This window comes from Colletotrichum scovillei (assembly GCF_011075155.1).
Source record: "Colletotrichum scovillei strain TJNH1 chromosome Unknown Contig00002, whole genome shotgun sequence".
NCBI lineage: Eukaryota > Fungi > Ascomycota > Sordariomycetes > Glomerellales > Glomerellaceae > Colletotrichum > Colletotrichum scovillei.
The window spans coordinates 1,434,791-1,951,245 of NW_023336260.1; the positions used below are offsets into that span (position 1 = coordinate 1,434,791).

General features: G+C 53.7%; 133 protein-coding genes across 133 annotated transcripts in view; 64 read left to right on the forward strand and 69 right to left on the reverse strand.

The window, feature by feature from the left end:
- Nucleotides 1–8,496: 8,496 nt before the first annotated feature.
- Nucleotides 8,497–11,787, reverse strand: HER10_EVM0004732 (U3 small nucleolar RNA-associated protein). The gene is made up of 2 exons (XM_035474366.1): nucleotides 10,443–11,787; nucleotides 8,497–10,388 (listed from the first exon to the last, which is right to left on the reverse strand). The coding sequence occupies exons 1-2, from the start codon at nucleotides 11,734–11,736 to the stop codon at nucleotides 8,683–8,685; spliced, it is 3,000 nt and encodes a 999-aa protein (XP_035337150.1). The 5' UTR covers nucleotides 11,737–11,787; the 3' UTR covers nucleotides 8,497–8,682.
- A 666-nt stretch (nucleotides 11,788–12,453) lies between these two features.
- HER10_EVM0004048 (nicotinate phosphoribosyltransferase) lies at nucleotides 12,454–14,694 on the forward strand. The gene is made up of 3 exons (XM_035473706.1): nucleotides 12,454–13,113; nucleotides 13,218–14,277; nucleotides 14,346–14,694. The coding sequence occupies exons 1-3, from the start codon at nucleotides 12,918–12,920 to the stop codon at nucleotides 14,476–14,478; spliced, it is 1,389 nt and encodes a 462-aa protein (XP_035337097.1). The 5' UTR covers nucleotides 12,454–12,917; the 3' UTR covers nucleotides 14,479–14,694.
- Nucleotides 14,695–15,840: 1,146 nt separating this feature from the next.
- Nucleotides 15,841–19,476, forward strand: HER10_EVM0011171 (WSC domain-containing protein; the record flags this gene model as incomplete). Its single annotated transcript, XM_035480609.1, has 2 exons — nucleotides 15,841–17,149; nucleotides 17,201–19,476. The coding sequence occupies 2 exons, from the start codon at nucleotides 15,841–15,843 to the stop codon at nucleotides 19,474–19,476; spliced, it is 3,585 nt and encodes a 1,194-aa protein (XP_035337690.1).
- A 541-nt stretch (nucleotides 19,477–20,017) lies between these two features.
- Nucleotides 20,018–21,963, reverse strand: HER10_EVM0000311 (cholinesterase; the record flags this gene model as incomplete). Its single annotated transcript, XM_035470098.1, has 3 exons — nucleotides 20,018–20,846; nucleotides 20,930–21,709; nucleotides 21,809–21,963. 3 exons carry the CDS (start codon nucleotides 21,961–21,963, stop codon nucleotides 20,018–20,020), a joined length of 1,764 nt encoding a protein of 587 aa, XP_035336794.1.
- A 2,047-nt stretch (nucleotides 21,964–24,010) lies between these two features.
- Nucleotides 24,011–25,043, reverse strand: HER10_EVM0006656 (uncharacterized protein). The gene has a single exon (XM_035476236.1). It carries the CDS (start codon nucleotides 24,826–24,828, stop codon nucleotides 24,283–24,285), a length of 546 nt encoding a protein of 181 aa, XP_035337301.1. The 5' UTR covers nucleotides 24,829–25,043; the 3' UTR covers nucleotides 24,011–24,282.
- A 4,018-nt stretch (nucleotides 25,044–29,061) lies between these two features.
- On the reverse strand, nucleotides 29,062–31,685 carry HER10_EVM0003248 (uncharacterized protein). Its single transcript, XM_035472932.1, has 4 exons — nucleotides 31,122–31,685; nucleotides 31,038–31,060; nucleotides 30,580–30,985; nucleotides 29,062–30,486 (listed from the first exon to the last, which is right to left on the reverse strand). Exons 1-4 carry the CDS (start codon nucleotides 31,385–31,387, stop codon nucleotides 29,796–29,798), a joined length of 1,386 nt encoding a protein of 461 aa, XP_035337036.1. The 5' UTR covers nucleotides 31,388–31,685; the 3' UTR covers nucleotides 29,062–29,795.
- A 3,356-nt stretch (nucleotides 31,686–35,041) lies between these two features.
- On the reverse strand, nucleotides 35,042–35,991 carry HER10_EVM0008456 (chitin recognition protein; the record flags this gene model as incomplete). Its single annotated transcript, XM_035477976.1, has 3 exons — nucleotides 35,042–35,515; nucleotides 35,566–35,812; nucleotides 35,858–35,991. 3 exons carry the CDS (start codon nucleotides 35,989–35,991, stop codon nucleotides 35,042–35,044), a joined length of 855 nt encoding a protein of 284 aa, XP_035337447.1.
- A 1,704-nt stretch (nucleotides 35,992–37,695) lies between these two features.
- On the forward strand, nucleotides 37,696–38,867 carry HER10_EVM0010938 (alcohol dehydrogenase; the record flags this gene model as incomplete). Its single annotated transcript, XM_035480382.1, has 2 exons — nucleotides 37,696–37,892; nucleotides 37,958–38,867. 2 exons carry the CDS (start codon nucleotides 37,696–37,698, stop codon nucleotides 38,865–38,867), a joined length of 1,107 nt encoding a protein of 368 aa, XP_035337667.1.
- A 301-nt stretch (nucleotides 38,868–39,168) lies between these two features.
- On the forward strand, nucleotides 39,169–40,150 carry HER10_EVM0001248 (alcohol dehydrogenase; the record flags this gene model as incomplete). Its single annotated transcript, XM_035471003.1, has 1 exon — nucleotides 39,169–40,150. The coding sequence occupies exon 1, from the start codon at nucleotides 39,233–39,235 to the stop codon at nucleotides 40,148–40,150; it is 918 nt and encodes a 305-aa protein (XP_035336879.1). The 5' UTR covers nucleotides 39,169–39,232.
- Nucleotides 40,151–40,678: 528 nt separating this feature from the next.
- On the forward strand, nucleotides 40,679–42,342 carry HER10_EVM0009147 (methyltransferase domain-containing protein; the record flags this gene model as incomplete). Its single annotated transcript, XM_035478646.1, has 10 exons — nucleotides 40,679–40,842; nucleotides 40,902–40,936; nucleotides 40,995–41,080; nucleotides 41,139–41,161; nucleotides 41,228–41,357; nucleotides 41,413–41,450; nucleotides 41,518–41,555; nucleotides 41,622–41,759; nucleotides 41,815–42,234; nucleotides 42,297–42,342. The coding sequence occupies exons 1-10, from the start codon at nucleotides 40,696–40,698 to the stop codon at nucleotides 42,340–42,342; spliced, it is 1,101 nt and encodes a 366-aa protein (XP_035337515.1). The 5' UTR covers nucleotides 40,679–40,695.
- A 471-nt stretch (nucleotides 42,343–42,813) lies between these two features.
- On the forward strand, nucleotides 42,814–45,102 carry HER10_EVM0010116 (CFEM domain-containing protein). Its single transcript, XM_035479585.1, has 8 exons — nucleotides 42,814–43,252; nucleotides 43,314–43,449; nucleotides 43,503–43,687; nucleotides 43,745–43,781; nucleotides 43,835–43,902; nucleotides 43,992–44,380; nucleotides 44,440–44,510; nucleotides 44,578–45,102. The coding sequence occupies exons 1-8, from the start codon at nucleotides 43,142–43,144 to the stop codon at nucleotides 44,820–44,822; spliced, it is 1,242 nt and encodes a 413-aa protein (XP_035337602.1). The 5' UTR covers nucleotides 42,814–43,141; the 3' UTR covers nucleotides 44,823–45,102.
- Nucleotides 45,103–45,791: 689 nt separating this feature from the next.
- HER10_EVM0004723 (uncharacterized protein) lies at nucleotides 45,792–46,730 on the forward strand (the record flags this gene model as incomplete). The annotated part of the gene is made up of 2 exons (XM_035474357.1): nucleotides 45,792–46,325; nucleotides 46,401–46,730. The coding sequence occupies 2 exons, from the start codon at nucleotides 45,792–45,794 to the stop codon at nucleotides 46,728–46,730; spliced, it is 864 nt and encodes a 287-aa protein (XP_035337147.1).
- A 471-nt stretch (nucleotides 46,731–47,201) lies between these two features.
- On the forward strand, nucleotides 47,202–48,286 carry HER10_EVM0013395 (uncharacterized protein). Its single transcript, XM_035482756.1, has 2 exons — nucleotides 47,202–47,625; nucleotides 47,684–48,286. The coding sequence occupies exons 1-2, from the start codon at nucleotides 47,421–47,423 to the stop codon at nucleotides 48,133–48,135; spliced, it is 657 nt and encodes a 218-aa protein (XP_035337868.1). The 5' UTR covers nucleotides 47,202–47,420; the 3' UTR covers nucleotides 48,136–48,286.
- A 578-nt stretch (nucleotides 48,287–48,864) lies between these two features.
- On the forward strand, nucleotides 48,865–50,478 carry HER10_EVM0008007 (uncharacterized protein; the record flags this gene model as incomplete). Its single annotated transcript, XM_035477544.1, has 3 exons — nucleotides 48,865–49,307; nucleotides 49,368–49,821; nucleotides 49,882–50,478. The coding sequence occupies 3 exons, from the start codon at nucleotides 48,865–48,867 to the stop codon at nucleotides 49,960–49,962; spliced, it is 978 nt and encodes a 325-aa protein (XP_035337409.1). The 3' UTR covers nucleotides 49,963–50,478.
- Nucleotides 50,479–54,692: 4,214 nt separating this feature from the next.
- HER10_EVM0013153 (sym-1) lies at nucleotides 54,693–56,139 on the forward strand. The gene is made up of 3 exons (XM_035482518.1): nucleotides 54,693–55,140; nucleotides 55,205–55,365; nucleotides 55,478–56,139. The coding sequence occupies exons 1-3, from the start codon at nucleotides 55,130–55,132 to the stop codon at nucleotides 55,819–55,821; spliced, it is 516 nt and encodes a 171-aa protein (XP_035337844.1). The 5' UTR covers nucleotides 54,693–55,129; the 3' UTR covers nucleotides 55,822–56,139.
- A 230-nt stretch (nucleotides 56,140–56,369) lies between these two features.
- HER10_EVM0006745 (phytanoyl-CoA dioxygenase) lies at nucleotides 56,370–57,571 on the forward strand (the record flags this gene model as incomplete). The annotated part of the gene is made up of 1 exon (XM_035476322.1): nucleotides 56,370–57,571. Exon 1 carries the CDS (start codon nucleotides 56,690–56,692, stop codon nucleotides 57,569–57,571), a length of 882 nt encoding a protein of 293 aa, XP_035337305.1. The 5' UTR covers nucleotides 56,370–56,689.
- Nucleotides 57,572–57,868: 297 nt separating this feature from the next.
- HER10_EVM0004539 (phytanoyl-CoA dioxygenase) lies at nucleotides 57,869–59,737 on the forward strand. The gene is made up of 2 exons (XM_035474181.1): nucleotides 57,869–58,537; nucleotides 58,597–59,737. Exons 1-2 carry the CDS (start codon nucleotides 58,183–58,185, stop codon nucleotides 59,313–59,315), a joined length of 1,074 nt encoding a protein of 357 aa, XP_035337134.1. The 5' UTR covers nucleotides 57,869–58,182; the 3' UTR covers nucleotides 59,316–59,737.
- Nucleotides 59,738–60,317: 580 nt separating this feature from the next.
- Nucleotides 60,318–63,807, forward strand: HER10_EVM0012249 (uncharacterized protein). The gene is made up of 4 exons (XM_035481647.1): nucleotides 60,318–60,400; nucleotides 60,464–60,646; nucleotides 60,727–63,516; nucleotides 63,577–63,807. The coding sequence occupies exons 1-4, from the start codon at nucleotides 60,384–60,386 to the stop codon at nucleotides 63,770–63,772; spliced, it is 3,186 nt and encodes a 1,061-aa protein (XP_035337779.1). The 5' UTR covers nucleotides 60,318–60,383; the 3' UTR covers nucleotides 63,773–63,807.
- A 642-nt stretch (nucleotides 63,808–64,449) lies between these two features.
- On the forward strand, nucleotides 64,450–65,046 carry HER10_EVM0012362 (uncharacterized protein; the record flags this gene model as incomplete). The annotated part of the gene is made up of 1 exon (XM_035481758.1): nucleotides 64,450–65,046. The coding sequence occupies one exon, from the start codon at nucleotides 64,450–64,452 to the stop codon at nucleotides 65,044–65,046; it is 597 nt and encodes a 198-aa protein (XP_035337790.1).
- A 587-nt stretch (nucleotides 65,047–65,633) lies between these two features.
- HER10_EVM0003378 (uncharacterized protein) lies at nucleotides 65,634–67,448 on the forward strand. The gene is made up of 2 exons (XM_035473056.1): nucleotides 65,634–66,418; nucleotides 66,507–67,448. The coding sequence occupies exons 1-2, from the start codon at nucleotides 65,968–65,970 to the stop codon at nucleotides 67,295–67,297; spliced, it is 1,242 nt and encodes a 413-aa protein (XP_035337053.1). The 5' UTR covers nucleotides 65,634–65,967; the 3' UTR covers nucleotides 67,298–67,448.
- Nucleotides 67,449–69,375: 1,927 nt separating this feature from the next.
- Nucleotides 69,376–72,447, reverse strand: HER10_EVM0000419 (uncharacterized protein; the record flags this gene model as incomplete). Its single annotated transcript, XM_035470202.1, has 8 exons — nucleotides 69,376–69,520; nucleotides 69,678–69,748; nucleotides 69,832–69,943; nucleotides 71,089–71,205; nucleotides 71,338–71,420; nucleotides 71,497–71,547; nucleotides 72,094–72,265; nucleotides 72,428–72,447. The coding sequence occupies 8 exons, from the start codon at nucleotides 72,445–72,447 to the stop codon at nucleotides 69,376–69,378; spliced, it is 771 nt and encodes a 256-aa protein (XP_035336801.1).
- A 327-nt stretch (nucleotides 72,448–72,774) lies between these two features.
- Nucleotides 72,775–74,575, reverse strand: HER10_EVM0005397 (thioredoxin reductase). The gene is made up of 3 exons (XM_035475017.1): nucleotides 74,073–74,575; nucleotides 73,880–73,942; nucleotides 72,775–73,819 (listed from the first exon to the last, which is right to left on the reverse strand). The coding sequence occupies exons 1-3, from the start codon at nucleotides 74,089–74,091 to the stop codon at nucleotides 72,918–72,920; spliced, it is 984 nt and encodes a 327-aa protein (XP_035337204.1). The 5' UTR covers nucleotides 74,092–74,575; the 3' UTR covers nucleotides 72,775–72,917.
- Nucleotides 74,576–75,852: 1,277 nt separating this feature from the next.
- HER10_EVM0005258 (uncharacterized protein) lies at nucleotides 75,853–77,487 on the reverse strand. The gene is made up of 2 exons (XM_035474880.1): nucleotides 76,567–77,487; nucleotides 75,853–76,492 (listed from the first exon to the last, which is right to left on the reverse strand). The coding sequence occupies exons 1-2, from the start codon at nucleotides 76,938–76,940 to the stop codon at nucleotides 75,931–75,933; spliced, it is 936 nt and encodes a 311-aa protein (XP_035337197.1). The 5' UTR covers nucleotides 76,941–77,487; the 3' UTR covers nucleotides 75,853–75,930.
- Nucleotides 77,488–78,208: 721 nt separating this feature from the next.
- Nucleotides 78,209–79,347, reverse strand: HER10_EVM0004219 (uncharacterized protein). Its single transcript, XM_035473871.1, has 2 exons — nucleotides 78,969–79,347; nucleotides 78,209–78,867 (listed from the first exon to the last, which is right to left on the reverse strand). The coding sequence occupies exons 1-2, from the start codon at nucleotides 79,261–79,263 to the stop codon at nucleotides 78,356–78,358; spliced, it is 807 nt and encodes a 268-aa protein (XP_035337108.1). The 5' UTR covers nucleotides 79,264–79,347; the 3' UTR covers nucleotides 78,209–78,355.
- A 635-nt stretch (nucleotides 79,348–79,982) lies between these two features.
- On the reverse strand, nucleotides 79,983–82,619 carry HER10_EVM0008740 (major facilitator superfamily transporter; the record flags this gene model as incomplete). Its single annotated transcript, XM_035478250.1, has 5 exons — nucleotides 79,983–81,011; nucleotides 81,069–81,126; nucleotides 81,188–81,516; nucleotides 81,564–82,253; nucleotides 82,308–82,619. 5 exons carry the CDS (start codon nucleotides 82,617–82,619, stop codon nucleotides 79,983–79,985), a joined length of 2,418 nt encoding a protein of 805 aa, XP_035337473.1.
- A 2,207-nt stretch (nucleotides 82,620–84,826) lies between these two features.
- On the reverse strand, nucleotides 84,827–86,121 carry HER10_EVM0010791 (GNS1/SUR4 family protein; the record flags this gene model as incomplete). The annotated part of the gene is made up of 3 exons (XM_035480240.1): nucleotides 84,827–85,269; nucleotides 85,353–85,635; nucleotides 85,696–86,121. The coding sequence occupies 3 exons, from the start codon at nucleotides 86,119–86,121 to the stop codon at nucleotides 84,968–84,970; spliced, it is 1,011 nt and encodes a 336-aa protein (XP_035337658.1). The 3' UTR covers nucleotides 84,827–84,967.
- A 4,185-nt stretch (nucleotides 86,122–90,306) lies between these two features.
- HER10_EVM0013238 (uncharacterized protein) lies at nucleotides 90,307–91,014 on the forward strand. Its single transcript, XM_035482602.1, has one exon. The coding sequence runs from the start codon at nucleotides 90,479–90,481 to the stop codon at nucleotides 90,857–90,859; it is 381 nt and encodes a 126-aa protein (XP_035337856.1). The 5' UTR covers nucleotides 90,307–90,478; the 3' UTR covers nucleotides 90,860–91,014.
- A 27-nt stretch (nucleotides 91,015–91,041) lies between these two features.
- Nucleotides 91,042–93,736, reverse strand: HER10_EVM0012318 (tRNA synthetase class II). The gene is made up of 5 exons (XM_035481715.1): nucleotides 93,349–93,736; nucleotides 92,627–93,285; nucleotides 92,428–92,577; nucleotides 92,208–92,366; nucleotides 91,042–92,154 (listed from the first exon to the last, which is right to left on the reverse strand). Exons 1-5 carry the CDS (start codon nucleotides 93,566–93,568, stop codon nucleotides 91,198–91,200), a joined length of 2,145 nt encoding a protein of 714 aa, XP_035337787.1. The 5' UTR covers nucleotides 93,569–93,736; the 3' UTR covers nucleotides 91,042–91,197.
- A 2,221-nt stretch (nucleotides 93,737–95,957) lies between these two features.
- On the forward strand, nucleotides 95,958–99,208 carry HER10_EVM0012266 (ANTH domain-containing protein). Its single transcript, XM_035481664.1, has 5 exons — nucleotides 95,958–96,766; nucleotides 96,847–97,084; nucleotides 97,155–97,345; nucleotides 97,408–97,519; nucleotides 97,569–99,208. The coding sequence occupies exons 1-5, from the start codon at nucleotides 96,719–96,721 to the stop codon at nucleotides 98,909–98,911; spliced, it is 1,932 nt and encodes a 643-aa protein (XP_035337784.1). The 5' UTR covers nucleotides 95,958–96,718; the 3' UTR covers nucleotides 98,912–99,208.
- A 33-nt stretch (nucleotides 99,209–99,241) lies between these two features.
- On the reverse strand, nucleotides 99,242–100,769 carry HER10_EVM0003844 (CDK-activating kinase assembly factor MAT1). The gene has a single exon (XM_035473507.1). The coding sequence runs from the start codon at nucleotides 100,527–100,529 to the stop codon at nucleotides 99,432–99,434; it is 1,098 nt and encodes a 365-aa protein (XP_035337088.1). The 5' UTR covers nucleotides 100,530–100,769; the 3' UTR covers nucleotides 99,242–99,431.
- A 160-nt stretch (nucleotides 100,770–100,929) lies between these two features.
- HER10_EVM0007249 (CS domain-containing protein) lies at nucleotides 100,930–101,855 on the forward strand. Its single transcript, XM_035476809.1, has 3 exons — nucleotides 100,930–101,018; nucleotides 101,120–101,322; nucleotides 101,437–101,855. Exons 1-3 carry the CDS (start codon nucleotides 100,997–100,999, stop codon nucleotides 101,785–101,787), a joined length of 576 nt encoding a protein of 191 aa, XP_035337345.1. The 5' UTR covers nucleotides 100,930–100,996; the 3' UTR covers nucleotides 101,788–101,855.
- Nucleotides 101,856–102,176: 321 nt separating this feature from the next.
- On the reverse strand, nucleotides 102,177–104,750 carry HER10_EVM0006405 (uncharacterized protein). The gene has a single exon (XM_035475989.1). It carries the CDS (start codon nucleotides 104,714–104,716, stop codon nucleotides 102,896–102,898), a length of 1,821 nt encoding a protein of 606 aa, XP_035337286.1. The 5' UTR covers nucleotides 104,717–104,750; the 3' UTR covers nucleotides 102,177–102,895.
- Nucleotides 104,751–105,294: 544 nt separating this feature from the next.
- HER10_EVM0013185 (cytochrome P450) lies at nucleotides 105,295–109,262 on the reverse strand (the record flags this gene model as incomplete). Its single annotated transcript, XM_035482549.1, has 10 exons — nucleotides 105,295–105,448; nucleotides 105,501–105,670; nucleotides 105,740–105,798; nucleotides 105,856–106,282; nucleotides 106,340–106,764; nucleotides 106,824–107,106; nucleotides 107,673–108,185; nucleotides 108,237–108,636; nucleotides 108,685–108,874; nucleotides 108,977–109,262. The coding sequence occupies 10 exons, from the start codon at nucleotides 109,260–109,262 to the stop codon at nucleotides 105,295–105,297; spliced, it is 2,907 nt and encodes a 968-aa protein (XP_035337849.1).
- A 2,996-nt stretch (nucleotides 109,263–112,258) lies between these two features.
- Nucleotides 112,259–116,208, forward strand: HER10_EVM0011433 (glycosyl hydrolase family 31). The gene is made up of 4 exons (XM_035480866.1): nucleotides 112,259–113,525; nucleotides 113,576–114,025; nucleotides 114,078–115,729; nucleotides 115,801–116,208. The coding sequence occupies exons 1-4, from the start codon at nucleotides 112,622–112,624 to the stop codon at nucleotides 116,044–116,046; spliced, it is 3,252 nt and encodes a 1,083-aa protein (XP_035337710.1). The 5' UTR covers nucleotides 112,259–112,621; the 3' UTR covers nucleotides 116,047–116,208.
- A 1,842-nt stretch (nucleotides 116,209–118,050) lies between these two features.
- HER10_EVM0009987 (methyltransferase domain-containing protein) lies at nucleotides 118,051–120,737 on the reverse strand. Its single transcript, XM_035479457.1, has 5 exons — nucleotides 119,204–120,737; nucleotides 119,075–119,144; nucleotides 119,004–119,021; nucleotides 118,743–118,944; nucleotides 118,051–118,690 (listed from the first exon to the last, which is right to left on the reverse strand). The coding sequence occupies exons 1-5, from the start codon at nucleotides 119,468–119,470 to the stop codon at nucleotides 118,192–118,194; spliced, it is 1,056 nt and encodes a 351-aa protein (XP_035337590.1). The 5' UTR covers nucleotides 119,471–120,737; the 3' UTR covers nucleotides 118,051–118,191.
- A 2,443-nt stretch (nucleotides 120,738–123,180) lies between these two features.
- Nucleotides 123,181–126,794, forward strand: HER10_EVM0004057 (glycosyl hydrolase family 18). Its single transcript, XM_035473714.1, has 4 exons — nucleotides 123,181–125,049; nucleotides 125,106–125,337; nucleotides 125,401–125,969; nucleotides 126,025–126,794. Exons 1-4 carry the CDS (start codon nucleotides 124,843–124,845, stop codon nucleotides 126,112–126,114), a joined length of 1,098 nt encoding a protein of 365 aa, XP_035337098.1. The 5' UTR covers nucleotides 123,181–124,842; the 3' UTR covers nucleotides 126,115–126,794.
- A 5,654-nt stretch (nucleotides 126,795–132,448) lies between these two features.
- On the forward strand, nucleotides 132,449–135,306 carry HER10_EVM0013393 (uncharacterized protein). Its single transcript, XM_035482754.1, has 3 exons — nucleotides 132,449–132,670; nucleotides 132,727–134,519; nucleotides 134,571–135,306. The coding sequence occupies exons 1-3, from the start codon at nucleotides 132,628–132,630 to the stop codon at nucleotides 135,231–135,233; spliced, it is 2,499 nt and encodes an 832-aa protein (XP_035337867.1). The 5' UTR covers nucleotides 132,449–132,627; the 3' UTR covers nucleotides 135,234–135,306.
- Nucleotides 135,307–137,389: 2,083 nt separating this feature from the next.
- Nucleotides 137,390–139,542, reverse strand: HER10_EVM0011872 (uncharacterized protein). Its single transcript, XM_035481286.1, has 3 exons — nucleotides 139,334–139,542; nucleotides 138,736–139,248; nucleotides 137,390–138,686 (listed from the first exon to the last, which is right to left on the reverse strand). Exons 1-3 carry the CDS (start codon nucleotides 139,364–139,366, stop codon nucleotides 137,766–137,768), a joined length of 1,467 nt encoding a protein of 488 aa, XP_035337747.1. The 5' UTR covers nucleotides 139,367–139,542; the 3' UTR covers nucleotides 137,390–137,765.
- Nucleotides 139,543–140,167: 625 nt separating this feature from the next.
- HER10_EVM0008056 (MFS siderochrome iron transporter MirB) lies at nucleotides 140,168–142,300 on the reverse strand (the record flags this gene model as incomplete). Its single annotated transcript, XM_035477592.1, has 4 exons — nucleotides 141,989–142,300; nucleotides 141,619–141,889; nucleotides 141,185–141,527; nucleotides 140,168–141,099 (listed from the first exon to the last, which is right to left on the reverse strand). Exons 1-4 carry the CDS (start codon nucleotides 142,240–142,242, stop codon nucleotides 140,168–140,170), a joined length of 1,800 nt encoding a protein of 599 aa, XP_035337417.1. The 5' UTR covers nucleotides 142,243–142,300.
- Nucleotides 142,301–168,431: 26,131 nt separating this feature from the next.
- HER10_EVM0001143 (cyclin domain-containing protein) lies at nucleotides 168,432–173,087 on the forward strand. The gene is made up of 2 exons (XM_035470899.1): nucleotides 168,432–170,931; nucleotides 170,999–173,087. The coding sequence occupies exons 1-2, from the start codon at nucleotides 170,725–170,727 to the stop codon at nucleotides 172,010–172,012; spliced, it is 1,221 nt and encodes a 406-aa protein (XP_035336863.1). The 5' UTR covers nucleotides 168,432–170,724; the 3' UTR covers nucleotides 172,013–173,087.
- A 2,571-nt stretch (nucleotides 173,088–175,658) lies between these two features.
- HER10_EVM0002610 (uncharacterized protein) lies at nucleotides 175,659–178,080 on the reverse strand (the record flags this gene model as incomplete). The annotated part of the gene is made up of 1 exon (XM_035472316.1): nucleotides 175,659–178,080. The coding sequence occupies exon 1, from the start codon at nucleotides 177,819–177,821 to the stop codon at nucleotides 175,659–175,661; it is 2,163 nt and encodes a 720-aa protein (XP_035336987.1). The 5' UTR covers nucleotides 177,822–178,080.
- A 699-nt stretch (nucleotides 178,081–178,779) lies between these two features.
- HER10_EVM0006878 (uncharacterized protein) lies at nucleotides 178,780–183,605 on the forward strand (the record flags this gene model as incomplete). Its single annotated transcript, XM_035476451.1, has 4 exons — nucleotides 178,780–179,823; nucleotides 179,883–182,077; nucleotides 182,146–183,140; nucleotides 183,219–183,605. The coding sequence occupies 4 exons, from the start codon at nucleotides 178,780–178,782 to the stop codon at nucleotides 183,527–183,529; spliced, it is 4,545 nt and encodes a 1,514-aa protein (XP_035337314.1). The 3' UTR covers nucleotides 183,530–183,605.
- Nucleotides 183,606–183,793: 188 nt separating this feature from the next.
- On the reverse strand, nucleotides 183,794–185,505 carry HER10_EVM0009996 (40S ribosomal protein S2). The gene is made up of 3 exons (XM_035479466.1): nucleotides 185,105–185,505; nucleotides 184,667–184,924; nucleotides 183,794–184,597 (listed from the first exon to the last, which is right to left on the reverse strand). The coding sequence occupies exons 1-3, from the start codon at nucleotides 185,372–185,374 to the stop codon at nucleotides 184,340–184,342; spliced, it is 786 nt and encodes a 261-aa protein (XP_035337592.1). The 5' UTR covers nucleotides 185,375–185,505; the 3' UTR covers nucleotides 183,794–184,339.
- Nucleotides 185,506–185,805: 300 nt separating this feature from the next.
- Nucleotides 185,806–187,659, reverse strand: HER10_EVM0007285 (rhodanese-like domain-containing protein). Its single transcript, XM_035476844.1, has 2 exons — nucleotides 186,213–187,659; nucleotides 185,806–186,153 (listed from the first exon to the last, which is right to left on the reverse strand). Exons 1-2 carry the CDS (start codon nucleotides 187,175–187,177, stop codon nucleotides 186,099–186,101), a joined length of 1,020 nt encoding a protein of 339 aa, XP_035337349.1. The 5' UTR covers nucleotides 187,178–187,659; the 3' UTR covers nucleotides 185,806–186,098.
- Nucleotides 187,660–188,028: 369 nt separating this feature from the next.
- HER10_EVM0006854 (uncharacterized protein) lies at nucleotides 188,029–190,609 on the forward strand. The gene is made up of 5 exons (XM_035476427.1): nucleotides 188,029–188,341; nucleotides 188,394–188,425; nucleotides 188,477–188,540; nucleotides 188,735–188,759; nucleotides 189,116–190,609. Exons 1-5 carry the CDS (start codon nucleotides 188,200–188,202, stop codon nucleotides 190,224–190,226), a joined length of 1,374 nt encoding a protein of 457 aa, XP_035337312.1. The 5' UTR covers nucleotides 188,029–188,199; the 3' UTR covers nucleotides 190,227–190,609.
- A 953-nt stretch (nucleotides 190,610–191,562) lies between these two features.
- On the reverse strand, nucleotides 191,563–193,161 carry HER10_EVM0003337 (uncharacterized protein; the record flags this gene model as incomplete). The annotated part of the gene is made up of 2 exons (XM_035473017.1): nucleotides 191,563–191,931; nucleotides 191,995–193,161. 2 exons carry the CDS (start codon nucleotides 193,159–193,161, stop codon nucleotides 191,563–191,565), a joined length of 1,536 nt encoding a protein of 511 aa, XP_035337049.1.
- A 914-nt stretch (nucleotides 193,162–194,075) lies between these two features.
- HER10_EVM0004459 (uncharacterized protein) lies at nucleotides 194,076–194,582 on the reverse strand (the record flags this gene model as incomplete). Its single annotated transcript, XM_035474103.1, has 1 exon — nucleotides 194,076–194,582. One exon carries the CDS (start codon nucleotides 194,580–194,582, stop codon nucleotides 194,076–194,078), a length of 507 nt encoding a protein of 168 aa, XP_035337128.1.
- Nucleotides 194,583–196,492: 1,910 nt separating this feature from the next.
- HER10_EVM0009375 (SNARE domain-containing protein) lies at nucleotides 196,493–201,756 on the reverse strand. Its single transcript, XM_035478864.1, has 3 exons — nucleotides 198,515–201,756; nucleotides 197,657–198,439; nucleotides 196,493–197,603 (listed from the first exon to the last, which is right to left on the reverse strand). The coding sequence occupies exons 1-3, from the start codon at nucleotides 198,777–198,779 to the stop codon at nucleotides 197,290–197,292; spliced, it is 1,362 nt and encodes a 453-aa protein (XP_035337529.1). The 5' UTR covers nucleotides 198,780–201,756; the 3' UTR covers nucleotides 196,493–197,289.
- Nucleotides 201,757–203,650: 1,894 nt separating this feature from the next.
- HER10_EVM0011691 (uncharacterized protein) lies at nucleotides 203,651–204,694 on the reverse strand (the record flags this gene model as incomplete). The annotated part of the gene is made up of 2 exons (XM_035481115.1): nucleotides 203,651–204,449; nucleotides 204,534–204,694. The coding sequence occupies 2 exons, from the start codon at nucleotides 204,692–204,694 to the stop codon at nucleotides 203,651–203,653; spliced, it is 960 nt and encodes a 319-aa protein (XP_035337731.1).
- Nucleotides 204,695–205,103: 409 nt separating this feature from the next.
- HER10_EVM0006386 (uncharacterized protein) lies at nucleotides 205,104–207,334 on the reverse strand (the record flags this gene model as incomplete). The annotated part of the gene is made up of 4 exons (XM_035475972.1): nucleotides 205,104–206,133; nucleotides 206,206–206,294; nucleotides 206,363–206,849; nucleotides 206,907–207,334. 4 exons carry the CDS (start codon nucleotides 207,332–207,334, stop codon nucleotides 205,104–205,106), a joined length of 2,034 nt encoding a protein of 677 aa, XP_035337284.1.
- Nucleotides 207,335–208,033: 699 nt separating this feature from the next.
- Nucleotides 208,034–210,563, reverse strand: HER10_EVM0008812 (uncharacterized protein). Its single transcript, XM_035478321.1, has 3 exons — nucleotides 209,848–210,563; nucleotides 209,323–209,791; nucleotides 208,034–209,256 (listed from the first exon to the last, which is right to left on the reverse strand). The coding sequence occupies exons 1-3, from the start codon at nucleotides 210,288–210,290 to the stop codon at nucleotides 209,155–209,157; spliced, it is 1,014 nt and encodes a 337-aa protein (XP_035337479.1). The 5' UTR covers nucleotides 210,291–210,563; the 3' UTR covers nucleotides 208,034–209,154.
- A 160-nt stretch (nucleotides 210,564–210,723) lies between these two features.
- HER10_EVM0003278 (uncharacterized protein) lies at nucleotides 210,724–212,839 on the forward strand. Its single transcript, XM_035472960.1, has 2 exons — nucleotides 210,724–211,243; nucleotides 211,352–212,839. The coding sequence occupies exons 1-2, from the start codon at nucleotides 210,992–210,994 to the stop codon at nucleotides 212,045–212,047; spliced, it is 948 nt and encodes a 315-aa protein (XP_035337041.1). The 5' UTR covers nucleotides 210,724–210,991; the 3' UTR covers nucleotides 212,048–212,839.
- Nucleotides 212,840–213,113: 274 nt separating this feature from the next.
- Nucleotides 213,114–219,422, reverse strand: HER10_EVM0010376 (hsp90-like protein). The gene is made up of 3 exons (XM_035483117.1): nucleotides 215,221–219,422; nucleotides 214,237–215,168; nucleotides 213,114–214,187 (listed from the first exon to the last, which is right to left on the reverse strand). Exons 1-3 carry the CDS (start codon nucleotides 217,642–217,644, stop codon nucleotides 213,347–213,349), a joined length of 4,197 nt encoding a protein of 1,398 aa, XP_035337624.1. The 5' UTR covers nucleotides 217,645–219,422; the 3' UTR covers nucleotides 213,114–213,346.
- Nucleotides 219,423–223,646: 4,224 nt separating this feature from the next.
- On the reverse strand, nucleotides 223,647–225,393 carry HER10_EVM0007675 (WLM domain-containing protein). Its single transcript, XM_035477224.1, has 2 exons — nucleotides 224,911–225,393; nucleotides 223,647–224,858 (listed from the first exon to the last, which is right to left on the reverse strand). The coding sequence occupies exons 1-2, from the start codon at nucleotides 225,086–225,088 to the stop codon at nucleotides 223,705–223,707; spliced, it is 1,332 nt and encodes a 443-aa protein (XP_035337382.1). The 5' UTR covers nucleotides 225,089–225,393; the 3' UTR covers nucleotides 223,647–223,704.
- Nucleotides 225,394–227,018: 1,625 nt separating this feature from the next.
- Nucleotides 227,019–228,564, forward strand: HER10_EVM0010905 (endothiapepsin; the record flags this gene model as incomplete). Its single annotated transcript, XM_035480350.1, has 3 exons — nucleotides 227,019–227,451; nucleotides 227,499–227,984; nucleotides 228,047–228,564. 3 exons carry the CDS (start codon nucleotides 227,019–227,021, stop codon nucleotides 228,562–228,564), a joined length of 1,437 nt encoding a protein of 478 aa, XP_035337666.1.
- A 6,702-nt stretch (nucleotides 228,565–235,266) lies between these two features.
- On the forward strand, nucleotides 235,267–239,524 carry HER10_EVM0007043 (uncharacterized protein). The gene is made up of 3 exons (XM_035476610.1): nucleotides 235,267–238,001; nucleotides 238,079–238,719; nucleotides 238,775–239,524. Exons 1-3 carry the CDS (start codon nucleotides 237,486–237,488, stop codon nucleotides 239,367–239,369), a joined length of 1,752 nt encoding a protein of 583 aa, XP_035337330.1. The 5' UTR covers nucleotides 235,267–237,485; the 3' UTR covers nucleotides 239,370–239,524.
- Nucleotide 239,525: 1 nt separating this feature from the next.
- On the reverse strand, nucleotides 239,526–243,703 carry HER10_EVM0013094 (lysophospholipase). Its single transcript, XM_035482462.1, has one exon. It carries the CDS (start codon nucleotides 242,336–242,338, stop codon nucleotides 240,392–240,394), a length of 1,947 nt encoding a protein of 648 aa, XP_035337839.1. The 5' UTR covers nucleotides 242,339–243,703; the 3' UTR covers nucleotides 239,526–240,391.
- A 2,046-nt stretch (nucleotides 243,704–245,749) lies between these two features.
- HER10_EVM0002164 (uncharacterized protein) lies at nucleotides 245,750–249,285 on the forward strand (the record flags this gene model as incomplete). The annotated part of the gene is made up of 2 exons (XM_035471889.1): nucleotides 245,750–248,694; nucleotides 248,748–249,285. 2 exons carry the CDS (start codon nucleotides 245,750–245,752, stop codon nucleotides 249,283–249,285), a joined length of 3,483 nt encoding a protein of 1,160 aa, XP_035336953.1.
- A 624-nt stretch (nucleotides 249,286–249,909) lies between these two features.
- Nucleotides 249,910–252,318, forward strand: HER10_EVM0013420 (uncharacterized protein; the record flags this gene model as incomplete). Its single annotated transcript, XM_035482779.1, has 4 exons — nucleotides 249,910–250,310; nucleotides 250,530–250,835; nucleotides 250,893–251,252; nucleotides 251,358–252,318. 4 exons carry the CDS (start codon nucleotides 249,910–249,912, stop codon nucleotides 252,316–252,318), a joined length of 2,028 nt encoding a protein of 675 aa, XP_035337873.1.
- A 406-nt stretch (nucleotides 252,319–252,724) lies between these two features.
- On the reverse strand, nucleotides 252,725–253,216 carry HER10_EVM0009592 (uncharacterized protein; the record flags this gene model as incomplete). Its single annotated transcript, XM_035479077.1, has 2 exons — nucleotides 252,725–252,823; nucleotides 252,956–253,216. The coding sequence occupies 2 exons, from the start codon at nucleotides 253,214–253,216 to the stop codon at nucleotides 252,725–252,727; spliced, it is 360 nt and encodes a 119-aa protein (XP_035337549.1).
- Nucleotides 252,840–255,667, forward strand: HER10_EVM0004559 (phospho-2-dehydro-3-deoxyheptonate aldolase). The gene is made up of 2 exons (XM_035482960.1): nucleotides 252,840–254,586; nucleotides 254,644–255,667. Exons 1-2 carry the CDS (start codon nucleotides 254,120–254,122, stop codon nucleotides 255,605–255,607), a joined length of 1,431 nt encoding a protein of 476 aa, XP_035337135.1. The 5' UTR covers nucleotides 252,840–254,119; the 3' UTR covers nucleotides 255,608–255,667.
- Nucleotides 255,668–256,242: 575 nt separating this feature from the next.
- Nucleotides 256,243–258,256, forward strand: HER10_EVM0008359 (amidase). Its single transcript, XM_035477884.1, has 3 exons — nucleotides 256,243–256,441; nucleotides 256,499–257,885; nucleotides 257,952–258,256. Exons 1-3 carry the CDS (start codon nucleotides 256,401–256,403, stop codon nucleotides 258,210–258,212), a joined length of 1,689 nt encoding a protein of 562 aa, XP_035337440.1. The 5' UTR covers nucleotides 256,243–256,400; the 3' UTR covers nucleotides 258,213–258,256.
- A 311-nt stretch (nucleotides 258,257–258,567) lies between these two features.
- HER10_EVM0012301 (methyltransferase) lies at nucleotides 258,568–259,937 on the forward strand. The gene is made up of 4 exons (XM_035481698.1): nucleotides 258,568–258,721; nucleotides 258,784–258,886; nucleotides 258,974–259,114; nucleotides 259,211–259,937. The coding sequence occupies exons 1-4, from the start codon at nucleotides 258,686–258,688 to the stop codon at nucleotides 259,774–259,776; spliced, it is 846 nt and encodes a 281-aa protein (XP_035337785.1). The 5' UTR covers nucleotides 258,568–258,685; the 3' UTR covers nucleotides 259,777–259,937.
- A 2,463-nt stretch (nucleotides 259,938–262,400) lies between these two features.
- HER10_EVM0004248 (ferric reductase like transmembrane component) lies at nucleotides 262,401–268,154 on the reverse strand. Its single transcript, XM_035473900.1, has 5 exons — nucleotides 266,368–268,154; nucleotides 266,057–266,311; nucleotides 265,596–266,005; nucleotides 264,725–265,543; nucleotides 262,401–264,672 (listed from the first exon to the last, which is right to left on the reverse strand). The coding sequence occupies exons 1-5, from the start codon at nucleotides 266,478–266,480 to the stop codon at nucleotides 264,596–264,598; spliced, it is 1,674 nt and encodes a 557-aa protein (XP_035337109.1). The 5' UTR covers nucleotides 266,481–268,154; the 3' UTR covers nucleotides 262,401–264,595.
- Nucleotides 268,155–274,443: 6,289 nt separating this feature from the next.
- HER10_EVM0011022 (uncharacterized protein) lies at nucleotides 274,444–274,862 on the reverse strand (the record flags this gene model as incomplete). Its single annotated transcript, XM_035480464.1, has 2 exons — nucleotides 274,444–274,734; nucleotides 274,794–274,862. 2 exons carry the CDS (start codon nucleotides 274,860–274,862, stop codon nucleotides 274,444–274,446), a joined length of 360 nt encoding a protein of 119 aa, XP_035337673.1.
- Nucleotides 274,863–276,321: 1,459 nt separating this feature from the next.
- HER10_EVM0007813 (myosin I myo5) lies at nucleotides 276,322–283,315 on the forward strand (the record flags this gene model as incomplete). The annotated part of the gene is made up of 4 exons (XM_035477357.1): nucleotides 276,322–276,391; nucleotides 276,469–278,267; nucleotides 279,577–282,901; nucleotides 282,960–283,315. 4 exons carry the CDS (start codon nucleotides 276,322–276,324, stop codon nucleotides 283,313–283,315), a joined length of 5,550 nt encoding a protein of 1,849 aa, XP_035337392.1.
- Nucleotides 283,316–283,738: 423 nt separating this feature from the next.
- Nucleotides 283,739–285,163, reverse strand: HER10_EVM0011522 (DHHC zinc finger domain-containing protein; the record flags this gene model as incomplete). Its single annotated transcript, XM_035480952.1, has 2 exons — nucleotides 283,739–284,718; nucleotides 284,803–285,163. 2 exons carry the CDS (start codon nucleotides 285,161–285,163, stop codon nucleotides 283,739–283,741), a joined length of 1,341 nt encoding a protein of 446 aa, XP_035337715.1.
- A 356-nt stretch (nucleotides 285,164–285,519) lies between these two features.
- On the forward strand, nucleotides 285,520–288,902 carry HER10_EVM0004673 (capsular associated protein; the record flags this gene model as incomplete). The annotated part of the gene is made up of 5 exons (XM_035474309.1): nucleotides 285,520–285,762; nucleotides 285,822–285,877; nucleotides 285,971–286,075; nucleotides 286,139–286,293; nucleotides 286,353–288,902. The coding sequence occupies exons 1-5, from the start codon at nucleotides 285,725–285,727 to the stop codon at nucleotides 288,900–288,902; spliced, it is 2,904 nt and encodes a 967-aa protein (XP_035337141.1). The 5' UTR covers nucleotides 285,520–285,724.
- A 1,236-nt stretch (nucleotides 288,903–290,138) lies between these two features.
- On the forward strand, nucleotides 290,139–292,057 carry HER10_EVM0001242 (aldose 1-epimerase). Its single transcript, XM_035470997.1, has 2 exons — nucleotides 290,139–291,303; nucleotides 291,389–292,057. The coding sequence occupies exons 1-2, from the start codon at nucleotides 290,725–290,727 to the stop codon at nucleotides 291,770–291,772; spliced, it is 963 nt and encodes a 320-aa protein (XP_035336878.1). The 5' UTR covers nucleotides 290,139–290,724; the 3' UTR covers nucleotides 291,773–292,057.
- A 276-nt stretch (nucleotides 292,058–292,333) lies between these two features.
- On the reverse strand, nucleotides 292,334–298,449 carry HER10_EVM0002081 (uncharacterized protein). Its single transcript, XM_035471807.1, has 3 exons — nucleotides 294,979–298,449; nucleotides 293,504–294,930; nucleotides 292,334–293,440 (listed from the first exon to the last, which is right to left on the reverse strand). Exons 1-3 carry the CDS (start codon nucleotides 298,033–298,035, stop codon nucleotides 292,678–292,680), a joined length of 5,247 nt encoding a protein of 1,748 aa, XP_035336946.1. The 5' UTR covers nucleotides 298,036–298,449; the 3' UTR covers nucleotides 292,334–292,677.
- A 486-nt stretch (nucleotides 298,450–298,935) lies between these two features.
- On the forward strand, nucleotides 298,936–301,197 carry HER10_EVM0000067 (guanine nucleotide exchange factor synembryn). Its single transcript, XM_035469862.1, has 5 exons — nucleotides 298,936–299,510; nucleotides 299,566–299,640; nucleotides 299,700–299,776; nucleotides 299,826–300,940; nucleotides 300,991–301,197. The coding sequence occupies exons 1-5, from the start codon at nucleotides 299,321–299,323 to the stop codon at nucleotides 301,097–301,099; spliced, it is 1,566 nt and encodes a 521-aa protein (XP_035336771.1). The 5' UTR covers nucleotides 298,936–299,320; the 3' UTR covers nucleotides 301,100–301,197.
- Nucleotides 301,198–302,259: 1,062 nt separating this feature from the next.
- On the forward strand, nucleotides 302,260–303,345 carry HER10_EVM0002839 (chromo domain-containing protein; the record flags this gene model as incomplete). The annotated part of the gene is made up of 3 exons (XM_035472533.1): nucleotides 302,260–302,336; nucleotides 302,390–302,873; nucleotides 303,058–303,345. 3 exons carry the CDS (start codon nucleotides 302,260–302,262, stop codon nucleotides 303,343–303,345), a joined length of 849 nt encoding a protein of 282 aa, XP_035337001.1.
- A 377-nt stretch (nucleotides 303,346–303,722) lies between these two features.
- HER10_EVM0008833 (uncharacterized protein) lies at nucleotides 303,723–305,935 on the forward strand. The gene is made up of 2 exons (XM_035478342.1): nucleotides 303,723–304,553; nucleotides 304,629–305,935. Exons 1-2 carry the CDS (start codon nucleotides 303,957–303,959, stop codon nucleotides 304,890–304,892), a joined length of 861 nt encoding a protein of 286 aa, XP_035337482.1. The 5' UTR covers nucleotides 303,723–303,956; the 3' UTR covers nucleotides 304,893–305,935.
- HER10_EVM0002023 (uncharacterized protein) lies at nucleotides 305,890–308,966 on the reverse strand (the record flags this gene model as incomplete). The annotated part of the gene is made up of 3 exons (XM_035471752.1): nucleotides 305,890–306,252; nucleotides 306,812–308,872; nucleotides 308,940–308,966. 3 exons carry the CDS (start codon nucleotides 308,964–308,966, stop codon nucleotides 305,890–305,892), a joined length of 2,451 nt encoding a protein of 816 aa, XP_035336941.1.
- A 4,399-nt stretch (nucleotides 308,967–313,365) lies between these two features.
- HER10_EVM0012237 (uncharacterized protein) lies at nucleotides 313,366–314,814 on the forward strand (the record flags this gene model as incomplete). Its single annotated transcript, XM_035481635.1, has 1 exon — nucleotides 313,366–314,814. One exon carries the CDS (start codon nucleotides 313,366–313,368, stop codon nucleotides 314,812–314,814), a length of 1,449 nt encoding a protein of 482 aa, XP_035337776.1.
- Nucleotides 314,815–315,450: 636 nt separating this feature from the next.
- HER10_EVM0009118 (uncharacterized protein) lies at nucleotides 315,451–316,383 on the forward strand (the record flags this gene model as incomplete). Its single annotated transcript, XM_035478617.1, has 1 exon — nucleotides 315,451–316,383. The coding sequence occupies one exon, from the start codon at nucleotides 315,451–315,453 to the stop codon at nucleotides 316,276–316,278; it is 828 nt and encodes a 275-aa protein (XP_035337512.1). The 3' UTR covers nucleotides 316,279–316,383.
- Nucleotides 316,384–317,433: 1,050 nt separating this feature from the next.
- HER10_EVM0010665 (uncharacterized protein) lies at nucleotides 317,434–319,726 on the forward strand. Its single transcript, XM_035480118.1, has 2 exons — nucleotides 317,434–317,869; nucleotides 317,934–319,726. Exons 1-2 carry the CDS (start codon nucleotides 317,495–317,497, stop codon nucleotides 319,710–319,712), a joined length of 2,154 nt encoding a protein of 717 aa, XP_035337642.1. The 5' UTR covers nucleotides 317,434–317,494; the 3' UTR covers nucleotides 319,713–319,726.
- Nucleotides 319,727–322,276: 2,550 nt separating this feature from the next.
- On the reverse strand, nucleotides 322,277–324,344 carry HER10_EVM0004408 (uncharacterized protein). The gene is made up of 5 exons (XM_035474056.1): nucleotides 323,599–324,344; nucleotides 323,484–323,520; nucleotides 323,362–323,429; nucleotides 322,929–323,302; nucleotides 322,277–322,860 (listed from the first exon to the last, which is right to left on the reverse strand). The coding sequence occupies exons 1-5, from the start codon at nucleotides 323,776–323,778 to the stop codon at nucleotides 322,476–322,478; spliced, it is 1,044 nt and encodes a 347-aa protein (XP_035337121.1). The 5' UTR covers nucleotides 323,779–324,344; the 3' UTR covers nucleotides 322,277–322,475.
- Nucleotides 324,345–327,611: 3,267 nt separating this feature from the next.
- On the reverse strand, nucleotides 327,612–330,507 carry HER10_EVM0005928 (heterokaryon incompatibility protein). The gene is made up of 2 exons (XM_035475530.1): nucleotides 328,501–330,507; nucleotides 327,612–328,348 (listed from the first exon to the last, which is right to left on the reverse strand). The coding sequence occupies exons 1-2, from the start codon at nucleotides 329,383–329,385 to the stop codon at nucleotides 328,193–328,195; spliced, it is 1,041 nt and encodes a 346-aa protein (XP_035337243.1). The 5' UTR covers nucleotides 329,386–330,507; the 3' UTR covers nucleotides 327,612–328,192.
- Nucleotides 330,508–331,910: 1,403 nt separating this feature from the next.
- HER10_EVM0002984 (longiborneol synthase) lies at nucleotides 331,911–334,917 on the forward strand. Its single transcript, XM_035472675.1, has 3 exons — nucleotides 331,911–333,458; nucleotides 333,603–334,078; nucleotides 334,189–334,917. The coding sequence occupies exons 1-3, from the start codon at nucleotides 333,093–333,095 to the stop codon at nucleotides 334,505–334,507; spliced, it is 1,161 nt and encodes a 386-aa protein (XP_035337014.1). The 5' UTR covers nucleotides 331,911–333,092; the 3' UTR covers nucleotides 334,508–334,917.
- A 1,991-nt stretch (nucleotides 334,918–336,908) lies between these two features.
- HER10_EVM0006849 (uncharacterized protein) lies at nucleotides 336,909–338,084 on the forward strand (the record flags this gene model as incomplete). Its single annotated transcript, XM_035476422.1, has 1 exon — nucleotides 336,909–338,084. One exon carries the CDS (start codon nucleotides 336,909–336,911, stop codon nucleotides 338,082–338,084), a length of 1,176 nt encoding a protein of 391 aa, XP_035337311.1.
- Nucleotides 338,085–338,432: 348 nt separating this feature from the next.
- Nucleotides 338,433–340,527, reverse strand: HER10_EVM0009464 (uncharacterized protein). The gene is made up of 2 exons (XM_035478950.1): nucleotides 340,135–340,527; nucleotides 338,433–340,072 (listed from the first exon to the last, which is right to left on the reverse strand). Exons 1-2 carry the CDS (start codon nucleotides 340,218–340,220, stop codon nucleotides 338,536–338,538), a joined length of 1,623 nt encoding a protein of 540 aa, XP_035337538.1. The 5' UTR covers nucleotides 340,221–340,527; the 3' UTR covers nucleotides 338,433–338,535.
- A 629-nt stretch (nucleotides 340,528–341,156) lies between these two features.
- On the reverse strand, nucleotides 341,157–341,808 carry HER10_EVM0012772 (uncharacterized protein; the record flags this gene model as incomplete). Its single annotated transcript, XM_035482158.1, has 2 exons — nucleotides 341,157–341,529; nucleotides 341,591–341,808. The coding sequence occupies 2 exons, from the start codon at nucleotides 341,806–341,808 to the stop codon at nucleotides 341,157–341,159; spliced, it is 591 nt and encodes a 196-aa protein (XP_035337818.1).
- A 1,402-nt stretch (nucleotides 341,809–343,210) lies between these two features.
- Nucleotides 343,211–343,875, forward strand: HER10_EVM0001186 (ubiquitin-conjugating enzyme; the record flags this gene model as incomplete). Its single annotated transcript, XM_035470941.1, has 3 exons — nucleotides 343,211–343,317; nucleotides 343,387–343,719; nucleotides 343,773–343,875. The coding sequence occupies 3 exons, from the start codon at nucleotides 343,211–343,213 to the stop codon at nucleotides 343,873–343,875; spliced, it is 543 nt and encodes a 180-aa protein (XP_035336866.1).
- A 513-nt stretch (nucleotides 343,876–344,388) lies between these two features.
- HER10_EVM0010726 (50S ribosomal protein L31e) lies at nucleotides 344,389–345,005 on the reverse strand (the record flags this gene model as incomplete). The annotated part of the gene is made up of 3 exons (XM_035480177.1): nucleotides 344,389–344,592; nucleotides 344,726–344,800; nucleotides 344,913–345,005. 3 exons carry the CDS (start codon nucleotides 345,003–345,005, stop codon nucleotides 344,389–344,391), a joined length of 372 nt encoding a protein of 123 aa, XP_035337651.1.
- Nucleotides 345,006–345,441: 436 nt separating this feature from the next.
- On the forward strand, nucleotides 345,442–347,560 carry HER10_EVM0000247 (uncharacterized protein). The gene is made up of 3 exons (XM_035470038.1): nucleotides 345,442–346,012; nucleotides 346,066–346,750; nucleotides 346,802–347,560. Exons 1-3 carry the CDS (start codon nucleotides 345,834–345,836, stop codon nucleotides 347,036–347,038), a joined length of 1,101 nt encoding a protein of 366 aa, XP_035336790.1. The 5' UTR covers nucleotides 345,442–345,833; the 3' UTR covers nucleotides 347,039–347,560.
- A 65-nt stretch (nucleotides 347,561–347,625) lies between these two features.
- HER10_EVM0000443 (PCI domain-containing protein) lies at nucleotides 347,626–349,103 on the reverse strand. The gene is made up of 2 exons (XM_035470226.1): nucleotides 348,795–349,103; nucleotides 347,626–348,721 (listed from the first exon to the last, which is right to left on the reverse strand). The coding sequence occupies exons 1-2, from the start codon at nucleotides 348,825–348,827 to the stop codon at nucleotides 347,828–347,830; spliced, it is 927 nt and encodes a 308-aa protein (XP_035336807.1). The 5' UTR covers nucleotides 348,828–349,103; the 3' UTR covers nucleotides 347,626–347,827.
- Nucleotides 349,104–352,053: 2,950 nt separating this feature from the next.
- Nucleotides 352,054–356,430, forward strand: HER10_EVM0001491 (heavy metal translocating P-type ATPase). Its single transcript, XM_035471236.1, has 2 exons — nucleotides 352,054–352,776; nucleotides 352,836–356,430. The coding sequence occupies exons 1-2, from the start codon at nucleotides 352,661–352,663 to the stop codon at nucleotides 356,218–356,220; spliced, it is 3,501 nt and encodes a 1,166-aa protein (XP_035336901.1). The 5' UTR covers nucleotides 352,054–352,660; the 3' UTR covers nucleotides 356,221–356,430.
- Nucleotides 356,431–356,495: 65 nt separating this feature from the next.
- Nucleotides 356,496–358,986, reverse strand: HER10_EVM0001073 (uncharacterized protein). Its single transcript, XM_035470834.1, has 3 exons — nucleotides 358,813–358,986; nucleotides 357,363–358,749; nucleotides 356,496–357,270 (listed from the first exon to the last, which is right to left on the reverse strand). The coding sequence occupies exons 1-3, from the start codon at nucleotides 358,843–358,845 to the stop codon at nucleotides 356,762–356,764; spliced, it is 1,929 nt and encodes a 642-aa protein (XP_035336855.1). The 5' UTR covers nucleotides 358,846–358,986; the 3' UTR covers nucleotides 356,496–356,761.
- A 799-nt stretch (nucleotides 358,987–359,785) lies between these two features.
- On the reverse strand, nucleotides 359,786–360,803 carry HER10_EVM0007356 (uncharacterized protein; the record flags this gene model as incomplete). The annotated part of the gene is made up of 3 exons (XM_035476915.1): nucleotides 359,786–360,031; nucleotides 360,124–360,536; nucleotides 360,695–360,803. 3 exons carry the CDS (start codon nucleotides 360,801–360,803, stop codon nucleotides 359,786–359,788), a joined length of 768 nt encoding a protein of 255 aa, XP_035337358.1.
- A 957-nt stretch (nucleotides 360,804–361,760) lies between these two features.
- HER10_EVM0004428 (uncharacterized protein) lies at nucleotides 361,761–362,247 on the reverse strand (the record flags this gene model as incomplete). The annotated part of the gene is made up of 2 exons (XM_035474075.1): nucleotides 361,761–361,943; nucleotides 362,104–362,247. 2 exons carry the CDS (start codon nucleotides 362,245–362,247, stop codon nucleotides 361,761–361,763), a joined length of 327 nt encoding a protein of 108 aa, XP_035337124.1.
- A 1,532-nt stretch (nucleotides 362,248–363,779) lies between these two features.
- HER10_EVM0011538 (RNase P subunit p30) lies at nucleotides 363,780–365,226 on the forward strand (the record flags this gene model as incomplete). Its single annotated transcript, XM_035480967.1, has 1 exon — nucleotides 363,780–365,226. The coding sequence occupies exon 1, from the start codon at nucleotides 364,174–364,176 to the stop codon at nucleotides 365,224–365,226; it is 1,053 nt and encodes a 350-aa protein (XP_035337718.1). The 5' UTR covers nucleotides 363,780–364,173.
- Nucleotides 365,227–365,545: 319 nt separating this feature from the next.
- On the reverse strand, nucleotides 365,546–368,678 carry HER10_EVM0013209 (uncharacterized protein). The gene is made up of 3 exons (XM_035482573.1): nucleotides 366,808–368,678; nucleotides 366,444–366,733; nucleotides 365,546–366,376 (listed from the first exon to the last, which is right to left on the reverse strand). Exons 1-3 carry the CDS (start codon nucleotides 367,275–367,277, stop codon nucleotides 366,096–366,098), a joined length of 1,041 nt encoding a protein of 346 aa, XP_035337852.1. The 5' UTR covers nucleotides 367,278–368,678; the 3' UTR covers nucleotides 365,546–366,095.
- A 1,944-nt stretch (nucleotides 368,679–370,622) lies between these two features.
- Nucleotides 370,623–372,446, forward strand: HER10_EVM0012384 (uncharacterized protein). Its single transcript, XM_035481780.1, has 3 exons — nucleotides 370,623–371,112; nucleotides 371,213–371,698; nucleotides 371,842–372,446. The coding sequence occupies exons 1-3, from the start codon at nucleotides 370,995–370,997 to the stop codon at nucleotides 372,282–372,284; spliced, it is 1,047 nt and encodes a 348-aa protein (XP_035337791.1). The 5' UTR covers nucleotides 370,623–370,994; the 3' UTR covers nucleotides 372,285–372,446.
- HER10_EVM0009868 (glutathione-dependent formaldehyde-activating enzyme) lies at nucleotides 371,816–373,758 on the reverse strand. The gene is made up of 5 exons (XM_035479340.1): nucleotides 373,359–373,758; nucleotides 373,192–373,278; nucleotides 373,007–373,039; nucleotides 372,894–372,939; nucleotides 371,816–372,820 (listed from the first exon to the last, which is right to left on the reverse strand). Exons 1-5 carry the CDS (start codon nucleotides 373,445–373,447, stop codon nucleotides 372,551–372,553), a joined length of 525 nt encoding a protein of 174 aa, XP_035337579.1. The 5' UTR covers nucleotides 373,448–373,758; the 3' UTR covers nucleotides 371,816–372,550.
- Nucleotides 373,759–375,187: 1,429 nt separating this feature from the next.
- HER10_EVM0000278 (uncharacterized protein) lies at nucleotides 375,188–375,685 on the reverse strand (the record flags this gene model as incomplete). Its single annotated transcript, XM_035470066.1, has 1 exon — nucleotides 375,188–375,685. The coding sequence occupies one exon, from the start codon at nucleotides 375,683–375,685 to the stop codon at nucleotides 375,188–375,190; it is 498 nt and encodes a 165-aa protein (XP_035336791.1).
- A 654-nt stretch (nucleotides 375,686–376,339) lies between these two features.
- HER10_EVM0004918 (uncharacterized protein) lies at nucleotides 376,340–377,799 on the reverse strand. The gene is made up of 2 exons (XM_035482972.1): nucleotides 376,626–377,799; nucleotides 376,340–376,570 (listed from the first exon to the last, which is right to left on the reverse strand). Exons 1-2 carry the CDS (start codon nucleotides 377,525–377,527, stop codon nucleotides 376,540–376,542), a joined length of 933 nt encoding a protein of 310 aa, XP_035337166.1. The 5' UTR covers nucleotides 377,528–377,799; the 3' UTR covers nucleotides 376,340–376,539.
- Nucleotides 377,800–379,463: 1,664 nt separating this feature from the next.
- On the reverse strand, nucleotides 379,464–383,324 carry HER10_EVM0001297 (uncharacterized protein). The gene is made up of 2 exons (XM_035471052.1): nucleotides 381,431–383,324; nucleotides 379,464–381,374 (listed from the first exon to the last, which is right to left on the reverse strand). The coding sequence occupies exons 1-2, from the start codon at nucleotides 382,439–382,441 to the stop codon at nucleotides 379,587–379,589; spliced, it is 2,799 nt and encodes a 932-aa protein (XP_035336884.1). The 5' UTR covers nucleotides 382,442–383,324; the 3' UTR covers nucleotides 379,464–379,586.
- Nucleotides 383,325–387,198: 3,874 nt separating this feature from the next.
- Nucleotides 387,199–390,548, reverse strand: HER10_EVM0009127 (RNA polymerase II subunit A domain phosphatase SSU72). The gene is made up of 2 exons (XM_035478626.1): nucleotides 389,616–390,548; nucleotides 387,199–389,466 (listed from the first exon to the last, which is right to left on the reverse strand). The coding sequence occupies exons 1-2, from the start codon at nucleotides 389,765–389,767 to the stop codon at nucleotides 388,809–388,811; spliced, it is 810 nt and encodes a 269-aa protein (XP_035337513.1). The 5' UTR covers nucleotides 389,768–390,548; the 3' UTR covers nucleotides 387,199–388,808.
- A 4,301-nt stretch (nucleotides 390,549–394,849) lies between these two features.
- HER10_EVM0004292 (SH3 domain-containing protein) lies at nucleotides 394,850–398,062 on the forward strand. The gene has a single exon (XM_035473942.1). It carries the CDS (start codon nucleotides 395,962–395,964, stop codon nucleotides 397,561–397,563), a length of 1,602 nt encoding a protein of 533 aa, XP_035337113.1. The 5' UTR covers nucleotides 394,850–395,961; the 3' UTR covers nucleotides 397,564–398,062.
- A 342-nt stretch (nucleotides 398,063–398,404) lies between these two features.
- On the forward strand, nucleotides 398,405–400,015 carry HER10_EVM0011091 (oxidoreductase NAD-binding domain-containing protein). Its single transcript, XM_035480531.1, has 3 exons — nucleotides 398,405–398,562; nucleotides 398,809–399,199; nucleotides 399,277–400,015. The coding sequence occupies exons 1-3, from the start codon at nucleotides 398,518–398,520 to the stop codon at nucleotides 399,843–399,845; spliced, it is 1,005 nt and encodes a 334-aa protein (XP_035337680.1). The 5' UTR covers nucleotides 398,405–398,517; the 3' UTR covers nucleotides 399,846–400,015.
- A 115-nt stretch (nucleotides 400,016–400,130) lies between these two features.
- Nucleotides 400,131–403,522, reverse strand: HER10_EVM0013308 (PA domain-containing protein). Its single transcript, XM_035482670.1, has 4 exons — nucleotides 403,423–403,522; nucleotides 402,797–403,157; nucleotides 400,805–402,743; nucleotides 400,131–400,716 (listed from the first exon to the last, which is right to left on the reverse strand). Exons 1-4 carry the CDS (start codon nucleotides 403,431–403,433, stop codon nucleotides 400,607–400,609), a joined length of 2,421 nt encoding a protein of 806 aa, XP_035337862.1. The 5' UTR covers nucleotides 403,434–403,522; the 3' UTR covers nucleotides 400,131–400,606.
- Nucleotides 403,523–405,760: 2,238 nt separating this feature from the next.
- Nucleotides 405,761–408,786, forward strand: HER10_EVM0011165 (major facilitator superfamily transporter). The gene is made up of 4 exons (XM_035480603.1): nucleotides 405,761–406,150; nucleotides 406,649–406,957; nucleotides 407,012–407,785; nucleotides 407,839–408,786. Exons 1-4 carry the CDS (start codon nucleotides 406,099–406,101, stop codon nucleotides 408,378–408,380), a joined length of 1,677 nt encoding a protein of 558 aa, XP_035337687.1. The 5' UTR covers nucleotides 405,761–406,098; the 3' UTR covers nucleotides 408,381–408,786.
- A 260-nt stretch (nucleotides 408,787–409,046) lies between these two features.
- HER10_EVM0013206 (inosine-5'-monophosphate dehydrogenase IMD4) lies at nucleotides 409,047–411,437 on the reverse strand. Its single transcript, XM_035482570.1, has 2 exons — nucleotides 410,795–411,437; nucleotides 409,047–410,538 (listed from the first exon to the last, which is right to left on the reverse strand). Exons 1-2 carry the CDS (start codon nucleotides 411,273–411,275, stop codon nucleotides 409,400–409,402), a joined length of 1,620 nt encoding a protein of 539 aa, XP_035337851.1. The 5' UTR covers nucleotides 411,276–411,437; the 3' UTR covers nucleotides 409,047–409,399.
- A 2,149-nt stretch (nucleotides 411,438–413,586) lies between these two features.
- On the forward strand, nucleotides 413,587–419,927 carry HER10_EVM0010250 (GTPase-activator protein for Ras-like GTPase). Its single transcript, XM_035479716.1, has 2 exons — nucleotides 413,587–418,926; nucleotides 419,115–419,927. The coding sequence occupies exons 1-2, from the start codon at nucleotides 414,116–414,118 to the stop codon at nucleotides 419,497–419,499; spliced, it is 5,196 nt and encodes a 1,731-aa protein (XP_035337616.1). The 5' UTR covers nucleotides 413,587–414,115; the 3' UTR covers nucleotides 419,500–419,927.
- Nucleotides 419,928–424,074: 4,147 nt separating this feature from the next.
- On the forward strand, nucleotides 424,075–426,361 carry HER10_EVM0005245 (choline-sulfatase). The gene is made up of 2 exons (XM_035474867.1): nucleotides 424,075–426,082; nucleotides 426,138–426,361. The coding sequence occupies exons 1-2, from the start codon at nucleotides 424,518–424,520 to the stop codon at nucleotides 426,277–426,279; spliced, it is 1,707 nt and encodes a 568-aa protein (XP_035337194.1). The 5' UTR covers nucleotides 424,075–424,517; the 3' UTR covers nucleotides 426,280–426,361.
- Nucleotides 426,362–427,096: 735 nt separating this feature from the next.
- Nucleotides 427,097–428,482, forward strand: HER10_EVM0007497 (RNA polymerase II mediator complex component Med8). The gene is made up of 2 exons (XM_035477052.1): nucleotides 427,097–427,539; nucleotides 427,680–428,482. The coding sequence occupies exons 1-2, from the start codon at nucleotides 427,400–427,402 to the stop codon at nucleotides 428,407–428,409; spliced, it is 870 nt and encodes a 289-aa protein (XP_035337371.1). The 5' UTR covers nucleotides 427,097–427,399; the 3' UTR covers nucleotides 428,410–428,482.
- A 610-nt stretch (nucleotides 428,483–429,092) lies between these two features.
- HER10_EVM0012355 (uncharacterized protein) lies at nucleotides 429,093–430,911 on the reverse strand. Its single transcript, XM_035481751.1, has one exon. The coding sequence runs from the start codon at nucleotides 430,767–430,769 to the stop codon at nucleotides 429,201–429,203; it is 1,569 nt and encodes a 522-aa protein (XP_035337789.1). The 5' UTR covers nucleotides 430,770–430,911; the 3' UTR covers nucleotides 429,093–429,200.
- A 1,517-nt stretch (nucleotides 430,912–432,428) lies between these two features.
- Nucleotides 432,429–433,387, reverse strand: HER10_EVM0010824 (uncharacterized protein; the record flags this gene model as incomplete). Its single annotated transcript, XM_035480272.1, has 4 exons — nucleotides 432,429–432,644; nucleotides 432,991–433,088; nucleotides 433,132–433,271; nucleotides 433,323–433,387. 4 exons carry the CDS (start codon nucleotides 433,385–433,387, stop codon nucleotides 432,429–432,431), a joined length of 519 nt encoding a protein of 172 aa, XP_035337661.1.
- Nucleotides 433,388–434,344: 957 nt separating this feature from the next.
- On the reverse strand, nucleotides 434,345–437,453 carry HER10_EVM0003787 (zinc knuckle; the record flags this gene model as incomplete). Its single annotated transcript, XM_035473451.1, has 3 exons — nucleotides 435,689–437,453; nucleotides 434,783–435,610; nucleotides 434,345–434,578 (listed from the first exon to the last, which is right to left on the reverse strand). The coding sequence occupies exons 1-3, from the start codon at nucleotides 437,429–437,431 to the stop codon at nucleotides 434,345–434,347; spliced, it is 2,805 nt and encodes a 934-aa protein (XP_035337081.1). The 5' UTR covers nucleotides 437,432–437,453.
- A 2,911-nt stretch (nucleotides 437,454–440,364) lies between these two features.
- On the forward strand, nucleotides 440,365–441,491 carry HER10_EVM0001648 (uncharacterized protein; the record flags this gene model as incomplete). Its single annotated transcript, XM_035471390.1, has 2 exons — nucleotides 440,365–440,485; nucleotides 440,602–441,491. 2 exons carry the CDS (start codon nucleotides 440,365–440,367, stop codon nucleotides 441,489–441,491), a joined length of 1,011 nt encoding a protein of 336 aa, XP_035336919.1.
- A 4,105-nt stretch (nucleotides 441,492–445,596) lies between these two features.
- HER10_EVM0009863 (uncharacterized protein) lies at nucleotides 445,597–447,087 on the reverse strand. The gene is made up of 3 exons (XM_035479335.1): nucleotides 446,765–447,087; nucleotides 446,550–446,679; nucleotides 445,597–446,492 (listed from the first exon to the last, which is right to left on the reverse strand). Exons 1-3 carry the CDS (start codon nucleotides 447,033–447,035, stop codon nucleotides 445,715–445,717), a joined length of 1,179 nt encoding a protein of 392 aa, XP_035337578.1. The 5' UTR covers nucleotides 447,036–447,087; the 3' UTR covers nucleotides 445,597–445,714.
- Nucleotides 447,088–448,395: 1,308 nt separating this feature from the next.
- On the forward strand, nucleotides 448,396–451,330 carry HER10_EVM0008567 (fungal specific transcription factor). Its single transcript, XM_035478084.1, has 3 exons — nucleotides 448,396–448,826; nucleotides 448,965–450,285; nucleotides 450,351–451,330. Exons 1-3 carry the CDS (start codon nucleotides 448,600–448,602, stop codon nucleotides 451,119–451,121), a joined length of 2,319 nt encoding a protein of 772 aa, XP_035337455.1. The 5' UTR covers nucleotides 448,396–448,599; the 3' UTR covers nucleotides 451,122–451,330.
- Nucleotides 451,331–451,715: 385 nt separating this feature from the next.
- HER10_EVM0011166 (pectate lyase) lies at nucleotides 451,716–453,077 on the forward strand (the record flags this gene model as incomplete). Its single annotated transcript, XM_035480604.1, has 3 exons — nucleotides 451,716–452,035; nucleotides 452,126–452,218; nucleotides 452,282–453,077. The coding sequence occupies 3 exons, from the start codon at nucleotides 451,716–451,718 to the stop codon at nucleotides 453,075–453,077; spliced, it is 1,209 nt and encodes a 402-aa protein (XP_035337688.1).
- A 498-nt stretch (nucleotides 453,078–453,575) lies between these two features.
- HER10_EVM0002004 (uncharacterized protein) lies at nucleotides 453,576–454,108 on the reverse strand (the record flags this gene model as incomplete). Its single annotated transcript, XM_035471734.1, has 3 exons — nucleotides 453,576–453,687; nucleotides 453,818–453,910; nucleotides 454,011–454,108. The coding sequence occupies 3 exons, from the start codon at nucleotides 454,106–454,108 to the stop codon at nucleotides 453,576–453,578; spliced, it is 303 nt and encodes a 100-aa protein (XP_035336939.1).
- Nucleotides 454,109–455,644: 1,536 nt separating this feature from the next.
- Nucleotides 455,645–458,432, reverse strand: HER10_EVM0005621 (DnaJ domain-containing protein; the record flags this gene model as incomplete). Its single annotated transcript, XM_035475229.1, has 1 exon — nucleotides 455,645–458,432. The coding sequence occupies exon 1, from the start codon at nucleotides 458,135–458,137 to the stop codon at nucleotides 455,645–455,647; it is 2,493 nt and encodes an 830-aa protein (XP_035337220.1). The 5' UTR covers nucleotides 458,138–458,432.
- A 604-nt stretch (nucleotides 458,433–459,036) lies between these two features.
- On the forward strand, nucleotides 459,037–461,534 carry HER10_EVM0001567 (fungal specific transcription factor domain-containing protein). Its single transcript, XM_035471311.1, has 4 exons — nucleotides 459,037–459,759; nucleotides 459,899–460,333; nucleotides 460,398–460,544; nucleotides 460,612–461,534. The coding sequence occupies exons 1-4, from the start codon at nucleotides 459,226–459,228 to the stop codon at nucleotides 461,404–461,406; spliced, it is 1,911 nt and encodes a 636-aa protein (XP_035336910.1). The 5' UTR covers nucleotides 459,037–459,225; the 3' UTR covers nucleotides 461,407–461,534.
- A 3,252-nt stretch (nucleotides 461,535–464,786) lies between these two features.
- Nucleotides 464,787–470,632, reverse strand: HER10_EVM0011904 (ABC transporter). Its single transcript, XM_035481316.1, has 3 exons — nucleotides 469,556–470,632; nucleotides 466,944–469,497; nucleotides 464,787–466,890 (listed from the first exon to the last, which is right to left on the reverse strand). The coding sequence occupies exons 1-3, from the start codon at nucleotides 469,877–469,879 to the stop codon at nucleotides 465,086–465,088; spliced, it is 4,683 nt and encodes a 1,560-aa protein (XP_035337750.1). The 5' UTR covers nucleotides 469,880–470,632; the 3' UTR covers nucleotides 464,787–465,085.
- Nucleotides 470,633–476,528: 5,896 nt separating this feature from the next.
- Nucleotides 476,529–479,770, forward strand: HER10_EVM0005076 (WD repeat domain-containing protein). The gene is made up of 5 exons (XM_035474701.1): nucleotides 476,529–477,209; nucleotides 477,291–477,393; nucleotides 477,457–477,690; nucleotides 477,746–478,832; nucleotides 478,886–479,770. Exons 1-5 carry the CDS (start codon nucleotides 477,090–477,092, stop codon nucleotides 479,496–479,498), a joined length of 2,157 nt encoding a protein of 718 aa, XP_035337179.1. The 5' UTR covers nucleotides 476,529–477,089; the 3' UTR covers nucleotides 479,499–479,770.
- A 101-nt stretch (nucleotides 479,771–479,871) lies between these two features.
- Nucleotides 479,872–481,691, forward strand: HER10_EVM0003035 (uncharacterized protein; the record flags this gene model as incomplete). Its single annotated transcript, XM_035472723.1, has 1 exon — nucleotides 479,872–481,691. Exon 1 carries the CDS (start codon nucleotides 480,150–480,152, stop codon nucleotides 481,689–481,691), a length of 1,542 nt encoding a protein of 513 aa, XP_035337019.1. The 5' UTR covers nucleotides 479,872–480,149.
- Nucleotides 481,692–481,812: 121 nt separating this feature from the next.
- Nucleotides 481,813–484,700, reverse strand: HER10_EVM0011885 (ATPase). Its single transcript, XM_035481298.1, has 4 exons — nucleotides 484,541–484,700; nucleotides 484,310–484,478; nucleotides 483,297–484,255; nucleotides 481,813–483,241 (listed from the first exon to the last, which is right to left on the reverse strand). The coding sequence occupies exons 1-4, from the start codon at nucleotides 484,559–484,561 to the stop codon at nucleotides 481,985–481,987; spliced, it is 2,406 nt and encodes an 801-aa protein (XP_035337749.1). The 5' UTR covers nucleotides 484,562–484,700; the 3' UTR covers nucleotides 481,813–481,984.
- Nucleotides 484,701–485,361: 661 nt separating this feature from the next.
- On the reverse strand, nucleotides 485,362–486,994 carry HER10_EVM0006608 (autophagy protein Apg6). The gene is made up of 2 exons (XM_035476189.1): nucleotides 486,876–486,994; nucleotides 485,362–486,817 (listed from the first exon to the last, which is right to left on the reverse strand). The coding sequence occupies exons 1-2, from the start codon at nucleotides 486,958–486,960 to the stop codon at nucleotides 485,418–485,420; spliced, it is 1,485 nt and encodes a 494-aa protein (XP_035337296.1). The 5' UTR covers nucleotides 486,961–486,994; the 3' UTR covers nucleotides 485,362–485,417.
- A 767-nt stretch (nucleotides 486,995–487,761) lies between these two features.
- On the forward strand, nucleotides 487,762–491,184 carry HER10_EVM0007334 (uncharacterized protein; the record flags this gene model as incomplete). The annotated part of the gene is made up of 1 exon (XM_035476893.1): nucleotides 487,762–491,184. The coding sequence occupies one exon, from the start codon at nucleotides 487,762–487,764 to the stop codon at nucleotides 491,182–491,184; it is 3,423 nt and encodes a 1,140-aa protein (XP_035337353.1).
- Nucleotides 491,185–491,220: 36 nt separating this feature from the next.
- On the reverse strand, nucleotides 491,221–493,540 carry HER10_EVM0007655 (casein kinase II subunit alpha). The gene is made up of 6 exons (XM_035477205.1): nucleotides 493,310–493,540; nucleotides 493,126–493,167; nucleotides 492,819–492,997; nucleotides 492,560–492,754; nucleotides 492,085–492,504; nucleotides 491,221–492,025 (listed from the first exon to the last, which is right to left on the reverse strand). Exons 1-6 carry the CDS (start codon nucleotides 493,380–493,382, stop codon nucleotides 491,909–491,911), a joined length of 1,026 nt encoding a protein of 341 aa, XP_035337380.1. The 5' UTR covers nucleotides 493,383–493,540; the 3' UTR covers nucleotides 491,221–491,908.
- Nucleotides 493,541–495,083: 1,543 nt separating this feature from the next.
- Nucleotides 495,084–495,628, reverse strand: HER10_EVM0012196 (uncharacterized protein; the record flags this gene model as incomplete). The annotated part of the gene is made up of 2 exons (XM_035481596.1): nucleotides 495,084–495,542; nucleotides 495,593–495,628. 2 exons carry the CDS (start codon nucleotides 495,626–495,628, stop codon nucleotides 495,084–495,086), a joined length of 495 nt encoding a protein of 164 aa, XP_035337771.1.
- A 421-nt stretch (nucleotides 495,629–496,049) lies between these two features.
- Nucleotides 496,050–496,745, reverse strand: HER10_EVM0010043 (uncharacterized protein; the record flags this gene model as incomplete). The annotated part of the gene is made up of 3 exons (XM_035479513.1): nucleotides 496,350–496,745; nucleotides 496,167–496,290; nucleotides 496,050–496,105 (listed from the first exon to the last, which is right to left on the reverse strand). Exons 1-3 carry the CDS (start codon nucleotides 496,590–496,592, stop codon nucleotides 496,050–496,052), a joined length of 423 nt encoding a protein of 140 aa, XP_035337597.1. The 5' UTR covers nucleotides 496,593–496,745.
- Nucleotides 496,746–497,044: 299 nt separating this feature from the next.
- On the forward strand, nucleotides 497,045–498,877 carry HER10_EVM0000120 (uncharacterized protein). The gene is made up of 2 exons (XM_035469915.1): nucleotides 497,045–497,944; nucleotides 497,997–498,877. The coding sequence occupies exons 1-2, from the start codon at nucleotides 497,356–497,358 to the stop codon at nucleotides 498,812–498,814; spliced, it is 1,407 nt and encodes a 468-aa protein (XP_035336776.1). The 5' UTR covers nucleotides 497,045–497,355; the 3' UTR covers nucleotides 498,815–498,877.
- A 213-nt stretch (nucleotides 498,878–499,090) lies between these two features.
- HER10_EVM0002224 (uncharacterized protein) lies at nucleotides 499,091–503,698 on the reverse strand. The gene is made up of 2 exons (XM_035471945.1): nucleotides 503,057–503,698; nucleotides 499,091–502,953 (listed from the first exon to the last, which is right to left on the reverse strand). Exons 1-2 carry the CDS (start codon nucleotides 503,503–503,505, stop codon nucleotides 499,188–499,190), a joined length of 4,215 nt encoding a protein of 1,404 aa, XP_035336959.1. The 5' UTR covers nucleotides 503,506–503,698; the 3' UTR covers nucleotides 499,091–499,187.
- A 655-nt stretch (nucleotides 503,699–504,353) lies between these two features.
- Nucleotides 504,354–509,273, reverse strand: HER10_EVM0006251 (Spc7 kinetochore protein). Its single transcript, XM_035475842.1, has 3 exons — nucleotides 508,930–509,273; nucleotides 505,249–508,873; nucleotides 504,354–505,188 (listed from the first exon to the last, which is right to left on the reverse strand). Exons 1-3 carry the CDS (start codon nucleotides 509,140–509,142, stop codon nucleotides 504,524–504,526), a joined length of 4,503 nt encoding a protein of 1,500 aa, XP_035337274.1. The 5' UTR covers nucleotides 509,143–509,273; the 3' UTR covers nucleotides 504,354–504,523.
- Nucleotides 509,274–509,622: 349 nt separating this feature from the next.
- HER10_EVM0003552 (ribosomal protein S17) lies at nucleotides 509,623–511,066 on the forward strand. Its single transcript, XM_035473225.1, has 3 exons — nucleotides 509,623–509,921; nucleotides 510,169–510,407; nucleotides 510,501–511,066. The coding sequence occupies exons 1-3, from the start codon at nucleotides 509,744–509,746 to the stop codon at nucleotides 510,567–510,569; spliced, it is 486 nt and encodes a 161-aa protein (XP_035337068.1). The 5' UTR covers nucleotides 509,623–509,743; the 3' UTR covers nucleotides 510,570–511,066.
- A 193-nt stretch (nucleotides 511,067–511,259) lies between these two features.
- Nucleotides 511,260–512,669, forward strand: HER10_EVM0010269 (uncharacterized protein). The gene is made up of 2 exons (XM_035479734.1): nucleotides 511,260–511,901; nucleotides 511,979–512,669. The coding sequence occupies exons 1-2, from the start codon at nucleotides 511,356–511,358 to the stop codon at nucleotides 512,414–512,416; spliced, it is 984 nt and encodes a 327-aa protein (XP_035337618.1). The 5' UTR covers nucleotides 511,260–511,355; the 3' UTR covers nucleotides 512,417–512,669.
- Nucleotides 512,670–513,779: 1,110 nt separating this feature from the next.
- On the reverse strand, nucleotides 513,780–514,503 carry HER10_EVM0001057 (uncharacterized protein). Its single transcript, XM_035470818.1, has 2 exons — nucleotides 514,157–514,503; nucleotides 513,780–514,095 (listed from the first exon to the last, which is right to left on the reverse strand). The coding sequence occupies exons 1-2, from the start codon at nucleotides 514,232–514,234 to the stop codon at nucleotides 513,997–513,999; spliced, it is 177 nt and encodes a 58-aa protein (XP_035336854.1). The 5' UTR covers nucleotides 514,235–514,503; the 3' UTR covers nucleotides 513,780–513,996.
- Nucleotides 514,504–515,911: 1,408 nt separating this feature from the next.
- HER10_EVM0012928 (AT hook domain-containing protein) overlaps nucleotides 515,912–516,455 on the reverse strand; it is a 2,518-nt gene continuing 1,974 nt past the window's right edge. The window contains exon 4 of the mRNA XM_035482305.1: nucleotides 515,912–516,455. This exon is cut by the window's right edge and continues 157 nt beyond it. Coding sequence (XP_035337832.1) covers nucleotides 516,100–516,455 — 356 coding nt within the window. The 3' untranslated portion in view covers nucleotides 515,912–516,099.

A 516,455-nucleotide genomic window follows, 5' to 3' on the forward strand; every position in this document is an offset into this window, starting at 1 on the left:
TTACGTAACTGCCCTGTCGCCGTCGCGAGCTTACCTACCTATCCAACGTCCTCCCGTCCTCCTCCCACATACCTTTCTCGCGCCAAGCCCTTCTCGGGCTGTTCAGAGGGGCACAATTTCGAGCTGCGACTCTTTTGCGGTCCTTTCACATCCTTTGCTCTCGTTTGTGCCAAGGCTTGCGTTGCTCTAGCCTCGACGGAGTAGCCTCGGCGGGCAATAATCTCGAGAAAAAGCCAGGCAACGGCGACGCAATCCTCCCCGGTGACGACGGCCGAACGGTCCCTGGGGGCGGAGAAGCCCCCCTTCCGTATCCTACCTACGCAATATACTGACTTGAACTCTGGAGACGCTGAAATTACACTCATGTTTTGCCGGTGACGATTCACGATAGTTTTACCTGCTCGTAACTCAATTGCGAATCCGAGCGAGGCTGACGACCTGCGACGACGATGGCAATATTGTTTCTTCTTCTTGGCACCCGTTCTACGGGTTGTGGGCGAGAGAGGTTCATCAGATGGACATGATGAAGCGGAAACAAGCAAAGAAACAAACACCAACCTGAGGACGTCCACGGTCTGCTGTCCACAGCAGCTCCATGAATGCAAACCCAACGTTAAAAGATTACTAGTAGGGTACGAATACACACGGCAACCACGATGTAAGTACGGAGCAGGTTTTCACCGAATTCCCATCCCCATCCGCGAATACCATCACTTACATTCGGATACAGTACTCCTAGCTAGTCCGTTCACCTCGAGAATGCAGACCACACCACACGGCAACGAGGACGGACATTCAAAGGGGACAAGCCTCACTGTCGCATCCGATGTACCGGTACCTCTCGCTTGTACCTAATTAAAGGTTCTGTCACTGGCCAGCGCCAGATCCCACCTCTCAACCTTAGTCGAGTGGGCACCGCATCCCTCCCCTCCGTGCCCTCCACTCCTCCAATTCCTCGCTCTTACGGTTCACCCTGGCACTCAGAGGGACGACAGAGGCGTGAGGTCTAAGGAGTACCTCTCACACACACCCGCGCCCACACACTTTTCTCACTGTGACGGGTCTCTGGCAGCCCCGAACTGTGATGACGAGGCGTGGCTGAGGTCTATTTCCAGCATCTGCCCCAGACCAATCTGGGCTGCCCGCCAAGACTTTTACGCAAGTGTCGGCGGAAACAAGACCCCAGATTGGTCCCCCTCGTCCCAGATCTGTGGCTCAGCCGGCTCCCCAAAGCCTCAAAGCCTCACTCTCAGCACCGCTTTCTTGTTGATTGCCCGCCGCAGCACAAATCACCTGTGGCAGTGGTAGTGTGCAGCCAGCGGCAACCAGCAGCAGAAGCCGCAAACCACAGTCTACACAGTACACTATAGGCACTCACTACACGCACGGCGCCGCTCTGTTCCCCCCTCCCAGGCACCTCTTTAGGCACTCTGAGACAGCAAGACTCGACGCTCTCTTCCGTCTGTAACTGGACCAGAACCTTGGGGAGGGAAGAGGCCCACGGAAGGCGGCAGCTCCGGCGCCAGGCGGCTGCCGGCCGTGGATGATTACGACGACGATGAGCTCTTGCTACCATCCGTGCCAGTTGTCGACACTTTCAGCATCTGCATCCGTACAGAGCATCCGTACTAGGTATTGATTTCTCGCCAGCATACGCGGAGGAGCCGGGGATGCGTCGATGAAGCAGGACTTACATGCTACGACTCTAACTGTACAACCTATCCGAGTCTCGAGCACTCGAGGACCCATAATGTCATGAGAGATCGATCATGTCACAAAGGAACGACACCACACGGTAGAGAGAGGATGGCGATGACAGTGGCCGACTTCCACTCCAATTTTCCACTTTGCGCTCTGCGCCCGGCAACTATGTCCAGATCCAGCATCCTTCGTCGCCAATCCCTCGCCAGTCCACCTCATCTTCTTCGCCGCTGCACATCATTACCCTCATTGCGCACTAACCAATCTCCCATATGCACCTCAGAGGCCAAAAAGTTCTTTGATGGGGTCAATCAAATCAACCACGCAGCCACGACCCTCACGCTCACGGTCTTTTTTGCAAAGACATGCTAAATTGCACGACAGGTAGCACGACATTTGCATCCGTCCACGAGGATTCGCCATGTGAGACCAGCTCCGACTATCAAACCAACGGTCACTTCAGACTGGCGCCAAACGCCAAACCAGTACTTAGTATCCCGTGATAAGGGGAGTTTGCTCCAGTATCGCCTACTTGCATCGTAATGCCAATTTCTTACTGGATGACTGGTTCGTCGCCGGCTGCGGCACACCATCTCGCCTCGCTCCTTTCGCGTCTCTCTCGGCCTTCTGGACCCCTAAAACTTTGTCTCGAGAACCTGGGCAGCTAGGTTGTCCATTTGGGTTAATCGACCTGGTCCCGTCTCGTCGTCGTCCTTGACCTCGAATTCTCGCCTGTGGCTAGTGCCATCTAGAAACCCCCCAGGCCCCCCCACCCCATGGCGACGACGACTCAATTCCAGCAAAACCAGAAAGAAAAGCTTCAATAGAGTGCGGCACCTTTAATTCGTACTCTTTTTTCTTCCACCCAAGCTCCTTATTGGTCTTTGGCTCCCATCGGCAAAGGCGCCGCAGGGGCTTGACGACTATCCGCACTCTATTTCAGTCAGGTACGCGCTCGAGAAGTCGGATGTATTTGGGTCCTCCCAGTTGTCAGAAACACCCCGGCCTCAAGGTTCTGCCCGATTCGCCTCCCACTCAGCCTCGTTTTCCCCTCCTGGTCCCGGTCTCTACGAAGGGCACTTCGCCTATCCAATTTAGCTGGCCACGTTTCCCCCGATCCCCGCATGTGGTTCCTGTTCTCACGGGCTCGACTCGTACGAATGGTGCACGTCGGAGGCAAGATGGTTGACCTGATGAACGACTGTAGCCTCGTCTGTAGGCCGCAAGCCGTATTACCTTATCGATGCCCATCTTTCGGACAAACTTCGTAGACGACAACCTCTTGGAGCTTCTTCGGCGGGCCAGGTCTTCCCGAAATCTTCTAGCGGCCGCCCTGAACCATGATTGATAGACTCTCCAATCCTAAGAGATCCTCGCCCGATCCAGGTCTGATCCCACGTCAAATCCTCCTGTCTGTTACGTGTGCTTGCGTAAACAGGTGGGCTCGTCAATCGTTCTCGCAAACTCAAATGGTCACAGGCCTACAGCGGTACAGACTGCTGCTATTGTCTGCGGCGTGCCAACGTCTCGCCCCATTAACTTCACTCGCACAGGCTGGAAGAATTGATTGACTTTGATGAGACGAACCAAGCGAGTTGGTATTCCTCAGACGGCATCTTGATGAAGACAATCATCCTCAGGCAGATGGATGACGAGTCAACGGGCGACGTGCTAGAGCAGAAGCCCAAATGGCGTCCGTGACTCCGTACGCCGCAAATTGTATCCGCTCGGCGCCATCAAGCCCGATTCTTGCCATTCTGGCCATGCTCGAACCTTGGCACTTCCCCGGCTGGGCATATTGATACTATCACCAACAGCAGCAAGGATATCGATATCTGTTGCGGTTTGCGTCCCGACGATTCCAAATCTCACGGTCGCCCTTCTTGGGGACCCGTTCTCCAGGTTAAACTCCCCAGAGCCTGGAACAGAGGACCTGATCGACATCCACGATGGCTTTCTTTGGCACACAACTTCTGGGTGCGTGCCCGATGCGTCGACACCCCCATGACCCTGGGGGCGTGGGCCTTAGCGGCTCAGTGACGCGTCATCCACCTTGTCTCACATCGGCGCTCCAATGGTGGCTTGCGTGTTGTTCCCAAACCCGTTGCCACCCCACATCAGACTGCACTCCTTTCGTCTCGAACTGCCACAACTTCCCACAAGGTCGCAGACAAGCGACTCTGCAATTCTCCATAATGCCTTATTCACAAATTAGAGAGCAAAACACCAGAGCTTCCAGCGAGGGGTGGGCACGGAAACACCTTATTACTGGACTGCCAGTTTACCTACAGGTACCAAAGCTTCCTGGGGCTCAAGAAACCTCTCATTCCATCAGTCCACGTCGGCTTTCGGCAGAGTTGCCAAGGGGGCTTGCATCGTGACCGGCCAATTACACTTCTCCCACCTCCCGTCTGCAGAGGTCGGACCTTTCATATTTTCGTTCGGGCTGGTTGGTGTTTTGAGGAATTGAATGTGTGCGGAATGCTTTCAGTTGCTCAGATGGGCGACCTTCTTTCAAGACATGGAAACGAAACGTCTCAGTCGAAACACCCAGTTGAATAGGCTGTTGTAATGTGCCGCCAGCGGGAAGGTTGCACGACGAAGGCACTTCATTCCATAATGGGACGAACGAGTGCTAACGACATCGAAAGTCTCTTATGGCCCTCCCGACCCTGTGAAGACACAGGCATCGAGTTGTACCTGGTCTAGAGTCGGCATAGCCCGATGGAACCGGGGACCTGATTGGATCGTCCTCATCCCGACTGAGAGAGCCGGACTCCGATTTACGCGAACTTCAAAATGAGAAGGGCTACGAATCCCTCTTCCCAGCATCCTGCCCATCAACCCGGCCTTGTCACGAGTGTGCAAGATCGCGACTCATGCTCTCACAAGACGTGTCGTTTGCTTCCAGCACTCTGAGTTCCAGCACATTCAAATCATATTGGACTCCGCCCCGGGCTGCGTATTCGATCGTCCTCTTGGCCCCCATTTTGCCCCTTCCCTCGACCTGTGAAACCGGGTTGGCCATGATCCCAAATGTCGAGATGACGAACCATTGATTCGTCCAAGGTTTCGTGCCTCTGAATCTTCGTTGCCTTTTCGTCTCCCTTCACCGCTGCCCGCAGGCGCCCCGCCCCCAAGTTTCCGGGTGCCCTTTTGCAGTCGCAATTACACGTTAGCCGCGCTTCAGATCCTTTCCGGATAAACCAGCCTCGGGATAGTCAAGCCACATCACTTATCGGCCAGTCACTCTCTGTGACTCGACGAGAGGAATAGGCGGCGAGACAAAGCTCTGTCTGCAGATGCCGTTGTCGTCGAACTGCTCTGTGTTTCTCTCGGCCCTGCTACCCAGGCTCCCGGGGCTACTTGCGTGGTCTGACCCGGTCCATCGCCGTTTGTACACAAGGGAGGGGGGGCGGCCAAAAGAAACCTCGAGCGGGACGCGCGTACCCTGGACCCCCTTCCGTCCCTCGCCGTCCCCCCCATGGATGCAGATCAGACTCGAGAAGGACGACGACCGTCTAGACAATTTGGGCTAGTGTCATTCGATGCCCGCCCTCTAAACCTCTCTCAATCGCCTTGCTCGCTCTTGTCCGCAGGTGAGATATTAAGGTATTGGTCTCTTTGGACAAAGAAGGGTGCCCTGGGCCGAGCAATACAACGAATCCCGGTGGGATATCTGGGCCAACTTCTATCCAGAGCCCCGGTTCTTTTTCATCCGGTCTTTTGTTTTTGATCTTGCCGAATATGCTAATTGAAGCTGGTTGATAGGTTAGTTACCCGTGGCCTCGTCCGGGGGTTGGGCGTATATTACATCTGGTCCTTTACCGAGAGACTTTGAGAGTATGTCTCTGTATTCGTACGGGACGGCGGTGCCGTTCGGGGCTCGGGGGGACTTTGTTGGAGGAAGAATGAGAACCCACTCAGGCCACGACGCCAAGCGGATATTGGACCCTCCATCCCCCTCGCCCCCGTGTTAGAGGGCCGACGACAGCAACGTCAAATTGAGTGAGGCTCTTTCTTTGCGCCTGACTCTTGCTTCTTGTCAATGTCAGCACTGCAGCAGCGTGGTCCGGTCCAGCGCGGCTTTCGCGTGTAAGTCGTACACAAGCCTCGTGTCACGGGCAGAGTGATGTGGTGTTTTGAGATTTGAGGATGACGCACACTCTTGGGCAACGGGTCGTGGGGGAACGTGGAGGAAGACCGAAGTCTGTCTTCCTTTCTCGGTGCCTTGTCCTGACTCCTACGGCCCTCTTGCCCTTGCCTGTCGGACTGTCGCCGCTATGATCTATCCTGTCCATCGTCATATCCCCTTCAGGCTTCGTGGAGTTCATGATCCGAGGACGCTGGACGCAGGAGTAGACTCCGGCTGGCGGGGGTTAGAGAGACACGGCAAGAAGCGAGGCTATCAAGGCGTCAAGGTTGGTCGAGTGGCCGACGTATGACAGCGATGGCGTGAACGGATGGAGACAGAGGGAGGGAGAGACTTTCACACTCCCCAACAGGGTTGGCCTCGACGGCGAGGTTCAAGCTTAAACTACGTAAGCCTGGTTTGGTTTCTGGTTTCTAGCTTTGACTTGGTGCCGGGCTACGCGGCTTTGGCTCCATCTGGTGTGTCCTCGATCCCGATACCCGTGGCGTTGATAACGTAAGTTTTGGCTTTCAATACCGGATGGCATGTAGGATGTGGGAGAGCAAGGGAAATTGGGTTTGTCGTTTGCTTTTGGGACAGACCAAGGACTCTGGGTGACGCTTTGCTGGCGAGTATCGAGCAGCTAGTAGCTGAGATCGAAGTCCAAGGCGTGCCGGCGATCAACCCATATGCTGGCTTCTCTAGGTGTTCTCGATGGCCTCGCTTGTGAGCTTCTTGATGGCTCTAGGTGGCCAAGTCAGCAGGCTTGGTCGAGTAACTGATGGACCCGAACAGCCTTACCGTTTATCCGTCTTACAAGCCGGCCGGTGTGTTTACCTAGCAGGCGGGTACGCGAGCACTTACTCCGGTGTAAGCTCTGCTTCTCTAGAGACTTAGACGCGCGGTACGGGAGGAAGATGAGCCGAGAGTGAAGCCATCACGTACCTTCTCGCTACTCTACCCTGGCACATACTCGGGCCCTCTTGGCCTAGCGTCTACGGATACGGATACCTACATCATATGGGCTACGGAGTATGGAGTAGGAAGTACGGATACTTCCACCTCGCTCTCGTGTTGGGCTGGCCTAATGCTAGGGGCACTCGTTTCTCGTCTCGCTACTACACCCCACGTCACGAAGGGTGGAGAGAGTAGAGGCAGGCAGGCAGGCTAGGAGGTGGAGGGACGAATATCCGTAAGGTCGCACGGTTATGTAGGCGACGCCGAGATGGGAACGGGCAAAACGGGGGTCCTTGTCCTGGTCCTGGTCCTAAGCGTGGTTGGGTAGGTAGCCTTGCTAGGTTGACAGCAAAAAGATATTAGATGGTAGACGACACCGGCTGTACGGCATGGGTAATGTAAAGGTTTCCTCGTTTGTCGTTAGGCGAAGCAGGCGATGTGGGCGATTTACGGATGTGCGAGACAAGCTTTTCTCTCGGTTGGTGTTTTGGGAAGTAGGTGGTGGTGCCCATTTTCCGATGATGGGTGATGTGGATTGGCTTCCCGGCGCGAAGGGGAAGGTGAGGGAGGTTTCGGATATCTATGTCTGATGGGGCAGGTATTCGTGGAGACTAGCATAGAGGTTTCTGTGGGCGTGGTGTGGTGACTTGATGTGTTGATTTATCTACGTTGGTGTTGTGACGTGCATCTATGTTTACGCGGACACGCCATCTCGATATTGTGATGTTTGATGCGTGTGGGTGTGGTGTTTAGTATTTGGTGTTTTGGCACGTAATTACTAGAAATTCAATTCCTTGATTTCCCCGCGCTCTTTGTCTGTCAAAAGACTTGTGAATCCAACATTAGAGATCATGCAAACTAAAGTTGGCTTGTGTGTCTGTGTTCCATCTCTATGAACAGATACATGAAGGAGGGCAACCTGAGTAGAAGCGAAGAGAAGATAAGTGTATACAACAGCTCAACCAATAGAGCAACTAGTTCACCAAAAAAAAAAAAAATATGTGTATTCGTGTAGTTGTCTGACGAGTCTTTGGCTTGGCAGTCTATGTTAGATCCATGCTAAGCTCGTAAGCTTATACCGTACAGTACTGTCCAATCTGGTCACTGCCTCGCTGCCAAGACATGTTGACAACGAAGGCATTGCGCGGCCGATTTGACTTCCTGCTTACCTACTTCACGCACCCACTAGTCGGACAACCTCGTACGTCCTTCGCGTTCGTCTTACATACGCTCTTTTCTTCTCTCCGTTTCCGCAGAGTTGAAGTATCCGTGTATACGTACATACCCTTGACCTGTCGACCAAAGTCATGCAGATGTGAAAGCCCAAACAGATCCAACGAAACATGTTGGAATATCCTGTCTGGTCAGACTCACGTGAATACGAATATGAGTACCGGAAAAGCAGGAAGTAGGCAGCAGCAATGACCAAAATAACCCACGAGGACTAGTCGAAGTGAGTGACGTAGGCAATATATGGAAAAATGTACAGTAAATAAAAAGTTCCATCTATATCCATTCGATGCTATACTTTTAAGTCTACCTCGAGTACCCCTTACACAAGAAAGATTTTTCAGATCCTAGGAACAAGTAGCGCCGAAAGAGAACCGAGATAGGTACCTAATGCGACATGTGCAGACCAAACTTGGAATCTTGGGCGGGAGTCTCGTCGAGGAGGTCGGGAGATGGTTGTAGGGCAACGAACAACTGCCTGACTGAGTATCTTCAGACCAAAAGTAGTAACTCCAAGTCACCTCGTAGCTCACACGCCCTATTCTAACCTCCCCTTCGTCCACGGAACCTAGTCCGCCCCTCCAAGCCTAATTCCATCTCTTCACCGTTTTTTTCAACGTCCACTAGACACAAAGTACCTCAATCAGAGACTAAAGTCCCATTCACCTCTCCCACTCATTGGCACCAAAGTATCTCGCAGGGAGATCCACCTCCCAAATAGGCCTCTCAACAAGAACAGCCTCGAGCGAGGGAGTCTCAACCTTCTCCCCATCGGCTCTGGCTCCCGCAGCATCAGCGCCAGCGAGGGGCGCTATACCCAAGATGGGACGGTACTTGTACGTATACCACCACCTCGTCTTCCCCTCGGCGCCCGCCTCCGTCTGCGTCTCGCGGTTCCGGTTCCGCAGGGCCGCGAGCTCGCCGCCCTCGCTATCGCTAGCGTTCTCCCGCTCGTTCTCGTCGTCGGAGTCGCTGGACTCGGCGCCGTCAACATCCATGGCGTCCTCGTCCTTGGCGGCGGGATTCTTCTCAATGTCGTCCTGCCATTCCTTGCCGCCGGCCTTGGAGCCGACGAAGCGGTCGACTTGCTGCGGGACGATGGCGCCGACTTCCATCCGGGCGCCGGCGCCGCTTTCGGGGCCGCCTCTGCGCTTGCGCTTTGTGCCGGCCGCGTGCGGTACGAGGGCGTTGGTGGGATCTTGGTCCGTTGAGCCTGAGGGGATGCCGAGGTCCTGGGAGAGGTCGAGCATGAAGAGGAAGGAGACGCCGTAGATCCAGATGCGGGGGCCTTGCCAGAGGAGGCCCTTTGCGAGGTCGCGGGTGTCGCGGATGGTGGCGGGGAGTCTGGAGATGGGGTTGCGGCGGGACCACGAGGTGAGGGAGCCGGCGACGGGGTGGAAGGCGAGGATGTGCCACGCCGTCGTGACGGCCACGAGTGTGTAGTCTGTCGTCGGGGCGCCGTCGGTGGCGGCGACGGTCTCTTCTGAGAAGGAGAGCACAACGGGCGGCGCGGGGAGTCTGGGGATGAGTGCTGCGCGGGGGTTACGAATCCAGCTCTCGGTTGAGGAGGAGGTGTCGTCCTCGTTTGACGAGTCCTCGCTGTCAGAGTCCGATGACGCGGCTTCGTCGTCGTCTTCGTCTGAGGTGGTGTCCTGCGGGGTTCCGAGGACCCAGGTGTCGATGTAGCCGGTCAGATCCGCCGCCGCGAGCATGCGGCTGTCGGGCGAGAAGGCGAGCTGGGTGATGGTCCTCTCGTAGTTACCGAGGCCGGCCTGGGGCTGCTGCTTGGAGGTCTTGCGGTCCAGGCGGCGGACGACGCGAGGCTTCTGGATGGTGATGGTGTTGTCGTCGTCGCCACGGATGACCTTGGCGACGAGGACCTTGGATCCCTTTTGGATGGCGGCGATGTAGCTGCCGTTCGGCGACAGGATAATCTTGCTGGCACCGTTTGAGAAGGTCTTGGGCACGGCGACGGAGGCGAGCTTGACGTCCGAGGGCTTTGTGGGGTTCTGGTGCTGCAGGTGGAAGGCCTTGACGTCGGTGCCGGTGGCGGCCACGAGGAATGAACCGTCCGCGGTGATTGCGGCCGAAGTGATGTTGGACTCGCCCTTGACGAGGATGGTCTTGAGGAGCTTGCGGTTGTTCTCGAGGTTCGCGTCCGCGTTGACCTCGGCGCCGTCCTCGCCGTAGAGGCCGTCAAAGGATTTTTGCAGCTTCCAGATGTGAATTTCTCTGTCCCACCAACCGACGACCAATCTCGCTGCCGGGGCGCTGGTGAGAGGCGGTGACTGGGGGAGACTAGAGAGGGTTCTGTGGTTCTCGCGGCCGAGCTCCTTGAAAGGAAGGACAACGGGGGAAGCGTCAGGGCCTGAGGAAGCTAGTTAGCAAGTGCGTAACGCATTTTGGGAATGGCAGATCATACCTCCTGAAATAACAACGCTCATCTTGTTGCTCTCGAAAGAAGCCATGGCCTTGACGTCGTGCTCGTGGTACTTTCTGCTCCAAACCTTGCCCCATCGGGCGCCAGAAGCACCAGAAGTCTTCTTGTACAGAACGGTACGACGGTCCATGCCACCGCTCATGATGGCGCTGCCATCAGCACTGGTAGCAAGGCTGAGAACGTCCTGCTTGTGGCTCTGGATGCGCTGCATCTGCGTGTACGTCTTGCCGTCCCAGATACAGACCTGGCCGGTCGAGTCGGCCGAGACAATATCCCCGGAAGGCAGAACCTTGACGCTCCAGACAATGATATCCTTGGCGCCTCCCGCCAGGTCGGCGCCGAGGGTCATGGTTCGCACCTTGTTACCGTTGCGCGTATCGTAGGCGCAGATGGTGGAGTTGGAGCAGCCCACAACAACGATGTGGCGCGACTGGAAGGCAACGCTGACCATCTGGACCTTCTTGCTAGGAGACTTGACAAGCATACGCTGGAAGCGCAGGTCGTTGTCTTCGATGGAGTATATGGCCAGCATGCCGTCAATGGTACCAGCGACGAGGCGCTTGACGGGATCGGAAGGAGAGGCGGGAGGCTGGGCAGCGAGGCACCAGATGTCGCCGTGCTGGCCGCTGGCGTGGCGCATGGGGCGGCCGGTCTCGAGGTCCCATTCCGTAACGGCGGAAGTGTATCCGATGCTGAAGAGACGCGAGGTCGAGTTGGCGTCGGGATCGTTGGCCCAGACGAGGCCGTCAACGGAGCGGTCTGAGCCGGAGCGGAGGACGGTCTCCTGGAGCCAGGAGCCGCTTAGCGGGTTCCAGATCTCAATGTCGCCATTTGCGCGACCGACTGCGAGGCGGGAGGCGGTCGCTTGGGCCTTTGAGCGGGTGGAGGGGTGGGAGAAGGCGAGGGCGTTGATGGCGGAGGGCGGGTAGGGGACGAAGCGGCAGCGATGGAGGTCCATTGCGAAAAGAACCGTGGACGGCCTCGAGGCCTTGCGATCGTGGGATTCGATGGTCAATTGGTAGCAGTATCGATCGGCCCTATCGATCTCGCGAGGAGCAGCTGTTGAAGGCAAGCTCGCGGGGTTCGGCGTGGTGGTGATGAGGCTGGCGAGGTTTGGCGGGTGGTGCAGCTTGTCTCTTTTTTTCCTGCGACCTCTGCTCGTCCTGCTTTGGCAAAAAAAATAAAAAAAATCCGGCTGCCAAAAAGTTTTGTCGGCGGTCGGAGGATGCAAAAAAATAATTAAGGTGTGGTCTGTGCTTGATGCGCCAAGTCGCATCTCTTGAGTCTTGATTCCTGAAGGAGTTGGTTGCAAAGTACCTAATGATGCTAATAATACTCTGTACGCTGCTTCAGCGTCTTCCCAGAACATCTCCTGTCCTATGAAAAGAGGCGAATGCGCTCCATGGATTGTAGGTACATAAGGAACCTTGTGCAAGGTAAGGTACCTCACTCTGCAAAGACTGCGCGACTGTTGCTGCTTATGTCATACTCTCGCTTACATAAGTCCATCGAGGTCTACTTGAGCCACGGCGTTTGCCGCAACGGCAGCTCAGAAACTTCCCCAAAGCGTCAAAGAGCATCCATCATTGGCTGCAAACATGGCTGGACCCTTTTCATCTGCAAAGGCTAAGGTGATGACTGCGCGCCAGTAAAATGGAACTATGGCTGCTGCTTGTTCTATGTAGTCGTGGGAAGCGCGGGACCCGGTCGAAACTGATGCGTCGGCCAACTCCGATGGTTGTCGTACTTGCGCTCTTTGCTTTGAACTCGACTTGGATATGTTTCGTGTCGTACCTATTATTTGGTACTTGGTCAATATGGTAATGAAAGATTACCCAATATGTTCAATATGGTAAACACAGCAGATGTGCCAAATAGTTAGGTAGTCAACTACCTTACCTTGATGGTTCAACTTTCAGGGATCCCTTGGCCCTTTTTCTCAGCCCCTCATTCCTTGTCTCCGAGTCGAAGCTGCGACAACTAAAAGTCGCATGGGAACTTTGGCAACCCCTGCTCTCTTGCTCATCCGCTCGCCCATCTGACAGTGTGAATGCAAACATACTGCGTAAGTCCATGAGTGTGCCTTATCAATCGGCTTCCGTCCCGTCACATTCCTGGGCATGAAAGCTTGCTGGTTTTAGGAGTGTCGTGCAGCAGCTGCCAAAAGTCCCACAGATTCGTCATCCTCCTCTTTCACAAGTACACAACCCCTCCCCCTCCCCCTCCTCCTCCTTGCTCCGAGCTTTGTCACGATCGCGCCGTTGTGACACGCGCATTCCGACCTCGCCTACTCTTTTTTTTTTTTCTCTGCCAATCTTGCGTTGCAACCAACTCAGCCCTTTTTTCTTCTTGAATTGCATCGCATTGCAACCGCAACGACTATATTGCAGCGATTGCGCGAAATCCAACTACCAACCCCCACCACCGACGCACCACACACCACTGCAATCCGCGACCATGGATTTCAACAGCTCGTCGCCTTTCCCCGAGGGCGTCATATCCTTCTTGGATACTGATCTCTACAAGCTGACGATGCAATGCGCCGTCTTCAAGTACTTCAAAGACGTCCCAGTATCCTACGCATTCACAAACCGCACACCCGAGAAGAAGCTCTCGAGAGCTGCCTTTAACTGGCTCCAAGAGCAAATTCGAAGTGAGTCGAAAGAGAGAGACAGAGAAGCCCCTCCAAACCCCCACCTACGACTATCGAGACGCGAAACACCTGTGACTGACTCACCCCGTGCGGCACCTGAACAGAGCTCGGCAACATCTCCCTCTCCGACGAAGAATACCGCTTCCTCAAGACCCACTGCACCTACCTGACCGACGAATACGTCCAGTTCCTCAAGGAATTCCGCCTGCGGCCGAGAGAGCAGGCCGTCGCGACCTTCCACCCCGTCGGCGACGACACGGGCGCCGACTCGGACATTGGCGACCTCCACGTCGAGATCAAGGGCGCCTGGCTCGACACCATCCTCTACGAGATCCCTCTCCTCGCCCTCACCTCCGAGGCCTACTTCCGCTTCATGGACACGGACTGGAGCTACGAGGGCCAAGAGGACCAGGCTTTCGCCAAGGGCATGCGCCTGCTCGAGGCCGGCTGCACCTTTTCCGAGTTTGGCACCCGCCGCCGGCGCGACTACCACACCCAGGCCCTCGTGTTCCGCGGCCTCGTCAAGGCGAGCAAGGAAGGGGAGAAGAAGGGCCTCAAGGGCAAGCTGACGGGGACGAGCAACGTGCACCTCGCCATGCGCTTCGGGATCCCGCCCGTCGGCACCGTCGCGCACGAGTGGTTCATGGGCATCGCTGCCATTCACAACGATTACAAGGCCGCGACGGAGCTGGCGCTGCGGTACTGGGTCGGCTGCTTCGGCGGTAAGCTCGGCATCGCGCTGACGGATACCTTTGGCACGCAGGAGTTTTTGCGGTCGTTTAGTCAGCCGGTGCACGCTCTCGATGGCGACGAGAGCAAGTTCAAGACGGCGGATGGGAGCAGGCTGTTGACGTACGCTGAGCTGTTCCAGGGCGTGCGTCAGGATAGTGGCGACCCGGCGGATTATGTCAAGATGCTGCGGACGTACTACGACAGCCAGGGGATCAAGGACAAGAAGACGATGGTGTTTTCCGATTCGCTTGATATTGAAAAGTGTTTGGAGTACCAGGCCATTTCGGAGGCGGCGGGCTTCACGCCGACGTTTGGTGTTGGCACGTTTTTGACGAACGATTTCAAGCATTTGAAGACGGGTGCCAAGTCGGTGCCTCTGAATATTGTTATCAAGCTGAGCTCCGCCAACGGAAACCCGGCTATCAAGATCAGGTCAGTTCCATTCCTTGTTGCTTCTTTTACTGCAAATTCGGTGTCAGGTGCTAACGAAGCTTCTACAGTGACAACATTGGCAAGAACACCGGTGACAAGGCGACGGTGAACAAGGTCAAGGGCGAGCTTGGGTACATCGAGAAGGAATGGAAGGGCGGCGACGAGACCCAGCGTTGGGGCAAGGACGAAAGCAAGGCATAGATAGGTATGGGGTGAGTGCCACTTAGAGCTCGTCTGGCGACAGAGTATGCAAGAGCCAAGGAGGGAGGAATTTATTGCAAGAAAGCACCTCAATGAGCATTACGAGACACAGGTGGGAAGGCATGGTGGAATTAGGAACGCATTGATAATGATGGTAGCAGGTGTAGACCTCGCGAGATACCTATTGGATAGATGAAGCAGTGGCATATGGCCAGCAGCATTGACAGATATCTCTTCCTTCCCCGTCAGATGTGTGCCTACCTATCACTGACATGCACAGGATGTACTATCCAAAGCGAGAAGTTGAGGTGAGAGGAAAGAGCATCTTGAGCTTCAGCGCGGGAAGGGATGGCACTGGTGCCTCCCGCTCTAGGTTTCCGGATCTAAGGTAGGATCGATCTCTCTGGCGAGATACCTTTTTACAAGGAGCGAGTGTTCAAGGCCAGGAAGGTCCCTTGGCAGGATACCTGAGGCAGGTGAACATCATCCGGGAGCAGCCCCACCAGCACCTGCCCAACTCAACGTGCCTCCTTCCTCCCAAAGAGGGTGGGAGGGTACTCCTTATACCCATTCAACGTCGAATCTGTCACCAGCACTCCATCCGGCCATTTGGCCGGGTGGTTAGACTCTGACGCAGAGTCGATAGTAAATGAAATACTCCAATGACTTCCGTGCTGGAAACGAGGGGCGCGCTGTTCGAATCCGAATACGGGCGTGAATCATAAGGTCAGTATCCCCCCTCCCTCCCTTGTTTCTTTTTTGTCCTTTTTTGGTTGTTCATTCGAGTGTTCTTGCGGCCGGACGTGACTGCTTCTAATATCCCAACATTTCAACAGAAAAGGTACATAAACTTATGGGCTGGTTCTTGACTCAAATGGAAGTGGTGAGCGTACTTGAGAAGATGTAGGCAAGACCACCTTAGGTACGATGCTCAATATTAATGCCTCCCGGCATACTCTTCTTTCCTATACATGATTGTAGAGAAGAGGAGAAGTCCAACCCCTCCTGCTCTGTTGAGTTTTGACTGGAAATCTGGAAGGCCCGTTCTCACTCTTCCCCTACCACTTGCTTCCTGTTTCCGCCTCTTCGTGAAGGAGCAGCAGTGGCATGCCCAACATGACGAACCGCATAAAACCCCATCATTCCCATCCTTTCCCAACTTCAACCTGTTCTTCTCTTCCATCCACCTCGTACACATCTCATTCTCTCCAATACATCACACTCTCGCTTCAAATTGGCTCGCTTTCTTGGAACCCAAGTTTTGGAACCCCCATTTCCTCGGGCAGTGCTCTACACACAACACAGTGTCGTCATTCCACTCATTCTATTCTCGTACGTTTTCAGCAACAAAACACCATCATCATGCGGCTCCCTGGGCCCTCGATGCCCTCACAACGCCAAAGTCAGACAGCAGCCGGCATTGCCCTCGTCATCTTGGCCCTCTTCACAGCCTTTGCTGTGACCCAGGCTGTCCGACCATCCCAGGACGAGTCAACCCTCTCCCAGAAGGACAATATCGTCCAGGCCAGGCAATTCCTTCCATGGATCATTGGCGGTGGTCAAACTACCACCATTGCGAATCCTGCTCAACCCGCCATCGCTACTCCTCTCCCTGCGGTTGCACCACCCACTCCCAATAACCAACAACAGCAAGGTCCTCTTGGCGGCGTCATTCCTCAAGTTGGTCATGTTATTCCCAGTCTGCTAGCTTCTTTGACTTCAGCACTTGCGGCGGTGGTAACTCCGGTTCCATCCATCATCAACCCTGGAAATGTCGTACCGGTTGTCACCAATGTTGTACCCGCGCCGGTTGAGTCCATACTCCAGCCTGGCGGCGGCCCCGTTATCCCAACCGCCATCCCCAACGTTGAAGGATCCAATGGTGGACTCCTGCCTCCGATTCAGAGTGCAGTCAACAGCATCGTCGGTGCTGGTGGCTCCGCTGTACCTCTGCCTACCGGGGCTGGACTGCCTGTGCCTCTTCCGACACAAGTCGTTGGCGGCATCCCGGTCTCTGAAGTCACTGCGGCTATTGGAAACGGCGCCTCCATCATCACCAACATCCCAGAAGTGCTTGTCAGCGTTGTATCCTCCATCGTCGGCCATATTCCTTCGGCTGTTAACAATCTTCCCTCGGCAATTCCCGTATCTGACGTCGTCGGTGCTACCGAAGTCGTCCCAGGTCTATCGTCTTTAGTAGAAAGTGTTCTGCAGTCAGCTTCAGTCATTATGCCGCTTCCGACAACAGCTCCTCAACTCCCTGAAGACTTGCCTACCGACGGAAATCTTTGCACTGGAGTCCTGTATCAGAGCTGGATTCCTACTTTCATTGCTGTTCCTTGCCCGGGAAAGTCTTCTTCTCCCGCCACGTCGGCGGCACCTTTGTCTAACGCCCCAGCTTCGAATTCTGCAGTCGTCCCAGCAAACCCTCCTGTATCTTCTCAAGTCGGACTTTTCACTCCTGCAGCAACTCCGACAGCTGGACCTTCGCAGACGCCCTCAACAGCATCGTCTCCGGCTGGTGGCGCAACTGCTATACCTCCTGCCAGCAATCCTTCGACGCAAGGTGGAGCCGGAGGCCCTGGCAACAATGGCCGACCACAGAATACTGCTCCAGCAGGTCAGCCTCAATCACCTGTGCAATCTTTGAATCCGGTAGATCCTAAGCCAGGTAAGAGACAGTCTATCTTGGCTTACACTGTGTACTGACTTACCCCTCTAGCCAACCCTTCAACTGCTGCCACTCAAGCCCCCAACCAGGGAAGTGGTGGTGCAGGAGGTCCGTCACCGGCACCAGCTCCCGCAGCCAGCCCCCTAACGACGTTGACTGTCGCTGCCGGATCACCTGTCTCCAGTCCAAACGGCGTGCCAGCCAACGACGGAAACGGCCAGAACCCTTCTCCGACCTCTCAGACAGGCGGCTCGGTCTTCGGAGTTGACGAGGGACAAGATCCTTCCTCTGGAAACAGCATACCACCAGGCACACCAGTCATCCCCATTTCCGATTGCCCTGCCGTTGTCCAATGCCCTGCATGCCCGGCTTCCCCAGCAAAGCCTCCTTCCGGCTCATGTCCTTGCCCTGGTCGAGGCTACTCTTGTTCAGAGTGTCTCAATGGATGGTTTTGTCCCCCAGAGAAAACCCCAATGCTGCCAGCGCCTTGCGGAATGGGGTGGCCTTGCTACCATTGCAAAGGTGGCTGGTACTGCGCTCCCGACAACAACAACATGGCACCCGCTGCTGCAAACGATCCTCCTGTCGTTGTGATCAAGACTGTAACAGCTTTTGTCGCTCCCCAACCCACTGGAGTTGGCAATGGTGGCACCGGAGACGGTAGCAACAACAACGGTTCTGGCAACGGTGGTAATGGCAACGGGGGCAACGGTAACGGAGCGCCTGGCAATGGTGACCCTGGCGCTGGCAATGGTGGCTCTCCGGCTACATCTACGCCTTGCACGACGGCAAGCAATGGTCAGTTCACCGGCCCTCCGGGAAATGGTGCCGGCTCGGCCCCCAAACCCAGCCCGGACAACTCTGGCAGCGGCAATGGCAATGGCAATGGCAATGGTAACGGCAACGGGAACGGCAACAACGATCATGGCAGCGGCAACGCAGGCAACGGTAATCCTGGCAACCCCGCATCAACGCCTTGCACAACCACCGGCGGCCAACCCACGGGTTCATCTGGGTCTGATGGTGGCTCTGGAGATGGTTCTGGAACTAGTGGCCCTGCAAACGTCCCCGAACCACCGGCTACATCTCCTGCTCCCCCTCCCTCCAATCCAAACCCTCCAGCCAGCCCTGGCCAACCTCCCAGTCCTGTCTCCCCGGCACCTAACGGAAATCCTCCAGCTGGTTACGGCAATTCCCCTGCGAACCCTGCCAACGGCAACCCAGATAATAGATCTGGTAACGGCTCAGGCTCAGGTGCACCAAGCGGCAACGGAGCACCTGGCAACACCGGCACTTCAATTCCAGGACCCGGCAGCAACGCAGGCGCAGGATCTGGCAATGGATTTCCGGATAGCAGTGAATCTCAACCCGCTCCTGAGGTTACTGGCTGGGAGTATCTTGGATGTTTCAAGGACTCTGCCGTTCGAACGCTCGATGGCGACCCATCCATCTATTTCACAGGGAGCATGTCAAATGAGAAGTGCATCGCACACTGTGGCTCGATGGGGTTCCAGCTCGCCGGCACGGAGTACGGCAAGGAGTGTTGGTGTGGGACTGCGTTCCAGCTGGCCGTACGCATCCCGGAAGAGCAGTGCAACGAAGTTTGCGATGGCAAGTCAAACGACATCTGTGGAGGTGATTGGGCTGTCACCGTTTACAGTAAAACCGGCCGGGCGTTGAGCTTGCCGTCCGATGACGATGTTGCCAATGGCGCCGGTGGTGGCAACGGTAACGGCAATGGCAACGGCAACAGTGGATCCGGCACCGGAAACAATGGAGGTGCCGGCAACCCACCATCTGCCCCCCAGAATCCTGCCCCGGGACCTCCTGCAGGACCTCCTGCCGCACCGCCGGCATCACCCCCTCAGACACCAGGTCAAGCTCAGCCTCCACCACCTCCGGCAGGAAATCCTCAAGACAGCAGCACTCCTCCCGTATCTCCAAACCCTGCACCACAGCCTCAGATCGACATTGCTTCTCTCATCCAGAGCATCATCAATGCGCTGCCCAAGAGCAGCCCTGATGGTGCGTACGGCAGCAGTCTGGGAGCAAGGGACTCTGGGGCGTCTGGCAGCAATGGACCCGCGCTTCCTGTCAACTCTGCTGTTCCCGATAACAATGCAGGAGGTTCGCCGATGATGGGTCCGGGTCCAATCAACCCTATGGAAGGACTCAGCCGCTATGGTGACGAAAAGAAGGTGATGCCAAGCCGGAACATGAAGCGCAGCAGTATCATAGGGCGGCGAGCGGCCGCGAGGTTTGACGGTATTGTCTGCGTTGGAGAAGATGAGAATGATGGTGATTGCTTGGCGAAGGCTGAAGTTTAGAAGGAGTTTATGTTATCGCGAAGTTATGATGATGTATGACTTATGATCATGGATGCTGGGTGCGATTACCGGAAGGTTTTGGGAAGAGACGGGCTATTACGTATGAATATTGCCTGAGCTCAGATAATGTAATGAAACATGACTTTGAACGTTCCATCTTGAAGATTCCTGTGTGATTGATTTTCAAACTCGTCCACTTTGTAATAAATCAGATGAGACCGCGAGGTCTAGAACTTGAGTTATACCTACCCCCGGTCCGCGTCTTCAATGCCCCAAAGAGCTATCGTTCCCGTGGTGTGCAATTGGCTTGCCGACTTGAACCATCCTGAAATTTCCATTGTTGAACACAGCACAAAAGAAGAGAAACTGGAATAGCAAGTACTAGTCATTCAACATTAACTATATGTAGACATTTGGCTCGTGATAGAAGGCTGTGACGCTTCACACCTTGGGACTGAGGGAATTATTTCTTTTCCAACACATTGGATGGAAATAGGCAGAGAGGATTTGAGTACGCTGTACTAGGTACTTCACTCCTTCTTCACACGCGAGTCGCATCCAAGATGGTATCCGTCAACCACCAATCCACCCTCTCGAGCTGAGCCTTCTGCGACACCTCGAGCTGCGTGCTTGTGGGCAGGCTCGCGTTCGCGTTACTCTGGTACGCGAACTGCGGGACCAATCTCACGGGGGAATCGACAGACTGCCCTGCTCCCAGGGCGCCGTAGCTGTGCCACGCGGGCGAGGTGGCGAGCTTCTCCTTGTTCGGGTCGCCGCGGCGGATGAAGCTCCCGATGTAGGCGCGCCACTCGAGCGCGAGGCTCTTTTCGAAGGGCGTCATGACGGCCGTGGCGTTTTGGAGGTAGCTGTTGTCGGCGGAGTGGGCGACGTAGTTGAGCGGGTACGGGTTGGTGCTGGAGTAGTTTGTGCCGACGCCGGGGGCGTTGAAGCGGAATGCCCAGACCTTGTTCTCGCCGACGGCTTTGGACATGTACCGTCCCACGAGGCGCTCGGAGCCGGTGATGCCTTGCTCCCCGAACGGGCTGAGGGCCATGATGTAGGACTTGAAGAGGGTCAGGAAGAAGTTGTCTGGGCTGGCGTAGCCGAAGGTGGCGTTGGCGGGGTAGTAGCTTGCGGCCTGCTTGACCTGGCTGTCGGTGAGGTTCCAGATTCCGTTTGTGGATGAGTCGAGGGCGCTCGTGTTGCGGGGTGCCGTGTTGGCGCCCTCGTCGTTGACAAAGCCTACGATTGTCTTGACCTTTGCGACTTTGCCCTTTTTGAAGAGCCGTGAGATCGAGTCCGTTAGGGTGACGCCGTCGATCATGGGGAGGAAGGCGCCTGAGCTGCCGAAGGTGAGGTTGTTGAATTCGCTGGCAGGTCCGAGAATTAAGTTAGCAGAGGGACTTGTACTCTTTTGCCAGCACATGGGACTTTCAAGGTGGTGGTTCCATACCCTGAAGAAGCCTTGTATTTGAGCAAGGCGTTGTAGGCATTCACAAGTGCAGGAACAGAGGCACCTTGAAAGCAGTCCAACTGAGCCTGTCCGCTCGTGCAGTTGAGCAGCTTAAAATACTCGGCGTTGCGGTCCGCGAGCTCGTCGACGCGGAAGCTGGGCGATCTCTGCACGGAACGGGGCACAGCCTTGGAGAACAGACCCTGGTTGTCGCCGTCGTAGAGCACCATCTGCGAGACGACGGCGTAGCCACCGCCGGACTGGCCCATGACGGTCACGTCGCCCGGGTCGCCGCCAAAGGCCGCGATGTTCTGCTTGACCCACCGGAGGGCCTGGCGCTGGTCGAGCAGGCCCGCGTTGGCGGAGGGCAGGGACGGGTGGGCCATGAAGCCGAGGGCTCCCAGGCGGTAGCCGACGTTGACGGCGATGAAGTCCTGGCTCTGGCCGACCCAGTCGCTGAAGTCGTTGTTGGGCGCCGCGCTGTACTGCAGGCCGCCGCCGTGGATGTAGAACATGACGGGGAGCTTGTCGCCGGCCTTGGCCTTGGCGGGCTTCCAGATCCACAGCTTGAGGCAGTCTTCTTGGCCCGGGCCGGAGCGCGGGCCGACGATGTTGCTGTTGATGACGCCGTAGGGGGCGCCGGCGAATTGGACGCAGCGCAGGGCGTTTTGTGTCACGTCGATTACGTCTGAGCCCCGGGTCCCGAGGGCCTTGGGAGGCATGAAGCGGAGGGAGCCGACGGGGGGCTCGGCGTATGGGATTCCCTTCCAGGAGGCGACACTTTTCGCGAACCCAAGAAATTTCAGAGTCAGCTTACTTTTGTCTCGGGAGGATCAAAGACAAGGGGTGCGAGGTTTAGAGTTAGAGTTCCGAACATACGTTCCGTTATTCTGGATCACGCCTAGGTAAGAACCGGCCGAGCCAAGGTTGACGACGGGGTTGGTTGCGTTACCGCTCGGCGGAAGGCCGGCACCAAACGCGGGCGAGGCCGCGAGCAGCAGCGCGGCCGCGCTGGCAGTCGAGACGAACTGCATGACGGAAGTTTGATTGAGCTTGGTGTTTCGCTTTCCTCTCGAGGTGCAATGCCGTGCCCGAGGTCTCAGCTGTAGATCACATCGGTTTCTTGGCGGGAGAAGACGACGAGGATTTTATAGCCAGAGGCCCGGCAGAGGCCCGGCTGCCCGGCTGCCCGGCTGGAGCCAAGCTGAGGATCGCGGGGGGGGAAACATGGGCATGGCAAGGATGGCAGGAAGAATGTTCAGCAGAAGTCGAGATCAGATGAACTGCCGACATGGGGTAGAGATGAAAGAAGCTCCAAGAGAGATGCGTAGATGCTGTCCAAAATGCGGAGAATGTGGGGATTCTCTGGGGTGCACTTGCGATTTCCCCAGATTGTTTCCCCGCAAGGGGGGTCATTGCTTTTCCCCCGAGACCCTCGCATAATGAGCTACCAGAGTACTGGGCCCCGTGGACCATCGTCAACCGTAACATTTAGCATTCTCCCGCAATGGAGAGTGCCAGCTGCTCTTTTAGGGCTCGTGTGGGCCTGGCTTTCATGTCCTAGCCGAGGGTATATTGTTGCCGAGGGTAATGCACCTTTGACGCAACAACTCTGTCTGGGGATTGTCTGAATCCGAGTTTGTGGTTAGTCGTGCATGACGATTCTGTTAAGCTTCAGGATCATCTCAGGCCATGCCCAGTCCAGCAGGGGTTTTCGTTCTCTGGTACTGGGTAGAGTCTGTGTACGGTTTTGCTACTTACATAATCGATAGTCTCACTATTCACAATCTAGCCTCGCGACTTCTCATACTTGCTTCCAAGGTATCCATCGTGTACGCTACGACGAAATACATTCCCGGATATTTATGTTTACAAAACGTCAAGCAGGATGGTTCATACCATAAACCAAGGCTCCCTCTGTCTCCTAGAGGTCCTTGTACTGTGGTATCTACCTGGTTGACTGGTTCCACTAGTCATGGGGTTCTTTTGTGTGACAAGTGTGTCTATCTTATCAATTGATGAAGTACAATCACTGGGAACGATGAGTTATGTCCTCCAAGAAGAGTCAATGTATGTGTGAAACGGATAACGTGAGCAGCGAGCCAATCAGTCTCGGGGGTGTGAGGGGACGGCCCGGGGCCCACTTTCTACCGGCAGCCGGCTCCGGTCGGGGTGGCCCGGAACCACCGAGCGGGAGGCATTCGCTGGCTCGTCGGGGCAAAACACCTTGGACCCATTTGTAGCCAGCAAGTGCAGCGCTTCATTCTTAAACGCCACGAAGACGAATATCTCCTCGTCATGAGCGAAAGAAGGCGTTTTCGTGGCCCGCCCGTCTGGAGTGAAACTCACCCGGCAAAGCCAAGTCACCTGCCTCACCGCTCCCAGGCTCTCCGCCGTATTTATCAATGCAGTGAATTCGTTTAATCCCATAGTGTTGCTTACACTGCAGGATATAAAGGCTATGCGACATAAATGCTGGAAGAGCGGAGATGTGAGCCGGCGTCCAAGTTGACGGTGCAGCAGTGCTGGCTTGCGATAGTGAGGTTCAATCACAAAAGATCAGCCCATGAGGCGACATATTCGCAGTCGAATCTGCTTCTTCCGATCATTGCCCGTGCAACATCTTCCCGTGCCAAACGTCCCTCCGCTTCCTTCTAGCAAGCTGGAAGCAATCGCCACTCTCGCCGCCGCCGCCGCTGACTCTTGCTCCCTGCCTCCCATCTCAGGTGCACATATCGCAGACACTCTGAGTGAGTTTAAAACGCAGTGAAGTCCTTGCATCGTACCTTGCTTTGACTAGACTGGAATGGAGGACCGGCCAATAGGCCTAATCACTATCCAATCCCAGTATGAAGACGGGGCGTTGGCGGGCTCGCGGGTTGTGAGATGGTTGCATTTTCAAAGGTACTATGTACAAAGGTAGGTGCCGTTTATGCGACTACAGGTCGCTTGAAGCGCCTTTCGGGGGCCGCGAGCCTCGGGTGAGAATTTCGCGAGGAATACTCGTCAGCTTACATGATTTCAAGTGCTTCACGGAACGGTGAACGCCGCAGGCGGTTTTGTTTTCCATCAGTCTTGGTAGTAACTTGATTGAACAATATGCTAAATACATTTTCCTCCTGTGAACGCAGATAGGATATCGCGCGCTTTTCTCCGTACTCTGCTGCTATTATGCTGGACTGGGTGGCTGCCTTCGGCCGTATTCAGCGCGTAATATCGTACTGTTGTGATGTGATCTCATTATGTTGATCGGCCGTTTGTCACTTCATATCCGGGACCTCCATAGCGCAGCTATGTTCATTTCCATCGCCCTATCTTACTAGCTTTGTTTTTTTCTCGAATAGTTGATCTTCTTAGATCTGAAGAGCGCCGAACGTCGCAGCAGAGAGAAGCAGAGCGCCAATTGTAAGTCCAAGCGTGTTCACCCCAGCAGGGACATGCACCCCCGCCGCCGCATTGGCCGACGAAGTAGAACTCGAGCTGCTCCCGCTCCCGCTCGCCGAAGACGAAGCCCCGGACCCGGAACCGCCCGACGCAACGACGCTCGCCTGCGCCGAAACGGGCGGGTCGACGTTGCCCGTCGCCGTGGCGGAGGCGTTCACGTTGCCGTTGTCGCGGCAGAAGACCTCGGTGTAGCCCGCGCCCTGCTCGAAGAGGCAGTCCTGGAGGTCCTTGACGGATTGGTCTAGGGCGAGGCAGTAGAGGCCGCAGTTGTCGTAGTAGGCGACCACGTCTGCGTCGTTGCAGCAGGCGGACATGATGTCTGTGTGGTTTCCGCCGTAGGGCATCGCGCAGACGCGGTCGTGTTCGGGGGTGTCGTAGAGGCTTGCGGTGCAGGTTGAGGTTGTGGTTGCCGAGGGGGCGGAGGCGGTGCCTGTTGATACTGCTGTTGAAGACATGGTTGCGGTTTTGTTTGGGGGTTTGGGAGGTGTTGTGAGGTTGTGGTTGTGGTTGGTATTTGGAGTTGGGTATCGTGATGTTCGTTTTTTTATGCTTCAGTCACTGGTGATGGCGGTTGCGGAGTGAGAAATAGAGAAGTGAAGTAGAATCACTAGAGCGGAGCGAAAGGGGGACGGGAGGTAAGTAAATATGGGTTTTGCTCTTTCTACCAAGTCCTTTAGCGAGTCCAAGAAAATCTCATCCCTTTTTCTTTCTTCTCCGTTTCCCTGCTTTTTTGTCGTGTATTGTTTCCCTGCTCTGGATCCTGATGGGCGCGGTGGCTCCAGTCTGACGTGTGACAACAAACGAAAAAGCTGAAAGCCTTTCTGCGCATCCCGGCAGTGCCCCAGCCGCAAACCTGCAAAGCCTGCAATGCAGGTTTAGTTGTGCATCCACCATGCTCTCTCTCTCTCCCTCTTCCCCGCGGTCGATCCTATTAATATTTGGACCGTTGATTGGGAGACTGGCCCCGTTGTCTAGTGGGAGTCGACCCTCCCCGTAATGGCCCATAATGGCGTGGTTTGAGTCCTGGGAGGAGCCTCCTTCGTGTGGAGAATGGGTAAAAAACGTCGAGGGAAAAAGGGAGAAGGAAACATCGCCTTGGGCCGTTGGTTGGAGGCTCCCCAAGCTACCAAGCCCAAGCTTGCCAGCCCGTGTCGTTACATCCGTCCGACGTGCAGTAGTTTACTAACTGGTAGATTGATGTGCTGGGCTTCCCATTGGCGCCGGATCGGCCGCAGCCACGGGGACTGGCCGCTGCCCGGCAACCGGCAATCGGGGAGAGGTAAGGGAGGCACTAACAATTAGATGGTTGCATCCAATGGACTCGGAACCCGGGAGCCCTGTTGGGTGCTGGTGGTGCTGTGCCACCATCTGTGCCACCATCGGGAATTCTCTTGGTTCGATAACTATCCCACCGGTCCTCAGCGGAGCCCGGGAGGGAGCCGGTGCGGTACCCCGCGTGCACCGAGGTCGCCCGGGCTTTGCGACGGGATGTGTCGAGTTTATTGGGCGACCAATTAGAGGGGTTTGCGATACGAGGGAGGAGTCGTCATCTGAGACCTTGTTTGGGAGCAGACGCGCAGAGATGGGAGAAAGTGAGCCTTGAGAGTTCAGCTGGCTGCGAGGCAAAAGCCGGCGGTGCAGATTGTGGCTTGATGACGAGGGGATGACTGGTGAAGTGTCCCGGCCGAGAGGCGCTGTTGCCTCTTTTCACGTAGACCTTAAGTGCCTTACCTTACCTGTCGTTCTTGGTTGTCGGAGGACTCTTATTTTTTCACTGCGATTCTAATTCACTCGAAGGGTCTTCCACATGCTTGGACGAGGGAGAGCAAGAGTCAGCAGCGATGGTGAGAGTACTCGTAGTGATGGCCTCCCTTGAAACGATGATTTGAGGGCTTTTCAGCACGAGAAGATGCTGCACTGTGGTGAACTAGAGAGGATTCGCCTGTGGATGTTATTCATTCGAAGGGCTTATTTTGGCGATTGAACTTCATCACCGCGAGTCAGACTTCACCACCCACCCGGGCATTGGCAGAGTGATTTTCATTTCCAGAACTTATTCTCAGCTCCTCTTGGCCCCCTGCACTGCATTTTTAACTCACGCAAAGAGCGCGTGACGGGCCAGCCACTACATCCTCTTCATTGCACTGCATTTATAGCGCGTGAGAAGGAGATTATTGTTTCCGTGTCGTCGGAGAAAGGAGGCGAATCGGTGACTGCCGAGGGGAAGCAGGTATTCTGCCCCCGAGTTGCCAGCGGAGGCCTCCCGCTCCGTTACACGATGATCGGAGCCGGCTGCCGGTGGATGTGGGTCTTTGGCACCGCCTGACATCTACTAGGCTCATTGCTATAATAGAAATTGTAGGGGTTGAGTACACGTCAAAGAGCCCTGCAAACCCGAATGACATCTAACAGTACCTCAGAACCGAACAGCGAGCTCCATGCCACAATAATGGAAGGAGGGTAGAGAGCTCTAGAACCTAGCTGCGTTACGATGCGAGTAAAGCAAAGACTGGCGGCTACAGAGCCCGGCATGATGTCAAACTGGTGACCTATTCGGGTACCGGGCCTAAGAAACTGACAAAGTGAACCAAAATTTTGCACGAACATATCTTCAGCCTCGGCGCAACCGCTCCTGAGCGACTGAACATGTCCGCCAAAGTCATCCGCGTACCACAGCCCCTCCGTCATTACCGAAAAAAGGCGTCCAAGGCAATCGTAATGGTGTTGCCAACTCAGCGCAGCTGCATCACACCCGCACTTCACTGCATCTTTAACCCGCCCGAAGGGTTCTCAGAGGGGGTGCTTACTTGGCTCCCTTCTGGGTGCGAATAGGCGGTGTAGTTCACTGCATTCTTAACTCACGCGGAGGGTCTTCAACACCCTTTTCAAATAGGCTGAAGACAAGACGTTAGCGTCGGATCCTGTCCAAAGTTGACCATCTTCTCGAGGCTTTACATATTATGATCACATTTTTTTTTTGTCCAATAAGACGAGTTACTCTACCTATGTGCATGTCGCTGCGGAGACTTGAGTTGCTGCGGCTTGGACCTCATCACCGATGAACAGTCGTGACGGCTTGGCCGCTGATGCTTGCTGATAGATCTTGCATTTGGCTTGCATGCCCCTCCTCAGAAGTGAATAAGAAAACTCCGCCTCAATTAAAAATTATCGTCTACACTGCATTCTTAACTCACGCGAAGGGTCTCGGAACCCTGGGGCATGTAGCCCGTTTGCCCGTTTGCCTGCTTGTCTGCTTGCCTGTTTCGTTCACTTGCCTTGCCAAGAAGAGGGGGACGCGCATGAAGGGGGGAGTTGGGCGGCGACACTTCACTGCATTTTTAACTGCTCCAGAGACTGCGTATTTCCGCCCAAACTCCGACTTCCCGCAGCAGCAGGGAAAAAACGGAAGTGCAGATGCGGGTGTTTCTGCCCGGCTTGCCTGCGGGATGTTTCTCCGCTCGGAGCCGGTGATTGTATCAAGTCCGGATCCGAGGGTCGGTAAAAAGTGGATCGTCCGGCTGCCGGTTCGGCTCTTCAAGTGGCGGTCTTCCTGCTCTCTCTCACCTGAGCATGGCTGTTCCCGCTGACAACATCCTTTTTGAGAAGCAAGAAAACATGGATGCAACTTCAAGATAGCGCAGTAAAACTTCGTTCCTGAAAATTGCTTCTGCTGTGGACTGGAAGTCTCAGACCAATTCAGGCCACCTAAGTAAGGGAGGCCCTCGACTTAACTCGAGGCATTATACGTACCGGAAGAAAATAGCGTAACCGATGAGGTTGGACCAAAAGTATTCAAGGCTAGATATGAGGCGCCTCGATTAATTAGAAGCTTACCTTTTACTCAGGTAGGATTACCAAAGAGGTTAAGGTAGGATGATATAACCAAGGTAACATATCCCACGTCTGGACCCTACTTGGAATCGAGGATCTGAAGGGTCTGAACTATCCGCGCTCTAATTACTGCCTAGATCCGGCCTTACTTAACCAGGTATTCTTGTAAGGTAAGCATACCACCCAAAGCTGCACTTTCAAGTTCCACAACCTTATACACATCAGCGCATATCTCCTACCATGTTACACAAGTCTCCCACGCCAAGTAGCACCATATCACAACCTCAATAACCTAAACCTACAACCAAGACCAAATCACCAACAAACGACGAAACTACCACCCATTACAAAGCCTTCTTTTCACAAACCCATGATGAGGCGGGAACGGGAGACGCGGGTGCTACCGTCCCGTATGGGAGCTGGACCTGGACCAAGCCGCCGCGCCCAGCTTCCGAAGCACCATAAAATCCAACATAGTCGAAACGTTCACCAAGGGGAAAACACTGGTGCAACAAACGGCCAGGATACCCGTGCCATCCCACTGACTCCGAATATCCCCCCGCGGACGTGTCAATAGTCTCCGACTCGGCCAGCAAGAGCCTCAGCAGGTCTCCACCACATTCCCCACAAGAAGTCTACATCACACTAAAGGCGAGGGCACGTTAACGAGGTCTTTTTTGAGCGATGAAGCCGTTGCAATGAATGGCTCATCAATACCAAAATTTCACATTTTTTTCCTAGCTCGGGGGTATTCCTGAAAGATAACAATAGGAGCTCGCGCTCCTGTGCCCATGTATCATTAAATGAAAATCACAAAAAAAGAATATCCCGCAAAAGTTTGACCCGGCCGTAGAACGCCTTGCTCGGTGACCGTGGCTTTTTTTGTCAGTGTATGCAGCCCAAATCAAAGATCAAAGTAATTACTCCGTCGCTCGTAACCGGTGAAAGCAGTACTTCAGAGGCAACTGGTTATACCAAGCTCGAGGTCTTGCCTGCCATGCTCGCCTTCGTCTAATTTTGATTTCGTAACATGTTGATAATTATATTCGTGGAGAAGTCGGAGTGGAATGGGGTCGACTGGGTTGAGCACAGATTCGGCAGTGCGCCGATAGGTGTCCCCGAATAAACCGTTCATCCCACAAAGTTCAGCCCGTCGAGTCGACGATGATGACTCTCTAGATCGGATCTACGGATCTAGTTCTCTGCAGCAGCGTTTATGAAACCGCAGTGCTGAAACTGAACGCCATCGAGCCCTACGAGGAACGGGGAGTCTCAGGCGTATCGAATCCTCCATCCCCTCCCTCCGCCACAGCGTCGAGACTCAAAGGGTTGAGACAGCCGCACGAGAGAATGTGGCGTACAAAGGGGGGAGGAGAGGTGGCGTTCAACGGATTTCTTTTTAGGGTTTCCCACTCAGCGACAGATCTAGCGATTGGGTGATGTGTGGCGTCCCTTAGTCGTCATCCAAGCTTCGCCCGCCGCATCACCCGCTCGGTTCGGTCTGAGCGTGGTCGGGGTCCACCTTGGCCAGACGATGTGCCTCGGCTGTATGGTTTCGATAGGGTAGTGCGCTTGATTTGTAACCCCTCTTTCAGGTGTCCTTTGGCCATGATCCAATCTTGGCGATTGTTGTCGGCAGGGTGGGATCCTCGTCGCAATTCGTGCCGTCCCATATCTTTGTGCTAAATTCTTGCGTAGCCCAAGGGGCTTGAATGTTTGGCAATGCCAGTGATTTCTGAGCCGCCGAGAGACCCTTGATGGATGAATCGTCCTCAAAGTTGGTGATATCGAAAGAGTCGTCGAGGGTAAGCTGGCTCGCCTGGCTCGTACTCGGTTGGTGGCCTTGATTAGGAGGGACCCTTTCGATTTCGACGACTACCTCCCGCGTTCTGTAAATCGCCATCTTGGGCTGTCCGTCTGCATCGGTAGCGTTCGCGGCACCTATCGAAGGTCTCCTACTGCTTGGCCCGGAGCTGACGGCAGCGACGTTGACACCTCGCAGTGCGGGTACCTTTGGCTTCGTAACGTTGTTGAGTTCGATGGGATTCGGAGGCTGGCTGCTGATCGTAGCATCGATTCCGCCAACGGGGCGGCCTCTCGCGTAAGTAGGTAACTGCAAGCTGTATTCGGATGGCTGGTACGAGTCTCGGTTGTTGCCATTGAAGTCGGCAGCAGATAGAATGCCGAGATCGCGTTTCCGAGCAACCTTTCCAATCAGCTCGGCCATCGACATCTCGATCTTGAGCTTGACCATGTATGCCAAGGGGTGAAATTGCATATAACTAAAGAGCAACGTTAGCATGCTGTGCACACTTACCCGAAACCCCATCGCCATGTCCACAACGAGAGTTCGGATTGAATGCAAGACCACCTACACAAATGTGTTGTTGAGGCTCATCATCGCAATGATAAGCACGTCCATGCTCAAAGAAAACCCGATGATGAACATGTTGAACTGCGTCAGTCGCTTGTACTTAGTCAGGCCGTGGGTAACCAAGTTCTTCTGTACGATGCGGACGAAATAAATGTTGAGCGCGCCATCGACGATCAGGTAAATGACCTTTTCGCAGCGATCCCACCACTCGTTGATTTCGATATATCTCTCTGATATCTGTAACCGAGCCGGCACCCAAATGTTGTAGACGGAAATGTTGATGGCGGTAATCAGTACGGCGACGCCCACTTTGAGTCGCCATGCCCGCTTCTGGTTGGTAAGAAGAATGGCGCATCGATTAATGATGATTTGGAGGAGAAATTGAACCTGGAGAGCCCAAGTGGTCACTGTGGTGGTCAGTGGATGGCCCAGCAAACCAGATCGTACAAAGTGACTTACAGATGCAAAAGTAGAACGCGAAGCTGATCATGTCGGCAGTAAGTATCAAATCGACAACATCTTGAAGTAGTACTGGTGACTTACCTTGGCGGTATGATGCCTTTGAGATGCAGCCAACATATAATGCTGAAGATGGTACACACGAGGATCTCCAGCCAGATCATCCAGATGTAAGAGTTCCGGTAGATACGATCGCCTTGCCGCCTGTACATGGCGGTGGTCTGCTTGATCGCCGTCCATACTGTGAGCCACCCGAAGCCGAGAGTGAAGCCCCAGGCCAGAGATGCAATGACCATGTCATCTTCGGAGACCTCTTCGAGCTTGAAGTGCGGGGAGAGGAGGGTCATCATGATTGACCAGCCTGAACATCATAGCAGCGAGGCTGAGACATTAACAGATATTATTCCGTATTTTGCTTCATGGTCGGAAGAGATGGGTGTTAGTGGAGAGTTGAGATGAGAAGGGAAAGGAACTGACAAAAGGGATTAAACAACAGAACTTACCGAAAGCATGGTCAACAAAGAGTGGTTCCACGACGTCATGCACAATTGGAAGTGAAAAATCGGAAAATGTCTAGCAGGGTCCCGATCTGGCTTTTCAAAAAGTTGGGCTCGTTCGTGGCCGGTTCAAGAACGGAGAGCGGACGAGCACAGGAGGGGGGCTGAGAGTTAGAATGCGCAGAGGGCTGGTGTTTTTGAGGCGAGCCCTTTAGGCTAGCAGCAAACACTCAGAGTAGCGTTGCGATCGGACCCAAGACGTCGTGTTTCATGGGCGAGTCAGGGAACGGTACACACACAACGGTACGGATGGCGTCGCCTTCAACGAGCCAACACACACTAGCACTAGAACGTTTTTTCACTGCAGCATGGAAGAAAACCAGCCTTCTGCCGCAGGTAACCCACGCTGGAAGCAAACGGCGGCTTCATCCTTCCAAGGCGAAGCCCAGTCGGGGTAAGCGTTAACGCGAGAGAAGAAACCATGCAGCCCCGGCCATTCCGATGGGAGATGAGGATCAGAAGTAACGTTCGCTAGTGGGTGCTATTTTCCCCCCTAATCGCGAAAACGCAAAGCATGTGAGCAAAATGGTCATCCTTCCAAGGGCAATTCCAGTCTCCTGCTGAAAGAAGATGGTCCTTGCTGGCTGACAACGTGGAGGGAGTAGCCAAAACTCTGCTGATGGTGCCAGTGGATAGCAAAGCCAAATATTGAACGACATGGAATGCGAGAGCGGCAGAAGATCGGCCATGGAAGCGGTGAGGGACATGTCTGCAGCTGTTTAAGGCGCTGATCCCTGGCGAGGTGTCATTGGGACATGACTTGGTCGTCGGCATTAGGGCGGGCGACTAAACCCCAAAAGAGACTTTCGTGGCTGCGAAGCTGAGGGATGAGAGGCCCAACGAAGGGAGGGAGTGGGCAGAAAGAAGAAAGCTTGGCATCTGATCTTCGCTGCGAATTCTGCGCTTGGGGACTGTCTTCTCGTCAGCGTAGAAACGTACATGGACGAATCGAACACGAGATGCTGCTGTTGGCTCCGGGATTACCCAAGCCGGTCTTTTTCTCTATTTCAAAAGTCCGTACGGATAGTTAAAAAAGAAGTATGGTGAGCACGTGGCTCGTGCATCTGGAGTCAAGAAGCTGCTCGGATTAGCCCTGGGCTGGCGGAGGTGGCCGACAACCTCCTGTATCTTGAGGACAAAGCAGAGTTTCTTGATGCTTCGCGTGAAACTCCCACCCAAGATTGGCAACGTATGCTTCTCAGGAGTTAATCTGGTTCTGCAAGAAGACGGCGGGAATGCCGCGGACGCCGTGTAACCATCTCGAGGTTTCCTCATCAAACCCCGTAAAACCTCCTGGACGAGCCGTAGTAGCGGTGCCGGATGTTGCACTCCGGGCATTGGAAATTGTCCAAGTAAGGGCCATTTCATATTAACAAGACTTCGTATTCCCTCAGGCTTCGGGATACATGGATGTGCTTGTCGGAAGTGACTGTGAAGGTTTCGACCCAAATCTAGCCCATGGAACGTGCGCCGACTATCGTCTTGGTAATTGGAAGATGGAATCCGCGGCTGCTTGGGGTTTGAAGAGATGGAAAGCTTCCAGTGCATTTGCCGTCCTCCTGGCTCCGGTTACGCATAACAGCTATCGGATATTGGAGGTTTCGGGCAGTTATCTTGGAGCACGTCGCCCCCATCCTTGACGTGAGGTCATATTGGTGTGGCAGGTCGGCTTTTCGTTGGAAGGATTTAAACGCGCGTTCTGGGAACGTTCCATCAAAAAGACGGGATGCATGGATTAGCGAGCCGGCGCGGATCTCATCTCCTTCCTTCTTTTTCTTTTGAGCGTGGAGATTCGGTGGAGTTCGGTATCTCGCAGCGTTGCAGTAAGGCGCAAATACGGTGTTGGCGAAAGACACATGTCTCTGCATACAATCGCATGCTGCAGTCATACCGAAAGCTGTCGGCATAATTAGCCCCCCTGCCAAAAGTCCATGTCCGTAGAGTACTCGAGTCATCGTTTTGCGGGGCATCCGAAGGTTAGTGGCATGCAAAAGACAGGCAGCACACCGGAGCCTGAACATCACGTAATGGTTTGTGATGTCGTTGTGAGTTTAGGTTGCACCGAGGCTATGGTTCCTTTCCCGCAATATGTTCGGCTAGAGGCTGATTGACAAGAAAGAAAGCTGCGGCATTGAGCCCCTGAGGAGCGGGCCGTCCGCAAATCTTCTCGAAGCCGGGTTTCACGATGGGGCTAGTTCTCCCATCTTGGCTCCAATGGCTCCAAGATTAGCTCGAGGTCCCAACGCATGGAGATGACATCTTTCTCGGCCGTTGGCCGCATCAGCCTAGCGGAGAGACCGGCAGCGATGTCGGCAGCAATAGCGGTAGGGGTTGTCGTGCATACGCGGGGGAACCACCACTTCATGAATCAAGTCGTGATGATTTCTTTTTGACGGACAGCACATGTGCGACACATGTGCAAAAGGGCGGGTATCGATTTGAGATAGGCCCAATCACCTGGCCGGTAATAGAAAACATCTTTTCCCGCCGTCTTCGGGGCCGATTAATCGAACGCCAATCCGTCAACCCGGCAGCCGGTTAGCTTTTCGGCGAATTACAAGAAGCTTCTTGTTGACGTTCCGGTGGCATAGTCCTGGACGCGTGGGAATAAGAAGGAGTAAGCAGATGTTGGCGAGTCATTGGGCTCAGTCTAGCCGCCTGCGAGCCTTCAAGTGGTATGGCGAGATGGGACGGACAGAACGACAACACAGAAGGTTTTCCAAGCGTCCCCACCATTATCGAATGGTGCACCGAGAGCCGAGAGGTTTGGTCGTAAGACGCGAATGAGGTAACCTTCGGGGAAAACTCCGGCGTCTGTCAACTGCCGTATGGCGAGGAGCCCGGATCTGTCATCTACGTTTCGAGTATGCATGTCGGCAGCATCTACCACAATTAGTTAGTAATCTTCGGGCCGCGGGCAACTAGACAGTTTCAGTAACGGGCTTTGAATCTGAAGGTTCGACGACGTCCCATCCGAGGCCTTCGCTCGCCGTCTCCAGGAAATCGGTTGTCATCCAATGTAGTGGTCCAAGTCATCTAACAAGAGATAGTGGCAATTCGAGAGCAAGTGTATACGTGCGCAGCAAAGCAGTGAAGTTGGAATATCGGATCTGCGATGTGATGTGCAGTGGGATGGATGGAGTGGAACGGTGGGAGGCTGTGGAGTCGTGGAGGAAGATCCCAGCAGGTGGAGAATGGCATCTGTGCCCACTGCCCGCTGCCCGGGGAAGAGCTTGATGCCCACAACAACAACATCATCCTCCCATTTCACGTGACAACCTCTCAGAGGTGTGGTAGGTCCATACCATGGGCATTATTCACAGTCAATTACAAGCTCCAGCTTTATCGACTAACATTAAGCTCTTGTATTACTATGGTGTCATTCCGTTTACATGTACAAGCACGCCAAAGATATCTATGTACCGGACCCCAGTTTCGCTCTCGAAATCAACTGCAAATGCCATAACCGGGTTGGCATCCAGCACCACAGTAGAGATCCGAATTACCACACCATCCATTCTTGCTGCAGCATTGGTAGTCACCGTTGCCTCGGCAAGTAGCTATTCCTGCACCACACGCACCGTCTCTTGCGACCGGCAGCCCTGAGCTCCCACCGCTGCCTGAGCTACCGCCAGAACTACCGCCGGAGCTGCCACCAGAGCTACCTCCTGAACTACCTCCTGAACTACCTCCCGAGCTGCCTCCGGAACTGCTTCCCGCGCTGCATGTACCGAAGCCCGGCTGGCAACCCGTTCCGCAGTAAGCACTTGTTGTCCCGCAGTATCCATATGCACTGCAGCAGTATCCGGCACCGCAAGATCCAATACCGGAACCGCAAGAACCAGGCTCGCCGGGATTGGGTTGTGTCGGTGTTGTCGATGTCGTCGGTTGGCTAGAAGATGCTGTTGTTGTTGATGGTGCCTACTTGTTTGTCAGCGGGGTGATACTCTGTCTGTAATTCGTTCACCTACTTGGCAGCTCGCGAGTCGCGTGTCTGCTGCAGCTCCCTGCAGCCAGATCTTCATGGTAGCCTGGAAAGATTTGCCGTTATAGGGATTGCTGTCACCGCGAGTTGCCTCCCAAACAGCCACGCCTCCGAACGATGGCCGGCAGTAGTACGCGCTAATGAGATTATTTGCTTGCTGATGGGTGATATAGTTCCCAGCATTGGCAGCATCTGAGGAACCAGGTAGGGTGATGAACACCTTGGCGTCTCTGCTTGGGGTGTTCGACAGCCATTGAACCCAGGCATCGAACGTGAACCCGGCTTGCTGATATGTTGAACCAGGGGTGTAGGATGGGTTGCTAGCCGCCCAAGTCGCAGCTGAGCAACTAGGGGTGTTGTAAAATTGGACAAAGATCATGTCGAACTTAGCGGCGGAGATCATGGCAGCCATATTGGCATCTGGAACGACGCATTGAGGAGCACCAGTCAGGTAATATTGCTTCGAAGCTGTTGCGTAGAATGTACGCAGAAGGGTCACCAGGGCAATGTAGCCTTCCGAGTTGTCTACAGGTAGCTAAGCATCAGCTGCCACTCATGTGATGCATCGACCAGGGAACAGCAAAGATGTTGACAAACCTGTGGATGGATGCTCTATATCCATATCGAATCCGTCAACCTCAACCGCTTGTCCGTTGTAATCGAATGGACGAGGCCCTGTCCAGTTGGGATCTTTCGGTCCGAACATGTACCACAAGTAAGTTGCCAGGAGTTCACCCTCGTTTCTGCCTGTGAGCTGGTATGATACCACGCCACCTCCGAGCGACAGCAAGATCTTCTTGCCATACTGCTGCTGGCACACTGGAATCTGAGCATTGAGACTAGGGCAGTTTGACTGCAACTGATCTTTTGAAGGGTCGAGGACGCCGTTGAAGCCAGGGCCCGGGTAAACTTGGCCGCCGCATCGATTACCAAAATTGGTTCCAGGGTAACCGTTTGCCTGGGCTGGGAAAAGATGCACGAACGAGAGGACAATTACATCGATCTCGGGCTGCTGGCATTGGTTGATCAGGTCGCCCTGATTCGGACCTTGCCCCTGCCACATTGTCAGTCCCAGAGTCGCGAAGATGATTTGAAAACGAGTCTTCTTACGTAGTAGACAACAACATTGTTTTTCGACGTTGGGTCGAAAGCTGCAGAACACCATGAGACTACTATGCTCAACAAGACGAACAAACTGAACAGCGCCATTATAGCAAAGTGGTCTATGGGCAATCAAGAACAGACAAGTGAAAGAAAGAGACAGAAGAGGACGAGAAAATTCCGACGGCCAATACTGGCTTGAACGCAGGCGTCGTCGTGATACTGGAGGCAATGCGGACTTCAGTAACGATGACGTCGGCGCTCAGGTTTAGGAAACTGGGAAGGCGAGTGCACTTGCTGGCTGCTTCTCCATGATGAACGCATTTGAAGGATAGTTCTTTCTCTAAATAACATCTGGAAAGTAGAGGGACAATCGCACCTCCCGCAATCTACATCTTCCATCTTCCAAGAGCCAGGAGCGAACCCCTCCATCACGGCTCCTCCTTCTCTCCTGCGGTCCTGCCGTGGGCGGAAAGTGTCCAGAAAAGAAATGCGGCGGAAATAGTCCTCCCTCCCCGCTGGGCGTTATTGCGATGCAGAATTCCGCGACAGAGTCCGATGGCGTCGCCAATCCAACTTTCCCCGTCACGTTCCCTTTTTTCTGCAAGGGCGACCGTTACCCCTTGACTCATCCTGCCACTCAAGCCGATAAAGGGCAAGATCGCGTGAAGAGGGGGTTGGGGCCATCCTCTACGCGACGCGTCAGAAATGTGCGGAATCTACTGAATTGACTATTGAGGTTGATTTCAGCGTCATTTTGAATGGTTCGAGGACGAGCAATCCTTTGCTTCGTGTAACCCCGCGATTGAGCCTTTCCGGACGGCCGAAGCGTTCGGTGCTTTCGGTGGGGCCGTGCCGCCGAGACCGCCGAATGCCCCACCGAAACCGCCGACCGAGACCAGCAGACTCCGTTCGCACACTTGTTGCTGCCTGCCTTTGTCACAACTCAAAAGAACCTCGAATCATGATAGTTTCAGCTTAGACACCATCGACTTAAGAACGACAAATATTGAATATGGACCTCCCTCAGACAATGCGCTCTCTCGTCGCGCCGAAGCACTGCAGCCCCGTCGGCTGGGAAGTAGCTGAAGTGCCGGTGCCAATCATTACCAACCCCACGGACGTGATAATTCGAGTAAAGGCTGGAGCTGTTATGAAGGGCGACTGCCAGAGATCTCGGGGTTCTCCGATCGTTGCGCTACACAAAGAAAGGTACGTTGAGCACTGGGCCCATGGGCCAAACTTCATCCGTAGGGCTAACAACTCGTTGTCTTCAGTTTTCCCATCAAGATTGGCTGCGAAGGCTCCGGGATCGTCGCAGCTGTCGGCGCGGACGTCAAAACTCTCAAAGTAGGCGACGCAGTCTACGGGCTGTGCTTCACGCGGCCAGCCTTCAGCATCCCCGACCCAGGCTTCTGCTCCGAGTACGCCGTTGGGCCGGAGAGACTTTTCCTGCCCAAGCCGCCACATATGAGCTTCGAAGAGGCCGCCTCACTTCTGGGCTATACCGTCACGGCGTACCAGACCATTAGACGCGGGCTCGCCATCGCAGGACAGGAAACGCTGGAAGGCAAGACCGTCTTCATTCCCGGAGCCCTGAGCGGTGGGGGTTTCAGCGCGATCCAAGTTGCCAAGAATGTCTTTGGCGCCAGGAAGATTATTTCCACGGTTTCGACTCCTAAGATGAGCCTCGTTGAGCAGTATCTTCCGGGCATGGTTGATGAACTGATTGATTACACCATTACAGACGTCGGCTCTGTGGTACCCAAAGGAAGCGTGGACTTCATGTTCAACACGCAGTGGAATACTATGGGTCCCGGAATACCTCTTCTCAACCCCAACACAGGCATACTCATGTCTATCGCATCTATTCCCCCGCCAGCCTTGACGAAAGAGCTCCTGGGGCCCACAATGGTTCCCTTCTGGGTTGTCTGGGTGTTGAACTTGGCCCAGCTTTGGTACTCATTCTTGTTACGCGGCACGAACATCAAGCATGAATTCGTGTCTGGCAATCCCGAGATCAGGGAGGACTTGGAGAAGGCCGGGGAGCTTATCGCTACTGGCAAGGTCAAGGGCGTCTTTCGAGTAGTGGACCTGGCGGACTTGAAGTCGGTGAGGGAAGAGTGTGAGAAGGTGAACAGTGGCAAGGGAGGGATCGGGAGATGCATAATAAGGGTCGAGTCTTGAAGCACCCTCCAATGTGAAGCTTACGACAAACTTTCCCACTATTATCATGCACATAATTTAATGCAGATGTACAAAGAAATCGACGTCTCATGGCACTATGTTTCTCAGCACTGCTGGTTAACACGATTTATTTGATTGCGCCTCAATAGACCCATATCTCATACTCGGAATCAAAGGCCGTCGACAGAATGAGAAACTTTCATTGGCTTGGTATCGAAGGATTCGCGTACGTAATCGTGTCGCATCCCTCGATTTGGCCCAGGTGGCGCCCATCAGCAGTCAGACTGATCCAACGTCCATTCAACTTACATGACGGCGGTGAATAGTTTGAGAGATTCACAACACGACCCTTCGCCGTTGCAGTCATGTCAAAAGACCAATCCCTCCAACTCCCAGATGGCCGCACCCTCAGCTACACCACATTCGGCACCACCCCACAACCGAACCAACCAACAATCTTCCACTTCCATGGCCTCCCAGGCTCGCACCACGAAGGCCAACCCGTCCATGAAGAAGCCACCAAACGCAACATCTGCGTCGTCGCCGTAACGCGCCCGGGCTACGGCGGCTCAACCTTTCAACCCAACCGCACAATCCTCTCATTCCCGCAAGATGTCCTTCACCTAGCAGACCACCTCAAAGTCCAGCGCTTCGCCGTACTTGGAGTCTCTGGCGGTGCTCCGTACGCTCTGGCGTGCCTCCACTCGATTCCATCACCACGGCTCTCCGGTGTGGCTATCGTCTCCGGGATGTTTCCATCGGAGCTGGGCCTGAGCGGCATGATGCTCATGAACCGCCTGCTCTTCAACATTGCGCCGTGGTCCCCAGGTCTGATTGAGGCCATCGCCGACTGGCAAGTCAGGAGTCTTGCTCGGAATTCTGAGCACCCGGAGAGGCTCGCCCAAGCGACGGCTGATGCCTTCAAGAGTCGTCCGGTTGAGGATCGGGAGGCACTGTACGCCGATGATGGCAAGGTCTTGCGGGTGTTAGAGCAGAGCACGCGCGAGGCATTTCGTGAGAGTAGTCGTGGGTTTGCGTGGGAAGCGAAACTATTTGGGAGTCCTTGGGGGTTCGAGCTGAAGGATTTGGCTGTACAGGAAGGGAAGTTGGTTATCTGGCATGCGGGCAAGGATGTCAACGTCCCATTAAGGATGGCTCAGGATGCGGCGGGACTGATTCCAGGTGCGGAACTCAGAGTCGTTCAAGAAGAGGCGCACATCAGTTTAATTTCACGTCGGATTGGGGAGGTAGTCGACAAACTTGCAGAGATGTTAACGTCCTAACTATTTGATGTAGGTAGATTCAACAAGGCATCACGCCAATAGTCCAAGAGTGTAGCTTGTCAAAAGCCTTTCGGGGCGACATGAAGAATATTCGTTGCCCCATGGACGCACTGTGTTCTCTATTTTCGATTTGAGAACGCCGACTTGCAGAATGATACGATGCGTGCATGCAATGCCTGCAATCCATGCCAAATGAGTCGACCATCCGGTTGGTTTGCTTCCTAGAAAACGACAACGCCGGGTACGAGACCCGCTGCTGCGGCGTTGACGAACATCTGGTTCGTTCTCTAACTCCGGATAAAAGCGAGGCAGTGGGTCTTGGAAAGCGAGAACTGATTTCGGACGTGATATTTCATGCATAGACCGGCGACTTGCACCAACACCGGATAGTTCCCCGGACCTTACCGCTGGCAACATGGACCCCTCTTTGCTCAGATTGACGACTTAAGATACCTTGACCTCTCACCTGTATCCAAAGGGCCCGACTCACAGCCTCACTGTTCCTATTCGTTGCTAGTTTCGGAAGAAGACACTAAACTCCTAGAATGACAGCTTCAACTCCCACTTCTCCTTCGCCAGTTTTGGCTCCCAGGTCGAACTCATCTTCGCCAAGAAGGAACGAAGTTTCCGGAAATGACCATGTCGCTGCGCAAACCGAAAACAACCAGATCGAAGTTGACGATACGGCTAGTGTTCGTGAAGCCTCTCAGTAACGATGGATGAGTGAAGATGTTGCTCACATGCACGACAGCTCAACGAGACAGTATCATCCATTGACGATCGGATGCAAGTTTCTGCCTTTCACGATTCATTTCTATGCATGTATGCTGACTGCCATTTCCAGTTCGACTTACACAGCGTCTCTATCATCTAGTGTGGTGGACTATCCTACCGAGAACGGTCGGCGTTACCACGCGTTTCGAGCGGGCAGTACGTGACAGTCACTCGTTTCGTTTAGAATTTATCCCAGTAGCTGACAGCAAAACAGCGTACCTTGGACCTAACGACGAAGTAAGAAGAAATCTGTAATTGTTCAAGAAGTGCCGCGAACCGACTAACACGATCCCAACCGTATAGAGCGAGATGGACAGACTAGACTTGAATCACATGTTGATCATGAAGACAATTGGTCGAAAACTCTTTCTGGCCCCGATTCCGCCTCAGAGTATCCATAGAATACTTGACATCGGCACCGGCACGGGAATCTGTATGTCTTGATGATCAGCAGCGCGCTACCCGTATTATGCTGATTCGATTTCTAGGGGCTATCGAAGCAGCAGATGTGTTTCAAAACGCAGAGGTATTCAAGCGAGAAACACAATGCCGAACGGTTGTCACTTATCGCCTGTTTCTGACCATGCTTATAGATTCTGGGAATCGATCTGAGTGCAATCCAACCTTCATGGTATGAGCGATAATTGAAGGCGATACTCTAGGCAGAGACGTGTTTCACTAACAACTTGAGAACCAGGGTGCCGCCCAATGTGAAATTTGAGATTGACGACGTTGAGAGTCCTTGGGTCAACGAACACAAATTCGACTTCATCTTCTGTCGTTACATGGCGGGCTCCATCGCAGACTGGGAAAAGCTTATTAAGAACACCTTTGAGTACGTTTCTTCGCGACATAACATCTCCTGCCGCTAATCAGATGCACACATGCAGCAACTTGGCGCCCGGAGGCTGGGTCGAATTCCAGGACTACGACATTTCCATCGTCTCGGATGACGGCACGTTGACCGAAAAGCACCACACTTCGAAGTGGATGAGTCTGCTCATCGAAGCATGTGTCAGTGTTGGGCGTGATCCTCGCCCTGGACCCAATATTGAAGGTTGGGTCAAAGACGTTGGGTTTGTCGATGTGGTCCATCAGAGATTCAAGATGCCTATCGGGCCTTGGCCAAAGGACCCGCACCACAAGGATGTCGGTATGACGAACTTGATCCAGCTTCTGGATGGACTGGAAGGCTTCAGTCTGCGGGCCTTCTGCGGCATACTTGGCTGGACGAAGGAGGAAGTCTTGGTGCTTCTTGCTCAAGTGCGCACTGAGCTGAAGTCTGGGAGTTTTCATGCTCGTAGTGCAATGTGAGTCAAATCCATCACTCACGAGGTGAACACGCAAAGTGCATTCACTAACTTCTTTCCAGTCATGTGGTCTACGCACAAAAGCCGGAGGATAAAACGGAGGACTAATGCGAGAGGGGAAGTCGTGTTAGAGATGGGTGATCTTGTCAATTTGATCTGGCGACGTGAATCGAGAACCCTTTTAAATTTGACCATCTCGCACCAAGCCACTCTACATCTTGTGGAAAGGTCTCCCGTACTGCAAATCACATGCACTCTTCCCATGTGCCACGATGTGGCTCAAGTGCGGGTAGAGAAATGGGGCCATCTAGCAATCGCGCGATCGAACTCAGAATGCGGGTGAACTAGCGTCTGCCCAGGGCGATTCCGGGTGAGACATCACATCTGCTAGCGGGAGCTCGAGGTATGGTGCTCATTTATAGGTACCGGAAGGAACCGATGAAGATCCCGCTCCGGCAAACTAGGCCCGATGCGTCTTCAAGCCCGCTCCCGTTCGATCCATCCGGGCTGATTCTCCAAGCCATCGACGCCCTGGTTGCTATTTGACGAGAGTCTCGCCCCAGACACCTCACCGAAACCGAACGATGGTGGCCGGAATCAAGCGAGACTGTCAGCCTGGGAGAGGAGGCTCTTTGAACAGCCACGCCGCCGAGATGAACCCTCTTGCAGCCATGTCTCGTGGGCATTCTTGTCTGGAATGCGTGGTTCTCGTTGCTAGAGTGCAACGGGTAGATGGTTTTAATGGAAGACCCCCTCTCGAACCTGTCTGTTGGTGCTACTCTTTCCTTGAAAGTGTTTTTTCAGGTGTCACAAAAACCGTCAGGGACGCGCCATATTTGATTTCTTGGCGTCCACCAGAGATCAACTTCGAAATTGCTTATCAGAGCCGCGGCCGTTGATTGACATCATGCGGACAACCTTGGTGGCTCTTCTTGTCAGGGTGACAACGATCTTCGCCCAACAGCTAACTTTACCCGATGTTCCGGGCCTTTCACTCGACGATAACCCTCCATGCGCTGTAAGAAGACTGGAAGCACCTCATCGATGACTAGGTACGGCGGTGTTAACATGAAGTCAAGCTGCCTTGCCTCTTGACAGGCCTCAACCAAACGAACTGCCCCACGAATGACCAAACATGTCTGTGTCAGGACGACGACTTCATCAAATTTGTGGAAGGATGTGTTGTTATGAGCTGTCCGCTCAAGTACGCCATCAGTAGGTTGTGGTCTATCCTCACTTGGAAGTTATTTGTCTGATGTCTACTTCAGTCACGCAAAACATCACATGGACCGCATGCGACTTCCCTCTGCACAACGAGGTACCAGCGACGAAAGTAGTTCGGATCGTTCTGTTTGCGATGCTTCCAACACTCGCCATAATCCTTCGGCTAATAACGAAGTTTGCTCGGTTATCACCATGGGGTTGGGATGACTACACTATTATTGTGGCATACGTAGGTCGCTGATCAGTTCGGAAAGGCCTGAACAAGACACTAATATGATCTTTGAAGATTATACTTGTGGCGTATGTGTCATTGCACGTCTTTCGTAAGCCACCGAGGTATTCTTGTCTTCGAAAATGCGCTGACATTATTGAACAGTCGAGGATAACGGTGCCGGGAGAGATCTATGGACTCTCAGTGACACAGAAATCACCCATTTCTTCAAGGTATTCAACGCCTGCCGCTTCTCCGCGGACGTCATATCGTCTGTACGACTTGCATCTGGGGCTATTGTTGCTAACATCAAATCTTACAGGGCTTCTATGCACTACAAACATTATATCATTCCTGCATCGACATCATCAAGGCATCGATTCTCTTCATGTACCTTCGAATTTTTCATCTGCCTGGTGAAAAGATCACCATTGCGTTGTGGGTCACGCAGGTCCTCAACCTCATGAACGGCATCATCTTCATCTTCGTTGGCCTGTTCCAGTGCAATCCCGTGAGTCTTGCATGGACGTTCTGGACAGGGGATGCGACTGGAAAGTGTTTAAACATTGTGTATCTCGCGCTGGCACACGCAGGGATCAACATTGCGCTGGACGTTTGGATGCTCATTCTACCCCTGACACAAGTTTGGGGCATGAATCTGGCTCGCCGCAAGAAGTTTGCGATCATGTTCATGTTCAGTCTCGGTCTGTTGTGAGTATCTTTATATCCATCTCATGAAGCACCGCAGGTTACTGACGCATTCGGTTCAGTCTCACAGTTGTAAGCTGCATCCGAATCAAGGCAATCTTGGATTTTAGAAAAGATCCGCTCAACCCTACCGGTAAGCTCCTGACTGTTTCGCTCCACACGATGAAGCTTGAGTACTGATGCATTTCACTCCATCGCAGTGGCCATGATGCCGAGCGTCATTTGGACGGACCTTGAGCTTTACGTTGGAATTTTCACAGCTTGCATACCGACTCTTCGTCAATTCTTTGTTCGGTTCATCCTTCGACAGTCAGAAAAGAAGAAGCGCTTGAGTTCGGCTGCGGCTGAGTATAGAGGCTCAATGCTCACGCCCAAGAAGGGCGGGTCACAGCAAATGAGCGAGCTCGACACCATAGATGAGAGCAGCCACCATAATTCTCCATAAAATCATAATAAGAGAGTGAGATTGTAGGACTTACCCCGTCCGTAGGTATAATAATAAAGTGCATGCTCAATGTTGGCATATGTAGATATCAAATATTCAAGGTTACTACTCACAGTTGAAGAAGCTGAGCCGCCTTTTCCTGTCTGGTGGCTATCTTAGTCCTGTGGAGTGTTCCTTCGTGGAATCTGATCACCTTGATTGACCATAACCTGAATCTTGTCTCTTATATATTGTCGCCGCATGAGTATTTTTCGAAGGATAGAAAAAGTGAAAGAAAAAGTGGCCACCTCTCGAAATTTATTCGTCACATCGTGAGCTCCTGCATCAGGGAGTAAGGTAGCTTCGTCAAACTACCTTGAGACAAATACTGAGCCTTATCGGTACTATACATGGAAGAATAATGACTGCTACTATTGTCAGCTCTTTAACTAACCGACCTTGACTTTCAAAATTGGGTCTTGCGTCATCCCGTTCATCTACTTGCTATTGTTTTCCTAAATCATGAAAGTGATGATGCCTTGCGTGAGGTAGTATCTCCTTGGTATCGATGGAGCCAAAGACTTATATTCAATCGTACAGGAGACATAAATAGTTTCAACACAGGCTTGCTCTCGATATGCGTGTTTGCCTTTGAAACTGTGCCTCTGCCAACCCTCCCGTTGTCCGGACAGCAGGATCCAACAGTAGTTTGCCCATTTGGCTCCAACATGTGCAACAAATTTGGCATAGGGAAATGACACCACAGAACCTACCAACAGCTCGAGAACCCCACATCCCCGGTCTCAGAGCGGAATTCTGAAATGAGGCTAAGCTCTCCCCCCCTTTTCCCCCTTCGTCAATGACCATCTACTTCAGGTATAGCTCCTTCGTTGCACCCTCCATGTAGCATTCTGAGCTGACGACCATCGTCTACTCTCATCTCATCATCTTTCATCTCAACCACCAGCTGAAACTCTTTCCTTCACAATCATGGCTCAATCTTCTTCCGACTCCTCTCAAGCAGAATACTCTCACGAGGCCACTGTGGCTGCCATCGCATCTTACTATGAACTTCTCGCCCGCGTACACCCTGACAGTGTCTCTTCTCTCGAGTACCCTCCCCCCGAAGGATGGCCTCAGATCACGCCCGAGTCCTTCTCCATCTTGGGCAGGAATGATACCGTCATTGAGTTGATGCGGCACATTCCGTATTTCACAAGCGATCGGATAAGCTTCATGAAATCAACTACACCGCGTAACTTCGCAGACGCATCTTTCTGCAGAAGGATCCATGAAGAAAGCCGCGTGTATAATGAGGAAGTGTGGCCTGTCCCTCAGGACAAGATTGGTGCCAATCCTGGCTACTCTCCCGAGGGCGGAGAAGTGCCGATCCCAACCAGCATGTTCACCTTGGCGGTGCTAGCCGAAGAGAAAGAAGAGGGCTATGACATCCTGCTCGATACGGAACACAATATCGTCATTGTGGTCAGAGTTGGAGAGGAATTTCCACACGGGTGGCCACCAGTCCCTCCCGGTGCCAACCATATCAACTGGGGCGAAGACGACAAATGTGAGGTGGAAGGAGAGAAAGAATAGGAGAATAACGGGGAGGATAGTGAAGACAGTGAGGAGGACGTCGACTTATATCTACTCGGTCATGATTGGAGATATTCGCCGACCTATCGCATCGATACATTCTTCAAAATGTGTCAAGAGCAGTGGAGGGTTGTGAACTGGATACCAAAAATGGAATGGGCTGGTCAGATTGAGGAGAGGTACCGGTCCGCAGAAACAAAGCTTGACGAGACATACGGTGATGGTCTCAGGCAGAAGATCATGCGGGAAGCTGGCTGGCCCGGTGCAGGGGAGGAAGTTGGCTTGGGATGGGACAAGGCAAAGGCCGAGAAACAGATGATTGAGCTCATGTAGATTTTCAATGGTGGCAGTTCCTACTCTTTGATCGGTAAGATATCTGTGTGATTCAGCATTATTTCGGCACTGGTTGTATTTGTTCTAGCTACCGTTTGAAACTGGCGGATCGGGACCGCTGACCAGGCTCCGGGCCGGACGTGGCGCGTGCACCCGCGAGACGGAGCGAGCATCCGCAACGGCAGGTGAACACAGCTTCCGTTGCGATGAAAGCATCCATACATCACAGGATTTGGTATTCTGCCCCCGTCAGGTATCTTACCTCATGAATACATTTGCTGCTCTGATATGGTGTGTGAAGCCTCTGGGGACTGAATTTACTGTCGTATTCGCTAAAAGTACTAGCATGAATGCATCGTTGCTGAGTCCACTGCCTTATCGCTGAAGTCCTTAGGTAAGCCCAGATCACTTAAAGTCCAGCGGGGCCATCACGTACATAACGCGCCTCAACCATCAAAAGACGCGTCGCGCCTGGCACTCAAAAGCATCATTCCATCTCCCATACTCAACTTGTCACAGGCAAATAAAGATCTTCCATTCAATCTGATCCCCGTCGGCCCGTACCAGCCTTTTCCGACTCTGATACAAATACAACATCATCAATTCGATCATTCTGCCCCGGTTATCTCACGCAGCACCCAAATTACCCCCCTATATTTCCAAGAATCCTACCTAGATCTCCAGACAAAGATGGCTCTCAAGCGCAAGCGCTCCGAATCCGAACTCGTCACCCTCTTCCCCTCGCCAGCTCGATCCGAATCCAGCATCGAGTCCTTCGAGTCACCAATCTCTCCAAGCCCCATCTATCCTCGCGCGCATGCGACGCCATCGCACCTCTCGAGTCGCACAATGAAGCGCTTCCGCGACAACAGGCCCTCGGAGGAGCAAATCCATCGTAAGTCTGATCCATGGCGTCAATCAAGAAGGACAACATAGCTGACAGCATACCTCAGAACGTACTCTGAACATGCTTTACTCCGCGCAGCAACACAACCAGTACCCGACCGACGCAGACCACGAGACGAATCAGTCCGAACCCACACCCGTTCCTGCCGCCCGCAACACCCAGAAGTCCCTTCACAGCTTCTGGAATATCAAATCAGCCGAGCCCAGGTGCCCCGCCTCGGCCCCGTCTGTGGACCAGAGCGCGCTGTCGCCGATGAGCTGCGACGACTGCGGCGCTGGTCTCGGTGCCTCGGATGGCGCTGCGGACGGGATGGATATCGACGAAGGCTACAGCTACGGCGTTGATCACTCTTGCGGTGCGTGCGGCAGGCACATTTGCTCGCATTGCTCCGTTACAAACCTCGGCGAGCAGCGGCGATGCTTGAGATGTGTTGGAGTTGCAGCTGGGGCAGCACGAAACAGCTCTGGATGGCCATCATCGTCGATGTCTATCTTCTAAGTATCCTAGCCGGGCCGCTTCTGGTCATCATTCTTTTCGGTGGCGCATTGGGTTATACACGTTAACGGCATGCCACGCCATGGCAGTCTGCCGTGTATGGTTATGGGAAAAGGCGTTTCTGGCTTGCTGTGACATGATTCTCTGGTATTGGAGTTGGGGTAATCGTTCAGGAGATACCATAGGATATCGTGCAGTACAATTCAATTTAAATTTGCGCCTTCTCTAAATAATCTGCCCATAATTAGCCGCGCGAGCAACTGGCGAAGCTACGTACTGCGTCTGGGACACCATGCATGTTTGGGACCGCGCCTCTGCAGGGGATACCAAATAGGAGTGGCACTTTGGCAGCGTGATCGAATTCGACCAGCACAAACTTTCTCGGGCATCCAATCATTGTACTATTCAGGTGGAAACGAGGTCGCTCAGTCCAATGATATCGCAGTGGAAGGCCAGAAAACTCGGCCAAGGCGTGCGGCTAGGTGCAGCCGCCTGCAGACGACGTTCAGAACCAACAGACATTGGCACCAGCCTATCGCAACAACTTTTGCCGCAGAGATCCGTTCTTTCCCCTCTTTCCTAGGAATCCCTAGAAAGCGGCCTAAGCTTGCAATGTTTCAACACGAGTGACGGACGTTTGCTACTCAACTTCGTGAAGAAGCCAAGAGACAGAGCCGTACTCTAGCGCCCAAGGCGCCTCCGTCACTCATTTTCAGTTTATACCAACACAAGATGGCCGAAGCAATCGGTCTCGCGACAAGCGTGATCGCCGTCGCCGAAGTCACTGGCAAGGCCATAGGCCTCACTCTCAAAATCAAATCGCTCTGGCGTGAAGTCAAGAACGTCCCAGCCGTTCTTCTCGAAAAGGCCGAAGAGCTCCAGGATCTCGACGACTATCTCAAAGATGCCGAAAGTCAGACTGCGAGCAGTCCTGTGTCCAAGTCGGTCATCGACGATGAGATTATGCAGAAGTCGCTCAGGAGAGCCCGCGCGGCATTGGCAGACATACAGAACACCATCGATGACCTCAGTCTCCAGATGTCTGATCCGCGGAAGCATCGACGCAAATTGACTGCTGCAAAATTTTTCTTACAGAAAGATACAATAGAAGACATGGAACGAAAGCTCGATCGAGCTTTGGAGCTTTTCAAGGTGGCTCAAGGAATCTATTGCACGTAAGTCAAATACTTGAGTACTAAACTCTTCCTAGAGCTTAGCTGATCTGAGATGAGCAGAAAACTAACTATGCTTTCCACGTCCATCATCATGCAACGGCTCCCGAATTGTTTGAGTCCTTCGGAAGTCACGGAGAAATCATCCCAAAGAGTCGAGGTGGCAGAATTCTTTGACCAACACAGACCAGTTGTTGCCAATATAGCTGGCAAGGACAACCTTGATATGTCTCAAGGCACAACCGCGATTGGAAGGTTTCGTCTTGGGTTTGGAGACGACGCCTTCCAGATTTCACTCAGATCACCCAGTTGGCTCGGCAGCAAGGTTTATTACGCCATGTGCCACAAGAGCATACTTGGGTGGCAAATCAATCTTAGAACTTATGTAGTGATCGAGGATTTCTTCAGCTTTGAAGACGCCGTGAAGTCCGATGATCCACAGGCTCTCATGAAACATTTACGATCAAGATCGCTAACACCATTTGTTCAAAACGAGTACGGGGAAAGCTTATTAAACGTACGTGAACCCATCTACCAGCTCGACGAGATAAGAGCAATTGGCACTGATCCGATGTAGGCTTTGCGCCCAAAACCGATGGGTCAACATTGCGAAATGGCTTCTCACCTTTGGGCTGTACGCTGGTTCCTACAGCGGTGACTTCAAGGAGCTCAGGTTCATCATCCTCAAAGTCCATGATTTTATTGGCACTTCAATGCTAATTCATTACAGAAACTCATATTCAAGACATCTCATTTTCAACGCTGCCAATCAATGGTCTCATCCTCCAACTGCCCGCTCAGATTCTCCATCCGACTTGGCTCTCCTTTTCGCCTCTCACGCGCAGAATGGAGACACTGGTATATCAGTTGACTTTATGGCCTTCATAGCAGGCCTTGCAAACTTTGAAAATTTCAGCAGATTGCTTCATTCCAAGACTCCAGTGTCAGATCCAAAATGGTTTTCTTTTGGCGCCAGAGTTTCATTTGCATATTCTGGAATCCTTGGCTCTATCTGGACCTTGGAACAAACATCTTCCGTGCTTCCGGAACTCGGAAGCCTCACTAGAGAGCTCCTAATGTCCTGGCGACTCGGAAGACAAGACCCAGTGGTGATAGCCTTGGCAGCAGTGGGAATCGGGACTTTGTCTGCTCGAGCACCCCGAGGCGATCCCGCCCAGTCGGAATCCGTCACTGAATATGCGCGACTAGCCGACCAAATCATTGCAATGGATCCTGAGAGTCTCATAAAAGCTACCAAAGACAAGAGGAGAAACAGTCCGATGCACATGTTCATGTGGTATATGCTTGCCAACATGCAGCCTTGCTCGGCAGATCAAGCAGACAAAATCATACAATCGGCTTTACTTGTCTGGGTGACGACACTATACCGCAACAAGGTGGATCTTATAGATCATGGCCGTCAGTCGCAAATGACCTATAGCGTGCGAAGGCGTTGTGTGCTTCCTGGATGGACGTTTCGGATGGTTCAGTATCGCACCGAGCCACGTAAGCGTCATCAGAAACGTGAACGATATTATCGGGCTGAATACGTCGGCATCACTTACGGTTCCTTGCCGGAACATTGGAAGATATGGTGGGCGGTTGAATACGAATGTTATGCGGGTGATTTTTGGAGAATGCTCGAGGATTCTGCCATCCAAATTCCAGGTAGCTGGGTGGATGATAGAGTTTTTGACGATGAGGAGTTGTTGCCATCGTGGGTACTCGAAGAAAATCGCCCGTTGATATGGTCTGAATATCGCAAGATCAGGCCACCGGTATAAGAGTATATTCTTCTTAGAAGCGGTCTTTGCCAACCCACCTCTATTTCGTAGGACATTCACTAGAGCTTACATTTCACGACCTCACGACATACAAGAGTTACGTTACCAAAGACACCGACCTTCTCGCAACAGAGTACCAATTCTCTGATCATGCAAGGGAACCAAAGCCACTATGCGTTGTAGACTATGATGTCTACTGATCAGTACTACGTGGATGTGTTAGCAGGGAGCAGATGGAGATACTCTGCTGAGGCGTTAGTTTCGCCTCAAGACTGTCTCTTGAGAACCCAGATGCAGTGCTTAGCACGACACTGGGGGCGAGAGATCCGAGCTCCTACACATTTCAAGCATGGACCACTCTTAAAACCAATAGTCTCTTCTTTCTTGATAGCTCTCATCATAGCCCCTTCTATCTTCTTATGCGCTCTATGAGTTGGAGTATAAGCATAAAGTCAAACGTGTCAAAGACAAAATCGACGCCAATTAGAGGCAGATTTGTAAAGAAGGGGAAATAGACTACAGTTAGCTTATCACAAATATCCTTATGAAAAGTCGTGAGGCTCAGCCACGGTAATGAGTTGCCTTGTGTCTACCCGTGCAAACGCCAGTCAGCTCCAGACAGGATGAGAGGGTGTTGAGGGCGAAGCGATCGAATCAAATGATGGAAAATCCAGACGCAACCACATGCATGGCGCACTATGCTGGACCAATGAGCCCAGCACCGCCTCATGACACTGAGGTTCATAAGGCTACGGACTCCGCCCTCCATCTCTCGTCTGACCTTACTCCTCTTTTCTCTTGAAATCTTACTGATCTTGGCAAAGACCCAAAGCAGTCATCTTCTTCTCTGTCCCTTGTCACCTGCGGTTTACCCTCTCGGCGCCCAACTCCTCGGTAACCTCTGGTTCTTGATCAGTAAAAGCGGAAATCAACACTTGACCAAATCGGCCCTTTTCTACCTTTTCAGGATGGCGGAAGCTCTAGGCTTGGCCGCCAGCGTCATTGCCGTGGTCGACGTAACCGCCAAAGTCGGGAGCGCCACGTTCAAGCTCATGAAACTGTGGAACGAGGTAAAGGAAGTGCCAACGATGCTCTTGCAGAAAGCAGAACGCATCAGAGACCTGGAAGACTTCTTGCTCGACGCCGAAGACCACATCCAAAATAGCCCGCTGCCGCAAGCCTTCTGGAAAACGAATCACCGCTTGCAGCAACACATCGAAAAGGTCCGCCGCGCACTTGATGAGGTTCAACAAGTGGTAGACGATCTACAAGCCAAGTCGACTGCCCGAAAAGACGGCTTCAGAAGCAAGCTGTTGTCAACCAGGGTAGTGTTCCGAAAAGATGAATTGAGGGCCTTGGACAGGAAGCTTGACACGGCTCTCAGTCTTTTTTCCATCGCACAGATGCAGTGGATTATGTGAGTTACTGCCTTACATACTTCTCTTTTAGGTTCGGCTTTGTAACTAGATATATTCTAGGGCGATGTCGGCATTTAGAACCTCAATGACCATCGAAGAGCGGTCTGTAAGACCAGCTGCTTCGAACGCGCCGACAGTAGAAAAGAAGACAAAGAGAGTGCTGGCATCAAACACGCCCGCTCTCTTCTACATCTCTACCCCGGCTTCGTTCTTGCCTACCTTTCGATTTGGGTTCGGAGACAACGACAACTTCCAACTTTCTATTCAGGCACCAAGCTGGCTCACTGGGTCTGTGTACTCATTCATGGCCCAGAAAAGCTATCAGGGCTGGCAACTCAACCTGAGAGCTTACGAAGTAGTAGGCCACTTCAGTGAAGAATTACTTGACTGCATCGGCAATGACGACTCCTCGGGAACTCTCCAAGTACTTTCCAAATACAACATGACTCCCTTCGTAAAAGATAAATTTGGAAAAAGCCTGCTACATGTGAGAAAGTTCGCTCTCGCAATGTTTTGAGATTATGTTACTGATAAGGCTGAGTCAACCGCAGATTGCAGTCGTAAATAAATCTCTGGGAGTAGTCAAAGCTTTTTTGGAAAGAGGACTTGCATGTTTCGTGCGAGACCCGTGGGATAATTCGTTTTACAATAGGTGATAGTTTCGTTTCTCCAGCTGTGAAACAGAGAAGACCTTGTTAACGTTTTTGACAATGTATAGTTGTCCCTTCTTGCTTCACGAGCTTACTTGGCTGAACCAGCCATCTCGACATCATGACTTAGAACCTACTCTGCTGAACTTGTTTCTAGATAACTTCTTTGACGATTACCTCGACGATCCGGAACAAGTTTCGATTCTCCTTGCATACGGCATCAGCTTATCTTCCCTTCAATTGCTTTTGAGACGTAATAACCTCATCAGCACTTCGTTTTCCTTTCTCACACGGCTGTCTCACTTCAGACTAGTTGCAGCCAACTGCATCTGGGAGGCGTGGGAAGTTTGTATCATACTTCCGGAAGCGCGATACCTCCACGTACACCCCGGACCGCTTGCATACTCCAGAAACATCGAGGGATCCGCCCTTTTCCATTCATTCGCCATAGGGATGGCTGGCAACTTTTCAAGAAAGACCCACCACCCAGTCCTTGACCAGTGGGCCATATCAAGACAGTGGTGGAACAGATTACTCCATGACTGTATTAGACTGGATCGTCCAAGTCTACATCACATCGATAGCACTTTGGGTTGGTCAGGATATAAGTCCAGGAGGAGCTCACCCTTGCTTGCAATCATCGGATCATTAATCGATTCAGACCGCTCGAATCTAAGGAAAGCGGAACAAGTTAGCAAATCACTGGTAGCAACACTTTCCGAGTGGGTTGCGATACTCTCCTCCAGCGATGTGGTCCTTCTGGATTACGGACGTCAGGAAGGGTATATGTACAAGCAAGGCCTAACGGCTGTGTTTCAACGATGGGCTCCTTGGGATTGGGAAAGTACTGGCACAACTCGATTCTCTCTCATAGGTATCACCTACGGTTCCTATCCGAAACACTGGATGCTTTGGTGGACATATGAGTACGAAGACTACGCAGGAGAGTTCTGGAACATGATCCAAGACAAGGCAAGCAGAGTGCCTGGTGCTTGGGTGGAGGATTCATGGGACCCAGACGACTACGAAGTTGAGGAGTTGATTAGGCGGGAAGAATGGGAAAACGAGCAGCCCACTCCGTTGATCTGGTCCGAGTATCGCAGAGTTCGGCCGCCAGCCTGAGTTGGTACCCGAATCAATGATAAGGTTGTCAGACACGCAGCTGGCCCCTTCTGCAGTCATCACTGTTCATGTAACTTTGAGGTTTCCCTTACAATGCGTTTTACCCATCATGATCCGGCCATCACGAAAGTCTCTCCAATTGCAGCGATGGGATCCAGTGCGCAAGCCAAGAGGTGGTGTACCTATGTTAGGTAGAAAATAAAGGGTCTCAGCGAGTGACCGTCGATTGAATCTCGCCCCGATACATGCATCACAAAGCTTGGACGCTAAGATCGGAGTGCTATGTTTGGAAAAACCGCGCGCGGTATGCAATTAGAAGGAAGATTTCTTTATCGAGAGCCCCTAAATCCCAAGCTTCCGAACGAGTTGAGGACAGTGTTTCTCAATTTGTTGACCAGGACCAGGTTGAGCTCTGTTGACTTTCCATTGCAGCTGTGATTGTTGCTTTTCCAGCCATTTCCAGATTTTCCCGAATCATTTCTGCGTCGAACCAGTCTAGTAAGGCCAAATTTGGAGACAATTTAGCGTCACGTGCAGCTTGTCGGCCTGACGATCGCACCTTCCTTGTTTAGTACCTCACCTCAGGTACCTTCCCTGAGCTAAGCTCACTGCCAAATCTTGGAATCGACTTTCTCGCTTCTCACATTGTCTCATAGAACAAACTCACAACACCATCCGCTCGCTCACGTCTCTTCCCTCCTTTCTCGATACCCACCGAACTGTACCGGCCATCCGTCATCCAATTCCGCTCATTTTTTTTCCTCTTTGCCCCTGGATTGAACTTGCAGATCCAGGCCACCAGACTCCTCTACCTCAGCTTCTCTCTATCCCTCTGACGGAATACATTCACAATGCTCGGCTGGTGAGCTTTGCCAACAAATTTCTTAATATCTCAAGAATTGCATCGCTAAACACTTCATCTCTAGGTATCAGGCAAGACTCGCGGCTCGTCCGCTGCTCACGCAGAGCATCACCACCGCCATCCTCTTCGCGACCGGTGACATCACCGCCCAGCAGCTCGTCGATAAGCGCGGCCTCGAGAAGCACGAATGGGCCCGCACAGGCCGCATGGCCCTCTACGGCGGTGGTAAGCTCCACCTCACCTCACCTGCACTCAGAGAACTCACACGCAACGACGCCTTCATGGCCGACCTGAGCTCTGACCGATGAGTTCAATCTCACTAACCAAATGCTTCTAGTCATCTTCGGCCCAGTCGCCACAACCTGGTTCAAGTTCCTGCAGAACAACATTGTCCTCAAGAACAAGAATGCCGAGATGCTCGCTCGCGTCGCCGTCGACCAGGGTGTTTTCGCCCCCGTCATGATCAGCGTCTTCCTCTCCTCCATGGCTACGCTTGAGGGTGGCTCGATCAAGGAAAAGCTCGACAAGAACTACAAGACGGCGCTCACGTCCAACTACATGCTCTGGCCGTTCGTCCAGGTGGTGAACTTCAAGTTCGTGCCGCTTCACCACCGCGTGCTCTTTGTCAACGTCATCAGCATCGGCTGGAACTCGTACCTCAGTTTCTTGAACAGCCAATAGATGGCTATTGGGGACTGGGTAGTAAGATGAGCTTGAGGTGATTACCGCCAATCGAGGGAAGCCGTCTCAAGGATGACTCGGGGGAACGAGGACTCGCTGTGATTCCAGCGTCGTTTAGCGATTTACGGCTTCAGATTTTGAGCATTAGAAGCAGGATAGACGTGATTGAAGTGAGCAAAAGATGGTCATGGGCATGGCCGGTGGGAATATACTACACCATTCTCCTTATTGTATCTGTGCCTAAAGAGTTGCTTCAAAGCAATGTGATGATAAGCCTGCCGGCCATTGAGGAATCTGAAGCATTTACCAGTTCAGGCTCATCAAAGTACTGCGCGTCCTAGCATGAGGAGAATACAAAGTCATATCAGTCTTACAGATACATGGAAAGCCAAAAGGAAGTCACAGTGGTTCAAAGGAGGCCCAGGATCACCAGGCTAGAACCCGCCAATGAGCGAAAGATGTGGGGAAGGTGAGAAGCCTCAAGTCTCCTACGCCGTACTTTATACTCTTTCATCCTTTTAAGTACTCATGTACACCGGCAATCAGATTTTTGACTGGATCTCTTTGCATGGCAACCAAGTGGAAACATTTAGCTCATAGTTCCGCGGTTGCTATCTCTCATGGCACCACTCGCAGCAATAGATAACTGAGCTACTGCCGTCCCCTCATTCTCCCCACCCTCAACCGGGATCCTTCGGCGACGGAGTCGGCCGCTGCAACGTTGCAAGTCGACCTGGTGCCGAACGGCTGAAAAGCACCTGAAAGGATTGCTAGGAAGCAACAAAACTGATCAACATCTTCTTGAGCCACGGGATTCGAGACAATTTCACCAGCTCGAAAAGACTCGCTCAGAGACACTCACGCAAAGATGACCGCCTCCAGCCTGCTCGATCGCCTCAACCGAGACGGCTTCGTCGTGATCCCGTCCATCCTCACCGAAGACCAACTCAAAGACCTCCGGAGCGCGACTCGAAACGCCACAGAGCTCGCCCGCGCCGGAAAATGGCCGAACGTGCGGACGCTGCCCAAGCAGTTCCCGCCGTGGCCGGTCGCCACCCCGGAAGCGCCCCCGGACGGCATCTGGGGCGTCCAGGGGATGATGCACCCCGACATGCCCAATAACGCCGCCTTCATCAAAACGTACTTTTCGGATGCTGTGATTGAGCCGACGAAACAGCTGCTGCAGTGCAGCGACGACGATCTGGTCATGGAGCTTTTCAATTTGCTCATACGGCCTGATGAGGACTTTGAACTACGCTGGCACAGAGATGATATTCCTGCGACTGCTACCGCGGAGGAGGAGCTCGATCGGCTCAATAAGCCGGCCTATTCGGCGCAGTGGAACCTGGCTCTCTACGATGATAACAGTCTCATCGTCGTCCCAGGCTCGCATACCAGAGCCAGGACAGACATTGAGCGCAACGCTGATCCTTATGAGAAGGAGATCCCTGAGCAACTATACGTGGAACTCAAGGCAGGCGATATTGTCTTTTACAACAACAATATCCTGCACCGCGGGGCATACGTCGCGAATAAGGAACGCATGACACTGCATGGGAGTGCGGGACATGTCAACGGGAGCACACTCCGAGCCCGCAATGTATTGCAACACGGGCTCAAGGGCTGGGTGGATAAGGTCGATCTGGGCGTGTTGGATGAGAAGGAGAGGGCGAGGGCTGAGAACATGCGGAGAATGCTGGTTAAGCTGGGCCAGGAAGCGGGGGAAGTGGGATATTCTCTCGAGGGGTAGTGAGATAAGGCCGTTATGGATCTTCTTACCAAAGATAATTAAATGCATGCGCGAGTTTACTTCCAAGGACAAGAAGTCTTGGGTGATTTTGTTCTGGACCAGTCGAGCGGTGTGTAACACCTGGGCGGTGAATTGGGTGAGCCTGCCCGGACTCTGCCCGGGTCATGTGTGGTGGGCGCTTAGCTGTGTGTACCCGTGACGGGGCGGAGTAAATCAAACAGGAATTCCATCTCGATGGTAATTAAAAGGCGCTACCGGCGTTATATCGCGCTGAGGCACTGATCAACGTCATTTCTCAAAAAGAATAACAATAAGCCAACTGACACTTCCTGTACTGAAAGGTTGTTTCATCTCAAGTTTCCGTCTTCCATCTCGAATCGAAAGGTCTGGGGAAGGAGTGCCAGTGGTCTGTGCACAATCGGATGCCTAAGTAACAAGGTGTCTGTGGAACCCGTGAGCTTTTCCCGTCCTGCGGCCAAATCCGGGTTTGCCAACCATCAACCGACTCTGTCGGCAACATCTGCGTCAGCCTCAACCACCTCCAAAACCACCCCTCCTCCTCCTCGAACCCGTCCAGATCAAAAACCCCTAAAGGTCTGCACCCGGCGACAATGTTGCCCTCATCGGTGCGGCGCGTGGTCGCTTCGGCGCCGCAGTCCCCCCTCGTCGCCTCCCTCACCACCTCCGCTCCGAGAGCGGCTACGGCCACCATCACCCTTCAGCAGAGACCCGTCGGTGGCCACCAGAGACGATGGTCCTCCTCGAGCCCCTCGAACCCGAATAACAACGGATCCAAGGACATTCCTGCCCAGGGCCAGTCCGTCCATGCCTCGACATCATCGAGCTCCAGCAGCAGCGGCAAGGCCAACGGCGAGAAGCGGAAACGAAAGAGCAAGGACAGCGCCGATAGGGAGGCTGCGCAGAAGCTGCCCAGCGTGCCCAGCACACAACATCTTTCCCAAGAAGGTGTGTAGCTATGAGAAGTCTGGACGATGTGGAAGAAGTGCTAACAAACTCATGCGCAGCTCTCGGCTTATCAACCTTTTTCTCGCTGCACCGGCCGATATCTGTGACCCACAGCATGCCCAAGTCCGTGACGGAAGAAGCCTTCGCCGCCATCTTCAAGCCCCGGAGCAGGGCGAACAAGGTCACCGATGTCATCTCAACACTATCGCGGACGACCGACGACCTCGAGGGCGCCATGGCCAAGATGACCATCGGCCACCAGGAGACGGATGCGTCAGGCGAGCCCGTCCAAAAGATCGACTTCAAGAACCCCGACGGCACCGAGTCGAGCGTCTACGTCCAGCTCAACAGCATGGCCGGCCAGTTCGTCCCCTTCCGCCCTCCCCCGGCCCCCGAGGCCATGGGCGAGACCGCCGCCGACGCCGCGACGTCCCACGCCGCCACCGCCGCCGAGTCCGCCGTCGAGGACCTCCTCGACGAGACCCCCCACCACCGCGTCTACAAGGCCATGTTCACCATCGAGGAGACGACCGACGCCGACGGCCAGGTCCAGGTCCTCGCCCACAGCCCCAAGATCATGCAGGACGGCGGCGACGCGCCCCGCTCGTTCCTCGAGCGCATGGCCCTGCGCCAGATGAAGTTTGACGAGGCGCAAGGCCACGATACCATGCACGCCCTCAGCGTCAAGCGCCAACGCAAGCTCAAGATGAAGAAGAAGAAGTACAAGAAGCTGATGAAGCGCACGCGCAACCTGCGCCGCAAGCTGGACAGAATCTAAGCTCGGATTTGGGGGGGTTCGGTTGTTTGGTTTTTGTATATAAAACAAGCAAAGCCCCGTCGGTCTCTTATTTTCTCACATCCTTGTGTTTTTCTCTCCTTTGGACTCGGCTTCCTCCCACTCGAGCATATCTGGGAAAGACGCGGGTGTTTTTTTTCTCCTCATAATTGGTGTTCTCGGCCGGGGCATTCATCGCTGATGGTATTTCATCTCCTTTTCGCGACTGTGCACACATTTCTCGGGCTTCATATAGAGAAGAGAGGGGACAGCTTTGCATCAGATAGCAATCATCCAACTGTTTGCGTCCAGAGCCATCACTCATGACCGTGCCGCAATACTGAGAGCGAGAGAGACGTAAGAACCAGGGACGCTAGAAATAGGAAGATGGAAAAAACGGAGACGGAGAGATATCATGTACAACAAAAAAGTGTATTACTAGTTCCATCAAACGGAAATATCTCAAGGCCTTGAGACTTCCCTTGAAAAATCGTCTTACCATACCTATTCTACAGTATTCGTACACCAACTCAATTCCTCTAAGTACCTTTTTATCGAAGAAAGTTAATTCTTTCTGAGTCACAAGTACAAGAATACAGTTTTAATAAAACAGTATAGTGCCCACCCAGCACTTGAATCGAGATGCTTTTTCAAGCTTGCCATGAGAGAAAGATGACTGTACTGCTGACTGCCTACCATCGAGGTTCGCAACTGGCGCTGTGGCTTCAACCGTGATGGCTTCGCCCGCGATGAGCGAAAAGTCTGATTATGATAACTCAATTCCTCGGTGACTGCCACCACATTGATTTTTAGAGATCGTCCGAGGGGGGTGTGGCGTTCTCAGCCAGGGGGCGTGACCATAACGAAAAAGTTGCGGCACCCCACCAAGACAGCACCCACCTCGAAAGCCCACCGCCCGGCAGAAAATGTTCTCTCCGCCAAATTTTTGGGAATTTCCTCGACGTCTAAGAGCTGGTTTGCGCCGACCCGACTTCTTAGCAAGCCCGCTTCCTAGCCAATTTTCCGCCTTTACTCCCCCTCGTCCCTCCTCCCCTGCGAGCTCTGTTCAAGATGTCGCGCAAGGCAGTGTGAGTCCTCGTTACGATATTAGTACTTATATATGTTCAATTGCTGACTTTTACCAAATACAGAGACCAGCGGATCCCGAGTCTCATCCACAATGGGTACCAAGAGAAGAAGCGCAGCTTCTTCGTGGTGGTCGGTGACCACTCCAAGGATGTCATTGTCAACCTCCACTACTTGATGGCTAGAAACATCAAGCAGAACAAGTCCGTCTTGTGGGCGTACAAGACCAAGCTCTTAGGCTTCACGAGGTATGTCGAATCGCGGGAGGAGGCAGGTCACTTACACAGCAGTATCATGAAGAAGCTCACATTTCTTTCCCGGAAACCAGTCACCGAAAGAAGCGCGAGAACAAGATCAAGAAGGAAATCAAGCGCGGCACCCGCGAAGCCAACGACTCCGACCCCTTCGAGCTCTTCGTGTCCCTCCACAACATCCGCTACGTCTACTACAAGGAGACGGAAAAGGTCCTCGGACAAACGTTCGGCATGTGCATCCTCCAAGACTTTGAGGCCATGACGCCAAACATCCTCGCGAGGACGATCGAGACGGTCGAGGGCGGCGGCCTGGTGGTCCTCCTGCTCAAGGGCATGTCCTCGCTGAAGCAGCTCTACACAATGTCCATGGACATCCACTCGCGCTACCGCACCGAGGCGCACGACGACGTCGTCGCCCGCTTCAACGAGCGCTTCATCCTATCTCTGGGCGGCTGCGACTCGTGCCTCGTCATCGATGATGAGATGAACGTCCTGCCCATCTCGGGCGGCAAGGGCGTCGTGAAGCTTCCGCCCACCGACAAGGACCTCAACAAGACCGAGGCCGAGCAGGAGCTCGAGGACATGAAGGAGTCGTTGCAAGATACCCAACCAGTCGGCTCCCTGGTTACCCTCGCCAAGACGACCGACCAGGCCAAGGCGCTGCTGACGTTTGTCGACGCCATTGCCGAGAAGACGCTGCGGAGCACCGTGACGTTGACGGCTGCCAGAGGTCGCGGAAAGTCGGCGGCCATGGGTGTCGCCGTTGCGGCTGCTGTCGCGCACGGGTACAGCAATATCTTCATCACATCTCCGTCCCCGGAGAACTTGAAGACGCTGTTCGAGTTCGTCTTCAAGGGTTTTGATGCGCTCGGATACGCCGATCACGCCGACTACTCCATCATTCAGTCCACGAACCCCGACTTCAACAAGGCTATTGTCAGAGTCAACATCCACCGGGCGCATCGCCAGACAATTCAGTACATCAGACCTCAGGATGCCCACGTTCTCGGACAGGCGGAGTTGGTCGTCATCGATGAGGCTGCCGCTATTCCCCTGCCTTTGGTGCGCAAGCTCATGGGCCCTTACCTGGTCTTCATGGCCTCCACGATCAACGGTTACGAGGGTACCGGTCGCTCGCTGTCGCTGAAGTTGATCAAGCAGCTCAGAGAGCAGTCAAGACCTGGAGCCAAGACCGGTGAGGACACAGAGGTTGCCGACAGGACGACGGGCAGAGCCTCCAAGGATCAGGGCTCGAGCCAATCCAGCCGGTCCCTCCGCGAGATCACCCTGTCTGAGCCCATCAGATACGCCCAAGGCGACTCGGTCGAGAAGTGGCTGAACAAGCTTCTCTGCCTGGATGCCACCCTCCCCAAGGCCAAGGCCAGTGCTCAGGGGTGCCCCGACCCTTCGCAGTGCGAGCTGCTCAAGGTCAACAGAGATACCCTCTTCTCCTTCCACCCCATCCCTGAGAAGTTCTTGCAGCAGATGGTCGCCCTCTACGTCGCCAGTCACTACAAGAACTCTCCCGATGATCTCCAGCTGATGAGTGACGCCCCTGCACACGAGCTCTACGTCCTCATCGCCCCGACATCAGACGGCAAGCTGCCCGAGCCCCTGTGTGTGATCCAGGTCGCACTGGAAGGAAAGATTAGCAGACAAAGCGTCATCAACCAGTTGAGCAGAGGACAGCGCCCCTCTGGTGATCTGATTCCCTGGCTCGTGAGCCAGCAGTACCAGGACGACGAGTTCGCCTCCCTCTCCGGCGCCCGCGTCGTGAGGATAGCGACGAACCCGGAGTACGTGTCCATGGGATACGGCACCAAGGCCCTGCAGCTCCTGACCGACTTTTACGAGCAAAAGTTCACCAACCTGTCCGAAGACGCCGACCTCGCTATGGAGGAGACCCTGCCTAGAGTTACGGACGCAGAGCTGTCAAATACCTCCTTGCTCGCGGACGACGTCCACATCAGAGATATCAAGAAGCTGCCGCCGCTGTTTGCGAGATTCTCCGAGATTAGGCCCGCCGCCCTGGACTATGTCGGTGTCAGCTACGGCTTGACGCAGCCACTCCACAAGTTCTGGAAGCGCGCCTCCTTTGCGCCCGTCTACCTGCGGCAGACGGCCAACGACCTGACGGGCGAGCACACTTGTGTCATGATCCGGCCTCTGGAGAACACCGGCGCCGACCGGTCATGGCTCGGTGCCTTCTCCCGAGACTTCCAGCGTCGCTTCCAATCTCTGCTGTCGTACCAGTTCAGGGAGTTCCAGTCGGTCGTTGCGCTGAGCATCGACGAGTCTGCCAGCATCGGCGCCAAGCTCGACGGCACTGAACCCACGGCCCTGACAAAGGTGGAGCTCGACAGATTCCTGACGCCATTCGACTTGAAGCGTCTCGAGTCGTACGCCAACAACATGCTGGACTACCACGTCATCCTCGATCTCGTGCCCACGCTCGCTGGCCTCTACTTCACCGGCAAGCTCAAGGGCGACATCAAGTTGACTGGTGTCCAGCAGGCCATCCTGCTCGCCATCGGTCTGCAAAGGAAGGATATGGACGTCATTTCAACTGAGCTGTCCCTGCCGTCGTCGCAGCTGCTGGCCATGTTTATCAAGATCCTCCGCAAGATCACAACGCACTTTGGATCCCTGGTCAACGCCGCCGTCGAGGCTGAGCTGCCTAGTAATAACACCATTGGTGTCAGCCGGGAGAACGCTTCTGGCGTACACGACGATGAGGTTGTCGACAAGAAGTTCGTTCCCCTCGAGACATCTCTCGAGGATGAGCTTGAGGAGGGAGGCGATGAGGCTCTTGCTAAGCTTCGCAGGAAGCAGCGCGAGCTCATCGACTCCCTGCCGCTTGACCAGTAAGGCCCCTTTTCTTCATTGCATAGCTTTGAGAGCACTATACTGACTATAATACCTAGGTATGAGGTTGACGGTGACGCCCCCGCCTGGGCCGAAGCAGAGCAGGCCGTCAAGGACGGCAAGACTGGCGTAGTCAGCGTGAAGTCGGCCAAGGCAAAGCGCAAGGCCGGCCCTACGGCAGCCGAGATTTACGACGAGGCTCTTGGGGAGAAGAAGCACAAGAAGGCGAAGAAGTCCAAGAAGGACAGGGACTAAGTTAAAAGACCTGGGGGAAAGAGTGACAGAGGGGGTTTAAACAAAAGTGTAAAAGCATCTTTACTTACAGGGTGAAACGGGTATTTGTCCTTACTTGGGCGGCCTCTATGCGGAGTTGGCTTGGCTTTGTTTTGTTAACAATTTAAGAAATTTTGAACTTCTTACTTCAAGGACAGATGGATGTTGGTATCCTCCTCCTTCCGGATGGAAGTGTCCGAAGACTGGACGACTTCTTGAATCAGGTGACTGGCCGGCTAATTATGGTGACTCGACCCTGATGTGATTTCTGTAATCTGAAAGAGGGAAGGAACGAAGATGATGGAAGAGGTAGGCACCCTCCCTTTCTCTGCCCTCCTTCCATCTTCAACCTCGGGGCCGTTCCTTCCTTCGTTGTATGCTGCCCTCCTCACCTCGGAGAAGGTACTATTCGCCTCGACAAACCCGTGGCAAGCACCTACTGTCATCTGACGACAACACCTCGACAGTTTTGATTCTCACCATTTCGAAGCTTCGTCTGGAGGTTGCTTCCTCCACTGCCACAACCTTGAGACCTCAAATCGCCCAATCGCATTTTCCTCCCCTCGTCGTACCATCAATCTCCATTACCAAAGCACCAACTCGCAGGTCGCCCACGCCATCTCTCGCCATCATAAACCCCAAATCCGAACCGAGAAAAAATGTGTACCGAAACCATCGCCCTCTGCGAAAGCTGCGGCCTCCACAGACACATGCACTACCACCGCTGCACAGCCTGGCTCTGGTCCTACCGCCAAATCAAATGGACCTTCACCACCCCTCTCTCCTCGACCCCGAAACCCAAGAATTGCCCCTTCCTCGACGGCGAAGTCAAGACCGAGATCCTCCCGGGCAGGTGTCCCAACGCGGCGTGCCCAGGCCACAAGCTGAATGACGCCCTCAACTTACAGGCGGCCGCGGACGGGACGTTGGACAGGAGAACGGACGAGCAGAAGATTGACGCGCAGAGGGTCAAGATGGGGCTTAAGAGGCGACCCGGGCCGGTACAGGCGTTTCGGGAGCCGTTGGAGGTCGGGAGGCCGCATCAGAATCGGGTGCCGGTTGTGATTATGGATGGGAGACCTGATGAGGGGTTGGGAGTTGTGAGGGGACGAGGGAAGCGGGTGGAGGGGATGGGGATGGCGGAGATGGAGACGGAGGGTGAGGGGGCTATGGGGGTTCCGTCGCCTGGTCCTGCTGCGAGAGTCCCTGTGAGGAGACATAGGACGTTTCATGGTCCGATGATGAGGCCTCATTGATCGTTGAAGATTGGGACTCATCGTGAACTCGTCGACTTGACGGCACGATACTACGAATTACGAGGGATGGGAAACGAATGATGACCAACCGGACTGGGGAGGGACTGATAAAGGGTACTAATAATGGGGGAAGCGTCCATACTGTAGCGCTGATCGGAAGAGTTTCTCTTCGCTTTAATCATGAGCGACCATTTCTAAAGATCATGAGATTCCCCCAAAGGCGTGAAAGGTGTTTATGGAGTCGCGATGTCGTGTAAGACGGTCGTCGGCGCATGCCCACCGAATTGTCCAATCACAGCCAAGGCCACAGCTAAGAATGTTTCTAACTACTCGATAAGTTGGTTCCTGCATCGCGGCAAACCGGCAAGTCAAGTCCGTAAGCCCAGGCCCCAAACAGCGCGAATCAAAGCCTGTTTTCATCGCCTGCTTGCCCCCCTGAACTTTGTATTTTGGAGAAGCCAATCTCGGTAGTGGGGTTCATTCCCCCTGTCGATGGTCGACCATCCACTGAGAAGCTCGAAGGATTCACGTCTGGCCTCCGCGCGACCTGGGGGATCAACCAACTTTTTTATGCTAAAATCCCGCCCCGTTCGTCCCATTTGTGATTGGTTCCTATGTAAACATTGGACCATTCCCCGTCCTGTCATCCCGTCTTGTCCTCCTTCTAGGTTGTCAACTCAACACCTCTCTCCCACACGCTGAGTCGTTGAATCCATTCATTTGGACGAGAGTTTGGGATTGTCAATTGACTCTCTGTCTCTCCCTTGACGACTAGACATCACCTTCGTTTCTGATTTCTGGGGAAACTCCACGCGCTCGATTGCTTGACCCTACCGGAATCGAACCACTCGCTCGTCTCTTCAAAGCTCGTGAAGCTCTCACCAACTCTCGATCCGCCAACCTCTCTCCCAAACCCTCAAAATGCACACATCCAACCTCGCTCCGGCAGCCTTCGCCGCCCTCTCCCTCCTCCTCAACCCCGTCGCCGCCATCCCCGCGCCCGTTCCCGTCCCCATCGCCGCCCCCGAGCCAACCCTCGTCGCCCGCGCCGATGTCATCGCTCCCACCGCCGCCTGGATCAGCGTCAACAACAAGGGCGTTCCCACGACCGTCACTCCCGTCCCGACCACAATCTCCGGCACCGCGACCTACGCCTCCGCCGCCCCCAACGCCTTGACGGGCAGCGTCTTCACCCTGACCGACTGGCACCTCGTCAAGGTCACCACCAGCACGGGCACCCCGCCCGTCGCCACGGCCGATAGCAAGAGCGGCGCGGGGGCGTTCGCGCCGTGCAGCAACACCAAGGGGGACTTTTCGCCCTTTTGCGATCCGAATAAGGGGAGCACGCTTTACACCGATGGGACCTACTATGGTAAGACCTACCATCTCGGGTTCACCTCTCCCTGTACAGGTGATGAACGTAATATATCGAACACCAAACTGACCATCCCATCTTCTAGTAACCTGGGACCCCACCGTCCTCATCAAAGGCAACAAGACCAACGTCAACGTCAAAATCCAAGGCAAATCCGTAAACGGCACAACGGTAGGTGACATCGTCCTCAACGCCGACACAGACACCACGAACCCGGCCTCCTACGGCTACTACGCCTGGACCGTCTCCTCCAGCCTCATCCCCGCAGGCCAAGACAACGCCACGATCGAGCTCCTCCTGTCCTACACCGTCGACGGCGCCGCGCAGGACGCCATTACCGGCCCGCAGGTCCTCGTCGCCAAGCGGCCGGAGTGGCACCCCGAGGCCGCGAAGATGCCCAAGGGCGCGGAGCTGTACATCGCCCTCCCCACCGTGTTCGGGTTCATTATCATTTGCGTCATTGGCGGGTGTATCTGGAACCGGCGGACGCGCAAGATCGGGCTGGGGAATATCATGAGCCGCTCGAGGCACGGGTACGGGGTCGGCAAGTCGCGGGCGCAGAGGCTGGGGGCCAAGGTGAGGCAGAGCGTGTTCCATGGCGGGCGCAAGGATCGCGGGATTCAGTTGAGGCAGAGGGAGATTAGCCCCGATGGGTATGTGTACCGCGACGAGCCGCTGCCTGATCAGCAGCAAAGGCAGCATACTGGTGGACTCAACACCAACAACGGTGGTGGTCTCGGCCATGCTCGGAGGGATAGCGATGCCCTGGGAAGTCTTGCCGGAAGCCCGGTTTCGGCTACGTTCCCGCACCATGAGCCCCAGGGCGGTAATGCTTTCAGGGAGGAGATGAGGAGGCAGGAGAGGGAGAGGTATTGAGAGGAGTTATGAACTTCTCAATGGCATGCCATTTCGTGTGCTGCCGAGAGGAAGCTGTGTTGTTTGGTGAGGCTACCACAGAGGGTAGTAGGCGATGATGGAAAACATGAGAATAAGTGTCACGATATAGACGACGCAAGATTCAGAGATGAGTTGATTTGGAGCTCATCTTCGACGTAATATGTAACAATAATGAAACTCATGAAGAACATAAAGGCCAATGACTTCATCTAGTGAGATTGTGACCGGTGTCGTGACGTGCTATATTGCTACTTGGGAAGTACAATCAGCTTATGTAGTCAACAGCCTGAGGAGGGGACCGGTGAAGGACATCATAGGGTAGCTCCTTCATCTCAATCGGTCTTGTAAACAAAGGTCTCTTTTATCCAAGGCATGAAGCGAATTTTCGTTCTAAGCAAAGTTAAAGCTCCCCTTTATTCCTGAGCCTACCGAACCTTCAAACAAAGGGCACGATAGGGTCGCACATTCACATCTAGCAGTCTTATAACATACATCTTTCTTCTTTCATCCAAGGCTGTAAAGCGGACGTTCAATTCTGGGCCAAGTTCGATTCTCTATCCTCTCCTTGTCCTTACACTCGGGCGCTATCGCTGGAGAGGGCGGCAATAACGAGGACTTCAAGAATGCCCACATCGTGCCTTTTTCCTTTATGTCATCACTGCCCATATCTCATATACGCCGTATGGAATATGTTGAAGATATTAAATATTGCTAGACCCTGTTAGTTTCACGCACATTGTCTTTGGTCTAGAGGTATGGGCATCTTGGATTGCAAAGGACCCGGGCTGTTGTTAAATCGTTAGTGACACATATGTCAGTCACGGGAATTGACCAGTACCTTGGCATCCAGGGATGTGGTCTGTTTTGCTGGAGTTCAGAGGTATGCCCTGGACATCTTAGTTTTTATAAGAGCCCGTCGTTATCAAGCACATCGTCAGTTACAAATACGTCAGTAACGGAAGATAATCAGTATCTCGGGATTCCATGCGCATGAACCACTTTCTTGTTGTCTCAATTGCTTGGTTCAAAAGCAATGAGCATCCTGATTATCTGAGGCAGGGAAACCATTCGCCGCACCCATGTGTGTCACGCGCACACGGGTTCAGTATGACCGCTGGTCCTGCTGCAGGTCATGCTCCCGAATCCGTATTTTATAGCTATTACATCGATATCTTGGTATCTAGGGGTTGGGGTTGGGTCCCTATCCAAATAGACCGCCGCCATATATCTTACTTGATGCAGTGGGTGACCCTTAATTTCTACACGACCGAACCCGTCGTCGTTAAGCATATTATCAGTGACAAATACGTCAGTCACGGGGAACGATCAGTTATGAGTGGCCCTCCTTCATGTTGTCTTGCTCGGTCTAGAACGCATAGACATGGTCAGTTCATAAGGCAGGATTACAGAACCACTGGCCTCAGCTCATGTGCATTCTGCGCACACGAGTCAGTGCTATTACTGACCCTGACAGCTTTGTTAAAAGCATGCACACACCCTGGGCATCTTAATACTTAGTAGAACCCGCCCTTTTCAAACACATCGTCTGTGACGAATACGTCAGCCACTGGAAACGATCAGGAGTACCTTGGCATTCAGGGATTTTGGCTGTGGTCTTTTGTCCGAAGGGGCCGCTCTAACCTTGGTTTAGAAGCATGGGCATCCTTTACAAGGCAGGATCACAGAACCATTACCCTCATCCGATGTGCATTACTCGCACATGTGTGGGTGCTACCGCTCACCTAGCTCCCTTCGCAATATTTTATAGCCGTTGCGGTGTTGTTCCTGAGACTGGTTAGGAAGACAAAGAGGCATTCTGCTGAAGACCCCGATAAAGCAGGCCCTAAGATCATGTCTCCCTCAACCTCTTGCATATCACTTCTCAAACGACTGGACAGGCGGATGAAGTAAAGGTCATATCAGCATGTCAATTCGTAAGGTTTATGACGCCGTCGCTACTGAACCGAGAGCCCTCCTAGTTTCTCTGCAACTCCGGCCGTTTGCTGGATATCACCTACTCCCTTGGCACCATCATAGGCCGCCCAGGTCGCAGCACTTCACTTCTTGCCAGAGCTACCGGAGCTTCCACTGCCATAGCCGGATGAGCTTCTCTCGCCATTGGGAGAGGTGTAGGTTGAGCCGCCGTTGCCATCGTTGTAGTAGGTGCTGCCGTTGGGGTTAGAGTAGTAGTAGGATCCGTCACTTGAGATGTGCTGGTCAGCCTCCTTTTCTTGATGTCTCGAATAGGACAGGGTAGGACGAGAGATACTGGATTGAGCACTGAGAATCGGGAATAACAGCCCCCTCAGACAAGCAATCGTCATCCGGGCAAGAGGGAAGAGCAGCAAGTTGGACTCACGTGTTAGAGTAGTGGTACGAGTTGGAGTTGGAAGCACTGCTACCGTAGTCACGGGCGCAGTAGTGGTTGCCCTAGACAGCGAGTCGATATGTCAGTCATGCTATCTCGAATTTGAAGCTTCTATCAGCTTTGGGACTGAGCGATCGATGATTACCTCACTGTTGGTGCCGGAGCTCTTGTACTCGTAACCTTGTCCGCTCATCTTGACTGTTTGCTTGTCGGTCTTGATACGAGGTAGCTGATTTGGATGGTTCTGTTGGCGTACTCTTGGGAGGTTGTTGCGTAGAGTTGGAGAAGAGAACACAAAGTTGTGAGCTCACCGGGAGTTGGTGGGAGATTAAATAGGTAGGTACCCAGGCAAAACACCTTGATTGATCACGCAAGGTCTATCGATACTTTCCTTCTCTTGTCCACCCCGCATCACGGATTGATCGTTAGCGGGGCAGGGACAATCGGGAAACTACTTACCTACTGTACATTGCCTTACCTTACTTTGTGTGTTGCCTGTGGCTTGGAAGAAGCTCTCATGTGCCTTCCCGCGGGGCCCGTGTCAAAGCTCCAAAGTCAAGTCAGGCAGGAACATGTGATTGCATCATTTGTCCTTCTTATTGCCCGTTACACGCCTACCTGATCACAATCAAGTTTTCAATGTCAAGAAGCAGCAAATAATCGCAGCATGATACCGGTATATTGCTTTTCCCCCGACAAGATAAGGCGTTTGTCCCCTTTCACCCCGCTGCCAAGCAAGCTGCCACTTCCATGACTGGATCTGGGATCATCCCGGTTGAAGCCCATATTTTGGTGGATCTCATACCAAAAAGGTAAACATCTCAGTTGACAGAAGAGCCTAGCATTCTTGTCCAGAGAGACAAAACCAGAGGTATTGAGATTGAGAGCTTGGGAATGGCCTCTAGCTCGCAGAGCATAATAAGCCGTAGACTACTCTCAAGCGCGTCGTTGGTAGGTTGATGTGACCGGCAGTCGAGTGGGATGAGAGCCAGAGAACCCCTCACTCGCACAGCTGTCCCCCACGTTTCAGGGATCAGCTTGCATGGAAAAAGCAAATGACATCCCTCAAGCACCAACTCACTTGTTGAACTCACGCGCCTCTCATTCCTACACCTCCGAACCAAAACCAGATTTCGTATGCTACCGCATCTCGCTACAGGTATCCCAATTGCGCGTAAAACCCCCAAACAACATAGTATCCATCCCATTAGAGGCAAATAAGAAAGAATACAGCACCACAATTTCAACAAATACAATCACATAATCGCTCCGTCGTCACGCATTACAAGCCCCCCTCCTCGTCGTTATTTCATTCCGACACTTAAACCAAGTCAGTCACAAGTCACTCAGGGTGCGGAGTAAACACCCAACGCAAGGTAAGGTTCCCTCAAAGCTTGCTTACTTTTTGCCGTACCCGGAGCATGTTCGGTATCCGCTAGCCGAGGTGTACGGTGAACCGCCGTTGCCATCGTTTTGATACCTCTCGCTCTTGGGGGTTGAGTAGTGAATTGAGCCGCTTCTATCCATCGGTTGTCAGATTCCGTCGGTCATGGCTGGGTCTCTCTCTCATGCCCCTCATGTAAGATTCACCCCGGCCAACAGTTGAGGACTAAATGAGGATGGATGAAAGTAAGAAATATTCGAGACTCACGCGCTGGGATACTGGTATGAGTTCGGGTTCGCGGAGCTGCTGCTGCTGCTGTTTCCGTAGTCGCGAGCGCAGGAGTAGTTACCCTAGTTGTTTCCCTCGCAGTGAGTACTTTGTTTGCTTTCACGAGAACCTCGCATTGAGTTTGGGTTCTCAAATTACCTGGCTGTTGCTCTTGTACGAGTACCCCTTGCTGCTTGGCATATCGCCGATCTTGAGGAAGTGTGAGCGGCAGGTTCTATTCCTTAGTTTCCAAATACTTCTGAGTTGGAGTTGGGCCGGGGAAGATGGATCAGCTCAATCAAAGGGTGAAGATGTCGTCGGGGGCTTGTTTTTTCTCTTTTCGCTTCTGACACAAAGTGGAGATGGGGAAAGAGAAGACGAAGAAGGCGAACTTAAGTATAAGAAGAAACTCTCACTTTCTCTCTCCAGTTCACGGCACATGGTACGAGATACAGATCAAGGTACATAATGGGCTGATCATAGGCGATGCGTGGTTTGAAACGCCTGCGCTACTTCACCTTACCCCGCCCCACGGGAGCTCATTGGAGAGAGAGCCCATAGTGAGACTTTTTTTGCTCCTCCCTTACTCTCTAATAATTTCCGTGCCTTTACGAGTCGGGTCCATTGACAAGTTTGGATGGGATGGATGGTGGCATGGGGGTGGGAACGGACGATGCGGCAAAAAAAAAAAAAAGGACCAACGAGTGGATGAAAAGGGATGCATTGGGCAAGGCGTCAAGCGTTCGAGCCGCATACCGCATGGCCCCCTCGTGGGTCGAGCGAGGCGAACACGCATGCGCTGGCAAACGGAACTGGTCTCTGCATCGTTTCTTTGGGCGCTGGGTTTTCTGGGGCATTAGGTATCGGTAGGACGGACCAGTCGTTAGGTATTTTAAGCTTCATGTGGGGGGTCCGGTGGGCTTGAGGCCTTGGGGAGGGAGTGGTGAGTTGGAGGAGTCTGCTCTCTGCATGAGCAGACTCTTTGGATGAGAAGGAGTCCGAGATGTGGAGGGGGGCGAAGGGATGACTTGGATTCTGCAGCGAAGATTCCTCGAGTTTAGTTACTAGGTAGGGACAAACACGGGGGTACCTGAGCTCAGGAAGCTTCATAGAAACTTGGGACGACACAGGACCTTGTTTGCATTCCTTCGATTTTTGATGAGGGAAACAGCGGCTCTTTGAATAATAACGTTGCCTCCACGCTGACGTCTTAGCTCGGGGTGGTAGTCTAACAAATATCAAGGAACAGGAAAGGCATTAAGAGAGAGCAGCTGTAACCGCAAGGACCGCAGATCCGGGAAAGCCCGGCCACAAGTAGGGGACCGGCGGACGCGGTCAGGGGCATATATCTCCGAGATCTGCTTCGGTCGACTCGGATCTGACTCCGAGGCGATGGGAGAATACCACCCTTTTTTGGTCTTCAGTGATTTTGATACGCTTGAATTCAAAAGTCTATTTTTTCGGTGCTTTTTGCCGGCATATCTAGTCTAGAGGCTCTTCTATATCATTATGCGGCTCACAAAATAGCCCATTCACGACTCTTCTTTTTTTTCTTTCTGAATTTAGAGGTGATGATCTAGTCAGTTGGAAGGGTCCTTGGGGTCGCCGTCCTCGAGCTCGGCGAGGTACTTCTCGGCGTCCATGGCAGCCATGCAGCCGGTACCGGCACTGGTGATGGCCTGTCTGTATCTCTTGTCCTGGACGTCACCGGCGGCGAAGACACCCTCGATGTTGGTCAGCGGCGTGCCGGGCTTGGTGACGACGTAGCCCTCCTCGTCGGTCTCGAGCTGTCCCTTGACGAGCGAGGTCGCGGGCTCGTGGCCGATGGCGTAGAAGAGGCCGTTGGCCTCGAGCGTCTCCTCCTCGCCCGTGACGGTGTCCTTGACGACGAGGTGGCTCATGAGGCCGTCGTCGCCGCCCCTGATCTCCTTGCCGGCCGAGTTCCAGCGGATCGTCACCTTCTCGTGGCCCTTGAGGCGGTTGCCCATGATCTGCGAGGCGCGGAGGACGTCGCGGCGGACGAGGACGGTGACGTGGGAGCCGTACTTTGTGAGGTAGAGGGCCTCCTCGGCGGCCGAGTCGCCGCCGCCGATGACGACGAGGTGCTTGCCACGGAAGATGGGGACGGCGCCGTCGCACACGGCGCAGGCGGAGACGCCGTTTTGCCAGTACTTGTCCTCGCCGGGAAGGTTGAGACGCTTGGCGGAGGCGCCGGTGGCGAGGATGACGGCGTCGGCGGTGTGGGTGGTCTCGGGCTCGAACTCGGTCGAGTACTTGAAGGGGCGGGAGGAGAGGTCGAGGTTGGCGACGGTCTCGGAGATGATTGTGGTGCCGAAGCGCTCGGACTGGGCCCTCATGTTGTCCATGAGCTCGCCGCCCATGATGCCCTTGGGGAAACCGGGGAAGTTCTCGACGTCGGTGGTGGTGGTGAGCTGACCGCCGGCGGCGATGCCGTTGGCCATGAAGCCCTCGTACAGGACGGCTGGAGGGGGAAAGTATCGTCAGTGAGATGGTCCTGGAGTTAGAGGTGGGGGGGACTTACGCTTCAGCTCAGCGCGCGCCAGGTAGACGGCGGCGGTGTGGGCAGCAGGCCCAGAGCCAATGACTGGTATGAGGTCAGCATGGCGCATTGCAAGATTTGAAGCCATCACGGCTCGACCATGTTTGAGAAGCATGTTTGTCTCTGCTGGTCTGCAGGAGGGGCAACAAGGCAGGAACAGAGAGTCGTGACATACTGACAACCTTGCTGTGCATTTTGCGGGCACTTGACTGTAAATCAACAGGGTTCGTAGAGTTCTTCTTGAGAGATGTGGTGGCTGCGGCAAAGGATAGACCAGTGGCGCTTGAGCGAAGAATTGTTCGTCTAAAGGTTGAAGAGAACAGTTTGGCGGTGATATGCGCGTTCAGGAACACGCACTATCCTCTCCAAAAATGGCGGGGTATCAGAAAAAGAGAGATATATGTACAGCAAGAGGGGAGGAGGGGGGTGCCACAGACTCACAGTACGCCAGGGGGCGTGTGAGAGAGAGGAGGGGTGGAGGGGCAAAACGAATGGGAAGGGGGCAGGACGGCCACGGCGACGGGGTTTGCTTCCAATCAAGGCTTGGAAACTCGTGGACCGCTATCGTGACGGCAGACCCGGGATGGCAGTGGTAGCACGGAGTACAGACAGTGGTTCTGCAGCAACAGCAGAACAGCTAAAGTGATTTCTAATGGTGGTGGCCGGGATCTGGGAGACTTGATGCGTTGCGCTGGTGGTGGTGGTGGATTCCAGAATTCCAGAAATTTTTAATCGGGGCCTGCCGCACGATTCAGGGTGCATTTGATAGCGTCTTGTCAGTCGGCCAAGCCAAACCGCATGTGGTCTGGATGCGTGATCGGAGTGCCGTTTCTCTGTCGTGACTGCGTGGATTACCTAAGCACCGAGTCGCCGACTCCCCGTCCCGTCGGTAGCCCCCACTTGCCGAGGCTCTTCCGAGTGACGCAACTCGGCTCCGAGCCACAAATCTGTTGCACGGTGTGCCGTGTACCTACCTTAGGGACCTCTCTCTTCGTCTTCTCGTGAATTGTGGACTGAGATGGTCACCGGTGTCGGGAAGTTTATAATCTACAAGGGTTCTCATGGTGCTAGGAATCTTATCAATCGCATCAGCATTAATTTGGAATTGTTGACGTCAATGAAGCTCCTGCCTCATAAGACTAATGTCTAGATTGGAGCCAAGAACGTCTTGATCGGCGACATATCAAGAATCCTTGCGTGCAAGTTTTCAAAATTATCGCGCACGCGATCAAGGGGATGAGTCAATATTGAACCATGAATCTTTCCTGCAGTCACATGCTTCTCCGTTTCTCCAAGGCAATGAGTGTCACGCTTCGCAAGTGCGCTTGCTTGGGGATACTTTTGACTTACTAATCACTCAAGCCGAGTGAAATAGAACTACCAAGATCCCTATATGCATGCTCAACCTCCCAACCTCCTTCGAGGACGTCTGCGATACCGTCTTTCGGCCAGTGAAGAGCCCTTTCTACGTTGACGAGCAAGATATATCTTGTTGCCATCTCAACATTCTAGAAACGGCTACTTCAATCTGGCTGAGGGTCTTATATCCCGGTAAAGTTAAGAAACCCGCCTACAGACGAACCCTCAGTCACAATCTCTGGCACGCCAGCGAGGCAACTTTGCTTGTCCGCAACTTATCTTCCCTGACTTGGTAGGCAATTATGTCCGTCACGCCTCTCTTCTTTTATGCAACCATGCCGAACCTCGCTTCTTCCCGCTCTCATCGCACACACCTCAGTCACACCTCCATCGTCCTCGAGTCACTCACTACGGCTGTGTGCTTGGTGGCGGCTCATGGTCGAAGTCTCAAAACAGAGCCTCAGCTACCGATGATTCAGCCTTGCAGTACATCTGTACCTTGAGCAAACACCAACAGGTCAACCTTGGATCGGCATTTTGATCATATGTCATAGGGTTCAAAGTATAAACATTAAGTGCCGGCAATCAATGATATAGCCGTTCGATAGATGTCATTACTCCAGCCTCTCCCCAAGCCCAAAGACTCCAGGCATCTCATTCCCACATACTCAGCCCTACGCATCCGGCAGCCCAGAAATAACAACACCACTAACAAAATCCCTGGCGTGCCCCTGCGTGTCCATCTTACCAGTCCCATTCTTCAGGTAACAATACTCCCCCGGCAACTTAATCATAGCAACAGACCGACAATACCCTCCCGCCTTGACATCCCCGCTGGCGAGATTACTCCCATACGCCTGGTTATGCGCCGCACACAGCGCCATACACTCCTCAAACGTCGAGACGTACACCTTGAGGATATCATACAGCGCCGGGTTGCCGTACGCCGCGCCCGACGGGTAATTCACCTCGCAGAGCTGGCGGAAGGTCTGCGTCGAGTACCCGGAGCCGATCTTCATCGCGTTGCCGCCGGCGTCGGTGGGCGTGTAGGTCGTCGTGTTGATGCTCGGGCAGCCGCCGTCCGTCGGGGCGGCGCGGATGCCCGTCGGGATCGAGCGGGTGGTGGATGAGGTTGCTGTCGAGCTAGAAGATTGGGCGCCTGTGCCTGAGCTTGCGCTTGAGGTTGTTGGCGCCGATTGCGAGCCTGCTGTTGCTGAGGTTGTTGAAGATGGATCTCTGTTTGCACGTTGGGATTCAGTCACCTATTCTCGCATCTTCCGGACATGGGTGAGTGGGACAGGTGAACTTACACTGACACGGCCGAACTGTTGGACTTCTGCGCCGCCAAACCCCCCGCCACACCGCCGGCGATACCCCCAGCAAGGATGACCACCAGCGCAATCACCAAGCCCCAGAAGACAGGCACCGTCAGACCGAGAACGCGTCGTCTCTCCGGCGGCGGCGGCGCGTCTGCCGCTGCGGCGGAAGTGAGCGCCGGATGATAGGCCTGCGTCATTGTCGTCCACGTCGACTTTTCCAACGGGCTCTGGAACTCGGAAGGGTCGTACGGGATCGGCGCGGTGGAGTACCGGCTCGGTGCCGCCTCGAGGCCGGGCTGGTCTGCTGGTACCGGCGCCGCAGCCGTTGCCTCCGTGTGAAGACGGTGCTGGATTGGATCGGCCATTCCGCCAAAAATCTGTGTCGAGTTTCCTCCTCCGTTACTCCAAATTGTACGAGGCCTTGAAGAGGAAGGAAATAAAACGCGTACGCGCGCGATTGATGATCACAATTTGAACAACAAGAAGGGCATCAAGACCAAAAAGGAAGACAAGAGCAAATGTGAAATTAGGCTGCCAGCCGAGTACTTGAATGAGAGCTCAACCCGCTAGGGTGAACACACCGTTGGACCCCCCGGCTACGATGGTACTGTAAGCGGCAACCGAGCTTACCATGCAGGCGCGCCACATGGGGGTTCATTTTCTTTTTGCACGATACCTCATTGAGTTGAGAACCCATGCGCCGAGAGCTTATTTTGGGATTGGGAACAGCCCGAGCATTAATACCTTCCCTTCTCCTGAGACAATCGTCTCTCTGCCTCGTGGTAAGCGCACACGCGACCGCCCGGCGACGCCACGCTCCGTCCCATGCAATTTAGCCTCAGCCCTAAAGCGCGAACAGTGAGAAGGGGGAAGAGAGGAAGGGGGGGCCAAGCGTATGATGAACACTTCAAGTGCAAGCCGTTGCGACCGCAGGATTTTGTCTACGGGATGCTAATGAACCCTTTTCGAAACGGCGCCCGATGGCGATGGTGGTGAGGGCGGGTGAGCGGCGGTTGGCTGGCTTTGGGGTCGTAGCCGCCGGGGCGCCTGCATGTGCTTCGCCTCGTTGGCGCGTCAACCGAAATAACTCGTGTCTAGTCTGCGTCTGAGCTGAATAGCAACTGCAGCTGTATAGAACTCTGTTTTGGTTGAGAGGGATTCTCGTGGCCGAGTTGTAGTTCACGGTAATTCGTGGTTTTCGAGGTTGAAATGACGGGCGACGATGGATAGATCTAACTTTCATATGAGAGTTACAATAACCCGAACAGCAGGTATCACGTCTTGAATGATCATCACCATAGATGGAAGCAAGACGACTGATTACAACGACCGCGCCGATTTGGCAACCAACGATGTCCTTGGATATGAGATTGAAGCTCACGATGAGATTCTTTCACAATAGTGTCTTTTGCATTTTCTCGGCGACCTTTAACGGCTTCAGACTCACTCAATAATGGTACAACTTGAGAGTCGCCATGTACCATGACTTCAAGAACATATCTTAGGTTCCATCCGCCGAACCCTACCAGATGTCAGATACGGCAGAACCGGATGACGTGACAGACTGAATCCTGTATCTTGAGCGTTGGTGATATGGGAATATAGAAGTTGGCCTATTGGCCAACAGAATCTAGTGCACGATATCAAAGAGAACTACAGATTCAGGGATTTCCATAGCTATGGCTACGTAGATAACTTTCCAGATTCAGAAGCTGCGGAACCCATTTCTCCTCGAATATTCACACAACCAACCCCTCCAGCCACCATCAAGCCTCAAACATCAAGAAAGCTCATGTCTCCTATCATGGTTACTAGACATCTCATTCGGCACAGGCTGTCCATGCATCTCAACCGGCACATACGCCGTCCGCTCCGACTTGGCCCACGGCGACGACGGCCCCGTCCCGGAGGAATCCACCTGGCTCGACAGCGCCGCCCTCGTCTTCCTCTTCTCGCGCAACAACATGACGGTCAGCGCCGCGATCGCCAACGCCAGCGGGGCACCGATGCCCACCCCGATCCCCGCCGCCGCGCCCGTCGAGATCCCGTTGCTGAAACTGGATTCTGCCGCCGTCGCGGAGCACGTTGCGGCGGCCCCGGTGCTTTGTCCTGCTACTGCCGCGGTCGCGGTCACCGTCGTTGTCGCGAGGTCGCCGAGGTCTGATTTAAGGTACTCGTTAAGCAGCATCTGACCCGCGGGAACGCCAAAGGTGTAGTTTGCGCAGTTGCCGGAGTTTTGACATGCGAACTTTTTGTCACCGCATAACGCGACACCGCAATGCCGGCCGGGGACTATCATAAAAGTCAGTCCATACTAACCCAAGGCACAGAACTCCCCCAAACAGAGAACATTCTCCTCCCCCCGTCTTCCCACCAAGAAGTAAGTTTCTTACCTCCGCCGGTAATCTCCTCCTTGTCGCAGTACTTCGGACACCCGCTCTTCGACCAATTCTGATCTGTACACGCGCCGCGGTAGAAGCTCAGCTCCGTCTGCGAGAAGCAGAGGCCGTTGCTCATGCAATAATGATTCTGGAAGCAGCACGCCGCGACCTCGGTGCCGCCGGCGACGGGACACGCAACCGCCTGCGTCGCCTCGACGCCGTTGGGCCAGTAACACGTCTGGCCTGCCACCGCCGTGACAAACAGCACCGCTGCGAGGAGCCGCCAGTGTAGTAGCGGTAGACGCATTGTTTACGATGGGTGCTGCCCCGAGCAATCTTGAAGAAAGGTGAGAGAGAGTTTCGGCACGACGGGAAGAGAACGCGAGAAAAGCCTTGGGTTGGTGCGGGACGGAACGCTGCGATTAATAACTCGCAACTCCATGCAGGCACAATGGCTATGCTTCAATTTCCTATGCCCCAAGCTGTGCATTCAAAGTCACCATGAAGCCAGGGTCCCAGAGACATACAGCGCTTGGCGACTGATTTTGGGGGTCGAGGGATTCGCATCCCTGACCAGCCTTAGACGCCTTGAACGAATCACGCCGCACACGGGCTTGACTAGACGGGTTTCGCGCCTCCTGGAAATGACCGCAATACAAGACTCTCTCAGCCCAGTTGTCATTGACTTCTAAAGTGTAAGGACTGCCCAAACTGTTTCGTAGGAGAGCGCCATAGGTGTGGTCTGCTGCAAACACCTGCAGGTCCCTCTCCACCAGCTGCATGGGTTACCAGGGGTTAATTCTGTTGCCTTGCGGCCCTTACCGGGATGGCTGCGATCGTCATCGATCCCCTCAGTAGGAAGAGACGGCTTTCACAGGGGGCCGTCTTTTACGAAATGCAAATTGGGAATAGCTCACAAAAAGCATAGAGATAAGCTTGTTGCAAATCGCGAATGACCATCTCGCTAGTACGCTAACGGACATGCTCACTATCATCATCAACCCCTCCTGCATCTCGCCGCCATGACTACCATGCACCTCTCGTTCTGTTTACAGATTTCCATTCCATAAAACAAGCCGCAATGGCCGAAACGGCAGCCAACGGAATCGCAGCAGTGAGCACCACGCGAAGAGCGTCATTGTACACGGAAACCATTATCGGAAGCGTCTCAGCCGGCACAACCGTCCGGAACGCCGTCACCCCGGCCCCGAGCACCGCTGGGATATCCACCCCGGGAGCCGAAGCCCGCAGCAAGTGATTCTGGAAAAGCGCATTCCCGATAGACACAAAAACGGCTCCGCCCAGCGCCTGCGACGCCACGACCGCCGCAGTCCCGACGGGTACCTCGTCCGGCGGCAGGACGGCCTGCACGGCGGTGAACCCCTGCTGTATAGCCATCCCGAAGCCCGCCGCGACGAGAATCTCGAAGCCGATCCAGTGAGGCGTCGGCGTGTCGGGCGAAAGCGTAAGGAGCTTGCCGCACCCAGCTGTCGCGATCATGCCTCCTATTATGGCCGGGGCCGGGGGGTGACCCACGATGGAGACGAATATGCCTGCTAGCAGGGAGAAGAGGGCTATCGCGGCGACGTACGGCAGCATGTCCACACCGGAGGATAGGGCGCTCTCACCGCGGACTGCCTGGAACCAGATTGGGAGAAAGTAGATGTGGATGAGAAGGGCGCCGTACGTTGCGAAGGCCGCGACGCAGGAGGCGGCTACGGTTCGTTGGGTGATGATAGCTGGTGTGAAGAGCGCGCCGTCCTGTTTCCACCACTGCCATGCCGCGAAGACGATAGCCGTTGCGCCGGCGCCTGAGAGGAGGCCGATGATTCTTGTGCTCGATAAGGGTTCGCCTTGGGTGATGTACTGGAGGGCTAGGAAGAGCATTACGCAGGCTCCGAGGAGGAGTACGTTGCCTATCAGGTCTAGATCAAAAATCTTGTTGAGGAAGGTCTTCTTGTGCTGTGGTTGCTGCCGAGGGTGGAAGAATAAGAGAAATACGATGAGGGTGAAGCCTGCGATGGGGAGGTTGATGTAGAAACACCATCGCCACGTCTGGAGACGGAGTCAGTCTTTGTCTTTTGCAAACTATCAGGCCACAGGATCACTCACGACAAGGCCAGTAAAGACACCTCCGAGCAGGGGACCGACCATGGCGCCAAGACCGAAACTGTCGTTGTGTTAGCGTCAATACGTCTGAATTTCCCTCTCTTTGGATGGAGGTTTCTTACATCAATCCGACGATGGCCGTACAAACCGGCCGCACCCTCACGGGAACCGCGGTTGCGATCACAACAAAACTCCCGGTGAGGACCCCAGCGCTTCCAAAGCCAGCCACGGCACGGCCACCGATGAGCGCAAGAGAGCCGGGGGCGAGGCCACAGGTGAGCGACCCAGCCAGGAACAGAAACGTGGCGAGGACGTATGCCCACTTCACGGAGAAGAGCATAAAGACTCTGCCAAATACAGGCTGGAAGGCACAGATCGTGAGAAGCTGAGCTGAGCCGTACCAGCCAATGTCTGCAGTGGACTGTAACTCCGATGTGATTTGCGGTATGGCCTGGTCCTGTTAGTCTGGGTAGTTCATCAAACGACATGGTCACTTACGGTTGTGAGAAGGGATCGATCTGCCGAGATGGAAAACACCGCGAGACAGATCCCAATCACCAGAACCGCGAGCCGCCATCCTTCTACCCCCTGCTCTCCTTCCACCTCGCTGCCCGAAGACGGCGACACCACGGAGCCATGCTTCTCCGCCCTCGCCATATCAAGATACGTTACTTGGCGCTGGTAGTCCCCGCCATCAACCTCGTCAATACCCGGCTCGAATTGTCTTGCGAAACGGCTGATCCGAGCATCGGTCTTGCCGGGATGTCTCTGTTCCGTGACAGGCGTGAGACCCTGCTGTCCCATCCCCCGCGGCTCACTACTCGATATGGACCCGTGGAGGGAAGGATGGCTCGCGAGGTGCCGTAGTTGCGGGGCGAAGATGGACGATAAAATTGACGCGGACTCGAGTTGCGGTGGTGAGGAGGCGTTCCATTCTACGTCGTCTGTTCTAGAGCGCGTACGTGAGTCTGAGACGGTGTGTGACGGGACTCTCTTTATGGCGAAGGGGGAAGCGCTTTGGGTTTGCGTGGGCGAGATCGAGTCTTCGCGGGGGATCATGCGTACGGCGCCGGATTGTCGTAGGGATGATACCCGTCGGGGGATCGGTGGCGGTCGTGACCCGTCGGTTAGGGTTGTTGAGGATCTCATGGAATCGTGGCGGCGGCATTGGTTTTCGTTGTAGAAGCTCTGATATGCCATCGAAAGTTCGCTGTTCCTCTTGCGTGTCTCTTCGTCTGTCACATCCGTCGCCCTCTTCGCCTCAGCTTCAGTGGCAGAGGGATGGTCCTGTGATAGGCGAGCCTGTTCTTCCCTTTCTTCCGTCACAGATCGTGGCAGAATGCCCTCCCCGTCGTTGCCATTCTCCTCTGAGTAGGATGAACGTAGGTTGTCGTCGAGGCCAGGTAGATGAGTAGTATGGGAGTGTATGACTGAGATTCGCGAGCGCTCCACACCGAGAAGGTCTGAGGATGGCCTAGATCCGAGTGAGGGCCTTTTTGTCTGGGGTGCACCGCTTCCAGCTACGGGCTCACGCTTTTCAGCATCCTCTCCCATATTCTTGTCATCTCGCATGCTGGAAGAGCTTTGGAAGCTAGTGTATTGGACGGCACAATGCTTTGTGTACTTGATGTTTGGGTAAAAGTTCAGAAAAGAGGTGTTGTTGGGCATTGCAGGTCTTCCACAAATCTTAAAGCTGCCGCCTTCTGCTTAAGAGGAGGAGGCAGAAACCACCCACAGTCTCGATTTAGCTTCATCACTAGTTCATAACCTGCGGTCAATCGACTGTCTAGATCATCGGCGGCGCCCGAAAAAACTGGTAGAACATCCTCAGCTGCGCGCGAATTGTCATTAGCTCGATTTAGGAATAGCCTCTCGTTGAACGTACTTACTACCGAGGCGTTCTACGGAGTAGCTGAACGTCAGACTCCAAAGTGATGGGCTGAGCTAGCAAGCAAGACTGCCCGATGTCGGTAGGTATGGGTCTGTAGAGCATATCGGTTGTGAGACAGGAGGCAGCATGCCATGTGGCTCACGGGCAAGACTGGCACCGCTTGCCAGATCAAGGACTAGATCGGCCAAGTTTGAGTGCCATTACTAGCACACCATTTCTGACAGCCATCATCTCTCGATGAACCGCGGGGGTCCCCCGTTAGAACCATGAGGCTGGTGAGCTGTTGTTGAGGATCGAACAAAGCACGAAGCAGCAGCCGAGGGGGCGCTAGCACTTGGTGAGGGGAAGTGTGGCGGAAGAGGGTGCCATCCACGGCGCCGGCGCCGTGGAATTTGAAACTAGACGGAATTCCGGGGCCGATGTCTTTGTTTGTCGGGACCGAAGACAATGAATTGGGATGGGAACGTGAAACATGGAGTCCAGAGGAGGCAGGTGGTGTCCTCGTCATCATCGGAGAGACAGGGAACTCTGCAAACTCATCGCTTGCTTGGCCTATCCGTGCAGCTGCATTGCTTTTCGTCCATGGAATGAAACATGGGAGTCTTGTGTATCTGTATATCGTTTCGGGTCAACAGCGGGGGTAGACTTCGATGCGGTCTTGGTGATGAATCAGAGGACAGAAGGATAACATCAAACTTGTCCCTGGTGGGTCATAGGAAGCAACTGCTCAACCTTGCGTCAGTTACAGAACAAAAGGGACTTCTGCACAGAAGCTTAAGATGGTTATACCCCTAATCCTGAAGCGCAACGCTACCGCTTTCTGTAACTTTTGCCTTCGAGTCCCCCTGCAGGCATCTCTTTTTTTTTCTTCTAAACTCTCTTCCTCTTATCACTCCATTGTTTCTTCATCATCGACCTTTCCCTTGATTCAGTCAGGTAGCCGACGGATTCTGCTACGCCGTCCATTCGCTAGTGGCCGGTATTGTTACATGTACGATTTCTCATGTCTCATAAGCCATGACGCCTGCTTGTTTCTGCCAGTTTACTGGATTATTGATCACGATATTGGTGTGGGAGGTTGGAAGAAGTTCAGAGTTGAAACAAGGAGAGGCTTGCCCGCGCTTCGTCACTTTGATGCCGTCCACCTGGAGGAAGCCGTCCTGCCACCGGCATTTAGGCCAAGCGCTTCATCGGTTGAACTCATCGCAAATACAGCATGTGCTTGGCAAAACTGAAGATACCTCCAGCTCTAATTGCATGTGATGTCCGCCAATTATCTTACTCTAAACAACTAAGGCGCACACACCTAACAACACCACTTTCATGGCTGTGGCATCATGGCAGTGTGTCCGGCGATTGATCATGCCAGTAATACAATTTCCATTCATCCTTAGCGCCATATATGAACCAAACTGATGGACAGAAATTCATCAACTCGAGTACTCGAGAACGCTTGTCGAGTGAGAGGAAAGCAAGAATGGCCTCGAGAGTCAGCATGTTGGATTCTGATCGTATTCGTACTAGCGCGATCTGCGGACCAGGATTCCCCAGACGATCCGACCACACTTTGAAGGCCCGTAATTCTAAATCCATCGACCCGCCTCACTCCGGCAGACCGCAGGCCGCACAACTTCAGATGTTTCCTCCTCATCTCACCCCATCCCACCATCTTTCACCATCAGACATGGCATTTCACTTTTGCATACAGTCAGACATGGGCACACTCTTGCAATAAACTCATGTCATTTGTTCCACAATCCGGAGTAAACTCCCGCCCTGCTTTCGAACCTCAACCAATACTTATGCCCACCAACGTCACCGTCACCGCCACCAATAGCACCAACCAGGTATCTCGTTACTCACCCCTCACGCTTTGAATACTCTGGCCCGAGCACCGGGCTCAGTTCCAAGGACCACCAGACCAACAATGCTACGTGTCTATGGTATTCTATGGGTTCATGCTTTGTCCAAAATAAAAACGCGAAAAAAACTGAGTTGAGGTGAAAGTTTATCAGGTTTGAAGCTCAACCGTGGCGTTCTTACCTCCCAAGGTCACTGCCGCCGCCAAAGTCTGCTTTTCGTTGAGGACGACGGCCGGGTTGGACTTTTTCGACGCAGATGCAGCCGCCTTGCCGCGACCGCCCTTCTTGTAAGTCGAAATGTAGAACATGATGAAGAGGATCAGGTACGACGTCAGGATGGCGCCGCCGGTCACAGCTGAATAGAACTCGCCGCCGCACCGGCCGACGTGAGGGAGGATCTCCTTGAAGTACGTGTCTGCGAAGACGTCGTAGAAGCCAAAGTAGACGAAACCTGTCGGCGCAGATTAGCATCAATCCAGATACCAAAAGTCTCACCATCATGTCAAGTGAGCTGAGGAGACCGGTTCGACTCACCAAGGTCCAGCACGAACTGGGTAATCTGCAAGACGGTGATCCACTGCTTCCACCACACCTTGACGCCCCGTGCGGTCTGGAAGTAATACCAATACATGACGACGTGCACCGTCAGGTTGAGCGTGATGGGCACCCAGGACAGCGGGGTGCCTCCGATCAACTGGCTGAAGCAGAGGAGCGCGGTGGCCGGGTGGTGGTAGCAGTGGAGGAAGGTGAGGGGTTTCTTCTTGAGCATCAGGAAGACGGTATCGATGAGCTCGTAGTACTTTGTGAGGTAGTTGATCTGCCGGGAATTGGTTCAGCTTGGGTTCTTAGTTATAAGTGATTTTTTCAGATTACTCACGTAGTAAAGAACGACTAGCTGTTGTGTCCAGCCTGTGGGTCCGCAGATGCATTCGTAGATGCCCTTCTGCCACAGGCTTGGTGCAACTTGTTCAACGAAGAGAACCAGTAGAGCTCCGCTGAGAAGAGACAGGAAAAAGTTGTGGATTTTGAAGAGCGTGTTCAGCTCCAGCGGTTTGCGGTTGCGCATCACCTCCCGGCCGCCAAAAACGACTACGAGATACAGCACCACCAGAGTCATGGCTTCAGTGAAAGTCGAGAGTGGTGTCTGTCCGTAAACGAACTCGAACTCGCTGGCAGGGTATCCCATCACCGATTTGTAGACCTTGTCGAATGTCGTCCATGGTGAGAGAAGCGCTGCGGATGCATCTTTCACCACCATAAACCCGGAGATGTTGCCGCTGGAGGTGAGATTATCGGGAAACATGATGACTGGGGGGAAAGAGAGTTTGAAGGATCTTGAAGAAAGAAAGAAAGATATCTCACGTAGAGAGAAGGAGAAGAATTACAATCGATTTATGCTAATGTGGATGAGTACCTCAATGCATGACCAAGACTTTACCATGGGAAAATGGGGCCGCCGCTCTACGCCCCAAGCTCGACCATCTCGATGCCTCCGTTTCAGACCACCAACTCAATTGCTTTAAGCACACCAGCCTATGACGGCATTTTTTTTTTTTTCTTTACGGTCCTCGCGGGTACCCAATGCATGATCAGCGCGAGCCGCAATTAGATTGTCCATTCCCCGTAGCTACCCAAGCTTTTGCCAGCTCGGTATCAATGCTCCGAAGGCTCGTACCCAGCTTTACGTACAGCTACGACGGACCTTGACGGACGCGTTTGATACCTGGGCTCGCGTACATCCCACACGGGTTATGCCTTAGCTTTGAGAGAGGCGTTACGTGGTTCTCTAGCGCGTACCCGGTTTTAACCCCTCATCAGAATCAGGCTTTTTCTATTGAAGTTAAAGATGGTATTTGCTTCTCGCATTCAGACACTCGTGGCAGTGCAAAATCACCAGTGGAAACGACCTTGTTGGTATAGCTAACACGCAAGATGAATACAGCGTTGAGAAGAAGGTTGAATTGGTACAGCCAGCTATTGGCCTATCTTGAGTCACCGGCCATCATTCAAGCCAACTTTGCTTTACTCAGAAGTCCACTCGATGGGATCTCAACAAAGATATCACTTCAAGATGAAAAGTTGTCTATCTTCAACCGCTGGCACGAAAATGTTGGCAAACTCCTAGCTCTGAGCTCTGGTCCTTTACGGTAATGGCTACAGTTGAGGTGGGAACTGCGAAAGTGTGTCGGAGAAACAGCGTCCAGATTAGCATACTTTCTGGTTCCTGCATGATTTTCTTTCATCCAAGTGGAGCTTGGTTCATCTGACTCCCTCTAGTTTCTCAAGAAACGCTTCGTGTGCACACCCCATCACAAGAAACAGCGTGCATCTCTCCTACGCTATCGTGAATTTCAAGCTCCAAGACAGAGATGATGATACCGTACTCCACCCAACTGACACTTCACTCTCTGAATATGCTTCCTACCTTGTATCCAGGGTCTCTTCAGCTTCGACCACTCAAATCGTTCATCATCGGCCCACCCCTCCAGGTGTTGAGGATGGTCTGTCCATCCACTCTCACTATGCGATTTCTACGTATAAATACTCAGTATCAAGCTTTCATCGTCTAGAATGGTCCTCATGCGGCAGTGTTGTCGAAGAGACTATAGTATCACGCTTCTTCGCAGCTCGTGTGCTCGTCCGCTATCTTTCAAGTCATGGGCTCAAGCCAGTTCAGCATCGCCCTCGCCTCCCTCGGTCTTTCGTGTCCGCGCTCGTCATCATCTTTTGTTGACTCATGTGTCGGAATTTCATGATGGTAACACCATCAGTGGCCTACTATGAGACAAGACTTCGAGACCGTACCATAGCCTACAGGCGCTGCGAAATCTGGTAATATTGGCACTGGTAGTACGGTTACGCACGAAGACGGGATCTCAGAGAAAAGCTGTAGATCTGTGACGACGCACCACCAGGCATTTGGGGCCTCCAAGATGCTCAATCTTGACATCATCGTAAGCTCTCGATGCGGCTGGCCGTGAATCAAGATGAGCTTCAGTGAGGATTCGACGCCGAATTGCCCAAGCGTGAGATCCGAGGTACTCAATCAGTTTGCTCGGTTGCTGGTTGGCACAATCTACGGCTGCCTAACCCTTCAGATCCCATCCGTCACGTCCTACTTCTTTACACGACATACCTCCCCTGTCATGCGGGGCTAAGGGTATATATGCCATCCCAACGTCGTTCCTGTCACCATCACAGCGACGTCTGTTAAGGTCGACGGGCCAGGTCAAACTGTACGCCTAGTGTAGTGACCAAAATAACAAATACTCCAATGAAGTCAAAGTTGGGCTTGACTGAGGGGCATGGTGTTCAAGTCCGGGCAAGGGCGTATATGATAAGGTCAATCTTCCCCATTCTTCTGTCTCAATTCCTTTTTCTTTGTTCTGGGGGAATTTCTATGTAGCTTTCCGGTATTCGGAGACTTCAATCTAATCAACGTCTTTGTGTATTCACTCTGGCAAACCCAGTACGTATTATGTATCATGGGTAGTAGTTTTCTTGATATAGTAGATGGTTCAGGAGCGGACGATTCTTAGATGCAGAAGTAGCGACTGGGTCATTGGCGGGCCGGTCAAGTCGAGTTAAGCGCTCGTCCAGAAGGCGGTACTCTTAAACGGAGAGAGAACGGGATATTTACCTGTCGAGACTGATCTCCTGGCCTCTTGGAGTGACTCTTGTTGGTCATCGTAGCTTCAGGGTCAAATTTCGCTTGGCAGATAGGGCAAGAGTGGGCAACATCGGAGTATAGATCATATCCAAGGCCCCATTGGTGGTACAAGTAGGCAACTCTTCTCACGGTGCCCTCACTGATATCGACGACACAATTGTTTATTGAACTCTTGGTACGGAGTATGTTGTTACCAATCTCGATGAAGCGTGGCATGACCAGACGAAACATGACATGACTAGTCTTCATCGCCGAACAAGTATGCATCCCGGAATACTACACAAGACGCTCTAAGCCGTGTAGGATGCCTCTAAAACTACGGTAAAATTCAGTAAAAGACGGTCCCTCTGCATATCTGATAAAGCTTATCAGAGACCCCTTATGGATACTTTAGATAGTGCAATTGCTATAATCAACAAGATGCCCTCATCTAATGCGAGACGCTTCACGATGTTGAAGGAGTTTAGACAATTCTTTGCGTTGATGGACGCTCTTTAATATTGTGGAAGTGTGTACCATGCCACTCGGCCAAGACGTTCCTGCTCATGGGATACATTAACCGCCCTAAAGTACGCAATTCAGTATCTTAGTATGACCCTTCGGCCGTTTTCTTCAACCAGCGCCCAAGAAGAATGTCAAAGACGAGAACATATTTGGCTTGAAGCTTTTGCCACTCTGCTTTCGGCATGCGAGAGAGCTAGCGGCTCTGTGTCTAAGACAACGCCAGCTGCGGAGCATCCAGCTAGCGCCTGAGAATGCGACGGGTCTCACAAGCTAGTCTGTGTGACAACTGGTCCTGTCTTCAACGGCGTCGATCTGGCAGATCGTGGCGCCACGGGTTCCGGTGTTAGCTTGGTGGGGACCATCAACTTTCCACGTGCGAAACGTTCTTCAAGACGAGCGGCGGACTGCAATCTTGGAGAAAAACGTCTACTCATCGAGAAGGATTTGGGTACATGAGGAGTTGACGATATGTCAATCACGCCACAGTCAAGGCATTGAAAGACTGGTTCAGGTGCATTCGTTCTGGCATGTTCGTCAAGAAGGCGAAGTTGTGAGGAAACCCACTGGGACAACAACATCTCAGCGAATCGACATCATGCCTAGATATCCCGAGTCCGCTTATCTCTGCTTCATTCTTGAGTCTCCTAGCGGTCGCTCCGAGGCCCAGGCGTGCTAGGCACGTCGTCTCTGATGAAGCTAAAGTAAGGGGAGAGGTCAACATTGAGGCCAAAGCTCCACGTTATCCCGCACTCACCAATCATGCAAATCACGCATCGATGCATGGCTCACTCGGAATATCATTGGGCGATGGGGATGGGATCAGATAAAAAGCACGGTAGAGAATATATTCACATGCGCATGGAGGGAGGCTGGCCCATCTGTTAGGACCAGGCCATATCAAATTCACTCAAGTCAAGCAACCCTCTGCGAATCCTTCAGCACTGCCACAGGAAAACACATCGCCAAAAGCCCTGCATAGCTGATCTCGAACTCAAAACTACCCTCCCCAATCACACGAACCCCATAAACCCATGTCTCCGTCACCAAGAATCATAGCTCCAAGAAAGCCGATCTTCAACTTCGGTATGTGTTCTCCAACAGGCTAGAACAATGTCGTCAGCCCGAATGGCCGCACACCTACGGGCACATCCCTGTCTGAGACGACACGGTGCCAGCAATGTGTGATGTCAAATCTGACGACGAAAATGTGGAAAGGTGGAAGCTTTGATAGGTGCGATTCACACCCCCGCCTGCCTGATCAGATACCGGTACCTAGGACAGGGGGGTGGTCCCTGAGCTTTCCATCCCGCACATGCACCTCTGACGTCACACTCTATCAGTCCAGACGGGAGCTCACATCACCTTCCTTAACCACAAAGCAATTCATCAAACAGTTCATAAGAAGGGGCCTCAACCACCTCAACCACGTTCCTCATCTTGTCTGAGACATCTTCTTACAACCAAAGGCAAACCTCAAAAAAGCCGCATGCCAACCTTCAACAAACAACACACCCAAACCAAAATAAAAGACGTCCCCCTCTTAAACAAACTTGCACCCGCCTCCCAACAACACAAACCAATCTTGCCCAAAATGCCCGTCGGAAACAGCGACCAGAACGCAGGCGTCACGGGCGGCGCAAAGTTCGTCACCTCGGCCCTCGGCAACACCGTCGGCGGCGTCACCCGCACCGTCGGCAACGTGACCGGCGCCGCGACCCAGGGCGTCGGCGACACCATCTCCAGCGCGACCGGGTCCGCTGGCCGCCCTGTCGGTGACGGGATTGCCAACCTTGGACAGGGATTGTCGGGCGCGCTGAACTCTGTTGGCAAGGGGGCTGAGGATGCTGGTCAGTGGAAGAGATCTTGAAGAACGAGATAGGATCTGAATGGGATATGATTATGGGAAGGAAAGGGAGAATGAAGCAGGATGATGATGACTTGGGAGGTTCTTTTACTTGTGTTATTAGGAGCGTTCACGTCATGGAATCACCGTGATTTATGTGGAATATAATGATATCCCTTGAATCAACTGTCTAAATCTTCGTACATCTGGTGCTAAGTTGTACTCTAATGCACCTCTCCACATTTGGCGCCCAAGGCCGTTGGTATTGTTACAGTAAGGTAATTTTACAAGATAATACAGTGTATGACAGTGAACATGATACAGTCGCATAAAGGGAGGGGAGTGACAGCACCTCAACCTACTCATTCCTTCTTGCGGAACTGCAGGTTATACGTCAGCAATTGCTCCTTCGTCATCTTGCCCGGCCCGCCAGCAAACTCGTCCACGCCATTGTTATTCTTCGGGAACGCAATCACGTCCCTAACGGAAGACGAGCCGCTCAACACGGCCACGAACCGGTCAAACCCGATGGCGAAGCCCGCGTGCGGCGGACACCCCGCCCTCAGCGCCTTGAGCAGGTGCGAAAACTCTTTAATCTTGTCCTGGCTCATCTTGAGGATGTCGCGGAAGATGAACTCCTGGATCTCGGCAATGTGGATACGCCGGCTGCCTCCGCCGAGCTCCACGCCGTTGAGCACAAGGTCGTAGTGGTCGGCCTTGGCCCGGAGCGGGTCCTTGAAGAGCAGCTCAAAGTCCTCCTCGGAGTGTGGGGACGTGAAGGGGTGGTGGGTGGCCGAGAAGCCCGAGGCGCCGCCCTGGCCGACGTCGCCTTCTTCTTCCGGGGTGAACATGGGGAAGTCGGTCACCCAGAGGAACTTGAAGCTGTCGTCCCTGTCTAGGAGGCCGGCTTCCACGGCGGCGTGGTACAGGGCGATTCTCGCCTCGCCGAGTTTTGTTGAGCCTCCTTGCTGGGGTTGGTTTTTGCGCGCCTGGAACAGGACAATGTCTCCGTTTTCGAGCGACGAAAAGCCGGCTTCTTCGGGGAGAGAGCCCAGGATGCTGTCTAGGCCTTCGGGTCCGAGGGCGGAGAAGCCGTTGAGCGGCTTGCTGCTGTCGAACATCAGGGCTGTGGGGGCGCCGTCCGGATTTTGTGAGAGGCTTTTGGGAAGGTTCTCCATGAACTCCGTCACAAACTTCCACACGTCCCGCCTGTCGGCGTCTTCGTGTGGGCTGATCTTCCAGATTTCGACGATGGGTGCGTCGAGATCGGTGATCATGCTGACAAAGTCCTTGTTGAGGCTTTCGTCAACGCGACATATCTGGGCGCTGTTAGTCTTCTGATGCTAAGGGGCGTCTTTGGGACGCAACTGACCCTGTTGGGAATGCGCAGATCCGGCTTGTCGGATCCGTACAGATCCATACAGTCGGTGTACTTCATTCTGAGGAACGCCTTAGAGATGGCAGGGTATTCTTGGTAGAAAGGTGCTTTGGCGTCGTCTTTCGTGCTGTCCTGCACACTTTGTTGCCAGTCCTATTTCCGGTCAGCTCTCCATTTCACTCCACTGCGTCTGAATTTGCGAGCGATCGCATACCTCGAGTGACGCTTTTCTAACCGGCGCGAATGAGTCTTCTCCCACTTCCATGACGTACTGCTCTCTCACAGCATCCCACGCACGGCCGACGACATATTCTACGTCCTCCATGATGGTCTTGCCCGTAGCAAAGGATTTTTCCATATCCAGCTGTCAATATGTTAGCGATCTGTACTCATTAGCTGCATAAACAGCGCACCTGTGTAAATTCGGGTTGACGGTCTGCACGATGATCTTCATCACGGAAGCACCGCGCAAACTGGTAGTAACCCCCCATGCCAGAAGCCATAAGGACCTGCTTGTACTGCTGCGGGCTTTGAGGTAGCGCATAGGCGTATCTTGGTCGCCTCGTCGGCACAATGAACTCTCTTGCGCCTTCCGAAGTAGACTTGAAGAGGATGGGCGTCTCGACGTCCATGAACTCCCTGTCCACCATCGCCTGCCCCATGGACGACTTGAGATGCGCACGGAAGCGCAGCCTCTCCTTCAACTCCTTGTGGAATCGCAACTGGAGATGGCGTTGCTCTGGCGGAAACACGGTGTCCGGGCCGACAATGATGTCCTTAGGGAACGGGTTGAGGTATTGTATCGAATCCATGTCAATCTCGAATCGTGTCGCGCCCGATGCGTCTGTCGTTACGCCCTTTGCCAAAACGGCGCTGAAGGGGCGAATCTTTGCTAGTGTAGCCGCATTGTCGCCCTTGGCGCAGATTTGACCAATTCGTTTTCCGTTGCGCTCCAGGTGGGCGAATGCCAGGTTCTTGCCGACCTTTCTCGTTCGGCCGATGTGTCCGCTCACGATGATCGAGGAGCCCGGTTTACTCCATGCCTCGGGCGAGGACATCTGGGGGAGTGCGACTGTTGGTTTCGAAAGTCAGCAAAAGCCTTAGGAGTTACACTGGTATTCTTGAACTTGCTCACAGCACTCCTTGAACTCTTCTGACAGCTGTGTATGTTTTGACTCGTCTTGCGCCCGCTGAGGTTTCGTCGTTGACAGGTGACGAGCCTGACGGCCCGGGGAACTCGTTTGGCTACATATTGAGTTTGGAAGAAGAGAGAGACTTCGGCTGAGGGGTTGCGATTGGGGTGTGCGCGGACGCAACGCAGCCAACGCTCTACTGCGACAGTATTGGCGAAGCATCTGGAAGGTCTGGCAGGCCTAATTAAAGATTGCAATGGTGCAGAAGCTTAGAGTCAAGTGCACAAGGTGCAGCAATCAAATTGGAGCTTCGGCAGGGCACAATGGCGTGGTTAGAAGGAATGATAGGTGGGCTGAGATCCGGTTTGATTTTGTGACATTTGAAGCTATCATAAGGTAGCTTAAAGTCCCTTAGCTCACTGTTCACTGCATCAAAACGGTGGAACGATGTCGGAGCCCACCCATCCAATGCGACACAGGTGGGCTGCTGCAGCCTGCAGCATGGCGCCTACCTCAGGCCCCCCAGCCGGCGCTTGCTGGCACCTCAGGCAGAAGGTCCCCACCAAAAAAGTGATTAGCGCGGGGCAGATCCTCGCGTCCATATAAAAATCTTTCAGAGAGCTCCTAAAAATTTCCTTCCTCTCCTCTTTATGATTTCTCCATTTCAAAAAAGTGTACGTTTGGTCTCCCCTCCCAAATCTTTCTCAGCGCAATTGCGCGCATCTCAACAAAACGACGAGAATACTAATTGGATATTTGTTGCAGGTGATGATAGCCACGTGGATAACATGATGCTGCTGCCTCCGTCTGAAGCATCCAAGCTCTCCCCTTCTGGTGGCTTCAGGGCAAAGGTGTCGAGGGCGGAGGGGGCCATGACATAGGCGTTCGACACGACCTTGTTACTAGTATCGGACGCGATGAAAGGCAAATCTGATTTTTCACGAAATGGAAGAATTCTGTGGGCTTGGCACTTCTTTGTTTGTTCGACGACAACCGGGAGCCTCGAGGCTTCGAGTGAGGTCGAAGGGGTTTTCTCTGCGTTGGCGCGAACAATATTCTCTCTCCTTTGATGGCGCAGCCTGCGGTCGGATACGTCGATACGTTCTTCCTGACACGGCTACAGCCAGAGATTTTGCGGTCGGCTGGGAGCGAGAAACATCGGATGAGTCTCCCGCGTCGGTGAAGCTTTCGGGGCTCTGCAGGCGCGGTATGATAATGGACGATGTCGAATCGCAACTGGCGTATGTCGGCGGTGGATGGGATACATCAAATCTTGGAGACTCTTTTGTATGGTAGACATTTTGACCTCGTCAGTGCATACACACTGACGGGGGTGGTGCCCTGAGCGGCTCGCCAGCCATCCCCAGACTCGAATGAATCAATCAAGACCCCGATGACGGGCGAAAGAAAAACACAAAGGGTCCGAGAGCTAACCACTGTGCCGCTGCGCTCTACTCCGTACATGTGAAGGAGATGGATGTCTCCGTTTGATGATTCAGCGAACCCCATGTTTCCCCAAAGTGTTTCAATAAGCCATGGTGCCGTTCAAAGTTTTGAAGTCGTGCCAAGCACGAGGGGTGAAGATTGAATCGAGAGCGTTCAGTATAAATCGTTGGATAGGACTGTGACAAGGTACACAGCTGAAGGTAGGCTTACTGATGAAGCTATCACCAAGATCGGATCAGTGAAGCCATCATCAGACCAGATCCATCATCAGCAATGGCAGAAAACAACCATGCTTGCTTCTCCAGGCTCGGTCTCTGCTCCCCACACACACCTACAGGTCGTTGGAAGATCCCGGCTCGTTGGGACTGTCAGTGTTCGTCCGTGTCACGAAGCATGGAGCATCGAGGGGGAAAGACGGGACAATGGCGGCATGCACCTCACAGGTCACACATTTCTATAAGTTACAGGCTCACAGGTGCATCGCCTCGACGCCGATGGAGGGTTTAAGGGTGAGATGGCTTGGCCCCTAGGTAAGGGCCAAGGCAGATGGTGTTCGGGATCCCGTTCTGCGGTCCACCTCACACACGCCAAAAGATGCGCTAAACTGAATCAACTCGGGTCTCTGCTGTCTGGCGTCTGCAAGAGTGATGGAATCGAGTGAGTGATATGCAGGAGACTGTCTAGGGAGAATGGAAATCTGCCCTTGGAGAATCTCTTTAGCGGTCATGTCGCAGTCGCAATCGCACCCGTCAACGCCAAGGCCACCTCACTTTAATACGTACAAGTTGTACATTTCATTGTCGCCAGTTGGAACTACCTAGAAGCTGCCACGGAGACGTTTGCCGAATTGCCAGCATCATCGCCATTCAGCTCGCACCTCAGTACAACGAATACAAGGTTCTAGGATTCCCAAAGTAAGGTATTAACCAAGAGGTACCACCGGCCTAACCGAGAATACGTGCCCTTCACCTAGGTACCGAGAGTTCAGGTGGCTTCCCGTTGGACCAGCAGAACTATCCGTAAGGTACCTGGTACCCAAGAACTCAAGGTGTCCCAGCACAACTTCACCAGCACCAGCATCTCGGGCTGTCAAACGGAACTCACTAGAGACAACGCCGGCCACTCACACCCGAACAAGCGCACGTTGAGCCAGCAGCACGGCCAGCACAGCCAGCGGCAGCACCTCCTCTCTCCCTCCGTCTCTCCGTCCTCCCACCCACCTCCGCTACTACGACACCAGTGACCACTGTCCAGCAACCTTACGTAGGCTCAGCCCAGCCCAAGCCCGACCAGCCGACCTCTCCAAATCAAGACCGTGGCCCGTCCTCCTTCACCACGGTCCACCCCATCCATCTATCCCACCACTTCCCGACCAACGTGGCCATCGTCAATACTGACGCTGCCCGTCCTTCATTTCCCGGCCTACCCAACGAAGCCAAATCAGGCCTACATTACGATAAACGATATCCAATCCTGTATCTAATCCGCTTTCCCCATTCGCAGGCAATCCGACACCCTGTCATGGCCATAGGTCCATACTCCGGATCCGAACTATCCCTCTCGCATTGAAGCTTGCCGGGACCCAATTTCGCCCAGTTGAGGGTTTCCCTGGGCTGCAACCAAACGTCGTCGCGCCCCCGTCACCACCGACGCACCCACACACTCCTCGCTATCGCCAGCGACCCAATATCACCCTTTGTCCAGCTTGTGGTATCTGCTTGTTGGAATACCCATTGAAGGGATCAGCTCTATCAAGGACATTTGATCGGGGCCCGTGACGGCCGGACTCTTCCATCGCCGCTTTCCACTTTCGTGCGACTTTCGTCCGATCCGCCAACCACGACTACCCTCTCTGTCGCCAACCTGGTCGACATTGATTATCACAGAATTTCGACTTGACTGAATTTTCTTCAACCGAGCTACAAGATGTCGAGCTCATTCGAAAAATCGGTCAAAGGCGCCACCAAGATAAAGGTAGGTCAAAGGGAGGCTGGAGCCCACGTCGGGCAGCTCAGCGCGTCTCTCCCAGTCATCGTGCTAATCCCATCTCCTAGGCTGCGCCGCCCAAGACGAAATACATCGAACACATTCTCGTTGCGACACATGCTGGTGAAGCGGGCGTGGGTGAGGTCTTTCGCGCCCTGCAGTTCCGTCTACGAGACTCAACATGGACCGTCGTCTTCAAGAGCTTGATCACCGTCCACCTGATGATCCGTGAAGGCTCGCCCGATGTCACACTTGCCTACCTGTCGAGGCACCCGAACACGCTTGCTATCAGCAGTTTCACCGACGGTTAGTCATTCCTGCAAAGATCAAGGACTGGCCGAGGTTTGTTGGACTTGTATTCTAAACTACTCTACAGCCCAGACACAAGGACGGAACATTCGGCATTACGCTGGCTACCTCGCCGCGAGATCCAAAGCCTACCGAGAAACCAAGTGCGATTGGGTGCGAACCAAGGAATCCAGGCTGGAGAAGCTCTCGGTCGACAAGGGCCTCCTGCGAGAGACGGAGATTCTTCAGAGCCAGATTTCGGCCCTTTTGAAATGCGATGTTAGTGTTCGACTGGGTTTTGCGAAGCATCTCCAAGCGCGACAGTTGCTGACGCCACACAGGTTCTCGAGGGCGAAATCGAAAACGAAATTACAGTCACCGTCTTCAGACTGTTGGTGCTCGATGTGCTAGCTCTCTTCCAGGCATTAAACCAGGGAATGATTAACATTCTCGGTAAGGCAACCCAAAAGCCTTGGCATGTCCTCGTAGCTAACGTGAACAGGCACCTTTTTCGAAATGTCCAAGGTCGATGCCGAAAGAGCCATGGCGATCTACCGCACCTTCACAAAGCAGACCGATTTTGTAGTGCAATACCTCAGCGTTGCACGACAGTACGAGCATCAAACAAGGGTCGAGGTTCCTAAGTTGAAGCATGCGCCGGTTAACTTGGGCCGCCAGCTGGAGGAGTACCTGAGCGATCCGGATTTCGAAGTCAACCGGAGACAATACATTGCTGAGCAGCAGGGCAAGAAGAACAAGGTGGGAGGAGTTTCAAAGCCGACGTCTAGCGCATTCGACTCCAAACCTGCGGCAAACAATCCTTTCCCGAGCAGCACGTTCCCGAGCACGAATGGCCTGTCGCAGCCCAAGACCGAGACCGCCAAGGGCCCTGCCCCCGATCTGATCGACTTCTTCGAGTCTATCGAGCAGAACCAGACGACGATGGCGCCGAATGCACAACAGCACCAGCAACAGCAGCAAATGCCAATGCAGACCGGTTTCGCCAACAACAGTCCCTTCCAACCGCAACCCACTGGGTTCCAGCAGAATGGCTTTGCGCCTCAGCCGACAGGATTCGTGCCGCAACAGACAGGCTTCGCTTCCAACCCGTACCAGCCGCAGAGCACAAATCCGTTCGGCCAGCCTCAGCAGCAACAGCAGCCGCCCCAGCAAACACAACAGCAACCAGCGGCTCAGCCACTGCAGCCCAGCTTCACCGGAGCTGGGTTCGGAGGCTTCTCGCCCCAGCCTTATCAGCCAGGTACACTTGGTTCAATACCGCAAGACTCTGTGGCGAGCTTCCCGACAGGCAACACAGGCATGCTGAGCCCTCAGGCCGGCCAGCAAATCACCAATCCTTTCCGGGCATCCATGTTGATGGCCCAGCAAACGGGCATGTCTACGAACACCGCATTTTCGAACCCAGCGAGCCCCAACATGCAGAGGCAGTCTACAAATCCCTTTGCCAGATCCTCACCTCAAGCCCAGCAGCCATTCTCACCGGCTCCTAGCAATTCACCATTCCAGACTCAACCTCAACCTCAGCAACAAACACAGCAACTTCCCACGATTGCTCCGTTGCAGCCAATGATGACTGGTACCAACCCGTTCGCCAAGAACTTCACCGGCTCTCAACTCCAGCAGCAACGGCCTGCAACTAGCTCTGGAGCCATCGTGCCTCAACCAACAGGCACCACAAACCCCTTCCGTCAGGGCTCCTTTGTCAACCATCAGACGGGCATGGGCTGGCAACATAATCAACAGCCAATGGGTGGTGGACTGGATAATCTCGAGACGACGCCCGTCTTCCCCCGACCCATCCAGCAGAGCCCCTGGCAGACATAATAGCAGTGCTCTTCCAAGAAGCTCTGACCAGCTGTTCTAAATACACCAGCCCAGTCTAACCGGGGTACACCATTTCTTCAAATTTCAGATCAAAGCGTGGCGTTCACAAGGGTCTTTTCTTTTCTGCTTTGTACAATCGAACGATGCGTAAGGTAGACGGGCAACAGGGTTATCACACGAAAACTAAAAGCTCCCAAGTTGGGATGGTGGGACCGGTGGAGGCCGGCGACCGTCGCAGTATGAGTCTGAAAAGATGTATTATTTAGTGAGTCATAACTTAGATGTAATTCTTGCATACAGGTACACAATTTCCCGTGGCCATACAACTTGCTTTGCTATCGAATTTGGGTATTTCATTCCCCTTTGACCCGTCTGTTCTAAGATAGTTATCCTATTTTTGCATGGATTGCCCCAATGAACCCCAAACGCCATCGCTATGCATCCCAAGCCATTCCAAAGCTAGTAAAATAACAGGTCAAAAGACAGAAGAAATGCGGCAGAGCCTTCATCTTCTTCTTCTTCAAAAGACGTCATCCACATCCATCTTCTGCGTCGTCTGGCCCGTACTCGCTACCAAGGCCGCCTCGGCGGTAGCCACCTTCTCGGGCCCCTTTTCATCCTCAATAAACACAGCCAACCCGGAAAAGGCTTCGAACATGGCCCGGCCGAGGTACTCGTCGGCGCTGTACCCGCCCACCACGATGTCGTCCTTTTTCCTCGCCTCGTCGACCCACTGGTTGCGGTACTCCTCCGACGGACCCATCTTGTACCTCTCCATGTCGAGCTTGAGCCCGCCAAAGGGGTCGTAGGGCTTGTTGTCCTCGACCACGCGCTTCTTTTGCTGTTTCAGGCCGCGGATCGACAGGCCGCTTGCGCCGGTGGAGGTGGCGTCGGAGAGGGATCCCACGGCGGACTGGAGGCGGTTCTGGCCGCGCTTCTTGAGGAGCACGCGGTTCAGCGTCTGTTTGGCCTCGCCGGCGTCGCTGCTCGCAAGGCCGTTGAGCATGTCCTCGCGCAGCCGCTGCTCCTTGCGCTTCTCGGCCGCGTCTTCCTGCATCGCCTCGGCGCGACGGAGGCGCGCCTCTTCCTTCTCGGCTTCGAAGCGCGCGACGCGGTCCGCCTCGGATTCTTTCGCCAGCCTGCGGTTCCGCTCGATCTCGGCGCGGTGGGCCTGCTCCCACTCCATCAACCTCGCCTCGGCCGCCTTCTTCTCCGCGTCGGTGCCCGAGATGAGGTCGAACGTGAGCGTCTCGACCCATTCCAGGTACTCGTTGTAGTCGGCCAGCGTCTCGAAGTCGTCTTCGACCTTGTTGAGGACGGCGGCGACGCGCCGGCGTATGTCGACCTCGCGCTCGACGGTGAGGTCGCCAAAGTAGGCCGACTTGAAGCCCTTTTTGCGGAGGGTCTTGTGGCAGCCTGCGTAGGGGCACTGGTTGGGGCCGTCGGAGAAGATGCGGGCGACGCAGTTTGCGCACATTGGGTGGTAGCATTCCGGGTTGATGAGGAATTCGAGGTCCTTGTTGAGGTAGCGCATTGTTTTGCAGACGGGGCAGATGTCGTTTGTCGAGGAGGGGGCTGGGGCCGCTGTTGCGGAGGTGGAGGCGCGGCGGGTGGCCATGTTGGAGGGCGGGTGGTGATGTGTCGTCTGGGAGGAGGGTTCTTCGTGAATGATGGTCGGGGAGATGTGGTCTCCCGGGGAGGAGAAGGAGGAAGAGAGTCCGGGTGATTGGGGCCTATCTCAAGGTGGCATCGGACATCAAATTCGATTAATCTGATGTTTTCAACGGCAGAAAGGAAGACGTGGCAGGTGTCGAGGAAGGAAGCCTCTTGCTCGGGCTATGACGATGATGCTTTGTCTGCAATTGCGATAAAGCTGAACGACAAGTCGACGTGCAAGGCTGACGGGGAAGGATTTATTAAGCCGAGGTGATTGGTTGGAGCTTCCAGGTAGACCACAGCAGGGGGGGGGGGAGGGGCAGGGGTCTCACAGCTAGCAGCTACCCCTCCAAATATTCCATCAGCCTTTCTTGCGCTTGCGTTCCACTGCCTTCGACCGTCAACACCACCTCAAAGAACTGCGACAAGATGGCCGACAACGACAAGCCAGGTAAGTCTCTGCTTCTCTGAGAACCTTTGCCAAGATTTTCAAATTCGAAACGGAAACAAGCCACGAGTATGAATTACGTGCTGACAAATGCTTCTCGACAGAGCTCACGCCCGCCGAGGAGGCCGCCGCCCGCGCCAAGGAGACGGAGGAGCAGAATGCGTTGCCGTACAAGTGGCAGCAGACCATCGCCGACGTCGACATCACCTTCAGCGTTCCCGGCAACTACAAGAGCAGAGACCTCGTCATCGACATCAAGAAGACCAAGCTCTCTGCCGGTGTGAAGGGCCAAGAGCCCATCGTCAGCGTACGTCACAGTTTCCTCTTCCTTTCTTCTCCCCATCTTCCCTTGTGCCTATATAGCTACGGCAAGTACGATGCATGAAAGACAAAGTTCGCTGACACAACGATGAAATCACAGGGCGACCTCTCCCACCCCATCCTCGTCGACGACTCAACCTGGACCTTATCCTCGGCGCCCGACGGCACAAAGACGGTCGAGATCCACCTCGACAAGGTCAACAAGATGGAGTGGTGGGCGCACGTCGTCACCACGGCGCCCAAGATCGACGTCTCCAAGATCACCCCCGACACGAGCAAGCTGTCCGACCTCGACGGCGAGACCCGCGGCATGGTGGAGAAGATGATGTTTGACCAGCGCCAGAAGGAGCAAGGCCTGCCCACGTCGGACGAGCAGAAGAAGTTTGACATCCTCAAGAAGTTCCAGGCCGAGCACCCGGAGATGGACTTTAGCAACGCCAAGATTAGCTAGACGTTGAGGCATTCTGTCTTTCACGAGAAATGAGTCTAAATCAATAAAAGTTTACAAATGTTCATGACAGATTGATATAGGGAAAGATTTATGCTTTGAACGATCACCATCTTGTATTGAATCATATCTTAATGCTTTTTCTGAGCTGAATAGCTATGTCAGGGGTGAAACGAAGAGCCAAAACCACCGAATGGCAAAAGCCAAAGGTTACGGCATCAGAGAGCCCATGCGTAGACCATTGCTCTTGGATCCGCTAGTAATGGTGAAGCAGATTAATTGCTGCGACCCATCAATTGTCAGATTGATAAGCGGTCCGTTTCGCCATTAGACCAATTTCCTCCCAGTGAATGTAATCGAGTTGGAGAGAAAACCCACGACATCACATGAAACCAACACTGTAAGAATTAGTGGACAGTAGCAAAGTATGAGAAGCAAGACACGACAGGATTCATGAACTACAGAATCGCTGACCGCGTGGGGAGGCCCAAAGTAAGGTCTCTATCAATCCAATATGCTATCCGTTCTATCCACCTCTCCGCGTCCGAATGGATGGCGTTGCAGGGTAAGATCTAGACGGGAACAATGGATTGGGGAACAATGAGTCAGTGCGATCACTGGATTCGGGAACTGCAACGTTTCGTTTGTTAGCCGTGACTCTTGACGATGGAGTGAAGTGCAAACAAGAAAGTAGCAATAGCATCGAAATCAGAAATTAGAACCATATCCACACATTGGTATTGAGATAGGGATAACTGTATAAAAAATTGTCTTGGTCATCAGGTCGATGGGGAGGAAGCAAAAGCAAGTAAATATTCGTCTTACCTAGCATAATGTGTCACGGCGAGCTCAGACGGGGGCATCCAAGTAGGTACGGATGGTGAAGCTGGCGTATTCTGTGGTAACTTTGCATGATGTTAGCCAGACTCCTAGGACAAGATTGTCAAACTTGAGTAGCAGAAAGAAGGAAATCAGAAATTAGAACCGTATCCACATAATGTTATTGAGATAGGGATAACTGTATAAAAATTGTCTTGGTCATCATTTTGGGGAGGGAGTTGAGGTTAAGAAAACAATCAGTCACATACCTATTCGTCTGGGTCCGACCAGATCACTGCTTGGAGAGACGTGCAGCTTTGAACTTGCTGATGCGCTGACCACCATCAGCTTCGTCAAGAGGCCGGACCACGGAGGTATCCTCTTGGAGGAAGCCACCCTGTTTCTGGATGAAGTTCCGCCGTTGTCGATGATACTCGTCGGCGAGATCCTGGTCGATGAAGTCCTCGTCAAAAGCGTTCTCGTCCTGAGGTTTGCTCTCCTTCTCGACGACCGCGTCTGCCAGTGTCTTCCCCTCAGGTCCCGTCGGAGCTGTGGGCCTGTCCTGGTCGATGAAGCGTGATGGCACATCGCGCGGGCCCATGGGAACGAAGCCATCATCAACGACCGTCGGCGCTGCCTTCTGCTTCTTGAACCGAGACGCCTTGCGGGTTGACTTGGCCTCCGCTTGTTTGGTGGGGCCGGTACGCTCCACAATATCGCTGAGAGGCTCGACAAAGGGCTCTGGAGGTGGTTGAGGAACAGTCGGCGGCACGGCAGCGGTGTCGGCAACGCTATCTGGGGCGACGTCCAGGCTCTGTGCGAAGCGGACGCTCTTCTTACTGTCGTCCGCGTCCGTCGGGGAAGAGGTCCTCAGGATGGACGTCGTAGGCACTGGCGACGGCTTGGCAGCTTCGACTGCCTTGCCCTTGTCACCTGAGTTAACGATGATGCGACCAATGCCCTGTTGGTCTTCGTCTGACTCCTGGTCATCTGCTTCTGACTTCTGAGTGAAGCGAGACTTGACCCCGAGTCGCTTCTCGAGCTCCAACATCCGCTGATGGTACCCGTCGTCCAAGACGCTGGAAGTGGACCGACCAAACTTGTCTTCTTCATCGTCGTCCTCAAGATCAGAGTATTCATACTCCCAGTCCTCGTCATCGTCGGCAGAGCCATCGCCATCCTCAAGGTTGAGTTCAGCCACGACTTGGCCCACCTCTTCCATGCCGTACTTCAGCATCTCTCGGCGAAGGAAGGCGTCTTCCTCAGACTCGTCTTCGGGAATGACGGGCGCTTCGCGGCTGATGTTTTCCTGGCTCCTGGCGGTCTGCATGATCTCTTCAACTCGTTGGGCGTTCCTCGAGACCTGCTGCTCTGCCGAGGGCTTGGTGTCTTCGGCGAATGAGACGGACTTCTTGACTGCCACAGAGTCGTCAACCTCTGCTTCGGGAAGTGACTCCTTCACAGACTGCGCGGGATCCTGGGCTGCTGATGTTGAGTCGGATGCCTTAGCCAGAGGCTCGTCGGTAACGTCTTCCACGATTGGTTCTGTCTTCTCCGTCTGCGAGGGTTGGCCGGTCGGGATGTCCTTGACGCCTGCCTTCTCCAGGATCTCCCTGATCTGAGCGCTCGAGTCGCCAGGCTGCTGCAGTCGGCTGGAGAGCACATTACCCTCTTCGTCGAGCTCCTCGATGATCTCCGTAATAGGCAAGCCATCCTCATCCCGCACATCAGGGTTGCTGAGAACGCTGGCGGCAGCGTGCTTCTCTTCCGCAGTCTCGAGCTGCTTCTCAAGAGTGGCGATGTTCTTGGAAACATAGTCGATGCGACGCGAAAGCAGGTTGACAATCTGGTCGGCAGGCTTCAGATCAATGCGCCCAAAAAGGTCGTTGATCTCTTTCTTGTCGACAACCTCGCCCTCGAAGTCTCTGCGAATGCGCGCAAGAGCCTCCCGACTGGCAGGCTGGGGAACCGACTCGATTTCCTCTCTCAAGGACTCGTATTCAGCGTCCCATTTTTGCCAGTGCTGCAAAGCCTTCTGCAGCTTAGCAACAGAGTCTTCAAGTTGCAGTCGATGCTTTTCCAGGTCCAGGAAACTGTCTCTAACTGCTGCCATGGTGAAGGAAAAAGAAGGGGAGAGAAGGGAAATTGGGAAGTTCTTGGAAGCAAGATGAGGAAAAGGAAAAAAATTCCCTGTCGGAAGGTAGGGGTTCGGAGCTCTAAGAAAATTAGGTAATCTTCTAAGGTGCAGGTTGTTACGTAAGGCCCACCTAGCTTTCCAGCAACACGTCCCTGTACGCATACCCGTAAGGTACTTTGGATGGGGGCCCTCACCTCCCCTGCAAAAGGCAGTACTGCAGCGTTCACTGATACCCGTTGAAACTCGGCGGCGAAGAACACCTCACGATTCACTAACGGATTCAATTCTTATGAGACAGACACGCTAAACGAAATAGACACTCTCAGCTATAGGAGAACCTCGCGTTATTTAAACTGTGAACGCGCCAAAAGCTCGGGATTGAAGCCAAAACGGTTCAGACTCTCATTCTCACCTGCTTGAGCCATTCATGATAAGTAGATGGATTCGCGCCTACTGATATCAGGAACTAAGATAAAGAAAATTGTTTACATCAAATGACTATCAAATCATCATTTCTATTCATCTCGGAGGCTTTGGTATTCCGACTCAGAATGCTAAGCTCTAGGTCTGATGCCAATCATGTACTTTCCCGCTTTCAGATGAAGGACCGTGAAATGAACAAGTTCATGAGACTGATTGGGGATTAGACACAGGTCATACCGCCGAAGTAAAGACACAAGCGTGAGCCGCAACTCCGTCCACGCGAATCTGCTCAGTTTGTCAGTGTGACATCCGAAGTGACAGTCATACGGTGACTTACTGTTTTCCAATACAGTTTCGTGATCCCGCAGAAAAGGGGTAATACGCTGTTTTATCGCTGGCGGCCATGCCCTTGTAGTCAGACAGCCACCTCTCGGGGACGAACTTTTCTGCGTCAGGCCACTGCTTCTCGTCCCAGTGCAGTACAGTGGTGTTTGCAGTCACTCTAGTCTGTTGGATGTCAGTGAGGTCCAGCAAAGATAACATTGACTTGAGTGTCTCGCAGGACAGGCGGCTTACCCCAGCCGGGATCAAGTGATCAGACAGAATCACATCTTCGTCAGTTTGCCTTTGTAGTCCTAGTAAAATGTCAGTGAATTACACATTCATACTCGATGTAAAATGCGAAACCCTACCGCCAGTTGCCGGAGGAGCAAGCCTCATCGTCTCTTTCAGAACAGCGTGCAAGAACGGCAAATCCGTTGTCTGATCATCCGAAACCGGCGAATTAGACAAGGGAAACCTACCGCGGATCTCGTTGACAAGTCTCTGGTAGGAAGGGGGGTCGTTTAGCAAGAACATCATCGCGAATGTGAGCGTGCTGGCTGTTGTCTCGCTACCAGCCAACCAGAAGACGAGCATCTCGGAAAACACCTCGATGCGCGACAGAGTCTCTGGGTTTCTCTCGTGCGTGTCTAGTAGCAACTGTAGCAGGTCAGGCTTGGCTAGCTTATCGGTCGACGCTTGTCTCTTTTCAATGATATCACTGATGAGTTGAGCCAGCTCGGGGTCCCGGAACTTGGGTAGGAAGGGGATATACTTCAAGAAAGGCAGGAGTTGATACTTTTTCCCGCCAATCGTTAGTCATTTCGTCTCGCCACCAACTGGGGTAACACTTACAATGGTGCCCCTCTTGAAGCTCTCAGAGAACTTCTTGCGGATAGGATGCTCCCCATTCTTCACCAACTCAAACGAGCCACCAAACGCGGTAGCGCTCATGATGTCGGATGCCAGGCGACCCATCAGGTTCCATGCATCAATGACGGTCTCGCCTCCATCCCGGGTGCATTGGTTGTCGATAAACTCCTCGAGCGCCCCGATGCAACTCATCTTCAGCGGCTCAAGGCCCTTGAGGTAACTGATGGCGAAGCCGTGGGAGAAGAGCCTTCGCCGGGTGCGGTACTGCGCCCGATCTCGCATCGTGAAGAGCGTCACGCCGTCTTCATTTTGGCTGAACTTTTCATACAGGACGCTCTTTCGGAGATCCATTCCGACTAGAATCTGGTTGACGGACTTTTCGTCGGAGACGAGAACCAGATCGGGGGCTTTTCATTAAGGTGTCAGCAAAGGTCATCCTGTTTAAGAGACGCGTATTACAACTCACCGACTCGAACAATGTCGCCATATTTGCGGTTGTAGTTGATCCCCTGCTCAAACGCCTTGCCTCTGACGACTGCCACCATCCAGGGCAAAGCCGTGAACCTATTGAGCCACGGCCCGGGTATTTTGGCCAATGGGCCTGTGAGGCCATTCCATGATGCCTTGAGGACCTTCGATGCTCCGTAGGCAAGTATGAAGACAAGGCATGCTGACAAGAGAGTCTTCACATCCGGGTTGCCCAGCCGCACGACAATCAGTTCGTTTGAAATCCCCATCGCAATGTCGGGCTGGCTTGTGAGGTAGCCGGCGTTGATGTGAAGGATTATCGACGACCTTCTCCTCTTGAATGACTTTTGGAAGCCAACGCTGACTTTGTGCAGTAATCATGAAAGTTTTATAAATGAGTCCCCGTAAAGTTTGCGGTTCTTCATCCCATATATTTATCATAGGGTTGGTATTAGAAGGCCGGATTTGCTCGTGGGTGTAGCTTTCCGCCGCCCCCGCTCCAGACCGGAGGTTCAACATGAGCTGGAATGTTTACATCCATGTAAGACAAGGCCCAAAGCAGAGCCGATTTATCGATCTGCAGGCATCCTTCGTGGCGTAGACTCGGTAAACACTTGACATTTCAACGATAAGCACTAGGACTTGGCCGAGCCTCTTTCCTTCTTTCTTTCTGCGTATGGAGCATATGAAGTCATCTCCGAAAAGCTCACGAATTGGACAAGTCTAACAGTCCCGATCGGTGGAATGTCAATACTTGTTCCTTTCACGCCCCGTCTTTCCCTAGCATCGCGTCGTCTTGCAGATCAAGCTGTCGAGCCAAGTCTCTAGTTCGATGCAGGTCGCACACGATACCCGAGACAAATCTAAAAATGCCTAAATCGAGTCGCCGAGCATACTTTGCGCCTATGAAGTAGGTTGTACACCCGACCGCCAATATAGAGACGGAGACGAGCCACAGGTCCCAGTTTCTTGCCTTCCACACCGGCATCCGCATGTCTGCCGTCTGAAGGTGCATCGGTCGCAGCGCTCTTCCGCCTACCGAGCGCAACTCGTGATCAAAGATCACTTCCTCGACTATGCCGGCAGCAACTTCTTTGCGCCGGGATGCTACGCGTGCTATCCTCTTCATACGCTCAACATTCCTGCCAAAGGATTCGTCAACGTCGGAGACGATTCGGCCGACTTTTTCTGAGATCTCGGCGGTGGTGAAGTCGAACTTGTCCAGGGCGAGGCCGACGCCTGCTTCGACGAGTCGGGCGCTGTTGGCGAGTTGGTCGAAGAAGAAGCCCAGAATCAGAGTCCGAGTTCCGTGGAATAGGGTCTCATTTGCGCTAGAACTGCCTCCTTGAGTGAGATAGAGCTTGGTGATGGGATGATCGAGAATAGCTCGCTACGGTGCGAAACAGGGGACTCGAATATCGGGGTGCTTCTCATTGAGAATCTCACCAACTAAGATCCTTCCACCATGAGTTCGCTCGACATGTGCTGATCTATCAAAATATAGCCTCGCTGACTTCCCGATAGACCAGATGACGCCGCTGATATACCCAGCATCTATAGCCATGACAAGAGCGTTGAGCAGCTTCATTAGATCTGCTTCCGGAAGTGCGATATGAGTGCCTAGAGCGACATACACCGTCTTATCATGAGACTTTAGAAACGCGGTAGCTTTCATCGAGTGGAGAGTACTCATCCCCCAAGATCGGTCCGACCACTTGCATAAGTGGAGGCAAGTCTTTGTCCGGTTCAAGTCCAAAGAACGAGTTGACAAACACAAGATGGTTCGGTTCAGGAGCCATCGGAACCGAATGCTTCACGCCGGGTCGTTTCCGCATCTCCCGTGTCCAGCGGGTCCATACAAAAATGTGCGGCAGCGCCCAGAACAAGACCATCTCGTTCCTGACACGCGACCAAATTGAAGCCTTCTCCGACGTGGGCGTGAAAAGCCCGGCTGGGCGGGGATATAGCTCACAGGCGCCAAGAGATACGGCATCTGCGGCCACATGACGGCAATGGGGACGCCAAACTCGATCATCGTATCCTTGGCCGCTGCCTCGGTCTACAACGACCATGTCAGGCTTGGTGTCTGAGTCGAGCATGAGTTCGCTCAGATGAACTCAAGTGTCCGGTCAGTAGGGGCCAAAGAGGTACTTGGATTCCATGACCCAACGCCGTGGCTGGGCCGCCACTGGATCATGCGCGCGTAGGGCGCTTCGGCGTCGACGTTTGGCATGGCTGGACCGAAGCTATGGAAGCGTGTGATGGATGGATAGTCTGACTCCCAGTGCTCCTGGCCGGAGTTGGTTCCGAAGTGGACTTCGTGGCCGCGGGCTGCGAGTACACCGCCGAGCTCGAGGATTGGGGCGGCGTGGGTGAAGCCGTTGACAGTCGAGCATAGGAGGATGCGCCGCTTGGGGGAAGAGCTTGGGTCTGGCATGACTTTGAGTGTTGCTGTCGATCATATTTCGAGATTCATGATGCCCATGGATGAACACAGCTTCTGGGAGACAAAGCACTTCTCTTTGCCGTCACGAGGGAGTTTCCCGGAAGTGGGCTGATTGTTGGTGAGATTGGGCTCATTATGCCGCAACCCTCTGACATCACTTTCCCCGACTTGTCATCGCTAGAGAGGCATGGAAGAAGAAAGCTACACAAGTAGTCGTCAAGGTCCTGTTAGATCTCAATCCAAGTAAAGTGCCATTAGCCGCATGCCAAAGTACAGGCTGATACAAGAGATAGCGAGCCATAATTTCATTGTAGATGAATCTCATTCCGGCTAATAAAAAGGAAATATGATTACGAGACGATTCTGCGGGTTGGTCCAGTTGATTTGACTTATAACCGGCTGTGGTTAAACGCTGTGCCTTAGCTGGCACCAGCGATGTCCTCTTTTGGCCAGAATGGAGATTCTTCTTGGTACATTCTACTGTCGTGCTTTGTTTTTCATCCTCTGTTGAGACTCTACCTAAACTCCAATAGTGTTTTTTCAGTGTTATCGGTCTGTTGACATTGCAGCCGTTGGGTGCCGGAAGCCGGACTGTGTAGCCTCCGCAGACGGACGGTACTCTCTCTAGGCAACAGTCACTGATACTAGTCGAGTCGACTTCGCTGCCGTCAATTACTCGATTCTCTTTTCGAAGAAAACGTACAGCTGACCCGTATATAACGAGAATCATCGTATTCTCACTGATGCAAATTTATGGGCTTGAAGTCGTTCATGGGGTTTAATTGACTACTAGGTACCTGGTGCACGGCGTCGGCTACCGCTGATCTTATCTAGTAACTTGATCCAACTTTGGCCATGAATGACTGTTAACAGCAGATAGTCGAGCAAGCCGACGACACGAGAACGGTATTCGAGAGATGCAGGCCAGTATTCCTCATCTAGACCTTCCCACAGGAACTAGGCCAAAACAACAACGAAACCGAATTAGCAAGAGGGGAATCACATCTCCCAAGTACCTTACGTATAAATACTCCTCCTCTGGCCGGTTTAAATTAGACTTTCCGTAAGTCGTTGATATCTTCGTGACCAGAGTACCCAGCCCAACACCTCTGCTACCCCGAACGAAACGGGACCTCTTCACATCTCACGGCGTTTGCGAGGAGAGCTCTGTGCTTCCTTGTGACCAGGCTTCGCCTTGACCCCCGCCATCATCTCGTCTCTCTCTCGCTTCAAGCCTCTTGGCTGATCGATGGCGATTTGCAGGCCAAGTGGACTCGCAGGGAAAATCTGCTGAAGTCCGGGTTGTATGATACCAAGATTTGAATGCATCTGTGTTTGGCCGCTTGCCCCGTAGATGTTGAGATTCAGTTCCCTCGGTAACATTGCCGAAGGGGAAGGAAGCCCATCTCTCAAGTCGGTCATGTCAGATTCTAAGTTCCCGGAGATGGCCTCGCCTTGAGCCTGAGGCGCAGCCGCAAGTTCCGTATTTGAGGCCGACTGATTGTGCTCCTGAAGCAACATCTGTGTTGGTTGGGTCTGTTGGGGACGCTCTTTTCCCCAGAACTGACAGCCCGATGGTGTCCAAGTTACGCCCATTTCCTGCGGGCATCCTAGGAAATTCCGTGGCCATTTGTACTGATCACCTCCAACTTCATACGAGAGTACGCCAAGACCTAAGTACAGGGCCCTGTTACCACCGGTTATACCATACTTAGCCTCCGCCATCTCCTGGAACTCTTTGACTAATCTTGGAGTGTACGCCTCGAATCCAGGTGCCTTGGAGACATTTTGCTGCTGACACCAACCCCCTAGTCGAGCGGTTTCCAGACGTGTGAGAAGCATTATCAGCTTTGGGCTGTCTTCCCATGGCGATGGGGTCTTCTCTCTCCACGCGAAGTGCTTGAGATACTCCTCATTCACCCAGTGACAGAGGAATGTGTCCGGCTTGGATGGCTGAATAATTTCAGCGAAACACTTCGCCACAGCGGCATCGCTAAGCATTGTTTTGCGTGGCCAGGCCAGGAAGACGTAGTGCTTGGGTTCTGCATATATATCCCGCGTCTCGATTTCGTTGAGAAATTCCAAGTAAGTTTTCGAAGAGCTCGGTTTTGTTTCCATTTTTTCTGGACTTTTTCGATAAAGAATAGAAAATGACTCAAGTAATGGCTCCCGTTGTTTTTCCCACAGATCTCACTGCTTTTCGATTGCTATTCTGGAGTATCTGGCACGAAGCATTGCGACAGCGGATGATCTTTAACCACTGCGCAATGCTTTCTCCGGTAGTTCTACGAATGTTCATACCCCAATGGCATTGGAGATACAGATTCCCAGATATTACTTCTCAAGGTAGCGAAGGTTCATGTCCGAACAATTAGCTAGCTATTTCGACCTCGCAACTGTGGTTTCAACATTGATGACTCTTTGCCACTGACTGGCGAACCCATAGTCACGATTTGCCGGCGCATTGTATAGCAAAGGAAAAAAGGCTTTCCAAGGCAGCCGCTAGGCTCCAGATTCATAGTCTTGAAAGAAGCTCACAACACCTTTTGCCGGACTCATATCTCATCTCGTGACCTGCAGTCAGTTCCCCGAGTCAACATCACTTCAACGGTTTGTCATTGTATTCAGGAAACTGTGAGTAGCTCGGGGAGTACCCCACAAGCCGGTGAACCCGGCAGCTTCTTCTCACGTCCAAGAAGAAGAATCCCTAGCCAGCTAGAAGCCCCAATGGTTTGCTGCAAGGCGATGGAGCTCACAAGGGGAATTTCAGCGACTATTTTATCCAACCAGTATCTGTAGAGGCAGCACATCCAGGTATAAACGTGAAGTCGCGACAAGCAATTTACTTACACGCGGCCGGGCGCTTCTTCGGCGATCGACAACCCCATGGGACGATGTGAGATGGGGAGAGCCGCGCCGTCTGCGTAAACTCCGCAAGACTCCGCACATTTCCCCAACTTCTGGCGCCATTCCGTCACCAGATACACCAACATTCCACCACCTTAGCTCCCTCTCCCATCCCACATCAACCGCTTCGCGATTAAGTTCGCACAAACTCAGGCCCTACGGCCAACGGTAGCTTCTTCTCTTTACCCCAGAGAACGATCTTTTCTCGGGGCTAACCGTCATTCCATCTCTCTCCCCCATCTTTGCCCCCCGGCATTCGTCTTGACCCTCCGCATTAGTCTGTGCGGGGAAGCTTAAGCTACACCGCAGTCTGGCCGACGACTTCCTTCTCACGATGATGGTTCGTTTTCTTTCTTCCTGTAAGACCAATTGAAGCAGGTATTCGTTTGGTAATCAATTGACCGCGACTACAACGCTACACTACTCTCACTACCTTCAGAAAAATGACGCTCAACAGCTGGATGGATTGGGGAGGATGGAGGGGTATAAGAACGGCGGCAAACGCCTTGGTCTCGACGACTACTCTCTGTTGGATCGCCGCCTTCCTCATCTTCTCTCAGTGTCTCTGGATGCTCTACACCCGCCGCTCAAAGCAATACCCGAGCAAGAAAGGAGAGAAAAGACACGACACACAGCGCAACAACGGCAACATGTTCACCCGCGTACCCTTCCTCCTGTCGGCAGTCGCCATCATGGCGCTCTGCGCGATGGCGAGGGTCGCGGAATTCGGCCAGCCGTTTGCACGACAGTACCTGGCCTCGACCACGATCAGCAGTGGTCACTCCCAGTTCACCGTCCCCGCGTCGGCAGACGAGGGAGCGCATCTCATTCCCAACATTGAGGACCCGGAGGCCAAGGACCCGCAAAGCGTATGCCCGGGTTACACTGCCTCCAACGTCCAGACGACATCGCACGGATTCACCGCCAACCTCGATCTCGCCGGCTCAGCTTGCAACTTGTACGGGAACGACGTTGAGGCTTTGACGCTAGTCGTTGACTACCTGGCGACGGACCGCCTTCACGTACAAGTGTTGCCGCGGTACCTGGGTGCTGAGAACAACACTTGGTTCATTCTTCCTGAAGAGTTCGTCCCGAAACCCGCTGCAGACGGGAAGGCGAGCTCTGATGGCTCAGACAGTGATTTGGAGTTTAAGTGGGCAAACGAGCCCACTTTCGGCTTCAACGTGTCCAGGAAGAGTACTGGAGATGTTTTGTTCACGACCACAGGGACTAAGCTTGTATTTGAAGATCAATTCTTCGAGTTTTCTTCGCCGCTTCCTGAGAATTACAACCTGTATGGACTTGGTGAAGTTATCCATGGCTTCAAGCTGAACAACAATCTGACTCGTAAGTAACCACTGTACCGGGCCAAGGCGTACCAAAACTCACAGGAATAGGCACACTCTACGCGGCTGATGTCGGTGACCCAATCGATGGAAATATCTATGGCTCTCACCCGGTCTATCTCGATACCCGCTACTACCAAGTCGATGCCGATACCAAGGAGGCCGTCTACGTCGCCAATGCCACGGACAAGAATGCCGACTACAGATCTTACACCCACGGAGTTTTCCTCCGCAACGCTCACGCCCAGGAGATCTTGCTCCGGGAGTCCAACATCACCTGGAGAGGCCTTGGAGGCACCATTGACCTCTACTTCTACGCTGGACCGACTGCTGACGCCGTTATGAAGTCCTACCAGAAGACCACTGTCGGTCTGCCCGCCATGCAACAATACTGGACCTTCGGCTTCCACCAGTGCAGATGGGGCTATACCAGCTGGGATAACCTCCAGGAGATCGCAGATGACTTTGCCAAGTTTGAGATTCCTCTGGAAACTCTCTGGGGTAAGTTGTTCCGTCCCAAAGTCGCCCACGATTCAGAACTGACAGCTCCCAGCCGACATCGACTACATGAACCAATACCGCGATTTCGAAGATGACCAAAACTCCTGGGGCTACGAAGACGCCGCCCGCGTCCTCGGCAATCTTCACAAGAACGGCCAACATTTTGTCCCCATCGTCGACTCGGCCATCTACGCCCCCAATCCGGAGAACGCCAGCGACGCCTACCCAACATACGACCGCGGCGTCGAAGCCGACGCCTTCATGCTCAACCCGGACGGATCCCTCTACGTCGGCGCCGTCTGGCCTGGCTACACCGTCTTCCCCGACTGGGTCGGCGCCGTCTTTGGCCGCAGCAAGACGTTCGAGTGGTGGACCACCGAAATGGTGACCTGGTTCCAAAAGGTCGCTTTTGACGGCATCTGGATCGACATGTCCGAAGTCTCCTCCTTCTGCGTAGGAAGCTGCGGCAGTGGGAACCTCACCCTCAACCCCGTCCACCCTCCCTTCTCGCTCCCCGGCGAACCGGGCAACGAAGTCCTCCAGTACCCCGAAGGCTTCAACAAGACCAACGGCACCGAGGCCGCCTCCGTCTCCGCTCTCTCTGCCTCACTGGCAGCCGCCCAGTCCACCTCCGCAACCGCAGCAACCTCGGCATCTGCCACTCCCACAACGACATCAACAACCTCGTACCTCCGCACCAAGCCCACACCAGGCGTCCGCAACGTGAACCACCCCCCCTACGTAATCGACAACATCCAAGGCGACCTCGCCGTCCACGCCGTCTCCCCCAACGCAACCCACCACGGCGGCACCCAAGAATACGACTTCCACAACCTCTTCGGCCACCAGATCCTCAACGCCACCTACAACGCCCTCCTCTCCGTCTTCCCCGGCAAGCGCCCCTTCATCATCGGCCGCTCCACCTTCGCCGGCTCCGGCAAATGGGCCGGCCACTGGGGCGGCGACAACGCCTCCCTCTGGGCCTACATGTTCTTCTCCATCCCGCAGGCCCTGTCCTTCAGCATCTTCGGCGTCCCCATGTTCGGCGTCGACACGTGCGGCTTCAACGGCAACACCGACATGGAGCTCTGCGCCCGCTGGATGCAGCTCAGCGCCTTCTTCCCCTTTTACCGCAACCACAACGTCCTCGCCGCCATCCCGCAGGAGCCCTACCGCTGGTCCGCCGTCGCCGAGGCCTCGCGCTCCGCCATGGCTATCCGCTACGCGCTGCTGCCGTACATGTACACGGCGTTCTACAAGGCGCACACCCTCGGCGACACCGTCATGCGCGCGCTGGCGTGGGAGTTCTCCGACGAGCCCTGGCTCGCGGGCGCGGATCGGCAGTTCCTCCTCGGCCCGGCGGTCATGGTCACCCCCTGTCTCGAACAAGGCGCCAGCACCGTCGGCGGTGTATTCCCCGGCGTTGGCAAGGGAACTGTCTGGTATGACTGGTACAACCAGACCGCCGTCACCGGCGTCTCACCCGGACAGAACGTGACGATCGATGCGCCGCTGGGTCACATCCCGGTCTACCTCCGCGGCGGATACGTTATCCCGACGCAGGAGCCCGCGCTGACGACGACTGAGAGCCGGGCGAACCCTTGGGGTCTACTGGTTGCGCTGGACGGCGAGGGTGCTGCTGCGGGCAGCCTCTATGTTGACGACGGCGAGAGCTTAGAGCAAGAGGCTACGCTCACTGTCGAGGTAATAATTTCCCCCTTTTCATCACAGTTCAAATTCAAAGCGGTGGAAGTAGACGCTAACATGATGAGCAGCTCTCCTCTTCCGACAAGTCGCTCAAGGCCACTCCATCTGGCGAGTTCAAGGACTCGAACCCGCTCGGAAACGTCACCGTTCTGGGAGTCCAGAGCGACGTTTCTTCGGTATCTCTTAACGGCAAAGCCCTGGACGGAGCGAACTGGTCCTTTGACTCGTCTTCTCGCGTTCTCCACGTCACTGATCTGCAGTCTTTCACATCTGCTGGTGCATGGTCATCTTCGTGGGAGCTTACTTGGTCCTAAAGGCCTTGGGGTAAAAAACAAACCACCTCAGGCTCGGATCTTTGGTGTGTTGAAGAGTATCTAGATAATGTTGCGGTGTGTAGGAGCGAATGAGCAGTGGATGTCACACCAAAAAGGGAGTTTAACTGTACCCGAAGAAGACTGTAAATAGCAAGAAGTAGCCGAAAAGAAGAAAAGAGATACTCGCTTCTTTAGCAAGATGCAACCATCTCAACGCTCAGAGGTCCTAAATTTACCTTATTGTTCAGTATCAAATGCAATCAAGTCATGTGCGCTCATAGTATTCAGAACCAGTGCAAATGCATCTGCTTCCCAGTGGCATTGACTACCCGATTCTCCAGATCCCCGAATCTAGGGCAGTACTATCAGTGTGAATATTGAAATTTGGTATCATTGAATACGTTATGGCCCAACATCCAAGCAATGCTGCCACGCTCAGCCAGCTATCCCCTGACGACCCCCAGGCCTTCGCAAACTTCACTCGACCTCGCAGTCCTAGTCGACGCAGCAAAGTCTCATGCCCAGACATGCCCCCATCACCTCTTCCGTCAAAGCCTCTCTCAGTGGCCGCCACGTCCACGGTATCTCTTATTCCCGCCGCCGCGCCACCGGCCTCCACGACCACCATGCCTCCGATCTCCACCGTGCCCCCGATCATCATGCATATCCCGCTGCCTGTCCCCCCGATGCTGCTGAAACATCTCGCCATCCTCCCTCTCCCCATCCTTCTTGATCTCCCCCTCCTCGCCCTCAACCTTGGCACTCGGCTTCTCCAAATCCGTCCTCCACCGCGGGTGCGCGCCGTACTTGCACCCGGGACCCTCGGGGCAGAATCCGACCAGGTAATACACGCACAGCTTCCTCCTCACGTGCTTCTTGCTACACCGCGGACCGAGCGGACAGAAGCCCTTGTCGTAGTGCGGGCAGGGCGGCAGCTTGGACTGCGGGTCAATGTGCAGGTACAAGCACTCCTCGCCGTTGGAGCAGTACCCGTTGCGCATGAAGAAGTTGCACTCGGGCATCTTGCGGAGGTTGTACTCGTGCAGGAACTCGCACGACTCGCCCTTTTTGCAGAGGCCGCGGAGCCAGTGCTTGCAGACCAGGGACGGCCCGCCCGTAGGGTTCGAGGAGCTGGAGGAGGCGTGGCGGTCCGGGCAGGCGGCGCCGAGGGGGCAGTGGCCTGCCAGGAAGGGCTTGCATTGCGGGCGGTCCGAGGAGAGCTCGTGGCGGTAGGTTTGGCGGAGGAAGGGAGTGAAGGCGAAGGAGGTTGCTGTCGCGGCGTGGGTGAGGATGTGGTTTGTTTCTGGGCGGGGGGCGACGGCTGCCATGTTGGCCGGGTTGCTGGGCGCTCCGGAGAGCTGCAGGGACGGTGGTTGAGCTTGAGGATTGTGTCGATGTCTTAGCTTGTGGAAAGTCGCGAGAAAGTAAGGTAAGTCGCGTTGTCGTTTAGGTGTGGTTTGCGGGTTGGATTGAATATAAATGCTGGGTCGTATGGGGGCTCCGTTGAATTATTGCAGCTGGGTGGTGTAGCGTAGGTGTTGTGGTAGGATAAATGACGAAGAGCGACCGCAGAGTTGGCTTTGGAAGAGTTGTGCTTGATAGCTTGAATCGAAATGCGACACAATCAAGAGGAAGCTTGCTGGAAGCTTCAATTGATTGAGGGCCCATATAATTAGTCAGCTGATACTGTGGTGGGGCAGGTGTCTTTCGGGTCCGAGTGGGCCCGGCCTTCGGCGAGGTAACTCGGCTTCCCGTCCATACGTGGACTTATCCGTCTTCTAACAACATCATAAGTTGACTGTCGTTTATGTCTGCTTGAGTTTTTTTTTTTGAAGTGACTGCAACGAGAGTCTTATATATATTCTGCAAATTCGGAGTCTCGGAGAAATGTATGAAAACGATACCTACGTTATCTGGCTTAAGCCAATTACCTCCGCCCTCCTTTGAATTTACAATCACCTCGTCACATTGATCCGAATGCAAGTTGGTCACGGTCAATTTTAGGACTATTAGTATAAAATTTGAAGTCTTCTTCGTATCAAGAGAAGTTGAGCTGCTACATCGGCATCTGGTGCCCTCGAAAATCAAATGAATACGCATAACATTTTCCAAAGACATGTCGTCAGTGCATGCCACCCAACCCTTTCAAGCGTCATCCTCACCTGAAGAGCCTGCGCCAGCATCATGTTCGGGAGCGTCTGCAGGCTTTTGCGCGTACCAGAAGTAAAAGTTGAGGTACCGGTGCTTAGTCCTGTCCTCAAGCTCCTTCTTGGCCGTCGCTTGCCACACTTGACTCTCGACATTCGAGATACCGTGAGCCTCAAAGGGTTTACCGGCGAAGGCCGGGATAGCATCGGCAACGACGCCCTTCATGTATTGTCCAATGAGCCGCATGGTCTTGTCCTTGGGCCAGGTTCCGACCGGGATCTTCTTCACCTCACAGTGGATGTCCTTAAATCCTGCAGCCTCGAGATGGGGACGCAGGTCTCGTGCAATATGGAACATGATGCCGAGGCCGTCAAAGGCTTCGACGGTAAGCTCGTAGAATTCCTTGAGTTTGTCATCTTCAGGCATGGTACCGTCGTCGCAGTGAACTTGACCGTGAAGCTCTTGGAACTCGATCCAAGCACCGGGCCTCATGTGTCTGTCGTCTCTGTGAGTGTGATGTCAGGAAGAGTTTCTGGTATTAGACTTACTCATATGCCTGGGTCAAGACACGGTCAAGCTTTCTTAGCGCGGGGGCTACAGAACGCAGGTGAACGTAATCGAAGTCGTCTCCGTTGAGCCATTCATCCTCGGCATCGTCCACAAGGAATTTTACATTCGGGGGGATCCAAGTAGGCTGAATTGGAGACAAATCGATCCCAAGAACTTCAGCGGCAGGGAAAAGGTCGGCAACTTCAAAGACCGCATTAGTGGCCATCATTGGTAGCTCAGATAAGAGGGTTCCGGCATACCTTGTATTGCCCAAGTTCCTAAGTAACATATTAGTCAGGGTTCGGAGACCGTGGTGACTTGTGGAGCTTACCAGTTCCAGTTCCAATGTCGATGATTTTCTGAGGGGTCTCGCCGATGGGTGCGTAGATCAACTTTCCATCCTGGGTATCTATCGTCAGCTTTGAGAGGGTCACCAGACGAGCGGCAGGGCGCAGCTAACGGTCAGCTCGAGCAACATGGTATGCTTCATGTCCTCGCGACTTTGCTCCGTCTCGTCATTGGGCATGGGATAGCGCCCATGGCGATAGCTGTGGTAGCGACGACCATTTTCGTACTCGTGCGCGTAGACGCTGGAGCTGAGCGAGGCAGAGTCGACCGAGGACGCATCCCAGTCAACAGGCTCGAATTCACTCTCGTCAGCTGGTCCATCGGCCGCCTCAATAGCAGCAGCGGGGTGCTGAGAAGCTGGATCGTCGTTGCTGGACATGGCTTCAGGTACCTCCACGGATCCACGATTTCTTTCTGGAAGCTAGAGAAACAGGGGAGTTAGCAAGGGGGTCCCAGTCGCGAGTCAGAAGGCATCACGAAATCTTACCGCTAATGCACGGCGTAGAGCAATCAGTTCTTGGCTATCTCACTGCAGTGACCAAAAGCATAGATTTCCTGTAGGATTTTGGCGTCGTCGCAAAACCGAAATTGTTGTAGCAAGCACACGTGGTCAAAGTGCCAACGCTCGTCTCAACGTGACAAAAAATAAGACGTCGGAAGGGTGGGAGAGCCGAGAGTATCCTGAAGAATTGCAATTGATCGGTTGGTTCCGTTTCACTCGGGTGTGCTCCATTTTACTGCGTGAGGAGACAGCAATATCAGGCAATGCTCCAACGGACGAAACAACTCCATTGGTTGCTGGCCGAGGTCCTCGAGACCAATTGAGAGCACAGATTGGAAGGGGGAACAAGTCGATAGCAGGGGGTCTTTGCTCCGCTTCGAAAAGCGGCACAGTTCAATGTTTGTCCCAAGTTGACAGGCCTGTTGGCCCGAACCGATATCCATCTGGGTTACATGCCCAGGGATAAGATGGAGTTGGGCTCGCGGCGATCCGGCGAGGTGCAGCTCCCAGCGCTGGACAATAGCAGCATACTGACTTCCCTTGCGACAAAAGTATGTACAAGGCGACAGTTTCATAGGCTCTAACTCTTTCGATCAGCAGCATTTTGATAGAGTGGAAATGTGTGAAGCGGTCCGCAGGGAACATAACACCCACCCACTTCTGACTGGCCATGTTCTCATCAGGTACGGAGACAGTGTTGGCAGCGGAGAGTTTTGCAGTGGCTCAGCAGGAAGGGAATCGATTGTTCTAGGACAAGGAGACAACAACGATCGCAAAGACTTAATCGGCTGCAAACAATGGAGGGCCAGAATACAGTAGATACGCCATCATCCGAGGACATGCCACAGCCAGAGGATAATGCGATTGGGAGGCGGCATTGCTGTCGTGGACGTTGAAATTACCCCTCCTGTTCTTCAGCAGCCGGCCCGGCGGGATCACGCAATGAGATGGGTGCAACCTTAGGAATTAGGTTTTCTCCTGCTTAAATGGAAGCGGCCGGCAAAGCAACGGTAAGGAACGGATGCCGAGTGAGGTAAACGACAGCAAACGGCAGTAGGTAAGGTACCGTTTTGAGGGTGTGATCTAGGCATAGAAAGAATGGAACCTGGTGAGGACCTGCCAAATGCTGGTGAAGAAAAAGAGTTTGAAGTGGGATGGAAGGAACGAACAACCTTTGGAACACTTCCAAGTTAGTTAAGTAGGGAGGACCCACCTTCTTCGGCCGTCCTTTCCTCGAAAGCTCCAAATATTCTCAGGCCAGGGTTCAGAATCGATCCATCACGGACGGCTTAGCTCCAGGACGTTGACCCGTGCATAATGACATGCGCCTTCCTTTTCCTCTTCTTCTTCTTTTCTTTCTTCTCTTGCATTCGACCCCATCGCTGGCTCCTCTGTCCCATTCTGTCCCAGATGGAGGAGGGGCTCTGCTTGCCGATGGTTCCTCATTACATCCAAAAGGCAAGGTACCTTCAGTAAGGTGTACGTACCTTAGTATGGAGTTTCTTTCCATCTTTTACCCAATCGCTTGACTTGCTTCAGTATTCAAGTATCTTCATTAGGTAACTAAGGTAAGTTGAGGAAGGCGAGGTGAGGTATGTACCTGCCGGTCCTGCCCACCTGCCCGAGACCTCGAGACAGAGATGGACCCGACCTGCGGTACTTACACCTTCCCAACTTTCTTTCCTCCGAAATCCAAACTCCAACCTCCTCCTTCCTGCAGCTGCAGGTGTGGAAAGTCACACCTTACAGGCAGGCGGAGACAAACCGGACCCTTGGTCTCCTTCCACAGTACTCCGTACTTGCCTACGGAGTACTGTGCCTCAAGGTTCTGGCATTTGGGACATGGAATGAATGGAAGTGTGAGCAGATCCAATGACCCCGCCCCCTTTGCCCTTTGGCCGATGAAATGTTTGCTCCAACAAAGCCACAAATCCAACGACATCGTTTTTTGCCCTCTCTTCTCTTGCTCCGCCTCTTTTCAAAAAGCGATTCCAATCAATAGCTTACCTAGCTACTCTTCAGCCTATTCATTCCGTCGTCTTTCCCTCCTCATTTCCCCTCGCAGGCACCAGTTGTTGTAGCGCGTTTCTGCCATGTTTTCATCCGCCATACCGCCAAATTTAGAGGCGCGCGCCATGCCCTCGTTCTAACCAGGCCGGAACCGTCTTGGCGTCTTTTCGACCTCGAATCTCTGACTTGCTTCGCTCCGATACGGAGGAGAGAGAACGCACAATACGATGCCTTCTTCAGACCCTGACTAGAGTTTGCCCGGGGTCCATCAACTTTTGCCCTCATGGCATCCAATGGCTGAAGCCGACTACTGCGACTGACTTACATATGGAGCCCTGCCCGCATATCTTCGTACGTACAGACACCAAAGACAGGGTGCTGCGTGGGAACACGAAATGCCTACAGTAGGATCACGGAACCACATCACGGATCAACGTTTGAGACCTCGATTTTACTCTTGATCTGCATGCCAGAGACAGTACGGGCACACATAATATAGACGTCTTCTTATAGCACTGTGTCTTTCGTGGGCCCATACGATTCGGCCGGCGACGCAACTCGACAAGACACGACCAGTGCGGACGCACATAAAGACAGCACCTCCATGTCCGCTTCGTCGTCGACTTGCCATTGGCCCCGAATTGCACCAACAATGGGCAAACAAGACAACAATCCGCCCTCGCATATCAGTCACACCATGCAACTGTCGCCTATTCATCGATACCCAACTCGGCCATCCCTCATGCAATGACCTCATTTATCCAAATCGTCGGATTTCCCAACAGTCAGGGCCGCTTCCAATGTTCCGTCATGTGCTGCCAGCGTGGCATGCAGTCCTTCTGCACCCATCCTCCACCTCAACCCATCGACTCTGTCGGCTGTTTCCATCGTTTGGTGGGGCACATCACGCAGCCAAGCTGCTGCTACATGTCCCCCTCGACGACCCCTCCCCTGCCCATCAACTCTCGCAACCATGCTACTGGTCAAATCGCCCACAGAGACGGCCGTCCTGAGAGACACAATTCCAGTTTGTCACTTGTGCTCAAACCTCGACGCAGACGCTCCCTCTGCCCAGCCCGGCTTGCTCGACGCTCAACTTCACCGCCTGAAGTTGATTCTCCTTGCGTGTCCGTGTGTGATTCACTGACCAGCCCCCGACCTGCCGGCGCAGGAGCTGGGATCTACCCACTTCAAAAACAACAGACACCGCCGTGCCGCCCGAAGGTTTCAGTGCATATCGATTCGCCAGTCGATCCACTCTTTGCACGTCAGTGTGATGACCACTGTCTGTAATGGCTCAATTCAGTCCACAGCGAATTCGGCCCTCGCTCATCCGGTCACGGGCAGCAATTGACCCTGAGAGATCGGGTGCGAGTGCTGGATACACTCCTCGGAAACGTCGGTGGGAGCGTGGCACAGCATGCTACTTGGCCCATCGCAGGGAAGCAGGTTGTTTTAGAGTTTTGGTACACCACAGCAGAAATACCGCCTCGCTGTCTTGCCGCACGTCTCGTCGTCTAAGCCTAGCAACGCCTCGTGGATTCTCCAGCCATGCTTTCTTTTTTCCAGGCCGGTTTCCCTGCTTAGTTGCCTACTACTAATACGGTACTCCTAACCATGGATTCGATCAGTTCTACAGCTCGAAGCCACATCCAGGGACTGGGGTGTTTTCCCCAGCCTCGGCATCCTAGCTTCAAAGGCTTCTCACCTTTAAGCGAAAATCTCCCCCAGGTTACCAGAAATATCAAATGACCGAGGAATGACCATCGGGTTCCAATGTCGCTTCGTGGCTGACGGTGGCGCTTTCCAGAGCTAGTCGGAAATAACGAGCATGTCTCGAATCTGGTTCCAAGTCTTCTGCCAGTTTCATGCCGAAATTAGTCTTGCTGCAAGTGTTCATTCAAATCGCTTCTCTCCGTGGTTCGGCAACCTGATCCGGTTATGGCAATATCAACGTCCGTGTGCAAGAGCCGAACGAACTTGCTATGCAACGAGGCTGGATGACCAGCCGTGGAGCACTCAAGATCCTCCTAGACCGTACCTAGTTTGCCGACCAGTCCGACGTCTGATTGCCAGAGAAACAGGCACCACAACTACTGAGCCCATCATTGCAGCTCGCTAGACCAAAGCTCTCCCCCGCTATTGCCCTGCCGCCCTGCCGTGGGCACAACGGCGATGTTCGCATTGGCGACCGAGAGTAACCACGGCAGGAATGCGGCTGTTCACCACCATGCTCGCGCCTAAACAATAACACAACAAGGCACAGACCTGGGCGTCAAGAACTTTTGGGGCGCTGGCCTGGCTCCCTAGGACCTAGGTACATCACAGCTAAGACCTGCATGCAAGGCCGGGCGAGCGTGGAGAATCCAGCTGGAAGACGCAGAAGAAGTGGACGAACAAAGATGAAGAGGAAGAGGAAGAAGGACCAAAGTAGCGGTGCGGTGCGCAGGGATCATTCCTGTTCGTTGCAACCCTGATCGTCAACTGCCGCCAAGGGTCGGTGGTCGTGGCCGAAGGCCGGCTTCGAACTGAGGGAACAGACTCGCGCTGGTGCTAACTCACAGACAGAGAGAAGAGAGAGTCAGGACGCCGACGAGCGAGCGAACTAATCAAAACAATGGCGCGAGTGGCCGGGCATGGCCGCCCTACTATTACGATGCCTTGCAATTTGGCTTTGGCAGCCATCTCCTCATCCTTCTCCGCCTCTTCGTCTCTGGTACATGGACGTTTCTCTCACTCGTCCAGATCTCTCATATATGACTTGACAAAAAGTCTCTACACCATCCATCCCCCTGCAAGCGCAAATGCATCCAAGTACTCACTCCCTTCGCACCCCCCATGATCCATCCTTCACCCCCAACCCAATTATGTCATGCATCATGGCTTCAAAGTATCCTGGACCCTCTTGTAATTTTGATACCCGTCCCTTGGTCTCCACCGCCTCGAACAAGGCCTTATACTACCTTGCCCGTCCCGCATTCGCTCACCGTCGCATTTGGCTTGTCACTCCCGTGCTGCGGTGTCTAGCTAGATATATAGACACTTCTCCATGCTGTTTGGAGCCACAGAGGTTCGCGCTTGCTGCCTGACCGAACAGCTCATTGCTCAAACATGCAGCTTTGGGTTCAAGTCCTTTTCTTCATATACTGTCCTTACTACCGTTCCCTTGTCACATTGACTGCCAGAGTTGCTTTTCTTTCCGACTTTCCGAACCCTGCCTCTCTTTCTTGAACAGTCTTATGGCAACCAGAGTCAAGATGAGTTCTTCATCGTCTTCGCGCAAGTCGCGCAGAACGACTAGCATCTCCAACGTCATGTACACCAACGCGGTCTACTTCCCCAACGAACGGATATACCAAGGCGACACGCCGGGCGCCATGAACTATGGCTGCATCAACCATGTGTATTACGCCTTTGCCAATATTTCGCCTGATGGAGGTGTTTTTGTGAGTATACCCAAATCTGCTGGCCGTATGGGTTGACTAACTAACCCTTCGATAAGCTGAGCGACGAGTGGGCCGATGCCCGCGCACCAGTCGATGGCGTCCAGGGTGGCCTAGGGTCTCTCATGCACCTCAAGCAGAAGCATCCCCATTTGCAAGTTATTCTATCCATCGGGGGCGGCAATTCCAGTGCCGTGTTCCCCGTGATAGCTGCAAATACACTCTACAGAGATAACTTTGCACGGTCTGCGAGAGGCCTGGTCGACGCGTCGGGCTTGGATGGCATTGATAGTGAGTTTGCTCGATTCTTCCTGCCTCTGCATTAGTGTTTTGTTAGCTCACATCGTCGATCAGTTATGTGGGAGTATCCTTGTGATTCTCAGCAGGGCCACCATTTCCTTGCTTTGTTGGCGGCTGTTCGCCTTCATATGCCCGAAAGTCATTATCTCCTTACTGCTGCGTTACCTGCCAGCCGAGCGATCTTGCAGTACATCGATCTGCAACGAACGGCCGACTACGTCGACTACCTCAACCTCATGGCGTACGACTTCGCCGGCACATGGACACACAGAAGCGGCCATCACGCACAATTGTATGCAATGAGCAAGGACGAAACCTCGGGCGCATCTACCGTGCAGTATCTGGTCTCGCAAGGCTTTCCCTCGCAAAAGATCCTCCTCGGCATTCCCCTCTACGGTCGCAGCTTTCTTCATGCCACTGGGCCGGGACAAAAGTTCAAGGGAAGTGGCGGGAACAATGGGACATTCGAGTACAACCAACTTCCCCGTCGGGGAACGAAGGAAGTCATTGACAAGAAGTCTATCGGGGCCCAATGCGTTGGAGCAGATGGCGGCTTCGTCACTTATGATAACCCCGATACGGTGAAGATGAAGGCTGCATTTTGCAAACAAAAGAGCCTAGGAGTATGTTTTGCCCCAATGATACCATGGGATGATACATGTGCTAATGAGTCGATAGGGACTATTCTACTGGAGCGGACCAGCAGACGCAAAGGAGAGCTCACGGAGTCTCATAGCCACCGGATTCAGAGCTCTGCATAGTTCCTGATGGGCTAATTTACCTCAGAATGGATCACCTAGAGTGCGTCCAAGACATTCAGCAACAGTCCGCCGACACGTGTCGGCAAACCTCGGCCTCACGGGCCGGAAGGCAGTGACAGACAGACGATAATTGCATTTACGCGGAGTAAGGGGATCGACAGCATCTGACAAGGGGGGCGACATGGCGTTCTTTTTTCCTCCTTTAATTCGGCGACCTGCATCACGGACTTGTTTCTTACTCGATTTTCGACATTTGCTCAGTTTTTACGAATGATTCCCCCTTGAACCTTTTTGATCGACGCATCACCAGGCGGCGGCGGCATGACTGGATTTTTGGGGGCGGGGAAAGGACACTTAAAAATTTGGGGCGGCTGATGATATCCCACGCGTGGACCAGGGGTGGCGGTGTAGCTGACTTTGCATGGCATCATATGGCTTCTCTCACGATTTCTCTACCTTCACGACGGTTTTGCATCATGACTCATATTATAGAAGAAAGCGAGACGAGGGAGAGGGTGGCATTGGGCGGAAATATCTGGTGGATGGGAAACAAATTTGTATTTCTTGGTAGGCGTCTGGGCGCGTGGGACGCCGTTGACTCGCGTGGGCGACTCTGTCTCTCGGTCTCTCACGGGCTCTTACGACGAGAAAGCCGGAGGCCTGGAGCAAATTCAATGGAACACACAGAGACCTTTTTTTTTTGGGTTCAGAATTTCTGCCCCTCCTTTCACCATCGTGAGATTTTTTGTGTGTAGTGGGCTGTGGGTTGCAGTGCTGCAGTATTGCACACACGCACGGCATTGTAGGCTTGTAGCAGTGGGCGGTCCTCCCTCATGGAGGGGTCTTTGAGGGGCACAAGGGCACCGAGGGGGGGAAGTCCCCCCTCGGATGGGCCAAGAGGCAGTGGAGTGGAGGGTCTTGATGTGAGGCGGGTGTGTGGGTAATCGTTTTCTTCTGCGGGCACCCTTTCTGCGTGGGTGTGCGAGTGAGGCAACCCACGCAGATCGGCGCGGGGCAATGATATTCTTACTGTACATACGCAGTACATAAGGTACTGTTGCGATGCCTCCAAGTGGGAATTGGGAGAAGTTGCTCCAAGTGGGAAAATGGAAGGGCAACAAGGGGATACGATACCCATACCAACTTGGAGGGGTTTGGATCATGGATGAATAAAGGAGGGGGGCGGCAGCAGGGCAGCAGGGCAGACTTCGCAAAAGGGAAACAGCCGGGGTGGGGAAAGCCCGCTGGATCGGAGCCCACTCCGAGATACGGGAGACGGAAGCGATTCGGTAAGCCGTGTCTGGGCTGGGGGTCTGCGCGACCGCAGGCGTACATACTGCGTACCGTTACCGTACCGGGTGAGGTGGGAGGGAAGGGGGGAGTGCAAGGGCCAATCCAGGGTTTCTCGTTTGTCGATCAACAACCGGGGGGATATTGCACGGGATGTGTGTGTGTGTGACCGTGACGGTTGACAGGACAGAAGCGTGAGAGCCATTGCTATTCTGGAGTTTAAGCGTGGGTTTCGCTTTACGCAGTACCTAGGGTAATGGAATTGGAGGACGCTGGCAAGCTGGGTGCTACGGTATGCGATGTACGTTTAGGGTGGGGGCAACTACCTACCTACCGTGCAGGTATATCCAATGGAGGGTTGGTGGTGGTGGGATGGAGAACGATGCAGGTCGACCGATTCGGAATGTGATTCCATCATTGTCAGCCCGTTCGTCGTGCGCCGTTTCTGCGACCTCTTGTTGTTTACGGGCGTTGTAAGAACGCTCACTTCTCTTTTTTGAGATGCAGTGTGTTGCTAACTAAGGTAGTCAGTAGGTCTATTTGGTTTAGGGGGTTTTACTCTTTTGGGATCTTTCGTATTCAATTCCATGGAACATCCAATCCAATGGAAGTAGAGAAAGGTCAGCCAGATATTTTGATACCGAAGAGTGAATGTGAACCAAGTAAAAAAGTGGGTGGTGTGTCTGAGCTGGTAATTCTTCGGTATTTCTTGCTCCCGACTTCATGTGGCTTTTTGTCGTGTTGTGACCACACACACACATACACACACACCCTGACCTCTTTGTTGGCCTAGCTTGCCTTGCTGTCACAGATGGCTGAATTTCTGTTGTAATTGATTCAGCTGTGTTGGTTCGACATGCTTCTGGATGGGAATTAGATCAATCGTATTTTTCCTGCACATTCAGGACAAATATGTAGGAGAGAGTCATGATCCTGCATGTGAGGCGCGCATCAACACTTCTTCATTCGACGGGGTGTCAAGAGAGCCCTGCTGTGCTGTAGGATGTGTTGGGATGTTTAATGCGTGCGCATGCGTGTCTTTCGCGGTGATGAATCTGCAATTCCCATTCGGGATCACCCAAACGGGGGTAAATGTGAGAGGTTGGATTTGGGGGAAGAAGAGGGGTGCGGGCGTCCAGTGGTACCCAATGGGAGAATGCAAGCCAGGCTGCTCTGTCGATCGGAAATACAGGAGACCGATAAGATTGGTTGCTATTCGGGGGTTTTCATTTCCAAGTTTTCGTCTTGTTGTTGTCCTTCTGTCCTATTTTGCCCATAAGGATGGTGTGCTTATTCTATTTGCCCGATTGAGAACGTCGACCAAGGAGGTATGCGTTGTACCTTACCATACCTACGTAGTCGCCGCCAAAGTCACAACCAGGGGTTGGGTTACAACACACTAGAAGAGAAAGTTCCATCAGTGCTTTTTCTCAAAAGTGACATACCCCAATGCTGTTCCAACGCAACAGTTGAAATCTGACCAGAGACACACCATGGTGGGTGATACAGAGACTGCGGGCTGCTGGATCGGGATGGTGTGTAATGGCTTGACAGGGGGTATGGTTCACTTTCAGGTTCGGATTTTGAGTGCACAGCAGGCTCCGGATGGGATTCTTGGAAACGAAGGGGGTAGCAGAGATGACGGCAGCAAGTGGGTGTGCTGCACACGTGGGTTCACATCACGGGAACAGGTACGGGGTCGTGCTGAACCAGACAGTCCACGGTCGATGACGATTGATTCACGCCTAGTGAATTCATGGTTCCGAATAACATGGGTGTCGGTGAAGGGATGAGGTGAGATGAGGTGAGATTCCTCGACGAGAATCAATGTTGCGGTGTGTTTTGCGGTCTAAATCAAGCTTCATGTCCAGAGTTGTGGTGTGGTGTATCGGCGACGGAGTAGTCGGGACGCTGGGGCACTTGAGGTGTCGGTGTGTGCTAATTAGTGTGCCTCGTGGGAAAACTTGTTCGTGGCTCGGTTTCTGCTCTTAGTCACGGCTACCATCTTCAGAGGTGTTTCTAGCCTTTTGAGCCGGTCCCAGGCGCAATCGTCTTACGTGCTAGTTTGTTGATGGCGTCGTCTTAGGTCCAGGGGGATTGAGGAGCCGTGACGACGACGGTGTGTTTGAGGCCCGATATAGCACTCGGGCTCTGACGCGCGCCTCCGCCCGGGAAACTTGGTCAACGGACGCCTCGTTTTTTCCGTCATGCTTTTCAGGCCCATCAGCCCGTACTGCCCAGGTGGCTTCCTTCAGCTCCTGATGCTCTTCTTCCGCGCGAGGCTGCCTGGCTCCTCACTAGCCTCGACGAAAGCCACGCCTTGGATTCATCAAGGTATAGAAGGCACCCAGCATGCCCGCCTAGCACGAGAGCGGGAAGCCGATGCGGCGCACTGACTCGAGAGAAGGCGGGTTAAGCTAGATGGCCTCGATTGCGTTTTGCTTTTTTCCACGTGGGAGAAGGGCGGGCCGCCTTGGTCTGGCAGCGGTGCAGAATCTCTGGTTTCTTTTTTCTTCCCGAGATGCGACGGCGCCGTGTTGGAGAATGAACGGCGCGCTTTTTTGGTTTGGTAGTATCGTGGTAGAAGTGGAGAGCGTCCGTCATGGCCACCCGGCAGGCAAAGTGCGGTGTGTCGTAGAAACTGGTTGAGTGGACATCTTGGGACGTCGGGCGTTGGCCGCCCCGGCCGATTGCGGGATGGCGGGGATGAGGGATGAGAGGAGGGGGGAGACCGCAGGATCTACGGTGCTTCTCGGGGTTACGAGGGTATGAGAGGCCCAAGAAAGAATGGGAGGGGGGGCGAGGAGGGGCGGATTTGCCCAGATTTACATGACTCGGTTATCGGGGTTGAGCCTTGACGGGATGATGTGCTTTTTGCTGAAGAATTTCCTCGGGAAGACCAACCCGGAATGCTTAAAACGACGTATGGGTGACGGGGACGTGGCAGGTGATATGGCAGGTGACAATAATGGGGCGATATAGGACAGGGGAAATGCTGACTTGCGGCGCAATGGAACCTGTTGGAGCAACAAGTCCATTGTCAGATGTGAGGAGCTGGATGCCTGCAACAAAGGTAACTAGTGCCTGTTTCCATGTTTGCGCCAGATTGTAAGCAAGCCTGAAAGTGCAGTGAAATGCCTCGTAACCGAGGTACTTTGCGCTGACTGCTGTGTAATCTGTTTCTAGGCTCCCGTTCGCCTCCGGAGTGACGACGCCAGGAGGGTCGGATCTGAAAGATCGGGGGTCACGGGGGACGGCGGGGATGTTGGGTTATGCCGAGCAGAACCGGGCGTGGGGGCCCTTCTCGAGGATATTGGGAGGCTGGGCTGCTCGGTCTCGGGAGCCACGCTTGCCGCAAAGACCGAGATGGTGTCAAAATGAGACGGAGTGCATGTGAACGCCTCGCCCTGACAGAGTTCTGACAAGTCAGACAGATGTGTTCGTCACCAGTCGTTCTAGACTGGTGCCATAAGCGGCCGCATGAGCGAGTGTCCCCAAACATCCTTCCTGGCTGACGACTCTAGCCAGGCGACAAAGTTGACGTTGAGTAGGTGGTGGTGTCCGACTGTCATCCGTCGTCTGATGTTGGCCGCCATGGTTGGTCAGTTATCAGATCGAGACATCCCTGAAATGGTGGGCAGAAACTTCGACTATCGGAACATGCGTTGGTCCGTTGTTTGGAGGTCCGTGGCTTGAGTTGGGATATCCAAGTACCAGGCATTCCGGCAAATGGTGAGCCGCGTTATCTTCTGGCTGTGGTCTCCAACCGATTTGCGTGGCAAAAAAGGGGTGTTGTGATTCATTGTCTTTCATGTTGGCTACTCATGCGAGTAGAGATTGATGCGACGCGAGCCTTTGCAAGTGGCTGGAGAGTTCCAATGTGTTGGCAGAGTAGCACCTCATCTCCCAGGACCCCCTCCACCATGGCATGAGTTGGAAGACAGGGCGCACCCCAGCCTATGGGTTGTGGCGTTACTTCCAGCAATGCGAATTTCGGTCGACAGAGTCCCAACTGCCCTTTGTCGCGATGACATGGAGATACATGCAGTGGAGTCGACATGGATTGCAGGATGTATTCGAGAAATTTGCCATATCGGCTCATATTGGCTTCCCAGTCTACGGAAAGCATCTGTTTCCTCGTGTCGAACCTTATCCGTAAAGGTTGGACTGGAATGACGATAAGCCCATGATCAAATTCTTCGACGTGGCAGCGAAACAGTGCGGATGAGTCTGGCTCTAGTCAAGATGAGCTTGATGCACTCTAAGGAAAGCTGTTCGACTGCCTCCTACGTTAAGCCAACGCAAGGGTCTGCTTGGAGGTAGTTCAATTGACCGTCTGACGAGAGACCGTATGACGGAAAGCCCTAGAACCATATCAATTCGTCAGTGTGGCGTGTTCCTGAAGGTTGGGCTGGTGGCTTGCGGTACAGAAATTCGTCGCACGCCGAGTTTATTGTGTATAAATGTTCCGTGGTCGTTTGTTCTAACTGTGTGCAGACCAGTGTATGTCGTTCTTGAAACGGCGTGGAGGTGGCGAGAAGGAGCCGTAGACTGAGTGCGTAGTAATTCGTTCTCATCTGCCTAGGATAGCAAGCAATGCATGCTCATCGCCAAAGAAACGGTGCACGAGAAACAAGACGGAGAAACCTCGTAGGTCAAAGATTGTAAGAGGAAGTGTGCGTGATGCAGAAGCGAAGAAGAGAAGTTGCTGCAGCCAATATTGCATGCGCCAATGGCCGATGTTATCCCAAAATGATTGCACAGTCAGGTACTACTAGGCAGGTACCTTACTTTTAGGCAGGTAAAGGAAGGCAGGCATCATGCAAGGGGTAAGGTAGGAGCGATCCATGTCTACCCGACCTTGGTCCTTTCCGCATCGGAACGTCATCTTTAGGTTTTGCTTGAAGAAGGAAACAAAATTCGACCGTTCTTTCCCCAGACTTTTTCGAGGTGGGACGATCCAGAAAAAAAGGGACTGCACAGCGTCTGGCGCCTGCCGCCTGCTTCTAGAACCAGAGGAGCTTCTCGGAGCGTATTCCGATTGGTTGCGGCAGGTCCCGTCGCAGATCCCCCTGCGTCCCGTCTTAACACGTGACGCCATCTCGACCCGGAGCTCCCAAGACACGCAGCCCAAGTCTTCAGGGAATCTGACACATGCAGCAAACTGTCCCGTCCAATCCCGCCAGATCACCATCTTCACACGCAGACCAAGTCAACACGGGTGTTCAGCATGAACGGGACATCAATTAGCGGGAAAACATCACTCGATGCTGGTACGAATTCCACTCCCGCTCTTGCTAGGCGCAGCTCATATCTGACCCTGAGGCAGCCGACTATGATCCTATCGAGCACCTAAACCACCTCTTTCCACATCCCTCAACCGTGACCTCAATCAGCCGCGTTTCCGATACACTACAGACCCATAAAAATGATCTCGCCGTCGAAATCTCCAGCCTCGAGGTCGCCCAGGCCTACGGTCCCGATTCGAGCCTCGAGCGCATGCAGTCCGCCCAAGCTGAACTCGCCCAGCTCTTCCGCAAGATCGAGACCGTGCGATCCCGGGCAATCCAAACCGAGCAGAACATCACTTCCATGACCGCCGATATAAAACGATTGGATGGCACGAAGCGGAACCTCACATTGAGCATGACCGCTCTGAAACGACTGCAGATGTTGACGACGGCATACGAACAGCTGAGAGGCTTGGCCAAGACGAGGCAATACCGAGACTGCGCAAGCCTACTTCAAGCTGTCCTGCAGCTTATGAAGCACTTCAACAGCTACAGGAGTATTGAACAGATCGCCACGCTGAGCCGAGGCGTTTCGGAGCTGCAGCGGGAATTGTTGGAGCAGGTCTGCGAAGATTTCGAGATTGCGTTTGCGAAGGGAGAGGTCGCACAGCGCAGAGGTACACTGATAGAGGCCTGTCTGGTCATGGATGCCTTGGGCGACATGGCTCGGACGCGACTGATGAACTGGTACGTCAATACGGAACTACGCGAATACCGCCAGGTGTTCAGGGGCAACGACGAGGCCGGAAACCTGGACAATATCGGCCGCAGGTATGCATGGTTTAAACGCATGCTCAAGACTCATGAGGATGAGCACGCCGTAATTTTCCCGGCCCATTGGCGCGCGAACGAATTGCTGGCCATGGCTTTCTGTGACGGCACTCGAGATGATTTCAGGGGCATCCTCGAAAGGAGCATGCGCAAGACGGATGGGCAGAAGATTGACGTAAACCTTCTCCTGAGCTGCTTACAGGAGACTTTGGACTTTGAGCATGGCCTAGAGAGGCGGTTTGCCAACGAACCGCGCGCCAGTATCGACACCCTGAGCTCATCCGATGACAGAGCGTCGAATTTCCATGGTTCGATTTCAACTGCTTTCGAGCCGTATTTGAGCTTGTGGGTGGAGTCGCAAGACAAGCAACTTGCTGCAATGATACCAAAATACCGAAACCAGCCTCTGCTTCCGGAAGACGAAGAATTTTCTACGCAAGCCGTCATTTCCTCAGCCATTGAACTGTTCCACTTCTACAAGCTCACATTATCCCAATGCGCCAAGTTATCTACGAGCGACAGATTATTGGACCTTTCCAAAACGCTGGCAAAGTACCTCGACGAATACGCACAACAAGTTCTTCTGCACATCTTGCAAAGGGCTGGACCTCAAGGTCCGCCAATTCAAGACGTCATTTTGGTGTTGAACACGGCAGATTTCTGGTCTACGAATACTACCCAGTTGGAGGAAAACATCAAAAAGCGCATCGATAATGAGCTTGTTGGAAAAGTTGACCTGTCATCACAAGCCGACGCCTTTCTTGGCGTGGCCAGCGCTGCTGTGCTGACGTTAGTACGTAACGTTGAGATCGCCTGCGAGGGATCTTGGCGTGAGATGCGTAACACAGGCTGGAGCACCATGGAGACTGTGGGCGATCAAAGCTCATATGTTGGTGAGCTTCTATCTTCCGTGAACGGCAAAGCCGAGGAGATACTGGGCCTTTTGGTCAAACAGCAATATGCTAGAGCATTTTGCGATAACCTGGTGGACCATCTTGTGAACGCCTACATTAGCAACATTGTACAATGCCGCCCAGTTTCCGAGGTCGGCGCTGAACAGGTACGGGTGCACCACACACAAGCCCCCATGCATATACTGACGGCCCTCTAGATGTTGCTTGACAAGTATGTTTTGACGAAAGCGTTCGAAAATCTCCTGTCATATCACAACAAGTCTTCGTCAACACCACACTCGGCTCCAGCGGGCTATATCAAGCGAGTGAATCAGACAATGAACCGCATAGACCCCCTCTTAAAGACGCTGCAAGTCCGCCCTTCGCCACCAGAGGGCTTGGTCCAAGCATACCTGATCCACATTGCCGATCGCTCCGATACCAACTTTAGAAAGATTCTCGACCTCAAGGGCGTCCGCAAAGCCGATCAGGGCCACCTTGTGGAACTATTCGGCATCCACCGCGAGGGCAACCTCAGCGACAAACTCGTCCAGCAATCTCCGCTGCTCACGCCGTTGATGGCAACCACAGGACTCGGCAGTTCCGGTCTTGGGGCCATAAACGCGAGTACCGCTCTCACAAGCGCCAGCAGCGCCATGCCCGGGTTGCCGAGCAAGTTTGACGCGACCTCGTTGGGCGAGAAGCTTCTGAGCGCGGCGAGGGACCTGGGGCAGGGAACCGGTCCGGGCGGCATCGCGGGTACGGAGAAGGCGACCATGAATGAGAATCTCAAGAACTTTGGCAAATTCTTCCGGAGGGACATTGGAGGTTTCGGCGCGAGGTTTGGGAAAAGAGACGATAGCGCTGACGGTCAGCGGTGATGTGATTCAGGATCAACGATGAGCAAGCATAGTCGGATAGATGGTTCAATAGGATGGTCTCCATTGCCACAGCCACTTGAAAGCCCTTTTCGTCGTGTCATTCAATGACTCCCTCCCTTGGAGTAGATATTCCCACCCTCATCATCACAACAACCCATCTCATCCGTTTCTTCCTCCCCCCGTCAATGGCCCTCAATCCACCCACTCACCTCATATAAATCCTCCTCAACCTCGCGCAGCAGCTCCGAATACCTCTCAAGGCAACGGCGATTAATGCCATCGACTCCCTCGGCACCGGGGAGAAGCCCTTGGGCTCTGGGGTTCACCCAGCGAACAAACGTCTCCTTGTCTTACTATGTCAGCTGAGGTCCATTACCTCACAAACGGCCCCCGTTCTCTGTCACGCACGTTCATCGTGCAAACATCGTCAACGAATACGAGTAGGCAAGCATGCGGTTCTAAGGAACAGGACTGCCTTTAGGTTGTGAATAACGTGAACACCCGGCCCTGTAATTTTGCCACCGTGTGGCAGGCAACGGGCGGACAATGAGCCATTCTATTCTCTTCTACCTTATGCCTTCTTTTCTTAGCCTTTCAAAGCATATGGTCGCTTATCTCCCTGTCTCTGGTTCATCTTGGAATTAGGTGACACTACCTAGTATAAAAACGCCTAACCTCACGCAGCCGTTTTGAACATTCCCCAAGGTGATTAATGCTATCGACTCCCTCAACCCCTCAGCATGTTCTTGCAAGAGGGTTCAAAAGCTAGGAAGTCCCGTCGAGCAAACAGCTCTTTATCTTGATATACGGTTCAAGGTCCATTATATATCAACGCCCATTGTTCTCCGTGACGTACGTTCATCGTGCAAATATCGTTGACGAATACGAGCGAGCGAGCGAGCGGGCGGGAAATGGTCCAGAGGACTTGATCCTTCCGAGATTTCGATTTTAGTGGACGGTCTTGATGATAAAGATCTCCTACTCTGACGAACCCTCTTTTCTCGAACTCCTTAATAGGAATCAAATTGAGGTAGTGTCATGTCGGGCGCATCGTTTGGTGATGAGAGATCTTTATCTGATAGCTTGTGTCCCGTCTCTTATGATCACAAGGTAGTTGAGTACGACTGTTGACTATCCCATGCCGTTTCCCGATGGCTCGCACAAGGCCGTCAGCCTTTGCCCCTTCTCCTGTTGGTCCAGAATCTACTAGACCTACCTGGACTGATATAAATACCGCCTAACCTCTCGCAATCATTCAAATGAATTACCAAGGCAAACCGATGATTAATGCCATCGACTCCTTTGCTCAAGCCTTGTGATTCCATGTCCTGTCTGACCGATAGTGAGAATTTGCCATATTCATGTCGCTGTTCCCGGAGATCATTCTAGCAACAACTATCTCTTTATCTGAAGATAACCACCGTCATCTTTCAGACACGTTCATCAATTCAGCAATCGTTGACGAATACGAGCGGGGATATAAAGCATGATGAATAGGGATGCTAAGTGTGACGAACGAGAATAGAAAGCATGATAAATAGGAATAGAAAGCGTGATAAATGGGGACACGAAGTATGAGGAATGGGGATGTAAAGCATAACGAACGGGGACATAAAGCGAAACGAATGAGGGTACGAAGCGTGACGAATGAGAACACAAAGCTTGAAAAAGTGTTATGGTTCCTTCAGGCAAACCACCTCTATTATTTCAACATACAAATGCTTCTCTCATTATCTGTCATGACTCGCATACGCATAGCAGTTGCGTAAAGGGGATGGAAAGCTTTGATGAAAAACGTGCCATTCATGCTTTGTGTCCCCGTCCATATTTGCTAATATTGATCATGATGATAGACATACAGGAGAGACTTGTAAGAGATACTGAAATAAGCTCCTTTAAACGCTTCCGAAGGATCAGCTACCCTTCCCTAGGAACCAGCTTATCACGTCTTTGCAAGAAGTACTAAATAACGCCTCCTGGAAGAATGGCACATTTAAGAGATAAATCATTTCATCATCAGCCCATTCGGGAACAAGCGAGAAGGAACCTGGGCAACGCAGAACGTTCATGATGAAATTAACCTTAGGAGGCCGAAGTTCCTCCTAACACAGTTGACACAGAAAACAATCACAGAGGCTAAGATATAGGAGTAATTTGAGAGAAGGGGTGTAGTGAGCCGCAGGCCCAACCACGATACAACGTTGAATTACTATCATGATTATATACGCTTAATCCAACGAGTAGTGATACGGATGTCTTTCCCTTTGGATACGAGTGGAGTTCGTCAATCATAAGCCTTTTGTGAGCCAAGTCTCGGTTTCGCTCGCTGACGCAGGCTAGATTGCTCATAACCCTATCGCCTAAGCGCGTCTCTCGATAGCCCGAGTCGTCGGCTATGATCAGCCGGCTAGGCCGTTGGCCCCCATGCCTAGTTAAGCATCTTGCCTAGGGTTCATTCAATCGGTTTCTTGCACCCTCTGTGAAGGTACTTCCCGATGTGATGCAAGAGACGCTAGCCAAGCCCAAGTCCTTCTAAGACGACTTCCACACGTTGCTATCCAACTTCTCATCAGGCACAGCGACAAAATCCTGGCCCTCGTCGTTATCACTACCGTCGAGCGACCCATCATAAGAGCTGGTCTGCCACGCCGACAGCTCGTCCACGCGGCGGATGCCCATCATCCACGAGACGAGACCGCGAGGCACCCAGCGGCCGACGAAGCCGTAGACGCTGGCGCCGAGACCGACGCGGACGGTGCCGCTGGTGATGGACCCGTCAATGACGTCAAAGACTGCGTTGTGGAGGTGGCGGAGGGAGCTGCCCTTCAGACCGCGGATGCGGCCGGCCGAGATGGCGGAGGTGCTCTGCATGACAAAGTTGCGTCCGTAGGCGTGGCGGGCGTTCTCGGGCCACATGAGGGTCTCTGTGGCGTCGGCGTCGATGCCGGGTCCGCCTTCGAGGAGACCTCTCTGGGAAGGGTGGGTGTGCTTGGCGGGCTGGAAGCCGGTGAAGTCGAAGGTGCCCAGTTGCATGTGGGTCACGGGGATACCGAGGGGTCGGAGTTCTGCCGTCAAGACCTCGGTGAAGGCTGATAGGGCGGAGGAGACGGTTGCTTCGGGGGCGTGGAACGGGGGGTTGATGGAGGAGATGATGGACGGCGTGAAGACGAGGACCTTTGGCGGCGTCCACTTCTCTCCGGGCGGGCTAAGGCGAGTCGTCAAGAGCGGCAGGAAGGCTTGGATGGTCAGGATGGGGTGGAGCAGGTGGGTGTTAAAGAGGTCTGCGAAGCTGGAGGGCGGGATAGTGGCGATCGGTGACGTTTGGTAGTTGAGCGACGGGATGAGGATGACGGACTTGAGCTGTAGGTGGTTGGGCCTCGTCCGCGGTACCGGGGCGTGTGGTGATTGAAGGTACTGCGCGAAGCTGTCGATGGCAGCGCCAGCTCTGGGAGGCTATTGCATACGTCAGTGAAGGCCTAAACTGCATACCGACTCTACTCACATCCGTTGTGTCAATGGTCAAAGGCAGAATGTCGGGCCTTGCCAAGCTGTGCACCATGCTCTCATCCTCCTCGGCGTTGCATACGATGTAAACAATGAATCCTCTCCTCTCGAAATCGAGTGATAGCGACCTTGTCAAGGGTAGTGTCGGTGAGCCTGCGATAACGACAACCTCGAGACGGCCGCCGTTCCTAGCCCGTTTCGCCCGGCGCGTCTTCTTGCAGAACCTGCTACTCCTGTAAGATCGGTATGCCACGACTCCCACGACGGCGACGATGGCACCGGTCAGCAGCTTGTGTTCCTTTACCCAGCCGTGCAACCTCTCGTACCGGCTCATAGCTATCACCTCGATAGGAATATGGCGGACGGGGGGCTTCGGCCGCACCGAGTCGGGCAGCCATTCTGAGGTGGAGAGCGTCTCTCGTACGGCCTGTGCAGCCTTATCGACGGTAGGGTTGATGAGGTTGGCGAGGTCGTCGGAGTAGCCCCGGATCTTGTTGGGCAGTGAGGACAGCTGTGGGAACAAGAGGGCGGTGTCAGTAGAGCTCTCGTGATCACAAGCTTGGAGGTGTGTTGGTGTGGGGGCGGATGATGCTCACAACGTCCAAGAACTGCTGGTCGTCCGCTGACATCTTGTCGGTTTCAACCCAGTTATCAAGCCAAGAAGTACTGCTGGAGAGAGGAGTGTTGAAGGTTCCTGATCTTTGACGTCCAACAGCTTCTGGGGAGATGGGGGTCAGGTAGCTCGACTCTCAAGACGAGGTCAGGTAAGGTAGGTCAGAAAGTGGACTCGCGTCGGCGGCAAAGAAAAAAAGGTCAGCGACAGACCGCAAAGAGGCAAAGCACTCGAGACCAGCGCAGCAGTGCAGCTTCTTTCCACCCAAAAAACGACGTGGGGAAAAGCCTCCGCCGTGTGTGGATCCACCCGTTGGCGTTTCACTGGCTGCAGCAGCACCGAAGGGTCCGGGCTTGACCCGGCCACCAGCGGTGATTGGTCGACGTCATCGCCGAGCCCACCCGTTATCGACCGGTACCCGTGTACCGTGTACGTACCTCGAGCTTTGTTTTGTTTCCCGCCGGCTTGCAACGTCACTGCCGATGCCGTCCACACCGATGCATGAAATCCCATTTCAATATCAATACCCATCTTCAAGCAAAGCCCCCCCTTTTGCGCCCCTTTCCACATTGATGTCAGTGTTCGGGGCATAACAACAACATAGCCCATCATTTCTACTCCGTACTGAGAAGATTGATTCACGGTTGCAACAGCTGTCCATGTTTTGTACCAACTCCAATTTATGCATTCATCATTTGCTTCATACATCTATCTCCTTAGCCCCATCTGATGCTCACCAACTTGATTTAGTCGATCAAGTCATACACAGCTCATGAGCTGACAGGTCTTTCTGCCAGAGCCCTGATACAGCCGGCTCTCAGAACACAAGACCCTTGGTCTGCTTCATCTCCTTCAAGTTGTAATTCTTAATCATGAAAATAGCAATGAACCCAAATACCATCACCGAAGTTCCAGCGGCAAGCATCCGCGTCTGAGCATATCCGTATGCGTTCTGGATAGCAAGTCTCTCATCGCTGCCCACGGGATAGCTCAGCTGCGTATCGAGGTCCGCATAGATATCCGCCAGACTCTCCAGCGCAGACTCGGGAAGGTTACGCTCCAGAGCCTTCTCGAACGTGTTGGTCCAGATGGCCGCAGAGATGGTGTTCCCCACAGAGCCGCCAATGTTGCCGCAGACACTCAGGAGCGCGAGCGCGGCGGCGACGTGCTGGTGGTCCACGGCCGCCAGGATGGCGACCTGCATGCACAGGATAAAGACGCTGCCGCCAATGGACGTGAAGATCTGGCACATGACCAGGTATCCGACGCTCTGGCCTGGCTGACGGAAGTAAATCATGAGCCCCTGGCCAAAGGTATACAGCGGGACGCCGACCATCAAAAGCCAGCGGAAGCGGCCCGTCTTGGAGATGGAGAAGCCGACGATGAAGAGGAGCACGCCCGAGACGACGTCAAAGGTGTTGCCGACGTAGCCGGCGTTGGAGACGGAGAGGTCGTTGACGACCTGCAAAAAGGATGTGAAGTAGCTGTTCCAGCAGTAGTAGGCGACCTGGTACGTGATGTCGAGGACGCAGACGCCGATGACGGTCCTGTCGGAGAAGAACTCGAACTTGAGGAAGGGCTTGGGCGCGAGGTAGAGCTCGTTGAGGAGGAAGAGGGCGAGCACGACGAAGCCCGTGACGATCATGGCGATGATGTAGGCTGATTTCCAGCCGTCTGGGGCAGTGCTCGCGAGGGAAAAGGGGAGCAGGAAGGTGACGAGACCGCAGGCGAAGAGGACAATTCCCAGGACTGAGTAAAGATAATCAGCAATGTCCTCGAGGCTCGAGCAATGGCGGAGAAGAAGCCCTCGTTCGAAGGGGAAGAGAAAACATACCATCAAACTCGATCAGACCCCACCAAACATTCTGCACAAAGCTACGGCCGCTAGGCTCGCGCACCAGCGTACCGCGCTTCTTGGCCTTGTGAATGTTCCACTTCAGGATGCTGTACATGGGCACGGCGACGACGGGCAAGACAATGGAGAAGCAGCCAAAGCCCCAACGCCAGTTGACGTTGTTGAGGAAACCCTCAGCGGCCTTGGGGCCGGCGAACGCCGTGATGATGTAGGGCGAGGAGGTGAAGGCGAACGCCAGGCCTCGGTTCTTGACGTGGGTCGAGTCCGCTGTGATCACGTCGATGCTGTACGTGAGACCGGACCAGCCAACTTGCCAAAAGACCTAGAGATTTCCTGCATGAGTATTTTGGTTGTTTTCTCTTTCTGTGCGTGGATTTGGCGATCAAAGTGTGGGAAGGAGTTTAGACACTTACGGTAGCGGCACAGTACGTGGCGAGGTTCTGGCTGGCGGCCAACATGATCATGCCCAGCGTCGCGAAGAGCACCATGAGCAGGAACCCCTCCGCTCGACCCCAGAGATCCAGAATCTTGGCCAGCGGGATGTACACCGAGGCCGTCATGGCGCTGGACACAATGTCGATGACGGGGAGGAGCGAGTGCGACTCAAAGTCGCTGGCGGCATACGGTGTCAAGCTGGACAGCACGGAACTCTGAAATCCGTTGGTGAGGTACAGAAACCACATACTGCACAGGGGAGGAAATCCCCCTAATATCAGTCATGCCGTTCCTCATGATGCGAGTCTCACATTGGTATGCGAGAGCTTCGAGGGAAAGAGTCCTTACAAGATGAAGATGGCAATCAGCGAGTTCTTGCCCCACGTCAAAGTCAACGCCTGCGCCAGCTTGACACCATGCTGAACCTCCTGGCTGACCCTCTGCTCCTCGCCCGGCTTCTCGTCGTCAGGCGGGATCTCACCCAGTTCCTTGTCGTCAATGTTGTTGGCGGTTTCCGGCGCCGTGGTGATGGTCATGGGTGAGTCGTCGACCGGGGCTGGCTTGCGGCCGAGGGCCTCACGAAGCTGCGAAATCACTGCCATGATGCGTTTTACACCAAAGACACACAAAGTGAGAAGCGGCAGAAAGAGATTGATGACCAAATACAGAGTAAGAAGAGAAAAGCGGCCGGTGGTTTGGGGGGGTTCGCCTCGTAGTTAAAGACCCTTCCAGAGGAGGGCGCAAATACGTGCCGCCTTTCTAGCGTGCCACTTTTTGCGACCTCGCTAAGTTCTACACCATCCCATCGCGAAGTTAGCGGCCGGAAGGATTCAACTTTGACCCACGCACACCACGTCCCCCTTTCAACAGCAGGCTATGATCTGATAAGATGCGGCTACTCGTCCATACTTGCAAAGATCAGAGTTGATTAACGGGCACACACACATACACACCACCAGCGCGCAGGAGACCGAAGTCGGGATCGTCTAGTGTACTTTCTTGCGCCCAGGAACCGAGAGGTCGGGAGGCGACCCATTATGGCGTCGGATGAGGGGCCAGACAGATCATAGGATGGGTGGTATTGGGGTGGGAAAGACAAGACGGAACGGAAGAGGCCTGGGGGACTTTTTGCGAAGGATCCTGCGAAAAGCACAAAGCAGCTGCGGGCTTGGCGAGAGCAGACCGTAGTGCCGGGTTCCCGACACCATTTCAGTGGGATGGGTGGGTGAAGGATACTCGGGATGGTGTTATCTGATTGATTAGATTAGATGGGCCAGACTGCAGACTTGGCCGGACTTGGCTTTGCGGGCCGGGGCGCTATCGCGGAAGGGGTCTGGCGCGGGGAGCTATTGGTAAGAGGGTATCCGAGCAGGAGGCAACAGAAATTTTTTAAAGTCTCATCGTTGGGTTGCGCGGTTGCTTGGTGAGCTGCCTCTAGAGTCTAGAGGGAGCCTGACTGCTGGGTCTTTTCCGAGGTTAGCTCACCGGATGTCTCCCAATGACATCTCTACTTCTCAGTGCTTTAGCAGCTGCCCTCGCACCTGGATGCGCCAGACGACCTGGTCTCGGCCTCACGACTTGGGACCAGGAAACAATGTCAGCCCCGGACAAAGGTTTCCGGGAGGGAATAATTGATATTTGGTTTCTGGCTCGCACGAGATTCTCCCAAGCAACGCAAACATGCCCCGGTCACATCTTGATGAACTCTTGGCTTCCCAACCCTACGAGCTTTTGGCCCCCAGTTCTTGCATGGCAAGTCAAAGCTTCTTGGCAGATGGAGACCCAGGACCACGCGCAGCAATGACCGTAGAGGGCCTTTTTCTCTGAGATAAATCTTTAAAGAAGGCAGGCATGTGAGTCGCGAGTTGGCGGCAGAGAATTCGCCGGAAGATTACGGGCTCATAAGGAATGGGCTACCAGCGGGTCCTACTCCAAGCGAACGTGATACTTCCCTCTAGTAGACACCCATTACGTTATAAGTCCGAGAGAGCAATCTCCTAGTCTCACTCTTTCCTGAGGCCGGCCTTGAAGAGTTTTTGCCTCTGGGGAGCGTCGGTCGGTGTATTCGGTATTGCCTTCCGATGAAGGCCTTCTAAAGGCGTCAGTACCTGAAGTTAGTATCTTTGCTCTCTATGTAGCGATGTTTGATATGTCGAAAAAATAATCCAAATCCCAAATCTGTTGACTGATTCAACGAGATTTCCGGGTCGTCTTCGGAACGTGGGGTTTTAGTTCCGCCCAGGTGGCGTGATCTGGTCATTTGGTGCTCTGGGATCCCGCTCCTTCAAGAATGTCAGCATTCACCACGTCCGAGCCTGGCAAGCTAATTGTTGAGCGCAGGACTGTGGAGATGCTCTTGCTTTCGTTTATTCGTATAAGAAGATAAGTAGACAACAAGACGAGGGGCAAGCTATTTTGGAAGATGTATCTTGGGTGTTTACTGGCTAGGAGTTCGAAGCAATGGGATGATCGATAGCTACATGCCTCAATGCTCCCAGAAAATGCCATTTTACCCATTGTTCTTCGTCTTATCTACTTTATAAAACTCTATCAGAGCCACCCCGACTACGTTTCTTTCTCTCTACATAAGCCTAAAAACTTGAGGCAGGCTGAATAACCCTTCCTAGGCTTGAGTGTGGTCCCTTGATCTCGACACCCGTCGAGGCCATGTCCCCGACGTGTGGTCAATAATCCCGAATCTTGTAATCTCAAGACACTCAAGCCCTTTGAGGGCAATTTTGAGAAGGGTAATGTAATCTGGTCGGAAACTGGGCGAATGGCCGACTTCGGGGTACCATTCTGGACAGATACTCCGGGATCAGTTATCAACTCGTAAATCACCAAAGAAGTAGGTCACTTAGGGAATCCCAGCATCTTAGAAGGGACCTGAGATGTTGGTGAAGTGGCAAAGGGGTATCGATATTCTGGCTTCTTATCTCCCACAAATCTAGGTCCCCTCGCTTGGTATATGGGTCGGCTTCCAATCTGCTATAGCTCGTCTTGCGAGTGATTTGCGTGATCGGATACCCAAAAGCTTGAGTACATGAATTCTCATGACCTCCCATCTTTGATATGTGCCTTCGTTTGCTCCCATGCCTCTTACATTTTCTCTCTTAAATTCCTTTCTAGTTCGCCCCGAACTCTGTCTCCATTCGATGCGAAACGACGAACCGTCATTTGTCCACGACATACCTAGCATTGAGCTTTATTTCTGAGTCCATGAGGTGTAGTGTGCTTGAAGTTGATAAGCTCTAATCAAATCTCCGCAAGTGAGCCTACTCCGTGTAAATGCTTTCCTTACTCATCTTTCTATGGTCAAAGCAAAACGTGGCTGGGATCTCGGGTCATCTCGATTCTCTAGAATTTGGATTGAGCATTCTCAAAGAAGCATCAAATCGGTCGTTGCAACACTCGCAGAGCTTCCGGTCAAAGTGCTGCAACATAGACTTGCAGATTATTTGGTGCAATGATACTGGGAGTAGGATTGCACTTCAAGCCTACCCGTACATTCTCATCACGCTGACACGACCATGTCGGCTAACTATGTTGATCATCTTTGATGTCAGCCTTGTAGAAGCCTCTATAGCTACTTTCTGTAGTATTCATCACTTAATACGAAGGTGTGCCCTACGGAACTGTCGTAGGTACGCGGCTGCCGTCTTTTTCTGTCTCGAAAGACTCTCTCCAGACACGCGTATCCGAACACACTAGAGAAGCCGCCAGATCACTAATGATCTAACCAAAACATGCAGCCACAGGCCATCATCACCAAATCTGGACGCATATCTGGCGGCCAGGGATATGGGCAGAACCAGACATCTGGCTATTGCCAGGAGATAGGATCGGTAGTTTGAAAATGTACCTTTGAAGTATGTTTTAGGAAGTTGCGCTGAAACAAGCATTCTGGGACGAATCATCTGCTGAAGTCTGCTTTCATGCCTCCACGGACATTCGCCTCCTGATACCTAGCATCGAATACCCTCAAGAAAGAGCCATTCCCAGGACACACCATTGCACTAAGCAGCTTTCTTGGTGTCATAGTCCTTCCAAGACGACGATTGGGACCAGTTTACGTCTCTATAGGGATGATCTGGCCACCACGTAGTGCGTTCAGTCCCGATACCTAAATACGCAAAGCAACATGGAGACATCGTCGCGCTTCAGCGAAGTCAACCTATCCAGTCACCTTCCTCTACTCTGCAATTCTTTGCGCAATTTCAGTGCTCTATGGTAGTACGTGGCAAGTCAAAAGCGGTAGACCATTGCCTACTCGTAGATATCAAGGTGTCTTCCTCTGAGGTCCGCCGCGGACATCAACAACGTCTCCTTGCCCTTGACCTTTTCCAGGCATTCTGAGCATGAGCGTTGAGTCTGAAAGGTTTCTTCCTAGCGACGCGAAGCTTCTCAACGGCAAACGGGAACGACGGCATGGCACTTTCTCTGAGTGCCATCCCGCCAAGTGGGTGACAAAATCGATTTCCTGTATTCATCTTCGTAAGTACCCCTTTTACTACTCATGTCATAATTACTACACTTTCTATTAAAGTCCCTCTTAGGTATATACGTAGAGAAATATACTATATTTGATAGATGTTAATGCTAGTGATAACAGCGGTGGAACTGCTTGTCGCATGTGTCGAGCGGAAATCGATTTTGTCACCCACTTGCCCGCCTACTAGAGAGAGCCTCGACAAGTAGGGAGCAAACTCGACGAGGCCAGTGGCACATCTTCCCAAGTCGAGAATCATCCAGACAGATTGCTTCGCCATATATAATCAACTTGATATTGCCAACCTGTCTGAACTGAAATTCACCAATGATCAACGTAGGAGTAAAGCTCAAGTGGTGCAACTTGGTCTCGACATCAGGAAGAAGGCCATGACGTTGACTCGCACATCCTCCGTTCTACTGTCTTATCCAAGCATCAATATGCTCTTCATCTCCGCCCGAGGACATGGAAACAATCGGCGCCTGGACTCAGTCAGCTCCATACCCCAATCGAAGGAAGGCGGCAGAAGCAACCCTCCCTTCTCACCCTCGTCAAATACCCTGAAACCTCCTGAACTCTCCAGCATCACACCATCCATGGGTTTATTGCCCCTTAACCACAGGCGTCTTCTATCCACGGATATCGATGCAAGGAAGTGTCCATCACCACACGCAAGAAGGAAGTATGGAACTCGGTCGGTTTCTTCCCAAGCGTCACAGGTAGCGCTGCCGTACATCTAAAGTAGACCGTCCATGATAATTCGCCTTAGGTAGCCCTCCGGTGGACATGGGATGCCGTCACAACCGTCAATCGAATAGCAAAGCATCTAAAAAGCGAAAGGGCAAGAGTCTAAGAGTCTGCTGCCCATGATAGTTGCCATACCTGATGCTGGCTGATTATTGAGCCACGGCTTCCTGAACGGAGTCACCATCCGCCTCCCACAGATGCCGTCCCTCTTCGAAGGCCAGGCACTCCACATTGGACTTCCATAAATAACACAGTTTGCGTGGATGCCCGTACTCTGTCTGTACCACGTCCGCAATCTGCTGATACCAATAGCATAAACTACTCTTCATACACTCACATATCCATCATTTCACATCGTCAACATCAACCAGCGGTGAAGCTGTCAGGACTCAGAAAAGGGGGGGTCCGCAAATCATTACCCCGAAAGCATTGTCGAGTGTCGACAACCCTCCCCTGATGCTTCCTCATGCAAATCTCGGCAGCATCCGCCCTCAAGGGTCCCCGAATAGGTATTCCGTCATCTCGCCTCGCCCTGTTGCTGCACGGGGTTCGATTGTGACACTGTGAGTTCCGCGTGTCATGAACAAAGTGGAAACGCAATGCCCAAAAAATGACAAGTCTATCGATAATTCAATGTGTTCGTAAGGCAAAGAAAAGAAAACGAGGCTTCTGCGTGGCGGTCAAGAAATCAAGGGGCCAGATGTTCCAGGGATATGCGAATAGAGTTAGGAAAACGTGACTAGCTAGGCGCTCGCTTCGTGATATCTCTGCTATCAATAGCATCGATAATATCCGTACCTTAATCCACCAACAGACGCAGTAAGCAGTGAAAAAAACACTTTTTTGGCCATGCCTCCTTGCATCAACAAAGAACCAATTGCTTTTTGGGGCCGTCCGGCTGCCTTAGGCCTCGTGCTCGTGCGTGCGGGTGGCTGTTCGGAACGAGATTCCTAGTATAGGGCGACTCAGAAGGGGGAACGGAGATGACAGCCCGATTTGAGTCCGACGTTCTCTTTTTTTTGAGGCGGCGGGCTGGGCTTCGACATGGGAATATCGATGCCTCTGCGGCCTGCCCATCGCGATTTGCTGGGGGGAGTACAGCAACGCCAACGGCCGAATTGAAAGGCTACCTCGAAGGCTCGATTCGCTCAAGCTCCCAAGAAACCCACTTGCACTCTGTTGGTTGAATACGAATCGCCCGCCTTGCTTGCTCCTGAGTCGTTCCCCGGTCTGGTGATCACAGAAAATCGAACAATGACTTAATAAGCCAGACGGACTCCAATCCACTTAAGTCCTGTCACTCCGCCCAAATTCCCCAGTATAAGCAAATGCGTCTTTTGGTCTCTGGACCAGCCCGCCGACGCCGAAGTAACGAGCTGGAAGTCTGGGACTCTCACTCGCCGAGACCCGGCCATCCAAAGTATCGCGCAATCGGAGAATTAGGGCGGAGTCTTTTCCCCCCAGGGCCCCAGACGCAGGAGATTGTAGGCCGCAAAGAGGGATTGACGCGATTTGAGCTAGGCCTGGGGCTGGTTCTGAGTTCATGGCCCAGTGGCCAATGGGCGGCCTTGGACAATGCATTTCGCACCCGTCCCAGGCGTCCCTATGGCCGTATTTCCCAAACAACCAGGCATGCCGTTCGCGCGAAATCTTGTTTTGCGTGCAGGCTTACGGTGGGGGAGCCAGGCGATGCGTGGTGGCTTGCAGATGCGAGAGTGCAAATCTGCCAATTCCAGCTCAGGGCCCCCGTCCAGTGTCAGTCCAAGGGGGCCGCCTAGTCGGCTTGTGGGAGCCGTGTCGCGCGGAGATGTGGAGGGGAACGCGTAAAGTGGTTTTGTTGTTCTCTTGGGTCTCCCTATTGAGTCCTTTCCTGTGGCCCTGTGGGAGGGTGTTCGTCGCCAACTTAGCGCGTGGTTGGTGTGCAACTCGGGCGAGGAATGGAATGGGCTTTTCGGACTAGTTCTAATTTCCATTCGAGATCTCGAGGGGAGACCCCTGGGAATATTGAACAACTGGCAGACACAAGCAATCAAACTGCCTGCTTGCAGTAGAAGCAGGTGCTAGTGTGAGTGCCTCTGAGACCCAGAGATAGCAAAGTCGCGATGTTTGCAACGGGATTAACTGGACACGCCCCCAGCCTCACAGGCTACAGAGCGATCTATATCACTCTGTATGAATGCTCGTCAACATTGCCATTCTGATGGATGCCGACGTCGATGTCTCGGTTGTGCAGCGCACCGCTGATATCACCGTAATGCCCCTAGTCTCAAGCGACGCCTGTGGTAGCCTCCTTCTAGCAAACAAATCCGAGCAGTGTTCCATTGCCTCTTTGGTCTGTGCGATAATATGGCATCAGAATGTCTCAGCCCCGTGCACCGGAACATGGCTCATTCAACGAACGAGTGGTGATTGACTTGCCACGGGTGAAGAAACATGATAAGACCTGACGAGAGGCCGTGTTTGTGTTTCGAGACGATATGCTTTCTGACAACAAGCAATCGACAAGCGATAGGGAGTTGCGCGGTTTGTTGGCTAGTGCCGCAATCCGTGCCCTCGAGCTGAACCAGAAGGAAGCCGTCAACCGCGAATCTTATGCCCTTTCGAGGCCATTCAGCTGCTCAAGCACCCGCAATGCTCGGTGCTCTGGGCCCGCTGATGGCTCCTTGCAGCCGCCGAGGCAAATTCGCCTAGGCGATGACCCCGGCATTGGCTACACAATAGCGCTGTAGACCCGGCTGACACCCTCCTCAAGGACCCGGAATAGGCAGGCCGGTCGGCGCATCCGGTACCGCGTATGTGGGGATGCGACGGGGATGCAGCTTGTCTTCATTGCAGGATTCGGGCCCTTGCGAAATCCATCACGGACCGAGGGGTATGTAAAAAGGCAACGACTCCTGCGTGATGCCTACAGACAGGCAGGATCAAAGGGTTATAGGGTTGTAGGAGTTGGCGATCAGAGTTGGCAGCCAAATCAATGGTTCATGTTCTTCCTGTATGCTGAGCAAGGCCGGAAAACCAGCTGCTGAGGGCAGTCTCGGAGGACTCAAACCAGTTCGTAACTCCTGTTGAGTAAGTAGGGGTAGCCAACCTTCTATGTCGACGGACAGACCATATCTCGTGACTGGGCCGTGGTCCATAGCGAACGATGTGGTATCTGTTCGTACCTACCTATTCGTACAGCTTGCTACGGAGCCTGAGACAGCGTATTCGTGTGCGACCAGACCAAGGCATAGAAGATCGTTTCTCCTAGAAAGGTAAGAAGTCCTGACTGTTCTACGGGGGCCCCATGCTGAACAATTTTGGAGATGTCACCGCACATGCCTTTTGGGCTGAGCTAGGTGCCAAGTGACATGTCCGTAGGAATTGATGATGAATGCACGTGTATCAAAGTTGGTCTTTAGAGCCTCTGGAAGAGCACTGGCTACGGATGATTGGCTCGGTAGGTGTCAAGTTTGATGACGGCGACTACCAAGTTTTGAGGCGGACGTCCGTTGTTCGAAAAGTAAGGTGGCTGGAGTCTCAAGGCTGAAGGAGATTTGAATCAGGCGCCGATCGTTTGTGCGCTCGGCACCCGCACCTGGAGCGGCGTGCGAGCTTGATGCAGACCTCATCTACCGTTTCCGTGGTGAAGCGAGGAGCGATAACGAACCGTCAGAACTACATCTTGAAATGCTGCAATTGATGGGTACGAAATATTAGAGCTGCGCGCTACCGACGCCTCCGCTGGCACGGGGCAACGGTGTCGGCTATCAACGTTTGCCGGTCGGTCAAGAATCGGGTTGACGCCTCGCGTGGATGCAAGTGTCCCCGAGGAAACTCTCCACTGTGCCCTGGTCCTCGGGACATAGCTCTGAGGAGCTTCAGGAGCTTCGCAATCGTCCTCGATTGAACCCTATGGTTGGCCGTCCAGCAAGGAAGACCAAGTGGCTCAAGTGTACCATTGTGTCGCATCCCCAAAGGCAAAGGTGTCTCTCCTTCGAAACAAGTGTTCGACTGACTGTTGCCCTGTCTGGGTCAACAAGCCCAGTGTCATCCGTATCTGTATCCGCATGGCCGCATTCAAGAACTGATTTGAAACCTCATTGTAGCTTTCTCAGAGCTTCGGCAGCTGGTTGTTGCTCACGCAAATTCTATACAGGCTCGCGTCATTACATGAACTTCGATGCAACTCGCCTGGCCCTATGTAGCCCGTCGTAGACCCTGGACGGCCCGATGTGAGGCTTTGCTACCGCTTGGGTGAGGAAAGGGAGGAATTTTGCAATCTGTCAAATTTGAGATGGCCAAGGAAACCGTGTCTGCCGGTGCTTGGTTCGTACTTTCGGAAGTAATCACGAACTGTAGTTTGCAAGGGCGACTGATCATCCATCGCCGATGATATGTCACTGTGGCTGGAATGGCCAGTGACACGCGAGACAATCCGTGCTAGCCTACTCAAGAGTTTCTCTGGTGAAGCCCGAGCGCAATGTCTAGCCAATGATTCGAGGCATTCTTCGGAGGCTCGACAGGGTTCGTTGGTAGGTCGCTATTTGGGCGGTTGGTGATGGTCCCGTAAATTGGGATGCTTCACCCGAAGCAAAAGTGATGATTCAGACAAAGAAGCCACGCGAAATAGTTGCGAGATCTGTCTAATCATTTAGGCCCAAAGTCAATCAGAAGATGACGAACACTTGAGAGACCCGGCATTTCGGACAGCTCGCATTTCGCTGATGCTAACGATTTTGGTCCAAGCTTCTGGCTCCCTGCCATCGAATCAAGTCATGTTGAATTCCTGGATTGATTGATGTGGTGCCGAGCTCGACGGAGGGTTCCGCATGTGATATGGATGGGTCGATGAGCGAACTGATGCACCGATGGACACTAGATATGGCGTGGAAGAATCCGAAATGGGGAGGTGGTGCAACTCTTCGCTGTTAACGAAATCGTTTTGGAATGTCCATCAGACTTGAAACGCCATGGAGTCGTAATTGTGATTGTAGACAAGCGTTGCAGCGGCGAATACGACCAAGGCACTTGGATGAGGATGGCAGGTGAATTAAGTTTGCACGGCTCTCCTTACAGGCTCGCGTGGGCGAACAGTGGTGGTGATTGCTGAGAAGCTTTGGGCATTTCCTCTTCCTGTTCCTGTTATGCACACGCCGCTTGCTCCAAATGGGTAGCGTGCAATGAGATGGTGCCGACGTTGGGTTGACAACCTGACATTTGGGTCGAATGGATGGGATGGCAGGTGGTCAAAGTGCAGCTGTTTCGTTGAACCCATTCCTAGTGGTAGCGTGTGACGCTTTGATTGTCGAAAGTGTTCTGACGGCGTCCACGATGAGTTCATGGGCCAACCATCGCTAGCATGGTAGATGCTTGCAAAATGATTGAGACGAAATCCATTTCGGCAGCCATGGTTACCTAGCCCAAACGAGTTCGCAATTGCGTGTCGCTGTATCCGTATGTCCTGACTCCTTGCTGCTTCCTCGTATCGATTGTCGTTCATTACGGAATAGTAGAAATCTGATTCCAAGTCTGACCTTCATAAAAGTCTAGCCGTACAACCCGCAAACTTTTATTGAGTCTCCGTTGATGACAGGCCTGTCGATTGGTTGCTGAGAGGCCAGACGAAGGAGTAATGGTAGAGCGTTGGCAGCAATAGCGGTCGTATTAAGGATCCAAGCTTGCTGAGGCCCAAGCTGGAACACTGCAAGTGTCTTTTCGCCGATGGTCGTTGCTTTTTCTCCTATCTTGTTGAGCCTAGCTTGGCCCAGATAGACAGGTCCGGCAAAGACGGGATGTGTGGGATATTGTGAGAGACGGTACGGCAGCAAGGGGAAGCTCGATGGGCAAAAATCTCTTCGTGACGGTGCTATCCGATTTGCTCTGATGGGGTCGCGAAGGGTCAACTGGATTAACGAAATGGAAGCTGTTCTTGGCCTGAGACGCAACTATCAATGTCAGAGCTCCAGCGAGAGGAGGCGCTACCGGGACAGGGTCCGCAGCAGAGCATAGGGGGAGAGGAGACATCGGGTGTTCGGTGTTGCGTGTCATGGGATGAACCACAAGCTATCAGTGACACCGTGCTGATCCTGCTCGGAGTAGAAGTCTGTGGGCAGATGATGGTCAGTTGAGAATGGTTCAGAGAAGGGAAGTTGCTTGTCACGACGCGAGTTTCCGTAGCAATTGAAATTCCCACATTGGCGAGAACGTTCTTGACAACTGAATTCAATGGGATAGATGGACCGTATGGTTGCTTGGTATCCGTACTTTGTGGAGAACATTACTGTGCAGGTGCAGAGCTGTCTTATTTGCACAAGACACAGCTCCCAATGCAAAGGATAAGGTTTGCATTACTAAGACACGACATCCAGGGATCGAAGGACACAACGTGCACAAGATCTGGCGCTAGTCCGAAAGTAAACAAATGGCTCGGCCGATTGGACGGAACCGGGGACGGGAATCGGAACTTGTACCTTCCTTAGCGCGCCTCAGGCCTTAAACGTTCAGCCTCGCTCCCTTGTGCAGTTGTGGATCTGCACCGGGGCACTTCCTCCTCGGCTTACCTAATGGCAGCTCGAAGCCTCAAGGTGTGGCTGACGGGATGGCGGAAAATCAACGACATGGCTTCGTCTCTGTTTGACAGCTGCGTTCACTTGTCAGTCTTGATCCCATGCAACTGCATTCCTGTCCATACACAATTCTTTGAATCCTTCCATAAACCTTCTAGCCGACTCCATGAGCAATGCAACCCCTGCATCCAGACCTGTCAATTTCTCTCTTTTCGTCCGCCTCGCCATGTCCGAGACCCATCACCACCGCTCTCGTTTGTGGGCAAAAGGTCGAAACTCCAGACACTATCGAATGCAGCAACCTTGTCAATTCGACGATGTCCTGAGGCAAATCCATCATTTCGTTACAATACGGATACCCAGTACCTGCCTGTCCACAAGGGCATAGTCTAAGGCACTTAGTCAAGACACCGGCTCCATCACGAATAAACCATGTGAGAATTCAACGTCAACAATCCCTTTGCTCCAAGTGGAATTAGGAGCCAGGGCCCGATACGGATCGCCCAACAAACCTCCTTGACAACCAAAGCCTTCCTCCGAGCAGCCGATACATATCCGTGACCGCCCAACGCCGAATTGCTAGCGAAAAGAAAACTGCAATTTCGGGCTGCGAGGCCGTCGCGCCACACGGCATTGAGCCGGCAAGCCACATTGCTGTGGTCTCAGCCCACTTTGGCCGGCAGCTTGAACGAGAGTTGCAGCCTGCCGCCAAACCTATCATTTACGATTTTAGGCGAAATACCTTGAAGCATCAGTGCACTTCAAGCCGCCAGCTAAGACCTGAATCCACCGAGAATCCTGTGTTCTGCGAAACGTGCCACGGTATTGTCATTCAGCCAGTGAGCGGTACTAGAAGTGGACGTCTTAACACGGTATCGGGAAGTACCGTACCAAAATCCGACGCCCTCATGACGTGACGTCTACGGATACACGGTTCTCTCCGCCATTCTTGGCCAGTCGCAGCGGTGTTCGAGGCAACCTCACGCATACCATTGCAGGAAATATTGGCTTACCAGACCCCACGGACTGACCGCTACGTTCCAGCCTTTTAAGACTTTTGCCTTTTCGCCGCCCAAGTGGACGAGTTTGCGGCAAAACCAGGGTCCAGGTGGTTGGGGAGGACCACCGAGTTACCGACAAGCCTCGGGCCTTCAAACACTTCCAAGAGTCACAACGGCGGTCAAACCGCCGCATATGCATGAGGCAAAGAAAATTTCGTTCCCGATCTCTGAGAGACTGTGCGGAGTGTTTGCATGTCGTTGCTGTCGAGACGGTGGAATGATGGGGTCAACACTGAGGAGAAAACTGCAGAAATTTTCTTCTGATATGGAAACTCGAGTGTACACTTGAGCCGCAGCTGCCGCAGGCCGTCAGCCATTGACAAATCATATTGAAGCAGATGGCGAGCAAAGAAGCTAAAAAAGTGTCACGATGCGGGACTCGGTACGCGATCGCGGGGCGGACCAGGGTCGCGACGGCGGCACGGGTTGTCCCCAGTCTTTTTTGGCGTCGTGCAGAAGCGCACCGGTTCCTTTCTGGCACCTCCGAAGCTCCGGGTCACCATGCGGGTGCACGTTCGCGTGAGGTCATTCCACGAGTCATCCCGCCGGTGTTCATCACAGATGGTTATTGGTGGCATCCGGACGTTGCGAGGTTAAGGCTGGGGATTGCCTGTTGGCGTCGAGATCATCGCCGAAGCTTGCGGAAGCACCAAGCAGAGCGAAGAGCCCATGAGGGGCTGGAGGGGTGGCTGAAAAAACGGAGTCTCTGAACAGATTCTTTCCATGGTCACCGACGACGTGCAGCCTACGGCAACCAGCGGTGATGAACATTGAAGCCAAAATGGCTTAGGAACTTCTGCACCAAGAAGGGTTTGAAGGGGTTGTTGCCCATCATTCGAATGGGTCGCGATGATCGCAGCCTGCAAATCGGAGATCGGCGCCGAAGAAGGGATGTGTGGCTTATGAGCAACCGCGTTTGCTACCCCGAGTCGTGATAGTTTCGTTGGACACTTCGCTCAGACCATGACTTTCTCGACAAGACGACGCATGCTTCACATTGATACATTGATGGAGCTCTTTCGACAGAGCCTCAAAGTCAACATCATACTGGAACAACCCGCAAAAGTAAAATCCAGGGTCCAGGCCTTCCCGACGGGCCCATGGTCCTTGGCCCCGGTTTGAGGCTTCAGAAACTTGCAGTTCGTGATGGATACTGGCAGGCTCCACTGCGGGGACGCTTTGTAGAAGAAACGCTCCCGGACAAGCGTTAGCAAACACCTTGGAACTTCGAACTTGATCCACACCTGCATGACCGTGGACGTGGAGTCGGGGAACCTTGGAGGCGGGCACACAGGGCGACAAGATTTTGACACCAGCGAGGACGGTGCATGCAACCACTTGTACATGCATCGAAGGCTCGCATGCAAGCAAGGAAGAGGGAGGAGAACAGAAAGCAAAAGCCCCATACACGCGATATGGTGACGAGGCGAAGTGAGGGGGGACATTGGAGCAAGTTGCGAGATTTCTGCAAGACCAACTGCTGGGGCTGGAAACGCGGTCTATTGCTGCAGTAGCAACGTCGGCGGTTCGAAACTATGTCGGTGCGAGATCACGGAGACCGACACGGATGCGGACACGTTCTGCAAACTGCAGATCAAAGGCTTGGATTCACCAACCAGCCCCAAAATAATGGTCCTGCTGATCACAAATGACACACTGGTCAATTGCGTGCCTTGATATCCACGGAGACTACATGTTAACCATGGGGCCAGCTCGCCTGTCAACTCTCCAGGCTGAAGACGTGCAGAAAACCGATGCTTGATTTACCTGCCCCTCCAGATTGGTAATGGGCGGCAACACAGCGTCACCACGTTGAATTGATTGAGGGGAGGGGTCGGGGGGTTCCACGGACCCGGTGCTCCGGCAACTTGCGAGGTCTCGTCCGAGGATCGCTGTCGCCCATCGCGTAGGGGTGGTTTGAAGGTCGCGTATCGGCGCGTCTGCATCTGAGGACCCATTAACCTCGAACATGTCTTCACTCCGCGTTCAAACCGGGCCACACCCCGCGACGTTTTGCACAGAGTATCCTGTAGGGATCAACGAGAGACAGATCCAACATCACGCAATCCACCACATCATCCTGTCTTGCTTTAGCCGCATGCAACAATCAAATAATCATCAAAGGCCAATAGACTCGGATTGCCAAAGAGGCCATACAAGGAGCTCCCAGGCTCCCCAATGGCGCGAGGGGGGAAGCTTGGGGAAGTCGAAGTGGTGGAGTGGGAACGGCAGAGCGAAGCGCATTATCTCTCGACCAACAAGACGCTATATCCCAGAGTTCGCGATAGACGAGCAGGTGGGATTCTTGCAGAATTCGGTCACGAAAGTTTGATCCAATTGTGGCGTATCGGGCTATCAGTTGGCCGGGTATGCCTCGGTGTGCGTGGCACCAGTTGCAGTGGACATGCTAGCATGTGGTGGTGGTGAGCTGGTTCGGGGAAATAATTGCATGTTTTCCTTGATTTGCGGTTTCCTCGAGGTGGTGTACGGAGCTCGATGCTGGTTCGCGACGTTCCTGAGCTGAAGATGTGGAAGTGTGTGTGCCTCTCTTTAACAGGGTTGGGAGAGGTGCTGCGGGTGAGGGGTAAACGAGGACAGAGGCCCCCTTGTCGGACCGGGGTCCTTGTCGCCATCGCCTCTGGGGATTTGGAGTCTGCGCGCTTCTACTCGTCCAGCCACCTTACGCGAACTGACAAGGCCATGGTTGGGCCTGGCCGAATCGGGAGGACCTATTGCTACTTGATGCAACCGAATAGCTCGCTAACTGATGCCACTGCTGCTGCTGCGTTGGCAGAGAGCCCAGCCGAATTGACAGAAGGCAGGTTTCAAGGGTGCAGTGCATGTGACGGCTCCATTGGCAGTTGGGCGATGGACCTGGAGGCGACGCAAACCGTATTTGGCGGCCATGGAACAGAACGGTTGCTCGTGATTGAACGGTTCGAGAACGGCCAGATTCCGGGGAAAGGGACGACTGGATTGCGGCCGCGGTTGTGTGGCGTTTCAAGGGTGCAGTGCATGTGACGGCTCCATTGGCAGTTGGGCGATGGACCTGGAGGCGACGCAAACCGTATTTGGCGGCCATGGAACAGAACGGTTGCTCGTGATTGAACGGTTCGAGAACGGCCAGATTCCGGGGAAAGGGACGACTGGATTGCGGCCGCGGTTGTGTGGCACGGCAGTCAATCGCATCCACTGGCGAAAGGAGGAGGGGAGGGGAACGCGGCCGATAAACATCGCGTCGAGGGGTATTTCGAGGACCGCGTAAAGTGGTCATTCGCCAACAGAGACCACGCCACGAGAAGCATCGTCAACTTCTTCTTGGAGGGGGCTAGGCTTAGGTGATTCAGGCCTAGTTCGGGGAGGCATTGGGCACGGGTGAGAAGCAAGGGCCTTGCACTGACCTTTGTTCGTCTGATGTTACAGGTGGCTGTTGCTTTTCTTTGACATTTTGGGGGCCTCTAAAGGGACAAAGCGGGTGTGAAAACCGTGAGAGGGAGAGAACTGATCTAGAAGTATTTTGGGCATGGTTTGAAGCCAAAACGCTTTGAAGCCGATCTTGCTTACATTTTTGATAGGACTTTGATGTCAGCGGCCACTTGCATCATTGAAGATCACTTTCGGCCTCTGAGAGGTGCTCTGTGGACAGAGGAGCGGGCCCTGAGTCGCGGATGACGCTTGGCGCCTTTTCTGTGCGCTCTCCGCCTCCAACGGCGCCGGTAGAGCGGAACCGCGGCTCAGGGGGTGGTCGAGGGGGGTTTTGCGATTGGTGTTAGAACGTAGACGAGAGTCGGGAAAGGGAGGGTTGGGAGTAGATTTGAGATTTGGGGACCTCTCAGATCACGAGACACTGTCAAAGGGGAATGCCACATGAAAGTGATCTCGGACTTGAAGTCCTTTGAGGTCACGGCTTTGACGATGCTCATATCGGACGGATGCGAAAGTGGATGTTTTTTTTCAGGTTTTGGAGCTTTGCGAGACAGGTACGTTCGTCAGCCGCCGCCCCTGTTAGTAGACACGGAATATAGCCCGGCCCGGGGCAGATTGCTCGATCATCAGCCGATTCTTTTCGTCTTCGCGCAGGTGAGGAGGGCTCCCACCTGGCCCTTTATGACCAGCATTAAGGATGAGAGAGGAATGCGTGTACCTTTGCCAACCAACACCATATCAGCCGAATCAACCAATGTAGGGGAAAGGAGGCGAGATTGGTATCATGATTCCATGTTCCTGGAATGCGAGGAAATCACCAACCCGTAGAATTTGAATGGTTCCGTAGGCGCGTGTGGGAACTGCCGCCGCAACCCGGCATATTTAGACGCCGGACACGCTTGCTGCATGAATCGGGGCTGGACGGGCGCCTGCTGGCTTCAGGGGAGCCGAGATGAGGTGCTCAGTAGGGGAAGGGGGGGAGACCGGGGATGAGACGCGGATCGGGATAGGGATGAGATGATGGAATATGCATTGGCTGAGCTGAGTCAGTGGAGGGGCCGGGTTATGTGTATTTGGTGTGATGGGAGGCGCGGGTGGTGATATTCAGATGACGACGATGGTGTTCATTTGCGTCGTGCTGGCTGTACGAATGCCTGACTGACTGACTATCTAGAGCATTTGGGATGCAAGCTAAGCGCGGAAATGGCTGCTGGTCCCGGCCGCTCACTGCTGCTGGTCTCGAATAGTTGTTTCTGCTCGGGTGAGACATTGAGCGACGAGTGGCAGGGAAACTAAGTGGCTCCGGTTTTCTCTCTTTTCTTTTGCCGACTGCTCTCTATTCCACGAGTGGGAAATCTGATGCCGATGGAGGACTGAGACCTGGAGCGGTGACGATTCCGCGTGGGGCGGTAGTTCTGATGGAGTGGTTATCTGAGAAAGAGGAAAAAAAGCAACTCCATTGTACGTGTGCTTTACGGGCCAATGCTGGCCGCTGGAACGGGCTGCGATCGGGTTTTGCCAAAAGTTTCTTTTCATCAGAACCATTGGTTCGAGTCTCTGTTTCTTTGAATCGCCTTGGCACTTAGCTCTTCGTTTTCTGTACTATGAGCCGTGTGGTTGTCTCGCGCGGCATGCCGGAAGTTGGTAGCTTGTCTTCTTTTACGAAAGGGAACTGCATTTATCTCACGGTCCGCTGGGTGGCCGGCTTATAGTGTCTGCATGTTTAGAACCGGTCTCCGCTATTCTCAACTATCCACAGAGAAAGTGCAAAGCAAGAGACAGGTTCGTTGAACGCTATCTGGCGACCCGCAACCACCACGTCTTGAACGGGAAAACGGGGAGAATAGCAGCGGGTGAGAGAGAGAGAGAGAAGCTATGGCCTTTTAGTTGACGACTAAGGGAACTCTCGCAGGTCATGGCACTGGTCACTGCTTCCATGGTGGTCACTGCTGCTTGTTCGATGCCGTTAATCAGTCGAGGAGACGTCCATCTCAGAGACCGACTCGCGTGGGGAACGGTGGGCCGACAGAGACGGTTGCTCAAAGAAAGGAATAGCGACGATCTCGTGGCTTTTCAGGGGAAGCGCGGGAGGGGGGGAAAGGGAAGATCAACGGATGCTCTAAAAGAGGAACAATGAGAAGAAAGATTTTGTGGCGTCTTTCTTTCTTGCGGTTGAAGGTCTGAAACGGAGACAATCGCTACTCTGCTGCGTAGGTGACGCCAAAGCTCAAAAGGATTGGCGATTTTTTGGGGTTCGTTTGGCGCTGGGCGCTTGTGCGGATCTGGTCTGGGAGCCTGTTGACGAACGAAGTCGCTCCTAGCCTCGATTGCTAACGGATGGCTGGCTGGTGTCGTGCCTGTGTGGTTCCTGGAGTAGGTACCTTCCCATAGGCTATCCCGCGTAGGAAGGGCTGTTCCTGGCTTCCGAGATGCCACAGTCTTACGACTTTTAGTTGCCAAACCTGTCGAGACTCTGGCACTGGCCATTGTGTGAGTGGGGGGACATGTACCGTAGCACGCGTACGGAGTAGCAAGAGCCCAAACCCGCCGAAACGGGAGAAGCGTTTCCATGTCGGCTGGACCGGCGCGGGGGGGTTGTTTAATAAGGGGGAACCAAGGCTAAGTTGCGACTACGCCATGCGGCTGTGAAGAAGGGGAATAGGTTTGTGCCAAGGCTGAATAGTGTACGGAGTACGGGTGTCTGTCAGTGTGAGAGGGGGGTGAGATGGGGTAAAAGAGAACACGATGGTGACGTTGACGGTCGAGCGCGGGCTGTATGCAGGCAACTGAGTAAGAGGCTGAGTGGTCTTTTTCTTGATATCGGCTGGTCTATATGGAGCCTCTTCGCGAAAAACGGGATCGAAACGCCATCGCCCGTCACCATCGGCGACACACGATCTTGACGCGCGGGGAAAGTCTAGGTTGATGAAGAAGAAAACCTGGAATGCTAAAACGCGATGCACGAGAGCGGGTTCTTTTCCTCGGTTTTGAGATTGTGTTCAGACCACCGAGTTCTAGGACGGGGACTAGGAGGTAGTTAGGAGGTTAGGAACTCAATCATTCCAATGGTATTTTCGTCATTGACTTTGCGGAGCCAACCGGGCAATTAAGGAATCATGACTTCTTTTTTTTGGGCAGTTGTCTGGCCAGAATGGTTTCAGTAGCGTTATGGCGGGTACTATCTGCGAATTGAGACTTTCCCAGTCATGGAATTGGAGAATCACTCGCTGCAACGGTAAGTTTGAAATTATTTCATATGGGCACATTCGGTTCCCATTCTCCATTTCCATCCATGACGAATTATTGTTCCATCTCGCTTGCAGTAATAAGTCTGACCGCCTAGGATCGTCAGGTCCCCTTTTCTGAGGCGAGATTTGCAACCCGCAGAAAGTCAGTGAGTTTGTATCATTAAAGGAAGGCACATGAAAAAATAAAAAATAAAAAAAGAGTCAGTGCCCACGCGCGTTCAACGGGCGATGCTAAGAAAAGATAGAAGGCCGTTGACTGGACGGAAACACGACGCATTGATATTTAATAGAAATCCCGTCTGCCCGTTCTTTCTCGTCTTTTTTGACGTTCGCGTGCTCCCGCGTTTCTGGGATGTCTGATTGGACTGTCGCGGTGTGGGGTAAAAGTCTTTTTTGGAGATTTGGATTCGGGGTGGGGGGCACTTGCTCGACTGGGGGTAGGGAAGGCGCGCTGTGACTGGTGGGCAGGTGCGAGAGCCACCGAGAGCTCGGGAAGCCCTTTCCTTCTTCCCCTTCCTTGATTCGTGGTGGGGTTCAATTGGAGTGATATGATTGGACATCGAGAGATCTTCCCCTGTAAGGTCCAGGAAAGCGTGTCTTTTTTAGTTTAGTGGAAGCGTGGGGCAGGGCGTCTTTGAGGCTTGGAGATTAGGTGAGAGTGGTACATGGCATATTGAACTGGGCTTTGGGAAGAGCCTAAGGAAGCGAGTGCCGTAAGGTATGGAAACTACCTCACGCTGTAGGAAAGCGATCACGATGAACAATGGTAACGAAAGTGAGGTGGTGCCGAGTATGGTGGAAGGCACTGGCGAGCTTGCAAGCGTGAGGATCCTCAGACGTGGAGACTTTTCGATACTCGAGAAGAGAAAAGAAGCCAAAAGCAGAAAAAAGCAAAGTCAGGCGTTTCCTGTCCGTTCCCTCCGCGACGAGTCGTGTCTCTCCCTACGCAAAACCCCCTCCATGTGGGAAACGTGATATTACTCTGATATACCCGTTGATTCTCAACGCATAGATCTTTGATGGACTCTTCCAGGCATTGAGGCATTGACGAACAACCAATATTCATCTCGAACATTTTCCACCTTTCTATCCGGCAGGAAAGGGACACATGCTCACATTGAAGGACCAGATGGAGAAGGTACCCGAAAACGTATCTAGCGCCGGGTGGATTTTCACGGCATAACTGCGCCGTGCTGTAGCAGCTGGAAGAACCAGGAACTATTCCACTCCGACGTAAGCGTGCCCAGCCCTAGGATTAGGATGGGTGGATTTCACAGGTTCATGGACAGGGGATAGCCTCGCAAAAAGGATGGAGTGATGGACATGCCTACGACGTACCTAACGGCCGGGAGGTTCCATGCTCTTAACTGGCAAGGAGAGGCGCGTAATGACAGAATATGCACGATGCATCTGATTTCTTGCTTTTTTGTACAGGCAATCGGTGCATTCAACTGCACCCGTAAAGGAAGAGGACCAGAGAGTTCTAGGACAACTTGGACAAGTATGACAAGTCACAAGAAGCCCTCAATTCTTGTTGCTGGATCTGGACCTGCAGAGCCAATCTCCAACGAACAACCAATTGGCAACCTTCAAGGCGACCAATTGTGTTCTCACCCCCCGGTACGCCTTGAACCGTTCCCGTCGTTGTGCATGCAAGTTTGCAACTTCGTAAAGTGGTTGCGCCTCTTGGGGCCATTAGGGAGGAACACAGAAACGCCCATTGCATCCGGATAACCCAAAGCATATCCAATTAATGAGGTAAGCCAACGCTTTGCTCCACACAACCGCGATTGAAAAAAAGATTGGATTGGCGACTCTAGGCGTTTTGGTTGGGGTTTTGCCGGACACGCGCTGCAGGAAGCCTCAGCTTTCCACGCCCTGAAGTCTGAAAGGTTGAAAGTGAGCGTGGTGAGATTGGATTGCGAAGACGCGCTCGCCGAAAATGGATACCGCGACGAGGATCAGACCGTACGATGGATCGATCAAAGGGTCGTTGGATGACACCGGACAAGTCTCCTGCTAGCCCTTTTTCAGTTTCCAATCGTTGACATGAAGCAGGAGAAGCAGGATTGAAGCTTGGAAAAAAAAGGTCTCTTGCACAGTTGCAAAGTCTCAGCAATCCTTCCACCCCTTTGCCCCCTTAGCGTCCGTTCCTGCAAAGGCCGGAAGTATCAAGTTTCCTGGGGGTGCGTAGGCCGGGCGCACGTGCCGAGAATGGGTAATTGAACTGTGAGAAAGACTGCAGCACTGGCACTTGCACTGGCTTTTTCCCAGGTTTAGGTAGTCTTGAATCACACAGCACACACACACCAGACAAGAAATCCCGTGCATCATTTAATCGAACCCCTACTCCATTTACGATGGGCCGTTTTCGAATCTCGATACGTCCGAGTGTCGTGACGGACGTGTGGTTTTCGCGTTTTTGTACTAAGAGCATGCATGCACTTCAATGACTTGTGGTGGTGGACAGTCGGAGGTTGCAGTAGGTTTTACTTGAAGCTTGAGAGCCAAGCCCAAGACCGGGGACAAGGCAGGTGAAATTTACACAGTAGTTATCACGAGCCCGGTGGGAAGTATTTCGTTACGGAGTACAGGTGTAGATGATTAGATTCGGCCGTGAGTTGCCATTGATCGTCTTTTCATCTGCGTTTCTGGTAAGTGATCTGAGGAAAAATGCCGGGTTGCCTGAGTGGATGGAGACCAGAGTATCCGGATTGTGCGTCTGAAGCAGTCGTGGCAGTTCAATCCTACGCAATATGATTGCACAATCGCTGGTTTGGTTGGCGACGATATGTCAGCGTAATCCATTCAATCCAAAAAAGTGCAACAACCAAAGAAAAATACATCGTGACATCGTCATCCCTTCTTTCCCAGCCCGGCCGCGGCCGCCGTGGCCCGTCCTCCGTCCCGAAACCGCCAACCACTGGGAACTGTGGGAAGGTGCAAAAGTGTGGCTGGGGGGCTGGGTGTTTCCTTCTAGAAGCTCGACCGCTGAGTGGATGACGGCCGGTGCGGGTGCTGTTGACATTTGACGACAACTGCAGCCTTGATTGGGTCTGCCTTCTCCGTTGTCCATCTCGCGTTTCTTACGGCAGACCACCTCAGCTCACCTCACGTAACGGATACTAGTTATGTCTTCAATTCAATCAATTCCCATCAATTTCTCTCTGATGGAGGCCCGTCCCGACGAAGGCCCGCGCTTGAAATTTATGCGCACGATGCACCACGCACGAGGATTTGACAGACGTGCATAACAAACATACACACACCGCCTGGATCTAATGTGGCTTTCTTTTCCCGCAATGTCCGAGATGTCGATAACAAATAATAAACAACAAACAGTCTCACGATCCACGAAGATAACAACAGCATGGCCGGCTCGACCACGACCCGGGCCCTGGGAAAGGAGGCCACGTTGAAGGGCCATGTGGAATGACGGACATTATATCAATCGCCGTCCAGGGCATCGGATCCAGACATGCCATGCGAATTATCCTCGAAAGCTTATGTCACCCATTTCATTATTAGCACATTACGAATACTGTATCCGTACTCCGTACCTTGCGCATCCCGTTGCACGACACGCCTGACACGATCCCGGATGCACGAGCGAGACACACAAGCCACTCTTATTTCCGTTCCTCGTTTTCTCTGCTGCGTCTCCGTACCTCGTACCTCACTTTGTCGATTCCGAATAGTTCAACTGAACTGAACCCACGAAGTGATCCACGCCTGGTACTATTGCACAGTACTTCATACGTACTGCGTACACCCGGGCTTCAAGAAGTGGACCACATAGACGGCATATCGTCGTCATTTTCCAACGCTTCATATCGCCAGAAAAACCAGTGCTGGGGGCGGTCCCATGAAGTATTCCCACCATTGCTGCGTATTATCCACCCGCGGCGCTGCAAATTGTACGGATACAGTGGTACCTTGATCCCAAGCCCACGGGTTACGCCGTGAAAGCAAATTCGAACGCCACACCACACTGGACACACGAACCAGGAAACCCTGCAAAAACCATCTGAATCCGTACCGCGTCGTGAGCCAATCCCAGCGGGGCGTTCTATTCTTCCCGTTAATCCCTGCTCCCAACACCACGCACACACGCCTCTGCGTGGTATCACTGGCTTTCCATCACCTATCCATGCCTCGCCTTGCCTAGCACAAACACGACCCATTACACGCAGAAGCTTGGTGTAGAATCTGAGGAAGAAGCGGCTCCAGTCTTGCTTTTCATATCCCAGGATTATCTCTTTCTACGCCAAGAAAGAGACTGAATTGGTCCTGGTCCCGAGAGCCACCGTCCGTCCACTCGCCCGCAGTCCACACACACACCATACACCGCTCACGTAACTTTCCCTGCTTGAGTGTACTTCGTACGGATCTTCGTCGTACTACCTGACACCCGCTCGGCACGCATTGGCACAGTCCTCACTCCTCAACCTCCCACCTCATACCAATAACGGCACAGCACAACTCAATTCCGTGACGTCCACTGGTCCAGTGGAAACTACGCAGTAACCAACTACCTTGTTCAACAGGCGATTCCACACGCACCAATCATCCGTCCCGAGCGCGACTACCACCCTGCTGCCAGTCTGCTGCCGCTGCCTCAGCCTGGGCCAAGTCTGACTCTGACATCCAGCGAATTGGCCTTGTACTCCGTTCGCTCTGGGTAATCCGTAAGCCCTGAAAGAGAACGTTACCGAAGCTCCATCTCGGGCTTCTAGAGTTCCTTCAACGGAACGGCCCCAGAACCGGCTTCTACGAAACGAACAAAGACGGGCGCTGGTTGTATTTGGCATGCTTCACTCCTGAGCTGCCGCAGCAATTAGCACTAGCATCAGCATCAGCATCAGCATCGGTATTGTTTGGTGTTGGTTTCCTCGACCGGCCCAGTCCACCCCGTCCATCAGGCCGTTCCTTTGATCGAACTTGGTCGGCGCCGTCGAATGACATTGCCCCATTGCCTCCCAATCCCCTTCCCCTCTCTCTTCAGAACCTCGATCCGTTGGCTTTGTTCGTTTGAAGTCTTGACGCCTCCTGCCCAACCTTGTCCTGTACAAGCTACTGCTTCCTCTTGCGGGCCGTATCTTACGGGTGATACCTTACGTGGAAACGAACCATATTCTCAGACACACGAAGAAACAGAGGCAGAGACAGAAAAGACTCAAGTTGAGGGTAAACCAAAGGCACATTGGTACCGAGTTGCGCTAAGCCCAAGCATTATTCGAGAACAAGGAAAACGCGCGCGGAGCTCCTGCACAAAACCGGACATTTGATATTTCGGATTGGCATTGCTACCAGCCAGCCAGCCTACGGTTACGGATTACTACCACCACTGCCACTGGAACTCTGTATCTGTACGGTACCTAGCTTGCCCCGTCGCCCTGTATTATTCGTGGAAGAGAAAGGGTGTCAAAGGTCTCGCGGGGGTGTGCCAGGCCAAACTAGGACCAAAGCTCGTCAGGAGCTGCTGCTGCTGCGCACCACCACTACTTGGTGCGCACCACAAGCACCACCAGACGTATCCAATCGAAGGCCAGTTCGCTCATTTTCACACTTTCTGACGATCCACTTGAGCAAAAAGGTACTGCTCAGCGCTCACTCTTTCTCGGCGGGCGGCGCTGTCGACAGGCATTCGGCTTGCTGGGGGTGGCGCGCGCAGACGACCGGGAGACAAGACAGGAGACACGACGAAAGGCACGGCGAGCAGCAGGAGACCGTACCGTACTTGTTAAACGTGCTTGGACAAGGCAGACAAGACAATCAGACAATCGTCAGAGAAGAGGCAGTCGACAGAACAAGCAAGCAGGCAGGCAGGCGAGCGGCGAGCGGTGTCGACAATTGGATTGTATACCTGCTGCGTCGACGCAGTCATCCTCATCCCTCGCTTCTTCCCTCGCTGCGGGCTTCATTATTAGGTACCCCGTACCAAGGCATCCATCACGGCGACAGGCAGACGAAGCAGAGACAGAAGAGAGACAGCATTGTGGTGCTACTGCTGGTCGGCAAGGAACCTAGCTCACTCAGCCTGCTTCGCGCAGCTGCACTTGCAGGGCACATCTGCAAGGAAGAAAGAGGGTCGGCTCACTGCAAGTAAAGTGAGTCCAGCGTCTCCATCCAGTCCAGTCCGTTCCTCGGTATCCGTAACGTATGCGGATTCCATACAGGCAAGTAATACCACCCACTGCGCGGGCTACAGAACAGACGCATAGGGCAGCCTCAGTTTCGTGACTTTGTGCTTCATATGGAGTGGTACCTTAATTGCTGACCTGAGGTGTTTGTACAGTAGTCGTCTGCTGGATTTCCTGATTGTGTCCATCAGCCAGCATCAAACGTAACAAAAGGCGCATCAGCCCAGCAGCAATAGTAACCTCAGCAGGCAGGACGCTACCTATCTCACTACGTACAAAGTCATACTAGGACAGGCAGTCTTGGAGAAGAGGTACGTCAATTCCATGTATCTCTATGCTGTGCATTAGGTGCGGAACTACCTCTCGGTCATTCACGCTTCCCCCAGTCTTCTCCCCTTCCCTGTGCCTAGCCTGGGCTCTTCCCTGTCGATATCATAACAAGATACTTTGGCTGTATATGCGAGAGCGGCGGCAATGGAAAGTACCGTGCTGTTTCTGGGGATCCACCTGGGGGAACTTTGCACTTGCACTTGCACTTGCACTTGCACTTGCACTTGCACTTGGGTCGGCACCAACACCAGCACCAGGAGCAAGTACTTCGTACCTCAGCAAGTATTCGCACCAGCACCACCAGCTCATTCGCACTTGCTCTCTTACACACCCCTCCCCTCCCCTCCTTCCTCCCTCTCCACCTCACCCTTCCCGTTCCCCCTTCTCCTCTCTCTCTCTCTGTCTCTCTCTCTTTCCCTTCCCGTACCTCCCTCGCTCATCCCGGCCCCCCCTCGCTCCTGCTCCTTCTCTCTCACACAAACTACGTACTATGCAGTAGACAGGAAGGTAATAATCGTCAGGGAATACCTAGGCAGGCACGAAATACACACCCACCACAGTCGCACATTCGCACCTCCCGCCCACACACACATCCTCAGAAAAAGGGCCAAAGCTGCACCTTTACGTAGGTACTTGGTCCTTGTACCCATCTAGCAGCGGGCCCCAAAGTACCTTTTTTCCCTCCCAACTTACTGCAAAGGAGGAGTCCCAGACGTACCGCAGTACTCGAGCCGGCCGGCCTGTTAAAACACCTTGGTTCTCTTCCAATCCTTTTTCATCTCCTCGGCCCTCCTCCAACCCTTTACCTACCCTCACCTCCCCCTTCTCTCCTCCTCCTCGTCCCTCCCCATCCATTCATTCCCTCCTCTTCCTCTCCCCCCGAAGACAGTCCTTCCTGACTCCTTTGCTCGCCGAAAACGAATAAAGGGTCTTTCCATTCTCTAATCCTCTTCCCCCCAATTGAGAATAGGAAAAAAGAGGAAGGTAGGAGAAAGAGAGAAGACTTAATCTGGCGACGTCCCCTCCCTGACTGAACCGACTCGTCTCCCTCGACTCCCAACTCACCACCACCAACCACGCCCAAAGCTGTCAAGGTCGAACCAGCTTCATCTTGCACACGCCCCCCTTCTTCTCCCATCAACTCCCCGACAATCCTCGACAGTTGGAAACGGTTCGCCAATTCCCAGGTTTTCGAGCTTGCAGAGTGTGACCGGAAAAGCCACAAGAGAGCAGGACCACCGCAACAAAGAGAAAGAGACTGGAACTCGATTTAAAGATATAGTGAAGAAGACCTTGATTGGTATTTTCTACACTGCTCTTTCATCAGACAAGACAAGCAAAAAGACTCCCACGTCCCTCCCGTTCCTTGCATCCCTCTCCCGACCGTCCGCCCTTCCCGCGACGACCAATCCAACCAACCCATCACCCCCTGAAGAATTCCTCGCCTCCACGACGACCAAAGGAACTCGACTCAGACGTGCAACTTCCACGACGCAACAAAACCCACACACCCATCCTCGGCCCTCCGACGACTACCACGAAAGCTCCCTTTCGTTCCGCCGGCCTGCCATCCCGCCCTCATTCCTTCCAAGAGCCCCTTTGCGATCTTGGATTGTGTCGGCCCCAAAGCTTCTCGAGCAACCCCGTTCTCCAGAAGCCCGATTCTTCATCCCCGTGGATTCCCAATCTCAGGTTCCCTCGACAAGGAAAGAAAACTACAGGAGAATCTTTTTTTTGGTTCACTATTGCTTTCTCTCAAGGCTTGTCAGACCATCGAGAATACCTCATACATGATCCCACCAGGATTATAGATCATCCCTTTTTGTCCTTCGGGCACCATCTGTGAAAAGGTACGTTTTTTTCTTACTACAACAATGTAATTCAGATGAAGATGTGCGCCTGGCCTACCTATTCACCACCATCAATCCACCTGCCCTGACCAGTCCAGCCTGATGACGGGATGAACCTTCGTCTCCATCTTCCAAACCTTCCCCTACCCAGAGCTTTCTCCGTTCACCACCATCTCCACTACAAGCACTCATCATCCCCTTTACGTTACCGCATCTGTTAAGAGCCCGGTGTCTAAACTTCACATCTTCCCTCCCTCCACAGCTTTTGCGTGCCGTTGTGGTATTTCTACTCGGCGATCCACGTACACAAAGTTTCCCCCCACATTTTACCAAGAAACCAAAACCACCACCAGTCCGAGGTCAGGATAGCTCGAGGGGATACGTTCATTCGTCGCTCCCCCAATCCCATCCTCAGGAATTGTCTCAATTTCGTCTGTCTTGACAGTCAAAGTTGCACAACAACCGTGGCGGTAAGCCTCGCCATCACTTCACACTCCAGCCCTTTTCCCTTCCCAGTTCCTGAGCCTCTGCCCTCTACTCACTCCCTTCTGCCCCTACGGTCCTCTCACTGCCTAGCCCCCCAGTCAAGAGACGCCAGTCTAGATGATTCTCCATCTCCCCTCGTGCCAATCCGTCTCCCCACCACCCACTGGTCGAATCAGGGCGACTCTATCTGAGTTCGAGATCTTCCCCCTTTAGATCGGCACCAAGCGGTATTTACAGAAGCCGGTTGCTCCTTCATCGCGCCCGTCGTCAACCTTCAAACAGCTGCTTGTCTCACTTCGTCCACTACTCTAGGCTCCCTCGAGCGCCTGCAATCGTCTAAACGAACCGCGAGCTAACCCAATCTTTTCTCTTCTTTTAGAGCCATCCACTCGACCTCTCTCATAAACGGCCAGTTTCCCGGCCACCTTTCCGTCCGTCAATCTCACACGAGGAACTCGGTCTCGCATCATTTCGGCTTCTCATCCAGCCACAGTCACTCTTTTGCCGGACCCTGTTCGCTTTCAACACGCTCCTTCTAATACTAATATTCTAATCTCTCGGTTGCACCATTCCACTCTTTCACAGCACCGATTCTGAAGACTTTTTTTTACCGTTTCTTTTTTCACGTCCTTCCGTCTCCGACCACCAAAAAAGCTTCCTGGAGAACTTAATCGTCATTCTTTCCCGTTTCGGAACTTCGACCCGTCAGCCAACCCCCCTCATACCCGCCCTCGACTCACTACATCACAATTCAAAATGGCGTACTACCAACAACAACAGCAGCACTCCGATCCTACCTTCTTCACAGAGGACCACGACGAACCCCAACGGCCAAGAATGGGCACTCGGGACGCCGCCAAGATGATTGCGAGGCAACGGCAGGAGATTATCGCCAGCGAGCTTTCCCGGATAGCTGGTGACGAGTACTTGGAGGATATCATGAAGCACATGAGGCACATGGAGGTAAGAATGAGAGGAAGGAGCAGCCACTGGCCTCAGTTGGATCGGCTTTACTGACACCCAACTTCAGGATGAGACGATGCCTGATGCCAATCTCATCGACATGCAAAGAGAGATCCAATGGTACATGAGACCCTATCTCATCGACTTTCTCATCGAAGCCCATGCCGCCTTCGCCCTCCTCCCCGAGACTCTTTTCCTCACTGTGAACCTCCTCGATCGGTACTGCTCAAAGCGTGTCGTCTACAAGCAACACTACCAGCTCGTCGGTTGCGCCGCTCTCCTGATTGCCGCCAAGTACGGTGACAAGAAGGACCGTGTGCCCCAGATCCACGAACTCAACAACATGTGCTGTGGCTTGTACGACGCCGGCATGTTCACCCAGATGGAGATGCACGTCCTCAACACCCTCGAGTGGACCATTGGCCACCCCACTGTCGACTTCTTTACCCAGCTCATCGTCGCTGAGGAGCACGACAAGGTTGAGGTTGAGCACATGGCTGCCTACATCTGCGAGATCGCCCTGTACCACCGTGACTTCGTCTCCACCAAGCCTTCCATCATGGCTCGCTCATCTCTCGCCTTGGCAAGAGCGATCCTTGGGGAGCCCGAGATCAACGACGGAGAATGGGACCACGTTGAGAACGTTACCCTGCTGACCCTCTCTCAACACCTGCACAGCCCCTCCGTCGCCCTCGCGAGGAAGTACTCATCATCACACTTCTCCGGCGTCGCCAAGAAGCTTGCGTCTTTCATGGCTCACCAAGCTAGCATCGCGCGAGCCCAGTCGGGGGTCCCTCCGAGTCCGCCTTCTGAGTCCGCCTCAAAACACTCAAACATCTACAGCACCCCCCACAAAGGCCACGGAGCTGTCGCAGGAGTAGTAGAAGGATACATGACCCCGCCCATCACCCCTGATGGCGCCGCATACGGAACCGTGAACAAGGACGCATACCCCATGCCGCCGAGATGTCCGGTCACCCCGACGCCACAACCCAACACAGCGGCGTACGCGCAACAACAAGTGCAGCAGCAATACGCCCCCTTTGTACACCAACATACGACAGGCCACCACATGGCCTAAACGTCGACTAGCACGAGTCGAACTCAGGACCGACTTGTCGGTCCGCCCCGCGGAGTCCCACACAGCGAACCAACGCTACGATACGGGCAATCGAAGCTTTCCCCTCATTATACCCGTGGCAGGGCAATTGAGCGATCTCCCAGGAAGTGGATTAAAAAGGAAAAAAAGATTGTTTGCCGCATGCATACAGAATGGTTTTTTTCATCAACACGTCATGGCATCGAGCGATTTGATTTTTATGCAACAAAGTCCATTTTCACTCAGCAGAAGTGTCCCAAAAAAAGGAATACGGATCATACCCCAAACAACCCCCGAGTTATTTTTTTCTCAACAGCATTCAGCGGCTTTTTATTACATACACAACACACCCCAACGAAGAGTTTTTACGTTCGCGAGATGGTCACCCCAGGATGGGTGAAGGATTGGAATCACAGCGGTCATCCTTCACGGTAATTTGAAGCTGGGATCCAGGCGACGAGATATCGACACCCCCGACCCATCGTTCACAACACACCAATGAAGGGACACCAGCCAAGGTCAGATTGTAGGGTCTCAGGATGAGATTCGACCTGAATGGGAATTCTTGAAGGAGGAGAAAAAAAAAGAAGCACAGTGGATTTTTTTCGACGGATCGGTGGGACCTCGATGGACTTTAACCCGATGGGAAAAGACTCTTGGACTCGCTCAAGGAAGGGAAACCTGCGGCCACTGAGCACACGAACACCTCCTGGCCGGTTTACTTTTTTCGCACCTTGGAACCAACCATTTCGAGAGTGGTGGACAGATTGTTTCCTTTTTCTTTGATCATTGAAGGCCGGATATCCCCTAATTGGCCAACAATGGATACAAAGGGATACCAAAGGAATCGGTTTTTGGTCCGCACGTTACTTTTGGAGACAAGGCTGGATTCGTTCTCTTTCGATGACCAGAAGGAAATTTCTGGATGGAGAGAAGGAAATGGGGGGATGACCATGATACGGTACCACCCCCTTACCCAGCCGGGGCGAGAGCCCTCGAGACTTTCGTATACCCGCATTTGGACTCCCTTATGTGTAAGGTAGTTGTACAAAGGCACAAAAAAAGAGTAAAAATTCTCTGCTACTTTCTCGTCATGTCTTCTGGTCCCTCTATTACTGTGTGCCATGTCTTTCTTTGTGTTTGTGTCCTATGATGAAGTCTCTCAGTGATGAATATGGTTTGGCTGGTAGCCCGGTGCTGGGCCTCTGTGTGACATGGTCCGTGATGGTTACACACAAGCGGGGAGGGTCGAGCTTCTTGAAAAGCCCACACGGGAAATGAATTTTGCCCACCCACATCCATCCCCCTGCCCCCCTCCTCCTCCCCGGGCTAATCATAGCTGTTGCATTAGTGACGCGGGATGGAGCGGCGGGAGGCCTACTATTGGACTTTTCTTGTGATGAAGTAGGCTTATGCGTTGGATAAGGTATGTCACTTCATTATGCGAGTGATTCCACGATAAGGTAGGTCAAAGTTAGGTGGAGAGAGTTTCAAGTTCGAACCTCTACCCCCGAGATTGTTCATCCGAAAGCTGGAAAGCTTGCTTGATTGATTGATCTTCGTCTGAAAAAATTCGAGACTGACACATTTTCGCTTGGGAGTGACATTGCGAGAGACATGGAGGATGAGGCTAAGCCTGTTTAGGTGGGTGGGTACTTGTAATCTGTGATGGATTATGTAAGGCGTTCAATGCAGGGAAATGGAAAGGTACGGGGGTACTTGTAGACTTTCCCATTTGACGGGGGCCGGGGTCGGGATGTGAGCTGTGCATTTGGGCATGGTGCATGGTTTTGCTGGCTTCTGATGTCTTGTGAGATTATTTGCTGGATGGCTTATTCTGGGTTCGGTATTTGAGGTAGAGATAAAGGGGGGAGGTTGGAGTTTGGGATGCGTGGGATCCAAGCTGGGTTTGTTGTCAGGATCGTTTTGGTAAGTGGTGGTGGTGTTGTCTCTCTCCCTTTTGTGTAACGGTGATAAGGTGCGCGCATGTCTCAGGGAGAACTTTTCTTTTTCCTTCTGTCGGTGAGCGTTTTCATTTTCAAGAGGATTTGGTTGAGGCCTGCTGAAGCAAGGATTGATTAAGTAGGCAACACCTTGGGCAACGTCGAAAACAGAGGTGACGAGGTGGTTTTCAGATGACGAGAGTGCCATAGCTACCTACAGAGTATGGTGACAGCATTGCTGGGGCTGATCTACCTAACTTGCTAGTGTTGTGACTCGGACATGATAAAACCAGAGGACGCTCCGTAAAATGGTTACGAAGAACTACGGAATACTGCAGACGCGAAACTTGACACTTTGTTATTCCAGGGTTTCCAACCTCGTCCTTTTTTTTTTTGCTTTCACTTCATCCGGGCTTTTGCCTTGCGACGAGGGAGGGAGGAAGGAGAGGGCGGGATTGTGTTTGCGCATTGACGGGTTTTATGCAATGGGGGTTGGGGGGGAAGCAAGGGACAACTCTGAGTGATTGACGCGTTGGCCTTGTGATGCGGGATGTGCGCTTCGGAGAATCTTATGTATTTCTCACTGGACCTTTCGTTGACGACCGACTGGTTTTGGTTGTGAATTAGAGCTTGGATTTTGCGTCTTGAATATGGGTGGCGATAGTTAGGCTTGGATGGTGGTGGTGAGTCACATTCGGGACATTGTGGGCTATGATGCGAGATCCAGAAGTACAATCCACCCGGGGCGGCCGGAGCGTAACGGCGGGAAGGGTTGGGGGATCCCGGGCTGTAGTCTTCGTTTCCTTTTCAATTCAGTCCTTTTTTCTTGGGCCTTGGATCTTGAGAGGTCGGGAGACTTTGTGGGACGGGGATATTCGTTGTTGAAGGATAGCCGTGCTGAGCCGTTTTACGGGTTGACGCGCGTGAGATGAGATGAGATGAGATAGTATTGGAGGTATTTCACACATGGTTCGGTCCCGTTCGTCTGATCTTATTGGACTTCTGTCTCCGGGTGTTGGTAGCTATTGCCTTGGGAGGCTGGGATTATCCAGGTCTCTTGACGGTGCTGTTCTTTTTTACTGGGGATGTTGTTTTGGGGATTTGTACATGCCTCATGGGCACGGATTATGCCTAGATAGAAAAGGAGTAGGGAGGGGAGGGTGGCTCAACTTGGTTTTGAGAAATCGATGTTGGAGGGATCGAGATTTCGTGATTGGGATGCGTGAGAGATATCGGGTGGTTGATATAGGGGTGGAAGGTGGGTTTTCGGTAGATGATTATGCGAGATTCTGCCTGGTTTTGAACGTCCAGTCGCGCTTTCACATGTCAGCTTGGGACTAGAGATGAGAAGTTTGGACTTGATGTGGTAGACATGTTTGTATTCGTCTCGATATTGTCTTGTAAGTTGGAAATTCGTAGCACAAAGTCAAGGATTTCCAAAATTGCCAGTCTCAGTCCAACAGTAGAGTTCTCAACTGGCACCGAAAGATGAAATGAAACATTTCGTCGAGACTTGCGAAATTGAGACTCGCGCAAGTCTTGACCAGGCTTCGCTAGCTGTATTGTCATCTTCTAGTCGCTGATGGTGAGTTGTCCCTCATGTTGAGCGAAATACCCGAGGATTGCAGTAGATGAACGCTCTCAACTTCAATTGTCAAACTCTCAACAACACTTACCTAAAAGACCTACTCAAACAATCTAACTTTCTTACGTTGCTTCTCTCGCTGCGAATTCAATGTCCTAGGCTCAATGACATGCCTCGCCCTGACGCCATTCTTATCCGTGACTGTAACCTCACTCCGTCCCTTCCATCCCTTCTCCTCAACATCAATCAAGCTTACCCCTTTCTCCCCATAACCAGAGATCACCGCCGCCTTTTCATGTTCCATACGAAGCACCGCAGGCTTCCCGCCATCATCTCGACAGACCGTCTTCCACACTTCCCTTGGATGACCCGGGTCACACACCTTCCCCGTCCCCGGCGCCCACCGCATCTGTCCAGGCATCCGATGCGCACCCAGCACATCACGCCGGTCCTCGCCCATCCAAATCGTCCGAAGCCCAGGCGTACTCTGCACATAACACACCTTGAACGGCAAAAGCCCCGAAAGACGACCGTAATCGCGGCCCTCGGCCATATCAACCAAACTCGTCGCCTTTTCAAGAAACGTCGTCCCACCCTCCGCCGTCGTCTTGGCCACAGCGTCCATACCTCCGCGAGGCGACGCAAAGGAACCGCTTCCTGTCTTGGATGAGCCGTTTACCATCACCAGCGTGATCCCGCCTAACATAGGCTCCTCCGCCCGCCAGACGGGCGACGACGCCGAGACGAGGGGCTCGCATGTGACCGTGTCCACGACGGCGACTTCCATCTCGTACAGCCAGGTCGCCACCGTGTCCGAGGCCGTCTCGATCGAGATGCGGGAGATAGCGGCGTAGGATCCGCGCTCGATGCCCAGCGCGCGGGCGTCGCGGTTGTAGAGCATCGGTAGCGTCGCGCCGCTGTCGAGGAGGGTGCGGAAGTGAAGGGTTGGCGCCGAGGGGTCGCGGGCCATGTGTGGGTGGCGCGACGGGCGATTTTGGCGGAGGGCGGATGGGGGTTTAATGCCTGCGCGAGAGGATGATGATGGTGTACGTGATTTGGGCCTTCTGGTATAGCGGGGAGGGAAGCAAGGCAGGTCCGAGTCTGAAGCGGCGTCGAGGTCGTCGTATTCTTCGTTTTCGGCGACGACTGGCCAGTCTTTCAAGTTCGCCATTGCCGCCTCTTCATCGTTGTCGTTGCACTCCTCGTGCTTCCTTTTCTTCGACACGGCCATGCTTCTCAGCAGTGGCTCCGCGCCGCAGTACGCGAGGGACTTCATCCTCCGAAACGACATGGTGACGCTATAGTGGCCCATGTCGTATGTCGAGTCCGTCTCTGGGAGAAAGGTACTCTTGCGCGCGGAGAAGAAGGGCGAGGGGCCGCAGCCGGCGTCACGGGCCAGGGGCGGCTCGATCCAGAGCCAACCTTCGCCGTGGAGGCGGCTGTAGCGGGCCAGGCGGGCGGCGCGGTCCGCGGTGAAGGAGGCGTAGGTCGGCGCAAAGTCGACAAGGTGGCCCGCGTAGATGAGGGTCCAGTTGGCAGAGTATGGGATGCGGGAGGCGCGGTAGAGGGAGATTGCGGCGGTGATGTTGGCGTGCTCGGGGGGAAAGGAGGAGTCTTGGAGGGAGTCTGTAAGGAACTTGATCCTGGAGGCGATGGCTTGGTCCTTGTGTGCTTGGAGCGAGTTCAGAGGCGTTGTCACTGAGTCTTCGTATAGGAGAGGAACGTGTGTGTCTTCTTCTCCATGATGCTGTTGTTGTTGGGCTGTGAGGGCATCGAGTTGGGCGCGGGCTCGGGTTAGTTCTTCGAGGATGGGGCCAGCGGCGTCTGGGGTCGATGAGAGGGTTGACTCGTGGATTGCTTCCCATTGAGCGACGAGGCGACGCGCGGCTTCTACGACGGTGAGATTCTTGCCCAGCGGTGCGCCGATGACGAGAGGTGGTGTTTGGGATGATGCCTGAGAAGTTTGGGGATTGTTGCTGGGACTCTCGGCTTGCACTTGGCGACGCCATATAGCCTCGCGCTCTTGAGCATCTATCTCTATGCGGATTTGCTCGTCGAGCTCTCGTTCGTGAGCTTCGACTTCCAGACGACGGGCAGCTTCTTCTGGACCGCACACATCGGTCTCTTGGTGGTTTCCATCTTCGGCATGGGCTGAGTTAGACTCTGGCTGTGATGGGAATTGCGAAACGGCGGCAGGCGAGTCGCGGATGTGAGTATCCACGCCGTCGGAGCCAGAATCATCGGGACTCTGCTGACGAGACATTGTTTTTGCCGTGAAGGGAAAGAGTCTATAGCAGAAGAAGGAACAGGTCTTTGCTGCATTGATTTACTTGCAGAAGTCTGCGAAAGCCTTTTCTACTTTTTCTGGAAGCCCATTGCTTGGAGATGACAGGAGAGAACCAAGGTTTCTCCTGTTCGATTCTTAGTATATGTGACCTGTCAACATCCGAATGTCTGGCCTCAAACCTCATTTCATAGTTGCTGGGGTTCGCGGCTTCGCGACAAGATCAGGTAGCCGCCGTTGCGACAACCGCAAAACCACACGACAAAGAAACGAACCGTGTGCTCTGTCGCAAATAGAAAACCCATTCTAGCGAGAGAGCACGACCGGAACAGGCAATGCAATATCGCGTCCTGAATGCATTGTCGAAACATTGACCGTTCATCCCTTTCCTCCCTCTGTAAGTGACCTTTCTTTGTTGTCGCCGTTGTTGGAGGTCTTTGTGGCCGCATGGAAAGACCGCCATGCCTCCTTATGATGCGCTCTTTGGATTGACCACAATGCGACAGAGAGAGTCATTGAGAGAATCTATCTGACTCTTTGAAAATCGTAAAATGGGAATGCTTCGCAAGTCGGGTGGAAACTCGAGTTCCCTTCAACTTTCTGCTTTCTCAAACTTCCCCGTTCCTTTTGTCAGGTTTTGCTCCCCAATATCTCTATCTTGCGCAAGGTGACCATTCTTCTCAAACAGTTGCCTGCAACGTCACAGCTCCTTTTTACCTGGGAGCTTGGACTTTTTCTCTCAAGTCTGGCGTTCTGTTCTCTCCCCATCCTGGGTTGTTCCCTTACCTTTACTGTTGTTGATTTCGCAAGTCTAACAAGAGACCTCTGAGCACAAGCAACAGCAGCCAGGATGGCGCAAGCAAGGATGCGTGAGTGTCACCTTAAGCCAAAATCGTGATGTCCACAGTCTAACCGTACTGAAGCTGAACTGGCCGATATGGTCAGAAGGCAATATCACAGGTTCCCTTCCGATACGTGGGAAGCTACACGTCTCGCACTCGAAAACCCAGAACCCCATCGCCTCTTCGAACACATAGAGACACTCATCTCCACACGCAAGATCGATGCGATTCTTCATAGTAATGCGGACTTCCGCGGGCTCATGGCAAGTCTGTACGGTCAACGGTACGAGTGGCTTCAAGATGCGGACCTCGGAGACGCTCGTTGGGGGGTGACCCAAGAAGAGGGCGTCGAGGATCTCGCCGCGCAAGCCAAGGCAGCCGAAGACGACGGTCGGAGTTTGGAAAACCGGAAGGGAGATATCATGCTCAGGAAGATTGTCGAAGGCGGCGACGATCTAGAAAGGTGGGCCAAGATCCTGGGCTTCGAGGGCACCAGCTTCTCTCGGGCCGAGATCGAAGCCGTCGCAGCAAATATGAGAACCGAATCTGGGTTGGTGGAAGGCGAGGGCCGTCCCGCTTATGGTGTGGGAGAGGAGAGAGAGGGCATCGGCGGCCCGGATACCACTGGGTGTCTGGACGGACCCGAAGGCACGTACGGTCCTTCGACGTACGCAGGTCAGTCGAGCCTCCTTGTCGACGAAGAGCCGATCCAGCCTGAGACGGTACCGCGAGCCCCTACCGAGGGCGGAGAGGCACCCAGGAACCCCTTTACGACGGAGTGGCGTGCCCGCGATAACCCCGGCAAGTGGAGGTGGCCGCAGACCTTTGACCCCTATTACAGCAGCAACCAATTTGTCAGGAGGTCGACGAAGTACAAGCATCCCGAACGGAACTCCCCTCCAGACGACGACGAAGATGATGAGGAGGAAGACGAGGAGGAAAGTAGCGAGTATGAGTCGGCTCAGGAAGGGGAAGGAGATAATTCTGAGGGTGAAAGGATGCCCCCGAGTGCGTTAGCTGCCTTGGCCACGACTATTCGGACTCGGACAAAGTCTAAATCAAAGACAGTAACATCTACTCGAGACCAAGGTTCTCGAAGCAATCAGAAAGACAATGACCGAAAAAGTTCACGGTTACGCGTAAGTCAGATAGACCAAAGGAGTTGCCCTCGAGAATGAAGCTGACGCAGAGAGGTCAGCTACCAAAGACGAGCCGTCCGACTACCACCGAAAGACTGCCTAGAGGTAGTGAAGACGGACGAGCTTCTATTCGCTTCTCGGGAGTTACGGAGTCGCCTCCAAAGCCTCAAGGTCCTGTGAAACCCCCTTTCGTTTTAGACTCCAGGGCAACGCCTCCGCGCGATGAAACGACTGCCCCCTATATCACCGTCGCCGACATATCATCATCCACTGGGCATCGTTTACCGGCAAGCCGATCTGGACGCGGCAGTCGTCTCGTGAGAAACTCTGCCCTCGCTCCTCCATCGATACAGCCCCCTCGTATCTTCACGCCCGCTCGAGAAATCTATGTTTCCGAGTCCGCATCGCCCAGCACCGCATCAGAGGCATCCGACGTCGATATGGTCGACCCCGAGCCCGAAGATGCCGATGCTACTGCTGCTGCCACTGCCACCGGCAACGACGGCGAGACCTTTGAAGACCTTCGCAGCAAACCCTACGACAGCCAGTGGCTCATCAACTGGTTCAAACAAGACCCCGCCACCACCGACGAGGACTTGCGCATGATCGACTACAAGGGCTGGCGCATCCACGCACCCAAACTCCAGCTCGTCCGCATCAAAAACTTCCTCGCGGACGAGGATATCGACCGCACTCTCGGCTGGGAGCGCAAGTTTGCCGAGATTGGCGAGTTCTTGGAGTACTGCATCCGCATGGACGGCGTCACCGAGAAGGACTGGTACGTCGACCTCCGCGAGGCGATCGCCATGCTGCGCACCCACGCGCTGTTCGAAGAGCACCACTACGGCACGAAGAAGCTCGTCGTCGACTTCCCCAAAATGAGCAACGTCAGCACGCGGCTGCCCCCCTTACTCGACGGGCGCGACATCGTCGTCGAGAAGAGGGCCAGGGATCCTGTACGGCCTCGCTACCTCCTACACCGCGTGCCCGAGTCCGTCCAGGACGTAGACTACCAGATCCCCGGCCCCCTGCTGCGGATGGCGTTTCTCAAGTGGTTTCGCGAGGACGGCAACCTCGTGTGGGTCGCGGACCCGAACAGCGACGAGACGCCCGGCTCGGGAGAACGCGGAAAGAGGTTCGGGTACGAGCCAGACTTCAACATGGCGCTCACGGAAGACGAGTGGTTCGCAAAATGCATGACGGGAGGGCCCGAGACGACCTCGGACGAGCTCCATGGCGAGGCCAACTTTTACCTCCTCATGGACGAGTACGTGGGCGGCGAGGTCAACACGTACGAGCACGAGGGCAAGACGCGCAAGTTGCAGAAATTCTACCCCGAGGGCGAGACGCAGCAGCGCTTCGCCCGTTTTCGAGGCGCGAAGCGCGCGGCGCTGCAGCAGTGTCTCTCCCACTTCAACAGCGAGGAGAACGTGGCGCTCGCAAGTCCCTTTCGGAAATTGGTGCTGCCGCTGACCAAGAGGGAGAAGGCGGCTGCGCTGGCTGATGCGAAGCGGGATATCGTGTACAAGCCTCACTCCGTCAAGGCGCCGCCGCCGGGGACGAAGCTTGATCCGCTTGGTATCACGTATTGGCATAACCAGATGCAGGCAGCCCATCGCGAGCGCGCGAATACATTGTGGGGGAAGACGGTGCGTAGTCACGAGAAGATGCTGGAGGATATGGGGGTCGACAAGGACACGGTGAGGCTCCCCGAGCAGCTGTACGGTCCCGTCACACCCTGGCACTTCTTGAGGAAGGGCGAGAGGACGGTGCTCATCGACTTTCGTCACCTGCGCACCCTCCGTGAGAAGCTCACGAGAGCGTACAATAAAGATCCGCGGGAAATGCTCGAGGGCGTGATCAAGAACATCGAGTACGGGCTCAAGGGGGCGCCCTCGTGGGACATGGAGGAGGTCCTAGCCGCTCACCGGGAAAAGAACGGCGGAAACTGTCGGCCCCTAAAACCTTGGGAGGTGGATTGGCTAAGGTTTGTCTGCGGGCCCTCCACGACGGTCAAGGCCCAGCAGTCGGTGCTCCCGAAGCTGGGGCGCGACTTTGCCGTGTTTGTCGCGCGGATGCAGGCGTTGCTGGACGAGCCGAGCCGGGAGTGTCTCTTTGCGTCGCAGGATCGCAAGAACACGCTGCAGCAGGTTGCCGGTGCTCTCAACGTCGGGATTCGAACGGGCGACTATTTCTTCACTGATGATTTGGTCAATAAATACAGTAAGGTGCTGGCCGAGTATGGAAGACTCACGTAAGTCCATCCCCCATCTGATGAAAAGGCATCAAGAGACCAAACACTGACAAAACGAAACCTCTCAGCTACGAACGCTCGGAAACCGGCGAGGTCTCGATCAGCCGACCCAAGAACGACTGGCACCCAGAACACCGCATGAACTGGGACATAGGCACCGACTGGGCCCAAGAAACAGACAACAACAAGCTATTATACCACCGCCTCAACGTTCCAAATCCATTCGCCACGCGGGAATGGCCCTCGGCTTTCGCAAAGGTGGACGAGATCAACCTGACGCGCACGCTGACAAAGGAGCTCCTCTGGACCCTCGGCTACCGCCTAGGCGTCGAGCTCGCCAGGTGTGTCGTGAACCTCCCCATCATCAACCAGCGCCTCAACCACGGCAACGACTGGGAGTACCGCAAGACGCAGCTGCAGGACGTCCTGGGCATGTGGGGCAGCAGCTTCTCGCGGGAGAGGCCCGGCGAGGAGGACACGGTCACGCCGCGGGTGTCGTACAAGAGCGTCGTAAAGGCGGGCGAGCCGCAGACGTGGACGGAGGAGATGACGGAGGACGAAGCGCGCGAGGTCGTGCGCAGGGGCATCATCGACGAGCTCTCGCGCGGCCACGGGACGCTGTGGCCCAGTCGGCCGCGGTGGTTCCACAGGCACAAGGATGACAAGCGCTTCATGACGCTGCACCGCGAGCGAATCTGGGACTGGGCGTCGCCCGGCGTCTGCGAGAAGAAGAAGCGGCAGTTCTTCTCGGTGAACCGGTGGCCGGTGCACCTGCAGAGCAGAGAGCGGCAGGAAGAGATCAGGCGGAGCGCGACGGACGAAGGGGTGCGGAAGCAGGCCGAGGCCGACGAGCTGCGGACGAAGATGGCGAGGCTCGCGGAGAGCGTGAGGCCTACTGCGGACGAGATTCGGCAGGCGCAGATGGCGCAGATGCTTTCGGTGCCGTACCATGTCGGCGACGACCGGAGGACCGAGTTCTTTCCTGGTGTGACGGAGTATTGGGGCGGCGACACGGAGTCGCAGAGGCGAGATCTTGAGAGACGTGTGGAGGCAATGATTAATGGTGAGTCCTCCGACTTCCGCCCACACTCATCACGGACACAAAAGTGTGACCTGATTTACTAATTGCTTTGTGTTATAGAAGAGCTATTCCCCAATGACGGCCTTGCGCCTCGCGGAACGGGATGGATCAGTCGTGAGACGGTCCAGACGCCCGGCGCCGAAATCCCTAAAGTGATAGAAATTGATCCGGACCTGGTGCCGAGAAGCGTTCCGGCCCGGGTCCCCTCGGGGCGAAGGACGTCGTCGGCCGCGGGTGGGGCGAGTGCGGAGGAAACTCAGCCGGCGCCGTCGACGGGCCGGCAGTCGCTGTTCCCGCCACGGCACCCACCGCGGAAGAGACGAGTGCGATTCAACGTCGCGGCCCAGGAGGGTAGCGATGCTGAGAAGTAGGCTTCGTTGGAGGGTGCAGGACTTGACGGCTTCTCGTTTCATTTCTTTGCTTGAGGCGTTCTTGGTTACGTGTGCTTTGTACTTTTAGATCCGGGTTATCATGCACATATCCCTCAAACTTCATTTGAATGTGCACATTTTAAATATGCGCTATGTGATTGGGTCTTGTCAGTGAAAATCGGGTACCGAGCGAGTGTTCGTACGCTGCATTATGTACGCAGGGCCTAGATCTATAAACAGAGCCATCGTTACTTTCCCTCCGAGGATGGCTTGTACCTTCTGTCTCGAGAATTTATGTTTTGCCGTACATCCTCAAGAATAGAAAATATGGCTAAGTAGGTTTATGTCGAGAAAATCTCCAAGTATCGGTGCAGTAGGCAGAATGGTCGTCAATATCTAACGCGCTGTTCCGTAGCCCGTCGACGTCCATATGTCGCTTGATGAATGACTTTTGAACCGCTCGGTTGCCGGCGATGCTTGGCAAATCATTACTTCAACCCATCCTTTTCGAAATCCTAATTGCTCCGCAAAATGGCGCTCCAACATGGTATCACTCGGCCGGTGGGACGTTGTCTGGAAGGTATCGTAAAATTCATGCCCGTACTTATTTTTTGAAAAACCCGTCGGCTGCATTCAATGTTTGATCTTTATTTTCAGATCCGGAGCTAGTTTGCCCTTAGCCTTAATGTCATGCCCTGGCCAACCAACGATGCAGTGTAACACACGCAACTCCATGAAGAAATCCCGAAGCCGACACTTGTTCTTCTCATCTCCTCGCCGCCGACGTCTTCCCCATCATTCGCACATCCTCTAGTACTTCTTGCCCTCACGCAGGGTGTCCGCGTACTCCTCGAGAGGCGATCTGATGAGCTTGGTTTCCTTCCACAGGTTGGGGGTAAGGAAGCCGTAGGTGTTGGAGACGGCGGTGAAGGTGGCCTTGAGGGTGTTCTCGAGGGTCTTGGTGGAACCGGCGGAGGAGGTGTAGGCGTCCTCGACACCAGCGAGCTGGAGGAGACGCTTGACGGCGGGGGAGGCGACAAGGCCGGTACCGCGGGGGGCGGGAATGAGCTGCAGAATTCCATCTAGTCAGTTTCCTGTGTTCCTTTATGCGCAGAGTCAAATTCGGAGTGTACATACACGGACGGTGACGGAACCGCACTTTCCAGACTCCTTGGTGGGCAGGGAGTGGGGGGCACCGAGGTTGGTTCCCCAGTAACCGCGACGGACGGGGATGACGCTAAGCTTGGCGATGATGATGGCAGCGCGAATAGCGGTAGCGACTTCCTTGGAGGTCTTGATTCCGAGACCGACGTGTCCCTCAGAGTCACCGATAAGGACGATGGCCTTGAAACGGGTGCGCTGACCGGCACGGGTCTGCTTCTGGACGGGCTTGATCTGCAATTGGGGAAAAGAAACCACGAATTAGCATTTCCCTCCCTCTCCAAAAAAGCAGCATTGATATCCCAAATGACGCCCCGAGAACCCAAATCTTCATCTGCATTGGCGATTGTTGCGTCGTCGTCTGCGAAAATCGATTTCGGTTCCCGGTCGAATTGGAGTATTGTGTGTGCGCACCTTCATGACCTCATCCTTGAGCTTGGGCAGGAAGAAGTCGACAATCTGGTACTCCTTGATGGGCAGGGAGTGAAGGTAGATCTCCTCCATGGAGCTGATCTTGCCGGCCTTCACGAGACGACCGAGCTTGGTGACGGGCTGCCACTCCTTCTCCTCGCTCTTGCCGCCGCGACGTCCGCGACCACGGCCACGTCCACGGCCACGGTCACCGCCACGAGCTCCGAAACCACCACCTCCACGGGCGGGGGCGCTTGCACCACGGTCAGCCATTTTGTGTCGTCGGGTAAGGTGTGTTGAGCGCGCGAGTGAAAGAGACTGCTGCTGCGGTTAGTCCGGTTGCGTGGTGTTTCGAAGGGGGAGGAAGTTATTTCGCGATTCGGGTACAACTTTTTTTTGCGGGGGTCTGTGGTGGCTGTCAGGGCCGGCTGAATATTTTGCGATTGTGCTCAAGGCGGGCTCATTGGACGGGTTTGGCGAGCCCTAAGAGGGTGGCCTGAGCTTCGAGGCAGGAATCCAAGGTGAAGGGTGGGGGTCTCCACCTTGGTGTTTGCTCACCGAACCACACCGAGTTGGAGCACAGTGTGTCACGCGTGCAAGTTTACTGCGTTTGGGTGGTCTCGCACTTCAATTGGGTAGGGTGTTCTCAGCCATCAAATAGGAGAGAGATTGCAGCTTCGTCAGTTATCAACTTACCAACAGTACCGGGACGTATCGACAACCATTCTTTCTCCTCACTCATATGCGCACTGCAAGCTTTCAAACACGCAAATTGTCCATAATCGTGATCCATTACCGTGGCCTGCTATGTACACCAGCCACCTGCGTCCCTCCCCTAAACGACCAAAAGGCTGACGAACCTCTCCCATGCGCAATGCAAACTCCAAAGCTGTGATGTGCCGGATATCGTACATGAAAACCAGAGAAAACCAGAAGTGGGGTAGTGAGGGTATCGCAACTAGACGCAACTTGACGCTGCACTCTCTCGCTCCATCTCTTACTCGTTCTTCCTGATGAGTGAGTCAGAAGGCTTGACCCGCTGTGCCCATTCACTATGAAATATGTCAGCTTATCGAAAGTCCAGATATTGGTGAGAATTAATAGAACTTACGTCCAGCTTCCATCGTAGACTCTGCGCGTCCCAGGAGAGCCCCATCCAGCCTCCTCGAGAGCGGTCTCAATGACACAGGCAGTTACGCCGGTTCCGCAGCTCGAGACGATGGGTTTCTCAGGGTTGACAGCCTTCTCCCGGAAGATCTGCTTGAGCTTCTCCGCGGGGTAGAACGTCTTGGTCTCGGGATCCAAGACGGCAGTCATCGGGATGTTAATGGAACCGGGCATGTGGCCAGACGACAGGCCAGGTCTGGGTTCCGGATCGGTGCCCGCGAAACGGCCGGGGGACCTCGCATCGAGGATCTGTACACCTTCCGCGCCCTCCTTGTTGTGGTCCAGCGCAATCTCGCGCACCTCCTCGAACTCGGCGACCTTGCCCTCATCCAACTTGGGGATGGGGTAGGTACAGCACTCGACATTATAGAGCTCGCCAGACTCGGTAGGAAGACCCTGCTCGACCCAGAGCTTGAAGTTGTTCAGGACGTGGACCTTGGGGTGGCCAAAGATCTTGAGGGTCCAGCCGACGCGCGGGGCGCTGAAGATGCCCAACTCCTTGGTGTCGTAGACGACGACGGTGTCCTCCTTGCGGATGCCCAGCTCGCTCATGGCCGCTGCAAAGTCCTTGGCGGAAGGCAGCATATGGGGGTACTCGCTACGGCGGTCAATGACCTTGTCGAGGTCGAAGAAACGGGCTTTGGGAATCCGCTGTTGACGGTAGACCTCAATGCCGGTGCGGCCATCGTTGGGAAGGAACCATGAGGCGCAAAGGGGAATGGTGCGCGGTTCGGGGCTGATCTTGGAGGGGGGGTTCTTCTTGAGGGCCTCGTCGAGCTCCTTGGGGGTGACGAGGTAGGAGGAGAAGGAGCGGCGCGCAGCGAAGGCGGCGGTGGCCTGGAAAGAGCGCGCAGTGAATTGCGACAGCTTTGTGCCGCCCGCGGGTCGTAGGATAGCGATGGTGACCATTTTGACTGTGTCTGAATCAACTGGTTCTGGTATGGGCGGGTGATGTCAGATCAGGTTGGGAGGGATTGCCGGGTCGGGAGGAGCGGTGTCGGTCGATATCAGTCGGTGACGACGGCAATGGGCGGGAGCCCGGAACGCTGGGCCCTTTACCTTTCGGAAGGGTTAGAGGGAAAGAGGAAAATCACCACAAATGCTTGAGCCGCAGAGGCATTGCATGTGGTGGTTTTCAGTGCGGGGTTGGAGGTAAGGTAATTGGAAGGAAATGTGGAAGAGGGGAAAGCTCTAAATGAGGCTTGCCGTCACTACCGTCTTTTTTTCCCTTTTGCTGATGGTTGTTTGTTCTGGGCGCCGCGGTCGGTGGTCACTACTGGTGGTGGTGGTGGACTGGTGGTTATGGGTGGTGGTGTCGGACGGGATTTTTTGGAGAAGGAGCAATGTAGCCAGGCCGCAAGGATTGGATGGAATGGGAATGGGGTACCCTCTACCTCGGAGGGATTGTCAGAGTCGCTGGAATTCGGGGGGCGTCCACTGGTTCCCAGTCAGTGATAAGCGGGAGGAGACAGAGGAGGTCGGGGTCCGGCCGGTCACCAGTGACTCCGTTTAAGTGGAGCATCGCGACAAACCGCCTGGGAAAACGAAGCAAAAAGCGACAAGGTGCGGTGGCCGACTGGCTGTACGTACTCCGTGAGTGGGAACGGTTGGCGCGAATGCGGGGAGCTTGGGCCATGTCGCCATCTGGTTTTGACATGATTGACTGGCTGCAGGGCCCTGTTGCCCCGCAGTTTTTACAAGTCCCACCTTCCATGGGCACTTGCCAGTCCGCCGTGGTCCCGCCTTCCCAACTCCAACAAACAAAAGCCCCAGGCTAAAATCACGACAACAAGATTACCACTTCATGCAAAGAAACAGAGGGTCTCATTCAAGCATATCACTCTTTCTCGCAACAGTGTTTATCTGAAAACACTGACGACAAACGAATCATATTCCCCAGATATCAAACCCTAGCGACAACAACATCCCTCATGAAGGTCAAGATCACCCGGTGGAACACCGTCGCGACGTGGCGGTGGGATATCCCCGAAGACGACGTCTGCGGTATCTGCCAAGTCCACTTTGACGGCACATGTCCAACCTGCAAGTATCCTGGTGATGACTGCAGCATCCGTATGTTCTTTTCTACCTCCCGGGACACCATTGCGTAACTAATATCAACTAGTGTCTGGCAAGTGTGGTCACAACTTCCATATGGTATGTTTGTCTTGCTTATCACCGTATTGCCTCCGCTGACACAACTCAAAGCATTGCATCCTGGAATGGATCAAGCAGGACTCAGCAAAGGGCCAATGCCCAATGTGCCGCCAAAGTAAGTTTCATCTCATATATTTGACAACATTCTCTTTGGGTCAACACCAACTGACATATTCTAGAATTCGAGTTCACTGATCCAAAGAATGAGACAAATGAGAGCTAGGGGTTTCTCATGGAAATGATTTGACATGGTTGGCGTTCGGCGAACTGTTTTAGCGATACCCAAAGCCCTTGTGAAGGCTCTTTGAGACTGGCGAACGGACGTTGCGGTCCTGTCAGCCGTTCCATCGCGGGCTAAAGAGAAGACCCCCACATATAGTCTAGATTTGTTCGGGTCAAGATGAAATAAATATTACGGTGTTCGTGGTAGTGACAAGCAAAGACTCTTTGAACAATCACGTCTCATTCCGCTAACCTGAGACCAAGGCCTGACGGCGGGAAAGCATGGCCTCAGCTTGACTGAGCACGCAAAGAAGAAGTCAGATGATCATGAATTGTTGTAGAATATGTGTTTATAGATATTCCCGATGGAAGCAGAAAGCTGTTGTTGAAGGCAATGCGATTTCCCAATCTTATTCCTCTACTTGTTGAACTGATGTTCAAAGTTGGAGGTTCACAATCACATGCCAGGTCAGGCACCCCGCCGTCACGTGGCGATAGCGATAAGCCGTCCCCAGCAGCCTGGAACCGCTCCACCATGGCGCCCAACAGCTATCCAGCTAGCTCCTGTGCCACCCTGCAGCTCATCTTCGAGACCACCTCCGACCGCAGCTCCCATCCTATCCCAGGAAAAGATGACAATCAGCGCGACGCGAGGGACACTGTCAATACCAACACCTCAACTCCCCGCCGCCCGCCTCGCCTCCCCCGACCACCCTGGGAATACATTCCCCCTCGAAAGGATCACGCGACCACGGAGGAATTATACCGTCTGACGATGGCCGACGTCCCGACGTCCCCGCGCCCCGAGGCCGAACAGCCCGCCCAGGCGCCTTTGTCTTCGTCCTTCTCACAAGGCCAGAAGGCCGCCCTTGCCGGCTCACCACCCGACAACAAGCTTGGCACCGATACAACAACAGCCATCATCCCCACGTTGGAAGCAGATGACGTAGCTGAGAACGAGGCCGTCGACGAAGCCCTTCTGCCGAAGCTCGATCCTGCCGGTTTCTTTACCCTTGTCTCCAACTCCACAGCCAACACCACCCATCACCCGACCGTCAAGTACATCTTCTTAGACGATGACCCGGATACCCTCACAACCGCCCTCGCAGCGCATCACTCCTCGAACCAAATCTCGACGCCCTCGGCCTCGACCTCCAAATCCGGACCCGGAAAGAACCCGAACCCGGACCGAGCCGTCCTCCTCGATGTAGTACCCGGCGAAGATGGCCAGTGGAAAGTTTCCTCCGTCGCTAGTCTCAGCGCAGACTTCGCCGTGACCGATGCCAGCATATCTCGACAGGAGGGCGAGAAGGAGGGCGGGCTGGTGCTCAAGATTGAGGGCGTCGAAAGCGAGGGTGCCACAACGATGGGTGACAAGGAGAAGGATCGTGCAGAGAGCCTGCCCAGCTCTAATAGCGGTGTGGCGAAGTCTGTGAGCGAGGAGTACGGACCGCTGCTCGAGGATTTCGAGCGTAAGATGAGCGTCCTTCGGCGGGTCGTCAAGGCTGGTGAGGGTCGCGCTGAGAAGGCGCGTGAGACGAGGCCTTCTGATGTCGAGGCTGAACCGGCCGAGGAGTGATGCTTTAATGCGTGCACCTTTTCATCGAATTTCGTCCATTTACCAGCTTCATGATTGGGCCTCTGATATGGTCCACGGAGGACTCGAGACTTGTAATATCATGGTTTAAAGGTAAGAGCTCGAACACACGAGGACCAATTATGGATGCTGATCGGCTATAGAGAATGACAGAGAATTGCCCTACTGTCAGCTCAGGCTACGATGGCGGCGGTTGAGCAGCTGTATCTTTGTACGATTCACGAATCACGAATCATGATGAGAACCCGGAGTATAGATGCTTTTCTCTATCAACTACCTTAGGATGGCAGCAAGTAGCTCTGCTTTGAGATTGAAGCGACCTTGATAGTCCATAGCTTGGAATATGTCGTTGACAGGCAACCCGAATACGAGATCTGTATTTGAAAGTGAATTTTGTTGCACATGTTCTTACCCAATTGATACTGCAATGGATTTTCTCGAGGCACCGTTATTCCTCCACATCTTTTTCTATTTCCTTCTACTTGCGCACCAAGTCCATGCGCAATCACTTCAGTCTGATTCTCAACACGATTTTGAGTGATGGAAGGAAAAGGGAAGGCGTAGTTGAAGCGTCAGCTAGCCGGAAAGCAAGGAACGCATCTATGTGTAAGTTGTGCTTCTAGTCTTTTAAAAAAAAGCGACTCATGATGGCCACCGATACTGTGAGATTCTTGTTTTCGCAAAGTTGCCAAGCACTTGCGACATAGACTCATTAGCTGCTCATACTGACGGAGATTTCCCTTAGAGCAAGCGGCGATGGTCGTCGGCATATGCTCGAATGTTGGGTCGAGCCAAGAAGACGGCAACGAATCATCAGCAGCAGAAGCAGATATAAATGTAGCAAAGATTACCAGCCTTTCCGAAGTCCCATGGCCATTGTGGGACCTTCTTCCATATCTGGTGCTGGCAACTCCCGCGAAGTTCTCCACATCACCGCCTTTAAGAAAGACATCTTTTGCTAGCTATACGGTATCAGCCTCCAAGGTTAAGCACCACCGCACTCAGCCCTCACTGAAACGCATTGCCGTTCGTCGTCTCCGTATTCGTCAGGGATCCTCTAACGCGAGAGTGTGACTAATTGTGAACAGTTGAAGAAGAATAATGCACATTAGGGTGAATAATGCACAGGAACCAGAGGTTTGATCCCTCTTTCTCCCTCCCACCACTCAGTGGTCTAGCTCCACCTCTCTTGTCTCGAGGCCGTCACTGTGCTCATCGGTCTTTGAAATGCTGAATGCTCGTTTGTTCGACTTTTAAATATGCTTCAGTACTTATCATTGATACCTCAACTCTTGGCTATCAGTAGCTCAAGAGCTACCTACTGCCAGAGAAACCCACCATCCCTCCTCCACAACCCAGCAGGATCATACCGCCTCTGCACCTCCCGCAAAAACCGCCGATTCTCCTCGCCATAACTCGCCTGCACAGGCTGATTCAAAAGCGCATAATTCATATACCGCGGATTCGTCCTATAAAACGCCGCCTTCTCCGCAGACACCGCCCCGTCGCCCTCAACAGCATTCGAGCTCCTCACCCCAGGCGCAAACGACGTCGCCAGCCGGTCCCCATCCGCGCTGATACCCTCGACGAAACCAAACATCCTCTCGTCATCCTTGGCCTCCGCCCAGGCGAGCGTGTAGTCCACCCACGCGGCGTCCCCGGCGTCCGCATCGAGCCCCATCACGTTCTTGACGCCGCCGTCAGAGGCCACGCGGTCGCCGGCGCGCGTGACGGCCGCGGGGACCGGGACCAGCGCCATGGAGAAGATGCGCGCCTGGTCGCCCGCCGCCGTAGCGTTGGCTTTTTCGCGGAAGTTCTGCCACTGCTGCAGGTAGAGGTCCGCGCCCTGCTGCCCTTGGAGGTTGGGAAACGTGTGGCCGCCGATGAGCCAGCGCTTCAGGGGCAAGTTACCGTTATTGTTGGACGTGATGAGGGCGGAGAAGTTCTGCGTGGCGGTGCTATCTGCCGTGGGTTTAGCCGCGTAGAAGCCCGCAAAGGGGCTGGCGTCGCCCGCGGGCGGCGAGGAGGCGTTGTAGAAGACGTAGACGTTGAGGAAGTCCAGCTGCGGGTTCGCGCCGCCTCCCATGCTGAGGTAGATGTGCGATTGGGGGTCGTATCTTGCGCTGAAGGCCTGCGTGGCGGCGAAGACTTCATTGGCCTTGTCGAGCGAGAAGGTCAGGATGCCGGCCCAGACCTGGTTGGCGTGCGGGTACGTCTTGAGGGTGAAGCGCGTGACGATGCCGAACTGGTTCCCGCCGCCCTTGAGGGCGCGGAAGAGGTCCGGCTCGGAGGTGAGGTTGGCGTTGACGACGGTGCCGTCGGCAAGGACGACCTCGTAGTTGAGCACGTTGTCGCACGCCATGCCGTGGAGTCCGCTGAAGTAGCTCATGCCGCCGCCGAGGAGCAGACCGCCGACGCCGATGGATGCGAAGCGGCCCCCGATGACGGTCACGCCCTGGGGCTCGAGGGTCTTGTACACGTCTACCCAGCGGGCGCCGGAGCCGACGAGAGCGTAGCCCTTGTCTGCTACATTCTGGGTCTCGCTGATGGCGTCCATGGCGACGAGGACGCCGCCGTCGGTGCTGGACCATCCTGGGGACGAGCCGTGGCCGCCACTCTTGATAGCGAGTCTGACATCGTTGCCGCAGGTCGAGAGCACTTTTACGATGGACGCCACCTCCTCGGTGGTCCTGGGTCGTGTGATGCAGGCCGGGCTCAGGCCTCCGGCGGTTTGGCTCCAGTAGCCGTCCCGAACCGACTGGTAGTCTGTCGTGTTCGGTGCCGCGAACACCTCAGACGGCAGCGTAGAGGCGAGGATCAGGCATGCTTCGGCGGGCGAGGAGCACGAGTAGCCTTCTACTGCGAGGGGGGAGATTGACAAGAGGCCGCCCAATAGGGCCCTGGTGAACTGCTGCATGGAGTAAGAGCTATTCAGCATGACCACGAATCAGATGTTGTGTGTGTATGTATGCGAATAGGAAGATTACGTGAGATAGTGTTGGTTGCTCACATGTGTTTACAGTTTGTGCGACTACGGCGAGAAGCTTTTAAGTACTGCATCTTCACCGGCTGCCTCGGACGTCCAGAAAGACTCCTTTGCTAGAATAGAGTTCAGCATATAAGATTGCCCAGTGTGACATTGGGTCGGCATTTAATTGGAGGTATCCCACCGGCTTTCTTCAATGGTGTCGCTTACACCCGACAGAGTACGAGGCCTTCGCAATGACGTTGACGATTCGGAACAGGACAGCTTCGAAGACGTGTTCTATACATATACTTTATCGCGAGTGAATGAATTGAGTCTGTTTTCAGCGAATTCTTATAATTGTATAGTCGACTTAGCGATGCTCAGATTGTTGGACATCCAGAACTAATTGGCTTTGATGATCTGTTCGAGGGCTGAAGGCTGGAGTCCCAACTGCTTGTCTAAGTAAGTAGTGCAAGAAATTAGAAAAATGTAGTCAAGTAAACAGCAAGATTGAGTTCAAGTGGCAAGCTCCGATTGGCCCAGAGTCACCAATATGCAAGCCGTCTTCTGTCTTCAGATTGCTGAGGTCTTGGTGAGAACCTTAGTCTAATGCTCTAGACACAAGTTGGCGACAACTGCTGGTAACGGCCTGATGCCCTAGAATCAGCCTCTTTGGTGATTTTATGGAAGACAGCGGATATTTATTTTATGAGCAGTATATTGTCTGCTCCTCTAATACCTATGACATAGCCCTATGTGCGAGTATCAAGCTATATGGATTCAATCTCGCCGTCAACACAGTCTAATCTGCCAAACCTCTAGTCCCCGAGCACATCCGCCTCAGCCATCTCAGCAAGGTGTACTCAAATCAACTCCAACGGGTTCGTCCTATTTGCCGGCGGCGCAACCTGCAACGCATCCCAATGCTCAGCAATACACCCGCCCTCGAACCGCCAGATATCAACAGCAACAATATACCGCCCCATCCCGGGTCCCTCCACCTTCACATGGCTCCACCCGACGTTATCCGCGAACCCGGTGTTGGTGATAGTCACATTCCACTCGGCGATGAGGGGCGCAACCCAGGCCAGGCTGGCGTCGCGGTCGCCGTTGACGTTGGGGTTGTGGTTGATTGCGTTGAGGAGGATGTGCTCCCTCCCCGCGTGGTAGACGTCCTTTTCGATGTAAAACTTGCGGAGGAAGTTTGTAAAGATTATGGACTGCTCGGCGGAGGAGACGGGGTAGCCGGGGTTGCAGGTGAAGGATGGGACCGTGGTGGGCGCGGAAGCGTTGGTGTTGGTTTGGGCTTGGGCACCGGGGAGGGAGAGGAGCTGGAGGGCTGTGAGGGCGGAGAGCTTGGTGAAGAGCATGTTGGGCGATGAGATTGAGGTTGAGTTAGGAGTTTGATTTAGATAGAGAGAAGGAGGATGTGGTGAACGATGAGATGAACTGTAGACTGACTGAAGGTGTTGGTCTGAAGAATGAGACTTCCGAGATGCGAAAATCATGGACCTTATAACTTGATGCCTTCTTTGCATTTTGCAAGCCTACAAGTCACGAGAGCTTCAACTCTTGGCACAATTTGTTCAAGTTTGTAAGCAGATTATAATCCAGTAAGGAGGAACCCACGTTGCTTTGAAATCCAGGTAATTACGGGACAATATGTCTCTAGCGTGAACGTACATCGTGACCCCCATCACGTATCCTCGCAACATAAGGATTCCATTCTGCCGTGAGCTTCGCGTTGTGGTCTTGGCATGTCTACGAGGTAGGCTGGTACAGTAGAGTTGACAAATGTGGCTTGGCTATTGCGGATCTAGCTATTAGATGATATCTATGTTCAATGTCTAGTGGGCAATATTGCAGTGTTTCCATGGCCTCCAGATCTCTCCAAGGGTAGTAGAGGCTTGCAAGTCGTGGCGAAGCAACCGCGCGCGTGACGCAACATCTAAGAAAGTGTAATTGTGGGCCGGCATTTGGCTGAGCGCCAACGTTCCAAAAGTTGAATCAGTTCTGCGCCAGGCCATAATTGCTATTGAGAAGTCACGCAATTTTCTTTGGGATTTCCCGGCAACATGGCTTAACCCCATCTCATTATTGACCAAGGACGACAACTTGATGGGAAACTAACGTTATACGCTACAGAGACTGAAGGTAACACCTAGATCATGAGGGATACTTCAGATGTAGGGCAGATTGAGTAATACACTTACTTGTACTTACAGCAAAGAACTTCATCGTCTGGAATTTCAAGGCTTTTGATTACGGAGTATGTCTTCCTGTTCAAAAGCTTCCCACGTAGCCCTGGTCGATGAAAAATCCATCTGAGCATCTCTTGCTGGAGCGTGGTCAGTCGAGGACAGCGTTCATCGACTATGGCATCTGACTTGACTTACACCTTGGAAATATGACGACGTTACTAAATCCCCAGCCAATTCACGCCTTTGTTACTTTCCGAATACCCGCGCGGCGTTAAATGGGACAGGGAATACGAACACCTCTACGGATTACCAAACTCTCTGTAGGCACTCCGTAATTACTCTTACCATGGAGGAACAAATACACCTAGTTCTGCGCTAGCTACCGTTTGTCTTTAAGAGTTGACCGCGCACAGGCCAACAGAGAGGAGTGTCGACCAGTCAGCGGACAGACATTTTGTAAACTATCCCACCGGGCCGCCAACCTCCACTTACTTACCTTCCAAACTTTCTTCAAAGGCAGTCGAAATTAACAGCTTTACCGAGCGCTGTTGGACGAGCCATATTCAGTTTTGTGTCGTCTTCTGTGGTTTGATCAAAGAGCCATTGCAAGAGCGTGTGCTTTTGTAATCTTTTTGTAAATGAGATGAAGGCTCGCTGGGTGTACATAAATGCCCTTGGTCCCCCTTCTTCAGCAGTGAATGCTGTTAAGAAGGCTTGTTTCCAGTGAAGACCAAGGGCTAGGTAATGGACTCGATTTTGGTTCTTGGTATGGAGCCATAAAAGTTGAAATGCGTTGAAAATACAGAGTATTGGGCCTCGGAATATAAGCGGTTAGACAAAGACACTCATTCACTCAATATCAAACGCTGAGAAACACAACGGGAGATAAAATAAGTTGGGACGATAGTCTACTTCAGATCCAAACAGAATCATGAAGCTGGTCTTCTTTTGCCTTGAGAAAATTGTCGAGTATCGAGGTTCATGAGTAAGTCAAATGGCTTCATCCCAACCACATGTATATCATTAGCAACAAGAAAACCGAGAAGTAATATCAAGGCCCTCTAGTATGTGCACATAACTCGGATGTTCTATCGCTGCGATTTTATCTTGACAAGGGCACCAAACCCTTGTTCAGCTCGTATATACAGGTAACCTCACAAATAGCATAGACTCAAAGTTGACCACAGTTTTGCGGAACCACGACAACAACATCCCATGGAAACATCACCAAGTTAAAAGCCATCCAAGTATTAAAAGCGTCAAGTTTAAAAAAGGTGACTATATTTACGAACCACTCATGCCAACGCCCCTAATGCAACAAATAAAACTATAAAAAAGGAGGCACACAACGATCAGAGTCGCAGGTAAAAGGTAGCTAGCTAAGAAAACGCCCGCACAAGTGTGTTCGATAGCTTTCGCCTCCTCTCGAAGAATCCGAAAAAAAGGAGAACCTTTCGAATCCAAGACGCAACACAAGAAAAAGGGGAAGCACGGATGGTTTTGGTTGAACAAGTAAAGAAAGTCTGGTTATGGGTATACAAAAACACCCTACGAAACAAGTGTGTAGTCCACTTTTGCTTTGGCCTGGGGACCTGGGCTCCGCAGGACTCTTTTCCCCCTCAATTTTCGTGTTTGGTTTCCCCCTTACCCAGCAGCAAAAAGAGATATGAAGTTAACCTTCCATATAATCCGTCCGTCTATAAAAAGCGGCGAGAAGCTCTTAATTGGTAATGGTAGTGAGAAATCAATCTAGACGTCGAGTCGGAGGGACGGTATACTGGTGGTGTTAGAGAAGCCTCGAGTGCGTTATGAGGCGGTGGATAAAGGCGGTATGATGGGTATTTTGTACAGAGTCGGGAATAATACGATGGGCCGTCTAGTTGCGGACAGCAGGCATGTCGACCTTGCCGCCGAAGCGGGCGACGACAGCTGAGTCTTGCACAGTGGCGGTCGGCTCCCAGGTAGCTCCCTGCTGAACCATGCGGCGCATGATGCGGCTCGTTGTCTTCAGAATCTGAGGGTGAGCGGCGCCAGTATCGACAGGGACCGAGTTCGAGAAGTCGGGCAGCTCGAGCATGCCAATGTTGCGCTTCGCGCGGGCGGTGGTGGCGGGAGCCGGAGCAGCCTGACCGGGCTTGATAATGGCGAAGTAAATGGCAACGATGACAGCGATGATAATGATAATAAGGACTGTAGACAATTAGCAGGATATCCAGACCACTCCACAGATAACGCAGACTTACCGCAGATACCCAGGCACCACCACTTCTTCCTCTTGGTCGCCTTGGCGGTGGTAATTGCGGTTCCGATTTCTTGGTTGCCCTTGTCGAGGTTCTCAACGACCTCCTCACCCTTCTGCTCGATCTGCGTAACGGCGGCCTCTTGCTGCACAATCAATGTGTCCATATCCTGGAACAGCTGTGCGAGCTCGTTCAGTTGTTGCTCGATCTTCAGCAGGGCGGCTTGGCGATCCTGCACGGCGTTGAGCACGGCATTGGCCTGGGCCTGGCGACCGCTCTGCATCACGGCCTGCTGGAAGATCTGGGCACCGGCACCAGCATCCTCAACCGCCTCGCGAACCTCTCGCTCGTCGGCATCGGGTCGGACAATACGGTACTGGCGGGCCATCTGGTCCTGGGTACGCTTGCGGAAGGCCGACTCGACCTGCTGGTACTGCTGGATAGCACCCTTCAGGCGGCGATCGATACGGCCGACCTGCGGCGAGTTTCTGGCAGACTGGCCATCGGGCGAGGACTTGACTTGGCGCACGCGATCGGTAAGGCCGCGGTACAGGGTCATCGTCTCGGAGGAGAGGGCGTCGAGTTGGCGGACCGTCGATGAGTTTGCTGATGTGTCGGCATCGGTCAGGGTACGCTCCTGCAGCATGCGCAGCTGGTTCAGGTTGGCCTCAATCTCGTCGATTCCTTGGTCGATGGATCGGCACTCGTTCAGGATGGCGTTAGGATCCGATGACTGGCCGAAGCCGCTGGCGTTCTGGGCGAGGGATTCCATCTCGACGTTGGCGCCTGGTCGGACAGACAAAAGTCAGCAAAAGAGCGCGTACGACCGTCGCGGTCAGGTCGTACCATATTGGTCCCTACCCATAGCTGGTCCCTGGTTGTATCCTCTGTTTCCACCACCGCCGTAGGGAGAAGGTCCCGAGCCGAAGCCCTGCTGAGGAGGACCTCTGGCAGGAGCTCCGCCTCCGTATCCTCCACCGGGACCATCGTCCCGCTGGTCAAAGGGGTTTTGACGACCACCGTATCTATGCTCGTCTGTCAGTATTCCGCGTTCGGAGAGGTCGTACTCGTCGTCGTGTGTCCCGTCGGCTCCATGGGAGAGAGAAACATACCCGTACTGCGCCATTATGTTAGTTTTCTTCGACGAATATCGGTGGCAGGAAGAACGGTCGGGTCAATTAGGTTAGGGGAGGTAGGATGGATGAAAGGGTAAAGAAAAAAGGCGTCAATCGTAAACAAGGAAGAGCAATCGAAATGGGCAAATGCAACGCAACCAGGCTGAAGCAAGTATGATGATGTGCAAAAAAGGTTGGTGATCGCAGGAAGTCAAAGTTTGCGATGTTGCGGCTTTGCGAAGAGTGTGCGGACAAGGCAACGGGAACGGGATCGGGAACGGGTGGACTTTCTCGACTTCGAGAAGGGAAGGGCAGCGCAGCAACGTGCGATTGACACGAGGACGACAGGACGTAATGCAACGTTGGTAGGGCAGGGCAGCGTGCAGAGTGAGGGTTGAACAAGGCGAGGACGGGCGGGCGAAACACCGGAAGTGCGAGGGTTGGGGTGAAACACTGACACTCATGTTGCTTCTGCGAAGCGCGAAGGCTTCTTCCTTGCGCGACGATGATGCGAGTTTGGTAGACGCTCAGGGGCGAATGCAATTTGTGATAGTATTGCTTTGTTGGATGAACGTCGTCGTGGTCTCGCGCGCGGTGGCTTTGGCAGGAAGGAAGATGTGTAAGGCCTTTTGAGTTGATGTTTTGTTGATTGTGGCAGAAAAAGAAGCAAGTTGAGTACGGGTAGAAAGGGCGAAGGAGAAGAAGGGGGGGCGGCGGCGGATGAGATGAATTGGCGTTGTGGTTGTAGCGTCGAAAGTGACGGTGTGGTCCAGGTCCAAGTCCAGGTCCAGGTCCAGGTACGACTTTCACACAGAGTCGCTCTCAGGCTTGGACGACAGAAGTCTCAGGCTCGTTTTTTCTGGGTCAATGGTCGTCGACTGGGGGGGCGATGAAGCGAGACGAGGCGAATGGGCCACAATCCACAATTGCACAGGGCCTTGGACGCAGGAACGTGGGCGTCAAGCGTGTGGCTTGAAGCGCTTCTTTGTAGCAGAAATTCGAATTGTCTGTTCGGGACGGGGGCGCGGTGCTTGGGGTGCCCCTGGCTTGCGGAACGATCGCCGTTTAGGTAGCTTTCTGGCTCCAGTAGGAGAGATGATTGGAGGGGCCCCGGCTTATTGGCAACAACCACTCTACGGAGTAGAGAGAGCTTGTGTGTGTGTGAGTGTGCTCAGTTGTTCTTTTATTTAAACTGGGTTGACGAAAGGGCCGTTCCTTTTTTTAGTGTTTTTTCTCGCCTGGGGTGAGTGTGTGTCTGTGAGATTATGATTTCGTCGTTCGTCAACGGCGTCGTCGTCTCAGAGTCGGATGAGTAAGCTACAATACACACTCTCTTTCGAAAGAATGAGTGAGCGATTGAGAGTGAGAGTGAGAGTGAGATTTGAGTGCGAGTGTATTCGTGGATGGGCGGGCTTGGCGAGGTACCTGCATGCGACGAAAAAAGGTCCCAATCGAGGCAGGGGCCGACGATGCAACGCGAGGGAAAGGGGGGGACGTCGTTGTCTGTCACTCTCTCACCCACTCACTGTTGGCTGTGGTGACACTGGTGAGGTGAGAAAACCTGAAAAAACGACTGTGTTCAGGGCTGTGTGAGACTCTCTCGATGGTGTGTGAGAATGTGAGAACGTGAGTGAGTCTGGGCTGTCTCGACTCAGGCGGGTGCGGCCAGCGGCAGGTGATTGGTCGAGAAGTGTCGAGGACTGGACCCTGAAGCTTGGACTTTTGCCTTCTCTTGTTCGGGTGCGCTGTAACTGTAACAAGCGGCGGGCGATGAATGGAGGCGAATAAACTTGAGGCGCTGGCGGGAGATGGTCCAATGCCGGCGTCCTAAAATTAATGCGACTTTCTTCAAGATTGTCTGATGTTGGTGGTATTGGCTCGATGGATGCTTCGATCAAGTGTTCGCTGGCCGGTCGGTGCTGCTGACTGAAGCAATACCTCCTTTTTTTTCACCCTTCTTATGCTGGAATTGGCTTCCAACGTGCAACTTGCTCCCTTATGCTTTCAAGGTGTCGCTGACTGTCCGTTCGTGCCACTGTCGGAACTCTTCGAAAAAAGGCTAACCTTGAATTTGGTGAAGAGGGCTGCCTCTTCTGATGATGCGGCGGGCCTCGTCCTGGTGGCTTGTAACGACCCGTTCAGAGGCGATTACGATGGAGGTGTCGAAGGCGAAGAGGTCGACAGGGATGTTGATGACGGGAATTGTGAGCCAATCGAAATGGTCCCATCAAAGTTCAAGAGAGTCCACACAAGTGTGTCTCTTGTCTCCTCTTTCTCTTGGTGGTGGTGGCAGTGGTTTCAACTGCACCCAGCTCGACAGCGTTTCGTTGGCTGGTAAGAATAGAAGCAGCCGAAGCCAGATAGGTAGGTAGCGGCAGGCTTAGCTACTGTGGCTAAACCTCTCAGTCGCTGCTCTTCGTCGCTCGTGGCGTCGTCGGTTTGTGAGGTTGCAGCGCAAAAGTTGCGAAATGTCAATCAAGCGTTCGACGATCCAGATCTCTCCACTCGTTTGGGAACTGGACACCTCGTGTTTCTTTCGCTGCCGTCTTCCCGTTTCTCGTTTTCCCGCTTTTTCTGTTCTGTCTCCGCGAACACGGGATTTCTTGTGGGTTGCAGTCGAGTAAATCTGCTGGAGCAACAATGTCGATCAATTCCACAGCACCCGTTCTGAACCTGTCGCTAGGGTCACAGGCAATCGAGCCTGTGGCTGGTCGAAGCAATGACGCTGATGATCGAGCTTAGTGGTGTTTAGGTACTTCTTTGGTGCGATGACGCCTGTGAGGAGGTCGATGCGCCTTTCGTACGGATGACGAGGTATCAAAAACAAGCAACACCAAGCAATAGAATTGGAAAATTGCGAGGAAAAGTTCACGACCACGACCGCGAACCGGTAAACGGGGACTTCAGCCTCTTAAACAACCAATCCATACAAGCTCCCCAATCATCCCATCGCCCATCAACTCTAGGGAATTATCGATCCTTCCGGCCACTTTCAACACCACCCCGCTCGCTTCTCAGCTTACGGTCTCGGAAGCGCGAGACTAACACATGCAACTGCAAGCCTCTTTCCCCTCCCTCTCCCCTTCCTGTCTACGGCTGAGCTGTTTAGTCTCGCCTAGCGAGGGAGAAAGGAAAACGGGCTTCGGACTGCCTCGGGCTACCTACTCATTCACCTCAATTTTGCTTGCGGATCTGCGGCGTGTAATCGTGTCAGGAACACTCACTCAACCCAAAGCTGCACCACCCCCCCGGCAAGGCCTCATCTTCCTTCGCCCCAATTAGACTCGGTTCCATGCAAGCCGTAAGCTCGCCATCAGGCTACAAGCAGGCTGGTTAGTTCAGCTTACAACCAGCCCACTTTCCTCAAAGCCTTCCTATTCCTTCGAGGAATCAAGGAAGACCACTATCGGCGGGCAGTAAGGAAAACATAGCTGCCTAATAGCTTACTATGGAGAATTCCAGCAAGAACAACTTTGGCAAAGTACCAAGACACAATCCACCGCCTCAAACAGAGACAAGATATCCATGAGTTATAGACACAGCGAAAGAGGGGAATAACAAGCCTCACTCAGCTCGCCAAGGAACCCAGCTGTAGAAAACCTCCCCAAGAAGCAGTCTAGTTTACACTTTTCGGCAAACCCCATCAACACAGCCTTCTCCTCTACGATCCGTAAGCCATCCCGCCGCCGGCTCATTCTTCTGGACCAATCCGCATTCTACAGCACCTTCAGCCCCAGGATAACCGTCCTCCGTCCTCCCTTGGTCCTTCTCGGTTGATCAACCCACCGACTAGAGTCTAGTCGAGATCTGGCTTCCGCAAGAAACTCTCCTCGCCGTCATGAACGGGGAATATCCTTCTTACTCCATCACGGGCCATTCAGAATATCATAAAGTCAAAAAAAGTCAGTACCTACCTCTTCCAGACATTTCTTGGCTTCACCAGCAAACTACCATATCGCGCGGGGTTCATATCCAGAGACAAACCTGGACATCACTCGGCAACCTTACCGAACGACAGCTTGGAATAGAAACCCCCTCCTCACATCGATAACAAGCTTTCAGCCCTTCACATTCCTGCAGCAATACCTACCTACCGATAGTCTGAAAAGTCGCTGCGCTGGCACGTACGGTAAGTAACACAAGCTGCCACGGCTGCCCCAAAAGATCCGCAATGCGTTCCGCTTTGGGCGGAAGCTGACACCGCGCCCACACCCATAAGTCACAACCCACCGCCTCTGCCCCCCTTAGCGCCGCACCGCCAGCCGGTTCCAGGAAGACCGTAGGGCTGTGCTACCGAACGGCTCCAGGATTTTCCCTCTTTCTCTCGCTGGAATCTCAGTACCAGTATCCGCATCTACATCATCCCGAATCGGGCGGGGGTGGAAGGGAAGGGGGAGGGGGGAATCGAGACAAACGGCGGCCCTCCCTTCCGCTTCTTCGGTCCGCTTTGGATTCATGCTCTCGTCCGCAACAGGCCCTTTAGTTCAGTCGTGGCCTGCTCGTCAGCAACATCAGACCTCGAGGATTTATGCATACCTACCTACTGCTGTCCCCCCCTCCCCAAGCATTACTCATCCAGCATTGAAGCGGTCTGGTCACCTGGCTTCTTGGCCCGTGTCTTTGACCTCCGGCACTTGGGACGGTGCTGTCAATGATCTCCAATTCTAGAGCTACCAGAAGCTGAAGAAGCTTCTTTGCTTAATATCTCTACCTCTGCTTTGGGAAAAGATGTGAAACTCGTGTCTAAGCCATCAAAACTCCTCTTGTCACGCCCAAACCCTCCCAGTCTTCGTCTGGCTGCTATGAAATTGGTACAGAAAACGTCTTCTTCTCTTTCCTTGCCCTCCCTTCCATTAGTAACGCCGTAACCGCCCTTCTGCCTTCATACCACTGCGTAGGCGGAAACATAGCTCACGCTGGAGTCCCTCGGGCGCGTCACGAGGGTGCTACGATTGTATTGAATGAACGTGAACCGGTGGTCGCCCAGCTCTTCGAGCGCCGCCATTGTCACTCCGATCGGGTGTCTTCCGCACACCGTATTCTTGGTCTGCTTGAGATTGTCGTAGAAGCTGCTGTGCTTCCCCGTCTTAATGGCCTCGATCGCCAGGTCATCCACCATCTTGATCGTCTCGTGGATGGGCGGTCCGTCGGGCTTGGGGCCATACTCGTAGAGCTTCTCCCTGCTATCGAGCGTCCCGTCTGGACAGTAGATTGTGTAGTCGAAGTGTCCGCCCCAGTGACAAAAGTCGGAGCTGACGATGAAGGCGTTCTCGGGGTCCTTGATATACTCGGCGAGCCACTTGCCCACCTCCTTCTCTTCGGCTTTGTTGTTATCGCCGATGAGGATCGGTACGACGGGCGGGAAATTCTCGGGCGAGCCGAATGTCTGCTCCAACCGGACCCAAAGGTACGGCAAGTGCATCTCTAGCGAGTGTTCCTTTCTATCATTGGATCTCGGGATACCGGGGATTTCGAGCTCGTCGATAAGACGGCTCGTGACTGCCTCGTCCACCTTGAGATCTCCCCATGGTGTTCCGTAGTTCTGATAAGTGCTGACTGCGCAGCCTGCGAGGTAGAAGGTATGAGAGGGTCCGAGAAGGAATACGCGCTTGGCTTTGCTTAGGTCGAGAGCCTTATACGCCCAGGCTGCTGTAGCACCTGAGTATGTGTAGCCGGCATGGCTATAACAGCATTACATTTTAGTAAACATGTCCCTGTAGATTGCAACCCATAGTAGACAGGAGGGGCCGGGATGTCGAACTCACGGGGCAATGATGACTCGGCCACCAGGGACAGGCAAGCCATTATCCTCTATCTGATCGGGCACGTCGGAGAGAAAGTCATCGAGCTGCTCCCTCAGCCTTGAAGGGTCGCCCAAGTACCACTCTCCCTGTTTGCCCGGCGGGCGGGTGTCTCCGGACGCCATAACTTCAGATAAGCTGCACAAGAGAATCAGAGCAGAGATCGAGACGGATAAGAGGCGGGTTTGTTGAGTGATGCCGGATCTTGTGTCTTTGGGTAAGGCTGGAGCTGGGAGAGGTTGAAGTGACCCGATCTGCCCCGCACTGGGACGACTTGGGAGCTTGGAACCTTGGGGTGCACGAGGATGACGAAGACGCGGGGTGAGCTCCTGCCCGCCTGCGCATCTTAGTGGGGTGTCCTGGTGGGGCCGAGCAAGTCCCGGCCGGCTGCCGCGACTGCGGGCCTTTCCGCGCTGGAAATCCCCGGCGACTAAGTGGCCATCGCTCTGGTTTGCAGGTTCGAGGAAGCACGTTGGGTATCAATGCGAGTATCAAAAGTGGCAAGTGGATGCTTTGAGATCTTGTTGGATCTCTTTAGTCAATCCAACTACCCGGCATAACGACCCGAGGTGACTCCACAACCCTCCAAAACTCACCAGCAAACGCCTCGACCTCAACGACCCAGTGAACCCTCCAATCATCAACGTCTGAACCGTAGTCGATACTGATGATCCGCACTGGTTTCCAGTATCGATCACTCCTATCAAAGGCTCTTTCCACCTTCGTCATCCACCCGGGTTCACTACACGCTTGTAGCGGGTTCCTGACCACTTTGCGGGAAAGGTTGATGGCATCGCTGTCAAAAGCCCCCTTCACTTCAGGATGTGTGAACCTCATTGTATCAGATTCTTGCTCTCCATACGCAAGTAGATCAACGCCCGCAGATACTAGGTCTTGGAGCCATTGTTTGAGTACAGCTTGGAAGACATCGTCCCATTCTTCCACGGGTAGGTGAGGCGATACTCGGCATAAGGCGCCACCGAGAAGGGATATCAGTGGAGTAGCTTTCCAGACAGGTACGACGAACCAGTCCCATGGGACGACAGTCTCGACATGACACAAACTCGTTGTGTTGAGTAAGCTTCGTACGGTCTTGATAATAACGTCGCTCCAGGCGGACGTGTAAGTGCGCGGCCGTAGGATCCGCCGGTCAAACTGCAATTCGTCCGCGAGTCTTATCCCGGTAGCTATTGCTGCGGAATGTAACAGTGAAAAACCGCATTCATCGCTCCTCTCAACATCGCTTGGTGAGATGGTGTGATCGGAGGATAGGAGATTGAGATACGTTGTATCCTCGCGCACGATGAAAGCGGCAAGCCTCACTGCCTCGAGACGGTCGCTCAAAGAGAAGCGCGTTTGGTAATCGGTGAGGAATTGGGAATAGTATACTCGGATGTACTCGTCGCCGTATGTGTACTCCGCCATGAAGGTGAATAGGCGTTCAAGGGTCAGTGTGAGGGTGGTTTGGGCAGCATTGCGGAAAAGGGAAACGATGGCTTGGTGGTTGGCGTCATCCTTCCGTTTCAAATTGGTTCGAGATCGTACGATGACATCTATTGGGGTTCTTCAGAACATCCAGATCATGGTTAGTTGCAGTTCCAAGTGAAAGAAGGGATGATGAATAGGGATTCCGAACCCGCCGTAGCTTTCTCGTTCATCGTCGGCAAGTACGCCTTGCTGTATGAGGACTTGGCAGACCTCAAGTCTCTCGTATTTAGCCGCTACCTGAATTTCTCGTGAGTCACTCGCAACAAAGGTCCGGCGAAAAAGTTTGAAGAATTCGGATTGCTTACATATAGAAGTGATTTACCGGATTCGTTCCTATCGAATGGGGTTGCTTCACCCGTCTTGAAAAGGTTTACCAGCCGCCTTAGATCTCCATTTCTAACAGTCTCAAAGACTGGAGATGAGTCTGGTTTGATGTTGTAAGAGTGAAAACGATACTGCCACCCTGTCCATCTCAGTTCTCTCACGCACTGAGACCACGGTATCTGCAACGAAGCGGTCCATCCGTCGTTGCTCCTGGAGCGTTGAAATGAGTATCGCCCAAATGCCCCAGACTTCATGACCATGGTCGGTATTCGCTTTGATGGCGCAGGAAGCACCTTTTCAGACCCTGCGTCAATGACTTTAGGGTCTGCTTCCTCCCGCGTTTTGATCATATTGACGACAGCTTGCGCCGTCTTGTTCACCACATCCTCCTGGCACGCTATGCTGTACTCTCTGATCCGATCCGAGGTCTGTTTGATCACAAGCTGCTCAGATATCTCGGTCTTCGCCCTGATCCAAGTAACGGTCAGTAGATCATCAGGCAGACACAGGGGAAATAAAGCTTGCATGTGGAAGTAGGTAATGGCAAGCTGCAAAGATTCCATGGCCCAAGCAAGCTCACTCTCCAGCATGGAAATCTCCTCTTTCTTCAGCGTTATGATCTTCAACGAGTTGACCCGCTTTCTAAAGTTGCTGCTAGGCTTCTGGATCTTCCCCTCGAGTTTCTCTACGTGAGACTTCATGGTAGCTTCAACTTCCATCGCATAGGCGAGACATTGCTGGGCGGTTGGATGAAAGCGTAGTTCCGGATACTTTGCAAAGTCGGACTCGATGTGACGCAGCATGGGCTCGAGGGATTCCAGCCTCTTGAGTCGGGCTCTGAGGTCGTTGGGGAGCTGCTTGACCTGCTCCCACATTCGAATGGCTCTGATGATGGCCTTTCCCGTGCCGACGCCAGCCTGAACGAAGGCGATACTGCTTGCTGCGATCTCCATGGCTGTCGATGGCCGAGAATTCCCGAACGTCGACAGCGAAGCGGCCAGAGTAACAGTCTGCAGGCGCTCAGCTCTTAAGTGCAAGCACTACGGCAGCGAGGGAGACCAGTTATACAAGAAACCTACCCTGTCATTGTCTTGCGGCGCAGTCATTGATATGCAGCGGGACGGGCCTGCTGCCTCGGCGGCAAAACTGCATGGGTTGACATGGGTGGTAGGTTGCCAGCCAATGCTGGCTTGGAATCCGCAAACCGGCCGGATTCAAGACCCAACCAACAGGATCTGGAGACTATGGGAAATCGAACACCAACATCTACCTAGTCAATGATTCGATTACATGCAGGAATAACTCCTTGTTTAAAAACGCGATAGCCTCAGGTGTCATTTTCCTGTCGAGTGTACGAAAAGAAGAGCGTGAGATGTGTGATGCAGAAGTAAACTGGGCTGAAGTGTTCTCTGCAGTTGTCAAGTGTATACTTGTACTTAGACATGTTGCCAGTCCCATATGTCGCTCAACCCGTCGCATCTTGCTTACAATCCCGCGGTATTTTACGTGCTGGTCCAAGTCACTTTCTGTTCAGGCACGAACTCAGGGCACAGCAATAGTAGCGTTTAGCTGTCTCAAGTGTATGCCGTGCCATGTGATTTCTATTCGGAGCTCGGGCTCATTCATTTTGATTTCTTAAGCTCGTAATATCGGGGAGTTTTCTATTCTTATACTCAGAGCGGTGCTTTTACCTCGCGATGTTCAGACCATATCACTGGCATGTGCTCCTCGAAGAACCATTCCCCTCTTGGTCTCTCCTCCATATAGGGACTATAATGATCATGATCGCTCTCGTCTACCCAGCTGCCAGGGACTTTCACGTCCAGATCCACCTGATGAACCATGTCCCAAAAGTCGCCTACATAATGCTCATATTCGTGAACCCACCAAAACCTCCAATCATCTTTCGATTTTCCATAAGTAATACCAAGGAGACGAAGCCGAAGTGACAGGTGAGAAATTTCGTAATGCGCATGCAGAAATATCAGGCCTTCATCATGAAGCCGTCTTTCTTTGCGCCCATATTCTAAGAGATCAGTCCCATTCAAGGTTAAAACATCCAGCCAAGCTGACATTCCACTCTGTATACGTTGGAAAAATGAGGGCCATCGACCGCTTGGTATAAAATCAAACAAGCCATGAGGGGCATGATCAATTAGAAATGAGAACGGGGTTTGAAATCTGGTAATTGCGGAATCGTGGAATTCGGCCACTTCAAGATGATGAAGACCAGCGGGGTCAAGTTGGAGGCAGGTTCTGAGAAGTCCGCACCATTGTATCTGTGACATCGGCTCTCGGTTGGTATCGTACGGCTTAACAGGCTGGCGGACTAAGCCATAAGCCAATGAGTGAAAGAGGGAGCAATAACCGGTTGATCGTGATGACATGAGATCATCAATGGTGAGATTCTTAGTCTCTGGTAGTAGGAAATGTAACTCATCCAAGGATAATTGACCATCTTGGGCCCTCCAGACTATTGCCCGGAAATGTTGCAGCCTTTTTTTGAATGGAAACGATTGGTAACGACGGCGACCCGCATATTCCGACAAAACTCGAAACCCTGCGATCGCTGGGAACGCTTCGCAATAGACGTCAAAAACTTCAGGGCCCTCTAGAAAATCATCCAGGCCATATTTCGAAAGTTCGACAAGCGCTGTATGTATTTTCCCACAGTTTGCTTCTTTATATACCCAGAACCATGCCAACGAGTCGATAACCCATGGATAGCTATCAACTGTCAGAGGATTGAAGTGAGAAAAAGAGAAGGTTGTCTTCACCTGCGATTGGATTTTGAAGAGTTCTCCAGCACACACGATCCTAGACCGCACTCTAGTAGCTTTTTGATTATATTCAAAGACCCCTGTTGAAATGCAAACTGCCAAAAATGTCGGGTCAGAATCTTCTCCTCAATCAGGAGGATGAGAGCAAGCAAGAAGCATACCTCGAGCAAAGTTGATCCATCTCCTACTCGAACGAACGGTGACATATTTTGGTTATGCAATCTTTTGAAAAATGCAGGACAGTTATCACTCCACATGGCTGCAAACAATTCGTCGCTAAAATATTCGACGACTTCGTAAGATCTGAGGCTCAGTTGCCAGCCACATAGACTTTTTTGCGCCAGGACTGAATATACTGATCCCGCAAGCCAACTAGGTGGCTGCGCGTGCAGTTTATAGCCGACGTCTGATTTCCAGGATAGACCGATTCTGCCAAACATGGTTCGTCTGTGAGAAAAGGTTGCCATGGCTGGCGCTTTGACAATAAGGGATTGGTTGGTGTTCGTGCCGCAGTCAACCGAGTTGTCCTCAGTTTGACCTCGACTGGCAACTTGTCCAGGGGACATCTGAATAGACTTTATGTCAGACGACTGCTGTAGTTGAACCATCACAGAGTATGACATCAGTGATCTGAATGAAGGATGGTAAGTTTCATGGCGGAATGATCGATGAAAGAATTTGCATACGTCAAATACTGCTCGCGAGCCAGCTTGAACAGCTCCAACGCCAAATTGAGCTTCGAGTCCAAAGCAGAAAGGTCCTCCTTTCGAAGAACAACCTTTGTCGACGCCAACTTTCTCTTCAACTTTCGTGGATCCGTGACCTGGGCGTACAGCTGATCGACCATGTCCTGCAGGTCCTTCAACACAGCCCGGGTTCTGGCGATATACTTTTGCAAGAGAGCGCTGTTCCAAGCTTGCTGTGGAAGCGGACTACTGGCAGCCTGGCTTTCTGTCTCCAGGAGAAAGTCTTCAAAGTCCCGGAGCCGCTCGACTTTCTCAAGAAGCTCAACTGGAACATTTTTGATCTCTTTCCACAGGTTGATGAGCTTGATCGAGGCTCCTGCAACTTTGCCTGTCAATTCGACGACAGCGATGACGCTTGAGGCTAGCCCGAGGGCTTCAGCCATCGCGAGTGATGCCTTTCTTTCTGAGAATTTTGTTGGTGGTGCGAAACAGTAGCGAGGTTGGTTATCGAGTCGGGAGAGGAGAAGAAAGACAAAGATTGGTAAAAGTTGGGCTGGGGGTGAGAACGCACTGGCAAGAAATGAGGGGAACGCCCGAGGGGCTATGATCTTCGTGTTTATGGGGCTGTGCCGTAGCTATTGGTTGGAGCTGGGCGGTTATCCTATGCGGCCGGTTGGTCTGTATGCTCCTCATGTTGGTTCGCCTGTTGGTTGCCTGCATGATGGCTAAAGCTGACTGGCGGTTCAGGATACGTGCAGAGCATACCTTGTCATGCTTTGCGTACAAGAAACTCCTTGCAGTACGGATGAATTGAGAATCAGTCTTTTTTATGGGAAGGCATGGCCAGGGATAATGACGTTGTTTTGGCGTCCGGACCTACTGCTATGGAGTGCCGCTTCATTCGAAAGTGCCCCGGACCCCGGCGCTCCACAGCGGCCCGGGTGGATATACCCCACAGGATGCCACCGGCGTGAGTCACCCCGCAGTTGAGCCCGAAACGGCATCTCTTCGGACTTGCGGCGCTAGTTGAATTCTTCCAAATAATAAGGAGGGTCCCTTTCTTGGGCCTTTTTCTGAAGCTGGCTAGATACAAGCCGTCTCATCCTATCCTTATGTCAATCTACCTTACAGAGGAATTTCAACCATGGACGCCACTTGCGAACATCCGGGCCTTATCGACGACCCAATTGACGCTCAGCCAACTTCAACGCCAACACCACCAACTCCCAGTGTAACGGCCTCTAACATCATTGCAACAACATACCACTCCGTAATCGAGTCCACGACACACGACAACCACCCAGCAGTCATCAAAAGATTCACCTTCCCCGACAACCCAAGAACCCACCACCGCTGGCGCAAAGAAGTCGAAGCTCTCAACCTCGCCAGAGATCACGTACGTACCACTCTACACCTACCATACATCCATACCTTCCTTCTTCCCCCCATAGTAATATAATCTACTACCCGAACTCACTTCCATCCCAACTCACACACCCAACAGCCAAACATATCCCAAATCCTAACCTCAACCCCCTCCCCACCAACAATAACCCTCCGCCACGAACCAGGCCTCAGCCTAGAAAAACACACCAGCCCACAAACCTCAATCTGCACCCTCTCCCACTCCGACGCCCTCGCAATCTGGTCCCAAATCGCATCAGCCCTATCCCACCTGCACTCAACCTGTAACATAATCCACGACGACGTCAAACCAGAAAACATAATCTTCTTCTTCCCCTCTCTCCATTCTACTTCCAGAGAAGAACACCCACAACCCCACGCAGTCCTCCTCGACTTCGGCGCCGCCATCACCCTCCCTTTCCCCCTCCCCTCTTCACCAATCTCTCCCTCTCCCTCCCTCAACATCTGGTCCCCCTCCGGCACACCCCCCTACGCACCCCCCGAATTCCTCCGCCGCACCAAATCCCACGCCTCCGATATCTGGGGACTAGGCGTCACCCTCCTCTTCTGCTTCGGATACATCCCTCTACCCACGGGCTCCTGGATCCTGCCCCACGTGTTTGAGAATGAAGCCGTCAAGCAAGAGATGGTGGCGTGGTTGGATAGTATCGAGGAGTTGAGGACGTCGTTGAGTGGTAGTGGGGATGCTGAGAAGGTGTTGCTTGGGAGGATGTTGGAGAGGGATCCGGAGGTGAGGGTTGGGAGTAGTGAAATTGTGAGGCTTCTTGGGTCGTGATGGTATGGGCAAGTAAGTCGTGATGAAGGTCGAGAACAAAATGAGATCTAGATGTACCACCCTTTACGATACATCGATGAATATATCGTCATAAGCCACACAACCCGCTCGAGTCACCCCACGGCACGCACCACCTCCCATCTCCCCAAACATACCTCCCTCCGATACATCCATCCATCCACACAAAGCACACCGACCCAACCCTCCGGAACCCTCCATCCCAGAAATCCAAATCCATTCTTTTCTATCCCCAATTCTAAACCCCCTTCCTACATATCCGTACTCACACACCCCAACTCGAAAAAAAAAAAACAGGCCAAATCCCAGAGTACCCTCACGATCCACCCCAGCACAGCCCTGCAAACGTTCAAACCTCCCACGCACGCCAAGCCCCAGATCTCGGAAAACTCTAATAAACAAGGAGAAAAATCACCCGCATATCAAGGCACTGATACCATACAGCCCCCCACCAAGGGCGTAGATGCGAACCCCTCACCCATGCTCACCGGATCAGACTCCGAACTTCCCCCTCCTCCCAAATTCGATCATCCCATCCACGGCACGCTCGGATGCCCAACCCTCCACCACCACCAACAGAAAAAGTCTAGATCTGATCTAACACAAACTCTCACTCGGTTTCGCTTCGCTTCCTTATGTAGACAGACATCCCATGGAAAATTATTGAGACAAAAGAAATAACGACTGCGCCTCCCGAGAACCCTACACCTTCACACCCAACAAATCCATAGGACCAACGAAACCCCTCAACATCGGAACATATCACAAAACCATCAAAAGACATAACGGAAAGAACTTCATTTGTATCAAGTTTCGATTCCGATTTCTGTCATTATCGACTAGAAGTGTACTAAAATAGAAGAACAAACCTGGGCTCGTAAGCAGCAGGCAGACAGAATCTCATCAAGAAACCCCTCGACTCCCGTGCCCCCCCAGTTCTATCGGTTTCCGAATATGTATAACCACAAACCCGCGTCGCTCGCATCTTTGTGTTTTCAGGAGTTCCGGTTGTTCCATTGCTTCGTCAAAATCCAACCCGCCCCTATACGCCGATCGAAATGCCAAGATGCAACATGACCTGTTCGCGTTCCCCTCTCCCTCCCCAATCTTTCGTCCTTCCCGATTTCTCTGCTTCCATATGTACAACCCGCTTGCATGTTACGTTTGTAAGCATAAATACAGTGACCTGGCGCCATGCACCTCGCTGTGTGGTAGTAAATGTCTTCCCCCAAGGTGAGCACTTGGGAAAAAAAGTAGGATGCTGTGAGAACTCCCTAATGTCTATGACCTCCGCTTGTGTTCCTCCTTTTCCAACTTTTCCACGTTTTCCTCCGTCAAGGAATCCCCGGCCACCACCGTCTGGAAGGATTCTCCCCGTCGCGGAAGCTTCTTTCCGCCGGCGGCCTCCATCAGCTTGCCCTGCTGTGCTTGCAAAGCAAGCTCATCAGTCTCGGAACGCCTTATTGGCTTGATGGATTCTGCCACATTTGGAGAATCGAATGGTGACGGCTCATAAGAGTTGTTCCTGGTGAGCGGCCTGGGTGTCACCGGATCGCCCCGACTTTCACGATCCGTCTCCTGGCTTTGCTCTCGTTTGCGGCTCGAAGGCGCCACGGCTTCTGTTGAGTCGGGAGGCGTAGGATCTGGATGGTCATGTGCTACGCCGGGGATGTCGGCGTTGCTGCAGTGCGCAGCGGTGTCTGAGCAATCAGACATGGACCCATCTGACTCCCTGTATGTTGTCTGTTGCGACCTCTTCATCAAGCTCCATCGGACAAGCATCCTCTCCAACGTCTTGCTCTTGACTGGCTTGGCGAGATAATCGTCCATTCCTGCTCGGGTGCACTTCTCCTTGTCGCCTTGAATCGCCGATGCCGTCATCGCCACAATCGGTACATCCTGTACGTAGGTCTTGTACGGTAGGTGATGGCGCAAGAGATGCGTACACTTGTAGCCGTCAATGACTGGCATTTGCACGTCCATCAATATGATATCTGGCTTGCTGTGCTTGCCTTGTTGGGCTGCCGACATGTATTCGAGGGCGTCTTTTCCATTCCATGCTGCTGTCACCGTAAAGCCAAGTTTCATAATTGTCTTGGTTGCAATTTGCTGGTTAATCGCACTGAGAAATGGTTAGCATGGACTGTGACGTGGGAGAAATCAACACTCACTTATCCTCGACGACAAGAACGCGGATTTTGGCACGTTCAGCATGTGGCAACAACTCCTCGTCTGAAGCCGGCGGTGTCCGTACCGAGAGTCGTCGTGATGGAGACTTGTGTTTGTCGGTCAGGAATTGCGAGGACTCTCCAGAGGCGGGCGGCGTGTTCAGAATCTGTTCAAATTCGGAACTGTGGCAAGACACGCTCATTTCAGACTGTAGCCTGTCCGGAAGAGAACCGATTTCGACAAGCGGCGCCGTTTGGTTTTGGGGTTTGCTGAAGGGAACCCAGAATGTTGCCACTGTTCCGTTGCCCAGGGCGGATTCCAGCGTCATTTCTCCATGCATCAACTCGAGAAGGTTCTTGCAAATCGTCAGACCCAAGCCTGTGCCACCAAATTTTCTCGCTGTGGAGGCATCTCCCTGACTGAAGGGTTGGAACAGCTTCTTCCGCACCTCCTCCTCGATTCCGATACCGCTGTCCTCAACGATGAATTTGACGACAATGCTATCCGACGTCTCCTTCTCCTTCTGCACTGAGAACTTGACGTAACCTTGGTTGGTGAATTTGATACTGTTGGTCAAAAGATTCGTAATGATCTGGCGTACACGACCGGGGTCACCAATGACAACCAGATCCCTCTCGATTTCTTTCGATATGTCGGATCGGAAGTCCAGGTTCTTTCGCTCCGCAGCAAAGCTCAGCATCTTGCTGACATCCGTGACAATGACTGAGAGGGAGAACTGGACTTCTTCGATATCGAGACGTCCGGATTCGACCTTTGAGAAATCGAGGATATCATTGATGACCGTCAAGAGAGCATTGGCCGACCTCTGAATATTTTCGACGTATTCGGTCTGTTCGGCGTCAAGTTCCATATCCCTCAGCAACTCGGCCATTCCGATGACACCAGTAATGGGCGTTCGGATCTCGTGAGACATCTGTCGTTTCGTTAGTCCCCATTCCATGCCTCCTATAGCACATTCCACTTACGTTGGCGAGAAACTGGCTCTTGAGCCTGTTGGCTTCCTTTGCGGCCGCCTCATTCGCCATCGCCTGCTTCTTCTCCCGAGATTCCTCTTCCAGATCTTCAGCCTTTTCCTTGAGCTCACTCACGTCCATAATGACGCCAATGACGCCTTCAATCCGTGTCTCGTTGCTCACAATGGCCTCCTTCGTCTTCTTGCCGAGAATGGGCAAGAATCTCGTCCGGTACCAGTGTCCATCCATGCCGTGCTCCGCCACCTCTTCCGTCTTTCCGCCTGCCAAGATATCTTCGACGGGGCGGAGGAATTTGGGGCGTTCGCCAGTCTTGAGCTGAGGGTTGAGTCGGTTGAAGACCTCGTACATGTTTTGGCCGAGGAACCAAGTTGGTTGGTTTGCGGCATTGTCATCCCCGTTGCTGTCCCACATCAGCGCACCTTCCAACATGGTAAGGTTCAGGTTAGTGTCGACGGTGAAGATGGTGACTTGGGAATGCGCGAGAACGCTCAACAACTGTTGTCGGGTGCTCCTCGCAGCCAGCTTGGCCTCGATGCTTTCGTTGACGTCAGTGCAAGTTCCAAACCACTTTTCTATCTCGCCTGTCTCTTTGTTTCTCTGCGGCAAGGCTCGTCCCAACATCCATCTCCATTCGCCAGTCTTGCTGCGGCAACGGTACTCCGTCACATAAGGGGTGCCAGTTTCCAGAGAGTGCTTCCAGCGCCTAGCAGTTTCCGGAATATCGTCCGGATGGAATGGATGCTTCCATCCCAAGCCCATTGACTCCTCGGGAGTGAGTCCCGTGTACGAATACCACCGTGTGTTGAAAAAATCGTGATAACCATCTGGTTTTGTCGTCCACACCAGCTGAGGCATTGTGTCGCATATCAGCTTGAAGCGCTCCTCGTCCTTTTCCTTGATCTCGACAATCTCTTCCTTCATCTTGGTGATATCTCTAAAGGTGACTACGCCGGCCATGAACTCGCCGGTGCTGTCATCTCGGATTGCCTCCCCGAGTACATCGTAGACAATCTTGTTATTCGAATGGTCAATCATACCAACACGCAAGTTGTTGAAAGGCGTCTCCGTTCTGAGCAGAACCGAAATGGGATACTCGCTCACATCCAACTCTGTCTCAAAGTCCTGGTCCCAGACCGTCCAACTTGGCAGCAAATCGAAACCGTCTGATGATTTCTCCAGGTCGCTTTCTTGCCGTAGTAGTTTTCGAGCGGCGCGATTCGGAAACGTCACGCTTCCATCCTTCCACATCGCAAGGATGGGCATTTCCGTATTATCGAGCAAAGCATCTTTCATCAGAATCATCTTCTGTAGAATCGAGGGCGAGCTCGCATGTACGGCGGTGGAAGGTGGACCCATGGGTGGGAACGGACTCGATGAGAGTGACACAGCGCTCGGGCTTACGCGGAAAGACGGTGAACTCGAGTCGTGGCTGGAACTTACGGAGGGTGGGTTCGAATTGGAAATCGTCTTGCGGTCTGCTTGTTCCAGCATGTTGGGTCGCGCGACCGGTTTGCGGCTCATGACTGGCTGGGAAGGCGGGGAGCTTGTGCTGGTGAAAGTTAGGGTGAAGTAAACTTGGTGGTCCTCAATCTCCCATATCGTAACAATCATTTTGGCGTAAACTTGATGATCCGATCCCCAGCCCTTGGCCCGGGGGTCGAAGCCCGGCTTCCCCAACTCCTTGCGGGAGATGACAACATCCACCACGGCATCTTTAACCATACATGGACCCGTTGGATGGTCCGGTAATGGCGGGGCGAGCGAATCCGGGGTCGGCGTCGCCTCTCCACCTTGTCCTTGGGCAAACATGTCCGCGGCATCCTTTGACGTCTGATTCGCGCCCATTTCGAGAACAAGAGAATCCAAAAACGCTTCCCATCCTACCCAAACTGGACGACCTTCCTGAATCATGTCGATACCAACCTGAGATAAGGACTGCCCTCTCAGCCTCTCGGCAATGTACGAGTTGTCTTCGGCCACATCGTTTGTCATACCAAGCATCCTCCCCATGGCTTCGTTGGCAAGAACCACAGTCTTGAGGTTGTTCAAGATCAGTATCGGAACTGGCAAATATTGCATGGCGGAGAATGCGAGCTGGCCGGGTGTGATAAAAGGCATGGATATGCGAAAGGGACTGGCTGAATGTGACCGCTTGCCTTCACCAGATCCCATCTTGAAGTTCTCGCGAAAGAAGCGGCCGCTGCTGGTCGTACTCGGGGCGCCATCGCTGTGGGTACGTCCAAATTCCTCGGGTGGTGATGGCGATGCATCAAAATTGAAACCGCTCTCTCCGGTAGAAGGCCGTGATTCCGGGGGACTGGGTTTGTTGGATGGTACGGCAGTTTTGAGAGGCGAAACTACTGGACCGCTGTCTCGGGCATGACTGCTGGTGATAACAGGTTCGGGAGGTGGCATTTCGGCGGTGGCCCACGCATGGGAAGCTACGGCTCGCAGGTGAACCTCGGTGTAGGAGCGTGGTATAGGTTAGGTTAGGTTTACAGAGTAGAAGTTCGGCCGCCCGGTGGGTGATGAAGTTGCAGCCCTCGTCGACAGGTGCCCACGGAGCCGGAGTAGTTGGAAAGAGGTTTGTCGGTGTGAGCAGTCAGGCAGTGACAAAGACGTCACGAGCGGCGATGGCGGCGGCAGAATGTTAGAAAATCGTGGGGGAGTAGAAGGCGGAGCAGAGCATGGCGCGGCGCCTTGTCTGCGTGGAAGGCGTGCGTTCTGGACCGCCGGAGTAAGGACCCGTCTCCGGATGGACGCTTCGCTTGGGAATGTGCTCTAATTTTGAGCAGTCGAGGCGCAGTTCGGCACTGGGGGATGAAGAAAAGGCTCAAGCGCCCTTTTTCTTATTATTCTTCTTCTTGTTTTGGTCCGTTAGCTCACACGCCTTCCCAATTTCGTGCGGGAAGAATAGCGGCAGCTACAAGCAGTGGTAGTGGCAGTGGCAATGGGTAGAAGCGACAACGGCGGCTGGGGCTGGCTAGGCTTGACCAAGGCGCAAACAGGGCCAGGAAGCTACCTAGATAACGAGGAACTGGAGCACCGGGCAAGGCGAAGGAAAATAGAATATTGGGGCGCAGGTATAGAGATTCCCGCTCGGTTTGAATTCGACTGCAAACGGCGGCTTCGAAAAAGAGGCGGCAGAGATGAAAGTCGGAGGTGGGGAAGGAAGGTGGAAGTGCAACAACAAGCAATAGCGGCCGGGGCTTACTAAGATGGGGCCTGAGATAGAGGGTGTGAGACTGAGTGTACATACGTTTGTGCGTGAGTGTGAGGGTGTGTGTGTGTGTCTCGTGTAGTAAGGTAGGTAGTCTCGGATGGATAGATGAGCGGACGAAAGAGACAGAGAATGAGATGGTCGGATGGCGGCTTGGATTCCGGAAGTGGTGTGGGGAGGTCTAGAACATAGCACAGAAGCTGGTGAGAAAGGGCTAAGGAAGCTGCTTTGAAACGCCACAGTGAGATGGGAATGGTACTGGCAAATGAAGATACAAAATGTAAGTAATTAACAAAAGTATGTAGAAAAGCAGGTGCGAAGTGACGACGAGTTGAGGTTGAGGTTGAGGAAGCGAAGCGAGGGGAACAATTGCCGCTCGTCAGCTACAGACGCCAGTGTGCAGTAGTTTGCAGGAGTCGTGTGCGCCCTGGGTCGTCTTGGCTTCGAAGGGGGCACACAGGATTAGGAGAAAGAGAGAGAAAGAGAGAGCAAAAGCGAGTACCTTAGGTAGGTGCAGATACTGGTTCTAGGGTAGGTATCTGGATGACGGAGGGAGGGGTTCTGGGGAAGGAGAAACAACTAAAGAAGGGACGGGGGGAAGGGGGGATTCAAGCTCACTAACAATAGATGGACACTCTTTGGACCGAGAGAATAGATGCAGAGAGATAGAGCAGAGCAGAGTACGGATAGGGACAAACCAAAGGGTGGTCAAGACAGGTCATGGAAGTCAGGCTAAACAGACCTGAAGAGATCGGATAGACAAAACAAACGGTACAGTAGGATGGAAGATGGGAATTCAATGGGGAAAGACAGGAACCGAGCTGACTGTAGGTACGAAATGGGCAGTGAATGGAAGCGTGTGTATCCGTAGGTAGTACTCCGTACTTGGTAGTCAGGATTGGCAGGAAAGGACAAGGGATGGGGCCGTCATAGTCCAAACTTTGTTTGAGTGAATATGAATGGTTCCCCTTACCCTGCCCAGTGGTGTCGTCGGTGATCAAGCATCAAGACGCAGGAGGAGTGGTGGTCGAACCCATGCAACGTCTGGGGGGGCCTTGTAAGGTAGGTAGCATACGCAGTAGGTAGCTTAACAGTGCTTAGTTGCTTAGGCAGGTATCCGTAAGGTAACTCTGGGAACATGGAGGAACATGGGCACCAAAGCTGAGGCCCGGGGGAACAAGCCCGTAAGGTAGGTACAGTAAGATGGGACCGCGACCGGGACTGGGGGGATGGAAGGGGAGCATTATCCCAAGAGGTGGTGGCAGTGGATGGGCGGTGGGACAAATTGGACCAGAACCGGACTGGACCTGAGTTGTGTGGATCGATGATTGAGCTCGTGGGTTTTGTTCATGAACGGACCGGCACAGTACCTACCTACCTACCTACTCGTGCTACTCTAGACAATGAGGTAGTGACCACCTACTTTACACTACAGATAGAAGCACACGAGGACAGACGAGCAGACCAGAACAGAGAGGAGGGGAAGGGCCAAACGTGGAGGCGAATCCAGACTGGGCAATGTTTCTGCTGGATGCGAATCATACCTTACCTTGGAGCAACCCCGCCGCCGCCGCCGCCTCTTCCTCGCTCTCGTCTGCTAGGTACTTACTGACTGCTGCCGTTGGGCATCCAAGTCTCGCGACTTCTGTGCCGGCGGGCGGGGAAGCGGAAGGCGATGAATCAGAAAAAAAAAAAACTCACACTGCCCGTTCCTCTGTTGGATTGATTCCATGCGCTTGGCCTGCGTTCCGGACAGCATGCGCGACAAATTTGGTGCTCAGGGAGAGAGAGCGATCGTCATGCTGTGACAGCGGCGGTGGCCAGACGGCAGAGAGGGGGGAACGAACGGGACCGTGGGATTAGATGCGAGAAACGGGGTGCACCTTGACATTAGTAAGTAGGTACGGGCGGGACTTGAACGGTACGAGAACTTGTGCCTTTCTTTGCTGCATATCGCGTCAGGTATCCAAGCGTCACACCCTCGGTTTGCTGGATATCCTCGTATCCGGACTTGCCAGGTACAAAGATACTTCTGACCTCCAGCAGGCAGGCTTTTCAGTTGGCCACGAGGTGGATGGGAAAGTGGATGGGGGATGCACAAGTTCAATCAGGAAGCCATCGAAATCTGATTCCGACCACAGGTACGTATCCCCAAATAGGTATCTTACTTAATCCTGGCTACCAGGTACCCGCTAGATACCTCACCACCGCAATACACAGTACAAGGCCATCTCGATGAACCAGGACAGGCACATTGAGCGGTCTGCCCACCCATGACGCCCTCCATGTCCACTATCCTCCAGTGGGCCGTCCCCAACACCTGCCCGCTGGGATTCTATGTACATAGAAATGGCGGTACCTAGGTATCCATCGTATACGCAGTAGTCGAATGAATAGGCAAGGCACTCCGCAGGTACAGAGTGGATCGGTTGCTCACCCTGCGGTCTGCCCACAGCTGAGGCACCAGCCATGGCAGCGATGCTCCTTTCTGCCCAGCCCGTCAAACTCGTCATGCCCTGTCGCTCTGCCTTCTTTTCCCACTTCTTGATGATTAAAATCGCCCGACATTTCCAACATTCAACTTCTCCCCGTGAGGGATTCCCCTGGAAAAGGAGCTGCTCGAGACACCAGGCACCGCGAGCGTCGACCTGCTTCCATGCTTCAACTCTGTCCAGACCCTTCCTGCGTGGGGATCTTCCCGTTCGTCTTTGCGGCCCAATCCATGCCATTCGTCCGTCAATCACATACCTACCTCATCCGAGAGAGGCCGCAGATTGTCATTTTTCCGTGGTTTGGTACGCCGTGCTGTTCCAGTACTCGCCAAATGTCAGTTTTCGTGTAACATCAGAATACACCCACATTATGCACTAAACCGCCTCATCTTCTGCACCTCCCCCTTCCACGCGCATGGCACCGTCTCCTCCCGTGTTGTTGCCGGCGTACGCCCATAAACATCCACAATATTAATCAAGCCCGGACGACGGATTGAGGCTCCGGCCAGGTTCGTGTACGGCGTCGTCGATGTGTTGTCCAGCTACTTCTCCACCATGGAGAGACAGACCAATATCGGACTGTGTTGGATATCATAGTCCACTGCTGCTCTGCTGTCGTGCTCCCCAAACCGAGGCCCCCAACTGCGACGGAACTACGCGCCGGGTCAATATTCGCCTTGCTGCTGCTGCGTGGGTCGCAAAACCACGACGATGACGGCAGAAGAGGATCCCCTCAACGGACGAGGCAAACCTCGAATATGGGACATGATGGGGTCCGGATGGGTCAACTCGAAAGAGCTAACAAGAATGGAATATTGCCCCAAGTGAAGTAAAGATAGGCGCCCCATGCCGCTGTAGAGAAGGACCCTGACCTAAGAGAGGCACAGCACACACCACCACCACCTGCTTCCTGGCCGACCTTCGGGACATTTTTTTCTGTGAGCGACATTCTCGTTGTGCTGATCCCTTCTTTGTCTTGCTGCGATCCGCGTGTCTGGCCGGGTCCGTCAGGTGTGTCGCTCGGCACCCCCAACCGTCGAGGAATTGGTTCAGCCACTGGTTACTTCCGCTAATGTCTCAGTCTTTTCTTAATTGTCAAAACAGAATGTTGCGCTTGTTCCTGTCAGTCTCAGTCTGATTTCTAGAACCGATCCACGGTCAAATTAAGTCGACTCTATAATCGAAGTACTTCAGGCTCTTCGTCCCTTCGCAATAGCGTTCGACCAGGAGCCAGCAGTTGGTGAAAAGGCATCGACAGCTGATGGAAAACGTCTGGCGCTAGCTAAAGCCTGGGGGTTCACGTCCGTGTACCAATTCGTAGACCCTTAGGGAGACGCAGCTTGGTAGCGAGCTTGCAGTTAAGCGTGGTCTTGCTCATCAACCTTGTCGCAAGCTGATCTTTTTCTCGCCAACAATCGACTGGTGGCAGATCGATTGTCGAGTCTGTCGCGCTGTTGAAACTCCGTTCGCTGTTCCCATCTGCCGCAGGAATATGAGGCCATAATGACAGACAAGGAGCTGACTGCCTCAATCTTCTCTATACCCGTCGCGTACCCGGGCGATCCCGTCAGTTCGGTTTGACGCGTGTGACGTTCGCCTGTCCTCGTCCATACATCGAATTGCAGACTGTAGCTGCTTGTCCTCTGTTGAGAAGCGATCATGCTGTGTAGCAGGCGATGCTCTCCAATTGCATATTCGAGGCTATTTGGTCTTCGCCGTAGATGCGGCACAGATCATCGTTCGGTGAGTCTTTTTCCCGCATTGGCTCATCCACTCATAAGCTCTCGATACTTGGAATTGATGTCTACTACGCTGGATTCGGATAAACGCAAAGACTTGGGCTTTGACTGTCTCCGACTGGCGTTGTCGGTGACAAATTTGCCCTGCATCTAGACCTCACGGTCTCCCCATCGATCGTAGATCTACAACTCGAACGGGTCTAGCCCGCAGGGCACTCAAGACGCCTAGACCGGGATGGCCACAGACACGACCAGGGCCCTGGTCGTCTTCTCCATATCGGTGCGCCTTCAGTGCCACCATAGACTCCAAAGTTGCGTGGTACAACGCAGATCATCTGACCCTGCCCTTGGTGGTGAGGACCAATCATCCTGGTGCACTACCACCCTTGATTTTGACAGAGCTTTGCTGCCCGAGCGTGTCTGCGTGTTTGCCCTGCCCGTTGTTGACGTCATCTTGGTATAAGCAGTCTTGATTGGCCATCGGCCTCTCTCCCGAACCCTCAGAACGCAACCAAACGTCGTTCAGCTTCGTACATAGACAGAAGCAGTGTAGCTCGGGTGTAGCTCGAGTGTAGCTCGAGGGTAGCTCGTTTGTGCCACTGAAAGATTCCATATCATGGCGCATCTTTGTCTTGACATGTGCTGGGAGCATGCCACCCGTGTGCAATCCACACAATGACTCGATTCCTCCCCATTTACTTTGCTTGTAAGTTGCCAGCCATGTCAGCGTACCTAGCACTGGGTCACAATAGGTTGTGGGTTGCATCTCGTTTTTCGTGGTCGCGAGATATTATGTCATTCCGTCTCGATTTCGTAACGCAGCCTTACATCTGTCGCCTAAAGCAACAGACGACATGATGCAGTACAGGCATTGCAAAATCCCTTCGCTTGCAAGGGTATCATCGGCCATTTCGTCATTTGGACCCTGAGGATCCAGAGAAAGGACCCCTTCACGTGCTCATGTGCCCTCCTCGTTCCTTCGCCGCCGGAGTTCATCCATGTAATTCGCCTCTTCCCCGCTCGCTCAGATTGAATTGTCTTTCATCACTCCACACGTCGAACACGTCCACCACTGCCTTTCCATCATCGTTCCACAGTACGAACATTGCCAGGTTAGAGGCTTCACTGGCTCGGGGCGTTGATTGCTGCTACCAGGCTTCTTACTGCTACTGGCTCTGGGCGGACTACTCGTGAGATCGATAGTGGCAGGCTGTGTCGTGCTCTTCGCCGTTGCGGCCATTGATGCCCGTTGGCGTTCGCGTTCGCGTTCGCGCTTTTCAGCATTTGGTGTCCACACTTGACGCTGAGGATCCTGACCTCGTTCTGTGCCGCACGCATCGCAGCACAAAAAGCTTGAAGGATTATGGAGGGTACAGACTCCGCATGTCCAGCCCCGTTGCGGAGCTGGTTGGGGCACCGGTGCAGACACAACTGGTGGCCGAGTCTCTGGCCTTGGGAGCCTTGGTACCGATGGAGGTCTCGTTCCTGGCCCTGGGATCGGCGGAGGAACACTACTGCTCCTGTTTTCGTTATCTCCCATGACAGATCCTCCACCGTTGCCAGTAGGGTTTTGCGCTGTTGGCGGAATAAAGTAACCGCCGTATCGTTGGCGCTCTTCTTCTTGTACCAGTTCCCAAAGAGCTTGCGCAATTGCAGCTTCATTAGCCGCGTCTTCTTCGGCCTGCGTACGAAAGCCGTTTTTCGTAGCTGTCTCGGAGATTTGTTGAATTTCCCTATCATTGTGGTTCGTATTACCACATCCCTGCAGTGTGGTGTTTCTGCGCTCTATTGCGCCCACGATGGTTCGCCGGATATCTGAACCGATGCTGGGTCCAGAGCCACCAAGACGCTGGCCTGACCCCTTTGTCAGGGTACGGCGTTTTTCAGCTGATGCTCTAGCAAGTCGTCGAGCTTCATGCATAGGTATCCGGCCGCCTCCTAGGCGATGTCCATCTGATAAAAATCCTTCACCCGTATATCCCTTTCGAATGAGCGACTCGTGTTCGTCTCGAAGTTGGTTCCATAGCGCGTGGAAGTTTCCATCGTGTGGTCCAAATACAATGTGTGAAAGTTCGTGAAGCATCGTATCAACTACGTGCTCTATAGGTAGGAAGAGTGATCGGTCATTGGGGTAACGTAAACGGACGAGGATTCTTTGGCCTCTGTTGATATTCAAACCTAAATACACCATAATTAGTAGATTGATGGAACTTTCAGGAGGTTAACATACCGAGGAGGTTTGCTTGGTCTGGGTAGAATTCAGCTAGCTCTCGCACCTTCCACCCCCTAACTCGCATGATGGGCTTGACCAAAGAGGCCACCTTCTTCAGCGTTTGGAGAGCATCGGGGGCGCGCGGAAAATCCGGTAAATGTGAGAATGATAGAATAAGAGCATCGTGTTCTGGCATTTTATCGTCGTGTATCGTTGTATGTAGTCATGTAGTCGTTGCGTGGTTACAAATGCGAAAGAGGGAAATAATCAAGACCCTAATCGTCACTAGGAAGGAAATGAGAGATAGAAAAAACGGCAGGAAGTCAACGAGTGACGGGGTATTGAAGAAAATCGCAAGAAAGAGAGACTCATGGATAGAGTTTGGTAGAACAACGTGGAAAGGAAGTCATTCACATCGTAAGCAGTGGCTGACACGTACGAAGACGCGTAAGGGGACCTGATGCCTTTCGGTGATAGGGGGGGCAATGTTCGGGCGGTGAGTCTTGGTGAGTTTTTGGACTGTCACTGCCTCTTGGCAAATCTCAGAACTTCAAGCAAGTGGGGTGGCGGGGTATGTTTTGGTGACTAAGCAACACCCTGGCAGTGCCTGGCTCGGGAATCTGCTTCCACCTTGAGCTTTCCACCTTTTGAAGATTTGGGCAGCTGTCAAGCCGCCATTCATTTCACCTTACCCATGAACACACACCTACGGATACACATACGCACATTCTCCCATCGCTTCTTCGATCCCTGAATCATCGAAATTCCGATGATATGGTATTGGCTAAGCAACCGAGAGCTTGATGATGGATGGCCAATACCTGGCAAGATGAATGTGTCCTAACAGGATCTCGGACGGGAAAATCAAGGCAACGACGCCTTGGAGAGATTAGCTTGCAGAGATCGACCTCGCCAAGTGACGGCGCTATCCTTCGCTCGGGTTCGCATATCAATACATTTGACGGTGCCTCTTTGATACGCCTTATCAACAGGCTAACTTCTACAAGTATTTCTAGTCGCAAACTCAGGTCAGGCTTATAACCCATCGGAACCCGGCTGTCCCGACGTCAAGGAACGAACAACTTCTCCCACTGTCCGATCAGCATTGCCACGACCGGCTTTTTTTTTTTTTTTCCTTCGGAACAAGCATTGTCTCTCCGTGATGTCAAATACTCACAACCGTCGCACATGTCCGGGGATTCGACCGAAGACTCAAGTGGTGTCTTCCAAGTCACAACAGCTGTCAACAGAAGGATGGAGAGCGGTTTCAGTTTTGCATGAATCTCGTCACAGCTATGCCACACCCTCTCCGACTCCCTTGTTCTTCTCGTCTCCGTATTAGACTTTGACCGTCAAGATACGTCGCAATCTATTTCTCCCGCTCTTTTCATCGCATGTCTCTGAGCAACTTCAGATGATTGATCTTTAATTTTTCCCTTTCCCACATTACGGATGCCCTCGTCCAACATCACACGTCAAGTCTTGACCTGGCTGGATGCGTTGCGGCTAGAAACAGGGGTCTGGCAATCCAACAAATTGTCACGGGAGTTCGGCATCGCGACTTGGTTGACCTTGCGGACAGGGGTCGCATGCCCGACTTACAGTGTTTCGGAAGCCAAGCATACGGCCATAGAGGCCGCCTCACAACTCCGGCGTACAGTGTCCGCGAGGAACCACGCTTTGAGTTGAGCTGAATGATCGACTGTCGCAGGTCATCTACGGATGCGCCTCTTTGGGAGACTGTCGACTCGCCGATGGCAGTCAGACTCGAACGATTCAGCCCCTGGCGCCTACATCAGGTCCTCGTCGCCAGGCCCGGAAAGTGGAATTTTCTCCTTCTGTCTCGCGATTCGTCATTGCCCGGATGGCGATCCAACTGGTGACTAGGTATTCGAGCATTTCGAAACGGCTGAGAAGGTCGATCTATGCGTTGCTACAATGGGAAGCGAACTTGGCAAAAGCTTGTGTGCTTATTTCCCCAGGACGCTCCGCGCTTCCAAGCCTTTTATTTTCCTTGTGTCACTATCTTCATACTGTTCTTCTTCTAATATCATTATTTGTTGGAAGCTGTGAGCTTCTCATCTGGCTTCACTCCTTCGCCAGACCTTCCTTCTCCCCAAGTGGCCATGCGTTTCACCAAACCAGCTGCAGTGGCAGCATTCGTTCCCTTTGCTTCTCATCTAGTAGATGCGGCACCTCGGAAATTAGAAATTTCCACTCTAGGCGGCGCGGCCTTTCGAATCGAGCAGGCTCCCAATCCCGACTTTTACTATGGAAACAGGCGAGGGCCCATCGCACTGGCTAGAGCTTATTCCAAGTTCGGGCAACAGATTCCCGACGATCTTCTTGGACTCATCGACCAAATTCTTGGAGAGCTTGGGTTGCTGAACGGAGGCAAAGGCAATGGCGGTCGTAAAGGGGGTAAGGGTGGCGGTAAAGGAAAGGGTAAGGGAGGGAAAGGAGGCAATGCTGGTGCTGGTGGTTCCAAGGGCAATGGTACCACCACTACTCCCGGAGGTGGAGGTAACAAAGGCAATGGCACGAAGACACCTCCAGGTGGTAAGTTGATATGTCGGCTTTTTGGTATTAAGCTTACAGTCCTGAAGGAGAGGTTGCGGCGATTCCCGCCGAGTTCGACAGCCAGTATCTCTGCCCTGTCCAGATCGGCACACCGCCCCAGACTATCCCGCTCAACTTCGATACCGGGTCCTCGGATCTATGGGTCTTCAGTAGCGAGACACCCGTAACCCAAGTTGCGGGGCAGACAGTGTACAACATCAACGCCAGTACAAGCGCCAAAGTCCTCCAGGGTGCTTCTTGGTCAATCTCCTATGGCGACGGTAGCTCGTCCCAAGGTAATGTGTTCATGGACACTGTTACGATCGGCGGCGTGACTGTAGAGAGCCAAGCAGTCGAGTCTGCTACTCAAGTGTCTTCTTCATTTTCCCGAAACAAGAACCAGTCTGGTCTTGTCGGACTCGCCTTTGGCAACATCAACACCGTCACGCCTGCCAAGCAGAAAACCTTTTTTGAGAATGCAATGAACAATCTCGCCATGCCACTATTCACAGCAAACCTCAAGAAGGCAGCTGGTAAGTCACAAACTCTCACTTCGAGGCCCCTTCAAGACAGTCAACTAATCACATCTCGCAAGCCGGCAACTACAACTTTGGCTTCCTCGACTCGACAGAGTACACGGGCGACATCACCTTCGTCCCCGCCAACACGACGCAAGGCTTCTGGCAATTCACAGCCCAAGGCTTCGCCGTCGGCTCCAACGGCAGCGCGCCAACCTCGGCCCCTCACGCCGCCATCGCGGACACGGGCACGACACTCATGCTGCTGCCCGACGCCATCGTCTCGGCATACTACCAACGCATCGCGAGCGCAAAGTATGACGCGACCAACGGAGGCTTCGTGTTCAACTGCAAGGACACGATCCCGTCCTTCACGGTCGACATGGGAAAGTACCAGGCCGTGGTCCCGGGCGACTTTATGAAGTTTGCTCCCGTCGACGGGCAGACGGTTGAGACTTCGACGACGTGCTTTGGGGGTATACAGAGCTCTGCGGGTTTGCCCTTTGCGATATACGGGGACGTCTTCCTCAAGTCGCAGTTTGTGGTGTTTCATGGCGGAAATAAGGAGTTGGGGTTCGCGAATAAGCCCCTTTAATGAGTTAAAGGTAGACAGACGCTGGACGTTATCTGTTTTTGGGATGATGCTTGAGATGAGAGGTAGTGTTAGGTTGGATGGCTCCCAGCAGCGGCCATCATAGACGGCATGTTCTTTTGCTTATTCGGTAGAACAGATTCGAAGAATAGAAAGTAATTTCTATCCTTTGGTGCCTCGGACCCAGTATACTGCTCATCAAGAAGGTATCCAGCCGTCTTTCTTGGAACCTCAGGCTCCCCATCCACATATCCACCAGTCCCCGTGCCGCCCCCTTTTCTCATCCCAACATTCAAGCCACCCTCACCCGGACGGTCAACCCCTTCACCACACCGCCCATCCCATCCCTTCATCTACAACTTTTTTCTTCATACGAATACCTGCCCCGGGGGACGCCCCGGGAACGCATTAGCCGAGCGGTAAAATACAGAGCAGAAAATTCCCCTAGCGGGGTGGGGTTTTCATAGGGTCGGGGTTCAACACCCCTTCTCCGAACTTTTAGGAGAAATCTTCTAGAGATTTTTCCTTTTTGGCTGCCTATAGTTTGAGTGCATGGTGTTCAGGAGTGGATAGAGACAGTGCATACGTGGTTGTTTTCTGTGGTTCGAGAAAGGTTGCTGGTGGTGGTGGTGGTGATGGTGAGATGTGTTGTTTACTGAATTATTGCGGTGGTTGCGAGGGAAGGTACGCGACGTGTGAGGTACACAATGTCAACTTCGCTCCTGCTTTGAATAGACTCAAGTACCTTCTGACACGAGAAGAGAACACTGGCAAGAATCTTCCGTGTATTCCATCTCTTAGCTAAATCTGCAATCCGAATTGCAAACAACGCCTTCATCTTCCTGGGCCCCACGTATCCTATCTCACTACGTTCCCCCCAACCAAGTAATCTCCGCCCTTCATATGACTGTGATATTCCCTTGGTACGTGTTTCAAAACCCTTCATGGTCGCGTCAGGGGAGAGATATCTCGTGAGTGATAGGGTCTCTACCAAACCTCCTGCTCCGATTCGAGGTCATGATGGAAAACGCCACTTGTGAGGTGAACAGATACAGACTCGTTCCGATCTCCCGCGTGACCATTCGAAGAATGACTGAGTACCGGAAGACAGTCGCCGTTTCCTACTTCGCGGTACACAATTCTCCCTGCTGGTCGTGTGTGTGTGTGTGAGAGAGAGAGAGAGAGTAACAATAGTCTATGTGTCTAGAATTGAGTGCTCCGTTCTGCCAATAAACGACATAGGTATTTGGCTATTGTAGATCGATTGTCCATGTCCAGCGTCACGCCTAGCCACCCCACTCCGTGCCAGGCCAGTCTCTTCACACCCGCAGTGATGAAATGCCAAAACCATAGCCGACGTTTCCTAGGCAAGTCTATGTCAGTTTTACCGGAAACGACAGGTCATTCCAACGCCCCCCGACGGTAAATACACTCGTGAAATCCGGAGCAGTCACGACGAGGAAATAAGTCTCAGGATGTCATATCATATCATACACCAAGCCAACTAGCAAGTAAAGCTGCGAGCCGTTGCACACGGGGTATTTGGACGAGATTGCCTCGCATGGAATCTGAACAGATTTTCCAGTGAGCAGCTTCGTACGGGGGGCTTGTTCCAACCTCGCGAACATTCATATCCCATCCCAGGTAATCTCCCGTCGTCAATCTCGCGCGCGTTCAAATCACAGTGCCTCATAAGACTCAGATGACTCGTGCCGTACTGGAGAATTTGTTCAAGAAAGATCCAAACTACTGGCTCACGGACGAGGTTGATCTTTCATCAATGATGAATCGGGCGACTATCATCAAGAGTATAAGCGGACCCGAATTTGTTACTATACATTGACATAGCGAGTAGACGTCGCCTGCCTTGTCAGGGAACAAGTATGGAGATTACATTGCCACCGTTGTGTTACATCCATGTGACATCAGCTATGGCCACTGAGTTGCCAGTACGTCGAAGCGCATGGCTGTATTGTTTGATACCCAAGGTTAAGGTTGCACCCTGATTATCAAGCTGAACCGTTATATTTGTAGTTTCTCTTTCTTTTCGTTGGCCAAGCAGTATCCAAGGTAGAACCAACACAAGACGCAGTCATCTCAGGCAGCATGGTATCTCTAGGGACCCTGATACTTCTCTCACGTGCTCACTTGTTCTAGTCAATTATTTGAAACAGTATTTCGATCTCGTGGTCTGCTAGTGTCTTGGGACACTTGGAAACCCAAATCACTGTAAACAGCAGGTTATCCGTAGTCATTTTTGCGCTACCGGTGGATACCTGACGAACAAGGATTACTGTAAGGGGTATATCAGTATATTGGTATACGATATGATATGTCATGTTTCGGCAAGGGACCCGAAAGAGTGAGATATATGCAGAATGCTGTCAATTTCCGTGTTATTCCTTGCCCGTCTCACATGCTAACGATCCTAGAGAGATTTGAAAACAACAACGGACATTCTCGAGGCTATGGTAGACGATTACATGTGAAGACGTATCACGAGGAGATCACATAGTCTATCAGGCTGATGTTCACATATGATGGCCCTGTGAATAAGGAAAGTTAAGCCATATTCAGAAGTAACTCTAGAAAAAGTCAGTTAGTATTTCACAAGCAGCCGATGGTATACTCTTGTGACTGAGTCAATGTCAAGAGTGGCGTCCGCTCTAAAATAGGTGAGCAATCACCAAGGTCTGGGACCGCAGGCGACTCGGTCAGGTGAGAGTTGAGCCGCAAACTTACTAGGGCTAGTGACAACGATTCACCGGCTACTTGGTACGCGAGCCTGTGTGGCACCTCCGTAATGCTAGCAAAGGCGGGTAACCAGTATAAGAAGTCCCGCATTTTGCAGCAACTGCCGAGGCTTGTCTTACGTTCTGAAGCAACATTCAACATCCACCCCCATTCAAAGTGTGCCAGGTGACTGAGGCTGAGGGCGTGGTCCATCAAGTCGGCTAGACGCCGGGCGCCGACCGCTTCAGAGGCCGTTCGCGCCCGCGTTGCCGCCCATTGTCACACCTCGCTGAAGCGGCTTCGGTCGGCGGGAGGTTACCGAGTCAGTCCTAAAGCGGAATGGGGCGATATCGGAGGCTGGCCAATCCCACTGGCCGCCGGTGGAACCATCGTCTGGCGTCTGCCATCCGCCATCTTGCCGTTCCTTCACCGTGCGGGATTTGACACCTTTCTTCCTCATTGCCCAATCTTCGACGATGGGCAGATGGGCCTCAAAGTCAGCCAGTGAGCTTCTGGCCCCGGCCCTGGTCGTATCTATTCAATGGCCGGAGGAATGCAGACCGAGATAAGTGATGAGCCCGGAGGGGTGGGGACATTGAGCTCACCGGGTCCCGACGAGGAGATGGATGTGGCACCCGCTGCTCGCTCCCGCCACCCTCTTTTTTCATGTTGTGCAAGGACGGCAGACGCCATGGACAAAGGTGGTTCGGTCCGATCCTGATGATGTGCTGAACAGTCGCGCTGGTTGGACTATTCCAAAAGTCCAAACCGACAGTTTGAGAAGGCGGATTTCAAAGTCTGGGGCGGTAGAGAATCCATAGCTAAGAGAGGTTCGGCTGTAAATGTTCATGTTGTTTTTCCTGCACATGCCATGCAGGCCGACAAGAACAGACGGCGCGACGGCTATCTGAAGCGCGAATCCCACCAGTATGTACGCACGTCTTTCGTGCATATGCCGCTAATCATAGACACACCTTGACTGTGCCAGGTCGTCGACTCGGCAGGAGAGGTCTGGAAGGACGAATACAGGCATACCGTAGAAGTGGATATTTGCCGGCTGAATGGTCAATGGTGTTTTGACGCCGGCCCTTTGTCGATGGGATTGCCGGAGTTGCAACGTTGATACACACAACAGAGGCATAGCCACGGTGTTACTTGCAAAGGTGGGCTGGCAATTCGAAATGCGACTCTCAGTACTGCCGCCTTTGCCAGCCAAGGCATCTCAAGAAGCAACGACGCGATGAACACAGAATCTTTCGCCCGTGATCCTTGCAAATGGCAAACTTAACATGGGAGAGCATGTTTTGACTTGGGCCGTTGCATCGCATGGCCATCTGAGTAGACAAAAGCATTGCAAAACATGCAGCAAAACGTTGCGGCCTTCATCTCGTTCGAGGGGAAGTGCAGATGCAGCGGGATTGTGAGATGGATGATGATTCGTGAATCAGGCCAAAAGAAAGAAAGACTCAAGTGCTAGTGTGGGGGGATGAGCGGAGACCTATCGGAAAGGGAGTTGCGGTGAGGCTGGCGGTATTTTCCGGTGAAGCCAGACTCATTGGTTAGTACAGGTGGGCGAAAGGAGTGAGAATATGAGAGGACGGATGGACGCAGCATTCGGTTCTTGTTCGTGGGGCAAAAGTCGGTGGTTGTGACCGACTCACAGGCAGCGCGCTGCGGATGGGATATCGTGAGTGAGCAGGAGAGGTATCAACTCTGTCGAGAGACAGCTTCAGGCTGGATTAGGGCAAGTTAGCCCAGCGAGCCCAAGCAAGGTAAATGCCGACCTCAAGTCCAATCTTGCACATCCTTGAGGATAGACCAATGGGTTGTTGAGGTATTGCGTAACGAGATAGGGCTCTGATCTCGAGTCTGTAGGTTTCCAGTGAATCACATTGTTCATTGTTCTCTCTGCATTGGGCTGTTGTTGATGTCCGACTAGAGCGCGGATAATTAGAAGAGGAACCGAGCCATTGGCCCAGGGCTGTGGGGGTTGACAGCCCCCGCTTGGATCCATTGGAGGTGCAGCAAAGGGTTTGGTGGTCAGTTGTTGACTTGTTGGAGACTTGCAGTTGCAGGCTTGCAGCCCGAAGCCTGAAGGTGAATCAGCGACTCAGCTAGCCGATCTTGTTACTCGGTGGGCGGAGGAGCAGGGAGCGGGCGGGCGGGACGAGACCTGACCATGAGACGAGGAGGCACAGCGTACCCGTACAGCGAAAAAGTGAAGGAGACGGTGACAGGGACAGGACAGGGTCCACGTGGTGCGTATGACATGTCTTTCTTTGCCAGGCCCGGTTGGTGTTGCATCGCCAGAGGTGCTTCCCCATTGTCGTTCTCGTCATGATTTGCTCTATGGGTGCGGGTGTTTTGATATCGTTCCTCGCTTCCATCAGTCAGGCAGTGAAGAGGCAGGGTCAGGCAATACCCGCAAAACGGCTGGTCGTATGGAAGGAGACGGAATCTCAGGAAGTGTGGTTTTGCGGCGACAGAGGTCATTGACTTGGGTCTCAGCTGCTGTTTGGTTTCCGAGCTTCTCCGTACTGTAGTCAAGCCGCACATGCCAAGCGGACGGGACATGGCTAGACGCCCCCCAGCCGAGACACCGAGAACAGACGTCCACACCATTCCTCGGTCGGTGAGCATATTGGCTCGTTGAAGATCATCGGGCGGGCCGCGCGACTGATGGCTGGGCTGGGCTGGGCTGGGCTTTATTGACTGGGCTGCGAATCCTGCGCGAACGCCTGGATGTCTTTGAATATCAGGCGCATCTGTCGACTCTTCGGGTCTAAGTGAGGCCATGCCAGATTGTAATGCGAGAAGTTGTCCTTGTGAATGTGTGTGTACGGATATGTGTGCATGCCTAAGACAACGGATCTTTCAGTGTCCTGGGCATTTCTGCCCTGCCCTTTCCGATCCCATGCAATGCTAGCTCTACCTTGCCTTTTAGACTTGGAGCTGAAGGTGTGGACACTGTCGTAGTGATGGCTGGGAGTCTGGGACGCTTCAGCAATGACCCCATAATCCTACTCGATTCAAGCATCTCGTTAAGATCTAAAGTGGATCGCGGGGGAGAAGGGAGAGCAGACAAGAACTGGCTGGCCAAGGTAACAGGTCAAGGTACGGATGCTGTGTGTGGCGGTTGTAGGGTGACGGTTGGTGGTAGACTGGATTAGGTGAGGTGGTCAGGTAGTAAGGTAGGCGGACGAGACAAGACGAGAAAACGCCGATGGGAGAGAAAAAAAAAAAGACTAGAGGTTCGGAGCAAAGAGCGGCGGTTTAGCAGTTTAGCGGTTTGGCGGCAAGAGCAACCGTCGTATTTCCTCTCTCACCTGCCAACCCGAGACAGGTCTCCCGTCCTCCATGCGTGCCATGGAAGCTCACCGTCGGACAAAGTCACTTCCCTGCCAAAATGACGGCACGGAGTACCTTGAGGTCTTGGATAGGGAAGGTGTCCCCGCCACGGCGCAGCAAACTGCCCGTGGCCCATCGTTCCATCCCACTTCACACCTCGCACCTTCCCACCTTTTGCAGAATCTGGTGCGTGCGCGTGTGGAGGTGAAAGGTTACCACCCCCCGGTGGCCCCCCTGGACCCTTCCTTTGACGTGCCAGGCGCTGTTTCCCCCTCCTTCCCCTCCAAGGATTGAGAAAAAAAAAATTAAAACGGTGCCGGGTCAAGCGCTCCGTGAAGCCTGACAAGTGAGGTTGTCGACTTTCCATCTGCTACCTTACCTATTCCTGGATGTTAGGTAAGGTAAGGTAGGTGATGGGAAGGAACGCCGGAACGATACCAGTCTCATTATGCAGTAGCTGGTGCAAATGCGGGTGCGGCTTCCTTTCCGAAATGTACCAATGTCGGTCTAGTTGAGGTGAGAGGGAAAGAGTGCACCTCAGTTCCTTCCTTTCTTCCATTGGGTTGAGTGACTGACCTGTCCAAGTCACTTTTAAGAAATAACATGAGGCAAAGTACCTGCCTTGAATAGATCGGCAGCCACCACGGAGACGAGGTACTTCATGAGTACATACCTTTCCCTACCTAAGGTAGGTAGCTCAGAATGCAGGTGCAGATGGCGATGTAGACAAACCTGAGATGCACCACGGGGTAGCAGGTGAGGTGGGCTGGCCAGATCGAATGGAAGCTGATTTGGAGGTTAAGACTGGCACGACTGGGCTCGGCTGGGCTGTGTCGTGCGACTTACTACAGCGCACCTGCCTTTCTCTGCTCCGTACGAATGAATACCCGACGACTGCTTCCTTGAGCTCATTCCTCTCTCTCGTGCTCTGCCATACTTTCTTATTCATGTCTTTTTCAACTTGCAAGTGCCTATCAACCTACATCCATCTCCCCGAACACGATTGAGCCATTCAGACCTCAAAGCTTGCATTGCATTGAATCTCGCATGGACATAGGCACCTAAGGTGCAACGGAGAGTTGAGGTGAGCGAAAACCTTGTGTGAAGAAGAAAATATGATGATGTTCACACTCATCCACGAATGGAGACTTTGGTGAAGCGTGATGCTGGAAAAGAAGAGGAACCCGGTCCTCTTGCTCTTGAGATATCCACACCTGCCAGTGCAACGACTCAGAAAACTTGAGGAGAGGACCGGGGGCCTCGACTCTGCGGGGATTTCTTTACCTACCGACCACGCGTCTTGGCTTGTGTTCTCTGTTCTCTGTGTCTCGCTCTCTAACTCCCTTTCTTAGCAAGCAGAAAGTACTTGTAAAGACGAACGGAAACGAAGCAACAAACATCTCCAGATACCTTGAACCATAAGACCCGGCGAACGGAACATAGAAAGAAGGTCGACTACCTACAGATCATCATCAGAGAACCAGAGTAAAACCGCTCAGCATCGGCAAGCAGCAGCAACACAAAAAAACCATCAGACCGAAACCCGGACCCAGACCCGCTCGATAAAAGTCACAACCCTCACCTGGATCACTCACTCAGCACCAAGCCCAAGCATCGAACTCTCTGAACCCAAAATCCACAACATCCACGATCCCTGTCGCAGGGTTGTCTCGTTTCTCAGTCTCGTCCCTCTCCCTCCTACCTTGCCTTGTGCTACACCTCTGCAAGTCACTCGGTTCACCTCAGTCGACGATACTCGCTCGGTACCTACCAATAAGGGCTTTTTAACCGCCGTATCTGTTTTCCGTGTATCTCTGGCTGCAAGAAAATCGGACAGAGATTTAGTTGTACCGGCCCGGTCAACAGATTTCCATCCATCCATCCAGACTGTAAGTATGTATGTCTCTCTTTCCACCTACGTACGCCCAACTTCCCCCGTCCCCTTCACCCGTCCCCATCCCCATCCCGGCCTGGACTGATCGGTACCTTGCCAGAAGTATCCATACCTCGTCGCTTTTTCTCTTCTCCCACCACAACAACAACATCCAAATCCACGCAAACGACATACTGGAGAAGGTTTTGCACCAGAGGTACCACCAGCGTCCAAACCATAGTCCACTACCACCTCCACCACAACCAGCCAACCACCACCACCACACTACCTAACTGCGTACGGGCACTACCAGAGGTTCAGTACCACCTCACCTCCCGATCTCAATTCCCAGCGCCGTACCTTACCGGGGGTCCTGGCCCGTGCTTTCTTTGCTCTTTCCCTCTCCGGTGCTCGGTGCACGTACCCTTAAATCCTGACCGACCGACCTTATTTTTATTCGTGCACCTTGGCCTCGGCCCTCATCCTCCCACCTTCACACACCTCGAATTGAGACGGTCGTCCACCGAAACCAAGTCTAATTGTCCTTCTTTTATTCTCGACCGTCCCTGCGGTGGTTTCTTCCGGTTTCCGGGTCTCAATTGGCATCATTTGCCCTCGGCGCATTCTCTGTTTGGCTGCTCCCCGCCTCCGAGGACCCGTTTCTTTTACCCCTCACTTTTCTCTGGTCGCTCTTTCGCGTCGGTGAATCTCGGTGGGGCACCACCACACAATCTGCCCAACTTCAAAGAAAAGGCGCGACAGCCAGACAGAGCCAAGTGTGTGTGTGTATGAGAAGAGAAGGGGCGCGGGAATTCCACTAGCCACCCTCTCTTATTCTCGAAACTCTTTTTCTTCTCCTTCCTTCTCTCTCATCTTTTCTGCCACATACCATTGCACCAACGCACACCGAGGATGGGTCAAGGGTAGTTGCTGCTGTGACAAAGGGAATAAGACAACACAACTTGCAAGCATGCATCCGGCTCCGAGTCTGTTAGAGGCGCCTCCGAAGAATGGCAGCGAGGAGTCTGGAAACAGACCCCAAACTGGCTCACCTTCAATGTCTCATCATGAGCTGCCTCAATCGCAACAGTCTCCGCTCCAACAACAGCAGTCATTGCCAGCGCAGCATCAACCGCCGCCGCAGCAGCAAACGACTCCTCAGCACCAGTCACAGCAACCTCCCCCCACCCCCGGCCAGTCGGCTTCTCCTCCGCTGAGGAAGGACACCAACTCGTCCATATCAACTCAGGCCACGGCGGCATCCGCTGCCACCAATATGTCCGTGGACACAAGCAACACATCGTACAGTGCCGACACCTCTCCTAACTTAACATCCATATTCCATGTAAAGGATGGCTCCGACGTCTCTAACCGGGTCCGCGCGAGCAGGAGGCGAACCGGTCCTTTGTCCCAGCAACAGAGAGAGAAAGCCGCACTCATCAGAAAGCTGGGCGCCTGTAATGACTGTCGCAGAAGGAGAGTTGCAGTAAGCCACCCGTGACCCCTTCACGTCTTTATTGTCAAAAAGTGCTCACCCCTGCTGACAATCCTGCCCTTGCCAAGTGCCATCCTAGCCATCACAACATGACCTGGGAGGATGCCGTCAGGAAATATCATAGGTCTCACAGTCCCAGCATCCAGGATATCGCCCCGTCTATGGCTGGCCAGCGGCCCCTCAGCCCAGCGCCGGCCCTGAACAACAACAATGTCAAGTCAATGTTCACGCAGGACCCCGAGGAGATGGAGATAGACTCCCCGACGCCTCCTGGTGGTCACCGCCTCAGCGAGTCTCGCATTCGCACGCCACTCCCGACCGGCCCCAGGCTCGACAAGCCTCCAATTTTGCCTGGTATTGATAGTCTTAAATCTGACTTACAGACCAATGTTTCGAGAATTCTGTCTACTCCCAGCCGGAGCCGCTACTCAAGTGCGCAGGCCTTGCTTCTGTACTGGCAGGACGACCCTGATTTCAGCGTTGGAAGCTCCGTCAAAGAACTGGGAGAAGTTTTCGACCAATATTACCGGTATACGTTTTCGATCACGACTATTCCGTCTGCTTCAGAGGCCTGCAAAAGCCCGTGGAGATGGCTCTCGCGCAAGATTACCGACTTTGTGGAGGATCGTGATCAGAGGGACGTTCTAAAGATTGTCTACTACAACGGTCATTCCTACTTGGACGGCAACCGGGAGATGGTGCTCGCCAGGTGAGTACTTCTCAAGTAGCCTTCTTAGGAGGCTTGCAACCTAACGTCTTGCCAGCTCAAAAGACAAGGACAAGGCCGAGACTATCTGGTGGAGTGGTATTCAGCAGGTGCTTGAGGAGGCCTGTTCAGACACCCTGATTGTGATGGACGCCGCATTCTTCCCATCTTCCAAGATGCACCGCCAGCAAGGTGTCTTGGAACTGGTGGCTGCTGCTGTATCCGAGGAGCACTTCGATGCCCTGGATCGATGCACGTTTACCAAAGTTCTTACCGAGCACCTAAAAACGCGCGCCTCACAACGATTCACGAGTCCTTTCTCTGCAGCAGAGCTTCACTCAAAACTACTGTCCAATTATCCTTCCCTCGTTCAGGATAGGAACCCTGAAAAGGAAACGATCACCAGCTTCCCGTCCCCGCTCCACATGCAAATGTCTGGAAATGCTCGACTACCCTCAATTCTTCTCGCACCTCTCAACATTGGTCCCTTGAGGACAAGCCTTCCGTTCGGTACAGAAGGTCAGCAACTGGTACTCTCATTCCGGATAGGAGACGAACCGATCGACATTGATAACTGGACCGAATGGCTGAGAATGATGCCCGAGGGTGTCAAGGATGTAAGGGTTGACGGCCCTTTTCGACCATCTAGATAGGTCTCTGGTGGACTGAGCCAGCCAAAAGATGGGAAGCTGGGTCACACGAGACGGGTGTCAAAATAACCTAACGGTGCTTTGCCGCCGCATTGCCGCCGCATTATACGTTTTATCAATTCTCTTAGTCCTCCTTCGACAAAGGACACCATCAGGGGACGACAAGGCTGCGAAACAGACCAGACGCTGCGTATGGCAAAAAAATCACTGTCTGGCGCCACAGTTCGATTTACTCAATGAGCCACCGAACCGACCACCGTCTCCGCCGAAACCCCTGTTCCTCTCAGAGCCCTTCGCCGGGCCTGCTTTTACGCGTTAATGACTGATTTTCACGACATTGCATCATTCATACTCCTCGTTAGGTCTGGGAGGCGAACGGTCGGAGTCGGGAGAATCATACATATTATTTTTCCACAGCAAACCACCGGGTTTCCAGGTCGTTCTACATAGGATTTGGGAGGAGGTCCGGTGTTGGGGGCGAGAGGTTTCACACGGCCTAGCAAGGAGCAGAATATGTGGTGTTCTCTCAGCTTGGGAAATATCACGGGAAAACGGGAGGGGGAGGAGCACAGGAGCCGTGGTTCCTCGAATGGCATTACATGCAGCCTGTTGATGCAGTCATGTTTTTACAAGGAAGGACCTTTGCATTAGTGGATATCCCCAAATTCGCCTTTTCAAAGACTACGCATCTCTCTTCTCTCTCTCTCTCTCTCACACACACTCCTATTTCTCTAGTGAGAGTCTTGCAAAAACAAGTCTTGCTTCTTCCCCAACCTCTCTGTTTTTTACCCCCGTGTAATGAATATGTCCGTGATCCTAATGCTGACCAACGCCAGAGCAGTATCCTGTTTTCCTGCTCTCAAGGGAGCTCAGAAGGCGAAGGAGAGTCCAAGAATGCCCCCCTTAGCCTTGGGGGAATAATATGGTTTTCGAACATGAACCCACTGCCGGCCGTGATGTCCCGTAATGTTGTATCGAAAGAAAGGCCGTTAATGCGCAAAAATATCATCATGAAAACCAAAATCTTAGATGGCCAGCACCAGCGCCGCCGCCGCCGCACTCAACACCCCAGCTGCAAAACTCACACCCGTCCTCGCGGCCGGACTGTTGGCCTCGATGTTGCCAATCGAAAAGGTGGGGTTATAGTCCACCTCGCGGGTATCGAGCGTGCCGTTCCAGCAGTACCGCGAGAAGCACTGCGCGCAGGCGTCGGGCACGGTCTCGCGGGACCGCGCCATGCTGCGGGAGAGCACGGCGCAGGCCACGCAGACGGGCCACTGGGCGTCGAGGGTCGCGTTGCCCTGAGTGGCCGAGTCGTAGCCGTTTTGGATGATTGCGTCGCGCTGGTCGAGCTCGTAGCTGGGGTCAAAGGTCGAGACGTTGGAGTGGGCGACGTAGGGCGCGTTGGGGAGGTAGACGACGAGGGGCGGCACGCGCTGATTGCCCGAGAGGGTGAAGTTTGAGGCGTTGCAGCCGAAGAAGGTCGGGCGGCGGTTGAGGCCTAGGTTGATGAAGGTGTTTGCGTCCGGGACGGGGGGGAAGAGGGTGCCGTTTGCGATGGGCTGGGCGACGCGGTCATAGGTTGCGCGGAGGGCTGTGCCGTTGGGCCAGTTGTAGTTTGTGTCGGCAGAAGAGTCGACGGCGAAGATTACGTCAACGGCGCGGTTGGGTTGGATCAGGGGGTGGAGGGGGATGTTTTGGAGGTCTTCGCCGCCGTCGACGAGGGAGAGCTGGGTCTGGTTTGCGTTTACGTTTGTGCGCGGATTGTAGCCGTAAAAGGGGTTGGGCACGTATTGGGCGATGTCGTTGTTGTCCTGGTCCAGGACGTTGAGGATGGTGGTCAGGGCGGACTGGATGAAGTCGGGCAGGCCGGCGGAGGAGAGGTTCTGGAGCATGAACTGGTTGAAGAGGGAGGAGGAGGTGCCCATGACGAAGCCAGCCTGGTCGAAGCCGCGGACGCAGGAGCCGTTGTTTGGGATGCGGCCGGCGGAGAAGTTGGAGGCGAGGTAGCGGAGGGGAGCGAAGCCGTAGGCGGTGTTGTCCCAGGTGCCGAGCTCAAAGGGGTTGAACTCGTAGACGGTAGCGTTGAGAGAGATGATGCGCTCGTTGGGGGCGCGGCCGTCGGCGACGAGGATGGGGAAGGGCTGCTGGCCGGACTGGAAGTCGGGCTCGTCGGCGATGGACGAGAAGGTGTAGGCCGGCCCGCCGTCAGTGGCGTTGATGAGCTGGTAGGAGAGAGCGCGGCCCCAGTAGTCCGTGATGGAAACCTCGAAGCCTTGGTCCTTGGTATCGACTTGCTTGGCAACATCTCTCCAGTACTCGGCTGTGTTGAGGATGGAGAGGCCGGATTCTTTGGGGCCCGAGAAGATGGACCGGTCGAATTTCCAGACGGCGGATCCCTTTGAGCCGCGCTGCAGGTCGACCACGGAGGAGAAGTTGTTCGTGAAGATGGATCCGACGAGCCATCCACCACCAGAAAGACCGGCAACGTAAGTGGCGGACTGGAGGAGGCCACCGATCTGGCCAGCTGATGTCGAGTTGGGGGTCCGGCTATCTGCGGCAGCAAGGAAGCCGGCGCCGTTCATGAGGGCCCGGTACCCACCACCTGACACGGCAAGGGCGATGTTGGGCAATTGCGATGATGATGAGCTTACACGGTCGATGTAGGCACCGGCATCAAAGTTGGGAATGCTGACGCGAGTTAGGAACTCGCGCATGGGTTCGACGGTGGCGTTGCGGCGAAGGGGGAGCCATGCTGTCTCGTTCGGTGACAGGGCCGATGCGGACCGGATTGTGGGACGGGCGGACGGGCAGTCGACGATCGCGGGTGCGTAGCCTCCCGAAGGCGAGTTGGGGAGGGCGCGGGGGTCCAGGGCCTCCATGATGAGCCCGGCCGCCATTGGCTTCACGGGATCAACCGCCCACACCTGGGCAACGGCAGCTGCCACTGCCAATAGGGATGAGAGCATCATTTGTGTGTAAATCCTCCTTTGATCCTAGGCCTAGTGGAACAGGTGGAACATTTGAACCAGAGGCGTTGGTTTTGTAAGTGGGCGAACAGAAGGGAAGCTTGAAAGGGGGTATCAAAAAGAGGATGGGGGTTGTGAAAGATATACGGATAACCCAAACTCCGGAATAGAAAAAGGAAGGATCGGAAGGGACGGTAGAGATGGGCGACGGATGGACACTAGTAGTAATAGGATCCAGCGATTGTCGACCTTGTGGGCATGGCCCAGCGGCTGTGCGGTGCGGCGACTTTGACGGGGATGAGGAGGCTTCGGCCTTTTTCACGGACCCGTCGAGCTAAAGAAGGTTTTCGCCTGGTGTTGGCCGGTATGACGTCGAATTGGAGAGTTTTTTTGAGTGTGAGCGCGGTCCTTCTTTTTAATCGGACTGAGACGTCGGGATGCCGTGGTCTTTTTCTTGCTACAAGAAAGCCCCTTGTTGGCCAATGCTTGGTTGCTGATGGAGGAGCGATGCGATTTGACGGGAAGATCAGTTCCTGCGTTGTCTAAAGTGGGTGTTGGGATGAGTTGTCAATGGTGAGAGCTAGGATTAGTAGCTGAGTTCCCAATGACCGTTCCCAGACGTGACGACGTTCTGCGAGAACGAAGAGGACTTAAGGTTCGGGAGATTGGCAGATGTTCAATCTCAGGGTATGTACTCAAGCGAAAAGAGAGCGTGATCTAGCGGCTATTAAAAAGGGATTGCCAACGGCGGAGCATTCCACGATACGACAGTGGAGTCTGAGTCTGTCCGTGAACCTGGACAAGGTCTTTGATTGAGGTGATCTTTGATCTGACCCTGCGTGCGGTATCCGTAAAGTTTCATGTGTGGACTGACGAATAAGAGGGAGATGAGTACTGTGTAACCTGCAGAGCCTAATAAGCTGGGCGTGCTGGGCAGCTGAGGCGGGATGAGATGAGTACGCGGAAATTGTGGCTATGGAGCGAATGGGAAGATCCGGATCACCCGGCTTGGCTAGTGATGATGTGAGGTCAGGATCCAAAGGAGTCTTGGTACTCCGTACAGAGTAGTGGTATGGTGCCCCAAAGAGGGAATTTGTAAAAGGAAAAAAAGGCGGCCTCTTTTTCTGGGGCAATCAGAAGCTCATTGGAAACAACGTGGAGTCGTAGGGATACGCGGGTGCCGAAGATGAGAGAGGGTCCGTAAAAGAGTACGATAGGGCAGAATTCGGTCCAAGATGCCGACGGGGAGATGAGAAGACAGTGAGCGCCCGGATCCGGATGATGCAAGGAGACAACAAACCTTGTGAGAGATTAGTACAAAACGAGAGAGAAGCGCGAGAGAGCACGGTAGCCCAGGGCGCGATGAGGTCAAGCGCCGCAATGCTGAAGCGGCGGGTTCCACGGTCTCGGGTGCGGCGTTTTATGAGATGGAACCTGGTCACTCGGTGTGGCATGTCGCATGCCGCATTCTCTGTTCATACAAATCATGTGCAACCGCAGAGGGTAAGGTACGAATACGTCGCCTTGCTGTCGTGTGCTCGTGCAAGTGTTGTGCTCGTGCCCGAACTGTCAGACTTGAGCCCTTCCTTGAGATGGTTAGCCATCAGTCGCAAGCCTCCTGAGGCGTTTGATGCTTGTTCCCCTGCCATCGTCTTCCCTAATCCGGACAGTATGTGACATTTCTCCCATCCGTGCTGACCGCAATTCCTAGGCATGCCACCGTATACAATACGGCACTCTGCCTCCTGCCTCCTTTCAAAGCCCCCGCCATCGAGTGGTGGGCGAATGGCAGCGATAGATTTGTGTGGGTGAGACGAGGCATGCGTCGACACAGCAGGGCCAAGAACGGTACCTGGAATCGATCGGCGGCAACGGAAGAGGCGGAGGCTAACACGGTTGGTGTTGGTGCGATGTGTTGGCCTGCTGTGTGCGTGTGCCTGCGCCATCCCATTGCTGACTCCCATACTCTGCTGCGGCTGTCTTTGCTGCTGCTTGCCGAGGTCGCTGCCCAGCCATGAGAACACACGGCAACGTAGCCCCGATGGAAGTCTGTCGGGAAGTATGGAACAATATACTACGCATGCGGACCTCTGAGTCTGTCCGAGCCCTTTCCAGGCGGAGCGCGCACTATGTACGGAGTTTGTAAGGAGACAGCCTGCTTCGTACAGCCCCAGGAATGCAACTGTGCTTGAGTTTGCGATGTTCCTTGAGCCTCGGGTTGCCCTATAGCCTGCATGAGTCTCCCGAGGGTCCAATGAAGGGTCGATCCCGAGCCAGCCACTACCGGAGTTTTGCTTAAGGGCCCCATGGCGTCAGAAGGTGCCGCTGCACCGCATTAGCGAGTGCTGGTGCGGGCAGATAAGCCTGTGTCTAGGGTGTGCCTTGTCAGGAGGGACAGGCCGGAATAGAGTAGATTGCAGATTGAGTGCGGGGAGAGAGATGCTCTCTATTGCCTGAGATCTCTTAGATACGTCAAAACGGGACGAGGCCGTTCTTCGGCTAGGCGCGAGATGATTCTGCGCGAGGTGAGATGTTTCAGCGTGGCCTAGAAGAGTCTACAAAAAGATCTTCTTTGAGCCATCTCGACGTCATGCGGTCGACACGCCGTTTGCTTGAACCAGGAGCAAGCATGGTGAGCGTTGGATAGGTGTAGGTAACAACGCGATGCTGGTCCCAACGTCGCGACTAGCCAAATTGCATTCGTTAGGACTCAATCAAAGAGGTAAGCGACCTGCAGTAACCGTTACTCGCAAAGTAAGTCATTTCTTGTGGATGCCACGGCGAGCGCTCTTTCGGCAGTCTAGGCTTCGCTGTTTGGTGTAGCAGACATGCATGGCTTTTGATGGATGTGATGCAGGTCGCTTGGGAGATGCCTTTGGTAAACGCATGAACTGTATCGTTGTTGATCAACAACACAATCAAGTGTTGATTCACGGCTTGCTAGAGGTGACACTGGCGTGATGGGAGATCCAATAGATTGTTCGATGACGCGGTGTAGACCAGGATCGGGCGTGTCCTCGTTGTCAGCGACGGTGTTTTGACGAACGAACAGAAGAGAAGTGGTAGACGGCTGGCAGGTGTCTATTCGCCAGGTGTCAAGGGTTTCCAGGGTCGAGCACCTGACATTTTGTGGAGTTTTCCCGGGAAAGGGCTGCAGCGTTCCGAAAGTGGGCCCCTTGGAACGTTGACATGGCAACGGCAATTACGCGAAGCTCCATATCAACAAAACCCTCCGCCCGCTCTTCCCTGACTTTGCGCTTCCAGTTCAACCGTCACAGCATCATGTAAATAAACGACAACATACTCTCGACAACCACAGTGTACTAATCCAACCAGCAAGCACAGCCAACACCCATTCTATCTCATCTTTTTTTTTTATTTTTTTCTCGCCCTCAAACCCCACGCACACACAAGATGGAGCCTCAATCACCCCCTAAGCGTATCACGCGCTCCAGAGCTGCAAAGACTGCCGATACCACGACCAACACTAGAGCTACCAAGATCGTGACCGCCGCGGCCAAGGCCAAAGCAAGCGTTTCTGCCCCGACGCGATCGACCTCAGCGAAGAGAAAGACACGAGCCGATGATGCTGAGGAGGAAGAGCACACCGAAGAAGCACAGCAATCCGAGGCCGCACCTCGTGCCACAAGAGCTACCAGAGGCCGCCCCAAGAAGACAGAAGAGCCCGCTGTAACGGCAACAGCAGCCTCATCATCAAGTGGTGTTCCTGGCCGAGCAACTCGTGCACGAGCTGCTGCGCGCCAGGTTTCCGGCACACTTCCCTCAGCTCCCAAAGATGAGCCAGTAAAGCCCACCCGTGGCCGGCCCAGAAAGGTGGCAGCTGAAGAGTCTGCCCCCAAGGAAGCGGAGCCGGTGAAGAAGACGACGACGCGTACTCGCGCAGCACCAGTCACAGCAGCAAAGCCCGCCGTCAAGAAGACGGTAACATTCCAAGAACCCGAAAAGGAAAACATCGCTCCTGACGCAAGCAAGAAGACGACCGAGAAGCCCGCAGCTACCACTGGTCTCAGGGGCAGACCAGTACGAAAGCCTCCCGTTCCCAAGGCACCTCGATCGACCAAGTCCGCCGCCGCCGCCGCCTCCTCCACCGCCACGAAGACGGACAAGACTCCTTTGAGCCCTAAGAAGGTTACTCAGGTCCCCATGCCTCGCGACTTCTCCGATGACGAGCTGGCCGGCCCGGACACACCCCCGCGACCAATGATGAAGAGCCCGACAAAGCCGCCCACTGGTGCCCTCGGATCCTCCAAGAAGCTCAACCTGCTGCCTGCCGATAAGACTTCCGACTCAGAGCAGTTCCATGATGACGAAAACTCCACCAAGCCTACGGAGAAAGAGGATGAAGTCACAAATGCTCTTGCTTCTCCCGCCAAGAGACTTCCCAACTCGCCTTACCGGGACTCAATGAAGTCCCCGGCCAAGCGTGCTGAGGGGGTGTCTCTGAAGCCTGCAGCATCACTACAGGCGAGCGGCGAGACTGGTGCCGCATCCTCATTCAAGTCATCTCTGCTTCAGTCGCCGGCCAAGCGTCCGCAGTCCGCCATCAAGCCCTTTGCTCTGCCCTCGATCAATGAGGGCGAGAAGAAGGTTTCCAACTTCAAGGCTTCTCTGCTTCAGTCACCAGCCAAGCGACCCTTGTCTCCTATCAAGGGTATGGCCGCAAAGCCCATGGAGCGACTGGAAGAAATGCAATCTCCCGCCACAAAGCCTCTGTTGCTGTCCACACCCACTGCTCTGCGCCCCGTCAAGCGATCTTCCGAGAAGCTCATGGCTGAAGAGTCGCATGCCGATGGTGAGGATGACGAGGAGCTCGATGAAGTCGCCGAGGCTATGCTCAACGAGTCCATCCATTTGGAAGAGCCGATGCAATTCCCCGGTCGCCTTTCAGCTGTCTTGCCAAGGCATGCCGACCCGGTTCTCAAGAAAAACATGCCTATTCTGGAAGCCCCCACTGAAGAGCCGAAGCTGGCTGAAGAGGTTGACCATGTTCAGCAGTCAGAGGGACCTACAGAGGACGATGTCTTTGTTGACGAGGCTACTGAGGAGGGTTCGGCTTCGGACGGAGAGCCTATGATGGTCGACGACGAGCCTTACTTCCAGCCTCAAGCCGCGGCTGCGCCTCAGCTCACCCTTCATGCCCCCAGCGGCATTTTCGGCCTCCGCCAGAAGGATATGGACCCGTACGGCAACATGGAGTCTGACTCTGACGATGAGCTCGCCAACAGCCCCAGAGTTTCTTCAGCTCACAATATGGTTCTTGCCACCCCCGCGAATTCTCGACGAAGCATAGCCAAATCTCGGGTTTCCAGTGTTGGCTTCACTCCCTTGGCGGATCAACTCAACGCTTGGTCTGCTGCTAGCCCTTCCAAGACACCCAGACGTCCCGTCACTCCTGGACGCTCGGGTGCTGCCACTCCTCGCGCAGAGGATTCTCCTCTTCGAAGCACTTACTTTGAAGATGAGATGACTGTCCGCGCCGATATGGACGCTCAGAACGAGATTGAGGCTGCTATTGAGGCCGAGATTTCCGCCTCCGCTGAAGCCGAAGATCCCGAGTTCGACGACCTCATGGTCACTGAGGAGGACATGGCTCTTGCAGCTGAGGCCAATGAAATGTCTCTGATGGAGCCTGAGGAGATTGATGAGATTGTCAACACGTCCAACAGCTTCGATGACACTCTTTCCGAGGCGAGCCAAGAGTACGGCGACGAGAACGACATGCCCGTTGACCCCGCCATGTTCGGCGGCGATGCGTATGTCCCGCCAGTGACTCCCAACCGTGTTCTGGCGCGCGAGTTCTCTACCGTCTCCAAGGTTCCTCTGAAGCCTGCTGATGAGTCGACCCCTCGTCCCAAGAAGAAGCGTGCTGCCAGTATTTCCCGACTCCCAGTCAGCCGTCCAAGCCTGAATAGGAGTGCTACCGTCATCTCCTACTCGCCTGGCAAGACCCACAAGGATGAGGACGAGCAGAACGATAATGAGCTCGACTCTGCGCCTGTCACTCCGGCCAAGTCTGATGTCTGGTCGAGCCTCGGAACACCGGCGCGCACTCCCCGCCGGGATCTCAACCCGGGTCTCCTCCGTGGTGCCGTCGTTTTTGTGGATGTGCACACCACCGAGGGTGCGGACGCCAGCGGTATCTTTGTCGAGCTCCTCGGTCAGATGGGAGCTCGATGCGTCAAGACCTGGAACTGGAACCCAAGTGCAACTGGCAACTCGGATGCCTCAAAGATTGGCATCACCCACGTCGTCTACAAGGATGGTGGCAAGCGCACGATGGAGAAGGTCAGAGAGTCCAATGGTGTTGTGCAGTGCGTCGGCGTGAGCTGGGTTCTTGAGTAAGTGTCTTCCAAGTCCTTTTGAATGATGTCTGGCTAACCAATCGACACAGCTGTGAGCGTGAGAATGAGTGGCTCGAGGAGGCGCCCTACTATATCGACACCTCCATGGTTCCCCGCGGAGGCGCGCGCCGTCGCAAGAGCATGGAGCCCACAGCGCTCGCTAACCAGAACGGCATGCTTGTTCCCACGCCCGTCAAGGCTGGCCGCGATGCCAAGACTACGCCCAACACGCCCATGAACCGACGTGATAGCACGGTGTGGATGCACACTCCTTCAGACGAGGCTGAGGACGACGACGATGATTGGCAAGGCCTGATCTCTCCGGTTCCCGTCACGCCTGCGCCTGAGGCTCTTGCTCGCTATGCCGCAGAGACGCCTTCGGGGATGACTGAGTATGACTCTTCTCCCACCAAGACCCTGCACATGCAGACCTGCCCTCCCAAGCAGAACACCTTTGTCCAGATGGGCGAGGGCATTCTCAACAGAGACAAGGACGAGAGCGTCATGCAGCGCCTGATGGCGGCTCGCAGAAAGAGCTTGCAGTTTGCGCCCAAGATTGGAAGCCCCTTGGCCAAGGCCTGGCGCTAGATGTTGATTATTTTGCAATTGGTTTGTGGTTCTTTGTCCACTCAGGCCTCGGCCGAGATGCGACAGGATTGGTTTTAGACGGCGTTTACACCGGATATGGGATGCGGATTCCCAAGGGACTGGATCAAGGTGTTTAGGTTATTAGATTGGTTGTACATCAGAACATACGCTGCGCTGCGAGGGCAGCGTTGATTGTCTTTGGAACACAATTTGAAAGGACTCTTTTGATTGTTTGTCTTTCACTTTCTGATATGAAGTTTTCCTCCCATTGGCAAGCTTGACATGGTGCTCGTTTGCAATTGTGAATATCTCTCAAGTCCCCTGACCCTTGTCCGTATCTGGCAAGGTGACGCATGTTGGCCGCGCGTTCTTTTGATTGGACCAACCAAAGTCCCGAAGTCCCACGTCCTAGAGACCACACGCTTGACTTGACTCGGTGGCCCGGGGGAGAGGCATTGATTGATTGATAAGGAAGATCCATCCGACACACATGAGACTCTGAGCTTTGATACTCCATTTGGATTGTGGCGAAGATGATAATCTAGACTTTTTTGCTTCTTTTTTCTTTCGTTGTGATTGCTCATAAATCTTTATTTGCACTTTATAGAATCGACTGCGAAGAAGATGCGCTCACTGCGAGCCTTGACGGCGTCGCTGCTGGCTGTCCAATGCGCCGCAGCGGACGCCTTTGCGGCGGATGAGGTACAGAAACCCGTGGGTGTATCATCGCCATCATATCCGACATCGCAAGACGAAGCCGGACCTTCATCGCCGTTTACAGCATCGCCAAAAAGCAGTGACGATGCTGGTCTAGGCCCATCATCATGGTACGCAAGGCTGAACTACTCGTCGCCGGCGCCGCACCTGTTCGCTTCGGCGTACGGCCTGCTCCAGCAGTGGAGCAACACCGTGTTCCCCAACGGGCACACGATGGCGGCGGTGGAGGTACCCGCGTTTACGCTGTTTTATCACGGGCGGATGGATGAGGAGGATGTGCCAAGTCCGGAGTGGCTTGCTTTTGATATGTGAGTTTTATTTTTATTTTCTTCTATTTTCTTTTTTTAGCAGCACTTTCCCCCAAGTCCGTACGTGGAACTCTGATGGCGGTGGTGAATTTTGAGTGATGTGGAATGATGTACAGTTGTGTTCGCGTGATCATGATCGAAGCCCTCGTTGGATGAGATTGACCTACCTTTTCTTAACCTGGGCTCGGGCGAGCTAACACGGAAAACCCCCTATTCCAGAGAAATGGCCTACGGCATCATGGGCAGCACGCGCCAGAGCTTCATGCTCACGTACCAAACCACGCGGCCCGTGAAAGCGCTCTACTTTGACGGCGAGTCCGCGGCGCTGATGGGGCTGGGACAGCTTGACACCCAGATGTTGCATTTATACGGCAACGTCTCGGGGCCGCAGAGTGACGGAGGAAGTCCATGGCGCGGATTGGAGCCCGAGTACGAGAGGGCCATGGGGCTCTGCGACTGGTTGCTGGAGAAGGGACTACGGGGGCCCGGGTGGGGATTTGAGGGGGTTGTGAGGATGAATACGGGGTTCGAGATGATTTGGTGTGATTTTGGGGGCGGTGGGAGTTTGAGGTTGGTTGGGAGGGGAAATGTTACTGCGCCGCAGTTGAAGCAGGATGATGGAGAGGAGAAGACGACAGAGAGGGATGAGGTTGAGGGATCCGTGAAGGTTGGTGGGAGAGCCCATGGCGAAGAAGGGGTTCCTACGTCGGTGTATCCGCTCCCGCCGCAGCCTACACTAACAGACCGCCCCGTGAGCCCTTCCCGTCCGCCGATGCCGCCCAACTGGCGCGGGATCATGGGTCCCGCCGAGCGGGAGCCGTTCCTGCAAACGCAGGGTTGGGGGTGGTTCGCCTCCGCGACGTGGCACTACGGGTCCAATGGGCTCGGGCAGGGCAAAGGGGAGACGCGGGCGCGGGTGCTGGGGTGCGGGATCACGAGCTGGTACGCGGATCGGTTCTGGGGGACCATTGCGGAGGAGGAGCGGGCGCGGTTGAATCTCACTGCGGAAGGGTATTGGAGTGATAGGCAGAGTGTTGGCAACCGGAGTGAGGCGTTGGCGAAGCTTGGGAGGCGGAGGAGGATGCATCATTTGGAGAATGTGACGGCGGAGGCGGCGGCGGGGATGAGGTGGGAGACGGAGGTGATGTTGAGGGATGCGCTTGTGGGCGAGGGGGGGTGTAGCGGGATGGAGTGGGTGAGTTCCATGGGGGAGATTGTGCAGCGGACGGCTGGGCATTTGATGGTTATGGAGGAGGGTGCCAGGTTCGGCGGCGGCGATGGCGATGGCGGCGACTGGGGGAATGTGACGGCGGTGAGGGAGTGGTTGTACAAGTTGCGTGGGCAGAGCCACATGTTCCTCGTCTCGTTTCTGGAGTATCCGGGCGAGATTGACAGGCAAACGTGGGATGTCCGGGGCGCGCTATTTGCGGAGACGTATTCCCGGTGTCGGTATCGGTATACGAGGTTGATGGTTGATCTACCGCTGAGCGTGAGGGAGCGGGATCTGAGGGACGCGGTTGAGGAGGTCATGGGCGGAATCTGCGGGGTGTTGCTCGAGGTTGGGTTCGGTGTCGAGAGGGCTTGGTATGATCTCGAGCGAGGGGAGACGTCGGAGCTGAAGGCTGCGGGTGGAGAGTGGGCGGACGGGGTGAGGCGGCTCCGGGCGTGGGTTGGATGGGAAGAAGAGTTCATCCGGTGCCGGGAGGTGTGCGGGTGGGATGAGCGGTGCTATATCCCCATGTGGCCTTTGTTAAGGTCCATGTTTGGCGGCAGGAGACCTAGGCCGCCGCCGGAGGGTGGACCGGGCAACGGGACGGAGCCTGGATATGATCGGCCGCCGCCGCCGCCATATCGGGGTCGGGGACCTGGGTATGGAGGGAACCATACCGGGCCGCCTGGGCGTGGGATGCCGGGGCGGAGTCCGATATGGATGGGCGATGAGACGGATTTGTGGGAGCCGAAGTGCGTTCAGATGGAGGACATCATGCCCAGGACGAGGGGAGACTAGATTTTGCGTCATTGGGGAGTCAATGTGAATGCTGTTCATGGACCAGCTTTGTGTATCAATGTCAGTGACGGTAAGAAGTCGGCGTTCGTTGAAGGGTATAAGCTGTCAAGGGCGGAATCTGGTTCAAGTCGAATCACGCTGAGCACGCAGTTTTGGTAGAAACGAGTGACGTTCCATACTGTCCACTTTGGGAGAAAGGGCGTCCAATTCTATTTGAAGCTCGAGACTTTGGTCATCTGATCTAAAGAACATAAAAGTTAGCCTTGCCGTGGTAAGGAACTGTGCCGAAAAGCGGACAGAGACGAACCATTGAATAACATGTGTAATCCTGGGCCTCAACAAACATAACCTAAAACTTTTACTCCGAAGTCTATAACCATGCCAGCCGTCGATCATGCCAACCTATTCATGAGCGCAGGTACGCTTTCATCGCCTTAACCGCGTCTCCGTCGTTGGCCTTGAGCAGCTCCGTCGCCTTGGGCTTGGTGAGCTCCAATTCGTCAACCTATGTCCTTGTCAGCCTGTACTCCTTTGTCTCATTCCCAAAGTCCTGTGGATCTCTGTCTGCTCCCCTAATCTGATCTCCCATCTCTTGACCGTCTTCCATCGCGCGTATCAGGTGGGTAGGTTGACTAACCAGCAGGGCAACATCGGCGGCATCGACCTTAACGTTCTTCACCTCCTTCTTGGCAGCAGTGGCGCCACCGAGACCCTTGATCGCCTTCTGGGCGGCATCGACATCGACCTGGCCGCTTCCCGAATCATCGCCGCCGGCATCGAGGCTGGCGAGGGCGGACGCCGCCTTGCGGTCCTCGGCTGACTTTGCGGGCTGGACCTCCTCCTCAACATCGCCGGCCGTGGCACCCTCGACAACAGTGGGGGGCTGCTTCTCAGACATTGTGTGCGGCGGACGGAATCGGCGATTAGAAATTCGTTCGGTTTAGGTGCCTTTGGGTCAGGATTCGAGGGGCGGGACTATTATCGTGTGGTTGAAGAGCTGTGACGTTGTGTGGACAGTCGGACACCACGCGGCGGCGCAGAGACAGCTCTTTCCCGTTGGAATCGAATTTGTGGTGGGGCAGGTTTAGGTGGGGGCGGGGAGGGGGAGCTTCCTTATGGTACGTACCTTACCTTACCTCACCTTTCCGCAGCTGAGGGGAGGTGTGCGGCGTGTCGCTTACACCGATGGTGAGCGTTCGAGGTAGGTCGGTACGCCTCGGCATAGCGTTGCCCTGGAGGAGGACAATGTACAACTTTATTTTCTCAGGTTTAGCACCAGACGGCGACGCACACCACAAACTCGACACACAAACACGCAGGGTTTGACGGATGGTCTGGTTCCTGAATTTGCTTTGCTCTCTTCGGTTCCGTCCCTCTCGTTTCCATTGGCCAATTTCGAGCGAAGCAAGCACACCGTTGCAGGTGAACAGGCCCTTGCCCGTTATTAAGGATTTTTCTGCTCGCATTCATCCCACTCACCGGTCCAATTCACTTCCTAGTAAGGTAGGTACAGCGGAGTATCCAGATTCGATCACTTACTGTTCCATGCGCCTTTGAACCAGTCATCCAGTTTGCTGTTGACTCACCAAGGTACATATACCAAGACTCTTGCCCTATTGCCATGACTTCCAAGCTGAATCAATTTGAAAGCCATTGCTCATTCTTCTTCAAGTTGACTTACCTACTATTTCTCCAACTTCCCTCTACGTCAGTTTTGGCGACGAACCAGCCCGGCACCACTTGACTGTCCACAACTCCATCCTGAGTCACCAATACAGTCACCAACATAACACACCACACCATGTCTTCCTCCGCAGAATGGTCGCCTGACTCCTGGCGCTCAAAACCCATCAAGCAAGCTCCCGCCTACCCAGACGAAGCCGGCTTGAAAAAGTCCGTCAAAGAATTGGGACGGCTACCCCCCATTGTCCACCCAAAGGAAATTGTCGCACTCAAGCAGCACCTGCGTGATGTGGCACTCGGCGAGGCTTTCCTGCTCCAGGGCGGTGACTGCGCGGAGCTGTTCGACTACTGCGAGCCCAATGCAATCGAGTCAAAGATTAAGCTGCTGCTGCAGATGAGTCTGGTTCTCGTTTGGGGTGCCGACAAGCGCGTGGTGCGCATTGGCCGTATGGCTGGCCAGTATGCCAAGCCCAGATCGAGCCCTACAGAAATGGTTGACGGTGTGGAGATGCCTTCATTCCGCGGTGACATTCTCAACGGCTTCCACGTTGATGAGCGTGAAATTGACCCGCAGAGACTCGTGAAGTGAGTCATGCAATGAGACAAATCATGTGTCACCACCAGAGCTAACCAACACCAAAGGGCCTACCAGTATTCTTCGGCAACCCTCAACTACATCAGAGCATGCCTCTCATCAGGCATCGCCGATCTCCACAAGCCGCTGGACTGGGGTCTGGGCCATGTCCGGGACCCGGAGCTCAAGAGAAAGTACTCCGAGGCCGTTCTCTCCCTCACAGACATGCTCCGCTTCCTCCACACCATCGGCGCCGACCGGAGCGACAAGTTGGACACTGTCGACCTCTTCACTAGCCACGAGGGCCTCCTTCTCGAGTACGAGCAGCCGCTGACCCGCCTCCTGGAGACGCCCGTCCCGCGTCCCACAGCAAACGGCAACGGCCCCCGGAACGACAGCAGCAACGGCCCCACCGAGACCAAGAAGGAGTACTACGACACCTCGGCCCATTTCCTCTGGATCGGCGACCGCACCCGGCAGATCGACGGCGCCCACGTCGAGTTCTTCCGCGGCATCGCCAATCCGATCGGCATCAAAGTCGGACCCACCACGCCGGTGGACGACCTCCTCGCCCTGCTGCGCGCCCTCAACCCGGACAAGGAGCCCGGCAAGATCACCCTCATCACGCGGTACGGCGCCTCGAAAGTGCGCTCGCTGCTGCCGGCGCACATCCGCGCCGTCGAGGACAGCGAGTACCACCGCTGCGTGGTCTGGCAGTGCGACCCCATGCACGGCAACACGGTCTCGACGGGCGGCGGCATCAAGACGCGGCGCTTCCGCGACATCTTTGAGGAGCTGCAGGAGACGCTGCGCATCCACAAGGAGCAGAAGAGTTACCTCGGCGGCGTCCACCTCGAGCTCACTGGTGATGCCGTGACGGAGTGTCTGGGTGGTAGCGAGGGGCTGGACGAGGATGATTTGTCGACCAACTACACGAGTTTCTGCGACCCGAGACTGAATGAGAAGCAGGCGCTCGAGTTGGCGTTCTTGATTGCGGATCACTACAGGAACGAGAGAAGACCGGTTTTGTGAGGTGGTAGTCTTGGGGTTAGCAGAGGTACATTTAGCGGCGGCATTTGGGCATTCGGGAACAAAATTGATCATGAAAAGTTCTTCTTTCGCACCTGAGATGAATTCATCTTACATTCAACGTAGCTCATGCCACTAATGCCAGGCACGCGTGTCTCAGTGACATGACAGTCATGGCGTAAAACCCGGGGTAAGCCACCACTCGTTAATATACCCGCCATAGGACACATGGACCTCTCAATAACACGAACCCACGCCAGAGGAATTGATTTGATAATGAAACATGCAAGCGCAGCTGGCTCACCTTGGACCCGACATGCGGGGAGGCCCTGGTGTTGTTGGTTGTGGTCCACCGGCTCACCGACGCATTTACTTGCCCAGCAGGGAAGTTTCAGGCGGATATCAGCGGGCCAAAGATAAGGTGGCAGGCGAGGTACCTCTCCTCACCTCAAGGTGCCCTACCCTTAGCACGCTCCAGAGTCTGTACAGCGCGCCTTACGCCCTTTTACCCCAGCGGCCGATAAGGGGAGCGGGGCTTCCCCGCGACTCCGCCGGCTACCCGTGACCGAGCGTGTAAGTACCTCGACCCCAACGCCGGGCTCTTCTCTTTCTCTTCCTCTCCCTTGATAAGTCCCAAGCTCTCATCTTGCATCCATCATCTTACAACAAACCTTCACTTTCTTCTCACTCGACATTGCGGGTTTTCACAGAGTCAAGGACAACTTCACCCTTATCTCATAGTCATAGCAACGCCCAATTACCATATACCCAGGACTTAGTACCCTCCACATACAAGATGGTCTACCCATTCGACTATCTCCAACACCGTCGTGACTGGTTCGCCATCCCACCCGTGCCTAAACCCCCCGAGGTTCACTAACACCAAGAAAATAGCAACTTCAAGCAATCCGAACGCGCGGACAGAATCCGCCGCCTCACGGCCTACAAAGGTCCCTTTTCACAACAAGACCGCCAGATCCTAGACAAACCTATCGAGGAACTCGTCCAAGATGTCCACAAGACCGTCCTCCAGCCCATTGACATTCTCAAAACCTACGGTAAAGTAGCCCTCAAGGCCCACGAGCGCACAAACTGCCTCACCGAGGTCATGCTCGAGTCCGCCGAGAAGTGGGTGGCCGACGGCTCCGTCAACCTCAAGGGCCCGCTGGCCGGCATCCCCGTCAGCCTCAAAGACACAATCGTCGTCGGCGGCTACGACACCACCGTCGGCTTCAGCAGCTTCGTGGGCAACAAGACGGCCGCCGACGGGCCCGTCGTCCGCCTCCTCAAGGACGCCGGCGCCGTCCCCTACGTGAAGACGAACCTGCCCATCACCCTCCTCAGCTTCGAGTCCACAAACGACGTCTGGGGCCGCTGCACGAACCCACACAACAGCCGCTACTCACCCGGCGGCTCCACGGGCGGCGAGTCCGCCCTCCTCGCCATGGGCGGCCGCATCGGCATCGGCAGCGACGTCGCGGGCAGCGTGCGGGCGCCGGCACATTTCTCGGGGTGCTACAGCCTCCGCTGCTCCACAGGCCGGTGGCCGAAGCTGGGTTTCTGCACGAGCATGCCGGGCCAGGAGGGCGTGCCGTCCGTGTACAGCCCCATGACGAGGACGCTCGACGACCTGCGGTATTTCACGCGCGCCGTGGTGGGGATGAAGCCGTGGGAGTACGACTACAGCGTCCACCCGCTGGCGTGGCGTTCCGAGACGGAAAAGACGTGGCTGTCCGACAAGAAGAAGCTCCGCGTCGGCGTGATGCGCACCGACGGCGTCGTGGACCCCAGCCCGGCGTGCCGGCGCGCGCTGGAGATGGTGGAGAACGCGCTGCGCAAGCAGGGCCACGAGATCGTCGAGATCAGCCCGCCCTCCCCCTACGAGGGCCTCAAGATCGCCGCCCTGGCGTTGAACGCCGACGGGTGCCAGATGTTCAGCACCTTCTTCCGCACGGGGGAGTGGAACGACCCGGGCGCCGCGCAGATGAAGTTCCTGATGAACCTCGCCAGCCCCTTGCGGTATCTCTACTACCTCTGGGTGAAGTACGTCCGCCGCGACGACGTCTGGGCGGGTCTCGTCCGGGACTGGCGGCCGCAGTCGGCGTTTGAGAACTGGAAGCTCGTCGCGCGGCGGGAGGCGTACCGGAACCAGTGGTTCGAGTGGTGGAACAAGGCGGAGGTGGACTTTTTGATCACGCCGCCTAATGCTACGCCTGCTGTGCCGCATGATGGGATGAAGGACGCGTGTAGTAGCTGCGGGTACACGTTCCTTTTCAACCTGGTGAGTTTCTGTTCTTCTTCCATTGTCTTCTTTTGAGAAACTGTGAGTGGCTAATCAACTATCTAGCTCGACTACACCGCCGGTGTCCTCCCTGTGACACACGTCGACAAGGATCTGGACCAGCTCCCCGCGGACTTTAACATCAAGAAGCTCAATGGCGTGGCGTATGGTGCGTATAAGCTGTACGATGCCAAGGATATGCACGGCCTGCCCGTTGGCGTTCAGGTAGTAGGAAGGAGGTTGGAGGAGGAGAAGGTGCTGTCACTGATGCAGAGGGTTGAGGATGCTTTGGGCGATGAAAAGTACAAGCTGTTGGACATTGACTAATTTTGTGAGATCGGAGTCAATATGATGAGGCAGACAAATTATCGTAGCTAATGATTGTGTCAACTAAAGACAAAATTAACAAATCATTTACCTACGCCGGTTTCGCAACCGACGTATAATGTAGAACAGATCATTGGATAGAACCCAGTCATAAGCCCCCAAATTGGATTCCGGATATAGGTCCATGTCATGTTTGTGAGCTGCAATCTTGAACGTCGGATCCCCGTGCCGTGAAGGTTAGTCGGAGGAGGGAAGATGCGGGGGCAGTGTGCGGCCGTCGAGCAGGTCCGATCTCGGACGGTCGTCGCATCCTCCCAACTTCACTCATCCCACTTAAACTTCAGATTGCGTGTAAGTCGATAGAGACATCAAAAGTTATATAAACCTGCGTTATTCACTCTCGTAGATACCAAATCCGTCTCAGTCACACACGCTTCTGACGAGCTTATCAATACCAAAATTACAGATCGAACATGGCTGAACAAAAAGAGGATAAGTGGTCATCCGAGGTAAGCCTTATCAGTTCACAGCCATCCACAATGGAGCATCTGAGATTGACACAAACATCCAGGCCTACCAGCACTCCGCCTCCTTTGTCCCCAAGCTGGCGACGAAGGTGGTACAGTGGCTCGACGTGCAAAAGGACGATGTCATCCTCGACGTCGGCTGCGGTGGTGAGTCTCCTCCTGAACCCCCATACATCAGGCCACTCAATGATGTGAAAGCCGCTTCGTAGCAATAGCACACTAACGACCAGATAGATGGCGTCCTAGACGTCGAGTTCGGAAAGGTCCTCTCCCAAGGGAAAGGCTCCCTCCACGGCATCGATGCCTCCCCAGGCATGATTTCCGCCGCCAAAAAGGCCGTCTCGGCAGCAGGCCTCTCAAACTGCGAATTCGAAGGTACATCTCTACTTACTCTCTCCTCTCCTCTCTTCATCACACTACCCAGACATACTGGAGCAACCCGAACCTTGACTAACGCTTCCCCCTCTCCAGTCCTCGACGCAACAAAGATCACAACCTCCTCAACACCAACCCTCCACACCCCAACCTTCACAAAAGCCTTCTCAAACGCAGCCCTCCACTGGATCCTCCGGCCACCGGGCTCCCACATCCCCGTCTTCACCGCCATCCGCGACGCCCTCCTCCCAGGCGGCACCTTCGCCCTCGAAATGGGCGGGCTGGGCAACGTAGCCGAGATGCGCACCGCCATCGTCATGGCCGTCGCGCGGCGCGTGGGCATGGAGAAGGCCGTCGCCGTAGACCCCTGGTTCTTCCCCGATGAAGAGTGGTTGAAGACGGTGCTCGAGAAGGAGGTCGGCGGGTGGGAGGTGTTGAAAGTCGAGAGGGAGTGGAGGCCGACGACGGCTGATAAGGGCGGCGTGGAAGGGTGGGTGAGGTTGATGGGCAAGGAGCTGTTGGATGCGGTGCCAGAGGAAGGCGGACAGAGGGAGGAGACTGTGAGGGAGATTGTGGAGGTGTTGAGACATGTTTGTAAGATTCCGGGAGATGGGGAGATGATTAGCTATGTGAGGTTGAGGTGTCTTGCGAGGAAGCTTTAGATAAGAGGCTGGATGGAGGGCATAACCTAACGTCTCTAGCGAGGGGATGAGTCTAGCGAGTATCTACAACTCATAAGATGGCTGCTTCCAATCGTTCCCAAACCTATAAAAGGCAGTCAATTCACTTGAAAGAGAGACGAGAACGACAGAAACAGATGGACCACTTGCAGTGGTTGCAAGTAGAGGGGTATTCTACGGGAGGCATTATCGATGGTGAGACACCACAAAGGCTCAACCTCGAACGTCTCATTCAACCACTAAAGCTGCTTAGAGCCGCTTATCGTCTCGTTCGCTTTGCCACGCTTTGGCTCGAAGGTATTCGTTACTGAAAACCACGACTATAACGGGGGATACTTATCAAAGCTACTTAATGACGCTTATTACCTTGTTTACTTCACTTTGCTTTGACTCGAATGCAACCGTTACTGACAACCACGACTTTAACGAGGGGTGCTTACCAATGCTACTCAAGGACACTTATCACCTTGTTCACTTCACTCTACTTTCGCTCGAACGTGCTACCTAGATTCGGAAACCTTGCCGGCCGTGATAACTATAGCGCAGTCCGTCAGGTTACTAACTAAGGTAACGGCCTCTTCTTCTTACAACAAGTTCGTCTCCTCGCCCTCTTATGTATAGAAAACGCAATGTAATTCCTTGGCTATAGGCGTATTTTGGGGACACGGTTTCATACGTCCACAGCGACGGAAGTCGTCAAAGGTAACTAGTCAGTATTAAAGTGTTCGTTACGAATAATCGCGACATAGTAAGAGCCGCTTAGTAAAGAACTTTTATAGTCTTATTTGCGTCACCTCGCTTCGGCTCGAACGTATTCGTCACGAACATTTACGAACTAAGTAAGGGTACGTAGCATGGGCGTTCGATTGATGCTTGTACCTTTATCGATAGTGCCAAGGCTGCCTCGGTGCCTGTCGGTTCGGATTTAGACCTCCGATAGGAGCCGGTGGCTGAGCTACCACGAGCCCATCGCGGTTGTACTTCGTTACTCCGATGTGTTCTGCTTCTTTCGACTCGAACTTACCGAACCCAGGCACGTTTAAATAGAGCTCTCTACTGCAAGTGTTCGCTCTAGTCCCCTTGATAGAGATATGTTACTAATTACTAGAAGTAGGCTCATATCAATCTCAATCAGGAGTTCTAGTCCGGCCTTACCACCGGATGGTTCTGGGCATTGATATCGCTCGCCTTGGATGACTTCCTTCCGCTTACGACTGACTGTGTTCGGCCCTTATATAAGGTATCTTACCTCTTAACTTCAACCAATTCAAGGGCAGAGTGCAAAACCCTCTTCACCAACTCCGTTCTCTATCCCGCACATCGAAGGCACGAATATGTGCGAGGCCAAGACGAACGATGCAGCGATAAAAGAGAGACAAAGACCTGAGAGACAAAGACCTGAGAGACAAAGACCTGTGCATACTCTATGTTATCCACTTTCCCCATTCACAGGAAGTTCATCGCCATCCGCTGCTTCCGCTGTTCCCGTTTTGGAAGTTCAGCATGACTAACATGGGCCTCTCCATCACCGCCTCTTTGGGCACTCTCGAGGACACTTAGCACTCATCCCATCGATATTCCTTATTCTTATTTTCCCTAATTGCAGAGTCCGTTTAGGGAATCGGAACGGTGTTTTTAACCTCAGGGAATTCGCATGATTCTTTCCTGACTTATGCGTTAAAATAAATTACAAAGGTTAGAGTCTGGCTTTAACGGTAGGACATCGCGGAAGGGAAACCTCCACGCCGCTTTCTCGAGAACGTGATGATTTGATCCATCGATGGCCTTAGTCTTTTTTCCCAAATGACGGCCTTTATGAGGTGGCAGGATACTTTGAGAGCAGCCGCATTACGCTTCTCCGACTTTATACTCTGAAGGCATTCAGAAACGTATGGGTCTAATGTTGAGGGCAAAGGGCATCAGGGAGAAGACCCTTCATGAAGAGTCTTCAGCAACCAATCTGTTAATCACCTTTTTCTTCATTTCCTCAATGGATACTTTTTAAAGAAGACGAAACCCTAGATTCAAGCCGTATTGTTGCCGTTAATCCTTATACATAATGCAATCGGCACGCCAGATTTACGAAACAAGAAGCCTTGTTAAACCCTATGGAACATCAGACCTGACGATTTCATCTCAGTACCATCTCTATATGTTAAATTCTTGTGTTCAGGAGTCAAAGTGATCTATACGACCTAGACTATGGAGTTCATTGCCAGGGTTCAATAAGTCAACCGAAAGCACTTCCTTTAAACAAGGACATAGCGCGTCAAGACAAATGTTCTTCCATGCCCTCAAAGGATATCTACCATATTCCAGAAGGTATCTTATTCTTTTGGAATGACCTTGGCTTCGTATCAATCCCCTGATGGTCGTTCGGATGTGGGTGTCACCACCTCTATACCCACTGAGTTGCAAACGCAACCCCCATTGAATCAATAGAATCTACTATAGTCACAGCCAGGAGACTTAAGCTCCTCACTCCCGAAGCATCGTCCGTACGTAACACGTGACTCCCGTTTCCCGCAAAAGCAAAAGAAAATGGCGTTCTATTTCCTCCACTAGAATTGAACAAGAGCTCTCATCTCATCATCGGCCAAGTTTACCCTCTCACCGACGCAGACCAGACCACCCGAGAAGAACAGTAAAAATGGCTAAAAATATCCAACCAACGCAACCACATAAGCCTGTTTCGAAGAAATTCCCACGACGTTGGGACGAACCTTTCCCGCCCCATTAACTGCACTGAAAATTTTACGATTTCCCGCACGGCTACATGATCTAAATACATCCATCCCAAGAAAAGGGAATGAGTCTCCTCGAAAGCACGAGCACCAGCACGAGCCCCAGCTACTTTGTGCCGATGGGATGACAGAAACTGCCCGTACTCTCAAAAAAGCGAACTTCGGAATGTCGTCACCACGAGCCGTTCTCCCCAAAGAGGCAACTGCTGACCATACGCAATAGACCTGCCGAAAAGGAAATAAGATCCAAAAAAGATCTTGGGACATACGGACTTTGAGAGGAACGGGCAAAAGACACAGCTGGCGTAGAACGCGGAACCCGTCCGAACTCCACCTAAACCCGGACACCATCCGTATAACCATCACTGCCACCCGGTCCTTCCGTCCGTCCGTCCGCTCGCCCCACCGTATCCTCCCGAACGACTCGCGGCAGCAATAGTTCTAATCCTATCCATCTCATCTTCCGCTGCCAACCTCGCCCGCCTCAACTCACAGCTAGGTCTCTGCACCCAAACCTCCACGCAACTCATTCGATTAGTCCACTTCCTCTCGGTGGTGGCCCCATCAGCCCATGACTAGGCGCCAGTCAAGAACACACGTCAACGTCAACCCAAAGTGTGCCGTCACATCCTATCTCAACCCGTCATAGCCGCTGTCCCCAGATTTCCCAAACCTTCTCATGAGCCCCCTATTCCCGCTATACCAGGAGGTCACTACAACACAAGTGACCTCAAGGGGGACATGAAATATGACCAAAGGCGACGAAAGCAGCCCAAGTACAATCGAATTTCACTCATATCCATCCCAAGATTAGGACAGCAGCCCAATCATTCGAACCTCTTGCGATATCACACCACCATCATACGAAGGTACTTACACAGCAAAGTACACACTATCACCGATAACAAGTCGGACTTTCCATCAGGTAGCCAGTCGTCCAGTCCCACAACAAAGCCACGCAACCACTCACCAGCAGTCCAAAGGGAGAAAAAAAAAAACTCAAAACATCAACGGTTTGAAATGCAACCACAACCGTCCACACCAAGCCCTGCACGTACCACACCTACCACATCACAGGAAAAGGTAAGCTGCCGTCCCTCCGTCCCTCCCAAGCTTCTCTCCCCCTAGATCGAGTCCCCTACCCTTTACCCATCTCCACTCGATCATCAGAGAGGGCAACCCAAGTTCTCACTTGATCACATAGACCACCATCAGGCTCATGCATCAACACACGATTCAACGAGCGCCCTTAGCCAAGCTGAAAGCCGTCGAGTCCAGACTCTCTCCTACCCACTCAACGCCAGAAAGACGGCGAACGGCGTACGGCTTAGCCGGCACCGTGAACGCTGAGGCGAGTCGTGGACCGGACGCACTCCGGTGGGAAGCTTCGCAGGAATGAAATCCCTCCGTCCCAGCTCTTCCCTGCTACTTAATGCTCTCCATATCCTCGTTCCCTTGCGAGCATGACCCCTGCCACGTTGACACCATCAGTAATCGCACCTTTTTCTTGCCAACGGCGTTCACGTCATCTCATGACAGCGGTTCGCACCAGTCAGTGGTAGTGGCTGTGCAAGATCGAATGAAATCGTTATCACTTATCCTATCTACCATCCCTAGGCCACATGAACACCTTTTCCCTTATAGATCATGATAAAACAGTTTGAAACCTGGAAAATAGAACAAGTTGCCATAGCTGAAAAAATGTGATATATGGACTTTGTATATATATGAGAGAACATTGACCGCCTGCCAACCCCGCCCATCATAAGAAATAATAAGGTGAGGGCGCGGATGGCGGCAAAAAGTAATGAGATGATGCACATCGCTGAAGGGGTTTCTTAATGCATTCCAGACAACGCCTTTCCGCTTGCCGTTATTCAGCCAGCTCTCCTCTCGGAGCACTGCTTCCCGCGGTCCCACTGCTGAGAAGCTTCTGGTAGCTGTAGATGTCGTCGTCTCCTGGTATGAGACTCTCCTCCACGTACAGAACTCTAGGCTTTCGCCAAGGCTCCTCGTTTTTTGACTTTTACTTTTCATTATCTCAGCCATCCCCACGCTTAGAAGTGCTCCTTCCAGAATCGGAAGTTGACTTCGCGGACGTCGGCATCCTTGCAAGCCTGCTTGATATCGCGAGCTACATGATTCATTAGCAAGAGTAATGAGAGAGATGAGAATATGATGCTTACCAGCTACTGAGGGACCGCAAAAGTAGACACCGACAGTCGTGCGCATGCTACCTTCCAAGCCGTTGAGGTATGTTCTGTCCAGAATACCATCACGCATGGTTGTGAAAAGCTTGGAGAAGTTGGGTCGACCGAAGTTCGTACGGGACTTGAGCTCAGTCAGAGGGTCGTGGTCTGATCCAACCGAGTTGAGCACAATGTTCTGGGTGGTATCCATGTCCAGCTTCTGAGTAAGATAGGTGTGAATCTTCAGGAACTCAACACCAGAGCTGCCAGGAACGCGAGCTGCCTCGTTGGACTGCTCTTCAAGTGACGACAGTAGGGTCTGGAACCACTCGAAAGAGCCAGTATCCTTACAGACCCAGATGAACTCAACACGGCGAAGACGGGTTGGCGGGTTCGGGCTGTTGCGCAAATGCCAGATGTTCTTGAGAATGGAGGCCCAGGGAGTAACGCCAATACCAGTACCGATGAGCACAGCGATTTCGTTCTCGAAAACGTCTTCGGCGGGAGCACCGTACGGGCCATCAATGCGGAGATCAGGCATCTGCTGGCCGTTCTGAAGAGCAACCTCGTACATTCCCATGGGATCAACACCATCGTAAAGCTTTGCCTGGGCGGAACCAGCACCAACAGCGTCACCAAGAGCCCGAGTGAAGTCACCGACCTGGCGAACGTGAACCGAGACATAAGGATCGAACGGGCAAGAGGTAATGGTGAAGGGGTGCCATTGGTAGTTCGAAAGAGAAGGCACTTGGAGGAAGAGCCACTGGCCAGCCTTGTACTTGAACGAGGGCTTGTTGAACTGCAGCTCAACAACGTCTGAAACTCAGTTAGCATCACGAGGAGAATAAGTGACACAGCAGAGACTAACCGTATGGGTGGCGAACAACACGAGTGATCTTGGTGCGGCGGCGAGCGCGGACCTCACGGTAGGTACGCTCCATGAGGTAGAAGGCTCCAGTCCAGAGCTCCCATCTCCAGCCGAGGTATCCGATGCAGTGGTCCCAGTAATCCTTTCCGGCAAATGGAGAGTACGGCAAGGCGGTATCGCGCACGAAGCATCCAGTGGTGTGGGTGTACAGTCCCAAGAAAAAGGGAATGAAGAGGTGGTGAGTGTACCAGAACGTCTCGAATGACTGCTGGCGAATACGAGCGTGCGCAGTGGTGTACATCAGAAGCATGCACAGCAGCATGACATGGCCGGTAACACCACCTGCCTGGGCGTAGTGAATCTGGATAGCCGTGACGGGACGAATCTGTGTTCTCTCAACGTTGAAGAAGCTGCGCACAAGTTAGTAAGTGGGTATTGTGCCGCATTCGTCCAGAACCTACTTGATGTAATGAGCAGAGGTGTGCAAGATGGTGAATCCAAGCATGGAGTACGCCAGTTGCCTGTGCAACCAGAGGTTCTCGTCGAGAGGGAGGAAGCGAAGCTTAGGTCGGATCCATCGCATAACCGTTCGGCAGACCGGGAGTAGGATAAGCATTCCATCGACACTAAGAACCAAACCAGCACCTCTCGAAATCCAGACCGAGTACTGCAAAGTGTTCAGACCAGCCAGCCTCGCGTCCATTGCCTGCTTCCACCTAGAAAAAGTTAGAGTTGGGTCGTAAACAAACACGTTGTGCGAATGGAGGCTTACCATCCATAGGCGAAAATGCCAAAGTGAAAGGTCCAGAAGAGGAAGTGGAAAGCCAACTTCTGAGCAGTAAACTGCTTCTTGACGAGAACCCCGAAGGTCAGGTCGCCCGCCATTTTGATTCGATTTCGGCTGCCCTCCTATTCGTAGCTGTATTAGGGTGTCGACCTGCGACAGTACCGACGAGTTGGCGGTTGGGGTCGGGCCTTGGGTGTATCGGTAGCGGCTCGTGTGGGCGTCGGGCGATGGTGAAGCAAATAATCCCAGCAATTCCAATAACCACGTTCGTGTCGATGCCAAAGTCTGTTGTTTCCAATCTCTTTACGTCTCAGTCCCCGTATTAAAAACGTCTCTTATAATACCTAAAGTGGTGCAGTCGACGAGCAAAAGAAGCGAAGATAAAAGACTCCAGCCAAGCAAAGTTGGAAAGGTAAAAGAATGATCTGAGCCAGCAGCGAAGGAAAGGAAGGAATCTCGTTGGTCGCAAGGGCTCGGGAATTGACTCTTGACTCTTCGACCTAGGCGAGACTCAACGAAGAAGAAGAAGAGAGAAATGAGGGTGAAGGAGAAGAGGTGGAGGAAGACAAGACGAAGCTTTCGGCGGGTGGGGGGAAAGTCATAAAGAGATGAGGCGAGTCGGGACGGCAGTCGAAGTTCGAGCGATGGCGTCTGTGGACTTGGCACCGCGTGAGGTTCGACTGACCGGGGTTGCACAGGGCGGGAATCGGTTCTTTGGCAAGAAGAAATGCCCGGGATGAACGGGGGAGCCTGGTGCTGTCGGATGGATAGACTTGGATCCGGCGACGAAAAGTGGTGGAGGGGGCTTGACGATGGTGCGGTTTGGTGCAGGATTGGATGGAGGGGTGGGTGATGATGTCGGGACTAATCTTTCGGATGTCAGGTGTCCATGAAACCTCGTCAATAGCCGTTGAACAGGGTGCCAGTGTTAGTGTTCGTCCCGCGCAATGATGTGAATTGTGAAAAAAAAAAAAGTGCGATTTGGTGGCGGGGGGGCGAACTGTCGACTGTCGAGGACGGGACAAGGGGTTTGACGATGGTGGACTGGACGATTCGGTAGATCAGACGTTGGAGGGGTTTCGCAGTTGGAGGGAGCTGTATCAGTCCGATCCGAGAGGCGAGACTGATCAGACGGCAGGGCCAGGTGCGACAGGTGGTGGGCGGAGTTGAGACGACTTCTGTTAGAGGCGCTTTGACGAGGGGGCCCCGAGGCTATTCTGACGTTTCGGTTGCAACAGGGGAGGGGCCGTTTTTCCCTTCTCTTGCGCTTTTGTGCGCAGCGTTGCCTGTGTTGTTCCCCTTTGACAATGCGGCTCGAATGCAAGATGTGGATATGCGCTATTACGCTATGCTACACAGTGAATGCGATGAACAAGGGTCGTTTCTTCTGATCGGTACAGGTTGGCGTCTGTTAAACAACAGTTGGGTATGGCGGTTGCGCTTAGCTTTGTCTCGTTGGAAAGTTTGTTGGAACCAACGACATTCAGACCGAAAATGGCAATAGGTTACCAGACTGCTGGGAGGAGGATGGAATGTGGATGGATCATGGAGGGAATGGGAAAACAGAGGGAAGAAAGGAAAAACAACCAAACGAGGATGACGAGTCGAGGTCCTCATATCCGCATGCAATCCCCCCCCAATTCTCCATGCTGGATGGCCTGTCGTCTGGTTCTCCGCTGATGGGCCATTCGGATAGCATGGCATGGCATGGCACGGCAAGGTACCTTTAGCTACCTACCTGGCCAGCTGTACGACTACGGAGCAACATGCACGAATGATGATTTGCGGTCGGCAGGTCGTTGTCCAATTCCTCTCAGCGACGTTGTGTCGGGCACCACAGAAACTCAGATTGACGGTCAAATTGGCCACCACCTGCCTCCTTCTTGCCGCCCGCCTAGAGGAACGGATCTCAAAGTGGACAGATGGGAAGGTGACGGGAGACGCAACGGCGGTCGGTGGTTGGCTGATTTTAATTTTGGAACACGGACGCCAGACCCGTTTCGGCCGGGCCCATGTTGCTGGGCGCTTAACGGTGCTGAGGGAAGTCGCCGACCACCAGGTGAGGCGACCACCGCTCCTTCCTCCGTACACCACACCTCACGGGAGAGCTGCGGTGGCTGGATTTTTGGTGACACAGGATTCGCTGGTTGCACAACGATGGAGCATTAAGGAACTATTCTTGAATACCATCACAAGGACAACCCGCAGAAAGACACTATTAAAAAACTCCAATGTGATGGCATCGTGCTACCGAGATGCGCTACAGCTGCATGCCGCTGCACTACCGATGCAAGTATAGAGTGATCCGGCCACTGACGGTGAGCTGTTTTCTATCTTGGGGTCTCTGCCCAGCTGCCCAGCATGTGGCTAGCAGGGAGTATTCGATATTGCTTCCCCATCTCGCAAGGAAGATGATAGGGAATGATGCTTTGAATAGGTTCACTCACGAAGTGAGACCAAGCCAGATACTTACCTAGTCCTCATTATTCTCTTGCTGCGAATTGCAACTCTGCAACGCAACGACGAGAAGCCATTGGCTACGTGAATAATTAGAGCTCCCCTCATCAGAAAGCATCAAACCCAAAGGTTCCCTAGAGTTGACCTATCACGCACCCACGGGACAAGGGCACCTGAGAAAGTTGAGTTCAAAGGTCCAAAACACTCTTCACCGTCTCTTCCATGTCAGATTGAAGGTTCCTTCCGTACGGTATCGACTGACTCTCTCGCCTAACTCTCTTTTCTCCCTTCAGAGATGATCCGGGGAACCCTTTCCGTTTTCCAACCTAAAATGTACATCGTGCCTTCCCCCAGTCAAGCTCTTGCCCACTCTCTCACTTTGCGAGATAAGCACGGTAAGGTAAGAGCGGTCACCGCACCGGAACAGAAGGCACAGAAAAAATAAAGGACGGAAGGACAGGTGGGAGGAACGGCGGGTGTCAGGGCCCAGGGGTCACCCCCACATTCCCACTAGTCTCTTTCGGGCTTGGCGGCAAGGGACAAGAGTTACACATGCGTTGAGGGTGCGGCAGGTCCCCATCAGCATCGCTCCTGCGTTTTTTGTACGCAGTATGTACGTACTCCGTACACTGCGCCTGTTGACCGAAGCAGCAGGGACAGGCTCCCTTCTCTTTCCTCCTTTGGTCATCTTGGCCCGTGCATCACCCGCAAATCTCCAAACTTGTCATCCCAGCACATCGGCCCTTCATCCACACTTTATCCCCGTCATGAAACCTTCAGCACGCTCGCGGCTCGCTCTCTGCCAGCCCGCACTTCACTCTCTCCCTCAAAACTTGCACCAGGAACCATATAACGCCATGCTACCTCTAGCTTGATACACAAGCCCGCCCAAACCCTACTCAACAGCGTCAACACCTGTCAGCCTACGTATCTTGATTCCATCCATGACCCAACCCACCTGTCCCCCGAGCAAGGTTCGCACCCAGGTAGCGTCGTTATCCTGCCATCCGCCCCCGTCTCACCCTTCCCCTGTCTATCCCTGAATCCTTCAGATGGATCATGGCTGCTTGATGGCTGTCGTGCTCTAGCGGGAAGTCTAAGCCATGTGCAGCGCTCTAGTCCAATGGCACCGCGTTCTTGGCCCCGAGTCTCTCTGCTTCCATGTCCTCTCCTCTGCGCAGCGTGTCAGGCGCTCACACCTCCCAGCAAAGAAGCATTCCATGAGCCCATCCATGCGGTCTTGCACGTCAAAATCGTACGATTATGTTTACAGATCACCTGTCTTTGATTCATCCTACTCAAAATCCCTAATCAACCATATTTCGCTCCCCAGTTCAAGCTTAAAGAGTTCAAGCATCTCGCATTTATCTTCCCGCCATCAGCCCATCTAAATCTTGGCTCAACGTCCTCCTTCCAGCGAGGCTGACGGTTGAGTTCCTGCCTCGTTCTCGTTCTCTCTGGACCACCCACACACCTCGACGCTCCCGACCCCTGGCCCAGTATTTGCTTTCCGGCACTCTCGGGACTCGGCACACAATCTCCAACTCTACTCCTCTTCTCACTCAATGCTGACAGACTCGGCATCTACCTTTCACACTTGGATTGACTCGCCCCCAGTTCGACTCGTTCCGCCTCGAGTATCATCGGCGGTCTGAACCCTCCAAGCCCGTCAGCGCTGTCTGGTATCGATGGGGCTTCTTGCGAGACGGAAATGACGTGGGCTATCAGCCAGCCTCGCCCGAACACCCCTCGCTTTGCCTGGGTCTCACGATACCGGTAGCGTCGCCAAGCATATTCGAATTGTTTTGCTCCTCTTCTTTGCTGCAGTGGCTGTCGCTCGCAGTTTGACACTACTATGCCAGGTCCGGGTGAAACGAGCAAAGCTGGACATTGGCACGGGTCTCCGCTCTCAAAACGGCTTTCATGCCCGCATGAAGCACCAACCCTACTCACCTGCATGATCGTCACTGACACAGACATTCCAACAACGCCCAAGTCAGCCTCTTCAAGGATCTCGAGTCAATCTCCACATTTTACGCCAAGCTTTACGCCAAGTGGCTTGTTTAAGCTTCCTTCGCCGAGCAAGGGTCAACTGACATCAATAAGACCAGCCAGTGAAGAGGTCGATCGCCTGTGTGTGATGCTTGCAACAGCCGGTAACGGGTATCGTACCTAGTAAACACTGCTTCAAACTCAGTTTACGATCAAGCCTCCAGCCTTGAAGCAGTTTATGATCGACAAGAGGGGGGCTTGCGAGGGGCTTTCAGGAGCCATGATGGCTCTCGTTGTCGCCGATCCCCTCACTTCTTCATCTTTTTTCTATCATCTGAATCACCGACTCGTGTCGCACTACTAAGCTTGACAGTTGGGTCGCTGTGTGGGTCGTGTCAGAACGAACTATCCCCAGCTAACGAGGTTTCGAGCACAGGTTTGGCAGAAAAACGCATATGGCTTGCCCCGTCACAGGGGTCCAGATGTATCTGGGGATATGTCAAGCCTTGGGTATGGAACGACACCGAAGCTCAAGCGAGATATCTCTCATTCATCAGATGTGACACTTGCGGCTCGGGTCGCAAAGAGAACCCCACGATGCTCCGCTCTGACCTAGAGAGGCTGGCTCGGAACCTGGATTCATCTGTTGCAGCACTCATCTTGGTCTGATCTCGTTTTCTCCGACGCCCCGCGTCTGTCTAGATTGCCTTCGGACTACGTCCTCCCGCGAGAGTGCTGTTCCTGGATGAAGAGAGATGAAACCAGTGTCCAAGCAGACCCAAGTTTTCACCCGCGTGCAGATGCGCATGAGGCGGATGAATGTCGCAGGACCCTATCGTGCTACTCGTGATGCCGATGCGTACTTACGTTCAGAATGTGAGGGTGCGAGTATGTGAGTGCTGAATTGCGTCTCAATCTTGATACCTGCCGATGCCCCTCCTCGGAACCGTGTCCGCGGCTCTGATCCGGATCCGAATTCCAGGATTATGCCATGCGGCATCTCCGCTCCACCCGAGCACCGTGCTGCTGGTTAGACTCTACTGCTAGATCTGAGGCATTGGGAGGCACCCTTATGTGGCCTAACATATTGTCGACGCACGGGTTGTTGGAATAAGCTTAACAGCAGCACGCTCACTCGGCGCCGGCGGTCTGGTTTCTTTTCCAACATTGTCCGGTATGCTATGGCGTAAGGTAAGCTAAGACCATTGCCCAAGAGTATGAGGAAATGAATGTTTGTCTTATGGAACTCTCTTAGGCGACGTGACGTAGTGACTCGAAAGTAGAGGAGTTTGATATGATCAAGGGGCATGTCTCTAGGCAGTGTGGTGATCAAGGTGGTTGTAGGAAGAGCGAAGACCTACTGACTTACCATTCACGCCTCACTACAACTGTCGCCTTGTTCAAAATCATCAAAAGGTTCAAAAGTGAGACAGCCATGTGGACATACATCAAGCTTGATACCCACCACTGCCTAGTGTCTATCACAAAGGCAACACACACTCTGAATGTCCTTTCGGTGAGTATTTCTGATTGCTAGACTTCCTCTGTCCTAATGATGGCGGACTTGACGGCTACGTAGGGACCACATCCTAAGCGAAGTGGTTACTAGCATTGTCATTAACTGTAGCCCGCACAATGCAGCAATGGCTACACATGCCATCATTGTCCCGAAGTGGTGATTCAAATACCCGGAAATCATAGAACTCGATAGCACTGACATTGTTGCCCCCGTGATCCTCCGCCACTTTATCCCTTTTTCAAATTCGAAACGGTGTACATGAAAAATGAAGAAGATGTACATTTGAATTTGAAGTGGTAGAAAAGCAGCAGTGATCAGAACTTTCGCAATGTAATTCTCGAACCCTATGAATGCCGCATTTTCGAGCGTGTAGATATTGATGAAGAATGAAGCAAATATGGAGAAGATCGGTGCTGCTATAACGAATAGTAAGGAATCGTTCCATATTTCCTTGCGATCGAAATGGGCCTCGTTAAGTAGTTGGGTGATAATGAGTTGCGCTGTAAGGTACGACTGAGCGCTTTCGACCTGGTCAAGGTCATTCTGCCCACGGAAAGTAAATGTTGGATTGAAACGCGGCGGCACGGCATTTGATTCAGCTTCTTCTAAGATTTTTCAGTTTTTATGAAACCTTATGACAAGTTCAAGAATGCGCTTTAACATACGTTGATCGGACTGAGATATCTCACTAGTTTGGTTGTTTGCACCATTGCTCTGCGAACCAATATGGCGGATTCTATCGGAGGCCAGTGGGCCACTAGGACGACTTGTATTTGATGATGTCAACATTTCAACGGCTATCATTGTTATTCCAAGCGTCCCGAGGAGAATTTCGCAGGGATTCCTACATGAACTAGGGGTTGAGCCAGGAGTGTCTGGACGAGATATGCGGATGCTCGGTGGTGTGTGTCGACGGGAATTCCAGGGGCTGGCGGTCTTGTACGCCACCTCAAATAGTTGGGTTAAGGGACTAGACAGAAGAACGAGTGAAATCACTTGCCCAAAGGCCCAATCATTATCCTCAGGGTTTCCCATATCGCGTGTACTAGAAATTTTTAGGGTGCCCCAAATCGCAGATATAGAGATTGAGAAGACCTTGAGGTTACAGATTAGACGTTCCGTTTGCAAGGTGAAAGTGCTAAAGAGGTAATATCACTCACCTCGGCTATCATGGAAGTGTACAACTGCAATAATATACACAATGTGTGGTATAAGGAAGCTTGCAGTGGTACGCACAACGAAGCTATCAAAACGGCCTTTGACGGGGGTTTTACTGATAATCTTCGCTTCAATGCGCGAAGAAGAGCTTGGTATCTGTGGTCTAGTCTTTCTTCTCCGAGCCAGGAAAATGTTTCGGGGATCTTTTCAAAGAGCTTGAACACCCTTATGGTATAACCATAAGTGAGTAAAGCAAGTGACACTACTAGAGAAAAGTACGATTCACTCCTGGTGATCATACCCCCACGGAAGAAGCATATTGCCGGGGATTCGGGAAGAACTCCAGGTGAGCCTGATTTATGTTTTCCGTCTCTTTCAGTCCGAAAGTTCAGTGTTACTTCCTGATCTGTATGTGTAGACTGATTAACAGGTTTACCGTCCACGGTACAAGTGTTCAGCCCAAATGTCACGCATGGGCTGCTGCCATGATGGAAGTCTTTGCTGCGTGACAGCCAGCAATGTAAGTCCTTCGGGGTAGAGGTCTTGAAATTATCGCAATCGTCTGGGTATATCATAGTTCCCAGGTCGATTCGATCTGGTGTGTCGGGAGATAGCCAAGATGAGAACGTATACCTATCGATGAAGGTGAAGTGACCTGTAGGAATGAAACCAATTGTGAGAGTGGTAGCAAGTAGAGACATGAGAAATATTCGCCAGAAGCGTCCGGCTGGATGATTGTTAAGATAGGTTCGTAAGAAAGTCAGCGCCGAGAGATGGGTCATGGTTGAGAACCATGCGAGACAAAGCACCATCTGCCAGTGATAGGCTGACAGGCCTTGCGTGAGAGCGTAATACCCGCTCAACATGATGGATAAGCCGGTGACCAACTGCGTATCGGCAAGTGTAAGGATACACTAACAGAAAATACTAATGCATTAGTAAGGGAGCTTACAAAAGATACCATGGTAGTGACGGACTTTGTGGAATGCTTGCTCAACGCCACTCGCCTCGTCTGCGTGATGGCCAAACCAACCCCTGAGACGTTTTGTGTGTTTGTAGATCATTTGATCGGCAGGGTTGGGTATTCGTTTTGCTATTGGAATTATTTCCTCGCCCTGATCCGTCATCTTCCGATATGGATTCAGGCTTGGATCGAATTCGAACAGATAATAAGCGATCAATATAAGGATCGTCGACCATGCTGCAATCGTGAAAGCAAGAACAACCTAAGAGAATCGTAAGCAGCTGCTGAGAGACTCATATTAATCTGAGATCATTCACTTACTCCGAGTCCTGTGATGTCGCCGTAAGCTTCGAGGGGCTCGGGAATCTGGCTACAACTATAGTTCGGCATGGCTAGAAATTTGCGAAGGACATGACGGTTATGGACTGGATTTCGGCTCTCAAGAAAGGAAATTGTGAGCTTCTTATAGGTAGGTGGTAGTATTACGGCTGTATGCGATCTACATGCAGTCAGCTCTGGTTCTGCGCCGCATGACTACACGTAGGGTGGTCAGGATCAGGCTGTCACCAAAAAAGGAAAAGACATGTAAAGTACTACCTCGAATACACGTAGGCTAGCAACACTTGAATGCACACTATAAATAAGAATGAAGTGTCCGAATAATGATACCGTAAGCCTCAGACTTAGTTTTGGCTACTTGAATGCACATCAACATCTAGCTTGAGACAAAGGCCAGCATCTGCCTATATTACCTCTGGATGTCTAGACACAAAGCTTTGGTCTTTGGGGTAGGAGTTGAGTGTGAACAATGACTACATCTCCAAGCACTTTAATAGCCATCTAATTTTGTGCAACTTATAATTATTTTGCCTCTTTCCAGCTCGTAAAGTTGCAGATGTGCATAATTGTGTCTCGCCGTGTTCTAGTTCTTGTCCTGTGTTTCTGAAACCCCACGCCTCATCTCGTGGTTGTCATTTTTTGACGAATGTATGAAGATATTTCCAACGGCCTCAAGATGAGTCAACGGTCGGTAGAGCCAACGGTGTAACAAAAACTGTCACATCGGAGAGGAAATTGCTATAAAGAAACCAACGCGAACGGCTCTTTAATCTGTTTCAATTGCTTGAGTTTGCTTTACCGAAACTTTTTGCACATCCCGATACTGGATATCGACGTGGAGAAAGAAATGGTGAAATTTTAGCGGGTTGACACTTCAGTTGCCTCTTCTGGAAACTTGTGTGCACTTCGCAGTTCGAAGCATTCTGAACCACCAAAATAGCTTGCGGCATCGGCTGATTTCCAAGCATGTTATGGTTACAATGGGAATGGTTCTCAATAGCGGGAAGAGATGTGTCTGCAGTTGTCCCAGTGTTACAGTCCGTTTCACGGGTTGCCGTTTCACAGAGACGTGGCTGTGCTGCGTAGAATCTTGCTTTGTCACCGCCTTGATCCTACAGCTATTGAATTGCTTAAGAAAAGGGAGGAGGGAAGGAGCTGGAGTCTTGAAGGAATCGTTTTGGCCAGGACAAAACACATATTTTGAATGCTGGGCAGCTGGAAGCGAGAAACAAGAAAGAGCCTAATCAGCCCGACTGGCCCGGAGCTTTGACAGGTCAGCCCACTCAAGAGTCCAGGCGTTTCTATCCGGCCCACCCCCGGATCTGCACTAGTCCATAATAGGCTAGAGCACAGGCAATACCCGATAACGATAACGATAGGATCATCCTTCGACCCTCTTCTCCATGGATCCCGTCCGGGCTCCCCTCTATCTCCCCGAAACCCAACCAGAAGTATAATCAACGAGACTCCAGAGTACTCGAGAGTTTCTTTTCCCAAACCCCACGGCACAATGGTGTCGTCGGCGCCCCCGAAGAAGCTGGACGAGCTTCCAGACGAGATCCTGCTGCGCGTTCTTTCCTGTGAGTAAGCCTTTCTTATTCTGCCAAGAGGCAGGCGTGCTACGGGGACTCCTAGCTGATGGCTTGGTGCCCCTCAGTCCTAGAGCCCTACGACTTCCCCGGTTTGCAGCTCGTATGCCGAAAGCTCCAGAAGATTTCCCTCGACAACAATCACTGGCGATCGAGAACCTTTGACGAGTCGCCATTTTCAGAGGCTTTACAAAGACGGCGGCGCATCACTTCCTTTGGTGACGACGACATCACTGACTACCCTCTCTTCAGCAACGCTGCCGTACAACTGAGTCAAGAAGAAGATGGTGACACAGAACCGGACCCCCTCTTCTACGATGAGGAGACACAGGAACAGCGCAAGCTACAGCGGTACAAGGACATGGCGAATTGGGACCCCTCGTTTCCGACAGAGCCGGTCTTTTGGTATAACGAGTACATACAACGGTATGCGCCGATAGCGACAAGTTGGCTACAGCAGCCCAAAATCCGAGACGGGACCGAGGAAGATACGCTGGATGTCCGAGGGATGGCTCTGTACAGCCCGAATAGAGAAACCGACGAATTACTTGTGGTGTCGCCATTGGACGACGGCTCCATGTGCTTGTGGGACGTGAAGGGTACTAGGGGTCAGAAGGGTGCCACCATCGCCAAAAGCTCAGCGGGCATCTTATATCTCGACGGACCACAGACAATGGGTAGATCACGCAAGATCGATACCGGAGTGACAGAATGCGTTAGCGTCGACAGCTTCTCTGACAAGGCCTTTGTCGCCGTACAGGGCCACCTGCTAGAGGTGGATCTCAACCGTCTCGAGGTCGTTGGCGAACAAACATTCGAATGGTCCATCACAGCCCTTTCTTCCGCCGCCCCAGGCTTGCCCTTGACCGTAGGAACCTCTTTGGGAATCCATCTCTACGACTATAGGGCGCGAGTCAGGTCGCCAAGTGAGATCATCGACAGGATAGATGTGCTAGCGGTCGAGTCGCCAAGTGGGTTCTTCCAGCGTAGGCGAGGCAGCGTTTTCGACGATCCGCTGCCGCCTTATGCTCCTTTATCACAACCTACGCCATTGAGCATTCTGCACCTGCCAAATGCTTGCGATGAGTACTCCTTCTCGGACGACATCTATGTCGCAGGTCGCTTCTCCAACATCCTGCACTACGATAGGCGCACATTTCCTTCAATCATGGGCTCGATTCATTCGGGAGCTCGACTGGCTAGTCTCGCGTCTCTGCCGTACCCATTCTCCACACTTGATAGCGAGACACGTCGTAGGAGCGACTTGTCCGTTGAACAAGTAATGGAGTCGAAGACGAGGGAAGGAGGCCGGACATTGATCGCCGGAGGCGAGTACAACACCAAGGGTTCTTTGGAGTTGTACGGCTTGTGCCCACGGCCAGGAGGTTCGTCTGCAGATCTCATGCAGAACTCCACCATGAAGAATCGTCAGACGTCCTCCCAGTCCAAGATTCTCTCTGTCGCCAACCAGGGTACTCGCATCGTATTTTCGGATGGGTCGGGACTTCTCAAGTGGTTCGAGCGCGATGGCTTCACTGAGGTGAGACGGCACAAGATCGGACACAGCGAGGTGGATGAGCGTCCATCTCTATTCGCCTCTATGCCTGGTTCTGATGACCTCGCGAGGAAGATCCTGTCGACGCAAACGCGTGGCGGACAAGATAATGTTAACGATGATGACATACTATTCTGGACAGGCGAGAAGCTGGGCCTCGTCAGCTTCTCCGGCAAGCCTGGGTTTACCGCAAGCGACTTTGAACAGCCAGAGCCCAAGTCAGAGGAAGAGGCAAGAGTAGAAGAGGCCGAGAAAGAGTATGGCGAGAGGATGAGGATGGCTCTGGAGCGACAGGCCGACGACGTTCGTTTCGTGCGAGGCCTAGGACTGGGGCTAATGGGGTAATGGTGGGCAATGTAAGATGGCACGTATGACGAGCGTTTTCATGACTGGCAATGGGGATATGGGCTAATGAGGATCCGTTATGAGATCCATTCTGATAAGCCGTAGCGGCCTGACGATAAAGACAGTTAGAGTGGCATCGAGAGATTTTGTTCAAGATGTTGTGCAACGCCTAACCCACCAAGCCGCAATGCAGCCTTTGATTAAGAGTGATGAATATGTGAGTGGACAGCGTGCAGAGCGACTAAGCCGACATCGGCGCGGATCGTCATGATTTCCACGAGGTGCCGGTAGTGTATGGAGTAGTAGGTAGGTAGTCGGTTCGATGGCAGCTAGAAAACTCTAAGCGTGAAACAAGTACTTCAGCGCACCTCAGTATTGAGCACAGTCTGGGACGAACCATGTTCAGGCCTTAAATTGACCTTATGCGCTGTACATAGACTCTAAATTTCTGAGATGGCGGGCACCTGAGAAGATTTTATCTTCAGGCAGGTTATGAGCGGCACACACACAAAGCAACCCCTCTTCCGCCAATGGGCTGGAGGGGTAAGAAAAGCTATGACCTCAGAGCCGTTATTCAGAACAGGGACACACATCCGGATAGTCTTTTTTTGGGCAGAAGGTTCCAAGATAATCTCCCGCTCTTCTGCGGGATGGACAGGGGGGAAAGACGGCTCACTGAGGTGGAGGATATGAGGAGTGGAGATTCGCTTAAAGGGCGCTAAAGCAATGTTGGGCATTACGCGGAACCTGGCGCCACCGATTCTCCGGGCTGAGGCTGTGCTTGGTCGTTATGCCGCTTTCGATTGGCTGATTGTACCTCCCAAGCCCCCCTCTAGAACTAACGGAGACTGGTCGTCAGGCACCACTTGAACAGAGCAGTCGGCCAACGTTTGGATTTGGATCTCGGGCAAGAACCAGCCACACTGCACCTGCGTAATCCCTCCGTCCGCACCGCAACGTCACCTTTGGTGCGCGCTCTTTCCAGTCTCTCACTCAGCAAGCAACAAGCCAAACGGAAGAAAAAAATTCTAGGCAGAGAAGCAAACCTTTCGCTCTTTCATCACCAGCGCGCATTCACGAATTTTCCAAAGCTTGCTTGCGCAAACCATCAACAGATACCGGCATTCCCTCCATTGAGAACTGCCCAGCATGGTGAGACGCTTCATGCCCCGCGCGCGCGCACCGCTCCGATTCGGCTGCAGCGACTCCAAAAATCCACGACCAACGACCACGAGAAGGAGAGAGGACTGACCGTTTGCGCTTTCAATATTTCTAGGGTATCTCACGACGTCCCAAGGACAAATCCGCAAAGACTGGCCCCGCCGGACCGTCCGGAGGGGCTGGCGGCGGCAAGCCCAAGAAGGCCACATACGAGGTCACGAAGAAGAAGGAGATTGGCGTTTCGGATCTTACGTTGCTCAGTAAGGTGTCCAACGAAGCCATTAACGACAATCTTAAGAAGCGATTCGAGGGCCAGGAGATCTATACCTACATCGGCCATGTGTTGGTGTCAGTCAACCCCTTCCGGGACCTGGGTATCTACACCGACCAGGTACTCGACAGCTACAAGGGCAAGAACCGTCTCGAGATGCCCCCGCACGTCTTCGCTATTGCCGAATCTGCGTACTACAACATGAAGGCGTATCAAGATAACCAGTGTGTCATCATTTCCGGAGAGTCAGGTGCTGGCAAGACGGAAGCCGCCAAGCGGATCATGCAGTACATCGCCAACGTTTCAGGAGGAGAGTCGGGCGACATCAAGCAGATCAAAGACATGGTGCTGGCAACCAACCCGCTACTGGAGTCTTTCGGCAACGCAAAGACTTTGAGGAATAACAACTCGTCGCGTTTCGGCAAGTATTTGCAGATTCACTTCAATGCGCAGGGTGAACCCGTCGGTGCAGACATCACCAACTACCTTCTCGAGAAGTCGAGAGTCGTCGGCCAGATTACCAACGAGCGAAACTTCCACATCTTCTACCAGTTCACCAAGGGAGCTTCCCAGAACTACCGACAGCAGTTCGGCATCCAGACACCCGAGACGTACGTCTATACTAGCAGATCGAAGTGCCTCGAGGTCGACGGAATCGACGATTTGGCCGAGTTCAACGATACGCTCGAGGCTATGAGAATTATTGGTCTTAGCCAAGGCGAACAAGATGAGATTTTCCGCATGCTGTCTGCTATTCTATGGGCTGGCAATATTCAGTTCCACGAAGGCCAGGACGGATACGCCGCAGTTAGCGACCAGTCGGTAGTGGACTTCCTGGCATACCTGTTGGAGGTGACGCCCGAGCAGCTCATCAAGGCTATCACCATTCGCATTCTCACTCCGCGAAACGGCGAGGTCATCGAGTCACCGACGAACCCGGCTCAGGCAGCCGCCACACGAGACGCCCTCTCCAAGGCCATCTACAGCAACTTGTTCGACTGGATCGTTGAGCGTGTCAATAAGTCCCTTAAGGCGAAGCAGGCCACAAGCAACAACATCGGTATTCTCGATATCTACGGCTTCGAGATTTTCGAGAAGAACAGTTTCGAGCAGCTTTGCATCAACTACGTCAACGAGAAGCTGCAACAGATCTTCATTCAGTTGACGCTGAAGGCCGAGCAGGACGAGTACGCACGCGAACAGATTCAGTGGACACCTATTAAGTACTTCGACAACAAGATCGTGTGCGACCTCATCGAGGGTATCCGCCCTCCTGGTGTCCTCTCCGCCATGAAGGACGCTACCAAGACAGCCCACGCGGACCCTGCTGCATCTGACCGAACCTTCATGCAGAGTATTAACGGCATGTCCAACCCTCATTTGACCCCTCGTCAAGGCAGCTTCATCATCAAGCACTATGCTGGTGACGTAGCTTACACGGTGGACGGAATTACGGACAAGAACAAGGATCTGCTGCTGAAGGGATTGCTCAACCTCTTCTCTGGCAGCAGCAACCGCTTCGTCCACACCATCTTCCCTAACCAAGTCGACCAGGATAACCGCAAGCAGCCTCCTTCCGCCGGTGACCGTATCAGGGCCTCCGCGAATGCGCTGGTTGAAACTCTCATGAAGTGCCAGCCTTCTTATATCCGAACCATCAAGCCTAACGAGAACAAGTCGCCCTCCGAGTACAACGTCCCTAACGTCCTTCATCAAGTCAAGTACCTTGGTCTTCAGGAGAACGTTCGCATTCGTCGTGCTGGATTTGCCTACCGTCAAACATTTGAGAAGTTTGTGGATCGATTCTTCTTGCTTTCTCCTGCGACTTCATACGCCGGCGAGTACACCTGGCAAGGATCGTACCAGGATGCAGCCAAGCAGATTCTCAAGGACACCAGCATTCCCAAGGAAGAATGGCAGATGGGAACGACAAAGGCCTTTATCAAGTCACCCGAGACCCTCTTTGCGCTTGAGCACATGCGAGACCGGTACTGGCACAACATGGCCACCCGTATTCAGCGCATGTGGCGCGCGTACTTGGCCTACAGAGCTGAGTCTGCTACTCGTATCCAGCGTTTCTGGCGTAAGAAGAGAACCGGAGCTGAGTACCTGCAGTTGCGCGACCAGGGTCACAGGGTTCTCCAGAACCGCAAGGAGAGAAGGAGGTTCAGTCTGCTCGGCTCCCGAAGATTCTTGGGTGATTATATGGGAATCAACGCTTCAATGGGACCTGGCTCGCAGATTCGAAACGCCATCGGCATCTCCAACAACGAGAAGGTTGTCTTCTCTTGCCGCGGAGAGATCCTGGAGGCCAAGTTTGGCCGATCCAGTAAGCCGAGTCCCCGTATCCTGATTGTCACCAGCAGCAAGTTCTACATTGTTGCTCAGATGCTTGTCAATGGCCAGCCTCAAATCTCCGTTGAACGCTCGATGCCTCTTGGTGCCATCAAGTTCATTGGAGCTTCCTCAGCTCGTGATGACTGGTTCTCTTTGGGTGTGGGCTCGCCCCAGGAGGCTGATCCTTTGTTGAACTGCGTCTTGAAGACCGAAATGTTCACGCAAATGCAGCGTGTGATGCCTGGCGGCTTTAATCTCAAGATTGGTGAAGTGATTGAGTACGCAAAGAAGCCCGGCAAGATGCAAACGGTCAAGGTCCTCAAGGACTCTCAGCAGGCTGTGGACTTCTACAAGAGCGGTGGTGTACACACTCAACCGGGCGAGTCTCCATCGTCTGTCTCCAAGCCGACACCCAAGGGCAAGCCTGTTGCCGCTCGACCCATTACCCGTGGCAAGCTCATCAAGCCTGGTGGCCCCAACGGTAGACCCTCTCGGCTGACAAACACCAACCGGACTCCTCAGCCTCGACCTGCTGCTTCTTCTGCAAGATCGGTTCCTCAACCTCCTGCTGCCATCAGCTCAGCCAAGACTGGACCATTTGGACGTCAACAACCACAAGCCGCCGCCGCTGCCGCTTCAATTCCTTCACATACCAGACAGCAATCATCAACTTCTGCAGCGACCAGAATGCCTCCTCCCCCACCCCCCGCTGCGCCCCCCGCCAAGGCCAAGATCATGGCCAAGGTCCTGTACGACTTCGCTGGTCAGAAGGAGAACGAGTTGACGGTCAGAGCCGGTGACTTGATCGAGGTTGTCCAGAAGGAGAACAACGGTAAGCAACTGCCTCATTTGAAATTCATCGAAAAAAAAAAACTAACATTTGGTGACAGGTTGGTGGCTCGCGAAGAATGGTGGCGCTCAAGCCTGGGTTCCTGCCGCCTACGTTGAGGAGCAGGCTCCCGCGCCCGTCGTGGCTCCTCGCCCGCCCCCTCCCCCTCCTTCGGCCAACGGAGCGGCCGCCCGTGGCAAGCCGACTCCTCCTCAGCCGCCCATGAAGCGACCCGCTGCTGGACGCAAGCCGGCCGTTGCTCAGCCGCGCGACTCGGGCTTGAGCCTCAACGGAGCTAGCGGCTCCGACAACAGCCGTAGCAACACCCCGACTCCCAGCTTGGGCAACAGCTTGGCGGATGCTCTGCTCGCTCGCAAGAACGCGATGCAGAAGAAGGACGATGATGACGATTGGTAATCGAATTTTCGTGTGGAAGGGTCAGGGATGAGGTTGGGTCGATAGATCTGGACCCTTGGAATGATGCTTCATGATTGCACGACACGATTGCTCTTTGGACTGATGGTGGAGAAAGGATGGCGGATTGCTTTCTAGAGTGGCAAGCGGTTCACGATCAACAAAGCTGTTTTGAAGTTCTTTCAGCATACAGGATCAGGGCAACCCCGGATGGAAAGGCGGATTTGATCCTGTCTTGTGTGCACATTTTTTCTGTTTGGTAGATTCGGGAGTCAAGGGGATTCATGGCCAGCGCAGATGCCGTCTTTGGATGCCCCCTCTTTGTTGGTTTAGGGCGATTGAAGGTAGTATAGAACCGGGGGCAATAGTCCCCAAAAAGAGAAAATTTCTGTTTACTTTTTTCTTTTTGTCTAAGACCAGTGATGCTCACTCCTCTCCGTCTTTTCGCAGTACTTTTCTGCGACGTAATAGCTCCGCTAGAGGTACATCCTCGTCGTCAGTCATATCCTCATCCTCGTCTACGCCAAAATCCTGTAACCGCTCGCCATCCGCGTTCGTCCAGCCGGGCTCTCCATCCGCGCCCTCCTCATACCCATCATCTTCAGAATCGCTGTCAATCATGTCGTAGCCCTCCACCTCTTCCAACTCTTCCATCATTCGCGAACGGTTACTCTGCCACCGCCGCCGATCCGTGTCCTGCCGCGTCCTGAAAGCTTCGACTTCCTCCTCCTTGCTCCCGTACCTCGGCACCATTATATCCTCGGCGTCCCGAGTCGATGGCCAGCCTCCCTGCGCGGCGCGCCGCACTTTATCCGGGTCCGGCGGCGGCCACATACCCTCCTTGCGATTCAGCCCGTTCTCGGGCCACTCCCATCCTACGCCGTGACCGTCCTTGCTTATGTGTGGGTTGCTCGCAAAGGGGAACAGCCACAGCAGCGGGTTCGCAGTACCCATCGCCTGCGACAAATTCGCATAAATCCCCACGTCGTACGGAAATTCCACCTTTTCGAGCCGGAGCTTCTTCCCGTCCGGTCCCGTCATGGACCAGAACTCGCCGGCGTCTTTACGGTTCCGGTCGCAGACGGCGGCGTGGCGGTCGACTTCCCACCCTTCGATCATGGTCTCGTTGAGAACCCAGCCGCGGACGGTGGAGAAGAAGAGGATGCCGAGGGCGAAGGAGGAGAAGAAGCAGATCAGGGTGTCGAGGGTCAGGAGGACGAGGATGGGGAGGGAAGGGCCGAGGTAGGAGGGGAGGAGGCGGTTGTCCCAGATGGCGGCGAAGCGGGCGTAGAGGAGGCTGGCGAGGTACCAGAGGGAGAAGTTTGTATAGGCGAGGAAGCGGAGGAAGTGGGGGAATGTCGTGAGGGAGACGCAGTTTCCTGTCCAGGGGCAGTGGTGGTCCATGCCTAGCGGGGGAGGTTTCGTTTGTTAGTGTACTGCGTTCTGCTTAAGCGAGACTAGAAAGGGGGGGATGGGATGTTTTTGCTCACGAGGGACGCAGCGCGCGCAGTGCCGGCAGTGATGCGCGCGAGGCGGTTTCGGCGCGGCGCACTTTTTGCACCAGCGCCTCACGAGGCCGTACTCGTCCGGCTCGGGGACCTCGACGACGGCGGCGTCGGGAAAGGGGTAGCAGCCCGGGTCGACGGTGCAGGACTTGTAGTATGTGTACCAGAGGCAGGCGAGGAGGGCGTTGAAGGTGTATGTCTCGGAGCGGGTGAGTCGGCCGGGTGCGAGGGAGTCGTCGGCGACGTAGAAGAGGATCTGGGAGGAGACGGAGAGGAAGCCCATTAGCGCGCAGGAGCCGGGGACGGCGAGGCGTTTGATGAGGGGGGCTTCGTTGATGCCGGCCATTGTTGCGCCATTTGGGGGGGAGTTGTTGTCGTTGTTGTTTCCAGAACTTAGGGGGGAAGGCTGGTAGAGGTTTTTTGGCTACGTGGGCGGTTTTGTGTAGCAGTCGACGTTGCGGAATTCGAGATGGGGCGGAGGATGGTGGTGGTGTGGGATGTCAGCACATGTCGGTGCCGGGACGGACGGCGGAAAGTTGGGTCGGCGGCGGAGCGGTCGGGATTGAAGTGGAGGGTGGGAAGCTTGACGCGGTTCAAGGGGGCGGTGCTAGGGGGGGAGGGCCAGGAAGGACGCGTCTTTTGCCCTGTTAGGGGGGGATGTTTAATTGGATTATGTAAGAATTCGACAACTTGGCAACCCCCTGTGAAGGAAGGACGACGACTGCCTGCCGGTACACATTCCACGTCCATCAATTCCTCCTACGACTGAAAGAAATGTACTGAAATTTCAATGGTTTGTTGAATTTGAAACGACTCTTGTGGTTCTACTTGACCGCATGATTTCATTTGTGGCTGCGTTGTGAAGCGAAACGACCACCCAGGCTTAGGCTGGTGAAAGTCACCCTCAATGGCACGCGATGCGCAAATACATCTGACGGCGCTGTGGTAAGAAGATTCCCAATTTTTCCCGATACTACTCGATTTCAATTCTGACACAATTACAGTGTTGTTGGTTCTTTTCTCTGGATATCCTCCAACGTTGAGGGGCACTCTCTGATCGGTATGGGCCGAGTCTGCCAAGACTTTTATTTATCCCCGTTCACCACGTGGGAAACGGCAAGAAGCTTCTCCCGCTGACGCAATTGTGTTCCAGAGTATCCACGTCTCTCATCCGTCCTGATACTACTGCTATCGGGAGGTTTGACATGGCTGGCGAGCTATCTCGCCGCATGGCTTCCCGGCGCGGACGGAAGATTCGGTATGCTTCGTCGTATGCCTTGTGAGAGGATTCCCCGTGGCCGGTGCTGACATCACTTTTCAGATGAGCGTGCGGGCTTGAAGAGCACCTTTGAGCAGACGATCCCCGCCAGACCGCGGCGGTACTTTGCCCCGTTGCTCATCTTTTGCATCTTCCTCCGTCTCGAGGTCTTTCATCGTGTGACCGCCCAATTACAATGCTCTGTACCGGGAGTACAGGTGAGTCGCGGATATGCCTCCATGTTCAGGTGAATGACGAGACTGACACGGCCCAATAGTCGTTCTTGTGTATCTATCTGGTCCTCTATCACATCCTCTACTATCAAAGAGCCCGACCACCACCCCCTGAGGAGGACCCATGGGCAAGCATCAGCGACGACATTGCAGTCTGGGCAAACGGCTCCCGAACGCTGGCGCTTGGAAGCGCCTGCCTCTTCAGCTACGGTACTTTTGTCGCCATCTCGCAAGATCCCAGGTCGACCTTCTTTTGTTCCGCTCTATCGGACAGCCGGATGACTACTCTTGCTTTCCAACTACTCGGACTGTTCTTGGATGCGGTCATCGTCTCCCTGGTTTGGCGCATTCTGGCTTGGACCAAGACGACGAAGCTCCGTCTGAGGACCCTTGGCACCATTCTGGCCCTCTCGGGAGTCTTTATCAAAGTCTTCCAGATCCTCATCTCACCCCTTGTTTCCGCTAGTGAGGGATACCCGACTTCCTTTAGCGGGATCGACTCTCTATACATCTTTGACATCTTCATCGATAGCTTCGCTTTTGCGGTTCTCGTCACCTCGCTGAGCATCCTTGTCTATGAGACAAATCCCGTAACCCCTACTAGTATCATCACCTTCATTTGCGGCCTCACGGCCGCCACCCAAAACATCATGCACATTGGGAAATGGCAAATGGAATCCAGGCTAAGCGCCATCGGGCCTCTGTACCTCCTGGTCCTTGGCTACAGCATGTTTCTGTACAGCACCAACGTCCGCTCGCTGCTCTTCATCCCCAGGGCACTTATCCTCGTGCTCATGGTCTCCATGTTCGTTGGCATGACGATCTACGGGCTTCTCAAGTCGGCAACAGTCAAACAGCACCCGCTGAATAGACTCATCTACGATGTTCGAGTGGAGTCCGATCGATGGATGCGCCATGCCATGACCAGCGACAACCTGAACGTCGCCGTCGACGTGTACCACGAACGGCATTACGGGAGAGACCCGCCTCCCAACTTTGACAAATGGTACGAATTCGCAAAGGCTCGAAAATCTGTCATTATCGACCACTTTGAGCAGATGGAAAGCGACATCCTGCCCTTCTGGGGCGTGAAACCGGAGGCGATCCGGCAAGCCTACAATGAGAGGGTACCCAAAGAGCCTCATATTGCCGTGGTTACGATCGAGAACAAACAGGTTACCCACAACTACGAGGGCAATGACGCCAACAAGAAGGTCCTAGACGAGCTCGTGGCCATGATCGGGGGCTTTGTCGAGCATCTGTCCGACATGAAGTTGCCCATTAATTTGAGCAACCAGCCTCGGGTCCTAACACCGTGGTCTGAGCTCAATAGATACACACTCACGGGAATGAAGCAGAAGTTCAAGCTTCTATCGTCGCGTTCGATAGAGGATGCTTCGGCTGGAGGTGCTGGTGGAATTTCATCCCCTGAAGGCAACGTTAAGAGAAACGCAGAGTTGAAGGCCGTGGGAGGCTCCCCGGCGATTCCTCAGTCCAAGCAGGCGATGTACGAATCGACCAAAGCCTGGCGGGACATGGAGGCCTCTGTCTGCCCGACCAACACCCCAGGGAGGTCAGGGCTCCACTGGAACGTCCGCGACTTCTGCACCTCGTGCGTAAAGTGGCACGAAGACGAGCAGTTCATGTGGAATTATCCGCAGTCCAAGAGCCTCTGCGACCAGCAAGACCTCACCCGTCTCCACAGCTTCCACACGTCGGCGCCCCCGATCAAGCCGTTGCAGGAGCTGCTGCCCGTCTTTGGCCGGTTCAAAGCCGACGGCTTCAACGATATTCTCTTGCCGCTGATGCCCCTGACGGAAGACGAGCCAGAGGATAAAAAGGACTTTCGGCAGCGCAAGGACAGCGTGTACTGGCGGGGCAAGATTGGTGAGAAGCCCATCAGCGACGAGGCGCTGCGCGGGAACCACAAGCACCGGCTCGTCCACCTGGTCAACAACGCGACGGCCGCGGAGGACGTCACGATGATGCTCGGCGCGCCGTCCAAGGGCAGCTGGTACGCGTACGAGATTGTCCGCGCCCGGGAGGCCAACGCCATCCTGCCGTTCGATATCGGCATAGCAGAGTACGCGTGCGACGACGTCAAGACACCGGGCTGCGCGGCGGCCAAGGCGGAGCTGGGACAGAAGCCCGTCGCCGCCTCCGGGGAAGATCCCCTGGACCACCGCTACGTCATGCTGCTGGACGAGGACACGGCGCCGCCGCCGCAGATGCTCCGGACGCTCCGGTCGCCGGGCAGCGTGCCGCTCATGTCGTCCGTGTTTGGGGAGTGGTACTCGGAGCGGCTGATCCCGTGGCTGCACTTCGTGCCCGTGGACACGCGGTTCCACGCCCTCCACAGCACGGTGGCGTACTTTGTCGGGCTCAAGGGCCGGGGCAAGCTCAACGGGCGGGAGGTGGACTTTGAGGCGCGGTGGGAGGACGCCGAGTGGATCGCGACGCAGGGGGCGCGGTGGGTGGACAAGGCTCTGCGGAGGGAGGACATGGAGATTTACCTGTTTCGGTTGCTGTTGGAATGGGGACGGGTGGTGAGGGACGATCGGGACAGTATCGGGTTCAAGGTGCAAAAGTCATGATTTGTTTTGTTGTATGTATTATTCAGGTGCGCTGTGGGGAATTTCGTCGTTGATAGATATGGGAAAGGAGTTATTCACACGACTATTATCACTTACTCACTGTTCATGTGTTCATCCGTTCAATGTGCCGGCCTTGAATCGTGTTTATCCTTTGGCGGCCTGAACCGGGAACGAGATAACCTAGCATTCTCGGCCGGTCGGTCAGCGAGGCAATATGCACCCGAAGCTTAGAAACCCAATTCATCGGGGCCCCTTTCGGTTGGGAATCCTTGATACGGTGATACCCTTACCTCCCTCCTTCTTCATCTCCACAGAAACCAAACGGGAGCTTCGATCATCCACTTTTTGCTTCGCGCAAGTTTCTCTGGCCCCCTGACGCGTTTCGGCCGAGAAGAACCTTTTGTCTCCAATTATCTTGTTATCGGGGACATGTAGAATTGAATCGTGTGTTATTGTCTCAAATGTAAGTAAGTCTTCTCTATTAAGGCGAGATGCCCGATAGTCAATATGGGTTGGCCTTGAAGAGGCACGTAGTAAGCAGCGGGCTAGCCTAGAGACATCATCGACATTCACGCTTCTCGGATCATTGCGAGAGACAGATTCGGCTACAACCCGAGTGGGCTGCCTCTATCACGATCTCTATAACTCACACAGAAAATGTGCAGATATTCGTTTTGTCGTTGTTTGCCGAGGCTTTGGCAAAACAGGGGGGGTGGTCGAGGGGAGCTTGGTTGAGGATGAAGCTCGTTTCAGAATGACAGGCGGGACAAAATGGGGGGTGTGGTGGCCTCGCGACCAAGAGCTCAAGAGTGAAAGATGAGAGAAAGAAAGAGAAGAAAGGGGGCAAATTTGACCCCTTGCTCGGATTCACAAACAAAAGGGAGCTCCAGAGATGCCGCAGCTTGGGAAGATCCCCCCTTCTCGATTGGTTGCAGCTTTTGCCTTCGCAAGAACACCTTCATCATTCATGCCAGCAGAAACAGTGAAGCAGTACTCCGTAGGTGCATTACATTACCTAAGGCAAAAGAGAGGGAAGAGCTCCTGGATGTGACAATGACAAGTGGGGAAGACATGACGGAATGGGCAACAATTGCCTTACTCCCAGGTCCCCTCCAGCACAGGGCACCCTTTCACGCCTTACAACACGCTAGACAGGGCTGCCCCTCCCCCTCCCCCTCACCCAGCTCCCGGTTGCCCCCCCTCCCCTCTCTCTCACAGGTTCCCCCCCTCAGACGTAAGGTAGACAACGCAGACATCCCAACGCAGCAAGCTGACCGACCTTCCCCTCCTCTTCCGCTACCTAAGAGTGCTAGCTAAGGTATGTGACTTTACCTATGTAAGCATCGTAAGGTACTTTTTCCGTGCCTGACTAACATTACCTACCTTAGAGACACAGACCCCCCCGTTGACATTTGCTTACACACGACTTTTTCTGAATCTGCTGGGACCTTGTCACTGGCAGCCGGCATCCACCCGTTGCCATTGTATCCGATTGTTGCTTGTTGCATTGTACCCAACTTTCCACCAACGCCCGAACTGTTCCTCCCGATTATTACAACCTCTTCTCCTCCCATCTCGGATAGAACCTCTTGCATATCTACAACTCTCACACCAACCCCGTTGCTCAAGAGCAGCCACCCCCCGCCATCTCCCATAATCTCCATTCCACAAACGCCTCGAAATCCTACCCCGCGAAAACACACCTCAAAAGAAGCATCGTCACACACACACAGCAACGACTCTCCCGCCTCTCTACATCTTCCCAATCACCAAAGCCCACCTTCAACCTCCATAACCCCCCCGCGACACAGCAGCAGCAAACATGGTCGACCGGCCCAACAAGCCCACCGCCCTGGCCACCACGCCCGGCCTCCCGCCCCAGGCCACCGTCGACATCACCCACAACAACACCCGCGTCTCCGCCACCCTGCCCACCGGCGAGTCCGTCGAGGTCCTCCTCCACGGCGCCACCGTCCTCTCGTGGAAGTCCGCCGCCGGCGCAGACCGCCTCTGGCTCTCCGAGTCCACCGTCCTCGACGGCTCCAAGCCCGTCCGCGGCGGCATCCCCCTCGTCTTCCCCGTCTTCGGGCCCCCCTCCGACGCCCACCCGCCCACCGCCAAGCTGAGCCAGCACGGCTTCGCGCGCAGCTCGCGCTGGGAGTTCCTCGGCAAGTCCACCAGCGAGGGGTCCGCCGGCTCGGAGTCCTCCGTCAAGCTCGACTTTGGCCTGTCCTCGGCCAACCTCGACGCCGACACCCAGGCCAAGTGGGGGTACAAGTTTGGCGCCATCTACAGCGTGTCGCTCGACCGCGAGACGCTGTCCACGTCGTTGGTCATCACGAACGAGGGCGAGGAGGCCTTTGATTGCCAGGTCCTGATGCACACCTACCTACGCGTCAACGTACGTCCCACCCCTCCCTGCCTCGATACTAAGCTTCTATCCCCCCAAGTCCATGAACTAACAGCAACTCGCCCTCAACAAACAGGACATCACAAACATCTCAGTGCAAGGCCTCGACGGCGCCGCCTACACCGACAAAGTCGACAACGGCGCCTCAAAGTCCCAGTCCGGCGACGTCACCATCACCCAAGAGACGGACCGCATCTACACCCCCACCGGCGGCCCCCGGGCCCCCGTCACCGTCCTCGAGAGCGGCAAGCCCCTCTTCTCCGTCGTCCGCGACAACCTCGACAACGTCGTCGTCTGGAACCCCTGGGTCGACAAGGCGCAAGGCATCGCCGACTTCGCCCCCAAGGACGGCTACAAGAACATGCTGTGCGTGGAGCCCGGCGCCGTCAAGGAGTGGCAGAAGCTCGAGCCCGGCGACGCGTTCGAGGGCGCCCAGGTCATTACGGCGAGCTCGAACTGATGCCAGGGGATGGTGGAGAGGGGAAAGCTGTGAGAATGAGAGAGAGAAGGGAGGTGGGGTCCAAGTCACATCGACCAGGTGGGTTGCGTGAGGAAACGAGAAAGAGAGGCGGGGAGGGAGGACTTAAAGCAATAACTGGAAAAAGAATCTCGGGACAAACCTAACCAAAGGAAGAATCTTGAGCTAGAAGGGATATTTAGACGGCCAGACGTGGAGAGACAGTGAAGGCCGAAAGTTATCATGAACCAGCAGGCGCGCGCGTTAAGGGAAAGCAGGCCCGGAAACCACCCCTTTTGAATACATCACGCTTGATGCGGCAAAACACATGCACACTCTTACACATACAACCCTCGATGATCACATGTGCGAAGGATACTCAATAATGCTATGACAGCTCATCATTATCTCTTTTCTGACCCCTTTTTGGTCTCTTTTCATTATCCTGGGCGGCGATCAACCTCCAGATGCGTTTGCAACAATCTAATACATGATAAAGTCGAGGATGGTGTGTCCCCCCCTGTCCTCCCCTCCTCGTTCCCGTGCCCCTCCTCCCCAACTTCAATCCAGTCTCATGCCATGAATTTTCCCTTATACCCAGTTTCCATACAAGAACAAGTTAACAAAAAAAAAACCAAGTAATGTTTTTTTTTTCTTTCCTTCTTCTGCTCTCTTCGTCTTCAACTCATAAAACCAAAGATCTACGCCAACAATGCATGGCGGGCGTTGCTGACACACCCATCGTCGTCGTGAATGTACATGTATATGTGGCGTGGCGGAGGCGTATTGACAGTGTCCTCGCGAGGCCAGTACGTAAGAAACAAAAGGGAAATGATGACAAGCGGTAGCGGGTCGTTTTCGGATGTTTGCATTCCGCGTCAGTGTCGGTAGTGGTAGTAGAACCCTGGTCAAGCTCGCCCACGAGCCTCGGCGGCGAAGAGCTCTCTCTTGATATCCATGAGCATGTCCTCCATCTTGTACACCTCCTCCCGTGATAGTGCTGCTGAGCGAAGACTGGCGAGAACGCCGCTCAGATTATCAATCATGTTGACATCCTTGGTGGCTTCTTCGACAGGAGCTTCGGGAACTGGGGTTGCTTCAGCGACAGTAGTGGCATCGGCGTCATCAACATCCATGGAGTCTTCTGCCGTCTCGTGTGCCATGGTTGTTGTCTGCTCCAGCTCCGGCTCCTCGAATGATTGACTCGCCCGGAAGTCCGCCTCCTCTTGCTCATTAACCAGTTGAGAGTTGACTTCGGCATCCAGATCCACGGAGTGTTTCGAAGGGCTGTCGTTGACATTGATGCGTTGGCTGCGACGACGGCGGGGGGTTTCTTCCCCAAGTACCGGGGACATGGTGATCTGAGACGACTCGACAATTTCTGAGGGGCCGGTAGACTTCCTCTTCTTGTGGCGGGTATCGACGTTGGAAGCACCGCCCCTCTTCCGCTTCCTAGCTGACTTGTCCGGGGATGAAGCGGCCGACCGAGTTACAGGAGTTGAAGGTCTTCCGGGCGAATGGGACTTGCTCTTGCGGGCTCTTGTCTGGACCTGTGAGAGAGCAAGCTCCGCTGGCTCGTCTTCTTCCTCTTCTTCGTCGTCCTCCTCTTCGTCATCTTCACCTCGGACTGTGATGCAGTCAAGCACTGGAGGCTTTTCTTTCTTGGCGCTTCTGGGACCCTTATTAGATTTTGGAGGGGAAATGGCAGGGTAATCGTTGATCGGGAGTTCGCACCGCCTACGGTCGAGCTCGACGACAAGCCTCAACATGCTGTTTTCGTCTCCGTCACTCATCTCAAAGGAGCGGTCCTTGATGGCAGCTGCGCGTGAGGCGGACCTGGTAAGTACTGTGGGTTGCGGGCTTGAGGGCGCGTCGACAAAGACTTCCTGACCAGACCTGGGCTCCTCTACGCCAGTCACTCGGTTGTTCTTGGGGGTTGATGGCGCAGGGTCGGGAAGAGTTCCTGCGGAGGATTTCGCAATATCATGCTGAGATTCATCGGGCTGCAGCGTCTCCTTTGCGGTCTCGAAGGCAGGCGGTGGGAGCTCCGGCTCCTCCACGGCACTTGAGGGAACCATCTGGAACGAGTCATCCACTGCTGACAGATCCGGGCTACCTCCTCGAGGGACACGTTGGGAGGTTGCGCTGTCGGCCAAGTCGAGATCTGTAGGCTCATCGGCCATGACGGCGGCATCGGGAGATGGAGAGCCAGACACAGGAGAAGAACTAAACTGCCAGTTCTCCAGCTCGCTGCGACTGCTAGATCGTGACTTGATCTGAGGCAGCAGAGGGAAAGGTCGGGGCTCCAGAGGTGAAGAAGGAGGATCCGTCATCTCCTGATCATTATCTGCCATGGCCATCGTCTGACCTCGGCGAGGTGTCGGGGTCGAGCTGACAAACTCCTCGTACCTAGCGTTGCGCTTAGGTGTCACATCCTTGGGGGTCTCGACGACCATCTCAGGGGCGGTCGACTTCTCCTCAGTGACCTGTGGTTGTTGCTGTTGAGGGCTTGACCGCATTTCTGGGTAAAGCGCCGCGGCATCCTTCTGCCTCTCCCTGATTTCTTTCTGGCGTTCCGTGAGAACTTGAGACTCGGCGTTAACTGCCGGGTTCAAAGGAGACTTCTCAATGGGCGCGAACTGAATCTGAGAGTCGTCATGTCTCAACCGCGCCTTGGCTGCAGCGCTACGCCGGGGCCTTCCACGACCCTTCATAGGTGTAGTGTTGTCCAGCTGCTTCTTCGCAGAGAGCGACAGCTTGACAGAGCTGAGAGGCGATGATTGGTTGGATGTAGCCGGTTTCTGAGCTCTCTTTCGAGATGAACGTGTGGAGGATACGGTGAGCATCTCAATGTCATCCTGCGATTCGACGAACGAGTGATTCTGGTCCGTAGACGCCACACTGGCGATCTCCAAGCCTGGAAGAACGAGGGTCACAACCGGTTGAATGCCTAGTAAGACAGCCTTGAGATGTTCAGGGTACTGAACTTGTTCCGCGTTCTCGTAGATCCGATTCCATGCCTCTGCGACAGAGTTGACAATATGGCGGTGTTTGCTTTCAAAGGCAGCGCAGATAAGTTCCTCGAAGGTTTCGAGCTGCACTTCTTCTGGCTTGCCGCTAGGCAAAATGACCTTGGAAACGGTCTCCCAGAGATGCTTAACCTGCTGTTGGTCAGTAAAGTAGATTTCCCTCTTAGTAGTAAGACTCACAGCTTCAGGTGCAGCAGGGCTCTGTCGGGCCTTCAAAATACCCTGCGAGTCCCGGATCCACACGGCAAGCCCACTCTCCAAGTTCGATACAGTTCTGCAAACAAGCTCCGGGTTGCAGCGAGAAAGGAAGGAACCGGTTGCCCTGAGAAGCTGGGTGGCAAGTTCGTCCACATCTCCACGCTCGCCGGCCTCGTAGAGTCGTTCCATCACCTCGTTGACCAGTTTGTAAAAGTTATCGAACGGATCGAAGGAGGATGACCTAGGTCCCGCAACTGCTGTACCCCATAACCTGCGCCGAGCAGCTTCCAATGCCTGCCTGTCTAATGGGTGGCTAGCAGCGGAGAGAAGCTCAGTTGTTGCAAGAAGTGTCTTTGTCGGCAGCGGCAAGGCATGATCGGCAGGGATAGACTCCCGGATGATTTTGGCAAGCGGCTCAATAGTGCCTAAAGCGCGGCCAGCTTCGCCAGTCTCCTGGTAAGACCGGGCCGACAACTTCGCGAAGAGCGAGCACCAGGGTTCCCAGGGTAGATTGGAAGTCTCTTTCCATCCTCGTTCCAGGAGACGCACCACGGTGCGGTATTCGTGACCGAGTGACGGCTCAACCATTGAGCTAGTTGTTGGAGTGCTGTTTTGGGGTGAGCTGAAGGTCGCCGATAGGCACTCCGCAGCAAAGACCCATGGTGCATAGGGAAGTTGATTGACCGGCGGCGACCAAATTGGAGTGGCCGACAGCATCTCTTGTGCCAGCTCCAAGCGAGAGTTTGCTGACTTCTGGACCAAGAAAGGTGCAAAGAACGTCTTGAAAAACTCGACGTACTCCTCCCCGTCGGGGATACCCGGGGGAAGCCGAGAGACCAAGCCGATCAAATGTTGTAGAGGAGTCCGGGCGTCACCAGCGTTCTTCGCCGGCTTATGGGACGGTGTCGACACAGGTGTGAAGGTATGAAGACGACTAAGAGAGATCATCTTCTCGGTGAAAGGCCGAAGACCCAGGGCCTCTACAGCGACTATGATGAGTTCACGAGCGCTGTCCAGGAACTTAGTCGCCATCTCAGGAGTAGGATTTTCAATCTCCGTCAAGCCAGTCTCCCAATGCTTTAGCAAAAGACCGCACACTTGGGAAATGAAGGCCGCGGTGTCGACAGAAACCTTGATCTCTTTGGAGGCGGCCGAGACAATGGCCCCCACCAAAGTGCGCCACAAGCGATGGATTTGGCTGTTCTTGTCCGAGAGCTCGAGAAAGTGTCTATCCATGATAGTTTCCAAAGTCTGAAAAACACGAGCAACATTGCGTCGGAGCCACTTGGGATCGATAGCTGGCAGCTCGTTCGGCCGGGCAAGAGTTGTCTCTCTAATACGCTCCTCCCTCCAAATCCGAGGTGTTGTCGAGTCAAAAAGACCGGTGAGAATTAGTGTTATCTGCCGCATATGCTCATCAACGGCGTCGGGGTTCCTTGTTTGCGCTTTCGGTGGCTCTACCAAGGGCTTGACGCAAATGTCCCAGTAGGTGTCGAGAAGAGCACTGTTCGTTCCCGGCTTGAAGGTGTAGTAGAGGAGGTTGCATACACTGCCAAAAACGACCTCTCGAGTGTGTTTGTTTGTGTACTTTGACTTTAACTGGCTGCCTAGTGGCTGGTAAAGTATGGGGAGAAGCTTGACGAAGGACTGGCCTTCGGTATGCATAGACCAGACGAAACGGTTCCATGCAAAATTCGCCTCCTGCTTAGTTTGGGGGTGATCGCTGTTGTTGAAGCCCATCTGAATGAGCTGCAACCATTGGTTGAAGAATTGCCATTTGTCAAGAGGACAGCGCAGTAAACCAATGATGACGCTCCAGATCTTGGGAACTGAAGCTGTAAGTTGCCTGTCGTCCTTGTCCTTTGCCATGGTTCTCAGTTGCTGGTGGTAATACTCTGCGAACTTCATCTCTTCAATGGATGTATCAAAGAGCTCCATCACCTTCCGAGACAGTGACTTCTCCTTTCCGAATATGTAGACCGCTTCCAGACCAAGAGATATCGCAGCAGATCGCAGTTCTTTGACCCTGCTCAGCATGTCCGTGAAAAGGTCATTTAGCCAATCGGAGTGAAGCACCATCAACTGGCGTGACTGTTGAACCAGGCGTTTGTAGATGAGAATTCGAGACATCACAATGCTCTTTCCCTTCAGGTTGTCTTCGATGTTGCGGAGGGCATTCATGAGGCGGCGAACGCGATCCGAGGCCAAGACCTTTGTGGAGAAGTCTTGCGTGGCGACGGCTTGCATTAGATGCCGAGCCACATCCTTCGGTGTTGCAGGATCCTCAAAGGATCGAATGCAGTGATCTATAAAGAAAATGCCGAAATCGCTGGGTATCGTCGAGGCAATGGCGGGAAAATGCAAAAAAGTAGCGAGAAGAGAAAGGGCGTTGTTGACAAGAGGCGCATCTGGGCCTCCGTTGGTGGCATTCTTGGAGGTGATGTCTCGTTGGATGAACTGCACGAAGAGGCCCATCTTAGACTGAAGGGCGATTCGGTCCGGGAGGTTGTTGGACGTCTTCAGCGTCATGACCAGTGTTGTGTAGGCATCCCGCTTCGAGTCCCTGTCTGCTCCGGCGAGCTGCTTCACCGTTGACTCCAACATGTCTGATATGTTTGCTGATGTCGTCAAGCTATCTGGCTTGAGACTTGAACTCAGGGGACTCGGCGAAGAGGTTTGTTTGAGGATGCTCTTGACAGGTTTGGGCTGAGTCGAGGACGGCGCCGATAGAGGCGATGATCGGGATTTGGCAACAGCTAGACCTGGGTATTTTGGGGCTTCGTTGTATTGCGCCTGGGCAGAAAAGCCCACACGTTTTCTTGCTCTTCGTCCGCTCGGGTTCGTGGAGTCAGCTCCGGAAAGTGGTGAGTATACGCTCGGTGGAGTCTGGAGACTCGATCGAGGGTCTGAGGAAGGAGGGAGGACGAGGAGATGCTTCGAAGTGGTGGCATCGGCAGCCAGGCTGGTCTCGCGGGGTGGTGTCGGTGGGCGAGGGGGTAGCGACTCTAGTCGGCTCGAGACAACTTCAACAGATCCCATGGTTGCGAAGAGGTTCCCGTCGAGTGGGAAGGGATTACCAGAGTCGGGCAAGCTCTGCTCTATGTCGACTGGCGCATAAGTGCGTCGGACTCCAGCCAGGGGAAACGAAGGAAATGACGATGCGTATGCGTAAAACCAAAGGCAATGTACAAATCTCGCTCACTATGCAAATGCAAATGGAAGAGAGTGACGGGAGGAGGTGGGCTTTCCGGCGGAAACGAGAGTGAGGTATGGAGACGGTCGAAGGAGCGAAGCCGTGTACGGACGACCAAGGTACGGAGTGTGACTTGGGACACGGGGTCGGGGTTGTCTGGTCAGGTATCCGTAGTATGGAAGTTCGCGCAAGTACACGACTTTTTGCACCTCAGCACGACCTTCTCTTCTCGATATAAGGGTGGAGCGGGTTGGTTAATTGGCTAGCGCTTGAGGATGCTTAAACACGTCCACGATTCCACGTAAAAAACGCGAGTTGAGCGCGAAAACCACTTAAACAAGTGGCCCGTGCAGGTCGTGTACCCCAGTCGTTGGCGCTGCCTGGTTGCCCGGGGGTTGGGCCGCCGACCGTCAAAGAGTGGGGCAGTGGAATGAATGGCATCCACCGCAGTCTCCAAAATCGCATCCCAAATGGAAGTGTTCCGCACCATAGCAACATGGAAAGTGCCCCACAGCTTCGAGCATGATGCTTACTAAGGTCAGAAGGACACTCCTGCCACAGGTGTGGCTTGCGCACCCGGTACCTAGGTACTGCGTAAGTGCACGGTCGGTTCGCTCGCGTCAACTGCCAACTGCCTGGCGGGCCACCGAGTGCCCCTCTTCTTGTGTAACGACGGTGGAGGAACGGAAGGAAGGATTGCTGGTGTCTCACGGTCAGTCTCCCATCTGGCTCATTCCCCTTTCTCAGCCAGATACCTCGACATTCCACCACAGCCACATCTTCACTGTAACAAACGACTACACCAACAGATCAACAATATCTTCTACCTTGCACATTCAACAAGGTCGACTGGGTGTTGGCAAACTTACATCACTCACACGAATCGAAGCTCGACAGATTTAGCTATTTGTGGTTGATGCACTACCGAACCTAAGGTAGGCCGAAATCGTCGAGGTCGGTCAGACATCAAGCCACTTGAATTCGAGATCGAGTGCCACAATCACATCCGTTGAACCGCATATCATTTTCTCGCCACTGCAGGAAGTGATCATCTTCCATCTTGTGATCCCCAAAAGGTATACCAATCTTGTCTTTGCATCTCACATTCCTTTCTGAAGTGTGCTGTCCATCATGGCTTCCAAGTTGAAGAGAATGCTGAGCGTCAAGGAACGTAGGGTCTGCCGCAAATCAAGTGCCCCTAGCTTTGCTCGGCCGGGCTCGCCCAAGCTCCGCTCCGTTGCCGATCCCGACTACAAGCACAGCTCCGCCCGCCGTACCATGTCACAGCCCCTCGCCATGCAGGCCAACCTGGCCGGCCCTGGTAGGTTGCCCGACCAGACCAGGCCCATGAACTTGTCTCACTGACAATTCTTCAGCAAAACTTGAGGCTGTCACTGCTCTTATGAAGAAGTTGGAAGACGACCTGAAAAAACCCACCCTGCTCCCTCAGCGTAAGTTTGATCTACGATGCAATGCTTCTCTCAGTCATCCAGCTAACATTACATCTTAGAGCGTGATGCTGCTCTTGAAGAGCTAAAGATCTACGGGCGGGACCCTACCAACGCTGATCCTATCTTTACACCAGAGGTCATCCCATCTGCTTCCTATGAGTGCTGTTGATACTAATAGACTACAGGGTATCGAGATGCTCACAAGACATGCCTTCGTAAGCCCGTCCAACTCTACGGCAAGGGCAGCTTTGAGAGTTTTGGCCAACACGATGTTATTGAATCCTAACGCTCGCCAAACATTTGTTGACCTTGGCTACGAGGACCAAGCTTGCAGGAGACTGAAGAATGACAGCTTCGACGATGAGTTCCTGGTCTCCAGAGTCTTGTTCCTCACCACCTACGGAACGAAAATCGATCTTCTTGCTCTGATTCAGAAACACAGGTTGGCCGATATCGTGATTGAGAATCTTTCCAAGCACCAAAAGCGCTTGGGAAGTTCCCAGACCCATGTGTCAGCCGATCCTATGGAAGACATGGCGCTCAACGAGACTCTGAAGCTACTTTTCAACGTCTCGCATTTCTGCCCCTCGGAAGTGGCGGCATTCACAGGCGCCATTCCACACATCATTGCACTACTTTGGAAGCATGACATTCCCGAAGATAAACCCCTCGACCCACCATTCAATACCCTTGTCAACGCTTTGCTGGATCTCAAGTTGGAGGACAAAGATGTCCAGGGGGCGCTTTATCCCAAGACTGAACCCGCAAAGGTAGCGGATCGTTTTATTGAGATACTAGACGCGGCTCTGAAGGCATATCCCGATAATGAACTGGAGCAGCTGGTAACGCCGCTTATAGGTGTCTTGCGGCGTGTGCACGATGGCGCTCCTGACGGTGCCAAGACGTCTATTAGGAAGAAGCTTCTTCCCACTGAGCAGGACAGAAAGGAGGTTCTTGGCCGCGGTACCTCATTGACGTCGCGCTTGTTGCGCAACTCCACCAACCCCCTGACTCCTCATCTTCGGGAGGCCATCTCCCATCTTCTCTTTGACATGTCAGACAAGGATGCTTCAAAGTTTATTGAGAACGTCGGCTATGGCTTTGCATCAGGCTTCCTGTTCCAGAACAACATTCCCATCCCTGCCAGTGCTGCCGAAGCGTTCAGCACGGGCGAGGAGCAGCGGCCCGTCAACCCCATTACAGGACAGTTCATAGACAAGGAAAAACACGTTGAACTTCCGGAGATGACAGAAGAAGAAAAGGAGAGAGAGGCAGAGAGACTATACGTCCTGTTTGAAAGGCAAGATGGCACTTGCCCCACGACTCGGACACATGCTAACAGATCATTAGGCTCAAGAAGACAGGTGTCGTTGATATCCAGAACCCTGTGGAGCAGGCGGCGAGGTCAGGGCAACTTCATGACTTTGGTGATAAGCGAGTGGAGGAGCTTGACGATTAAGATGGAGCATAGCATAGGGACGGGTTGAACTTGTCAGAGAATAGCATACGTGCATCAGGCATTGGCGTAGTCATTCAAGGTACCTTAGCTTGACACAACTTTTGGTGGTCTTGATTCAGCGATGGATTGATATGAGTAAAGGTCCGGCTGGCTACTGACATTTCTATCTTCTGACGTGATTCCCATCCAGCCCTGCCTGAGGCTTTTCCAGACCGTCCTCCATCCCAGCAGGCCTGGCCATGTCAAGTTAAGGTCGCCCCTGGTACCTAGAAATGAAATTCAGAAGCAAAGGCGCGAGCTGTACTTGATTTTTCAGACCTGGACTGGGGAGAGGTGAGCACATCTCAGTTTCATTCGCCCGTAAGTAAGACGACAGTGAGTAGTGAACAATTGCTCGTCCTAAGTATATGTCCACAAGATCCCTCAAGATGATTTCTTTGTTCCCATCCCAGACTTCTTGTTCGCCCTTGCATCTCGCTCCCGCAGGCGAGGTGCCTTCTAATAATAAACACCTAACCAAGACTGGACGGTTCCGGTGCTTTGTTGGCATCTTGGACCTTTGAAGCACATTATTGAGGTATATATCAATTGTAGGTACGAGTAGAATTGTCTCGAGGCTGGGGTACTGCCGATATGCCCGTCCGCTGTGGCTACTTAGGCATCTTTTGGCTTAAATTATCCAATTTACTGATTTATATTCCAACTCAAGCACTTAACAGGTGGCTCAACTGGTCAGCTCACCGGGTGGACTTACTTTCCATTAGGATAGAACCCCGGGCCTGGTGCGAGTGGAAGGAAGCGACGTAGTTATACGTCCACCTTCGATCAAACTCGCCCGAGAGGATCTTTTTCCCAAGCAACTGCCTGCCTCTTCTGAATTGCCCCCCCTCTCTCGGACCTTCCTCAGCTCAGTCAGGTCGTTGAGGCTCTTTTCTTGAGTAATGATTTCCCGACTCGGCAACGTCGCCCTACTTCCAACTTAAGTAGACTGGAAAGGAGCTTCTTCCTCCTTCCATCACTACCCAAGCTACCTTACCTAACTCAAGATAGACGAAGGCGCACGGGGTCTTAATCTGACCATTCCGAGTAGCTTCGCTATACTCCACTTTCTTTCTACACCATCCTCCCGAAGAATCTCATCACGATCATCCCCATTTACGATGTCGGTGCCACTGGTCTTCAAGGGCCGAGAGGTTGCAATGACCCAGAACGAGCTTGCCGCCTCCTCGGCTGCAGCGTGAGTTTTCGGCGCCTCTGTTATTTCCCTCACTAACGCCAAGGTCTTTACAGCAAAGCAAACGGCGCCGAGGATGAGGACGAAGACGACCTGATCCCGAAGATCGAGTCTGACTTGGTCGAGCCAGCTGGTGCCCTCGAGAAGTCGGCCAGCAGAAAGCGCCAGTCTAGTCAACCCGCCACCAGCAAAGCTAGCAAGAGACGTAAGCTGCTTGAAGGCCAGGAGCCTCTGGCTGGATCTGCTCAGAGTGTTCGGGCCTCGATCGAGAACAGAGCCGCGCCTGCCGCGAAGAAAGGACTTCCCCTGGATCCCCTCGATACTTCCGACTCTGAGGAGGAGGGAAACGGTCCCGACGAGAAAGGTCCTAGTGATACTGAGAGAGACGATGATTCCCCTCCGCCGGTGCAAGCTCCTAAGAAGCGTGGTCGTCCCAGAAAGTCTTCCAATGCTGGCTCGGCCAAGTCCAAGAAGTCGGTTGGTAAACCGATTGCCGTTGGACCAGTGACCAAAGGTAAGTTCAGGAGTGAATGCACTTGCGTTCACTTGCGTTCTGGTCGTCTTCACCTACTTCTTTTACGACTTCTAATCTCTTCTATGCGTTAGCCACGGCTCTCCGTCGATCCACTCGTGCTTCTACAATCGAGAAGGCAGTTCCAGAGAAAAAGGTAGCGGTTTGGTCATGCCTAACTTCAAGACCGCATTGGGACTGACACCACAACAGGCTGTGACGACTCATGACCGAGGCGTGGCTCGCCCCAAGAAGGCCACCAAGAAAAGCCCTGTCAAAGGCACCTCGAGTTCTCCTACTTATTCTGAGGAGTTCTACGTCGTTGAGAAGATCGTTGGCGCACGCGTTGACCCCAAGACCAAGGTGCAGATGTACATGGTGAAGTGGAAGGGGTACAGCGCGAACCAGAATACATGGGAGCCAAAGGGAAACCTAAGCAAGTGCGCTGCTCTCATCAAGAGTTTCAATGCTTCCCAGAAGAAGGAGAGGGGTAAGAAGTGAACGGCTTTCCGCCGTCGAGAAAGGCGGGTTCTTGCTGGCGTTACTGATACTTATCGGTATTTCGGGTTCATTTGGGTTTCATGGTTTCTAGGCGTTCAGTGGATACGACATCGGTTTGGAGGAAGCTTTCGACAAGGTATGAAGAGGAGTTTCCAACGACAACCCGACGATTATATCCCAAGGTGATTCATATGGCGATTTAGGAACTGTTCACTCGCGATTCAACGGGACTTGGACGAACGGACAGTGCTGCGCAGGGATGACGTGGGGTGGTGTAGCTAGGATTTCACAGGCCTGAGATTGGTCAGCTCCTGCAGCTAAGCTCTCCACTAGAAATTCCCCGACTGGTTTAATTCACTGCCCCCTTACCTCCATCTCAGGGTTCACAGTGACCTCAACCCTTCCTTCAACGTGTCCGCCGGGTGGCCCTCAACATCTGCTGACTATTTTTTTCTTCACTTCACTGCTCTGCTCTTCCCAGTGGATCTGTCGCAACTTCTCCCATATAGCCTGACGACACGACAACTGAAGACGGCCGACACATAGATTGAGCCAATTCCAAGTACAAGCCAGTCCCGTGTTCCCCGTCGCCAGACACCCCAGCCGCAATCATGGACGCCGTCCGCTCCGCCCTCCAACCTGTCACTCACAATCTCCCGGCCCCGATCCGCGACCTCGGCGTCTCCATCATCGGCGAGCACTGCTACAAGTCCCTCTTGCTGGACATCAACGTTGAGGATGTAGACTGCATCAAGCTCGGCCTGTCCAAGGGCATCGGCCTCGGCATCGTCGGCGTCTCGAGCATCGTCAAGCTGCCGCAGATCCGCAAGCTCACTTCGTCGCAGTCGGGCGAGGGCATCTCCGTGCTGTCGTACCTCCTCGAGACGGCCTCCTACCTCGTCTCGCTGGCCTACAACTACCGCAACCAGTTCCCCTTTAGCACCTACGGCGAGACGGCGCTCATCATGGGCCAGAACGTCATCATCACCGTCTTGGTGCTCAACTATACCGGCCGTGCGAGCCTGGCTGCCGTGTTCGTGACGGCGTTGGCTGTTGCGCTGGGAACGCTGTTCGCTGGAAGCTTGGTCGATATGCAGACGTTGGGATACCTGCAGGCTGGCGCGGGCGTGTTGAGCGTCGCTAGCAAGGTTCCCCAGATTCTGGCGATTTGGTCCGAGGGTGGCACTGGGCAGCTCAGCGCATTTGCTGTAAGTCGATTTTCTCCTCGTCCCGTCTGGGAAAGCCTCGAGAGATTCAAAGTGCTAACATGTGTGATTAACAAGGTCTTCAACTACCTCGCCGGCTCCCTCTCCCGCATCTTCACCACCCTCCAGGAGGTCGACGACAAGCTCATCCTGTACAACTTCATCGCCGGCTTCCTCCTCAACGCCGTCCTCACGTCCCAGATGGCGTACTACTGGAACGCGCCCTCCAAGAAGGCCAAGGGCAAGCAGAAAGTTCCCATCCCTGCTGCCCCTTCCACCGGTTCCTCGTCGGCTACTTCGACGCCCGCCAAGAAGGGTCCCAGCACCCGCCGTCGCGGTTGAGTGCGTGATTCTCTCGAAGGGGTAAGGCCTTCTCCTTTGAAGGCGGCCAGAGCGTTTAGATACCATGTTGTTGCTTCTATAATTCAGTGAGCACATTTAAAAACTTGTTCCACTTGCGTACTCTTCGTGACCAGCCTCTTTATTGACGCTCTTAACCTCGAATTTCCGAGGGCTCTGTACCGTTTGCATACATCTGACAGGCGAGGTTACCACAACCTTACTAAATCGACTGGATTGAGCAAGGTGCAGTTTATGTTGTTCGACTTGGTGCAGCCGGCCCGAATCATTACCAATCTCAGCAGACGGGGAACCCTTGAAATTTCCGTGATGAGAGAGAGCTGCGTCCGAGGTTTGTGTTCCCACTCGAGCAAGGAACCGAAGCTTCGGCCTCTCTATTGAACCAGTGCCTCTTGCCCCTGCAGGTCGTTTATGGTACATCAGAGCTCGGCTTTACATGTTTTAGCCCACAGGCCCGCTAAAGGTTTATCGAAGCGATGGCCTGGAGGCTGTATCCATCGCTCGTTGCGCCGCAGCTACTGACCTGACTTGTTAAAGAAGCTGAACTTCCTTGGTTTAGGCGCCTTCATGCGGCTGTTCACGGGCAGATATATCACGAAGGGTGTCAAACGAGATATGGGATCGGCGGAGTGTGTATTATGAAGCCTCCGGTGAGGTACGTGGTCGTATGGTATCAAAGGTGTCGCCCTCTCCCCATGTAATTAGGGTTCTTCTTCTCCCCCTCGGCCGCCGCCGTCCACCATCCCCATCACCACCACCATCACCAGGCTCTCCTTTCTCGCGCGCCTCCCCCAAGAACAAGACCGCAAAACGTTGGCATAACTGGGTATGCCCGTAGGCAGGGACCCCCCACTTCTCGTGGTATCGTAGTCTGCTATCCAAATTAGAATCCTGTTCACAAGGAGATTGACTGCTAAGAAAAGGGGCAACTCACTTACTCGTACAAACGACAAAAAAGACCGTAGACACACTTCGGCGCTCAACCGCGCAGAGAGAGGAATGCGACCAATCCCCCCACGAAAGCCACAACCCACAGCGCCATGCCGACAAGCAGCATGATGCGCAGGTTGCGTCTCTGGTGGAAGGAGAGGCCGGTGCACTCTCCGCCGGTGAGGCCCGCCAACACCCGATCCCACGACCAGACGAGGGTGACGGCCCCCACGAACGGCAGCAACAGGGTCGCCCCCATCACCGCGTAGTAGAAGACCGCCTGGCGGCGGACCGCGCCCCGCGAGAGGGGGGTCTGGTCCCGGACGGTCGCCGCCATGTCCGCGAGCTCGGTATCCGTGCCCCGACCGCCGAGTTGACGGACGGCCTGGAGGGCACGGTACCTCTCCATCATCTCGGAGGAGTAGAGGTGGGGAGAGGCCCGGCGGCCCGCAGACTGGTCGATGGCGAGGGCCTCCGCCGCAGCTTGATGGCTGATGTTTGCCATCTTGCTAGGGGTGGAGACCCTCTCCCTCGCCCTCGCCTGGTCGGTGGTGGTTTGGGGGCGCGACGCCGACGAGTACTGCGTTGGGAAGTACTCGCGGGTCGGCCGCCCAAAGGGGTGTTGTTGGCGATCTGGAAGCAGTCGAGGTTAGCCTGAGACCCTAAAATGAAAAGCAAAGGACTTGCTTCGAGCAAAGGGGTTTGCTCCCCCCCGAAGTAATTTCGAGCTTTTTTTCTTCGAACAAAATTCGAACAGAGATTCGAACGGGATCTTGAAGCTGAGGTGGGAGAAGTTTGAAGCTGAGGTTTTTTTGTTGTTTTTGTTCTTGGTTATTTATACATTGGGTGACCAACCCTGAGTTTGGAAAGTGTTGTAGGAAGAAGAGGAGGAAGAAAGCAGCAAAGTGAGGGTGAAGGGGAGGGCTTTATATAGATATTGGGAGGGTAGGAGGGCATAGAAATGCGGAGACTGTATACTTACCAATGAAGATGGTACGGCGATCGATGCCTGGGTTCTCGGTGCGGGAGAGGAATGACCTTGCAGAGTTCTTTCTCAAGGCAGGGCGAGGATAGACGTGGCTACCGCCGTTTGAGGAAGAAGGCAGGCCGGGGGAGAGGATGTGTCCTGAAAGAGTATGATCCTCGAGGCCGCTCGCACGACGGAAAGCTTGAAGCTTGGCTGCGTCCTCACGGGGGACCAGGGGGAACGGCAGGTTGGCATACTCGTTGCGGCTGGGCCGGGCTGCCTCTTCATTATGCTGTGCTCGATGGTTCCGGATGCGATCCCAAGAGAAGTCCGGATAGGGAGCCGGCATGGGGTCGAGCTCGATCTCCTCCCAGCCGTCTTGTCTTCGCTGCCTATTCTGCAGTGCGCGCGCAGGAGGCGATGGATAGGAGGGAGAGGCAGAACGAGAGGGAATCGACGGTAGAGGGGTGGACTTCTCCCACCATGCTCTCGCTCTGGTGGTGGAGGGCTCACAGCCTTTGTGGGAAGTAGTGTGGTGGGTGACAGGATGCTGTTGTTGATGTTGAACCAGAAGTGCATCTGAGACGTTGGCAATGCTGCTACCAGTCATGACTCTGCCCACAAAGCCTGTAGGGAACTCGCGGTCATCAGTGACAGTTCGCCAGTCTTCATCTCCCTCTAAGCCAGTGCGCTCCTCTCCATCTTCTGAGGCGACTGTGGCCATGCGTGTGTGATCGATGGCGTTGTACGGCTCTGTTACTTGCATACCAATCTCATCTCCGGTGAAGGGGGCTGGAACAGGAACAGGAACCTTGATACCGGATTGAGTGATCTGCCAGTCGGGCTGAATAGCTGGGGCATGGTAGAAGTCGTTCTTTTGCTGATCATAGCTGCTGTGATAAGGTGACCGACGTGAATTCTGAAGATTTGAATGACGCACACGGCCAATGAGACCACTGGATGGCTGGCTGAGACCAGTAATGTGGTGAAGAGCACGAGAAACTTCTTTCTCGGCGTGAGGGCGTAGAAAGACCTTCTCTTTGCCAGGCTCAGACTGCTCGACGTTGTGCTCCGAAGCATGGGACGATGCGTTGGAGAAAGCATGGAAGGGGTTCAACAACTTGACTGGAGCCTTCCCTTTGTCCTGGTTGGTGACCTCAACTTCGGAAAACCCAGAGGCGTCTCCATCATAGTCGGACTCAGACTGAGATGTTTCCTTGATTGTAGGGACAGGCTGATCAGCAGGGATTGAGGGAGGGGGGAGAACACCACGATCGATGAAGATAGGTAAGTGGTTGCTCTGGTTGCCAGGCTGTAAGGCTTCGTGATCAAGAAAGATGGGATACTGGGTTCCATTCAAACCAGAAAGGTGAGTTGTGTTGAAGTAACCAGAAGAAGTCTCTTTCTTGACGACGTCGTCAATGTGGGAAGATCGGTCTGCTTCCTCGGTGTGCCATGAAGGACTTGCTGCAACTGGAGGGGAAAGAATAGGGGAAGAGGCCAGAACTGGCGAGGACTTCGGCTCAACCTTGATTTTGTTCATGGAACCGTCGTCAATGGAGGCTAGACTGTAGTCATCGCCATCTTCTGGGTAGAATGAGGAGGCATCTGGGTACTCAGTGGCGGCATGCTGGCTGTCGAAAGGATCATCGATAGAATCTTGTCGGTCATGCTGCTCCTTGAACTCATGTAAGGACAAATTCGAGTAATCGATGAAGGCGTTCTCATCATCCGACAGGTATAGAGAGGAAGATCTTTGAGGGCCATGGTCTGTCGTCTGAGTTTGCCCATCGACCTTGCTCTGGTGGCCAGATGCACTCGGTTTGGCAAGAAGTTCTAGGCTCTTCGGCTCCTTCCGACGCTTGGAGTCTTGAAACTGTCCGGAGGAATTGTTCGAGGCACTTAAAATGTCTTCGACTTGCTCCTCCGTGAGCTGCTCTCCATCGCCTAGCTGTCCATCGAACTCAATGGGGATCTTGGGAGTTGGAGGAGCAATGTGTCGATGGGCTTCATTGAATGAAGCATACAGGGCCTTGTTCGGGGTAAGAGATCGCTTAGAAGGTCGCTAGACAAGGTTAGTATGATACACTCAATGTTGAAATTCTAATGTATGAGCGACAAAGGTTTCTCACCTCTTTGATCCCCTGATTGTCAGACATCTTTTGCGACGTTGAGATGTGCTTTCTGCTGAAAGAGATGAATTGTCTCGAAGCAAGGATGAAAGAAGTGGGATGAAACAGTAGGATTGTGCATACAGAGGAGATCGCTGATGAGTTGGGAAAGTTACCGCTGTTGTTCAGGAGTATTCGATTCGCGAGTAACCTCTGTTATTGTTGTTGTCTGTGATGTAGCAGGAGACTCGAACCTTGAGAGGGGGTAGGAAAGTGCTCAAAGAATAGTCGTTGAACAAGTGATGAAATGCCAACTTTTCCCAAAGGTCAAGTTGAAGCGACGTGAGTACGTAGAACTGGCAGTACGAACTTGACGCCCAGGACGAATTGTTTCAATGACGCTCCCAGTGTAGAAGTGCTCTGGTGAGTCCGTAGATTGCTTGACTGTCTCGCGCCTCGAGACACTTGACGTACTGAAAAAGTTGCTTGTGCTTGAATTTTTGGAGGTCCTCAAGTGAATGCTCGAAAGGCTTAGTGAGTTGGATAAGCGAGGTGAAGGTGCGGATCGTTATGAGTATCTCTAAAAGAATTCCGGAAAGGCGCATCTCCTGCCACCTGGGGGGAAGGGTGAGGGATTTTGCTAGAAGCAGACAAAAGAGTAGCTCATTGACAAAAAGTGATTGGTATCAAGAACGAAGAGTGAATAAGCGAGAAGGTTGCGTGTGAGATGGATATCGTGCAATGAGAAGGGTTGGAAGGGAACGGGAGAGGAGGAGGATTTCAGGTAAGCTGGTGAGATAGCTGCTGCTGTGTGGGAGAGAAATCCAGCAACGTGACTTCCTGAGAAGTGGGAAACGGGGAAGGATCCTTCAACGCGGTGCGATTTTTTTTTCTTAAAAAAATACGTTCAGCCGGGTAGACGTGATGCCAAACTCGAGATATCAACAAAGCCCAAGGTGCAGAATGGGTGTGGGTCCCAACACCTCCCACCTCTCATCAGCAGCTGTAAACTGCCCTTCGAGGCACTCAGGCGACGAGAATGCTTTGTCTTTTTGCCCCAAACCTCAAGGCGAGGCTTTGGATTTTCGCAACTTGGCATTGGCAGTAAGATATTTGAGGTTCTCATCCGTTTAGCATAATACATCCCATGGTCCCATACAAGCTGGTCTTGACGTTTACTACACCGTTTACGCGGATGCCTTTTGGACTTACGTTCTCAATAAGGAGTGACATTAGCATGAAGATGAGAATGCCGAGAACTCACAAGTCATGAGAATGTTGAGTCCACATCACGAACATGGGTAACGAATGGTCTCACGTGTGTCTTCCATCCCATAATTGAACCACCACCGTGAGAACGGTATCGAGGAAGGAAAAACGACATTTGAACATGAATACCGCATATATTTTAGGTAGCTTGAAGTTATAATGAGAGTCATGGTATATCTGCACAATCTTGTAGATGCCAGGCTACTCACAAGTACCTACATGGAGAAGGAATTTCAAGGAAGAAATGAGCCCAGCCCAGCCGTAACGTGTGCTTGCTTAAGTACCGTAAATAGACAGAAGCCACGGAATTCAATAAGAATTCAAACAGAGAAGCGAAAAAGGACGTGTGGAAGGTTCGATGGCGAGTGTGCGAGCATCTGTTGCGCGGGCAAGGTGAAGTATCGCGGACACTTATGCTGTGAGGAAGGAACGAGATGTCGTTAGATGAAGCAGGCACGACCGGATCGTTCGCAGATCCACTTATTTTCCGATGGTCTAGACCCAAAAACGTTAGTCCAAAAATCGGCGATAGGTGATAAAGACGAGCGATAAGATAGTGCCCAGGCACCTCATGATGAACCCCCTGTCAACGGACCCTGTCAGACTTCCTCCTTCTGACAAGGCAAGCCAGCCTCCAGATGGCCATTGCTTTGATTCCTTCTTCTATCATCCGTGTGTCGGCATGTCTGGGCCGAATCCAATGCTACCAGCTCATACACCTTGGCATTGATGAAGGTATTCCAGGAATCCAGGATATCTGCGACAAGCTGGGCGCCTCAATATTTTCAGGGTCTGTCAGTCTTCAGGGACCATCTAGTGCATCGGCAACGCAGCACCCGAGACCTTGGTATCCCTCCGTCCATCATCTGCCATTTTGGGGGGTTCCGAGTCCAGCTCACGATCTCCAGTCGAAGCTTACGTCCCATCAGCTTCAATTTGGCGGAGTAGTATACGTTGTGATTTCTGCTGATGGTGGGAATCGAGCTGCTAGTGCGCAACCGATCGACGGCAGACGAAACGCACCCCCTCATCGAATTATTAATGTTCTTGGGACGACATCACAGCATCATCCCCCAAAGTGACGAAGACCTCCAATTTCTCCACTTCTAACAAGAGGGGAAGTCGGGATATAGGTTCCATGGAGTCTCGTCGAAGCCGCAGAGAAGAGTCAAGCAGATAGAGTTCGACCTGCCCGCAGTCTGTGCTCGTCTCGTCCGAGCCTAAAAGACCGAAAAATCAAGATTGACAGGCGCAAGTAGTCAATGTGTTGCAGGCCTCATAAGCCGGCATTGCGAGATTACATCGTTCTTCGGTTGGACTTGGACTTTTTGCTTGGTGGACATGGAGAGGCGAACAAGCAAGATCCTGAAAAATACCGGCTGGGACAGCAAAGATCGGCACCGAATTCAATAACCGGGACACATCCCTGACGAAGACAGGGCGAAAAGCATTGTTTCGTCCCCGAGTGTCATGTATGCACCAGCAAGCAAATGCCGCTGTCAATCAACTGGACCCTCGTTTCCTGGGTGGTCGCTGTTTTGTTGTTCGATGCATCAACAATATTTTATCGGAATCCTTGGTGCATCGCAAACACATCGCATAGCATAGCATCGCAGCGCAGCGCGGCGCAGCCAAGTAGTGTTGTCTGGATGCAGTACGCAGGCCCGACTGGACGAGGTGCAGGAGTCAGATTCCCGGTCACGGTCTCCCTTGCCCTCCGACTGGGTTTGCATCGGAGGATGTTCCGTGGGTCTCGCGGAGCCGTCATGGATGATGGACAAGTTGTCAAGTCAGCGACAGCAAAAAAACAGCAAAGGAGCGGCTGGGAGGTTGCTTCAGTGGATGGCAATTTCTTGAAAAACCGAGGGTTGGAAAGCCTCATTAAAAGGAGGCGACGACAGTCGACGTGGGAGGGACAGATGCACGGAGATGAGGCAACCAATGAGCGACTGAGACCGAGGCTGCAGAACCAATCATGGGCGGCAAAATTCCAGCCCCTTTGCCGAATCCAGATCTTGATGAACACCCGCTCCCTCGTCCTCGACTTTTTCGCCTCCTCCTCCGCCGATGGCTTCGCCCACCTGTCACGAACCCCACCGCCCTCGCATGCCTCAACCTGGGATCTCTCTTCCAATCCCGTGTGCAGTCGGCGAACCATCGACTTGGGGCGGACTCGCCATTCCCATTGTTTGGCGGCTACGGATACATACACGCACGCAGAGGGCAATACCCATACTCCGTATGCATGCACTTCCACACCATCATACCTTACACCGTGGGTGAGACTGGACGAGAAAGAGGAAGCGGTCGAGCTGACCGTCTGTTTAGGTATTGTTGCCGCACACAACTCGAGACAGCAGCATAACCTTACCCTGCCGCTATATCATCATATGCATGCACGCACTATCAATGTCTTGCCTGACAAGCACCATCTCACAGTTGAGGCGGGCAATAGCAGCGGTGGACAAGGTTGGGAAGTCTATCCGTACCCAGAGCTTACTGTGTAGGTTCGTCGAGTTCCAACGCCAACCCGCCTGGAAACGCCACGTTCCTTGCACCGGTCGGGGGATGGCAGCGATGGACCTCGCACTAAATCTGCGATGCGCAACGCCGCACACGCATATCCGTCTTAGCTCCCTCACACCGCTCGTACGACGGTGTCCGCTGCCCGGCTCCCGTCCACCCAAACCTCTCGGTTGCTTCGAGTCGCCCTCGTCCCGCTGGTTGGGATTCTGCAGATGAGCAAGCCAAGGGGGGCCTAGACGGGCCATGCAACGCTGTCCTGCCCTGAGCTGGGTCTCTCCATGCAGCTATGTCTGTCCAGCAGAACAGACTGGCTCTCAGAAATCGTCCTGCTGTGCCTGTCCCTCGCCTCACTTCGTCGTACCTCGAAACTGAACCTTTGTTTCGTTTCTTTTACATGGTCCTCCCGAGCTATCCATTCCTCGTTAGTTGCCGTACGCAACCTCCAGCCGCCGGCGCCGGGCATCCTTCTCCACCGGCCTCTTTAATGCGGTTCCGGCGCACATGACACCCATACCAACAGTGGTCGCCCGTATTTCACCTTGGGCACCCCCCCGGCCTGCCACACTTCATCACACCTCCGACCTCCCGAAATTTGCCCTTTCCCACCGACTTCGCCCTTTCCTTCCATTTTGCAATATCTCAAGAATGTTCAATGGCGTTTTGGGTGGTCGGCGGGGAGGCAAGGCCACTTTCTCAAGGTGAGGGCCACGCCCTCAATTCCGATCTCTACGTTGTGGGTGGCAAAAGGAGGATTGGTCACGCTGATGAGCGCGACATCTACGACGGCAACTATGAGTACGCACACGACGACATGCCCTTCCAGAAAAGGGCCCGTGTATCACATTTCACCTCCGACTCGGATCCTGTTTGTCCACCGCGGGGATCGATTCCCGTTCAGAACCTGTCCTTTTTAGTGATCCGAGAACAAACATCGCCAACGCCCGAGCCGGCCGAAGCCGATGTCACCTCATCGCAAATGGAGCGCACCGCCTCTGGCTTGTCCATCTCGTCCGATACAGACATCTACAGCGCCGCCAGCGAGGACGATCTGAGGCTACTCGACGACGACGTTGCGGCTAGACTTGTCGAAAATCGGTTGCAACTTGGCCGGCGTCGTACCAAGGATTCTCAGCATGAACGGATTCTGAGATCACTCATCCGACCACGATCTCGGCATGCCGAGTTCTCCATCGATAATGATGCGCTGGAAAGCATTTTCTCCGCCGCAAACGAGATCTTCTTTCACAACAGTCTATCACAGCGCGTCACTTGGGATTGGTCCCATGCATCTAGCGCCCAGTACAAGGACCACATCATCGGCACTACAGCCCTCCGACGCTCTAAAATGGGAGGCTTCGAGACTCTCATTGTCTTATCGAACCCAATCTTGAAGGACAAGCAGTACAACCGACGACTTCTCATCTCTACCTTCTTACATGAGCTCATTCACAGCTACCTTTTTATCAAATGCGGCGTTAAGGCTCGTCAATGTGGCGGTCATACCACTGGCTTTCGACGGATTGCGGAGCTCATTGATCTTTGGGCTGGGCCGGACAACCTGCACCTACGGAACATGGAGGCGGATCTGGACCACTTCCGTGAGGACGAAGACCATCTTCCTGAAGGCGATGTGCACCGTATGGGCAGACCCTGCAGGCACAACTTCCCCGCCTTTCAAGAGCACCTCAACCCCCGTCACCACACATACCACGACAACCAGACTTACGAGAGGTCTCGATACAGATCTCAGGAACGATGGGAGTATCACATCAATGACCATCGCGAGTACTTTCCAGTCAGCAGGGAGAGCAGTCCCACATCTACGACCATAACGACGACTGAGGAAGACTACGAGGAAGTGGAGCCCCTTGAGGAAGGTGAGATCCGCGAGACACGTGGCCGGCTCTTCTTCCCTGGCAACTACGTTTCCAGCAGGCAGTCATCTGCCCACGAACGAAACTTTTATGACTCATACGACGGGCAATGGGCCCGTACTGATGACCGAGGGGGGATTGTCGTCTTGGGTTACGACAACGCTCCACAGCAGGCCATCCCGTCATACGTTAGGGGATGCCGAAATGCGTCTCCCACATGTGTATAGCACGTTATTCTCTTTGTCTGGATCTTACGGCGAGATGGTCTCATTGGGTGGCGAATCATATTAAGCATGGCGACGGTGTTTTACTATACAATCTTGGGGGGGTGTTTCTACCCACATCAGGTTCCTACAGGTGCATTATCATGGGTCGGCGGAAGGACTATCATAACACATTGTAATCCATCCTTCTAAAACCCTCTTCATCTAGATCTGTTATTTCAAAGCCTTGCCTAGCATGGCAACTTTACCAAGCTGTCACACTATCATTCGTTCCCTCCCGCCCAGTCGCGCTGACTGTTGCCCACGCCAGCACGGCTTCGAGCACCGCTATGAGGCAGTCTAAACTCCCTTTTTACTCTGCGACATCGCCGACGATGAGAAAACTGGCCGACCGAGCCCCCGGTTTGAAACCATGCGCCTCTCTTGGTAAACGCTCTGGGGTGAGGGGACTCGTGCTTGGGCCGCGACGGTTGACCGTTGTACCAAACAGACGCACCCAAGCGCCGTCGCGACGAGATGGCGAGTAAGTGTTTACAAAACGAACCTGGCAGCGACATGACAGCTCGCTGAGAAACATTTCTTTGAACCGACAAGAAGAAAAGGAAGACTGCCCTTCCGCCAACTATGCTACAACTCGACATGGCGGAATCGAAGCGGGCCAGGTTTCTACCACAACAATGCCAACATCACTCGCGGAAACCGCACAAGGATGACCAATTACCGCAACCACGGTCTTACAACATCAACGACGTCGCAATCACTCTATCCGAATCCATGCTAGGGCCGATCCCATGGTCCGCCTCCGAGAAGTCACTAAAGAACACCGTCGCCCGCGTCTTAGTCGACAAGGGCACCGGAACGAGTCCGAAAGTCACTTCGGCAAGCACCATCTTCTCCATCATGAAAGCAATCGACGACCTCTGCTTCCTGGGCTTGCTCTTCCCGACACCCCAGATCAACCACGTATCGCACCCCGTCCTTCTAGAAGTCGGACAAACGCGGGGTAGGGTGGGTTGGACGCAGCCGCTGCGGACTAGTAGGCCCGGGGGCCCCAGCATCATCATCCGCCTGAGCACGGTCCGCCACCGCGATGACGGCACCACCACCACTACCACCAGTACCGGCAAGCCGCTGCCCCTCAGAGAGATTGTGCAGGTTGCTATTCATGAAATGGTGCACGCCTACCTTCTGCTGTTGTCGTGTCGAAGGGACAAGTGCGATGTGGACTTTGAGATTATGCACCGCGACTCTGATGGTGGGGGCCATGGGCTTGCGTTTGTTGCGTTGCTCAAGGCTGTGTTGGGGCAGATTCAGAGTTGGGCGCCAGAACTACGTGATTTCGGGTTGACGGATGAGTCGATTCACCCGTACGAGGACTTTGGGCTGGAGTTGTGGAAGAGGGGGGACAGGATCTCGTCGAGGAGCAAGGGGCAGCGTGTTTGGTGGCTCGCTGCGAAGCCTATGTAATGGGTGAGGTATGAAGAAGCCTTGTTGTTTTCGGCGTTGGGTACTGGAAATGGAAGAGCGAGTAACCGCTATGGAACTTGTTCGCTGGCATGGTGTGGCTTTGCGTTACTTACTAAATCCCCTTTGATAGTCGGGCGTCTGGCTTGTGACTTTGGTGGCTTTTCTACGAGGTCGTGATGAGGGGAATTGATAGTCTACTTCACTTACAAACAAGATTACAAGATCATATCAAACATCAACATCAGACTCTGCAACTGGTCTTTATTCAATACCCCATCTATATGGACACTATCTCAAGCATTATTTTCTATTTAATCAATCCTTACTTCCTCCCAAGAAGCATCTCAACCCCGTAGCTACTTAGTTGTCGTAAGCGACGATCTTAGTGAGATAAAACTTACTTGACAAGCTTGAGTTCCGTAATATTGCCGGGTATGGAAACTAGTCTAGCCGCTTGGCTTGTAATTGCTACTTCTAGTTTCTACTTAGTCGATAATGACTGCATCCTATCGCTCAAAAGACTTAGCAGCCATCCCGAAATCCACGGGAACCAAGCGCTTACTCAATTTCCACACTTTGCAAATCAATGAATTGATGTATGTGTGCGATTGCCTCGGCGAATTGGGATTGGCACGAGGTACCAGCCCTTCGCAATCAAAATATCTTTAATTTAGACAATCCAGAGGAATCTGCAGAGGTAGTTGATTCATGACTTTCTTTTTTCATTCTTTGCTGTACATTTTGTCATGGCCCGCCTGATGAATTCGTAGTCGCTCGTTCATCATCTCCCTACCTACCCTCCTTGGGCTCAGACGACACTCCTGCCGCAGGACTTGTCATCTTCCTCGATATGCATCTTTAAAATCACCCGTCAGCATGTTCGTTGCAAGTCGCCGATTTAAGCATAGTTCAGTTAGCCCGATGGAACCACGGACAGGGTGGTCATTTTTCAGCCTAGTGCCAAGACGTCCGTCTTTGGCAATGTTAGCCAGGGGTTTGTGATGCTAGTGCGATGTCTCATGCATGATCTCCTCCGTCTTACACCTCCAAGGTTCTCACCGATATTTTTATTCTGTTGCCTGTTCAGTGGAGTTCCACTCCCAAAAAAGAAAACGGCATATTCTACAAAGTTCGTGTCTTTGCGACCTTTGGCACCACGTTTTGCTGTGCAAATGCCTCTTTTACAAATGCAAGAATTGGTTTCCGATTTGTCAATATGGAGTCACCAGACGCACCTCGTGAACAACGTCCTTTGATCGCAAATCCGGATTTTGAAGGCACAGACACGACAAGGAAGACGCTCAAAGAACCCGTTGTTCGAGAAATGACGAGTCGCGGCAACTCGGTCTACGAGCCATTGCAGAACCCGGATGACGGCAACTCAGCGACAGCCCGTAGCGACAGCGGCAAGGGCGGCGATGCTGCACATGATTTCCAGAAGGTCAGCTGGACGCCGTTTGTGATCCTGGCTGATATCTGTGCTGTCGTACTCCCGGTTGGGTTTCTTATCTTTGCCTTCTTGGTGTTGAGAATCAATGGGCAGGAGACCGACGAGGCCTCTGCTGGACAATATCGAAATGCAGTCGCCATTGTACGTATTCTTTATCTCTCAAATATCCCGCTTCATAGCTCAATACTGACATGGACTGTTCCAGCTTGCCACCCTCTTCCCTATAATATTTGCGGCCATCATAGGCCGTCTCATGTCCCAAATCGCCCGTTGGAAACTCGAAAGGGGCGCCACCATGGGAGCATTGGAGCAACTGATGGGAAGCCGGACCGTCGGCGGCACGCTATTGATTCATATCCAGCTTCGGGCCATCAACCTCCTGACACTATCACTCATTCTAGTATGGATCTTCTCGCCTCTTGGTGGTCAATCGGTGTTGCGAATGCTCGAAACCCGGCTTCGAAACGTGGTTACACCTTCAAGTGTCGTCTACTTCGACACTGATGCCCAGTCCCTGTTCGCTTCCTGGTCAGATGCCTCGCCGACGAGCTACGCGTATAACATCAATCGGATGTCCATTGTCAATGCCATGTACAATGCTCTGATTCTCAGCCCCGATGCCGTAAAGAGCGATTCCATGGATGTCTGGGGAAACGTCAAGATTCCGGCGCTATCGTCCTACGGTAATTTTGAGACGACAGAATGGCAAGACGTTCCAGCAAATCTAGGGGAACTAGAGTTTTCATCTCTCGTCGGCGTTCCCATCACGCACGTCGCTGAGGGAAACACAACCATCTTGCTGGAATCGAGCTACATGCACTTCGTATGTGACAATATCAGCGTCTCGGCGTTCTCGTACGATACCCAATCCGGCCCTTCGTTTGCCACGGCCGTCATATTCAACGAAACTTCGCTCTGCATGTCCGACCGCTGCAGAACCGTCGCCAACGGGACCTGGCAGGGTTGGAACCTCAATCAGACAACCTCGTCAGACGGCATGTCAGGATGGAATCTCGCGCTTGACAACTTTGTAGATGCGCAGTGGAATGACTACGACTGGTACAGCAAGCGCGGGCTCAGGGTCGAAGACTCCAACCGCCCCAACGTGTTTGCAAATGAGAAGGGAGTGGTGGCAAACCGGACGACGTTGCTCTTCCAAGCGAGGGAGCAGACTAGTTCCCGCGGACCACCGGATTACACGACGTCTCGCTGCGTCATCACACAAAAATATGTGGAGTCAAGAGTGCGTTGCTCGCGAGACTCTTCCACTTCTGCCGCTCGACAGAGTTGTAGTGTCGTGGCTCAGCGCCCTTCTCAAAAGACCCACGCCGATGAGAACATCTCCCAGCTGTCCTTTACACGAGTCTTCCGCTACGTCTCACGGAAGCTGCCTCAAGCAACAAACCACTTTGGCTCAAGCTACACGTCGGATATCTCCTTGAACTACCTCGAGAACCCATCCTCGATCACCATGACTGGTGCAAATACGCCGCCGGAGTTGGCGAGCATCAACCCAAAGGACTTTGGGTACCGACTAGCGCAACTTGTCAACTCGTACGTTTTCCTCAGCCAAGCTTTCTCTGACGCCCCCAGTGGGAGCGTAGACGCGAATGCCACCTTTGAGCCCAATTCCACGGTTGGCGTCGACGTCGAGACCTTGGTGGAAGTCTTCCACGTCCCTGGTCTATGGATGGGCCTGTATATTCTGTCTTGTATTGTACTTCTCTTGGGAGGTTTGACAAGTGCTATTGTCACGCACTTTGTTCACGGGCCGGAGATTTTGGGATACGCGTCGACCGTCGTGCGGGATTCCAAGTATATGGATATATCTCCCAGCGCTGGAAGAATGGACGGCATTGACCTCGCTAGGATGTTGAAAAATCGAAGGTTAAGATATGGGTATACCCAAATGGCGCTTGAGGGCACTGCGCTTGTAGGCGTTGGGTCACAGGACGAAGTGGTAAGAATGAAGCAGAAACATTGAGCGGTCGTGGTGGGGTGTGGAAATGGAAAATTCTGTTTCCTAGAAACATTTGAGAGTATGTGTAACATTTATTTGCAGAAGTATCTGCTCCCCGTTGCCGGTGTGATCTAGTAAAGTGTGCAGTGACTCGAAGGCGATAATTAGTCCAATTACGAGGTGTCTAGAGCATGGAAGAGTCAAATCGAAAAGTCGAATAGAAAGCAAAGTAACAAAGACTTTAAACCGTCAAATCTGAGAAACCATGTAAATAACTAAAGGGTATTGTTTGTTCTTTGTCTGTTGAGTACATACAGTTTGATACTGGGTATAACTCAAGTCCTTGACAAGGAGGCGCTTTGTTTCTAAGGTATTTTCTAGACACGGAGACCAATCAAGGACTGTACATAGACAACGTTCGCAACTCAATATGATTAGGCTTCAAGCCCATCGAGCTTATAATGCGTCGGCTGTGGTCTCTGCCCGGCTTGTGAGTGGTCTACTTCGACGCTGCCAGAGACCAGAGTACCAAACCGTCAAGACACTGCCCAAACCATGGAGGCACAACGACCGCGCCCTCCGAATCCTTCTGAACTATGTTCCTGTATTGTCCACTGGCATGGACTTGGACCTGAGCCGCCAGGTCAGTACGGCAGTTACCGCCTGCCAGAGCTAGTCACCAACACGATCGAAAACGGGCAAGCCCTGGGCCCCTACACCAACCTAGAACATCACGATGAACTGAAACATGCACTGATCGAAGGATTTCATGAACTCTATAACAATCGAGACCCAAGTCACTATGCTCACATTATCAGGGTGGCGTCTCTGCTCGACCACTACTTTTTCAGAGGATGGCTTACGGCGCGTCGACGACGAACGGGTATCGTGCAGTCGCACCTTAAAGTGTGTATTCGGGAGAACAACGAGGTTTGTCGGGAACAAGGTAGCGCTTCGCACGTGGAAGTGGTCAAGGAGCATGCTGGCTCGCTACCCAGCGTTGACATTGACATTGACTCTGCAGGAACGTGGACGATTGCGCAAATCGTTGAGCTCCTGATCCATGAGATGACTCATGGATATTTGATCTTGTTTACGTGCCGTGGGGGCTTTGATTACATGGCTGGCTGCTCCTTTCACCATTCCGCTGCGAGAAATCACCACGGTCTTTACCTGCGGAAGTTGCTGAGGCATGTGTATCAAACTATACAAGAGTGGGACGATATGTTGAGTAACTTCGGGACGGAATGTGCACTGAGCTGTCACTGTAATGATTCAAATTCTGCGTTTGAGAGAAGTAGATCCAGCACGCCGGTTTAATCAAAACAGTTGGTTGAGATGAGAGAGACTGAAAGCTACAAAAGTGTGTTCAAGACCTGTAGGTCCAATCAAGGCAGCAATTCGTTGGAGGGATAAGTTCAGTCCAGAATATGGTTACAGAGAATTTTGTTCTATCAAAGCCTGCTATTTCATTACCCTGATATCGATTTAGCCGAAAGTTAGAACAATAATAGATTAAAAACTCCGAAAGATGCGGGAAATTGCTTTGAATGGGGATCCTCTTGCGTTCTGGAACGTGAAGACGAGTCAAACTCCCTGCTCTACTGACAATTGAGACTCTATCTGAGATTCATGACTGACACCCTAAATTAGGATTAGTATCTTGCTTCTTAGCGTGTACGAGATCGGGTTGAGCCATTACATATTCAAAGCAGTGGAGAAAGGTGACCCTGGATTTGGACCTTGGCCTCAGTTTCATCTCAGCAGTTGCAATTTGTAACTTGTGAGCCACCAGACATATATTTGCCTTCCTTGCGCACTTGTATGAAAATTGAGACAGCCATCACTCATTAAATTTTACTCCATCATATCACAGCTTGTAAGCTTTCCTAACCCAAGTTTCGACCTGCCTTATCCTCAAGGCCTTCTGTACAATGAATCGTCAACGAGACAATGGCCATGACGCGTAAATTGCTACGACTTCCCAAAGGGAGCACCACCGGACTTGAGCGATTTCAATGACACTATATAATTACCCAAATTGGAAGAAATCAATAGGAAACCAGGATGTCCTTGCTCGCCAGTGGAGCACCCCCTGGGACCCGCAAACGGTGCAAAGCTGCAAAGGCTTGGATCAGGCTTCGACGTACGCTGGAGCTTTCTTTCGGCAAAATTCTGCCGATGAGACCAATGTGGAGATGGATTCCACCAGGGGTCGCATTGGTCGTAAATATTGTAGGAATCGTTGTCTGAATTCTTACGGCCGCTGTTGCTGATGTGTAAGTGAATCTAAAGATTGAGGCTCACCACCACGTCCCACTTGGCGGCGGCAACAAACTCGAACTAAGCAGATCTCCAACACTAGGTTGTGCGAGTAGCCCTAGCGTAAGCGTCGTAAAGCTAATGTTGTGTAACGTGCGGGATGTCATCCTTCGTCGCCCCGTCGACAAGGAATGTAGTAGCGGTACTTATCAGTGACAATTGTTGGCCGAGGTAGCCCGCTAACAACTAAGTTCCAGGCCGTCTTGCTGATATCAAGCCATCCGAAGCTACAGTTTCAAGCTTTAGGTTGTCTTGGAGGAAGTGATTTCGTGGTATTATTACTATCAATGTCTGTTGTGACTCGTGGTCTGGTGGTATCCTGATGTGCCCAAACTCCCAATGCTACATTTACCCAAATTTCAGCCAGTCCCGGAAGAGATAACCCCAATTTGTTGATGGCGCCTTCCAGAATGCATTATCTCATAAAAATCGTAGGTCCCAAGTGTCCCATGTTGTTGTACATTGTTATACCATGTGCGCCGGGCTCGGCCGCGTCACTTCTTCTTCGCTGCGCTCCGTCTCCGCCACGTAGTTACCAAAGCTGCCGGGCTTCTCGCTCGGAGAGTTTGTCGTGTATGTCTCGACCGCCTTGGGAATGGGCGAGAGCGGCGCGTTGGACGCCGGGCCACGGCTGTGTCGGTCGACCGTCGAGGGAACAGTCCTCGAAGTCCCCGTCCTGGTGACAAGCAGGCCCATGCGGGCTGCGAGGGCTTTGAGAGGAGGCAGGCAAAGGCATACCATTGCCGCTGAAAGCTCGCCGAGGGACCACATGGCGGGCTCCACGTTCCAGTAGGTGAAGTCTGGGTTGATCTTCAGGAATTGGAGGCGCAAGACGGAAATCCCAACGATACTAGAAGGAGAAAAAAAATCAGTCAGTCAAAGTCGAGCATAACAGTATCGCAATAGCCAGACACTTACAGGAATCCAAGACTGAAGATGCCAAGCAGGTACAGCTTTTGAGTCCTCGGAAGTTTGAGCTGGATCAGCGCTGGCAGCGGCAGAAGGAAGATGAGAACGTCCGTTGCGATACTGCAGGCCCCGAAGAGGTAAAATAGGACTTGCTGAGGAAGACACTTTGCCGGGACTGAGTGGTCCCAAAAACCCTCGAGAGGAATGCACCATATGAATGAGATGATCACAACGCTAAGCCCCCAAAGCCCTACAAAGATCATGGCTGCGATGTAGTACTTCTTCATGTAGTGAGTCACCAGTACGCGGTAGTACTGGAGCAAGAATGCCATCTTGAATGACAAGTGGCCCAGGCTGTAGAAGAGCACAGAGACCCAAAAGCACTAAAGCGGTTCGATACGTCAGAGAAGTTTTGATTCGATTTTGGGGCAAGGCTGCTTACTTTCATGAATCCAATCATCTCTTCCGGCGCAACCGTCTGTTGGTGTTTCCCGAGGCCATACCGCGTCACTGTCGCCGATTAGTCTGCGTGTTCAGCTCGCATGGAATGGGCAAAAAACTCACTCACTGCCTGCGAAAGACCGACGCCTAATACCGATATCTGATTACCACAGTCAGCTTTTCCGTCAACACACCACAAAGGTTTTGCCACGGTTTGCAACCTTTGGTTCGAACTTACCAACGAGAAAGCGGCAGCCCAGTCGTCGATACCAATTCTCTTGACAATGTGGAAGCGGGTCCAGAGGCGCAGGATCAATATGCCCGTCGATATGAAGAGGCACATTGATATCACTCCCAGAACCAGGGGCGACTTATCCTCCTGCAACTGCTCGGGCGATAGCTGTGGTAAAGGATCCATGTTGAGCGTTTGGACGGAACGCGCGACCCGCGCTCAGGAAAAGCTTCGTGATATTTGGTTTATGGGCGTGTATGTCTCTTGCTTTCTCTCTTTCTGTCTCTCTCTTCTCCTGTCTCTCCAAAGACTCGGGTCTAGGGGTCTTCTCTCCCTTGAGTTGTGCGACGTGTGAGGGTGTGTAAGGCTCGCGGGGGGTTAGGGGCTCGCGGGGGGACTAGCCATCCCTTATAAAGATAAAGATCAAAGACTCTCATCGAGGAAAAGCCGGATCTTGACCCCAAAATGTCTCAAAGCACGGTCGGCAGCAAGGCAGTTCGATTCATTTTCCTTGGCATTTGGGCTGAGAAAGAAACAAATCACAAGACAGTGGCACCTTGACTACATTCTGGGGCGGGCTGTAGCTGTAGCTGACGGCTGGCGGCTGCGGTCGACGATGGACTGTGGCTGCGAGAAGGGGTTGCGCCTTGGACGCATGCAGTCTATGGAGGCGCACGACAAAAGCAAGGGAAATTCCCATCCGTGCCACCTTTTTCTTTTCGATCCGTGGGAACGAAGTGAGAAGGGCAGCAGGCAAACAAATCGGCTTCGGACCTAAGACTCTGGGTCAAGCAGTCATTGCTTCTTCTTCCCTCCTTCGGGGGCCGCAAATGGTAAGGTGCCTCTCGGTTTCGGGAGGACCTAGAGGCCTAGAGCTGAGACGGCGGCTGGATCATCCCCTCCAACATTCCAGAGGGTGCTGACTTTTGGTGGCGTCAGTCTAGCTCTCGGGAAACCGCGACACCGTTTTCAAAGATCAGCTCATCCAGGACAAAAGAATTCTCTTGGTTCGGGAGTATCACGAATAAGAAAAGAGCCTACTAAATCGAGCGCCCGAGATTGGGGATCGAAACGCCGTTCCCCCGATCTTCTCGTGTAGTTTAGCACCCAAAGGCAAGAACGCGGGAGGCCTTGTGCCGCGATGACCTAAGTATCCGCGCCGACATTGCCCAAAGGGGAAGCACATGCTAATATTTATCGACTTGGACCTCGCCGAAGGTCCAACTTGAGAGACGAAGTCCACGTGGCGCTGTCATCGTGTTGTTCGCATCTGGTAAAGTCTCGCCTTCCACCCGAAAGTCCGAGGTAGCCTGCTTTATTCGTCGTGAAGAGCCATGAAGATCATCCCTCGTGATGATTATTCACCATCTTGACCGTTTGCTGTGCAGAGATGGAAGTTTCCGAGACATCCCTCAGGAGCAGATGTTCTGGAGCTCCCGTGGCTGTGGTATCACGATGTGACGATAGTAGCTCAACCCTGGAAATGGAGCCCTGTTGTATATATAGGCCTAGAACGGCCTGAACATTCATTCCTCTGTTGTCTCTCCGATTCTCTTTTCGTATTTTTTCTGCCCATTCATTTACTTATTGCATCTGCAGATTAGGATCTCTGATGTTACCTCGAGCCGTGAGTCAGGTTTGCATATGCTCGCCTGCATGTCGTTCAATAAACGCGACATTCTTCGCGGAGATGCAGAAAAAGGCAGGTTGGAGGCTCAAGGCCAGAAAAAAAAACAAGACTTTGTACAACCACACTCCCCACGCAGGGTTGCGGCACGGCCGAGGCCGTACCGTACAGATGTACGTGCGTGACAGTACGTGCGTGCGTGCGTGGGGTTCGGTTCGGTTGGTTTGGTATGGTTTAGGATGGTTTGCATTGGATGGGATTGGATTAATGGGATGTTTCCCTCTTCTTCTTTCGTGCCACCGGCCGGCCAAGAGCTGCACGAAAGTCCTCAAACTGGGGAAAGATCTCCACTAAACAGTGATCTGAGCGGTTCGCTTCGCAAATCGCAACCCTCTCGCTGTTTCGCTTCTCATGCCGCTCTGGTTGATCGGCCACCAATTTCTCTTTGTCATGTTCCGAGCGAACAAGAGGTGCCAAATCCAACCTCACACGCACTTGATTGCGGGAGGGAGGGGAACAAGAAATTGTGGGGTTTGCCGTTGGTGGTCGAATGTTTTTAGCGCGGCTCGAGTTTTGACGCTACAGTTGCATTTTTGCAATTCGTATCCGTAGAGCCTCAACACTTGGTAACACTCATTTCAATTGCATTAACACACCTGCCTCTCGAAATTCAATTGTTGCACTTCTTGACACGATGCGACACAATTCTGTAACTAGTTCCCCCTATTCTTTGCGTCTTTTTCGTAGGAATTGCGACTCGTCAGAAATTGTATGCATACTTGAGTCGTGTCTCGCTGCCAATTGCTAATAACAATTAGCTCGAGCTTTAGGGTGGCTGGCTGGTTAGAGCAGAATCATTGATGAACGAAAGAACCTATCTGTAGTTAATCAGGACCATCACAAATCAAGTGTTGTTTGTGACTTCTCATGGGCGCGAGAATACTCGCATGATCTGATGAGTAAACACCGGAGGTATTCTGCCAACTCGCTCGCGGCTTGGTCGCCACGAGGTCAGCGAAGCAGATCAGTCTGTACTTTTGACCAAGCCAGTTGGTGTTCAGTCGTTGACTTCCATCGGTTCGAGACCTCCTGCTCTGTAGTGATCTCAAATAGCGACTCAGAGAGAATAGACGAAAGATACCAATTGCAAAAAATCCTGGGGACGACAGACTCTCCGGACAATTCGGCTCCAAGAAGGAACCAATCGTTATCAGTTGAGAATACTACTCCCGGACCAAACACGTCAATAATTCCGCACCTTCCGGGATATCAACCGAAAAGTGACTTTGTAGACAAAAGGTGACTTGAAGGCAAGTACATGATCGTCGCCAAAGAAACCATCTCCAACCGTCCAACGAAGCAGGGCCAAGTAGTAGCGGTGAAGAATTATCGTATGTGATTGCCACGCGAACATGGGCCACCGACAAAGGGAGCAAAAAATCCAACATGGCCAACAGAACGCATGTCCAGGCCACGGGGATGGGTTTATGCTGTTGGTTTTGGATATGTGCGTTGGTGCAGGTTGGATGGCAAGCAAATATAGTTTCAGGTTGGACACGGAATACTGGACGGAATAGAAAGGTGGTGGTGGCGCGTGCCAAACTGTCGGTTCCCTCGGTTAAGCGGTACGTTATTTCGCAACTGCAAGACCGTCAGGGAAAGGGAGAGAGGAGAGGTTGGTTTGTCTTTCTTTGTAAGTTTCGGTCGCTTGGCCGATTTACCTAGGAAAGTTCATGTAGTACGGACATTACTCCGTAAATGTTGGAGTGAGAAAACCTGCATATAAAACCCCGGGCCCCCTGTCCTGTGTACCGTACCCTGCCCGGCTGCACTTTGCTTCTTAAGCGGAATTGCCGCAGGAAAGCTGCATGATGCGCGCGCTGCAGCGATGCAGCGATGCAGTACCTAGACGAGCTGCTAATGCTGTCTTTTTTTGCGTATCTGCAACGAACAAAATTCCCTCAGTACGTAATCCGCCGGTCAGCAGGTCGCAAATCATGCAGGGCCAGTTCTTCCGGTAACCCTTGTATCTTTGAGTCCTTGGACTCTGATGATTCCATCGATTCCATACAGATACCTGTCCAAAGAAACCAGTCTGTTTGGTTGGCGATGTCTGTAGAATGGCCCCTCTCTCGTTCTCCAACAAAGAAGAGATAGACAGAGAGAGGAAACAGCCCCCCCCCCCTCCCTCTCAGGCCCCCCAGAGTATCACTTATCATCGCACAGGATCCTGCATCAAACTATTGGAGACCCAGCAGGAAACCTTCACAAGTTCGCAAATCATTCCTCGCATTTGAGCTGGCCCGCTCTCCAAGCTTCATACTTTGCAAAAAAGTCGAATCATTGGGGTCGCACGACATGGAGCCTGGGCGTGAAGTGGGCGGGGGGAGGGGGTTGATGTGATGTGATGCGATGGGTGTGTATTATGCCGAAGCATCGGAAAACGCTCCAGTCTGACCCGTTTCGTCCCGTTTCGTCCGAAATTCTTCAATACCACATGGCAAGCGTACCCGCGCATTCCGGACACTTTATGGGAAGGCGGCTCTTGGTATTTATATCACGACGGAACCGTACGTTTTTTTCGTCTCGTGTGCGCGCATGTGTTTGCGGGAAGAAAAGGAGCAAAACGGCCACAAGCAGAACAGAAGAAAGAAAAGAAATAAGTTCAAAGATCCTGCTAAAATGAAGCTAGAAGGAACTTTTGGGTATCCTCGTTACAACGCTAAGCCCTCCTTCCGTGGAATTCCCCTCCCATTACCCCTCAAACCATAAGCCTCCCTTCGGACATGGCTTGGCAGCATTCCAGGCTGGTCTACAACTCCTGCCTGCTACAAGTGAGGTCACTGAGGTGAGTGATAAGCACTTGACCATCCCATACCCGCCTGCTACCTTGCCTCTCTCGCCGGGATCCTACTCAAATCTGGATCAGAACCCCGAACAACGCCAGTAACGATGGCACGCACGTCACGCCAATTACTTGGTGTCGGTGGATCGCGTGGACGAGGTCGCCCTGCTGCTTCCCGTCTCCTTGAGGATCTGGGCCTCCTCTAGCGCCTCTCGCTTTGCAAACTCATCAAGAAGCTTGTGCGCTGTCTCAAGAGGCAACTCGGCTATCATGGCCGATAGGTTCTACGGAAACCGGGTCAGTCGATCGAGATCTCTTCATGCAAGAGTTTACGGCCGTAAGGGGGGCGAAGTAGGTGAGGCGAGCGTTACAGCGCCGGCCGGAGGCTTAGCCTGAAGGCCAAAATTCCAGAAGAACGGTACAGTGAGTTACTTACCGCGGGGAAGATGTCGGACGGATGATACTTAAATTCCTCCATCATGCGGTTCAGGCGGAGTACCTGCTTCCACGGGACAATAGTGTCTCCAATCAAAAAGGTAGGGAACCTTGCCATGGCGAGCTCTTCAAGGATCCAGCGACGTTGAAAGTAGGAACGGCCCATGAAGTCGTTGGCACCGGCCCAGTGCGGCATCATGAACGGAATCTCGCCGTTGGGACCAGGAGCCCATAGAGACGCAATGGGGACCGCCCACTTGTGAGTTGGCGCGTAGTCTTCGGGGTGCTTTTCGCGGTCGCCGGGGTCGCCCCAGTGGGGCGGGATGGCGTCCTCGATCCGCGCGAGAGCGGCCATGGCCTCATCGGTGTAGTCCGTCTTGTCGCCCAGCCACCCGACGACAAGCTCCGCGTTGCGGTAGATGTTACGCATGTCCGTGTGCTGCTTGGACTTTTCGACATCGTCGCGTTGGTTGACGCAGAGGAAGTCGCACCACACCCTCAAACACCTCGACTCCAAGTCACTCTGACGTGAGCTAGAGAGACCAAAGAGCTGCCTAAGCCATCGCGGGGCGCCGTGAGGCCGCCTGGCCGGCGTCCTTTGGAAGCGCTGCGAGATAGTCGGATAGAAGACGGCGCGGACCTGCTTCAGTGCCTGGGCCAGATGAGCCGTGATAGTGACGGCGTGACTGCCCACGAAGATCTTTTCGGTCTCGGCCGCGTCGCCATAAAGTGACGAGAGGGCGATGTACTCGCGGGACAGCTCATCGGTCAGGCGAACTGTGATGAGCCGACACTCGACTGGATCGCTGAGGCTGCGCGCGGACTGGATCTCAAGCAGGCGGATCTCACGCCTCGAAGGGTCCAGACGCCGATATTGAATGCTCATCTTAACGGCAGCAATGCTCTGGTTCGGTTCGGCGGAGCGAGCGAGCGAGCGGGATCGGGCGAGAACTTGGCCAAGCAGGAGACAGCAACAAACAGTTGTCTCGATTGTTCACCCCTCGCAGATTCTGTGTAAGGTACCGGTATCCGTATGTGCTTTTCTCCTGTCTCTGATGTGCCGATTCCTGTGCTCCAGATCAGGTCTCAGGTGAGGGCCTGTTGCTACCGGTATCTCTCTCTTCTCCAGTTTCTGCAGGTCGAGCTGTGGGAGAGTGGAAAGGGTGGCAGGGCAGGGGTGGGTTTCCAACACTCAGTCTCACACTCAGTTTCCGAGAGTAAGGTAGGTATTACGAAGTATCCGTACGGGTCTGCTGTTGCTGCTGCTGACAGGATTTGACTTGACTTGCGGCGTGTGAGTGTCTGGGTCGCACACCAACAATGCAACAGCAGGGCGAATCTGAAGCGCGTCCAGCGCAGAAGTGAGGACTCCGAACGGGACGCCGGCGTTTATACCAAGAAGGCGCAGATGCGGGCCCAGCGGCTTGGGCAGGGGATCTCTGGGGGCATCGATGCTGTCGGCTGTTCCCAATGCCATGCTCGGGTTGAGATTTTCATAGCACAGGGGTCCAGACTCCAGCCAGACATTCCAGCGAGACAGAGAGAAGCCGAAAAAGACGGGCACAGCGTGCCAATGGGGCGTAAAGGTCGACGAAGTTCGACGGGATACGGCTAGCTTCCCCCTCCTTCAGAAGGAGACGGACTCACGCTATCCAGGGGTCGCAGGTGGGAAGGTTCAAGGTTCAAGGGCAAGAGGGAGGGGGTGTGTGTCGTAACTAAGTCTTGATGCGTGGTTGTGTGCTTGTGGACTGGCGGTGGTCGTGGAGCGTGGATGCGTGTGGTGGTCGCCATCAGAGACATTCGGGAACATTTCCAAGGAGAGCGGCACGGCACTCGTACTGGCAGCAGCGTGGCGAGCGGCTGGTCTATCGGTCATTGCCTGGAATAGTGACACAATTTGACGAGATGGTGGACGGGGAACAATGAAGCTAGATGACAGATGCACCACGCAACCAGCACGCGAAGTTGCACTTTGTGGTGAGTTGAGTACGGAGTACGTACAAGTACTGTGCAGTAGACGGTAGCAAAAGGGAAAGAACCCTTGCTTGGCGTTGCTTGCCTGGTTCTGGCTTTGGCTGCCTACTACACTACGTACCCTATGACCCGGCATGGACCCGGTGGAGAAGGCGACGGCTGAAAACGGCCACTTCTCTGCTGCATTTGTGCAGAGACCCAACGTACCAAGAAGACCTTGTGGATTTCCCTTTTACCAGTGGAGGGCAATGGAACACTTTCGTCAAGACACGACACGCAGGCAAAGCCGCAGGTTCGCGTAACGTACGGAGTAAGCAAGGTGGTGGCAGGCTTGCACGCTTGGTAAGGTAGGACAACCAGACCCAAAACATCGAGTGGGCAGAAAAATAGGTCATGGACCATCCATGGTAATTCAAATGTTCGGCGATCTAAAAGCGAAAGCAAGGTTTTTCCAGGTTTCTCGCTCCGATGCCTCGACCATTCTGCAAACGCAATCTCCCTCCTCCGACTGAGACCCCCTCCGAATGATGAATCTGCGCCCCATCCGCCATCCGGCAGTTCGCGTGTTGGAGCGCGTGTTCGTCTGATTCGAATGATTCCATACAACGGCCGCAACAGCCACATAGTCACCAAGTGAACAAGCAACTACGCCGTAACTGTCCACAGTTCCAGACCCGTACGGCTCACGGAACGCCGAAGCTGAGACGGGACCAGAGGGAATGGGACGGAACACCTAGCGAAAGCGGCAACCATCTTTGTGTGTATTGGAGCTTTACTGCTCTGGGTTTGGGAAAGTCTGTGAGTGCAGCGTGCCACCCCGCCCACCCCAGCACCAAGGCACGAAGCCACGGCATGGCTCCAAGGCATGGCCCGCAGCCACCTACGGATACCGCATTACGGCTCTGATGGGATGGATTTATGGATGGATTGCCTATGGGTAGCCTGTACGGATACTGTGTAAGGATAGGCAAGTTGTTCGTACACAGTAGAGGAAGGGGCCCCCTTTTCCCACTTGGCAACCGTTGGCGGGCACAATTGGACCCGTCGTGACAGTTAGGTAGGCACTCCGTACTGGGTTGAATGCTAGGTTTGTGTGCTGGGTACGGAGTGTATGGAGGAGCAATTTGCAGATGATCATGTCATGTTTAGGAAGCCAATGTTCGCGCGACCCCAGATGACCCCCACTTCCTTCCTGCGACCTGCGTGCATGGGATGGCAGGTACGGAGTAACACAGGCCCTGACAGACACTGACGGCTCTTGCGCTCTTGGGTGGGCTCCTCTTTTATCTTCTCTTTTTCTGGGACCCGTTCCTGCCGTCCCACCGTCTCCTGACTCGGGGTTACCATGTTCATGTTCCTTGCTGACTACAAACTCACGTGCGTCGTCATCGCCGCACCGCACGCCGCAACTTCGCAACTCCCCCTCCGAAAATATGCCATGCTTCCCGTCTTTGGCACTGCCCTAAGCCACCTCTCTTGCCGTCTTACTACGCTGCACATATATCGTCAACCCGGGAATACACCCATTTTAGGCACACTTGGGGAAACCTGGCCGTCAACAACTACACATCCATGGACCATGATGCGATCCGGGAGTTGATGCGGTTTCGGGATGATCTCACAATCGAACCCCTTCCACGGAGTCGCCTACGGAGCACACTACCTCACCCACACACTCCCTTACATCTAGCAGCACCATGACAGCACACCACTCTTGTGACCTCAAGTCTGGACTCTGTAGTGTAGTCTGCACCCGAGACTGCGTATCGGCACTCGACCTTGGTTCGATTGATATCTCCTGGCACCATGATCCATCCTCTACTGCGTGGTTGGTCTCCGTCACGGACCTTCCTCCGTCCACTCTCGCACAAACTTTGTACACCACCACCACCACCACCACCTTTCTCTTGCTGCATTGCATGGCCACGACCCTTGGGAATGCTTGCCCATTCTCCACTAACAACTTGTCAACCCTGGCTGGACCGCGGTACCAATGCACATTGTAGCGTGTGTACACAAAAGTAGTGTACCTCCAACAACGAGGGACAAACCTGCAGCGTTGTTGAACTAGCAACTGGGACTAAGCCCACTCTGCTCTTAACCCTGTCCACATGCCACACGAGCCAACGGCGAACCGTCAAACGGTTCGGTTTGGCCTAGGGATGAGGGAGCGATGGCTGGCGATCGAGGTATCAAATCGTACCGCATTTTCTCTCACTTTGCCCTGATGCCACTATTCCTTACCTCTTCCTGATCGTTGCCTCGCTCACCACCTCACCATTGCCGCCGTAGCCAAACCTGGACCGCCGAATGCCTCCTCCTCCTCCTTCGCCCCGGCACCTCGCTCGAAATGGAAACCTCTCGATGCCCTGCCACCCACATGCCTTTCATATCGACCTCCCTGTCCATGGGAGCATCGCGAGCCCATGTTAGGAATAAAAAGCCCAGGTCTCCCCCGTCAAGAGGTTTCATGGATATGGCCATTAGCTTCTTGTCTGTGCTTCTTCTAGACTAAACTCTACCTACACCGACAGTTCATATCCAGTATTAACCGCCCTTACTAACCCACCGCCCTTCCTCTAGAGCTCGCTCCTCTTGAGCTCTCACTTGTTGCCCTTAATGTCCACCTCGCCCAAGATTATGGTCAGCCCTCCCGGTCTCAGCCCTGGAGGAATCAACAGCGCCGCTGTTTCGGTTGCCCAGCCGTGGCTCCGGATGCTCAGCTCCGTGTGGGGAATGTGCGCCCCGAAGCGAATCCGCCTCGAAGATGACCTGGCAAAGGAGCCCAAGCGGCTGGCTGCCCTCTGCAAGCCCATTTGCAAACAGATGCTCGAGGACCTCAAGTACCCCGGCGTCCCACGGGTCAAGCGCGAGTCCGTCGAAGCGCTGCTGAAATATATGCACAAGAGAGCCGTCGAGATCGGATGGCCACTCGATACCCCTCTGTCCCAGAAGGGGTTCCGCTTGGGCTTCTCACTAGCTGCGGTATGTATCCCACCTCCCTACCATTCATGCTACCCTAAAGCCACGTTTTGACGTTTGAGTAATACCTCGATTTTATTTTGGAAATTCTCCATGGATTAAAATGTGATTGTGATAAGTAGCGTGCTGACGGAACACCCGCAACAGATGTGCCATCCCCGTCACCCGATAGAGGTGCAGGGTTATGTTGGGCTCTTCACCTGGCTCGTCGTTCAGTACGACGACATCGTGGGCCAGAATGAAGGCGGCATGGACGAGGCCCAGCACTTCCAGCGGCGCTTCCTCAACGGCGAGACCCAGCCCAACGCCATGCTCGAAGGGCTGGCGGGCCTGCTGCGTCAGGCTCCTGACATCTTTGACCCCGTCATGGCCAGCCTGTTGCAAATCTCGGCTCTCAAGTTCATGACTTGCAACCTGCTCGAGCGTCACGATGGCTTCCAGAACATGAAGACCACGCGGGGCGCCGGGATCAAGTTCCCCGACTTCCTGCGCGACCTGGCTGGCATAAACGTGGCGTACGCCGTCTTCTGTTTTCCCAAAGCCCAATACCCGGACGTGAGTCAATACCTGGAGGCCATCCCTGACATGGCCAGGGTGATCGACATTTCGAACGACGTTTTCTCGTAAGTCAATTCACCCCCCGCCAGTATCTATAACACACGGACACTTTTTAGTGTATATTTGCTTTTTCTTGATCCATCGACGTATGTCTGACCGCGTGCCCATCTATCAGCTTCTACAAGGAGGAACTTGGCGGCGAGACCAGAAATTATATTCACAATCGCCGTATGGCAACCGGCAAGGATGTCTTCGCAGTCCTGGAAGACGTCGCCACCGACACGGTAGATGCCGCCAACAGAGCCTCCGCCATCCTCAAGGGGAGGGGCACGTACGAGCAGTCCATGCAGGAGTGCGCCCGGGGCTTCCACGCCATGCACACATCGAACCCACGGTACAAGATGGCCGATATGGACCTGGCCGAGGAGCATCCTCTGGCTCCGTACGAACATCTCATGGCGGAGATCTTTGGTCAAGAAAAGGTGAAGGCATGAAAGCTTCGCAAGCTTTGCCCTTCTTCCCCTTTCATGACTTACACACCCCCACACACACCGGTTACGATTTGATGTTATTGCGATTTGGAAGCAGCATGAGATACCTACTGGGAGGCATTCTGATTATTTATTGTTCGGTTTTGTTTTTATTTCTTTGGTACGAAGGTTCGACTATCGATTCGCCTTGTCATTGGTGTGGCTGTTTCGTTTTTATCGACTGCATGGAAGAGCACGCTGAGCGACTGAACGTAGCATTTGCAATCTTAGGTTATCGGATATCTGTAGTGCCGACCGAGAAAGTTTTGTACTATTTGTGAGAGAGCGCGAAAAAAGAGCTTGTCGATTTTTATGATTTTCAACAAATGTATCCGTACAAACTCACAAACTTAACTAATGAATACTGCACCTCCTCCATCTTTCTCAGGAAACTTTTGTCCATTGTGTGTCTGCTTTCTTGATCCGTACATAATTTCGTTAGTGCGCCTCTTATACGAGGATTAGTGTACTGTCGTAAAAAGGATTCGATCCCCTGAAAAAGACCACACAAACTTCCAGCTTTGGTGATCGACCACACCCCCCTTTTGCGGTTATCCAAGCGAAAACCCCCCCTCCCTCCATCAGAACCACTTGTCAGCCAGCTCTGGTTCGGTTTAGTGATGCGCATTTGCAAGGGTCCTGGCCAATCATCCCAGAAAATTCACGACTCGGATACCGGACTAAAGAGCGTGGCTTTCGCCAAGTCGACAAGGTTTCTTACTCTTTTTGCATTATCAAAAAAAGGAGAAAAATTGGGTTAGTGTTGGGCATCACCAGATCAAAAAGAAAGAGGATTTTCCGGCAATTGGTATTTGACTCGTGTGACTTGTCATTTTCCTTGCAAGGCTTCGTTCGATACGCGCGCCCATAATATATCACTCGTCAAACGTCACCATACTGGAGACCTGGAGCGCCCTTTTTTGTTGTCTCCCTTCTCCAGGAAATTTTGGCGATGCTACCTATATCATTATGCACATCATCGAAGGAAATCAAAAAGAGGAAAAGCCTCCCTTTTCTTAACCCAGGTTTTTTGTCCGATGGACCGACAGAGTTTGCGGGAAGAGCCGCTCCCTCGCCACGGGACCCGGGGGTTGCGGAGCTCTCTCTCACACTACCTTACCCCCTTTGGACCCAGCAAACTTATTGTGCAGGGTAATTAAGTATGATCATTTGGGAAAGGGGGGACCACCACGCATCCCACGTAATAGTTGTAACCCTCTGGAAACGACGGCACAACGTGACAAAATCCCATTTCCCCAAGCTTATTATGCATTTTTGATACGAGTACGGGATGCTCTTTTCGGACTTGGCCATGTTCTGGAACAATTCTAGATCTGCAGTCCCAGTCATCCATGGAGCAAACTTCAAGTTTGGCAAATTGAAGGCACACCGATATTTGAATCAGGCATGTTTGCTTGCAACCTTGCAAAATGTTGAGTTGCCGGGCCCCCGATAGTTAACCCCCAGCTTGTTTGTTGAGTTGTGTAACCGACATGGGGGCTTCCGAGGATCTTAATTAGTCTCGAAAACCGGTTACGTCAGAAGCCATTGCAAAGCTTTTTCTAGGCATGGAGTATTATCCTTCATGTGGCTAAGTGGCTTGCTTTGCTCTGGAGGTCAACTAACTCCTCTTTCTTCCTATAAGGTTTGATCTACTCACTATGTAAGAAATTTCTGGGCCAATAAACTTCACGTGAAAGCATAGTTAAACGGAACCTGACAATGTTTTGTTCAAAGACAAAGAACTTACTCGCTCTAGTCGACTGTCATCCGATTTGAGTTATCCCACTCCTCACAACTCGCTCGGTCGTGGGGGAAAGATTATTCAAGAGAAGATTCAAAGCATAAAGTCGTACGGCCATGGAATTTCAACCGTTCAGACAGATGAGAGAACTCGAAAAGATAAATACAAGGAGTGCGGTTTCGAGTGAGGTCTTCTTAGGGGCTTCTCGGTCGCAGCTGCTAAGGCTCAAGAGGATAGCTTCCAGAGACAGGAGTTACTACAATCTCAATAACAATGCCACGTATGTTGCGTATGGACTCCTTTTCCCAATACATGAAACTGGGGTCGAATGGCTTTTTTCTCCCTTCTTTGAGCTTAACATGTTCCAGTCCAAACATGTCGAAACTGCCTCGGGCCCCGAGTTCAAGGCCATGATATATTCCCGACTGTGTTCTTTCTCTCCCAATGAGAATTGGAAGCGAAACAATTATGTATCTTTGGTTCTAGAATCTACAGTTCACTATCGTGCGCTATATATAATGGCGTCAGGATGGCAGCTTGAAGTCCACTATTCGCCAGCAACGCACTCGATTCGTAAGTACACTATAACCCGGTAAAACATCACACTTGAAGTTCAGCATCATGACGTCTGAGAGACCAACAAACCAGCAAACCCAAGATCCCGTCGATGAACAGGCTGGACGAACGTATCCCACTTGGCCAGAGGTAGAAGAATGCCAACACCCCCCATTCCCAGAGCCGTCAACTCACAGCCCGTGGCCTCTGACGTCTCGAGATTTTCCACCATACGTATCACTGGTCGTGGGGTCGTATGGCGCAACACCGCTGCTGAATTTCACTGCTCAAAACTTTCACGAGTGTGAGCTTCGACCGCAGCAGGCTGCGGCTCGAGCTGGATTTAAGAAGATTTACCGCGACGCACTAATCCTATCCCAAGCCTGGAGAAATCTCACCCCGGAGGCACTCAAGTCGTTTGAGAAAGGTGGTGGCTCGGAAGAAGTCAAGTCGATGGCGCAAAGCCTCGAAAGCGCGCTGTACACAATGATGTTGCATCTTGACGACTTTTACTTCCTTGGTGCCTTGACGAGACCTCACCACAATCTAACTGCTAGCTCGCAAACTCATTCGCTAACAAAGTTGGAGACCGGATTTGGTGTTTTGAAGGGCACAGTCTCGGCCGCTGCGGGGAGACCGGGGGAAGCAGAAGAGCATCGCGGGGACGGAGGGTGGTTCTCGGTAATTCGGCTCTGGCTCAAATGTTCAACATCTGCCATCTGGAATTCTTTCTGTGGAGAGGAATCATTCGATATTATCCCATTTGAAGAGTCGGTCGTGGTTCTCATCCATGAGATGGTACACGCCTACCTCCAAATGTTTCTTTGCAGACGTCCTCAATGCGAGAGGGATCGACTCAACACGGATGGCCTCTCTGGTCATGGCCGTACTTTCCAGAAGCTGCTCGCATTGATCACAGTAGAGTTCCAGGGATGGCATGGCTCTTTACGGAATATTATTGAGGATAGGTGCTATGAGGGCACTTGGGTTGACAGTTTCAACGACGATGTTGAGCAGGCTGCCATTGAAGCTGCCAGAAGCAGAGGCGAACTTGCTCAATATCTTCCACTGAGAGCGGATAGCTGCCGCACGCTCGTCCGAATTGTCAATAAAGAGCTCCCCAATGGAGAGCGGACGTCTAACGTTATCTATCGGCAGCCCGGATCCGACATTCCACCAAAGGCTGACGAGGACCCAGATTACGTGTATGATGAGGACGGCGACGTTAATATGGACCTGTAGGGGGGCCAGGGGCCACAAATGGATATAGCTCTGTCAATTCCTAAGTGTTGGTAAGCATGCTTCTTAGCTGCGTCTTTTGGATTCGGAAGGAGATGGAGGTGTTGGATTGGGCTTGGGTTGGTGTATTTGGATTTAGATAGATGGAGCACGTTGAGGTTTTTGTTAGATTTCGGTAATTCTCGTTGCGTTTCAAGGTGATGGTCGTATTCTTTCTCTACTCTGTCACCGTGTAAGTTTCCCTCTAGACCTTGAACCTTTGAAGGCAGAGGTGGTGTTTCTTGTCCTTCTTTGATGCCATCATTCAACACCTCTTAGCGAGTATCATGTTGGCCCAGAGTACCATTACTAGGGGTATTATTTTTCTTTCTTCATTCGTAACAGGTCTTATCTATACATCTATACAGCGTAAACATCATTTCAATCCATCGCTCTATCCAAGCCGGCATCCTTCCTATGCATCCGGCACGTACACGCCATCCTTGCAGAGGACGACAATCTTCTTGAAGAACCGACGCCATTCCAACGGGTCTCCCTTGATCTTCACGAACCGGATATCCAGCAACTCCTGCTCCTCAGGCAGCTTGTGCTTGTCGACGTGGATCTCGCCGTGCAGCGACTGTCGACGCGCGTCGAGCGTCTTGATCTTGATGATGACGATGTGGTCCGAGTACAGGTTCGGCGTAACGGGAGGCAGCGGGACGTTGAGCTGGTGCAGGGCGTCGCTGAGCATCTGCACGATGAGCTGGGGCGGCACGTGTGAGAAGAAGCGTGTGAGGGACTCGAACGGCACGATATCGCGGAAGCGACGGGCCGCTTGGGTGAGGGTCAGAGGGACACCTGGGGTCTGCGAGAATTGGCTGATGGAAGGCTCTTCTGCGAGGGACTCCATGAACAGGCGTCGGTTGGCGACACCGCTCACGCTTCGGGTCAGAGGTTGTGTGGAGGAGACCGCAATAGGATTCATGACTTTGAGGGCAGGGCGCTCCCAATCCCACGCGACGTCGTTGATGGGTGTTTCAGGCTGGGTGAAGGAGACCTTGCCGGCGCTATCGATATCCATGGGATCACTGCTGGACGGGTTGCCTTGAGAGGCTGTAGGTTGCTGGTTGAAATCGATCTTGAGACTTTCTAGCATCTGCGTGGCCAAGTTGATCGGGTCGGAAATCGCGCCGTCCGATGTCAAATGTGGGTTTTGCCTCGTATACCATGGGTGTTGTCGGATCTGTCGAAAAGAGAAGCGTTTGCTCGGGTCAATGTTCATCATGCCTCGAAGCAGTGACAAGGTATCTGACGGTATCCTCCCCCAAAGCGCATCTGTGCTGCGGCCGTTCGTTCGCACGTACTCCTGGTACTCCCAACTACCCTTCGACGGCTCATCCCAGGGTGTGTTGCCAACCAACAGTACGAAGAGGATGACACCGCATGACCAGATGTCAACAAGATCTGGCGAGTACTTTACTGCGTCCGGGGATGCCTTCTTCTCTGCCTTGCCGCAGGCGAGGATCTCAGGCGCGATGTATGGTGGACTCCCGCAAAGGGTGGAACTCGTCTTCCGTTGACCCTTGTACTCAAACATGGTTGACATGCCAAAGTCGGCGAGCTTCAGACTTCCCGTCTCGGATAGCAAAATGTTTTCGGGCTTCAGATCTCGGTGCGCCACGCCCTTTGAGTGGATGAAGCTCACGCCGCTGATGAGCTGCAGAAAGTAGAGGTGAGCAATGTTCTCGTGGACGCCCACGTCTGCCTCAATCTTGTCGAAGAGGTCGCCTCCATCGGCAAACTCCATGGCGATCCATCGCCAATTGCTGTCCTCTCCCGAAGCGAACCACTCAATGATGTTCGGGTGCTGGCCGACATGTGAATGGAGTGACACCTCCATGAGAAGCTGCTTTGCCGACACGCGGCCATGTTTGACGGCGTAACCCTTGTGAATGAATTTGACAGCGAAGACTGGCGTGTTTGCGTCTAGAGGGACGGCTTTTTTGATTCTGAAAGCCCGCAGTCAGTGGCGGGGTTCATCAGACGTCAAATTGAGGGGTAGAGTTCTTACGATGCATAAGCCCCTCGCCCAATGGTCTTCGAGATGACCCTGAAGGGCAAGTCACTGGGCAGAGGGTCCAGCTGTGATTGCTGCATCTTTGCTGAGTGAGCCGAGAAGTTCAGATGGTTTTGGGAGAGAGTCTGCGGCAGACTAATTCATGACTGAGACCGACCGAGCACAGGGGAAACAGGGATATCGATTCACGGTGCTGTCAGGCAAACGATGCCAGGCAAAATGAGATGGATAGATGACGTATCGAACTAGCATAGGGCGAATTCCGCACAAAGGGTCCAAGGGTCCAGCGTCAATAAGAACTCACCATGTTGTTTGAGGTGTGTCTTGAGTCGTTTGTCTCCCCCGCGGTGGCACTCTGGAGCGCGTCTTGACCGCGTAAAGAGCTTTTGGCGTGTTTTGTTTGGAGTCATGGAAGGTGTTTCATTGCCGCCTGCATCAACGCGAATTCATTGGCCGATAAGCCCTCTTATCGCGGTTGCTGCAGTGTTGGTCAGGTAAACAGTCCGCCACCACTCCTCCAGGACACCCCTCCAAAGCAGCTGGATCCCTGCCCTATAGTGTCGCCGCTTTTGTGGCCAAAACTAACCTCCCACCAAGACCAACAAGCTACCTATCGAGTCACCATGGAATGTGATTACTAGCACATCAATGATAATAGGGCTAGAAAGTGAATTGCGATCTGATTGTTGTAGTCGCCAATGCAAGACCTGGAAACCCGCCAGTCTCTTTCCCCTTCCCATCTCCGCCAAGAAAAAGCTGCAAACAACTGGAGCCCCAAACTCTCGTACTCAAGTTCAGCAATCGGATGCGGCACCTGGCCAATTTGCGCAAATCAGTAGAACTGTTCTCTCTGCTCTTTGGAACAGAATTTTCGCGTAATGAAAGAACAGCGCTCCTGCCTCGGCCTCAGTTGATCACTGAGCCGCATCAAAACGCCTCCCTTAGACTCGGTTACGTCGGCGGCGCAATTCTCTGCAGGATGTTAGGATAGTAACTAAGTAAACATGTCATTGCACTTACTTGGCAGTCTTGTTGGTAAGTCCATAGTCGCATCGACAGGCCCAGCATATCTTGAAATTGCACTTGGGGCAGGTATGGATGTGCTTGGTCTGCATCCTCTTGCAGACATCACACTGATGGCCTGGTTCATAAAGCGTTTCCCACAAATAGTGGTTATGAAATCCGACCAAGCAAGCGGTTGGGTCTCGCTTGTATTGCTTTGTTGTGGCAACTTCTTTCTTCTCGGCTGCTTTCTTTCGCAGAACGACCTGAACTCCGGTGGGGCTGGTCGTATTGTGAGTTGTCTGCACGTCGGACTGAGTGTTCTTCAATGACTTGGTCGAGACGATGGCCTGGTGCTTGGATGAGGAGTTTGTGGTACTTGGAAGTCTTGATTAAGTTAGTTTATCAGTGAGCTTTCGCCATTTAGGTATAGGAAGGTGTGACTTACGTAGTTGCGCCATCTTTCTGAACACCGTGACGTGTACAAACACAGTCCTCCCGTAGGCAAAGGTGTTTCATCTCCTCAATGGGATCGGCATCGAAGTCGATCAGATCCTCCTCAAAAGGATCAGAGTCGAATTCGATCAGATCTTCCTCAGTAGGACTAGGATCAAACTGGATCAGATCTTCCTCAGGATCGAACTCGATCAGATCTTCCCCGTCCATCTTCTCAGGTTGTCAGAAAACCTAAAAATCAAACGATTAAGGACGATAGTGCGGAAAATAACACCGTATTCCCAGACTTGTGAAGCTGAGGTGAGATAAGTTTGGAAGGTGTAGGATTGGAAAGGGCAAGAAGGCCTGAGGAGAGATGTAAAAACAAAAGAAGGGAAGTGGAAAAGTGGGAAGGAGCGTGGCTTCCTTTACTGCCTTGTGCAATGCTCTTCTTAAAGCACTTTATTCTGAAGTGAATATGCTGCAAAAGGCAAGAAGTTCCATAGACCAGACTCATTCAATCCTGCCTGTATCATGGGTGCTTTAGAACCATAGCTTGACAGGTTAGCATATTGCATACCTACGTAAAGCAGAAATGATCATTGGCATTAAACTCAAATTAAGTTCATCTCCTCAAAATGTGGTATATATGCCAGCTTCGATATCACGTATACTTGAGTCTGCAAAGCAGATATGATTAGGGGCATTGTTGATCTTTGAACTTGGTATCGATGCTCACGAGGACCGAAATTTGATGACAAGGAAGGGCATGAACACTGAGTACATACTCAAGACCAGACCACTGAAGGATGATGTTTTAACTTTTGACACATACTACAGGCTCTGTCCTACAACTTTGCGGTTCAGGCGTTCCTAGTAGCTGATAATCAAATACATCATTTGCTATAAACTTGTGTATAAGTGTACGATGCTTTCTTTTGAATGGACACATTTATTGCTCAAAGGAAGAAACGTCCAACTATGTAGCATTGAAATAGCGAACGAGGTATCCCTCAAACTGCAGCACCGTGGCCTTTGCCCAAGTCACTAGGTATCACAAAGAGACCAGTGATTCCGTAAATCACAGGCGACCAATCGCGAAGTACATTCTCAATTGAAAATGCATGTTCAATCCGCTCTTGGGGAACAGAAACCTTCCATAAGTCATGGTTGATCCAAAGGAAATCATTAAGTCATTGAAAGTCTGGAAATTGGCGTAAAAAAGGTGCGATTAAGGCTCGAATTAAGATGTAAGGTGAGGTCGTTGATTCGTACTCGCCGTTGACTTTGGTAACGGCGGCGACGACGCTAGGCCAAAAGCGGGTGCCAAAGTCAGCGCGTCGCCCAGGTACCAGCGTCTCCGATTCCCCATCCCTGCCCTTCTCGCCCTACAGAACAATTGCCTTCTGTTGTTCTTGACGCTGCAGGCTTCCAACCTCTCCCCTTGATCATCTTCCCGCACATTGCATTTCCCTGCACATAAGTACTGGCTGGCCGGATATCACCTCGCCTTAGCAAACACCTACCTGCTTCATCCCAGTTCTCATCCCAGCCTCCCAGCCTCAAGACGCCCCCTTCGCCTCGACCAGTGCTCTTTGCGATTGCTTCTTTCCATCTCACGACATTTGCGACAATGGACTACATCATGGAGGACACCCAGAACTCCGCTCCCGGAAGCGTTCCAGCAGCTAAGATTGCTGGCGCCAGGAAGGGACCTGATGCTCAGAGCGTCACCAAGAGGTATGAATATCTCGTTGCAAGACGTTGCCGTCTCATCTACGACCAGATGGACTGATTCCATGACCACAGATTGCAGACGGAATTGATGCAGCTTATGACTTCTCCCGCTCCCGGCGTCTCAGCATTCCCTTCGGCAGACGGCAACCTCATGTCGTGGACGGCGACGATTGAGGGACCCGAACAGACTCCCTATGCCGGCCTGACGCTCAAGCTCAGCTTGTCGTTCCCCAACAATTACCCCTACGCTGCGCCAACGGTGCTCTTCACGACGCCCATCTACCACCCCAACTTCGACTTCTCTGGCCGCATCTGCTTGGATATCCTAAAGGACAAGTGGACACCCGCCTACAACATTCAAACTGTACTCCTCAGTTTGCAGAGTCTGCTGGGCGAGCCAAACAAGTGAGTTGCCCCGGCAAAAAGTGGTTCGTTTGCCAATGCTAATATGGAGTCAGTGCTTCTCCTCTCAACGGCGAGGCCGCAGAGTTGTGGGACAAGGACCCCGAAGAGTTCAAGCGTAAGGTCCTCGCTCGTCACCGCGATGTTGAGGATGAGTGAGCGTGGACTGGCTTGTGGATGACACGAGAATGAGAAAACATTGTTTCGAGCACTGGAGAATTGGAGTCTATCATGTATGATTACGGGCCGGTTGTTTTGGAACTCTTTTTGTTAGGAATTGGACTGCATTGCATGGTCGGGACTTGGCCTTCAGGATTGGGGTATATCCTGTTCATCTGCTTCTGGCAGACCGCGACCAAGACGATAAAAAAAGAAGACCCTGTTGGACGATGTGTGTTACATGAACCACAAGAGATTGATGTCCCAAAAAGCCTTCGTCATCGTTCACCATTTGCCTGACACATACGCAACGCTTCCTTCGCGCGCACTTTGGCGCAGACAAAAAATAACATTCCACCACATCGCGGGGTCCAATACTAGTAAAAAGTCGTCGAAGTCGTGTGGGGAATCAAGCGTTGTTCACATTTCCGTCGATTTTGTATGTGAGACTAGAATGCCGAATGCAACTCCGATGCCTTTATGCCGCCCTGAAACCATCCCAAAGAGAACTTTTTACTCCTCAACGACAACAGTCTGGAGACCCTTGGGGTTCTTGACGTTGACGGCCTGGACGTAGCTGTACAGCTTCTCCTTGGCACCCTCCTCGTCGTTTCGTCTGCGGGAGATGCGGATGCGGAGTCTGTAGGGAACGCCCTTGATGCCCTGCTCCCAAACCTTCTTGTTCAGCTGGGGGTCAACGCGGACGTCGGAGGTACCCTATACGAATCACGAGGTTAGTGAGCATTCTTCTGGTATCTATCCATATAGTGTGGTTCGATATGGTGCCGATTGGTGTTGTTGGGTGCTGGATGCAAAATTTCGGGATGGGTTCGAGAGGGACAAGACGTACCATGGCCTGGAGAGCGAAAGCCTTGATCTCCTTGATGGCACGGGGAGCGCGCTTCTTGAAGGAAACGCCGTGGAGCTACAGAACAAAAATTGTCAGCATTGCTATGCTATGCTACCGGTTCGCCATCGTGGGCCATTGAATTCGCTGTCGACGGCGTCCTTTTTTCTCTCCTCGGGGAAATACTAACGCGCTTGTGCATGTGGACGGTGTACTCGCGAGCGACGACATCAGCGATGGCGGAACGCTGCTTTCCGGCGGGCTTCTTCTGCTTGGTCGACATTTTGGCGGTACCTCTCGTTGGGCGGTTCGGTCGTCGGGATCGCGGAGTCGAATTGTCTAAGAAGTTGTCGATGTGATGGTTTTGCGTAGTCCGGCAGGTCATCCCACAAAATGTGAAGCGAGAAATTGCAAGCCCTACCTGCTTTTCCGTGGCTGAGGCGGGGCCTGTGCTTGTGGCTGGGTAGCTGAGGTAATGCGGCGTTTTCGTTCCACCTGTCCCTCTTTTCTCGAGATGGGGCACGTGACGTTGCTCAAGAAAACGTCTGAGTGCCTGAGAAGCTAAGGCGCTGCAGTAAGGTGGACTCGTGTGTGGGTGGGACCACACTGACAGTGGGAAAGCGCGCTTTTTCGGAGGAAAGTACGTACAGGTGGGTCGTATCCCCCCTGACCAGACAACCTGAACGAAATTAGTGTCTGGGTCTGAGTGCTTGCTTGATCTGCTGTTATGCCGTATCCCAACGGCATCCAAGACTCAAGCCATCACGCCCTGCAGCGCCATCGTCAATCACACTGACGCTGTCAGTTTGCGCCGTGCGCGATCCTTCCCTTCTTACGCTCGTTCAGTACACAAACCGACCTGGGGGAAGCCTAGCAACCGACGAGTAGACAGCCACGCTACGACCGAACCTTTGCGGAGTGCACCTGCCAAACCTCATTTACGATATTCGTACCGCGCTTCTCCGACGACCAAAACTTCGACTTCGCACCACCCGACGACAGCGACTCTGTCGGCCGCCGTTTCCTTTTCGTCCGACTTCTCTTTATCAATCACTACATAATTTTGATTTCGATTCTCGATTCTTCTCGCGAATCCAACCCGCTCGATATCATGGAGGACCGATCAACTGGGGCCTCCGGCTCGCCCTCTCCTCAGCCAGACCTGCACCGGAACCGATTGCCGACTCTGTTTGAGGTCTTGAGTCGTCGAACCCTGCCGCCCGTCGACCTCTTCTCGTTCTACATTTTCATGAGAGATCAGCAAAAATCCGTCGATTACCTCGATTTCTGGTATTTGCAAACGGCAACCCATAATCACGCGTTTGGTCACTAACGAAGGATAGGCTCGATGTTGCTCAGCACATGTCCTTGTGCCGGCACTATGTGCGCGAACTCCGCAGATCCGTTCTAGTTGGAACACCTGACTTGGATAAGTCGGGCTCCAAGCGGTCTTCTCAGATCTTGGATGGACTTGGTGACATGAGCCATTCCGCCGCCGGCCCATCAATGTATGCCACCGAAAAGGAGAAGAACCAGGATGCCCAGATGTCGGCCTACCTGAGAGAAGAGGCCCAAGACTCCCCTCAAAGCAGCACTGGAGAACATCGCAGCCGTCCCAGTGGGGCTTTCAGCACCCCGCGCGACCTGACCACGGATTCCAACTCTCCCGCACATACTGTCGCGAGACAGGATATCCGGGCTTCGGCGGAGAAGATCCTCTACACCTTCCTCCTTCCGGGCGCAGAGCGTGAAATCATTCTCCCGGGCTCCATTACTCAGGACGTCACGACTTCCATTGAGGACTTTGGTAGAGACGATCCAGAGGTGTTTGACGTTGCCAAGGACTACGTCTTTCAGGCTATGGAACGCGATGCCTTCCCCAACTTCTTGAGAATGAAGGCCCTTGGCAACCTCATCCCGACCACTCTCCAGATCAGAATGATTGTTGGTCTTCTGGCCATGTTTGGTGGCTTCTGGGCCGCTTTCATCCTCATCTTCCTCAATGCCCCCCGAACTACCAGATGCTGGGTGAGTTTCTTCATGACCTCATATCTTACCTCCTGCTAACTTGTCTTTCAGCTTATCCTTCCATTTACTGTTGGTGTCTACTTCCTCGCATCATACCAGTACTCTCTGGATCCTGTCCTCGCTCTCATCGGCCTCAGCGAGTACACGCCGTTCAACTTCTCTCGAATTCGTGAGCCCTACGTTCGTAAGCTCCTTGCTAAGCGGTCTATCATGGTCCTCGCCGTCACAATTTTAATCGACGCCGCGCTCTGTGTGCTTTTCATCCTTGTCCCCGGCAAACGGTTGTAAAATGCCTTGTTTTATCCGGGACCACAACAAAGGATGCGTTGCAATACCCCAGACACAACAACAATGCGGCCCCATTCTACATTACAGATGTAATAGTATGGACGCTTTGTCTGTCAAAGAGAGAGCTTTTACGAACGTTACGACCCCCAGGATTTTGAGCGACAGAGTTTCCCAAATTTTCGGTTTTGATTCGGTCTTCCATTCAGGATACCAGAGAGGCATGGCGTAGGGAAAGTCGAGGCCCCCAAGGGGACATAACCTCGCACACGGCGTTCAACAAGGGACAGATTTAATTTCTTTTCAATGTAAACAAGGCATTGGTGTATCATTATCGACACTGCGAGAATCGACACCGGAATCCTCGCCACCGAAGGCAGGTAAAACTGCAAGGCGGCAGAGAAAGAGGCGGAGGAGAGGCGACAGGAGACTTTTGGCTTCGACACATTCGTTCACTTTCTACATTCCCTTAACATTTTATCAATGGCACGCTAGATAGGCATCACAGAACAGGAAACGGCAGAGGTTAATCTCTGTTAGTATTATCGAATTCGATGTTGACTGTGTTTATTGAGTTCTCATGATGTATCGTGATAATGCCTGTGCTACTTTTCGGCTGTCTTCCCTTCAGCCATCATCTTATGCCACGTCCTGACCGTCTATCAAGTGCCACCGAGCCTCCAACGGGTTCTCTGGCCGATGGTCCCCATGGGTAACGCCGGGAAAAGTGTTCCCGAGACGAGCCGGAAGTGTCCTCTACAGCTCCGGCTTTACTAGCAACCAATCAATCCACTAAAGCTTCCGTCGGCTGGCACGCTTCTTCTCCTGCTCGTCATCCTCCTCGTCCACGTCCATGGCCTCGTCGTCAATCTCCTCCGTGTTGTCCATCATGCTGGTGCTACCTCGCTTATTGTACCGCTGCGCCCTAGACGTGTGGCCCAAGAAGCCGCCTACCCTCTCCCCACTGCTGCTGCCGCCGTGCTGTGCATGACCGACGGCAAGCTTCCTGCCCCCGGGACCACCGGCGCCCCCCGCCTCGGGATCCTTCTTGACGTCCTCGACGAGCTTGGCCAGACGGGCGTCCTGCGCGGCCTTTTCGCGCTGGCGGCGGGCCGCGGCGTCGCGGATGCCTGCGATCTGGGATTCGAGGTCGCCGAGGGTCGATTCGCAGCGGCTGGACCAGGCGCGGAGGGCGGCGATCATGGGCGGGACGGCGCCGGGGGCAAGATCGCGGAGGGCGGCGAGGGAGTTCACCTGGACGACTTGACGGTGGGGGTCGAGGGTCGCGTCGAGGAGGCCGGCGTAGATTGCGGAGATGACGAGGTCTTCCAGGGCGCGGGTGGAGGAGAGGCCGAGGGCGGACTGGAGGGCTGCGTAGGTCAGGTTCGAGCGGTCGCGGGCCAGGGTCAGGAGGGAGAGCTGGCGGAGCTTGAGGGTTTGGGCATCGTTGAGCTGGGGCAGGCTCCCCGATGCCGAGGCGGATTGGTAGGTGGCGTAGGTGCCGTGGGAGAAGAGCTCGAGGAGGCGGAGGTGCGGTTCGAAGTCGGGGGACTGGGCGAGGGCTTGGATTTGCGGGGTCTCGAGGAGCTCTGTGAAGAGGAAGGTGTTTGGGTTTGATGTTGCGCGGGTGACGAGGTCGGCTGCGGCGCGGGGGGATGTTGCTGACTTGCTCAGGGCCAGGAAGGGCTGTTGTTGAGAGGTGGTTAGCATTTGCGTCCGTAGATGAGCAGAGTGTGTAGTATTGGTTTGGGCGGCTTACCTCGAGAGCATTGAGAGCTTTGGTCTGCTCCATCGTGAGAGCTGCTCGTCTGTGATGTTCACGAAGCTCCGAGGTGGGGTACTACTGCTGTAGGAGTAGCTGTCGTCACTACCTGCAATAGCACAATGTGGGGTTGGCTTGACGAGGCTGAAGGTAGGTTGGTCCAACTCGCTGGGGATCGGACGAGACGAGGCTGAGAAGGATGGTCGCTTTCGGAGGATGCTACCTCTCTGTCGTGCTGTCAGAGGTTGGCAAATCGTAGCGTAAGGGTGTGAGGAAGCGAAGGGGGTTTGGTTCGTTTGTGGTGTGTTTCCTTTGGAGATCGTTCTGAGGACGAAGCTTGTGTCAGATCCGTTTGAGGTGCCCATCCAGACAGGGCCACTGCAAGAGCGAATGGGGACGCTGCCACAGAGGTCGGGTGCCTTAGTGGCGCGGGGCAAAGTGTGTTCGGGGGCACCTGGCAGGGTGCTGGTGGGGTCAACACATCTTACCTTACAGAGTAAGCCCAGGTATCTTACCTAACCGAACGTGTTTACCTCAGTAACCTTACCTAAGGCAAGCATTCTCGAGGCACACCTTAAGTCGAGGCCGGATGGGGCATCCCGCACCAGCCGGGCCGCTGACGGGAATTGGAATGGAAGCTCTTCTGCATTCCCTCCGGAGGTCTCACTTCAGGTTGGACAAGAAAGGAGCATGGCAGATAACTGGTCCCTTTGTCTCCATCCCGTTGACCAGGAGCCATGGCGACACTGGCAATGATCGTTTCCTCGTGAATTGATCTGAAGCTAAAACGGCTTCGAGAAGCAACCGTGGGAAGTTGGAGCCGGAGCTTGGCGATATGATCTTACAAGGAACTGGGTTTCTTCACGAAAATCTCCCGAAGATCAATTGGCGTCCGTAGCCACATGCCATCATTCTTTCAATCTTGCTGCAATACTGTTGCATGCCATTTTACCTTCCATATCCGGGTGGTTTTAGAGGATCTTGAATACATTGCAGATATGAATGATGGGCTATGCAGCTTACATTGGAGCTTGGCACAGGTAGTCAGTCGAATCAGCGTCATAACCCCCCTCTTCAGAAGCACGCATCGTACGTTATCGATAGCAGACTGGACTTTTTTCCCCCTCGTTGTTGACATCGAACTGGGTATCAAGGTTTGTTGCCGGCGGTCTGGAAAAAAGAAGTTGACAGAATTGTTTGGTCGGTCCGTCGGAAACTCAAAATAAAGTCATGGTGGAAGTCGGGTCTAAGGAACGACAGACCGATACCGAGTACAACGTGAAATCGAAAGACACGGACTTGCGTACACATGGAGTCTGACGAATATCAATCCATAGGGATAAAGATCGGAGCCACGAATCAATCATATGCCGCTGTCATCGCTGTTCAGTCTTGTTGATTTGCAATTCTCATGTGTTCAGTTCAAGAGACACGGAACACGGCTCTCAGGAGCATGAAGCATAGCGCCCACAGTTCCCACTCCGAGACGCGCCGGATCTAAACCGTCCAATGGAGAGTTAGGATGGACTGGTTTCTGGCGAGCCAGTCACCCAGAATGCTAGGCTGGTCTGAGGCTGAAGCTCAATCCGAACCCAGGAGTCCCCTTGGACCCTAAAAACTGCCTCAAGTGACCGTGCCCCCCGAATGTTTCGTTAGCCAAGCTCAGGACTCAGGTGCGTCGTCGTGTTCCGTTCCTCGCGCAAGCGCTCCCTAGACCCCGGACGAGGAAAAGTGAGGGGTGTGTTTGCGTGTACCGATAGATACGAAAGGTCGTAGTGAGCGAGGGAGCGTGGCAATGAGTTCTAGCACCCATCAGCTCAGCTTACCCAAGTCCAGTCAGTTGAAGCCAGTCAGCCCAGTCAGTCTTACGTGCTGCCCCCGGGAAGTGCCATGAATAGTCTTCCTGTAGAAAATGCACAGCCGGACCTAGCCCTGACTCGATGTCTCACCGGTCAAGGAATGGTATCCATAGTCGTACACCTATCCGCAAAGAAGAGGTCTTCAAGTCCTCGTGGATGATGGGCAGTAAATGAACCTGTGAGCGATGTGACATCTGACAGATTGGTACTGCGTAGGTAGGCGGTGCGCCAGACAAGGAGCGGATAGATATTGGTTGATCTGGACGAGTCGAGGTTAGTGCGAGGTTCTCGCGATCCCCCCACTGATCTCTTTTTGGCCCAGAAATAGACCAAGAGCAAGAGCGCAAAGTGGTCAAAAGGAGATGGAAGGAGAGAAGTGGGAGGGGACCCGGCCCAGGTGTGGCGCCCGAGCACCGAAAGCTGCAGTGCGGGCTGGGATCACCCGTGCGAATCTCGTTGGTCACTTCGGCCACGCCCATCGAGTCGTCGACACAATTCTATCCGTACAAGTGCCGTCCTTCTTTCCAATGTACACAGTCACTCTCTTTCTCTCGTGTGTCTCGTTCTTCAAGGTCGACTCGTGGCAATGATGCGAAGACTCGCGGCGCCAGGTGACGGTTTTGGTGTAGCCCATGAGGTAATCAGTGACCTTAGTCAGGGGCGAAGCTCGGGAGCAACGTAAAATAAAAAAGACTCGGGGTTCAGGAGGCGTCACTGGAAAACAATTAACAGAAGCCAAGATGAGGATAAGAGCAGGGGCAAAGGTCTTGTTGCTGGAGTTCTAACTACAAAAAGCAACAGAAGAAACCCAACCGCACGAGCCCCCAAAACGAATGCAGCCGTTGTCAGTCATGGGGAATATGGAATAGGTATGGCAACACTAGACAGTTCTGTCATGGCTGGAATTGGCGCTGAGAGCGTTGCAGTTTTGCAGTTGGCGTCGCAATTGCCCCCAGGAGTTGTTCAATGTTCCGTTCCAAGTGTCCACACACATACACAGCACAGGCAGAGACACAGACACAGACAGTCAGACGCACCAGCAGCAGCAAGCGCACACCCCCTTCGGGCCATTGGGGCCACTTCCCTCCCACACACCCTGGTTGCCAGTCCCACGATTGCGCCAGATGATTACCTTAGATCCCGGCTACACCGCGCGCACCCACACGCCGCCGCTCCGTCTTCTTCTCCTGGCCCTGCAGCCCACCTACCTTACCTTACGGATACCTTGCCGTACCTTACTTTTGTTACAACTTACGAAGTACCGCCCCCCTAGTCAAGCAGTGCTGATGCTGGTTTGTAACTTTGCTTCACTGGCCGCTGCTACTACCGCTGCATTGCATCCAGGTGTGGACATTCCCACACTCCTCCCACTCCCACTCCCATCAGTACCATGGGCGGCGGACCTTCAGTCCCATTCCTGCCGGTCCACGAAACTTTGGCTGACAAAAGCCGACCTTCCGCTTCCGTCCCCCCCCAAGCCTCTCTTTCGCCTTCCATTCTGCCCATCGTGCCATTGATTGCCGCCGTTCTTCTTCTAGCCTCCCGGGCCCTTGATTCTTAATCCTACCTTGACCCGGCTTCTTTTTTGCGCGCTGCCTCACTTAACTCACGTACGTACGCTTACTTTTACGCACCAACATACTCTCTCCGTACGCATACGCGAACACGTACACTCGTACACTCAAACACCACGATACCCACCTTTTCAGTATCCGTACATAGTACTCGGAAGCCGGTCTTCTGGAGCATTTCCCGAAAGTCTCTCTCTTCCAGCTTTACCTCGAGTCCTTGTTTCGTCTCGACTTCGATCCCGTCTTCGAATAATCTCCCAAAAAAGACTCCTCCTACCTCTCTATGGACAGCTAGCACTATCATGAAAGATTGGTGCTAGATAAGCTGTGGAAAAAGTCCCGAAACCGAAGCATAACCAAAGACCGAGGCTGGCCCTATACTCACACCGCGCCCGCTTCCTGAGCGCAAACCTCCCAGAGACAGATCGACACCATGGCTCCTCCGGCCATTAGAGTACCGAGGAAGAGCGAGAGTGGTCCTATGGCTACTCTCGCCACACCAACAGCAACCCAGTGGGCGACGACGACCCTCAAGGTCGGCGGCATGACGTGAGTTGCGCTCTGTTGCGACGTGTTGCCGCTTCGATATGCTTACCCAGTTTCAACAGATGTGGCGCATGCACTTCAGCAGTAGAGTCGGGCTTCAGAGGTGTAGAAGGTGTAGGAAGCGTCTCTGTCGCCTTGGTCATGGAGCGAGCGGTAGTAATGCACAACCCCGAAGTCATCTCTGCCGAGCAGATCGCCGAGATTATTGAAGACCGAGGATTCGACGCCGAAGTACTCTCCACCGATCTACCCTCACCAATGTTCCCAGCAAAGCAAGACCTGTTTGATGCCGAGGAGGACAGCGGATTGATGACAACAACCGTCGCCATAGAGGGAATGACGTGCGGCGCATGCACATCAGCCGTTGAAGGAGGGTTCAAAGACGTGGCAGGCGTAAAGAACTTCAGCATATCCTTGCTCTCCGAAAGAGCCGTCATTGAGCATGACCCGACACTACTCAGCGCCGAGAAAATTGCGGAAATTATTGAAGACCGAGGCTTTGGCGCCGAGATCGTAGACAGCGAAAGCGCACAAGAAAAGCCCAGAGCCAGCTGCAATCCCACGAGCTCTGTCGCCACTACAACAGTCGCAATTGAGGGCATGACTTGTGGCGCCTGTACATCTGCGGTTGAGGGCGGATTCAAGGAGGTGGGGGGTGTTTTGCGCTTCAACATCAGCTTGTTAGCTGAGCGTGCCGTTATTACCCACGACACATCAAAGCTTCCAGCGGAGAAGATCGCCGAGATCATCGAGGATCGTGGCTTCGGTGCTGAGATTTTGTCGACTGCGTTCGAGACGTCAGCAAACGGTGCAGGAGGAAATTCCACCGCTCAATTCAAGATTTACGGCAACCCAGATGCCACGGCCGCCATGGCCCTGGAAGCAAAGCTTCTCACCATCACCGGTATCAATTCTGCTAAGCTCAGCTTGGCTACCTCCAGATTGACGGTGACGCATCAGGCCAATCTGATCGGTCTGCGTGGAATCGTCGAGGCTGTCGAGGCCGAGGGCCTCAACGCCCTGGTGTCCGACAACGACGACAACAACGCCCAGCTCGAGTCCCTGGCCAAGACCAGAGAGATCAACGAGTGGCGGAGAGCCTTCAAGTTGTCTCTGTCGTTTGCCATTCCCGTATTTTTTATCAGTATGATTTTGCCCATGTGCTTCCCAAGCCTTGACTTTGGCAGCTGGGAGCTTCTTCCTGGCATCTTCGTTGGCGATTTGGTCTGTTTGGCCCTTACGATACCCGTCCAATTCGGCATTGGAAAGCGTTTCTATATTTCAGGTTGGAAATCCATCAAGCATGGATCACCGACCATGGACGTCCTCGTCATCCTCGGCACCTCATGCGCCTTCTTCTTCAGTATCATGGCCATGCTGGTGTCATTCCTTTTCCCGCCGCACACCAGACCCGCCACTATTTTCGACACTAGCACGATGTTGATTACATTCGTCACACTCGGCAGGTTTTTGGAGAACCGCGCCAAGGGTCAGACTTCCAAGGCCCTCTCGCGTCTAATGTCTCTGGCACCGTCCATGGCTACTATTTACGCTGACCCGATCGCTGCCGAAAAGGCTGCCGAGGGTTGGGAGAACTCGACTATCTCCGGCGAGCCCAAGACGCCCAACCGTGATGGTCACGCTGCAGAGGAGAAGGTCATTCCCACCGAGCTGCTTCAGGTTGGAGATGTCGTCATCCTTCGCCCTGGTGACAAGATTCCGGCCGACGGTATGATGGTCCGTGGAGAGACGTATGTCGATGAGAGCATGGTAACTGGCGAGGCTATGCCCGTCAACAAGAAGAAGGGCAGCTACCTCATCGGCGGTACCGTCAACGGCCATGGACGTGTCGACTTCCGAGTGACGAGGGCTGGCCGCGACACGCAGCTGAGCCAGATTGTCAAGCTCGTCCAGGATGCCCAGACCACTCGTGCTCCCATCCAGCGACTCGCTGACACGATTGCCGGCTACTTCGTGCCGATTATTCTTATGCTCGGTTTCCTTACATTCCTCGTTTGGATGATCCTCAGCCATGCGCTCAAGAACCCACCCAAGATCTTCACTCAGGAAGCTAGTGGCGGTAAGATCATGGTGTGCGTCAAGCTCTGCATCTCTGTCATTGTTTTCGCCTGCCCCTGTGCTCTCGGCTTGGCTACTCCCACCGCCGTCATGGTTGGCACCGGAATCGGTGCCGAGAACGGTATCCTCGTCAAGGGTGGAGCTGCTCTGGAGACAACGACTAGAATTACCCAGATCGTTTTGGACAAGACTGGTACAATTACCTACGGCAAGATGAGCGTAGCCAAGATGAGCCTCATCTCGTCCTGGCAAGACAACGAGTGGCGTCGCCGACTTTGGTGGCATATTGTCGGCCTCGCTGAAATGGGCAGTGAACACCCTGTCGGAAGAGCTGTTCTCAATGCTGCAAAGACTGAGCTTGGCCTAGACGAAGAGGCCACTGTCGACGGCAGCGTTGGCGAATTCAAGGCAGCGGTTGGAAAAGGTATCAACGCGCTTGTCGAACCCGCCGTCAGCAACGAACGTACCCGATACCGTGTTCTTCTCGGCAATGTTCGTTTCCTCCGAGAGAACAACGTCGACGTCCCGGCCGAAGCTGTCGAGGCGTCTGAGCAACTCAACGCGAAGGCCAACTCCAGCTCGAAGAACACCTCTGCCGGCACCACCAACATCTTTGTTGCCATCGACGGCCAGTACACAGGTCACCTCTGCCTCGCTGATACAATCAAGGAGGGTGCCGCTGCTGCCATTGCTGTCCTCCACCGGATGAAGATCAAGACCGCCATCGTCACTGGCGACCAGCGTTCCACTGCTGTGGCCGTGGCTGCGGCCGTCGGCATTTCCCCCGACAACGTGTTCGCTGGCGTATCCCCCGACCAGAAACAGGCTATTGTGCAGCAGCTCCAGGATCAGGGCGAAGTCGTCGGCATGGTCGGCGACGGTATCAACGATTCCCCCGCCCTCGCAACCGCTGACGTCGGTATTGCCATGGCCAGCGGCACAGACGTCGCCATGGAGGCGGCCGACGTCGTTCTCATGCGTCCCACCGACTTGATGGACATCCCCGCCGCGCTTCACCTCGCCCGCTCCATCTTCAACCGCATCAAGCTCAACCTAGCCTGGGCCTGCTTGTACAACGCCATCGGTCTCCCCTTCGCCATGGGCGTCTTCCTGCCCTTTGGCTTCCACCTCCACCCGATGGCCGCCGGCGCCGCCATGGCCTGCAGCAGTGTCAGCGTCGTTGTCAGCAGTCTCCTGCTCAAGTTCTGGACGCGCCCGAGCTACATGATCGACCCCTCTGCCCAGACGAAGAGACGCGGCTTCGGCATCTTGAGTAGAGTCAAGTATGTCGTGCGCAGACTCAGAGGCAAGCGGACGCAGGATCAGGGTTACGTCCCCCTGGCCAACATGGCGGATCGGGATGAGTAAAGCGATGAATTAGTCGTCAATTTCCTATTGTTTTTGTGGATACCTGTATAGAATCAGGTGTAAAGCCTCCGTTCGGGGCGGAACTGGTCCAGTGTGGCCAATCCCCTCTTCTCACCAGAGAAAAGAAAATATAGTTTAACCTGGCGTATAAGCCGGACGGTTCCTTATGTTTTTCAATCCGTCCTCCGTCTTAGTAGCATAGCAATGGAGTCAAACGGGGTATTAACCCCTATTTCGAAACTATCAAAGCATAATCATTGTGACCGTGTTATTTTGTTGTATTCCATGTTTCCGATTTTCCCCTTGCAAGATGTTCCATTGTACATAATGAAAACTACAAGAAAGGACTACCACGTCCGATATTATTTAGGCCGTCTTGTTTCGCAATCTCAAAACTCATTTCAGAGAACCACGGTAAAAAAAAAAGAAGAAGAAGAGGTGTTTCCGCTAACGCCACGCTATGCAACAAATAATGACAGCAATGATACACAGAAAATGATATCGCACAAGTCTCCAAAACCCCATCACCGAGTCCACCATTCTAGACACCAGCAAAAGTCTTGCCGATAATCTGACTCCCCACAACCTCAGTCGAGCGCTGCGCCTCCTCCTCTTCACTCAGCATCCGACTCCACAGCCTCAGCTCGTCGACGCTCACGTTCCTCTTCTCGAGCTCCCACTTGACGCTCCCAGGCAAAGATGACGAGGAGGAGCCGCCGCCACCGATCAAGGGCACGGCATCGCCACCAACCTCGCCGGGACCCTTGCCGTTATTCTTGGACAAGATGCCGAAGCGCAGGCCGACCTCGGTGACGGTGACGAGGATGGAGATGACGATGAGGACGATGATGATCCAGGTGATGTAGCTCATCTTTGCGTCGGCGACCGAGTCGGACAGGATCTCGGCGAGGTCGAGGAAGACGCGGCAGCGCTCGTTGAGGACCTTGATGCGCGGGTCGATTTCGAGGTACTCCCGGATGGCGACGTACAAGGGGTGGAGGGTGGGCTCCGAGTCCCAGAAGAAGTTGGGGACGTCGAGGATGTTGGATGCTGGTGAGGTTTGTTAGACGAGGGACTTCATAGTTGAAGGGCAACGCGTGTTTGCGAGTATGCCACAAGAAAAAAACAGAAAGGCGACTTACAAAGGTTGATGTCGACACGGCTCTTGAATAACCGGCCCAGGATCTTGACAATTTCCGTTCTCGTCATGTTCAGCTCGCCCGTGAGTGCGAGCCTCTTGGGAACGTGCTGCGCATCCAGCATCGTCTCACTCATGCGCTCCTCAAACAGACATAATTTTGTGCTCTGCGCGATGGCGTGACTGATGGTCAACTTCACCATGTGGTCGCTGCGCGGCAGCAGGGTAATCATGTCGTTGAAGATGCGAGGCCGCTTCACGTCGTGGCTATACTCGAAGTGGAACTCCTCCGTCTCAAAGTCCTCCTCGTCCAGCGGGCGGGTGAGTAGCGAGAGTCCGGCCTCGTTCTGGGCAAACGTCAGGTCCGCGAGGATGTCCTTCTCCTGATGCTCTGTGAAATTCCAAAAGACGACGACACCGTATGAGAAGAGGAACATCTCGGCAAAGGCCTTTGCATCTGGGATCCGCGCCATCGGGGATAGGTTGGGGTCGTCGGGGGATTGCTCGCGGTGATTGCGTTGGGAGGACTCGTCACCGAATCCGTTGTTGCCGTTCATGGGGCTCCCGTGGACGGGGCTGCCATTGTATCCGTCTTCAAAGTACCCCTCGTGATAGTCGCGCTGCTCGCTTCGCTCAATCTCCATATCTAGCACCGTCTTGCCGCTTCCGGGCGTCTTGACAATCGGCCGGCTGCGAAGACGGTAGCCCTCGGTGCCGTTCAGGAGAGGTAAAGAGTACACGACGTAGAGGCAGTCGTCGTAAAGCTTCGTCTTTGCGTCGTGCTTGGTTCGTAGGAAGTCGGCTGTCGATTTCATCTTGTATGATTGCGCCGTACAATACGCGGTTAGCCTAGCCAGCTTTTCCTTGCGCTGAACCTTGGGAAGACGCTCCGCGTAACTTTTGCCCCGGATACCGCCTCTCTTGCGTAGCACGTCAAGCTCCTCGTCGCGTAGCGGCCTGTTCTCTTCCATCTCAATCTCCTTCGCCATCTTCGTCGCTTCCTCATCCAGGTCCTCGTCCGAGCCTGGCTTCTCGTCCGTTTCGGGCAACAGCACGAGCTTCTCGCTGATCTTGGTCGTGCGCGACGGCATGTTCTGGCCGCCCGTCCTAGACTGTAGATTGGGCAGCCCTGTGCTGGGGCGTCGAGCGCTTGCAAGGCCATTTCCAGGCCGCTGCGGCGGAGGTTGTGGTTGAGACTGAGGTTGAGGCTGGGGCTGGTTCTGCGGTGGCTGCACTCGAGGCTGGCCCGAGGGGATATCGTAGGCGTGCTGGAGGACGTTGTCGACGGAGATGAAGCGCATCGCAGGTCGAGCGGGAACGTTTCCGATGCCGGTATCCTGACGTTGGAGGGCACCTCTCGGAGGTGGAGGTCGTTCTCGCGAGTCGGTCACCTACAGTAGGCTCGCATTAGCATTTCACGTAGACTTGATTATGGAGACGGGGGTGCGACGGACCAGCACCGACGGGCCTCGTTTTACGGGCGCCATTCTTGCGATTGTCTCGGGGGTTGTTGGAATTGAATGATTAGAGAAAACGGTGTCTCTATCGCACAAATTGTGCAGATATCATCGAACAGAGGTTGCGATCAAAGATGTCTAGAGGTCAAAGACACCAAGTCTCATTGGGTGGTTGTCCGCGTGGTGTCGACATGACGGAAGCAGCTCAGGAAACTTCAGAGCGCTTGCACCGCCACAGTTCCACATGTGGCTGACCACATGTAGATACGTCATACCTTTTTCAATCAACACCAAGGACTCATTCTCACGATGGTCCTACTTCCGAGTATTCTGCAAGAAAAAGGAAATGGAGACAAAATAAGTATGATAGAAATTTTCAAAATCACGGGCGAGCCTCAGGTGTAACGATGTAAGGATTTTGCACGAGACCCGAACTCGCGCCCTATGAGTGCGGGACAATTCAAACGGGGACATTTCCCGCTACGTCACAGGCCTGATGATAGAATCACATCTCGTTGTCTATTATAAAGGTGTCGAGGGCGGGTGATTCGCGTGAACCTGGACGTGTTGGTGGCTTATTCACAAAGTTCGGTTGAATACACGTTGGGTATCTGTAGGTCCGCCTGACGGGTCTTCTCCAAGTGAGTATATTCGTTGACGATCGAAGGCTCTGTAAATCTCAGTGGTATCTGATTCTATACGAACAACAGACTCACAAACCAAGAAAGTTAAGAGATCTTGAACTTAGGTTTGCTTTGTTGGGTCGCCTTAGGGTAATGACCTGGTGCCGTGATAAAATCCAAAAGTTGAAACACTACCAAACAACACAACAACAATATGATTCAAGCCAATCTCACTGATTTTAGCTCTTCATAGCAGTAGGTATATCTCTGAACAACGATCGTAAGTCATAAGTCCCCCTGGATCCGTTTATCCGTCCAAGTTACATATAGGAAATCTCACGATGGCTTTACACCTCTCTGGCAATGATCCCATTCAATGACCGGTCATCTTGTCTTCTCCGCTCATGTGCAAGAGTCAAACCCTCTGACGCGACTGCCACGGCCCACAACAGCGCCAGTCCCGCGCTGACAATGACGAGAATTTGCTCGTTCTCGTCGAGCGAGGTCTCTGTCAATATACTCGACGCCTGCGACAATTGGACGATGAAGAGTGCAACCCACGAGCTTGAGACGATGTAGTGCAAGTTCTCGGTCTAGAGATTCTCTAGTCAGCTTCCTTCACCTGTGTATCAACTGAAGCACCTTAGAAGTACTGGTACGAGGAGAATGAGAGAGCAAGACGTACCTCAACCTCCTCCAATACCTTCTCCCAGAACTTACTAACCCTCTTCTCGCCCCTATTCCGCCGAATAATACCCTCAATACGTTGCATAGGTAGACATACAACCAACTCCCCATAGCCCCTTGCCAGAGCATCTGCGAGCGCCACCAGCCTCTCAACCCTCTCACGCTCCCGCCCCTCCATCTCGTCGAGACTTGACCGAGTTTCACGAGCCAGGCCACGGTAGAGGGCAGGCAGCTCGCTGAAGTGACCCAGCACGGTCCTTGCCGTGGGCGGCTGACGCATGGGTAGGCGATTATACAGGTACCGGTTCTCCGCCGGCGTAAAAGACCTGCCCAACAGAACGGCCGCGGCAAGACCACGTTGAGAGGGGCCAGAATGCGTAACTTGATTGGGTTCCGTATGGTAGTCTTGTCCTGATTGGGGGAAGGAAGTTATTCAATGTTAGCCAAGGAACTTTTGCAATGACAGGAGCCTCCTACGAGACGTAGAACCGGAGCAGCCGTCTCACCGGCCCCCAAAACGTATCCACATGAACAGACAGAGAAAAGGAGAAGGAGAGAAGCAGACATACCTTGCTGCACCTGTTCGGCAACGCCGTCAGGAAAGATGGGGGCCACCGGACGCTGAGGCTGTCCTCGGCCACCCCGCGTGCGTCGTTGGTCTCGCTGTCTATGCGACATGATGCAACATGGGCTGATGTAACGATTCGAGAAGCGATCCGATACGACGGCGCTGTACGAACTTTCGAAATGAGACATTGCGGCACGGTGAAACTTTGAGCGACTGTTCGATATAAAGAAGCTCGTGTACGGACGTCGTTTCCTGTTGTTTGGCGAGGGATCTCGTCCCAGCAACGGATTACAAACCTGACAAGATGCCAAATTTGGATATCTTGCGTATGTTGGAGATGGATCGCAACCACGGGCAAGGAGAAACCCGCCCCGGAAGACTACGTGAAGGGCGATATGAAGTGGAATCACGGCCAGGAGAGCCCCGACCTTGGGAGATTGATGACGGGAGTAGACTGAAATCGCGGATGCCCAGGAGAATCCCGCCCGGGAGTCCTGAAGAAGAGAAGAAGATGGACCAGAATCACGGGCGTTGACTGACAATACCGCCGCGCTCTTGGCAAAAAGACTTCCTGCTTCCTCGCAGGAAGAAATGATGACAAGCCAGAGCGACCAAACAGAGTTGGCAGAAAGTAAGCCTCAGCAGCTCACATCCCTCCAGATACGTGGCGAAAATCCAAAAATCCCAAGCCTCATCGTGGAAATGCCAGAAACTCAATTATCGTTAACGCGTGTCGATGGATCCTCCCCCTAACGCCTAGCCAGCATGGTATCTTGCCTAGAATCACACACGAAAAAGCAAAACAACCACTAGTATGTACTCATCCACTCCTGCAGATGGGAAGACTTGAAAGGGACGGGAGTACAGAGACCGGAGACAAGCCTTTCCCTCAGCAAAAGCCCCAAATCCGTTCGTCATCGCCAGTTCCTCCGGCCTTCGTCCTGCTTCTCCCCACGATACCCGAAATCCGCTTTCCTCTCAAGTCCGCTCTCCTCGCGTCGTCGCGCCTTGCCCGCACTTGGACTTGGTGAAAGAACCTCCGATGGGCGAGAGTCAGGTGACCGCTCTCATCGGTACTGAGGCGGAGCTTGGCCCCAACCCTGGGGAGGCTGACCATGCACTTGCGGGGGCGGCATCTGTCCTCCGCCCTTCATGGCCGTGACGTCGGGACGATTCTCCAGCGGCTGGGCAAAGTTACAAATGTGGCAGACGACGTCAGTGTAGCCCTTGAAGGACAGGGGTATGACGGGCTAGAATTGGTGGGTTAGCTTTAGATATCCCATCTTTTAGTCTCACAAAGGCAGGCCAGTGACATGGAATGGGAGTTCGACAAGGGCTTGAATAAGAGGTACACATAGAGAGGTTCATAAGACACGGAAAGAACACGAATCAATGTGCACAAAGACTCACAATCCAGCAGAATGTGAACCAAGGATGGCTCTTGATGACATGGCCAGACATGTTACCGCAGTTGTAACACTGGCAGACCATGCCCTCGTAGCCCTCGACAGGCTTACGGAAGGTGTGCTCTCCGCACACGAAGAAGAAGAACATTGCGGCGATTGATCAGACGTATGCACGCTCAGTTGCTGTAGGTGCAGGTTGGAAAGCAGCAGTAGTGGCGGGCGGCGGTTGGGTTTGGGCGACTTTTCCGTCGGATGATGGCGGTAAGACTTCCTCCGCCCCGGCGTATCGCGCTTAGGTGGGCTGATGGCGGAAATCGACGGGTGAGACAGAGAAAAGCTCTGTAGGTAAGGCAGATCGGTCAGCCAGTATTTTCTCGAGCTGCGTGGCCTGGGTAAGCGACGACTTTGTTGGACGTCGGAGGTTGCGCCGGGAGTTGAAGGAAGAAAAGGCCGTTGGACGCGGAAGGAACAGTTGACGTTGGCGGAGGAGTGGATGTCCTTAAACGGGAGAAAATGGCAGGCCACTCGCACCTTGAGGTACCTTAAGGCCAATAAAAGCAGGTAAGCAACCCAGTCCAATGAGCGCGAGAGAGCTACGTTAAGCTGTACGGTGTGATGTATCCTGGGCTTAGCTTCTGGCTTTGCTTGCCGAGATGCAGGAATCCCAATTTTTGATAGGTTCCCGACAGACCAACAAGAACCAGAAGGCAAAAGGTTTAGAATGTGGCCCAAGCTTAAGAGGGAATTTGATTGATGGCTGGCGGGTGAGGAGAGCAAATGAGGGACGAACGACTTTCTTGCTAGCTTTGGTGTCACGGGTGTGTGACAGTCTTGCGTGTCCCCTCGAGGCGGTGCATCCTTGGCGATCCAGCCAGTAGCCTCAAACTTGGTGATATTCTACCGACATTCATCCACATCTCCTTGAATGTGGTAGCTACAGGAGAAGGACGAACATCTAGAAATCTAGAGACGTCGTTCCCGTGACACATACTCAGGGGAACTATGGGGTGCATGACAGGAGACCCCTCGTCCGTCTGATACCTCGGCGACTGCAGCAACGCTTCTCAATTCCCTTTATGCCCATTAATGCAGTTCGTTCGGGTAATTTTCTCGTGTGGAATGGAACTTCATGCTCCCAAAGTTGCGAGGTTCCTCCCCGTTCGGCACCTCTCAGCTGCCCATTTCAGCCAATTCGCCTGGCGGGCTGAAAAGTCTAGGATCATCCGTGGATGCCGCTGCAGTCTAGGTTTTCTGTTGGCGACCAAAAGGGGGAAGGGGAAAGCTCACTGCGCCATTCAATCGTTACGTGGAAACTGTGTTATCTGCCATGTGCAACTCTATTCACTGCAACTGAATGCAAACCTTGACATTTGCCATCACTAGTACCGCTCATCAGGGCCCTTGAGGAAGAATAGAAGATTGGAAGCTACAGCTGCTAGGGAGGCAGCCTGCCACGCCTGCCAAACCAACGAGGGCGATCTTCTTGCGCAGGGCATGTCATCGCCTCCACTCCAGTCCGATGTTTCCGCACCCCGTTCTTCCCGCTGTTACCTCCGGACAAAAAGCGCCCAGCCATCAGTGACACCTCAATCAGTGGCTTGAGTGGCACGAGTGGGAAAAGGTCACCTAAGAGGCTAAGGTAAGCAAAGATGAGTTTAGCGCCATGCAAGCCACTTTAGGCCCCACGTTTCTTAAAGTCAACCTCCATACCTAGTAACCTTTTTGCCTGTGTGGGTGCGTCATCCCAGCACCAGAACCGAACCCCGCGGAACCAACCTAACACCGACCTCCGTCCTGCGTCCAAAAAATTTCGGCGACGCGCTGTACCACGAGAGTCAACCTCGAAGCCATGAAGGTTGCGACATCAATTCGACCAGCAGCAACGCCGTGAGCTCAAAGTCTTTGCTCTAGCCACCGATTTATCACTGCGATATAACTTCGAGGAAGGTACCGTGCACGCATTCGGCGCCGAGCCAGGACAAACACCCGACCACACCAAGAAAACAATCACCGCAAGCTCCCATGCGCCAAACCCCACGATAGCTTCATCGAAAATCCTCCCAACTAACCCAAAATGCTCTACGACCTCAACATCCCGTGGTCCCCAACCACATCCCCCGCCGACCTCGCCCGCACAATCTCCTTCGCCTCCTCCCTAGGCTACACAGTCCTCGCCCTCAACCACACAATAACGCCCCCGATCCCCTCGCAAATCACAAACCCGCTCCCAAAGTTCCCATCACAGTCAACGACAACAGCAATACCATCACCACCAACAGGGACCACATCACAACCCCCCCAACAACAACCTTCCAAACAACCAACAATCCTCCACCGCGCAACAGTGACCCTCTCAGACCCCTCCCAAAACTACCGCCTCCCAACCCTCGCCCTAGCCTACGACATCCTCGCCGTCCGTCCCACCACAGAAAAGGCCTTCCAGGCAGCCTGCCTCTCCATGGCCGAGCCCTCCCTCATCTCCCTCGACCTGACGCAGCACTTCCCCTTCCACTTCCGCCCGAAACCCCTCATGGCCGCCGTCGCCCGCGGCGTCAAGTTCGAAGTCTGCTACGCCCAGGTCCTCGCTTCTTCGTCTTCCTCTTCTTCCGCCTCTGGTGGAGGCATCGGCCCCCCGCCCGACGCGAGAGCCCGCGCGACCTTCATCTCGAACTTTGCCTCCCTCGTCCGCGCGACAAAGGGCCGCGGTATCGTCGTCTCCAGCGAGGCGCGCGGCGCGCTGGGGTTGAGGGCGCCCAACGACGTTGTCAACTTGCTCGCCGTGTGGGGGTTGGGCAGCGAAAGGGGCACCGAAGCGTTGGGCGTCAATCCGCGCGGCGTCGTGGTCAACGAAGGGATCAAGAGGAGCGGGTTCCGGGGCGTCGTGAACGTGCTCGAGGTCGGGGGGCGGGAGAGCGATGTGAAGAAGAATCAGCAGCAGCAGCAGCAGGGGAAGAAGGGCAAGAAGCAACAAGGCGGCGGCGCAGGTGGTGGTGGTGGTGACAAGGGCAATGCGCAGAAGCGCAAGACGCCTGATGAGGGTGGTGATGGCGCGCAGCCTACGGTTAGCAAGAGGCAGGCCAAGAAGTTGCGGTTAGCTCTCAAGGAACAGGAAAAGGAGGCTTCATAGATGCTTAGGTCAGGAACAAAAAGAAGAGAAGAACAGAAGAAAAGGGCGTGAGAATGGTATGGGTAGATATTGGGTTGGGCGGAAGTCATTTACGCTTTATGATACCCCTTAGAAGAGAGCATTCTTGAATCTCTGTATACCTCTTGATCAGAATATCAACGCCTTTCACAAGCTGAGGATGGCGACGATAGATTCACCGATGTAAAGAGCAGTCATCCATCCCTCACACAGCACAAGAGATGCGTTATGAAACTTGACCATCTCCTTTCGAATGCAATCGTATATAAGTTTGGGGATAAGGGCCTAGGTGGGTGCAAGTGTTTGGGTGTTGCCTTTTTGTTTTTCGATGCCTTCAAGAAATGAATTATGTACAACCGCGGGGGGGATATGTGTGTATGTTGGCTCAACTTCTCCAAATCCCTCTCCATCTTCCCATTACACACGCCACACCATGTTGAAGCTTTCCAGAAAACCAACCTCATCGCACGCGCGCAGTCGGTCGAGACGTGTGGTCGTAAGGAGGGTGAAGGGTGGATTTTGTCTGACGCTGCCTCCTTTTTCCACGTTCCTCGCTCTCTCGTATATACCACCATGCCAAACCGAGACCTCTCCTTCCCCTATTTCACCATTAAAAACCCCTTCCTTTCCAACCAACTTCCCCCTTTTTCCAAGAATCGAAAAATCTAGGGTATTTCGTATGCCGTTGCTGAACCACTTTCAAGTCGTCAACGACGTCGCCTAGGTACGTCTTATGCATACGCAGTATATGCAACCCAACCTCCCTCCCCTGGGTACCACCTCACAGTCCGATTAAAACCCTCCCTCAGCACTTGCATGTCGACCAGAGAGTTTAACAAGTAGTCGATCCTTTAAGCTGGGGGCGTCGCACGAGCCTGGAGCTGCGCAGTCGCTTGCAAGAGATTGCCGAGCTGGAGAGATCTTGTCAATGCAAGGCCGCTAACGGCGACCTGGGGTTGAGCGGGGTTCGCGGCGATCGGTGCGACGGGCGTTGCTGCAGCGGGCTGGTTGGCAGCGCCGTTGCCGTTGAGGCCGCCAAGGTTGACGGAGGCGGACGGTTTGCTGACAGCGGGCGCGTTGCCCACGAGGGGGGCAGCCGGGGGTTGAGGGGCAGCGGGAGCCGGAGCAGGTTCTATCCATCCAGTTTTAGCCTATCCTCGAGCCTGTCTCAAACCGTTCACAAGGAGAATGCCACTTACGAGCTGCTGCGGGAGGCGGGGTGGCCGCAGGAGCCGCCGCAGGGGGCGGGTTCGATTTCAAGCCAGCGAATGGATCTGTCGGTGGAGGTCCCGGAATGACCAGAGGCGCTTTCGATGCCGCAGGAGCGGCTGGCGGTGCCGCCGGGGCTGCGGGAGCTGCAGGAGCCGGTGCAGCAGGCTGGGCCGCAGGAGGAGCAGCCGGGGGAGCAGCCGGGGGAGCAGCCGGAGGCGGAGGCGGAGCAGCAGCGGGCGGCGTTTGCGTGACCAACTGCGTGATGATCTGCGGAGGCCTATGATATGTTGGTCAGTGATCTCATCTCATCATATTGAGTAGTCCCGCGTTCGCTAGGTTGAGAAAGCTTACGGAGGAGCCTGCGTAACGAAGACCGTCAACGGCGCAGGTACTGAGGCATTCTGGTAGATCGTCTTCGTGACAGTGACCGGCGGCGGAGCTGGAGGAGCTGGAGGGCAAGCGTTGTTCGGCTTGTTGCGGTTGCCCTGGTTGTTTCTGCTGCCGCCGTTGAGAGCGTCCAAGATGCCGGCGATGAGGTTGCCCTGTCCCGATCCTCCTCCATTCGCTCCCTTGTTCAGAGATCCAGCATTTCCAAGGTTCACCGTCTTCACTTCAACCGCGCCCGCGTTGGCGCCCTCTACGTTGACGTTTCCGCTTCCATCGATGTTGATGTTTTGTCTCTTGTCGACAGCCGCGCCCTGCTTTGTCGTCAACCCAAATTCATCACCAATCTCGACGAAGTTGTCCCGCGGTATGTTGAGTGAACGCACCTGAGCGATTGTTGTTAGAGTTGCCACGGCGAAGAGTAGACTATGCCTCATCGTGGGCTCGGGGGCGAAAGCTGGAGACCTTCGAGTGTCGCCAGCGTTTCTCGATTTCGATATTTTCCACTATTCGTATCCTTCCTTTTCACTATTTGCTTTTTCAAAGAGCGAGTTCAACAGGCCAGCCGTCGGTGAGTTCGTTGGGATCAACCCTAGGATCGAAAAGAGTGTATTGGTTTGTGGAGTGTTCCGTAAACCTTCGCGATTACGAAAGGAAAGAGTTACGGGCAGACAGACAGCGACCTGCAGAACATGTCCAGAGTTCAATGAGATAAGACGGCCAAGACCCCCGAGTAGTGAGAGTGATCAAGAGGGTGTGCGGGTACTAAGAAAAGACGAGAGATGTGACCAGAAATGGGTCTGAGGGGGGGTGTGAGGACAAGAGAATGTGAGAGGTGTGAATCTTGGTCAGAGACTGAATGCCGTATTTTCCGTGTCTTTCCCGCCAGGAACAGGCACGCACACACGCAGAGAGTTTGGGTAAGGAGAGCGAGAAGTAAAGGAAAGATGGGACGAAGCTCCATCAAACCACAAAAACAGTCGAGTCTTGAGTTGCGGGAGCCGCAAAGATTAATCGAAAAGGGGACCACGGTCGAGAATCACGAATTGGCCCATGTCAATGCCCAGCCATGCACCATCAGATTGGCTCTTCGGCGCACCGGGTGCCAAAATGCTTGCCAATGCTTGGCCATGGCTAGCCGGGGTGGGCTTCGCCGCTTCATGGTGGACGAGCAGCCAGACAGGGCAAAAAGAAGCTGGACGGGGGCCTGGAACTGGTACGATGGACGTCTTGTCGAAGGCGACAAGTCTTCTGATTTGACTGAATCGACTCTCGATGGAGCAAGGGAGACCAGGGTTTCTGTCAGGAACGCTGCAGACTCGATCAGTGCGGTTCAGGGCGGCCAAGAAACGCCAGGGGCCCGCTCCCCGCCATGCTGCATGCTCGCCTAAGGTACGCAGTATGGCTCACCTCATCCATGTCCAACATTGTCGGGTCGGGCTAGGGATCGTGAAAAGGTCGATCGGAGATGGAGGCCGTGTGAAGCAAGGTGTCGTGGAGCCGCTGCAGAAGGGTCCGGGAGGGCGTCGAGAGAGGTTAGAAGCATTCCAATCATTCCACGGCGCTGGCGAGGAAGAACCCTGGGCTGGGCTTGCTGGGGCTCAAGGGTGTGAGACATGCCCCAGACGAAGACCGTCTGAGACGGGGGGGCACAGTGGCAGAGCCACCAGAGCCACCCCAAACTCGCGCCAGGGCTCCGAAACTGCGAGAGCGCCAGACCTGCGAGCCACACCCTTCGGCCACTAGTCCAAGTGACAGCCAACGCAAGCCAACGCTAGCTTCTAGAGGGCAACTGCAACGATGAACCGTCGAGACCCGACTTCGACGATGGTCCATCCCATCCCATTGTGTCTGTGTCCGTGATGTGTGACGTGATGCTAGTTTGATGAGGAAGCCATGCGAGGGGCGGACATGATGCGAAAGACCGACGGCGGCTTCAAAATCTCGGTGGCCACGGGTGCCATAGGTATCCCACTCCATGATCCATCCTTGGCCCTCATCCCTCCGCTGTCCAGTACACCACGCCTCGAATCTGTACGGATACACCAGCAACGAGGTATCCGTAGATGAGTGAAACAATGTTTCCCACGGGTATGCGGGATATTCTTTTTGGCTTTCGTTCTATCCCAGCATGTCGCCATCAACAACGTTGCCGCTACTGCTGGAACTGCTACAAACTGCTTCCTTGACTCGTGTTCGTGGTGACGATCGTTGAAAATAGAACCCGCATCGCAATCACGAAAAACTCTCATTTCGTTTCCCCAGACTCTCCCAGGGCCCAGGCGGCTACCGCTGCACGAAATGCATCGCGACTGGTGGGCTTGGGAGAGGTCGTCGGGTCGGGGCCCACGACAAAACAAAAAGGTGTCAGCGCTTCATCGACACTTGGACAGGCGGGACGCACGCATCCACCATGCCTCGCACCCACGTGAAGATCAACAGCGTGGGATGGGCCTTTCAGATGGAGCATCCAGTGCAGGTCGATGACAGGCGAGGTGGTCGGCGCCCAAATTCTCTTGCTCTTGCTCTCGCTACGTGGCGAAACAGAGGGACCAAAGACAAAAAGAAGCGCGGATACGGATGCAGATGCAGTTTTCGTAGGATGTGCGGCATTTGTGGATGACTGATGAGTGATGAGCCCATGGATGTCTTCGTCTCAACTTGCCTTTTGTCCGCATCGTCCCTTCGGACAGTCGAATGAGCCCATCGCCGAGACAGCTTCTGTTGCCAGACACGTTGCGCTTGCGTACGCAGTACAGTAAGGTAGTATCTGTAGACTAGAGCAGGCTCTTTCTCTTGCTGGAAGAAGGGACAACGGCATTGAGACAACGAGGGTCGTCCCAAGGCGAGCAGAAAATGAACACCATTGCTACAATCATGGGCTTTTCGTGCCTCAAGTGGCTGGGGCGACATGCGTGCTGAAGCAATGGGTCAAACGAGCGTGAGCCCGGGCGGCTCGTTTGATGACATGCAGATAATGTGCGTTCTGGTGCATGCTGCAGGCGATGAACATGCCACGGGCCAGAAGAAGACCAGGACCGTCATTGGCGGTTGGCGATGGTGATACCGGCCCAGATAATAGCACGTTTTGATGAGAAATAGTAAAAGACCTCTCTCCGGCGTCGTGGGTGAGGTGAGTCTGTGTTGCTTTCCTGCTCGGGAACGGAATAAGGAACTGGGAGATGGCTACCTAGGCACGCTAGGTATCTCAGGACAATGGTCCCGGAACGGCAGTTGGTGTCGAGACGAGCGCTTCCCGAAGCACCGAGTTCATGTGCAGCAGTCGCAGTGAAGGTTAATGCGACTGTGCACCGACCTGAATGAGGAAGGGGGGTCCCAAGACATCGTGATACATGATACCTTAGACAAACGCCCCCTTCCGACCTGTTGCTTCAATAGGATGTTGCGGTTAAGTCCAGGGATCAGCATGTCATGATCGGGAGACGGGGACGCCAGTCTCCTTCGTTTCACTCAATTCAGTGGGTAAGAGAGAGCCTTACAACGGTCCGAGTGCATGCTGATGTAATTCAGCCCATCCCCTCCTGCACGCAATGTGGCGGCGGCAGCTCCGAACAAGCTTAAAGACAGCGGCTATAGCCTGTGGCTAGAGAATCTCGGATCTCACTTAGGTAATGTGGCTAGTAGCAGTATCTCGTACCTCCCAACGTGGCTAGAACGTGGCTAGAGACCTACCTAGGTACACAGCAACCGGTCCTCGGTGGCCCTGCAAGTCCGATCGATGCCATGGTACAATGTACCCTCATCATACTAATTGGCCTGCATCGGTACACGGGCTCTTTCAAAGCTGAGCCAAAGCAGTGGGCCTACAGAAGTCAATGACGACAGTGTAATCCTTCTTCAACCACCAGTTGAGGCTAAGCAATGAACAGCTAAGATCATCGGGAGGTTTTTTGACGTCGTCTTCCATAGTTTCCGAATCCCGTAATGGTGATGATAAGTTGGTTTAAGCCAGCTTGCTGAACAATTGTGTTTTTGTTTCACATCTCTCATCCAGGCTCATCTTACAGCACCGGCGACTGTGGCCCCCGTGTGTTTCAACACATTTCCAGGCGTCTCAGACTCTAGATCGCAGCCACAGAACAACAACAACAACTCGCATTCAAACGACACACACAGATAAAGGGCAGCCCAAGATGGCGGTTGTACACGTCCTCGACGACTACTATCTAGCCATCACGGCTCTCATCACAGTAGCATACCAACTATTCTTCTTTTCAATAGCCTTTAGCTTCAAGTTTGACAAGCTCACCGGTAAGACCAACTCACACCCGGCCCCTCAAGGCTCATTCCATAATTACACCAACTCACTCTACAAATGAACAATGAACACCAAAACTAACACCTCTCACAGACTTCGCCGGCGGCACAAACTTCGTCGTCCTCGCCATAATCACCCTCGCCATCAGCGGCCACAACCATGCCCGCCAAATCGTCGCCTCCATCTTCATCATGCTCTGGGGCGCCCGCCTCTCGGCATTCCTCCTCTTCCGCATCCTCAAGACGGGCAAGGACGACCGCTTTGACGACAAGCGCGACAAGTTCTTTCCCTTTCTCGGCTTCTGGATCTTCCAGATGATCTGGGTCTGGACCGTCTCCCTGCCCGTCACCGTCCTCAACTCGCCCAACGTCACGCGCTACCCGCAGCACGACTTTGGTACCGGTCGCGACATTGTCGGCGTCATCTTCTTCGTCGTCGGCTTCGTCATGGAGTCGGTAAGCGACGCGCAAAAGTACGTCTTCCGCAGGGACAACCCGAGCCGCGAGGCCATTTGCGACAAGGGCTTCTTCAAGCTCTCGAGGCACCCCAATTATTTCGGCGAAATCATTATTCAGTTCGGTAAGTTCACACTGCCACTTAGTGCCAAGTGATACCACTTCAGACAATGCCAATCTTCTCCCCCATGCTTTGTCAGCGCGACAAAGTAAACCAAAACCAACTCATGAGAGAGTCCTTGGCTAACACTGCATCCAAACGTCTAGGCATCTACATGATCGCCGTCTCGGCAGCCGCCGACGGCTACGTGGGCGGCCAAGCCTTCAAGGCCCTCTACGCCACCATCCTCGGCCCCTTCTTCCTGACGCTGCTCCTCATGTTCGTCTCGGGCCTCACCCTTCAGGAGCGTCCCGGCGCCAAGAAGCGCTACGAGAAGAACCAGAACTGGGAGGGCTACAAGCGCTACCTCGAACGCACCAGCATCCTCATCCCCTTCCCGCCGCAGCTGTACGCCCGCATGCCGACGTTTCTCAAGCGCACCGTCTTCCTCGAGTTCCCCATGTACGTCTTCGACCCGGCCAAGCACTCCGACGCCGGGGCGCGCGCCGAGGAGGGCCAGCAGCACCACCAGCATGAGTCTGTTGCCAAGCCCGCGCACGGGAATGGGAGGCCGAGTGGTGAGGAGTCTCTCGTTGGACAGCGTTCGTGAGCTGTGCGAATGCCGAGGAATTAATCTGGGGAGAGAGCAGGCATATTTATGGTATTCGATTTCTCATGTTTTGACGGCATTACGGCTTAGATGACTCTTTTTCATAGTGTTCAATTTTTGGGGATATCATAGAACCGACTAATACTACCTTCACCACCCCCAAGCTTATTAATTGTCCCAAACAAAGTATCTCTAGTGACAAGACACAAGCAAACGTCATTTACAGCACTCTTACGATGTGACATATACCTGTCGTATCACTCACATCAGTGAACAATGGCTTTCAATGTCCCGCTCAGCTCACACCGCCCGTCAACCGATACCGCATCCGCCAGCGTGCCCCCGCTCCCGCGCAGGTCCGTCGGCTGATCGAGCGCCTCTTGTTGGTCGCCGTAGTCGGTGTACTCTGCTTCCTCGCTGTGGTTCTCCGCTCCTTCGGGGATGGGCACCATGGCGTTCTTGGTCCAGATGTGGACGGCCGTCTTCCAGTCCAGGCCGTCGATGCAGCCGCCCTTTACCGAGACGACGTTCTTATCCTAGGTAGTCACCGGGTATTTAGTCTCTCTTCGTTCTTGGGAGCCTGTGTTTGGGTTTGGCACGAGGACGTACCGGCGTTGCGTGGATTAGTCTGGTTCCGCAGTTGCGGCAAAAGTAACTGTCACAGGATTTGTCAGGCAACAGATCTCAGTTTTTTTTTTTGGTGAGGGAGGGCGTCTGCTCACCAGTAGAGCGTGGCGCCGGACGCAGTCGGCCTCCTATTTGCTCATAGGTCAGTAATGATTTCTATATTTCTTCACAACTCGCAACTCTCTCACTCTCACTCTCACGCTTCACAACCCCCTCCCACACCTATGGCTCAAACGACTGCTCCTTTCTTCTCTTCCTGCTCCGTATGTATAGTACTCACGCGTAGACACCCATCAAATCAGCCTTTGGTAGCTTAAACTTGGGGAAGATTGCAGAGGTCCCGAACGCGGAGCCCGTTTGCCTTTTACTAGAAACCAGAAACGGCACAAGTCAGCATGACTGCGGCCACTCATCGACGAAGGAGAGCACGAGAGTTGCTGAACGTGCCATTCTTCACAGTGACATATATAGAGGCGGAGAGGTTGCGGCAGCGGCGTCTTGAAGGACACGGCTCCGCATTGGCATCGGGCGTCCATCTTGGATGAATCGGAGTTGGAAGTTTGCGTAGTGTAGTTGAGGAACTCCGTAAGGCGTGAGCGGATCAACGGTGATAGTGGCAGTGTGACGTCAGATTGTCCCTTTAAATGCCGGGTGAGATCTCAACTAGAAGGTTGGCAATCCTTTCAGGTACCGAGGACGTCTGATAGGCTGACTTCCTCTCAAGACTCAAAATGAATAAGAATGAGGAAAAGAGAGGAAATCCAAAGTCCCACGTGTAAGTGTTGTAAGGAGAAATCAATTCCTCAGGATGATGTGTGAGGAGTCAGCAATCAAGTTCGTCCGAAAGGGGAATCCTCCCGTCTTTTATGTACCTAATGACTCTCCCCCCCCAAAAAACCACATGACACACACAAAGCTAACGCATGCAAAACGACGACTGCCTATCTACGCAGACACCGATTCCTCTCTACAAACAACCCGACGTCGGGGTGGGAAATACAACTCAACACGCGTCTCAGCGCGATATCGAAAGTAGGCAAGGACACTAATTGCTGCAACTTGCAGCGGTGACCAGGGTCGGGAGGAGGAGGGACGTGAGTCACGGCCGGGGTGGTGTGGGAGAGGTGGGAGAGGGGAGGGGGGGAGTGCGGGGCGAGCTGAGGCGGATGGTCGGGGGACGAGACAGGCTTTTGGAGCGAGACTGGCGCGAAGTCACATGGTTAGCGGCCCTGCTTGACCGGGTTTCGTTGCGGAGCTATCCGTATTTCGCGAGATAGATACTCCAAAAGTACTAACATGCCTTCGGCTTCGGGTTAGTTTGAAAGTTGACTCAGAATTTCGGTGTTATATTCGCGGAAGGGGAAACAGTCGAGCGGTGGATTGGGTTGCAACCGCACATAGGTAGGAGCCGCCTCGATGCTCAACTGTACAATTGACTCTCTTGGGCTCATTGACTATGGTGTACGCAGACTCCATTAGATGGAGATGAGAGACTTCAGAAAGAAGGAGAAATGCGAAATGTGAATTCTGCGTGTAGTACCTCAGAACAGCGTTCGTTGTTCAAGACGTCAAAGAGTCAGAAAGTAGATGAACTGCAAAGAGCCACTGACCGCCTTGCTCCGATTGGCCAATTTCTCGCGAACAGTTCCTTGCACACTGGCGGGACTTTTCCGCGCTGAGTGGATGTCCATTTCAACGTCACATCACTCACCCCAGTTGAACTAATCATTGAACCGCACCGAGCCGCGACGACAGGAGAAACCAGCTTGCAATGTATCAGGGTCTCATTATCTTTCTATCTCATCTGAGTCATTAGGAGCCCTTCCTTGACCAACGTCTAACGGTCTAGAGCCTCGTCAGCTCGCACGCCTGTGGGTATCTCTCTCTATAACTTTTCCTGGTTCCAAGACGATTATGAAATCTCCATCTATCCGTATCATCCAGGGCAGGTCCACCGACGTCGTTGCAAATATCCGTGGTCGAGTATCAGCTGCGACTAGTAGACACCCAAGATGATAGGTCTAGTGGCTCGCCCATGATTAGCGAGGTCAAACCAAATTCAGAATCTCCCCAATAGAAACCCCCATGGCCGTAAATTCAATCAATCGTATCCCATAGCCCCGTGAATGCTTTACTGCTGAACAGTCGAATAGTTGGCAGGTCGCACGAAGTCGATGACAAGGCCCAAGCGGTAGATCCGGTTCCCAAAGAAGATCCAGTTCCTCCACAGAGTCTTTGTTCATCGACTTGGCAATGTGCCCCCAAGCAAAGTCGATTTAGCAAGACAGGCCACGGTCGCGGGTCATGATCTTCTTCTGACGAGGGCCGGCCATCTTCATATTACGGGCTGGGAGGAATGGCTTGTACTTCTTGTCGAAGACACCGCCGGGAACCCACTCCTCCTCGGTGTGGAGACGGCTCCAGATGGCGTTGAGCTTGGTATTGTTCTCAACATCGATGCCAAGGAAGTCGACGCTGTCGCGTCTGTCGGGGGTGATGAGGATGGTGATCATCTTGGGTCCATCGATGAAGATGAAGATCAGGATACGGATGATGGCGACAGAGAAGTAGCCAATGAGGAGGGCAAGGGGCTTGACAACCATCCAAACAGTACCCTTGATGATATTGGCGATAGTCGGGTTCATCGACATCAAGAAGAGAGTGATGAGGATAAGAACCGGAATGCGGACCTCAGGAGACCAAGCAGTAGAATAGTCAATGCTGAACTCAGGGCAATGAGGATGGAAGCGACCGCGCATAATGTGACCGTTCATTTTCACTGCGAATGGTAAGAATTTGTTCAAGGTTAATGATGTTCTTCTGGCTTCAACTAACCAGATATTGTGTGAGTAATTGAAGTGACTGTAAGGCCTTCGCGATGTTCTTTAAGGGGAATGTATGTGATCTCTTTGATGAGAACACAGGAATCTGTGACCTTGTTAGCGAACCCTCACATCCAGGAATGCCACTTTTGTCGTACTAGGGAATGTGGCCTTGACAAGAAATTTCTTCGTCGTCAATCGGCCTAAGAAGCGCCTGAAAGTCGCAAGTAGGAGCGGTCGGTATCCTGTAAGGTGAGGATATTGTGTAAAATTGCAAGTAGGCAATGTGTACAAGAAGATGATGCTCGAGGAGAAAAGCCGAGGGCTCAAGAGAAGGGGAAGGGTGAGAGGCGGAGTGGGAAGAGGAATCTCTTGGTAGCAAAAGACTGGCTGCTTTGATGAGGGAAAAAGAAGAAAAAGAAGAGCAGTTGGAATTTTTTCAAAGTGGGCGAAGAAAGTAGAAGGTGAGGCCGGCTGGGTCAACTTCAGATGGAAAAACGGCAGGAGCAAACAATAGCACCTACCTTTGGTCTTGAACAGTGAATATTGGGTCTTGCCTCATTCACCTTTCCAGAACGAGCCTGAGGTATTCATAATAATGGAGATCCCATTCCTAATAACCATAACCCAGACTGTACAATGCCTGATGCCATACTCCCAGTTGCATCTCCAGAACGGCAGGCGCCTCATCCCGTGACCATATTTCCATTCGACTATATCTTCGCCTCTTCATCCCAAGGACCAAGAATCTGACTCCTCTCTCGTCATTCGTGGCTTGGATTTTGAGTGTCAATAGCCAACAGCCATCACCCTGAAAGCCATATATCCCAGTCTATGCTTGAGTAATACTCAGCAGGGGGCTCAACACTGCGCAATGCCATCAAAGACTTGCCTTTTCGACCCATTATCCTCCTCGAGCTTCTCAACACACCTCACCACAACGAGGCTATCCTCCCCATCCTTACCGACGTTGAGCATCTTCCCAAGCTCAGCACACCACTCGAGCTTTTCCCCATCACCCCAATCCAGCACCGAAAGCTCCACCTCCAGCCTTCTCAACGCCCTCAGCTTTCGCAGCCCTTCCTCGATCCATTCTGGCCTGCCATCGGGCCGTGTCGTCTTGGAGCCTAGCCCCATGGCCTGGGCCTCTGCATTGTTTTTCAGCGCGGAAAAGGGGGCAGTGGGTTCGAATATCCCACCTCCTATCAGGATCTTGAGCCTCAGTCCCCGCAGCCCGGAGGCCCAATGCTCACACAACTCAGTCCACTCCTTCAGCGCTGGGCCCGTAAAGTCGCGCCCGAGCATCTCGAGCCTCGCCCACCGCATCTCATCCCGTTGCCATGGCCGCAGACCGCGTGTGAAGGCTCGCGCCGCCCAGAGCCCCGAAGAAAACCAGTTGACAAAGACGAACTCGTTGGTATGGAAGGGGTAGGACCGGCACTCGTTATAGATTTGCCTATTGGTCTCCAGGAGCGCCGAGGGGATACCAGAGATTGGACGGTTTGGTGATAGCAGCGATGGCTCTTCAGACTTTTGGTCTCTGTTGGAATCGTCCTCTTGTCCTGCGGGTTGGCCAATGGCTTTCACAATTTTCCCTGGTACGGCACAATCCTCAGTTTCCACTCCGGGGGGGTTGACGGGCCTCAAGAAGTACGCACTATGTATTGGATTCGGATACCACGGCGCGAGCTGCGCGTGCTCAACTGGATGTGCCACGTGGACCCAGCCGTATATCTGGAGGCGGATTTCAAGGGGCAGGCCGAGGAGATGCAACTCGTTCTTCGACACATCCATGGCGGCGGTAGTAGTCTCACCTGGGATTGCGAATGTGGTTTGTATGACCGAGGCGAATGAAGCGACGTTCAGTTGGCCATCCGCGGGTTCTTGGACAAGATGAGAATCGACGAGATCCAGGGTCCAGTAAGTATAAGTGGCTTTAAGCGGGGATCGTGGTTGTCGGGTCCTAGATGGCTCAGTAATCACAGTCGCGAGATGTTGTGAATGTCATCACGGAATCTCAGTGGGCTTTCGGAAAACGATGGATAAGCTTCAGCAACCGAAACAAGATAATGGGCGCGCCTGTACAACATATACTACGACCACCACTGAGTCTCACTCATCGCCCAAACCAGCTACCCAGCAAAGAAACGTCGGGGCTGGGCCGGAGTCCAGCGTTTGGAGCTCCCCAATGGCTCCAGGGACCGTCGTAAGCCAGCCATGTAAAAGAGGGGGAAACCAAGCCCATTGGCCCGCTGGATCAGGATCGGATTCCTTAATGGACAGAACGAGTGAAGGACAGGTAAGCTGACACTTGCAGCAGTAGCAGTACGCACGCAGCGCGAACAGGAAAGTAACCAACAGTACAAAGAAAAGATGGGGTGCGAACCCGATACAGACGAGCCAAGCCAGACCGAGAGCAGACCCAACCACCCCTGGCGAGGTCTTACATCCAACCTTGGCGAGATGTCAGCCCTACTAGCATCCATCCGCGATATACTAATCGAACGCCATGGTTGGTGATCTTACGATATGGAAATACGGCAAGAGGAGAAAGGCTTAAAGCACATGACTGCGGGGGAGTCGACATAATCCATGCTCGCACTCGCTCGCAACTTTTCGCAAGGTCTCCGTCCTAAGGGAAGAAAAGAGAACGGTCGTTCAAGCATACCTAGGCAAGCTAGGTAGCTTCTCCCCGGCCCCTCTTTACTCGCTCTCCTCTTCGGATTACTCCCCCCACTTTCAAGGGATGAACCCGGCCGGCGGCTCCAACCAAAACCAACATACCAACCACATAATTCAGGCCGATCTTCCGCGAACAACAACCCCTTCCGAGACAACAAGCTTCCATATCGGTCACAACAGAAACCGCTGGTGTTGAGAGATTCGGAGAACAGAGGGGGGAAGTGATCCCTTCAACCTCAATGGAAAATCAATTTCCAGAGTTCTATGAAGTACAAGAGAAACTCAAAGCAGAGCGCCCTCCCCGCACCGGTGTCCGCCACGTGGAGAAGCCCGTTGCTCAGCTCGACAATGACGGCGTCGTGGTGAGTGTCATGTGCCAGAACCATTAGCTTTCGCTCGTACTCAGAGCCACACCACCTCGGGGTCCGCCCAAGACGCCGCACCCTTCACCCATACGCCCATAGCTACATCCTTCATTAATGGAATGCATGTGTATTATAAGATTGAGTTGCATGCCTCGCGAAGGGGCACTTTTAGCATTAGCTATACTTTGAAAAGGGGCTATCCTATCTTTGTTCATCGAAAACGTCCTCAGCAACCTCCCCCTCTCGCCCACTATCCTGAATTACATAGCCAGGAGTGTAAGTTGGGGGAGCAGCAGCCTAGCAGGTCTCCCAAGGACCCTCCCTTTCAGAATTCTTTCTTCGACTTCATTCGCGTGACGTTAAAACAACAAGAGACCCCACCTCCCTCCCATCAAAATCTCCTCGAATTTCCATTCTCTCATGCTTCGCGTACAAAACTCCTCGAGCAAAATTAAACGCCCCAAGGCTGTAGAGACCGAGCGAGCCCTCATTCTATAAAACCCACGCTTGGGACCAGTTAAAGATCCCACAGGTGGGAAAGGTGTATAGTATATACGTCAAGTGACAAAACACGAAAGAACAAGGAAGAAAAAAAGGTAGACCTCTTTTTTGTTGTCATCTTCGTCAACGTCCCAAAACTCGCAGAACACATAAATGCAAGCAAAGCCGCCCCGAGGACAGCAGGGGTATCAAAACTCTCTTCCAGTGATGAAGGAGAGGGTTGTGTGGTGTTGTCGTTTCAAGATTATACGCATCTTTTGGAGGGGAAGGTCGGATTCGAAACTTTTCTAGGCCTCAAACCGAGTTTAAGAGAAGTCGTCGTCTCCGTTGCTGACCATTCGGTCGACGCGCTGGACCAGCTCCTTGGTCTCCCGAGCAATTTCGAAAGCAATGGGCGGTAGGGTCTGCGTCCACATCCTCCACTCGCGATCGTTGCGCCCGGTGGCACCGACGTCTTGGCCGCGGTCAATGTCCATACCACGGTCGCTGGCTTCCAAAAGGCGGTCCCGGCAAGCGACAAGTCTGGTGATCATGCTGCCGTTGCCAGATGCCTCGGTTTCGCCAATGACCTTGTCGACAACCTCTACGATGCCGTTGATCTCGGATGTAATCTGGTTGATGGCGGCATCGCTTCGGATGGAGCCAACCAGGTTCTGGATGTTTTGAACCAAGATCGCGGTCTGGTCCTCGAGATAGATCTTGAGATCTTCAGCCCGATTGTCCTGTTGTCGCATGCCGTTACCGTAACCATTGGCTGGCCCGTTCTGATTCATGCTCGCGAACCCACCCATCCCGTTCATACCGTTCATACCATTCATGCCATTGGCGCCTCGGGCTTGGTTGTAGGCGTCCGCAGACTGGCGAGGGGAGTTGATGGGGCTGTAAGCGGAGGAGTCCATACTGGTTCGGCCACCGCCAAGCCCACGAAATGGTGCGGGCGCCTGTCCCAGTGGCGGCAAAGACTCCTGGATGATCGACTCTTGTCTCGAGGCCGTTCTAGGGGAGAAGAAACCGGTCGAGTCAACGGGAGTGATTGTGCCGTCATCCTCATCCTCGAGTTCGCCAGCGGGCGTGGATCGAATCTTTGCAACTCGGAGGAGATCGACAATAGCGGCAACCAGGTGAGTGGCGGCGGCGTCGAGGAGGGAGACTGGCGTGATGCCTGCCGATGAAGCAAAGTTCTTGGATGTCGTGATGAGGTGGTTGGCCGTCGAAGAGATCTTGCCCTTGAGCTTGGAACGCTGCTGCGCGAGCTCCTCGTTGGTAGCGACACCCTCGTCGATATCCTTAGTAATTCGGCGAACGCTGACAACGACTTGCTTCATAGCGTCAATGACGGTGTCCGGGTTTCCCGCGCGCGCGCGTTGGAGGAGTTCGTCGATGGCGATCTGGAATTTGGTGACGTGAACATCCTTAACTGCGCCTCCGTCCTGTGCAAATCCCTTTTCTCTGATGTACTTTGAGGCATCTTGCTCGACGGTTAGTCCCAGTGAGGAGGCACGCATGCTGCGAAGTTGTGTCTTTGTTCGTGCGTAGCGATTGCGCCAGTCGCGAACCTCTTCTTCCAGCTGCTCGATCGTCTTCTCCAGCTCCTCCTGCTTTTGCCAAGTTGAACCGCTCTGTTGTGAAAGCATCTTCATTTCGCGGAGGAACTCCCGAGCCTCGCGTCGAGCCTCTTCCGTAACTTGTTGCTGCTCCTGTAGAGATTGGCGAAGTTGCTGGTTTTCCATTTGCAGCTCCCTATCTGCATTGCCAGAGTTGGCTGCACCTGCGGCCGCACTGGACAAGCGCAATTCATCCATCTGGTCTCTTAATTGCCGAGATTCGTTGGCGTGTTCGTCCCGCATGCGATCCAGCTCCTGCTTCAACGACGCGTTAAGATCTTGAGCCTCGGCGAGCTTGTTCTCCAGGCCAAGGCGCAGGTCGCTAAATTCCTTCTTCTCCATATTCGCGGCTGTTGACCGTGATCTTTCTCCATCCAGTACACTGTTCAATTCGTCGTCCTTCTTCTTCATCGCATCCTCCATAACATCAAGCTTTTCGCGCAGATCGCGCACTTGAGTCTGGTATTCGTCCAAAAGCTTCTTGTCGGCCTGTCATAGCTGTTAATGTCTCCACTCGATACGAGAATATTTTGGGTAATGATCACCTCTGATGCTACCGCGCTCCGCTCCGTGACTTCGCTTCTCTTGCTACGATTAGTCGCGGTTCGTTCGAGGCCGAAAGCTTCCTCGTCTTCGTTCGGGCTGCCATCGTCGTCTTCTTCCACCATTGTACTTTTGTTCGGCACGATTGTATTGCTCTGAAATTGTTTCTGCATAGGCCGGTTGTAGTCGCCATTCGGAGGCATACCCGGGGATGGAGGCACTCCGTAAGGGTCGGGCGGTGGTGGTCCACCTCTCATAGAGCTCGCGTCTGAGGGCCGTCTCATCCGACTTTGACTCCTTGGATAGCCATTCCCGTTGACTGTTGCCTGCGAGCGGACCGATACGGGGCTACCCACTCTAAGGATGTCTCCAGCGGCAAAGCGGGGAAACCTTCTCTCCAGTTCGCAAAAGACGTCTGTTGCAAGATCACGAAAGCGCGGGGGGCCAAGGGATGACAGTTTTTGCCTGGCCTGGTTGCGTTTGGGGTGGAAGTTGGATTCGGGCATCAGGTAAGGGGGTGGCCCCTGACCGCCAGGACCCGAAGGTCGGCGACCGAGGGATTGTCTCCGCAAAAGTTCGTCAAAGACATCGGTACTGAGTTCGAGAAACTGGACAGACGACAGGCGCAACAGCTTGTCGCGGGCCTTATTCGGGGGTGTTGGTTTCCCGCCTGAACCGCCATTTAGGTAGTTCTTCAAAGCGACGTAATGCTCGCCCAGTATGCCCTCGGCTTGCTCCTCGCGGATACTCCGTCCGCTCTCGCTCCTCGCATACATATTGGTGCCATTGCTGGATCGGCCGACAGAGGGCGGCGGTGAGGGACCGCCGGCACTCCGGGGACCGGGAGGAAAATTGCCATTCATGGCCCCGTTGGAGCCTCCTGAATTCGGGGGTGATACGATGTTGCCGCGGTTTTTTGCGTACGGATCGTCGTTGATGTTCGGGTATTTGCCAACAGACCACTCGCTTCCACCTAGAGAGACAGGTGAGAGAGGCGCATTGCGACCATTCATGGTAGACCTGGGCAAGTTTTGTATGGGAGTATGTTCGCGCGTAGATGAGCGGCAGGCTGTCGAAGGAACAGAAACGCGGCGCAGCGAACAAAGGGAGTGTCGAAATCGAGAAGGAGGCCGAGGTCGAGGTCGAGTTCGAGGGTCGGGTCTTTCAATTCGGTCGGGGGTAGTGGCAGCTGAACGTTTCTTCTTCTCCTTCTTCGTACGGCACACTCGCCTGACGTGTGTGACAGAATGCCAATCCAATCAGGTATACGCTCGTACCCAAAACCAAGGCGGAAACCCAAAAGCCAACCTAAATACGTATTGTCGCAGAACCTTTCTCTCGCTTTCTTTATTTGGAGGATGCCGGTTAAAGGTTGGGCGGGTGTGCGAACTGGACTGCGTGTGGTTCAGGTTCAGGTTCAAGAGATGGGGTGGTGAATAAAGAAAGTATTGGAGACGGTCGAGGAATGTGTCGCAGGCTGATAGTGAGATATTGTGGTAGAGGGGCGTGAAAGGAAGAAAGGGGTTCTTGTTTCTTCCAATCCGTCGTCTTTCAAGCGTCAATGTACGGACAGGCGGTGGATGCGACACGGCATGGCAGGGTGGGAGGATGAAATGTCGTGTCAAAAGGGGATATTCTGACGGTGGTGGATGCAGAGAAAAAGCAAATGCCGCAGAGAAGACGTGGGACAAGATGCAAAGGGCGGCTAGGTGCAGTTGCAGTTGCAGCTGCGGTTGCAGCAGAGACAAAGCGCAAGGCGAATTAGAATAAGGTATCGATCGGTAAGGTATGGTAAGGTAGTGTGGGAAGAAAGGTTGAAAGAGCAAATGGCAACCTTGAAAGTAGAGCAGAAACTCGAGAGCAACGCAAAACAGAGCGCATGCAGCAAGGTAAACGACGTACGGATAGAGAAGCAGAACAAGAGCAGAATCCGCGACGGAGGTGGTGAGGCATGAAACGTCGAGGTGACTGGCTGGGATGCCTCGACCAATGGAACCAATCGATGCACCGGAAGGAGGAGCTGCTGGGGCCCTGCCGCCTTTGGGGTTGGGTGCAAGAAAAAAAGGGGCGTGGATGGGCGAGTCCAGTGGATTTTGGGGGATGCACTGGGGGGGAGGGGGGACTTGGGAGGATCTGGGCCACGAACTACGTTGTGTGGTACTTTTTTGGTGTGGTTGCTATGGAAAGATACAAGTAGACCAGTAAAGGACCACGAGTCGCTCAAGTACCGTACCATAGGTAGCGCGTACCTACCTTAGGTAGGAACCTTTAATGGACTGAACGCATTGATAAAGGTTGTGGGCAGCGATTGCAGTGGTGATGGACCTCCTCTGGGCGCTGGAGCTTGTCCTTACCTTAGCGCTGTCCGCTGTTGCTGGAGGGAACCTACCTCAAGTACCTTACTCCGTACTGTAAGAGAGATGGACTTTCTAGAAGATACAAGTTACAACTGCCCAAGTATCTTGAAGAGGAAGAGGGAGGAACGCACGCACGGCAACCTTAGTGGAAGGGGAAAGGGCGCCGCTGCCGGGAAGGGGTAAGGGGGGTGGAGGAGGGGAAATGACGCTGGAGAACACAGCCTGCCGTTGTCATGTCTTGTTCCTCTTGTAGATATGTACCCTTGGGCGCATCAGACACCCGATCATGGCTGGAGAATGCATCGCGTGGTACTTGCGAAATTGCCCATGATGATATTGCGACTCTCCACCGTGGTTGTGCGATGATCAATCTCTTTTGGGGTCACCTCCGGGGATCATGTTGGGGGCCACTTGCTCCAATGTCCATGTTCATACTTCATCGTCCATCATCAATGATGACTTTTTCTGGACGATCCACGCATAATGGTGGTGATAGTACCGAGTAAGGGGCCTTTTTGCCGGTAGATGAGTCCGTACGTTATCACACCGTCCAACTATTCGTCCGTGGCCCAATGCAGATGTACAACCACAGCTACTGATGCGATACCTTCGAAATGGCACCGTCCCAGCGGATGGAGGGAGCCAGCTCAGACCATCCCAAGCACCAAACACTTGTTTCTTCTTCCCCGTTGGAGGGAGAGACAGGAGCTCAAAGTTATCCCCGTTGTCGGGCCTCATCCTCAAAGACCAACCCAAAGACCAACCCAAAGTTGTACAAGTGACTCGAGTCGAGGTTAGATAAGGCAAGTGCCGTTACATGGACGGGCAGCTCCCACAAAGCCAGAGATCGGTCAAAACAAGCTAACCCTGGTGGATACCGGAAGAGAGAAGCCTATCGCCATGGGCTAAAAGTCTCGTCCTACATGTTCATTTCCAGCTTGGAATGTCCGCGCCGCAGGTCCCTCCGAGTCCCCATACATCCCCGGTCCAGCTGAATCTCTACAAGACTGAAATGGACTGGTTGATGTTGCTGGCAGATCGGTGTCTGGCCTGATTGGAAAAGGTCTGCAGAGGGGATAAGACACAATGGTCTTTTGCACGAGACAAATTCAAAGACACGGCACGATTCAAGACATAGAGATGAATGTGCGAATATTCTACCTTGGACCCTGGGGCACAAGGACCAAACGAGAGATATACGAATACTTCCTACTGATAATTATAGAGACGCGGAATCCTGATTCCCATCATCAAGGTTGCCCCAACTTTGCTGCGCCATCGGCGTCTTGACGGGTAACTTGGTAAGTGGATTTCACTACCACATTACGCGGGTATTGGCAAGCACAGAATCAGGGTCAGGAACGGTTCATCACTGATGACACTTATACCCATTATTACGCAGTATTCCGTAGGGAACTACCATACAGACTGCAGAGTAAACTGAGCTTTTGGAGGTAACCGCTGCAACTTTAACGTTGTACGTACCGTCCCGGTAGCCTGCAAATGATTCGCGGGTTCATCCACAAATCCTACCTATTACCATCCATTCGGCAGCGGCAAGGAAGTGCTCCTTTCTCTCTTGCCTGTCACTGGCAATTGCTGTTGTTGCCGAAAAACAGTCTGCAGTCCATGGCTCCTCCCACATCTCTCAGCTGGAAGATACATTCAATACTGCACTGATAGACATGTAAGTCAATCGATTCTATCCTCTTCTACCTCCATACCTACATCATCATCATCATCATCACTTCGATTCCGTCAATCCATCGGCACATCCATCCCGTCCGCCACACATCGACACCCTCCTTCCCTTTGTTGCGGTTAATGGACCTTCAGGAACCAGCCCTCATTCATGCAACCCTGCAGGCCCAGATCTCCAGGGCCAATGCAGCCTCCATCACCCCTGAGCAAGTGTTCTACCCATGCCGTGATGGCGCGGCCTTTCCACTACCCATTGGCTCATCACACCTGGCGCGCGCTAGCAGCAAAATTCAAAGGTGGATTTGCTCCAGGGCCCGGCCTGTCACTCGACGGTGGCAGTGTCTGTGGGAAATGGGACAAGAATTGGAGACCACGACAAGGGCCTAGCTTTGGGCATGGGCATATCCGGACAAGAGACGTGCCTTGCGGCTTGCCCTCCCTTCCCCTGCCCTTACTGACATGGATAGATTTTAAGCATGGTGGAGATACGATTTGCTTGCGTCCTTGCGCAAGGGGGTGCCGGACCCAGCTCGACAGTCGCCTACCTTTTCGAGACGAGTCCTTTCCAAGCCGCGGGATGCTGGCACGCTGGCTGGCGAGCGCGGCAGGACGAGGCATTGGCTTTGCCTCTGCAGCCCCTTGATGAGCTGTCAGCCTGTCACCGTTGCTTGTCGTCCGTCTCTGCCCTTCAGTTTCCGCCCTACGCTACTATCCGCACGCATGCGGACGTCTCTGACAACCCCAGACTCTTGGCTCAGCCTTTACCAGCTTCTGTGGCCAGACAATCGGGAGACTCTGAGGCAAGCAAGTTGCAAAGCCATGAATCACAACGGAAGAATGCATATTCAGGAACAGTCCCATCGCGACAACATGCTGTTGCTTGGTGCTCGCTGAAGAGCGCTCTTCCATACTCCAGAACGGGATGTGCCATGTGCGCGTCCCGTTCAGCCGCCGCTACCTCTCTCCCTATACCTGGTTCTTCTGCCCGGACAACCGGTGCGTAAACCTCGCCGGCCCCCATGCAACGTTTTATTGCGCCTAAGATTACATCTCATCTTGCCCGCCCTGCGCTTCCTACTTTGGTTCGACAAACACTCTGCTCACCAGAGTCTCGACTGGTCTAGCCCTCTTGGAACCACGAAGAGGGACCCGTTCCTCTACTCTATAGATCCAGATCCCCAATCTGGCACCCATCTCGAAGGCGTCTGCCTCCATCACTGGCCAAACTCTTAGGTCAACTGCCCAGCACCGTTACCGAGCCGCGATCATCCTGCCATCAGTGCTTTACAACGCACGCGTGCTCACGGCGACATTCGAATACACACCCTAATTCGGTACCGGTAGCATCTTGTGCTCACTCTCCCGAGCCAATCATTCGACACCCCGAACCAGGCGCTCCGGGGTGGGAGAGACCCGGCCACGAGGTGAGGCTCAACGGGGGACATGTGACATTGCAAGGTACCTTCAGACCGCATAAACCCCTCCCGTTGCCCGACCTGGCCACCCTGAGGGCCTGAGACGGGAATGAAGCTTGGCCATGCCATCGAACATTCGACGGGCTGAGATGGCCTCGCCGGGTGTTCGCTGAGTTACACGAGTGTTCGCGGATACGATCTTTACGGTACGCGGGCTCGCGTGCGGGACCCCCACCGCTCCAAAACTCCCTAGCCCTGGGCTGTCCGGTTCATCCGCCTGCAATCTACGGATACAGGCTTTGCCAGTTCCCCATGACGACGAGGCCTGGAAAGTCTGCTTGGAGATTGGAATCTGGTGACACCGGAGAACAAAATTTGTTTGGGGCACAGAGTTATCCTAGTTATGACAATGCCATTGTGCGCGCAACTCAGTGCGCCGCAGCGACAGTCCAAAGCTGCCGTCTAGCCGGAGGATATTCCGATTACTGTTCTACGCGTAGTGACGCAAGCCGATGAGAAGGTCACTAGAGTCCGGTTTATCACTGAGCGTTAGCAATAGTGCAGCGTGTTATTGCCAGGAGGCCGCACCGAAAAGCTTCTAGAAGGCCGTGTGTTCAACGCAACCTCACGGTCCGTGGCATAGTAGTCTATTGAATCACACAGATCTCCCGGGCCACCACATATCCCGAACACACACTAACTACGGATAGTCAGCCCCCCAGACACGGAAAGGCTGCAGGGCCGCCGTTGGAACTTGAAGATATGGGAGGGATCGAGCCCCGGTCACGTTCCAGCGAAAGCACACACGCACACACACCCACACCACCATGACGGGATAACTCGAAGCTTCGTGAAACTTGCCTCGACTAAGGCTAGCTCCGAAACGCGGCATCGATAGCTTAATGGGACACCAACAACGGCCCAACGGCAACGGCACGCGGGCGTTTGATTGAACTCTCGAGCTTTTGGGGCTGCCAGTCGCAGTCTGCAGGCCCTCTGCGCGAATAGAAGTACAATAAAAGGCAAAGGCAAGTTCGGCACGGCTTGTTTGCTGCCTGGTCAGGATTCTGGGATCGTTGTTCTTGTCTTTGGAGAAGTGTTGTCATTAATTCATAGTTCGTCTGTGTGTTGGGGGTATCTTTTCCAGAACCTGAAGCTCCCTTCCCGTCTGGAGACGCTCCAGTCTCACTCTCTCATGATTCACACCTTTAACACGGCCAAGTGAGTTCACGCGGCTAAAACTTCGATAGCGGAGCCGCATCTTCCAAGATTCTCCCGCTGCCTCTGTTCTTCGAGCTCGGCTATGGCTTCCGTTCCACGTTGTAACGCGAGAACGACATGCGCAGCTCCCACGTCCAACTCGTCAATGACTGCCATATACCTTGTTCGTCTGATGAGGGTATTGGCATGTCAGATCTAGTTTATATATAGAATCGCAAGCTCTATTTTCCCTTTATCCCGAGCTGCTTTCCATTTTGGAGCTCAAGTGCCCAGGGCTCGCATGGTACACCCTTTTGCCGTGTGATGAGGAGGCCACCTGGGAAACCGCGTCGATCGATACTGAAGAGCCGCAACCGCGACCTCCTCACAGAGATTGAACCGTGACTTTCTGGACATCTCGTCTGTGCGTCGGGATCGGGATCGTGATCTTGATGGGCGTAGCCGCGCCCGCTCTCATATAGAATCTCGGCGGCGTGCGGGAAGTGTTTCCGAGCCTCCGTACGCCTTCCGTACCGGGCGAATAACGCCACGAGCTTTGTGAGATACTGTAGCGTCTCCTTGCGCCCGCACTTCGCCATCTCGAGTCGTTGAGTCAACAGTGTGGGACGCATCTCGGTCCCCACGACTCACAAGCGGATAAGGGAAACACACGCCACCGAAAGCTTCCGTCCTTTTCCAGCTCTCTCTCAGAACCAAGCGAGAGTCCACACAGCAGGCAAGTGAGGCCACCGATCCTGCCACGCGGCCAAGATATCCGGGACCCTCTCATCAAAGCTCGCCCTGCCCGCCGCGCTCCCGCCATCAAACGCCGCCGCCCCGACAGCTTCGCGCTCCTCGGTCGCCGCGGCGTTCAGAGCATTCGCCAGATCCAGAATCGCGCGCCCGCCGACGCTGGCCTCCTCGTGGTTATCCTTGATATCGACATTAATCACGTGAACGGGCCTGTTCAGCGGACTCCCGCGGTTCATGAGGTCGTCGATCACGGCGTCCCAGCAGCGCTCCTCGCAGGTGATGACGACGTCGACGACGCCGCCCTCGACGCCGACGCTGCCGCGGTCCTCGGCGTGGGTGAGGCGCGGCATGCCGACCTGCCAGTCCTGCCAGCGTTCGGGCCCCCACTTAACGTGGCGGTTGCGGTCGACCATGTTGAGGACGCCGTTTGCGCGGTAGAGGCGCGTGTCTTTGGACTCGAGCTCTTTGAAGATGGAGTCGTACGAGGTCTTGTTGAATTGGTAGACGTTTGGCTGGGTGATCGAGGGGCCTGGGAGGCGGACGAGAGAGCCTGTGCCGAAGGAGATTACGGGGTAGTTTGCTTGGGCGAGGCGGAGATGGGAGACCATTGATCTGTTTGACAGTCAGTATGCGTTTTCCTTCGAACTTGGGCCATGGACACTATGTGAGAGTGCGGGCAGTTCCATGATGACGTTAGAGAGAAGCTCGAATGTGCTCTCGCGTGATGAACAATCGGGCCAGGGGACTTGATCGTATCGTACCTATTTTGGTTACTCGCGCACACCGTACAGAACTTGAGCTTGAAGTCGCTTGAAGAAGCAGCAGCAGCATCGCCGCCGTTCGCGGGAGGTGCCGTCGAGTTTGCGCCAGCTGTTGCGGCTGCGGCGCCGCCGGTGCCATTTGCGACCTCCATGACTTCGTGGTGATTGATCCAATGGTTTTTTTTATTCGTGTATGGCGATGCTAAGTGACGATGTTGGGTGGGGCAGACAAGCAAGCTCGATAGGTACGGCACGGAGTATGGTATTGTATGGAGGCACTGCGCGGGAGCTCCACGAAGGTAGAAAGTGGATATCAGCCGGCGCGCGACGACGGGGAGCAGTCAGAATGGATGGATGATTATGGGAAGAGCGTGGGGCCGTCAAAAAGGTCACCAATGGCGGGAACAAGCAGAAAAATGTTTAGGTCAGCAAGGAGAGGGGGGCAAAAAAAAAACCAGCGGGTCGGTCAGCGAGAGAGGAAAAAGTCGAATCGCCGGTGGTCGTCGCTTCCAGTCGTGGTCAAGAAATCTGATCTATGTTTCCGAATTAGCCAAATATTCAGAACACCATGTTTTTAGATGCTCGAAGGCATTAAAGAGGTTTGAGCGTGATTTTTTCAGACAAAGCGTATAAGGTAATAAAGTGTCTCAACATGGGGAATTTAGACAGCTCCAATAAAAAGAATCTCATCATGGAAAAGCTCGAAAGAGGACGGCCAGTGTTTTCTCTGGCTCGTCGCGAGTTTTTTTTTTTTTTTTCTTTCTTACCTTTTGGGGGGTGATTTGATCAGCTTCGATCAATGTGCTTCTCTGTCTTCCGACTGTGCCTTCCTGAGAAAGTGTTTGGGAAGTGTTGACAGAGTTTCTATCTAATCCTCCAGCGATGTCCTGTCGAGGGCTGTTGGAAAGCTCCGAGTTCGACGCTGAAATTTGTTGACGGTTGCAAAGATGGAAGAGCCTCATTGACGTTCTTTTTGAGTGAAGAATTGGATAGCTCGCTTTCGGCTGAATGTCGGGCCTTGAAAGCACCTCAGGGCAGGGCGAGATGAGGGCGCCATCGGATTGGTGGCCTCAGGCCTTCAGTTCGCGAACCTGACCATAGCACCTTTTGCCTGAGGCTCACCTGGGTGCCTGAGCTTCCGTACACTCACAGCCAAAATGGCCCATCTCACGTGGCTGTTTGCGATGAACCAACGTGATTGGCTCTTAGGCGCTCACATACTCTGAAACAGACGACACCTTGGAGGGCACCAATCAAGACGACTCCAACATCCCCAATTGCAGCTGCCGTGCACGGCGTACATTGTCCAGAAATAGAACAGCCAATGAGTACAGAGACATCTGATGGCGTAGGACGCTCAGCCAGAGAGGAACCAGCCCCCAAAGTCTCTGAGAACGGCGTTAATTCGAGCCAACTGCTGGTTCTCGAATGGACGACCAAATGTCATGTGTGCACATAGTTGAAAGTCGTTGCCGGTACTTGGGCACAGCGATCGTGTGCGAGATGCGGGCCCTTGGCCGTCTCGTCCAGTCCTTGAAGGATCCATGGGCTAGACCTTCTCCCGGGGGCTTGCAGTCGGCCCATCAACTATGTGTTGCGGCGCTACTCCGTGCCCTTGGGAGGGCTGCCGCAGGGAAGCAGTAGAACTGGATCTGATCATCGGAAGAATATCTGTCTCTCGGGGTTGGCGGGTGGCCTGTGATTCCGTCCGTCCTCAATGTTTTGCTGCGCCCAGCCCAATGCAGCGCTCGCAACTTCCCGCTTCGCCCTAGGCCCAGTCGGGCTGTGCATTATTACTTACGGATACCTTATTTCACTGCAGGGTCGCTTGCGTAGCCTGAGGTGCTGGTTGGTCTCTAGATGTAGGTAGGCGTTGACGTACGGGATCGATGAACCAAGCCCGCCGGCAGACCGTCCAACATCAGTTGTTGGCGGCACTCCGACAAAGGACGGGATTCGCTGGCGAATGCAAGCGACGACTGCTTACTACCTTACACTTTTCCCGCCCTTCTCTGACCACGACAGTTCCATTGTGCTATTGGCAGTGTCGATGACCGCTGTTTCACACGTGGCTGCTGGCAGCGCGAGATGCAGCCGCTGCAAGTTGCAACAAAGTCGTGTCAGGATGTATCCTGCACGGGAGCCCGCCGATCAGCGCTCGAGTTTCGCAACCTCGCCCTATCCGTAGGCACGTAGGGGCAATCTCATCCACCCTGGTGACTGAAGTCGATACCGCAATTTCGACTGAAGCCCATCCGTCGGCTTGTGGGTTGCCCCACGGTTGGCACTGATGATCGAGAGATGCAGCTAACGAGATAGCGCATGGCTAAGAAAAAGATGGCTGTTTGTGCTTCAGGCTGCTCGTTCACTGGAGATTTCCCAGATCTAGCACCCGGCACCATCGTATAGAGGTTTTGAGAATCATAGTCCAAGTCAGCGAACGCGAAGGACAAGAGCTTGACGCGATGCAGGTTATCAATCTTGTGTTGATGCTCTCTGCCCTAGCTAGGTCTGTTCGCGACTTCGCTCAACAATCATGGGATGAGAGAGCGATCAACCCACCCTCAGTCAGTCCAGGCCCCCAGCAGTTGTACTCAAAGATTCCCGCTGTTACGGTTCGGACTAAAAAGCGAGACTCATGTCAGTGGACGTCCGCTTCTGGATACTTTGTGATTTGCGCCGGGGACGTCCTCGCTAATCAGCTGTGGGCCGGGCTGCTGTCTGACCTTGGTGCGACCTGAACAGGAATCTGCGCCGGCCAATGCTGGAGCACCCAATATTGGTTTTATTGATGACAGCCCGGCCAAAGACCAAGAATAGCATCTGGCACCGCTTTTGCCTTGTTTGAAGCCTTCTTCCTTCTGTATCTGGTGAAGATTCAAGGCCGTTGCCACGGAGAAAGAGTGGGCAAAAAGCAGAGCGTCTAGAAAGAGCATTCCGATTCACATGCCCCCAGCATTCGCCATCCAGACAAAACGGACGACCCCCTGTTTGCTGCCTGCTCGTCCGTTCCGTGTAGGCCGGAATACACAGTGGGGACCATGGATAAGTCGGGCCGGAAGTAGTAGCAGTCCTTTGCCCAGATTCTGGCTCGACAAGACCGGAGATCACGGGCGGCTCTGTGAGAATAAAGTTTGAGCTGAAAACGAGACTTCCTAAGGGAAAGTAGGCATCCTGTAGTCCATACTCAAGGCGCGGACGGACGGCCATCACAGTGTCAGGTTTGCCTAATGAAGGGTGTGAGACTGAACAACGGACGGCCGAGTCAATTGGGTCTTTGCGGGTGGACTATGAAGCAGAGCGAAGCGGCGGTACGCGGCCACGCGGGGAAGAGGTCTGCTTCAGCGTCCCGACCTTGGTGTGCGCGTCCGTCGGTACAGTCAGGCTCTTTCGGTTGTAACCGCACCGGCAGCGAACGCGTAGGCACAGTCATCGACAGGGAAGACGATGTGAGGCTTCCGAAGGGATCCCCTTGAGATGATGGCACCGTTGTGGGAAAAAAGGGGTGGGGGTGAAGAACTGTGAAGTGCGTAATGAGTATCTGCTTCGTCGCTCCCTGATATTAGGACCGTTGGAAGCTAGAGCACGACGGGTATATTGAAGCCACCCCGAGTGCTAGACAGATGCAGATAACTGCGGGAAGATGAGAACCCGTCTGTGGGCTGGGGCAACGACTGCAACCAGAGATGAGCAGCAGTCAAGTGAGGAACATGAGGCAGTACAAACCAAGGTAGGTACCTCACCTGCAGTCCCACTGGCAGCTCAATGTACCCTGAGTTCTGCGCGGCGGAGGAGGGCGTATTCGTACACAGACGGGGGGCATGAAGTCCCCGTGCCCTGCCAGCGCAGGCGAACAACTGAGAGCGCTTGTGTGGACGACAGAGCAGAGAGACAGGCGCAGTGGCAGACGTACTCGAGATTTGAGGTTCCCCTGGGGCGTGTTGAGGTTTGTGGTCTTGGCGTTACCATGTTGGACCGGACAGACCCCTGCAAAGCAGCTGCACAGCATTTGAAGACGATGGAGTTGTTACTGGTTTTCTGACAAGTCCCCAGAATATCATATCCACGAGGGCGTGGAGGACGACGGAGGATATGCCTCAATAGTTCAGATCTGACGTTGGCAATTGCAGTGTATTGCGTATATACGAAATGTAACTTGTATAGTGGCATGGTAGGTACCCGTAATCGAGAAGAAAGAGGGCAAAGAGCATTCCTTCCACACCGGATACGGATAGAGATCCAGCCAGTTGACGCCTGCCGATTGCAGAGGATGGGAAAGAGAAGGAGACACCGATTGTTGGCGCTGACTCGATTTGGGGCCGAGTTGGGGCTTCTCTCATTATGGCACTGGTATCTGCTGGCTGCTGTGTTCGAGTTTCTTTGAGAGTTCGCCGCCATAATTAATATCGATCCGGATTCAGCCCCCCCGCTCTCTCCCACTCTCGCATCTGGGCTAGGTATGCCTTCCAATGCCTGACGCACTCCTGAATCCTGCACTGTCGTTGCTCTTATTCCCGCCTGCTGGTGTCAATTGTTCATTGCTGTAGCCTCTCTTTCCACTGTTGGATCTTACTAGAAGCAAGTCATCAGCCTCTTCTCCCAAGAGTCCTCATTCATAATTCCCTCTCCTTCTCTTTCTCTACCGCTCTCGGCCTCTTCCTCACGCCCGTCTGTTGTGCTGGCCTTTGTCTCCTCCCCTCCCATCAGTTACCCCCTCCTTCTCTGTCCCCCCTCTCTACCTTAGGTATTCACATCAACCACCCCTCACCCCCCCTCCCGCCAGGTCCAACTGCACACAGCCAGTAGGATCACTGCGCGACGCGCTTAGAAGCAGCAAGGTGCAGTCCCGGTGCGTTGGAGGTTGATGGTCAATGGTCGATGCCCACTGTCTGTTCTTCGTCCCTCGCTCTCCAAGACCCAAACTCAAAAAGTAGCTGGAGATAGTGGAAGGGGTAGGTGGTCCGCTCACAGGTCCTGGTGCCACCGTTAGAAAAAATAAAGACTCTGGTGTTGCTTGGGCTTGGCCATAAGGTACTCCGTACTCCCCATAAGGTACTCACTGACCCAGTTGGTCCTACCAAAAGAAACCCTACAAAACCCAAGTATCCATCCACAGCTGTGGTACTTCGAGATCGTGTCAATCCTCGACGGCCACTAGAGGTAGTTGGGTACATATCTCCGTACCTCGAGGTACCACGGGAATTAGTCGCACCTTGAGTCCAGCGTGGGTCAGCCCAGAGTCCAGAATCCAGAAGTCCAAGAGTCCAGTCCCATCTGTGCTCACTGCTGCATCGTCTGGTGCGAGCAAAGAAGGCAAAGGCACGGCCACTTCTACCTGAGCTCTCTGTTCTCTCTCTGCTCTCCCTCTCTGGATGCGTCGTGGGCTCTGTTGTCTGTTGTCTGCTGACTGAGGAGGTGTTTGCTTGTTGTCTGCATCGTTGTAGGTACCTTCCCTGCTGCCTACTACCAGACGACGGGACTTTCTTTTCGAGTACCTTTACTTCGTGCACGCATATTACAATATACCTCTTATTTTTTCCCTTTCCCCTGCTGCTGGCACCTTACCTCGCAAACCCACCACTACCACCACCTAACCTGCGCGCCACCAGCAAAGAAGCGACGGGGACACTCTCTTTCTTTGCAGCGCAGCGGCGTGCCCAGCACCAAAGAAGCAGAGCAGCCAGAACGGCGCCAGCGACCTGAACCCGAACGAACTATTCCCAACCTCACCTTCCCTCCTCTTCCTCCTCTTCCCATCTTCTCCTCCTCTTCCCACCGTTTCTTCCCTCCCTCTCCATCGCTCTCCGCATCCTGTGCTCTTCTTTCTTCCATCTTCATTATTGTCCTGCCTACCCCCCGAGCGACCCCGCGAGCCGATCTCATCGCTCGTTCGCTCCCGGCCTTAAGTTCTCAACGCTCCTTACTCGATTTCCAACCCTCAGCGTCGCGTGCGACGACTTTCGTTTTGCGACACCTTGCGAGCAAGCCCGCTTGCTGTTGCTCCGCCTTCTTTTCAAACCCAACTCTGTTCGTCTTCGCCTCGCTCGGAACTGCGATCCTCACAGTCTGCCTGCCCGCCCGCACCTCCTCATAGGCTAATCGGCTCCGACTCGCGCGCAGCATAACTCACGATAACATTCGCGCAAACCCTCAAATTCACAGCCTTCGTCGCTCCCGACACTAGCTGTTGCCAATCGAATTTCCTACTTCATTTTCCGCGCAGCGAGTGCGGTCGACGGTCCTACTGAGCACTTGGCTTGCTTGGTGGCACACGACGCCGCAGGATCCGCGAATCGGGTGCCTGTCATCCTTACGCTGGCTCCTCCACGATTGCGATAATCTCAGAATGACCACACTCTTGTCCCAGAGCTCCTCGCCCGCGACATCCCCACCTGCAGCTGCTTCTCCCTCCACCAACCCGAATCACCCCTCACTACCGCCACTAATAACATCACCGCCCAGCCGTCGCTCGACCGCACCGAGACCAATGTCGCACGCTTCCAAAAATCGCCTGTCACAATACTCGACGGGCTCAGTCCCCTCGCGTTCGCGACCGCCTTCTCACATATTTCCAATGTTTCCCTCGAGTCTCTCCTACACCCTGGTGCGCGATTTCGCATATCCAATTATGCATCCCATGCACTATGGTCCCCCGCCAGAGCCGTCGCATCCTGCTTCTGGCCTCAGCACTCCCCTCAGCGAGTCTCGTCGTCTATCCGATCCTCCCGCTGCCTGGGAAACGAAAATGACCTGGAACACTGGCTCCTGGGGCCCAGAGGGCTTCGGCAAGGCCCACGACCTGCCACCCATGGAATTCCGGGATGGCCCACCCTGGAGTGAGGATGAGGATTTGGCGAGCCCTGTCGTCAGCTCCAGGCACCGAAAGCACAAATCTTCCGCCGCAGCCCTTGGCGGCACCGCAGCCGCAGGGTTGAGAAACTCTCGCGACGCGGGCAACGATATGCTGCACCCAGCACACTACGAACAACGGGAACGCGGTTACTACGTCGGAACCAGCGGCGATGGCAGCGAACGATACTACCTCAACCAAGGAGGTGAAGCGAATGGACCCGGCGGAGAATATGTCACCTATCCTCCCGGCGATGCACGGCATTCTAGCCACGCATATCAGCTAGGTGACCTGCCCCCGCGGCAGTACGCCGAGCAGGAGACATACTCGGATGCTTCAAGCTCCGCATCCTCTCCAGGCTTCCGCGGTGATGACCAGTCACGGTATTCTCGAGACTACCAGTTTACCATCACGTCGCCCGACGAAGAAATGCACGGCAAAGCCGTTGCGCTTTTTGACTTTGAAAGAGAGAACGAAAACGAATTGCCATTACTGGAAGGTCAAATCATATGGGTTTCCTATCGCCACGGCCAAGGCTGGCTAGTAGCCGAAGACCCGAAAACTCAGGAAAGCGGACTCGTCCCTGAGGAATACGTTCGTCTGCTGCGAGATATTGAAGGCGGAATGAACAGTCTGACCGGTAATCTTGGCGAGGGCTCTACGTCCCCCAACGATGTCGGAACACCGACGCAAGCAGAGCACCACCCACAAGGTCATACACCGACCGGAAGCCAGTCCTCTTCCAACGGGTACCACCAGCCCGTGGTCTCGACGTTCTCTACGTCCAGCAAGGACTTGGACCCGTACCCTACACAGCAGCTTGGTCTTCAATCCGGCCAGCCTCCTCCGCAAGTGGTGCATTACCACGGCCAAAGAGGTGGCAGCCAGGCCAACACTCCAACTCTAGCTTCGCACCAGGATATCGGCATGATGCGCCGAGGCAGTCAGGACACTGGGGCGAAGAAGACGGATTCCCAAGTGAGCCCCTTGACGGAGGCGATCACAGAGAGCAAGCTAGTCGACCGATCTAGCACACCGAAAGCAACAAACCCCACCGAGAAACCCGCAGACCCCGACGCCATGGACACTGAGCGGTGATGAGAGACGATCAAGAAGCATTCACTTGTGGGTCTGGACTTCTTGCTTGGCAGGTTCTCTTCTCATCTGGGGACCTGTCACGAATCATGTACTATGAGGAACGTTAGGGAGGAGCGTTTCTGGTTTCGGTTTGACGATCAAGAGGCGTACAGTTGTTATTTTTCGGGAGACATAAAGAGAGAAGAGCCCCTGGTCGGTCGCTTTCAGCATGTAGCTTGGATGATGGAAAACTTTATGATCAAGGGCCCCGGTGGATGGACGCATCAATGTTGAAAAACGAGGATGAAGGACGGCATGCTTCGACATCGGATGCCCGGGACTACGTCAGATCCCCTTTAAAGATGGGGTGGAGTTTACCGTATTTTTAAGTCCACGGCGATTGAAGCTGTTGGCTTGTATATAATAATCGGGGTGATGCCCTGTTTTCTCCTCTTGGGGAATGTCAAGAAACGTTTCTTTAACATGATGTTTCTAGCCGATTGCCTTTGTGGATTCATTTGCCTACTGGTCCAAGCCGTGAACCGGATTCACAGCTGGTTCTTGGTCTACCCTTGCGCCCGAATGTGCCTGTCCAATGCTGGCACAGGTAATATGGCGCAAGTCGTAATGAGCCTCTTCGAGCACGTTGTTGGATCTGCTTAGAAATGCACATCGGTTATCCCCATGGGCTTCCCACCGGCACGCCGCTTACTGTGCCCATCCTCTCGGCCAGTTCGGCGGGGATCGGACGTGGGAAACATGGGATCACGTGACATTTTACGTCATGCACAGGTCAATGGTCGCCCGGGGAAAGCTTTCCACTGCGGGCGGATTCGAGCTTCTGTTGCGAGTCTCGGATACCTAAGCTTCTCTCTCCCAGCAGGAAAAAAAAAGCACCCTTTGGTCCATTTCCCAATTACATACCTGTCAATTACCTCTCCTGGCAGCTTGGAAACTTTCAATTGAACCATCATAATGTTTGCTAGAACTGCCTTCAGGGTTGCGCAGCCCCTCAAGCTGGTAAGATAACTATTCGATGACGCTGTTCCCTCTCTCTCTCCATCCCTCGCTCATTGCAAATCCTCGTCTTCCCCCCGCGGGTCGCGGAGCGGTTCCCGAGTTGCGATTCCACCCATTCGACTACATCACACCACCTATGCCACCATCACAACCCCATCTCGGCCCTTCCCAATGAAACAATGATTTCCTTCTCACCCTCTTGAGGCGATAAGCAATGCAAATGCTAACGTTCAAACCCCATAACAGCAAGCCCGCCGCTACGCCACCGAGCCCGCTGCCAAGGGCAGCAGCTCCAACACGGCGCTCTACGCCGGCGGCGCGGCCGCCGTCGCGGGCGGCGCCTACTACTTCCTCGCGGGAGGCTCCTCGGGTGCGGCGCAAAAGGCCGAGGCCAAGGTCAAGGAGGCCGTCGGCGCGGCGCCCAAGAAGGCGCTCACGGGCGGCGACCAGGGCTTCGTGTCCCTGAAGCTCGAGGACACCGAGATCATCAACCACAACACCAAGAAGCTCCGCTTCAAGCTGCCCGAGGACGACATGGTTTCTGGTCTCGACGTCGCGAGCGCCATCTTGACCAAGTACAAGGGTCCCGAGGACGAGAAGGCTACCTTGAGGCCTTATACTCCTACCAGCGATGAGGGTCCGTATTCCCCCCCTGGTTTCTTTCTTATGAGTCCTGACCATGCTGCTCGATACCCGAGACTAACAACACGACAGACGCCAAGGGCTACCTTGAGCTCATCGTCAAGAAGTACCCCAACGGCCCCATGTCGACGCACATGCACGACATGACCCCCGGCCAGCGCCTCGACTTCAAGGGCCCCCTCCCCAAGTACGCCTGGTCCCCCAACAAGCACGAGCACATCGCCCTCGTCGCCGGCGGCACGGGCATCACGCCCATGTACCAGCTCGCGCGCGCCATCTTCAACAACCCCGAGGACAAGACCAAGGTGACGCTCGTCTTCGGCAACGTGACGGAGGAGGACATCCTCCTCAAGAAGGAGCTCGCCGAGCTCGAGAACACGTACCCGCAGCGCTTCCGCGCCTTTTACGTGCTCGACAAGCCGCCCAAGGAGTGGAGCGGCAACAAGGGCTTCATCAGCAAGGAGCTGCTGAAGCAGGTCCTCCCCGAGCCCAAGAGCGAGAACATCAAGGTGTTCGTGTGCGGTCCCCCCGGGCTGATGAATGCTATCTCTGGTAACAAGAAGAGCCCCAAGGACCAGGGCGAGCTTGTCGGTACCCTCAAGGAGCTGGGATACTCTCCTGAGCAGGTCTACAAGTTCTAGAGCGTTTTTTTTTTTTTTGCTTGTTAGATGGAGGGGGCAGTCTAGATGTCGTAAAGAGCGTCGAAGAGGAGAGAACCTTGTTTGTTGTATGAATAGCTGAGGCGATAGACGCATTAGATTCCTCAATGAATGCTGGCGGTTTGCGCACATCACATAATCCAGGTCCGCAGCGAGGTTCTTGGATATGGAAAGTACCTGATGCGGTGAATTACGTGAACAAATTGGTATCTGGTTCGATGAGTACTCGACTGAATACACACATGCCCCTCTCTTCAGTTCCCTTGTACGCAAGGCACCTGCCCTATATATACCCTCTCAGCGCCAATCCCGTCACCAGCTAGCAGGCGCCCGTCTAGGTCGACGGGTCAGGTCAAACTGGCTGGGTGGTGGAGTGGTCTATGGTCAACAATCAATCCAATAACGCCAACCAGCCTTACTCGACGACAGGCTTAGCGAAAAGCAACCGAGTTCGAATCCCAGCATGTGCGCCAAGAGACGTAGCCCCCAGTTCAGCGCCGGGTGGGGTGAACTCTTTTTTACTTTCATCATCATCGAAACCTTTCTAATACTGACTTTGAGTATATTGACTAGCTAGCTAATCACTGGAGGAGACATGGATACTAGAATGAGACGGAGATTACGCAGAGCTCGGAAGAATGTGACTCTTTATCTTTTATCTACTACTCAAGAATACGGTGATGGTTAAGTACAGTATAGAGTGTAGTACATTGCGGCTATTTTGTACCCTATACTTCTGGGTTTCAGAGACTCTTGGTGGCAGAGGCGATGCACTCGTTGATGATGCCGGTCCACTTGAGAGCATTGTTGAAGTCCTTGGCGTCGATGCTCTCCTGGAGACCAGGGAAGACGGCTTGATAACATATGTTAGCATTACAACTCACCAAGAACGGTCTAGGTGACAATATCAAGCGATGGAAACACAGAAAAATGGAACTAACCTCCAGAGTAGCCAGTCCACAAACCGGGCGCAAAGACAACGTGCTTAAACCAGGTCCGACCGTCCAGGCCGCCGGGGTACAAAAAGTTGCGCTCGAAGCCCTTGTAGGACCTGTTGACCCAGACGAAGGCCAGGGCGAGCTTGATCTTGCGGTAGAGGTTCCACCAGGGGATACTGCCGTACCTGAGCTCCCAGTCGACCTCGCCGGCCTTTGTGTCGAGCACCACGGTCTTCTCGCGCAGGGCGGCGATGGAGGTGCGGAGGATCTGGAGCGAGGTGCGGAACTGCGAGAGGGAGCCCTTTGCGTCCGCGTCGGCGACGGCGACGGTGGCGCGCATGCGGAAGAGGGCGTCCTCGTCAGAGTCCGCGTCGTCGACGGTGGCGGTGAGCTTGGACTCGACTTGGTCGACGTAGCCCGTCAGCGCGTCGGCGTAATCGGTGGCGTTGAAGCGGATGACGGGCACGTTGGCGAGCTCTGCGACGACGAGGCCGAGGATCTGGGCCATTGTGCGGTGGTAGACGAAGCCCGGGTCGCCGAATTCCTTCATCCAGTGGAAGGAGTCGTAGTTGGAGTGGTACTGGTACACGACGTCGCCGTTCTCGCCGCCGAAGCCGAAGTCGAGGGAGGGAATGCCGGCGAAGTCCTGGAAGGCGGTGAAGTCGGAGCCGGAGCCCATGGTGCTGATGCGGCCGTCCCAGACGTCGGCGACGGTCTGGCCGGGCACGGTCTGGTTCGGGGAGGGGACGAGCTGGGTGACCTCGCGGAGGACGCGGTGGAGGAGGGGTGCGGCGGAGGGGTTGAAGTTGGGGCCGCGGACGCCGACGTCGACGTTGACGTAGGCGACGGACGCCTCGGTCAGCCAGGGGAGGTACTCCTCCACCCACTCGGTGCTGCCGATCAGAGAGTACTCTTCGCCGTCCCAGCTGGCGAAGACGATGGTGCGGGTGGGCTTCCAGCCGCTGGCGAGGGCGACGCCGACGCCGCGGATGACTTCGTTGAGAACGGCGGAGCCGCTGTTGGGGTCGCCGGCACCGCCTGCGATCCAGGCGTCGCGGTGGTTTCCGACGACGACGACCTCGTTGGGGATGGTACCATTGACGATACCGATGACGTTCCACAATGGGGTGGTGGTGTAGTTTTGCTCGTTGTAGAGGTTCAGGACCACGTTGTCAGGGGTGGGACCAATGTTGTACTCTACGCCCTTGTACTTGAGTCCGAGGTTCCTGTTCCAGTACTTGTTGAAGTCCTTGACAGAGGGACCGTGGCCGTTGAGAGCCTTCAGAATGGGGAGGGCATCAGCGTAAGAGATGGGGATGGAGGGGATAGACGGCGTAGCATCGTCGACGGGAGCACGCGGCGCGCCGGGCTTGGAGGGGTAGCCAGGCGTGGACGGGTCACCGGGGCGCTGGGAAAGGAATTGGGCGCTTCCACGCTGAACGGCGCTCGGGTGACGGGCAGGGCCGTTGGGATACGCCTCGTATCCGTTCTCCTCGGTCACCTTGCCGTCGTCACCGGGGTCGCTGTAGAGAAGAGCACCAATGGCACCCAGCTCCTGGGCGCGCTTGATCTTGAGGCCGCGGAAGATACCGCCGTACTTTGCGATGACGATTTTGCCCTCGAGGCTGACGTTGGCCTTGATGAGGTCTTCGTAGTCCTGGTACGTGCCGTAGTTGACAAAGACGAAGGATCCGGTGACGTTGCCGCTGGCGGAGTAGCCGTGGAAAGTCGGGACTCTGTCCTCCAAGCCGGAAGAGGGGTCTTCTTCAAGGACGTCCTCCTCGAGAGCAGCCTTGAACTCTACCGTCCAGGAAGACTCTTCCTCCTTGGTCTTGGACAGAAGGGAGAGACTATGGTCGATGGGGTAGTTCAGGTAGACGTCGTACGACACGATTTCGGATTGCACACCCCACGACTCCCACTTCTCCTTGGTCCATGCGGCCTGTCACACATTGTCAGATGGTAGTTCCGTAATAACGACTGCAATATGCTTACCTGAGAGTAGTTCTGGCCCGCCAGATGGGGACCGGCAGTGTAATACCTGCTCCATTCTTCGGCCTTTTCGGATGAGGGTACCTCAAAGAGGATCTTTTGCACTTCCTCGTGGGTAATGGGTGCGTTGTTGACGCTGTTCGTCCAGGACCAGCCGTGATGGTGGTGACCGTGGTGACGAGGAGGCTCATCAATGAAGAGCGCAACTACGAAGAAGATGGACCAGAAAATGAGGATGGAAGAGAGTGCAACGGTGCAGAACCGGCGCAGGACGTGGTTCGGGTACCTGCGGCGCGGCGCACCAATGTAGACATTGGTGATAAGCGGCGTCCGCTCATTAGACATTTTGTCGTCGAAAGGCTTTCTGAATCAGGGTCAGCGTGAATGTATCAATAGCATGCTCGCACTACACGTTGAGAGGTCATCGACGGGCGACTCGACGATGAAGTGAGTGATGTGATGTAGCTTAGGCAGGAGGATGAGACGCGGGAGCACGTGTGGCTGACGAAGATGGTTGCATCATCCCGTCGTCGCCAGCCACACTTAGCTCTGGTAAGCTCTCTTCAAGCTCCTAGAGCTGCTCACAAGGACAGAGACACCCAGGCCGCAACAAAATTGAACCGACTTACTCTAGCGCCATCTTTGCAAAACGAAAACCGAAGCCGTCGTCAACAATGGTCTCTGCGCCTTTTTATCAGAGATGTAGTTGAAACAGAGTTGAAGTTGCTATGAGCATTGCGTGCTTCGTCGATGTTATCAGCATCAGTGGTCATTTTGCCGATCGGCTGCCGCCGCCTGGTGAATCCTCCACTGGCACTGGCACCCGCAAACGTGATTGAGCAGCTTCTGCTTGACTCTGGGTCTCCTTCCTGATTCGGGGGTTCAGACGAGGGGGCGGGGAGGAACGAGAGCGGGTCATCGGCGTCCCGGTGCCGACGTTTGGAAAAAGCCCGGAATCAAGATAGCCAGCGATAACAGTTTTTCTCATGGAGCCTAAGGTACCATAAGACTCGGGATGCGGAAGCCTTTCCGGTGCGATTCGACTTCCAAACTTGCATCGACGGCCCTAGCATCCCGCCCCGTGACGCCGCATCGACCGTCGCCGTTAGCTGCGCAGCCCGAAGCTCAGACTGTCAGACATTTGATCAGTCGTCGAGGTCAACATGTTACATCATCTAGGTAAGGTAAGATATCTAAGCTTTGGCTACCGTGAAGGCTAAAGGGCGCCTTTGCCGCCTGTCTTGGAATCGAGTCAAGAGACGCCCTCTTTCCGGTGGCTGCGTGCATCGGCTAACGTCGGTGATCACGCAATTGATTGGGTCAATGTCGTCCAATCAGTCCTTTTCGGGGTACGAATACACTCCCTGGACAACCAACCACAACTCACCGAATCTGCCTTCTCGCAGCGGCAGCGCAAGTACAAAGTATATCAGACATGACTGCCTACCTTTGATTTTCTGCAGCCTCTCTCTCTCGTATGGCGGTGTGTTGTCTCACAGCTTTCAGCACAAATGTCTTGGGATAGCCATGTTTGGACTTATGCTTCAGGTGCTTCGTTGGCGCTGGTAGCAGAGGATCACCCCTGTCCAGTCGGCTCGTGATGATTATTCAGCTATTGTCGCACTTGCCCCGACATTCGGCCCCGGCTTCGGCCAAGTCGGCCTAACGCCGCCGGGAAAAGAGGCCCCCACCGGCAAAGACTGGACGTCATGGCAATTGCGGGGATGGCGACCTCTTGACCTTGCGCTCCAACCCTTTTATCGCCTTTTTTTTTTTCGTTCCATCTTTTGAGGCGTTGTTGGAGCCTTGGAGGAGCACCACCACCACCACCACCACCACCATCAGCTTTTTTTTCGGCTGCACCACCGCACACCACCGGCTACAGCGAGAACCCCTGCCCTTTTTGCCGTGCCCGTGCAAGCCGTTGCATCTTGCACACCCTCACCGACTCCAACTCCCAAGCCTCTGCCGACAACGGACGTCCTTCGCCTGCAGTCTTTCAAGCATTACGCCGGCCCTGCCCCCCCTACGGAGTACGAGGTTCCCTGTTACTACCCAGTACCCGCCCGATCGCCCGCCCGCTGCCGCCGTATCGCCTGGACCGGGCCCAACGTCCTTTCGCTTCAGCAACAGGGAGATGCGATGTAGCCGGCTCGCAGCGAGCGAGCGCATTGCTCCTTGGACCAAGAAGTCCCAAGCCGAGAAAGAGGGAGACACGGGGCACCGCTCAAGCCGAACCAGCGTCCCCTAGGTAATAGCACTTGATCGTTTCCGAGACACTCGACGTCCGCGGTCATCCCATCTTGCTCCATCGCCGCAATGCAACAGAAGATTTCGTTGGCTACTTGATTTTGGCTCGCGTCTCGCGCTCGTCTTCGCTTGCCGTCATCACCGTCACGCACTTATCCCTCATGGCAATGCTGATGCGCACGCAGCCTGCGCTAGGTTATCGCAAGTCGTTCTTCCCATTACCTCTAGCGCTGATTTGCCTTGCCAAGCCAACCTCTACGGCAAGCGGGAATTCCCATCTCTCAAGTTCTCCATCTAATCCCCGGGAGGCATGGCCCATCTACTGCGTAAGGCCCCGTTCCCCAATTCGCGGTGGTTAGCCCCGTGGCCCCTTCAAAAGTGAAGCCCCGTCGACCAGTCATCGACTAGAAATCTTCCGTCAGCAGAAAGAGCGGGGATCGGCGCAGGATCATAGATGGGGAAGGGAAGAGAGGGAAAGAAAAGAGTCTGGTCCCCTTGGACGCCGGCTCATTGCACCCTTCACGCTTCATGGGGGTCCTACTAAGGAACTGCAAGAACTGCAAGAACTGGGGGGGATGACTGCGGTTCCATGAATTTGCATACCCACGCTATTCCCTGTCCGGCGCAGTGCAGCCGCAAGCCTGCAGCTGGAAAGTGGATCAATGCCGTTGGTTTTTTGTTTGCGCTTGACGAACCGTCTTTTTTCTTCGCTTTCCACTGCCACTGCTCTTGTGACTCTTCTTGTCCTCTCCTTCCCCAAATTCTCCAATAAACTTTGCCTTTGGTTTAAAGAAGGCGGTGGCCGCCTCCGGTTCATATTTCCTGCCATTTGCATTTGTCTTTCGACATCTTGTTGCCAAGCCGCATAGCAGAGCGCATCATATTACCCCGCTGCTTTTTTCCCACCTGCCTTAGACTCTTGCTTCACGTCCTAGTCCCGATTCATCTGCTCTAGACCTTCGTAAACTCGACGTCACAGAACTTTGACCACGCATAATCAAATCGTAGAGCTCGGATTCTCTCAGCGCGATTTGGTTGCTCCTTCAACTGCCAAAATGACGAAACCGACAAAGCCAAAGTTGCCCGCGAAGCAGCTGGCCATTCTGGGTAAGGCAACCTCGCATTTCAGAACATGTCAAACGCTTGCTTTTTCTTCCAAACGCGCCTTCAACAGATCCGATAGTACCGGTGACAACCGGAGCCAGGCAAGTGCCGCGAGACCAGTCATGACGGTTTCCGAACAACTTCAGGGTCATGCGATGGGAGAATCGCGATCGTCTTGGTATCGCCTTGGTGGACTACGAGGTTATGGATGGGTGGAAATCTGCGTGTTCTCGCCATGTTACCGCCACTCTGTCTTTAGACACACGTACTCCAAACCTACCTCGAAATGCGACGATAGCATGGTCTTGATCTTCCAAGCTGCCTGATCAATGTGAACCGATGAGGTCGACAGACGTCACCAAGCCGAAAGTGCTCCAGCGTGTAGAAAAGCTGGAATAAAGGATGCAGATTTGACATCAACTCGAATCAGGATACCCTCTAATACTCCATGAGAGGCATCTATCATTTTTCTTCTAGGCTCCGATGCTAACTCGATTACAGCCGTTGCGCGGTTCGCGGAGCCTCTCGCCCTCACATCCGTCTTCCCATACCTCCCCGAGATGATTCGCAGTTTCGGCGTGGAACAGAACGACGTCGCAAAATGGGCCGGTATCACGTCCGCCGTATTCTCCCTCTCGCAGAGTGTAACTGCGGTCCCGTGGGGTAGAGCTTCTGATCGATTTGGAAGAAAGCCAACCATCATCGTCGGCCTGCTATCAACAATGTTCTTCTTCTGTGTTTGTGGTGTTTCAACAAGTCTGCCTATGGCAATCACTGTGAGAGCTATTCTCGGAAGTGGTAACGGAAATGGTGCGTTTCCCCCCTGATCTGCAAAGCTCTCGTCTGATGCTGACAATGGCTTAGTTGGAATTATCCGCACCATGGTTGCAGAGATGGTGCCAGAAAAGGAACTACAACCCCGCGCATTCTCGATTATGCCTCTCATCTGGTCCGTTGGCTCCATCTTCGGCCCAGCGTTTGGCGGATTCTTTGCCAGGCCTGCCGACCGCTTCCCCGCCGTCTTTGGCGATAGCTGGTTCTTCATCGCGTATCCCTTTGCTTTGCCAAACTTCATTGCTGCGGTCTTCTTCTTCATCTCAGTCACAACCGCCACTCTCTTCCTCAAGGAAACGCTCGAGAGCAAGCGACACAAGCCCGACTGGGGACTCCTGATGGGCGAGCGCATCACCCGCTCATTCCGCCGCTCTCGTCATCACCACCATCACCATGCTAGAGCCCGACGCACCTCGTTTGTTGACGGCGAGGCTACCGCGCCCCTGGTGCCTCACAAGACTCCTCCGACACACCCGGTCGAGGACAATAAGGCCCTAGAGGCACCCAGCATGAAGGAAGTCTTCACTGCTCAGACGAGCATCAACTTGCTTTGCTACACCTTCCTCGCCCTCCACTCCGTGGCGTTTGATCAAGTTCTTCCGGTGTTCCTGAACTACCCCCAGCAGGAGCACACTCCGGAGAACACGAGCCTGCCCTTCCGATTTTCTGGTGGCTTTGGTCTCGACTCTGGCCGTATTGGTACCATTTTCACCATCTATGGAATTACTTGCGGCGTGATCCAGTTCTTCGTCTTCCCGCCTCTGTGCAATTACTTTGGTGTCCTGCGCTGTTTCCGCGCATGCGGTATGTGTGCTCTCTTTCCCTATGGATGCATTGGAAACTGACATTCTGTGTAGCCGTGACTTTCCCCATCGTCTACATTCTGGCCCCTTACGTGGTCCTCTTCGAGAGCACTGCTGGGCGCTACACCGCTCTCTTGATCGTCATGTTCGTCAAAGCCTGTGCCGTAATCATTGGCTTCCCGTGCATGACCATCCTCCTGACCAATTCGGCCTCTTCGCTCCGTATCCTGGGTACCCTCAACGGCTTCGCTACTATGTTCAGTGGATTCGGCCGTGCTTTCGGTCCCGCCGTTGCGGGTGCCGCTTTCAGCTGGGGTGTTGCTAGAGGCTATGTCATCACCGCTTACTGGTTCCTCGCGCTCACTGCCATCATTGGAGCCATCCCCATCTACATGCTGGTCGATTACGATGCTCTGACTCAAACTCCCGACACGAGTGATGACGAGGATGAGAGTGTTAGCGATGAGGGCTATGCCAGCGAAGGCAGTGCTGTTGCTTCTGGTAGTGGACAGGCTGCCCCGAATGAGACGGCGCCGTTGTTGAGTGCGAAGAATGGGGCACCGGGATACGATTCCGTCAGTCTCACGCGGTCTTGAGGTGCCTATCTACTATCCCTTGGTGACTGGCATGCTGCTTTCATGCTTTTCGCAAGCGCGCAATTGACGTTTCGAACGAGAATGACACAACAACGAAACGATATATACGAGATTTACGGCCAGCTCTCCTGAGGGGTTTGAAATTGTGACTAGCATCGGTTGGTGCTTTCCTCACCTTTGTGGCATATATAGGTCCATCATTGCCTGGCGTCTAGCATTGCAGGTTCCGTAACGGCTTGTTTTGTTGTCATTGAGGGCATTCATTCTAGTTTGGTTCTGGGCGGTTATCAAAAGCATCATTATTGTTTGGTTTCGTTGTGACACTTGGACACATCCACATGGGCATTGCTCTTTGCGAGTAGAAGTTTCGGACCATTTATAGCAGCTTAATATCACACACATGTCAACAATTGGTCAAGGATGGAATTTGGTGCCGAGGATTGTGAGTGGTGAGCGTTTGCTTACATGCTACAGACAGGTCGGCCGATGCATATTGGAGATGGCCGAGTTTGTCTTTTTGGAATGTGGCCCAAGTACGTTTGGGTATGGTCATACATCAAAGAGTTTCACGTGAGAAGCAGCAAAGGGAAGGAAGAGTCATGATCATTGAAACCAGTTTTGAATTTTCTTTTTCTCCTCGAGAAGATTTTTTTGGTATTCAGTTCGCTGCATCATCCATCTCAAGAGGCGTCTCAGGCCCGACCACCCCTTTTTCACCCAAAGACTCCGAAAACTCCGCTATACTGAAGCACTACCGCCCTGCCCAAAGCCCGTCTTTTGCTTCGCCCTCCCCTTTGGAAAGGGTGAGGGTGTAGAGGCTGATTTTTCTATGTTGTATCCTCCCAAGTCCCATTTTGCCCAACTTTGATTTTCATCAACCCCCTATTTTTTTGGTCCACCCACATTGGTTAAGAAAGAAGAAAATATTCCCAATTGACATCTTTGTTATCCGTTTTCTCATGTCCCGTGGTAGCCTACTGCTAGTACTACTACGAGCTAGCTGAGTCCCTTGCCGTTTTTCAGGCAAAGAGCTTCTTCTCGTAGGACTCCATGTTGACGTTACCCTCCATCTGAGCGCTGGCGGTGCGGAGCTCGAAGCGGAGGGTGCCGTTGTCGACGGACTCGCGGAGCTCCTTGAGGGACTGGATGCCGCAGTCCTGCATGGAGTGCTTGAGGCCGGCGGAGAGGTAGGGGATGAAGCGGCTGATGGGGCCGCGGTGGGCGACAGAGCCGGTGACGCCCTGGGCGACGAGGACGCTGTCGCCCTCGGAGAAGTAGCGGGCGGTGCCGGCGTTGCTCTTCTGGCTGTCCTTGCCGCCGTTGCCGGCCTTCTTGTCCTGCATGGCGTCGATGGAGCCCATGCCGCGGTAGGCCTTGACGAGCTTGCCCTCGCGGGAGACGAAGGAGGTGCCGGGGGACTCGGTGGTTCCGGCGAGGAGACCGCCCATCATGACGGTGGAGGCGCCGAGGGAGAGACCCTTGACGACGTGGCCGACGTTCTGGACGCCGCCGTCGGCGATGCAGGGGACGCCGAAGCGGGCGGAGAAGCTGCTGACGGAGTGGACGGCGGCGGCCTGGGGGCGGCCGACGGCCATGACCTCCTGGGTGATGCAGGCGGAGCCGGAGCCCATGCCGATGCGGAGACCGTCGACGCCGGCCTCGATGAGGGTGGCGGCCTGCTCGCGGGTGACGACGTTTCCGCCGACGACGTCGAGGCCGGGGAACTCCTTCTTGATCCACTGGACCATCTCGACCTGGTACATGGAGTTGCCCTGGGAGGAGTCGAGGATGACGACGTCGAGGCCGGCGTCGACGAGGAGCTTGAGGCGGTGCTTGTCCTCGGGGCGGGTGCCGATGGCGGCGCCGCAGAGGAGCTGCTTGCTGTCGGGGAGCTTGGAGGCCAGGGGGAAGTGCTGGTTCTTGTTGAGGTCGGAGCGGGAGATCATGGAGACGAGGTTGCCGTCCTTGTCGACGATGGGGAGCTTGCCCTTCTTGGACTTTGCGAGGATCTTGTTGGCCTCGGAGAGGTCGGTGCCGTCGGTGGCGGTGATGAGGTCGGTGACCATGACCTTGGAGATGGAGAGGGAGGCGTCGTCCTCGAACTGGATGTCACGGTTCGTGACGATTCCCAGCAGCTTGGAGCCGAGCTTGCCGCTTTCTGCAGACGATTGTTAGCCATGTCTGTCCTGTGGCGTGGCCGTAGCCTGCTGCGGTTTGATAACAATGTGTAAAGGTTTTGCTTTGATCATAGTATAAGGTCTCCTCAGAACGACATGGTCGTCGAATTGGTGGAACGAAAGTTATAATTGAAAAAGGTTTGTAATCATGTAAAGCGAGGGAAAACTGAAGCTTGTGGGAGAACAGGCTTTGGTAGGTAGGTAGGAAAAAAAAGGGGGGGGGAGGGGTTGACAAACCTGTGACGGGGAATCCTCCGAAACCCCACTTCTCCTTCAGGGCCTTTGCCTCACCGACGGTGGTGTCGCGGCTGATGACGACGGGGTCGATGATGAAGCCGTTCTCGTAACGCTTGACCTTGCGGACCATATCGGCCTGCTCCTCGGGGGAGCAGTTGTGGTGGATGACACCGAGACCACCCTGGAGAGCGATGGCGATGGCCATCTCGTGCTCGGTGACGGTGTCCATGGGGGAGGAGACGAAGGGGGTCTTGAGGGTGATTCTCTTGGTGACGGGGGAGTCCAGGACGACGGCAGAGGCGGGGAAGCCAATGTAGCCGGGGAGGAGCAGGAAGTCGTTGTAGGTCAGACCACCGTGCTTCTTGGTGTCCATGAGCTCGTGAATGTCGAGGCCATCGCGGCTCTCGTACTCCTTCAAGACCTGGAGGGCGGTCTTGGAGTCGAGCACCTTGGCGCCGGTGATACCGTTGGTGGAAGGCATCTTTTGTGTGAGAGATGAGTTTTCTCGTTTTTTTCTTGCCGAGTGAACAGAAGAAAGATGGAGGAGAAAACGGAGTCGAAGAACTTGCTAGTAATTCGAAAAGAAGACCAAAGGCAAAGCAAAAAAAGCTTGGTCGATTCGAAAACTAAGGTTGGTTATGTCTCTTCTTCCCGTAAGAAAGAAGGGAAAAAAAATCTTTGAGACGACACCCCGCAGGAAATTTTTTAAAGTGAACGGTGCGCGACCGGCGGAAGGAGGGGCAGGAGGGGCAGGCGGTGAGTGGCTACAGTGCGGCGCAACTCCCTTGAGTGTGTGCCTTTACTGTGTTCAGCAACACCGCAGTATTGTTTTCCCAGTCCATGCAATCTCTTTACCTGAGATGAGTTATTTGATTGATGATGGAGATGGCGTTCTGTTTGGTATTCTATTCGCTTGCGCTATACTTGACCATCTGACATTTTTCTGTTCATGAAGAAGGGGTTTCGGAATTCCAGACGCCCAGAACAAGTATGGAATAGTGCCGCCAAGTCAGGTAGCAGCCGGTAGATCCAACATTGCCTTATGTAAGAAACATTCGGGGTCTCGACTCGCGAGTTATGACGCAACCCCACCGGGCACCTTGGTGGCCGGGGAAAAAAAAAACAGTCGGCATTGGGAACAAGAAAATCTAGCCAAGTGTGCTTGATATTTACAACAATATGAGAGAACGCTTTGGTTGGCACTTATCGACACAGGACCTCATTAGTGTAGATGAAAATTTTCTGTCCAGACGAAACCCAAGGTGCCTTGTCGAGAAGAGTCCTGCAGAGTTTGCTTGTGTCCATAGCCTTTGGTTGGCCAGAGCAATCGACGCAGGACAATCCTTGCTCGGGCTGCGTGAGCTGGACAGACCCCTACGCCAGCAGAAGTGATTGCATGCTTCCGTTCGGGAGCGAAAGGCGGTGGGATGCCGAAGAAGTAAGATGCCATGGCAGCGAAGAGTCGAGTAATGAAGATTGATACTCTTGTTTTTCTTCAGGCCTCGAGTATAACTTTCTAGGATATAGAATGACCTAAAGCGACCTCCACGCTGAGCCTCTTGTACAGTCGAGCCTTGGAGACGCTTCGTAATTATCGAATAAAGCGTGCATCCATCATGATTTGGATCATATCTCACCTGCTACTAAACAAAGCTAACGTGCGCTACCCAAACTCTAGAAACGTCGTTCATCCGTTGTGAGCTGAGATCGAGGGTTCGCAACAGGAACCCTCATGTCAACATGAGAAAAGTGGTGGGCTCTGATTGGCTGTTTTGTGATCCGTAACACCAAAAGCAACAAAGAAAAGAAACAACACCAAACAGCGGACCACATACTAATAGCGAAAGGAACGAACGCACAAAATAAAACAGTTCTCCCCTACGTATCCGTATTATGGATTACTCGGGCTGTCCAAACGACTAGATCGCTCGTATTGGCGGGTCCATTGACTGCTGCACGTAGGCGTTTTACAAACAGTGACATGCATCGAGCTAGAGAATGGGGAGGTGCCACAGATAAAAGACCGAGTTTTGGAGGGGAGGTGTCCATCACGGCGTGTCTGTCCTGCGATCCCTCGATCGTGTTGACATCGTTCTTGCAAAGGTATTCTCCGCTGTTTTCTATCCCACAACCTTGACGTCGTCAATGATGTCTACAATCTTGGTTCATCCAGAGGGTTGAGCAATGTTCCCTGGGCGACAAGGAAATTCAATTAGGTTAGATTGCACGACGTGTCAAAGGTTCTGAACGGGGAATCCGTAGTCAATGGCATCTGTCAAAAGAGGTCAGATGAGAGCGGCGACGGTTTGGCCCGCAGTCAGTGACAGGTTTTTCCAAGGGAAGTGCCTGAACATGTTGACCAGATCGACCTTGCAGCTTTGGGCCTCACCGGACCATTTGTATTGTTGACCAGAAACGTTTTGGGGCAAGTTGGGACAAGTTTGAGAAGCGCCTGGCCCAGAGAAAAGCAGATGACAATCCAATTGACAGAGAGCGGAGGCGGGGCGGAGGGCCGTGCAACGGAAGATTGCTGCATCGGTCTCCACTTTAAAAGGCCGGGCGGGTGCGACGCAGGGGCCAGCAAGAGCCACAAGCCACCCGAATTTCCGTGGCCTCTCGGGTCTCAGTGGCCATTGGCAGCGAGCAGCGAATACCAAAGTGGGTCACCCACACACCTCACTGTGGCACCCTGGTTGCAAGGGGGCTGGTTGCCGCCCTCCAGCTGCCGCAGTAAACAAACAAACTGCCTTATCAGGTCCCGACGCCCTCCCACTCTCACATCCTCCCCCTCCATTGCCCGACCTCCAAACGACCCAACATCCCGCCCACACCTTGTCGATTGACGAGATTGTGACCGTCCTCTTTGAATGCTAGAGGCTGGAATGGCGTCAAGTGGGCAGCACATCTAATATCTTCTGCCGAAATATTCCTTCCCATCATCATTGCCCTTGTCGCCAACGCTGTGTCGCCTTCATTGCCGACATCTTCTTTGTCTGCGCAGTGCGCGCTCTCATTTCTCCAGAGTCCCTCCTCCATTCTTCACCCGCGCTTCGCCGCGCACCATCGCCGGTCGCTTCGAATTTTCACCTTTCTCATCAGCCCCCTGCTTGGTCCCGATCATTCCGCCAAACATTATAGAAACGGAATCTCCAGAGCGCCCAACCCAAGAGACGAGACCGCGAGGTCGAAACTTAATCCAACGCGCGCCGCATACCTTGCCTGCCGACGTCCGACAAAGGCGCCCTAATGTTGTCATCCGAATTCCAGAGTCCACAGATTTTCGATTGCAGCCTTCCTTCAGTATCCTAATCTTCGCCCACCATGTCGCACCGTCCGCACCCCCTCAGACAATCCCATACCCTGGATTACCCTGGCAACATCAACCGTCAGTCCTCTACTGCTTCGTCCATCGCGTCTTCAGGGTACTCTCTGTACTCTGAGAATAGCCGAGCCAGTACTCAACTCTCTTCAGTGTCCAGCGGCTACTCATTACCAAGTTCTCATAAGAGGGGCAAGAGTGATGGTTCGCGATTGCATCAAGTCTCATTCGGAGGAGAGAACTTTGACCGCAAGAGGGAACAAGACAACAACATCTACTCCATGACACGGCAATCTCTACGCCCGCTCCCTCAAGCGCCCGCTTCTTCATCTCCTACCAATCCTACAAAGACAACCACGACGGCATCGACCCCATCGCCGCCTCGACCAAGTTATCGCCATGAACGCACCCAGAGCGTTGACAGCGGCAAGCTGTCACACGCCCAGTACGACGGCAGCACTTCCCCAACACCAATATCTCGAACTCTGACAATTCGCCCGAATTCCATGATGCTCGGCCGATCCGATACAATCAGCCGAGGTAGCGCAGCTTTACCTCATGCATACGAGCCACCTTCCGCAGTGCACTCTGCTTCTCTGGCACGACCAGATCTCGAGAAGCTGGGCCGGTCATCCACGAGCCAGCTACGTACCTTATCAAAGCTTGCTCAATCCGAGTCTGCCGACGAGTTTGCCATCACAACCCCAGCACAAGAAGTTATCGGCCTGAGAGGTCGACGGAGATTGCAGAGGGCAGACAAGCCAAACACAAATCGAGCTGGTCAGCGCGCCGGTGGATATGGCTGGGAAGGGAGGAATTGGATGGACAAGCAGCGCCAGTTCCTTCAAGCATACGAATACCTTTGCCATATCGGTGAAGCCAAAGAATGGATCGAGGACATCATGCACAAGTCGATCCCTCCCATTGTCGAACTAGAGGAGGCTCTCAGAGACGGCGTCACATTAGCAGAAGTTGTCGAAGCTTTGAATCCTGACCGAAGATTCCGCATCTTCCGGCATCAAAAACTTCAGTTCCGGCACTCCGACAACATTGCCATTTTCTTCAGATACTTGGACGAGGTTGAACTCCCCGACCTCTTCCGATTTGAACTCATCGATCTCTACGAGAAGAAAAACATCCCCAAGGTCATTCACTGCATCCACGCTCTCAGTTGGCTGCTTTTCAGAAAAGGAATAGTAGACTTCCGAATCGGTAACCTCGTTGGCCAGCTTGAGTTTGAGCACCATGAGCTCGAGGCCATGCAAAAGGGTCTCGATAAACTGGGGGCCAACATGCCCAGCTTCGGCAATATGGGAGCCGATTTCGGTGTCGAGCCTGCGACCCCTGAGCCTGAAGAGACCGAGGAGGAGAGGATCGACCGCGAGCTTGGTGAGAGTGAAGAGGCCATTGTTGAGCTTCAGGCACAAGTCCGCGGAGCCGTTGTGCGAATGCGCCTGGGAGACACCATGCAGCAACTTTGGGACGTCGAAGGGTCTCTCATCGACCTCCAAGCTCTCATCCGAGGTGATTTCACCCGTCAAGTCATTGGCTACCGGCTTCAGATGCGACGCTTCGCGGTGGACTTACAAAGCCTGGTTCGCGGATTCCTCGTTCGAAACAGGATGGCCAACAAGGAGCGCTTTTGGAAAATGTTGGAGCCCGATATCTTGGAGCTCCAGAGTCTTGTTAGGGCCAAGAAGGTCCGGGATGAGGTACGGGATAAGAAATCTCAGTTGGCCCGCCACGCCGGACCTGTGCGGAAAATTCAGGCAGCATTCCGGGGTTTCTTGGTCCGAAAGGAGTTCGTTACCCAACAGCAAGAGACGGTGCAGACGTCTGGAGAAGTCCAAAACCTCCAAGCGGCTGTTCGTGGAATGTTGTTGAGAGGACGGATTGCAGACGACCTCGAGCTTCTTGACAGACAGACCGACAGCATCGTCAGCCTCCAGGCTGCTGCCAGGGCACTGCTGACTAGAGATCAGATTTCGCGAGAGCAAGAGCATCTGCAAGGCTCTGCACCGAAATGGGCTGCTCTTCAAGCCGCGATCCGAGGCCAAACGCTTCGAAACGATGTTGCAGCAATCAAGGCCGAGCTCGGTCACCACATCCCCGAGGTCGAGAGTCTCCAAGCAGCAATTCGAGGACGGGAAGTCCGCACCGAAGTCGCGGCGACAGTAGAAGAACTCAGCCAGCATATCGCCGAAGTCGAACTCGTCCAAGCAACAGTGCGAGGCAACTCAGCGCGCAAGGAAGTTGAAACGACTAAAGCAGAACTCGCCAAATACGTCTCTGAGGTAGAAAGAGTCCAAGCTCATTTCAGAGCCGGAGCCGTCCGCCGGGATGTCACCCAGCTGCTGGATGACCTGAACAGCCACGAGGCAACCTTCATCAACCTCCAATCACTCATCCGAGCCATGATGGAGCGCCGCCGCGTTGCTGCCGAGCAAGATGCGCTCTCCCGCGTCGAGCCCAAGATCACCAAGCTCCAGGCATGCATACGGGGCTACCAGCATCGCCAGCAGCACGCGGGACTGCTCGAGGAGCTTGAGTCTCACACTCCCGTCATTGAGAAGCTCCAAGGGCTCGCGCGCGCCATGATGGTGCGAGGAGATGTCTTCAACCTCATTTCAGATCTCGAGGAAGAAGAAGGAACTATCGCCGAAATGCAAGCTGCGGCCAAGGCCTTTGTCGTTCGAGCCAAGTACGAGGAGAAGAAGCGATTCTTCAAGGAGAACATGGAGAAGGTTGTCAAAATTCAGAGCCTGGTCCGCGCCAAGATTCAGGGAGATGCATACAAGAGTCTTACTCATGGCAAGGATCCGCCAGTCAACGCCGTCAAGAACTTTGTCCATCTTCTCAACGACAGTGATTTCGATTTCAACGAGGAGATTGAGTTTGAGAGGTTGCGAAAGACTGTGGTCACGCAAGTTCGTCAGAATGAGATGCTGGAGCAGTACATTGACCAGCTGGATATCAAGATTGCGCTCCTCGTCAAGAACAAGATCACTCTGGATGAGGTTGTTAGGCACCAGAGCAACTATGGCGGTCACTCCATCGGTCTCCTGGCAAACTCGTCAATTTCTTCCGCCAATCACTTTGACTTGAAGGCATTGAATAAGAGTTCGAGGAAGAAGCTGGAGTCGTACCAACAACTATTCTTCAACCTCCAGACGCAACCTCAATACCTTGCACGTCTCTTCAAGCGTATCCGCGAGCAGGGCACTCCCGAGAAGGAATGTAAGCGTATTGAGCACCTTATGATGGGACTGTTTGGGTACGCGCAGAAGCGTCGTGAGGAGTACTATCTCCTCAAGCTTCTGGCCAGGGCCATGCGGGAAGAGGTCGAAAGCAGCAGAAACCTCCAGGACTACCTCCGAGGCAACTACTTCTGGACAAAGCTCCTCGCAAACTACACTCGATCCCCCCGCGACCGGAAGTACCTCCGGGAACTTCTGGGCCCTATCGTACGCGACAACATTGTGGAAGATCCTGCTCTTGACCTCGAGAGTGACCCTCTGCAGATCTACAGATCAGCCATCAACAACGAAGAGTTACGGACCGGTCGCCCCAGTCGCCGTCCTCTGGATGTTCCGCGAGAGATGGCCATCAAGGACCCGGAAACGAGAGACCTCTTCATCGACCATCTCCGCGACCTCCGAGAAATCTGCGATCAATACCTGCTGGCGTTGGAGGACCTCTTGCCCAAGATGCCGTACGGTGTCCGTTTCCTCTGCCGCCAAATGTTCGAGGCCCTCTGCCAACAGTTCAAGAAAGAACCTCAACACCACATCTTGCAGATTGTCACAAACTGGCTTTGGCGCTTCTACATGCAGCCCGCTGTCATTGCTCCCGAGAACGTTGGTGTCATTGAGAAGCAGTTGAGCCCTCTTCAGAAGCGCAATCTCGGAGAGGTCGCCAAGGTGCTTGGCCAGGTAGCCTCGGGCAGGCCATTCGGCGGCGAGAACATCTACCTCCAACCCCTGAACGCTTTCGTGGGCGAGTCCATGGAGCGTTTGGCTCATATCACCCACGACCTTATCTCGGTACCAGACGCGGAGCGCAATTTCGATATTGATGAGTTCAACGACCTGTACTCCAAGAATAAGCCAACTCTGTACATCAAGATGACGGATATTTTTGCGATTCACAACCTCATCGTGGGCGACCTCCCAATGGTATGCCCTAACCGAGACGACGTTCTACGCGAGATCTTGCAAGACTTGGGTAGTGCCAAGAACAACGAGAATGAGATGCTCTCGGCAGGCTCTTCTGATATTCAACTCTACCTTACGCCGAAGCTGCACGACATCGACGATCCGGATGCGGAGGTTAAGGCTCTCTTCATGGAGACGAAGCGATGCATCCTGTACATTATCCGCGTGCAGACTGGCGCCAATCTTCTCGACATCCTAGTCAAGCCCATCAATCCCGAAGATGAACACAAGTGGCGGTCAGTACTGCGCGACGACAGAGTCAACGACGCCGGCACGAAGGGCGCGTACTCGGACGCCCACATGGTGGATGTGACCCGGATGTCGTACTACGACCTCAAGCGTACGGCGCTGGAGAACATTATGCGATTGGAGCACATGGGCCGGATCTCCAAGCACAACTACTACCAAGATATCCTCAACGCCATCGCCCTCGACATCCGGACCAAGAGCCGAAGACGTGTACAGCGCCAGCGTGAATTGGAAGGTGTTCGGTCAACTCTCGCCAACTTGCACGAGAAGGCCAAGTACCTCGAGCAACAGCGCAAGAGCTATGACGACTACATTGAATCCGCAATGGCGACATTACAAAAGAACAAGGGGTAAGTCTAGACAATTCCTTTTCGTGTTCTGCATATCACACATATCCACATGTCCGATCCCCGGATGTGATCTCCAATTCTCCTCCCCCTTCCCCCACTTTCAGTCTGGCTTCCCCATAATGCCCCATATTATAAGCACGGTCCAAGTGTGTCGCCATACGCTGACTGAATCTCGTCATTTTTTACAGAAAGAAACGGTTCCTGCTTCCGTTCACCAAACAGTACAACCACCAGCGCGAACTGGAACGCAGCGGGCGGGTCCCCAAGTTTGGCAGTTACAAATATAGCGCTCGGGCTCTAGCGGAGAAAGGCGTGCTCGTCGGGTGGAGTGGCGTCACCGACTGGGAGAGGGTCAACCTCACCATTTCGTGCGACGAGGTTGGCGTCTTCTCGCTCGAGGGGTCCCGCGGCCACATCCAGATGCCGGGGGCAAGCGCCCTCGTACCCATTGAGGATCTGCTGCAGGCCCAGTTCGAGGCCCACCAGTTTATGAACCTTTTTGAGGGGAGCCTCAAGCTGAACGTCAACCTGTTGCTGCATCTCTTGTACAAGAAGTTTTACCGTACGCAGTAAAGCGGGGTGGAGTTTGCAGCAATCCGGTACAAGGTAGTATGTAGACGGACGGCAGAGGAGTATACCGCAAAAGAGAGATGTGAAGAGAGAGAGGACGGGATCAAAAAGGTTACATGAGACATGGATTGATGGGATGGAATTGGGCACGCAAGCGTGTCCGTCGCTTGTGTTGGATTGGGGGGCGTGCAGGATCATCTTTTGTTGTTTTACTCATGCCTCTGTATCTCTCGATGGGGGGTTGCATGAGACGGGAATGTTTGAACTTCGGGAAAACCCGCATATTTAAAGGGTTTTGTTCTCTGATTGACAAAGCAAGGCGAGGTTGGGCGGTTTCTTGTGTTTACATTCGTCTTCTTCTTCGTCGTCACATTATTCTATTCGAGATCGCATTGCGGGGTGATGAAAATTCATTCAACTCAGGTTGTGGGAAGAAGTAGGGGATGAGAAGGGAAGCGCTGAAGGAAGCAGTATTGCTTATAAGAGTATATATGAGCAAACAAAAGAGAAACCACAATGTTCAAATGGATTAAGGTCAATGAGGTTGTGCTGGTGGGTAGAGAGGGGGGGGTTTTGGGAAGTTGAAGATGTAGCGGGATAGGAGTGCGATGCATGAGGAAGATTTCAGGCCAACATGTCTAGGTTGGGTGTTCATGTGTAGATACTTTTACCCCTTGAAATGATATACCCCGCATTGTCAAAACTCACGATGGAATGGTGGTCGCTATTATGTCGCGTGTAGACGATAAAGGCGCAGCATAGACCATGATGTTTCCGAATAAGTGGTGGTGGTGATGACGATGCACGCCCAACAGAAAATAAACACATCAAAAGGGTCAAGGTATCCGTAGCCTCGCGGATGTCATGGAGTCGGGGAAGAGTTTTTGGTCCCGTGGCCTCTAGTGTGGAATGCCAAGAGCCGACGGCGAAACGCGAGGAGTACGGTCATGTGAGTAGTTTTGATACTTCTTTTACACAGTAAGGGGGCGCAGACAGAGCCACGGGATCCAAAGGGGGAAATCATAATGAGCTTTTCAGCAAGGGAAGCGTGTCCTGTGTGATGGTGGTGTATGCATCTATCAGGTTGGTGGTGTAGTTTGTTGGCAAGGACAGATTGATTGAGGCACCATTTTTGCGTGGTGTCTAGGACATGGGGAGTCGTTGGCGTTGAGATACGGGAGATATGAGGGGTCCACGGCGGCTGAGCGGGGAGACGACGATGTTCTGGCCGATCATCGATCGTGTGCCTCTACCTCCGATTCACGGGGCCGGTTGAGCGCCTTTCTGGTGTGTCATTGCGGTTATCAGTTACAATGCGTGGGTTGCTGGCACTGCGCACGCGTGTGATTGACAGTGTGTGTATCGACGAGGGTGCAGATAGGCAAAGCGGGACAAGGTCTAGGTGTGCTCGACGCTCGCGGGCACACGAAAAGCGCTTTTCGCCGTAAATTAATGTGCTGGATTGTTGCATGTCTTGTCAGCCTTCTCGACGAGGGAAGGTTGATTTGTTGTTCGCTGTTGGTTGGTGCGCTGGTGAGCGTGACGTTGTGCTCCAGAGGGGGACCCCTGGCCAGTGTCTCAGCGGAGCAGGACGAGATGTGATTCGAGGGTCTCCTTGGATGCTGCTGCACGGTGTGCAGATGCCCGACGTTGACTAGAGCCTGGAGAGGAGGGAGGGGGATTTGTTCTGGGGTCGGGAGTAGCTTGGCATTGTTTGTATGCCGCGAGTGGCCGCGAGACCGTCGACGGGATGTTCGGGATGGAGGGGTAATACGCTATCCATTGAGATATCAACCTTGGACGCAATGAGCCGGAGGGAGGGAATCGACGATATGCGCCAGTCATGCAATTAACGGGTGCGGAGAAGAAATGTGTGTGATGGGCTGGCTCATCAGATGATCCCCAGTGAGCGAAGCGCACGACTCAGCCGAAAACGAGCTGGTTCGCCTGGTGCAACGTGGAGGCTGACCAACCTGAGCAAACGCGTGGTGGGCGGGGATGCGAGGCAAGACGGAAGCGCATGGGAGGAAATGAACGGATCGTCGGAGGGTTTAATCCTCGCCCTTGCTGGGAAACCGGAAGAAAGGCCCTGATGGCTGATGCTGATGCTGAAATGCTGCGTTACCGATGTTGATTGTTATGGGTGAAACGATAATTTGAGTCGGAATCCGCAGCCTAGTTGATGAAGCAATACTGGAGCGCGATGATGTGATTGCGGTATGGCTTGACCGGGAGCCGGGGCCACACCACCGGCGGTAAGCATTTATCGAGTATTACGGTTACTCACTGGTGCGTTGGTGCGTGCACCGGTGACCAGTAGATGTGAGAGACACATCGTTCGGGGACGGAGAGGTCTATACTCTAGAAGCGGTGCGAGGCAAGAAAATGAGCCACGCCCGGAGTAGGAGACCTTATTCCGATGGCGTGACCGGCCAGCCATGAGGGTAACCCCGCAAATGCGGGGTGGGAACCGGCGGGAGGTCGGAGGTGGACGCCATCACGACATCTTCTGAGCTTGTCGATAGTGGAATTGTGATTTGGTTGATCTGCCAGGAGAATACGGATACGTGGCCCCCTAAGAGTGCTGTCAAGATGTCGCCGCCTTGGCATGGGGTGCAGATGCCAGGCCCATATGAAAAAGCAGAGCCGAGAGGTGGATTCAAGAGCCAGGCGAGTTGTCGGTTGGTGGTTCCGACAGTCCCTCCCCGTGCTTGTCCAAAATTCCCCATCTGGAATCTGGAGACTGGAGAAGTGCCCCGTTCGCTTCGATTCGCAACCACGGTGCTGGTGATTGTGCCCTGCATGCGTACACTGGGGTCTGGGCCAGAATAATTGGGTGTATTACACATCACTTGAGTGTTTGTAGATATTGCCTTCCGACTGCACGCAGACTCTGGGTCTTGTATCAATGTGCGCGATAACTTGCGTCGGACCCATCTCGTCTCAGTGTTTGTTTCTCATGCTTCGGTTCGGTGCCTTTATCAGTGGAGGTCGTTGAAGGGGGAACGGAGTCCTCCGTAAATTTGTCGCGTGCGTGCAGGAATGGCATGCCCCCCCATTGAAGCGACCGTTATCGAAAGAATGTTCCCTTGGGCACACCAGAACCGTCCAATCGTCCAGCTAATCGGAAAAAGGCCTGTCCTTGGGTTGAGCGACGCTTATGCAGGTTACGGGCAGGTCTTTGGGTAAGTACCCAGCTGCAAGAGGGCGATTGGGGTATAGTCGTCGAGATCCAGGGGTCCAATTAGCAGGGGACTAGCGAATGGGAAAGAATTTGTTATTCCTGCTTGAAGCATAACGAAGCTTGTTAGTGCTCGAGGAGTCTAGGGTGCCCCTACCAGTCATCACGAGAGGCCGAGATAGCACAAGAGCAAGACTAGCCGACCCATGCCCATGCTCAATGTTCGAGAAGGTGCAGCCGGCCGTTTGGGTTTCCGGCGCTGTGTTTTCATTTGTCGTGGGACGTGTTATTCACACCGCCAGCCATCGCTTGTTGCATGGAGTGGCTCGGGTCCCACGGTGAGAGAAAAAGCGACTAGCCTTATCGCGGAGGAGCGTTGAAGGGTGATGCAGAATGGAAGCGGATGGAGAAGAAATTGCTTCTTGTGATGCGGATACGGATCACACCAGCATGCAGAGCTCATTACTACGTACATGACAAGAGACATACTGTAACGACGAGTTGATGTTGCCGCCATGCTGACAAAGTGGTTGAGTGGCTGGTCGGTGCTTTTGCATGGGCTATTTCGCAATCGGCTGATCGGAAAACGCCATATTTTTGACGCATTGCGGTCGACCTGTCTTCCTTGGATAGAGTCACAGACTACGCAGGCGTGCCAGGTGTAAGCGTAGCACGTAGCGACGAGCTTAAGGTAGTGTGGGTAGTGAGGTAGTGTGGTTTGGAAATTATAATGAGTTATCCGTATCATTGAATGGCGAAATGAGAAGAAGGTGGAGGAAGCAGAGTTGAGGCGGTGACTAAACAAGTTTAGTAAGGCGGGTTGGAATTGGATGGCGGCTGTTGCTGTCTGACAGTTTTTTGGCTGATGACCTACACGGAGTGCACGGTAAGGTGCCTTCTTTCCTTCCTTCCTTCATCATTGGATCGGTGACTGGAGGGAGAATTTGTTGAACATGACGGGAACGGGCTCCGGGCGATCCTGCTGTCCTCTGCCACCCACAGCTGTCAGGTGTAAGGTGTTGTGCCTTCACCCCGTTCCTTCCCGCTCATCGGCCACCTCACCGTATTGCTCCTGGCACATGTGGCCTTGATACCTAGTGTACCTTTGGTACGGATACTGAGTATTCCAAGTCGCCAAGGATGGGTGGGAGGAAAGAAGCAGCTGGAGCCCCGTGACATTGCATGAGTCGGGAAAGCCCCACCGTACTGCACGCGCCACTTGGGCACCTTCAGGCAATGCGACGGGGTCTGGGGTATCCTTATCTCAAGTACTCCGCAGATCCCTCTTTTATTGCATATGCAGTGTCTGTGCATTGGCGTGGCCCCCGTTTGGCGTTTGGCGTCTGGCGCTGCTTCTCCTTGCCTCGCCCTCCTGTCCATCCATCCACGCCCGTCTTCTCCACGTCCCGTCGTCCCTTCCTGTCGGGCTCCTAGGGCCATGGCCCATGGCTGGTCCTAGGTCAGGCAGGTGGACTGTCGAGGCGGACGGGACTGCTCTCGCTCTCTTCTCTTGGCTTACTTTCTTAAAGGACGCTTCTTCCCACATGAATTGTGATTAACTTCCTTCTCTCTTTTCTAGATCATCCGGAAGACTCAATCCATTGTGCTTTTCTCCTAATCACTGACCATCCCTTGTCCTTGGTCACTTATAAACTTTCCAATCACTGCCCACCTTCGCACTTGAGACACATACTCACATCGGCTCTTTATAAGCCCTCTCACAAGCCACAAACATTTTCCTTCCACGCAACAAAGAATAACACCACAATCACCATCTCCAACGAACTTGCTCAAGTTTCAATAAACAATTCTTCACTCGAGACCATTGGCTACAAGCACAATGGCTCCCGATCTCAACTCACTTCCCTCTTCGCCTCTGGCGCAACCCGCCAATGGCAAGTCTGCCAACGGCAACGGCAATGGCGCACCGAGCGCGAAGCAGCCCAATATCCTCTTCATCATGGCCGACCAACTGGCCGCGCCCCAGCTCAAGATGTACAACCCCGAGTCACAGATCAAGACACCAAACCTGGATGCTCTTGCCGCCGAGTCTGTTCAGTTTGACTCTGCCTACTGCCCCTCCCCGTTGTGCGCGCCATCGCGCATGAGTTTGATCACCGGTCTTTTGCCCATGAAGATTGGTGCTTACGACAACGCCAGCCAGATCTCCAGTGAGATTCCCACCTACGCCCACTACCTGCGTCTGAAGGGCTACCAGACTGCGCTGGCAGGCAAGATGCATTTCATCGGGGATCAGCTTCACGGCTACGAGACTCGTTTGACTAGCGACATTTACCCCGGCGACTTTGGCTGGGTCGTCAACTGGGATGAGCCAGATACCCGCCTTGAGTGGTACCACAACTCCAGCTCCATCCTCCAAGCCGGCACTTGCGTGCGAAGCAACCAGCTGGATTACGACGAGGAGGTCATGTTCCGCTCCACTCAGTTCCTGTACGACCACGTCCGTGAGGGTCCCGAGAAGCGCCCTTTCGCTCTCACCGTGTCTTTGACTCACCCTCATGACCCCTACACGATTGAGGACAAGTACTGGGATCTCTATGAGGACGTCGATATTGCTCTGCCCAAGGTTCGCATTCCCAAGGAAGAACAGGATCCCCACAGCAAGCGTCTCATGAAGGTCTGCGATCTTTGGGACTACGATTTCACCGACGACCAAATCAAGCGGGCTCGCCGCGCATACTACGGCGCTGTCAGCTACGTTGATGACTGCGTCGGAAGGCTCTTGTCCGTTCTCAAGAAGTGCGGCCTGGACGACAATACCATCATCGTCTTCAGCGGCGACCACGGCGACATGCTCGGCGAGCGTGGACTGTGGTACAAGATGAGCTACTTTGAGTCTTCCGTCAGAGTGCCGCTGTTTGTCCGCCACCCCAAGGACTTTGAGCCCCATCGTGTGGACAAGAACGTTTCTACCCTCGACATTCTTCCGACGCTGTGCGATTTGGTCGGCACGAAGCCTGCTCCTGGTCTACCCATGGATGGTGTTTCATTGCTGCCCCATCTTCAGGGCAAGACTGGCCACGACAAGGTCTACGCAGAGTACACCGGCGAGGGCACTGTCAGTCCGCTCATGATGATCCGAGAGGGCCCTTGGAAGTACATCCATTGCCCTGCAGACGGCACCCAGTTGTTCAATCTCAAGCACGATCCGCTCGAGCTGGTCAACCTGGCTTCATCCAAGGCCATTACCGGCAAGCTGCTGGACGAGGAAGCCAAGGCAAAGCTTGACGAGTACAACGCCGAGACGAAGGCCAAGTGGGACTTTGATGCCATCACCGAGCAAGTCTTGCAGTCTCAGCGCAAGCGTCGCCTTGTATGGGGCGCTCTTACCCAGGGCCAGTTCACTAGCTGGGACTACGACCCCGTTGATGACGGTAGAATGAAGTAAGTTGTGACCTTGGCATAATGAACCACCAGACCCAATACTAACATTTCTCAGGTACATCCGCTCGCAGATTCCTCTGGACGACCTCGAGCGTCGCGCTCGATACCCGCCCGTGGACAAGTACGGTCGGGAGGTTGACCGCGCCACAACTGGCCACAGAGTTCTTCACGACCAAGCTGGATCTCACGGCCAGTAAATCTTTGCATATTCATGATGATAACGACACCAAAATGCATGTCACAGGGGCGTTGGGGCATATCATTTGATTTACAGCACGCGATATCTTTTCTCTTCTTTCTCGCAGATATCCGCAAGGCGATTAGGCGCATGGTCATGATCTTCAGGACAGACCAGACGCGCTTTGTATATTAGCTTTCAATGGGGCCTAGGAAATAAATGCCCAAGAATTAGCACATAAGCAAGTTGTCAGTTGCATTGAAGGTCCTGTCTCATTGAATCGTGGCACTCAACCTCTGAGGATTACTCAGAGACCACTTTAAGCAGCTCGCCCGTCGTCACGATATCCCGACTGCCTCACTTGACGTGCCACTCCCATCACGCCGTGTTCTTTTAATGGGACCGCCTTGGCTTCACTTAACAAGGTGAGTGCTTTCCCACGCCGCTAGCTGTATTTGAATATCTTAGGTATGTCAAGCATGCAAACCCGAAGCCAATTGAGTGTGGTGGTTTCCCCGTCACCAGGAAGAGCCTCGCACGAATCTAAGGATGAGGGGTCGGCGTAGGCCTCCCTTGTATGCGTACCTACCTACCTTCCACCTTAGCTAATAACTTGGGAAAACCGAGACAAATTTCATCCCGCGTGGCCCCTGCTCCCGGCCCTGCATCGCTTTTTCAGCTGGGATTTGCGCCGGGCCAGCGGGGTACGCGAGGTACGTGCTGACGCCGCGATCGCTGCCCACACCCCCGTTCGACGCGGAGCTCCTGGACCCAGTTAAATTATCCCCGGGCCGAGTGGATTGGAACGTCACTCGTACCTTTTCTCCCCTCCTCAACCTGGATAGACAAAGCTCCAGTTCCGGTAAATTCTCAACCAAACCACCCCCACGCTCCCTGCTCCCGACGACGTCGAAGAACCAATTGTGCAGTCGCATCACCTCACGACACAATTTGCCCAATCATTGTCACCTCCTGCGACTCGCGAAGCACTCAACAACCCTCGGCGCGTCGAGTCGCGTGAGCTGTGCGATTTCCATCACCCGCTACGATCCCCGAAGAACCTTTACGATTCTCCGATCTGCGACAAGCCGCACGAAGACGAAACAACGCACGATAAAAAAAAAATAAGACAACGGGCAATGGACAAGCCGAACGCGCTCGGCATCACGGCCGATGAATTCAAGGCGATTGAGCAGACGCGCCAGCGTCTGTTCCAACTCTCCAACAGTATCCAGGGTCTGCGGATGGACGTCTTGAAGAGCAACCCGCTTCCTCCCCCGTAGGCTTTCTCTCCCTCTCTCCCTCCCTCCCTCCCTCCCTTCCTCCTTCCTCGTAGCTCCCCAATCCATCAAGACACACGATTCAAGAAAAAAGGAAACCGAATTCTAGACGGCTAACACTTTGCGCAACACCAAACAGGGCATCCCTCCAAGCGCAATCCCAAATCCTCCTCCGCAACCTCCAATCCCTCCTCGAGACCCTGACAGAAAACACCCACGTCTTCCAGCACCTCCACGTCTTCCCGGACGTCGCCTACCCGGGCCGCGTGCACGAGAACATCCTGCTGCAGCTGCTCCGCAAGAAGCTCGAGCCGGGCGTCGAGGAGTGGGTCGAGCGCGGGCGGGAGACGACGCGGGAGCTGCGCGGTGCAAACGCGCCTCCTTCCTCGTCGGACGGCAGCAGTGTCGGCATTGGCGGCGGGCCCGGTATTGCTGGCGGACCTGTTGGTGCTGGCAACGGCGCCGGCGCCGGCGGCGAGGCCCAGCTCGAGGCGGTGTGGCGCGACGTGCGCGCGTGGACCGTCGAGCGGGTGCAAAAGTACGTCCTCGAGGAGGCGGGGGACGTGTATACCGAGGACGAGCGGCGGATGGGGGTGGAGAATGTGAGGACTGGGCTGAGGAGGGGGCTCGAGGAGGATGACGATGATGAGGACGACGAGGACGACGAGGAGGAGAGCGATGAGGAGGGCGGCGGCGGTGGTGGTGATGGGGACGTGGTCATGTCTGGGCAGTCGCAGAAGACGAAGAAACCGACAAAGCCGACGGGCCCGGAGCCGGAGATGCTCTTCTGGTTCGAGGCGAGGGGCGATTTCGACTTGCCGCGCAACGTGGACTTGCTGAGCCAGGCTGGTATGAAGCGTGGGCGGTGAATGCAGGGGATCAGGGGAAGCGAGGGAGGAGGAGAGAGGGTTTGATTGAAGAGCGGGATGTATGATACCCGGCCGCGCCGACGGCTTTTTTTTTCCTTGGTGGGGGGGACTTGCGATAGAAAAACAGACTTCAGGAGGGAGTTTACGGAGAAGAAGAAAAGAGAAACCGGAACGGCAGTGACATCACTTGGTCAATGTAAAAAAAGAAAAAGAAAAAAAAACAAGGCCAGTTTTCAGTACTAGAATATCTCCAAAGAGGGCCTTTTGCGCATGGAATGGCCCAAACTTCCATCGCCCACAAGCTACGTGTTGCCTAGTTGCCAATTCTCCATCATGTTCTTATCGTTTTAACATGTTCCGATCCTGCCTTCCCCTTCCTCCCTCTCGACCCTTATCTTCCGGATTATGACCTCCAGAAGATTGAACAAAAAAAAGGCCCTCCTCTCTCCTTCGTCGTTCGCTACCACCTCAGTGGCGATCTGGCTGAAGTTCCGAAGATGCGGGCTTTGGGAACGCGCAGGTCATGTCTCTGGAGGAGTTCGTGACGCTTTTGACAGATGACTTTCTCAACTTTGTTTGGGTGTGATGATCAGTAATTACCGCCAGCGAACGAAACCTCCTCGGATACTTAGGCTAGTCTAAACCCTTCCGCCCCCTTTTTTTCTCCTTCTTCTTCTTTTTTTCTCTCTTCTTCTTATCTCGTTCTGTCGACTGAAGACATATGCTGGTCCTGTCTAGTGTTACATGTTTGGACTCCTCGGCTGCTCCGCGCGATAGTAGTCTCTATACTACTACCACCGCAGGCCCTGAGGGGCGGAAGAGCTTGACATCATTTCAGTCAGAGAGGGCGTGAATGCAACATGGCGATCAGAGAGATAGCCAGATTTGATGTCGCTCCACGACGGCAACGGAGGAGAAGGCTGATAGGTCTTCTTCTGACGTTCGTACCAGTGGAATCTCCAGTGATCCACGCTCCATAACCCCTTCTTCGCGACCAACTTGAATGGCTCCGTGTCCACAAAGTCCCCAGTGTCAAAGTTGCAACGAACCATGGACGTCCCGTCGACGATTTCTCGCATTACCTGCGGGAACTTGTCAAACAGATAACAGTTGTTATAGGCGGGGAAGAAGCCGAGTAACGGAGTCCTCTGGGTATTTCTCCTCATCCCATACGGCTCTGGCGGAAGGGCGCCGCTTTGGAAACATTCTTCCATCGCCTGCTGCCACGCAGCATCGCGCAGAACGACAGTCTGGAAAATTTCCGAACACTGCGGCTCACCCTCTCCATCCAAGACCAGCGTAAATGATTTGGTGGGCATACCGGCGGAGACGAGTGGCAATACCTCAATAACCCAGCGCGCGACGGCGTAAGAGATCTCATTAGCGTCTAGACCGAGATTGTAGTCTTGGTGTGTCCGCTCACCAAGTGCTTGCCCCCGCAGATGAAAAAAAGCGTTCCGCCACAGGCTGACGCGTCGCTCTATCCGCAAGTCGGGATTCTCTCGACAATAAGGTATCAACCCCATTGCGTGACACTCGGGATTTGAAACAGACTCCTGGTCTTCAATCAGCACGATGTCCCTCATGTGCGCTCGGGTCGCAGGCGTATTGGATTCCAGAAACCGAATGGCAACAGCGGCTGCGGAATAGCGAAACATGGCACGTCTGGCGCATTCAGAGCCCATCCAGAATCTTTCGAGACCAAACTTCCTTATTGAATGTTTCCCGCCGAGCGCGTCTATTATCTGTCGGAGATCATGTTGCCTTGGAATGGTCCAAGGGTTCGGCTCCATATCGAGAAGGTGTTGGATGTCAGTTGTGTTGTATGAGAGTTCCGTAAAGTCGCCATTGAGCCGATGCCTGTCATCAGTGCTTAGGATGGCTTGCAAAGCGAAGCGTACGAAATCTCGATAAACGGAGTGAGGTTCACCCCATGGGCCCTGCCTGGTTGATGTGCCCCACGTATCATGTCTGATCATGTCGAGAACGGGCGTGAACTCTGGGAACGCCCCCGATATGTCATCACATGTATCATCCCAGAGAAGATGCTGTGAACAGTGAAGTGCATTTTCCAGTTCTTCATTTAGCATCATGGTGACGAGATCAAAGTCTCTAGCTCTGTGGCGTTCGTCTGGCGAGTAAAAGGTTGAAACGGTAATGGTGTTCGCTTCTAGTGCAAGGCCCCTCATTTCGTCGGCAACGCGCTTGCATGTGTACGCGAAAGCCAGGTCGATTGGTCTGCCCAGGGCATCTCTGAGTTTGTTGGTTTCGGGATTGAGGACATAGCCTCCGTCGGACACAACGTAGAGCTGGTAAATGATGTGCCGCAGCTCTCGAGGGAGGTGAAAAAATGTAGCCATTGCGAGCTCCTTCCTCCCGATTACGTAGGAGTCGGGTCTGTGTGACGATTGAAGAAGATGCCAGGCGGATGTTTTGTATCGTGGGGTTTGCGCAGGGATGAGATGCTAGCGGTTATTGAACATGGTGTTGGGCGGCGACAGGCACGACGGGGAGAGGTGGAAGGTATTATTTAAGCGTGCTGGGTGGCCTGGGGTGGTCAAGGTTCGCAGGTGGGGATGGCACAGCGGAGAAAGGCAGCCAGACGGGTAGGTACCTTGTGGTCCCCTACCTTACCTAGGCACGTACCAAGTGCACCCGCAGAAGGCAGTCACGTGTCGCATCTGCCTAACTATGATGTTTTCCACCCTAGGTACGCCTGACAGAACGCACCATTTGCCCGCACAATATCTTTTCAGAGCTTAGTCACAAAAAGGCACATTTCCGAGCACCTAAATGAGGACTTTCGAGGAGTTGGCATGCATGTGTAGGAAAGTGCCATAGAAAGTAAGATACCTAAGGTACCTAAGGTCCAGAAAATAGGCAGGTATATTATGGAAAGTACCTATGTACCTTAGCTACCTTAGGTAGGCAACATTCGCCGGGTCATGCATGTACCTTTGCGCCTTCTGCCACTACTTTGTGCGGGCAAATGTACATTCCGTGGCGGCAGTGGGTCGCGCGGCGATGTGTGTAGCCCACTAATTTATTTACTGACTTGAGCCTACCTACCTTGAGGTACTAGGTACGTTACCTACTGCACTCCGTACCTACCTTAGGTACCTCAAGGCAAGATAGCCCGAAAACACCAGTTACTCCCGGTAGGTATCTCAGGCTGCCCAGCTTCCACTGACACGAGATTACTTCGCTGCGGGCCTACGGTAAGGTTTGACTGAGCCATGGACGAGACCGCGGTGCCGCGGTACGTATTCGTACTCACTGCAGGTACCTAACCACGACACTTGGAGAGTTCCTCGCCAAACAGCCAAATTTACCCGCCCCTCAGGCACCTTGGTGGCCTGGGCCATAGAATCCGAGCCTCCGAGCCTCTGAGCCTCTGAATGAGGAGCACACCTCATGGAGGTAGGTAAGGCAAGGAACCTAGGTACCTTACCAGTTAGTCGACTGACGCTGGATACCCTGAAGGATTAACGCCAAAGCATACACCTGACTTGACAATTGAGACGACGAGCGGTAGATCACGGCAACGGAGGAACCAGAATTAAGGGACAATTGTATTTTATGTGGTGGTTTTTTTCCGGCTTTACAGGCGTAAAAGATCGACCTTAACGGGATCACGCTTTCAAGGGAAATCACACGATACGGTACACTTTTTGACTACACAATACGCGCAATATGCCCCAAGCACGCGCTCAACGCAATATGGTGATTTCGATACGAAAACCGCCATTCAATTCGGGATGGGCAAGCTGCACCCTTCGCTCAATCTCGTGTTAGCTCCATGTCTCTGTTCTCTAGAAGATGAGGGAGGGGTACGCTGCTTGCTGACGACAGGCTGAGCGACATACTCACGCGGCGGCGCCGGCCGGAAAGGTCGACGGCAGAGGTCGGCCGTAAAGGTCGGAGGCGGCCTTCTGGCATGATGAGTATTAGCACAACTTCATCTCAAAATGGCTGCCATTGTGCAATGCATCCGTGCCTAGTAAGGAAGTTACTCACCCTCAACCGCAGAGGTTCTGAACTTTGATGGCGACGTAGAGGTTTCCGGAGAAAGGGCCAAAAGGGCCAATATCTGCTGCTCTTCTTCCTCTCATGTCAGTCGTTGTTTGGTGCATCATGAAACTTCCATCGTACTTGCCGTACCAGAGCTCGCAAAGATTCTTTCCATCCTCATCACTTCCAACATCACCCAAAGCTGCTCTGAGGGTGGTTAGCGTCTGCCACAGGGATGGAGTGGAAGCACTTGTGACCAACCTCCATTCAAACCAAACAAATCCACCAAACAAACCCACCAAACAAACCCACCAAACAAACCCATCAATACACACAAACCACCACCTGGACAACTAGTCAGACAACCAGTCAAGAGGTTGGCCAATCAAAATACCACCTCGACGAGAACCTACTCTGCTGAATCATGGTTAGCTTTGCTCATACAAACACAGAATGAAAGAGAGCAGTCACCTCCCAGCATACAGTCAGCAGCCAGCGGGCTAGGACTCTCTCGGAAGAGTGTCAGTGGTATTTATGAGTATGGGGGAAAAAGAAAGCGACGAGTCTCACCCAAAGATGCCCCTCGACAGGTCCCCCCCTCTGGGGCTCGACAGATTCTTCTGACAAACTCTGGTCAGCAGGGCTCATCTGCAGAGGCCTTCTTGCCGCTAAAGGAGCTAGACATCCTCATGATGTATGGAGTGAACTTACGGGCCCCCTCGACGCCCTGGCCATCGTGGCCAACGTGGGCACGCCCAAGGAGTGGCGCAGTGCCTTCCGGCGGTGCGGAATCCGGCTGGGCGACAGTACGAACGCCGTGGACAGCCGGGCCGGCACGGACGCCAAGATCCCTGGGGAATACCGTCAGTTTCTGTAGTTTGGTCGAGCATCGAGCGACTTACGGCATATCGACGCCGGCCTGGAAATCATGCTCTACGGGGCCAGAAATCCCTCCGATACGGGCCATATTATGGACGTGAGGGACTATATAAGGGGTCCCCTAACCCTCGACGAGAAGGAGTACGTGATACGGGATCTGGCCGCCCACGCGGGCTGGCACCAGGAGGTCCTGTGCGCGTTGGAGTGGGTGAAGCTCGCCCTGTAGACGGCTGGAACTTGGGAGGACTCTGTCAGACCTGTTACTGATGCCTCGTATGGAAGAGAAAGGACAGGGCGGGCATACTCACGCGGCGGAAGGTCGGGAGCTGCTTCAACACGACTGTTAGCATAGTAGAGCAACGCGAGGAACGAGCAGGCCGCGTACTTGATGAAAGGGAGACAATGGTCGAGTCGGTTGACTGCTGCTGCGGCTCGGTCCGCCAGTCAGTCAAACGGCTCGCGTCATGAAAGCACAAAGCAACGCTGGGGAAGTCCACTTACTTTTGGTTAGTAATTAGGTACGGAGCGCAATATACCCAGTTTTCCTAGATCCGTAACAGGTCAGTGAGGCGATCATGGAATGCAAGGACTGCAAGGTCACCGAAGATCTCACCCCAATACGTAATACACGGTACGGCCCCGGCGGATTGCTCCGTCGGGGGGTGAGGGCAAAAGGGGGTTGAATTGAAAGTCTGGGCTAAGGTGTGCTACTGTACAAAGGCGAGGTAGGCTGGCAGGTTGGCCAGGAATGCCGTGGCACTGACCCGGAACAGAAGACAAAGGAGAAACCCAGGGCGAAGAGTCCAGGGGGAGGACGGGGGAAACAATGATGCGACGAGGTATTAGTAGCAGTCTCGGGTACACTAGATCCGAGACCAAAGAAGGTACCGCGCAATGAGATGCATAGACGTGTGCTCGACGTCTGGAAAGAATAGAGGGCACAACGAGACGAGAGAAGGAAAGACAAAAATGAAACTGGCCTCCGAAAAATGGTGAGAAGGTTCGGCAATGGTGGTTGTGGTTGGTGGCAAGCTGCGGGCTGCAATCAACGGGGAAGCGGCATGTGTTTGCCCGTCCACCTGAATTGAGCGATGTCGAAATGGCGAATCGCCCACGCGGTGGCCATGTTGGCTTCGGTTGTGACCAGCAAATCGAAGTTGATTACGCCGACATGCTTGCGCAAGCGACTGCGTTCGAAGGCGAGCTGTTTGCAGTGGGCAAAGAGATGTTCGGCCGTCTGCATCGGATGACCACAGCGACACCGGTGTGTCTCAACCAACTGAAGTAAAGACGAGAAGTTAGACTCACAGCGTCAAAGAAGATGGGCCCGGTGAAGAGGCATGAGAAGATGCATAAGAAGAGGCAGAGGAAGAGGCAGAGGAAGAGGCAGAGGAAGAGGCAGAGGAAGAGGCAGAGGAAGAGGCAGAGGAAGAGGCAGAGGAAGAGGCAGAGGAAGAGGAGGAAGAAAAATAAAATGACTCACGTTCGCCTTAAGCGAAAAGAGATAGCCGTTCAACCCTATCACCCCACTGCGGCATTGGAACAACATGCTACTCTGAGCACGCGTGAGCCCTTGATAGTACTTGAGACTCTCTGGGCCCCAGTTTTCCTTGAGAGCCGGAGTGCTGCGGTTGATGTTGCGGACCTTGCCGCTTCGGTCGTTTCTGTATCGATCCCACGCTAGACTGCTCCTCTCCACAGAGATGTCCTTCAGGTAGGCCTTGATGATGGCCTTGCGGCGCTTGGGATCGGCCCAGCCCTCGGCTTCTGACTGCACGGCTTGCTCGGGGTTCCAGTTCGCTCGGCAAAGCTGCTTATCCAGAACCCTCTCGCGCATCTCGAGCCACGAGGATTCCGCCTGGCCGTAGAGGGCTTTGTAGGGATGAGCGCCCAACTCCTGCTCCGTTGCAATGTCTGTGAAGACATTGTCCCACATTGCCTTGAGGTCCCGATGCTCTGGGGAATAGAGGTTGTTGATCCGGTGCCTGAGCGCAAGTTGTTCAAGATAGACCGAAAGCTGAATCATGTGCAGCTCCTTGTGGACAACTTCCGAGGCAGAGGCCTCGAATCCACCTGCAATGAATCGCAGAAACCGCGCCTGTTCCGCGTCGAGAGATTGGACCAACGTCTTTGTCAACTGGCCTCGGATCTTCTGGCCTCGGCCGTCGACGAACCAAACGGGGCAAGCGTATGAGAAGATGGGAAGGACCGAGCTGACGTAAAGCTTCTTCATCTCGTGCAATGATGGCCCCCAAGTCGATCCAGATATTCTGCGAAGATGGATCATCCTCCTCCTGACTTTGGTAATAACCTGTCGACAAAAAGGTCAGCCACGAGGGAGGAAAAGAACGAAAACGAAGGCAAATGAAAATTGAAAGGCGTGACTTACTTGTTCAATGTGTGCTGCCCATGTGAGTTTCGAATCCACAACAACACCGAGCAAAAGAAGCTCTGTCTGCAGACAGTTCTTGGAGAGGCCGGGAATATCGGGAAGCTCGGTGCTTGGCGGCCCACGACTACTGGGTTTCCTGAAATGCATGACGAATGTCTTGTGAGGCCCGAAGAAGATGCCGTTGGGCGATGCCCAGCCCACCAAGTTGTCGTAGAGGAACTTCAATGCTTGACAGTTTTGAGCTTCCGAAGGAGACGTGACGAGAATGTTGGTGTCGTCAACGTAAGACATGGCCAGCGCAAAACTTGCAAACGGACAAGAGACCTGAAGAGCCTCTAGAATGGGGCTGGAAAAGAAGAGAAAGAGGATGGGGGACAGAGGGCTACCCTGGAGAATGCCAATATCGACCCAAAACTCTTCAGAGGTGTGTCCGGGGAGTTTGAGGACAGTCTTGCGGTCGCTGAGGAACGACCAGACAAACCGCACAATCCAATCGGGAACGCCTTTCTGGCGAAGGATCTTTAGCAGTTCGAATCGTCTGACGTGATCGTACGCGCCCGTAATGTCGATCGTCATCAACGTGGCCTTCAACTTGGCACGGCCGATAGGGGACCAACACTGCTGCACCAAATTGACGAGGTGCTCCAGTGCCTTGGTCGTGGACTTGCCGGGTAGACCGAACTGCGTCGAGGGTATCAAGTCGCTGTGCTCCAAGGCCAGTTTCTTGAGACGGTTTGCAACAATCCTCTCAATCAGCTTGCCGACGACGGATAGCAGAGCCACTGGGCGGTAGGCTTTCGGGCTTGTATAGTCGTCTTTGTTGAGTTTGGGCAAGATGACCGTAATCGAGGGTTTGAAAGCGTCCGGGTGGTACGAGTGTAACAGACAGGCCTGCGCTCCACGTTTGATGTAAGGATGGATGATGCTGTTCACGCTGTCTCGGAGAGCTTCATCGCCTCCGCCGTAGACAGCCTCGTCGGGAGGCTCGTCAAAAGGGTGGTGGAGCATCTTCAGGGCGTCTGGCGAAACTCCATCTGGCCCGGCAGCCTTACCGCGGGTGAGGCCTGACAAGACAGCTTTGACATCGTCATCAGAGACAACCTGGTCGGCAAAGAGCTGGGGTTGTAGAGGGTCGAGGTCGGGAAGTTGAAGAGGGGGTGCTCTGGGCCCTTGGCTGGTATTAGGCCACACTGATTTCCGGAGGCACTGGGCATTCTCCTCGAGGCTTGTGCACTTGGTCTTGTCTGAGCCGACGAGGAAGGGTATCTGACCGGAGACGCGAGGTTTGCTCAAGAAGACGCCTATCTTGGCACGCTTGTGGATAGTTGGGGAGTCGTGGCCGTCGCCAGAAAGCATGGTCCGCCACTGTTTCGTCTTTTCCGTCCTGGTTTGCTGTTCGAGGCGCCGGCAAAAAGAGTCGAAGTCGTCCTCCGCATCTAGATCGGTGCCCAGCCGAGTCGAAGCCTGTTGCTCAAAATTTGGATGTTGCTTGTCCCTTGATGGTGGCGGCTTGGCTGAGCGGCGGATGACGGGAGGCTTGGCGAGGGGAACATGTAAAGGGATGGCGAGTCGAATGATGTCGTTGAACTTTGAAAAGTAAGCATTGATATCGGGTTTGCTCATAAGTGCCGTGTCCAGCAAGCCCGAGTTGGCCAGCTCACGCTCTACATGAGCACGAAACCCGGCAACGTCAGCTTTGCCCCAGAGGTAGCGATCGCTGGACGTTCGATCAGGCTCCATGAGTAGAGTGGTTTGAATGATTCGATGATCTGAATTGAAGTTACGCCCTTCCAAGATGCTCCAATCTGTAAAACGATGCAGTAAACTCTGGCTGAGAAATGCCAGATCGATGGTAGAGGTGTGTTTTTCCTGGTCGCTACCTCGGCTGTACGTCATGGCGCCAGGCTCAGTGATGCATTCCATTCCGGCCTGTTCAGTCCCGTGAAACAGACTCCGAGCGTCAGAGGTTATAGGTCCGACAAAGGGTGTGCGGGACCAGCGGGGGTGATGTAGGTTGAAATCGCCGAGGAGGAGGTTGTCCTGGCCCAAGGTGCACGTGGCCAAAAGCCTGTCGATATTGATTTTCGTCTGGCGATTGTAAACGTTGTGAATGTTTATGGGACCAGCCAAGGTTGAAAGGGCCAAGGTCGCAGCGAAAGCGTCTTGGTGCCGCGGCGTCGGGGGGTCGAGGCGGTCGAGGCGGTCCTGAAAGACCCGGGGGTCGGCGTCTAGGTCCTCGTGAAAGGTTGGATGCCAATGTCCGATAGGAATCGTGTCCAACACCAAGAAGGCCACTGGATCAAGATCCACAAGCTGTCGTTGCTCGTATTTGGCCTTCTTGGTTGGCTTACACGGTATGTATGGATGGTCTTCCTCGCGTAGCGTTCGAGCTGTTCGGTACACCGGTTTGTAGTCCCCGGTGGAAATCCATGGAAGTTCCTTTGGAGGATCTTGAATGGCAATGACATGAGGTGGTCCATTCGGGTACTTGTTTTTGGTAAGGTTGACAAGATATTTCGCACGGTTTTTGCTAGCTTTCAGGTTGATCTGCCAAATGACGAGGGCCCCTTCAATCTCGCCGTTCAAGCAACTCGAGCTGGCACCCATGGCCTACACTTCAGCGCCAACGCAATGGTTGGCGTCTTTGAAGTATAAAGTCACGGGCGAGAAGAGGTCGGTTGCTGAGCTCGCCAGGAGAAAAAGAGAGAAGAAAAAAGACAAGATGCCAAACGGCTCTTCGATGTTCGGCTAAGGTGTATGTTGAAAAGAGGATGATGGAATGGATCAATGGAGTTGAAAGCGATGAAGATGGGAGACATGTAGAAAACAATGCAAGATTGCAAGACGGAATCGACGGCGAGTGTGCGTGTGTGTGATATACCTTGAGGTAGAGACCGGCGTCTACGGAGTACCTTACCTAGGTAGGTAGGTACCTAGGCCACCGCAGGGGCCGTCAAAGGTCATCTTGGAACGGGGCAGCTCGGCAGACAGAAGGTTCGGAGTTGGACCATGTGCTTTTCTTTTCCCACCACGTAGGTCGTAGATGATACATCGAGATAGAGTCCAATTGACACCCTCGAATCGTCGTCGTCGTCCGGGTCCCATCATAAGCAACACAAGGTTTCGATAGATCAGCTGATGCTGTATGGTGCGACTGCAAGGTGCGGATGGGGAGTTTCTCGTAAAGCCAATGATACTTCTGATTCTGAAGGAGGAGAGTTCAGTCCGGCGTCACGCGTGGCGCGTCCGTCGTGCGCTCCCCACTTCCTGATTCTTCTGACATGATTATATTTTTACTACTAAGGAGTACATAGTGTACGAATACCACCTGCGGACATGCATGGTCCACGGACCGCGACACAGGCCACGATCCAGAGAACCAGTACCTTAGCCTGGTCCTAGCCTCTGGGCTTGGGAAATGATGCCGGTGAAGGGTCTGACAATAGATGAAAATTCTGACACCGTAGTTGATCTACTCAAAATGGAGCCTTCCCTAATCTGCTCGAGCACCACACGATTGGCACACCAACAGTCTAGCAACCGAGGTGTTTGAGTTTAGATAGCCTCCCCTGGATCCCCCTCATTCATACCTCAGGTAGACCATACTACGTACTCCGCACCCTCTGCGTCCGGGATCTTTACCTTTATCCGTACAGGGACAGGCCGTTGAATGCATGGAGACTCGCAGAGGCAGGTCGTCAGGTGACAAGTCTCCCCAGTCACAGTGTCGCAGTCTCACCAGGTCTTTTTGGTCCTCGGGTCTAGACCTCGGGTCTGCAAACTCCATGGATTCCTTATCAGTGCCCACAAGAGGGCCAGGTTGCCCGAGCCGTGGAGCCAGAGTCCCCTCAAACTTTCAGCTTGCCCGCTGCCAGCCGTAATTGCTGAGCCACATACGGAGTACCACAGGAGTACGCACCTCATTTCAAAGAGAGGAAAAGTTTTCACTCATTCGCCGTGACCCCGACAACGACGACGATCCTCGGGGACGGCTGACATTGCACAGTTACATGAGGCAAGAAAAGCTACCTCTTTCAGTCACGGGTCCTGGCTCATCACCCCTCTTTCTTTCCAAACCTCCACAGACATTGTATGTACTTGCGGTACTTTCTCCCAGAGTACCCGTGACCTTCTCTCTCTCTCTCTCTCTCTCTCTCTCTCTCTCTCTATCTATCTCTCATTTCCGAAGTATGCAGCAACGACACCATAATTAATTTTCGGAAGGTCAGACTTTTCTGGAAAACCGAACGCCTCCTCCGTCTTCGGTGCGGACCCTCTTGCTACTTTTCTCTCCTCTTGCAAATTGCAAGGATGGGGAATGAGATTGCCCAGTCAAGCTTTACCGCATCGGATACAACTGGCAAATATTCTCACAATCTGTCATCATCACGACATCGCCACTGGTTGGCAGGGATACAAGATGACAGGGAAGATATCATTATCGTTTTTTCGGCCCTCTACGGTCAACGTACCACGCTGTTGGAGTCTGAGTAGTCGGCAGGAATGGACTTCCACTAACATATCCCCTTTTGAGGATTTCTGGGCTTCGTCCGCTTTCCCCCTTCCCCTCTTCCACCTCGTTCAAAACTTTTGCGTCACTTCAATCGTTGACAAGAGCATTTCTCAGAGATATTCTACACACATCTCTGGCGGGAGATACCAAACTAGAGAAGATGGCCGGACTAGTTCAAAAGATTTTCAAGGGCAGAAACAAGCGTCTAAGGCCGGAATCCGCCTCGGATCGTGGCCAGCCCCTTTCTCAGAGACAGCGACTATACACCCCTTCCCCGGCAGGTGAGTTCTTTGATCTCTAGCAAGTGACAGAATGCCGTGCCAACGTTTGCACGGTTTCTTCGTCTTCTTCTTCTTCTTCGCACGAGACTGACCTCTTCGTTTTTCAATCTCGATAGCTTCGACCACTTCCTTTCGACCGCCACAACCCGCCCTCGCGCCCTCGTATCGATACCAGACCCCTCTGCCCACGAAGCCACCCCGGACCGAGAATCTCAACCACATGATAAAAGAGCTACAAACGTTGCTTGAGACGGAGGAAGTCACGATGAGCGTCGTGCAGAGTCTGGTGGATCTCTACCACAGCCAACTCTCATCGATACCACTGCTCAGAGAAGTCCTCCAGCTCCAAGGACCTTCCCAACATGGCCCCCAGGGGATGGAAGAGATCCTGAAGACTATTCGAAAAGAGTTGAAGCCTATCGAAACGCGTGCCATGCGCGAGCCGCCCACGGTCAGGCTCAAGATGAAGGGACATACAGAGTACCTCGAGGCAGCAACCGCCCTGCAGCCAAGCCAAATCATGGAGATTGTGTCTAGGATACGAACGCGCGAACGCAAGTCGAAAGGGAGCGCACAGCAACAGATCAGAGGGACCGTTAACAACGCTCCGGATGATGGGGTCCATGGTCATGAACAGTCGTGCTGGGATGCGGTTTTGGGTGCTCGCATCGATCGAAACGTGCTCAAAATCTTCTGCAAGGACGACAAAGCTGTGCAGGATATTTACAGCCGTTCAAACATTGTCTGCCAAGAACTCAAACTTGGCGAACTCGAACAAGTACCTCAAAACTACTACGTCGAAGTTCACGGACTAAGACTGTCGAGAGCCGAATTCGAGCAAAATCATAATCGGAATGAAGCTTGGGGGAAAGAAAACTCGGTCAAGATTGTCCACAGCGCGAGGACTTTTGGAAGGACTGTTTTGACTCTGACTGATGAGAAGGATGCTCTCCGTCTGTGCAATGAGTGGGTTTACTTGAGCGGATCAAAGGTTACGGCTGAGTAAGTCATCTACAAGATGTTGGCTAGGTTGCGTGAGGGAGAGACATACCACTAACTGCTCGTTCTATCCAGGGCTGTTGACATCCGCTCGGTGCCACTTTTCTGCGTACATTGTTACGAACCTGGTCACTTTAAAGATCAGTGCACCAATTCTCAGCGATGCGGAAAATGTGCTGAAGAACATAGCACATTCTCGTGCAAAACTATCAAGCAAAGGTGTCCCAACTGCAAGAATGAGGGCGTCAGGGATCTTAAGGATCAAGGCCATGCCGCCTGGTCCCCGGAGTGCCAATCTGTCGCAACGCAGCGAATGTTTGACAATTGCAAGCAACTCGCAAATGTCAAAGTTCCTTGGGCCTCATCCTCGGCTCAATTTCAGACTACGTGTGAGACCTGCCAGACCACAGCTCCCCCGAAAACACGAAGGAATAGGAAAATTCAGTCAAGAAGGGCTGCTGGGGAGAAAGTTTCGACGCAATGCGTTGATGACGATAACATGGAGTCGAGCAGTCAAGGCGAGCCTCATCCGACTGGGGCATCATCAGCGCCGTCGTCTGTCGGCGGTTTGAATCGCGGCGATGGTCAGCAAGTCATAGATGTGCCGGTGGGTAAGGATGCGACCGAAGTTGAGGCGAGGGGCAACGAAGCCATGCAGACGCCTAGAGCCTCCTCAGGCCGTTCCCCTCTGGGACCTGAGATTAAAGTTCCCAATGCCTTCGAAAGAATGAAGTCTAGTTTTAGTGGCGTTGCAACTTCATCTAAGCAGATAGTGCAGGCAAGTGTGAGCAGAGCGGGACACGAGATGGACGAGCCGGTGAAGAGAGGTCGTGGTAGGCCATCAGGGGTCAAAAACTCCGCGCCTAAGCCTACCGCCGTCTTCGACGCCGTGGGCGGTGCAACTCAAAGCGCTCGAAACGTTCCAGTGTCTCTGCCGCAGCCAGAACCGATGCAGTTGGAGCCTTTGAAGAAGCCGCAGTCGTGTCTGACCGATTCCGGAGATGCGCCCGGGAAGCAGCAGCAGATATTTGGTCTGACTTCCCCTGCGGGGTTGCCGGCAAGGTTTGCGTCGGCAGAGGACAAGTTTCCGCCAAGCGACTGAGAAAGTACTTGCCGCTCTTCTCTCTCACTCTCTTCGTCTTTGGGTTTTCATTTGTCAATTGTATCCTTCTTCCTGTACCTCATTCTGAGTGGATAATAGTGGACACTTCACAATTTAGTATGTTTGGATTCAACGTAAGATTTCGTACTTGTAATTTCGGCATTTATCCAATGGCAAGGGGACCGGGATCGTGATACGGTGTCATCTGGACCTGTGAAGGCAGGTTCTAACGCGCTGGACCTTGTCCTCCGAACCTCGTTCAGTTTTCACAGTCCCTATCCCCATTCCAGGTGATTGTTGAAGGTCAGTGACACCCGAAGAAATCCACAGTCTTCACTAGCTCAACCATTGGATCGGCCCCCCTCCCCCCCTCCCCCCCTCCCCGCTACTTTGTGTTGAAAATTTGCAAGTTGCAAACCTATGGAATCATTGCAAAGCAATTGCGGGTCTCTTTCATCCCTCTTCTCTCCTCTCTCTCTCTCTCTCTTTCTCTCTCTCTCTGTATATATATCCATACCTCTCTCGTCGTTCAAGCTTCTTCAGAACACATATCTAATTCGTTTTCCAGCACTTACATATCTCTCTCCCTTACACAAGGTTGACCAACATCATGTCCGGTAGCCCCACGTATCATGTCAACTCCGAGGAGATATGCCGCCTTGTGAGAGAGGCTATTTCAGATAGCATGCCTGCAATCTTGGACGCAGTCCTTGCCAGACTTCAGGGCACTGGACCGCCTCTTCACTCGGAGCCATCGCGCCAAACTGAGTCACTCCCACCCCCTGGGGACAGTGCCCCCTCTCGCCAGTCCCCCTCACCCGGGACCCCGACTTCGTTGATGCCCTCATCAAAGAAGTCCGCGTCGAAGACATCCGCCGCAGTGAACTTGACAATGATCGTCAAGGTTCCAGGCAAACTCAGCTTTCAGAAGCTACGCAAATTAAACGACTTCGGAGTCCGCAATCGGTTGGGGAGCAGCGGCAAATGGCCATTCAATAATGTAAAGGACGTTACCTTCAGAGGCAATATCATGGAGTTACTTTTCCGGAATGAGGCCTCCTTGAAGCGAGCGGAAGACGAGTTTTCTACTTTGCCAAGACTGCTCCGGTTAGAAGGTGTTCCTATCAGTATGGTCCCCAAACTGTACTACATTCGTGTAGGAGATGTCAAGTGGACTGAGGAATGGATAAGAAACAACGACGACCTTGCTTACGAATGGAGCGTTTTGACCGACGCGGTGATTTCCAGGGTTTATCACAGCCTTTTTGACCTCTACATCGTTGTGGACAGGCTTTCGGATGCAAGACATCTTTGCAATTGGGCGTTCCCGATGAACATTGGAGATCGGCGTTTTGAAACCTATAATGAGTAAGCGAGAACACTATTGTTCAATTCACTAATTCACTGGGACTAAAAGCTGATCCGTCAATAGACCTGTCGATCCTCGGAGCCTGCTGGACATCTGTCACAACTGCTGCGAACCTGGCCACTTTGTGAGCCAGTGCCCGAATCCCGCGATTTGCTGCAGGTGTTTGGGAAGCCACCCGTGGCTGGAATGCACTGTCACGGACTGGGATTACAAGTGCCCAAATTGCATGAAACGCCGAGGAAATTCACAAGACCCAACTCTCAACATTGACCATTGTCCCTGGGGTTCGCAGTGCAAACATCCCGAAACATTGGCAATGATGGAGGCGCGTCGAGAGTACAAGAAGAAGCCAAACTGGGGCAAAGGCACGTTTCCCAATGGCATTTGGGAACCTGGTAAATCCACTCGGTTGCCATCACTTGATCTCGATGATATCGACACTTCCGATAGCGATGATTGCAAGGGGATCCTCAGTCAGCCGAAACAGCCGCCCAAAAGGACACATTGTGAGGAAGGAAATGCGGGCAAGACTTCTGATCAGACTCAGCCTTCTCTGAAGAAGAGATGGCCGCCTGAGTTTGTCCCCAAATCCAGTACGGGTTCGGCTACGACGCATGATATGAACGCAATGGGAGGCCCTACTACTCCCATCCAGGTCGAAGAGTCGTGGACCCCCCCGGCGCTTAGTATGGGCTCAATGAAAGGCGTAACAACCCCCATCCAAGTCCAGTCGCCGGCCGCTTTGGCGACCTCTGGTGAAGGATCCTCGCAGCCAACCGCCATTGCTACCGCCTGGGCCAGTCTCATGCCGTCAACGGCCCGAGGCCCATGGCTCGGCTCGAGGGGAGGCGCCGGCAGCGCGATACCGGCGAGACGAGGCAGACCTCGTGGAAGGGGCAGAGGCACAGCCTTTAGGCATTAGCTAGTTTGCGACAAAGATCCAGATTGTAGGCGTCAAACTTATGGCAAAGAGGTGGAAAGGAACATATGTACTCTACTAGGACAAGAAACTTTCATAGACTCCTGAAGTATTGATTGATATCAGCTTTTCCTTACGTATTTCATTTTCAATTTTGAGAGAGCTGGCAGTATTTGGGTCAGAGTTTGAGTCTGTCTTAGCCCGGATGTGAGAGCTTTTCTTCTCGGGTCATAAAGAGTGTCCTTCGTTTGAGTCATGTCAGCAAGTATTACAGCATCTAAGGGACATTACTCGGTAGGTTATCTAGCTCAATACTGGATCTCAACATACACACTGTCTTGTTCTCGTCCTGTAGCGTCCTGTCCATACAATGCTTGAACGCTACAGATGGCTCTGACTCTCTGTTCAGGCTGTCTGGGTGACATTCAAGAATGTTGAAATAAAGTCGGACGGCCGTCGGTCGCTGCACTGAGCCTCCGCTAGGGTCCGGCGTAATACCTTAGAGAAGCCGAGTCCGGCCAGGTCATTGTGCGTCGGATTCGCTATCACCACCGCACCGCCCCAAAGAGGCCATAAACACAATGCGTAGAATGACACGTCGCGCCATTGGACTGCTATCTTCTAGTGCTGAAGTTCGTTTTCTTTTGCATATTCTCGTATAAAAGAACATGACAAGTTTCAATTGTTTTCTACCAATGTACCTATCCAAGATACTTGGTGGTGCCGCTTGCAATCCGGTATCTCCCATCAAATCCCCCTGTCTCCCTCCAAGCAGCCCGTCGACTCAACACGACCACGCACTCCACGTCCACCTCTTCATGCAGCATACCTACCTACTCTTTAGACCGTCGGCAACTGCTTCGCACTCCTCATTCGCTCCCAGGCAACAAAATACCCCTCCACCGTATCAACCTCCTCCTGGAACCCGACCTCGCGCGCCCGCGTGAGATCGTACTCGCGGTCAAAGTCGCACTCCACCAGCATCACATGCAGGATATCCCAGTTGTACTGCCTAGCAGCGCTCTCATCTAGCCCGTGCTCCCGCGCCAGCGCAACCCACGCGTCGTCGTGTTTCGCGATAAAGTCCTTCATCGACGGCGGCGGCGGCGGCGGGGTAGTAGATCCGGACGCGGGACTCGTACCGGCGTCGGGCGACGGAGGCGGCGCCACCCCGACGAGACCGAACCACTCGCACAACCGAGGCCACACCCCCGACCACGAAGTCGCCGCCCCGCCATCCGCGACGTTAAACGCTCTTCCCCCGCCGCACCCTCCGGGATTCACCACCGCCGCGAAAATCTCCATCTTGGAGAGGACGTCCTGGCTGGTATCCGTGTGCGTGGCGCGGTAACTCTGCAACGACCCCGGGAACGGCACCTCCACTCGGCCTCCAGACCCCCCACTCCCGGCCCCGATACCAAAAACATGCCGCCACACAGACAAATAGATCCCGATGCCCCTCGCCATATTCATCGCGTTCGACGTCGGCGCGAACCCGACAATCACATCCGGCCGGATCTCGGAAAACGTCCAGTCTTTCCCCCGCGACAGGTCCCGCAGCAGGTCGTGCTGCGCGTAGTAAAATACCTCGTCGGCCCACGGCCGCGGGATCCGCGGGCTGTCTTCGCGGAGCGGGGTGCGCAGCGTGACGTTGTCCGGGTACATGAGGCCGTACCCCTTTCCGCCCGTCTGCAGGACGACGAAGGCGAGGCGCGGCGACACCTTTTCGATGGCCTTGATCGCGACGGACAGGAGGTCGATGTTGGCTGCCGCTTGGCCCTTGGATTCGTCCGCGTTGATGTATGCTACGGTCCGCGAAATAAACGTCAGTCAAAGAGACGTTCTCTTGGGTTCTGTGCAGACGTGTTTTGGATACTGCTTAGAACGTACCCGTGTAGAAGACGTGAGAAACAGTCTCGACGTCGGGGATCTTGTCCCTCAGCGCCGCCGCGACCTCGTCCACGCTCTTCGTGAAGTCGATCCCGGACACGAGGGCCAGGCGCGGGTCATCCGCAGGCAGCCGCGCCTGCTCGAGGGTCAGAGGGCGGTTCGTGGTGCCGGTGATGCGGGCGAAGGTCGTGGGCGTGGGGTAGGTCCGGGCCTGGTTGAGGAGGGACCAGCCTGAGATTCCCGAGGCGCCGAGGATGAGTGCGTGTGCCATTTTCTTGCGGTGGTGGTTTGTTCGTTTTTTCTTTGTTTGCTTTCCAATTATGAAGTGATGCTTCTGGTGATCATGATGTAGACCGAAGGGGAGATAGTGTGTCCATTATATAGACCTTTTCTTTCTAGCCCAGTACTCGGGCTTAGAGCTTGATGTTACTCTTGGTGATGTAGCTACGTGTGGTGCGTGGGCTGACTAACGGGCGACGGAGGTGTACACGGAATCCAATTCCCGAGGGCGATTGGTAAAACAGACTTGACGCTCAGACTTCATTTTTAGGGCTACGAAAAGCGGTGGAATGAGAAATTAGATCAATTTCGAGTGGTTAAGGATTCTCTGTAGCAGAAAACCGAAATACGTATGTTGCGCGGTGGCTGACTGGCAACACGTCGTGAGGCAGCGTCATGGCTTCGCTGCCCCCGAGACTGGGGAATCGAAGCCCCTCCTTCCCATTTCCCAATACAACAATAACTTTCTGCTGCTGGGGCCATCAAAAAGCAATAGTCTCGACACTTTTGACTGCCTGTCAAGGTGAAAAGCCCACAATACCTTACTTGATGCAATTCAAATGCAGACCAATTCTCGCAACCGGGGTGTGAAGCCCGACTTGAAGGGAGAGATCCCATAATTCTAGTCATGCCTGCGGCTGGATCAACTCTCGCCTCCCCGTTTTCTTGCGTCGTGGATTCTCTCAAAGATATGGGAGAACGCGACGGGTTTCAAAAGAAAAGGAGAACCTCCTGAATCGCGATAGAGCCAAACTTACACAGGTTCCGGGATGTGCCCCGCTTATTTCGGCTTTCTGGGCAATATCAACATGAAGCTCGCCGGCCCCACTCCTCCGGACCGCTCCGGCGTCAGGTTAACATTCCGCCGGTTACTCTGTCGCTCACTCGTCAACAGAAATATCATGTGTAGTGTGGCGAATGAATGAAGATCAGAGTAGCAAAGACGTACCTCATGGAATCTGGGTACTTGATCTCTATGTGCATGATACAATCCGCGTCGCTGTATAAGCAAGAGTTGAGGGTTTAGTTTGATGTCATGACAGTAAGCTATAATCATCTAGACATGCACCAAATTTCTCATGAAAGCCAGATGAAGTCACTACCTCATGCAACAAAGACGAAAGAGGGTGTTGGTGATTACCTAATCTATAGGATGACTCATCTTTCGGCAAAATGTTGCTTTGCCGACGAGACCGGAGAGAGAGGGAAGCTCGGGCCGCTGCCAGCTGCCGGTGCATTGTGAAATCTGACAAAGCAACAAAACTGGCAAGCCTGGACCACCTCGGCATCCTGACATTTCGCCGTCATCGGTGTGAAGGGGAGAGCCCTCTGACACATACTTGCAATGTCTCCGACAGTAAGGGAAGGTAAGTAAGGTAGGCACGCGTATGCGTATGTTGGTGGGAAATTAGCCATGGGCAACGCTTTCGAAAAGATGCAACGGACTTGACCTTGTCACTTTTTTTCTCGTCTTTCTTTGTCGTTGACCTTTTACTTTTCTCCCTTCTTACACCATCCATCTCGTATCCGCACCGCGGAGAAATGCCCTTCCCACCATGGCGGCTCGCAACAGCCACCCACCCAGCAGGAGCACGACGGAGCCCAGGAGAAGCCCCTTTGACGACGGGCCTCTCCCGCCCATCAAATCGACCGCGTGCCGCCGATGCCATTCGCGGAAAGTAAAGTGTTCCGGCGACCAGCCCTGCCAGAATTGTCGGCACGCCGGGAAAGGTGCCGAGTGCACTTACCCGCGCCGCAATCGACAGGTCAAGGTCAGACAAAGGTACTTTACATTGGACTGAGAGCCATGCAACTACACAATACACACGGTTTCTTGCTTCCCCTTTCTTTTTCTTTCCTCAACCCCAATATGAACCACGGGATATGATGAGCTCATGCCGAATTGTTTGTGAAAATGCAGTTATATTGACGGTCTTCTGGATGAGATCCGCCGCCTCAAGAGCCAGGTTGCTTCCCAGAGCGCCTCAGCCTCCACATGTACGGCGCTGGATGACGTGATATCAACGACGACGTCGACAGCAACGCTGTCTCAGAACACCAGCTACACTGGCAACAGAGAGATCCTATCAACGCCAACGTCCGCAAACCTAGGCGACAATGAAGAGCCCTCCACAGTCGCGGCGGCGGCGGAGGATGCAGTAGCAGCAGCAACCGGAGTCACAGCTCCAGCAACGGCTACCCTCGAAGTCCGACCGTGGTTCATCAACGCCAACGTCTTCCGCACCCCGATCCTCATCGGCGAGGTCGCCGACGCCGCCTTCTCCACCCGCTTCCGCCAGGTCATCTCGGACCCCTACGCGCCGCAACCCCGCCACATGCTCCGCGTCAACTACGCCCCCGACGCCGAGCTCATGGCCCTCGTCAAATCCTCCGACGTCGCCTGGCCCACGCCCTCGCGCTCGCGCTTCCTCGTCGAGGTGGCCTTTAAGTACGTCGCCCGCCGGTACCACGTCGTCCGCCGCAGCGCCGTCATGCGCGACCTCGAGCAGAGCATCCACAACCCCTCCTGGGGTGACCTCATGCTTCGCTCCAAGCTGTGGGCTCTCTTCGCCATCGGTGAGCTCTACTCGACGAGGTCCATCCCCTCGGAGAAGGATTTCCCCGGCATGCCGTATTTTGCAAAAGCCTCGCGCGTGCTGGGCGTGCTCGACGAGCGGCCGGGCACGGACTCGATCGAGATCATGCTGCTTCTTTCGTTCTACTCGTTGGCCCTGAACCGCCGTTACAGCGCGTTTGTCATGTCCGGCACGGCGATGCGCATGGCCATCGTCATGGGCCTGCACCTCAACATCCCCGAGTCCCAGCTGCGCGACCCGGACCTGCGCGAGCACCGCAAGCGCCTGTTTTGGACGACGTACATCTTTGACCGCATCTGGGCCTCCAAGCTCGGTCACCCGACCGCCATCCAGGACAGCGATGTTGGCGTCGACCTGCCTTCTGAGGCGGAGAATGATGGGGTGGCAGTGGTGCGGACTCACGCGACCGACTTTGAGGATACCGCGTACCACGTGGCGAGCCTGCGGCTGGCGGCCCTCATCACCAAGACGGTCCGCTCTATCTACGGCCAGCGCAGCCAGGGCGAGGCGACGACTCTGTCGACGAGAGTCCAGCAAGCGCTCAAGGACCTCAGGGCCTGGGTGGAGGACTTGCCTGCCCATTTACAGATTGATAATGCGGGGACTGGGCCGAAGCCTATTTCGCTGCACTTGTCTTTTAACCAGGTATTGGAATCTCGCACACACGCTCACCTGAACAGACATTCTTTACTAACGCATGCTCCTTCAAGTGCGCAATCCTAGCAACACGCCCAATTCTTCTCCACATCCTACGAACAAAAGTTGCCTCGTGGCCATCCGCAACCACGACCACAGAGACTCAGCAAGTCCCCGCGAGCGCAATCACGCTATCGGAAGCCTGCATCCGCTGTGCGCGCCACTCGATTCGTTTGCTGACTGAATCGTGGATTGACGGATCCTTTGCGACGTTTGACTATTTTTACACGCAGTATCTTTTTTCTGCGCTGACGATCCTCGCCGCCTCGAGTCTTCTCCAGGACAGTGCGTCAGGGGCGGGTACAACGCCCAATGACGATAAGGAGGCCTTTGAGGAATCGGTCAGGTTTCTCTCGCAGCTGCGCGACGCGGGGAATTTCGCTGCAATGGAGTACTGTCACCACGTCGACGTGATGAGGGCTGAGCTTGATAGGTTCTATGCGAAGCGTATGGGGAGGATGGACGCTGAGCAGACGCAGACGCAGACGCAGGTTTCCTCTTCATCTTCCTATGGTGAGGTACTACCACCGCCGCACGGACCCGGGCCCGAACCCGAATCCGGCCCACTGATGTCGTCGCAATTCGGTGCAGGTGGGCTTCCAGTCCGGCCGGGGACGGGGCCCACGACGGCGGGAATGGCGCTGACGGAGCCGTCGCTGGAGGAGCTCCTTGCGCAACCGGTGTTGGATCTGCAGTTTCTGGAGGCTTCGTTTTATGATGACTTGCAGGCGTTGTATTGGCCTGATTTTAGCGCGGAGAATTGGGATACGTGGGCTTCTACCTGAAGGTCTTGCTGTTGTTGATAAGAAAAGAGGTGTGGGGGTGAGAGTTGAGATCTCAGGACTGCCCTGTTCAAGGATGGACGGATGCAAATAATTCCGTGCCCATTTATGTACACAGTCAATCGAAATCGAAAAGAATATGATTCAAAAACCAAGCAACAGATGAGATCCCGTCGACTTTGTCTTATTTGCGGGATCGTTTTCTTCCGGGGAGGTGGCCTAGGTGGGGGGTACGGACACGGGCAAAATGGTACTTCTTTCCTGATTCGGTGGAGACAGGGGCCCGTGATTGGGGGGAATTTCTGTCTTGCTTTTGGGATTTCTTGGAACGACATGGTTACATTTTCGGGGTGAGGTACGGGATATCGGTACCTGCACGTCACGCAACTTTATGAAAGAAATTGTCATTTAGAGATGTGGGCGAAGCGGCTTTCGATGGTCAAGTTGGACGAAATCATCATCTTCTTGTCTTGGCAAACCCGAGTTCATAAAGGAATGAATGGACCCTCCGCTCCGATGAGAGATGAGAGGGATACTCAATCATTGACGTAAGAACTCACCCGTTTACTTTGTTTCTCACCAAGAGCGCACCAAACCATGCTCTCCTTCATATCCAACCCGCCACCGCGCGCGGTCTCCGTCCTACTCCTCCTCGTCGGCAGCGCGCACCACGCGTCCGCCCGCGACATTTTCGTCTCGCCCACGGGGACAGGCACGGGCACGCTCGATGCGCCGTACGGCTCCATCCAATCGGCCGTCGGCGCCGCCGTCGCGGGCGACACGATTTTCCTCCGCGGGGGCACGTACGCGCCGGCGGCGAATGTGCAGTTTGCGAAGAGCGGGACGCGGACGCTGCCGATTAGCGTGAGGGCGTATCCGGGGGAGAAGGTTGTTATTGATGGGGAGAATATGCCGGGGTGAGTCCCTTTGTCTTACGCAGTGGTAGTGAGACTGTGCTTGTGGGGCAGAGATTGTCGGCTGACAGGGGGTATTCCAACCTTTACCAGAACTCCAAAGGCGTTGGATGAGGCCTTGCCTAATTCCGAGCGCGGGATCTTTCACATCCAGAATGCGAACTACTGGGCATTCTACGATTTGGAGTAAGTCAAAACCCCTTCACGCCACTTCCCAATCACCAATCAACACAACTGACCTGAACAAAGACTCATCAACGGCCCCTACGGGATCTACGCCCGCGACGCCTCCCACAACACCTACACAAACATCTCCACCCACGACAACTACGAGACGGGCTTCCAGCTCGAGGGCGCCTCGTCCAACAACACGGTCACGAACCTCGACTCCTTCCGTAACCGCGACCCGCGCAAGAACGGCGAGAGCGCAGACGGCTTCGCGTGCAAGTCCGGGTCCGGGGAGGGCAACGTCCTGCGCAACGCGAGGCTGTGGGATAACGTCGACGACGGGCTCGACCTCTTCATGTTTGGGTCCGCCGTGGTGCTGGAGGAGGTGTATGCTTGGGGTAACGGGTATAACCGGTGGGGGATTGCTCCGTTTGAGGGGGATGGGAACGGGTTCAAGTTGGGCATCACGGGGAACCCTGCGGCGGATCACGTTGTGAGGAATTGCATCGCGTTTGGGAATTGGAAGAAGGGGTTTATTGATAATGGGAACCCGGGCAGTTTGACGTTTGAGAGGAATTCGGCGTGGAATAACGGGGATACGGGGTTCTTGATGCGGAGTTCGTCTTCGGGTATGCGGGGGAATGTGGCGGCTGTGAATGGGGCTTCGGGGAGTGCGCAGGTGAGTTTGGTGGGTACTGTTACGGCGACGGGGAATTCGTGGAACGATGGGACGACGTGGACGAATGCGTCTTTTGTGAGTGTTGATGCGTCGGTTTTGAAGGGTCCCAGGGGCGCGGATGGGAAAGTTGTGGGGAGCAGCTTTTTGGTTCCCAGGAGTGGTGCGGCGATTGGGGCGACTACGTTGCAGGAGGTTTGACGGTGCGTATTCGTTGGGTGTCTTGCGTTGATTTCGTGTACAATTTATTCTGTTCTGTATATTCGAACTTGAACCTTTTTCTTGTGGTGTGCTTTACGCAGTAGTGTGAAACATTGAGCTGTAGTGAGCCAATCAGATTCGCGACCGTTAGACCTACAGTAAGGTAGCTACGCAGTACGTTGGAAGCATTCCAGTTTCGGTCACCTGGAATCTTGACAGAGTGCCGTGTCTTGTATGTCCTGAGCTGAATAATGTATTACTAATATGACTTGGGTCTGTGATTGGAAGACGTGGGATGCTAGTTTCCACTAGCGCCGTCGCTCTTTTCATGTCTTGGGTTTTTTCTTGGTCAGGTCTCTCAACAGCAAGCCCGGGCGCTTAACCCCAAATCTCAGAACCCAAACCCCAACCCTAGCCAAAGGGGTGCATTTCGGCAACCCTCCATCCCTGCTAAGAACGTCCCCCAAACCCCAGTCACCACGAATCCACCATTGCATCTCAAGCCTTGGTCTCGCGGTAGGTCTTGATCTCATCTCTCTTATCAACTGGGCGATCGGCGTCGATGAAGCTCTTTGTGTCGTCGCGGGTGCACCAGCAAGCACCAGAGTTGCTGAAGACCAAGAAAAGAAACTCATGGTTAGCCACGTTGAACTTCTTTTTTTTTCTTCCGGATTTCTACACAAGCAGAGCGCAGACGAAGCCCGCGTGTCACTTTGTACAGTAGACTGTAGCAAACTTACTTTGCCGCACACCAGCCCTCCGGCATGGTGAGCTTCTTGCAGAGCGTAGGGCAGCCCTGCTCTTCGCCGGCGGCGCAGCTTCGGACGCAGTTACTGTTGAGAGGCAGAGAGGTTAGCGACAGCTGGATTGACGATGTATGAGCGGGTGGGGGGTTTGGGAAGACTTTGGGGGTTCCATACCCGTTGAGGCAACGTCCAGATGCACAGCCTGAGATCTCGTTTCTGTAGCACTTTGTGGCCGGGGATGGCGGCGAGGGCCAGGAAGGCGACGGCGAATGATGATTGGAGCATTTTGATTTTTTAGGTTGGAAAAGACTGGATCAAATGAGTGGATGCAGTAGTTAGCACGTTGTGTTGGTAAAAGAGAAAGATGGGGTAAAGAGTGTGGTGATGAGCCGGTGGGATGAGTTGTCGACTATGGTGGTATATATGCGATTGAGAACCAATACTATAGTGTTGTGGCGATCGTTGCTGCATTCACTTGCAAGGCTCATCACAATTTACCCAGTAGATTCGGGGTCGATTAGTCGTGCGCTTCTGAAAGTGTTGCAAATTAAGTGAGTACCCTCAGTGTCGAGAGCGAGTCAATGCGGACTTTGGTGGGACGTTGTCTGAGCCGCTGACTGCGGGAGCCATCAATTCAAGGTCGCAAAATCTGGTTGACGGAATTCAGTTCAAGGCGACAATATGAGATAATGAGAGCCAATTTTGGGACAAAGCACACGTGGATCAATGTCGATTGGTAATTGATACGAATTGTTGTTTGCTAAGTATTCAGTCTAGCAGCAATCGAGCACATTGACTAGACCAAAAGACGGTTCAAAAGCCGTCAGTCAGATGCGACGCGATACGAAAACTCGGATAGGACAATTAGACTTTGGAGTGCGAGATAGATTTCCACTTTGTAGTTGCAAGCTTTCTGGCGTTGCTATAGACGAGACAGCATAGGACTATACTTGGCGCCACCTACCACCCGGGCCGGGAACCTCAAAAGAAGCTAGAGAAACCTTAATTGGCGGCGCGACCAATGAATGGTGGCACGCGGGAACTTAGGTTGATTGGCAACTTGACTCAGTTGACAACTTGACTCAGTTGACAACTCTGTGCACTGGGTCCCACTTGAAGTAAAAAAGCCTAAGCGGCGAGGCCTAGGAATTCTACCTCCTGCTACGAGCGATGCACAGTCTAATGTTGCAATCCTCCCTGGTGCAACGTGCGTGCGCCCTAGGTGTAAAGGCCACGACGGAGCTTCCGCATTGGCCGAAGCTTGGTCGTGTTCCGAGACGTTCGTCCGAAAGTGTGTGAGGCTGCCCAGTGTGGGGTTTTGTAAATGAGCTGGACAACCACTACGGAGCAGTCTACTTTCGCGATCGGATGCGTAAATGTCCGTAATCCGTAAAGTATTCCGTCTTTTGTGGAGAACGTGGCAAAACAGCTGTGATGACCGCCTTGTTTGCTCCATTGATCGAAAGATTGAAGGAATGAGATTGCTTTCTCTCAATGGAGAGGAGTTAAGGTATTAATGACGAGACTCGAGGCAACTTTTTAGTTTGCTTACAGTGCATCTCAGCTTCGTTCGCCCTAGAGGCTCTGTTCCAAAAGAAGCTCCCTTTTCTCCCTCAATCGAATACTAACTTGTTCATCTCCGAGTGGAAAGTAGTTCAAGGTGTGATACAAATCTCCAAAAAACACCATCCCCATGCAAAAACCCCACCCATTGAGATTTCCCCCATTTCCCCCGACTCCACTAATGCCACATCGATCATCTCCCACATGCCATCATACATCACATCCATAAAAAAAAAGGTTAACAAAATGCCAGAAACATCACGATAAATCCCTCTTCGCAGGCGGGAGAACCAGCTCATCCCGCCCCGCGACTTCGATGGTGCTCTCCCTCCCGCGCCACAGGTACCTTACGTGGAGCGCTTTCCGCCTTAGCGGCGCCGGGTCCCAGAACCCCAGCAGCGAGGCCTTTCTCACCCCGGCCGGGATCCGCAGCCTCCCGTCCTCCACCAGCGCTGCTACTGCGACGGTGACGTCGGCGACTTCTTCCGCGGCCCAGCAGTCTGGGTCGATGTTCTCGTTGTTGTCATCGCCGTTGCCGTCCTCCCCGACTCCACCTTCACCCCTGACGCCGAACTTCGCGCTAAGAATGACGAGCCCGCCCCGCTGCCGCTCCACGCGCTGCCGCGCCTCCACGGCGCCGGAGAGCACGACGGCGATGTCGTCCGCCGCGGCCCGTTTACGTGCGATGTAGGCCTGCAAGTCCACCTCGCCAAGGTTGGCCCCGCGAGTGCGTTTTGCCCGCCCCGATGAAGCAGAGTACGACGAGTAAAAGTGCCGCGCGGCGAACGCAAGTAATGGCACGGCAGCCGCGTAGAAGAAGACGGACGGCGTGAACTCGGCGCGCGGGGACAGGAGCAGCGGGATGCTGAGGCGCTGGCTGAGGCGCGACCAGTAGAGGGAGAGGTGTAGGCTGTGCAGGCTTACGCCGAGCTCGAGGCCGAGTTTGGAGAAGCGGCCTACGGGCCAGAGGTTGCGGAGGGCGAGGTGGCGGTCGAGGAGGGTGTTTGTGCAGAGTTCGAGTTCGAGTCTGGTCGGGGCGGTGGGGTTCGAGCTAGATGTCGAGAGAAGTGCCGGCAGGTCTTTGCCGTAACGGAGGTAGCCGCCGATGGTATCTGCCGTCAGAGAGGCGGAGACGGTCCACGAGCCGTCGTTGGCGATTGTGGATTCGTGGTCTAGCCCGCGGATGCCGTACTCCCCGCGCGGGGAATCCTCGTGGGCCGTGGACGGGACGCGTTCGGGCGACGTGGTGTAGCCCACTTCGAAGCTTGCGGACGTCTTCATGGGAAACTCGGTAAGGAGTTGATTCTTGCTTACTTGCGAGAAGTCGGTGAAGAGCTTGATGGTCTCGCCGGGCCAGACGCTCCAGTCGCCGCTGTCCGCGATTGCGTAGGCGGTGCCGGCGCCCGTCCAGCGGTGAATACCCAGGCCGATGCGGGGGGCGGATTGCGTCCATGGCCGGCCTGCTTTTATGCTTCCCTCGAGGAGTATCGGGTGGAGGGCGTTTGTTAGGTGGATTGGGTGTGAGATTTTGGCTGTTAGAGATGCCTCTGGTAGAGCCTCGGTTTCTACTTCAATCGATGTCTTTGCGATGCGGTCTTCGGCTGTCCTGTGGATGATGTCCTGTCGGAATTTGAGGCTGATGAGGGGACACGGGCGCTGCTCTGCCAGCTGGATGATTCGTTTACGGGGTATAGTCAGAGGTAGTAATGGTTGGTATCGGTCCGCTAGAATTGGCAACGGGACCCGGTAGATCTCCTCTACGATGCCATACACAGACCCGGTCAACGTCACTTGTGGGGGCGGCAGGTAAATCATGGACTCCCGGGGTTGGTCAACACCAGCTTCGTCGCTCTCGTTGAGCGCAATCGAAGGCACCCGCTTCGACGTAGACGAGACGCGCTGCGCCTTCGGTGTCGCCGTCCTCTCCATCCAGCGCCCCAGTACCGGCAAACCAACGGTCACAGAGTGACTCAGAGTAAAGTCAAGAGGCGTCACAGCAGACCCCCGCCGCAGCGCATTGGTCGCATCGAACCGGATGCCCAGATCCGACGACGTCTGCATCACGTCGGCCGCGCGCAACCGCAGCTGCTCCTTGAGCGACATATCATACGCATATCGGTAGTCCTCGTCAATAGGCACGTCGAGCGCACTCGTCACGTCCCGCAAGCGGCCCGCGTCGTACAGCGCCCGTCGGTACGGGTCAATTAGCGTCTCGAACGCCCTCTGCACCTGGTTGAAGTACGGCTGCGCGACGCCGTGCAGGTTCTCGGGCAAGCCGTCCCTGTGCAGGTACAGCAGCAGCCGGTGGTACGCCCTCCGGATCTGGTCCGGCGTCAGCGTCGGGTCCTTGGCCAGGCAGAGCAGGTCGTAGTAGTCGCCCTCGGCGCCATCGATATCTTGTGTCGCATCGCCGCCGCCCGTGCTCACGGCAATTGTGCTCTCGTCGCCGACGTCGGAGGCGAGCGTCATGCGCTCGAGGATGGAGGAGGCGTCGTCGTCGCCGAATTCGTACTCTTGTCGCGTGGCGGCGAACTGCTCGTTCAGGGAGAATCGCGACGATGCCGATCGCAGGGCGTGGGGGAGTTGTTGTTGCGCATGCTGCGGTAGCTGCTGCTGCTGGTAGCTGCCCGAGGGGTGGAGGTAGGAGTAGTCCTCCCATGCGGCCGAGGAGCGAGCGGAGGAGTTTCGCGATGGTCCGCCGCGGGTTCGGCGGACTCGGAGGCTGCCGGAGCGGCTCGGGGAATCGGCCATGATTTTGCGGGGGAGAGGAGCGGGGGAGGCGGAAGAACGAGAGACACAGCGATCGTGAATGCGACTGCGACTGCAACAGACAAGCGACGACGGGAGCTGGAACAAAGGAAAGTTGAAAAAGGCGAAAGAGGCAATGGGAAAGCAAAGTTCCCAGAGATTCACCTTAATTGACTCACTGGGGCCATGTTTATTTGCGCCGTGGTGATGGCCCGCTTGCCCGCCTCGTTGTCCAGCTCAGCTAAAGGGGGGCATTGGGGCTTAGCACAGGGGTCCATCCTGGACGGTTGGACCTGCGTTTCCTGGGGCTGCTGCGGCGAGCGGGTGTCGGTTTGAGATTCCCATGGACAGGGATAGGGAATCCCCAACCCCACCATCGTTCGACATGATCCATGCTGTCACGGACTCACGGCTGTTTGCTTCAAGTCGGATTACCTAATGTGGGATGGGCTCAGGCAATTCCTGACTTGCGCTATTTGACAGCTGAACTTGCGTGGTCCTAGTAGGCATCGTCAATGGTGATCAGCCCCGCTTGTGATCATGGATTTTGTCTCCACTGCATCGGAAACGTCGTGTTCAATTCCATTTTCCCCTCATGGAACTATTTACATTGCTGGCTGCCACGGTGACGGCGGGTGGGGTCTGGCGGTGAGGCAGCGGAGAAGATCGGCCCCGTAATCTCGGCTAATTCAACGTCAAGTCCGGCCAAACCAACGTCCATCGGCCTCGGGCTTCCGAATTCCCGGTGCTCAAAACAACTACATGCCTTCCGGAAATCGGTGAATTTGAAGGCGGATTGACAGCTTTACAACCCAGTGCAGCACGAAATAAATACAAGACCATTTACTTTCGAAAAAGAGAGCAGTTTTAAACAGTTAATTCTTCCCAGAAAACCCCAGAATGCGTAACCCAATTTAGTGGTGTCTGTCAGCAAACTGCCCCCTGAACCAGATTAGCTTCAGGGCACCTCAATCGCTAAACCCCTCTGAACCCTCCCCGAACCAGGCCCCCAACACCGTCCCACGCCCCCGCCCTCCTCACAACTTCAAGCAAGTGTCAAATCGCCATGAAAGCCTTCTCATGACAGCAACATGTCGCTCTTCCTCACGCCCAGAGACCGCTACGCAACAGATGCAAAAGCACCGCTGGCCTGCGGCAGTTGCAAGCGACAAAAGCGCAAATGCGACAAGGCGCGCCCGGCGTGCGGGTTGTGCACCCGCATGGAACGCCGGTGCGACTACGCCGGCCCCGCACCAGCCGCCCCGACCGCCGACGACTTTGCAGCCCTGCAGCTGAAGCTCATTGAGCTCGAGGGCCGTCTAAACACCGCCGGGAGCGGCGGCACGCCTGCGTCCTCATCCTCGGGGGGCACAGGCGGGGGCGGGGGTAGCGGCGGTACACCCGTCCCTGGTCCCGGTTCCGCATCCAACTCAAATTCCGCATCGGGGTCCGCTGCTGGGGGAGGCATGGAGGAGACACCGTCTGCTGCATCAGTCTTCACGCCCCTTGAACCTCTCTGGGAACAGCAAGCCTCGGCTCAGTACCCGCCAGATGCCTTTCTCGACCTTTCTTCCACGGAATGGTTGAACCAATCTCTCCCGAGACCCGTCATCGACATCCCAAATGTACGTGTCAAGCTGAACAATGCATTGATCTCATTGCCGTAGATCGCATTCTTCAAAGCTTCTTCACGACAATTACTTTCATTAGAAGCTACTGGCTTTACCCATCCAATGCCTCCTGAGCCTGACACATCTTTCGTAGGAAGTCCTCCAACATCTAGGCGACGGCCACGCGATCCAACACGCCGTGAACACCTACTTCGCCACCATTCACACCTGGCTTCCCATCGTCTCCAAAAAGCGCATGAACATGGGCGCCGCCCTCAGCCAAGGCGGCCCGGACCTGGCCATGCTCTTCCTCGCCATGAAGCTCGCGGCCACCAGCCCGACGGACGTCCTCGCGGGCGGTTCCCAGCACATGGCAATTTACCGCGCCGCTAAGCGCTTCATGTCCCTGCTGGAGCACAGCGGCGCCACGTCGGTCATGGTGCTGCAGTCCATGACGCTTATCGCCTACTTTGAGTACGCCCACGCCCTGTACCCGGCTGCGTGGATCACCGTTGCCGCCTGCGTGCGGTATGCTGATTTTCTCGGCCTGCCTGGGTTTCACGAGGGGACTATTATCCTGGCTTCGCCTGTATGTATATCAGCTTCTCCAAAGCTTTGAGGTACTTTTACACAGCGGTTGACTTTGAGGGCAGACAACGTGGACGGAGTTGGAGGAGCGATCGCGGACGTGGTGGGCCATCATCAGCCTCGACCGCATCATCTGCCTCGGCAACAAGAAGCGCTACCTCTCCCCTGAGCCGCAAGACAACGAGACCTATCCCGTAGACGACTCAGCATGGGTATGAATTCTCCGTTCCTTTTTCCTCGACAAGGGACCGCAGTAGACTAATACAGTTCCCCGTCCAGGACGAAGGCCGCGTCGGCCGCGTAGCCCATCACAACATCACCTCCCCGCCCCCCTCACCACCCTCTCCCTTCTCTTCCCTCTGCCGCTCCGCCCTCATCGCAGGCAAAATCATAACCCACGTCCGCAAAGTGACCTCGGATCGCAAACAGAATCCGCATGCTTCAGCCGCCGACGCCATCGCTGAGGCGAACGCCTTGTCGGAGACGCTGTTCTCGACTCTGGAGTACTTGCAGCAGCAACAGCAGCCCCCCACGACAGGAGCGACGGCGGCGCAGAGGCCAAAGCCGCTTTCCCTACTTCTGCTGCCATCACGGTGCGTGCTGCTCTCGGCAGGCGTTCTCCTCCACGACTTTTACTGCTGCCCTGCCTGTCCCGACGGCCGCCTCAAGAGCCCCGAGGAGACGGCGCAGCAGGCGCGTTCCGTCGACGTCTTGTTGAAGATTAGCAAGGATGTTGCTCTGCTGTCGGAAGAGCTGCTGCTTCTCGTCTCACGAGCGGAGAGAGATGATGATGATGATGACGACGTAGGTATGAGTAACAACGGAGGTCGTGACATTGGAAGCGTGAGCCCGCTGATCCTGGACGCACTCTACGGCGCCGCGAATACCCTCGCCTGGCTGCTGAGGGAGGAAGGGACGCTCGAGTGCGAGGATGAGATGAATGTGATCAAGCGGTGCCTCGAGCGGCTGGGCTCGCGGTGGAGGTTGGCGGGGGAGTATGGGCGGATGCTGGAGCAGCAGGATTTTGCGATGATGATGCAGGAGAAGGGACACTCGACGCTGAGGATCATATGACGCGGAGTTTCAGTGAATTGTGACGGTGGAGTATTAGACAGTCAGCTCCCGGGCAAGGAATTTTAGACTTCCAGAGGAGCGATCTCATCTTGCCGAACCTGTAGACCATCAGCGAGAGGAGGAAGAAGGAGTGCAGATGATTCTGAGTATCGATTCTCACTTTAGATGACTCCATCACGAATACTTCCTTTTCTTCCTGCCTCAAGACGCGCTGTCATTCGAACATACAAGAGACGTGAGATTTTGAGTTCTCAATCTCAGGTGTCGTGTCCAGAGTGTCACGACTGCGATACTTGCATTGCTCAACCTCGAAGCTTTGCTTTCTAGACATCAGGTGGCAACAATGCTATGTCATCCATCTAACGTGGCTTCCAGTTGGCAATCCCTGAATAGATCCGTCCGAAATCTCAAAACCCCACGTCGAGATTCTGCATCTTAACTCCCTCGCTCTTTACGCACCGTTTGCCGTTGCATTTGCCAACATGGCAGGCTGTCAGTTCACCTTATGGCCCCCTTCATGGGGACGCGAGCTATGTAAAGCCAAGCAAGCACTCTCAACTTACGGATTAAGGGAGCCTGTATGCAGGTACCATCTCTATGTAAGACAGGTAGTTTTGGATCGGGACGAGCGACTCCTCCCTGGCTGCCTCCACAATCTTGCCAGATCAAAATCACGAGGGGTGCTGGGCTTGCCCTCCTCAAAGGCTTTCACTGGAGAGTCTCCATGTCCTGTAGGGGTTCATGAGGTAGCGTGAGCAAGTTGCACCTAATTTCCCAAGTCTACGAGAACAAACAAGATGGTGACTGGAAAGAGGTTGATGATGGCCCGTGACGAGTTTTGACAAGAGAAAAGTGAAACTGCTGGGAATGAACAGGGCCTAGACGGGTGGGGCTCATCTAGACTACTATGGTAATGAAAGGGAAGAAGACTAGTATTTATGTGGTTCATTATGCTGCATAACGAGTGGGAAAAGGGGGGGATCTTTCCAGATGGGCCAGATCCTATGGATGTGTACACACATTGGGAAAACTGTTGGCCTAAGCTCTATCACTATTGGTAAACCATTTCAGGAGGGTAACATTACGATTGGTAGGGAGGTCAAGATTGATTGTTTTACCGGTGCGTATAGAGATAGGAGGAGGAGGAGAGGGATCAATGGGGCAAAGCGCACGATTTCCTCCAGATGCGGTATGGAGGTGGAAGGGTCATTCTGTACAACGCATGCCGTCCCTCCGAGATCCATCATCTCTACCGAATTCTCAGAGATTCACTCATGACGGAATCTCACCCCATATCTTCCCAGGGATCTTGAAAAGAGAACGTCTTCTGCTAGTGAAAAATGAGAAATAAAGAGAATGACAGAAATCACTCCGAATCCAAGCTTTGTCTGTGGAACAGCCACGAGAAGAGAAACTTCTTCTGATGAGAATTCCTATTGAAATCTCGATGCTTTTCAACGTACGTCAAGGTACGATCTCCGTCTTCATTGCACCATCCCCATTCGATCCTCCATCCTTCAGTGTTAAATAATCATCTCCTGTTCGACAGCTCACCACCTTCTCTCTGCCTCACTTGAGTCTTTTCTGGACGATTGCTTCTCTTCTTTCCACAACTATATGCTTCTCGAAATTATTGCTGTCTTTAAATGCAAGATTGTAAAGGCCAAAAAGAAAGCAGGCGGCAAAACTCGACCGCGCCCCTGTGAGAATTTCAATGTTCAACGGCCAGGTACACGCAAAGAGCTCTGATATTTTTTCACTCTGAAAACATTACGCTATCCAACAAGCAAGTCATACATGAACAGCAAAAAACTTTCACATCTGCAGAAGAAGAAAAAGTCCTAGCAAAATCAATTTCCTCCATCCAAAATCGAATCAACATTCCCGTTTTCCCAATGTAGTCTGAGGCTTAGGTAAAGTACCGCGCCCGCACAGACGCATGTACTCAGGTACTTGTCAACTTTTAGCGCGGTACTTACGGATACAATGCAAAAATACTGGGTCTAGGCATGAAGTACCGTGTACAAAGCCCGCCAGAATTGCCAAAACGGGCTGCAAAGAAGTTGGAATAAGCTCATTGTCTCCACTCTACATTTCTTTTCGTCCCGTCTGCACGGTCGTGGACCCAGCCGCCCCCCGGAATACTCTACTCCAACGTCCTTTCGCCAAGAGACACGAATGAATTGAACCCAGGGAAATCAAATCATTTATCCCAACGACTGCAAGATAAAGTCAGTACATGAATGCCTACTTTCTATTTATAATCATCTATGAAGAACCTGTCTTGATTTACTCTGATGCACGCAACTAAAAAGTTTCCCCGGTTTGGAGAAAACTGGAGGTGCATGTATGTACTGACATCATCTCGCATTCAATGGGATGTGATTTCGAAGTTTGCATCGCCATGTTTGGATCCCAGAAACCTTCGGACATTGATGATCAAGACGGGGTGGTGTATGGGAATGAGTTGGGAAGCTGGTACGTTCAGTTTCGGGCAGCGCTGCACTCGACGCGATCAACCCAACTTTGGGGGTTGAAGTTGGGGCTGGTTGAGGGCGATATTCTGAGTTGCTTTTTTTTCTTCCCTGACTTGTTTTTGATTGATCCTGTCGCATTGATTGAAAGCGCTGGTTTGGATCTTGCCATCGCTTCATAACATGGGCATAGAAATTGATAATAGAGATCAATTATTTACTGGGAGAAAGGGTGAAGGAAAGAAAGAGACCAGTTACTTCTTAGGAAATAGAAAAAAAGAAAGATGAATACCGCACTAAGACGAGGCTGCGAGGAAGTATAGACCGCAGTCATGACAATAAAAAACCTTTATAACGAGCATTGAGGCCCTGGGATGAGTAGAGCTATCACGACAGAGCCTTCAACAAAAAAGTGCGGAAAAAAACAAAAGACTAAGCAAAAAAAGGAAGATGAGGACAATACTAGCCCGGTACTTCCTTGCGACTATACAGAGTTAAATAAGCAAGCCCCTCAGTTAACCTTAAACTCTGACTTTCATCGGATTATTTGTTCCATAAACCGCTTGACCACCTCCCACACAGTTTTACCCTAACACCGCCAATGAGATGGGCACCTGCTGTGCTGATAGCTAGAACGAACGTTGGAATGGGGTATATACCCTGAGCTGTCTCATTGCACATCCTGATCGATACGAGGTTCACAAATTCCGATACCATCATCTCCTCCCCAACCCCAAGCCAACAGCTAAACCTCCTTTTTTTCACATCGTTTTCATTTTTCATCTTTTTTTCTCTTTTCCATTGATCACCAGACATTTCACACAGCATTTCAAAACTAAAAAGATGTGTTCTCATCCGAGTTTGTATTCCATTCAAATAGGGGGGGGAACTTGTTTCTAGATCCAGCCCCGTTTACTTTTATACCGTCTTTTTCAGACATTCTTTTTCCTCCTTTTTTCTTTCGCACCCTTGTTTCCTTCCTTCTTTCACTCATCGGACAGGTAGGCAGGTTAATATGAAACCTTACCAAAGAAAAAACACAAATCTCAAGTATAAGAGACGCCAAACAAGTAGTACAACAACAACTCAAAACCAAAAACGAAAAAGACCAAGCATCTGAATCTCTACAACTCATTCTCGAGTATCTGTAGAGCATTTTCCAACCCTCTCAAAGTCTGCCTTGCAACAGACGCGCGCCACACAATCTAAGAAAAGATGATATTCTTCAACTTCTCCTTCTCGCCGCTCTCCTCGCACATACCCCTAAACACACCGCCCTCCTTACCCCACAGCTCCTGCGGGCTCCCGTACTCAGCGACGGCGCCGTCGCTCAGGACCAAGATGCGGTCGAAATCGGCAATCGTGCTGAGGCGGTGGGCAATGACAATGAGCGTCGAGTCGTTGAACTCCTCGCGGATCGAGCGCTGGATCAGCGCGTCGGTGGTCATGTCGACGGCCGAGGTCGCCTCGTCGAGGACCATGACCTTGGGGCGGGAGACGATGGCGCGCGCGAGGCAGAGGAGCTGGCGCTGGCCCTGCGACAGGTTGCCGCCGCCCTCGGAGATGGGGGAGTTTAGGTTGCGGAATACGTTGACGTTCTTTTGCTGGTCGTTCACGGAGGGCGCCGCGCTGGAGGAGGGCTCGCCGGGCGTCGAGGGGTTCGAGTCGACGAGGTGCACGCGCTGGAGCGAGTCCTTGAGGTCGGCGTCGGTCTGGTTGTCAAAGGGGTCGAGGTTGGAGCGGACGGAGCCGGAGAAGAGGACGGGGTCCTGGGGGATGATGGCGAGGCGGGAGCGGAGCTCGTGGAGCTTGATCTTGGAAATGTCGACGCCGTCGACGGAGATGCTGCCGGAGCGGGCCTCGAGGAAGCGGAAGAGAGCGAGGGTGAGGGAGGACTTGCCGGCTCCGGTGCGGCCGACGACGCCGATGCGCTCGTTCTTCTTGACGCTAAAGGTGAGGCCCTTGAGGACGGGGGAGAGGTCCTCGGCGTAGCTCACGACGAGGTCCTTGACCTCGAGCTTGCCCTCGGTGGGCCAGGTCGCGGGGGGCTCGACGCCGCCCTGGTCCTCGGTCTTGAGATCCGAGTACTCGACGACGCGCTCCGCAGCGTTCATGTCGAGCTCAATGTTGGCGTAGTGGCGGATGGACCAGACGATGGCCTGAGAGAACTCGAGCGCAAAGGAGAGCGTGAAACCGGCAAGGGCGGCGCCCATCGAGGGGCTGCCAAGGACGACGAAGCCGACGGCGGTGGAGAACATGGCGCCGATGAGCGACATGCGCCAGCCCATCCAGCGGTTGAAGAGCCACAGGTGCCAGGAGGCCATGCCGTAGTCATCAAGGCGGGAGTACATGGAATCAATGTACGTCTGGGCCTTATCGGAGCCGCGGATGGTCATCATGCCGACAAGAGTGGAACCAAAGAGGTCAAAGATGGGAGACTTTGTCGTGCTCTCCAGTCTCTTGGCCGGCCTGGCGCCCGCAAGGTAGCGCATGGCGATCCAGACGGCAATGAGGAGTAGCACAAAAGCCAAGGGGATAATAAGCGGCGAGACGTAGAAGGCGGTGACGCAAATTCCAATGACGCTGAGGAAGGCGCCAAAGACGCCAGAGAGATCCATGCCGAGCCTGTTGTCAATGACGTTGAAATCGGCGGTGAAACGGTTGAGCACACGGCCGGTGGGAACGGTGTCGAGCCATCGGAGCGGGGTGCGGAGCACGGTTCTGGTAATACCCTCAAACATGCGGCGACTGGCCTTGTAGCTCATCACGAAGAAGTAGAAGAAACGGCCTGTACCAAGAATGGCGGAGAAGGCAGAGATACCGACGTAGATACCCAGGTAGAACATGGTGTCCTTGTCCATATTGATGCTGACGGTTTCGTTCGATGGCACGTGGAGCTCGCTGTGCTGAAGAGTGAAGGCGTAGGCGTATTGGTGTTGCGGTTGCTGGCTGAAGGTCTTGATGGACTGCTCCGATGTTCCGGTCCAGATTCGAAGCCACCATGATCGTCCTGTTCATTTGTTAGCACCATGTATGTAAGCAATCAACGCAAAGGGGACTCACCAATGACGACGAATTGGTAGATGACGAAAAGAAGGAAGCCGAAGCCCCACCAGGGCAAGCCACCACTCTGGCTCAAGTACGCAGCGTAAACATGCTTCTTGATAGAGCCCTTTTCGCGAGCCTCATCCTCAACAAACGCACGGGCAGCCTTTGAGGGAACCTTCTTCAAGATACCGCCATCTCCGTTGAGCTCGGCGACCTCGGGGATCTCGACATCAGAAGCCTCTTCGGAATTGACGGCAGTGGCCTCCTCATCCGCAATCTCCTGGGAAGTCTGCTCGTGGCTCTTGATCATCTGCAGCGTTCCATCCTCAGTCAGCTCGGACAGGAAACCGGAGTGCTGGACAGTGCCATCACCCAGCTCGACGATGAACTTGGTCCGGGGCTCGCAGAGAGCGACGTGGTGAGTGACGAGGATTCGGGTTCGGCCCTGGCAGAGATCGCCAGTGAGACACTTTTCGTAGATGTGGCGACCGACGTGGGCGTCAACAGCGGAGAAAATGTCGTCGAGAACAAGAATGCCGGCGCGAGAGTAGATGGCCCTGGCGAGGGTGAGACGCCACTTCTGACCACCACTGAGGTTGATACCGTTGGCTCCCAACTCGGTCCTGTCACCGTCCGCAAGCATCTCCAAATCCTTCTTCAAGGCGCATGCCTCAATCGTTTGGTTGTACCTCTCCTCGTCGAAGGGGAGTCCGAAAAGAATATTGCTCTTGAGTGTGGCATTCTCGATCCACGGAATCTGGCCGACGAAGGAAATGCTGCTCGGGATAATCCAGTTGCCACGGTTGGCCTTGTCGTCGTTTCTCTCTTTGATCGAGGGCGGCTTCGGCGCGTAGATTGTGCCGGATAGGAGATCCGACTCGCCAAGGACGGCAGCCAGCATCAGACTCTTACCGGTACCAGTCTTGCCAGAGATGACGGACAGCTCGCCTGCGGGGAAAGTGACGTCAACGTTGCGGAGGATGAACCTATCCTCGTCCTTGGTCTCGTCGTCGACGGGCCACGCGATAGTGGCGTTCTCAAAGGCAACATCAGATCCCTCAGTCACAGTCTTGGTCTTCTCAGGCCCGTTCAGGTAGTCCTGCATTCTCTTCACAGAGATGTTGGCATCGATGACATCGGTAATGAGCTCGGGAAGGACGGCGAGAGTAACCTCGAGGTTCTTGAAGACACCGATACTGACAAAGGCAACAGATGGGATCAAGGTACCGTTGAGCCATGCATACACAGCCAGGGAAACAGCGGCCAGGGCAATAGGGCTGGTGATCCACATGCCAAAGAGCACGGTGTCACCCTTGAAAACCTGCCAGAGGGCACCGAGCTCCTTCTCTCGCATGGCCAGAATGCGCTTCTCCCACTGAGGCTCGAGTGCGGAAAACTTGATTTGACGCATGCCTACGAGGGCCTCGTTGACGACGGCCAGCTTTTGATCACGAATCTTCATGAGCTTGTCCTGAGCCTTGGAGTACACCTTGGCGTACGAGAAGTTGATGGGAAGAAGAATGGCCCACGCGAGCAACCCGGCACCGAGGGGTCCCCAGCCAAGCAAGTAAACGAGGAACCAGATGGCGACGAGGAGCTTGGCAGCGCTGGACGGGAAGAGGAACTGGAAGGCGGCGAAATCGGAAATACGCTTGGCGTCGACGCCAATCAGATTGATGATGGCTTGCTTCGACTTGAGCACGTTGTCGTCTTCGGCCTCTTCTTCATCGGCCTTCTTCTTCTTGTCATCCTTTGGCTTGGCATCGTCATCCTTCTCTTCGGCTTCCTGCTTGGAGGCCGCCTTGACGTTCTTCCTGCGCATCGACTTCTCAAAGATGAGGGCAGAGAGAGCGCCTCTGAGGGGAATGCAGAGCTCGGCCCAAGACAGCCAGAACATGGTCGCCTCAACCCAAGCATCAGCCAGAATAGCCAAACCAAGCCAAAAGACCAAGATCCAGATATCGGCAGGGAGATCTTCACCAGGCTTTCTACGTTGAAGGGTCTCAAGAATTTGCAGCGTGATCCATGACGGGGCAAGACTCAAGAAGGCCTTGGAAATAGCAATGGACCATTGAACGAATAGAGGCACGCGGTAGGCCCAAATGATGGACCACCACAGGCTGGAATCGGGCTTGAAGTTGTACGACTTCCATGACGCAGCCGAGTCTTCGGAACGGGTCCAGTGGTCCGGCTTAGGCAGGTCAGACGCATCAAGATCCTTCTTCTTCGTGGCCAGGTCAATGATTCCGCTGCACCAGCCCCAGGTGAAGCGGCTGTAGGCAGGGACCGTCCGAAGGCGGTCGACCATCCTGTTCTCAAAGTAGACATCCGGTCTCCTGGGCAGAGTGACGCTCGCCACAATGAGACCCACAGTGAGGACCAGGCTCGCAAGTTTGAGGCCGAAGGAAACGGGGTTGTTGGACAGAAGCTCATCAAACACCTTGGTGTCCTGCAAGATCTGGACGCCAGCGAAGATCAAACCCGAAAGCCAGAGCCATAAGCCGAGGCTGTAGGCCTGGACGGAGTCATTTGAAGCAGCGATGGCCACGGCTTGGAAGGCCAAAAGAATCTGGTTCATGTCAGCATTCAACCAAAGGAGGCTTCGCGAGAAGAGAGAGTTTGCCTACCGAAATACCAGTTGAAAGCCATTCTGCAATGAACAAATTGTCGTATTTACCGGTGTGAAGTGAGAGCGTCGCCAAAATGGAGTTTGCTAAGGAGACAGCCAGACCCAAGAAGGCGAATAAGAAGATGAAGGTCTTGGGCCAGCGGTTGGAAAAGGCGGCAGATGACTCGGCCGTGGCTTTTCCGTCCTTGTCTTCGTAGAAGTGGTCCTTGGGTTTGCGGGATCGAAGTTGTTGGACGAGTCCTGTGAGGGCCGGAACCGAAGTAAGAGCAATTACGCCCAAAGCAGCTCCGACCTCTATGAACAAGAGTGATTCATCTTGCATGATGGCACCAGGGGATGGGCGAGAAGTCTGAATGACCTATCTTCGCTGGTCCAATTCCGAGGTTGAGAATCGACCACAGTTGACGTTTGGGAAAAAGAACCGGGTTGCAAGCGGGAGCTTACGATGCGATGCGCCTTGGTTGGTGTGGCGGCTTTAAGAAAAAACGGCGCGAAGAGCCGGTCGGGAGATCCACAATAAGGCCCGAGTTGGTTGGTAAGCTGCTGCCTTCTGGAGACTGCAGTTCCAAATCGGTAAGGACTCTTCAGTTCCTTTGAAGCTCAAGTCGGGTACCTCGAGTAAGGTACTCGACACCGCTAAAACACAAAAAAGTGCTGACGTCGGGACAATTCTGCTTTCGGCTTCTCCAATTCGGATGGCGGGCCGGGGCTTGAAGAAACACAGATTGTTTGCGCTGGTCACAGGTTTCAGCGACTCGTCTGGGTGGGAAAAGCCGGGGGAAGGATGGGCTTTCTCCTTCGTCGGAAGAATGGATGGCGATTGCGCAAAGGAAACACTGAGGAAACGAAGAAGATTGCGCGGTTCGGCTTAGTGGGCGCCGATACGGAGCCGGTGGGGGTGATGCGGTCTCAAAGCTTCGTTTCGCTGACGTCGCTGACGGTGTCACTGGTCTCTGCGCGCCTCTTCGACCATGCACGGGTTTTCGGTGCGGTGCGGTGCGGTGCGGCAGCTTGGGAATTGGAGACACACGGGGGACGGAGAACGGCGGGGGGAAATGGGGGGCCAAAGGGAAGGGGAAGAACGGCGGAACGGGGAAAGCCAAGATTGAACGGACGCCAGAAAAGCGAAAGCCTCAGGATTTAAGAAGAAAAATGATGAAAGGGGGGGGGGGAGAGAAATCTACAATTGTTGAGTAATAAGGCATGTAACTACTGCCCTGGTAGGCAAGGTGTTATTCGATCAATTGGCAAGGTCGAGGAGAGGAAAGAGGAGCCGCTTCTGGTTCCGCGTTTTGCTTACCCATCCAATTCATTCTACCTACCTTACCTTACCTTACCGTACCTCTCACCTAACTTGACGGATAATTACCTGGTAGGCATTTTCTCTTGAAGCTTACGGCTTCACCCCCAGACAACCTCGCACGCCCCCCGATGCTGCCTGCCCGGTTGCAAGCGGCTGATGCCATTGGCCACTGAACCAAGATAGCGTGCCGCATTTTGCAATTCGCAGTTTGCATGTTTTTTTTGGATCTAGGAATCCGGAAAGACAAGACTCAGTTCAGGTGGACACCACACACCATGACACACCCCGGCCAGTTGGCGGCGGCGGCGTGCGGCGTGCGCGCGCATCCCCCATCCCCCCTGCAATGCCGCCTTTTTGGCTGACTGGGATCAAGCTGGTGGGTGCGCCGTGCACTGGGATTCCAACGGATCTTGCCAACACCCCATCTTCACATCCCCAGTTCACGAATCACCACACAAATGGTGCTTCATGGTCTTGACGGTTCGCCAACACCCCTTCTTGAACCCCCACTTTGCGATGCACTCGGGAACCCAACTCTGATCTCGCCATCCCCATCGTGACGTTCCCATCCCTGACCTGCCTCAACCCTACTGCGCAGTACCTCGACCTGCATCACTCTGCCGCGTCTTTGCAGATTATCCGACATGCGTCAGACGCGGGCATGGCGCTGTCGCCTAGTCGGGACCTAGGCAGCCAAGCAGCCAACGTCGTCGACGACGATGACAATGATGGCATATCTCAAGGCATCAAAGAGACCGACAACTACGTTATTGCTCGCTGGCAGACCTAGCCGACGGGCCACTCTAGCTCTTCTCTCAAATGTTAAACCCGCCCTTTTGAGTATACGAAAATTGATGTATGGCACCCGCGGCCTGCCACCGTAACTGCTCTCCGACCCATGAACCATGTCACCATGTCAAGACTCGAGGGCCTTTTCCCCCACCCTGTCGGCTCCGGGCGCGGTGGTTGGCCGACGACGCCGTTTCGCCGTTTGACTCATCGGCGGGAAGGAGGGAGACAAGGGACAAGCCAGATGGTGCCAATGTGGTACAGTGGTAGTCTGGCAGATCAGTTCAATTGAGGAAAAAACAAAAAATCCAAGCGATGCCAGATGGAGGGGTGGCGGTGCGGGTGTGGAGTTTCAACTTGGCAGAAGTTCCTCTCGTGGACCCTAGGTGCTGATACGGCGGCCCGGGGTGGGTGGCCTAGTGTAGCACCTCATGTTTTCATGCTTGCTCTTCCTTGCGGGTGGCTGGCAGGTGGATGAGAGACTGATTGATTGACCGAAGTACCTATTTCACGCACGAGAGGCGCAACAATACAAGTTAAAGAAACCGAAGAGAAGAAGGGCGGATACTCGTACCAATCTAAACAGAAGAGGGTGAGCCTCGCGGTTGACGTTCCTTGTTAGTGCATTAGCCCCAATGCAGTCATCCTGCACTAACATGGCCTGATGCGCATGCCTGCGCAAAAAGTTGCAGCTGCTCTCTTCCTCGGCGAACGGCGAGCCAACCTTTTGCGTGCCTAGAAGACCCCCATCCGCTTCCGCCTCGCTGGGTTGCTATCCTGGCACGAACCCCGTATTCTGTCGTCAATCGAGAAAGAGAGACCGTCGATTTCGTTGACCATTGTCTGTTTCTCCTCCCGATTGCCTGGGCGCAGAGTACCTATGGATAGCGCATACCGTACTGATTCGAACAACACGGTGTTTGTGCCCTGCCCCAGCCGGTCGGGAACGATGCCAAACTCGTCTGATTCGTCATCCATCATTGATCTCGATTCTCGAAATCAAAGAAGCTGCGCCTGCATCCCCGCCTGCTACCTTGCCTGCCGGCCAGCCGGTTCCCCTCGTCGAGAGTCCAAGCTGAATCCGAGACTTGGTATCCGTAATCTCAAAAGACTCACAAAGTCCAGTCATAGTGCTGAATTAGGAAGGAGAGTTTGGAGAGAGGGGGGCGCGCGGGTGCCAGGTGGTGGGAGTCTGGGAGGCTCTAATTTGCATGGGCGGGACTGCGCCGCAGGATTTCGGTCATGGATGATGGGGGTTTTTGGGAAGGGCGGTCAGACTAGCAAATCATGGGATGTGGGTCCCCGTCGCCAGCCAGCCAGCCAGCCACGCCGGGCCCAAATGGTTTTTGCCAGTTGCCATTTGCGATTCTCCGCCTTCTACTGCGGTGGTAGTCTCGAGTCCCATCATCGGGCAGTCGTGTGATAGGAACCGTTTTTCCCGCTTCCCGCTTCCATTCCTGCCGTCCGCTAAACGCTGACTGCTCCTGCCCTCTGCTTCTGCTTCTGTCACTCGTCCCGCTAGCGTGTTTACAACTTGCAACTCGACGTTTAGAGATTTGTCGTCACTTCCGAGTCCTGAGATTGGTTTGGTCCATGGCGGCTGCAGGAAGTTTTCCGGTGTGTGTTTGGGCGGATAGAGATATGAGACCACCTCCCATGTCTGTGTCTATTGCGGACGCAGAAACAATGACGCATCATTGAAAGTATGGGTTATTGTTCGTAAGTTTCGTTCTCCCTTCCTCTGTTGACGAACGTACTCACCTAACCCTCGAACCTGCCTCAAAAGTCAAGGAGAAGGAGGTCTCAAAGTCCAGGCAGCCGCTGACACACCATCTCGCTTACCTGCGCTTCGGCTTCCATCACCGCCCTGCTACCTACATCATACATGCACCTCATTCTTATCACATTTCTTCCTTGTCCTTATGTGTTCTCTACCTAGCCGCAAGCTTTCCATATGACACCGCAAGGTGCTGACTGCATCAAGGGTCGCTGAAAAAGAGATGAGAAACAAAGTACTGTGCCGCAGAATACGACGCCACATGCCAATCTCTAGTCTGTTTTCAATCCCGTGAGCTCTTCTTTATCAGCAGGTAGCAATCAGGACCTTCCCATCTCGATTGAATCCAAGCCCAGGCTCCTGGCTATTCGACACCTAACTTTACTTTTGCCCATGGTGATGGAGTGTCGTTGGAAGAAGACGCGGCTACTCGGGGACTTTGCTGCCTTGCCAAGGCTGCCATGCCATCCCCCCCTCCCCGCACCGGGGCTTTTGCCTGTGTTGGATCTGGCAGCCGACGACACATCGACCGTCGACGTCGCCAAAGTAGTTCTTTTTCTGGTCATTTCATCTTCCATTTCTCAGATGCGAATACTGTGTGTAAATCCGATCCAACTCATGATGATGCGCCAGCAACCCCATCGGCATGTGGGCTAGGTGGGAGCGTCCCGTAAAACTGTGAGAGAGATGTGAGATGCGTAACATCAAACACCGGGTCGGTTCGACGTTTCGAAACGGAAATGTTTTGGTGTGACATAAGACCGGGCCAATTTTTTGAATTTTTCTTTGGCGGTGTGTCTCATGTCTCACGCATCGTCGGGCGAGTGAGTCTTGTCGGCCAGAGAAAACAAGGCGACGTGTGGCTTGTCCCAAAGAGAGAATATCCCACATCCACAGCATACCTTACATGCGAGCGAATGCCGGCGCAGTGTAACAGCCGCGCTTCGATATGGAAACTCCCATCCTGTTCATTAACTAGAAGTCTGCGATTGGATGAGCCCGGCGACTTTGAAGCCTGCGGTGCTTGCGTTACCTATTGCTCACCGCCGACGCGGTTGCAGATTTTCTTGGCGATGTCAGGCGGCGGCGAGTTGTTGTTGATGCAAATTTGTTGGCTCTTTCTGTGACTTGATGGTAACTGCCTGCGTTTTGTGGTGGTGTACGGAGTAAGGTAGTGGCACTAAAGTGATTACATTATGAGGCCGAGAGAAAACGAGTTGGTCCGTCATGGTTTGACTCAAACGGACGAACGCTCTCCCGACGAGTGAGGTAGGTATGACTGTGCTGAGATTGTGCTCAGATGGATGACTGGACATTGGATGTTCCCCTTCTCATGCTCAACAGTTGAAATCGACCGAAATTTGCAAGCCATTGCTAATCTGTCAAACTTCCCTTCTGGCTGCGACACTCACTATGATGGTTTTCCTTCCCGTTGCAACCGATGCCAATGAAACAGGGCTGAAAATCGGGTATGGTAGGTAACCTATGTTGTGGACCGGGCCGTCGGGGCTGCACCATGCAGACTACAGAGTAAGGTACCAGTAGTCTTCCTTGAATTTGGGGGGAAAGAGAGGAAGGAGTTCACGATGAGTTGGAGTCATCGAGCAAATGCATCTCTGGAAAAGAGCGATGCCAAGTGCAGCCCCTCAGCGTACCAGTAGTGGTGATTGAGACTGATAAAATGCTTGCTTCTAGAAGGGAGGCATTTCGGAACAGGGCCCAAGCGATGCGCTCGAGAGTTCCATGGGTTCAAAGACGGGGACAAAGTGGAAATTACCAATGAGCAATTTGCATTAAACGTGCATTCATTGGCGGAGGCACTTCAGCCCTATGTGTACGGTGTACGGTGTACGGTGTACGGAGTAATGGTGCGCAGATATCTCACGCGGCATGATCAGAGACCGAGGTTCAGGTATGGAGCTATGAAGGGTCATCAAGGAACCTACCTAGGGGGCAAGATTGGGATTGGAATGCATTTCCATTGTTCGGTGAGATTCACTCTCTCATCTGAAAATATGTCAATTGTTGAGCAATCTATACTTTTTCCAGCCAAAACTCATTCAGAGATTAGATGGTTAGGCAATTGGAAGAGTGAGAGTGAGTGGTGGCAGCAACAAAGTTGAAACCAGAGGAAACTGGCACAATCACCAGGGAAAAGAAGTGTCAATGAACCCCCGAATAAACTTGAATCTGAGAAATTCCCTTTGGAATCTGGGCGAAAAGTCCCTTCGTTTCGAGGTGTTGCGCCGACTGCCTCAAACCCGCCCACAAGTGTGTCGATCCTCCCATCCCAACACCTTGCAGTGCATACGACTCCAGCCAATCATAACGAGGAGAAACGTATGCGATAAGCTGAGGTTGCGCCCTGAGTGACAGGTCTGGTGATGAGATACGGCTATTCTCCGGTGGTACCGAAAGTTGAAAGGCCGAGGTGGCAGCCTGGTTTTAATTGTGCCTAATTTGGGACTAAGGTACTGTTTGCTCGAATGCGATCCTTTGCGCTGAAATACCAAAGCAGAAATGGAAAGAAGAAGAAGAAAAATAGATTCACGCTCTGTTCAAACTCCAAGGACAGGACCCAGTCGAAAGCATCTTGGGAAACGGCTGCAGCCAATCAGACGAGGCTGAATGAGCCAAACAGTGGGCTGCTCACTCAAAGGCTTTCTCTGACGGAGCTGTCTGATTGGCTAAACACACAGCCCGGGCGCCTTATGGCGAGCAGCTTCCCTGCCGTTTCCCTGCTCACGGCTGCTCTCCCCGATTTTCTCAAGGTGCAGAGCCCGTCTACCTTACGGAGTAGGTAGTGTACTATGGGTATGCCAAAATGATGCCGATGCTGGGCGCTGCAGCTGCGACAGACTCTGCGTGCCTGGTTGCTGTAGCGGCTGGAGAACCTGCCACACCACCCAAGGGACCGTCAAACTTTGGTGAGGTTTTGCGGTGGAAAACAACAGCCTGGTATCCGTACAGGCGGACAAGCCCGCGACTGGCACCAGGAACCCAAGGTACGGTAACAATCAATGGGCCTGCAACAGCGCGTGCGTTGGAGCCGTCTGAGCTCCTGCACGCCGAACCAAACCACACCAAACTCCACCCTGCCCTGCTCGGGAACGACATTTCGTCCATTCTTGCGCGCCCTCGTGACAATTCCCTGCCAAGTTTAATTGATTTTCCATTTTCGCTATTTTCTTCTTTATCCTCCCTCTTTATCCATACCGCTCCAAAAACAGTACCTCGTTTGTGTCGTTCCACGCGGTACTAAAGCTCCTGTCAATCCAACCCCTCCCACCCCCAAATCCAATCCGCCCATTGAGGTTTGCCGCTAAGCAGCTGCGAATCGACGCTGCTGCAAAGGAGCTGTTGCCCATCGACCAATCTCCCGAGCTGTTGTTGCCGAGCTAAGGAGAAGCTCGACCTCCTCAACCTACCCGCCCCTCATCCAACCTCATCCCACCGCGAACGCTGCACGAAGCTTCCCGACTCGAATCGACCATCGGGTTTTTACTCCCCCGATAAGCTCTGCTCGACAACATCCAGCACGGCCCGTATTCCACCCGCCAAAGTCCCCATCGTACGAGCGCCGTCGTCACCAAACCCAACCCGCCCACGACCGCCCACGATCCCGCACATGTCTCGAGACGGCCGTATACACACTCAGTCACGATGAAGAGCACGCCGCTTATCATCAATTGGCATGACCAGAATGCCCCAGTCTACTCGGCCCATTTCGAGCCTCACGGCAAGGGTCGACTAGCTACGGCTGGAGGAGATAACAACGTCAGAGTACGTCAGACGCCTGATCTGGCAAGCATGCCATCTGGTCCCACGCGTGACCCTGCGCTTCGATGCTGACACAAACACCAGCTCTGGAAGGTAGACAGCGATGGAGAAGATCGAAAGGTCGACTACTTGTCGACCTTGAGCAAGCATACACAGGCAGTCAATGTCGTTCGATGGGCACCCAAAGGTAAGAAGCCATTTCCAGACGCTATATCCTGCATTTCGCTGATTTTTCTTCCTCCTTGCCCAGGTGAGATACTCGCTTCCGCCGGCGACGACGGCAATGTCATCATATGGGTCATGTCCGAACACAGCGGCCCTGCCTTTGGCAACGAGGGCCTCGAGGATAAGGAGACGTGGAGAACCAAGCACATGTGTCGATCTAGCGGATCCGAGATTTACGACCTTGCCTGGTCTCCTGATAGCTCCTACTTCATCATTGGAAGCATGGACAACATTGCTCGAATCTATAATGCCAGCTCTGGTATGTTTTCCCCGCCAGTGTCAGCGTGTTCCACACCCGTATCTAACAAGGACAGGTACTCTTGTGCGCCAAATTGCTGAACATAGCCATTACGTCCAAGGTGTCGCATGGGATCCTTTGAACGAGTACATTGCAACCCAGTCCTCCGACCGATCCGTCCACATCTACTCCTTGAAGACAAAGGATGGACAACATACACTGAGCGGCAATCACGACGATAAGCCCTCCAAGATTGCAAGCCATAACAAGAGTGACCTGCCGCCGCGCCGCATATCCTCCAGCAGCCCTGCACCTCCTGACTTTGGCATGAGGACCCACCTTACTGTCGAACAGGCCATTGGATCCCCGGTCCCCTCCGCCCCCGGAACTCCCACCTCAATCGCATTGCCGATGAACCCGCCCAGTGTGATTAGCCATAGCAGGAGATCGTCATTTTCGTCTAGGCGATCGCCTTCTCCGGCTCCGTCAATGCCGCTCCCGGCTGTAATGTCCATGGAGCCATCGCCAAAACCTCACCCATCCGGTGGCCTCGGTATGAAGAACTCGACACTCTATGCCAACGAGACGCTCTCATCCTTTTTCCGACGCTTGACCTTCACCCCAGATGGCAGTCTTCTGCTTACTCCAGCTGGCCAGTATCAAACTCAACACAGCTCAGAAGGAAATGCGAAGCCCACATTTGAGGTCACCAATACCGTCTATATTTACACGAGAGGTGGCATCAACAAGGCGCCGATTGCGCACTTGCCTGGTCACAAGAAGCCTTCTGTTGTGGTGAAGTGCTCACCCATCTTTTACTCGTTGCGGACATCGCCTCCCGTCACTAAGCATATAACCATCGATACGTCATCCTCTGAAGATCCTATTCCGGCACTGCCTGAACCAGTCTCGAAGCCTGTTACATCTACTTCAGTCATGGACCCGCCTCCGCCACCAACCTCGGTCCCCGAGTCCGGTTCTACACCAAACAAGGCCGAATCTAGCGCCTCTACCCCTGGCCCCAAGGCGGCCTTTGCCCTGCCTTACAGGATGATATACGCTGTGGCGACTCAAGACGCCGTCCTTCTTTACGATTCTCAGCAGCAGACACCTATCTGCATAGTTAGCAATCTTCACTGTGCGACATTCACTGATCTAGCTTGGTAAGTATTCTTAGCTGCACCCTGAGTTGACAAAAGGCTAATAATATGCAAAGGTCAAGCGATGGACTCACTCTTTTGGTTTCATCCTCGGATGGATTCTGTTCGACCTTGTCTTTTTCGCCTGGTGAGCTGGGCCAAATCTATCAAGGAGATCTGCCTACTGCCAAGAATCCAACCGCTGGAAGCACAGGAGCGACGTCGTCGAATCAAACCACTCCGGTCCCTGCTCCAAGCTCAGCATTCGCCCCTCCATCTCCATTTCCAAATGGCTCGGGTCACCATCACCGAAACTCGGCGAGCTCTTTTACCGCTCCGTCGCCGCCGCCCGCCGGGTTTGTCAGCCAGCGACCTCAGTCGCCCGCTCGATCGAACTCTACTTCATCTGTGGCGACTCAGTCATCGAATGTGGTGACAAATCCATCATTGATTGTGGGCAGCGTGCCTGGCATTGCTGTCGCCAACTCCACCAAGGTTACAGGCGTCCCCATCACCACGCCGCCAGAGACGCCGAGGACCAACGCTGCCACGAACCCGACCCTGGCTGCATCGACTGCCGGTACAGCAGCAAGCGGAACCAAACGTGAGGCAAGTGAGGGAGAGAAGGAAGAGGGCAGCGAGCCCAAGAAGAGACGAATTGCGCCTACCCTGGTGGAGCAGAAGCCGTAGAGGATACCGGCTTATGTATGAGTGTTCGAATCTTGTCTTGTACAATGAAACATGGGGAAAAGCGTTGCTTAGTTGGAACAAATAGGAATGAAGCAAATAGTGCGAGCTCTGATGGGCGGTGTAAGCCTTGAAAGGTCGGGCTAGAGGTAACGGAAACTCGCGCGAAGGTCGCACTCGCGAACGAATTTGTTTGCATGGCAAGGCGTTGTAAGGGTATAACAAGGGCTATGTAGCGATATCTCTATAGTCATTTGAATGAAGTGCCCCATTCACGTGCTTGGGTTTCGCCTGGCAGGTTTTGTGAGTTTTTCAGTCATCAGAGGGCAGTAGTAAACCGGAGGCCGGGCCCGTCATGATCGGCATGCCGGGTGCTGACGGAAGCAGGTGGGGTCCGTGCAACGACATGCCAACTTTCGGTGGTAGTTGTCGCTCTTACCAGCACCATGTAAGCCACCTTACAGACCTCTCGATGTTGTTGATTTGCTGCCAATACCGGGGAAATATCTTCCATAGTGTTTGGTCACTCATTCATGCACCTGGATAGATTGTGATTCCGTTTTTTTTTTTTCTTCTTCTTCTTTCCCGGCGGTGGTGAGTGCCGACTTACTCAATAGCCCGCGGCATTCTCGACCAGACAAGCAGCAGGGGGTCATGGCGTCGAAGCGACCATGGAGTTTGAGTTTCATTGAGAACCCGTTTATCAAGAAGCGAAATTTGAAATGGTCGCTCGATGTTCCGGGGTCCAAGACTGAGGATGATGGAGAAGGAGAGGAGAGTAGTGCAGATGATGGGTTGGAGGTACGGGATGCTGCGGCTGACGACGGGCCACGTCAGGATGTGGTCGTGATACCGGATTCACCACCTCACGACGATCCTGAACACGCTCCCGAAGCCGACGGCAAGATCAAGCCCGGGACTATTTCGAACTTCTCGGCGGCGCTAGAATCCGGCGCCGCAAGGCAACCCGACCCGGCGGCGCACTTCTTCGCCCACCTGGCGCGGCATACCCTCAACCCTTACCCGTCCCGTACGCCACACCTCCCCGCCGACGGCGACTTGCGGTCCCTCTTCCTCGCGCACGTGGGGTCGAGGCGGGGCGCGCACTTTGTGGTGCACCAGCACGACCACCCGATCGCGGGGGCGCACTACGACCTCCGGCTGCAGGTGAACGCGACGAGCAGCGTGAGCTGGGCGGTGATGTACGGGTTGCCCGGGGACGCGAACTCGAGGAGGTTGAACCGGAATGCGACGGAGACGAGGGTGCATTGTCTTTGGAATCATGTTGTTGAGGTTGGGAGTGGGAGCACGGGGAGTTTGGTGGTTTGGGATTGTGGGTGGTACGAGGTTTTGGGGAGAAGGAGGGAAGGGCCGGAGGTTGATCCTGATTCTGAGGGGGATGATGGTGGAGATGGGGAGGACGATGATAAGGATGGGGGGATGACGGAGCAGGAGAAGTTGGCGAGGGCGTTTGGGGAGAGGAAGATTCGGGTGAGGTTGCATGGGAGTCGGCTTCCCGAGAGGTATGTGTTGAATCTGAGGTTGACCAAGGGGGAGGACGCGGAGGGGAGGAGGAAGAGTGCCAGGGCGCTGGGGAGGCCTGTGAGGAAGAGGAGGCGGGGTGGTGGTGGGAAGAAGATGGAGAAGAAGAATGAAGTTGTCGAGACCAGTTCTGAGGGGGAATCTGGTGACGAAGGGGATGGAGATGTTGTCCCTGATCCGCTTGGTGGTGACCGTGATAGCGGTGATGGTGATGGTGATGGCGAGGGAGAAGAAACTCAGTTGTCCGCCATGGAGAGGGAGATCCGGGAGGTGGAGGATGACTTTGTGAGGAGGACGAACGCGTATCGGGGCGCGGAGAACAGCGTCGGGGGCGTATATCAGCGGCGGTGGTACCTTTCGCTTGATCGGGAGGCGTGCGGGTTTGAGAGGAGGAGTATTGGGGGTAAGAGGGTTTGGGTTCTGAGGGACAGTGATGGTGGTGGTGGTGAACTTCATGGTCAAGAGAACGAACAAGGTGGCCGTAGAAAGAAAGACGAGGTTGATGAGAGCGGGAGGCTGAGGTTCCCGTTCTACGTTCGAGGTCCCGACGTTGAGAGGAGTGTTGTGACGGGACGGAGAGGGGATGAGGTTTTGAGAGATGAGGGTGTTGAGGGGTTTGTGAGGAGGAAGGGGTGGAGGCCTGTGTTGAACTGAGACGTTTGAGTGCATCTAGTTCATGGGTTGAGATCTGTGTAAGAAGATGAGTGTTGGCGGGTATTCATCTGGGAGGTAAGTGAGAAGGGATGAGATGGTTTACAGCTGATACACTAGAAAGTCTTTGTCAATTTCTTAGTTAACTCATCAAGTTGTTCTAACTATCCAACATTCAGCGTTCATTATGTCAATCTTATCATAGTCCTCGTGAATAACCAGTCTGCAAGTCAAAAGGCCACCAGAACGAATACTTCAAAGCCCAGTCTCATCAAGAAACACCGAAACACGGAAGCTCAGTCAGAATAGATGTCACCTTCCTCACCCTCACTCTCACCGACCTCGCTCTCCCCGTCATACACACTTCCACTACGAAGGTAGTCCCTGAAGCCGCGGCTCATCTTAACCACAGCCCGCAGGTGCTTGTCCGTAACGCAGATACGGTCGGTGTCCTCCTCCGCAGCATCACTCTCGGCAAGCGCAAGCGCAGTCTGTAGCGCGTTGCGGATTTCACGGCCGTTCCAGCGTAGAGCGCGTACATCGCGCGAGTCGTAGGCGTACTCGCGCGCGGCGATGGCAACACGCACGCGGCCGTGCGAGTCCCTGTCGAGGCGCTCGAAGTTGTTGGCCCAGATGCGCTCGCGGTCGACATCCGTTAGATTCTTGTAGTGCAGCGCGACGTGGATGCGCGAGGTAAAGGCCGTGTCGAACGCCTGGACGCGGTTCGTGGTCAGGAAGAGCACACCGCGGTAGTACTCGAGCGCGCGGAGGAACACCGAGACGAGGCCGTTGCGGGCAATATCTTTTGCGCGGCGGCGCTCGAGGTAGACGTCCGCCTCGTCGAGGAGGACGAGGGCGCCGAAGCGCTGGCCCAGCTCGAGGAAGTAGGAGAGGTTGTGCTCCACGCTGTGCGAGTTGACGCTGAGGTCGCCCGAGGTCAGGGAGATGAGGGGTCGGTTGGTCAGCTCTGCGACGCACTCGGCGGTGCAGGTCTTGCCGACGCCCGGGGCGCCGTGGAGGAGGAAGATGCGGCCTTCGCCCTTGTTCTTGATAAAGTCGTTGGCCCACGGTGAGACTTTTCCGGACTCTGCTGCCGCGAACTTGCCGATGAGGGCCTTGACTGTCATCTTGATCTCGTCGTCCAGGACGAGATACTTGAATGCCTCACGGTCCGTGATGACGGGCTTCACGTGGTCGAGGTTCAAGTGGCCCCAACGGCGATCGCCGAGAAGGAAGGCCGGAATGATGTTGGTGCAGGCAATGTAGAAAACATCGGAAGTAGGGGCTGGCGATGTCAGGGGGTTGATGTCGTCAAAGCCCGCGAACGGTGACAAGTCGGTGCGATCGGTCTCCTTGGTACATTCCTTGCAGCCGCAACGTGGAAGGAAATGCGGGAGATGGTCTTGAGCAGGCGGCGGTCCATGATGCTGTACAGGCATCATGCCGGGGGGCACTACCCCACGTGGCGGGCCCGGTGGGCCGTTCCGGTTCTCTGGTGCACGGAAGTTGAAACGACCGAAGCCCTCAGCATCGCAAATCACTCGGCCAGTCATCTGATGAAAGGTTAGTTGCTCCCATCTGTCAAAGGGATCAGGCAGAAAGACTCACATAGCCCGACGGGCCACGACTGAAGATTGGGCCCGAGTGAGATCCAGGTTGAGCCTGCACAAGCATTCCGTCGTACTCCATATAGGTTGGGCGTTGGAGAAGCTCCCAGTACAGCTTCCCGAGCCTGAGCTGCTTCCGGAGCATTGCTTGCGGGTCATCCTGGAAGAAGCGAGCTGGGATGATCTTCAGAGAAGGGATGATCTGCTCGCCGGTCCACGAAGGGATGGTGAACTGGGACATCTTTCGATTCATTCGGTTGTGGCCCATTTCGAGGACCCAAGCAATTACCTGCAAGTGGCGGTTACGACCACTCAAAGTGACGTCCTGGAAAGTGCTGCTGATGACGTGGGGCTCCCAGAGGTCGTCGTGGTTGACATAGATAACCTCACCTGGCTTCAGAGCCATCCAATAGTTCTGGAACGTCGCGACTGGGACATTGCGACTATGTCGTTCTTGTTCAGTCCGGATAGACTCCCCGACAGCCTGATCGATGAAACTCAAAAGAACATCAATGTGGTTCGCCGTCAGACGAGCGTACTCGGTGGAGTGGCTGGCAGGCTGATGGAATCTGTACTGCCTGAGGGCGTCGAGGTGGTGCACGATAACTCGGTAAGGAGCATCGATGGTCACCGTGTCTCCTAGAAGATTGACGTGGGGGTAGTATGCTACGACCGCCCTCAATGCGTTGATGAGATGTGGCGAGTGGATGATCATCTGCGTGCGTTCGATCTTTCCAGCCTTAGCGCGCTCATCATCCTCGCTGTCCGAAGACGCCGACGTGTAATCATCGTCGGGATAGGTAATATGCGGAGACCGATGACGACGCACGCGTCTGATCTTGGCGCTGGTGTTGACTTTTGTCACGATCTCGAGCACGGAATTGACAGTCCGCTGAGTGGTCTCGCCATCCTTCTTCCCATAGTCGGGGATCTCCTTGAATGGATTACTGCTCTCACGACCTGGTCATGTTAACAGAGCTTAGCGGAAAGGAGTGATCAGTGTTATTGACTTACTGTCGATGACTTTGCCACCGATGCCCAAGTATTGCAGAACGTATAGAATGTCTGACGGTGTCTCCCTTTCCAGGCTTCCTCTGGCTACGAGGGCCTGGCTTTGCTTGGTGGTGCGCCGGTAGTCAACTTCCTCGAAGCTCACTGTCGAGCCGGCATCATCGTCAATGGTCTAAAGTTTGTTAGCTAGCCTGCACAAAAATCACGGAATGTGAGGTCCATCGGCAATCTTACGTTGTCTGCTTGGCCACCCATGATAGGCAATTTACGTCAGGTAAAAATCTTGATAGTACACAGCAAAAAGTAGGCTAAGATAAAAGAAAGACAGGCTGGATGACGCGAGAGAAAACAGGCGTGAATTCCATGTGGATGAGACGATCCTTTTTAACGCCCATTGCTCTTTGCGGCTCTCGGGTTCATCGGCAGGCGGCAGCAGGTAGGCTGAGCAGCCAATGGAACACTGTCTTCTCTGCCAGGTCATGGTGCAGCAGATAAGGCGAGCCATCACCCCGCATCTAGGCAATCAACATGGTCGCGAAATGACTGATTGGTTTTCTTGGAAAGAACATTGCATTAGGCCTGCATAGGTGCGTTCCGTGGTGTAAGACAAATGAGGCAGCCGAGCGGCTTATGTTTCGTGAGGGCGCCTTGCTGCCTGAATGGCTGCAGACTGCCGCCAACAAGCGTCAACCAAGGCTGACTTGACCAGCTGCATGCAGTCAGATTGCGACGTGGGAATATTCGCGATCGCGTCACGTGCTTCCACTCATCGTCCGAAAGCTGCATGTAAAGTCTCATCGCGAGATGATCGTAAGGAAGCTTATGAGTTGCCGGTATTACATGCTAGGTTGGTCTCAACTCGAGTCTACGCTTGGAGATGTCAGCGACGGTGAAAGGGTCCCCTTGCACTAATGACGGGATCATCTCCAAGGATCTGCAAGCGATTCTCCAGTAGGAAGTAATAACAACAGAATGCACTGTTTCTTGTGACCTATAGTTCATAGTAATACACCGTGAACTCCAAATGATACGCTTGATCTATACCTGCCAAGGAAGCCCCTCAACTCCATGATCCGAGTCCTGTTTGATATGCGTCGAATTTGTGCAGTCATTATTGATTATTCGCAGCCCTCGCGCTCGTGTTCACGTTACTAGCGTGTGCAAGCAGAAATTTGCAGCACGTCAGCGTGAGCTTACACGCCTTCGTCCACCCATCATCTTGAGCAATGCCGAGCTTGATGCTCACATCCATGATCTTGTCGCCCTCAATCTTATAGGGAAGACTAAGTGGATGGCCGTCGGCTGCCGTCTGTCGATGCACGAAAGCGCCAAGTTGTCGCACGAGTTCAAGAAATGCGACCATTGCATTATCGAATTTGCGGTGCATGAATGTCAGTCCCAGAGGTAAATCTCCGTTAGAGAAAAGCTCCAGAACATGCTTCTTCGGAGCTGGTGGTGGAGCGTTCCGATGCGATCCTAAACGACTGGCTGTTGGCGACGGGAGTTCAAACCGAATGATTTTTGAAGTGCTTCCCATGGGCTGCGGCTCGAACCCATCAAATTTGTAGCCCAGCTTGTCAGCAACTGTGACTAGCAGAAGAAGGGCGTGGCCCCATGCTGCATTGATCTCAGGCCAATCAACCGGTTTGTTCGACAGTCGGCCAAGACGGAGCCCGTTGATAGTAGCAAACGTGCCATCGTGGCTGATGCAGAACGTGTCGTTGTACACGTTTGAGCGTTGCAGCTTCTCCAACAGCTGAGCATCGTTGTCAAACCTGGAATTCGTGCTGTCGCGCTCGTTTTGGAAGTCGGCAAGTTTGGTGGCAAAGGCGTTACGCTCGCGCCAGAACTGCTCTTCCTCGTGGTCAAGCTGTTGTGACTCCTCCTCTAAAGCAATAATCTCCGCATCCACAGATGCTTTTTCCTGCTCCAAACGTAGCAACTCAGCCATGGCGTCTGTCTCGGCCTGCCTTGCCTTCTTCAGAGCTTCCTCTTGTGCTTTAACGTCCTCCTCGTTCGGCTGGTCGCTCTGCACTTGTTTCAAGAAGCCGACGTAGGCATCGCGCTCCCTCGCTGCAGACTCAAGCTTCTTCTGAAGACCTTCTACGAGCATATCGGTACACTCGACGCAGATGGGATGGTCGATGTCGGATCGCGCGGAGAGGATTTCGAACAACTTGTTGATGCGTTCTATCTCGTGCGCCTTGCTACCGCCACGCTGTTCCTCAAGAGACTTCTGTCCACCATTGTTCCCCCTGTTCGATTTCGTATTCGGTGGCAGTGGTTCGGGTCGGGAAAGCACTGGCTGAGCGACTTGTGACTCGGTAAGGTAGATGAAGGACATGGTCGAATCTCGTTGCGCCGAACTCGATGGCCCACTGCCATGGCGCTTGAACGTCGCAGAGGCCGCATTTTGCGAGACCTTGTCATATAGCACCTTTCTTTGGCCATCCTGTGGGTGATATGGCCGTGATGAAGGCGTCTTTTTGGGTGACTGTTGTGAGGAAGAGGCTGGTTCGGTTAGCTACCTTGCGCGCGCCGTTTCGGATGAGGGAAAGCTTGTGCTGACCGACGAGAAGATCGTACGCCGCAGGATTTAATTCCTCGAGGGAACTGTCCAGTCTGAGCGGCGTGCGACACTTTTGGCAAATCATTTTGCTGGGTCGCGCATGTTGCAAGCTCTGGAATGAGAGGTTGAAGGTAGAAGAGGGAGGTCTTGTGATGTCACCTAAAGCGCAGTGGAGGTAGGTACCTGCGGATGTCCTGCAGACGCTAAGTTCACCCCCAGGGTGCCACCACCTTTGCTGACAACTCGATGAGACTTCCCTTCCGTTCTCAGTTTGCGCTCACTTTCAGCTAAAAAAACGATTCAACCTGAGCTTTCCGTCACGTTTCTACTTGTTTCCATCATGTGTTGTGATGAGTCGATAACATTCTGGACCACTGCAAGAACAATTAAGGCTGCTGTGGCACAGATTAGGTAGCCGGTTTGGGCATCCGTGAACCTAAACTGCTGGACTTGACTACTTGCGCCCAAATCACATTGATCAACGAAGACAAACAGCATTAATTCATGAACCCATATTCCAAAAGCTATAATAAAAACGAGGTCAAAGTTTCCTGCGACCTGCCCAAGCCGAATAGCTGAGCTGAGAAAACTTGCCTCGTGGTAGAAGGGATCATTCGTCGCACACTCATCGCAGTAATCCACGGCGTCGGGTGCCTCTGGCAACGGCAGCACCCCACGTGGCCCGTGCTTTCCACTTTACGCGACAATTCGATGCGTCCGTGCACCGCGTCGAAGCGCGTCTTTCCATGCCGAGTTCATCAAGTGCCCTGACGACGCTTATTCAGATATCATCATCGCCGTCTCGTTGTCTATAATCATCGGTGTCCAAGCCACCGCCTTCTCTAAGCGGCATGAGTCCAGGGGTCTAAGGCACTTTACCGGCAATATGGAACCGACCACAAAGAGGCCAAGGCTCGGTCAAAAGGCAAAAGAAGACGAAGATGATGAACTCAACTATGAGCCCGAGGAGGTGTCTCAGATGCGCGATCCCGGCTTTCGCTTCGAACAATCTCGTGCATTTGCCGCCTTCAAACTGAAATCGACCTTTGAGCACATTTTCCAGAAGTACGAAAAGGACTTCACAGGTATCGGTGACGAAATCGACCTCAGGACCGGCAAGATCATTACAAATAATGGACACTTGGCCGGCATGAGATATGAGAGAGACACCGGAATCTCAGAGGATGATGATGAAGACGAGGATGAGGGCGTACTGTTGGAGGAAGCATTTGCATCAGACGATGACGAGCAGGATGGCGACTCAGGCGAAGATGATGGGGGCGAGAATGGGAACTCAGATGCGTCAGACAACGAAGACGATGAAGAGCGAATCTTACACGGCAAGAAGAATGAGATATCCAACTCAGGGGCCCTCATAATCAAGCAAAAGGGTGAACTACAGCGGCACCCAACCCGGCCAAATGTCTCGCCAGGTGTATCAATACCAGGATCCGATCAACGGCTGTCCAACCTTGCTCAACCGCGCCAGCCAGGATCTAGCACCACGAATCCGTCCTCAAATGTTTGGGGGCATGAACCAGAACCTGTCGATCCGACTTGGAGGGTCCCCGAGATCAGCAAGCCCAAACTTGGCGACGACTTGATGACGAAACTTTATGGTGCTAGGTACCGCTTCCCCACCAGTCGAGGATTCAAGTCTGTGTGGTCTTCGCGGCGCGATACCGATGAGGAGAAAGCATTACCTGAACCTGCTCAGATCGACATGAAGCAGCTCATCCGCGCCAGGAACGAGGTCCCAAGGATGGCGAGACCAATGTCAACAAAGTTACTACAAGCATTCACTGACCAGGATGACGATAACGAAGACGATATTCTTGGAGTTGCCGTTGTGGGTAAAGGGCCTAGGGCTGCGAACAAGACATCGGATATTACGGATACTACCGTAGAGGAGGCAGTAAGCGCCACTGTCGAAACGGATGCACGAGAACTTGAACCACCTATTGAAGCCAAACCATCAAAATCGAAACCCGCCATATCAAAAACACTCTCCAGGGAGATTGGCTGGCTCAATCAGAACAAAACTTCTGTGAAAGAAGGCCCAAGACCGAGAAGACAACTCATCCCAGCCAAGGTTATCAAACCAGCAGAAGCTTCTCGAGAGGCAGAAGCTACCAAGCCGAGTCAACCAACCGAAAAACAAGCTCAAGACCAGTCGTTGGATTCGCCAACTGAAGTTGGAGTTGAAGCTGGAGCTGAAGCCGAAGTTGAGGTTGAGGTTGACCAGAACTCGACTAGTTTTGTGACGGAAGAGGAGTTGCGAGACATGCCAAAGCAGCGATTCGTTATCGAGTTGTTCTCCAAAATTCCCTCCCCAGAGGAGATCACATTAGTCGAAGATCCCGAAGATATGGACATCTTTGATTCGGATCACCAACATGAGGCCCTGACGCCCCAGCTTGCTAATCTAACCGTCTCCGAAACCACTTCGACAACTCTTGTGGCAGGGGGCGATCCTGCGGCTGGCTCGGTTGAGACGGCTGTGCCAGTCAAAGCACCAAGTGCGAAGCCCGCTGAGCCGCCGAAGGAAACATTCGTCAGGCATGAAATCGACCCCTCATACGACTTCTCTGATGACGAGGAAGGTATTCCCACAACTCGCATCAGAAAGCTTCGCAGCGGAAAGGAGATGGATACTGTTTCGGGTGCGGTCGAAGTGGCAGGCCATGCAATACAGGCCACGTCCGGGCCTTTGGAGAAGTTATCGACACTAGACGACCATCGGCCATCTCATATAGAGTCCGATGGAGGACCGTTCACGACCAGCAAGACGGCTTCGATAGAACCTAGTGACATCAACGTCGGAATCTCTGAGAAGCAGGTCGATGCGCTCGTAGAAGTTAGCGAGGAACGGGAAAGTCTTCAAATCGAAGAAGTTAGCGAAAGGCCCATTGGGTCTGACATGAACTCCACGACCTTACCAGCGGAAGTTCTCACTGGGATCAGTCCGATAGAGGGGCATTCGTCCACAGAAACAACGGATATGGCTGGTGTGGAGGTTCCGTCGCAAGATGAGGTCTCAGCGGCGCAGGAGCCTCAGACTCAGGAGAGCTTAGAGCAGAATCTCCATACACCCGCCGACCAAAATGTGTTTGAGGAAACGATCTTGGAGGAGGCTCGGGAGATCCAGGAGCAGATCCATGACGATTTCCAGAAAGAAGTTCAGGAAGAGATGCAAGAGCAGATCCAGAAAGAGATTCAGGAAGACATCGAGAAGGCGATCCAGGAGGAGACCGATGAACAAGTCCAAGACCAGGTCCAGCAGCAGATCCAAGAGGAAACTCAAGATGGGACTCAGCAAGGCTCACAGACTGAGCCCGAGAAACCCCAACAAAGAGGAGAAACACAGCAAGACGATGACCAGGAAGTCATCGAGCCCTTCACAGTCCCCCTCGGTCTCGACGACATTGACGAAACAAGCGCGCCCGAAGCCGAACCCGACCCTGAAGCAATGGAAATCGAGCTTCCCATCCTCCCACCACAATCAAGAGGAAGCCTCCTCGGGCCGCCTCTTCGAAGAGGTCGTCAATCGTCACCGACAAAGACCTCGGGAGCCGTCGATAAAACAGCCACATCGCCCTTGAAACACATGCGTCTCCAATCCAGCAGTCCTCTAAAGAAGTACTCCGTCAGCAAACCGCCAGCCAAGACGAAAAAGGCCGTGAAGCCCCGCCCTTCGGCCAGCTCAGAGTGCAAAAGAAACCCGAGGAGCCGCAAGTCTGCTTTATCAACACTCGCAAAGTCGGAATCCCTTACACCCCCTCCCTTCTCTAGCCCCTCGCCAAATTCCACACAGAACCAGAAAGCCGCCCCCAGCACACCATCCTCATCGTCGAGACACCACCAGCCCCGAACCACGCGCGACTCGACCTCCAGGAAATCCTTCATCTCCCTCCTCTCCGACGACGAAGATGAACTCACGCTAGACCTCTTCAAAACCCACACAGCGGCTTCGAGCTTGGGCGGGGGCGGCTCATCGGCCGAACGCAGACGCGCATCCTACACCCCAGTCCTCCTCGCCGGGCCGCACACCAAAATCACGACGCCCATGAAGCAGAGAAGCCCGCTCGTTCCCGAGAGCGGAAACACGGGTGCAGCAAGCGCGACCACCACAGGCACAGAGACTACCAGGGGCAAGAAGCGCAAGGCGGCATGGGCGTTTGCTACGCCCACGCGAGTTCACTTTGGTAGCCCGTCAGGCTCGCTCGTGCAAACACCAGGCGGGAATATGAGGCGCTGTGGTGAGGATGGATTTCGATGCGACAGAGACTTCTGCTTCACTTGCCTGTAGGCTCGAGGAATCGCAGCATACATGGAGAGCAAGGTCTTGTCATGGAAGCACAGAGGAACCTCTCTTGGCACGCGCAGATAGAAACAGCAGATAGCGGGGGACTTGTGGCCTTAAGGTGAGGTCATGGAAGCCAAGTAGCTTCCTCATTAGTCGCTACATCAGATGAATACCAGAGAGCTTCTGTAAAGAAAATCATAAAAACCACGTTATGCAAAGTCATGGATGTCGAGGGGCAGTTGGAACGGAAGGGGCATGGACCTCGCAAACGCCTTATCCCCGGTGTGGTGAAACCCAGATCCTCACGCAAGCCAAATTTCCTGTCTTCCACCACATTTCCCCATTCGTCCTCGCTGCTCCTTGCTCTGGTCGACGTTTGTACGCCTAAAATATGTGTGTAGACCACCTTTCGTGTCGTCGCCCGTGAACAGGTACCCATCTTGAAAAGTCATTTCGAATAATCATTCCATGTATTGAGACTGAGGGAGGTGGAAGGTCCGCTTCATGCTTCTTTGTCCCATTGATCCGAGCCATGTTCACACCTGGAAGAAGGGACTTTAGTCTAGAACCCAGGCCGGCTTGCGGCTGCAGGGTCCAGTCCCGGAGTGACCGCCTGCGCCGCCTGCAGTGTCATGCCTCTTGCGTACAGTCTATGTGCAGAGGGAAGATCCAAATTGTCGCGTGGGGTGTGAGTAGTTGCGAAACCAAGCTGGCCGATGACTTAGTCTTAGTTGCTGCTCACACCTGAGGCGGTCTGGTTGGCCAAGTGCTGCTTGAAAACCTCGGGGTCCCGAACAGGGTTGAAGTAAGGGTGTGCCTGGGCCTCCTTGGCAGTAAGACGTTCCTGTTTGCATGTTAGTGTATCATTCTCGCCTAGCCTTGCCTCGCATGGTGTCAACGTACTTGATGGTCGTATCGAAGGAGCTTGTCCAGGAAATCGATCGCTTCATTGCTGACAAAGCGCTGGTTTTCCGCGGTGACGAAAGAGTGCCAGGGCTTCTTCTGGAAACGACCGAGAATGTCGTCATACTGCGCATCGAGCTCGATCTCGTACTTGTCGAGGTAGTCGAAGAGGTCGTCCGTACCGAGCACCTTCGCAATCTTGACAAGTTGGTCTGAGTTAGAGTTGCCATGGAAGAACGGCTCCTTGCGGAAGATCATGGAGGCAAACATGGCACCCAGACTCCACATGTCCAAGCTGTAGTCGTACTCTTGGAAGTCGACCAACAACTCGGGACCCTTGAAGTATCTGGAAGCCACGCGCACGTTGTACTCGGTTCCCTGGTGGTAAAACTCGGCCAAGCCCCAATCAATGAGTCGCAACTGGCCTAGTATTAGCTTCAAGACCATGATATGTTCCACCAAGCGCAATACATACCTTTCTGTTCTCATGATCGATCATAACGTTATGAGGTTTGACGTCGCGGTGCATGATGCCCTTGCTGTGACAGAAGTCAAGAGCCTTCAGTAGCTCATTGATATAGTAGCGAACATCAAGATCGTTGAACTTGGGGTAGAGGCTTCGGAAGTCGGTGTTATTGACATGCTCGAAGATGAGGGATGGCGTCTTGCTCTATTCGAGAATGCATCATTAGCCCACTGACTTGGCGACTGATCTTACGGCAGGATTCGCTTACTTGTGAGTCTCTGACCACATCCAGAAGAGCCACGACATTGGGTCCTCCCGCCAAGTTTTGCAAGATCTTGATCTCACGCTTGATCTTCTTCTTCTTAACAGGCTTCAAGACCTTGATGACGCACTTCTGGTAGTTAACGACATTAATGCCCTCAAAGACCTCGGAGTATTTTCCGCGACCTGTTGTTGAAGACCTGTATCAGCCAAATATGCTTTCCTCGGTTCGACTCGTGCGCGCAGAGTATGCGGCGGTATGGCGCATGCGCGCGCGGCGCGGGGGCCACCCTCGGCGGAAGCACAAAACGTACCAATCTTCCTGACGACCTCGTAGTTCTCGAGAACCCCCCAGCCTGTTGATTGAAAGGTTAGTTACTGTGAATCCGCAAAGGTGGGCAAGGTGTGGTAAGTAGGAATGGCGAATGCAGGTCGCATACACCTAGTCGATCTCTGGGCGAGAGAGACAGGGTAGGAAGCGCGAGGTTGAAAACCTACTAATGTTGACTGAATCGTAGTCCCAGTAGCTGCGGGGCATATTCTGGTTGACATCTGCGTAGACCCGCGCCATGTTGGGCGACTTTTTGCCTACGATCGTACGCAGGTTTGGACAGGGACGGGTTGGTGATGTTGCGTGAGGTTGGATTTTGCGGCGGAGGCAGGACGAGGAGGAGGGGTCTCGGCGTGGCTGAGGTAGCCTGGCTGGACGTGGAGCGGGTGGTGGTGGTGGTGGGAGAACGGGGCAGGGAGTAAATCAAGGTGGGATGTCTAAAATCAGGCTTAGCGGTCTGGAGCCGTGATTGGTCGTCGACCGAAAAGGCGCCTTCCCGCTTATCGTCCGGGCCGCCCGATAAGACCAAGTGATCCGTGCACGCCCCTGCCGTTCAACTGGGTGAATCTTGGTCTCGACCTGAATCACGAACCTTGGTCAGAGTTCCTTCGGCGTGATGGCTACAGTGGTTATAAGAAGTCAGCCAAGCGCTCAACAGGACGTCGCATCGTAGAGTTTCAAACAGTCGCTGTTCAGGAAGAAGGACAGTGCCTTGGAGTGGATCACCTTCTCCTTCATTGGGGCTCGTAGATGGTTCAGGAACATCTCACTCGAACATCAAACAGACGGTTGGTTGCATGTATCATTGAATCATTGTCAATTGAGCGAATTCAGGGCATCAGTACTGTTCGAAAGACAAACGTGTTTGGCAGTTCCAGAAATTTTGTATTTCCTTTTCCCATAACCAAACGTTATCATCAAAACGTTCCAGACCGACAGTAGCAAACAAGGGTATCATATCAATCATTCCTCCGCAAGACCAAGATGTCCATTCCTTTCTGTTCCACTGAGACATCGCTTCATCCTCATGTCCTTCATGTGCAACTTCCTGTTCCCACACGACTCGAAATGCCACTTCTGTCATTCCAATGTGGGCATTTTATGCCTCTTCTCATCTTCCGGTATGGCATTTTATGCCTCTTCCCATATCGCCAACCGGCATCCAACACCTCTTCCACAGTGCCACGAGGCAATACATGACTGGTTCGAATTGACCTAGGAACCAATGTTAGCAGATGTTCCTTGACTTGAGTAATTGCGAAGACCAAGAAGTGCGATAGAATGCTGTCAGAGAGAAGATTATTGCTCGACATGTCCAAGCTCAGTGCGACTCAGGCGCCGGAATTGGCCGGCAGTAGTCAGCTCTGGCAATGGATCCGACTAAGGATGACGATACAAGGTTTTCATCATAGCATACGGGGTATTGGGGTAAAGAGAAAAGAGAAATGAGCATACCTTCAATGAAAGTGGATTTTGGTGGATTCCCGCACATCAAGCCCCGCGAACCGACGGAGGCATTTGCCTCGACGTCAGCGTTCAGGTCGTCAAGCAGATATGAGAGCGTGTGTGAGGCCCCCAATTTCTGCGACAGTTAGAACGGTGCTGAGTGCACAAGGCACTGCAGCACGTTGCGCGAGCGTAGGGAAAATCCCCAGCGTGGTGGCAAAAGCTGGGAGTGCATGATCGTGTCTGTATACAAAAAGTGGCGACCTCTAGTTCTTTCCGCCGACCGGAAGGTCCACGGGTCACTGACCCAATGGTTCCTTCTAGCCGCCAGAAGGTCTAGAAGTGGCACACCCCCAGTTCTTTCTGATACCAGAAGGTCCATGGGTCAATGACCGCATGGTTCTTTCCGGCACCAGAAGGTCTAGGAGTGAACACTGATGGCATACAGATCCCCAACCAGAGGCAGCCAGCCCGGGCGTTGATGGCAGTGGAATGTCAATCGTAGTCGAGGGTGTCAAGCCCCGACTCGACGACATCCCATGTGCGTTTGCGGAGGTCGGGCTTGGGCTCTTGGCCCTTGCCCTTCCCCCGTTTCTTCTTCTTGTTCTTAGCGTTTTTACCCGGCGGGCGAGATGACTCGGCAGCCCGAAGGGTGCCATCCTCGCCAGTCTCACCTGCCTGGCGTACTGCCGTTGAACGTCGCTCCTGCTCTCGCTTGATGGTTTCGAGCTCAGAATGACGAAACATGGCGATTTGGTCGTCAGTGAGTGTTCGTTTGACGCCGTCGTGATAGTAGCCGAGATCGTCTTCTTCCTCGAAGACGTCGCCATCTTCTTCGACTGAGGCATTGGTGGCTGCAGCGTCCGGCTGATGATGTGGATTCAAAAAATCAGCTTGAAAGTTGCGGACTGCCGCACCAGAGAAATGAGCCTCGAAGAATGCTACCAAGTCGTTCTGTGATGAGAGTCAGTATGAAAATTGAAAGGTATCGATGAGGTACTCACATTGCTGACGCTTGGTGCAGCAAACGATGGCATCATTTGGGCCAGCCAGCCTGGGTGGAAGCTTGAGGTTGGCGGATTGATTTGATGCTTCTTGGATTTTTTTCTTTTTTTGGTATGGGTGTTTTGTGGGAAAGTGATTGAATGAGGGAAGATTTGATGGAGATGGATGTTGAAGGCAGGAAGTTGGGTGGAGGAAGATTTGAGAGAAGGAAATTGTTGTAAGAAGGAAATAGGTAAGTTGAATATTTGGATGGGAGGTCCGCGGGATCAGCGCGTTAGGCGCCTGGAGCTTGGACCACGTATGGGGCCCGCTTCACCACCATCGCTCAGGGAAAGTGGGAAGGGGACGCGAACCAGCGCGCTCCTGCTTGGAAAGTCGAACATGTGTTTTGTGCAGTATTTTGCACAGATAATCAAACATCGTGAATACCCTTCCTGTACCCAGCCTTAAGGGCACTTAAGACTTGCTCAAGAGGGCGAGGGCGCTTTGGAAGGCTCGGAGAACCTCAGTCACTGTAAATGAGTTGTTAGTCGGATGCACTTGGTAACGATGGAATGATGAAGAAGAACTTACTGTGCTCCTGCTTCTGAGCCATGCTCTGTTCCTCCAGATTGACAAATCTCTGTCTGGTATGAAGGCGCTTGACTGCGCGCTCATTGTCATGGGCGCTGGAAGTGGATGCCCAGACGTTGAAGTACTGTAGAATGATGGTCACCATGACTGTAAGTTGGGAAAAAAGCGGGCATCCTGTCATACCTTGACAAGACCGTCGAATTCGAGCAAAAGCTCGCGCTCTTTCTCGTCTGCATCGGCGAGAGCCTTCTCATATCTGGCTTCGAAATCCTCCCAATCAAAAGCCGGAAAGACACCCGGAGTGCTGGGGGTGTTGTTGCCGTTGTCCTGACCGTTGGCGAGTTGCTGATCCAAACGAGGCTCAGGTGTCTTGGTAGTCTGGAGGGACTTAGCCTTCTGCTGCTGGTTGTTTCCCGCGTCGGCCATGTTTGCTGATGGGCCTGGAAAGTTGTGCAGGGAAGTGGAGGGATCAAGAGAAGACAAGCTGAGAAATTCGATGGTAAAGGTTGTTGTTCTTTTTTTTGGGAGTTGGTTGTGTATGGGAATCTTTTTTTTTTTTTTTTTGGTGCGCCTTGAAAGTGCTGTTGAATTTCGGGTGTAGAGAGAGGCAGGAACTCGGGGTGTTACTACCGCTCCAGGGAGGTACGGCAAGTGGCTCCTGTAGCGGTACCGTTGGTGTTTCCTGCCTGCCAAAGGGACGTTAGCAATCTGACTGCCAAAAGTTGAAAGTGTGGCGCTAAGAAGGAAGCAAGCGCCAAGGGAAGGAAGTGTGGCGCAGGAAGGGGACTTGGGGGAGGGTGCCATGGCCCATGGCCCATGGGGTCACCCCTGCTGCCTGTCGGAGTCCGCTTGCGCCAACACCAACGGCAGTCGAGTGTTTCCCATTCTGGCCCATTCATTGTCTCTCACCCGACCTCGTTCCCGTGACTCGACCGACGACTCAAGCGACCTGCCACTCACAGGTCGTCTGAACGCCCCGATCGACGCACCTTGCTTTCCGAGAGTCGGCGTATATATCAAGTCGGTGATTCCTTCCAAGGCCTTTGGGGGGGTTCTCTCTCTCCAAGATCCACTTACCAGAAACTCAAATACCAAACGTCATTCCGAGGGAACAACGCTCTGTGCATGCGCCTCATCGTATCACATCTCGAGTCGCCGCCTGCCTGGACTCGGCCAGAAAATCGCCAAAATGAATTGCGACATATGCTGTAGGCCTCACAATGCTCAGCGTCTTCCCTTTCTCTGTGCCGTCGATGCTCGCAACCACTGCTATGAGGGTCGCATCAAGAATCTCCAGGCGCTGATGGAGAATGAGACTCTTCAAAAGGAGATCAACGACCTGCTTGCTCAGGACAAGGCAGATGATGGCCCCGGTCGAAGTGTTGTTCTCGAGTCGCTGAGTGCCTCTCAAAGAACGGCCGAAGATCGCACTGAACAGATCATCGCCCAAGCTGAGAAACTCAAGGGTGAAATTGCCGCCGCCAGAAAGGAGATTGCTGATCGCAAAGCCGCCCTCATTCGCCGCAAATCCGATCTTGCATCTGCATCGAGTGGCATAGCTGCTCGGAGAACTAGACAGCTGGAAGAGACTGAACGCTCCATCTCGGTTGCCAAGTACAAATGGACCCGAAGTGCGGACCAGATGTCTTCGACTCGATCTTTCTTGTGCATGGAGGCCGCCAAGCTGTACGGACTTCGTCGCATCAAGAAGGGATCATCTGCTCGGTACGAGTACAAGATCGGGGGTGTTGACATCGTCGATCTCTCATCTATGAATGGTTAGTATCGCACTCCAAACTTGGCGAGTGACACTCATACTGACCTTGACAGTTATTTCGCCTGAACTCTTGTCCACCTCTCTCGCCAACATCGCCCATATCCTGGCTTTGACAAGTCATTACCTCTCGGTTAGGCTCCCTGCAGAGATAACACTGCCGCATCGAGACTATCCGCGCCCGACCATCTTCAATCTTTCCTCGTCGTATCAGCATGGCGAAGTACCGTTTCCTGGAACCTCGCCCGTCACCAGCTTCTCTGCAGAAGAGCGCGAGAGCCAGCCGCAGTACATGCCTCGCCCGCGGCCACTCTTCGTCGATAAGATATTGCCCATTCTGGCTAAGGAAGACCCTGCTGCTCATTCCTTGTTCCTGGAGGGCGTGACATTGCTGGCGTACGATATTGCTTGGGCCTGCAGTACTCAGGGCGTCTTTGTAGGAGATCGTAACTCGTTCGAGGATGTGTGTCATATGGGCCGCAACTTGTACAACTTGCTCATTGGCCAACAACTTCACAGCACCCAGACTGGCCGCCTCTATCCACCTGCAACTTCATCGCCTGGGGCGAAGCACGATGCGATTGACCAAGAAGAGCTCGGCAAAGCTCCCTCGTGGATGGGACGATATTCCCATGGTACAGCTCACGCTTTCCTTGGCAGCGCAGAGGGATCCGAATTCATTCGCGGTTTCAAGCTTCCCACCCCCCTGAAGCTTGCTGATAGGCTCAAGAAGAAGCTTATCAGTGAGGTTGCCGTTCCGGAGTGGGAGGTTCTCGAAGACGATGCTTGGGCTATCGACGAAGGCGAAGGTCAGGCGAATCGCGCTGTCGGTGGTGGTGGTACAAATGGATGGACAAAGGTGAAAAACAGGTAATCCGAACAAACATAGCAAACTCTTGGTACGTCGGTAATCAAACATCGCGTCAGTCGCTCTCCGTCTTCCAGTCTCTCTGGTGCTATGTGGTTGTGGTACAGGTGGGTGGGTGTTTTTTTTTTTTCGGGTTTTGTGATTTTGAGACTTTTTTTTGGTGTTTTCTTTTTCTCTCTTCTCGAATCCCTCTTCCATGATCTGCTCTCTTGATCTCATCTCAAGAAGCTTCGTCATTAAGGTCGTATGCGTGCGTGTTGATGTTTTTTTTTTCCGGGTTTTGTGATTTTGGGACTTTTTTTTTGGTCTTTTCGTTCCTTTTCTTCGATCTTGCGGTCCTCGACATCTCAATGATCTCTTGATATCGTCTCAAGATTGTTCATTTCTTCCGGGCTTCTCTGATCTTCTCAAGCCATGGGTCCATGATCTCAGCTTGTGATTCGTCATCATTGGGTACGATGAGGTGAGCGACGAAGGTTTCCGTCACAACCAACTCGGCCCATTTGTCAATGAGATCATCGAACATACTTCTGAATATGCTCTGTCCCTTGTTGTACCGCTTGCGTTCCATGAGCTCGCCCCATCTTCTGATGGCCAGCTGCGTGAGGCTTTTGGGTCCATACGTCTTCAACTGGTCAGCATCGATGAGGTCCCACAACGGTTCCAGAGATTTCTTCAGCTCGTCCTCCACCTCTGGGGATCCAATCACCACCACGAGTCCAGCAAGCGAAGGAGCGACGGCAAGCAACGCAGGACTGAGCTTCGACGCCGGGCTAGGCTCGGACGAAGAATTGGGCGCAGGCAAGGGATTGAACTTCAAAGGCGTAGTACGAACGACGAAAGGGGCTGGCACCATGGGAAATGGCGGCGGAGCCTGGAATTTCGCCGCCTTCTCGTCCAACTCTTTTTGTTCCTCCTGGAGCTTCTTCTTGCGGAACTCGTGCTCTTGTGCCTGTGCGCGTTGAGTTTGCTCGTCTCCCAATCTACGCCGACGCAACGGGGCGATTTTCCGAGGGGCAGGTTCTTCGTCCTCAGACATTGCCTGGTCGTCGTCCGAGTCTGAAGGAAGTTCCGATAGGGCCTCGGACTCTGGCGTTGGCGATCTGGAGGGAGGAGCCTCGGATGTTGAGGCCTCGGGAGTGGGAGCCGGCCCCAGAGCCAGTGCCAAACGACGGCGACGGAGAGGCATAATTTTGCGCTCTGGGATGTACTCATCGATTCCTAGGAACTCTACCTCGCTGTCTGAGTCGTCGTCGGACTCGTTTTCCACCTCCTCGGGCTCCGGAGACAGGTCTCGAAGGACGAGGGTCTGTTGCGTCACCGAGGGCATTGGCGGGGGCGGCGCGGGCCATGAGAGACCAGGAATCGTCGAAGGCGTTGCGAGGAGGCCAGTTCCAGGCACAGGCGGTTCAGGCGTCTGAGGGACTGTGGGAGAGGGCGAATTGTCCTTGGGCTCTCCGGGTACGTCAGACTCCGGCTCTGTGGTTGTCATAACTGTCGCTGTCTCCTTTGGAGATTGCGCGGGGGACTCAGGCGCACGAGTGACGATGGGAGACGGCGATCTTTCCTCAGGCTGTTCGGTAACGTCTGGCTTTGGCTCGATGATTGTCTTTGACAGCGGGCTCGGCTTGCGAGATCCGGCCATATTTAGTGGAAGGTCCGTTCTTGGCTGGGAGACTGACTTGAGCGAGCTCACTGGTAGCAGTACAAGCTTCGACCCAGTGTCTGCCTTTGCGGTAGACTTCCAGTTGTCAGGGGCAGGGACAACCAATGCGTCAGGGCTGTTTGCATCGGATCTGGGAGAAGCATCAGGCCCTTTTGCTGCCGTCTTTTTCTTCGGCCGGACCGGGGTCATCAGCGGATTCGCGGCCTTCTTGACGAACTTGATCCTTATGGGCTTCTTTGGTGTCTGTGGCTCAGGAGCTGCGGCAACTGTGACCTTGTCGACCTCCACAGCCTCTGGAGTAGAAGTGGCCTGGGTTGGAAGAGATACCGAAGAGGAAGATCTGTCTTCCTCGACGTCCTCCCGCGACATTTTCAACTCCGGCTGGGGGCTAACATTGACGGAGACCTTTTCGACCTCAACGAACTCGGGAGGAGGGCTAAGCCGAGTTACAGAAGGGGACACCGGGGGCGAGGACCACTCCCTTTCCTTGTTCTCTGGGACTTCTCTCAACTTGGACTCAGAGCTTGCGGAGCCGGGGACGTCTATCATTTCAGCCTCAGGAGCATGTCGAAACTCAACGTTGGGACGGTCTACCGAAGGCACGGCGGCTTCGTCCATCTCAAGCTCGCGGTTAGGACGGATCTGGGGTGCATCGAACATAGGTTCGTCCAGTACCTGTTGCGGCTGAGGTTCATTCGGACGAGGCGCGGGTGAGGGTGTGGGAGGTGCTTGGTCAGAGCCCGAAACAGAGCCGTCGTCGAACTCAGATTGCGAGCAAAGCTTCAGAGGAGAATCCTCATCCATTTTGTCATCCTCGTCTTCAAGCTCTGGTTCAGCGTTCTGGTATTTCGCCTGAGCGTCTGTCTCCCAGTCCATGTTGCTGTCAGGCTGGTCCGAGTTGTTGTTGACGGGCAGACCAGGTATAACGACAGGAGTTGCAATTACGGCCACGGCAGCTGCCTTCGGGACTTTAGAAGTCACCGGGACTGGCTCATTGAATTCCTCGGTCTTGGGAACTTCATTGATCTTGGCTGAGGAGTTGACAGAGACAGCGGCAAGAGGTGACTGGGAAATCGGAGGAGTCAGGGTACTCGGCGCAGGTTCCACATCGGGGATCGGCGCGGGTAGAACAGGGACTTCTGAAGGCGGCGGAACGACCGTGGGCTTGACGATGGCATCCTTGAGCTTGGCCTCAAACACATTGCCAACTCTAGGAGAGGTACCGAGCGAGGGTGTCTCCTTGAGTCGCTTGGCCTGAACCAGAAACATGTTGTCTGAGGAGAGTTCTCCAAGGAGCGAGGGCAGCTTTTTTGCGATCTTAGGCTGGGGCTGGGGCTGAATAGAGATGACAGCAGCTGCATCGAGTTCTGTAGCAGATGTGCCAGGCGAGGGCATCTTTTCGATCGTCTTGGATGGCAGGTTCAGATTCGGGGAGGCATGAACTGATGATTCCTTCTCGTCAAGGGTACTGTGCGAGAATACCGAAGAGTCGGGGAGGGCAACAATCTTCTCCAAAGCAGCAAGAGGACTTGGCAATGGCAGCGGGCTTGCAGGCGGAGCAGTCACCTTCGTTGTAGTCAAAACAAGCTCGGCCTTGGCGCTGTCAGTCTTCTCCGGCTCGACTTGCAAGGTCGGTACCGGTGAAGTGGGCGAGGAGGTGACTAGCGATGATAGAGACACAGGCTCAGGAATCCAGTTCTGCGTTGGCTCAATGAATTTAACCGCGTTGACGTTAGCCGGGGAGGACATGACCGGGGCCGTCGACATAGGCGAGACAACGATGGGCGAAAGCGAGAGAAGGGTGCGATCCGAAGTCTGTGTTGACTTTGTGACTTGAATCATCTTGCTCGACGTCTGGGCGACTTCCGCAACATCAACATGGGCGTTCGACGTCTGGCTGGGGACGTTTGCTTGGCTGGTGCTCTTGTTGACATCGAAGAACTCAGGAACTGGCCGCATCGTGCTCTTTCCGCGGTAGGTCTGGATCAGGTTGAAGTTTGCCATGAATTGCTGTGAGACGAGGTCCTGCTGAACCTTGCCGTACGCTTCAATCTTGGAAGCCAACACCTGGTTGCTTGAGGCGAGCGACTCGTTGCTGGCTACCAAAGCGTAGTTGCTGGCTGCCAAGGCCTGGTTGCTGGAAATCATCTCGCGGCGAACGTCGATAGACTCACGAAGGCTGAAGTCTGACTTGCTCACTGGCCGGGGGTTGTGGACGAATCCTTCAACACCACCAAGCCTCTTCTGGATCACTTCGGGCAGGTTCTTGGTCTTGTCGATGACGAGCGTGGGGCGGGGACGCTCTCTGGCGACACGTGCCTTCAGGCGAGAATTCTCTGCCTCTCTCTGCTCGATTGCCTCAATGTAAATCGCCCACATCTCGCATTTCTCTTCCTCGTGCTTGGCCACTAAGGCTTCCATCTCGGTCTGAGGAGTAGGCTGGGGGTCGCGCACCGCCTGATTCGGTGGCGAGGGGGGTCTGTTTCTGTTGTCAGCATACTGTGAAATGAGATCAAGAAAAGGGGGGTATCGCTCACATAACAGAGGGATCACTCTCGCGCGACCAATACTATTTGGCCGACGTCGGAGAGGACACCTCTGGCCAGGTACCAGGAATCCTGGGCTTTCGCTCGATCTTGTAGACGCCCGAGACATCATCCACATCGACGCGGAGAAGTAAGGGATCATCTTTGCCGTCGTCCTTCCATCTCAGACTATACGCCTCGAGGCGTTTAGCTGCGGCGATACAGAGGAGACGAACAGCGAGAACGAGTGCGCAGTTGAGCGGGGTAAAGGGAGCCAACTCCATGTTGAAGAAGGCGCGGAAAGCTTGGTCACCGGTGGTGAGGAGATAGGAGATCCAGTCCCAAATGGAACCGGAAGCTCCGACGATCTCGCCCATCCACGCGGATTCCGTGAAGGGTTCGACGAAGTCGTACATGATGCCGTACGTGGTGATTAGGATGGAGAAGATCCACCTCCAGATGGAAGCGGAAACTTCTCCTGCCTCAGTCAACCACGCGAGATCCATCGTGAGGTCTTGTCGAGAAGCAGGGAGTAAGTGAGGAAGTCGTGAGTCAATTGAGAAAACAATTCCGCGGCGCGTGCGAGCATCAGCAGCCGGGAAGAAATGATGGGTGATGAGTTCTGTAATCGAAGCGCGACAAAGAGGGGAAAGAGGAAGAAGTTTTCTCAAAACTTCGCCGCGAGAAAAAGTGATATGGGCAACGGGTGGGTGGTGGGCCGGCTGGCGGTCAGCGGTGGGCGGTTGGGTTGCTAGACACGTGATGCGAAGAGAGGCAGGGCTTTCGGATAATTCACCTTCGTCTTGTCTACTAAGGTGAAGTTCATGATAATGTGAGGTGAATATACCAGAAGGGGATGCGTATTCAGGATCAAGGTGGGTCTAAGCGGGATAATGGTGGCCCGGTATGGGTGGAAGGGATGGTGGTTGGTCTGGGTGGCTTTCTTGAGACATCACTTGTCACGTTGTAAACAAATATTAGGCCATCAAAGGGACGATTCGGCTATGTAGATGTGGTGTTGGTATTACTCTTTTGTGATGCACCTCGGCGAGCAGTCGTTCACCGAGACCCAACCCTCATCTCGTTAAGCTTCACTTGTAGGGATTATTTGACCTGGATGTTGATCATTACCTTATGTGTGTCTCATGTTCTGCTCCATACTTATCTCACGCTGATTGAGATAATATATGCCCATCAACTGCTCAAATTCCGAACCTCTGCTCTAGAATTTGCGCACCTTCATCATCTGGAGGAGCGGTCATTCTCATCCCGTAATCGACACTTCGTCCGACTGTAACGGCCAGAGGAAGTCACGTAGAAAAAATCGCATAGGGTATGGAACGTGAGGTTTAAGTTGGAAAGTCAATTGCGTTTAAATTATGCAGATAATTACGGAAGCAAAAGCAATGCTTTGCATCAAGCTCTGGGTATCCGCCATACGCGCCACGAAACCGGAAATACTGCCTCCCAAAAAACAATGTCCCACCATCGTCAATCATAACAAGATGCGGTCACCAACGCTCCTCAGCCTTGCTTCCGCCCTCTCGCCAAGAGCCTCTCATGCAGGTCAACGACAACATCAATCCACGAGGGTACGCTCTCCTCTTGCGACAATGCCGTTTCGCCCAAGTGTGTGGTCAAGAACTCGGCCATCTTGCCAGTGTTGAAGTGCTCTCCATAAACAACATTTGCCTCGGGCTGCAAAGTGAAGTCGATTCCGTCAGGCTTGCTCACCCCATGGATCTCCAGGGCAATCACCACCTTAGTCTCGATCGGCGGCAGAAGAAGCGAAGACCTGACTGCGATGGATGAATCCGAAGTCCGGGAGACAACCGTGGGGAAGGTGACGTTGAGTCGGCGAATTTGGTTGGAAGTGGAATTAGACTTGTCCCACGCGACATGAACCATGTGGAGGAGGTCCGCAATTTTAGTGCGGCTCTGCGGCAAGCCACGGATGTGGTCCCGGATGCATTGCAGGAAAAATTCCTTTTCCGGCGTTGAAGGCAGGGGGTTATTCTCGCGATTTGCAGCAATGTACCACAGGTCAATGCGCGAGTTCTTCTGGCCGCGCTGGAAGGACGCCATGTCGAACACCAGCTCAATCTCGCGGCGATAAGTCATTGAGACGGTGCTTCCGGAAACCCCAGTTACAGCCCAACCGTGTTGCTTTTCAAGAGAATCCACTCGTGCTGCAGGCATGTCAGTCTTGGTAGGGTCAAACTTCTTCGGATACAACAAAAGGAACTTACCCTTGAGCGCACTGATCTCGCTGATCGACCAACCTCGGCATTCCTCACGGATTTTTTCAGCCTCCTTGATGTCCTCGTGGCATTGTTGCTTCTCTTGCGCAAGTTGCTCAACGTCTTGTTCCGCGTCTTGCAGCTGCTTTCGGAGCTCCTCAACCCGCCGAGTCTTCTCTTGGACATCGTTGTCAAGCGCGGCCAAATCGAACCTGGCAGTCTCCAACTCTTCTGGGTCGCAATCGGCAAGCTCCTCTGCAACAGCCCGCAGGTTCTTGTGCTCTTGTTCAAGGACCTCGAAACGCGACACAATTGCAGGCAAGACGGAGGAGAGCAACTTTTGCTGTTGCTGAAGTACCTTGTCGTCGACGGCCATGCCCTCGGCGATCCTGACAAGACCCTCCCTCAGGCCCTCCTGGAGCTTCATTCGCCACTCGTACCACATTGCCTTGCTCTCGAGACGAGCATGAGTTTTGCCGTTCTTGAACTGATTGTCAAGAATGTTCTTGAAATCTGGCGATGCTGACATGTATTCTCGGAACAAGGGCGGATTCTCCTCAAAGGTCTCAGACTCGATCTCGCGAACGATTCGACGGCCCTCGGAGATGTACTTCTTGAGTTCGCGACACGAATGCTGGTAGAGCTCAAGCATAGGTACTGTGCATGCACCGGCGACGACGCAGTTCTCCAGTGATAAATCCTCCTTGCCGCCAAAGTCCTTGAACATATCAGGAGCTTGCGTGTGACGTCGTTTGGTGGTTGTCAGCTCCATGAAGCGAATTGATGTCATGTTGAGGAAGTCCTGTAGGTGAATCCGCTCCTCAGCATCGTCGTCAATGATTTCAGCTTCGTCTCGAGCAGGGGAACCCTCCAGGTTCATTGGGTGCGGGATAGTGTCTTCCTCGACATCTTTGAATCGAGCGTGCCCCTTTGGTGACTTCGCTGAGCTTGCAGGCTTCTGAGGCGACTCAGAATGAGTGGGCGTTGCTTTCGCTGCAGCATTTTCCTCCATGCTTTTCCTGGCAGATCGTGTCAATCTGCGACCGGTAGTCTCTGCCTTACTGGGAGGCTGCTGCAGCTTGACATTCTTTACCGGGCTGCCTTGATGGCCTTTGAGTCTCTTGACACCGTCGCGGTCTTCACTATCCTCCTCGTCATCGAGCTCGGCAGGCCGCTTGCCAAGTAGTCCCCGTGCACTTCCAACGTGAAGACTTTTTCGGCTTTGCAGGCGCTTCTTCTGAGGGCTCAAGCTTTCAATCATCTCCCTCAAGTTCAAGGTCGCGTCCTTTTCGTTTTCACCACCATCCGCTTCACGCTCAAGAATTTTTCTGCCATTCTCTTTGTCTTCCTCTTCTTGGCGGGCCCTATCGATTTCATCCTCAATAATCTGTGGTTTAGCAAAGGCTACACCACGGACCTTACCGGGAACGAACTCCTGGACCGTCTCACCGAGAGATCCCCTTCGGTCAAGGAGCGCAGCAACACGGGGTGACCCGAGGCCCGGCTTGTCCGCGCCGATGCCAGAGTGCCTCCGGGTTTGCGGTGTCAGAACAAAGGTTGGCGTCCTCGCGCCGGTGGCTGGATCTTGCTGGAAGATATTCAACCGAGTAGCGGTCTTCTCAGGAGAAGGAGTAGCAGGCTTTCTAGTTGGAGATTTTGACTTTGAGCGAGCAGGCTTCTTTACCGACTGAGGCGTCTTGACTGGAGAACTGTCGAGTGGTGTTCCAGCAGCGGCGTGTGACGGCGCGACAGACTTTGGCGGGCTGGGTGTTCTGGTTCTAGCTCTGGTTCTAGCCGGTGATTCTGACATGGAGCCTGTACCCGGCATGCTCTGACGAAGGCCTTTGCCTTGGAAAGGGTTAAACCCAGGGCTGCTTGCATTTTCTGATCCTGCAACTGAGTGTCTCTTGGCCGAGGCAGCCAGCTTCTTGGCAGGTGACGCAGGCTTTGCGGACATGGATTTGGTAGAGGTGTCTGGCTTATCCACTTCCGCTTCCATGAGTTTCTTGGCGGCGAGGCGAGACTCTGGAGGTTGGGAAGGTTGAATGATGCCTCCGATTGCCATGGTCATGTCCATGCCCATAGTTGCTTCGTCTTGGTCAGACACTTGGGAAGAGGGCAGAATACGGCCAACGGGGAGCGTCATGTCCATTGGCGTCGTCAATTCGTTCAATGTGTCGTCCTGTGAAGACAGGATGCGGCCGACCGGGATAGTCATGTCCATGCCCATCGTCGCGTCTCCTCCGTGGATAGTCGCGTCCGCCACTGGCAGTATGCGACCAACACCGACAGTCATGTCCATGTCCATCGTTGCCTCCTCTGGGTTCTCGCGGGATGTCATTGTCCTACGGCGCTTCTGGGAGGCATCGTTCTTGGGATGTGACGGCAGAAGACCGCCAATGGCACTCGTGAATTCCATAGACATGTCCTCGTTTTCCACCCCAGTGTCGTCGAAAAGATCATCATCGGCGTTAGAATCGCGAATGGCACCGACGGCTGTGGTGAACTCCATGGTCTGGTCCTCCACGTCATTCTCAGTGGGTGTTTTGGTATTTCGAGAGAGAATGCCGCCCAGTACTCTGGTAACATCCATGGACATCTCTTCGTCTGGTTCGATGTCGCCGGCTGGTTTACCGAGGATGCCTCCGACGGCAGCAGTCATATCCATTTCCATGTCCATATCCATGTCCTGGTCATCTCCATCCACATCCTGGGGCGGACTATTGTGGACGGGAGGGGGAGGGGCAGTGTTCTCTTGGTCTTGCGATGCCTCGTCTTCAGGCTTGCTCTTCTTGATCCAACCAAAAGAGGGAATGACTTCTTCGTCATCACTATCATCGAAACCGAGCCTCTGTGTGCCAGCCTGCCGAGCAGCAGTGCGGAGTGCCTCATCCAAACTGTCATTATCGTCATCTGATGTTGTTGTCCGGCTGGACATGACCGAGGCGCTGGTAACTTCGTGGTCGTCAACGGTCATCATCGTGCCATCATCATCGTCGGAGTCGCTATTAGAATCAGACGCTTCCTCCTCATCGTCGTCTGCAACTTCCTCGACGGCATCCGCTGGCTCAGAGTCGGAGCTGAAACCTGTGGCCATGGTGTCTTGCTCCTCATCGGAAAACTCCATGAGCGGCGCGGTGGAGCTCCTCCTGCGCTTCTTCTGATGCAGTTCTCTCTGGTTGTCGGGCGACTGAGGTACAATATCGTCATCCTGCTCTGGCGGGGTTGATGGCCTCTCCGTCGGCTCTTCAATTTGCGGGGCTGAGGTAGAGGATCTGCGGCGCGACTTGTTTGTTGATGTATTCGGGTCTTGCATGAAATCGATTTCATGGAAAGTGTGAAGGGTTGCCTCCGCGGCGAAAGATACTCTGCGATTTGCGAGAGATTTACGTCTTGCATCTCTGCGCTCGCGCTCTTTGGCTGCTTGTTGCTGCTCTTCCTCGGTGCGCAAGGCAATCTTGGAGCCTGAGCCTGTAGGGTCGGTACTGCCTGTAGTGGTTGGGGTGCTTGACCGGGGCGGGCCAAGATCGATGAGGTCGGATGCGCGCTTTCGATGTGGTGGAATCTCAGGTAGTAAGGGCATTGTGGGCTTCAAGATAGATCGTGGCGGAGGCCGTGAAGGCACAGCTAAAGACTGAGGTACGCATGTTAGTCGCGTGAGACGACGATGGTCAGGACGACACTGCTTACAGCTCTGCGGTTCCCATTTGCACTTTTCAGGGCGTCCAGACCTCCAGGGCCAATACTCTTGCTACGCGACTTCTTCCTGCTCTCAGCAAGGGTACTTCCAACGTCGATTGTCGCATTCTCCTTGTCGCCATTCTTTCTTGAGGACGTGGTCGCGCCGATGGACTTGCGTGTCCGGCGCGTAGAGGGTAGTGTCGCATCGCCGAATGAAGCCATATTGAAAGTCGGTGCTGGTGGTGGCGATGTGCTGCTATCAGGCTTCAGATCAAAGAAAGAAGCGTGCACATGTCACCTCTTAAACTTGGGGAGAGCTACGCGACTGAAATCGGTAGTGGCGTGAATGTGCCCAAAGGATCTAGGTATGTTCCCTCGAAAGCAAGGTGGTGGGCTGTCATGGGTCTTGTTTACTGCCCACCAGGGTTCTGATTGGCTTGCAGAGAGTGATGTCAATAGACGCGATTTTGTTGCCGTGGTAGCGCCAAAGACCGCTGTCACCGCATGGACCACCTTTGTGACCAGGCGTGCCAGGGTACAGAATCTGTGAGTCTTTGTCAGCTGTGGCTGACATGGTCCGAAAGTGGCTGAGAGTTCGACCTGTGGCTGCAATGCTGAACGTGGCTGAACACTGGTGGGGCTGGCGCCTCGCTAATTTTTTCATGTCCACAGCCCTAATGACAATTTCAGGGCAGGCCCGACCCTCACGTTCTCTCACCCCCGATTTTGCAGACTCTGGTGAAAAGTTGCGGCTCAGCATCAACGACTTCCTAACCCTCAACAGCACCCACCCCCGCCCAGTCGACCGCACCACGACGTCAAGATGGCTACCGAGTTGACCGTCCAGTCCGAGAGGGCTTTCCAGAAGCAGAAGGGTATCTTCCTTAACCAGAAGACCAAGGCGAAGTCTGCTCGCCCCGGCAAGAGCGGCCGCAGATGGTACAAGGACGTTGGTCTGGGTTTCCGTACCCCCGCCACTGCCATTGAGGGCTCCTACATCGGTACGTTTGCGAGCGAGATCGATTGAAGTGTTGGAAATCCCATGCGCGCGCGACGGACACGACGTTTTTATTTCGACGAAACTTTGCGACACGAATGGAGGACTGTAAACGACGGCAGGAGAGGATTGGAACTTTGGAGGTCAAGAGGAGGAAACATACGACACACGACGGAGGACTGTTGCAACGCGTGCTGGGAATCAACACAAACAAATCGAGGGACTGAAATGCTAACGTTGGACGCCTCCAGACAAGAAGTGCCCCTTCACCGGCCAGGTCTCTATCCGCGGTCGTATCCTTACCGGCACCGTCGTTTCCACCAAGATGCACCGCACCCTCATCATCCGCAGAGAATACCTTCACTACATCCCCAAGTACGCCCGTTACGAGAAGCGCCACAAGAACCTCGCCGCCCACGTTTCCCCCGCTTTCCGTGTCGAGGAGGGTGATCAGGTCACCGTTGGCCAGTGCAGACCCCTCAGCAAGACTGTACGTTTGCGACGCTACATTCACGATCGACGCCTGATCCTGGGGCTCGTTCTTTCTATCAGATGTCTTGTTTGCTAACACTCCTGGCTTCAGGTCCGCTTCAACGTCCTGCGCGTCCTTCCCCGCACCGGCAAGGCTGTCAAGTCCTTCAGCAAGTTCTAAATCGGCTCATTGGCATTTACGGCGTGACTGCGGTGTGGGTTCTTCATTACATACCGGATGGGAGGTCATCAGGGAAACTGCATCCACATGATTGTGTTATAGATGCAGAATCAGAGACCAAAATGAATTCGATCAGCCAAGCCACGTGGTTGTGATCTAGAGATTCTTCTCTGGCTGTCTTGGGCACACGATGGGCTTGTGATTTTTGCGGGAACGGAAAACTGCGATACGCCTCGGGTCAAATGAACGAAAAAAAATGATTAGGATGGGTTGACTGTGCCACTGTAGACTCCTCGGTGATCCAGTGACATGCTGTTCCTGTGCCCCATTCGACTCTGTCACAACGTCCCGTATAACGACGGTCTTTTGGACCAAGACGTTGAGAGCTGTCATAAATGGAAGCCTCAGCTCGATAATGATCACAAAACAAGTCCATGTCCAAATTAGTACCAGCACATTTATTCACGGAGTAATGCCAAATACGTAGAGGGAGACGCACTTACAGACTTAAAGGTCATCAAACATATTCGAGAGCAGCATAATTGGAGTGACCCTGATGTAACAGTGTCAGCCACAGTGCGCATTATGTAGTATGCACAACTGTTCCTTGTCTTCTTAGCCATCTGATTGGTTCAAGGCCACCCACCTCGAAATTCTCCCAGAGCTTCCAGTTTGCGACAAGCCGAAAAGTCCCCAAGCTTCTCAATCCTTTCCAAACTCGTCCAGGTGAAAGCTCTTGTTTCTCCCAAAGACTTGTTCCGTTCATCCTCAAGTCTCTCCGTCGCAATGGGTTGGTTCGACGGCTGGTTCGGCCCCAGCGCCTCGTCCGACGACCCTCTCAAGTCCCTCGACCCCAAGCTCCGCGAATACCTCGAGCGCGAATCCCCCGTCAAGATCCAGCAGCAGCAGCAGGTCCAAGAAGCCGAGAAAAAGGCCATTCGAATCGCCGCGCAAGCAGCGCTGGCGGCGGAAGCAAACGCACAAGCACAGGCCCAGTCGCAATCACAGTCACAAGGTGCCGCCGCCGCCGCAGAACGACCAATTGTGCCGAAAGAGAGCCTCTTCCAGGACGGGCGGTACGCGCACCTGTGGAAGACGTACCGGCCCTACGCCGAGATCGAGGCCGAGACGAAGACGGACCACGAGAAGCTCATGGACGTGCTGGACGGATTCAAGCAGCGGAAGCACAACATTGGCAGGGCGGCGCTCGAGAACTGCGCCATTCAGCAGGAGGAGTGGGTGAACTGCATGAAGAGCGGCGACTGGGAGGACAGGATGCAGATGTGCAGGCGTCAGGTGCAAAAGTTTGAGAGGTGTTATACCATGCAGACGGTGCGGATCACCCCCTTGACCCATCTTCAATTCACCTCAGCTGGGGAAGACATGATACTAACACACTGCCCAAACAGAGATTTCTCAAAGCCCTAGGCTACCAATCCATCAACGGCCGCTCAGCGCAAGTGGAAGAAGACATCCAGATGCACGCAGATCAGCTCTACGGGCGCATGATTGAGCAGGAAGAGGCCGTGGAGGCCGCCAAGAAGCAAGGCCTCCCCGTGCCCAAGTTCGATTTCACGATACCCGTCGCCGCACCGGCCGCGGCCGCGGCGCACACGCCGAGGCCGGACCTGGAGACCTCGTGGAAGGAGAAGCTGGAGCAGCTGCCCGAGTCGGAGAGGGCGGCCGAGGAGGCGGCGCTGCGGGCGGACTTCCAGGCCAACGTCGAGGTGGCCAAGAACGTGCAGAAGCTGTGGGACGAGCAGGAGAAGGAGAAGGAGAGGCGCAAGGCGGAGGGCAAGGCTACGATTGTGGATCGTATCTCGGGGACGTTTGGCGGTGGGAAGTAAAAAGAAAGACCCTTGGGTTTCTGGGGCGATGGTTATCTCGGGCCTGCTACAACAGAGGTAATCTGTGAGAGAAGCCACATGAGATGATTGAAGTTGGAGTATTGGATCGTTAGAAGCCTCGTGGTTGGGGTTACCGTGGGTTTTGTATATCACGATATCGGCCTTTGTAAAGGCGATTGTAGACTACCCTGTACTTCTACGTACGCATTCCCGAATGCAAAGGAAAAAAGAGCCTGACACTGGCTCAGTTCTCTCTTCAACACTTTCGCTCATTGAACTTGCTTCAGATCATCTTTTGAGATATTTTCAATCTCGAGGTGGAAGATTTACAGAGACCGATCGAGACAAGTCAGGGTGAGAGCTGAGATTGTGACGTGAACTTGGCCAACCTCACACCGACGCGAAAAACGACACGGCACTTCCTTAACAACGACAAATGACTTACAACCTACCGAGGCCTCCTCACCCCAGTAAATTCCCTCAACAAGGGTCAGCGTCAGCCGTGAAACTCTCATCCCATCTCGTGTTCAAAGAATGGAGGATAAAGGGCCAGGGGTTCCAGCTTCCGGTCCGCAGTCCGCGGCAGTTGGGGAGGGAGGTGAAGGTGGCAGGGGGATAGGGGATGGAGGAATAAGGTAGAGTTCGCGTTTCACCTGAAGTCAGACCAGCAAATGGCGGAAAAAAGCAAGGTAAGTGATAGGGAAAAAATCGCACAAAATCACTCAGCAACCTGCAAAGTCTGAAACCATGACAGGAATGGGCTCGTGAACACGTCAAGGGGTGCATCGACTAGGTATCGAGGGAAGGGGGTGGTAATGCTTCGCGGAACCGACGGGAAGAAGACGGGACTCGGGAGGTCCATCGTCATTTCTCCTGAGTACGTGCCTCGCTGCACGGTCATCGGCACGAATGACGACGCTAGGAGGCCCTGAAAGAAGTGCGATGGACTTCTTTCTACCTACCTCGGATGATTCTTCCACGGAGACCCAATGAGCCCAGAAAAGGCGGTGATGCAGGATACTCCAATGGCAGGGGAAGGAGGAAGTGAAGTGTTGACAGCATGGCGCAGTAACCAGCAAAGCTACACCGACTGGCAAAAAAAAACAAATGTCTCGGCTTGCGGGCGTCTTCTGCAGCGAAGGTCTGACGTACGTACCCGAGCCCCCTTTCGCACACACTGCTGCCACTCAGCCCTTCCAAGCACCTCGCTAAGGCGTGCCAAGACTCCCAAGAGATCTACCCGCGCACTTGAAAGCTTGGCAGCCCAGGGACCGCCGCCTCGCATCACCCCAAGACTTTTTTTGAGCCTCTGTTCTTCAACGACATTGCTTGGCTCCAAACATTCGAAGGGTGCAATAGAATATGATGTGAAAGTGTAATATATTCGATTGTTTATCGGTGATATATATAATGGCATTCCAAAATCTCCAAGTCATTCCCCTTCTCCTCCTAGAATCGGTAGGTGATGGTGGTAAATCGCCCCTAAACGCCGGAAAAAGGGTGGGTGACCCTCAGGTTCTTCCCATAAGTTTCATCTCCTCCACTGTCATCTTCCCGTCAATCGTGTGGAAAGGAATTGCTTAGCAGCAAGACTCCTCGCAGCCGCAGAGGCCGCAGCAGAGCTCGCAGCCAGCCTCCTCACCACCACGGAGACCCATCTCGGGCTGGGGCTCGGCGGACTATCATCTCATTGTCAGCACCATTGGACTCGTGATGTAGGAAAGAGGGAGGTAAGCTTACGGGCTGCTGAGTGACGATGCCGTTCTCAACGGGGACCTCCATGGGGGCCTGCTGCTGGGGAGCCTCGGGAGCGGGCATGTTGACGGTTTGGTTTGTTCTGGTGGTGGAAAGAGAGGTGGCGGTTTGTATGTACTGGTCTAAACAGACGTCTATGTGAAGATGATGGCGATGGTGGTTTGATTTAACAACTGGGTCGAGAAGAAATGAGGAGAAGGAGAGCTTCCCCCTCCCGCCTTATGTACTCGCTCACCACCATACCTCCCTCACCTTACTTACGTAGGTAGCTACCTAGTAAAAGTAGCACACACCTCAGCAACTAGGAGACTGGGCGCCCTCCTCCCCCCTCGTCTCCCCCAATGAGCCCCAGCTGAAGCGGTCGGTGGCCGAGGATCCCTAAACCTCGTCGGGGTGACCTATCCTGACCTATCCTATCCTAGGTATCCTATCCTGTCCAAACTAGACCAACTCACTCGGCTCAGTGTCACACACATACACCCCTCCCCCTCCTGTGGTGGCCTTTCCCGGTTTTCGCACTCCCTCCACTGGGCCCCCCGAATAAGCGCAGCTCTCTCTCTCTCTCATCGGATGCAAAAGCGGCAAACCATGATCAAAACATCCAATCATTCGCCCACTCGCCGTGGCCGAAGCCCAGTTTTTTCGTCTCTCTTCTGTGGCTTCGTCGTCGGGCGAAGCACAGGGTCCAGGGGATTGGAGAGGGGGGCAGAAGTGGCAGAGTAACAGCGAAGGGGAGAGAAAGTGGGAGGAGGGAAGGGGGGGCGTGTGTGTGATGCACGTAGGGCAGGCCGGGAATTAGATTGTAGGAACTTTGCAGGAAACGAATTGGGGACAAGGCACCAGGTATTGCAGGGAAGAAAAGTGCCGTACTTCCGTGATGGGATGTCATGATACGGGCACACTGGGCAGCACGGGGAAGCTCAACCTTACCACCACACACTTGTGCAGTTTACCTCACGGTTCAGTTCTTAGCAGGCGTGGAAGTTACCGGGTGGCCGACCGCCACATTGCGGAGAGTGGGAACAACAACGAAAAAAAAGACACACGGACCCGGGACGCCTACCTACCAAAAGTGACAACACGGCCACCCCGATTTCCAGGGATCCCCAACCAGTTACGGTGGTATTCGACGGTACTATATGGGGTAGAATGACGGATGTCAATGATGGCTTGGGCTCAACTGGCTCATGCATTGCAGGGTAATTTACAAGAGTAGTGTGCGGAAAGAGAGATCTGATAGTTAGGTTTGGGACGTGGATGGGGGAGGGCGCATAGTCATACTCGAATAAGGCTTAGTGACGTCAAAATGGGGAATGGAGACCAACAAGACCAAAAATAGTGTCACTTCCAAAGAGAACAAAAAAGTTCTTCTTGGATTTGGATTTGGAAAAGAGGATAGGGAAACGGTCCAGACTCTCGTCGCTTCCCTTTGGGCCAGTTTAGATTTGCTTTGGCGCTTAGTTTCGTCTTCAATTCAAAAGTAAATGACGCTCTACGCAGCTCCTAAGTAAGACAGCTTTTTCCCTCTTTGGACCGTCGTGTTATTGGGGAATAGAGTTTGCACCAGAACGGCGTGGTAGTAAACGCCCGCCTATTGGTAACCCCCCCGTGAAGGGCTGGAAGCTGAAGCAGCTGCTTTCCTTCTTTTGGCTTTTTTGGCCTGAATTATCATAGTCATCAATTGGGAAGAGGGGAAGGGAGCCGAAAGCCGAATCTCCTGGGTATCCCCGGCAATGGCCACCCGTCGAAACCCTCCCCTCCTTGCCTCTTCCCCCCCAAAGCCCAAGCTTTGCTTACCCCAAGCATCGTACATGAACGCCAAACTCGTCGTGAAGATCAGGTATGACGTGGGCAAATACACCACATCGCCATCGCTTTGGCCATTCGTTGCCTCTCTTCCGGTCTCTCTGTTGCGTCTCGTCTATTGTCTATCGACTTTCGAGAGCTACTGCAGCTCGTTCGAGAAACGCGTTGAAATCCTTCACCTGCTTCAGCGTGCCCCCCGTGTCGCTGCGCGTACAGGCCTGGTCTGTGATTCTAGATATCAAAATCTCGAGGTTCGCCAACTCTGCCGTCTTCTTCTCGGCCGGGCTCAGCTCGGGGGCCGCGCGACCGCGCTCCACGGCCATGTCAATGTCATGCATCTGCGAAGATAAGCTCAATTGGTTCTGTGGGCACACACAAACACAACGGGCGGTTAGCAAGAGCTCGTAAGGCTGAGTTAAGGTGTGTAGTGTCGCCTTTTGGGCAGGGTGAGGGTGTGACATTACCAGTGCTTCTTCCG

Bases quoted from the DNA above. Each gene is read 5' to 3' on its own strand.
- HER10_EVM0008359 (XM_035477884.1), top strand. From the start codon at position 256,401: ATGGTCTACCCATTCGACTATCTCCAACACCGTCGTGACTG. The intron at 256,442-256,498 runs GTTCGCCATCCC...CCAAGAAAATAG, and splicing joins CTCCAACACCGTCGTGACTG to CAACTTCAAGCAATCCGAAC. The intron at 257,886-257,951 runs GTGAGTTTCTGT...TCAACTATCTAG, and splicing joins ACACGTTCCTTTTCAACCTG to CTCGACTACACCGCCGGTGT.
- HER10_EVM0004732 (XM_035474366.1), bottom strand. From the start codon at position 11,736: ATGCGACTTGGCGCATCAAGCACAGACCACACCTTAATTATTTTTTTG. The intron at 10,389-10,442 runs GTATGATCTGCC...TAGCTTCCTCAG, and splicing joins GAGCGTTGTTATTTCAGGAG to GCCCTGACGCTTCCCCCGTT.
- HER10_EVM0002081 (XM_035471807.1), bottom strand. From the start codon at position 298,035: ATGGGATCTGTTGAAGTTGTCTCGAGCCGACTAGAGTCGCTACCCCCT. The intron at 294,931-294,978 runs GTGAGTCTTACT...GACCAACAGCAG, and splicing joins GCCCTGCTGCACCTGAAGCT to GTTAAGCATCTCTGGGAGAC. The intron at 293,441-293,503 runs GTGCGAACTCCC...TAAGGGTCCCAG, and splicing joins GTCGAGCTCGACCGTAGGCG to AAGCGCCAAGAAAGAAAAGC.
- HER10_EVM0001567 (XM_035471311.1), top strand. From the start codon at position 459,226: ATGTCGCTCTTCCTCACGCCCAGAGACCGCTACGCAACAGATGCAAAA. The intron at 459,760-459,898 runs GTACGTGTCAAG...CATCTTTCGTAG, and splicing joins CCGTCATCGACATCCCAAAT to GAAGTCCTCCAACATCTAGG. The intron at 460,334-460,397 runs GTATGTATATCA...CTTTGAGGGCAG, and splicing joins CTATTATCCTGGCTTCGCCT to ACAACGTGGACGGAGTTGGA.
- HER10_EVM0012384 (XM_035481780.1), top strand. From the start codon at position 370,995: ATGGCGGTTGTACACGTCCTCGACGACTACTATCTAGCCATCACGGCT. The intron at 371,113-371,212 runs GTAAGACCAACT...CACCTCTCACAG, and splicing joins CAAGTTTGACAAGCTCACCG to ACTTCGCCGGCGGCACAAAC. The intron at 371,699-371,841 runs GTAAGTTCACAC...CCAAACGTCTAG, and splicing joins CGAAATCATTATTCAGTTCG to GCATCTACATGATCGCCGTC.
- HER10_EVM0013209 (XM_035482573.1), bottom strand. From the start codon at position 367,277: ATGAGGCATAGTCTACTCTTCGCCGTGGCAACTCTAACAACAATCGCT. The intron at 366,734-366,807 runs GTAAGCTTTCTC...AACATATCATAG, and splicing joins TTCGTTACGCAGGCTCCTCC to GCCTCCGCAGATCATCACGC. The intron at 366,377-366,443 runs GTAAGTGGCATT...CTGGATGGATAG, and splicing joins CCCGCCTCCCGCAGCAGCTC to AACCTGCTCCGGCTCCCGCT.
- HER10_EVM0004048 (XM_035473706.1), top strand. From the start codon at position 12,918: ATGGATTTCAACAGCTCGTCGCCTTTCCCCGAGGGCGTCATATCCTTC. The intron at 13,114-13,217 runs GTGAGTCGAAAG...GCACCTGAACAG, and splicing joins GCTCCAAGAGCAAATTCGAA to AGCTCGGCAACATCTCCCTC. The intron at 14,278-14,345 runs GTCAGTTCCATT...AAGCTTCTACAG, and splicing joins AACCCGGCTATCAAGATCAG to TGACAACATTGGCAAGAACA.
- HER10_EVM0006251 (XM_035475842.1), bottom strand. From the start codon at position 509,142: ATGGCTTCATTCGGCGATGCGACACTACCCTCTACGCGCCGGACACGC. The intron at 508,874-508,929 runs GTAAGCAGTGTC...TGCGTACCTCAG, and splicing joins CAAATGGGAACCGCAGAGCT to TCTTTAGCTGTGCCTTCACG. The intron at 505,189-505,248 runs GTAAGTTCCTTT...ACATGCCTGCAG, and splicing joins CGAGATCAGTGCGCTCAAGG to CACGAGTGGATTCTCTTGAA.
- HER10_EVM0004408 (XM_035474056.1), bottom strand. From the start codon at position 323,778: ATGGATCCTTTACCACAGCTATCGCCCGAGCAGTTGCAGGAGGATAAG. The intron at 323,521-323,598 runs GTAAGTTCGAAC...TGTGGTAATCAG, and splicing joins GGGCTGCCGCTTTCTCGTTG to ATATCGGTATTAGGCGTCGG. The intron at 322,861-322,928 runs GTAAGTGTCTGG...TTCTCCTTCTAG, and splicing joins ATCTTCAGTCTTGGATTCCT to TATCGTTGGGATTTCCGTCT.
- HER10_EVM0012318 (XM_035481715.1), bottom strand. From the start codon at position 93,568: ATGCTTCGCCAATACTGTCGCAGTAGAGCGTTGGCTGCGTTGCGTCCG. The intron at 92,367-92,427 runs GTATGCGATCGC...GACCGGAAATAG, and splicing joins TTAGAAAAGCGTCACTCGAG to GACTGGCAACAAAGTGTGCA. The intron at 92,155-92,207 runs GTCAGTTGCGTC...AACAGCGCCCAG, and splicing joins ATCTGCGCATTCCCAACAGG to ATATGTCGCGTTGACGAAAG.
- HER10_EVM0010376 (XM_035483117.1), bottom strand. From the start codon at position 217,644: ATGCCACCTCCCGAACCTGTTATCACCAGCAGTCATGCCCGAGACAGC. The intron at 215,169-215,220 runs GTAAGTGGAATG...ACGAAACGACAG, and splicing joins AGAGCCAGTTTCTCGCCAAC to ATGTCTCACGAGATCCGAAC. The intron at 214,188-214,236 runs GTGAGTGTTGAT...ACCATTTCTCAG, and splicing joins GTTCTTGTCGTCGAGGATAA to TGCGATTAACCAGCAAATTG.
- HER10_EVM0012355 (XM_035481751.1), bottom strand. From the start codon at position 430,769: ATGGCTACATTTTTTCACCTCCCTCGAGAGCTGCGGCACATCATTTAC.
- HER10_EVM0005397 (XM_035475017.1), bottom strand. The intron at 73,820-73,879 runs GTAAGTCCCCCC...TTCCCCCTCCAG, and splicing joins GGCGCGCGCTGAGCTGAAGC to CCGTCCTGTACGAGGGCTTC.
- HER10_EVM0007675 (XM_035477224.1), bottom strand. From the start codon at position 225,088: ATGCCAGAACACGATGCTCTTATTCTATCATTCTCACATTTACCGGAT. The intron at 224,859-224,910 runs GTATGTTAACCT...TGGTGTATTTAG, and splicing joins AGACCAAGCAAACCTCCTCG to GTTTGAATATCAACAGAGGC.
- HER10_EVM0011091 (XM_035480531.1), top strand. From the start codon at position 398,518: ATGTTTGCTAGAACTGCCTTCAGGGTTGCGCAGCCCCTCAAGCTG. The intron at 398,563-398,808 runs GTAAGATAACTA...ACCCCATAACAG, and splicing joins TTGCGCAGCCCCTCAAGCTG to CAAGCCCGCCGCTACGCCAC. The intron at 399,200-399,276 runs GTCCGTATTCCC...ACAACACGACAG, and splicing joins TACTCCTACCAGCGATGAGG to ACGCCAAGGGCTACCTTGAG.
- HER10_EVM0002224 (XM_035471945.1), bottom strand. From the start codon at position 503,505: ATGGATCTCGCGTGGTTGACTGAGGCAGGAGAAGTTTCCGCTTCCATC. The intron at 502,954-503,056 runs GTCGGCCAAATA...CAACAGAAACAG, and splicing joins CCAGAGGTGTCCTCTCCGAC to ACCCCCCTCGCCACCGAATC.
- HER10_EVM0007497 (XM_035477052.1), top strand. From the start codon at position 427,400: ATGGACAAGCCGAACGCGCTCGGCATCACGGCCGATGAATTCAAGGCG. The intron at 427,540-427,679 runs GTAGGCTTTCTC...AACACCAAACAG, and splicing joins AGCAACCCGCTTCCTCCCCC to GGCATCCCTCCAAGCGCAAT.
- HER10_EVM0006656 (XM_035476236.1), bottom strand. From the start codon at position 24,828: ATGTCTTCAACAGCAGTATCAACAGGCACCGCCTCCGCCCCCTCGGCA.
- HER10_EVM0007655 (XM_035477205.1), bottom strand. From the start codon at position 493,382: ATGGCGCGGGTCTACGCAGATGTCAACCAGAATATGCCCCGCAGCTAC. The intron at 492,998-493,125 runs GTACGTTTTGTG...CTTCAACAACAG, and splicing joins CGAGGTCGTCAGGAAGATTG to GTCGCGGAAAATACTCCGAG. The intron at 492,755-492,818 runs GTAAGCGAATCC...ATTCTCGAATAG, and splicing joins ATGTGGTCAGAGACTCACAA to AGCAAGACGCCATCCCTCAT.
- HER10_EVM0005245 (XM_035474867.1), top strand. From the start codon at position 424,518: ATGGCTCCCGATCTCAACTCACTTCCCTCTTCGCCTCTGGCGCAACCC. The intron at 426,083-426,137 runs GTAAGTTGTGAC...AACATTTCTCAG, and splicing joins GTTGATGACGGTAGAATGAA to GTACATCCGCTCGCAGATTC.
- HER10_EVM0004559 (XM_035482960.1), top strand. From the start codon at position 254,120: ATGTCTTCCTCCGCAGAATGGTCGCCTGACTCCTGGCGCTCAAAACCC. The intron at 254,587-254,643 runs GTGAGTCATGCA...CCAACACCAAAG, and splicing joins GACCCGCAGAGACTCGTGAA to GGCCTACCAGTATTCTTCGG.
- HER10_EVM0000247 (XM_035470038.1), top strand. From the start codon at position 345,834: ATGGAGGACCGATCAACTGGGGCCTCCGGCTCGCCCTCTCCTCAGCCA. The intron at 346,013-346,065 runs GTATTTGCAAAC...AACGAAGGATAG, and splicing joins GTCGATTACCTCGATTTCTG to GCTCGATGTTGCTCAGCACA. The intron at 346,751-346,801 runs GTGAGTTTCTTC...CTTGTCTTTCAG, and splicing joins CCCGAACTACCAGATGCTGG to CTTATCCTTCCATTTACTGT.
- HER10_EVM0008567 (XM_035478084.1), top strand. From the start codon at position 448,600: ATGGCGGCTCGCAACAGCCACCCACCCAGCAGGAGCACGACGGAGCCC. The intron at 448,827-448,964 runs GTACTTTACATT...GTGAAAATGCAG, and splicing joins CAGGTCAAGGTCAGACAAAG to TTATATTGACGGTCTTCTGG. The intron at 450,286-450,350 runs GTATTGGAATCT...TGCTCCTTCAAG, and splicing joins TGCACTTGTCTTTTAACCAG to TGCGCAATCCTAGCAACACG.
- HER10_EVM0010116 (XM_035479585.1), top strand. From the start codon at position 43,142: ATGCGGACAACCTTGGTGGCTCTTCTTGTCAGGGTGACAACGATCTTC. The intron at 43,253-43,313 runs GTAAGAAGACTG...CATGAAGTCAAG, and splicing joins ACGATAACCCTCCATGCGCT to CTGCCTTGCCTCTTGACAGG. The intron at 43,450-43,502 runs GTAGGTTGTGGT...TGTCTACTTCAG, and splicing joins TCCGCTCAAGTACGCCATCA to TCACGCAAAACATCACATGG.
- HER10_EVM0008812 (XM_035478321.1), bottom strand. From the start codon at position 210,290: ATGGCTGAAGCCCTCGGGCTAGCCTCAAGCGTCATCGCTGTCGTCGAA. The intron at 209,792-209,847 runs GTATGCAAATTC...TCCTTCATTCAG, and splicing joins GCTCGCGAGCAGTATTTGAC to ATCACTGATGTCATACTCTG. The intron at 209,257-209,322 runs GTATGCTTCTTG...CATTTTTGGCAG, and splicing joins ATGGATCAACTTTGCTCGAG to TTTGCATTTCAACAGGGGTC.
- HER10_EVM0011165 (XM_035480603.1), top strand. From the start codon at position 406,099: ATGACGAAACCGACAAAGCCAAAGTTGCCCGCGAAGCAGCTGGCCATT. The intron at 406,958-407,011 runs GTGCGTTTCCCC...ACAATGGCTTAG, and splicing joins CGGAAGTGGTAACGGAAATG to TTGGAATTATCCGCACCATG. The intron at 407,786-407,838 runs GTATGTGTGCTC...CATTCTGTGTAG, and splicing joins GCGCTGTTTCCGCGCATGCG to CCGTGACTTTCCCCATCGTC.
- HER10_EVM0000067 (XM_035469862.1), top strand. From the start codon at position 299,321: ATGGCTTCCAAGTTGAAGAGAATGCTGAGCGTCAAGGAACGTAGGGTC. The intron at 299,511-299,565 runs GTAGGTTGCCCG...ACAATTCTTCAG, and splicing joins GGCCAACCTGGCCGGCCCTG to CAAAACTTGAGGCTGTCACT. The intron at 299,777-299,825 runs GTCATCCCATCT...AATAGACTACAG, and splicing joins ATCCTATCTTTACACCAGAG to GGTATCGAGATGCTCACAAG.
- HER10_EVM0010269 (XM_035479734.1), top strand. From the start codon at position 511,356: ATGGGTTGGTTCGACGGCTGGTTCGGCCCCAGCGCCTCGTCCGACGAC. The intron at 511,902-511,978 runs GTGCGGATCACC...CTGCCCAAACAG, and splicing joins GGTGTTATACCATGCAGACG to AGATTTCTCAAAGCCCTAGG.
- HER10_EVM0013094 (XM_035482462.1), bottom strand. From the start codon at position 242,338: ATGATGCTCTCATCCCTATTGGCAGTGGCAGCTGCCGTTGCCCAGGTG.
- HER10_EVM0013308 (XM_035482670.1), bottom strand. The intron at 402,744-402,796 runs GTAAGCATATTG...AATGTGTGACAG, and splicing joins CGGGCCAGAACTACTCTCAG to GCCGCATGGACCAAGGAGAA. The intron at 400,717-400,804 runs GTTAGTTCCATT...TATGTTATCAAG, and splicing joins GTGGACTGGCTACTCTGGAG to CCGTCTTCCCTGGTCTCCAG.
- HER10_EVM0003844 (XM_035473507.1), bottom strand. From the start codon at position 100,529: ATGGCCACCCGCCGCGCCTCCACCTCCGCAACAGCGGCCCCAGCCCCC.
- HER10_EVM0001297 (XM_035471052.1), bottom strand. From the start codon at position 382,441: ATGAATGGTCGCAATGCGCCTCTCTCACCTGTCTCTCTAGGTGGAAGC. The intron at 381,375-381,430 runs GTGATCATTACC...CAGCTATGACAG, and splicing joins GGAGCGCGGTAGCATCAGAG to GCCGACAAGAAGCTTTTGGA.
- HER10_EVM0011433 (XM_035480866.1), top strand. From the start codon at position 112,622: ATGACGCTCAACAGCTGGATGGATTGGGGAGGATGGAGGGGTATAAGA. The intron at 113,526-113,575 runs GTAAGTAACCAC...TCACAGGAATAG, and splicing joins GCTGAACAACAATCTGACTC to GCACACTCTACGCGGCTGAT. The intron at 115,730-115,800 runs GTAATAATTTCC...CATGATGAGCAG, and splicing joins AGGCTACGCTCACTGTCGAG to CTCTCCTCTTCCGACAAGTC.
- HER10_EVM0009464 (XM_035478950.1), bottom strand. From the start codon at position 340,220: ATGCAGCAATCACAGCTGGACCCTCTGCCCAGTGACTTGCCCTTCAGG. The intron at 340,073-340,134 runs GTAAGAACTCTA...GCGGGCTTTCAG, and splicing joins GGGCGAGGGGCTTATGCATC to AATCAAAAAAGCCGTCCCTC.
- HER10_EVM0005076 (XM_035474701.1), top strand. From the start codon at position 477,090: ATGAAGAGCACGCCGCTTATCATCAATTGGCATGACCAGAATGCCCCA. The intron at 477,394-477,456 runs GTAAGAAGCCAT...CTCCTTGCCCAG, and splicing joins CGTTCGATGGGCACCCAAAG to GTGAGATACTCGCTTCCGCC. The intron at 477,691-477,745 runs GTATGTTTTCCC...TAACAAGGACAG, and splicing joins AATCTATAATGCCAGCTCTG to GTACTCTTGTGCGCCAAATT.
- HER10_EVM0012301 (XM_035481698.1), top strand. From the start codon at position 258,686: ATGGCTGAACAAAAAGAGGATAAGTGGTCATCCGAG. The intron at 258,887-258,973 runs GTGAGTCTCCTC...ACGACCAGATAG, and splicing joins CCTCGACGTCGGCTGCGGTG to ATGGCGTCCTAGACGTCGAG. The intron at 259,115-259,210 runs GTACATCTCTAC...CCCCCTCTCCAG, and splicing joins CTCAAACTGCGAATTCGAAG to TCCTCGACGCAACAAAGATC.
- HER10_EVM0006854 (XM_035476427.1), top strand. From the start codon at position 188,200: ATGAAGGTCAAGATCACCCGGTGGAACACCGTCGCGACGTGGCGGTGG. The intron at 188,342-188,393 runs GTATGTTCTTTT...AATATCAACTAG, and splicing joins TGGTGATGACTGCAGCATCC to TGTCTGGCAAGTGTGGTCAC. The intron at 188,426-188,476 runs GTATGTTTGTCT...CACAACTCAAAG, and splicing joins GTGGTCACAACTTCCATATG to CATTGCATCCTGGAATGGAT.
- HER10_EVM0001057 (XM_035470818.1), bottom strand. From the start codon at position 514,234: ATGCCCGCTCCCGAGGCTCCCCAGCAGCAGGCCCCCATGGAGGTCCCC. The intron at 514,096-514,156 runs GTAAGCTTACCT...ATGAGATGATAG, and splicing joins GCATCGTCACTCAGCAGCCC to TCCGCCGAGCCCCAGCCCGA.
- HER10_EVM0002984 (XM_035472675.1), top strand. From the start codon at position 333,093: ATGTCCACCTCGCCCAAGATTATGGTCAGCCCTCCCGGTCTCAGCCCT. The intron at 333,459-333,602 runs GTATGTATCCCA...CACCCGCAACAG, and splicing joins TGGGCTTCTCACTAGCTGCG to ATGTGCCATCCCCGTCACCC. The intron at 334,079-334,188 runs GTAAGTCAATTC...CCCATCTATCAG, and splicing joins ATTTCGAACGACGTTTTCTC to CTTCTACAAGGAGGAACTTG.
- HER10_EVM0001242 (XM_035470997.1), top strand. From the start codon at position 290,725: ATGGTCGACCGGCCCAACAAGCCCACCGCCCTGGCCACCACGCCCGGC. The intron at 291,304-291,388 runs GTACGTCCCACC...CTCAACAAACAG, and splicing joins ACACCTACCTACGCGTCAAC to GACATCACAAACATCTCAGT.
- HER10_EVM0012266 (XM_035481664.1), top strand. From the start codon at position 96,719: ATGTCGAGCTCATTCGAAAAATCGGTCAAAGGCGCCACCAAGATAAAG. The intron at 96,767-96,846 runs GTAGGTCAAAGG...CCCATCTCCTAG, and splicing joins AAGGCGCCACCAAGATAAAG to GCTGCGCCGCCCAAGACGAA. The intron at 97,085-97,154 runs GTTAGTCATTCC...ACTACTCTACAG, and splicing joins TATCAGCAGTTTCACCGACG to CCCAGACACAAGGACGGAAC.
- HER10_EVM0000443 (XM_035470226.1), bottom strand. From the start codon at position 348,827: ATGGAGCAGACCAAAGCTCTCAATGCTCTCGAG. The intron at 348,722-348,794 runs GTAAGCCGCCCA...TCTCAACAACAG, and splicing joins AAGCTCTCAATGCTCTCGAG to CCCTTCCTGGCCCTGAGCAA.
- HER10_EVM0009863 (XM_035479335.1), bottom strand. From the start codon at position 447,035: ATGGCACACGCACTCATCCTCGGCGCCTCGGGAATCTCAGGCTGGTCC. The intron at 446,680-446,764 runs GTACGTTCTAAG...CGCGGACCGTAG, and splicing joins TTCTCACGTCTTCTACACGG to CATACATCAACGCGGACGAA. The intron at 446,493-446,549 runs GTACGGCCTCAT...CCGCGAAGACAG, and splicing joins CTGCAGACGGGCGGAAAGGG to CCCGCGGATCCCGCGGCCGT.
- HER10_EVM0011885 (XM_035481298.1), bottom strand. From the start codon at position 484,561: ATGGGTGGCCAAGCAGACAAC. The intron at 484,256-484,309 runs GTAAGTCAATAA...TAACATGACCAG, and splicing joins CGGTGGCAAAGTCATCGACA to GTCGTGAGAGCAGTAATCCA. The intron at 483,242-483,296 runs GTGAGTCTTTCT...ACCTTTCATCAG, and splicing joins GTCGTGGCCCGTCGGGCTAT to ATGACTGGCCGAGTGATTTG.
- HER10_EVM0005928 (XM_035475530.1), bottom strand. From the start codon at position 329,385: ATGAGCATTCAATATCGGCGTCTGGACCCTTCGAGGCGTGAGATCCGC. The intron at 328,349-328,500 runs GTAAGTAACTCA...CGGTTTCCGTAG, and splicing joins CGTCCGACATCTTCCCCGCG to AACCTATCGGCCATGATAGC.
- HER10_EVM0009996 (XM_035479466.1), bottom strand. From the start codon at position 185,374: ATGGCTGACCGTGGTGCAAGCGCCCCCGCCCGTGGAGGTGGTGGTTTC. The intron at 184,925-185,104 runs GTGCGCACACAC...CCCCAATTGCAG, and splicing joins TCAAGGATGAGGTCATGAAG to ATCAAGCCCGTCCAGAAGCA. The intron at 184,598-184,666 runs GTATGTACACTC...GGAATTCTGCAG, and splicing joins GCGGTTCCGTCACCGTCCGT to CTCATTCCCGCCCCCCGCGG.
- HER10_EVM0008833 (XM_035478342.1), top strand. From the start codon at position 303,957: ATGGACGCCGTCCGCTCCGCCCTCCAACCTGTCACTCACAATCTCCCG. The intron at 304,554-304,628 runs GTAAGTCGATTT...GTGATTAACAAG, and splicing joins GGCAGCTCAGCGCATTTGCT to GTCTTCAACTACCTCGCCGG.
- HER10_EVM0010250 (XM_035479716.1), top strand. From the start codon at position 414,116: ATGTCGCACCGTCCGCACCCCCTCAGACAATCCCATACCCTGGATTAC. The intron at 418,927-419,114 runs GTAAGTCTAGAC...CATTTTTTACAG, and splicing joins ACATTACAAAAGAACAAGGG to AAAGAAACGGTTCCTGCTTC.
- HER10_EVM0004539 (XM_035474181.1), top strand. From the start codon at position 58,183: ATGTTGCCCTCATCGGTGCGGCGCGTGGTCGCTTCGGCGCCGCAGTCC. The intron at 58,538-58,596 runs GTGTGTAGCTAT...ACTCATGCGCAG, and splicing joins ACAACATCTTTCCCAAGAAG to CTCTCGGCTTATCAACCTTT.
- HER10_EVM0003552 (XM_035473225.1), top strand. From the start codon at position 509,744: ATGGCTACCGAGTTGACCGTCCAGTCCGAGAGGGCTTTCCAGAAGCAG. The intron at 509,922-510,168 runs GTACGTTTGCGA...GGACGCCTCCAG, and splicing joins CATTGAGGGCTCCTACATCG to ACAAGAAGTGCCCCTTCACC. The intron at 510,408-510,500 runs GTACGTTTGCGA...TCCTGGCTTCAG, and splicing joins GCAGACCCCTCAGCAAGACT to GTCCGCTTCAACGTCCTGCG.
- HER10_EVM0003278 (XM_035472960.1), top strand. From the start codon at position 210,992: ATGGACGCCACTTGCGAACATCCGGGCCTTATCGACGACCCAATTGAC. The intron at 211,244-211,351 runs GTACGTACCACT...CACACCCAACAG, and splicing joins TCAACCTCGCCAGAGATCAC to CCAAACATATCCCAAATCCT.
- HER10_EVM0013238 (XM_035482602.1), top strand. From the start codon at position 90,479: ATGCCAACCTTCAACAAACAACACACCCAAACCAAAATAAAAGACGTC.
- HER10_EVM0007285 (XM_035476844.1), bottom strand. From the start codon at position 187,177: ATGGTCACCATCGCTATCCTACGACCCGCGGGCGGCACAAAGCTGTCG. The intron at 186,154-186,212 runs GTAAGTTCTATT...CATATTTCATAG, and splicing joins GTCTACGATGGAAGCTGGAC to TGAATGGGCACAGCGGGTCA.
- HER10_EVM0011872 (XM_035481286.1), bottom strand. From the start codon at position 139,366: ATGTCAGCGGACGACCAGCAGTTCTTGGACGTT. The intron at 139,249-139,333 runs GTGAGCATCATC...TTGTTCCCACAG, and splicing joins ACCAGCAGTTCTTGGACGTT to CTGTCCTCACTGCCCAACAA. The intron at 138,687-138,735 runs GTGAGTAGAGTC...CGTATGCAATAG, and splicing joins TGACCATTGACACAACGGAT to CCTCCCAGAGCTGGCGCTGC.
- HER10_EVM0006608 (XM_035476189.1), bottom strand. From the start codon at position 486,960: ATGATTTGCCAAAAGTGTCGCACGCCGCTCAGACTGGACAGTTCCCTC. The intron at 486,818-486,875 runs GTCAGCACAAGC...TAACCGAACCAG, and splicing joins GGCGTACGATCTTCTCGTCG to CCTCTTCCTCACAACAGTCA.
- HER10_EVM0000120 (XM_035469915.1), top strand. From the start codon at position 497,356: ATGAATTGCGACATATGCTGTAGGCCTCACAATGCTCAGCGTCTTCCC. The intron at 497,945-497,996 runs GTTAGTATCGCA...TGACCTTGACAG, and splicing joins CGATCTCTCATCTATGAATG to TTATTTCGCCTGAACTCTTG.
- HER10_EVM0004248 (XM_035473900.1), bottom strand. From the start codon at position 266,480: ATGGCGGGCGACCTGACCTTCGGGGTTCTCGTCAAGAAGCAGTTTACT. The intron at 266,312-266,367 runs GTAAGCCTCCAT...AACTTTTTCTAG, and splicing joins GGCATTTTCGCCTATGGATG to GTGGAAGCAGGCAATGGACG. The intron at 265,544-265,595 runs GTTAGTCTCTGC...ACTGAGTTTCAG, and splicing joins TGTTGTTCGCCACCCATACG to ACGTTGTTGAGCTGCAGTTC.
- HER10_EVM0004057 (XM_035473714.1), top strand. From the start codon at position 124,843: ATGGCAACCAGAGTCAAGATGAGTTCTTCATCGTCTTCGCGCAAGTCG. The intron at 125,050-125,105 runs GTGAGTATACCC...CCCTTCGATAAG, and splicing joins CGCCTGATGGAGGTGTTTTT to CTGAGCGACGAGTGGGCCGA. The intron at 125,970-126,024 runs GTATGTTTTGCC...ATGAGTCGATAG, and splicing joins GCAAACAAAAGAGCCTAGGA to GGACTATTCTACTGGAGCGG.
- HER10_EVM0013393 (XM_035482754.1), top strand. From the start codon at position 132,628: ATGAACGGGACATCAATTAGCGGGAAAACATCACTCGATGCTG. The intron at 132,671-132,726 runs GTACGAATTCCA...ACCCTGAGGCAG, and splicing joins GAAAACATCACTCGATGCTG to CCGACTATGATCCTATCGAG. The intron at 134,520-134,570 runs GTACGGGTGCAC...ACGGCCCTCTAG, and splicing joins CCGAGGTCGGCGCTGAACAG to ATGTTGCTTGACAAGTATGT.
- HER10_EVM0007043 (XM_035476610.1), top strand. From the start codon at position 237,486: ATGCATCCGGCTCCGAGTCTGTTAGAGGCGCCTCCGAAGAATGGCAGC. The intron at 238,002-238,078 runs GTAAGCCACCCG...GCCCTTGCCAAG, and splicing joins GTCGCAGAAGGAGAGTTGCA to TGCCATCCTAGCCATCACAA. The intron at 238,720-238,774 runs GTGAGTACTTCT...ACGTCTTGCCAG, and splicing joins CGGGAGATGGTGCTCGCCAG to CTCAAAAGACAAGGACAAGG.
- HER10_EVM0009127 (XM_035478626.1), bottom strand. From the start codon at position 389,767: ATGGAGGTCGCAAATGGCACCGGCGGCGCCGCAGCCGCAACAGCTGGC. The intron at 389,467-389,615 runs GTACGATACGAT...ACTGTCAAACAG, and splicing joins TGCGCGAGTAACCAAAATAG to ATCAATGGTCTCCCATCTCC.
- HER10_EVM0001073 (XM_035470834.1), bottom strand. From the start codon at position 358,845: ATGGCGCCCGTAAAACGAGGCCCGTCGGTGCTG. The intron at 358,750-358,812 runs GTCCGTCGCACC...AGCCTACTGTAG, and splicing joins AACGAGGCCCGTCGGTGCTG to GTGACCGACTCGCGAGAACG. The intron at 357,271-357,362 runs GTAAGTCGCCTT...AAACCTCACCAG, and splicing joins CCGTGTCGACATCAACCTTT to CATCCAACATCCTCGACGTC.
- HER10_EVM0013153 (XM_035482518.1), top strand. The intron at 55,366-55,477 runs GTAAGCTCCACC...AAATGCTTCTAG, and splicing joins CATGGCCCTCTACGGCGGTG to TCATCTTCGGCCCAGTCGCC.
- HER10_EVM0013395 (XM_035482756.1), top strand. From the start codon at position 47,421: ATGGCTCTCAAGCGCAAGCGCTCCGAATCCGAACTCGTCACCCTCTTC. The intron at 47,626-47,683 runs GTAAGTCTGATC...AGCATACCTCAG, and splicing joins CTCGGAGGAGCAAATCCATC to AACGTACTCTGAACATGCTT.
- HER10_EVM0004219 (XM_035473871.1), bottom strand. From the start codon at position 79,263: ATGCGTCTACCGCTACTACACTGGCGGCTCCTCGCAGCGGTGCTGTTT. The intron at 78,868-78,968 runs GTAAGAAACTTA...CTTTTATGATAG, and splicing joins GGAGGAGATTACCGGCGGAG to TCCCCGGCCGGCATTGCGGT.
- HER10_EVM0013206 (XM_035482570.1), bottom strand. From the start codon at position 411,275: ATGCCTTCCACCAACGGTATCACCGGCGCCAAGGTGCTCGACTCCAAG. The intron at 410,539-410,794 runs GTTTGTCAACCC...AATCGTCTGCAG, and splicing joins CGGAGGATTCCCCGTCACAG to AAAGCGGCAAGCTCGGCTCC.
- HER10_EVM0005258 (XM_035474880.1), bottom strand. From the start codon at position 76,940: ATGGCCGATCCAATCCAGCACCGTCTTCACACGGAGGCAACGGCTGCG. The intron at 76,493-76,566 runs GTAAGTTCACCT...ACGTGCAAACAG, and splicing joins AACAGTTCGGCCGTGTCAGT to AGATCCATCTTCAACAACCT.
- HER10_EVM0011904 (XM_035481316.1), bottom strand. From the start codon at position 469,879: ATGCAAGATGAATCACTCTTGTTCATAGAGGTCGGAGCTGCTTTGGGC. The intron at 469,498-469,555 runs GTAGGCAAACTC...GACATGAACCAG, and splicing joins GGCTTTCAACTGGTATTTCG to ATTCTTTTGGCCTTCCAAGC. The intron at 466,891-466,943 runs GTGAGTCCCCTT...ACAAATGAACAG, and splicing joins CTACCAATTCGTCGTCATTG to GACGATCATGGTGGCTTCGA.
- HER10_EVM0003248 (XM_035472932.1), bottom strand. From the start codon at position 31,387: ATGATGACCCTCCTCTCCCCGCACTTCAAGCTCGAAGAGGTCTCCGAA. The intron at 30,986-31,037 runs GTAAGTCACTTT...TGACCACCACAG, and splicing joins CGCGTTCTACTTTTGCATCT to TGACCACTTGGGCTCTCCAG. The intron at 30,487-30,579 runs GTAGGTGGTCTT...GTTGCTCTTTAG, and splicing joins AGCCTCAACAACACATTTGT to TTATATGCAATTTCACCCCT.
- HER10_EVM0009868 (XM_035479340.1), bottom strand. From the start codon at position 373,447: ATGGACGCCCGATGCCAATGCGGAGCCGTGTCCTTCAAGACGCCGCTG. The intron at 373,040-373,191 runs GTGAGTACTATA...ATGAGCAAATAG, and splicing joins GATTTGATGGGTGTCTACGC to GAGGCCGACTGCGTCCGGCG. The intron at 372,940-373,006 runs GTGAGCAGACGC...ATCCTGTGACAG, and splicing joins TCCGGCGCCACGCTCTACTG to TTACTTTTGCCGCAACTGCG.
- HER10_EVM0006405 (XM_035475989.1), bottom strand. From the start codon at position 104,716: ATGGCAGCAGTTAGAGACAGTTTCCTGGACCTGGAAAAGCATCGACTG.
- HER10_EVM0003378 (XM_035473056.1), top strand. From the start codon at position 65,968: ATGCACACATCCAACCTCGCTCCGGCAGCCTTCGCCGCCCTCTCCCTC. The intron at 66,419-66,506 runs GTAAGACCTACC...CCCATCTTCTAG, and splicing joins CACCGATGGGACCTACTATG to TAACCTGGGACCCCACCGTC.
- HER10_EVM0007249 (XM_035476809.1), top strand. From the start codon at position 100,997: ATGGCCGACAACGACAAGCCAG. The intron at 101,019-101,119 runs GTAAGTCTCTGC...GCTTCTCGACAG, and splicing joins GGCCGACAACGACAAGCCAG to AGCTCACGCCCGCCGAGGAG. The intron at 101,323-101,436 runs GTACGTCACAGT...ATGAAATCACAG, and splicing joins GCCAAGAGCCCATCGTCAGC to GGCGACCTCTCCCACCCCAT.
- HER10_EVM0012249 (XM_035481647.1), top strand. The intron at 60,647-60,726 runs GTATGTCGAATC...CCCGGAAACCAG, and splicing joins AAGCTCTTAGGCTTCACGAG to TCACCGAAAGAAGCGCGAGA. The intron at 63,517-63,576 runs GTAAGGCCCCTT...TATAATACCTAG, and splicing joins GACTCCCTGCCGCTTGACCA to GTATGAGGTTGACGGTGACG.
- HER10_EVM0004918 (XM_035482972.1), bottom strand. From the start codon at position 377,527: ATGGATGTGTCGAAGAACGAGTTGCATCTCCTCGGCCTGCCCCTTGAA. The intron at 376,571-376,625 runs GCAAGTCTTTGA...GTATTACTCAAG, and splicing joins GAGGATAATGGGTCGAAAAG to CATAGACTGGGATATATGGC.
- HER10_EVM0004292 (XM_035473942.1), top strand. From the start codon at position 395,962: ATGACCACACTCTTGTCCCAGAGCTCCTCGCCCGCGACATCCCCACCT.
- HER10_EVM0001491 (XM_035471236.1), top strand. From the start codon at position 352,661: ATGGCTCCTCCGGCCATTAGAGTACCGAGGAAGAGCGAGAGTGGTCCT. The intron at 352,777-352,835 runs GTGAGTTGCGCT...CAGTTTCAACAG, and splicing joins CTCAAGGTCGGCGGCATGAC to ATGTGGCGCATGCACTTCAG.
- HER10_EVM0009375 (XM_035478864.1), bottom strand. From the start codon at position 198,779: ATGGCGCAGTACGGGTATGTTTCTCTCTCCCATGGAGCCGACGGGACA. The intron at 198,440-198,514 runs GTAGGGACCAAT...CTGTCCGACCAG, and splicing joins CAACCAGGGACCAGCTATGG to GCGCCAACGTCGAGATGGAA. The intron at 197,604-197,656 runs GTAAGTCTGCGT...AATTGTCTACAG, and splicing joins GTGGTGCCTGGGTATCTGCG to TCCTTATTATCATTATCATC.
- HER10_EVM0009987 (XM_035479457.1), bottom strand. From the start codon at position 119,470: ATGTCCAGCAACGACGATCCAGCTTCTCAGCACCCCGCTGCTGCTATT. The intron at 119,145-119,203 runs GTTAGCTGCGCC...ATAGATACCCAG, and splicing joins CCATGTTGCTCGAGCTGACC to GATGGAAAGTTGATCTACGC. The intron at 118,691-118,742 runs GTAAGTCTAATA...CAGAGACGACAG, and splicing joins GTCTTGACCCAGGCATATGA to ACACATGAGGCCCGGTGCTT.
- HER10_EVM0010665 (XM_035480118.1), top strand. From the start codon at position 317,495: ATGGAGTCACCAGACGCACCTCGTGAACAACGTCCTTTGATCGCAAAT. The intron at 317,870-317,933 runs GTACGTATTCTT...GGACTGTTCCAG, and splicing joins ATCGAAATGCAGTCGCCATT to CTTGCCACCCTCTTCCCTAT.
- HER10_EVM0001143 (XM_035470899.1), top strand. From the start codon at position 170,725: ATGGCGTACTACCAACAACAACAGCAGCACTCCGATCCTACCTTCTTC. The intron at 170,932-170,998 runs GTAAGAATGAGA...ACCCAACTTCAG, and splicing joins AGCACATGAGGCACATGGAG to GATGAGACGATGCCTGATGC.